Source organism: Camelus dromedarius, chromosome X, assembly GCF_036321535.1.
Source record: "Camelus dromedarius isolate mCamDro1 chromosome X, mCamDro1.pat, whole genome shotgun sequence".
Taxonomy (NCBI): Eukaryota; Metazoa; Chordata; class Mammalia; order Artiodactyla; family Camelidae; genus Camelus; species Camelus dromedarius.
Genome location: NC_087472.1, coordinates 99308701 through 99796287, shown reverse-complemented (window position 1 = coordinate 99796287; position 487587 = coordinate 99308701). Strand labels below are relative to the sequence as shown.

At 40.8% G+C, this 487587-nt stretch overlaps 4 protein-coding genes, 1 non-coding gene and 1 pseudogene across 31 annotated transcripts; all 6 read right to left on the bottom strand.

Moving 5' to 3' along the window:
• Positions 1 to 7597: 7597 nt before the first annotated feature.
• BCLAF3 (BCLAF1 and THRAP3 family member 3) lies at positions 7598 to 57036 on the bottom strand. Of its 9 annotated transcripts, none has more exons than XM_064483343.1 (14): positions 56917 to 57036; positions 54580 to 54752; positions 45370 to 45443; positions 41320 to 41886; positions 40283 to 40945; positions 32677 to 32852; positions 31066 to 31180; positions 30317 to 30380; positions 28745 to 28860; positions 28536 to 28586; positions 22260 to 22374; positions 20631 to 20729; positions 18122 to 18277; positions 7598 to 8641 (listed from the first exon to the last, which is right to left on the bottom strand). In XM_064483343.1, exons 3-14 carry the CDS (start codon positions 45408 to 45410, stop codon positions 8612 to 8614), a joined length of 2193 nt encoding a protein of 730 aa, XP_064339413.1. In that variant the 5' UTR covers positions 45411 to 45443; positions 54580 to 54752; positions 56917 to 57036; the 3' UTR covers positions 7598 to 8611. The 9 variants fall into 9 exon arrangements, with proteins under 9 accessions (XP_064339413.1, XP_064339414.1, XP_064339415.1 ...); XM_064483344.1 differs by lacking the exon at positions 56917 to 57036 and adding an exon at positions 55780 to 56789; XM_064483345.1 differs by lacking the exon at positions 54580 to 54752 and having other exon boundaries at positions 56917 to 57012.
• An 11481-nt stretch (positions 57037 to 68517) lies between these two features.
• MAP7D2 (MAP7 domain containing 2) lies at positions 68518 to 160179 on the bottom strand. Of its 12 annotated transcripts, none has more exons than XM_031445759.2 (18): positions 159957 to 160179; positions 116280 to 116357; positions 115000 to 115163; positions 108945 to 109056; positions 108012 to 108110; positions 105783 to 105893; positions 103843 to 103965; positions 98380 to 98534; positions 96660 to 96787; positions 85798 to 86066; positions 85140 to 85272; positions 78303 to 78528; positions 77436 to 77540; positions 75826 to 75882; positions 75334 to 75412; positions 74466 to 74652; positions 71837 to 72112; positions 68518 to 70060 (listed from the first exon to the last, which is right to left on the bottom strand). In XM_031445759.2, the coding sequence occupies exons 1-17, from the start codon at positions 160081 to 160083 to the stop codon at positions 71863 to 71865; spliced, it is 2403 nt and encodes an 800-aa protein (XP_031301619.2). In that variant the 5' UTR covers positions 160084 to 160179; the 3' UTR covers positions 68518 to 70060; positions 71837 to 71862. The 12 variants fall into 12 exon arrangements, with proteins under 12 accessions (XP_031301619.2, XP_064339403.1, XP_031301620.2 ...); XM_064483333.1 differs by having other exon boundaries at positions 108012 to 108077; XM_031445760.2 differs by lacking the exon at positions 159957 to 160179 and adding an exon at positions 147482 to 147556.
• A 7039-nt stretch (positions 160180 to 167218) lies between these two features.
• EIF1AX (eukaryotic translation initiation factor 1A X-linked) lies at positions 167219 to 185264 on the bottom strand. Its single transcript, XM_010987439.3, has 7 exons — positions 185037 to 185264; positions 179502 to 179585; positions 177484 to 177587; positions 176365 to 176415; positions 172537 to 172618; positions 171200 to 171291; positions 167219 to 169452 (listed from the first exon to the last, which is right to left on the bottom strand). The coding sequence occupies exons 1-7, from the start codon at positions 185050 to 185052 to the stop codon at positions 169447 to 169449; spliced, it is 435 nt and encodes a 144-aa protein (XP_010985741.1). The 5' UTR covers positions 185053 to 185264; the 3' UTR covers positions 167219 to 169446.
• Positions 185265 to 189044: 3780 nt separating this feature from the next.
• On the bottom strand, positions 189045 to 293284 carry RPS6KA3 (ribosomal protein S6 kinase A3). 8 transcript variants are annotated; one of them, XM_064483330.1, is made up of 23 exons: positions 292830 to 292926; positions 269926 to 269962; positions 264088 to 264144; positions 239512 to 239628; positions 235097 to 235178; positions 228093 to 228173; positions 227058 to 227137; positions 226352 to 226458; positions 223124 to 223161; positions 222767 to 222909; positions 222486 to 222556; positions 214036 to 214124; positions 213777 to 213841; positions 213599 to 213701; positions 211525 to 211649; positions 209396 to 209521; positions 206860 to 206949; positions 204746 to 204904; positions 202763 to 202924; positions 200069 to 200145; positions 199496 to 199613; positions 195079 to 195219; positions 189045 to 194443 (listed from the first exon to the last, which is right to left on the bottom strand). In XM_064483330.1, the coding sequence occupies exons 3-23, from the start codon at positions 264127 to 264129 to the stop codon at positions 194321 to 194323; spliced, it is 2139 nt and encodes a 712-aa protein (XP_064339400.1). In that variant the 5' UTR covers positions 264130 to 264144; positions 269926 to 269962; positions 292830 to 292926; the 3' UTR covers positions 189045 to 194320. The 8 variants fall into 8 exon arrangements, with proteins under 8 accessions (XP_064339400.1, XP_064339398.1, XP_064339397.1 ...); XM_064483328.1 differs by lacking the exon at positions 292830 to 292926 and adding an exon at positions 286754 to 286770; XM_064483327.1 differs by lacking the exon at positions 292830 to 292926 and adding an exon at positions 270944 to 271034.
• TRNAS-AGA (transfer RNA serine (anticodon AGA)) lies at positions 227773 to 227849 on the bottom strand. Its single transcript has one exon. It is a non-coding gene; the product is annotated as a tRNA-Ser (tRNA).
• Positions 293285 to 412569: 119285 nt separating the features above from the next.
• Positions 412570 to 412772, bottom strand: LOC116151123 (U2 spliceosomal RNA; annotated as a pseudogene).
• Positions 412773 to 487587: the final 74815 nt, after the last annotated feature.

The following is a 487587-nucleotide window of genomic DNA, read 5'->3' as shown; positions in this document are numbered from 1 at the left end:
TTGAGAGGTAAATGGGTAACGCTGTGTGAAACCTTCTCTCAAATAATTCAGAAAAAAATGTATGTGCATATGTATGCATACACACACAGAACAATGATAAAGCAAATGGAAACTGTTACCAGGTGGATCTGGGTAAATGGTATATGGCTCCTTGTACTATTCTTGAAACTTTTCTGTACATTTAAAATTATTTCCAAATTAAAAAAAGTTTTAGAAAGATGGATAGATAGACAATTGGTCAAAATGTATGATGTCATGTGTTTCTAAATTTGGTGGAATAATTAGAACTACACCTCGGCCTCATGAAAACAACGAAGGATTCTTTCCCACCCCCAATACTGATCTACTACAAAAACCCAATTTTTTCTAGATTTCATTGCTGTTTTTAACATCTACAATATTTACTGAGGACTGCTCTGTGGCTGGTAGCCTCCAACCCTAACAGTGTAAGGGAAATTGCAAGATGTCTGTTCTTGAGGTGTTAAGGATCTGATGTGGGGAAACGCGGACTAAGATACTGGTAGAAATGCTCATCTGGAAAACTAGGTGGGACTTGAACTGGTGGCAAAGAGGCTGGGGAGGGGAACAAAGAAGCCAAGGCTTGAGGCCAGGAGAAAGCCCAGTGAGGGCAACCCGTGAGACAGCTTACCACTTAGCACCTGTCACGGAGCAGACGCCTGGTGTCGGATGGTTCCCTTCATGCTCCATCCTCTCGTCTGCAGGAAACTGTGAAACAGGGCTGCTAGGAGAGCTCGTGAGAGGAAGTTGGGTACCTAGGAAACCTGAAAAGCAGCTCACCTTCCTACCTTTGTCTCCAAGTACTTCATAAGCCAGATGCTAGAATTTGGACTCTTTTGTCTGTAGGTACCAAGAAGCCACTACAAGGTTTTGGCTAATATGGAGGCCTTTGGACATTCAATAAGTTTTTTGTTGTTGTTGTTTGTTTTTTTTTTTAGCTACTCCTATGTCAGGTGTGGCGTTAGATGGAGGGAAGAGAGAAATACGCTGTGGTTCCTATTCGGTGCCTTTAAGGGCTTAAGCACAGGTGTGTTTAGGTATTCCGGGAGCCCAGAGGAGGAGCAGCTAACTTGGTGAGGCTTGGTTGGGAAAGCTACCAATCTGCGTCATAAGGGTCAGGTATGAAGCAAATAACCAGGCCAATACAGGGAAAGGGCATTTGGGACAATGGAAATGGAAAGAGCACGTGAACAGGTACAAAGGCAGGAGAGCACAGCACATTTGAGGGATTTTATGTGTTTGGTCCACTTTTCTGAGCGGGAGGCTAGCGGAGTGGGTAAGAGGACTGGCAAATAAGCACATGAAAAGATGCTTAACATCATTAGCCGCTAAGAAAATGCCACTTCACAACTACGAATGGCTGAAAACACACAAACAAAATAACTGAGACTGGCATGGGCGTGGAGTCACAGGAACATTCATAAATTGCTAATGAGAGTGTAAAAAGATACAATTAAAAAATGGTTTGGTTATTTCTCACCAAGTAAACATATACTTACCCTATGACCTGACAGTCTCACTTCTAGGTATTTACCTAATTGAAATAAAAAGATATGCCTACATGGGTGGGGAGGGTAGAGCTCAATGGTAGGGCATGTGCTTAGCATGCAGGAGGTCCTGGGTTCAATCCCCAGTACCGCTATTAAAATAAATGAATACATAAATACATAAAACCTAGTTACCCCCCCAAAAAAGAAAAATTATTTTAAAAAAGATATGCCTACATAAAGACCTGTACTTAATTCATAATTGCTGAAAGGTAGAAGGAACAAATTTTCATCAAGTAGTGAATGTGTAAGTAGATTATGGTACATCCAGACAATGAAATACTTACTTAGCAATAAAAAGGAACGAATTAGTGAGATATATTCAACAACATGGACGAATCTCAAAAGCATTATGTTAACTGAAATAAGTCAGACACAACAGGCCACATACTGTATGATTCCATGTATACGGCATTCTGGAAAAGGTAGAATTATAGGGGTAGAAAACACATACTTGTTTGTTTGGGGTGGGAGAGGGGATTGCCCACAAAGGGGCACAAAGGAACATTGGGTGGTAATTAAAATATTTTATATTTTGACTGTGGTGGTGGTTAAATGACAGTATAGATTTGTCAAAAGTTACTGAACTGTATGCCTTAAAAGGGTGAATTTTACTGTATATAAAGTCATACTTAACAAACTTGACTGTAAGAAAGAAATTCTTTCTGGGTCTGAAACATGGCTCTGGCACTTATTAGCTGGTGATCTTGGGCAGTTACTTCCCTTCTCTGTGCCTCAGTTTCCTCATCTGTATAATAGAGATAATGCTAGTACCTACCTCATCGTTTGTCTTTGAAGATGAAATGAGCTAATACATGGAGAGTGCTAGGCCGTTGCCTGACACAGAGTAAGCACTTGGTACTTGTGACCTGTTATTCATACGGTCAGAACAGGCGAGACTGAGCCTTAGGCTTGGCTGCCAATTCCACCTCGCAGTAACTACATAACCTTGGGAAAGCCATTTAACCTCTGGTCATCTCAAAGCTGTGGCAATGTTACCCACCACCTGCCTTGCACACCGCACCGGGTACTTAACAAAGATCAGATGTGAGAAAGGTGAGATCAAGTCATGGCTGGTCATTCAAGGAGAGATTTTTTTTTTTCAAAAATTGGAAAAAAACAGACTCTGAAGGGACTGCCTGGATTCTGAGTCTCTTTGTGAATTAGGGAGCTATTACCTGAGATCATGAACAGAGGAAGAACACTTTTGGGGTTCAGTTCAGTTTCAGGCAGAGTGAGTTTGAGATGGTTGTAGGACATTCCGGTGAAAATTTGTACGTGACAAACGGAAGAGAGGTCAGGGGTGGAGATTACTTTTTTTTTTTTTTAACATTAATGAACACATGGTATCAAAATACATGAATCTAAATGAAATCACCCAAGAAAAATGTGGAGGGAGAGAAGAGAGCCAGGGAATGGGCTCTCAGGATGACCAGTACAAGAGGGCAGACAGAGGGCCAGAGGCCTTGGAGGAGACGGAGAAGAGGTCCAGGGGAGAAGACCAGGTAGGGGAAGCCACAGGAAGGGAAAAGAAGTCACTGAATTCAACAAACACCAAAAGAGCAGGAGCTCTGGAAGAGATACAAAAAGTGAATAAATAGCAAAAGTGATGAGAAGAGTAAACAATTGAAAAAGAGTCCACATTGCCAAGTGCTGGCTTGAGGGTTGGAGGTAAGGACAGCGCTTCAGGAGAGAGAGATGGTGGAAGGGAGATGATCACAGAAGGGGCCCAGCAGGAGCTCAGAGTCCTGCATGAAAGACTCATACACAGGACCCCTCATCGATGACTTTCAGAGTATCAGAGAAAAAGACAAAATCCTAAATCTCTGAGGATAAAAGAAAAATAGTTCACATATACAGGAGCAGGAGCCAAAGCAATGGAGAAATGTTTCTAAACTACAAAGAAAGTTATTTCCAACTTATTCTAGATATTTCATATGAGTCAAATCATATAATATTTGTCCTTTTGTGACTGGCTTATTTCACTCAGCGTAACATTTACCAGGCTTATGCCCGTGGTAGCATGTGTCAGCACTTCATTCACTTTTATGGCTGAGTAAGAGTCCATTGATAGACCACACTTTATCTGTTCATCTGTTGATGGACACTTGAGTTGTTTCCACCTTTGGGCTTTTGTGAATAATGCCGCAAGCACACGTATGTGAGTCTCTCTTTTCACTTCTTTTGGGTGTGGAGTGGAATTGTTGCATTATATGGGCTTTCTGAGGAACTTCTAGGCAACGTTTTTCACCACAGTTGTTAAGAGACCATTAAGTCTGCAGCACCGTGTTCCCTGCAATCCCTTGAAGAAACTCTCATCACCAAGAACGTCCCAACACTGGAGTCAATTTCTCCTTTACTAAATATTACTTTAAGTATCACTAGAAGGGACTAGAATCTGAGGTAAGAATTTACTTTAGAAGATTATCTATAAAATTTAATCTAGTTTTTCATATCTTAAACGATGTGTACAGCAAAAACAAATCAGCTCTCCTAATTTTAATAATTCAGAATTTTGTAAGACATTTTTAGCTTTCTGGGAATGAGATTCTGTCCTCTGCCCTCTAAAATACATAGACTTGACTGTCATACAAACCGCAAACACATTATGTGACTATGTGCAAAGGCTTCCGAATATACATAAATAAGACATTATCTCAACTACCAGAAAGAAAAAGCTCAGAAAAAAAGACTAATAACAAATAGCAAAATGTTAGTTTACACTAAATATGTGAACAGTGTGGTTATGAATTTTTCTTCCTTTTACATACTATTCTGAGTGAATTCAAATTATATGTAATTATGTTAAATATTATAAAGCAATAATTTTACTAAAAAGTTAACACATACCTTAAATAAGCTTGTCCACATTTGATGATGGAGGAGTAAAACCCTTCTGGACTAAGGAGATAAAGCTTGTTTACATGGATTTTAGTAACACATATACAATGGAGAGGATGAAATATTCTTACCACTTTTATTAAAAGACTTTATTTTATAAAAACGATACAATGCTCATTATATTCAACCAATACAGAAAAGCACAAAGAGGCACTTATAACTTCACCACTTAAGAAATTCCATGTTAACAGCAGGTGGGCATGTGTCCTGACCTCTCTCTTCACATGTACACGGAGGAGAGGACTGATGGTGAGAATCACTGTACTTTCTATTTTTAAAAGTTTTAGAGTTAACTTGATTTGAATGCTACAGAAAATATTAGAAATGAAGCTGAAGGTGCTGCTGAACTTCAGATTAATATCTTTTCACTGTAAGGGCTATGGGTTCCTAAAAAAACCTAAGGAAACCAGTGATTCTCAGACTTGAGCGTGCATCAGAATCCCCTGGAGGGCTTGTTAAAAGACAGCTGGGTCCACCATCAGAGCTTTTGATTCAGCAGGTCTAGCGTGGGGCCTGAGAATTTGCATTTCTAACAAGTTCACATGAGATGCTGATTTTGCTGGTTAGGGAACCACATTTTGAGAACCACTGCGTTAAGGTCAAGAAAAAAAGACTATGAACAACTTAAGGTTGGGCACTAGGTTTTATTCTATTTTATATAACAAAATCTTAGACACTGTAACTTGATACCTGGCCACAGAAGATGAGGTGGTTAGTTCTTAGTCTTGGTTCCATTTTCCCCCACCCCACCCCACCCCTGCCATGTCCCAACTGATTAACACATTTTAATTTTTGTCAAGATTTATAACATTTATATTGTATTCTACAACTCTGATGCCTCAATTTTAAAATCTTCGTTGAGTATTTTAATGCATTCAGAGCTCATAACCATTCCTTTTCGAGAAACTGTGTTGGGGAACCTGGTATCCTTCTCTCTCTTCTGGGTTCCCATTAAGCATCCAGAACTGGTGCTCCTGGACCCAAAGGCCTATCTTATACTGGGGGCTTTGGCTGCCCCAGGCTGCTCTGTGACCTGGAGAGTGTCTTGTCCTGGTGAATCTTTCCCCTTTCGCTGAGGACCTGAGACAATAGCATAGACTCCACCTTCCCAAGGATTTTCCTAGACTCTTCTCCATGTGACCTAGTCATCTCTTCTGTCCCCTTGTCCATACTGGGGCCCCCGTCACTCCGTTTCTTGGCTCAGTGCTACTTAGCGAGGTGGGGAGGGCTGAAGTCAGGCCGCACCTTTGTTGCATGAGCATCATTTCCCTGCGTCCTTGTCTGCTGGCTGCGGGCCAGTCTGTGGTTGCTGGTTATTGGATTTGCTAGATAATGTAGGAGAGTTTCTGATCCAGCTTGCTTTTTCTTGCTTCCACCTGAAAGTATCTCCATTCTTTTCCTAAAAACTATTTAAAAATCTAAGATTTATTGGGTAAAATGTGGTCCATATTATGCATATACATAATTATAATGTCAGTATAATAGTTCTTTTTCCAATAGAAAAAAAAAAAAGAAAATGTATCCTCCAAAATATTTATAGTACTTTTTCCCTGTGGTAAGATTTATAGTTGATTCTTTTTAAAACTGAAATTTATACTGAGATAATTTTAGACTTATATGAAGCTGTAAGAAATAATCCAGAGAGATCCCATGTACACCTTTACCCAGTTTTCCCCAACCCATCTAATTTTAAAACTAGCAAAACCACCAACAGAATAGTGGCTTCTGAGGTTTGCGAAACCAGTAAGAAAGAAACATGACCAGGGGCTACTCAACCAGGAATGCCAATTTTTCTCTCAACCTTGAGTAGATTACGTCCGCTATAGTACTTAACGCTCTAGATTGCAGTTCTTTGCTTTTGTGAATCTCCTCCCCAGTCTGTGAGGTTCCTCAGAGCAGGAACTGTGTCTTATTATCTCTGTCTTCCAGTGCCAGAGAAGGGCCTTCCACACAGAGGAGGAAAGGGAGAAAGCAATGAATGTGACTTATCAAAACAACTTCTTTTCTAAAGTCTCATGCATTAAAGAATTCAAATTCTTTCCAGTCAATAAAAAGTGCCATGGATAACCTTTTGTTCAACCTCCACATGAAAATTAAGATATTTAGTTCCTAATATACATATTCTATTTGTTACTCATTCATGCAACTAGTATTTCATGAGTTTCTACTATGTGTCAAGTAGGATGCTTGCAGCTGGAGATGCTACAATGAACAAGACAGACATGGCCCCTGTCCTTATTTTATACTCTAAATTATAAAGCAAGCCTTTCTTTTTAGCCTTTAGACCTTATGCACTCTATGTTTTCTAAGTACATCCATGCTACAAATAGGTATTTTGCAAATAACATTTTGAGAGAGTGCCAAACGTATGCTCAAATATGCCTAAAATCAGTTGTGGAATGATTAAGTAATGAAACTATTTTACACTTAAGTGCTACAATAAATAAAAATCAAACTATAGTATCAATGTTGTTTACTGAGTTACATTTCTATGTTTAATGTCTGTTTTCCCATCAGACTGTTCGTACTGTAAAGACAGGCTCCATGAGTCTTCTCTTGTTCACTGCTGTAATTTTAGGGCAGAATCTGTGCAATAAATATGTGTTAATCTAATGATCAGCTATTCAAGGCTTATTACTATCCGTCAGAATATGGGAATAAATGAAATAAATTATTTAAAAATTTAAGGCAGATGTTATGAGTACCTAACACAAAATAAAGTTGTCTTCTACCGTGTGCATGCATTTCTTCCTTACCATAAGTGGAATGTTAAATATGTTTGGAAAACGTGACCTACAGAGACAGTACACAGCATAAGACAGGTCATCTATCCAAATTTATTACCCGATTTTAATGCATCAAGTGCTCTTGACCCTCCTTTACTGTTGACCCACTAAGGAAATGGCTGCTCTATCTTTTAAAGGTATATTTTTAAAAATTAAATGTTTGCAGTAAGATTTTTCATAATCCAGTCATGAAAAATTAAGTTCTTATCAGATTTTGATGCAGCAAGTTCTGACTTTGTAAGTGTAGAATAGTGTTTTAAACACCAGTAGGTCCTACCCAGGCTATACCTGCCATGCAAAATTAAAATAATGTTCTCACAAACTAGCAAGTAACTGCTTCGAGCAGAAGGAGCAACAATATTTTATTTCATTACAATTAAACATTTCACAAAAATTTAAATGGGAATGTATACGCACTATCAAGCAGAACAGAGAAAACATAAAGAAATAAGGTACTGAGACCTAGAAGATCATTTAAAGTCCCATCAGTGTTACTTTATACACAGTAGGTACTCAATACAACTAAAATGAAGATAAACATGTTAGAGTATGTGCTTGCAAACTGTGTAATGCTGTAATAGTAAAGTACAGTTTCCAATATGAGATTTTGCTTGTCAGTTTTTTAAAAGCCTTTAAAAATATGATCTGCACAAGCTTGCCCTGAGGGAAAGAAAGATGGAATACAGATTATAAAATATGGATTTTCAACAAGAGCATTTTGAAAGTGGAAAAGAGCAAATAGTTGTGGAAAAAACCGAATGAACCAATTACTAAAAATTCAGTGCACTCATAACTACCTGATGGAAAATTTGAAGCACCTTTTCTCTTGCCTTCCTGTGTCATAATATGAAATGCATGAATTATATAGACCTTGATCTTCAGAAGCTTAAGAAAACTTCAAGTTGTAAGCCAAAATGTCATCAGAAAAAGAAAAATCTTGTATAAAAATTGCTACCATAAGGCCACTGTTTCAAGTTCTTTCATGTACAGACACTATACAATTCGGATACTTTTGTTTTTGTTTTTTATTACATAAGCGAAACTTTCAACATAGAAATGTCTGGATATAACTCAGTTCTCTATGAAACCATGCTCAGAGAAAAATGCGTCAACAAATAATGCCCTTTTGAGACTTTCTGCAAAAGAAGCTGTAATTAGTACAACTTTTAAATTGAATACTGTAATTTAAAAGCAACTGTTAAGTGTAAAAAAGTTGCAGCATTCCACTACGGAAAAATAAAGTTATTTTATCAAGAAAGTTACAGTATTAGTGCTTTAGTGCCAATTCTAACTCTTGACAAAAAAAGATGCTCCCAAATATCGTCCTGTAGTGTCGTTTCCATTTCTAACAATTCCAAATTAGATTGCTGGGACAATGTTTGTATATTCCTATTGAGAGAAAACAAAAGAAATACAGACTTTAAAAGAAGCATTAGTTCCAACATCTGAGCTAGAGTTTTGTTTACACTGCAATTTTCAAAATATTTTAATTAATATATTTACTGCTCGCACTCAAGATCCCCACAAAGTGATGTGGATCCCCAAAGACACAAAGGAACAACAGAACACATCAAAGTGGATATCAAATGATAGTCAGTAGGACAGAGAAAATATATGGCTCTCGTTAGGCTAGAATACCATACAGCATTCTGCTGTTTGGGTGGGTTTCACTGGGGATATCTCTGACAAAAATATCAAGACTCTTAAACCTTAGTCCCTCAAGTACAGAGCCTAACATGACACACGCACAACTTCAAATGGGTATTTTATCTTTGTCATCATATGGTATCTAATTCTAAAACTATATGGACTCTTCTAGCTTGCCTGGTAACAGCAGAGAAAGCTGTTAGAGGGAGGAAAGCTTTCTTGCTTTTGGATGGTTACCTACAATGTAAAAAGATGTATGACTTCAATAAACACAGGAAAAGGAATTCACAATAAGACTATGATTATAGGATAATGACTGAATTCTATACTGTGATGCTATGCAAAATATTAAGTTACCAACCACAAACTGGACATAAGACCATGCAACTAATAAAAGAGCAAAAATGGTAGAATGGCATTTTTTCTGAGACATTAAAAAACTTATTAATACATATAGCCTTACCTTTTACTAGGATCTTACATTATTAAAACTGAAAGAAATTTGAAAGATTTATTTTTTGGCATTTGTATTAGTATGGAAACGTTTAATTCCAAACAAAAACAGTTCCGACAGAAAATTCTTCTTTCTCTTTTGGTTAACAAAATGTTCAAAGTATATGCATATATTTTTGTCAACATCATTCCCTTAAATAGAGGCAGACTTCATTGTACCCTATTTCTTTACCCATTACATAATATAAAAATCATATACACTGATCTTCAAATAAAATGTCTGTTGCCTACTAACAACTTTCAAAACAAAGTATAATAAATTCAGTTTTTCTTCAACTGAAATATCTTATTTATAAAAATGTGGAATTACTCTGAGCCACATTCACCCTTGACATTGCTTCTACAATGTCTCTCGGATTGACCCCTGCTACATTCTTCCAATTACGTGAAAACCTATTTTAGGCAGAATGCTGAACTAGACGTATGAGCATCACCCTCACCTAGGTTTTCATAACTTGACACTTGTGTCATTGCAAGTGTTTCCTTGTTGGTCTTTCTGCATCTCGCCTCCTTCCAGAACCTTCCTACCCACTGCCCACCAAGCAATCATCCTCAGACACCACTTTCTCCTTCTCAGTCTAGGAAGATGTCTTACTGCTGACACCTCACACCCTTCATATTCTACCCAGATTTTGAAGCCTCCATAGTTTGCATAACCTGTCTCTACCCAGCTCCACATTCTCCTGCCAAACATGGATCTTTAGCCGCAGGCCCTCCCGTGTCCTGCTCTTCTCCGTGATTCTGCTTACAACCTACCTCCTCTGTGAAGAGAGTAGAAATCAAAGCACTTAGCATACATTCTCTGACCATTTCTAACATATTGATTTTTTCCTCCTCTCTTTAGGCACTTACCATCTGTGAAATTAAGCTCTTCAAAACATGGTTGTACAGAAAAGAGTTAACACAGCATACTTGACCGTTATCCTTTGAAAGGCCTGCTTGTAAGGTTAGCTCTTGGCTGGCATCTAAGAACTTAGATTTCAGGAGAGTTCTCACCACTGATGAGTGTCTAAATTGTGCAAACAATATGGTCTATGCTGAATACCTGCTTTCTTGCTCAGAGTCTGGAATTTGGGTATGTGCCTGGCAAGGGGTACCCACGTGACCAGCACTGGGCACTGAGTTCAGTTCATTTCAGTTCAAAATCTAGGCTTTGGAGCCAGACAGACCTAGCACTGTTACCTAATAGCTGGATCACCTTGGCTAGGTTACTTAACCTCTCTAAACATCAATTTCCTCGTGCAGGAGAGAGTCAACACAGCAGACCTGACTGCTGTCCTTGGATGGGCCTGTTTACAAGGTTGACCCTTGTAAGCATCTGGAAACTTGGACTTCAGGACGGTTCTCACCCTGAAGTCATGAGGAGCTCACAGGGCCTAAGCTGTCTGTACAAACGACGGGACTTACCCCGCTTTCCCGCTCAGAGTCTGGAATTTGGGGGTGTGGCTGGCAGGGGGCGCCTACATGACCAGCGCTGGGCACTGAGTCTCTAACCAGCGTCCCTGGCTGGCAACATTTCACACGTGCTGTCACAGCTCGTCGCCGGGGGCTCACGCACACCCTGTGTGACCGCAGTGGGAGAGGACGACACTCTGGGAAACTCGCAGCTGGGCTCCTCTGGGCTTTGCCCGGGGCGCCAGTTCCCTTGGCTGGTGGCACCCGTGCAGCCTCGGCTGTAACACAGCCCAGCGGTGAGTGCCGCCACCTGCTGCGTCCTCTGAGTCCTCCTAGCCAATCCGCGCACTGGGGTGGTCCTGGGACCCCTGACACAATTGCTGCTGTTCGCTGACTTTTTAGAACTATGGAGTGTGTATGTGTGTGTGTGTGTGTGAAAGAAAGAGGGAGAGATTAGATTTGATTCCATTCAACAAGCATTTTTAAAGATAGACTCTATGAAAGGCCAATAGGGGAAGACATGAAGACTTATGAGGTACTCTCTAGCCTCAAGGAGTTGATCGTTTGTTGGAAGAAACAGGAAGGTAAATAGCAACAGTTAGAGATCAAATGGAACAAGAGCTAAAGAGGGGCTCTGGTAAGGCTTTTCAGTGGGGCTTAAAAGCAAAGAAGGGTTTAATAAGAAAAGAATGGGGATCAGGATGCTATTTCTAGCCAAGAGAATAGCAGGAACAAAGATAGAAATACATGAAAACATATGTTATGCTCCAAAAAGCAGAGGCTGTATGGAAACATGTAATTAGAAAGGTAGCTTAGTGCTGGACCTGGCTAACAAGTCTGGTCTCATTTTTTGTAGGCAACAGAATCTTCCTTGGAAGGTGCTGGCACAAAACTGATACGATTCAGACTGTGTTTCAGGACAGTAACTGCATTAGTAGTGAAAGGACAGACTAAGCTAATCACAGGAGACAAGGGAGCAAGTTAGAGGCTCCAAAGATTCCCAAAACAGACCAGGAATATCTGAGAATGTGACATACAGTAAACGTGGCATTTTCAATCAGTGGGGAAAGGACAAACTATTCAATAAGCAGTGTTAGAAAAACTGACTGTCCATCGGGAGGAAAAATTAGATCCTGACCTCACATTGTATCATAAAAACAAATTCAAATAAGAACAAATATTCATATGTTTAAAAAAGTAACCATAAAATTGTATGCAGCTTTTGGCAGGAAAGAGCTCTCTGCAGGAGGCCCCCTTTCTCTTGTCACTATAGCAGAGCAATATTGTCACTAACTTTACACCAGGCACCCTCATGCCCTACTCATCTCCTGTCCAAGCACACCTTTCAAATCTTTTGATCACACAATGCCTTGCCTAACCTGTTGGTTCTTTCTGTAGATCAAAGAAGTAGAAATGAAGAATAAATAATTAAGATCTCCTCCCTAGCGTCCCCTTCAGTCATCTCACAAACTGTGTGAACAATACAGCATCTAAGGAAAGATCACAAGAAGTCGACAAGCTGCACGCAGTGGCAGATGGTGACGCCTCTGCCCCCATCTCGATGATTAACCAAGATTACTTCCCTTTTCCCTTTAAAAACTTTCATGGCCGAGCAGAACCTCGGGAGTTGGCTTTTGGGGACACTGAGTCCTGGCCTTCTTCCCAAATTGCTGGCTTTCTGATTAAAAGCAACATTTTCCACTTCTACCAACACTTGCCTCTCGGGCATTGATTTTCAAGTGGCGAGCAGCTGGACCTGAGTTCAGTAACAAAACTGCTTAAAGGAAACACAGTAAGGAATTTTTGTAAGCATAAACATGATGTGAAATCTTAAAGCCATATAAGGTAAACATGACAGATTCATGGACATTTCCAAGTTCTGTAATATAAAAGCCACCATCAACAGCTGACAAACAAAATAAATAGCAGCAAAATGTATGACTGGTTAATACCCTTAGTAAATCAACAGCTCTCACAAATCAATAAGAAAAAGAGAAACACTGGCAAAGCATAGGAATAAGGAAACTGAGGGAAGAAATACAAATGGCCAATAACATATAAAAAAACACGCTCACCTCATTAATAATTGAAGAAAGGCAAGTGAGAACTATTTTCTGCTATTAGATTAACAACGGGTAATAAAGACTGATAATATGGAGTGCTGGCTAGGGTATAAACAGGCCCTTTCATGTACTTCTGGTGAGAGCAGAAATGAATAAAAAGGGAGCTCTGGCAAGGTACCAAAACATCAATGTGCACAGTGGCGTTACCAAAATAATGAAAACCTGTAAAGTATCATCAACAGAGGCTTGGTTAAGTAAGTCAGCAGTCATCAAACGGGGGTACACATACCCTGACAGGTATATGAAGACTTTCCAGTGAGTATGTGGATACAGACAGCTTGGAGGGAATTAATTTCCAGATCTTCAAATTCTCCATGTTTGCTTTCTAAACTTAACCTGCCTGTACAATTGGTTAAGGCTGGTCTCCTACCTCTCACTCTAAACCAGAAAGATACACCTTCTCATCCTGAATCTTAGTACTTTGCATTACCTGGGGACTCCCCTTCCCGCAAAAAGGGGACAATTGGAAATATTACTAATTGTGGCAAGAAAGTGATTCAACCCTAGCAGCTAGTAATAAATAGCATGCTTCTGCAAGTCGGAAGCTTTCCATTTCTTTGCTTTTGTTTAATTGTAGGAGGATAAAATCAAGCTGTCAGTAAAACAACATTCAAAATATTTATTTGATGATAGATCACTAAGTGATTTTTGGCCTATAATTCAGAGTGAGTCCAAAGAAACGAATGGCATCGCTATAAGAAAAGTCCTTTCATTTTCAGCTATACAGTCATATAAACAAGATTTCTCAGGACTTACATCTATCAAGAGAAAAAATACAATTAGAATGGATACTTGAACACTATTATTCTGCTAGTAATATGTATCTATGAATACATGAACTAATTGAAAAGAGAAATGCATTTTCCAATAAAATTTTTGTCTAATCAATACTTAACAAAATCTATAATATATTACATGCTATCTTGATCAACTGTAATGTTAATTCAATCCAGAGGAAATATTTAACACTTAACACTCACAGTAATAGATTAATATTAGGTATCATATTTGATTTGGTGGTCAATAAAAGATTTTCAAAGATAAAAGTCTATGGGGCAAGCAGAATAGGATCCAAATTCAAGTCAAAAAAAAAAGGAATGATGTAAAATTTTTCACTGTTAAAAGAAATTGCATATTTTAAAAAATAGATGATGTTAGTTATCAAATTCTTGTGGTTTGCAGGTTCAGTGAAGAGATTTAAAAGAATGAGAATGATGTTTAACAGTTTTATTTAAGACCCTCTATAGTATGGCAGAAATATCCTTTATGAAAAACTTACAAAAAATATTAGATACCAACCTAAAAATGTGCAAGGAAGTAGATAAGTTTTTCAAAATGTTAGGGTAAGTAAGCAGAAGTTTGAAGAGCACTGAGATATATAATACATCCATAGAGTGGAATGATATGCAGCCATGAAAATGAATGAACTGAACGAAGCAATGGGTGAGTGATAGAAATAAGACGACTTAGAACAATCACAGTTGGAAGGAGAACTGGGAGGATTAGCCGGACAAGTTTCTAGTGTGGCTGGCTACCTGGGAGAGCTATGGACCATGAGGAGAAATCAGTGGTCTGGGGAGGAGAGCAAGTGTGATTTTATTTTTAACAGCTTTACTGAGATAAAATTCACAAACCATACAGTGCATCCATTTAAAGTGTGTAACTCAGTGGTTTTCAGCATAACCACAGAGCTGTGCAAGCATCGCAATAATCACTCCTTTTGTGCCCCAGCATACTTCAGCTTGAGGCACACAGCAGGTGTACAACAGGTTCCTGTTGATTCATCTGAGCTTGGCTCCTGTTCTATCTTTGTACTCCATGACTTTCAAGGTTTTTTTCAACCCCCAAAGCCATGAATCCCAGTCTTTAACTTCCTCCCTGCAGTGTCTTTATGCTCTGTCCTTCCCCCTCTTTCTATCCATGGGCAGAGGTCTGGTAGACACCTAGTTTACAGGCACCTGAGGCTGCTGGAGTATCTATGATGCTGAGAACTCCATGTTTTCCTGACCAAATGCACAACTGCCAAGAGATTTTCAGAGGCAACATTCCCAGAGGGGGCTTCATGAATTCTGACTAGGTTCTTTGTTCTAATCTGATCATAGACCCTCAAGAGTTTCTAAAACTTTCTATGATAGGCAGAGAATACTTAATGGGGGCACTTGTGAATGACAGTCGATAAATGACAAGCCTTATTCCAGGAAGTAGTAGACATTTCTCCCAACCCCTCATCTTCCAGCCCAAGCACAGAATCCAAGAGAAAGGAAACATAATAAAATGAAATCTAGGTGCCAGAATGGGATTAATATGACAAGTCCAAGATGAATGAGGAGGAAGAATTTCGGTTCTGTACTTTCCTAATACTGCTTGGGAATCTTACTACTTGGGAGGCAGCTGAGGAGCCAATGCAGTTTTAGGGAAGCCACAAATGTTCTGGTAAGTGAACAAGAGGACATATTAGGAGCATAAATAGGATCTCCCTGACCCTTCCCTGAGGCTGTTTGGTGTTGGAAACAAGCAGCCCATATCTGATGGCACAGTAACCAGACTGTACACCAGATGAGCATCACAAGAACTTCAAGCCATAAATGATCAGTCCAGACATTTCAATATGGTGGGGGAGTGAGAAGTCCAGACAAGATCAATCTAAATCTTCCTGTTGGTCTTTGAAGAATGTGGGGATACATAGGTTCATATCTAATTTCAGGTTCAAGAAGTTCCAGGGCACCTAGATTAATTAAGCATGCATCCTTAATTAATGTAGCTGGTGATCTAATAATTGAAAACAATGAACTCCCTAGTAGGGCAAAAAGCCAAAGCAGTGTACAGATGCTGCTCAGACTAAGGTTTCTCTCCAGGGCAGGACCGCCAAAGTTCCCTCCAATGCTAAAGCTTGGGATGAAGCAACGCTGGAAGAAACCAAAGACTCAGGCTTTCACCTTTTTTCTTTAGGACATGAAAATCAAGGTAAAATGGAGCAATAGGTCTAAACTGTCGGTCTGTACGTATGGAATGGGGTTCCGGAGTAGCACAGCAGTCCTGGAATGGCTCTGATGTCAAGTAAGCCTGAAGTACCTTAGTTCAGACTTTGGCAGAAACAGAACAGCTGCAATGCCTCATTCCCTCCCCTAAAGGTTAGGGGAGTGTGGAGCCCAGCTGTTAAGAAGGGCGCTAATACTAGGGTATCTGATTTCATGCCATGCTTGGAGAGGTGGGCCTGGTTCAAAAACAAATCTATACAAAGCCTGGCTATGGCTTGCTTGCAGGCACTGACAGTACCCAGGCTGGAAAAGCTCATGTCATAGTAGCTACAACACAAACATATATAAAGTAGCATTCAGAATGGTAGGCTCAAGAAAAAGAGTATTAGACATTAATTTTTTAAAAATCTAGTGTGTGGGGATGAATTCTAAAGCACTCAGTTGGCAGTGAAAGGCAACAGGAAGGTGAGACTATGTTCTACCTGGGACCCTAACTGTAAGAGCTACATTCTAGATGACACAAAAAGCCTAGGCCCTAACGATTGGAGATCCAAAGCAGGTTGTGGCTCTTTCTAGGACACACTTGTTACCCTAAGATGAAGGCTTGATGTCTTGTTTCTACATGCTGTTAAGTGAGGCTGGTAGGCAACGTGGTCTGGAAGAACTGGGTGGTCAGCAGGAACTGGGCAAGGTGGGCCAAAGGAAAGGATGATGAAATGGAGCAAGTTCAATGAGCATATAGAAACTGCAGGCAGAGGCAGACAGTCAAGTAAGCACTCAGGAGCCCCAAATCATCTAAAAAAGAGATAAAATGGAGTTAACTGAAGCTAATACTCAAAGGTCAGCCCAGAGCTAACAGAAGAGAAACACACAACGTGTACCTGAAACCCAACCTTGCAACTGAGGAAAAGGCTTGCCTCAGCCTTCCTCCTGACTATCAATGACTAGCTTCCCTGAGAACAGCCAGGCTGCCATCTGTGATTGGGGACACATGCCTAGAAGATCTGCTGCAAAGAAACTAGCCACATGAGGCAGAAAGAGAAGCAGCACCTTGATCCAATGGTAGGGAGGGGTATGAGAGGGGACCGTGACTCCAATTACACTCACGTTTTTGAAGAAGAGAGAGCTTTCATAACAGTGAAATTGGAAACCTCTCCTAGGTCACTCAGTTAAAACTGGGGGATGGGAGAGGTTGCAGAAAATATTCTATTCAACCTTAAAACTTCAAAAAAAAATCAGTTGTCAACTCCATTCTATTGGTCCATCTTTTAAAAAATAAGTTTCACTAAAATCACTAAATAAGCTTAATGTAAAGGCTTCACAAGCAAGAATATTTATGGAAACACGGAAGGTGAGAAAATTTATAAAATCAGTTGGATGATTTGGTAGCAACATTAGATATACATCTTTTTCTCAGAAGAAAATAATAGCCCAAATTTATTAACAAAAATGAGTCAGTAGTTGACAAACATGCCTCACTTAACAGATGTAACACTTCTGTTCTCATTTGAAATATAATTTGTAGAAGTTAATTTTATATCATATTTATGCTGCATTTTCAAATATCAACACGGCAAATTTAAATAAAATCAATCCACAACTAAAAGAGTATGCAATTCAAATGATCAAGTAATGAAATTTTTTATTAATATTGAAAGTTAGCAATATAGTGGTGATGGTTGCACAGCATTGTGAATGTAACTAATGCCAGTGAATTGTATAAAGATGGTTAAAATGGCAAATTTTATTTCACATATATTTTATTACAATTAAAAAATATAAATGAATTGGGGAAAAAGAAAAGTTAGTGTATTTTGCAATTATGTACCCTTTTTTATTTAGTCAGTTCAATATTTTTTGGTACCTAGATAATTCACATTGTAATAAGGCTAAAATAAATCAGCTAAAAGTCTTTACCTGAATTTTCATTTCAAAGATTAACCATACAACAGAAATTCTAAAGTAAAAAGTTCAAACATCAGGCATATTTAAAGTATTCGAGGCATACTAGCTAAGTCATTTTAAGATTAAACAGTCTCACAACTCTATTACCATTGCTCCTTTAAATTTTTGGTCAACTATCATGCAGTAAGAACACTGAAATCTAGGTTAAGTCAAAATTAAATTAAAAACCCAATTTTTCTATTAAACATGGATACTTTAGGAGTTCAAAAGTCACTCAACATTTTTTAAATGATCATAATCCAACTAACCTTTTTTTTCCTCAGTAATCTTTCTCTGAATTTATTAGTGATAAATCCCCTTGGACCAGCGAACCGCAGACGCTGATATTTAGCCTGAATGTACAAGCTCTTCTGTACTAGGCCTGATTTATATTGGGGCTGAAATCTGCCACCTCTAAAGTTGGTCTGTAAAGGGAAAAATAATTAAATGTTAAAACTACAGCTTCCAAACCTACTTTATTAGTATAAGAAATGGAAAAAATGTCTGGAACTTAGAGCTGCCCTTAATTCTATATTTAAAGGGAAAAAGTTAATGATGGTAATAAAGTACGTTTTCCTCAAACCAGCTACCTAGTTTATTTTATAATAATAAATTTTAAAGTATTTTACATAAAATGAATTTTTAAAACTGTTAAGTTAAAATAAATTGAAGCTCTTGAACTTTAACATGCTAAGACAAGTACAACTTTTAAAAACCTCTAATGAGCTAAAATTAGCCTTCTGATTCCTAGTGAAGTATATCAAATCCCAAAAGGGCAGGGGAAGACATTAAATATCAATATCTATTTAAGAATAAAAAACTCCCTTAACTTTATTCTTGTCCGTACATTTGAGTCACTATTTCTTTACCATAAAAACCCCGTTATAGCAAATATTTTCAAGATAAGAGCTATACTTAAAAAGACATTTCCTGGCCTGCATACTGCCCAGTATTACAGTATCCATAAGAGGACAATGAATATTTGTGTGTTCCATGTGGGAAGTGTATAAATTGTATACTACAAAGGAATAACTATAAAAACTAAGTAGATACCTCTTTCCACAATTATTTAACGAATGGGTACGCTATGCATAATGAAGCACATAAGTTTATAAAAAAGGTATTTATGCCACGCCTATTTTCCAATTATTTTCTTAAAGCTACAAAGAAATTTCAGGTAAAATAGAATTATAATGAGACACTATAATTTTGTTAAAACTATCTGTACAAATTTGATACATCAGAGCTAATCTTGAGATTTACATTGTCCATTTTTACATATCTAATCAGGTGATTACTACCTGGCTTTGAATTAGTCCAATCCATGTAAAAAGTAAATTTTAATAAAATAGCTCCTTTTCTTAGGAAGGATTATTTCTTCCTCCTATTGTACTATAAAGAATTGTGAATTTCTAAACAACCATATAACATTACACAGCTTTAAATGACTGGTCAAGATGAAAGATTATTGCATACATTTTGAAAAACATTTTTAAAATAATTTAATGTTAAAGAACTTTCCCTTAAGAAGACAGGGTAACAGGAAATAGATCTTTTAACAGTCTTAGAAAAAATACTACAATCGACTATATCTGACTAATGGGAAGAGCAACATGTAGGAAACACTTAAATCTGAAGCCCACCTACACTGTCTCTAAGCTACGCAGACATTACATTTTTAGTTGATTTTATGCCTCATTACTTAAGGGATTAAAAGATGGTATAAAACATGTTTATATATTCTATGCTGTAGCTTTTTAAAAAAACCTAATGAAAACCTAACACTGTTAGGTACAGGAACCATTGGCTAAAAATGTTATCTATGCAATGGCTACAAATTATGTTAAACCTAATGAAAAAAATCTTTCGACATCTAGAAATTTTGACTCTCAAGAAGGCAAAGTATTAAAGAATCACTCAAGTACCCTCCGAGTATATGGTTTGGAGATTGTTCATACTACCTTTCTGCTCATACTAATTTCCTCCTAATGAGCTAACTATTCTAGCCACCTTGCCTGCAACTTTCACCAAAAAATGCTCAGATTCTTTTCTCTTGGGGGGGTAGAGGAAAGAGACACCACAGAGTGGAAAAATACGATAAAAGGACCTATCATAAGCAGGAAATTCAGTCAAGATGGATTTAAAAGCACCTCAACTTCTGAGAGCAAGGAGAGAGAAATACAACACTTTGCACTGTAATTCCCATTCCATATGTTTGAAGGATGAAGTGTTCTGGATAATCAAACATGTTGGTTGATTAAAAGTATCACTGACATGAGATAAAGCTGTACAAATAATCATAATGTGATGACATATGCTTTAACAAAGCTTATTGGACCAGAATCTTTCTCTGATGACCCAGAAGGCCTCTGACAGTTGTGTGTCTATGGGCTGGGTTTTTCAATCAGTGAATCCTGGAGAAGGCTTTATAACTATGTGCTTATTTCTTAGAGGTAAAGGGGCAGGCTTAAAGGGAGAGTCTGGGACCTTGCCTGCCTCCCCACCTAGAGCCACTCCATCTGGATCTGTTTCATGTATTTGAGTTTCCATGTGATATCTGAAAAGAAGTTCCACTGGTAAAAAATATTTAAAAATCATGTCCTGAGGAAAGGGGTCAGCATTAAACTGATTACAGTGAACTACAAATGTCCAGAAATACTAATTTATAACTACAATTTGAAATATCACAAAAATAGCTTTTAATTTACAAACACTTAGAACATTATGTTTGAAGTATAAAACCAAAGCTGGAATTAAATGGAAGATAACACTCAATACCTTAAAAGGTCTTCTAAAGCCTCTTGGGTTTTGATGGTTTTCCTCATCTCTAAATGGTTTGTGAGTAATGATGTCTTTTCTCTGCATAGTATGATAATTCTGCATGAAAAAAGTATTAGAATGGGTTAATATGCTTTGAGTTTTATTTTTAGAAGTTCATTTTACCATTCAATAAACATACATTTTAAATGCACGGGATTAAGGACACAAAACATGTAGCATGTAGCTTAGCTGTACGAACATACACACATCTTCCTTCATATAACCCATGTTAGTTTGTGAGGGGCTACTTTAACTCATGAATGTGAGAAGTTTAACAAAATAAATACTCTTGTATAACACAATGGGCGAGTGTCAGAAAATGGACTGTAAATCTAGTATTCATTCAGGCATCCAGAAGAGAAACAAACCCATTATTATTAGGAGTCACTAACGAGTTACCACTGTCTGAGAACACAAATTCTCAATGCTGCAGGAGACAGGTTTTGCTGACTCAGATAACTGATATGAGTAGATGCTCCTGCCATGACTTTATCAGAAGTCAGAATATTAAGATTATAACTACAAAAAATCCAAATCTTTTGATGGCAACAGAAAAGATGGGGCCCATTCTGAAGACAGTTTCTTTTTCCAAAATCAATAGTCTTATAACCTTCTATTTACTCCATTTGCTATGGAGTCTGTGCTTCTCACAAATCAACTTTCTCACCTTTATTTCTCGCCCCAGTTTAAGAAAAGTCATATAAAACCCCTTTCCTAGTAGTCATCTTGAATTTATGCTAAGTCTACACATTTGAATAAATGCATAAAGACACACGTAATGAGATGAGACTTTGGGGGTCCTTGAGAAGGAAGGAGTGTATTTTGCACATGAAGGGATGTGAACCATTGAGAGCCAGTGGGAAAACTATACCAGGCAGCTTCTGACCAGGCTCCCAATCATCCCCACCTTCTAGTATCCAGGCCCTTATGTTATTTCCTGCCCTTGAGTGTAGCCTGTATCTAGTAATGTGCTCCTTACAAATGGGATTTGGTCAAAGTGGTAGGATATCACTTCTGAGATGACGTTACAAACAGACTCTGGCTTCCATCTTCCTAGCCATCACTTGCTTGCTCTTATGGAAGCCAGCTGCTGTTTTGTGACCTGCGCTATGAAAAGGCAAATCTTTACAAACAGAAAGTAGATTAGTTGTTAGCTGGGAATGGGAACAGGAAATAGTCAAACAGGCCTGAGGGCTCTTACTGGGGTCATGAAAATAGTCTAAAACTGGATTATGGTTATGGCTACACATCCTGGTAAATTTACAAAAAATCATTAAATTGTACACCTAACATGGTGAATTTTATGGTATTTAAATTATACCTTAATAAAGTTATTCCAAAAAAACTTAAGTAAAGAAAGCTAGTACTATAATAAATGCAATAAAATCCTGCTACATCAAATAAGATGATCATTTTTTCTGTCATAGTAACAACAGAACCTTAGCACTGAACGAAAGAATCGTAACACTCACTTAACGAACAGTTCTAAACACAATGAAAAATATTGGTGATCCCTGTATATATAGATATATTTGAGAAGGAAAATGGCATGTACAAAAATTTAAAAATTTGGAACTGCAATCTTACCAAGTAAGGTTTTTGAATAAATTTTCTAAAATTTGATTTTACAAAACATGTAGGTTTTTGGAATCCATCAACATGAGTATTTTTCAATCTTGTAAAATTAGAATGCTGATCATTCCTAATAAAATGAAAGAGAGAAAATAAGAATCTTTTATTAGTTTATGTTCATTCAAAAAATTAACAACAGAAATGAAATTATACCCTTTAGAGACAATTAAAGCAGCACAACAGTAAAAAAAAAAAAACTACACACAAAAAAACCCTCAACGATCTATCACTACTAAAATTACAAATAATAGTTATCATGGCTAAAACCTTAAAGTTTTCAACAAACATTATTTAGCAAAGTTGGAAGTTAGCAACAGGGGGAAAACCGTATTCCTAGGATCAGGGATCTCAATATGGGGTCCTCCAAGGACAGGATTCCTAGGGCTGTAATCCCAGAAACCATATGTAAAGCATATCCTTTCTGAGGGAAGATAATCACTACTCTTGAGCCTTTGGCAGCACTGGACAGCTCCCCCTGCCAACAGACTCACTGGTGAAAGCTCCAGAGAGGTGTGTGACCAGCTCAGGCCTGCTCACTGGCAGGGACCTTGGATACTGCTGGGTCACAGCAGCAAAGGACAGCTCCCCTCTTCTGTCGTAGTGAGGTCTGGAGGCCGCCAAGGGCTATTCCCAGGCAGCCCTACCTGGGAGGGAAGTCCTTCCTTGGGCCTCATTTCCACAGCCCTTGGGAAGTCCTCTCCCTGTCACAACCCACATCACCCACAGTGCTCCTCAGACCCTTCCTGCTCCGTGGTGAACCAGCGGCTCCCTGCCTCGGCCCTGCTGCAGCCCCTCCCACAGGACCCCCACTGACATGGGAACAAAATCCACACTCCTCATCATTGACCTCCAAGGGCCTTCCTGCTCTCGCACTTACTGCCTCGCCTGGCTGCTTCATTCCAATCTCCCCAACACTCAGGCTGAGCTGTGGGAACATTCAGCTCTGTGTGGTTCCCGGCACACACCACAATCTCTCCTGCTTCCACACGTTTGCCCATGCAGTTCCTTCTGCTGTAATTTCCTTCCGACTTAGATCAGCCTCAAGATTTAGCCCCATTTTCACCTATTCCAAGAAGGCTTTTCCAGACCCCTCAGAGGTGGACTAGGTACCATTCCTGTGCGCATGTGTAGCATTTGGGGGTCTTCACATGTATCACTCATGTTCATAAATGTTGGTTACAAACCCCTGTCTCACCAGACAAGCTGCAGTCCCTTCAGAGGGGGCACTGTGGTTCGTTCTGTGGTCTCAGCTCTGAACCCAGAACCTGACATGCAATAGCCACCCAGGATTTTTTGAAATGTTAAAATCCCCCATGTTCTCTCAAAATGCTCTGATATGATAGTAAGTCAAAAGAGTATGGGGCAAAGTCATAACTGAGGATAGTTTCACTTACATATAATATATATATATCTATAATATGCCCATGAAAAAATAAATGATAGGAAATGTACTAATATTAACAGTAATCATCCCTGACTGGTGAAATTAAGAATGTCTTATATTTTTGTTTTTATAATTTACTATATTTTTTCAAATATTCACCAATAGCGTGTACTACTACTTCTATAAACAAAACAACAGACTACAAAATCCTCTTTGCAAAGCATATATCTGATAAAGAAGTGATATCCAGAATATACAAAGAACTCTAACACCTCAACAATAGAAAGATGACAAACCAATTTAAAAATGGGCAAAGGATTTGAACAGATATTTCTCCAAAGAAGACACACAAAAAGCACATGAAAAGATGCTCAACATCATTAGTCATTAGGGAAATGCAAATTGAAACTGCCAAGATATTACTTACAACCCGATCGGATGCCTATAATCAAAATGATGACGCCAATGTTCATAACAGCATTATTCACAGTAGCCAAAAGACAGAAACAACCCACATGTCCAGCAACAGAAAAGTGGATAAACAAACTGTGGTATAGCCATATAGCGAAAATTATTCAGACTTATAAAAGAATAAATCATTTTAATAGAATACTGACACATGATACAACATGGATGAAAACATGCCAAGTGAAGTAAGTCAGACACAAAAGGACAATTATTGCATGATTCTACTTATTTATGAAGAATAGGCAACTTCATAGATGGAAAGAATAGAGGCTATCAGGGGTTAGGGGTGAGGGGATGGGGAGTTACTGCTTAGTTGGCACTGAATTTCTATTTGAGAAGATGAAAAAATTCTGGAGGTAGGTAGTGGTGATAGTTGCACAACACAGTGAATGTACTTAATGCCAATGAGTTGTACACTTAACATGGTAAAAATGGTAAAATTTATGATATGTATAATTTACCACAGTAAAAAAAAAGTAAACCTTTTGAGTGTTCAAGTTAAAGAATCTATTTCCCAGCCTCCCTGCAGCTAGGCATGGCCATGAGACTAAATTTTGACCAATGTTGCTGAAGCATCATGTGTTAATTCCAGGAAGTCTTTAAAGAAAAGGCTAAAATGTGGACATGGTGGTTAGGGCACAAGTGCCCATCCTGGAGGAAGACTCCATGTGCAGAGCGTATGTGAGGAACAAGATCTAGTAAGGAGCCCAGTTCTCTGATGTGTCTGCCCTACCATGCATGACTTCCTGCCTCTAATCTTTTTTTACATGAGAAAGAAATCATTTTTTCTCTAGCTCTTATAGTCCATTCTCCATCCAGCAACTACAGTAATCCTTTTAAAATTTAAATGAGATTATGTCTCCTCTTGGATTAGAATCCAAAATGTTTTCTAATCTCACTCAGAGTAAATTACAAAATCTTCATGTCCTTCAGGGCCCTTTGAGATTTGGCCACACCAACTAACTTTGTCCCTTCTTCATTGCTATAACCTTACTGGCTCCTTTTCTATTCCTTAAACAAGAGCAAGCGTGATCCTGCCTCAGGATCTTTCCATCTGCTGTTCCCTCTCTTGAAATACTATCCCATGGCTAATGCCCTCACTTAATTCACATCCCTGCTCAATTTTTTCAAGAAATAGTAAGACCATTCCGTAACTATCCTAAATAAAATCACACCACACATATTACTGTGTTAAACTTCCTCTTCTGCCTCATTTTTCACCTATCACTCACCAACTTGTATTCGTTTCTTTTTCTTTCTCCTACCATTAAATTGTAAGCCCCATGAGGATCAGGGCTCTGTGTGTGCTTTTCCACTGGATCCCAAGTGCTTAGAACACTGATTAGACATAGACATTTATAAATATTTGTTGAATATATGAATAAAAGGTCTTTGTAAAGTGAACTAGTTCAGTATATAGATAGTTACAACAGCAAAAACGAAAACTGATGTTTTCTATAACCCGCCTAGCTAAAAAGAAAATCCAGGCAGTCTGATGTACTCTTAAGGCTGCTTTATCTTACACACCATGCCTGTACAACACAGCACCTCAATAACACTGTAGGGATGGTGACAAGAGGGAGAAATAGTGTGTCAGGAGAAGACGTGGAGACTTTACAGTAAGAGGTTGGTCAGAAGTAGGAAAAAATAGAGAACAGAATCTTGCAGATAAGACAAAATGCCCTAGGTGTGAGGCTTGCTTGGGAAGGATTCTAAGGTATCAGGGAATAAAAAGTGATCCAGATCTAAATGCATTACAATTTCAGTCTCTTCTGTCCGTCTACACCACTGGAAAGTCTTCATTCACTCAACTATAAACTGAGCCCAAGGCAGTGGGGGTACAACGATGAGCAAACACAAATGCAGAGACTACACACAACTTTTAAGGGAAGAAAAAGAAACCACACAGGTGGGAAATAGCTACATCCTATGATTGATGATTTTATCTCTTCTGAATTTCTATGGAAATCTATATGATGACTTGATTAACAAGGTTTATGCAAAAAATATTAATGAGGTCAATTTTGATAAACTGAATTTTTAAGAGAAAAGGATAAAATAAAATGTTTTTATGTTAACAAGGAAATCGAATTAGGATAAAAGTGCAAGATTAAAGGTTCTATATCACTTTTTTAAAGCACGATTAATAACAAGTGCTGGTGAAGATGCAGTGAAACTGGAACCCTCACACACTGCTAGTGGGAATATGAAATGGGGCACTCACTGTGGAAACAGCCTGGCAGTTCATCAAAAAGTTAAATAGTCATCACATGAACCAGCAGTTCCAATTCTAGGTGTATACAGAAGTGAAAACATATGTCCATACAAAAACTTGCATACAAATGTTCACAGTACCATTATTCACACTAGCCAAAAAGTAGACACATCCCAAATATCTGTCAACTAGTGAATGGATAAACAAAATGTGGCATATCCATACAATGGAGTATTACTCAGCCATAAAAGGAATATTCAAGCTACAACACAGAAGACATTAAAAACATTATGCTACCTGAAAGAAGCCAGTCACAAGATCACATATTATGACTGCAATTATATGTCAAGAATAGGCAAATTCATACTGATAGAAAGTAGATTTAGGGGATGCCAGGGGCTGGGAGGAGGGAAAAATAGGGAGTGACAACTACTTGTACAGGATTTCTTTCTGGGGTGATGAAAATGTTCTGGAATCAGACAGTGGTGACAGTTGCACAACTTTGTGATTATACTAAAAACTACTGAATTGTTCACTTGCAAAAGGTGAATTTTATTGTAAGTAATATATCAATTAAAAATCGTCATGGCCTCTGATTCTACATTGCTTTTAGTATACATCTTTCTGATTATCAGTGAGATTGAACATATGACGACAATGATTATAATTTTTCTTTTGTGAATTATTTATTCATATTTTATTCTTATTTTCACCTAAGAGCTCTTCATATATCAAAAACTATTAACCCTGAAAAAAAAATCATCATGGTTCTACCATGCCACATTAACCATCCACTACAAATAAAGCCCAGCAAAAAACACCTGGCATGAAGATACTTGTGCACATTAGAACACCATCCTCAAAGCTAACATTAATAACACTTAACACTGACCAGCTACTCTGTTCCATATATGCACCACCTTAGCTAATCCTCACCTCCATCGTGAGGTAAATATAATTCTAATCTCTACTTTATAGCTGAGAAACAGATTAAGTAACTTGCCCAAGGTCAGTCACATAGCTAGGTGTCTACAGAGCCAGGCAGTGAACTCAGGTGTCACTCCACTGCTCAAGCTCTTCATCACCTCAAAGGGTGAAGATATATTCTGAACCTTACATGGTCTTTATAATATGTTGATTAAACTAGCTTTAAAACCCCTCTTTCTTGGTACACTGAGTTTCTTACACTTGCTGAGTCAAGAAAAGCATGACAGAGAGCTTGTGTCACTAAAGAGCACAAAAATGCCATGTCATATTTCACCCACCGAGGGACAAGATTTTAACTATCTTATTTTCAATTGTTTTATATGCCTCAACACATAGTTTTGCTATCTTTTAATTAGTCCCAAAGTTATTGTCAGAATCAAGTCCAGTTTTAAACAAGCTCCATATATCTTGACCTCATTAGCCACAGACATGACTTAAAAGTCTAGTCAAATATCTTAGCATTTGAAACTAAGGACTATGGATAGAGAATTAGCACTGACCCTTCCTATTCATATATTCCCACCTTCTGGGAGATCCAAATAGTCTGAGGACCCTCAGGTGAACTGGAAATTTTCTCTTATTCAATTATATCTCATAATCTTATGGGGTCCCAGAGTTGCCATGAGTTCCACATAGCTCTCAGATATGAACTGGGACCAATCTAGAATACTCAGAGACCCTAAAAGGAGGTACAGGATTTGGAAAGAAAAACAACGATCTACTGACAATCAATTTGCCATACATGGCATAAATACTTCATATGTGCCAGTTCATTTACTATTTTTAACCTCTCAGTCATAAATTGGTTATTCTCATTTTATAGAGGAAAAGGCTCTAGAAACTAAACAAGTTTGCCCAAGAGCATGCTGCCTGTAAACTGGCAGAGGTAGGATTCAAACTCAGGTCTCCTCTGCACTTTTTTTTTTTTTTTTTTTTTTAACTATGCCTGCCTCTGTTTCATGGGCAAACACCCATGAAGAGTTCTGAAAGAGAATGGCACTAAACTCAGGAAATTTTGCAATATTCAAAGAATACCAGAATCTAAGGGCAGAATGTGTCAGAGTTTCAATCAGTTTGAGCCAAATAGTCCATAAATTTGCTGGTCTTGGCTCCTGGTAATATTCAAACAACTGTTACACTTCTCTCTAGATTACAAAGACCTCAAATACTCACCTACCCCATAATTTTTGTTGTTTCCATCAAACAGCATATGATGATCACTGAATAACTGAAACATTTTAATAGATTTCACTTAAACATATAAAATGGATTTGAAGGATTAAATCCCTACACTAAAGTGAAAATTATCATCACATACAAAAAATTGGAAAATATGCTAAAACCAAAAGCTCTCTGATAACAGGATGTTTTTCATCTACTGATTACCTCTCTGTAGCACTAGCTATGTGAAAAATGTGCTCATCTTCATTCTGTAACCGTTCTTTTCTCCTTCTTTCAATGTCATGTCGTAGGTCATTTGGGTCTATTATTTTGACCAGAGTCTGAGGAATTTTGACAGAAGACAAACCATTCACATTACTGTTAGTTGCACAAAGACCATATCTAACAAGAACCTTAAGTAAAAGTCCCAAATAAGTTATCTTGTACTCATTCTGCTAATGGTAATGTAAACTGATAAAAATATTTTGAAACACAATTGACAATACACAGTCAGAAAAGTTCTTAATATTGAACCAGGAATCCCACTTCTGAAACTCTATACCAAAGAAAAGGCTATCTACCCAAGTATATTTAAAATGTTATATTTAAAAAATAACAAAACAATGAAAGTAACAAGTGTTAAAAAAATTTAAAGGGGAAGGGAAGAATAATTTTATGGTAAATTTAAGTCATAGGAATAATATACAAGCATTTAAATTATGATAATATAGACTATGTGCAAGTAAACATGGAAAAACACTTATCGAAAAAAGTTAATTAAAACTTAAAAAGCCTCAATTATAAAAGGTCATTGGAAGTTCAGAGATTTACATCAAAGGAATGTTATTATAATTTAAGTACAAAGAAAAAACATCCAAAACTGCATATACTATGATAGCGACTATGTTACAGGGCCAAGTATAAGACTGCAAGAAAAAACAAATAACATTTTGTGTTAAATGGCTGAACTAGAGGTGATTTTTTTTTAAATCCTCAGATTTCCTATAAGTTTATTATAGTACTTTGATGAGTAGAAATTTCTGAAAATTATCACTTATTCAATAAACTATCTCTGTAAGTTCTTTAAAAACTATAACCATTAACAAGTGAAAAAAATTATTTGTATATTCTATCACAAATGTATTAAAATCTCTCCTCTACAAAAACTCTTCACTCTCAATGAATAAATTAGCAGTTCTTTTGGAACTTGATATACTTTTTCTGAAACAAGTTCTAGTTTTCTTCCCCCCAGCTAGTTAAGATCGTTTTCCTAATTAGTAAACAAATGGGGGAAATGGGGGGGGCAATGAAAAAATTCAGTATTATTTCCATTATTTTGCTAGTTCATACTCCATAGACTCTTTCATACACTCTTCAGTAAACAGAAGGGCAATATCAAATGAAACTAAGTTCCTTTGCATTCATTCCACATACAACTTAAAAATATATACCACATGACTGCTTCAGGAAAAAAACAGGTATGAAACATAGTTTCTGCAAGCTTCACAGCGTGAAGTTTTGGAATGAATACTAAACACTGTAATTTTGTGTCAATTTTACAAAGCTGTTGCCCTTGAGGACAGTCTCCCTTAGGGAATATTTTTGTCTTATGCCAGTGTTCTCTCTGCAACCTGATTAAAAACTAGTGTCACTTGGACAGCTTTGTAAATTTCAGGTTCCTGGGTCTCATTCTTCATCTACTTCAACTATCTTTTTTTCACTCCCAATCACCAGTTCCCTTTCTCATTAGTATACCAACAATAAGATAATCTCTCATGAAAAATTCTATTCACTTACCTGTTCTGAGTCATATACCATAGTTTGTTTACTCTGAAGGTCGGCCAAAGACATATCTATTCTCCTAAAATAATAAAGGTATATTACAATTAAACAATTATGTTAATACACTGGTACCTCGATTCTATTACTGCAGAATGGAATTTGAAATAAGGCTGGAGTGTCTTGGAGGAAGCAAAATAAACTTGCTACCAGGTGGTTTTTCATATATATGGCAGTCTCTCAGGACATACATATCCTGTAAAAAACATCACAGTGAAGCCTTCTCAAATCACTAGTCTGTGTCTCCAGTGATCTACTGCACTCTAACATTGATTCAACTCAGCTCACAAGATAGGGCACACCACCTGCTTGGACAGGTGCCAGTAGAAGACACATATTTTCATCCAGCTGCCCTCATAACAGCCATTTCTGACCACATGAAGCAACCCATGATTTCAATGGCTCGACAACTGTCAATTCTTCCAGTGATAACTTCAGTAGGCAATTACTATAGACACAGCAGAATCAAAGTTAGGAAGGTAAATATTTTCAAAATCCTATACATTTAAACAATGCTAGTCACGGCGTCAATACAACCTAGTCTATCAAAGTGCACTGGCCCAGTACCTGCTTGGGTAGCCCTGTTTTTAGGCAGGAAATGCAGTCCTAGAGGCTAAAGGAAGCCCAAGAGGCAGGCAGCACCTTCCCATATCTGTTCTGAGGCTTATTCCTATAAGTTAAACAGGCATACAATAATCAGTCATTACCTGTGAATTTCTGGATCTGAATTCAATTTAATTTCATTTACATCTGCAGCATGTGTATCTCTCATTTTTGAGAAACGCTCATGTAGGGTAATTTCGGCCGATGGAAAATAATTTGCTGAAAAAGGAAACAAATAGTCTTAGTGTAAAACCGATTCCACTTAAAAGATTATCTATAATAAGCACAGGAAGAAGGGACTATTAAAAATATCCAACCTGTATTCTCTTGAAAATATATAGGACCTAAATTTATTCCACAGACTAATTTGCAGTGCTCACATGCTTTCCCAAGCCCAAACAACAGCAAATGGATTTATGAACCCAAGGATTCTGGTCCTATTTGACATGCCTGCTTACTTGCCAGGGGAAAGATAGTGGCTCTCTCAAAGTGAGGATCTTTCTTCTCCAAGGTAAGATCTTACTATATCTGGGAAGTAAAGATGGTACAGAGCTCTATAGTTCACCTAGAGTAAAAAATAACTCCAAAAGCAACCCTAAAACATCAAAACAATTCTGAACAAATGCTAAATGTTATGCTTACATATCACAGAATGTCTCCTAATGCTATTTTATTTTAATTAACATTAACTGAAGTTCATGAAGACATTCTGAAAGTGATTATGCTACAGGCTTTTAACAGAATTAAGAGAAAGACAACATACTTGACCCATCAGAACGCTACTTAAGCAATCCTTTTCCCTAACTTACTGTTCCTGTTCTGGGACCATCTCCTAGGTTTTTCTGCAATACCAGCTCCCTTTCTGCCAAGAATCACACTTCCTTTGGGTAAGAGGGGCTGGAATTGAGAAGGTGAACTGTTTTAGACAAACTGCATGCTTTAAAGGAAATATATGCCTTAGTTTGAGGTATGCAGAGAAAATAATTCATTTTCAAAAAATACTTTATGAAGGTAAAAAGATTAACACAATTATCTAGTAAGAAATATAAAATTAAAAATCTGAAATTCTCAAAAGTCTCCTGTTTATAATACCCACAACTGCCTTATTTATGCAACATCAGTGAGGAGTTATTTTACATGACTGTATTTTCCAACTAATGGAAATTGGCCAGAAGCAAAAACAAAACACAACAAGTCAATGTAAATCTTTAAAATGTTTATTATGCAACTCCCTGATGTCATAAAGTACAACAAATCGAAATGGACTCTTTTATTGACCACTTAGCATCACCCTTATGGCACAAAGTCCCAGTAATGCCCTCAGGGGCTTTAAGAATATGACCATATGACCTATATACTTCCAGATTTCTTGACTTTCATATCTGCTTTTGTTGCTTCCTCCTTCCTATTCCATTATCAGTTACTGTTTCTTTCTGTTCTCAGTACCTGTCTTTTGCAGCAGCCAACATCTTTCTTCATAACTTTCAATTTCTAATTTATTATGAATTGAAGCACCAAGTTACGAGAACTACATATAAAGAACAACTAGACTTGAATTAATATGTGCTACTCTTGTCAACAGATTTCCTAATTAATGAGATAACTTATAATGAAATATTAATTATTATTACAATATCACAGATATTTACCTATATCTTGTGAAAAGTCAGTACATTATTTTTGTTATCCCTAATGCATGTGCAAAATATACCAACCTTTAACTTGATGGATTATAGTTATGATTTCCTGAGCAAATTCTCCTGTAGGTTTGTTTTCAGTATTCTGAGTTGAGTCAAGATGTTCAAACACTGGATGAAAGTTTTCACTTTTCCTGCCAACAGCAACCAAATCATGTGACATCTGTCTCTCTGTGGAATAGCTAGAAGCAACCCTAGAATAATTTGTAAATGTTTAACTAAATTTGAAACTATTTTACTGAGAAAATAACTTATTAAAATGAATCAAGATAGCTATAAAACTAAAAAGATACTTATCTTTTCTTATAATTAAGGCACTAAATTGTATGCCATAAAACATGTACAATAATGAGTAGGAGAAAATAGCGATAGGCACATGGTTTTGAGTTCTCCTTTCCAAATCAGAGATCATTAAATATTTGCCACTTTAATAATAAAATCCTCAAAATTCTAAGTTAAACAATTTTTGCTTCAAAAAATACAGCAAGGCATTAAAAACACTCAATATGCAAAAAATAGTCAGATTATTTTCTACTCCCAAATGTCCATCAAATTGTAAAGCCAGCAAGTTTACACTATCTTGAAATACTACCATACTTTAAAAGCTGATATCAAGCATACATAATAACTTCTCCGACTTCATAAAAATACTTATACCTCTATGTCAGTAATGAGAAGCTTGTAATAGTATTTTGAAATCAAATTCTGTTGAGATTAATTTAATCACTTACGAAGTCTCACTGAACTCTCAGAAAATATTCTTAGTTGTTAGCAAAGTTATGATCATTAGAACCAATTACAGTGTTTACCCTAAATGTATCCTTAAAGAAATACTACCATTTATTATATAATCCCAACCATCTTACCATTTTAATGCTTTCTGAATCTTTACAACTTTCATTAAGAGCTTTCCTGACCTTTAAGTACCGTTACAAAGCCACGATTATGACATATAACTAACTATATTCAGGGCTTACCCATGCCAGACAAAGGGGCTCAGAGTTTACAAACATTATCTCCTTTAATCTTTGCAATGGCCCCATGGGGAAGGGTCATGATACCGAGACAATGTACGTCTTGGTTGTTTTACTTTGCATCCCAGAGGTTAAGCATTCATATGAACATAATCCTTCCAAATGTCATAATGGGAAACTATACTTTATTCCAAGAATGCTAATTTTGCTTAAAACTACTCAAATTCTTCGTCTGGAGGCAGTTTTTGCATCCCAGAAGAAAATGTCTCATTATTTATATTTATACCTCATTTTGGACCCCAAATGGCACTAACCAGCTTACGCCCATCTTACTCCTCTGCATTTAACTCTAAATAGCTTTTGGCTCTTTCCAAAAATCAAATCCACCATCCAAAGAATTGAGATTTACAACTGCTAGGGTTCTTTATGATTATGTTATAGGCTCTGAGGATAAATCCAAAAGAGAGCCTGAAATGTTTTAAATAGCACCAGTAGAAAAAGAATACCTCTTCGTATGACAAAAATCAATTAGACAGATAACATTCTGGGGTGTGGGTGTATACATGTACATATTTAATTATTTATTTAAGTCACTTCACAGCCTTATATCAAAAACTGCTCCAGGGTTGAGGGGCTTATAGATATTCTTTTAACTAAAAAATTTAACTTCTCTAACAAGATGGTTTGAAGTACCTATTTTTAACTTATCAGAGGAAAGGCTTTTATCTGACTTTCCATGCTCTGTGCTCTCAAACCAGCACTTCGAGACAACTCCCTGCCAAGGCAGAAACATGGAAGAGTGATTATGCAGCAGGCTGAGGCCACTGCTGAGGTTTCCTTAATTCATCAGAAGGACTTTCATTAGAAGGTCCATTTCCCTTCCTCCTAACCTGCTCCAAGCTTCCCACGGTGTATCTGACAACTAGTACTAAGAGACGTTGAGTGATAAACGCTAGAAGCCAGAATGGCCCTGTAACAATCTCCACTAACAAAGAATTACAAATGCTCTGTTCAAAGGGGTTTAATGGTACAAAAAGCCTACCCATACCCAAAATACAGTTTTAAAAAACATTTTACAGGAGGAAAAATAAGATGTTTAAATAGAACCATAAAAATGGTCTAACCATAAGGGGAAATCAGTTGATAATGTTTTTTATTGCAGCCTCAGTTTCTCCTAAGATAAAACCAACTGATAAAAGGCTTCCAATTTTTCACCAGATAATTATTAAAATTTCCTAGTAATTTATTATTACTGGCATAACTCTTATCCCCACTCCAAGCTCAACCCTCAATCCATATAAGTGCTGTGGTATGCTTTGAAGCTATACTTAATTCCTGTAATTTTAGTGTTTAAACCTGCTATCAGTTAAAAAACTTAACCCTAAAAATCACTCTACTGTAAGATTTTTAATAAAAATATTTAAATGGTCATTTTACTGAAAATAGTATAACCTGAAATTTAGCTTTTTAAAATTTTTTTTAAATTTTTTTGAAATTTAACCTTTTAAAAATAATTATACTTTTGCTATAAGGAAAACTTTCTAGAGATTTCAGGACACAAAATGTTCTAGGTATTCACATTTGTAAATTTAATCACCTCTTGGGTTCATATTTTCCTTTTTACTGTTTCCTATGACATTACTGATCAACAAGTTAACAATTTAAGGAAACATCCCCAACAAAACTAAAGCTGAAAAGACCAAATGTTCTTACTTGAGATGCATTTTAGACAGTTTTAAAAATTAAAATATAGCCAAACACCTGCATTCTACTAATACTACTTCTAACACTGGTCCGATTAAATCTTCCAGGTTCTCTGCTCCCTCCAACTCCACCCCATTTTTTCTTTTCTGTTTAAGGATATTTTCCCTGACATTCACCTAAGTATTGTGCATAACTAAGAAAACATAAAAGCTACCTTAAACCTTAATTTCCTCTTATACACAATTAAGATCCATCCCCAGAACCAACTGTGTGGCAAAACAACAGTGACAAAAACTCAACCACCAAAACCAGTGGATAATCCCCTGCCCTCTGGAAGCTTATAATAGATAACAAAATCCATATGTCACACACAAAGTTTTCCTTTCTCGGTTTTCTTCCAGCTAATAACTACAATTTGCACAGCACCCTACAGTTCACTAAGCACTTTCCCAATCATTAGTTTGCTCCTGTCTTCCTAAGAACACATTTAGAATTTCTGGAGTTGAGGGAAAAGGATTAGGGAGACGGCTGCCCACTTAATTCAACATTTCATTACTTTTTTCTCAAAAGTCCCCTAACTGGCCTTGTCAACCCCAACACCCTTCCAAGCCACTTCACAGAAGGCAGGCAGTCCTCTGGCAGCCAGAACTGGGCCACCCACCCTCTCCATCAGCTTATCCTGTAACATCAGGCTGCCAGTGTGGCAGTCTTAACCTTCACAGCCTCCTGCCCTTCTACTGCATTTCACCAACTGCTCAGAACCACACAGCTCAAAGTTCCTAGGTGTGTTTTCTGCCTTTGTTAACCTATAAACATAGAATGTCTTTCACCTCATCTCCACGTGTCTAAAACATACTAGCCTTCAAAAGCCTAGCTCACATGCCAACTCCTGAAAGAAGTCCTGCCTTCCCCAAATCCCCCAGCTTGGGATCATCTGAGTTGTGCACCACCTCATGTATCCCTGCACTGGGCCACGGTGTTACCAATGTCATGCTATCATCTATAAGACCAGAGGAGAAGAAGCTGAATCCCATGACCATTTATAGTCCCAGGGTACCCTAACAGACTGTCCCACAGGGCAGGTCCTCAAACAACACCTGCTGAATGACAAATGAAAATGACTTGGATAATATGAAAAGGAGAATTTCAACTAAAAAGATGACAGACTTCAGAACTCTAATTGAGGCTAATTTAATTTTGTTTTTTAACTTTCTTGGCTTACTTTTTATTTTTAAATTTTTACTTAATTTAGACCAAATTAAATTTTTTTTCATTTTTCATGATAAAAAAAAATCTCAACTATATACTAAAGTTCAGAGACTCCTATGATGAGCCTGTCAAGCCAGCTTTAAGTTATCAACACATGATCAATTGAAGCAGACTCATAGAGCCCAGAGGAACTACGGGTTAATCTGGGCTCCAAGAGGTTGATCTGCCCAATGTCATAAAGCTGCTCAGTGAATACCAGAAGACAAAAACCTATGCATCCCAACACCAAACAGAATGCTCACCTCCCTATACCAGGACCCCTAAAAGACACTAAGAGAAGCTAGGGTGAAAAATAAGAATGAAAGAGAACCTTCTCTCAATTTTTGATCTAAGAAATGTATATGAGAAATATCAGGGGGAAAAAACACTTAGTTTTTTGTGATACGTAACGGCAAATTAGCAGGTTTGTGTATCACAAAAATACCTCCACCCACACCTTATTTTGCCTTCAGCTGATCAGTGCCTATCATATGTAAACTTGTGTGATTAGGTTACCTTCCTTCAATCCTCACTATGGTTTTTCACACTGTTCCCCGGCCTACGCAGCATCTCTTTCTTCAGAGCATCAGTGCTCCAATGTCTCCTGGGGCTCATCACCCAGCTCATTCCCCTTTCAGAATGGGAAAAGGCCTGATGGGGGTAAGGAGGCTCTCTGTGCATCTCTTCAGTGGGAAATAAAAGGATTACATGCAAATGTGGCTGATGCACTCAGTCTCCTATCAACTTCATTAGCCCAGCTTCTCATCCTAGATGCCTAGTACCAGCACCTGGGAAGTCAAATGAGCCTTGGGTCCACCCACACCAGTTTACTCTTCTCCGGAGACTGGTATGCCCTCCTCCTCCCTCTCACTTCCTTCCTAGCCTGACCAGGGTTCAGTCTCTCACCCACTCAGCCCAACATTAAACCCAAACTCCCTTCAGCTGCCCCAAGACTTCCAGATGTATACAACAGTTAGTGTTTGGGGTTCATAATCACCTTAGTACAAATTTTCACATTGTGACTCCCGAACTTACATTCTGAAACATAATTATGACTCAGATATAACTTCTGTCTCTGATAATGCAGTTTCGGACAAAGGGGGTCACTAGAGTATCATCTTTGTTAACAGAAGTATTAACGATGCAGTGAACATTCAAGTAAGTGTCTACTTACTGCTGGTCTAGATACAAACTGTAATCTAGAAAAATCACTAGGTGATAGCCATATATTTCCAACTCTGCTGATAACTGGAAGAACATATCAACACCTGACCAAAGCTAATGTAAACAAATGCATAAAATGAAACACTTTAGCGTTTCCAAAAAAGTGGATAAACTCTGTAGATTTTAACCAACAAATAAACCTCTCTGAAGTCTATGATTATTTTAATCTCGTCAAGCAGAGGAAATCTAATTTATGTTAGTAGTTGAGAACATGGCTCTATTGAGGGTATTAACAACCTTTGTTTTATGGACACTTCATCAGTTCACACATAACTAAATCCAACCCCACAAAACCCTTCCACAGCTCATTAACCAATTAATAATTATAATCAGCAAGAAAGATATTGTGGACTATGATACATTATCACACTGAGAAGGTGCATATATTTATTGTTATTTATTCTTTAAGACTAAACAGAAGGGATTGGCAGTGGAAGCTCTTTATTACACAAGTCGTTCTACAGGTCTTTGTCAGGTAACTCAAACATGTGCTAACAGGCCCCACAGATTGGTCATGAAATTCACCAATGTACAGTTCATAAATTCAAAACAAAAAGGTACAGCAGCCTCAATTTCAGGGAGCTTACTTTTGTGACACATGATGAAGATCAAACTTCCATTTCTCAGTATCAAATCATAAAATTAACTGTGTTCAGCATCTCTAATGAGGTCTATCAAAATAAAATCCTTCAAAATTGGTATTTCTAGCATTCTTTAAAAGTGCTACAGCCAACTTATTAATTCTCTTTTAAGTATAAAACTTTTCTTTACTAAATATGGGAGTAGTATTACTTTCATTTAAAAATCCAAGATTTTTGTGATATGATTGCCAATTTTACTTCAAAAGAAAAACCTATAAACAAAAATTAAATACTGAAGTATTTGAAAGGGAATGTACTCATATCTGCAATTCACTTTGAAATGCATTGAAAAAAATTAGATGTAATGACAGATGAACAGATATGTGATTATAAAAGTAGAATAAAATATTAATTGTAGACTCTAGGTATATAGGTGTTCACTGTACAACTTTCAACTTTTCTGTAAGTTTGAGCATTTTCATAATATAAAATTGGAAAGAAAAAAGCTTAAGGTAGCATCCTTAAACTTGATCCTTACAGCAGCATTTGCGCTCTTAAAATTAAGAACTAGTAGGACATATAATAGCACAAAATGATTTAAGACATACTATATGAAATAGAATACAAAATTATTAGTAGAGTACTACGACAACAATATATACATAGAAAAATAAAAGGAGCTGTACTGAAATATTGATACAACTGTCCTAGGGTATTAGGATCATGGGTGATTTCCCCCACCCCTCTATCTGTGCACTTTCTGTAATGTAATCATATTTATAAATTCTTTCTATGCACATGTAAATATACACATGTATATTTTAAAGTATTTCTTGCAAGTACAATGAATGTAAGAAAAATATCAGGGAGGGGGACTGCCATATCTAACTTTAAGGAAAGGAACAAAATATATTTTGTTTAAAAAAATTTAAAAAGACTGTGGGTTTATCTGCCTCCCCATCACATCCTAACCTTGGATTTTGTTTCCTCCTATTTTTGATTCAAATACAGATATGAGTCAACTGTGACCATAAATGCACCAAATCAACATAGTCCATCACTTTTTAATTCACATACTGGTGGTGTATTACGGTAATGAACAGACTTAGCTGACACACCCAAGTGTCAGTGCCTTACTATTCTCAGAATCCATAAACAGAGGTAATACTCATAATAGAACAAAACATGCAATCTACTTTAGGAGAATATAGCCTATTATGACAGCAATCTATTTTTTTTAAAGAATCATTAAGAGCTAAACCAAATGTCTTAAAAATAGGCCTCTAGCCTAATTTCCTCTACTTAGGAGGAGCTAGTCAATTGAGTGTCAGTCCCTTTGAGATGGCAACAAGAACCACGTTAAGTCATCCACCTCCTTGAGTCACAAGGGGACAAGTGGATCTGAGCCCCAGGCGCTGACTCAAGACTGGTCACTTCATTTCTTACAGCCTCTCCTCTATAAAATCAGGGACCTGCTAAGGTCCCTTCCAGGTCAAAAATTCTCTGAATTTCAGGCAACAGGGAAAAGAGGTTCTGAAAAACTGAGCGAGGAATAGGTCTCCTTGAACTCCACCCAGCCTATCCCTGGATATAGAAAATCTAGCAGCATAAAGACATGTAAATTCATGAAGAGGAACAACTCCATAGAATGCCCTGCACCCAGAAAGCATCTTGGGATATAACGTGGAAACAAGCAGACATGAGATCACCCCCTATTACTAATCATGGGATTCATCATTATAGGGCTTTTTTTTTTAAAAAAAAAAAAAAAACCCAGGCAATTCTTCCCTGCTTGATGGACGCTAAGCATACAATTAATTCTGTTTTCAAAGCTTCAAATAAAGATGGCAGAAACAGTTATTACACATCCTTAAGAAAAAACAAAGATAATACCTGGATGCACTCACAGTTTTCTTCACATCTACTTTAACTGTAAGTGATTTCTTCCTAAGAATGGCAGGTGAAGATTTCACGTTGGAAAGTTTTTTACTTTCATCGGGTTGGTTACGAGAAGAGTTGCTGTCTTTTCTGCCAGCCCCTTCTTTCTTTATTTTGTCCTTCCGTTTTTCATTACAGGGTCTCAAACCAACATCGCATTTATCTGAATGAGTACAGGCAGTGCAGTCTTTCCTGGATGGTTTAAAAGGTTCTTTGACTTGCCCACTTTCAGTCTCTCTCCCTCTTCCAGCATTAAAACAACTGGACTCTCTATTTACAGGGCCTTTTTGAGAACTGAATTTTCTGTCTTCCTCCTTAGAGTACTTCTGAGTTCTTCCATCAGAAAAATCCTGGTCTCCATCTGAGGTCTTGCGATGTTTATGGCGATAGTCACAGGATATCTTGGCCGCCGAACTGGTCTCTGGGAATTCTCTCGGAGCGTGTCGATGAGCTTGGGGTCCAAGGTTCCGCGGATCTTTCTTCTCTTGGTAAGGTGGAGGAAGATGCCTGGACTTCCACTGTAGGCTCCTGGCAGGCTCTCTGTTTTCGTACCTCTCCACGTCTTTAGGTCTGTTTGATGTGTGTCCATATTTTCTGAAATCACGATCCTCAGGATACCTGTATTGACATAAAGCAGTTTACACTTGCACTAGAGAGAAGAAAGTGAGAATTTATGTGTGGGATATTGGGCAGCATGGCTTTAAATGCAGAACGCAGTGGCAAGTTAACCCACCCTCAAGCCAACTCATAGATGCATAGGGTAGTTAAAGAGGAAAATACTATTTTTTTTTTTTTTTACTATTCTAGCCATCAACATGATTTACTCTAAAAATAAATACTTCACTTCTACCACTAGACCATAACTACATTACAATGCTTTTTATCTTTTTAGACAAAAGCTTTTCAAGGTGGTTATCTTCAACTATAAAGTAAACAGACTTTCTCACTTGAGGCTTTATACCAAATTACCCCAGTTTAATGTTTTCCTATACCTCTTCTGAAAAGAGCTCCTTTTCTCAAAATCTTCAGAGCCTCTTCTAAGTGACTGAGAATATTTTTCATCTTGTATCCTCTGGTGCCTCAATTCGTCTTCATGCCACTGTTCTTCAAATCTAAAAGAATCTGCTATTGACCTTGGAGATGGTTTCCCTCCTTTTCCATCTCCTCTAACTCTGTGGTCATCAGGAATATACCTTCCTTGTACTTTCTGGGGATAACAATTCCTCTGGTGCTCACTGTAGAGTACACCTTCTGAGTACTTGGACATATACTGAGATCTTCTGTTGTTATCCCCTCTTCCTGGTAAATATACTTGGTGAGGCCTATAAGTATAAAAATTTTCTAAAGAGTTTCTTCTTATGTTTGGGGAAGGTGATCTATGTTCATAAGATCGGTAATGTATATTTTCACGAGAAGGAATTCTTGGTTTACTCTGTCCATGTTTCTCATTGTCCATTCTCCAAGTGATGGGTCTTTTTGGATCCTTCCTATATTCATAGCCATAACGCTCATGTCTTTGCTTGTAGTGTTCAGTATTTCTAGGTACTGGTGACAATGATCTACGTAAACAAATACAGAAAAGTTTGGTTCATTCAAAGACAATAGACTAAGTTTGTCTTAACATGACTTACCTAAATAAAACATTTGTTTTTTCCCTGCTTCTTCCACTCAAATTAAATTCATCAATTTGCCATACTTGCATTCTACATCATCCATTTGGGAGTCTGATTATGCTTCTGCCCAACTCTGCAAGCATACTCTTTCTATCTGAACTAATATACCACATGTGCATATCAGAATAGGCTGAGCACACTCGTCCTCTTGGAGGAGGACCACCTCAAGTACACAGCAGGATTCATTTTGGAAGAATGCTGACAGCAAAGTTCTGGCAAAAGAGCCAGTCAGCGAAAGTGTACATCAGGTTCAATGGTCAGTTAAGAAATAAGCAGAAGGAGGGCTAGATTCACACAAGTAAATGTGCAGGAGAGTCTCTGGAAAGCTGAATATAATGTCTGAAATTAAATTAGATTCTAAAAGTTTATGGTGCACAATAAATCCAAACTCAGACCCAAATCTAACCCGTTTCCCCAAGTGATTGTCTGTTCTCTTTACTAAGGCCATATCAAAGAGTAAAAAAACACATCCTTAAACAATGTGTGGAGTAGGTGGGAGAAGGGCCTTGAGACTTGAACCTCATGCTTAGTACCTCCATAAATACTCCTAACATAAATAAGTTTTCTTTCCCATACCTGTCCCCTATAAAATGAAAGATGTGCTATTGAACCAGGGTGTGTAACTTTGGTGAATGTGTGCTTTAATGCAGCTGTAAGACCCTCCAGGGACAGCACATCCTTTCTGTAACTACCTTCTCCAATATCTCAGCATTGCCAACATGAAGCGTTTCATTCCAACTGAGAAGGAAGGCTCTGCTCCTGTATCCAGGGAAACCAGTCTGAGTTGCCCAGACTTCAGGATAAGAGAGAGAAGCACCACTATCTGGAACACAATAAAGTTCAAATTTGCATCTGGGGGCCTCTCCTCCCATCTGACCTGTCCGATCTTCCAATTTCCTCCCTGAGGGTTTAATGTCTTCTAATCAATGAGGCAGCTACCCCTGCAGCTTTTGTTATCGCCCCCTCTGCAGCAGCTGGCATGGAGTTGGAGCAACCATGAGTAAAACCCTCTCCATTTGGTGATATGTCTGAGTCCTCACTATGAGAAAGAAGGCTGATTTATCTTCCTCACGTACATGCTGGGATTTATGTACTGGACTTGGCAATATCTCCCTCTAGAGTCACCAGGCTAGACGTACTGGCAAATGCATTATTCAGCTGAAGCAGAAACTCTATCATCCAGCTGGCTGCACCTCTTCACAGGAAGAAGCAACTGGAGCCTCTGAAGACTTCCTGGAAGACTTCACCTCTTCCACTGCTAAGAAGAAAAGCTGGCTGCCAGAGGCCAAGGTCTTCCAGACTGATGAAATACTCAATCTCTTACTTTAATCCTTATCTCACATTGAATGCTGCTTTGATATTATATTTCATATCAGGGTTTTACTGTATAGCGCTCCTTCTTCTGAAGGAAATTGCTAGAATGGTGGCTATCATTTTCAGTTCTCCTTAAAGGACAAAAGAGACCCAAGGAGCCTGTTGGGAGGCAAGTCTCTGTGGGTCTCTTGCATTCTGCATGCCTCGTGAGCAGAGGCACTGACAGCTTTTGTTCCAAGGCAAGCTGCCTGGGAAGATGGAGATATGGCTTCCCTAAGCAGCAGAGGGCCAACTTGTTTGCTGTCCAGGATAACAAGACCAAAGTCGTCTCCAAAGCAAAGGCTGGGCGGGTTTGCTTGCCGCCTCTAATGGGGCTTGGGTTCCTTAGCTGTGTCATCACCCCACTGCTGCGCTCTGCAGTGCCCGCCCTCAGGGGACAAGGGGTGAGGGGAACACAGGATCATGAAGCTGGAGCCGCTTGCTGTACTATGAGTAATAAAGGCCTTTGTCTCTGATCCAAGGGCCTCGTGACAGGCTAAGTGTTAGCTTGCAAGTGGGGTAAAATATCAGACTCTTTAAAGTTGGTGACAAAAGAGTTATGAGAAGAAATCCAGAAATCAGGCACTAAACTTGGCAGGGTCTTCTGTGCCCCTTCACCAGAGCCTGGCACAAAATAGTGAAACCACACGACCTCTGTGAGGCCCTCCATGTTAAGAGCCAGATGTTTCTTTACATTTCCTTTTCTTTCTGAAGCTCCTCCCCTTTACAATTTGGTCTTGTGAACTACAAAATGAAAACTGTTGAAATGATTGACTAGTCATTGCAGAACCATAATGAACAAGCATAATGGCCAAGCCGTATTAACATGAAAAATTTTGACCTGTTTCTTGTGTATGTAATTACGGTCCTCTTTAAAGTTCTAGAAAACTAGTCACTTTCACAGCTCTGTGCCTTTGATCCTGTCGTCCCCTTAAATGGAATACTTTTCTTCTTTCTGCCTTTAAAAATTCTACTCATCCTTAAATAGCCTTCTAACATTTCATCTCTTCTCTTAAGACTTTCTTGGTATCCCTCCTTCCTTTCCACAAAAGCAGAACTATTCCCTCCTTGTGGATCCAGAATACTTTGTCCCAGTCAGCAGCACCACGCTTTTCCTACTGTACCATAGTTGGCTATGATGTCAATCTCCCCAGCCAGGCTGCAAGCTTGCTGAGGTGCCATAAGATGTCATACTTACCTCTGTAGCCTCAGAACCTGGCTATAGCAGGTATACAATAAATACTGCTTAAATTGTTCCAGTCTAATCATATATACTATTGATACTGCCAACCAGGAAACAGGAGAGTTCAACTACAACTGAGTTATTCCAATTTGTAGGGGAGGGTATAGTTCACATGGTAGAGCACATGCTTAGCATACACAAGGTCCTGGGTTCAATCCCCAGTACCACCTCTAAAAATAAATACATAAACTTAATTATCTCCTACCCCCGAAAAAAAACCTTAAAAAAATAAAATAAAATAAAAATTGGGGGTAAGGTATAGCTCAGTGGTAGAGTGCGTGCCTAGCATGCATGAGGTCCTGGGTTCAATCCCCAGTACCTCCATTTAAATAAATAAATAAACATAATTACCTCCCCCTCGAAACAAACAAACAAAATTTTATTATTCTGCTATGAAGAAGAAGTAGGAAACTTCCAATTTTCTAATTCCCAATTTCCTCAAACATGATGATTATGAAAAAATAAAATACACACTGAAGAGTTCTAAACCACTTACTGATACAAAAAAATACAACACTCTCAAAGATGTTTCTCACTCTTCCTTACTGTGGCCACTGCATTTCTTTTTATTATGGATTAATTCCAGCTGCCAGCTGTAATTAAAGAAAGCTGTCAGCTCCTAGAACCTAGAAATATGTCTATCACTATAAAGCACCTACTGTGAATAACCAGGTCCCATGAGCTTATTAAAATAGGTTAACAGTCCCGGTGAGTTTGAAAGTCCAAGCACATCCCAAACCCATGCTTACCGTGCTAAACTAAGAGCTGCTCACCTGTGTTTCCACCTGGGGGATCTAGAGCGTGACCGTTTCATCCTTTGAACCGTGAACCACTATCACTTTTTACACTGCAAAGAAACACAGTATTAGCAAGTGTGTAGAAAGAGCCTGCAACCTGCTCTAAAAATAGTGAATATTACCAACAAAAACTTACTTAAGCCCTCTGTGTCCAGTTTCCTCATCTAGAAAATAGGGGTGATAATATTAGGACCCACCTTATTGGAACATTGTAAGGACAAAATGAATTAAATCAAGGGTCGGCAAGCTTTTTCTGTAAAGGGCCAGATAGTAGCAATTTTAGGCTTTGCAGGCCATAAGAGGTCTCTACCATATCTTTTTTAAAAAAATGCTTAAAAAATATAAAAATCATTCTCAGCTCAAGGGCCACACAAGAATAGGCCCCAAAGGCCAAATGCATTGTAGTCTAGTGATCCTTGAGTTAAGTGAAGAAAAGAGCTTAGAATACCGCCTGGCACACAGCAACTGCTAGTAAGCGTTCCAAAAAGAGGAAAAAATTCCCCAGAATTCCTCTATCTGAACACAACCACAACTGTATCTTCCCGTCTTTCGCCACTGTTTGTGTAGATATAATCGTAGTTATGTTCATATAATCACAGTTAAGATGCTTAGGAATACTCGATGATATACCCTGCTTTTTAAATTGTTGGAAAATAAGAATTACAATGCCTAATTATCATACTCAGTTTGCCGCCTAATTTCCACCAGATAAATATACCAAAAGTTAGTTAAGCACGACTAGACACTTAGTTGGCTTCTGATTTTTTTACTAATACAAATAATGACAAATAAGTAAACTTTAAAAGACATAAAACTTGATTTTTAAAATATTCTTCAATCTTGAAAAGAAACTGATAGCTTTAGGAACTGAATCTTAAATAAAAAAAACCATCATTAGGGTATAATCTTTTGTACTACTTATTATTTACATTTCAGTAATCTTCAGTTTTGATACTATAATTAAGTAGTTTCCAACTTACTGGCCCCAAACTCCTGGGGGCTTTCAAAATTACTGCCATGGGTCTATGAAAAATACATAGAGTCACCATGTACAGACTATAGAATAAATATATGTCTCATATATTATAACCTCAATTTTGCAAATTTCTGAAGATATTGTGATCATTGTTCAAATATAAATAGCTTCTTGTCACTATGTTGTTTTTCCGCCGACTGATACAAAAAGTACAAGTATAACTATATGGACAGTGGTTTAAAAAGGGAGTCCACATAGTCAAACATTTGCAAATCATTGTTATAACAAATTTTAGAAGAAAGTAAAAGCATGTAAGGGCAAAGGACTTGAACCAGATCACTCACCAGAAGTACATTCAATTCAGTTCATTTAGTTATATATTGCTTCTTTCCAAAAAGAATTTGAGGCTAGGAAGAACAATTAGTTCAGATGTACCATGAAATTAAGATACTAAATGGGAAAATCTTTACTTAGTAACTAAACATATAAAAATATATTCATTTAACAAATATTACTGACTACCTATTATTTGCCAGGCACTGTTCTGGAGATACAGCAGTGAACAGAAACAGGCAAAAATTCCTGCCCCCCTAGAGCTTACATTCTAATGAAAGAACCTATAATTTAACCAAAGAAGCTTTGGGTACACACCTATTAAACTTAACAAAAATAATAAACCCAAAGGTTGTGAGGGGGGGATACCAAGTATTGCTGGTGATGATGAAAAAGTGTAACTATCCTGGTTAAGGAATCTTAACTTAAAAAGGGTAATCTTTTTATCCATTTTATTTTTTTTGAAAAACAGATGTATTGAGCTATAATTCACATACCATACAATTCACCCATTTAAAGCATACAATTCAATGTTTTTTAGTATATTCACAGGGATGTATAGCCATCACCACAATCTAATTTTAGAACACCTCCATCCTCTCTATAAGAAAGCCCATTAGCAGTCACTCCCCATTCCTCTCCTCCTTTGATTAGCCCCAACAACCACTAATCTACTTTCTGTCCCTAGGGTTTGCCTATTCTGTACATTTCATATGAACGGAATCATACAATATGTGGTCCTTTGTGACTGGCCTCTTTCCTTCAGCATAACATTTCAAGGGTTTTACCATGTATCACTACTTCATCCTTTTAATGACTGAATAATATTCCATTGTATGGGTACACCACATTTTGTTTATTCATTCATTTCTCAATGGACATTTGGGTTGTTTCAATCTTTTGGTTATTACAAATAATGCTGCTATGAACATTTATGAACAAGTATTTGTGTAGACATATGTTTTCATCTGTCTTGGATATAAAACTAGGAGTAGAATTGCTGGGTCATACAATAACTCTATGTTTAACTTTTTGAGAGGGCCAAACATCCTCAAAGCAGCTACATCATTTTATATTCCCACCAGCAATATATGAAGGTTCCCATTTTTCCATATCCTCACCAATATTTGTTATTGTCTGTCTCTTCAATTACAGCCATCCTTGTGGGAGTGAAGTGGTACCTCACCATGGTTGTGATTGGTATTTCCCTAATGATGGGTAATCTTGAAATATGTAAGAAATTATTAAACGAATCATGCCTACTTTCCTTTAATCTAATAATTTCAGTTTAAATTTATTATTCTAATACTTTAACAGAAAAAAGTAGCTATATATACTAAGATATTTCTATCAGCTTTATTTGTAATAATAGGAAAGAAAAAAACCACCCAACTAACTAGTTAACCCAAATGCCCAACACTCAGTAAAGGATTAAACAAGTTTAAAATATATACATGTAGTCACTCCTTACTTTTCTCCTAGCCTTCTATATGTCTTTTCCTCCACATACCCCATCAGCCCAGCACAGCACACTACTTGCTTTCCCCTGATCAGGTCATTCTGTTGGTACCACATAGATGGCCCTCCCGCACTCTGCCTGACAAACTCCTATTCTTTCAGGACTGTCTGGCCATAATCTCCTCTGAAATTCTTTCCTTGCTTTCTTTTTTTCTTTTACCCAGAGTTTCTTTCTTCCTGGGAATTCTGAGTTTCTTCTGCAATTATTTCAATACACTACGATTATTTGTTTACATAATTATATTTATTTCAAGAAGCACAAGACTCCAAACAGCCTATCACAGAACACAAAACTCGAGTGGCCTATGGACATCTGAGATGTTCAACCTCATTAGTAATCAAGTAAACACCAATTTAGATCATAGCCATTTCACACCTATCAGACTGACAAGAAAGAAAGAAAGGAAGGAAGAAAGGGAGGAAGGAAGAAAGCAAAGAAGGAAGGAAGGAAGGAAGGAAGGAAGGAAGGAAGGAAGGGGCGCCTATTTCAGAGTGCAGGCGAGGCTGTGGCACAGGGACTCTTGCACACTGCTGAGCAGGTGAGTACACACAAGAGTGACCAGTGTGGATGGCGCTGGCAGTACCCGTCACATTTGAACATGCTCATTTCCAAACCAGCAATTCTACTCAAGGAGACACCTTAGAGCGGTGGTTCTCCAGCTTTAGAGTGTTCAGAATTACCTGAAAGGCTGGTTAGAACACAGAATGCTGGGCCCTACTCTGGGGTGGACCTCACTTCTAGCAAGTTCCCAGGTGATGCAGATGCTGCTGGTCCAGGGACTAGAGAACTACTGGTCTCAAGGGAAAGGTGAAGGTCACTTGGGAGAAAATGTTTACAAGTGAGATTTACCGGTTATGTGATAAAAAAAAATTATTACTTAGAATATTTTCCTCTGCTAATATTAAAATTAGCTTCATTAACATTCAAACTATTCACTCAAAAATAGGTGAATTTTACTGCATATAAATTACACCCCAAAGTGGTAAAAAGTTAGCTTTGGCGTAATGCATATGCTCTAACATTAGATCAGATATTATGGAGATGGCTGTACAATTCTGCAAACACACCAAAAATCATTGAACTGCACATTTTAAACCTGTAAATTATATCACAGTAAAGCTGTTTTTTTAAAGTTACCTTGTTTGCATTTACTTTTTTGTGTACATCAGTTAGTAATGAAAAGTGCTGGCTCAGAGGCTTAATAGATAAGAGAGAAGAGTTAATTTAAACCCTAGAGTCTGAGCTAAGCTGGTTTTTACATTTTTAAAGGGTTGTTAAAAAAAAAAGAAGAAGAATATGCAATGGAGATTGTACGTAGCCCACAAAGTCTAAAATATTTATTACCTGGTCCTTTACAAAAAAGACTGCCTATCTCTGATTTAAACTAACTTACTTGTGAGTAGCCAAGTTAATCAAAGGGAGCTTTAGGACAGAGAGAAAAAAAAAAAACAGTAGGGTTTGTGACTGGGGAGAAGGAGAAGTCAGTAACAGAAGATAAATTCATTTATACTGCCAGTTCAGAGTGAACTGTGTGGAGGCAGTGAATGAACTCATGGGCCCTTGAACACAGATGACTGGAGAGCAGGGGCATCGACTCCCAGGAGGATGCTGAAGGGGATGCTGGTGCCAAAGAGGAAAGCACTGGACACAACCCCTCATCCAGCTGAAAGACCCAGCTGCAGCAATTCTCCTCTTCCTCCCACAACACCACTTTCCCCTCTCCATTAGGGCCTTCCCCTCAACCATACTACCTCTAATAATTCCCCTAGCTCTCTGGAACCACATCCCCTGGGCTACCACTCTCTCTCCTCATTTACAACCAAATTCCGCAAAGGGCCGCCTGAATACCACAGACGTTCTCTCTGATTCTTCTCCTCCCATTCTAGCTCTAGCTTGGCCCCTGGCCACTCTAGCTTTCCACTCCACCACCGCACCAAACTGCTCTATAGTTATGATTGATGATGAAATCTATGTTACTAAATCCAGTGGTTCTTCTCCCTCCTTCCCCTGGATCCACCAGCAGCACTTGATGGTCGTCCTTCCTATCTCCTCCCAAATAACATTTTCTTCACTTGGATTCCAGAATACTACATTTTTCTGGTTTTCCTCCTACCTCTAACAATTCCTTCAGTCTCCTTTGCTGGTTTCTCCTCATCTCCCTCCTCAACACCGTGACCCCTAAGTAGTGAACCCAGTCTTCCTTTAAATAGTGACTTCAGTCTTTAGACTTCCCATTGTCTACACTCTCTCCCCAGTCTACACTCTCATTCAGTCTCATCGCTTTAAATACTCTCTATAAACTAACAACCCCCAAAATGACATCTCTGGCCCTCATCCATCCTCTGTGTTGTAGTCTTCCATATCCAACAGCCTAATGGATGCTGAAAACATGTCCAAGAGCAAACTCCTGACCTTCGCCAACATCTACTCCTCCTAGTCTCCCCACCTTAATAAATGGCAGCTCTATACTTAGAGTTTTCAACAAAGAGGAAATATAAATATCCAATAAACATACAAAAAGATACTCAACCCTACCTAATCAGGAAGATAAAATCAAAACAAGGAGATACCATTTCATACTCAGGAGATTTGCAAAAATTGTAAAGTCTTATGATCCCCATGTGTTTATAAGAAAGCAGAAAAAGAAAATTTCTCAGCTGAGGAAAATTCCTCCCCAAAAACCCATGAAGCAGAAGAAAACTCTAACTTTATACCCCAAACAAAATTAAATATACCCCAAAGCATTTAAGATTTAAAAAAAAAACCCCTCAGCTTGAATCAGAAATTTAAAAACTAAGAATGGAAACAGACCAAAAAAACAGAGAAAAATGACAGGAAAAAAATGAATTAAAGTCTGAGAAAAAGACTAAATTATCTCAGAAGTGAAGGATACATTACAAGGTGCCCAAGGGAAAATAAGTTCAAATGAAATGATGTAGCCACTTTAGAAAACAGTTTGCAGTTCCTTAAAAAATTAAACAGAGTTACCATATGACCCAGCAACCCCAGTCCTAGGTATATACCCTAAAGAAATAAAAATACATGTTCACATGAAAACTTGTACACAAGTGTTCTTAATAGCATTATTTATAATAGCCAAAATGTAGAAACAACTCAAATGTTCATTGAGAGACGAATGAACAAATGTGGTCTAGCTATACAACAGAGTATTACTTGGCCATAAAAATGAATAAAGTACTGACACCCAGTCAAACAGGGACGAACCTTGAAATCATTATGCTAAGGGAAAAAAGCAGTCACAGAAGACCATATATTATATATTCCAGTTACATGAAAATTCCAGAATAGGCAAATCTATAGAAACAGAAAGTAGACTGGTGGTAGCCCAGTGTGGTGTTGCAGGGGTGGGTGCCGGAGGGAATGGGCACATGGCTTCTGTTTGGGGTGATGAATGTGTACTAAAACTAGACTGTGATGATGGTTGTACAACTCTGTGAATATATTAAAAAAAACACTGAATTGTAGGCTTTTAAATGGGCGAATTGTGTGATACGTTAACTATATCTCAGTAAAGTTGTTACAAAAAAAAATCAAATGACAGAAATTCCATACTAAGCACGAACTCAGCATTTACAAATGTAAAGAATTGTCCAGGAAAGCCTTTGTAACAAAGGAGCCACACTTGCAGCACAGAACTTGACCAAGTTAGAGCCCGGAGAACAAGAGGGAGACCAGCAGATCAGAGGAAGCCAGACCTCAGGAGAGCAGAGCATGGCTTATTCTCTCGACCACAGGGCTAGGTGCCATCACCAGTCTGCATTAGGGAGGAGCTGGCAGTGCATACAGAACCCCACAGTTGCCTATCATTATTCTACTTTGATTTCACATATACAGTCTATTTCTCTCACACACACAAAAGAGGTTACATAAATAAACAGGGGAGTAAGGGCATTTAAAAAGTTGTTAGTACAAAGGTTAACCATTAGCAAAAAATAAAAACCTTCCTAAATACCTCCCAACTTTCTAAAACAAAAGAGCAAAAACTATACTTCATAGCAAAAAGAAACAGCAAACAAACAAAATACATATAATTATAAAATATTATGATAGGCCAAACATATCAGCCCTAATAATAAATGTGAATGGGCTTAACTCACCAAAATAAAAAAGCTTAATTTGGCTCACAAAACAAAACTCAAGGAGTTGTACGAAAGATACACCTAAAACAAAGTGACTGTGAAAGGTTAAAAATAAAAGGATGGCCACTGGCCAGGCAAATGGAAACAAAAAGAGAGCAGGTGTGGCAAACCTGGAATCAGGCAAAGCAGAATTCATGCCCCAAAGCATTCATCATGCCAAAGAAAGACACTTTTTAATGCTAAAAGTCACAATCCTCAATGAAGAGAGAATAAAAATATACATATTTACATGAATATAACATAGCAACCACCTTTATGGAACAAAAACTACAAGAGATGCAAGGAGACATAGATAGAAACACTAAAAGGAGACTCCAGTATACCACTCTCAGTGGCACAGTAGACAGATCAGGTAAACCAAAAATAAGGAGACCGAAGACCTAAATACCATAATCAACAAATCTTAAGGATATTTATCAAACTCTACACTCTGATACTAGAGAATACATATTCTTCTGAAGTGCCCACACCATATTCACCAAAAATAATCATATATTAGTCACAAAGAAAACATCAGTAACCTCCATAAAATAGGAATATTATAAACATACTCTCTGATCATAATCCAATAAAACTAGAAATCACTAATAAAAACTAAAAACACAAAGACCCTTCCACCTAGAAATTTTAAAACCTCCTATTAAACAATTCCTGGGTAGTCTAATATAGATTTTTAAAGAAATAATGACAATAAAAGCACTACATATCAGATTCCATGGAATGCATTTAAAGCAGTGATCAAAGGAAAATCCACTGCACTAAACATACTTATCAATAAACATGAAAGACTAAAAATAAATGAATTCATTTCCAAGGTAAAAAAAAAAGCCTAAAAAATAAAAAAGTAAACCAAATACAAGCACAAGGAAGGAAATAATAAAGATAAAAGTAGAGGAAGAGAATAGAAAATTAGATCTAAGTAATAATTCAAAATTCTACTTTTTGGAAAAATTAAAACGGATAAGCCACTAAACAATGTATATACCCTGACTAAGGAAAAAGAGCACAAATACACAAAATAAGAAAGAGCAAAGGGGAGATAACCATTGAAATAGAAGAAAAAATTTAAAATCATAAGAGATTACTTTGTAGCTCTCTAGCCAATAAATTTGAAAGCCCAGATGAAAGGGATAATTTGCTACAAAAATAGAGATTGCTAAAACTGACCATATTAAAAAGTTTAAACAGACCAATTTCCATAGAAGAAACAGAGAAAGTTATTAAGGAAACATTCCATGAAAAAGCATCAGGCCCAGGTAGCTTCACGGGGGGAATTCTACCAAACCTTCAAACATCAGACTGCCTCAATGCTCTGTAAATTATTCCAGAGTTGGTATATCAGAGAAGGATCAAGCCTACAAGAACATAAACCTTTCAAGGAAGATGAACCAGTCAAGGAGACTGAGAAGAAACATCCTCTGAAGAAGAAGGGAACCCTGGAGCACGGAAGGGTGTTTCAAGAAAGGAGACTCTGATGGCAAAAGCTGCATAGAGATCCAATAAAAGGAATGAAAACTGTGAATACATGGCTTGAGGACTAAATGGAAGGTAAGGAAGCTTAGAAAGCCAATTACTAACAACCCTTTCTAACATTGTGGCTGGAAGGGAGGGAGGGAAACTGGGTTGCAACTGGGTGACAGGGGTCTAGGGAGGAGGTTTCAAAATGGAAGCAACTCGAGCAGGTTTACAGTTGATAAGGAGAAACTATGTTGCATGGCATTGGGGATATAATGTAAAATGAAAGTCACAGTAGGGATGAGTCTAGATCCAATTAGTTCAATGTATCCTTTAATTCTTTCATATCAACTCCAAATTATGTAGTTAATTTCTCCCAATATTCCACATTTACATATTACCTTCTTCAGTGGTCCAAAGTGAATTTTTACCAGCAGCCATATTTTATGCTGATTGCTAGGGGCAAGGCAAACAAAGTTGGAAGAGATCTAGTTTCTTTACTGGATAAACTCAGTCTTCAGTGGATAAGGATCACCAGTACTTCCTAGCTCACTAAGCGTCTTAGAAATACTGTCTCACTTAATCCTCACAAGCCTTGGAGGAAGCTGAAATTACCTCCATTTCAAAGGTGAAGAAACCCAGCCTCAAAAAGGTTAACCAACCTGCCCCAAGAGAAGGACGTAAAACCAGAACTCAGGTTTTCGGACTCCAATACTAACACTTCCCCACCTTGCAACTCCTACCTTCAACAAGATGACTCCGAAGAGACTGCCTGGTCATTTGCACAGATGCTCAGTCAGCAGAATTGGACTTTAGCACACTTGAGAATAGTTGACATCCTGCATCACAGCTAAAATTGCCGTCTAAATTTGGAAAGCAGCTTTTATGCCCTCTAGCTGCCTGGACATTCTGTAGCCTGTAGGGCACAAAGACTATGTTTTATTTATCATGATCCCAAGGACTGTGTTTTATTTAGCTTTTTATCTGTCTCCTCAGCTTTATATATAGATAGTGCTTTTAAATATTTTTTTCCTTGAACATTTGTAGATCCATTCATTCACCTAATTTTGTAACTCTGATATCATTTTGAATATAATCTAGGGCAGCAGTATAAAACTTCAAATTTAAGGAGTGAAAGAGTAGGGGTAAAGGGTATCAAAGAAGAGTTTTTTTAATTCACAAATTTACATAAAAAATCAACATGCTTTTCTAGTCTGTAATTTTTACAAGATGGCAATAATTGGCAATGAGACAAAGTCTGTTTAAATGTACTCTCCATAAATGTTTCATTTGACCCTTACCACCATCCTGTAAGAAAGGTAAGGCAAATGCACTATAATCTCTAACTCAGAGTTGAGGAAACAGTCCCTTAGAAAAGCTAAGTGAGTTGTACAGGGTAATCAAATATACCAGAATTCAAGTAAGTCTTGACTTGAAACAAATCTCTTCACTTTATAATGTCTTTGCTTCACCTAGATAACCCTTCTTTACTAAGGTAAAATAGAAGATGAGAAACCGAACTGCCATCAAATTATAAGAAAAAAAAGCGATAGCTACAGAAGGATACCTGTATATGGTTGGAGAAGAACATAAATGGCCCCAAAATGTTCCTACAGAAATCCTTTAAATGTTGCCTTTTGCTAGGGTGTGGAAAAGGACCCTCACAGATTGTTGGTGGGAGTGCAAAACAGCATATCCTTTCCAGAGGGAAATTGAGCAATTCACATAAAAAAACCTAACAATTTTATCATTTAGGAATGTACACTAAGGAAATAATGATGGGTGTGCAGATTTTACATTTCTCCAACAATGTGTTTAAGTAGTGAAAAACTGGGAATAATCAACTAAATAAATTACTGCAGCCATATAATGGCATGCTATCTAGTCAGAAAAAAAAAATGGTTACCAAAGAAAATCCTCTTTAGAAAAATTCATGCATTCACCTCTGCATAGAAGACTGGAGGTGTTATCCTCAGTGTAACCATATTCACAATGATTACTTGAATGGCGAAAGTTTATCTTCTTCATTTTGGTTTTATGTATTTTAGAAATTTTATGTATCAATGTGCTACCAAATGCTTCTCTCTACAAATGTTTCCAATCAGACGTTTTAAAGGCTTCTGGGGGAGGGTGTGAAAGAGCAAGGCTTTCAAAAGAACATTTTAGTAGCCATTTTCAAAAATACCATTAAAAAATAAAGCATTATTATTAAAACATCATTGAAAAGTAAAGCACTCATCACCAATCCACACCAAAACCTTTTCTTCTCAAATTCCAGTCTTTCGTTCCTACCAGTTCGCGTTCGGAAAAACGTTAAAAAGGTTGCCTGGCCAGAAGTCTTGAGAGACCTTCCTCCTGATTTTTACCTGCAGTTTTTACTTGGTTCCAGAAAAAGAAAAACCACCACCTAAGAGGCAGTTCGAAAAGCACTTTGGCAGGAAAATCTTTGGGAGGGTACGTTTCTCTCCCATTTCTTCTCCTCCCGACCTACCGACAGGACAATCCTGACAGTGACCGGCCCAGTTTCCTAATACACCCTAGAGAAGCACAGGAGATGCGCCAATTTTCGGTATACGTTTCTAAAACGACAAGTTTCACTTGGCAATGCAGGATAAAGAGCAGCCTTCACCGCTCATTCTGGCCGTTACCAGAGGAAAACGCCGCTGCGCGGCAGGAGAGCCTTGGAAGAAGGACAAAGCGGGGGCTCCTCGGCTCAGGTCCCGCAGGCGACGCGTCCGGGGCCGCCCCTGGGAAATGGGCACCGTCCCTGGACACCGCCCCCTCCCCTCCCCCGTTCCCATGACAGACGCTCTGACTCGCCAGGGCCGCAGCCTGCCCAACGACGGGCGAGGATGAGGGCCGCGGCAGCAGGTGCCCGGGTCGCCGCGTCTAAAATCAGGCACCGGCCCAGTGGCCGGAGGCAGTGGCAGGGCAGCGGTCCCCCGGGGTTCCGGGCTGGGCCGCCGCATCCTCCCCGCCGCCCCACCCGCCACCCCAAGAACCGCCCCTCCCGGGCGACGGACACGCCCTCCCCGCGGGCCGGGGCCTCCTCGCCCCGCCCGCCCCCCAGGGCCGCTCACCCGGCCGGGAAGTCTCTGCAACTGCCGCCGCCGCCGCCGCCGCTGGCCCCTCGGGCCTCGCCCCTCAACTGCCGCCGCCTCCCACGGCCGCGGCACCAAGGCTACCTCAGCTGGGCCGCGGGACCCGGAACCACTTCCTTCCGGAACCGCCTTGCCCCACCCCCCGCTCTGGTCCCGCCCACTGCCTGCTGCCTCGTGCAGAGCCTGCTCTTCCGCGGACCTCTGCTCTCAACTCTTTCCCAGCGAGGGTTGCCCCGCCCGGGCGGCTCGGGCCAGAGAGCCTGCGCCCTCTACCGGCTGTTCCCACCTCTGCCGCTCTGTCCAGTGCGCATGCGCTGTCTGCCGCCCACCCGCCTGGAAGAATGTACTGGTCGTACGGATCCGTGGATCCTGGGGGTTAAGGGTCAAGGGCCGGAGCTTGGTCCCGTGGGCCTTCCAGCATTGTGCAGATGAGCGGAGCAGATAAGCCTCGGCCTTCTGGCCCTGGCTTGGCTCTCAAAAGCCCTTCCAGGGCCAGCCCACCTGAACCTGTACCACTGTGGCCTCTCTCCTGCCTACTCAGTCTCTAATCATTCCCCATGGCCTCAAACCAAGCTTCTACCCGGAAAACAAAACCTCCCCTCTGGACCTCCCAAACAGGTTTGTGGTGCCAACATCTTTCCGCCATGCAATTCAAAATACTGACTCATTTTTGTCCACTCTCTTGATTTCTCTCCTCCCATACTCCATCCAGCACCCCAAAGGTGGTATGTCCTCAAGCTTGGAGCTTTCTCACTTGACACTTTGACATTCTTTTTACCCCTTGCAAGATTTCTCTTTCAGGGTCCACGCCATCTTGGACCCTTGTCACTGTCGTCTACCTACTGCATTCGTTTTCCTTCTCCATCTGAATTACTGCCATCATCCTGATGAATCCAACACCCATGACTAAACCATGTTTCCTTAACTTCCTCAATCCAGGTGACTTTCCCTCTATTCTACTTTATCCACCCATTTCCAAGCACCCATTCTAGAAAATCAAGACATGCATCACTTTGTACTGCTCCGTATCTAAAACCTTAGGTTTACAAATCCCATTTAGTTGGACTCAAGGTCCTCATCCTTGCAGTACTCTCTCCCCCTTAGTCCCAAAATACTTGTTCTTCAAAAACCACAGAGCTCTCACATCCTCTGAACCTTCTACCTGACTACAGCTCATGGTCTTTGACTTCGACCACTCTTGAAAGCAGAGCCCCTTGAATTGCCCTTTGACACAACCTAACATCGAACTGCCATCCTGAAACATTCCAGTTATCTGCATTTTCCATGCTTACATCTGTGTTTCCAAGCACTGCTAGGGAAGAAAAAGCTACACAACTATAACAGAATTAAACCACTGAAAACTGATGGACACCCACTGCAGTGGAGAGCCTCATTGCCTCTTAGGAATCCTTTTATGTGACATTTCTCACTTCCAATAATTGCTGTTACTAACCCTTAGCACTCTCTTTAAGCCCCATACCAATGATCATTTCCCTCTCTTCTCACATGATTTTGCTTCCTGTTTTGCAGAGAGAATTCCTCAGCACAGTATATACAGTCTTTCATTACCTGGTTCATACTGACCTCTCTAGCCTCTCTCCTCCTGTACTCAATGCTGTGGCTATTGCTGAAATGTTTGCTGTTTATAATGAATACTGCTTTTGCTTCCACTCCATTGCCCCTTCTGTCTAGCTAAAAGGTGTGAGACCTTTTTATCTGCATATATATGCTTCAGTTCAGGAAGGTTTTCTTCCATTCTACTTTCCAGAGTGGTTTCTGCTCCAGTTGTTCTGATCTCTCTTTTAGGAAGACAAATTATTTGTGGTAGTTCTCTGTCTTATCATTTTCATCTCTCTACCCCTTTTCAACATTCTGGTAGCCTCAAATTTGCTTTCAATATTACTGATAAGATCTCCCAAAGCATTATTTCTGCCTCTGTTTCTACTTGAATTCTATTATTGGGATTTTTTTGTTTGTTTCCTTCCATCATTTCCTCCCCACCCCCTCCCCTCTCCTCTTTCAAGTCATCCTATTGACTTCCCATCTCACCCTTTCAGTTCCTTATGAATTTCCATTCTGGTTTTATAGAAGTCCTATCTTCTTGCAAAAAGGTGCTAAACTGGTCAACCCTATATGCTGCTTGTGTAGACAGAGATGTTAAATAGTTTGCGCAAGGTCGCATAGCTTTTGGTGTGTATATGAATGGCACACACACATACATATACAGAACAAGCTGAAGAGAAATGAAATATTATCTGCCTTTCCGTTTATTTTATTTTTCCTTGGTTTTCATGCAAAGCCAAATCTGCTGCAGAATGCCAAGTATGCTTAGCACAAGGTTTCTGTATTAATAAGAATAAATTATGCTAGGATAACAATCCCCAAATCTCAGTGGCTCATAACCACAGATGTTTACTTTTGACTTATACTTCAGGTTCATCATGGGTCAGCTTTGGTTCTTCTCTCTGGGACCCAGGGTGAAGAAATTGACCCTGAAACATTACTGGTGGCATATGAGAAGAAAAGGAGCAAAAGCGGGACCATGCATTGAATCTTAAAGCTTCTCCTTCAAAACTGAATCAGCAGTTCTGGGGGTGGGGTCCAGCACAGTTTCAACAAGCCCTCCAGGGGATTCTGAAACAGGCTTAAATTTGAGAACCACTTCCCTATGGCTTGTGTTCCCTAAGAACCAGTAGATGGACATAGAGGCTTGATAAAATACAGAGTAGTTTTTAAACTACTAATTCTTAAGCCAGAAAAAAGGCACCAAATTTAAAAAGAGAGAGAGAATCAGGCTTTGATACAGACTTAGACCAAGGGCCTACTGTCATTGTCATTTTTTGGAGGGACACTGCTTCTGGGGAAACCTGCCAGCTGCCCTGACCTGTACCTCCAGCAGTCCCTCTGTATAGCTTTCTTTTTTAAATGCTGATGTGAGAATAAGATAATTAGGAAGAAGTAGGACAAATAGCTTTCTCATCCCTTGACAATGCTGTTGACCCAGATTTTCCTCATAGTTTTCGTCTAGATAGTTTGTATTGTGCTGGTCATGGCTTCAGCATCGACACGAGTCCTTATAACCCGGGACTGACAGAACCAGGTGAGTTTTCTCTTTTCTGAACTATCTGACTTTGGTTGTGTTGCTTAATAATGTTAATGAAATTTGATGTATCATGCTTAGCTGGCCCTGATTCCTCCTCTTTTTCTTCCATCCCATTATATAGGCACTTTTTTGCGGATCCTGTCCTTTCTTTACCTTTACTTTTTAAAGGGCTTTGTCAAGCATGGAGCACAAACAGAAACGATTTATATTGTTTGGAAGAAAATGTTTTTAGACAGGCTTATGTTGCAGATTCCTTTTTTGTTCATTCTAGTCACTGCCTTTATGTCTGTTTACCTACTGAGATGGGGGACAAATTCCTAAACAAGATTTGGTAGCTGCGACCAGCCCTCTGGTCCCATAAATTATTTCTGATGAACTCTTTTGTAATGTAGTATGTGAAGTGGCTTGGCCCTGGTTCTGAAAGTCATACAGTATTTGTGGTTTTAAAACAGTGTGTCACAACTCAGCAATTATTTTGAAAAAGAAAAGATTGGATTGATGTGAACAACCTACATTGATGCAAGGCCAAAAGGAATGGTGAGGTGAGGTTTAAAACAGTTGTCTTGCAAAATAATTTTTTAAAGTCTATTATTCTCCTTACTTAAATCTTTAGTGTTCCTTCTGAAGCTCTGCCCTCAAATCCTTGATAGATTCAGTTCACATATCTTTTCCTCCCATAAGCAGTCTGAGTTCATGTCCCGGCACAACCCAGACACCAGTTTAAAAATCATTAAGCTCTCAAACATTTCATTTGCCTGATAAATTTGCTTTGTTTTAACTCTATATTAGGTACCCCACAGCTTCTACATAATTTTTCACACCAGTTCTCACTCTCCCTTAGACTGGTAGGGCAAGAGAAGATAATGGACCCTGTGGTAGGTTTTACAAGAATACAATCAAAATATTTACTGCTTCTCTCTTCGCAGGCCCCCTACTGGAAAAGTGAAAATGACAAATGGGTCTCACGTTGTATTTCCATCGGACAGCTCTGGTCTCAGTCAGAGACCACCAGCTAGCCACCAAATTACTTATGCTCTCCCTTACATAGTATAGCAAGATCCTTGGTAAGAAACAAACCAGACAGGGACTCTCCTTTCCAGCATTCCTTGCACCTAAGTGGGGCAATAGTTCTTGCCCATGAAATATGAGTGGAAATATGTGCGCCTTAGAGGGCAAGGTGGTTGGGAAGCAGTGTGTCTTCTCTGTACTCTTTCCCTATTCTGTCAGCCTGATGCAGAAAAACATGATAAAACTGGAAGATGAGGGAACTACAAGATGGAAGGGGCCGAGTGCCTGAATTCCCGCTCCAAGGAGAGTTGTAATAAGGCAAATCTGTTTTGGACTTCACATGAGGGAGAAAACGTTTCCGTTGTATGTGAGACATTCTGCATCTTGGTGGGGGCCGGGGCTGTTAGAGAAGCTAGCGTTACCTTCACTAATGCACGTGATCATCTCCTTCCCTTTGGCTAGTGATCAGTTTATGGGTCAGTGTAAGACCTATACTGGCCAATGAGAACTGGCCAAGGGGAAGTTTCCTTTCTGATAGAAGGGGCGAGCGGTACGAAGAGCAGCCGGCTACTAATCGTTTCACACCTTTGACACAGTGGCATTGAGGATGGGATGCTGGTGCCGTAGCAACCTTCCTAAGAGCCAAGAAACTTGAAGAAGTGCTGCCCCAGAATCCTGATGTCATTGAGCTGTCTTGGAGCTTCTTATATGTTATGTGTGAGTAATACCCTTAGTACTGAAGCCACTTGCTCTTGTGTGGAGTGAAACCATCCCAACTGGTATACTTATTCTCAATTTTTTAAAAATCAGTCAACAAAGATTTATGATGGGGCTACTCTGTGACAGGTGGCATTCTAAGTGCTGAGGATCCAAAGCCAACACAAAACCTAGGATCCTTGAGACTGTCATCTCGTGATGGAATGTGGGTGGGCAGAAAGACATGTAGATCAGAGGTCATGGATTTTCATCCAGAGCTTTCTTCAGTAAAAACTGATGCACTCACAGATATTTACTGAACACTTGTGTTAGGTGGTGGGAACATGGCAGTCCTGCTTTCAGGAGGCTTACAGTGAGGGAGAGAGACATTGTTCAAAGGACCGCACAAATAAATGTCTCATCACAAACGGTAATGATACGAAAATGCAGAACAGCAGACCTGACATCATCACCCATCACAATCTCAAATAATAACTTCTTAAATTATTTGTCCACTGTCTCCCTCCCCTGCTGGATTATGGGCTCCAGGAGGGTGGGGACAATATCTGGCTTCGTTCTCTGCTCCGTCCCTATCCTTAGCAAACACTTGGCACAGAGTACGGAGTAGGGGTTCATACCTAACTGCTTAATAAATGAGCATCTATGATATTGGTTTCCTCCTGGATGAGGAAAAAAATTTACCAACTGTCTGTGCCCCCAGATGGAGGATGTCAGTATTCTGCTGGCCTGAGCGATAGAAAGATAGAGCAAATGCCCTGCGCAGAAGATTCTTAGGGATTTGCAAAGTCAGCAACAACTTCTGGTGAGGGAAGCTGGATGATAACAATGGGGACACTTGCAAAGATCGCTGGGGGATGTGGAGACTGGCAAGAGCCTCTCAGGGGCTGGGTCTGTGCGATGTCCCAGGCAGGAACTTTGCAGTGTCGGGGGCCAGGGCAAGCACAGGCTGCAAAGCAAACCTTGGGTGTGGAGCCCAGCTGTGCACTTCCTGGCTGGACATGACCTTGGACTTCACCTGTCTTGGCCTTCGTGGTAAAATGAGCATGGCAACACAGAAAGCCCTATCTCAGAGAATGGCCGTCATTCAAAAATCCACAAATGACAAATGCTGGAGAGGCTGTGGAGAAAGGGGAACCCTCCTACACTGCTGGTGGGAATGCAGTTTGGTGCAGCCACTATGGAAAACAGTGTGGAGATTCCTCAAAAGACTAGGAATAGACTTACCATATGACCCAGGAATCCCACTCCTGGGCTTGTATCCAGAAGGAAATCTACTTCAGGATGACAACTGCACCCCAGTGTTCATAGCAGCACTATTTACAATAGCCAAAACATGGAAACAGCCTAAATGTCCATCAACAGGTGACTGATAAAGAAGATGTGGTATATTTATACAATGGAATACTACTCAGCCATAAAAACCGACAACATAACGCCATTTGCAGCAACATGGATGCTCCTGGAGAATGTCATTCTAAGTGAAGTAAGCCAGAAAGAGAAAGAAAAATACCATATGAGATCGCTCATATGTGGAATCTAAAAAACAAAAACAAAAACAAACAAACAAACAAAAACAAAGCGTAAATAAAGGACAGAAATAGACTCACAGACAGAGAATACAGACTTGTGGTTACCAGGGGGGTGGAGGGTGGGAAGGGATAGACTGGGATTTCAAAATTGTAGAATAGACTACACTGTATAGCACAGGGAAATATACACAAAATGTTGTGATAACTCACAGAGAAAAAAATGTGACAATGAGTGTGTATATGTCCATGAATAACTGAAAAATTGTGCTGAACACTGGAATTTGACACAACATTGTAAAATGATTATAAATCAATAAAAAATGTTAAAAAAAAAAAAAAAAAAGAAAGCCCTATCTCAGAAAGCCCTTCTTAAGATTAAGAGAGAGACTGCATAAAGTCCTTAGCACAATGCCTAGCTGGCCCCGGTCCGGTTCCCCAGGAACAGACTCCGAGACCAGCTAGTGCGCAGGAAGTGCCTGGGGAGTGCTGGGGGCGGGATGCGGGCACGGGGGTGGGGGAGGGGGCAAGGGAAGCAGCAGCGAGAACTTGTGTTGCAGTGATTCTCAGCAAAGGCCTCCAGTGAACCCACAGGGAGCCCTGAAGATGGGACAGCCCTTCTGAGTTGTCCTACCTTGAGGCAAGCAAGGGTCTTCAGACACCCGAATCCTCCAGTCAGGATCCAGCTTATCCACTGGCTGCCTGATGGCATTTAACCTTGGTGAGGCAGCCTCCTTCAGTCAAGAGCAATTCTTGGAGAAGAACTCCACCAGCAGCCTCAGCAACTGTACCTCCAGCATCTGGAAGGACAAATACCTCAGTCCTAAAGGGGAGGGCCATCCAGGGGGTGCACCACGACATCTGGGACACTGGCACTGACTATGAACCTTTCAGGCCGTTAGAGCAGCTGTTTCAACTTTCCCGAAGCCTGCTGAGGACTTAAGTCTTCCTCATTGTCCAAGTCTAACTTCCCAAAGGTTCAAAGCATAATTGGGACATAAATACAGCAGCCCAGGCCCCTAGCCCACTCCTCAGCTCAGATGCCATACAGACCTCATTTTATCCTTCTTTCTCCGAACTGCTGCTGTATGTGGTGTTCCCATACATATGAATTAAATTTGATTTTTTCCTATTAATCTGTCTCATGTCAATTTAATTCTTAGATGAGCCAAAAGAACCTAGAAGGGTAGAGGTTAAGTTTTCTTCCTCTGCAACAGTGCTTCACTCATTAAGGAGCAGGAAGACAAGGCTGGATGGAGGGAGGACATGGAACTGATTATTCTGTGCACTCAGATGTAGGTGTATGCATGGCAATACACACACACACACACACACACACACACTGAGTGGGGAGAAGAATGCTGGAATGAGATGGCAAAGTGAGACACGAAATTGCTTAGTGCCCTATGCATAACCTTTGGAGTTAGCTTTTCTATAGAATAAAAGTCATCTGCAACTTTCTACCTACCGGTGAATAACTCCAGAGACTAGGTCCCCATTCACAGTGCACGGGCAGTCATATGAGGCTACAGTCCCTGAGATTCAGGGGCCCCTCGGGCTGCCTTGTTGAGACATGCTCACAGGAAAGGCACACAGTTATCTTTTGGCTTTATTCCCATGTTCTGGATAATTTCTTACCATCAATGAACCCTGAATCCCTCATACCAGTCATCAGGCTGTCACTGTACAGGGGTGGTCCCTGAGAACCCTTCTGAGGGCAGGTTCACTGAGCAAATGGAATTCATTCTTCCCTCCCAGTGATACCACTAAGATTCAGTTTGTCCTAGAACAACCTTGGAGACCCACTGTGGGGGCTGTATTCAACCCACAAGCTCTGCGAACACCTACCGTGCAGGACCCACACCTCCCTCGCTAACACTCCTTTGCTGACAACTTTCTGGTTGTTTCAAAGATAAGCATGTGCACACCGCTAGGGAAGTGTGATTAAAAGACAAGTACAGCCACCAGAGAGCTGCTGGCACTAATTCAAAAAAGAAGTTACTCTACACAACAGTTTAATTCCTTGGGACTCTGCTCCTTGCATTTTGCTTTTCAAGTGAGCTGAGACGGGGAAGTCTGCCTTAATACTTCCTTGGAAAAGTCCAGAAGGCTGGCCGCTTAGACCTTTCCCCTAATGCCAACCACCCCTCAGGGCCAGCTGGAAGAATTCAACTTGGGCGTTTCCTAACTGTACCCAGCTCTCACCTCCTTACCACCAAGCTAAAGGCAGGCTCTCACTGCTCCGCGTCTCTAGTCGGCCTAAAAGGCCCGTGCTGGGCATCTGATGAATAAGCCCATGTTTGGCATTATAGATTTAACACTTATGCACAGAGAATGTGAAACAACGTACAGCAGCCCACGTGAAGTGAGTTAGATAAACATCACCCTAGTTTGGCCGGCTGGAAACTCGGGTGGTGGGGACTGGTGTAGGGAATGTTGTTTTCAAACCCCATGTTCCTGCTTCCAGATGCAATGGGAACTGGGACTAACTGGGAAAGCCAAGGTCTGCTGCTGGTGAGTAGACAGATGGGGAAGGAACCCTTGCAAAAGCACACTCAGATGAAAATATTCTAGAATTAGATAGTGGTGATGGTTACATGACTTTGTGAATAAATCAGACAGCTGTTTACTTTAAAAGGAAGGCATTTTTATGGTATGTGAACAGTAGCTCAGCAGTTTTTTTTAATAAAAGCATACTCAGAGCTTGGCTTCTCCACAGGTAGTTCTGGCCCTTCTCAGCTGTAAGCACCTGCTCTAGCAAAACACTTCGGCTCTCAGGGGCGGGGCAGCCTGTCAACTCCCCTGGGGACACCAAAGCTGGGGCCCCAGGGTCAAGCCCGGCTCTGCCAAGTTCCAGCTGTTGGATAAGTAACCCTCTCCGACCTACCTCACAGCTCGGTCATGTCTTGAGACTGTTGCCGAGTCCAAACTCGTTCTGCTCGCCGCACGACAGGCCAATAAATCGGAAGACGAGGTGTTGGGGCAAAGAATAGCGACTTTATTCAGAAAGCCTGCAGACCAAGAGGATGACAGACTAATGTCTTGGAGAACCATCCTGCTCTAGTCAGAATACAGGCTCCTTTTATACAAAAAACCAAGGGAGGGGGTGTGGTTGGTTGTTGCAAACTTCTAGCTGCAGGCATTCTTTGTTCTTGCAGCTGTCCACGTGGGCCAGGTCATGGTGTCCCTATAAACTTCTAACAAAACAAAAGGTTATTCTCTATTTTGCAACTTGCCATCTCCACGTAAGTGCAGAAGTGCTAACATCCTTAAAGGTCAGAGCCCTGAGAATAGGCTCTCCTGTATATTTCAGGCTAAAGGCAACCCTTTTTTTTCAAAAAGTGCAGAGCTAGCAAGACTAAGCCTAGAAAGCAGGGCACAGTGGTTAAAACTAAAGGAACAGATCCAATATAGAGTCAGATTTGTTCTCCTCTATTACAGGAACACTTCGCGTCCAGCAGGAACTCAGGACGAGCTGGCTGTTAAGGTCCCCTCCCCACAGAAACTTAAAACCACAGGGAGCAGAGGCCGCCACTTTCTGCCTCCTGAGATCCGGTGTACTCTGGGGAGGGGGAGGCATCAGTCAAGAGCTTTAGAGGTTGGTGCCAAGCCTTGTGTCTAAATTTTTCCCCGACTTAAACCATAATTGGCACCCACACCTTGGACCCCACTCCTGTCTTTATCATCTCCTCACTGACTCCTGGGTCCTTATCCCCACCCCAGTAGAGGTGCTAAACTCAGGTCCCAGGAGACACTAAACCACGTGCTCTCTCTCCAGGAACAAATGGTCCACTCTGGCTCCATCATGCATTAAATTCTTGTCTCTTGGGTATGCCACCAATCTCTATTTCTATTTCAAATTCTATTTCTCTAGCAGACTACACTGTGTTAATGATGGATGTCTTATATATTTTTAAGTTTCTCATATTTGTGTTGTCTTCCATGTACTGTACAATTGTATTTTCAAGCTGCAAAACAAATCCCATTGACTGGAACTTCATTTAATTTACACAAACGTGAGGGTCACATACTAGTCTTCTTCATATGCGCAGCTTTTCCCATTTGGGGACATGGCGTGTCTTTCCATTTATGTCTATTCTAATGTCCCCTGGTCAGGTTTTAGATAAAGCCTGTTGGGATCCATTTCTTGCTTATTGTTAATATGTAAGAAAACTATTGGTTTTTCTTCATTCAGTAGTTGGCTCCCCTGTGAAATTATCCTGCGTTTTCCAGTTGTTTCTTTTGGGTTCCCCATAAAAAGACTATCTGTAAAGTCTTCTATTTTCTAATGTTGCTAAGAGTTCTCGCTCCATTTGTTTACATACCTGTGCTTTCTGAATGACGCTGGAGAGTGGGCATGGAGGCCCCCTGTGCTGCGCTCCCATGTGGTATAGGTCTAGAACCAAGCTAGTTCTTTACATTTGGTTTCCAAATGTAAAAAAAGATTTATAAAAGCATTTGACTAATACGAAACCTGTACATACTAAGAAAAATTTACCATGTTCACAAAGCAGAAATTTCTCTTAGGAGTGACTGGCCACTACTGTGACCCTCTGGCCAGAGCTGATGATAATAGAAGCTACTGGTAATGCCACTGTCAAAAGCCAGCACACAGAAAGAGTTAGGATGTCAGCTGAGCTGGGGAGGGCTGCTTTGACTGGGCCCTCGGCTTTGGAGATGGCAGCCCAAAAGTTACCACAAGGGATCCAACGTCCCCTTTCCAGTCCTGGCCCCCGGCTCCTGGCCTTGACTGGTACTGTCTCCCAGGCTGTATGTAGGAAAGCCATGATTTAGACTCAAAAAAAGGAAAAGAAAGTTGCTGTGGGTTTCAGCTTACTGGAAAATAGGGGTCGCCACTCCCATTATAATTGTGTTTAAAATGCCAGATTGCTCTGTGGAATGTTTTTGTAGATTACATTAAGGTTAACTGCATCTTAGCTAGCTAGAAATCCCTTGCATCGATGGTATGAAAGTACAGCAACTTCACTGTACTTAGAAGGTCATGCTGTCCAGGGACAGCTCATCACTGAGGCTTATTTCCACTGTTGGTTTCACTTGGAACTGACAATAGAGGAATTTTAATGAGTTTGACAGGGTAAGGACACCCACACAGGATTTTGGGGGTTTTTTTCCAAATAGGTTTTTAAAAATCTAGTATCTGGTTTGGTTTCAGCACATTTTTTTCATTGAACCTACAGAAACAAACAACACAATAGCACGCCATCAGACTCTTCAACAAAAATGTATTTCCCAGTGAACGCAATGTACACATCATGCAAATGAGGCATCACCACGATCACAATGGTGCTGTGAGGTACAACAGATCACAACAAAACAGACATTAAGCAAAACAGGGCTGTAAGAAAGATGGCGAAGCATTTTTTGGAAAGTCAGACCATGCTATCATTTTCTGTGTGCTTGTCATAAAAGGAATTTTCCCCGATATTCATCAAGATCAATGGCACTGGATTACTGGAGCCATATATTTTATTTGGTATATACACGTACACAAACATACACAGTGTCCGTAACTAACACAGTCTTAAAACTGTAGCTGGTTTTAAAAGCACATGAACAAGCTTACTATTGACAATTCTTTACATCTCCTGGTTGCAAACCTCAGTCAGAATTGTGGGATCTTTCCAAACTCTTTATCATACAAGACAAAGAAAAGGTTTCAAAGAAGAAAAGGTTACTTTAATCTGAAAGTCACATTTCACCACAAGAAATCAAATAAGAAAACACATTATTATATGGCATAAGACGTGTGGAGTATACATTCTAGTGTCATTTGTACCCCATTCCAGATGTTTTTACATTCAAGTCTGTTGAAGTGACATACTGGGTCCAGTTCAGGGCCCCCTTGCTTCAGAGCACTACGATTTTCACTTGTGCCTGGTTTTATTAGAGTTGAGCCAATAAACAAACAAAAGCCTCAAGATTCAAGGGAAAAAACAACAGCAGCAACATGAAAACCAACCACCTGTGCAGGAGATGCACAACTCATTCAGTCCAGAAGCCACTCGAAGGTTTGGAGTGACTACAGCTCGGAGGTTTCAAGGTGCAGTATGAGAAGGTCCTTGCTAGAGTCAGGCGCCCATGTCTAGAAGAATATGCCTAAGAGAGCAGACAGCACTCCACACTGTTTAAAGGCTTCCTTCCACAACCAGACTTACTCCACTAGCCTCCCAAGGAGTAATGAATGTGGAACAACACATTTTGCAGGTGGCTAAGCTTAATAATAAAAAGCAGCTTCTGGAGAGTAACTTCCAACAAAGAAACCCCAGAGATGGGGGGAACCCTCCAGAATTTCTTCTCCTTCTAAACACAGACAGGGAGATATGCAGCCCAAGTTCAGAATATGCTTAAGTAGAGTCTGGGTACATATCTAGACTATTTACAAGAAAAGAGATCTAAACATTTATATGCTCCAACTTTGGGAAGAAGAATGGTTATAAGGTGAATTTCCAAGCCGAGGTCACTCGGGTACTGAGAGGGTCACTATGATGACGAGGCAGTACAGGGAGCGCTGTATCAGCAGCCAAAGCTCATAAATAGAACCGTTAACATGAAACTCTGCTAAAGCCCGACAAGGCCAACATCTCAAGGTTCTACCAAGAGTGGCCTGTGTTTGACACACTAACTAGGAATACGGTTACATATCGATTTAATAATTGGTATTCAGAGGTTAAGGACGACAGAAGCTTCTTCAGAGGGCCGGCAGCTCAGATTTGACTACCAGCAGCTTCACGGGTTCTCCAAACACCACCTGTGTCAATTCAAAAACAAACCCAGGTAAGACCAATGAAGAGACAGTGTATTTTGCAGTTTGCAGCATCTACTCTCTCTCACTTAGAGCCTTACGTAGTGTGGGATGTTCTACCTCTTGGTAACTGCATTTTCCTTGGCTTGCAGTGTCTCTCAACACAAGCACTATAGCATTTTGTGTAGGGCTATTCTTTTGGCGGGGAGGGGGGTAAATTTTCTTTGTGTGGGACTGTCCTAAAACCTGCAGGATGCTTAACGTCACAAGCTTTGCTTTCCAAATGCCAGTACTGCCTCCAGCCCTTATGACAACAAACCCCCTGACACATTTCCAAACACATTTTCAGTGGGGGTGGTACCATCCCTGGTTAAGAAAAATCTGATAACTAGACTATATGACAAATGAAAATATACAATCAGTGTGAATAAAATTGTTTGGCCAAGATTTATTTTTGGACAGGGATTTGCACTCCTTTTAGTTAGAGATACAGGAACTAGATTTGAGGAGTCATGAATACTCTCCGAAGTTTTGTGGATCTTCTGGTCCTTAGTTGATAGTGAGGTCAGTGAACCAAAGGGGTCAAGGTATGCTAACAACAAAAGAAATCTTTTACTAAATATTAAGCAATATAACTGTCAGGGAAATAGAATGCTTAGGTGATTTTTAAGTGTCCAAGAAGGCAGCTGCTCTTCCAAACCAGGGATATGGTTTCTTCTAAAAACTACCTGTCATACATTCCCTCTCATGTGTGAAAGGACAACTGCTTCCCCAAGAGCCAAGGGAAGCAAATGCTAAAATGCACTGTCTACACCAAATAGCTGAGGCCAGGTAGAACTATGTACAGAACACTGTGACCTTGGCCATGTGGCCTCCCCAACCTGTTTCCTCATTTGAGAAGCAGAAAGGTTGGACTAAATCCTCTTAGTTACAGAAGTTTCATTATAAGAGTGGAATATCATAAAAAAATAAGGTGACTGAGAAAATGCTGAGAAAAACTCTTTAAGAGTCTAAAATGGGAGAAGCAACTGGAATTAAGTTATGAAAGGATTTGATGATCGATTCCATGTTCTCAGCATTCAAAAAAAGGCCTCCAACTGAAGTAAACCCAATGTGAGGCATGTAGAACTAAGTACATACAAATCCAAGGTGTTTATAACCCCAAGATATAACTTACTCAAATGAGAAGAGCTTCTAGAAACACTCTGGCAAGAAAAAAAGGCCAAAGGTGGGGAACAGAAGCTTCAGGGCACAAACTTCAGTTTTCCCTCCCTCACTCCCTCAGGTGTGATCTGAGAGCAGGCATTTGCTTTGTAAGGATCCAGAAAAAGGTCAGAAGAACAGCAAGTTATCTGGCTCAACACTCCCCAGTGAATATGAGCGCTCTTAGACGGAATATGGGAGGTCAATGAGTAAAAACTAGGGGACAAATTTGTTTTATTAATACTACCCTGCACCACTATTAGAGCATTCTCCCTCTGTCTCTAAGAAAAGTCACTACTTGAGACAGATGGTGGATCCAACTTTCAGCCAGTGCTTCTACACACCCCTGGACAGCAGGGGTGGGCCTGGTGGGCTGTGGTGCTGGAGGCTCTCTTTTGAAGGATTTACTTGAAATCCATCACAATTTTTGCATGTGCTACAGTCTATACCATGTATTCAATTTTTTGTTTGCATTTTTAAAATAAAATTGACCTTCCAGGAGGCTGAGTGATGTTTATCCTATCTTCACAAACCCCAGCTGGAGAGTTACAGACTCAGACTATCATCAAAACACTGTACCTTTCATTAAAGAGATGTTGTATTTGTCAACAGAAGGAGTTCAGAGTATTTTCTTGGCCAGGACTGTTAAATCCTTCGATCAGGTTTTTGTTACAGTCATCCAGGCTGAGATTTTCACTGGATCTCTTGGGGAAAATGGGGGGGCCAGTGAAATCTAAGAGATCTTGAAGTGCTCGGGCATTACCAGTTCCATTTTGGTCCAGAGATACCCCAGGAATCATTTCACTCACTGGTGAAAATTCTGGGATAGAGATAAGCTCTTCCTTCGAAACAGGACTGGAGGGAGGGGAAGGGAGAGAGAGGGAAAGAGGTAGAGATGGAGAGATAGAGAGACAGACACAACTATTAATTCTATTTGTACTATTTTGTTAGACTACTCTTCTTTTCTAAAGAAGATGGATTGAGAGCCAGAGCTTGTGTGTAACCCACCGTAAAAGACACACTTTAGTTCCAGTCTGGGACACTGAGAGAAATGGGGCCCCCATGGATGAGCATAAGGAAAGTGGACCGAGCAGGGCCGTGAAGGCCAAGCTCATGCCGCCCATAGGAAAGAGGAAAATAAAAACCGCAGGCACCAGCACGCTACTACAGAGAAGCCAAGCACTTCTGAAATCCTCAAAATGGGAAACCCAAAAAGAAAGCAAAGGCTGAAGTTCAAAGTGAGCCGAGGAGGGGATCCCATGGACCCGGGCACTGCCCCTCTCCAGGGGCGCCGCCTGGGCTGCGTCCCTGCACTGTGAGAAAGGGGCTGAGCACCTCTCCCCACCGGGGCGGCGGGGTGCTCCGGGAGGAACGCGCGCCCAGGTGCGGGGGGGATGCCGCTACCGAGACCCCGCCGCCCACCTGGCCTTGCTCCCTCTCTAAAGCCGGGCTTCCGCTCCCCCACCCCGGACTGATCCTGCTCCTGCCGAGGGCCTGGTTCTCCCTCGGCTCGCCAGAGCTGGTAGGAGGACTTTCCACAGCCTCCTGTCAACCAAAGGCCTAGTTCGGATGAGTGCTGGGCTGGGATCTGAGGTCCTGTCACCAGGAGTCTCTTAACAGCCAGAGTACCCCTGCTGCCAGGTTCGCCTGTTTTCGCTCTTCCTCTATGAGAGCTGAGAGAAGAATCTAGAAAAACCAGTTGAAATGCAGAAGCGCAGAGGATCTGTCTCCCTCACACTGAGCCTCTTGAAGGCGCAGCAGCTGACCTAACACCACTTCTGGTGGCTGGAGCCTGGGCAGACTGCTTCACCAGTACCAATGCCCACCCCGCGTCTCCCTTGCCCACCTCTACTCCCTGCTTTAAACAGCAGGTCGCGGGGGGGCGGAATGCCACCACAAGCTTGGGTGCTGCCCCAGGGGTCACCACTCCCAAATGCCGAGGTGGACAGAGGAAGAACACTGCACACAAAAAGCTCCTTCGCTCCCTTGAACCCTGGTCAGTGCCAGGTCTCGTCCCCTCCCGGCGCCCAGAGGCTTAAGAAATAAGCACAGCTGCTTCAACGTGGGGATGGGGGTGTGTGTGATCCTTGAAGGTGCCTCAGCAGTCCCCCCGACGGCAGAGTGGCACCAGTCAGGGGAAGCCTGCCCCTGACAGTGGCCAGCGGTGAGAGCGAGGCCAGGGCTGAGGCCTGGGTATCAGGCTGCGCAGGACTCGCTCTGCTGGTGACAGGGTGGCTGGACCCTGGGTTTTCACATATGTGGCTCAAGGCCAGGGTGTACAAGCTGCCAGATTTACCATCAGTGTGCCCTGGGATGGAGCCCCACCCCACCCCTCCCCCCAGACCAAGGCTGAGAATTCACAGCCAAGCAGAGGAGGGGAAGTTCTGGCAGGCTGCCATTCCCTCCCGTCACAGACAGCTGCCCCCACCCAGCTGCCCTGCCCAGGCTCTCCGTTCCAGCGCCTCTGCCCCAACCCCAGGATAACTGAGCTCTCCTTTTGTCCAGGATGAACTGGCCAGATGACGTTATCCACAAACACAGCAGGTTAAGAATTCCTTAAGTTTTTAGGATCTGAAAGCAAATTAATTAGTTCCTTTATCAAGTCTCCAATGACAAGTTTACTTACACATGAGACACTGGACACAGTGGGTGGGCCCTTGAGGTGGTGCACCCAGATCCCCTTTATCTGTGGCTTTGCCCATCCCCCAGCTGCACAGGGCTGGCTGCTAAGTACTTAAGAGCTGGCCCCCTTTCTCTGGACAGTCGCCTTTGGCTGACAGGAGCATCCCCCACCCTGGGTGCTCCACAATCAATGAACTACAAGCACAGTGGCCTGAGGCCGCCTCCCTTACCTCAGTCAAACCCCTCCCTGTGGAAATTCACCTTCCAGAGCTCCAGGGGACTGGCTGAGACTGCATCCTTGCTTAGTGACTTCCCCTGCCCAGTCCTGCTTCCCTCCCTCCCTTTTCTCCTAAGAGCTCTCTCCTGATAAATCCCGTGCCCTAGAGTCCCTGTTCCAGGCTCTGCTTCTAGCAAACCTGACCCGAGACACTGATACTATACCACCGTCAGCTTTCCTGAACAGCAAGCACACCTACGCGAGGCGTGTAAAAAGATCTGGGTGTGTAAAAGATGAAGAAATCAACTAAGAGGCAGTGGAGGTGTCTGGGGAAGAGAGGAGGCTCAAATGCAAGAGCAATGGACTTACCTCACATCCATAGACTGAACTTCTTCAGTTGAATCATCCAGACTGTTTGATTTCCCATCAAGGGCATCCAGATGAACAAGCCCACCAACTGGTTTAAGTTCATTAGCAAAAACATCTCGAGGGAAAGTTTCTGGGACAGCACGTTCCACACCATTAACTTCCTGGCAAGTGTTCAATCCATTGATTTCTGATGGAGAACACAAAATCATTCTGTCAACCATAAAATATTCCAAACAATGAAATAATGGGAAATATCTACTGAGGCAGTTAATCCTCTGCTTTACCTATAATGCAACATCTTTTGCAAAAAGAACCCCAAGTAGTCGCCTTCACACAGGGGAAGAGAAGACAAATGACATCATCAGTGTCTGGGTAGGGCTCATGGCCCACCCAGCAGGTGTGGGGCCACATGCTGTACACATTCCCAGGCTCCTGAGCCTCAAGGCAAAAGGGAAATGTGAAGAGTGATTCTGAGATAGATGTGCCTTTTCTGCCTCTGGCTGCCACAAGGAGTTTTAAGTACATGTGACAGAAAAGAGCTGGAAGGCAGGCAAACCCACCGTAGAACAGTAGAGACAGTTCTTCATAGAACCTGACCAGCAGTTCAGCTCCCTGGAAAGCAGCCTGGGCCAGCAGATGGCCTGGCTCCTGCACTGGGATTATGAGCATAATCCCGAGGAACCCAGTGGTTTCCAAATGGACCTGATGGACCTGTGCTGGAGACGGAGATCCCACCAGGGGAGGGAAACTGCACAGGCCCCTTTCAGTAATAACGCTCTTAGGACCCATGGGGCCGGACCTCTGCTGGATGCGCTACAAGCCCTCACCTGCTGAAAAGAAGAACCTAAGAATCACACCTCACACTCACCGATTTTGTTGGGGACAAGTGGTTTTGTCTTGTTTTCCACACACACAGCAGGCTGAAGCTCTACTTTTGGGTCTTCTCTCTGAAAACAAAAACAAATAGAGGGAAGGTTGACTTTATGTAGACAGACAAGTGCTTCTGAAAAGCATCAGAGAATGTTTGGAACTACATTGGGCCAACTGCTTGTTCCATGGTAATTCTTTGAATCTTCTGAGTTTATTACAAATCAGCTGTGTTTCCCTTATTAATACGCCAACATTCTCTTTTTCATCTGTGGATTACTGTGTTTCTCTCTGCACCCCTACACCTATTTCTCTGAGGACATTTTTTATTATCACCCCATCTCTGAAACTCCTCTCTTAGACTCCTTCCTTTCAGGCACCTACAGCCTCCTTAATCTAGACAGAAACAAAGCAGGAAGAGCCCACTCTTTCCGTCTAATCCTCTCTGAAACGTACAATCTCACTGAATGTATACCACCATGTGAAGGCCTACCTTCACTTCCGGAGACACATCACTCTTCCTTGTTCTCTTCATAATTTCATCTATTCTCTGAGAACCAAAAAGAACGAGGTAAGAGGACTACAAGACTAAAACCATTTATAAGTAGCTAGGTCTATATGCAATGTCACATTTCTCAGAAAACTCATAAAACAGAAATGTCAGCAGAAGCTAATGAGTACAGAAAGGTCTTCCATTAGTTTTGCAGATGAACATCTCTGCCCTACAAAGAAGGTCAAATGTCTGAGAAGTAAACTAGTAAGTATATAGAATCAACATTCAACTTATATCCGATCTTTCTCTTTCCTCTCCTTAGGTTACCTAGAAATCAGCAGCTCACCACCTGCCACTCGAGAGGACCACCCTACAGAAAGCCAGGCTGAGGTGAAGCAGGGGAGGCCACAGACTGGACACCTTAAGAAAGAACATTATCAGCCTCCTTAAGCCCAACTTTACCCATCATCACATTAAATGTAAATAGCCTAAACACCTCAATTAAAAGACAAAAACTTTCAAACTAGATTAAAGTAACAAATCCTGACTATATGCTGTTTACAAGAGACACACTCATAAGGACATACAGGTTCAAAGTAAAAAGATTTATCATGCAGACGCTAATCATAAAAAGGCTGACAAAGTAGACATGTAAACAACCTAAATGTCCACTGACAGATGACTGGGTAAAGAAGTTGTGGTGTACATTTATACAGTGGAATGCTACTTGGCCATGAAAAAGAATAAAATAATGCCATTTGCAGCAACATGGATGGATTTGGAGATGGTCATTCTAAGTGAAATAAGACAGAAAGAGAAAGAAAAATACCATATGATATCACTCATATGTGGAATCCGAAAAAAAAAAAAAACCCACAAATGAACTTATTTACAAAACAGAAACAGACTCACAGACATACAAAACAAACTTATGGTTACCAGCGGGGACGGGATAAATTGGGAGTACGAGATTTGCAATTACTAATTGCAAGAGATACTAATTACTATATATAAAATAGATATACAACAAGTTTCTTCTGTATGACGCAGGAAACTATATCCAATATCTTAGAGTGACCTATAATGAAAAGGAGTATGTAAATGCATATATGTATGTGTATGTATGACTCTGAAACATTATGCTGTACACCAGAAATTGACACAACATTGTAAACTGACTATCCTTTAATAAAATTTTTTTTTTAATTTTGAAAGGCTGACAATGTAGACTTTAAGACAGGAAGTAGTACAGAGGTAAAGGACATTTCATAATAATAAAATGGTCAATTCAACATGAAAATGTAATAATTTGAAATATAAATTCACCTAACAGCAGAGCTTCAAAATATATAAACAACAATTGATAGAATTGGAAGGAGAAATGGACAAATCCATAACCACAGATGGAGATTTCAATACTCTTCTCTCAGTAACTGACAGAACAAGATGACAGAAAACTAATAAAGATACAGAAGATTTGAAGAGTAGGATCAGTGAACTCAACCTAATTAACAAGTCTAAGAGCACTCTACCCAACAACTGCAAGACACAACTAGATTCACCTCCTGTCCTTGCCTCGCCCTAAGTACTCCTGATCCCTTAGCCCTTACCTTCTTCCTCTCCAGTCGCTCCTGTTCGATCTGCAGCATGATCTGTTCTCTTTCTAGACGCATCTGTTTAGCTACCTCCTGGGCCTTTGCTTCTGCTGCTTCCTTCTAATAAAAACAGGTAAACCAAGGAACAGGCTTTACTAAGCAAAAGAAAACAATGTAGTTAATTCCTTGAGGTTTGCACCTGTTCCTCCATCTCATTTTCTACCCCAAAGTGGGTGCTGCTCCAATATTCAGTGAGGATTTACACAGCCTGCTCTACGATACAACAGACATGCTTGGGTCTCACTCATATAACCTCGGTCCAACATGCAAATCACCTGCCGACACTTCCCATACATGGCCAAGGTCTTTTTGTGTCTGAGAATAATCTCTGGCCATGAAATATGCATGTGGCTAGGAGTTTCAGGAAGCTAATTTCCCAAGGAGTGACTTTCAACCATAAGGGGCAGGAGTTGGTAGATAAATACCCGTTTCCTAACCTTCAGAGGGACAATTCTAAGGCATGTTCCGCAGTCTCTTAGAGGGTCCCAAAGAGGGCAAGTTCCAGTTGCCCACAGTAACCCACTCACCAGTGTGCTTACACTGGCTTTCCTCTCACTCCCCTACCAGCTTCCTGGGATCTTCTCCCAAATAAACTGCTGGCACCCAAATTGTCATCTAGGGTCTGCCTTTGGGGGAACCCAAACTGACAACAGCAAACATTACCAATTTCACTTTTAGTGCCCCAAGTAACACATATTTATTAACCAGCCCAGTTAAAGAAAAAACTTAAAATAAACATTATGAGTCATTCAAATGTAACTACTTTTACGTAAGATTAACAAAGGCCCTGAAGGAAAGTCTATATGAAGACATATACTGTACCTGCTTTTCAATCATGACTTTTTCTTGCTTTTCTCTTTCCTGTTTTTCCTTTTCTTGTTCTTCTTTTAACAGCAGCTCCTCCTTGGCCTTCCTCTTGGCCTCCTCTTCTGCCTTCCTTTTCTCCTCCTCTTCCCGCAGCTTCTTCTCCTCCTCCTGCTTACGGGCTTCCTCTTCTAGGCGAAGTCTTTCCTCCTCCGCCTTTCTTTTCAACTCCTCTCTCTCCAGCCTTTTGAGAACAGAACTGTTGTTAGAAGACGACAACATACCCCAAAGGCCAACAACTGTGCTGACAGTAGAGCATGATGCGTGACACAGTCACAGACATGGGCACTTGAATTAGCATCCACTTAAGAAAATGACTCATCCTTCCCAGAAGCCACTCCAGTCTATATAGTTACCACAAATATTAACCAGGGTTAACTTTAAATTCTGTTACACCAAGAGTAACAAGGTATTGACTGGTGAACAGATTGTAATGAGGACACAAATGTTCCCTAGTTAATTTACAACTGACCACAGCCCTATCATTCTTATTTAATGACAATTCTTTAAAAACTAAGTAGAATGGGGTAGGGAGGGGAAGGTATAGCTCAGTGGTAGAGCACATGCTTAGCATGCATGAGGTCCTGGGTTCAATCCCCAGTACCTCCATTAAAAAAATACGTAAAGAAATAAAAATAAATAAACTTAATTACCTCCTCCCCCCAAAAAACAAACAAACAAAAACTAAGTAGAACAAACATTTGAAACCAACTTAAGCTAGAAAAAACTAGAAATGTCTCAACGGCCACTCCTGTGCCAGTCAGCAATTTAAGAGCAGTGACTAAGAGCTCAAAACGTTCACTGTGGTTCTAATTAGTATGTGACTTAATGAAGTAGCAAATGGAAAATATTCTCAACAGAAACTTGACATTTAATACAGAAACTGAAGCATCTATTTTCCATTTATTTTGGCATTCTTCAAAAAATCTATTTTAGCTTTTATCCTTTGATAAATGAAAAGTAAATGGCATTTAGACATTTTTCATCTGCAGATGAATGGCTGGTGATGTAATGATAAAGAACTCGAAGCCATGAGGGAAAAATCTGTAAAGTCTAAGCACTAGTATTTACATTTCTAACGTTCTTCCTACTCACATGTGTCACTGTCCTCATCTATGAAAACATGTGACTAAACTACTCGTCTTGCAGGGCGTTACTGACTGGCAATGTGACATAGAGGCAAGACCAAGACTGCATTCTGATTGTCACTTGCTGCGAGACCCTTCCTTGAAAAGTCACTCAACATTTCTGATGCCCATTAAAAAAAATGGGAATAGCTATAATACTGGCTCCTTGACATCACTGTGAGAGTGAAATGAGGTAATACGTGGCAAGCACTGAGCACGCTGCCTGGTCCTACGCAGATTCCTGAATGCTAGTTTATTTTACAACTTAAAATAAATTGTCTCTTCAACTCCCAACATCCTTTTAAATGTATCTATAAATCTGTTACGTTTTTTAGAAATTACCTTTAGTGGAAGCATGTATCACTGACTTACTGCGGTGCTGGTATATTGTTATAAAAAGATGAAGACTTAAAAAGAACATCCTTCCGTCCTAGTGGTTTGCTTCAGGAAATGCGCAGGCAATTAGCCTATGTGTCACCAAAGAACTCTTATAAAAGGTAAAGAAATACATAGTAAAAGACATTGACCTAAGACTGTAACAGTACGTGACAACGTATTTTATGTTTGCAGAGTCTGCAGTGCCTAAAAGCTGGAACAACTGAAATTATTAACAAACATTCTGGAGAACTCTGCAGAAGAACATGATGGAGCCTAATCAGAAACTCACCAGTTCTTACGTTCCTCAATGAAAGACTACGGACGCCCCACGCAGAATTATAAAAAATGTGTCAATAACAAGATTTATCCCAAGGTTAATCAGAGCACTGTTTCAGTTCTTAACCCTCTTTTAAGGAGCCGTTGTGACTGTCTCAGAGAAGTTAATACACAATGGATACACTGTGTGAATTCACACACAGGCTACATCATCTTTAGCTTCATTCTCAGGATCTGAAAAGCCACTGTTTCTTCCATTTTTCTGTGAGGACTTCAGAGGTGCCCAATGCACACACATGCAGTAAGTAACACATCCTCTTGAACCCTAGGTCTCCATAATCTTCCTCATTATCCACAACATAACTTCCCCCCAGCAGCCTATTAGCCCCTGCTTACAGACAAAATTCTTTCCATCAATCACACTCTGCTTCCCCTAAAGTCGGTAGAAACTGGCTTCCCCTATGTGAAATGAAGTCTCTCAAAATCCTCTCCAAAAACCACCACTCTCTCTCTCCCTGCTTACTGACCCAGAGAGAGCACGGATTTGGTCACTTCCCCACCGGCCTCTGCTGCAGGCAGCCCCACCCCACGGCCCCTGCCATCATCACCCAGTTCCCTCCAGAGTTCACCAGCCCCATGTGCACTTCTGGCACCCTCTCCGTCCTTGCCCTTGTCACTCACCCTAGAACCCCCATACCAGTAGAAAATACGAGAAAACTGTGCACTGTGGTCATCATTCAGCAGATGTATTCCTTATCCCTGCCACCAGGGAGGGTCTTTTACAGAACGACCCCCATCTCTCAGCCTCCAGTGCCTCGCCCCTTCTCGTCCCGCCTTCTCACATTTGCATCATGTCTCTGACACACGTTCAGTCCTGATTCAGTCTCTGGATGAGTATGTGAGTTTCACTATTCTCTCCACCGTATGTGCTTAAAAGTTTTTATTTAAAAAAGCTTAACCTTCACAACACACTAACCTTCCCCTTCTTTAATCTGTCCTCACTACCTTCTCTGCTGACCTGCGCTGGGCACTGCTGGGCAGTCACTGCATCTGCTCCCCCTTCTCTCAGTGCCCCCAGGCCTCCCAGCCCTCCAGAGCATTTGTGGGATGGCATGGAGGCCACTCTGCTGCCCAAGTCCAGGTTTGGGTGGCCCCAGGACCACTCAAGGCCCTCCCGGATTGTCAGCAGTGGTTAGAGTAAGGCCCAGATGAGGCTGACTGGTCACCTTTCCCTGGTCCTCAGCCTCCCACTAGCTTTTCATCCTCATCCTCCAGATCTCCATGGAAACAGTCCAAACCTCTATCTTTCCTGTCTTCGACATCCTCTATGAACCACTTTGCAGAGAAGACTGGGGCCACCTGATCTGGGCTTCCTAAACTCTCCTCTATGGCTTTACTGCTCAGAAAATTTCCCCTTTCTCCCTCTGCTTAGATGCAAAGGACTGTAAATGCCACCACCTGTGCTGTTCATTCCACACCCTCCCGCACCCACCTTCCTTCCACTATCCCCCTCTCTTCCCTTCTACCCGCAACCTCCCCTGGCCGGTGGAAACACTCAGGCCTCCAGAGCAACTCTCCTCAGTCCCCTCTCCCCTGCCTTCCACTGATGTCCAGGACCTCCGTCCTCTTGTCTCTGTCAAGCTGGCTTCTGTCTCCACCCTTCTCCATAATTTCTCCCCAAAATCTCTGTTCAGATCCTAAACCCCCAAACCAACAGTTTCTCCTCAGCCTCGACATGTCTCGTAGGTACAGACAGCATTAAACATCTGGCCCATGAGGGCCTCTGTGTGGCCAGCTGTGGCCCTGGTTCTCCCTTCCTGTCCCGCTGCCGCATCCCCACCAGCCCACACTGGAAGGGCCCTGCCTGCCCTAGCTCTCACCCAACAGCCTACCGCTGGGAGGCTCAACCAACCAGATGCCAGGTCTGAGCGCCAGGCTGGGGCTAACTCTTGCACGGATACCGGGCTGCAGGCCGGCTGTATGACCACCTTGCTTGCAGGGGCTGCCTGACTTGAATGCCTTTCTACTTGGGCCCTTAGCAGGTATTTTAGCTTCTCAGTGTGACTCAGTTTGGAATCCCAGTAAGATCTCTTTGCTTCCAGTTTCTGCCAGTGCCTTCCCAGGGCGGACCCAGGGTCTAGGGTTTCTTGCCCTGACTCCAGGAATCCTGTATTACATCGTGGGCCATCCACAAGCCCAGGGGCTGCGCTCTGTTCTGCATGCTTCCAAGAGAGCCCCGGTGTCACTGCTAGTGGGGACTGGACCAGCTTTGGCTCTTCTTCCTGGGCCCAGCTGTCTGGACGCCCTGTCAGCCTTTCTGTTCTGAGCAGTCTCATCCCTGACTCAGACGGCGCTTCTCTCAACAGTTTGTGACAATGATTGGCTTTCCATGGTTTGGCTCAAGTATCTTTATTTTTCTCTGTATTCTCTCATCTGGTAACTACATCTCTGTGGCTTCAACTACTGACACTAAGCACAAAACAGACGTGAGGATGATCTTATTCCAAGAGGTATCCGCTGTGTTCCAGTCCCTGGTTGTCTGGCACTCTCCTTTCTCACTTCCCACGTGGTGCTAGCAAAGCTTCATATTCTGGCAAGAGAGAGGAAAACTGGTTTTGGGGCAAGGGTACTGCGCTCATTTTTACCTAGGCTTTGATTCCATTTCTAATCACCTGGATATACTGCAAGCACCTTAAACTTAGTTTACCTAAAATCAAATGGATTGTTTTTTAATCCTCTTAAAACCAAGTCCTTCTGACCTTCCTTTACGTGTTACTGGGTGTACCATTCTCCTAAGTCCTTAGAATCAAACCTGAACATCAGCTTCGAATCAGCCCATTTCTGCTGTGCTGTGGAAGTCCGCAGACTGCAGCTGGACCACCTGCCTTGAACTCGCCCTCGCTCCTCCAGGCCTGCCTCCAGCATCCAGTGTTAGCCCTGGTCTCTCCTCACCCACCCACGATCGCACTGACTTCTCAGCTGGGCCTCTCCCTCCTTCTCCACCCACCTCGTACATTTACTGAGCGCCAGCACCAGTGACCTGAAGACCGTAGCCCAGCGCCAGCACCAGTGACCTGAAGACCGTAGCCCAGCCTTTCAAGGTGCTTGCTGGGGGAACTAGGCCTGTGGACAGATGAGGAGGCTATGTGATCAGCTGAGCAGCTGGGCTCTGGAGGGGCGAAGGGGGGAGGGATCTGGTCCATCCTAGGTGGAGGTCCAAAAAGGCTGCAGAGAGGGAGCAAGGCTTGTCCCAAGTCTAGAGAATGGAAAATGTGTCTGGTGAGGAGTATGAGTCCACGGGGGACAGAGTCAAAGCAGACGTAGAGGTGTAGAGCCAGGAGCTGGAGGTGGAAGCGAGGGTGGTGGCCAGGTCATGGCAGGCCTTGCAGGCCTGGTGATGAGTTTGGATGGCTCCTGTGGGCAGGGGAGTCACTGGCTTGTTAAAGGACAGGAGCAGGACAGGCACTGGGGACACCATGTGGACAGTGTACAAGCTCCGAGAGACCTGGAGCAAGGAGCTCAGCTGGGACGCCAGACACAGTCCAGATGAGAGACCACAGGGGCTGAAGCTCAGGAGGGGAGGAGAGCCAGGAGGGGCAGGCAGAGGAGAGAAATGCCAGAGGCGGCCTAGGCAGACCTGCCAAGTGACAGGATGCTGAGGAGGAAGGAGAGGGGAGAGTGGAGAGCCGGCTCTGACACTTCTGACCTGGGTGCCTGGAGAGACAGGGGTACAGTCCATTCTTGGAGGAGCTGCGCTGTGAGAAGTGCTTGCTGGAAGGTAGGGAACTTGACCTTCCCGAGCCCAGGCTACAGCCCTGTTACTCACCTGCTCCAGGCCCGCGATTCCCAAGGCCTGTCATTTGAGGGCCTGTGCGAAATTTACCTTATTCTCCTGGGACCTCCCTTCACACATCCCGGGGCCACCCAAACCAGCCCAAGCACAAAACTCAGCAAAAAGATCTGCTGCCGGTGACCAAAAGGTTGGAGGTGGGAAAATTCTCAGAACAGTCCAGAATTTGAAGAAGGGACCAGCCAGACCTACTCACCCCCACCAACCCCTTAAAAAAAAACATTACAAAATACATCAGCAAATGTGTAATAAGAGATCACAAAAAACTTGCCAGGGTCACTGAAGGATAAAGAACATTCTATCGTTTATCACTGGAAACTACAGCGTGGCTTACTCTGCCATGTTAATTCTCTCAGTAGCGCTGGGCTGCACTCTGTGATCCTCCTCCTTCATCGCTTTAATGATAAAGTCTACTTTGTCCTTCAACACGCACTCCTCACCGAACACCAAGACCAGAGAAGGCAGAACTGTCTGTTCTGACCAAGCGCTCCGGTAGTCACCACAGTGGCTCAGACTCTGCTGACCTATTTTTTTAATATATATTTTATTATTTATTTATTTCCTAGTATATCATTTTATTTTGTTTTATCTTGATGGGGGGAGGTAATTAGGTTTAATTATTTTTACAGGAGGTACTGGGGATTGAACCCAGGTCCTCAAGGATGCTAACTAAGCATGCATTCTGCCACTTGACCTACACCCTCCCCACTTCTGCTGACCTAGTGAAGCTGGACAGGGCCTGGGCCTGTGTATTTTCACTGCCTCGTCTGAGTGATTCTAACACTCTCCAAAGTTTAGGGACCACTGTGACGTCTATCCTGCTCTAGGATGGGAATCCCTGTACCTCATGTCCCATGGACTACGAGGTCGGCTTCTGCCCCATCTTGGGGCCTCTACTCAACCTTCCTCTCTCTTACCTGGGGGTGTGAGTTAGGATAGTTTAGAGGAAAACATGACTCAGGAAGCAGAAACAAGACCTCTACACCCAGAACCTCCTATCTTTTCAGGAAGAACCTCATTCCATAAACAAAATGCCAACTCCTTTGATAGTTCTACGAGATCTGGCTGGTCCTAGAATCCAGGAGAATGGGGGCTGTCGGTAACATTTAGACCCAGGAGCTAGGAGTTTCCAGGCGATCTGAAGAGATCTGAGCACCCCCGTACCTGTCCCGTTCTTCCTTCTCCAGCCGTTCCTGCTCCTCCTGTTCCTTCTGCAGCCGGGCCTGTCGTCTCTTTTCGGCCAGGATCTTTGCAGCCTCTCCTGCATCAGTGGTGCCTGCTGTGGGCTTCCATGAGGCTGCATCAGAGGAAAAGATCAAGGGAAATGAAAGAGTGATTGTACTCACAAGGCAGCTGCCCCTTGGGTTGGAAAAATCCAGCCCCGTGGGTGATGGGAAAGTTGGCCAGGACCAGCACAGCCAGCCACCAAGCAGAGAAGGTGCAATGGGCTGGCTGTGACGCGGGACGCATCGCACGGAGGAAAAGCAAGGAGGAGAGATAGGGTCACTGGCAAGTCCCACAGCAGTCGCCGCACCTATCTGGGTGGACTCACTGCATCTGCCATGGAAGCTTACAGGCTTAAAGGAAGACCCTCTCAGCACCCACGTGGACTTGCACAGCCATGAGCGCTGCCAGCCCCTCAGTCCCCTCTGCCAGGGGAACCTCAGGAGAATTCGGGGAAGGACTGGGGGCAACTCGCCAGCCCGGAAAGCAGCATGAGGGCGTGAAGCTGCCTCAGGGAAAAGCCCTCTGTCTCCGCCAAACACGAGACTCCCACGCGGACGGGGTCGGAGGGAGAAGTGGCCGGGCGAGGAGGGCCTACCTCCACCGCCCTCGGCCTTCCCTCCCGCGGCCGCGTGCTTCTCGGTGGCCTGCCTGTCCGCCACGTGCTTCTCCGGGGCCTCCTCTCCCGGTGGGCCGGCCGCCTGCTGAGCCAGCGCGCCTTCCCTTTCCTTGTTGCTCTTCTCTTTCTCTGCTTTCTTCTTGGGTGTTTCCTGGCTAGAAAAGGCGGGAAGGCGGTACTTCACGGGAGACCCCGGGTATGGCGGCTTCACGTTCTTTGGAGACTGTGGATAGGGTTTTGAAGTTGCCCTGGAAAAGCAAAAGCCAGAAGATGCTTACTGGGCCTGACCACAGCACCCTCTGTTCCTAAGACTCTTGGCTCCAAAAAGCTGAACAATTTCATCCTTCAAGAGGAACAAATGGAAGACTGAGCCTACATTCAAAAGCCCCTGAAGCACTGTCACCCTAACAGGAGCATATGCTACTTGTAAGATATCCCTGGGGAAGGGACACTATACAAGAGGCCCAGCTGGTGACGCCATGTCCTAACTTCACTTAAGTCTGATGACAACATAAGAATGGAGTGTTAGGCACTTTCCCACTCCCTCTTTTCAGATGAACACCAGGGCTGGAGCTGGTCTCCCCATCTGGCAATGAACGAACCTGCTCCTGTTTTTTTGTATTATGGTATAATACACATCATGTTAATTTTTTTTGAGTAAAAGCAGATTTACTTAGAGAGAGTTACATGAGAGGGATGGTTAAAGTGAAGGTAGATACATAGAATGTGGGCCGTCTCGGACCACCCACTCTGGAGTTCTGTACTCAGTCAACACTGAGCTCCCTATTCCCGCCTCTCTCCAGCCCCTGGTAACCACCCTTCTGCTTTCTGTCTCCAGGAATTCGACTCTTCCAGGCACCTCACAGAAGTGGAATCATACAGTATTCGTCCTTTTGTGTGCGCCTTATTTCGCTCAGCATGATGTCTTCAATGTTTCTAGTCCCACCCCTCCACCTTTTTAAAATTCACCTTTACTGAGGTGTAACTGGTATCTGGTTCCTTTTTAAGTTCTGAGGAACAAAGTCAGCCAAGAGATGGGGAGAGGAGGTGTCTTTTTGGAGGTTCTTAAGGTTTAAAAGAATCTCTCCTGCTACTGGGAAGATGCATAGGTGAGGGCAACCCCATTTATACCCAGGAAACACTGCTGTGTTAAAATGCAGGACCTTGCCCCATGTCCGCTGGAATAAGGCTCGTTGTAGGTGTGCTGACCTAGGCCTGGCTCCTGGGGCGCGCTGGCTGTTGATGACCTAGGTAGCAGCCTGGCTTCGGCTCCTGAGTGTACCCAGAAGTTCTCACAGGGATGCAGCATTTGTACAGAGTTCCTTTACGAAGAACATAAAGTAATCTGCTTGTAAACTACAAACTGTCACTCTCAATCCTGTAGCAGGTTGAACCATATGAAATTGCTAGTATTCAACTGTTTTTGATCAGTAAAAACAGCAATAAAACTGGCAACTTAACATAATATTAAAGGCCAATTTCTCACCAGAGACTTAAAGAATTACCTAATCAGATCCTGGTGGTAAGGGAAAAAATATGATCAGATCAGTATTAAACTTGGTCTCAGCTGGAAAATAATCCTCAAGTGTTACACGGACTGGGTAAGATACAGGCCAGTTTTCCAATGATGCTCCCTCATGCTAAAAGGCCAGTTCCTGGTACCAGAACACCTTTTCTCCGTCCACGCCAGGCAGAGGGCCACACAGTGATGCAATCACTCGACCCAAGGAATACGACTTGAACATGATTTGAATTTAAAATTCACCTGTTTCAGCATCAACCACTTAATGATATGGAATCAGTCCAGATTCCACTTCCCTTGTGCCGTCATCCTGAGGCCTGGAGCCACACAGACCCCCTGTGACACTTCGTCCACGTGGACAGTGTCTCCCCTTTGTGGACTGTTCTCCCTCTGCCCTTGGGCTCAGCTGACTCAGGACCCACCATTCATACCTAAGGGATCTCCCAACAGCCAGGCGCTTCTTGGGCACCCTCCATGTGTGTGTGTGTTTATGTTCCAGGGCTTCTCAATCCTGCCATCACTGACGTTTGGGTCTGGATCATTCTTTGTTGTCAGGTTGGTCTGTGCACTGTTTAGCAGCATCCCTAGCCTTACTAGAAGCCAGCAGCCATCTCCACCCCCCCACCCCAGGTTGCGACAATCAAAAATGTCTCCAGACACTGTCAAATGTTCCCTCAGGGGCAAGATCACCCCCAACTGAGAACCACTGAGGTGAGACGTACACACAGCAGCCCCTCAGACCTTCTATCTGTATAAAGCAGATAAAAGGGGAACTGTTCTCATGGGAGGGGCACTGTCCGAATCCCCACACCCTCTGAGGCACGTCTATGAGCTTCCTGAGAGCCTTAGCTTGAGAGGTGACTGTGACAGCCTTCTATGTTCTGACAGAGTTGCACCTGGACCCCTCCCCGAGTGATGTGGAGCCCAGACTTCCTCCAGCGCCCTCCAAAACTGTGTCCATGTTTCCTGAGTGCTGTCTGCATTCCAGCCACCATGCTGCTAATTGTAGAGATACACTTATTTGGGTATGTATGTGTGCAGACGTGCGTCTTTTAGTTGTCAAGAACCAGTATGACATGGGTACTATTACTAGGGTCACTTTATAGATGAGGAAGCCGGGCTTAGGGAGGTTTAAGTAAGCCACAAAGTGCGGTTTGAGCCCCGGTCCCCCTGACTCCACCTCTTACAACTCTGCCTTACTCCTTGTGTCACAATGGTGGTTAAACTGGAATTGGGGTCACCATGACCTTCAGATATTCATTTTAGAACTGGCACTGAGTAAGCACTCGGTAGCTATTAGATATCAGTGTTGATAAAATAAAAATCTGAATTATCCTCACAGACAAGAATAAACTAAAACCAGGAGGAAGAATTATAATGGGGGAACCACAAGCCCACTGTCTCATGATGACAGTGCTCTGTTAAGCACAGTTTTCCAATCAGCTGCAAAAACTTGTACAGGCTATTTGAATCTAAAGGCAACGGTATGGCAGGAGATCTTTAGCCTAGCAATGCCGTCCTTCCACACTGTCGTCCAGGGCCATTATGTTGCTATAACCACCAAGAGGGTGTCTTGAGGGACCGAGTGTGATGCACTGTGAAGAGCAAACACGTCACCTACTCCCTGGAAAGTCGTGTGCATGCTATGTGCAGCTTTGGTCCAACCACAGGGCAGAGGTGGGCAAAGAATGATCCCTGGAGGTGGGATTCGGAGAGAGGCAGTAGGGAAGACTGCCATTTTATGGTAGATGATGCAGACAGAAGCATCTTCTCCCATAAGCATTCCTACTTTGACTCATTAAATAGGAATTTCTGATACTGAAAGGACTGGCAAAAAGCTGTCTGCTCTTCTTCCTCACCTTCATCTTCCTCCCCAAGGAGTGAGGCATGACTTCTCTGCTTGGTGACACTGAGCAAAGGTGCTGGGTGCACACTGCCCAGTCCATTCAAGTTCTCTTGGGGGCGCCTGCAGTGAACCCACATCTGAGCTTCCCTCAGTGGCACCAGAGAGGGCGAGGGGGGCTCCGCCCCGGGCTGTGCCCAGACTCATGAGGAGCTCTTCTGAAGACATCACTTCCCTGGGCTGGACTAGGGGTATGAGTAAGAAGCCTGAACTGGCCGCATGCCCAACTTAGTCTAGAGTCCTGCCTTAGCTGCGGAAAGCTAGCATCTGGACCCCAAGTCGACCCTGGGGTCTGGTTTAAATGGCTCGCTCTCAGAAGGGAGCGGAGCCTGATGAAGTTACACCCTCAGGCGGTGTGCCTGCAGCCCTAAGATGGAAACGCAGGGCAGGATCACAATCCCAGGGAGAAGAGGCTGGCCTGGCCTGGCCTGGCCCGGGCGCGGGAGGTTCTGACAGCCTGAGGTCTGTGCGGCCCTGAGCAGCCTTGCTTCAACTTGCTTTAACAGAAGACTTACGCACAGGTTCTGTTCACACCACAGACTGTAAGGTTCTGTTCTAAATAAAACTGGGCCAACTGTCCACGAGCACACATCTAAAAATGAGTTCTACCTGAGAAATAAGGGTGGATTATTTGGGATAAAACTCGACATATTGAGGAGTCTGTGTACACTCCCCTACCTTAGTCCTTGCCCAATAAACAAAATAAATTGGAATACACACACACACACACACACACACACACACACACACACTCATAGGCACATACAAACATGACTTTCAAGTTAAAGAAGTAAAGGTAAGTCATGGAGTTTTTAACAGTGAGTGACCAAAATACAATCTTAGAAGTTCCCTATTTTATCCCCAAATCTGTAGAGTTTCCTGCTCATCCTGCCTTGCTACTTCCCCACGTGGATTTAACACGCTGCCAGGTGCCCACAAGACCTGCTGAGCACGGACATCTTGAACCAGGTGGTGCTGGTCTGTCAGGCCCCGAGGTTCCCTGGCCAGCTCTGCTCGCACTGCTTACTACAGGCCAAGTAAAGTCTGGCAAAGCTGTTTTTCCCCCAGTTACCCAGAAATACATACCCTGGCTAATGAAAGAAATTAAACACAAATTACTCATGGGAACTCACTGTGCTTTCACAGAGCTTTATTTTTTAGTACCTTCTCATCTATTTAATAAGGGTCTATCTGATCGCCACAATAACCCAGTGAAGTAGGTGGGAAATACTATTAACTATGTTTTAGATAAGAAAACCGAAGTCCTAAGTGCTTAAATGGTCTTTCCCAAGAGGTGTAAACAGATGAGAGTCAGGGCTGGCACTCAAGTCATTTGATTCTTCATTTTCCTTTTTTATAGCTTTTCCACTTTAATTTTAAAAGTTCAATACCTCCAATAATTAGAACTCTAACAAAGGGAATTCACAAGTTTTGTTGGGGTGGTAGAGACAGGCCTTCCTCATGTACAAGGCAGGATTATATAACCTTTTGAGGTTCCATGACTGGTAGGAAAGGTGAACAAACATCTCTGTAAGTAGAGCAGCAAAAATAACTCTTGGGAGAGGGCTATCACGGTTGTGAACATGAGTTTACTGCAAAGCAGAACCCCAAAAGGCTTTTTCCCTCCACATCTTGGAATCTAGTTCTATTTTCTCCAAGGCATGATGAACTCCAGGCACTGGACTCCAGGCATGATGAACACAGCCCATCTGTGGCCTCGTCAGCAGTTTGCCAGCATTCTGAGAAGTCTATTTGTTAATGGTCACATTTTACTACTTCCCAGAGAGAAAAAGAGCAATTTTACACCAGAGAAACCTGTGGCCATCACCTTAAAGCGGTGATCCAAGCTACCATCATCGGTATGGAAACAATCTGACACCATGGCCTCAGGATACAGTGCACTGAGAAGGAAACAACATCTCTTCCAGGGACTCCTGCCCCAAACCTACAACCTGAGTCTAATCACGAGGAAACAGCCGACTGACTCAAACTGAAAGACAGTCCTCAAAAGAAACTGGCCTGTGCTTTTTAAAAATGTCAAGGTCATGAAGAAAGGCTGAAAAGGAGACTAAGGAGGCCAGACAGCTAAAAGCAACGTGGGACCCTGGACTGGCTCCTGGACCGGGGGACAATGCTACAGAGGATCTCACTGGGAGAACAGGCAAAAGCTGCATACAGTCTGAAAATTAAGTAACAATATCATGGCAAAGTTATATTTTCTGATTTTTACAATTGTACTGTGCTTATACAAAAGAATGTCTTCATTCTGAGGGCTAACGGGTCATAACGTCTGCAACTCACTCTCAAATGGTTCTGAGGAAATCTGTGTCTGTATGTGTGTCTAAGGAGACTGGACGGGCGAGAGCAGGGGTGGGAATGATGATGCAAGTGCGGTTAAATGCTAACAGGATGAAGGTTGCAGGGGTTCTTTGTTCTAGTCTTGCAATTCTTCCGTAGGGCTGAAATGATTTCAAAACAAAAAGGCTTTTAAAAATTGGTCTAAACTCAAATTATACCACAGTAAGACTGACAAATATAGGACCAAGACTAGGTGAGTATGTAAGAATGGCTGTGAGGAGGGGGTACAACTTAACATTTTCAATCATCCTTCTCAAGAAAATTTCCAGGCAAGAGTGTAAACGCCTACCTGGTGGTAACAGAAACGATAGGTAAACTGTCACTGCGGGGAGCCCTGAGCCACTGGAGATGCTGATCTGTGGGCAAGGATAACGAGGCCACACATCTACCAGAGAAAGGCTATGGGAATGGTGCTCCGTGATTATAAATAAACACCCTCAACCACCAAAGGAATAGGCTGGCTCCAGAAGCCTTCCATGAACCTCTGATTCTGAGTGGGAGGTGTTTATTCGGGGCCATTCAGAGAACTCAGCCTTAATTTTTTCCCTCACATAGATTATCTGTTTTATTTCTAATGTATGATATAAAGTGAAGTTAACCTAGGTTCCTGATACAAAATTGATCTCAGGCATGAGCTATCTCTGAACATGATTATCTTTGGCAGATTATATTTTCCAAACACGGTCACAATAATACCTCTTCCCACCCCACACGATCTTTTGAGTTTATTTTCCCACCCCATTGAATCTGGGTTGGCCTCACTGACTTGACCAACAAAATACAGCAGAGAAGGAATGCTCTGCAAATTCGGGGCATAGTCCTTAATTGGCTTGGCAGCTTCTGCTTCCATTCTCAGGAAACACTCACTCATGGGGACACTCCCTCTTGGAGCCCAGCTGCCATACTGTGAGACACCTAAATCATTCGGAGAGGCTACTTGCGGGTTGCATTCTGGGTGACAGCCCCAGTGGAGCTCCAGGCAACAGCAAGCATCAACTACCAACCTGGCGAATAGGCCATCTTAGACCCCGAGCTTAGGCAAGCCTTAGGTTGTAACTGTAGCCCCAGCTGACACTGAACTGTAATTGAATGGAAGACCCCAGGTGAGAACTGCCCAGCGAGCCCAAGTGAATCCATAGAACAAACATACAAAAGACCCCAAGGGAGACCCTCCCAGTAAGCTCACGTCGCCGAGCTGCGAGAATTAATTACAAAGTGTTTTATGCCACTAAATTTTAGGGAGTCTATTACAGCAGCAAGAGGTAACTGAAATACTCCCCATTATAATGACCAAACTAACCTAGAATATATTTCTAAGAACCTGAAACTATTAGAGAATATTTCACACCAAAGAACTAGGAGTACAGGCAGCAGCAACACCCAGAGGCCAAGACAGGCTGGGTAAATCCACTTGGCCACATTCAATTTCCTTTCTCTAGGTTGTAAGAAGAAAGTTATGCTGCAGCCATATCTTTGAGATATCTTAAAAGAGCAATGCCATTAACATGCACAGGCACCCAACAGTGGCTTAATTTATCTGAGGTCAGGAGGAGAACAGCGCGCTGTCAGAGCTATTCATCACGTGGCCGTCTGGGTTTCCGGATGGGTGTTCAAAGGGACTAACTAGGCGCCCCACTGAAAGCCACATCACTTCCAGTGTGCTTTAAAGATCACACTCTTGGTATGCACAGGGGGAAGGTCAAAAATGCCACTGTGGTTGGGGTTTATTTTGTGTGGCACTATTTTAAAAACCAAGTGTTTCTTTTTCGTCTTTCTTCAATATTCAGTATACAAAGGAATATTTATAAAATACAAAAAGTATGAAGAATGATATAACAAATGTCCACACACGCATCAACCAGTTCAAAAGAAAGACATATTATGCTGCGATGTCCTGTGAACCCACCACTGACCTCTCCCCTTCCCCCTAGGAGGCCACCATCACTCTGCATTTCCTGTTTGCCATTTTCTTACTTTTTCTAAAAATCATTTTACCACGTTTATATTCTTAAAAAGACATTGTGTGGCTGTGCACATCTGGGAACTCGGTGTAAACGGAATCGTACTGCTGATATTCTTCCACAACCTCCAGTCCTGCTCGACACCATGTCTCACTGCTTGTGGGCAGCTGCCAGATATTCTTTTTCACTACAGTGTACTTTGGTCGGATTTTCAGAATTTACTTTCAGTCTTCCTGACGTCCCACATTTCTCAGACCTGCCTGGCCCATGCTCAGTGTGGTTCAGCCACTAATTTTCACCCCAGGGAGAAACTTTCTTTCTGCACATTTTAAAATCAAGAAACGTTTGCTTCTCCTTAAACCTCTCGACCTGGTTAATTCTGATTTAGGGGTGCTCAAGCCACTTCTATCACCAGGGCACCTTGTAGAAAGATAAGGGTTCTGGTAGCTGGACAGCACACAAGAAGTCCAGCTGTCTTAGAGTTTGCTCTTTTTCCTGCCTGCACTAGAGATGACATGTAAGAGGTTCTAAAAATAAAGGCCATTCCACTATTTCCCTTTGCTGGAAGAGGCAGGCATATCCTGCAGCACAGTACAGGAGCCAGCATCCCTTATCCTTTAAAAATTTCCCGAACAAACTGTGCAGCCCAGAAAAAGAGAACATTTAATAAACTAATCAGCAGAAGAATAAGCCACTGAATGGCCCAGAAGGGAAGAGGAGGCAAAGGGCCAGAGTTCTTGGGCAGGTTTGGTCCTAGCACTGCCCTACCTGCCAGCCGACCCCACTCCGGCACTCAGGTTCTCCTGCCCTCCTCCCTCTGGCCCACAGACTCGCAGTGAGCGCTGACTGTGCATCAGTAAGCTGAGTCTGTCCCCATCCCCACGGCACTCCTGCAGGAGATGACAAAGTGCAATGAGGCACAGGTCAATTCGGCCTGCTCCCTCACTTCACGCAGGGCGCTCTGCTCAGATGTCAGCTCCTCAGAGAAGCCTTCCCGGACCACCTGATCTAGCTACTCCCCATCCACCACCCCCCACGATCTGGCCCGGTTACATGTTTCTTCATAGAACTTGCCAGCACCTCATATTCTACTTGCTGTTCAGCATAAGCTCCATGAGGGCTGAGAAGAGCAGTGGACAGAGTAGGTGCTCTACAGGTAGTTGCTGAATGAACAAATGACATACATACGTGCTGTGAGCACAGCGAAAGGGATGAATTCAGCTTTGGCTGGTTCTGGAGAGGATAACAGCGGAGCTGAATCCTGAGGGATGAGCAGTTCAAGCTGGGCAGCTCTCTCTCTGGGCCAGGCCTGGAACTTTCCTCTTCTGTGGCCACATACCCCCCACACCTCGCTGGGGGCCCATTCAAGTGGAGCCTGTTCTCACATGGAGATTCTCTAAGGCATCTGGCACAGTGGTCTGCATTCATTCATTCCACGAACATTTATGAAGCATCTACTAGGTGCCCATGACTGCTCTGGATACAATGGAAATCTTTTAAAACTTCTCTAAACTAAACTGCATTTTTAAAAGCCTGTAATTTGAAAAAAAGTCTGCAATTTTGTTCAAGTTTCTTTGGTCTGAGAGAGCTTCTATAAAACTCAGATGATATGGCCTTTAAAACAGAAAATAGTCCCTGAAACACAACCTTCAAGATTTTCAACTTCAAAGAAACAGTACAGAGCCCATTGCAAGCTTGCTTCCAAAAACTGAATTCTCACCTCAAATGGCAACAACCCCCGTGCTTCACCTCAATGAAATTTACAATGATGATGGTAAAACTTGCCAGCTACTATCCATGCACGGACCATGAGTCACTATCCAAGAAAGACAGAGTGGAATCTGGAAAAGCCCCAGCACGAACAGGCTTTTCTCTCTGTTAATGTCAATGCTCGGCACTGACAGCAGAGTAGTGACGTGCAGATGCAACGCTCAGAAACAAGACAAAGACAAGTGGAGACCTTACAGCCCATCTAATGGAGTGAGAGTTTGAAGAGAGCAATACTATTACCAAAGACAGGCAACATGAGCACAGAAAGAATGCAATGGACTTAAGGGGAAAAAAACCCAAGATGCTATTAACTCAGCAATGTGCTAAGGAAGATTTTCTTTATCATGTTGATCACCCACTGTGGACTGGGGGCCTCCGAGGAAACACACTGTCACCCACCCAGATTTGGGTGCTGTGGCGATCAACATGTTATGGAGGGCAGGTACCTCAATAACCAGTATTAGTAGTGTATAAAAACCATAGCAATCTCTGAGCAAAATAATAGTCGTGAAGAAGTCTCTGTTCAAAAGCAACAAATTAGAAATAAGAGCTGACATTACCTTGAAATATTTTTTTAATTACCAAGTGCTCATTAAATTTGTGTTTTATCCTATGTTCTCTGAACCAAGCTGATGTACTCAACAAGTTTTATATGATCCTCTCTATAAAGAGTTTCCTATTTTCCAAATGAAAGCGGTATTTCTCTTTCTCTCTCAGTACTACTGAAGATGTTTCCATTCTATTGCTGGATTGAGTTATTTACTGAGTCACTCGTGTCAGTTACTATCAGTAAAATATTTTAAAGACTTAAGTCAGTGGTCACACAGGGTAATTTTGTTTTTCAGTTACACAGGTTTTCAGCAGTGAGTTCACCCAATTCTTAACAAAAATATACAATGGCTTCATTAAACAAGCACCAGCACCACCACCCACACTGCTGACGGTGACTGACAAGTTACCACTGCCTCTCTGCTGAAGAGACAGCCAGGACGAGAGAAGCCAGAGAGCGCAATACACTCCCTTCCCTCCGGATGCAGCAGGAGAGAAAGAGCGGGACACCCAGGCAAGCAGAATGGGACTGATGGACCTAAGGAGAACACGCCGAAGGGACCATCTCCGGCGATCAGAGTCCCATGTTTACCAGGCAACAAACCCTTCAAGAGCCCACTGTTTATCCAGAAGATACACAGAGTCTGGCTAGCCTTCGCCCCAACCCCTCGGGGGGCCGGCCACGCCTCTTGGGGAGCGGGAGGCCACAGTGCACCACACAGAGGCCCCACCAAACTGCTCTAGTCGTCTGACTGTGGCCAACGGGAAAGATGCTTACTTGGGCGGCACGGGGGAAGATGACCTCTTAGAAACGCCTGTTGGAAACTCGCATCTTCTCAGAGGGGACATGAGGCCCGCGCTGGGAACGGAACCTGTTGTTCTCGGCCCCCTTTTCATCTTCTCTGTCTGTAGGGGACACAGAACAAGACAGCTGTGACTCATGACCGCCATTATTTCCACAATTTCTAAAAATACCCCAGATGGAAGCGAGCATGACTTTCTTTCAGAAGGAACCACACGAAGATATACTGCTTCCCACAATGGGAATATCTGCAGAGAAGCATTGGGGGGTCATCATATTTAGGTCACCCCATTAGAAAAAAAAAACTTCAGCCTTAAAACATAAAGATTTGCTTCTTGTTATCTTGCAAAAAGCTAACAAAGGAACCATATTAAATTAGTCCTGGACATATAGAAACTAGAATGAGTACAAAGATATATACTCACTATAAAAAAGCTACACGTGGGTGCAATGTGGTTATAAAACCCAAGACAGGGAGCTGGGGGCCCTGTCAGGATACCCAGTGTATCGGTGACTGCAACCCCCTTCCCCCTACGTCTTCCCTCACGTGGCCTCCCCCTCTCACGTTTTTCTACAGGAAATCCTCACGTGGCCTCCATACCCACATACGATGGCCCCCTAACACAGTAATGCACCCTACAGTAAAATCCTTGGGTTTGAAACATTCACTTCTCATGTGAGAACCTCAGGACCACAGTGGATTAAAAAAAATAGTGTTATAAATAAATGCCTAATACTACAATAATGTGGTGGTTTTAAAGTCAGTCCACACATCATTTGATGCTCTTCCCTTTAACAGATGGAGCTCAGTTCCCTTCTTCTTGAGCATGGGTTGGTCTCAGTGAATTGCTCTAAATGAACAGCACATGGCAGAAGGGATGGTGTTCAATATTTGAGATCAGAGCATAAAAGTTGTAGCTTCCCCTACTCTCACACTCTCTCTGTCTCGGATCTCCTGTTCAGGGGGAAGCCAGCTGCCGTGTTACCTGGACACTCAAGGTCTACGCAGTAAGGAACTGGGGCCTCCTGCCAATGGCCACATGAGTGAGCCATCCTGGAAGAGCTGCAGCCAAGCTTTCAGATGACTGCAGCCCTGGCCGCCATCCTGACCACACCCTCCTGAGAGACCCTGAACCAGAAGCACCCTTCTAATCCAAAGAACCAGTGAGATAATAAACATTTGCTTTAAGCTTCTAAGGTTTGGGGTAATTTGTTATATAGCAAGTGATAACTAACAAAAGTTGCATGGTATGTATAATTTCTAAATAAATACACATAATCGGGGGTACTGGCTCAACATTTTTTTACTGATGGTGTCAGTACGACAACAAAAATGTTTAAAGGCCATTGTTGTGGATGAAGGTTGACTAGAACCTCAGTTCTAGCTGCCTGTAGAGGCAAGAGGCCCAGACATCCTTAAAAAGAAGCAGAGAAAGGACATTTGGAACATTCCTTCTAACCCGTCCTATGGAGGGCAGGCTATAACAAGGAAAGGGCTTTAGGCATCTGCTCCAAGGCAGTAAGATTTAGCAGGGTGCAAAAGTTAAATGATTTTCAAAGGTTGGGTGCAATTTTAAACCAAATCCACCCCTTGAGCAGCCCTGGAAATGGAGGAAAACAGACCCCAGGTCAAGAGCAGGGAGTAATCACACTGTCAGATAAACCAGTCCCGAGGGGTGAGGGGGTTTAAACCTACCGGAGAGGCCTCCGCTCCTGCAGGCGCTCCTTTCCCAGCATCTCCTACGCCAGATGTAGGTGGAGTCTTCTTCCTCTCGGCATTTCGAGTGGGAGAAGACTTGTAGGAAGACTTAAGGGAGCCAGCAGGAGCTACACGAGGACAGGCATGGGATACTAGAGAGTTACAGTGTGATAGCCAGAGACACAGGGAGCAGATGGAAAAAGTAGGGGGAGCGGGGAAGAACACCACAGTGCTGTTATAATGTGACACGGGCAATCCACATTCTCAGCATATCACCATACTTATTCCAGTGTACGCAGAACAGACCCTCCCTTAAAAGACTGCCATACTCAATGCTCAAGAGTCTAGTTCATTTCAGTTCAAAATCTAGGCTTTGGAGCCAGACAGACCTAGCACTGTTACCTAATAGCTGGATCACCTTGGCTAGGTTACTTAACCTCTCTAAACATCAATTTCCTCGTGCAGGAGAGAGTCAACACAGCAGACCTGACTGCTGTCCTTGGATGGGCCTGTTTACAAGGTTGACCCTTGTAAGCATCAGGAAACTTGGACTTCAGGACGGTTCTCACCCTGAAGTCATGAGGAGTTCACAGGGCCTAAGCTGTCTGTACAAACGACGGGACTTACCCCGCTTTCCCGCTCAGAGTCTGGAATTTGGGGGTGTGGCTGGCAGGGGGCGCCTACATGACCAGCGCTGGGCACTGAGTCTCTAACCAGCGTCCCTGGCTGGCAACATTTCACACGTGCTGTCACAGCTTGTCGCCGGGGGCTCACGCACACCCTGTGTGACCGCAGTGGGAGAGGACGACACTCTGGGAAACTCGCAGCTGGGCTCCTCTGGGCTTTGCCCGGGGCGCCAGTTCCCTTGGCTGGTGGCACCCGTGCAGCCTCGGCTGTAACACAGCCCAGCGGTGAGTGCCGCCACCTGCTGCGTCCTCTGAGTCCTCCTAGCCAATCCGCGCACTGGAGTGGTCCTGGGACCCCTGACACAATTGGTGTCAGAAGCAGGAATCGTGAGAACGACCCTGATTCTCTGATATATGGTAAAAGCATTACATGGGAAAAGGAAGGAGAGAGGGGTGGAGGATGATGACTCTCTGGTGCCTGGTGGCTATGAAGTCACCCACCATATGAAACGGCAGCCGAGCTACTGTCTGCTGCGACAGGTGAAATGCCTACGGAATCTGAAGATGGCCCATCCAACTCCAAGTGCGGGCTTGCTGCATCCTCTGGCTGCACGTGGCCGTGCTGGCTAAAGTGAGGGGTAAAGTGCAGCCCGGGTGATGCCTTTGGTTTTTGTTTTCTCCTCTAAGTGTGAGAAGGACACAACCTCCTTGCTTTTTGCCACCAGTGATTTGGCTGGTATTTAACATCTGAGTACTGGAACCAGAACATTCATACCTGATGATTTTTGCATAATGGAGACTCTGGGAAAAGGGAGACGTGAAAAGAGAGGCCATCTTCAGACAGAGATAAACTTTTCAGGTTTTAAAAATCAACCCAGAATCACTGTAGATACAGAACACCCCTCCATGGGGCCCTAACCTAGGGAAACAGCACAGATGCTGGCTGGGCCATCTGCATCGCAGACCAACGCCCACAGAAAAGGGCTTGTTCTCCAATGGGATCATCTGACACGGAGCTGCTGGTGGGCCCTTCAGTTTCTGATGTAGAGACTGACTGCACTCCTACCTTCTGACTCTGGCCGAAGCCGCAAGCTGGGAAAGGGCATTCACAGGGAGCATGGCCCCCCGCCCACCCCAATGATTGGATTTGACCCCCTCCAAGGGACTCGTCACTGCTGCTGCTGAGACATCCGGCGTGTGCCTTTCCAGACTGGCTGTGGTTTGTTAACAACAGACTGAGAGCTTAACTCTACTTCCCTCACCCTTCTGCTACACACCCCTCAGGAAGGCAACCTGTTAAACGCACCTGTACCTGGAAAGGGACTGATCTTTTCTAGGCTGCTCACTGGACAAATGAACAGGATGAAAGAGATGGGAAGTGATATAAACTTATTTTGAAGATTTCTGAAAATTCAGGATTTTGTCCTAGATCCTGAGCATGATGTCTTGTTCTGGTTAAGTTGGATACATTAAAAAAAAAAAAAAAAAAAAAAGCTCTTGTCCTTGCGTTAACAGATGGAAGGTCCACATGAGAGTAGAGGATGACAGAGAAAATGTGAAGTTTTGATTAGTCAATGGGGCATGCTGATAACAACAGAGAAATACAACAAAACCCAGCCCCTGGCATGGTACGGGGAGGGGACAGGACAGGCTCCCTGATCTCTCTTAACCGGAACTGTCCCTGGGCACTCTCCCCATTTCCTGAAGCAAGTCCATGCTGCTTTGCAAGCTGCTGCCAGCACTTCAGATTCAGACAGACTGCCGGGCCCAGATCGCATGCAACAGTGTGACTGTGAGACCGCAGGGGCGGGCCAGCTCCTGCCTGGTCCCTGCACGGTACCTCCACATGCAGCCTGCACTTGGCAGGTGATGAGCCAGTGTCGCTGGCAGAGCAGTTTGGAATGGACCGCCTCAGGCAAGCCGTCTGAGAGCAAAGACCGAACTGAATTACTCAGACTGGACTGAGACCCCCGGGGTGGGAGGAACCACAGTGGGAAGCCACACTGGGAGACCCTGGTGGCCTGTGCTGTCTGCCCAATGCAGCTCCGGCTCGGGGTGCCCGAACATTATCAACGCTCCATTTCCAGGGGACGTGTGTGCCCTCAGGGATGGGACTTCTAGGGTGTGAGCCCTGACCATTATGACACTGCCTCAGCCCTGGAAGGCTTCAGGTCAGCTTCGTCTTCCTGGCTAGAGCGGTGCTGGGCCAGAACTGATGCCTAGGGCTAGGTAGAAAAGGTTCAGACGGAAATCAAGGAGGAAGCCAGCTGGCTTTCTAAGACAGACCTTGATGGCTACTGGTCTGTGTTTTTACTGGCTAAGTCCAGCACCCCTGAACAGCATCAAGTGAGATCCACACTGTAGGCTGGCCTCAACTGCTATATGGGGTCCTACCAATACTAATTCTGCTGCAAAGTCACCTTGGCCAAGGACCAAGGGGGTGGGCTCTGCAGAAAAGAAAAAAGAAAACATAGCAGGCCTCCCTCACTGCTGTCCTTGGACAGGACTGCTTACCGTGCTGGCCCTGGCAACGGGGAACCTTGGGGACAGTTCCCACCGTTAACTGCTAAGAGTTCTTTGTATGCCGAACACCTGCTTTCCTGCTGAGAGCCTGGAATTTGGTTATGACCTGGCGGGGGTTATGACCAGCCCCCAGTAAACACTCTGAGCACAGTCTCTGGTTGGCAACATTTCATACACGTCAGAACTCACTGCGGGGGAACGTGTTCTGCGTGACTCCAACAGGAGGAGACTCTGTGCCTGGCCTTCTCCCATGCACCTCTTCCCCTCTCTGATTTCGCTCCATAGCCTTGGGCTGTAATAAATCACCGCTGAGTCCTCTAAATCATCAATCCTGGGAGCGGTCTTTGGGACCTCCTGTCACAGTCCTCCTTCTCAAAATGGGGATACTTCCTACTTCCCAGGAAATTTTGGTTTATTTGTTTGAGATATAATTCATATATCATAAAATTCCCCCTTTTAAAGGTATACAACTTAGTGGTCTTTATTATATTCACAAGATAGTGCAGCCATAACTATGGTCCAATTCCAGAACATTTTCAACAACCCCAGGAGAAACCCTCAACCCTCTTCCCCACCTCCCCTCTCCCAGCCCCTAGCAACCACCAATTTACTGTCTCTCTGGATTTTCCTATTCCAGACATTTCACATAAAAGGAATCATACAACTTGCGGCATTTTCTGCCTGGCTTCTTACACTGAGCGTGATGTTTTTAAGGTTCATCATGGAGTCAAAGTTATCTCTCTTTGCAGAGGACACAATCTCATATATCAAAAGCATGTGTCAGTAATTCTTTCTTTTTTATAGTTGAATAATATTCCACTTTATGGATAAACATACTTTGTTTATCCATTTACCTGTTGCTGGACATGTGGTTTGTTTCCACTTTTTGGCTAATATGAATAATGCTGTTAAGAACACTTATATACTTAATTGTGTATCTCTTCAATTTCTTTGACTCTATACTTAAGAGTGGAATTGCTGGCTTATATGGTAACTCCCTGTTTAACTTTTTTGAGGAACTTGCCAGACTATTTTCCAAAGCAACTGCATCATTTTACATTCCCGCCAATAATGTATGTAGGTCACCATTTCCCCACATCCTCGACAAAACATCTTATAGTTGACCCTTGAACAATATGGGTTTGAACTGCACGGGTCCATTTACATGTGGATTTTATTCAATAGTAAATACTACAGTACTTACTTACTGTGGCTGCTTGAATCTGCAGGTGTGGAACCAAATATACAGAGGGCTGATGATAAAGTTAAACGCAGATTGTTGACTGAGGAGGGTTGGTACCCCTAACCTCCAAGTTGTTCTAGGGTTAACTATGTTATCCCTTATCTCTCGGAATTTCAGCCATCCCAGTAAGTGTGAACTGGTATCTCACTGTGGTTTTGATTTGCATTTCCCTAATGACTAAGGATGTTTAGTGTCTTGTCATGTGCTTGCTGGCCATTTGCGTATTTTCTTTGCAGAAACAGCACAATTACTTGGAAACAGACAGAACTAGGTAGAAGCTAATATGTCATTTATATGTCATCTCAATGAATACACTGTATCTTAGGAATTGAGATGGAAGCCAGACATGCCCTAATGCGGACACAGCGTTACTCATCTGCAAACATGGAACACTAGACCTCATTAATCTTGCCATGACAGTTTGATCCGCTTTGGTCAAGGAAGGGTTTTGATGGTGTGGCCCAGTGTTTCTTGGACTTCAGTGTGTAGGTCTGGCAGGGCCTGAGAGTCTGCCTTCCCAACAAGCTCCCAGGTGATACCAATGTTGCTGGTCCACGGACCAGCCCTTGAGTAGCGGGGCTCTAGATACCTGTTCTGACTGTGCCTGTCAGTGTGCTAGCTCATTGAATCCTGATGACAATTTAAAACAACTCCATTTTACAGAAGAGGAAACTGAGGCTTAGAGAGGTTAATTAACTGACCCAAAGCACTAAGAGCTAGTAAGTGCCAGAGCTGGTTATGGAACTCCCAAGACGGGGGTCTCCAGGTTACTCTGCCAAACCATCTCTTAAAAAAAGTCTACGTTAGTCTCCCTGGCTCATGAAATGGATTTTTTTTTTTTTACTAATCCACATGCTGTCAATCATAAAATAGTTTACTCACCTCTGTGGCACTTAAAAGAAACATAGCAACAGCAAAACACTGGTGGGTAGAAAACGTTATTAACCATTGAAGACATTTCCAAAACCAGCAAATGGGAAGCAAGATACAAAACTTCAGAAATAACTCATAGGCCGATCAATACGACTTGGGGCATTTTCCTCAGTGTCACCAGCGTGGCCTCTTTACCTGAGTCACTGGCCCGCTCAGAGAGCACGAATGCACTTCTGCTTCTGGCTAAAGAAGCCTGTGTGGGTGTCAACAGTCGCATAACAAGAAAGGTTTCCATGGGACTAAGGTGCATGCGATGAGCTGAGGGACGGAATCAAATGAAAATTTTAAAAAGCAAACTTAAAACAAAACAAAATAAAATGTTTAAAACAACACAGTGCAGGAAGCAAATCAACTTTTGGGTGGCAGAACGTATGTGGAAAATAAAAATATTGTAGCAAAGGATGGCTTTAGAGCTTGTCATAGTAAAAGAAAACAAACAATGTGTCACTTAGAGCTTGGGAGAGTGCGTTACTTCTCTTAGGGTGCCAGAATTCAGTCACTATGCTGTGACAGGACTACCTGTATCACCCGAGGAGAATTAGCCCATCTCCCAAGATGTAATATGAACTCAAGAAACCATTTACTCACCAAGTAGATCTAATACTGAAAAAAAGATTACTCCTACAAAACACTTGCTTTAGGTTCTCTGTTGAGAAATATTTCATAACACACTAGTTTTGTTAATGTAGAAATATGCATCCTTTCATACTTTTCCATGTAAGTAAGTGCAAAAATTAAATTAGAAATATAAAAATAAAAATAGCCAACTAATTATCAGCTTTAATGGAAGTAGCAGTATTCATAATCTAAAATTCAGTGGCTGAAATGTCATTCTGATGGTTTTGGAATGGATTATATGATAATGGACTAACTTTTCCATTACTTTGTATTCAGTGGCTTGGGAATTGAAATTTTTCAATTTCTAATCCACAAGCAGATAATTCAGTTGCCAACAATATATAACACCATACTGACATCTTTACATATTAATCAAGGCAAATATGAATTTAACATCAATCTGTAACTGTATGAATTAATGAACATATATGGAGTATACTCACAAATGGAACAGCTATAAAGAGTTAAAAGCATGTAGATGTTGTCTCAACCAGCTCTTAATTAATTCAAGGTTTCCAGCGCTTACCCATGAACTGCATCAGAGATCAGCAACACTGACACTTACAGGGTCTCTGACACACATGACAGGCCTCTGTGCTAGAGGCGCAACATCTACACCAGTGGAAAAAAAAACCAGGAATGCACACTGGCCTCTTCAAAGTCACAAACATCCTCCTGCTCACCCCTTGTTGCTGACTTGACATGTTAAATACTCCACTGGCACCTGACACTTCAGTGATGCTTCAGCATCTATGCATTTAATGCATGGAGAGCTTCCCTCCCTTCCTTAACCTACATACTCAAAGGTATAAATTCAGACTTTCAGTGACTTCTCTGAGCCTCCATCAGAACACGGGTGATTTTCAATTCTGGAACTGGCACACGTCCTATACACATCATCTCCCACCTCAAAACAGAGCGCCAGAAAAGGCCACCCATCCTTTTCCTCTTTTAAAGGTTTCATATTAGTTCTGAACTTCTATTTTCAAAACAGAAATGTGCAGGCTTACAAACTACAAACAACATCAAAGCCCCATTTTTTCACACATCTAAGTCTCCCACCTTTCTCTGCCTCATCAATCCTGCTGTTTCTGGCTAATTGACTACATTGTATCAATAACTGGGCAGTTACTTTTTTTAACAGTCATATCTGCCCACTGGTCAATTAATTCCAGGCCAGGGTAACTCCTACATGCACTGTGCAAAACAGAAGTCTCTTTTAGACTGGGAGAATCTCATTAATCCCTGTCCCTATTCAACAACAACCTGGCTCTAAAGAGCAAAGTCACTTTCCAAGGTCCCATTAGTGAGGCCTGGGGGCCCCCACTCAGACCACAAGACTAGGATAATGGGGTGTTTGCAGAAGGCTCAAGAGGGGCTCTCAACAAAGACTGGCGTTAAGATGCTCACACTAGAAAGAAGAAAACTGCAGAGACCAGGTCTACATGTTCACTTGCCTCGGTCTGGGGAATAGGATATTGCCACGGTGGATGAAGACAGGCGCTTACTCATGGGAGGCTCCATCTGCTTTGGCAAATTCATGGTTGATGTTGAAAGTTTGTCACATGCTGCAGAGAAATGCATTAAAGACATTGGTATTCACACCATCGTAGATCTAGAAACACATTTCCCAAAGCGTTCTTCCTGTCCTCATCCACACGCCTCCGAAACCACTGTGACACAGCACTCGGCTCCCGTCACGCTGCTCTCTCTTCGCTTAGCCTCGTGCCCAGGCCACGGCAGCCAGCGACCTGAAGCAAGTTCTTCTCTCCCGTTTCTCGACTCTGTGCTTCTCTTCAGTTTCAAATGTTCAACCTTACTCAACCATTCACCTAAAGCCATGCTAATCCCACCAACCAATCATTTCCTTGTGTCCAGGGACTTTTAAGTATATTCAGACCACATCAAAACAAAACCAACCTGGACCCAAAGACAAATCACCACTGGAAAATGTTCTATGGTCTGACTGAGACTGTGTAAGCTGAAACCGGACTTTTTCTGAAGGTCATCCGTAGCTCAGGTTGGAGACAGAAGTAATTTGTAATGGAGGGGGCTGTATTTAAAGCAGAACAACCTTGAGCAGTTGGTTTCTTCCTCTTATCAAGAGATGGGGTCACAATGGCCCTTTCTCAAAGGCTAGGACTGTTTATGGTTAGGATTTTAACATGTGGTCCTGGGTTTGGTGCTCTTAATTTCCAGCCGTTATTTTAGATGGGTTTCTAAATTAAACCATGACAGCAAACAGAGAGGTGCTGACAGTATCGGAGCTTGAGGCAAAAGGAAAGACATGTGTCCCTGGCTTTATAGGAAGCAAACTCATCAATTAGATTTTCAAAATCTACTCCTCTCCTCATCTTGTTTTCAAATGAGAGAACTGCCATACTTGACAATTTCTCCTGACCAAGTGATGATCTTGCATAATTTTTAATTAATTTAGAATGTATTAGAATTTTACTTCAGCCTATTTGGGTATAAATAAAATATTTAAACTTAAAATGGTGTAAGTTTTAATATACCTACTTTTCAGTGTTTCCCTATTTTTCTCAAGAACTTTAATGGTCTGGGAAGAAATTAACCGTTAGAAATTACATAAACACATGTCTCTAGGGGCACACACTCCTCCTTTCGCCTCAGGCTCCCATCTGTCTCAGCACGGCACTGGTCTTTGGAAAGTCAGTATCTCGTTCATCATGGATTGTTCTGCATTAATTTTTGATTCAAATACTATTTTATCTTGATTACTGAGATTTTTGGCTCTCCCTTAAATTGACTGCTCAAGTTGAGTACCACACTCACCTGGCCCTGGCCCAGGGCCCGGGTCCCTGGGTGTGATTCCCAAGGGGGTAATAATCAACTCTACCTGCTGGGGGAAGGCCAATGCCCACACCACGCTTGACGCAGCCCACACAGCAGTCTCTGCTACACAGCAACACCAATAAAGATCATTTTTTTTTATCAAAGAAATGCCGGAAACCAAGGATATTTATTCCTACTGCTATAATTTGACCGACCTTCTGCGTTGCTGGCAAATATTCTATCTCTTTTACATCTTGTTTTTTCTTTGTCAACCAAAGATGGGTTGAATTTCTAAAGTCATTATTAAATGGGATCAAGGTTTTGCTAGTTCTGTCCTTGATCGAGACCCTAAGAATTTCCCAGGCCTGTATACAAAACAGAGAGAGCCTATTACAAAGATGAAATCAAGAACAACGCCAATGTCATCTCCTTGTTGGGATTCGCAGTCTTAGTTCTAATAAACTCCCTACCGCTCCCTCTCAAATACCTCTCCAAGAATCCATCACATTACTATCCAGAACTCTGTGTAATTATACATTTTGATAACCAAAAGTGATTGAAACACTAGGCTATTTAATGCCCCAAACCAATGATTAATGAGAATGTTAAAGATCTAAATGCAAAGACGTCAAACAATGACAAGATTTTCAAGGCAGAAGTTAGTGAGCTAAGGATGAAATGTCTCCCGGATACTAGGATGTGAGGCATGCACAGCTCCACGATGACGAACAAAGAAATATGGGCATGTTATTCACAGCGCTAGAAAAAAAGGTCTACGGGGTCAGACTAAGAAATCAATTATAAAAGTGCTTGAGACAGACACGGTGATGGAGGAGGGTGACTGGGACAGTCATCACAAAACGCCATGGCACAGTGATGCTCAGATATACCGTTGGTGGACTCAGCAGTGGCAGCAGTGGTCCCTGGGTCCGGAGGCAGGGCGCTGGCTGCTAAACCTAGAGGAGGGGGTGGGGTATTTCCTGATTCACCTACACAGCAAAAAATCAGAGCAAAGAGAGGTAAAAGAAAAAAGTCCCAATTTCTGGCTGACTCTAGTTTCTATTAGGAAATTAGAAAAACTAACTGAAATGGGTTTTTGATTCTCAAAAAAGAAAAAGTAGGTTCACTGACATAAGGTTAAAAGCACAATACAGCAAAGTCAAGAAACCGTACCACAGAGGTAAACCCATTTGCTCTCAGAAAGAGCTTGGTATACGACTCCTCCGTAATAAAACGGCAAAGTCACAGAAAAGCAGACAGACACTTTTTTAAAAACAGAGGGCAAAGCCACTCAGAGACTAGTAACAATCCATACATTAAATTAAACATTTGAAAATTTAAAGATGAGTATGAATCAGAGAATGAAATAAATAAGTCACCTTGAAACAAAATTAAAAGAGCAACAGAAATTAATAATGAGGAGGGAAGAACCCCAGCCCCTTCTAGGGGCAGCTGCTGCTCAGCCTTTCCCGGCCACACCACGCCGTGGCTGAGCCTACTGCCAGTGACCTTCCTGAAATCAGGTTACCTCTGGGCTTGCTAGGCGGATCCGGTTAACCAGGCTCTGCACTCATTTTCCTTGCTTTACTTTTGCTTTACCTCAAAGCCCAGTTATTGTATCAACTGCCGTTTGCTAGCAAGAAGAACGCACACATCCTCTTCAAGAGAAACGCATACACAGGAAGCCTGGCAGCTTTAAACATCACATCTGAAAAAGGCACCTGCAGATCGGTACAAAGCCATCCCCAGACCCTGTGGGCGCCAGCCGGCCAGCCCACGGTCTCCCACCGGGCCCGGCAATGCGGGGACAGCCCTACACTCACCCTCGCGTCCTCCAGGCCCCGCAGCCAGTGATGCTCCCCACGAGCACTTCTTCTTCAGCTCCAGCTGCTGCGTGCGCTCCAGAGACCGGCGCATCATCGCCTCCAGCCGCTCCTGCCGGGTTCACGCGAGGGAGAGCGAGATTAACTGTGCGGCCCCACTGCAATGCCGCGCCTCCAGGCTGCAGTGAGTCACCAAACGTGGCTCTCTGCTCCGCATCCAAACCTCAGGCACACGTGCTCTCTCCACCACACCAGCGCCTTCTTAGTGGGTGGAGAGTAAACAATGCGGCTAGTGCTGGCTCCCGGCCTGACACTTCTTCCCTCCCCAGGGACAGGCTGCGGCAGCCAGGCTTGATTTGGTTAAGAATAATGCCAGACAAGCATTAACTCCTTGAGGCCTGTCTCAGCCAGTAGAACTGGAATTGTGCTCTAGAACCAACTGCATCCTCTCTAGTTGAAAAGCATAAAACACTCTGATTTGAGAAAGTTGAAATTAAAATATAATTTAAATTTTTACAGCCTTAAGCGCAACTTTTTGGGGTGATACCTTGAGGCCTATTTCGCAAAGCCCCATTTTCATCTTAGAACTTCGTAAAGGGGAATTAATTGTTTTCTACGTTGTAACACTTTCCTGCCACATAGAATTTTGGGGGATAATACTGCATATTTCAAAATGTAAAAGAGGTAAGAGTAGGGAAACTCCTGACCACAAAATTAAGCAGCTATGTATTCTCAGAGTTAGATGAGGGGACGGGAGGAAGAACTAAACAGTTTTTAGCCAGAAAAGAAAAACAACAACTAGGCTTCTCTCTTAACAGAGCACTTATCAAAAGTACTCCCCTGTATTAATCAAACTGTTGTTTTCATCAAGTTGGGCCTGACTTCTGGCAAATCTTTCCTTGCCCCTGGGGGGAAGCTGCTCTAATGCTGCACTCGCACCACCTTGGTGACACCGCAAATACCCGATCCTCTCCGTGCCTCTGCTGGAGGAGGCCCGCCAGGTACCCAGTTACGCTGGCACATTTTCACCCTCAGAAAACCCAACCTTGAGGTGCTCTAGGAACTGGCCTAATCTTAGCCTAACTTCAAAACAAAAAAGTACTGTTGTCTCATGGCTTGAATAAACAAGCAAGCAAAATTAATTTAGGGCAGCACTAACTGAGTAAATCTTTATTTCACTCACTAGAAACACAGAAAGGTCACTTAGGAGGGGCCTGGACCTATCCCTTCTGCCCACAGCTCAGCCTCCTCTGCATAATTTCCCTCTGAATAGCACCTTGCTAAAAGATGGCCTGTCCAGGGCCCTGTGAGTAGAAGCGGGATTTCATTCCTCCTGAAAGTCTCAGACTTCTGTTTGCTATTAACTGCACTCTAGTTTTTGGCTGAGACTTTACGACATGAGTGTGCATTTCCTGGCAGAGTCCTGTCCTCACGATCCTGGCCCATTAAATTCTCACAGACAAACCCACTAGTTTGTCTCAGAAAAGATGAGGGCTTGGAGGAACTAGAACTTCTTGACTATTTGAGGATTGAAGTATGGTCACTCCAGCTTGGGGCCAAATAATATTTCATTATATGGATTTAACATCAAGTATTTAACCAACAATTTAATTTAAGTGTTGAAATCTTTCACCTCAGAGTGAATTTAGTATTGAGTGTATGGGAGATTGCCTACATGCCAAAAGGATCTCACAGGACAGTCCCTCATCTACTAGAAGCCTAATGAGAACAAAGAACACCAAGACTTGTCGGCCAACCTTATCACTGAACAGCTATCTAGGGGCTTAATTATAAGGGAATGTTCACCTAAAGCCAAACCTACCCCCTGGACTGTTCAGGTACTCTTAGGAAAAATATCTGTCATCTACCCCCAATCCACTGAGCTGCTCCAAATTTCACCATTAGAGATTCATTCCTTTGAACTATTAGGCTCATGAAAATGAAGCTATCCTTGAGAGAAGACACAATCACTTTGTGTCATCCACTTTTGGAGAGATGAAAAATAGGTGGTAACCAAGCTCTATGGTAAGGGGACTTAGAAAGACTGAAATCATCTGAATGGGGTGATTCAACACATCAAAACCAAAACTGGTTCACTTCACCCTTATTAGAGGTTAGTTGCATATAGGTCAGTATTACCGAGCATGTATAGGTCAGTATTACCGAGCATGTGTGTGTATTTTTCTGTTCCTTTATGCGATGGAATGTAAAGAATCCTATATTTAGTCAGGAGACGTGGATTCAAATCTCACTTCTGCCTGCCACTTTTTAGCCCCTTGACCTTGAGTTAATTGTTGAACATCCTTGGGCATTAGTTTCCTTGTCTATAAACTGGAAAAGATATTACCTATATTACAGATCATTCAAGTCTGCAAGATAATAACTAGCGTAGTTAAGTCCTAAAACAATGCTAACTGAATCCAAAGTTGAAGAGGACTGTTAACATGGCAGTTTAAAGCAGTGGTTCTCAAACCTGAGTGAGCTTGCATCAGAATCCCCCGAAGGGCTTGTTAAAATACCAATTGCTGAGCTCCACACCCAGAGTTTCTGATTCAGCAGATCTGAGATGAACTTGCTGAGAATATGCATTTCTGAGAAGTGCCCAGGCGATGCTGGTGCTGCTGGTCCTGGGACCATGCTGAGAACCACCGGTTAGAGGAAAGGTGGAGCACGAGAGAACGTGCACGAGAAAGCTCAACCACGTCAGAAGAACGGTATTAATAATATTAGCACTCCTGCTAAGTTCTGGTTCTCCTGAGTATCATCTGATGATCAACAGAGGATGGGGAAAGGGCAACGTAGATTCTTGTTCTGAGAATGTCCTCTACTGGGTGGGGCTTAGTGGAAGAAAGGAAGGAGGGCAGCTCACCCCGACCCCTTGAGCCCTGGCCTTAGATCTGCCTGGAGGAACTCAGAAGGGAACCACAATCAAGGTGACCCACTGAGCTGACCGATCAGTACAAAAGGCCTCCAAGCAGGGTACTGTGACCCAGCCAGCTGTCTCTGGCAAGGGTTGAGGGCTGGCTATGACTTCTCTGCTGCCCTTTCCACATGTGTTCTGGGGATGACAGTGTGGGGACAAGCCCCCAACTGGTCCTAAGCAGGACTCTGCAGACAGACGTCCACATCTGGCCAGAAGGCCATGTGGTCACCATGGCCCCATGCCAGCCAATGCTGAGAGCAGACAGCTCGCAGCTCAGTGAAGTTTTTGTTGAGTTGAGTTCAGAAATGTCTTGTTTTTATGCTCAGTCTGGTAAGTTTTGTTAGGCATCAAACAATAAGACCGTGAGAAGTTGTGATGCGTCACAGTAACTTATAGCTATGAAGCTACTTTTTGAAAGAGGCCTTTCCTGGTTATCTGTTTAGCATGAGGAAGATGGAGTGGGCTTTGCCAAATCCCATTTTCCAGGGCCCCTAGTCATGAAGCTATAGACCTCTGAGTGGAGAAGGTGAGCACATCGTGCTCTCAGCCTTAACCAAGGTAGGTGACAAGAACTTGTTCCAGAAGCTCAATTCCTGGGAGCTGTGTGGCATGTAAGGGTTGGAAGAACCCACCGTGAGGAGAAGGCAACCTCCAGCGAGAGAACGAGCTCAAGGTCAGGGTGCTGAGTGGACATTGGACTCCCCTTCCCTAGGACAGGCCTGCTAGCTTCCAGCTCCCCAGCCCTCAAGACCTTTGGGGGCCAAGCTGGCTATGGTGCCCACTTCTGTGTTGGTGAGAGGAGCTACCAAGAACAAGATCATGGCAACAACCCTAGGGACATGGAGCCAGGGCAGGGCAGGGGGAGGTGGGGAGTCGACAGGCCTTTCATGAGCTCCTAATATCAGGCCCAGAGACGTAGGAGTTGGTGGGCAATGTAAACACTTTCCAATAAGCTACAGAAGCAAAATGGAATCAATCATCTTCCTGTGGAGGCTTCTCCCTCCTTGACAGAGACAGACCCTGACACAAAGAACTCAAATCTGGCACTGAGAAGAGAAGGGAGCGTCTCCACAGCCACGCGCCATGCAGGCAGCAGCCCTCCCAAAGCTATCCAGTGAACCATGGGGGCAAGCACAAAGGGTTTCCTTTGGAAAGGGCTCCCGCAGCAGGGGCCTATCCATCCTCTACAAAGACCACCCACGAGAATGCCAACGGGACCCCTGCACCAGCAGAGTGCTGATGACGATGTGGGTGACAGGCCGGCCTGCCTGTGGAGAGTCCCTAAGCTCCACCCGTGCCTCCCGGAGCTCTGAGGGTGGGCGCAGTGGCAGAGGGAGGCCACTGCTTCCTTGGCTTGCTCTACACCTAAGCGAGGCCCAGCTCCCAGCCCTGCCCTGCTGTGTCCGGGGAGAACGGGAAGCAAGCTCGGCTTCTACAGTGCTGCCCGGGGTCAGGCAGCACCCCTCACTCCTCGCACACAAAGCAAATAAATTATCCCAAGTGCAACCACTCAAGATTCAGCTGCATTAGGACACAGAATCTGGCATAAAATTCACCCATCTGCAAGAGAGGGGAGTCTGACAGCTTGACAAAAAATGCCTCCGGCACAACTGTTCAATAAGGAAAAATGAGAGACAGGGAGCGCTTCAAAGGTGGACCCTGCGACACTGTCACGGGTGGCAGAGGCTCAGGAAGTGTCTCTCGTGACTTCATGGTGGCCCTTCCCGGAAACAGCAGCGACACGCACCCTCTGGCATGAGTCATCCCGCAGGATGTCAGGAGTGGAAATGGAGAGAGCAGGGATGAAGCAAACGAGCTGTGAGTCAGGGTGGGAAGAAACGGGTTAGTCCAGAGACTCATGACAAATACACACCGGCTGAGAAAGGAGAGCTCAGCTCTGGGTCACGGAAACAGCCCGTCGCACTGGGGCTTTTCTCTGTCTCTAGACTCTGTGCCATGATCTCTTCTGAGTAGCTCTCTCTTGGCCTTACTTCAGCCAAGACCAGCTGGAGTCGCGGAATGGAAGTGAACATTCTGAGTGACTACTCTGTGCTAGGTGCTCCGATGGTTCTGTCACAGAAGTCACCTCCTTCAATTCCTGTGACCGCCTCTCTTTTGGGCCGAGGAGGCTGAGTTAGAGGGGCTCTGTGACGTGGCCCTGGCTGTCAGCTGTTTAGTGCTAGAGCCGGGACGCACACCAGGAACCGACCAAGCCACACAGCGATCCGGCTGTGCCACCGACAGCAAACTGTGGCTGAGACCCTTGCTCAGGGCCCCATTTGCTAAGAGGGACAAAGACATCGCCATTTAAACCACTACTTTGTGGGCAAAGATGGGTCTGTGTGTATGTGCGTGCATGCATGTTTGTGGTTTTTTTAAGTAAAAAAAGAGGAAAGGGTAAAGATACATAGTGATAAACAATTGAGAGATTTTAAAAAAATACTGAATTTATACCAATATCCCTGTATCCTACAGCGCTGGTGATTACCAAACCTCTATATTGTTCACACTCAGTGATGAGTCACTGTACCTCATGAATAAAAAATGAGCATCACCTGACACAAGGCTATGATTACATCCTTAAAATATACTTGTTAAGAAAATCTATACCCCAAATATGCTTTCTAAATATATTTTCAAAGTTTAGTAATAAAGCACTCTGTTGGGGTAATTAGATTCCAGTTCTTTTTTAAAAGATAACTGGAAAGATAGGATTAAAGCAAGCAACTGCATTAAGCTATAAAGAGATTCGCCTGTTTGTGTTTGAAGGCAGATGGTCTGATTTTCCAGCAGTGAATTACAAGGTCATGTCACCCTCTACCCTCACAGCCCTTCCTCTAGCCTCGGCGTCTGCCCGGGAAGCACAGACTCCCCATGTCATCCTGGGTCTATGTTACCCCGCTCCCATCCACAATCCCCTCCAAGTCTTAGAGAAGGTTAGGCCTGGAGGGAGCCTTGGAGACTGCCAAGTACAACCCCTTCACCACAGACAAGCAAATCAAGGTCCAGAGAGGCCAGCAGGCTGGTCCAAAGTCACACAGCAAATTAACACGGAAGTTGGGTAAGTCTCCCTGTTCCCATTCTGGCGTTAGCCGGGCGGGACGTTCCCGGGCAGCCCCTCCCGACCCTCACCTCCTCCTCGCGCAGCTTCTGCTTCCTCTTCTCCTCCACCGCAGCCCTCTTCTGCTCCTCTCGCTGTCGCTGCTCTTCCAGTTTCCGCCATCGCTCCTCAATTTGCTTTTCGTACTGGAGCTTGGCTCGCTTCTGCTTCTCCAGGATCTGCTGCTCCCGGGCAGCTGGGGGAAGAAGAGTGGAGGAGGGCTGTTATCACCAGAGCAGCCCATGCCCACGCCGTTGGGTTTAAGACCAAAAGCACAGAAGTGAGAATGAGGCCAAAACAAAGAGCCCAGTGGGGCGACGGGCGGCAGGGATGGACATGAAGGGTTCTGGCGCCTCGGCCACTAGCTGGGTGACCCTGGGCACGCTAACCATGTACTCTCTCTGCCTCAGTTTCTTCCTCTTTGAAGTGGGGAGGTCACACGTGCGACATCACAGTGTCATGAAGATCGAATGAGACTGCACAGAAGGTGCACAGCCACTGCCCCCAAATGCGGGAGCTCTGAGTGCCATCGCTACCAGGGCAGACAGATGCCCTGACTGGGCCACACACCGAGTGAGAAAGCAGTCGTCAGGGTCATTTGCTCAGAACACAGTCACTGTTCATCATCAGGTGCTGCGCACTGGACGCCGAGCCAGGTGAGGGGTACACAGGAGAGGGTGAAGAGGAATTCCCTTCCCCAAGACAGTGACTAAGGGGCCTGCAATTCCACCCGGCGAGTCAGCCAAGCAGTCCCTGGAGGACGATGCCTGAGCTGGCCGTGAGTAGCAGGAGGCGATGGTGTAGAAGAATCTGAAAGCTCCTCATCTGTCCCCTGCTGGGGGCACCCACTCCACCCACCGCAGGGCGCCCCTGGGGAATCAGCCGGACTTCTCTGTCCATAGCCCACAAGAGAGGCAGCCTTTCTCAACCAGGTTCCCCATCCTAACACAGATGTCGAGGGTGTGCTGTTCCCAGTTCTCCAGAGGACAGCCCTTACCACCACCGCCCTGGAGAGAGGCTGCGCCTAAGGGGCAGGGTGGCCACCGTCCTGTTCTTCACCGTCCCGCCCCCTGCCCCCAGCACGCCGCCCACCACACTGCAGGGTTCAATGCTTGCTCAGTGAGCAAATTAACTGTTCTGAGAATTACATAACAACTGTGAGCGGGCCAGCGGGTTTGCCCCCAATTCACCACGCTCATCCAGCACTGCCCTAATTCTCTTTCCAGTCAATCACAATTTCTAAGGCTCTTGAGAAAGGACACTGCCGTATCTCCACTGCCTTGGACCTAAGCAGCCACAGTGCACAACTTACCAAGACATTTTTCTCTTTCTTCTCGTCTTTCTTTAGCTAGTCGTTGTCTCTCATCAGATTTCAAAAATCCATCCATGCCTACAAGAGAGAAAACACAATGAAAGACTTTCTCTCCCTGTCTGCTGAGTGCCAGGGGCCATGGGGACCGGGCCCAGGGCCTGGGCACACGCACACACCATCCATCACCATCGCTTCATCCACGCAGACTAGACCCATCACTTCCCACCCCCACACACATGGCCCAGCCCCGAGAGCGCAGGGGTGGAAGCCACGACTTCCACACTCACCCATCAAGCTGTGCTGCAGTGGTCCCAGGGCCCCTGCACTAGGCCTGGCCCTGGAGGGCTCAGAAAGCACAGTATGTGACAGAGAGGCGTGGTCATGTGCAGAAAAGCCCACTGGGGCTCCCTGAGTCTGGCCCCCAGGGAAACGGGGAAGCACGAAAGTATACACAATTATTACACAGACAGTGAACATTCGACTTTCTGGAAGGAGCCAATGGCTGAGGAACATGTGTGAGCTCCTTGGGTGAGCACTGAGAAAACACAACTATCTAGTCTGATTTCAGGTCTGCTAAGTTTGTTCTGATGTCAATCTTAGCATTTTAGAATCACAAAGAAGGAATATAATGTACTCCTGTTTACCTGTTATTTAAATATCTACAACAAATAAGATGGAACAAACTGCAGTTCCCCCCCACGATGTCTGGGAAACATCCCAGGAGCTACGGATCTCCACCCATCTTCTACAGGACCCGAAAGGGCTTTCTGAATTAAAGATTAAATGAGTTTCATGGTCATCTTAAAAATAACTTATTGCACTTGGTCACAGCTGGTCATTCATGAGTATTATTTATCTAATATTCAACCACCCCATTCTGGAGAAATCAGCTTGAGTGTCGGATTCACCTTCCCAGCACCTGGGCCCCCCTCTCTGGTAGCGTCACACGCTGACTTCACAGTGTGCCTCGCTGCCACAGTGACCTGCGCCCCCTTCAGGGATGTTCTAGCCGCTGTCCACGAGAGGGACCCAAGGCTTAGACTGCAGTGCAGGCCACAGGAATGCAGATGAGGATGGACCTCATAAACACTGGATGATCACGATTCAGCACCAACATCTAATCTGCAGCCTGGATTATGCAGCAGGGATATTAAAGCTCAAGAGAGAGAAGTCCTAGAAAATCAACCCCGAGTACAGGTGCCATTCCCCGTGTTTGTTTTCAGTCAACTCTTAATCATTATGATGCTACCAATGACAGGAACAGCATCAAGAATTTAAAGGCCCAACTTCTCAGCTCATCACTGCTGGCCCCCCACAATCTGACCTCAAACTTTTTTCCCAACTTGACCTCAGCAATGCCTCTTTCGCCCACGCTCCCTGCACCTGTTAAACCCCACCCACCTTCAAGACCTCAGTTTCCCAGACCCATGGTGCTCTGTGGCCCCACACGGCTGGCAGAACCTTAATTTCATTCTGTCTGGCTGGAAAGTACTCTGAGTCAGTCTCTCTGGGGGGACAGAGAGGCCCCGAGCCAAGGGTGGCTTCCACATCTCCAGGCTGCCCAGTTGGGGCCACAGTCCCACACCCACAGGCGTCGAGGTGCACACACAAAACTCAAAGGTAGGCATGTAGTCAGTAGAAGGGGAGCAGGGAGATAAGACCAGGTTTCTCTTTCATGATTCTCTAAACATTTTCAGGCTCTAGTCTCCCCCTCAAGAGTTTGATTAATAAGGATTTGTTCTGTGGTGAAAGCTACAAAGAGAAGCCTAGGACCCCTGGGCAGATGCTGGCATCAGCACCCACATCAACTCATCTGCCCAAGCAGGGCCTGCACTGCATTCTGTACTGCCTGCCACCCTCCAGATCTAACGTGCAGCCTGATAACCATGGAAAGTGTTCTTCAAACAGAAGACAGAAAGAAAAACTGAGAGTAAAGGGCCAAACACATTTGAAACTGGCTTTGTTACCTTGAGGCTTTACCAACAGAAGACTGTTCTAGGGACATGCATGATTTTAGGCTGCCCCCTTGTGGGCGCCTGTAAGAGTCACACCTTCAAATCATTTCCTTTCCAGAAAATCATTATCATGCTCATGGTCATCAATACCTATTTTGTCATAACAGGAGGTGGCAATCGAGTGAGCAGATACTACAAACAAAGTGCCGTGCTTGAATTTACTCGGCCCAATCACCCCATGATGACGGCGGTACTATTACGATCCTCATCTTATAGGTACAGAAAGGGAGGCACAGAGAGGTTAATGAACTTGTCCAAGGTTACTGTCAGGAAGTAGAAAAGCCAGATTCCAACATAAGAACCTGATACCAGGCCCACATTCTTAATTACTGCTTTCTACGTGGCTCTCAGGCATAGGAGGAAACAGCCTGATCTTAGTGCCCATGAACAAAAGCTGTTTGGCTTTCTGAGACCCAGTACTGTGCACGGGGAACAAATCCCATCCTTGTCCCAGGAATGAGCATGCAAATTTGGAGAGAAGTGCCAAGTCCAACTAATGAGAGGAGCACCAAGTAAGCACTACTCTGAGCCAAGCACTGGCCAGCTGGGCACAGAAGTGCTAATTATTGGCTTCCTCTTCAAACTGATGGTTTGGAAATGTTTGGGTGCTGGGTGGGGAAGGGGACAGCCAGACGACTCTGGGGGCAACTGTTACAAGCAATTATGCTTTGGCCCCACTGAGTGGGCGGGGGAGTGAGTCAAACAGCCCAACGTGGGTGAATTCGAGCCTCTATGCTGTCATATGGGAGCCACAAGTCTCTGTTTAAATCTAAGATAATCAAAATTAAATGCAATTAAAAATTCAGTTCCTTCATCACACTGGGCCCATTTCAGGCACTCACTAGCCACGTGAGGCTGGTGGCTACTGTACTGGACAGCACTGAACGAGGAGCCTGGCAGCTCACTCCTGTGATCCTCTCCCCTCATGCTTAGCTGCTCTGGGATGCATGTGGATAAGGAAGATCTGAGTCTAATGAGGGTTGAGTTTTGCTGGATGAGTAAGGCTGGGGTAACACCTCATCCCTCCACACAGCATTGGCCTCTTGTGATTAAAAGAACTGTCAAACAAACAGTTCCAGAACATCCATTTGAAGAGAAGCCAAATAATTAGCCCACATGTCCAACATGCACCTTGTGGTTCTTGAGGACCCTCTGGGGACCCCTGCCAAGAGGCCCTGGGTTTGTCCCAAAGGAAGAAGGGTAGGAGCACAAACCAGACAGCCCCTACTGGCTAGGGGCCACGGACCTGACCGGCTACTAGCACTGCAGCAACACAGGGCAATCGAGGTAGTCTATGATTAACCGACCCAGGGCACGTGACCGCAACACACAAACACTAACGATACCAGGAGACCTCCTCTAAAGACACTACACTTAAGACTTAACGCTGAATTCAGTTCCACAAGGAAGCCTTCTTTCTGTATGGCTCGAAATCCTAGTGTTTAGTTTTCCTACCCAATCGTCATTTATTCCTTGTACCTTATATTAGATGTGTACACTTATCATCTGTTTTTTATTAAATCAGAGACCCATTTTATCCTTGAATGCCATGAGAATGGATGGAGTACAGATTGGTGCTTGCCAAGGGTTAGGGAAGAAGGGCAGAAGTGAAGTGGTGGCTATAAAAGGGCACCATGAAGGGTCCTCGCAGTGATGCCTGGACAAGTGTCAGGAAGCCTAGCCGTGAGAGGGTACTACAGTGCAGCGAGGTAGTGCCACTGGGGTAAAAAGTACACGGGATGTTTCTGTAGTATTGCTCGTAACTGCAATGTAAGTCTGCAATGACCTCAAAATAGAAAGTTTACTTTAAAAAAAAATCTGACCCAAGTGTGAAGCCCTGGGAGGGCCCCAAAGACAAAGAGGGAGCAGGAGACACCTTCCTGGAGGTGTCCCACCCAGCAGAAGGACCAAGGGCACCCATTTCAAAGCCACCCCTGCCCCATTCTCAATGCAACGCTTCCCAGGACAACGGCACACACATAGCGTGCACCCCTGAGACAGAGGCCTTTTCCTGGGCAATTCACCCCTACAGGAAATGAGAATGAAACAGGGACTGAGCAGCCAAACAACTACTTTATGTTAACAGAACAGCAGAAAATTTCATACTTCACTGATTTGCTCTTGCTTGGAGTCACTTCCCATTATCCCTGGGCTGTAGCAACACATTTTTAAAGACTAATTTTAAAATGAATTTTATTAGCCTGAGGCACTTTCCCACTAGAATATTAATGAGCTGATATTAGTCAATTATTCATGGTACTGTAATAACCATTATCGAAATACAAAGTTTTTAGGGGAAGCCAGCTGTTTGACTTTTAAAAATTGATTGTATTAAATGAATTTTAAAGGAACCTTCCCAAATAACTCACAGCCATGCAACTGCAATATCCTGAGAAAAGAAATGGAATCGGGAGTGAAGAGCTCATCAGACAGAAGTCCAGCGCCAGCCAGCCCCCTCCTCCGGGGTGCCCTCCCCTCTGGGGACAGGCCGGCAGGGATGCACTCACACCTCCGTGAAGGTGCGCACTGGGATGATCTATCCGAGCACGGAGCCCACTGGTTCTCAACTGTGGCTACACAACAAAATCACCTGAGGGGCTCTGAAAGTTATAGGTGCCTGTGTCTCCCTCCCAGAGCCTGACCTAGCCGTGTCAGGTGTCGTCAGGGTGTCGGCGCTGTAAAAGCTCCCATGTGATTCTCAGGTGCCGCAGCAGGACTGTGAACTGTCCTAGCCCGCTGCTCCCTCTGCGGGGGCACCTGGAGGGCGGGTGAACCCAGACTGCGGGACGGCACCCCCAGAGTTTTTCATGGAGAGGGCCTGGGGCGAGCCAGGGAATCTGCCTTTCTAACGAGCTCCCAGATGAGGCTGATGCTGTTGGTCCAGGGCCCACACCTGGAAAACTGTTGCTCTAGACTCTGCTGATTCTACAGGGCAAGGCCCTGCCTGTGGCTCCTCTCTGGATGTCCAGAGCCCAGCCAACCGTGGGGCTCACAGCGTGGGCCCCAAATGCAAAAGGAATGATTGGCCACCTGCCTGCGCGCCCCCCAACACACACACGGGGTTTGCCACAGTGGTGACTGCCCCACAGGCTGCTGTCTGCGCCTGCTCGTCTGCCCCTTGCCCTCTAGGCTTTTGTCTTATCTGTGAATCCCCCAGCACTTTGCACACGGGATTCAAATGTTTGCAGAATGAGCAGCCCTGAATATTATGTCCCATTGATGGAACCCCCCCCCCATCTGCACAGCATTTATTCATCCTTGTATCACAAGTGTCTATAAAAATAAGCAGCATTTTAAAGCATCTTTGTAGCCATTATCCTACTGGATCTGTGCAGAGAATTCAAAAGTAAAGAAAGGAAGGCAGCTTTCCCTGTGGCTCCCCTCCCCCTCCCCCACAGGTTGAAATGAATCTTTCCTCTAAATTCCATCATTGCTCTGGGGTCTTTCCCTCTTGTGTCCATGGCCCTCAAGCACAGGAGGATCCACCCTCCGTAAGCCCTTTCTCACGGCCCTCCCTTCCAGTCCAATTATCAGGGTATTAGCTTCTCAAGGGTGGGGTCCATGTCCCATTTCTTCTCGTAGCCCTCAAAGGGCCTAGACCAGTATTCTGTACACATTAAGTATTCAATAAATGTGCAGGTCACAAGCACCTCCTGTGCCTGGAGTGTGTGTTAAGACAGACATTTCCTTATTTCCCACAACACCATGACAGCATCAGGTCAAGGACAATCACTCCTGTGGCCTCTGTCTGACCTGACCCACTCATTTACACTGTAGAGCCTCAGTTTCCCACACTTCAAAGGGATACGGGACAATAGCTTTGGGCACTTGCCCCTCGGCTCGCATCAGCACGCTGTGTGAAGGCCAAGTCACACACCCGGTCTTGGGGAACAGCTCCCATCAATCAGGGCAGCAGAGTTTGAGCCAACACCAGCGCCCACTGCCAGCCTGGGACTGCACTGTAGCCTTCCAACTGCCTCTCGGGAGAGATCTCATGTGAGAACCACCCGGCCAAGCACAGGTGACACAGAGATCCCGGAGAGAGAAGGCGGCATGAGAGACCACTGAGTTACACGGCGATGTAGCCAGAAAACCAGTCCACGGATCAACCACCAGCAAACAAGCAGCACTTGCCGACCTCCCAGCCTGCGGGACCCAGATGACGCTCAGTCAGTCCCACCTGTTCACCGACCCTGGCCCTCCACCACTTGCTATGCTTCTGGGCCAGAGCTGTTCTAGTGATGGCTTGTGTGTGTCCCTCAGTCACCATGTCCTGGGAGTGGCTCCGCCACTGCCCGTGACAGAGGGGACCTGACATGTACCCACTGGGCAACAAGGAGCAACCCTAGCACCTTGATGGTGAGCAGGCCAGACTTGCAGAGGCCACCTCAGAGGCCAGGAAACCCGAGTCACAGGACAAAGGGGTTAAGGCCTGGTGGCATGCACTGTGACTGAGGCAGGAAGGCGACAATGGATGAATTGTCTGCCCTTCTTTCTACCAGTGAAATGCTCCGAGTCACAGGGCTCCACACCCTCTCTGGACATGGCCCGTGGGTCCAAACACCCAGCTGTGTCTGGTTGCAAAGCCACGGTCAGCCTGATGATGCAGCACCTTTTATCTCCTCTCTCCTTCCTGCCAAAGCTCACACCCCTTTCCCTCACTCTTAGCTGGGTGGGAGCACACCCCTCAATAAAGTGTCAGTCTGGGTAACAATGGTGGGAGGCAGTATCCGAATGTTCACAGCAGCATCAGTCATCCTAGCCACATAGTGAAAACCACATAAATGCCCACCAGCTATTGACTGGATAAGTAAGATATGGTCCGTTCATATGCTGCATTATATTATTCAGTCATAAAGAAGGGATGAATAGGACGATGGGGGGTTGAGTAGGGCTGCTAGTGGGCGCAGGCAGGGTTCCTTCTGGGGGGTGACCAAAATGTTCCGGTATTAAACAGTGGCGATGGTTACACGACACTGTGAATGTACTAAAACCCAACTCACTGAAGTTTACACTTCAAAATGGTGACTGTTACGTTACATCATGTGAATTATCCTGCAATAAAAATTTTGCAAAAAGGAAAAATAAAACAACTTTAGGTAGTGTTCTGCAATACGGTTTAAAACCCATAGCCCAGTTAATCTCATCTGTGGCCTTTTTCCAAGTCTCCCTGGTTACTGATTTTACTTTTTCCTCTCAAATATTCAGATGATTTATCTGGTTCTAAGGAAGCATTTTTAATACAATGTAAATATATGTGGGTCATTTGAGTATGTAAAAATCATATATATATATATATATATATCTCTGTAAACTGTGCCACACAATCTTAAGAGTTTTGTTACATTTTGTAAAACTGGGAAGTAAGAATGAATATTGGCAAGTCTGCTACTGTATGTTTAAAAAAAGGGGAGGGGGTGAAGAAAACTTGCCAATAAATGATAAACGTGATAAACAGTCATTGTGATTACATGAGACGATGAAGGACTTTCCATTGTAAGAAATGCTCATTAAATTAAATGCCTGTGGCCATTATTTTTAGGGGGGGAGGTTCTATTTCAAGATTAAAGAAATGGAGACTCAAAAGAGTCAAGTGACCCACCCAATGTCACGTTAAGTGGGAGGATTCTCATCCTCTCTCTGATCCTAACCCACTATGATCTCGCCTAGACTTTGCTGCTCTTCAGAGAGAGGGGAGGCAGGATCACATTCAGATCAACGAAGGGCAGGAAGGCGGAAGTTCCAGGAAGGAGTAACGGTACATGCAAAACACGTTAGAAAACTACAGGTAAAGCCTGAAATCTCCTTGAACTTCAATCCAACCAGTGGGAACTGAAAATCAATTGACAGAATCTAGAACCTTCTTCATCTTTGCATAAGGGTATATTGTTTTTTTTAGGTGGCATCACATATTCCTGCTTCATATTTTTCAATTAAAATCTCAAAATCAACTACAATCCCACAGGGTCACTAAACTTTCCATTTAAATTTCTTTCATTGTGGAGCTAAATCTCAATTCCCAGTAGGTCTGGTCAGCATCCATCCATACCTCAGAAGACTGCTGAAATTCCCTGGACTGTGATGAAAACTCACAGCACTAACAGGTAAAGAACATTTTTGTCTGGCAACCTGACTTTTCTCCAAAATGAAATTCATATCCATTAAAGGCACTCTGAGAATATTAATAAATCAACACAACACTGTTAAAATACGGGCTTAATCATACCAGTACAGAATACTCAAAAAGCCATGAAAAGTAAGTTAAATGCATGACTGGCATTTTCAAAATCCCAAATCATGGAATTTCGGGTGGAAGAGCTCTCAGGGGCCCAATCTAACCCTCTACCCTCTACTTACTTCAAGACAGAGAGATGGGTCTGCTCGCTTTCCTCCACCAGGAAGAGAACTGTCTTTATCCCCTTGGCTTCTTCCAATCTGTCCATCCAATATGGTGGATCAGCTCTTGGGCTTTTGTTATATAGATGGAGAATGTAGAAAGGGTTTCCAGACAGCAAGAGGTGAATCGGGTTTGATTAATCAACATTGGAAAGGGAAGCAAAAGCTGCATGAGGGGGGCGAAAGGGAGAAGGAAGTGAGAGATGGGGAACAGAGAGTCCGGAACCACTGAAGGGCTGCCTCTGAGAACTCCGCCTGGGAGGGGAGCATGGGAAGGGTTTTGAGATACTCTTGGAAGGGTGTGTGTGTATGAGGGTGTGTATGCACATGTGCACCGGAGAAACAAAGAGCTGCAGGTTAGAATTCAATCCTTTGACACTTCTCTAATCTCCAGTAAAGATCTGAACTGGTTTTAATCTTTTTTGACTACTGGATTCTATTTCTTTGGCTACTACATGGAGTTCCGGTATTTACTTGAAATATTTTAGAAACAAATACCTAGGCAGGAACTAACCCCAAGGTAACCGCAGGGTTTACAAAGACCCTTCAGTGGCCATTTATTCCATTTTCTGTCTCTGATAAGAGCAGAACTAAGTGGCTTCAACTGCAATTTGTGTCTTGGGAAGATGTCATTTCTCCCAGTAGCTCACCTGAGAGTTTCTGGTGGGGGAGAGGGTAGGGAGCACTAATTCAGTGATTCTCAAACTTTAGCACGCATCAGAAGAATCCCCTGGAGGACTTGTTAAAAACAGGCTGCTGGGTCCCAGCCACAAAGCTTCTGATTCAGAAGGTCTGGGTGGGGCCTGAGAATCTGCATTTCTAACAAGTTCCCAAGTGCTGCCGATGCTGCTGGTCTGGAGACCACACTTTGAGAAGCGCTGATCTAATGCATTTCTCACCTGTTACAATCTTCTGAACTGGCTTCAATTCTCTTTTCGATGGGGAGAAAAAGTCAGTATTAGCACCGAATTCATTACTTCCAACATGCCTCTTTCAAGGATGATTTCATAATTTATACTTTTGAAAGAGGCAGGCCTGGAACTAGCAGTTATGTTCAACAGCCACTGACTACTATGATGAAGGTGTAGATGCCCAGGAATCAAGATAGCTTTAAAAAAAACATACAAAGGTACCAAAAAGTCCTTGAAAAGAAAGAAGTGGAGAAACAGGGAGCTACATAAGAATATACACAGATCTATGCTGTTAGTATGTTTTTGTAAAATACACTCACTAAATTCCTAGTGGTTTCCCTTAAAACAGCTAACTGGATTACATTTTCCAGAAAAATGCAGATGCAATAAGAGTATTACTAAATGACTAAAATGATCCCTGAAAGATTTTTCTTAAATCACAACTGCAGGGCTAAGATAATAACAAGTTTTTTTGTTTTTCAAAGTGCAGAATTAGGTGAAGTCCAAACAATCACGAAGAGCCTGGCACTCTGACATCAAGGTCAAACAATAATGAGAATGGATCTCGTCGTCTTCGCCGTGGAACCTGGCACATAGTCATCACCAATCAACACCAATCTACCACAAAATTCTCTGCATAGGGTTACTGGAAAAAGGAAGGCCCAACAGTGAAGTCCTGTAGCGGCTGCTCCAAGTCTCCTCTTCTATAATATGGAGAAAACACCAGTGCCTATCTCACAGCGACGATGAAATGAAAGATCACAGGTGCCGCTTAATGGTGCACACAGTGGGTGCACGATGAATCGAGCTAGTCCGTGTTGGCCACTCTAGCCTGCCTGTTCCTATTTCTTCCTCTTCCTCTTTCAGTACTGAAGTCTTCTGCACACATGCCTGGAAACCAATCAGCTACCTTTTCTAATATGGGTGATCAGAGAGAGGGCATGCAATGCTGCCAGGTTGACCAGGGTGAGCCTTTCCTATGAACAGCAACTCAGTACTGAGGGAAGGCGGTATATGATGATGCTGTTCATCACCATTTCAACAGTAAATTGCCTAATTATACTCATACCCATGGAACCAGCCATTCCAGGAATTCTTGCCCTAGCAACTCAAATAAGCTCCCGGAACCAAATGAAAACATGCCAAGTTATAAAATTCAACTGTACTTGGTTTGGGGAACTGTACACATATTCATGGGTTAGCCTGCCTTTTTCTAAAGGTACCATTTACTAAGCACCTATCTCCTGCCTGGCATTATGCTTTCCAAATGTTACTTAATATCCACAACAATCCTAGGAAGTGGGATGTACCCCCATTTTGCACATGAAAAAACTGAGACTCAGAGAAGTTAAGAAATCTGTCCAAAGTCACAGCTACTGAGCAGCAAAGCTTAGATATGAGGCCAGTCTGGCTGGCTCTCTGATGGGCATCAACTCAATACTGAGAGGGAAGGCCACCTGAAGGAAAGAGCACTGACTGAGCGAGCTAGGTATTCAGAAACTGGGAGCTGTTCTTACTGGGATAAAGAAAGAAGCCTGGTAAGAAAATGGGCTCTGCCTGGATTCTGTCAAATCCCTGCTAAGCAGGCACTCAATAGTGTGGCCACTAGGGAAGCGTCTAAGCCTCAGTTTTCTCATATGTTAAATAGAGATAATAGTAGTACCTGTGTCATAGACTAACATGAAGCTTAAAGGAGAATACATGTAAAGCTCTTAGCACATATTACATGCCTAAGAAGTATTAGCTAATGGTATTATCATCATTGTCATTATTAGGTTAGATATGACCCTTAATGAGAACGTCAATATACATGCTTCAGGCATGTTGAGCTCTCAGAAAGTAGTGTGTTCATCAGCATCATTATCACCAGCCCCCACCCACCAGCACAGCTACTACGACAGTCTGGGACTAGCTCCTGATTCCCCTGATCTTTAAATCCTGCTTTCAAACCAGCAATGTCTTCAGCTTGCCGTGGGTCTCCAACAGGGGACCCATCAGGCATCTCAGGAACTCCTGCTCCTGCCCAGGGCCCTGGCAGGCTGGGCCCCTGATCATTAGAAGACTACTGTGCTAATGGGGTGAGGGGGCTGGGCCGAGACAATGTATGCATCTGTTAACACTCACCAGATGGTACACTTAAATGTGTGCATTTTAGTGTATGCTACCTACTTTTAATGCTACCACAACTGCAACAACAGAGAAGGCAAGTCAGCGCTCGCCGACTTGTCATATATCATTAGTGCCCAAGGCTGCAAAGAACCCCCCCTGGATCTCCCAGGCAACCACATCCCCACTGTCACTCTGTGAGGCAGTAAGGGGACTCGGACTTGCATGGCAGCATGGGAAACAGGAGGGATGCCTCAGTGTGGCCAGCTCAGGAACTGAAGTCACCTGCAAAAGCCCAGGGATTGGCTCGAACTGCAGGCCTCTTAAAGAGCACCTCATGATTCCGGAGAGACGGAGGTCTAACAAGCCAGCTCCTTGGTTCTGGGCCCTGCCTTGACAACCGTTCTCTTCTAGGGTCCCTGTTAACCTGCCTTTCTCAGGCCTTTAACTGTCTCCACCTCACACCAGATCCCAGCTATCACTGTCCATAAGGCCTGGCTCTTTCTAGAGCCACCAGTAAAGCTGTCTCCGTTTGGATCACTTCCGCATTCATATGTAAAGCTCAGTCGTGAGGGCTGCTTCGAGGCCCCAGCCGCGTGGCCCGTCCAACAGTACCCTAGGCAAAGGAGCTTGTGTAAGTCCCTCCACATCGCAAAGCCTCGGGCTCCTCTTCTGTACAGCAGGAACCTGACTACCTACTTCCCAGGGTTATGGTGGCAGGGAGGGGGCCTTGTGAGAACACGTGGCAGCAGGAGTAGTCCCAGGTGGCTCCCTTCCCTGATGATATATGAGAACACAGACCAAACAAGTTGTGGCAGCCACTCACTGGGCCCAAGCCCCGGGCCATGGAATCTTAAGCTCCACCCTTCAGTCTTCCCAAGAAGCCCATAAAATTCCCCCAGGAAAGCCCCCACAACTTCCTAAGAGGTCCCAGTTTCCATTCTAAGACTTGCTCTGCCGAGCTGGTAATCCACTTAGAAGGCGAGGTGAACGAAGTCAAAGGGAGTTAAAAGAAGCCAATGAACGTCTAGAAAAACTCAACTCGATTAATGATCTACTGAGTACCATGATGCACAAACTTCCCTCCCACCCTGGCTCCTCATCTGAGAGGCAGGAGCTACTTGTATTCCTGTATTTCTACCTTAAATTTAATACACGTATGTATCATTTCAAAAGGACCCAATATGCACAGCATACTCTACTCACAACATGTTAAATGAAATCTACATAGCTTTCCCTCTACCCTTCTGAGTTCTTGGCTGGGACACCATATAACGCGGAAGTTCATTAAATATATACCTCATGTATACATAGGAGATTCCCAGGAAAACAATAAAACTCTCCAAGATGGTCCAAATCACTACCCTGAATACAATCTTCAGCTAAAGGCAAAAGAAAGATGGGGGGGGAGTACAATTCCGGAAGGTGAGACGAGGACCTGTTTGGTAAACAAAGGTTGCCCTGCGATACAGGTAAGTCAGTCTCTCTCTCCCTCTCTCTGGTTTAAAAGTTATCTGTGGTAAAAGCTGTCTTCCTAGCACAGGCCTTGTTTCTAACGCCAATTTCCTTTATAAATGCAGATTTCCCTTACAAAATGGTAACTTTTACAGTTCCCAGAGCTCCTCTGGTGTCTGTAGTTTCTCAAAATAATCCTACGCCAAAGAGTCATAATCTGCGTGGAGTGTTCTGCCCCCCTCCTCACCAGCCAAACACAGGGGCTTGCCACGGTAGCTGGGTGGCTCCACGTTGAGGCACCTCCCCTGACCTTCTCTCTCCCACCTCCATGCCCCTCCACTCTGTGTCCCCGGCCCCTATCATCACAGAATTGTTTGCAGCTACAGGAATGTGGACTCTACCCATCCCGCCAAGTGTGATGACAAAAAAACCAGGGAAGTGGGAACTGGCACCAGAAAAGGGAGCAAGCACGGAGAGCAGAGCAAGCGTAGAGGTTTCTACCATGGATAGGGCTCGCAGGGCCAGGCCTCCGAACTTGGCCTCAGGGTCCTTTAGAGATGGAGACACTCTGACACACTGACACAGGGGGCTTTGGCATGAGCATCTGAAGGCTGACCTGCTCCAACCTAGGGGTAAGGCTCCAATCTGCGGACAGAATAGCCCTTGAAAAGCCCTCCTGTCCCCCAGCAAATACAGAGAAGGCAGCTGAGTTCAGTGCCTGGGAGTGAGTGCTCCGGAATCAGAGGGGCATAGGTTCTGCTCCCACAGATATCTTGGAGCATTGAGGGAGGGGTGGAGGAGGAGGGCAGGGGGGATGAGAGAAAGAAAGACAGAGACTGTGGGTGCACATGCGCATTCTGCTCAGAACACTGCCTGCTGTGCAGTCGTGGCTCAGTAAATGTCAGGCACTATTTGTAAGTCTGCCCAGGACTGCCCTCCAGTGGTGGGGCAGAGGTAGGTTCTGGGCTTTTGCACACCAGGGGAAGTGGCTGTTTACAGTGAGGACTCAGAAAGGCCCTGGACATCTGGAGAGAGGGCCAGACACAGGGGGAAAAAGACGACACTTCTTACTTGCTTTTTCCAGCAACAAAGTACAAGAAACTTAAAAATCTCCCTTTGAAACTGTGGACAGAATCCAGCAGGTAAAAGCTGGTAAAGAAGAATTAACCTGTGGTGTTCCCACTGTTGGTACTGCCACTTGATGTTCTCTTCAGGTTGCTGTGTATGCTTAATCACCACGAAAGCAAAGATATGTAAAGGATCCCAAAGGGTCACTGGAGACCCTTCTGATCGATCTTCAGGCCACTCCTGGCCCAGGTGCCCATCAGATTCCCGAGTCCCTGTGGTGGGAAGAGCTGCGTCCTGAGCATGAGCGAGGCAGGCCAGAAACCCCCTTGTCCCAAGCCCCTCATTCTGACCTTGTTTCCTGAGTGTTTCGACACACTGACATGCTCCCGGGGGAAGGGGGGGTCTCTCCACCCTCACTGTTACAGAGTTGGCAGGAGCCCTTGTGTCCAGGCTGCCCACTTTTCCTCAGTCATCTCACTGGGCTCCAGACCTGAACTTCAACAACTGCTGAGCAATTCAACTATCCAAAGTGACCCCCCCCACCCCGCTCCAGACCCCTCTATTCCCCGTTTCAGCTCTTGGCGGCTCAGCCCCACATCAGAGATGGTCCCTCAGTTACGCCAGCGCATCGAGGAGCACTGATAGGGCTACCAGAATCGAACTCAAGTCATCAGTGCAGTGCTCGGGCCTGCAGTTCCGAAAAGATTCCTCAGTTTTAAAATCAAATACAAAGGGAGAAATAAAGAGATTAGGGAAAAAAATCACTCTTTGTATTACAAACAATTTGAAGACACATAAAGAATTTTGAAATTTAAAATAACCTTCTGTTCCTTTTCTCCCACAAAAGCATGTCCCATCCCAATCTACCAGCCCTGCATCTGGCATCCTTCAACAAGGACGATCTTCAAGGGCATTTTGAGGCCTTGAGGCAGAAACAGCTTCCTGGCTCAAAGAGATTCTTTTTCAAACTGAGAGAGCAGAGCAAAGTGTGCCCCCACTCTGTCGTTCAGGGCAGTCAGGCATGCCTTCCTAAACAGCCTTGCAGACATTTCCAGCTGGCTAATTAAATTTACTGCACTTCATTCCCACTAAATACCTCTTTGGAAAAACAAAAGGCACAGGAATCTTAAAATTCTACTTATTGCTGCTGGTTGAAAAGTTTATTATGAAAACAGTAAGAGTACAGGTGGTGATACTGACAAGAGAAAAGGTAAAACATGAATCTTGATTATCTGTTTCTGGGAAACACATGGCAAATGCCCTTTTGTGCACTACAGTTGTGTCTGAGTGTGGCCGACTTGACTATTGTGGCTGTCACAGTTTCCTTCCTTCTTGCACACCAGGTTTGGACTCACATTTTACATTAGTCAAATTGTCGCACTTAAAGGTCACTACACACATTTCTACAACAGCTGACCCCAAATCAGTGTGGACACGACCACTGCCTTTAAAAACAGCATGCTACACAACCCTTAGACCCTAACACAGTGGTTCTCCACCAGGGGCAACTGTGTCCTCCAGGGAACACTTGGTGATGTCCAGAGACATTCTGCGTTGTCACAATGGGAGGGGAGGGTGCTACGGGCATCCAGTGGGTAGAAGCCAGCGATGCTGCTGAACATCCTACAGTGCCCCGGACGGCCCCACCCCACCCCAATATACACACCGAAGAATTACTCAGCCCCAAAAGTCAGTAGTGTCAGCAGAGTTTGAGAAACTGTGCTCTAGTAAGCTGCCCTGCATGCCACAAGTAGAAAAACCTCCTCTACATTGAATCCATTTTGGTTTGTGGACCATCAATATAAAGCAGTATGAAAAAAGCTAGAAAATTGTAAGTATAGAGTAACATGAGTCCCATTTGGGTAGCTTTTAAAATTGTAGCAATTTATAGTAATATCCATTGTATTTTTAAAATTCTTCAAAAATAGAGAATCAAGAAATAGGGGAGGGTATAGCTCAAGTGGTAGAGCGCTTGCCTAGCATGAATGAGGTCCTGGGTTCAGTTCCCAGGACCTCCTCTAAAAATAAATAAACTTAGTTACCTCCCCCCCACCAAAATTTAAAAAAATGATTAAATAATACAGTAATTAAAAAATTGAAAAAAAAGAAAAGAAACACAAGAAATATCTTACAGGTGTTTGACAGCATCAACAGGCATGATTTGTTCCCCTAGGTAGGACCATGGCATTAACAGTAGTGGTAAGGGTTTTATAACAATCATTATGGAACAAACTGCCCCAGTGCCACTTTCCTGGATGGCAGCACAGTGAAATCACAGCGCAAATCCAGAACAATGTGGAGGCAAAAACAATGTGTTGCCTTTGGGACTCGGACTGAGGTTTCCATGGCCAGGTCACCCCCTCAACAGGCTACCCAGGGAGGGCCTCCCTGAGCCTTCACCTGGCCTTCACAGCCTGACGGGGCAAAGAAGTTCCCTCCTAAAGGCCTTAGTACAAACCGTACCCTTAATCATAATCCCTGCTGACGGAAACAACCTACACTGTATATTACAACAAATATCCTGCCCACTTGTGTGAGGACGGGGAAGAAAGGGAGAAAGGAGATGGATGGAGCATCTTTGATTCCTGTAAAATCCAACAAGCATTTGAAAAGTGGGTTTACTTGATTTGATCAGCACAAAAAAAGATATCTTAGGTGTTTGATCAAAGTTATTTTTAAAAATAAAGCATTTCTCTTTGGGCATTTTTTTTTACCATAAAGAATCAGTAAAATGTAGGTTGCCTCACAACTGTAGCCACTGCGTCCCTTTTTATAGTAACAGGAAGGTCGTCTGTGTTCCCAAGGCAACCCGAGGTTTCACTCATCAATACAGCACTGAGTACGTTCATCGAGCTCAGTATCGACTTCCTGAGGTTTCAAAATTGGAGTTCTCTGCTTAGGACAGCGCATGATGGTCCTACACACACCATAGCTGAGATGGTCACCAAACACATGAAACAAAGACAAAGAGCAGGTATTGGGATAAAACACTTTCTGAAGTTTTTCTCCAGGTGATCATTCAAGCTGGTAACAAGCCATTTGGTCCATTTCATTCTAAGACCTTCACTCGACACAGGGAGGCGTCTACTGGGAACATGTAAAAGTTCAAATACAAGGGAGCCCTGAGGTACCACCTTGTCCTTCTCAGAGCCCTATCCCCACTGCTCAGGCCATCCCTGCACCCAATCCTGTCCTCTCAGCCCACCCAGGTGGTTCCAGGGCCTGGCGCACAGAAATCCTGTCCCGTCATTTGAGCTACCCAGTGAATGAATAATCCAGATGAGAGTTCCTGGGGATTTCAACAGAAGTGGAACAGAAAGGGAAGGATGAATTCTAGCCCAGAGAGCTAGATGCTACACAAATAGGCATTTGTGACAGAAACAGAAAGTGATGTGTTAAGTTTGGTTGTTAAGGAATTTGTGGAGTTTGGAAAAGCACTAAATGGGGGATTTCAATAACAGCTAGTCTAGAGACTAATGATGGATGATGATAACCACCATCAGTCATGCCAGGCCTGGTCCTAAATACTTCACATCTCTAAATTCACTGAACTTTCCCAAAAAATCAATGAAGTAAGTAGTATTATTGTCCCCATTTTCCAGGTAGGGAAACTGAGAGGTTAAACACTTTCCTGGGGTCACACAACTGGTAAATGGTGGAGGTGAGATGCAAATTCACATGGTCTGAGTACAGACTTGGGAGGTGACAGCTGCCTAGAGGTGAAAGGCAAGGCCTTGCCTTAAAGGCACTGACCACAGAGGAAAATATATTCTATATTCACAATGGAAACCTACAACATGTACTCAACTCTGGGCTTCTAACTCACCTGAAGGACTTTTAGAATCTGCCTTGGACAAGAAAACCACAAATATAGCCCTCTGTATTTTCAAAAATTACAATATTTTGGACACATGTGACTAAGCAAAATACTTGAGGTCTTTTTACCTCTCTGCAACCGTCATGGTATAACTCATGACCAGACAGTCCAGGCTCAAAAATACATAGAGAAATGAACTGAGGGGTTTAAGAAGGCCAATATTCTTTTAACTTATGGAATCAGCAACTAAATTCTACACATTAAAGCTTGTGTAAATATATGATGCATTATTATGTGACAGAAATACACTAAAAAATAACTTTCAGTGTAAAAATAATTCTGTGCTTGGAAGTCATGTCTCAGGGCCCTTGGCTCAATAAGAAGCCAACTTTAGCCGAGTCTGAGCATTGCTGCTACACTGCTGGTCCAACTTGAGTCTGGGACTCTTTGCAAATTGTAGGTAGCGACCAGTATTTAAAATAAATAGAGTAGAATTGACTGTAAAGAGGCAGAAGGGAATATTGTGGGACAAGGACAGTGTTCTAAAACCTGAATGTGGAGAGAGCTGCACAATCATATAAACTCAAACTGTTCACTTAGAGCAGGTGAAGCTCACAGTACATCAACTACACCTGAAGAAAGCTGTAATAGGAAGAAAGGGAGGGAAGGAGGAATAGGGTCAGAGAGGAAAGGACTAGAAAAGCAAGCACCAAATAGGAAGAGTAAGCACTGTTTTGTAAAAACCTGTTTCAGCTACAACGATATGTACATTGTAATATGTGTGTCTAACTGTGGAATTATTAATGATCCAAAAATCTGTAAAGCCCTGCTTCAGGGTAATGACAGCTAGAGAACTGCTATGCAACCTTGATGGGAACCCTCTGGGGAGCTCATTATAATGCAGGTTCTACTCAGTAGGTCTCGGGCAAGGCCAGAATCAGCATCTTGAACAACCTCCTGGGTGATGCTGCTCTTCTGGTCTGTAGACCCCACTGGAGCTGAGGTACAAACTGAGGCTGAGCTGGAAGGAATACACAGACTTAAGACTGTCATCACTGGAAGGAGCCTTAGAAAAATCTAATAAGAGTGTTTCCCAAGTGGACATGATTCTGAGAATCTTCAAGGGGTTTTTTTTTTTTTACAAATATAGATTCCTGTAATCAAGACAGTGTGGTGCTGGAGTAAGGACAGACATATAGATCAACAGGACACAATGGAGAGTCCAGAAATAGACCCACATAGATATGAGCAGTCGAATATCTGACAAAGGGTGTCAAGATAATACAATGGGAAAAGAAGTCTTGTCAACAAATGGTGCTGGAACAAGTGGACATCCATATGCAAAAAAAAAAAAGAACCTTGATCCATATACCTCACATCATATATAAAAATTAGCTCAAGATGGACCTGTAAAACTTCTAGAAGAAAACATAGGAGAAAATATTCATGACCTTGGGGTACACAAGGATTTCTCAGAACACAGAAAGCTCAAACTTTAAAAGAAAAAAATTGATAAATCAAACCTCATCAAAATTTAAACCTTCTGGTCTTCAAAAGACACTGTTAAGAAAATGAAAAGGCAAACCAGACAAAGAGAAAATATTCACAACACAGATGTCTGACAAAGAACTTGTATTCAGACTATAATAAAAAATTATTAAAAAAAAACACTTCAGTTTAACATAAAAAGACAACTATTGACCAATCTTACTTGTGAATAGAGTCTGAAATAAAATATAAGCAAATAAAAAATTCTTACAGCTAAATATGTAAACAACTCAATAAAAAAAAGGGCAAAAGATGTATAAACAGACATTTCACATGCCAAGAAACCCGTGAAAAGATACTCAGTATCTTCAATCATCAGGAAAACGCAAAGCAAAACCACAACTAACAAACCATTATACAACCACTGGAATGGCAAAAAAAAAAAAAAATTTAAATCCAACAAAAAAATTGACCATACCAAGTGCCGGCATGGATGCAAAGCAACCAGAACTCTCCTACACTGCAGGTGAGAATGTAAACTGGTACAACCACCTAGGAAAAGAGTGCGGCCACTCTTTTCCCAGTTAGAGCATTCACTTATCATATGACCCAGCAATCCCACTCCCAGGGATTTACCCGGGAGAAATGCAAATGTATGCCCACAAAGCCGTGTGCACGTGAATGTTCACAGATCTCTGTCCATAACTGCCAAAAATTGGAAACAAACCAACTGTCCACCAACAAGAGAATGGCTAAAACGGCAAAGCAGCAAAAACACTCGTACATTCTAAGTGAGAGAACTAGTCTTCAGCAATAAAAGGAATGAATTACTTTTACACACACAACACGGATGAATCTCAAAAACATACTGAGTGAAAGAGGCCAAAGAGAAGAGTACACTCTATGTGATTCCACTGATGCGAAATGTTTAGAGTGGGAAAACTAATCTATAGCAACAGAAAGCAGCTCAGTGTCTGCCACGGGCGGAGGGTGGGGCACGTCTGCAAGGGGCTGTGACGGGAATGGTCTGGTCTGTATTCCGATTGTGGTGGTGATTGTGGGAGTGTGTACATTCATCAAGGCACATCTATCAGTACACTTAAGATGGGTGCATTTCTTGTATAGAAATTATACATACAATTTATGCCCAAGTATGTACATAAATTTTACATACACACACACATTCCATAAAATTAATTTAAAATATACAGATTCCCAAACTGCCTCCTCAGACCTGGTGAACTGATATCTCCCAGGAGGTGGCAGAGAACCTGAATTTATAACAAGCAGCCCAGATGGTTCATTGCTACGACTGGACGGACACATGAGAGAAATACTGTTTTAGTTCACTTCATAGCAGCAGAAAAGGGAGGCCTGGTGAGATAAAGAAGCTTTATGAAGGTCCCAAATAAATAGTCAGCAAGTGCCTCTGCTCACAGGAATGGTATATATCAATATTTACCTAACAATAAATCGCAGAGGGAACAGGGTGGGACAGGGAGGGACATGAAAGCAGTGTTTGTGACATGGCCTGCTTCGTCCAAGCAGTATTTAATGGGCCATAATAAAAAGCAGTAAATAAATCATTTCCATTTAAGACAATGAGAGCACAGTTCACATTAATAAATCATTTAAATATCCTTCTGTCTACATCTCAACCTGTTTCTCAGATGTGTCCCTGGGTCTGAGAGCTCGAACAGGACCGTTTCCCAGGGGACTCTACCCTCCTGCCACACCGAGCTCCTGTCTCCAGCTTCAAGGAGCCAGGGTCTCTCTCACCTCCAGCTCTTTGCACAAGATCTGCTCCCTGCCCAGAACGCCCTCTCCCCTACCCCAGCACACACACTCTGAGTACTGTCGGCTGAGTAGCCACTTCCTCCAGGAAGCATTCCCTGATTTACCCGAGTACCCTAAGAAGGAGAAGTCTGTGTGCACTCAGCCCCAGCCCCCACCATCCCTGCAGTTGTAACAGTCTAGCCCACTACTGTTCTCCCAGCTTTCAGCCCAGGGCAGGCTCCCAGGAAGTACATGTCACCTGAACACCTCAGATACCATTCCATTCTCATATCTGTGAGACCTTTAAGTCTGGTGTCTTCTCCAGCACCCCCTTTATTGATTGAAAAAAAGAATTCTTTTACTCAGGGAAAAACAAATACCTCTACCTGTCACGTTCAGTTCTGAGGGCCAAACACTTCCAGGGCTCCTCAGGGAGTGGCAGGGCGTGAGGGCTCGGCTGGGCTCAGACAGGTGCCTGTAGACCCAGACACTGACACCCCAGAACCCAGGCAGGTCTGACTGGTCTCCCCTGGAAAAAGTATCATCCAAACCACTGAGTCAACAGATCTGTGTCACCGCCACTGGCATAACTTGGCTGCCAACAGGCAAAGCCGGTCCTCATTTGGACACAGAGAACTGACTGGTAAATGGCAGCTCTTTCCTTATCGACCTGGCCAGGATCAGTTTTAGGAAGGCTACAATGACTTAAATCAGTGGCTCACAAACTTGAGCTTACGTCAGAATCACCTGGAGGTCTTCTGAAAACAAAAATGCCGACCCTCCCCACCCAAAGACTCTGATTCAGTTGGGCTGGGTGGGGCCCGTGAGTTTACCTTTCGGACAAGCTCCCGGGTGGTGATGATGTCGCCATCCATACACCACACGCTCTGAGAAGCCCAGGCTTAAACTGCTTTCACCACAAAGCCATTCGTGATCCCGTTTATCAAGAGGTGCTCAGGAAGAGAGTCCTGGGTGGAAGACTCCAGCGGTTGGAAGATAAAGGACCCAAGACCCTTTTGCTTCTCTATTCAGTGTGGCTCCCCTCCTGATTACAAGATGCTGCCATGGCTCCAGCATCACCTTCTTACAAGAGAGCAGACAAAGTGGGATGGAGAGGGGAGGAGCCAAAATAGGGAGGCAGGGGCTCTCTCCTCATGCTCATTTCCCTTTGGTGCCAAAAAGATCCCCAATGGTCTTCCCCAGAAGTCTCCTTGGCTGGTACCGGGTCACATGGCTGCAAGGAAGGCCAGGAGAGTGAACACATGGCAAAGGGGAATGGGGCACCAAGAATGACTTAGGCCTGAAGTGACTCAAAGCCTGGCCCCAGCACTGACCACCCAACAGCCCAGCTCTGTAGGAAGGAAAGAATGGCTGCTGGGGAGACAGTCAGCAGCCCGCCTCACTGTCCATCCTCCTGTGTGGATGCCCCACTGCTGGCCAGCAAGGGGTTGTCCCAAGCCAAAGCCCATACCAGCATGCTGCTAAAAACGATTCTGGCCCCATGCACTAGCTGCTTAGTAAACTGAAACAGCTCTCCCAGCCTCCGTTTTCCTTGTAAATTGAGTTCTGCCTTTGCCACAGGTGGAGGGAAGGACTAAATAAAAGAACGGTTTGTCCACTTTTGATCTTTTGCAGACTGAGCTCTGGAAAACTAGGGCTATGTTGTATCTGCCACACATCACCGGTTGGCACATGTCAGGCACTCAATTAATGTTTGCAGAGTGGACCAAGAGCTTCTTTTAAGCACATGTCCTTAGGTTCTGTCAAGGCCATTTGTAGAAATGCCTTCTGGGGATTTTTACACTAAAAGAGATGCCGCTGAAATAGAAGCTAGAAAAAAAACGAGGACTAACACAGGTGACGTGTAGAAAAGACCAGCTGCTGTAAAACAGAGCAAAGACAGTTACAGGACTGTGATTCCGCCAGGCTCATGTTTAGACAGGATGTTCAAAGGCACCGCCATGGAAGAGTCAGGGTGCAGGTCAGCAGCCTCACCCACACAACGTGCTGCAGGGAAGACAACCTGGCTGTGTCACTCCTACTGACCCTGACCGACTGGCAACGTCTGTCCAGAGCGTGGTGTTGGAAGAAAGTCGAGGCAACTTCCAGGTGATGAACTGAGTCTGGCATGGAGCGGATGGGACAGAGGAGCGTCAGCATACGTGTCACACGTGCTTTTTTTCCCTCTCCCTGGATGAAATAACTGAGGGATGCTATTTTGACCAAAACAAACTGACTGGCCTGGTCTTTGTGCTCATCTGAAGGTGCCACAAAGCAAACTCGCTGGTCTCCTCCAGGCCTAGAATGGCTACTCATCAGCTCTGACCCACGGAAGGCAGTGTGCTACGTGCCTCAGATGTATTTTTCTAGTCCTTAATACAACCCCAAGAAGTAGGTATCACTCATCCCATTTTACTGATGGGAACATGAAGGCCTGAAAGACTTTCTTCCAAGACAACACAAGGGCCTGAGGCTACATGTGATGATGCCTCTGGGAGGTGCTCCAAGGCCTGGCTCCTGCCACCCGCCTCCTGCCCCCTATCCTCCTGGGGGGCTGAAGGCCGAGCCTGCACAGACTCCAGCTGACCCTCTGACATCTAGAGTCAGCTCAAAAGTGGTCCTCCTAGCCTAAAACTGATACAAAGCTTGTACTATGAGTACGCCCACCATTTTCTAAGAAATAAACAAAACCCCAAACTTCCTCCCCAAATAGGAGCTTATTCTATTTCTCTCAACCAAAGTACACAAGGAAAGGCAGGACAGATCTTGTCCTGAGGGTACACCATGCTTCTCTCTCACGTGCCTGAGAAATTCCACAGAGAGGGCCTGCCGGCACTTGCTGTATCGCAGCAGCGGGAGGTGTGGCTGGACGGGAGACAGACAGCGTGCTGCAAGCCAACACTGCCCCGGCTCAACACCGAAATGAATTAGTACATTCATTAAGTAGGACCCTGACTAGCCTTTTTGTCAAGGTTATTTATTCTGAGGAAGATGGTTTGCCTTGATTAAGCTACCAGTGGCCAACAGTAAATGATAAAATGTTTTAATTTGCCCACAAGAAATTAAAATATCTACAACTTCCAGCAAGAACCTAAACTTAGCCAAATCTTTCCTATGTTGATGTTTATAATGAAACATAGTATGTCCTGAAAATTATTTAATAAATTTATAGTCTAAAGAGATGAGTAAAATGTGAACGCCACCAGCCTCTGCTTCCCCAGTGTTAACTGCCAAGCTGAGGCACGACTGCAACATCAACAGAGCTCGGATTCCATTCACAAGGCTTTGGCTTATCCCTGCAAAACCTAGCCTGGTGCCTTGTATACAGCAGGCACACAATAAAATATGCCCTCTTATACTAGCTAACATTTACATAGCTCTTACTCTCCACCAGGTGCTGTATTAAGTGCTTTGCACACATTCTCTTATTTATTGAAGTCTAGTCAGTTTAAAGCGTTGTGTCAATTTCTGGTGCACAGTATGATGTTTCAGTAATACACATACACACGTATATTCCTTTTCATATTCATTTTCATTATAAGTTACTACAAGATATTGAATATAGTTCCCTGTGCTTCACAGAAGAAACCTGTTTATCATCCTGCTGTGATTCCCTATGTTTCCAGATGAAGATCTTTTTTGCTATGTTCCAGTCTTTTAAAACTGATGGTTGTTTAGCAGCCACTTGTGGTTTTGCTGTGATCATGAGAGGAGGCGAGCTCGTGGTCCTACTACTCCACCGTCTTGACCAGAAATCTCCACATTCTCTTATTTAAATCTCACAACAACCTGTGCAGTTGGATTTATTACTCTCCCCTTCCACAGAGGAGAGGAGGCTTCCAGGAAGGTGAAGTGACTTGCCCAAGATCACCTAGGTAATAAAGGCAGCAGAACCAGGATTCAAAATCAAGGCATCTGGCTACAAACGTAAGCAAAAAGCTATACTGAATGAAAAAACTACTTACATCCAAGTGCAACCTATATATTCTTACTGCAAGTAACAGCAATTAGCACACTACATACTGATACGGTTCACCCTGAACAACACAAGTTAGATCTACGCAAGCCCACTTAGAAGCAGATTTTTTTCGGTAGTAAATAGTACGGTACTACATGATCCCTTGTTAGTTGGATCTGCAGATGTGGAAGCGCGTATACAGAGGAACCACATGCAGGGAAGAACCATGCATACCGAGGGATGACTATAAGCTATATGTGGGTTTTTGACTGTGAGGACTAACCCCTGCCTTGTTCAAGGGTCAACTGTATTTGCAGATTTTGAAACTGCTCTACTATTAGTGACTAACAAATACTGTTTCTGTCAGAGAAGAAACAAGTGACTGAATTTACACATCTAGAAACTGCACTTGATTTCATTTCCAGCAGTTACTCACACAGGATGGTCGGTTAATCCCAGAGCGGCTTCCAGCCCTGCGGCTCTGACTGGCCTAGCACTCAAGGTCCCCATAGCCCAGCCACAGAAAAGAAAGTCCACCTGGAAGGGGAAACGTGAGGAAGGTGGTCAAAAGGTACAAACTTCTAGTTATAAGATAAGTAAGTACTAGGAAGGTAACATACAACACGATGACTGTAACTAATACTGCTGTACGTTACATAGGAAAGTTGTTAAGAGAGTAAATCCTATGAGTTGTCATCACAAGGAGAAAATTTTTCCCCTGTTTTTATTCTATCTATATGAGAAGATGGATGTTAGCTGAACCTACTGTGGTAACCACTTCATTACATATATAAATCAAACCATCACACTGTACACCTTAAACTTAACACATACATACAGTGATGTATGTCAATTACTTCTCAATAAACCTGGGGAAAAAAAAAGAAATCCAGCCTCAGAGTAACAGAATGAAGGCAGGTGACTTAGGAGGGCGTTCCAGGGCTCAACAATGGCTATCTGTCCATCTGTTGGATGAATTCCTGCAGCTGTGCCCCATCCACCAACCCATCCACTTTGAGAGGTATTTAAATGGGATTTATAGCTAACCTGCTAATATAAGAAGAGGAAAGGAAAGGAAGGAGGGAAGGAAGGGAGGAAAACGATAAGAATGTAACAGGGAAGGAAAGCAGAGTGGGTGGCTTACACTATAGTTTAGGGGGGAAAATCACTGTTAAACAAGGATCTAAGAAGCTGGCCCCAAATATGTAGACATGGAGTAAATTAGCAGCTAGGTTGCCTAGGGCTGGGGGTTGGGAGAAAATGGGGAGTGACTGCCAATGGGTGTGTGGTTTCTTTTTGGGGGTATAAAAATATTCTGGAATTGATTGTGGTATTGGTTGTACACTGCACAACTCTGTGAATATGCTAAAAATCACTGAACTGTACACTGTGAATGGGCAAATTGTACGGTATACAAAAAAAGAAGAAAAGCTGGCAGAGTATCAGAAAACCACAATAAAACCATCCCTAGAGCATAAAATATTAAAACCACAAGTACACGGCCAGAACGAGTGAAAACCTGAGCACCCTGGTATGTATGAATGGCACATAGTAACAAAAGTAGATGAGTTTTATTATTTGCTTCAAAGCAGAGCATCTGCAATCTAAAAATCAAATATTAAAGGCATTTATTATAAACAATCCACTTTATGTTTGGAAACACAAGCAGTTGCGGGATTTGAGATCAGAACCAGAGGAGGAATAAAACCAGTTCCAAGCCAGGAAAGGACATCTGACAAAGCAAACAAAGCAAACACAGGAGGTGCAAGGAAACAGAAAGAAGCCATGTAAAAGCCTTCCTGATCCTACAGAACCAGGCTTCCAGAGCATCCTGAGGAGTCTGACCCATTTGTGAGGTTATTCAACACCCTGTTCCATAAAACAAGGCCTCATAAGTAGCTGAAAATATGTCAGGTAGCAGGGGAGCCTTTCTGAATTTCCATCTTAAAGCCTTGCAGTGGGCCAGGTATTCCAGTTAAAGCCTGCATGGCATTTCAAGGATTTGTTACAAATATCCTTCTTTTTAAAACAGTCTCACACAAACCCTGAAAGGTCCCTTCCTTACACTCTAGCCACCTTCAAGATTCTCTCTCCCTCTGGTTCCTAAGGGGCTATAAAAATCAGTGACTAGTGCGGATGACTGTACAACCTTGTGAACATACTAAAAACCACTGAACTGTACACTTTATAAGGTTGAAATTTGTTATATGCATCATATACCTCAAAAATAATTTTCCCACTGTTTCAAGAAGCAGAATTAACATATGACCCAGCAATACCACTTCTGGGTATATGCCCCAAAGAACTGAAAGCAGGGACTCAAACAGATCTCTGTACACTTACGTTCACAGCAGCATAATTCACAACAGTCAAAAGGTGGGAGTAACCCAAGTGCCCATCAACAGATGAAGAGATTAACAAAATGAGGTCTATACATACAGTGGAACATTATTCAGCCCTAAAAAAGGAATGAAATTCAGATCCATGCTTCAACATGGATGAACCCTGAGGATATTATACTAAGTGAAATAACCCAATCAAAAAAGGATAAATATTGTATGATTCCACTTACAATGAGGATGTATCTACAACAGGAAAAGGTAAAATAGAGACAGAGAATATCGGTTACCAGGGACCAGGGGGAGGGAAAAATGGGGAGTTGTTATTTAATGGTTACAGAGTTTCTGTCTGAGATGATGAAAAAGTTCTAGAAATTGATAATGATGACAGTTATACAATACTGTGAATGCACTTAATGTCACTGAACTGTACACTTAAAAATGGTTAAAACATCACAGTTTATGTTATGTATGTTTCACCACAATAAAAAACAATTCAAAAAAAGTCAGAGCCCTCTTATCTAAGAACCTATACTTGATATCTGCATCAAAGTAATAAGGGAGTACAAAAAAGTCTTCAGAAAGTGAACATCCTTTTTACATTACAAATTTGAGGTGAAAACATTTTAATTACATTAGTCAGGTTTCAACTGACTAGGCAGCTAGATTTAACGCTTATACATCCAACTTGGTCATTTGGAAGAAGTTATCAAAACCATCGCAGCGAGGATGAACACCTATGCTTGCCTCTCTATTAAACAGCCTGCGACTGTAAGACAATCTCGAGACCAACACTGCCCCACGGAATTTCCTGCAATGACGGGAATGTTCTGTGTCTGTGCTGTGCAACACTGCAGCCACTAGCCACATGGAGCCAGTGAGCACTTAAAATGTGGCTAGTGCAACTTAAAATGTGGCTAGGAGCTAAATTTTGAATTTTATTTCATTTAGCAGTGAGTGCCAAAGAGGGGTAGAGGGCAAAAAATAAGAGTGTCCCTCTATTCTCTGGTGTCTTCTGTGGAAAAATGCTAACTGCCCAAAGTGGGAAGAAAAAGCTCAGCTAGAACAATGAGAACCAGGACCTAGGAGGAGAGTCTGACACACCTCACAGGAAGAGGGAAAGGAAGGCCACCAGCTGCAGGCCGCTGAGTAGGGCACAACTGTATACTTTAAGAATTTCAGTATATAAATTAAGCCCTAAGTGGGAGAAAAGGCAGCGCCATTCCTGTGCAGAAGCTGGAAAGCGTGGCGAAGATGGGCCTGCGGTAACTACTTGCTGAGAACCTGGCAGTGCTGTCCTGCTGAGCACAGGGCACCCGAGTGCCAGTGACTGTGGCGGCTCACACAAGCACAGACTGTCTCCAGTCCTCCAGCCAGAAGTCACTGTTTGCTTACCTCTGGCCTCATGGTCCAGTCTTACACTTCCATTTACGGTACTTTTCGATGTTAGACTTGGATTATACGTTAGAGAAAGCATATCTCAATAGGTCACTATGTCCTTGAAAGCACCCAGTGTACAACAATATTAGTATACTGATACAAATGCATATTACGTAGAAAAAAAGTTTTTCCGCCCAGACATCTGGTCTCGGCCTTGTACTCAGTGCACAGATGACGACGACGACACCCCGATCTCATGGAGCACAGTTACGTGCGAGACGCCGTGCTAAGCGCTTCCCATGCCTACCTCATATAATCCTCCTGTCAACCTTGTGAGGAGTCTCTGTTATTAGCCCCATTTCATCGTAAGTCAAGAACCTGAGGCTAGAAGAGACCAATAAACTAACCCATGGCCCCACAGCTAGTTAGTGGCCATGCCAGTATCTCATTAGATTAAGGTCTTAAGCAGTAAATTCTTTAAAATTTTTTTTATTTTTAAAATTTTATTCTATTGTGGTAAGAACAAGTAACATGATATTTACACTCTTAATAAACTTTTCCGTGTACAATACAGTACTGTCAACTGTCAGCACAATGTGGTACAGCAGATCTCTAGAACGTATTCATCCTGTTTAACTGAAACTTTATGTCCATTGACTAGTAACTCCCCATTTCCCCTCAGCCCTGGCAACCACCATTCTACCCTCTGATGTTACGAATTTGACTATTGGGATACCCTCATGTCAGTGGAATCACGCAGTATTTGGCTTATTTCGCTCAGCATGATACCCTCAGGGGTCATCCATGTTGTTGCATATTGCACAATGTCCTTCTTTAAGGCTGGATACTATTCCGTTGTATGTATATACTGCATTTTCTTTAGCCAATCATTTGTCCACGGACATTTAGGTTCTTTCCACATTTTAGCGATTGTGAATAGCATTAATAGCTCTTTGAGATTTTTTATTTCAATTCTCTTGGATAGATACCCAGAAGTAGAATTGCTGGATCATAAGGTAGCTCTATTTTAATGTTTTGAGGAACCTCCATACCGTTTTCCATAGTGGCTGCGCCATTATGCATTCCCGCCAAGAGTGCACAACCATTCCAACTTCTCCATGTCCTCACCAGCATTTGTTTTCTGTTTTTTGGATGAAAGCCATCCTGACAGGTGTGAGGTGATATCTCATCAGTAAATTCTCAACTGAAGAAAGAGGTGAAGAGGCTATACTACGGACAATTTGTGCAAAAGGTTAGAGAAGGGAAACCCTAATGTCCCGGAGTAAAAGCCAGATGCCAAGTCCTGTTAGGCGGGCTTAAGGAAGTGGGTCCCACAGAAGACCCTGTGTCTCCTTACGGAGACTGGGATGCTTTGTGGAAAGGGTGCTGAGCGGGTGTGTGGCCTGTCCTCGGAGGCGCAGCAGGAGGAGAGGCATTTCGAGGCGAGAGGTCTGTATGAACAGAGACCAAGAGAAGGCCCTGGGAAGAGTTACCGCATACCTGACTGAGCGGCAGCTCGCCCCAGTCTCGGGGCCCCCAAGCCTGGGGTCTGCAGAGGAGGATTCCCAAGGGCCAAGCTCTCAGCCTCCTGGGTCCAAGGTAACGAGGAGCAGAGAGGGAGCAGGGTCCGAGTCTCAGAGGGACGGTTCTCGGCAGGCATGCAGCCACCTGACTTTCTCCACAACTGGAACGCAGCAGGCAGAGAGATGAGGACATCCAGGAAGTCACTGGGACTCCATAAACACAGGGCCACGGCCAGATTCAGCCGTCCCAAGCCTCCTGGCATGGGGAGCAGTCACCCCACTCAGGGTCCAGGCGTGCCCCCCACTGGCATGGCTGCCCTGTTTCCAGATCAGTCACACCAAAGCTGTGACTGTGTCAGCATGTCTTTAACAAGGCCCAATCACCCTGGCAGAGGCCTGTCATGGTAACTCCTACCCTGAGATAGTATTTTTCTCAAAAGACCGACTCCTTTATAATCCAAGTGCTGACCAGTCAGGTCTTACTCAATGACAGAGAGGTTTCCCCATAAGGGCCAAAAAAATCCTCTGCCACATCAAGGGCAAAGTTCCTCATGCACACGCCACACCCCAGAGGGTCAAAGTAACGCCAAGCCATGGGAACGCTGCCAACACCTCCGCGGCCTGGAAAGATAAGACTGAGGGCTCGAAACCCGATAGCCCTTCTGAAACCAGGTGTGCACCCAGCCAAGCAGAGTGGGGAACAAGCTACAGCTCAGAAAGTGGTCACTCACATCAGGATGTTTCCAAAGGAAGCCACAGTCCTGCCTGCCTTTTGTCTAACACTAACCCTACCTTCCAGATCTGTCTCCCTGGTGCCAAGCCATGTGCGCCCACCCCGCTGCGTCCAGGGACATGGCTAATTCATTTCTACTCTGCCTTCACCTTCCTCAGAAATCCCGGCCTCAAGTTTCCAAGGCGGCTCTCAGTGCACACACACGACATTCCCTGAGAACAAGAAAGCTCTACTTACCTTGGAAGGTCCTTCCTTCCACGAGCGAGAAGTTGCAGTGTGCTGCTACATGAGCAGAGTCCAGGGAAAAGGAAAACCTGAGTCTCCGCAAAAGGTCCAAGATCAGACGCCCCAGAAGCCTGCCTTCCGGAACTGCATCTCCCTCTCTCATTTACATACACAGTGAAGTCATTTCCAACCAACGCCCTCAGGAGTCGAGGCCCAAATCTCCTTCTAGGGCATTACTCACTTATAGATTAACTACCTTGGGAAAGAACAGTGTGCAGAAGCTATAAAACCAGAAACCAGGTTCTTTGCTCTGGTCCTATTTTTATTTGGGAGAAAAACCTACCTTGAGCCAGAGATGGGACTGTAAGCACAGGCTTTCATTTAAACCTTGAGTTCTGCTTGCTTCTCTGCTGAAAACTGCCCTCAGTTATTACTTACCATTCAGTGAGCATTTATCGAACCAGCTACTATATGACTTGTCTCATGAAGAAGTGTATGGTTTGGCGAGGACAGAGGCATATAAACAAATATTTATAATATAATACTGGTAAGTTACAATACATCTATATCAGAGCAGAGGAGGACACACTGCCTGGGGGAGGCAGCCATGGATGTGTCCCTCATCCCCCTCCAGAGTGGCTACAATTAAAAAGACCGAGGACTGACAAAGACTAAGACTAAGGAAGAACTGGAACTCTCAGCACAGAAAATGGTGGGCAGAACAACGGACCTCCAGTGATGTCCATGTTCTAATCCCTGGAACCTGTGAAAACCTTTTATGACAAAAAGGTCTTTGCAGCTGTAATTCAGTTAAGACTCTTGAGATGGAGAGATTAGCCAGGACTTTCCAGGTGGGCTGCATGTAATCACAAGGAAGATAGGAAAGTTAGAGTAAGCGGGAAGAGATGTGACAATGGAAGCAGAAGTTGGAGAGAAAAACTACGATGCTGGCCCTGCCGATGGAGGAAGGGGTCACGAGCCAAGGGATGCAGGCAGCCTCTAGCAGCTGGAGGGGGCAAGGAAATGGATTCTCCCCTAGAGCCTCCAGTAGGGCGTTGCCAACACCTTGATTTTAGCACTCCTGGCTTTCCAAATTTTAAGATAATAAATTCATGTTGCTATAAACCATTAAATTTGTGGTAATTTGTTATAACGGCAATAGGGAACTACTTCCAATTTGGCTCTATCTGCTAAAGCTGAACATATGCCTACCTTCTGACCCAGTCATTCAACTCCTAGGTATGTATGCAACAAAAATGCCTGTGTATGGGCACCAAGAGATGTGTACAAGTACGTTCATAGCAGTTTTAGTTAAAAGAACACAAAACTGGAAATAACCCAATTGTCCATCAGCAAGGGAATGGATAAAACAAATTGTAGTATGTATAGTCACAATGCAGGATTACTCAGAAATAAAAAGAAATGACCCACTGATAACTGAAACATGGGTGAATCTTAAAGACATAAGTTTGAGGGAAAAAAAAAACAGACACACAAAAAGCATATACTTGATGAGTTCTGGAGATGGATGGTGGTGATGGTTGTACAACATGAATGTACTTAATGCCACTGAACTGTACATTAAAAATGGCTAAAATGGTAAAGTTTATGTCATGTGTATTTTGCTGCAGTAAAAATGTGCATACTATAAAACTATTTTAGTGAAGCTCAAAACAAGCAAAACTAATCTATAGTGAAAAAAGGTGAGAACAATGGTCACCTTTGGGGGGGTGCTGTCTAGGAGGAGGCACAAGGGAGCCTTCTGGGTGCTGGAAATGTTTAGTTTCTTGATCTGGGTGTTGGTTACATGGGTATATATGTAAACATTCATCAGACTGTATGCTTAAGATCTGTGCACTTCAGTTTCCAAACGCCAACCCCAAGTTTATTTGCACATGACTTGATCTACCTGAATTAGTGTTATCAACACCGTGATGGAAATGGAAGAGAAACAAAAGCCCACCGAAAGTGTGTGTGGTCGGGAAAGGCTTCAGGGAAGAGGTGAGGTGTGAGCCGAGTACTGAAGGGTGAACGTGGCAGACTCCGCGAGGAAGGGAGTTCTGGACACAGGGAAGAACACGCACATGGGCAGCGAGGCGCTAGCGGATGTAGAGTTCGATCGACACTCCCGGCTGGGGGCAATCAGTGGCCAGAGAGAGGGGGCTGGAGGGGCAAGCGGGAGCCCCATCCCAACACATCCAACCTGGGAAACCCCAGCAGCAGTTTAGACTGTGCTTGTGCGAGGCAGACATTAGAGGAGGTTAAGCAAGAGAGTGACATGATGGATCCAGACAGGGCGGGAGACCTGGACAGAGATCCCTAAGGCTCTCATGATAATGGTCAGGCCTGAGATGAGAGTCTGACCCAGGCACTGGCAATGTGGATGGGGTCATGAGAGACGGAGGCAGAAGCCTCCCTGTCTTGGTTGAAATGGTGGAGGGGGAGGGGAGTGGAAGGCTGGTAAGTCTGTTAGTTAAGCGGACTACCCTTCCCTCTGCCTCCTGGGTCGGCACTGGAGGATCACAGTATCTCAGAGCTGGAAAGCACTGATCAGATTACCTAGTGTACTATCTCACTCACAAGCAGCTGAGTTCCTCCACGGGCCACATGTGAGGCCAGAGTTGTGAGGAGCAGGGTGGACAACAGAGCAGAGGCTCATGTACTTTCGTGAGCACGTCCTAGCAAAGAGGGAACGTGATTCATTCAGCGGTGATGCTCAACGCCCTCCCACCGCGGGGTTCCCCGGCCTCGGCCTGCACTCTCAATCCCTGCCAACCTCTTGGTGAAGAAGTTCTCCACATGGCGCACCCAAATCCTGCACAGCTCATGGTTTCATCTAATGATCTGGTAATGCCTTCTAAGTCAACCTGGTTTCTCCTCCAACCAAGTTATGTGACCAAACCTGAGGCAGAGACAGAGAGGGTACCCCAGGGCCACCAGGAGCCAGAAGTCAGTCTTGGCTAGTAGGTTCTACCATGGCCCTAGAGGCCTAATATGAACCACAGGAGCCAAGGGCCGGTTCTGTTCCTGGTGGCCTGCGCACACCTGAGAGGGGGTGAATGAGAAGTACCAAATACCAGAGCTTATAGGGGAGAAACCAAGAACAGATAGGTTTGAAGCAACTGGTATGAGACCCAAAATGCACTCTTCATTTCTGATCCCATCTGGCAAGGTCAGTTAACATCTAGTTAACTGCACAGCCCAATTCAGGAACCACTACCATGTGGCTATTTAAATTTAAATCATTTAAAATCAGATACAATGAAAACTCTAGCACTCAGTAGCCACACACGGCAGGTGGCTACCATTTGGAAGAGAAGTAGAACAGAACAGTTTTCTATTGGACGGCTCTGTGTATCGTACCTCCTGCTTGAACTGGCCTGATCATAAAAGGCACTCACTCTGAAATCATCTTTACACACCTTTACACATCATCTTTACACATCTTTACAAAAGTGGCAAGAATCCTTTTAATTTTTAACTAACAAAGATAAAATTATGCACCACAAAGGACATTCCACACTCCTTAGTAGAAAGGCACTGGGTCCTTGTGGGTCTCTCAGTCAAAACGGAAAGAAAGTAAAAGACAAGTTAGAGAAATGAAAGCTGAACAGAGTAGAGTGAGACAGTCCACTCTGCTCTCCTGACTGTTCTGCTATAAAAAGAGTTAATCTCGGTCCAGAAGATTAGGGATATGTAGAAATTAATGGACCATTAATAAGAAGCAATTATTCTTTAGAAATAATTCGTGACTGAAGAAAAAATCCAGTGAAGTGGAAATTTAGGTGAGTGAGGAGCGGGGAAAAGGAAAGCAGGAGCACGTTTTGCAGGAAGAAAACTGCAATTAGAATCAGTAATTTTTTTAAATATGAAACTAAATCTGCTTAAATAATATTGGTTACCTAGCTAATGAAAATGATCCCTGTTAAATTTTGTTCACAACACATAACTACACTGGGGGAAAAACTACCCAAGTGCAAGGAAAGCTTCCACTGAAGGCTGTCATAATATTTCACCACCAACTGTCACCCCTGACTGGTGCTCAAGAAAACTGAACACACACAGTTAATAGAACAGAGAAGAGTAAAATCTGCTAAGAGGGGACACTAGCTCCATGCACAAGGACGGCTGCCTCTCTAATAAGTGGAAAGCCGAAAATGCAACCTATGTGCAACAGGAAGAGAACAGACAGGAATCCTGTGTGTGCATGTGTGTGTGTTTGGGGGGGGTGTTTTTAAAAATGAGAACAGCAGAAGAATCCTGTTTTGCCCAGTTTACAATTCAGATGGTTATTTGAAGTTAAGGGCACATATTAGGGTGTTGTTTTGAAACAAAGACACAGAGCACTGCTTAAAAAGGCCTTTCAGTGCCTGATGAAAAACTCAAGCTTCAAGGAAAAACTCTCCTGCTCTGTATTTATTTATTTCAGGTATTCATCTTATGCCCTCCTCTCTCCCTCCTTCTGCTTATATAAAATACAGCAGAAATAAATACAAAAAATGGGCGAAAAAGAGAAAACCAAGAGTAGGGATAGAAAAATGGAGCTAAAAAGGAAGTTAATCCAATAAGTCTACCACAGCAACTGGGGTTGCACACTGGTTGACTTGCTAAACCAACAGTCAACTCTTAAAGACTCGGTGTCAAAGGTGAAAACAGACTAACTGCTCAGGAGGGGGAGGACAGCTCGGTCTGGGCAGGGACCCGTCCTGCTGGTTAACTGGCCCTGCCCAGCAAGTTCCCCTAAAGCCAGTGCCAGCTCTCTCCCAGAACTGAACCTAAGACAGGGAGGTAGGACCAGCCGGTGAATTTACTGGAACTATCCAATAACGTGGTCCCCAGAGTTAGGGGGTCTGTCTTGTCAGCCAACTGGAACCTGTTGAGCACAACCAGAGAAGGGCGCTAGGAAGGCACGACACTAGCCTTGAGGGGAAATGACCAGACGTGCCCCCACAAAGCCATCCTAACCCAGCCTGGCAGAACCCACACCGCAGAGGGGCTTCCCCACTGCACCTGACACGGAACCTGAGGGAGCCTGAGCTGGCGAACACTGCTCTCTCCCCCACTCACTGTTCCATCAGCATTATATCCCACTTTCCCTCAATAACAGCCCAACATTTACCGCCGAGTCAAGCCCACCCCCTTTCCACAGCCTGTCAGGTCTCCGAGAAAACCACGTGCGCGAGGGCCTCAGCACTTGCCCACGCCGGGGAGAGCACAAGTGGCTTGTGCCCCCGGGCCTGAAGGTCCAGCCTGGCTGCTGTATTGCAGGGGAGACCTTTTGATCAAAGAATCTTTCCACTTCCACCAAGCACACCCACACAAGAGCTCAAGGATGGACTGAACACCACAGCGTAAACTCTTGTTCTTCATACCACACTCGGCAGCACGGTGACTGCACTCAGTATCACGGTGCCCTATGTGACCACACGGCTCATTCTAGACCAACAGAACTTTCTGCCATTATGGAAATGCTTGAGATGATCGATGTCCAATATGCTAGCCATGAGCCACAGCTGGCTGCTGAGTACTTGAAATGTGACTAGTCCAAATAGAGATGTGCTGGAAATGCTAACGCCACACTCGTTTTGGAAGACTTGGTGCAAAGAATAGAGAGAGATCTCTATTAACATTCTTCATATTAATTACATGTTGAAATGACAGTATTTTAGATATACTGGGTTAAAATTTGTATTATTATATTAATTCATATATTCCTTTTTACTTTTTTAGTGCAGCTATTAGAAAACTTAGGATTATATAGGCAGCTAGCATTGTGTTTGTATTAGCCAGCACCAATCTACACTATTATTTAGTAGTTTTCTTTAAATTGAGTTTTTTTCATTTTTTATTTATTCTAAAAATATTCATGAAATTAGCTTGATGTACTAGTTGTATTTTTACAATACAATGAAAGAATCCACAGGATTATTAATCCAAAATTGAAAAGATAAGTTTGCCCATGTGTAACCTAAAACCCTCTTGTGTACCACACCCTTTGGGAGATGCTGGCCCTGGGCAGACCTGTTCAGGGTGTGGCCTGTGGACAGGTGCCACTCTCCTTATTGTTCGTTATCAACCACAGTAAGGACATAAATTGACAGCACGGACTTAGAAACACAGCAATTTGACACTAATCTGACATCCATTCATCACTTGGAATCTAATATCTAATCTAATATTTAAAAATTGGGACCTGTATTTTCCATGTCTTGTATATTTTATTTTCCCAGTAAGTCTTTTAAACAATATTGTAACAAGATATTGGTCAACATTGGAAATTAAAGGAAAAAACTCAAACTGGTCCTTCACCAGAGTTTCACCAAAGACACACTGGTCTAGAGTTAAAGAGCATCTCCCACGGGCCTTCCAGAGTGATGATCCAAGAGCTGCAATCCTCAGTCACAGCCAACGCAGTGCCCTAGTAGAGGACAGCTTACTGAGATCTTCCAGAACCCAACATAAAAGCTAGCAAAGAGAGGACGGGGGGTTAACCAGCAATTCTGTTAAATGGAGCCTCTCTTCCTCTAAGCATTTCTGTTGATAAAATTGTTGCTGTACTTCGAAGAAATGAGGGACCTTGTTACCTTTGGGGAGAAAAATAACTGTGTACTAAGGAAAAGGCACACAAAACCCTTATAAAATGTGGATCAACAGTAGTGACACAGATCTTGAAAGGAGTACAGAAAACATGGGAGGCACGACCCATGTGCAAAAGGAGTTTGTTGTAATCTAGCTGGGAAGGCACAGAAGTTAAAAATACTTAATCTGGGGGTCAGACACACTTAGGTGTGAGTCCTGGCTTGCCACTTACTGTGTGACCTTGAGCAACTTACTTAACCTCTCTTAATTTCAATGTCCTTACTTGTTATAGTAGAGAATCTCCAAAAAGGGAGACTCCTCCCCTCCCAGCAGGCGCTTACCACGCCTCACCTCAAGAAGTGCAATCTACCTTCCCTCTCCTTGAATCTGGGCTGGCTTTGTGACTTGCTGTGACCACCAAATGCAGCAGAAGGGACATTCCAGGACTTCTAAGCCCAGGCCTCCAGGGAAGCGGCAGCTTCCGCTTCCTGGCTCCTGAAGCACAGCCGCCACACTGTGAGGCGGGCGGTGCGGGACACGCTCCCTGAGGAGATGCCCAGACCGGAGAGGCCCAGCTGGGCTCCCAGCTGACAGCACACTGAGCGCAAGAACCACTCAACTGAGCCCAACCAACCCCCTGGACGGTGAGAAACAGCTAAGTTCGCGGTGTTGTGACACACAGGACTAGATAATGGCAGCATCGCTAAAATGAGAATAAAAACAGTACAGAGGGTGGTTGTGAGCAATCAAGCAAATAACGCACGACAAGGGCTCCCAATGGTGCTTGGCACAGAAAGCTCAACCAGGAGGAGCTGAAAGGAAGGCGTGTGCAGGATGTAGCTACAGACTGCCTGGAAGGTTCCAGGCAGGTTCTGAGGGCCCTGCGGGCCACGAGCTGCGGATGCTGAGGAGGCGAAGAGACGAGGCTGTGCAGCGAGAGTGAGCACTGGACCCGAAGGCCGGAGCGTGCAGAGTGACGGCTTCTAAACCCATGCTACTGGAGGCCCACCTGCGGACTTGCGGGCAACCACACCATACGTGCGCACCAAGTCCGCCACGGCAGAAGCCTAGAGGTTTCCAGAGACAGCGGAGAGGGGTGGCTGCCTGGGCCCGGGGAGCGGGCGGCGAGGGGGGATGGGGAACGCCGGCTGCTGGGCGGGGGCCTTCTCTGCAGGGTGATGAAAATGGCCTAAGATTGACCGTGGTGATGACTGTACAACTGTGTAAACATACTGACAACCGCTGAATTGTGCATTTTAAATGGGTGAAATGTCTGCTATGTGAATGCTGTCTCAATAAAGCTATCATTATACAAACAGGCAAGGGGAGGGTAAACTTAAGAGGCTGAGATGACAAAGGAGCAAGAAGCATTCCACAGGGTTGTCTTGGGGCTACAAGATGCCAGGCATGGAGTGGAAAAGCGGTTCTCTTCAGGTAGTGAATGAACCCAGCGCCAGCCAAGGGCTATGTACCCAGGGGACAGTCCTGCCATCCGAGGGATCACAGGCACGTGGTGTGACTGCCGTTCCCACAAACCCTCTGTACGTGTGTGGCCCACTCATACCTGTTTTCCTTTCACTTAAATCACAATCTGAACTCCGCTAATCACAAGGTTCTTTAAAAGAGGAAAACTTTCTAGGCAAGAGGAAAGCAAATGCTTCCTAGGAGCAGAGCAGATCAAGGCCGACATGCAGACAGATGTCAGAGGTAGGTGAGGGCATCCTGAAGCCCGGCTGGCCCCAGACCCTCAGGTACTGAGCCAGCGGACTCCACATTCCAAGGTGGACCTTAGATGTGAAGTGGGTGGTAAGCAATTCTGAATCACAGCACCCCAAGGCCGGCCACCCTCAGCCATCGCCTTTTCCTTCTTCTGGTTTAATTAATTCAAAAGAGGCTGGTGGGAAGGGCCATGGAAAGTTTTCAAGCCCTCCAATTGCTCCCAGAGTCAACTCAGCACATGGACGGCACCCCGAAACCAGGCAATATCATCATAAGCATCATCATACCAGCTGCCCTGTGAGCCCTCACTGTGCTGAGCCCATTACGAGTTATATTTTGTTGAATCCTCCCAACAAAGCCCACTAGGCTATTTACCAGTATCCACCAGAAATCCCCCTCTTGCCTGCCCAAATCAACCCTTTACACCCTATTTTATAAATCAATCAGTATAATTACTACACAAGGCAAGATGTTCTTTTAAAAAACGAACCACTGCAGAAGATGGGATATCTGGATGAGAAGAAAACATCCTTTAATTGTGGAGAAGGGTTAGAAATAGAATTGATAGACTTTGACCAGTTGTGTCACCAGGGTCAGGACATCAGAAAAGAAACAGCTGATGGTCACACCGACTTTCAGGAGTTTGCCCCGAAGGTCCTGCCAAGTTCAAGTCCTACAGTGCCAGAACTCAACAAAGACAGAAGACCCAGACCAAATACAACTTTGTGTCTTTCTTTCCTGACCTGGAGGTCCCTTCCACTGTCAGAGGGACTCAGGATGTTAGGACACACGCACAAACTCAACTTGGATCTTTTTAGGTCCAAGCAGTTTTAGGACTAAAGTGTTCAAGAATGGTTTTAAATGCAACTTTGAGAAAGGATGAAGAACTTGATTTCTTGGGGACCTACTCTCAGTCTTTCCTACTCAGCCCCATCCTACTTTGGCTCCTGGGGGAGGCTTTCCTGAACTGCTAGTGTGTACCCCTACATTCTCCTGATCTAGCGTAGGGGATGGAAGACAGGCAGGTCGAAGGACAGCAGGGAACCTCATCTCACCTCAAAGCAATTCCCTCCTTACTAGGGAATGATGGGCAAATGAATTCAACTCAGTGAACAATATTTAAGGGCAGAATGCACTGGAAAGCTCAACAACAGGCCTCAGGAAACATACTTTGTAGTTCCACTATCTCAAACTCCTCCACCGACATACTTCTTTAATCCAACTCACGAGTATTTAGTGACCTCTCACTCCAGTGTAGCTGCTCCCAGCATGATGCAATTGTCAAACATCAGCTACAGACCTACTGTGTGCAAAAACTCTGAGGAGGAGTAGGATGACCATCCAGCCACCCTCTCCACCAGGCGGCACTGCGGGAGGCGTGTGTGACCTGGACACAGGCCTTGCCCTCAAGCCAACGATCTAATAGAAGGGATGATGCTAACCAGCTTGAGCACTTCCTGTGTGTCAGGCACTGCTTTACAGATAGTAATTCCTTCATCCTCAAAGCAGTGCTTCTATCCCCCCATGTTGTCCTCAAGCCCATTTTAAAGGTGAGAAAACTGAAGCTAAGAGACGTCAAATAGTTTCCGAGGTGAGACAGCAGGAAGAGGAGAGGTGGCACTCACACTCAGGCAGTCTGGACCTCAATCTACTGAGCTCAAGCGACAGCAGTAGCTACCAGCACAGGGTCCTGCTCACAGTGGGCACCCGATGAACGTCTGCAAGAGCGACTGGAAGATTAATGTAACACAGGGAGAAAAAGAAGAGTGCTTCCCTGCAGGTGCCGCAGGCACAGGTCAGAGGAAGCTCCTTAATTCAGGCGGAGAGGAACCTAGAGGAAGCGAATGCCCAAAGGGAAAAGGGGAGAAGGGGGCATTTCAGGCTGCCGGGATGACAGGACCCGTGTGACACCGAGGCAGTCTGACAGGTGAGATTGGGTGATTCCACCTGCCATCTAAAGGTAGCTCAGCAAATCCAAGCAACAGGCGCTTGCTCCTCATTCCTCATACTGTGGCATGTTAATACAAGCACTAAAAATGACAGTACATTTGGTAATTTCCATTCCAGGAGTAATTAAAGGAAAGAAAGAAAACAACACTGGTGGGTAACGGGAAAAAATGCACAGGATTTCAGTATCAGAAGAACCTGTTGCTGGAGAAAACCAGAGGCGCTCCCCTGCAACCTTCTACAACAGCTCCCAGGAAAGCCATCTGCCACCTCACATCTCCACCTGTGTCACCATGAAATTGTTGGCGACCCTACACATCTCAGGCCTCTCCGTCTTTTCTGGCCTTCACAGCACTCAGCACAAGCTCAGGAACAATGGTTGACCCCCAAGAAATGCATGTTGACTCTCATTAGGAATGGGTCCCCAATGATAAAGCCTTGCGAGACCAAGAATAATCAATATCAGGGTGGATTATAATAAAATCTCAATAATCAAGACTTTTCTGAATATTACATTATTTTTCTAAGTACCTGGCCTCACAAAACCCACAAAAGAACAAACCATGGTACTACCTGGCACCTAAATTGAATGTTCCAATTTTTCCTCACCAACCCTAATGCACGTAGAACTTTATTAAATGTTTTAAATCTTCACACAACATGCTTTTCTGTATTTCTAATTTCAAATGAAAGAAAATAACTTTAAGCTATTTATCTACAATAAAGTTTCCAACTAGAACTTAATAAGAATGCAGAGTTATTAAGTTCCTTCAAATATATTGAAATACCACAGCTAAATCACAGGCTCAACCAGATAGCGCCTCCCTGCCTCTAAAACATCTAAATAACTTATTAAACTCCTGACCAAATAAAAATGTTAACTTCAACAACCTCCCATATCCAATGTTTTATTCTACCTGGTCCCCCTCCCCCAATGCTGGTTCTGATGGACAGGTTTTGGATTCTTCCCTAGCAAGCGCAGTCGAGTTTCTCAAGCAAAAAGGATGAAAGCAGAAGAGCATATTTATAGTATTTATATCACGAACCTGTGATATGTTAAATTCTGCTTTTAAAAACAATGCATGACGTAAAACGCGAACTGGGAAGGACTGAAGTCACCTCCTCCTCCTTTGAATGATGCGAACGAAGGCCCAATAGACAATACCACCCTCGCTCTTAAAAAGCATGTTTTAAGTGATTAAAGAACATTTCCCTTGATTTCCTTCCCTTCCTTGGTGCACCTTATATAAAACACGCAGATCCTCACTATGTGCTAATTCTTCAAATCGTATACTTAAGATCTGTGCGCTTTTGTGATATGCGTGTTATACTGCAGTAAAAAAAAACGTTTTAAAAATAGCTCACATGAACTTAAAAAAAAAATTGCCAGGAAAACATGAAATCGGTTTCCACGTTGCTTACACCCCCGCACTACCTGCAACCACTTTACAGAGCGATGGAAGATGCGAGACCAGCTTATCTAAGATTCTGCCAAACGTCCTCAAAATCTCCCCCTGCTTCGCTCGTTTCTGGGCAGCCAGTCCGGGGACCGTCCCCCCTTAGGTCCCGGCAGCTGCAGCCTCGAGGGCTGGGGGGCTCATCCATCGCGCTACCACGCGAGGGGCCGCGGCCCGGCCGGACCCCTGGGCAGCGCAGCCGCGGCCTCCGGGAGCGCAAGCGTGCGGCAGGGGAACCCGGGCGCCCCCGCCAGTGGGGGACGCGCCGGTTCTGCCCCCCGGGGACGCTGCGAAGCACCAAGCTGGGCCACCCTCGCGGTGAGGTGCAGCTGCCGCTCGCGCGTGGTGCCCAAGCCGCAGAGTGGGCGGGCGCGCAGGCCCCGGCGACCCCCAGCGTCCGCTCGGTTCGACCCCGTGCCCCCTAAGCCGGATGCTCCCGGAGGAGAGGCCGGGCCCCCGGGCCCCTGGGGCATCCAGCGTGGCCCCGGCCCCCCACGCCAAACACGCTGGCCACCCACCTTAAGCCACCCCCAAGCGCACCCACTCACTCAGGCCACCTGAGAGGAGACCGTGCCTCCGGCCCCGCGAGGGGCGCGGCCTTGAGACCCCGCGCCCAGCCGACCCCCGGGCGGAGGAAAAGACGTTAGCCCAGCTCGGCGTCGCGCCCCGCCCCACCCCCACGCTCGCGCGCTCCAGAAGCGTGGCCTCGCGGGGCCCACCCCGCCCCCCCGGGGGGCCTGAGGCCACCCCCGCCCCCCGCGCCCGCCGCAGCCCGGGAGCCCTACCTGAAGGCCGGTGGTTGGGCGGCGAAGTCCGCACCGCGCCCGGTTCGGCCATCTTCCCGGGGAGCGGGAGGGCCCGCGTAGTCCCCTCCGTCCCGGCTGCCGCCCCGCAGCCGCCACCACGCTCCATCGGATCAGGATGCGCCGGCCGCACAGGCGCACTGCCCGGGTCGCCGCGCCGCGCCGCACCGGACCCGCACGCGCCCGCACGCGTCCCCCGGCAGCGTGCACGTGCGATGTGCGCACCGGTTCTCACGCTGCGCACGCGCACCTCGTGCACACGCGAGGTGCACACTGGGGGTCCTCACGCGGCAGGCGCACACCTAGCGCTTTTGCAATACGCACTCTGGTCCTCACACAGCACTTGTACCCGGCGTGCACATGCAACGTGCGCACTAGTTCTCACAGCGCGCCCACACATTCGATGGGTACGCTGGTCCTCCCACAGCACGCATGCACACACGGCCTGCACACAGTTCCTCGTGCAGTGCTTACACGCAGCATGCGCTCACAGCGTGCACACACCAGTGTAAACACCCTCCCCACAGTGCACGCACACCGTTATACACGTAAGTTGTAATTTCTCACACTGCACACACATCTTCACAGTGTATGAACACAGCGTGCATACACGTGTACAAACTGCTCACCCAGCACGCGCGTGTTCTCACACACCATGCACGAACGTCCTCTCACGGCTCGTATACGTTCACACACACTAGGCATCCACGCATACTTAGAGCTGCAGCTCTGGAAACAGTTCCTGTCTAGGGCCTCGGGCTGACGCCACTTGGGCTAGTGCACGTGTGCTGAAGCCACCCTCCAAGCATAGGGACGCACGGGTGGCAGTCGCTAGACCCTCCCTCACCCCAGCCAGGCGTGCGGGTCGTGGCCGGGACTCCCATCAAGCCAGCCAGATGGACTTCAAGGAAGAGCAGAGGCTCGCTGTCGTACGGACCTCGGCCTTCCGACTATGCCCCTACTCCCTGGCTGATTCCACCTGAGAACTACTCAATGGTTCCTTTTCTCCTGGGGCGCAAATGAACGCTTGAGAAATCTCTGAGGAGGATCTCTCTGGGAAGACAAACGAGACAATGCTAACCATGTAACCTTGGGAATAAGGGTCCAGGAAGGGTGTGTGGGGAGGTGGTTGGGGTGGGGGTGGTTCTTTCCCTTGGACATCCTTTTACCCCAGCCAAGAGCTTTTGTCTCCTTTTCAAAAGCATAGATACTGAAAAAGACATCTTTGCATAGCCAGCTCAAGCCTCCAGGTGTTTACCCAGGTATAGCTGCCAAGTGATAACCTAGCCCAGTGGAGCCCCAGGCTGCACCTTTCTCTCTTGGACGGTGACCAGCCCCCAGATTTTAACTATCACCCCAGGGGGAGAGGGAAATGGATGAGTAAAGAGCCAAATGAAGCTGAGTAACAGTACAAGGTTTCTTTTGGGGCAATGATGAAAATGTTCTAGAATTACATTATGGTGATGGTTGACACTTATTTAAGTATACTAAAAACCACTGAATTGTACATTTCAAACGGGTGAACTTTACGGTACGTAAATTATACAATTTTTAAAAGTTGAAACCCTCGGTAACTGACAACCGGGTCTTAGTGAAAAGCTTGGAAAGAGTCCCTTTGTGGCACAAAAATGTGATGAATGTGTTCCTGACACTCCCAAAGGTGTGCCGGTAGTAGGATGCAACTATGGTGAGAAAGCCAGAAGGGGAGTTTAGGCACAAATGGGAAGGAAAGTGGGCAAGTCGGGGCTGGTCCCTTGGCTGTAATGAAAACTGTTTCTAACCCAGTAAGATTGAGACAAGTTAATTAGGGCACGGGAGGTGTTTTCACTTTTATTTTTTTCTTACAAACCTTATAACTCACCCAACTCTAGAGCTCATGTCTTGCTGACTTGTCAGAATAGCACCCCTCTCTAGTCTTATTCTATTTTTTCTTACTTTCTATTCCCACTTTCATTCCTCTGTCTAATCATAGACACCTCCTCTGTTTATTTTTGCAGTTTTACTTTCAAATATATAGTGTGAAAATATGCATGGTTTAAATTTATATAAATGATAAAACACAAGAGCTATCATTCTGTTTTTCCTTGCTTGGAATTGTTGACATCTATCCATTGCAACCGTATACAAATCTATCAGAAATAGATTAACCATTCATTCTGGTTTACTTATCTGTAAATTACCTGTCCAATCCTTGTCCATCTTTCTACTGGGCTACTTGTCTTTTTCTTGTTGATTTCCAGGAGTTTCTTGTATTCTAGATAATCCTTGTGGGTTTAAATGTTGCAAATATTTCACACTAGTCAACTAACCTTCTCTCAGATTAGCAAAACTTTAATTTTTCAATCAATTTGAAAAGCTTCTATGGCAATAATCTCAAATTTATAGAAAAGTTGCACAAATAGGAACTTACAAAGAACACTCATACACCCTTTACCCAGATTTACCTATCATTAACATTTTACCTCATTTATCATTTGTAAACCTATCTTTATATATTTATTTTATCCTCAGTCGCTTTGCGAGTAAGTTGCATACATATACACGGCCCTTTACACCTAAATACTTCGACATGTATTTCCTAAAGATATTCTTACACACACTACTTATCAACTTCAGTAAATATAACATGGATACAATAATTTTACCTAATTGGCCGCCAGCTTCTCCACTGTAGGGATACTACTTTTCTCTTGCAATTTATAAGCAATCTGTGGGGAAGCATTTTTAAGGCCATGCAAATATCCTACTCGTCAAAACTTCTCCCTAGGTTTAGCATCCATTGATAGTTCTTGTTTGATCCACTCTCCTATGCTTACAAAATAGTATCTATCAATTTTCACCTTATGCTTATGGTTTGTGCTTTAAGAGGTCTTGGTTTTTTTTGTTTTTAGATACAGATATAAAAGGTCAAATTATAGGATGTTTATTGCAGTCCGTCAATCTTGGTGGAGATGGAAGCCAAGGGGTTAAGGGATCAACTCAAATTATAGTTAGAAGGAAATAACAAGGATCAAAGAGGTCCTGTTTAATACATACTTCCCTAGTCACAAGATGGTCTATATTTTCCTCCATTAGTTTATAGATTTACCTTTACTCTTAGGCAATTTATTTTCTGTATATAGTGTGATAGGCCTCCATACTTACTTTTCTCTGTAAAGTGTAATAGTTTGCCCAGCACCATGTATTAAATAATCTATCCTTTCTCCAATGATTTTGAAACACTTACCATATATCAAATTCCCATCTGTACAGGGGCTTGATTCTGAGCTCTTTATTCTGATCTTTCTGTCTGTTACTGCACCTACTATTTATTACTATGGCTTATGGTGTGAACATCTCATGGAGAGTTCTTTGCTTTTTAAGAACTGCCTTAGAAATTCATCATTTCCATATGAACTTATTTAGAATCAGTTTTCCTACCCACCTCCCCAATACTGCTGGAAAATTAATTGGAATTATATTGAATTCAGAGATTAATTTGGGGGAAAATTACTATTTTAATGATACACTATTTATGAGCACAATGTCTTTCTATTTAAGGCATTTGTTTTTTTAAAAAATGACATTAGCTTGCTGGGCTTTTTCCATTACGTAACTTCCTAAAAGTCGTTAGTTGAATGGCGTCTTAAAATCTGTTATACCATCGTAGTTGTTACTCTAGTGGAGCAATTCTCAAATTTTGTCTCAGAGCCCCTTTGCAGCAAGGGGTTGGCAAACTACAGCTCATGGGTCAAATGTGGCCCACCAACTATTTCTAATAAAGTTTTACTGGAATATAGCCACACTCACTTGTTTACATGTTGTCTTTGGCTGCTTTTGTGCTACAATGGCAGAGTTGAGTAGTTTTAAGAGACCACATGGCTTACAAAGCTTAAAATATTTACTATCTGGTCCTTTAGTAAAAGTTCACCAAACTCTACTTACACCTAAAACTGAGACTCCCAAAGAACTTTGGTAACTCCTAACGGTGGTGGATGTTAAGTTTTCCAAAACTTAATTTTTAGTTGAAAGCACACAGGTAATGGCAACAAATACTGTTAGTTTATCTTGAGAAGACGAACTCACCTGTGAGTTTTATCTATGAATATTGATGTATTAGAATTAAAACAAAATTTGTTAATTTAATAAAACATAAATAACTCACATTCAATGAAAAGTAACAAAACCCCCCAAGTTTGAGAAGAGTGGCACTGTTTCACATTTTTGCAAATCTCTTTACTGCCTGGTTTAATAGAAAGAGTCTCATGTCTGCTTTTGTATTCAACGTGTTGCCATGTTTTGGTTAAAGCACACGAAGAAAATATGACCTCGGGGGTATGTAGCTGGAAAAGGAAGAAATACTGTCATAGCCTTTTCAGGTACTATGTATGTTCTTTGATAACTACACCCAATCTGACAAATGGTAATTTCTTAAAGGTCAGTTGCAATGTGCAATCTAACACTGAATCAGTGATCTTTTCATACTAGTACATTAAAACCCACTGATCATTTAGAAAATACTGGTTGACTCAGCGACAAAGATCTTCCAAATGTCAACACATTTCATTCTACAGTATTAAAAAGTCACACTCATTACTGCCATCACGGATCTCTTCAGAAGTCTTTACTGCTAAGCTGTCAAGCTAATAGAGGCAGTAAGTTTTCCAAAACTCTTTATTTTCACTTGTAAGTTCAAATTTTATCACCTCCAGCAAACACTGTCAGTTGTTTGCCTTGAACGGACAGGCTCATTTTATTCATTTTTGAGAAAATGTTGACCACAAACCCCAGTTTGAATAGCCAGTTTGTCAGTTGTTCCTTCAAGTAAAAATGGTATTCCATGAAAAATGATTGCCAGTTTGCAACTCAAATAATCACATGAGTGTTTCTCCCTGCAATAACCGTGGTTCTTCACAGCATGGAGGAGTGCTTTATGTAGCACTTCTACTTTGTTATATGAAATATTAAAAAGATGTGTACTCGAGTTGGATTTAATAAGATTAATTTTTTTTAACTGCTTGTCAGGACATTCTTAAATCAAATTTGCTGTTTAAAAGAAACTTGAGTTTCTTTGTTTGCTTTTGGCAGATAAAACTATCAAGTTGGGAAAATCCCAATTATTCTTAGATTTCTAAGATATTTAAAATCATAAATACGTATTGAACTTTTATCAAATTTGCAAAAATCCAAATAATTCTATACCTGACAGTCCAGTGGATCAAATCAGCAATGAGACTTTACTCAGGTTTTGTCCCCATGTATTGATCTGCCGTTATCAGGTTGTGAACTGAACAAAGCCTGGATTGGAACAGGAAAGACTGGCCTTTTAAAAGTGAGCAAATTGACCAGAGGATAAGTATCTACTTTACCCATGTCCTTGCACAGTATAAGATAAGGTCCACTGAATGAGATTCTGGCAATTTGAGATCATTCTGGGCAACTGATTTACCATTAGAAAATGTTGTCTTTTGCACAGGTTTGTAACAAATTCACTTGCCCAGAAAATGCAACCCTGTTATCTGGAGTCTGACCAAATGGATTCATTCAAATCAAACAACAAAAAACATAAAAATAAAAAACAGACATAGTATACATTTCCTTCATATAATTTTTTTAAAAATCAAGTTTTCAGAAAAGAATTATCATGAACAAAAATTTAGTTAGAATTGTCAGTTTGAAAAGAATCAACTGCATACACTGTTGAAAGTTATTTTATTTTATTTTCTAATTGCAATAGTTTGCATCTGACTTCTTTACATAATTCCAAATGAGACAGGAAACCTCAGTACTAAGCAGCTGTTATGAATCTACAGTAAAAGGACTCATTAAAGGCTTAAGAATGGAATATGACTAGAGCTATCAATGTCAGTAACTATAAACTTCTCTAAAGAAATACAGAGCAAGTTGGTATTTTGCAAAATATCTTTAAGCAATTTAGAGACCTGCATCTGTTAGTCTTATGCTGAATTAGATGAGGGTGGTAGCAATTATTTTAAATACTGTGTCGACGCGAATATACAAATATATATTCTACATGTTTCTTTTACTATACGAACCAAAGACTGAAAGTAAAAGAAATGGTAAGTAGAGAATATAAAAGATGTGCATATTCTATCTTACACAGTCCTGAATATCAAGTGAATAGCGGCAGACTGTTCTAAGCGCACTACACGTATGAACACATACATTACTAATCCTCCCACCAATTCTGATTCTGCAGGTACTATTCTTACCATCTCCATTTTATAGGTGAGGAGCCTAAAGCTCAGACAAGTTGGAGAAGGTGCCCATGATCACCTGCAGGTAAGGGGCAGAGTGAGGGCAGGGGCACAGACTGCCTGACCCAGGGCCACGCTCTTCCCTCTCCATCACGCTGCCTCCTAAGCACTAGGCGGCTGGGGGAGAGAAGACATAGTCCAGTATGCTCTCCCAACCCCTCAGCTTGCTCCGTACCTCAGAGGCTAGTGTCATCACACTTACAGTAAGACTTAATTCAGATTCTGTTCTTTTCTGAGTAGGAAGAAGCAAGGATAAAAAGGATGGTAGTTTAAGGTAAATTGAAAAAAACACCAAGTGGTATGTAAAAGTTCATGGGAGTCCAAAGAGTATAAACGAAACTTCCCTTTACTAAGCAGGATAGAGATCTAAACATCTCATAACAATAGAAATCTTTTAAATCTTTGTGTCAGGTAACATAAAAAACTTAACCTTCCTTCTGATAGTTTCACTGTCAAGCCAGTTAATACTGGATGTTGTTAAATCTGTACACAATACAAATAAAGTATAAATCCAGCTAGGTATTTGATCTGAAACATGCTTTTTACCTATCTGCACTGAGGTCAATACTGACAGCAGTTTATACCTATTAAAAGATGTTATGCAGCATCCTACACTTTAGTATTTACACAAGAGAGATGAGATTAAGTTAAACTACAAGTCACAAGGAGTTTTTACAGCCAAATTCCATAGATGTGGTGAGAAAACCAATGGCCACTCCTTAATAAAATACAAGAATTTTCATTGTGCAGTTTTTAGGCTCCTTAAGAGGTGGTCTCTTTAAGAGGCTGGATATTCAAGAAAGATTCAACAAACAACTCAATCTTGGCAAGTCTTTTTACACAAACACTTGGTTTGGTTATTTAGCCACCTTAGTAATACAACGTATTTACACGCAAACTGGAAGTGGAATAAACTGCACAAAAAATGCAAGTCCATCAAACTCATTAGTAATAACTATTACACCCTCTCAGCAGTAAGAATCATCATTTCTGGATTTCAAACATTTTATTTTCTTTTCAGGGCACACTGTATAGCACTGTATTATAGGAACCAAAAAGTATAACAATAACAAAAAATTTTTTCAAGGACCACTTCCATTCATTTGAAATATAATAAAATCAATGGAACTATATAATTTCCACATTAAAGATAAGTTAGTAAAATAATTCCTCCAAGTAGTGTTGCATATGAGCTGTAAGTTTATTCCAACTACTTTAATCATTATGATTTGAGATTTTCCAGGGTACAACAGCACCAGATTGGGCTGTTACTACCTAGGCAAGGAAGAAAAAAACAAAAAACAAAAAACAAAAAAACCACACAAACCAACCCCCCCACCCCAAAACTGGCAAACACATAAATTGGGGTCATAGTTGCAGTTCTTAAAGAATCTTTAGACAAATCATATTTGTTAGAGGAAGTCAGCAGAAAACCTAATGTCTGAGTTGCACCATCCCTACCATGAACTGTATCAGATGCAGTCAAAACATTCTTGGTAAAATAATGTGGAGGAAAGATGTACATATACCACAAATTTTGCAAAAGTATTTTGAAGCCTAAGTGTACAGAAGCCTAAATATCTCAGGTGGTTTAGATTACTGATGAAAACAATCACTACATCAATTCTTCAAGGTTGGTTCTTTACAGGTATTAAAAACCAGCCCATGGTCTCAGATGCACCCCACCTAGGTTAAGCGTTCAGGAACGCCAGATAATAAGAAACATGAACTGCAACTGTCCACTCTTAATTTCTAGTCTTTAAGAATGTTTTATAGTACCTCAGATTTTTATTCAGGAGTCTGCACATTTAGGAAAGGAAATTATACTAAGCGTGGGATCAGAGAAGATACGCTTATATTCTGAAGCCACGTGAAGGTTTACTCCTCTTTTTATTATTTTTCAACACTGAAAAGTTCTCTGGAGACCAGTAGAATAAAAGCTTTACATACTACACGAAGGATCTCTTCTTTTACATTTTATGATTTCAATATGGCTAGTGAGGTCTAACTAGTCCAGTCCCTAATTTCACCTTACTAGAGTTGATAATGAAAAACTAAGTAAGAAAGGGTAAATCTAAATTCCCAATAAAATATAAGCAAAACAATCTGTACACACGATAAAATACATCCTAAACACAAAGTAAGGGTATAATATACTCTGCAGCATCACTATGTCTTTATTATATTTCTCTGCTGTATGCAGTTCTTCCATTCACAAATTGGAGACCATCTTTTCATTAAGTTGTTATTTCCTCCTCTTCCCCCAGCTTAGGGATACTTTGAAGAAGGTTTAATTTGTACAAGCTGTTATGAAATTAAATTTTCATTTACACATAATTTAAGTGTCTATAAAGCACTCAAAATTGTAGCTTACATGTATATGACTTCTGAAAATAAAATGACACTTTTAACTTAATCTTTTTGTTCTGTAAAAATATTCTACATACATGCATATGATCAAAATAATCTGTTGTTTGGGAAATTTCCTATGCACAGTTAGTTAAAAAAAAAAAGACAACTATATCAGCATTTCCAACGTTAAGATTACTGGGTGCCACCTAGTGTTTGACTTCTGCAACTACTAATCTTACAAATTCAAAATTGCTATTAAAACTCAGGTTATAAAACTGCATTTTGGAAACGCTTTTTTTAGTTGATACGTTTACAGTGGCAAAATAAGATCATGAAAAGAATGTACGTGATATCAAAATTAGTATAAAAATATCCACATGTTACTTAAATATGAAAAACAGACCATTTTTTACTTCCAATGCAGACTTCTGCCTCTCTTAAATTGTATCAAAATCTCAAGGGAACATCTAGGTAACTGGAATATACAGAAATTCACACTAGGGCTTAATTATAATCCATGAGTGTAGGGCAAATGGTTTATTCCAAACATTCATTTACTTAGTGGAAGTGGTCAAAATGGGAGAAATAGTAATGCATTTTTTTTCTCTTTTTTAAAATAGTAGATGTGGTCTTTTACCCATAAGCTCCATTTCATCAAAAGAACAAAGTGGGTTTAACATTTCACTTAAGAGAACTCAGCATTACCAGTTTTTAAAGAAATACCTTAGAAACAAATCAGTTTGCTTTAACAAATTGCACTCATGCTAATGAAATTTTAATCTTCTTTAACAGATCACAGCCAAAATCCAAATTATTCAGATATCCTCAGAGAAATTGGAATGTAAAATTTGGTTGAGTTCGATTTAGATCTGGAAGGAAAAAGAACATCAGATCAACAGAAAGAATTTTTATATTCCAACAGTCTACCACATATAAGGGAGACATGCACCCCCTTTGGCTATCTGGAAAGCAAAACCAGTTTGAAGAGGAAATTCTGTACACTAGGTTTTTCTCAATTCCAGTCTGCTGCCAGTGAATCTTTATATCCTTCAGAATGTTACAGGCTAGGCCCAGTTCTGAGGAAGCACTGGCACAGATTCAGAAATATTTTTCTTAGAAAAGTTCAACCCTATCCACATCTTCATCCTGTCACCTCTGTGCATGTGGCTTCATATTTAGGCGTGTTCTCTGATTAGGTTCTTCATTTCCTAAAAAGGCCTTCTACCCCAGCCCAGTCATCAGAGTGTCTGGATTACCCCTTAATTACAACACAATAGCCCTGTTTCAGGTTCTTGTCACAGAATATTATTGATAAATCTACTATCAAAGTATCATTAACAGTTTAGTCACAAGAATCCTCTGGCTCAGGGGTCTCCAAAGGGAGGCACATTAAAAACAGAATGATGTATTTATTTCTTATCCTTTTTAATTTTCTATTTCAGGGTATGCTTTAAAATACAATATGCTAAAAAATTAATAAACGCATATACACACTGGGGACAGGTGCTCAAATGTTCTTTAATTCATGGTGTATTCTAAATGGTTTGGAGATGCATCAAAATATAAGATGGACTGATAGATGAATAAAGGGCTAGATAGATATGTGATAAACCAAGTACAGAAATACGTTAATTGTAGAATCCTGGCGCTAAGTATCACTTGTGATGGTAACTCAGACCTCTCCAAGACAGGCCTTGTATTTTTGAAAAGTTCTGTTGCACAATTATGGTTGGGAACAACTGTTCCAGGTATACTAAAATGTCACCTTTGAATCAGATCAAACATTAGTATTCTATTTTTAGATTTATATACACAGGTCGTTTCTAAACTACATTTTTATTTAAAGGGGTTGAAAAGAAGAGCCCAAACCAGATTTTAGAGTAACTTAAAATATCACCCCAATTATTAAAATAAACACACCAGCTCCAAACCAAGAGTTTGCCAACAGTGCCTATCTAACAGATAAAATAATGTAATTGGCAAAAGGCCTAAATTTTAACAAGGACTTTAATGTTGTTTGTAATCCCAATGCTTCATATCAAACCGATTCACATAAGACTATTCTCTTGACATACAAGTGCTTCAGTTAAGAGAAGGCATGTGTGTACAACACAAGGAATAGAGCCAGTATTTTATAATAACTAGAGAGTATAACTTTTAAAAATTGTGAATCACTATGTTGTACATCAACTATTATCAACAAATATTATATGTATCATCAACAAATATGATATATATGTCACAAAATATTTCAGTTTAAACAAAGGGGCATGGTTCTTTGATAAGACCTTATATTTCTCACAATTGTCTGCTAAATTTCTTAACAGCAATCTCTCTACACATTCTTAATTAAACAAGTTATGATTCCAATGCCTAGCATTCATACTGCCAAAGCAAATTTTGATCTTTTCAGGAAGAAATATTTAAAAAGATTATAAGAATTCTCAAAGTATAAACAGTCTTCTAAATACTACCGTGTATTTAGTTCATGGACAAGTCTCGAAATGCACCCTTATTGAAGTGTTCAACATTCTTGAATTAAAGGAAGAGAGGGAAAGAGCTGGTTTCTCTGTGAATAATTCAGAAAGTTGAAAAATCCAAGGTGCATCTACTTACATCATCAATGTCTTCATCATCATCTCCAATGTCATCAAACTGGATTTCATCATCATCTCCAGGGCCAAATGTATCAGTTTCATTGATTTTAGCTAAAGAAACAATAACAAATATATAATATAACCAAGATGATATTAAAATGAATAAACTGCCCACTAAAAGTAGTTGGATATCAAATATTCAACTATAAAAGGAGCCTCTTAAAAGCCCAACTTTTAATTTAATCTACATTTCATTACCAAAAAGATCCTCATAACTTCTATCTAACAACCCCAGTATATAGAACAGTATTTTATACAACAAAATCTGAATCAAGATGGAAATAGTTTTTTTGTTCACAAAGGTATTTCTAGTAAGACAGGTTTTAAATACACAAATTCTAAAGCTATTACAACTTCCAGCTATGCTTCAAAAAAGGTTCGAGCACATGCTAACAAGTAACAAATCATCAGATAAACTCATCAATCAGAAAAATTTGGTCAAATCCTATTTATCCCTAAACAATGAAAATGAACCAGCAAGTGCTAGTCCTAGTCCCAGATAAATTAGCAGCATTTCCTAGCTTGGAAGCGCCAAGTAATTAACTTCAGCAGGATTTTTACACTCAAGTAAAATTATAGTTCTCACGATAACATGCAACAGAACTAAAAAAAAAAAAAAAAACTGTCAAATGAAAAATGTAGGCTTTCAAAATAGTATGTAAAGTATACTTCCCCCTTGATGAGATTATGAGAGACTTTTTGTTGTTTATTTGGGTTTTCTGCATTAAGAAGGCATAATTTTTGAAGTGTCGGGGGAAACAGGTAATGCTGGTTTAACAAAATCCTATGGGATGCTATGATACTAGGACAAAATGAACTGAAAGCTGACTTTTTGTTGGGGGGGCAATTAGGTTTATTATTTATTTACTTATTTATTTAAGGGAAGTACTGGGGATTGAATCCAGGCTCTCGGGCATACTAGGCATGCACTCTACCACTGAGCTACACCGTTCCCCCGAAAACTTTTTAATAAAAATATTGACAACAGTACCTAATTACTATCCTTGCTTCACGTTTAAAGCAGATGAACAGTGGGAGGATACAGCTCAAGTGGTAGAGTGCATGCTTAGCATGCACAAAGTCCTGGGTTCAACCTCCAGTACTTCCTCTAAAAATAAATAAACCTAAAGTAGATGAACATAAGAGTCTTTTTAGTATTATGAAGTACAGGCAGGCATACTTAGAATGAATTACATAAGCACAAAATTAAATATGCAAAATCCACTAATTCCTTCATCTAAATACCACCAGGTAATAACACCATATAATAGTTTAATATAATAACTCAGACATTACCATGTTCTGGAAGTTCGCCATATGCCTTCAGACTTCGAGCCTCATCTGCATTGTATTTTAAAATTACATCAGCTTTATTATCCTTAAAGAGACAAATAACTCTTATAAATGACTATGTCAAAATATGTCATTTCATAAATTATTTTCAAACTGGTAAGAAATTAAATCTCACTGTTGTGCTATAAACTTTTCTCCTTTTTCTAAAAATTTAGTTTTCACCTACCCTCTGAAAAACATACTTGGTTTTAACCCAGTATAAAGAAGCCTACATACATAAATGGTCAAAAAACTTAGGGAAGATATTTACAGATTTCACTTCAGTAAGAGAACTGTGCAGACCCAATCTTCTAGATTGTTTATAGCTACCCTTTGATCAGAAGTCTTTTGAAATAAAAAAAAATCCCTGGAACCATAATTTACAAGTGATTAAATATTCTAATTCCAAAACTGAGACTGGTATAATGACCTATAGAAATTATAACCTTTCCATATATCAGTGGTTCTTAGGGTACAAATCCACCAGAATCTCCTGTGGAGCTTTTACACCTCCTGAAGATAGATTAGTCCTGACTCAGTTAAGAAAAAAGGGTTGAAGCTGATTATTTCAACTTCAAAAAGTTCTTTGGACTTGGAAAGGCCTAAAGAAACACAGCGAAAGTGGTAAGTGATCCAAGAGCATGGTGATTCAGACCAGCACTTCTTAAACTATAATGTGTGTGTATATATATACACATATATATATATAGAGAGAGAGCGAGAGCGAGAGCGAGAGCGAGAGCGAGAGCGAGAGAGAGAGAGAGAGAGAGAGAGAGGCCTGGGGTGGGGTTCAAGAATCTGCATTCCTAACAAGTTGCCCAAAATTAGTGACGCTACTGGTAGACTGAACCACCCTTTAAGGGGAAGCAGCGCAAAAGAAGGATCATGGGAGACTGAGAATCAGAAAACTTTCTGCAGTTGTCATTTTGTATTATGAACATTACCCCTTTTGGAACCTTGGTTTCCTTATCTGTCAAACAGGGAACTAATTTTTCCTACTTCCAGGTTTCTGGGTTTTCTTTTAAGATCAAAAGAAGAAAATGGACACTAAAATGGTACAAATTTAAAGGAGGCTGCCTCAGCCTCAGCACTACTGATAATTTTGGGACATATAATTCTGTTGCAGGAACTGTCCTGTGCATTGTAGGATGTTTAGCATCCCCCGTGGCCACCAGATACCAGCCAGCAGCACTGCCCCCTTATCCTCAGTTGTAACAACCAGAAATATCTCCAGACACTGCCCTATGTCCTCTGGAGGAAAAAAAAAATCACCCACGGTTGAGAATCATTGATTTAAAGTTAAGATTTTAATTCTTTATTCTGGAATATGTATTTTAAAAAAATCAAAGTACAATCGAGGTTACAAAAATAGAAATGCTTATCACTTACAGTGTCATAAACACATGGTGATGAGTTCCAATAAGTGGAAACCAAATGGATTCCACAGACCACAATCAGTAGAGTCTCCAGGCTGAGATCATGAAGGGCAACTACTATTTTCTTCTCTAATTGCTCATCTAAATTCAGAGCACATACTTGTATCACGGTTTGTAATGTAATTACTTGTGTGCCTGCCTTATTCTCTCCACTACCAGGCTGTAAGCACTTTGTGAGATGGAAGCTTAACATATTCAGCTGTATTGTCTAGAGTAACAGTTCCAGATTTTGACTTCAAGACATATAATTAAGGGGGGGGCAGTTATCTTGCCAACTAAGAACACTAACAAAACCATAATATAATATCCCTCATTCCAAAAAAGGGAACTTTTTAAATATCGAAAAAGGAGACAAAGTCCTACTGTATAGCACGAGACTATATTCAATCTTACAGTAACCTATAATGAAAAAAAATGTTTGTGTATAACTGAATCACCACGCTGTACAAGAGATTAACACGCTGTTAATCGACTATAGTTCAATTAAAAAAAAACAAAGGAAAACACCCCAAAAGGAAAAAGAACAACCATTTAGCTTCATGAAAAACTCACACTGTCTATATTTCTTCTATAGTGAAAACATAGACTCCACAGACTGGCATTTAGGAACCATGATCCCTGGGTACCTAGCACAACACCTAAGACATAACTGGCACTTAAGAAATGTTTGTTGACATTTTTTTAAAACTTTTTTTTTTATTGAGTTACAGTCATTTTACAATGTTGTGTCAAATTCCAGTGTAGAGCACAATTTTTCAGTTATACATGAACATACATGTATTGTCGCATTTTTTCACTGTGAGCTACCACCAGATCTTGTATATATTTCCCTGTGCTATACAGTATAATCTTGTTTGTTTATTCTACATATGCCTGTCAATATCTACAAATTTTGAACTCCCAGTCTGTCCCTTCCCACCCCCCTTCCCCTTGGCAACCACAAGTTTGTATTCTATGTCTATGAGTCTGCTTCTGTTTTGTATTTATGTTTTGTTTTTTTTTTTAAGATTCCACATATGAGTGATCTCATTTGGTATTTTTCTTTCTCTTTCTGGCTTACTTCACTTAGAATGACATTCTCCAGGGACATCATGTTGCTGCAAATGGCATTATGTTGTCATTTTTTATGGCTGAATAGCATTTGATTGTATAAATATACCACATCTTCTTTATTCAGTCATCTGTTGATGGACATTTAGGCTGTTTCCGTGTCTTGGCTATTGTAAATAGTGCTGCTATGAACATTGGGGTCCAAGTGTCTTTTTGGAGTAGGGTTCCTTCTGGATATACGCCCAGGAGCAGGATTCCTGGGTCCTATGTTAAGTCTATTCCTAGTCTTTTGAGGAATCTCCATAGTGTTTTCCACAGTGGCTGCACCAAACTGCATTCCCACCAGCAGTGTAGGAGGGTTCCCCTTTCTCCACAGCCTCTCCAGCATTTGTCATTTGTGGACTTTTGAATGATGGCCATTCTGGCTGGTGTGAGGTGATACCTCATTGTAGTTTTGATTTGCATTTCTCTGATAATTAGTGATATTGAGCATTTTTTCATGTGCCTATTAATCATTTGTATGTCTTCCTTGGAGAATTGCTTGTTTAGGTCTTCTGCCCATTTTTGGATTGGGTTGTTTGTTTTTTTTAAGTCGTATGAGCTGCTTATTTATTTTGGAGATCAAGCCTTTGTTGGTTTCATCTTTTGCAAAAATTTTCTCCCGTAGGTTGTCGCTTTGTTTTGCTTATGGTTTCCTTTCTGTGCACAGGCTTGTAAGTTTAACTAGGTCCCATTTGTTTATTCTTGCTTTTATTTCTATTGCTTGGGTAGACTGCCCTAGGAGAACATCTTGAGATGTATGTCAGATAATGTTTTGCCTATGTTTTCTTCTAGGAGGTTTACTGTATCTTGTCTTATGTTTAAGTCTTTGATCCATTCTGAGTTTATTTTTGTGTATGGTGTAAGGGAGTGTTCTAGCTTCGTTGATTTACATGCTGCTGTCCAGTTTTACCAACACCATTTGCTGAAGAGACTGTCTTTATTCCATTGTATATTCTTGCCTGCTTTGTCGAAGATTAGTTGATCAAAAGTTTGTGGGTTCACTTCTGGGCTCTCTATTCTGTTCCATTGGTCTATATGTCTGTTTTTGTACCAATACCATGCTGTCTTGATTACTATAGCTCTACAGTATTGTCTGAAGTCTGGGAGAGTTACTCCTCCAGCCTCTTTTTCTTCAGTAATGACGTAATAGTAAGCAGTATACTGGCCTGGAACTGGTCAAATATGGTTATGACCTATATTCTAAACATTAATGGTTCATCAAATTCAAGCGAGTAAACAAAGACAATTTCAATTTTGTTTTTACCTGGTAGTCTCGTAGACCAACCAATATAATGTCTGAGGTATTTATCCAAACCTATAAGAGAAAAGTCACAGGCTAGGTTTAAAAGAAAAATAAAGAATCAATCAAGAGCAACGTTGAGTCAGTCTTCCCATAAAATATACATATTATTCACCCAACTGTGGGTAAAGTACCTATATTAAGACTTAGAGGCAAAAAAAAAAACTGTAGTAAGCAGCTAAGTGAGTTGCAAATTTTCTATAATTTGGGGTATTAGAAAAATAACAATCTCATTCAACTACTTGACAGTTTAACAATTCCAAAGGAACAATGATTAGTTTAGAAATTAAGGAATTTTTAATAGTGAACCACTCCAAGTGGTTAGTTACTCATTATAGATGAGAAAAGTAAATTAGGAATGTGGTTTTATCTCCCACCCACCCACCCACCCACAGGAAGCAAACCCCTTTAGCTTGGTAACAGAAAGATTAGCAAAACAAATTAAAATATATATATATCATAAAATCAGGGTTGGAGGGACTTTTAACCAACCTGATCAATAAATCTGCCTGAACATCTACCATGAGGGGAAATGAACCATTACCTTCCAAGGCAGCCCATTCATGATCACAATTCAGGGAATTTAACATCAATACAACACTTATTTACCACAATTCATATTCAGATTTTCTTAATGCTCTTCACAGCTATTTCCCCCACCCTCAAACCAGAATCCAAACAAGGGCCACCTACCTCTTTTAACAATTAAGTCTCTTTAATCTTTTCTAAATTGAAACAGCCCACTCAGCTTTTTTCTCCTTTCATTAATACTAGCATTGTAGTAAGTTCAGCAGCTTGTTTTGTGGAGCGTCCCTCAGTTTGGATTTGTTGTCTCCTCATTAGATTCAGGTTAATCATTTTGGCCAGGAATACAAGATAGGTGACGCAAATGACTCTTTAAATAGAATCTGTATAAAACTGCCATCAAAGATCTTGCTGTTTTGACGTAGAGGTAAATCACTGTTCTATAAATATTTCTTGGGAACTTACAAAAATGAGGTCCTTGGCCCATAAAAATCTTAAGAGCCCTTTTCTCCCTCAATCACAAGTTTATATTAAAGTAAAACAAGTCACCAAACCTACCTTTTTTCTCAATTTCCCTCTGATGTGACATAACCTCTTTACACCATCAAAACACATCGCTTCTAATCGTCCATTTCCCAGCATTTTGATTACTTGAGCATACTCTGGGGGAGGGGAAAGGGTACAGGATATTGCTCAATTTTTGATAAAAGCAACTCAAAAGTCCACATAAAACTGACTAGAAGACATAGGTGTGTTGGTTGGGAATATGTATATGCAGTGAAATAAGTACGAGGGAGTGATAAACACCAAGCTAGCTAACTTGCTAACTAGAACCAAGAATGTGGAATGCCACTTCCAGGACAAGCTGTCCCTGCTATCAGAAATGTTTCAATTACCTACTCATCTTGAGTTAAGCAGACTGACTACTGTCCTCCTGACTGTATACTCTACTTCTAGAGATCAAGGTGCCTGGTCCCAAAATGTACACTACCCCTCACCAGTCTCCCGCTTTGGATCCTCGCCCAATTTTAGATCTCCTTTCTCTCAGAACCTTTAGAGGCTAATCTCAACACAATTTTTGGTACATTGGCAAATATAAGCAACTCAAATGTTAATAATATTTTTGTTAAATTAGAATATCTTAGTGATTATCCTGAAGTTTTTATAAAGTCAGAAAGATATTCCCAGGCAAAATGCCGAACTTTTAATCAAAAACCATTCCAGAAGAGCAACCAAGAAGTCACCCGGTTTCACTGCCACTTGCAAAGCTGAGGAGATTATGAGCACTATCTTGCACATGCGCCTGTCATTAAATGACAGAAGACGGGGTAGGGGGTGGCGATCACTGCTTTTGGCTTAAGTTGTACATACGCCTCACCCTCAAAGAGGAATCCACCAATATGTAAATACACTGAGACTTAACTGTCGAAGGCTCAACTGCAGGGTTGACAAGTGGAAGTGAGTCACTCAGACTACAGTGAACCTAGCACCCACCTAGCACTTAAACATGGTTGGTCAATTCAAAGGCAGCCCCTCTTCCAAAGTGGGAGAAAAACACAAGAAGAAAAAGTAGTGGCAGTCAAAATAAAGTCAACTGCTACTGGAGACAAGAATGACTATGGATACGAAAGAAAAAGGTGTTTTAGCCAGAAGATGTTTCATTTTTAGTGGCTTATATATACGTGGCATGAACAAATCCACCAAGTTCTATAAAAAGACAATCAGAAAAGGTTCTTTGTTAAAAACTGTTGTAAATTACTGGGATAACTGGAAAATTTTAAACATGGACTATATACTAGATATATAACATATTCATGTTAAAGAGAGCCAAGTGTGATAATTCTATTATAGTTACATGAGAATATACTTGTTCTTAGGTGACATGATGAAGTAGTAAGGGAAAAGTATCATGATGTCTGCAACTAACTTTCAAACGGTTCAGGAAAAATACACAGATGAAGGGTTTAAGGGAATTCATTGTACTGATACTGCAACTTTTCTAAAAATCTGAAATCACTCAAAATAAAAATATGGAAAATTAGTATTATGTAGTTTGGCCTGGCACTTACCAAAAATCTTAATCGGTTTGAAAAGGTCAGTCAACTGTTCCGTTTCATTTTATTATATTTTATGAAATTACATGCCAGTAACAGTGGAGCAGAAGAGCAAAGGCCTCGGATTCAGCCTTCAAACACCCATGGTGTACTGAACATAATACGCAGCACTATTTACTATCAAAAAGAGTCTACTAACTCATGGAATTGTCAACCATGGCTTTTGAGGCTTAATTCCCTCTGAACTGTTCAATTCATTCTTAGTTACAACACGAGTGTTCACACAAAGAGTGAACCCCACATCTTTACAGAAATGCCACCAATTGTGAACACAGACTGAGTATACCAAGAAATGAACACCTAAACAAAGGCTCTGGAGAAGTGCTGGGGATGAGAAATGGAGAAGAGCAAAAAGGGAAATGCAATTTATCTCTCAGGATTATGAATAGTCTCTTTTATGTAATTCCTTATTTTAAAAAGAAAACTATTACTAAAAGAAACCTAGTCTATGAAAATGCTTACCTTGCCCATCTTCTTTGAACACCAGCTCTCTTTTTTCAGATTCATTCTCGTTCTTACCTCTGCGTCTGTTTTTACCTCCTTTACCTAGTGGATTTAAAGAAAAAGACACTAATTATCTACAGAACAGTAGGAAAAGAAACGGAGGCTTACAAAACATTTAAAAAAAATCACTTAAATTATGAGAAGTACAAAATACTACATATAAAATAAATAAGCTACAAGGATATATTGTACAGCTCAGGGAATATAACCAGTATTTTACAGTAACTTTAAATGAAGTATAATCTAGAAAAATACTGAATGACTATGTCATACACCTGAAACTAATATAATGTTGCAAATCAACTATACTTCAAAATAAACAACGAACCTGAAAAAAAATCACTTAAAAAATGCACCTAATTTGATCATGTATCTCCAATCATATTAAACACCTACATATTGTCACTTCCCTACACCTCTTGGAAATTCCTTCTGGGATATCACTGACATAAAATACAAACGAACCAAAAGGAGTTACTATATAAAAGTATATAGACCACCTTCTGAGGACATCTACATCCAATGGCCACACTGCCCTGGATCATAAACATAATGACCATCCACTTGGCTGAGTACACTGCTCAGTGAACTCCTCCTACAGTGGCCCACACAGGTCAAGATGGGACATATGATAAATTTTATAAAAATGCCTGCTCCCCCAAATGAAAGGTCTGAGTGCAAATAGATGGTTGGAGGGAAAAAAAGCAGTTAGTGCTGTGGGACACACAGATTTTGTGGTGGTAGAGGGAGAGCAACAACGCTGGCGACCCCTAGAGTTTATATTTTGTCCCACAGCTGTAGGACACACAGAGCAAGTTAAAAAGCAAGGTACTAACTGCCTGAACTTGGAAGCAGCCAAGATGTCCTCAGTAGGTGAATGGAGAGAGTAAAGAGATCAGTAGTTGCCAAGAGCTGGGGAGTGCGGAAGGAAGGACAGGTGACTAGGTGGAGCACACGGGATTCCGACAGCAGCAAAGCTGTTACCCTGTGTGTTACTGTAATGGTGGATACACATCTCTATACATTTGTCAAAACCCATACAACGTACAACATAAAGAATTAATTTTAATATAAACTATGGACATAAGTTATAATGCATCTATAGTGGTTCATGTAAAATGTTAATAATAGAGGAAATGGGGGGTATTCTGTACTTTCTGCTCATTTTCCCATAAACATAAAACTGCTCTAAAAGTCTATTAAAAAAACAGTAAAAAGCAAGATACAATCCCTATTGTAACCCCTAGAATCAGCAAAATCCAGACTAGGTGGGGGGCGGGGGACACAGGGACAATTCTACAAGACAATCTGTTTTTTTTCAATAGATACATTATGAAGGGAAAAAAAAACCCCTACAGATTAGACGAGACTTAAAAGACATATCAACCAATGGCAATGTGTAGACCATATCTGGATCCTGGTTTCGTGTGGATGGTGCAAGTTTAGCTGTGAACTGATGATGTCTGGGACCAGATGAGCACATGGACATCCATTATACCAGTCTGCTTCTGTATATATTCCAAATTCTTCATAATGTAAGTTTAAAAATAAACATAGCAAGGTGAAGAAGAGTATAAAGCTACCATTGTGTAAAAAATGGAAATTCATATTCACATTTGCTTGTATATACGTAAAATATCTCTGGAAGAGCACGTGTGAAAAGTTAACAATGACTGCCTGTGAGAAGGAGAAATAGTTAGCTACAGGACACATTTAGGAAACAGATTTCAAGCTATACTTTTTGAAACTTGAATTGTGCATTTTCCTATTCAAAAATCTTAAATACTTCAACAAAAGCAGTGGTGACCTGATTCTCTGGGTGGGAAAACAGATAAGGTGGTCACTGTCCTTATTACACATAGAATGAATCCCACCCAGCCTAACCATGAAGAGGAGGGACAAATAAGGAATATTTCGGAGATGGAAACAAGAGAACCATGACCTGATGTGGAGAGAGGGAGGAATAAAGGATACACGGAGCTTTCACAAAACCTCTCAGGACCTCAGTTCTAGCCTCTGTAAAATGAGGGAGTAAGAAGAGACTATCCAAGTAGCTTCATATTCTTTCTACACGTAGGACTCCAGAATTCTTCCATCTGCTGGTGTCTTTAAAAGTCTGTGCCGACCTCATTTTCCATACTTTAAAAAATTTTCTCTCACCTCTCTCTACTATGTTAATAATCTTGTATCTCAGTCTGCAGTATCAACTAAGCATGGCTCTCTTTTTTCTAATATGAGGCTCTGTACATTTCTAGTGAATGGGCTACTCTCAGGCAAATTTTTCCTCAAAACTCAAATTACTTTCTTTTACAAAGCTGGTCCTTAATCAACATCCTTGTTTCTGTTAGTGGTAACATAACTTCCTTAAAGAATATAAATCTCTCAACCTATAAACACAACATCAATCTACCCCTCAATTCTCTTCAACCACCTTACGTTTCAATCCAAGTACAGTTCTCACTGTCCCATAACTCGCCCTTAACAAGCTTATGCCTAAGAGATAGGCACTATTTTGTCTTTATTTCACAAGAGATAATGGTCTTTGAAAGGTTGAAAGACTTATTTGCGGCTATACCATGTGAAGTGAAACCTGGGATTTGAACTGGGCAGTAAGACCCCAGTGACTATGTGTGCTCTTCCCCACCATACAATAATGCCACAATTACCCTATGAGGTCATTTATCCCCAGTTTACCAGTGAGTTCACTAAAGCTCATAGAAGTAACTCACTTACCATTAGACAGTGAGTGGGGTGACCAGATCCAACCTAATCTTCTTTTGTTCCTGGCCCCCTACATTTGGGTACCTCTCCACAGCATTCTGAACCTAAACCACATTAGCAGCCTTTTCCAGAAGGTGGGAGAAAGGCTTTAAGTGGTAGCGATACTAAGAGACTCATGGGAAGAGCCTGGAAGCAGCAAAAAAATTTTTTTTAAAGGTTCACATCCGCAACAGAATTTGCAAAGAAAGACCCTTAATTTCATGAGTCCTGTGCTCTGTCGCGAGGGCAGTCTCACAATGGTATTGTGGGCCTCTACAATGTCCCGACCTGCCCAGAGCCCTTAGAGTTCAGGGTCTGCGGCATTCTTAGAGCACTCCAAAATGAACTTCCTAGGAAGAGAAAAGTGTCTTCTACTTCAAGCCACCAACCATGCCAGATCTTCAAAGCAGAGTGAAAGCCTCATTAGGGCAAGGATCACATTTTGTTTCCTGAGTTACATACTTAGTTGGGCAATTCTTTGAATGAATCAGTCAAGAGCCGTCCATATATTCCTAAAGGAGTGGCAATTTTATAATTAAAGGGAGTAACTTCTTTAAAGCATGGGAGTACCTTACCTTAATTGCTTTTTTTTTAACAGTTCGACTGCACATACCTAATCGCTCTTCATAGTGGGCCCAAGGATACCTTTTTTCCTGAGGTTAACAAATTGATAGAATTTAGAGAATTCTAGAGGAAACAGGCTGATAAGAATCAGTCCAAAGCAAAAGTCATTCAACATACAGTTCATGGCACCTTATATCCTTACGTGTGTAAACATCATGAAGATTATATTCACAGGGCTTCTGGCTTTTCCAATGAAGAAAATCAGAAAAATAAACAAGAATTTATTTCACATTAGTAAACCTCATCTCATAAAATTCAGGAGTCTTGAAAATTACTGTTCCTCTAAGTAAGATAACAACTAAAGATAAGAGATTGGGAATGATAAACACCAAATTCAGAATGGTGGTTATCTGCTAGAAAAGATGAAAAGAGGGGAAGGGGCTTGGGAGGGGGAACACAAAAGGCTTTAACTGATTCTGTTGTAATTCCCAAGTTCAGAGTAATGGATTGATTCCCAGGTGTTCACTGTATTATTCCTATTTTTTCGTATGCCTCAAATCTTATTTATAAAAGAATGATGTGTTGCTTGTCAGTTTACTAGAATTAACCATACTCTGATCATCCCCTTCCCTATTTTACTGCCACGTAATGAAATAAACTTTAAAGGAGGCCAGTGAAATAGATGTAATTTAATGTAGAAGTTCAGTCAGTTCCCTTGGACCCAAAGGAGAACCTATTATTCACCTAAGGGTGGAGTCGAGAGGGAAGGTGACTTAATCCAACAAATATTTTTGAGCATCTACTAAGTGTCAAGTGCTAGCAATCCATTGTGATTAAGACAGATACTATTACTGCCCTTTAGAGCTTACAGTCTAGGGAGGATGGAAATCTCATTGCTAGAAATAAGGGTTAAAGTAAGATATCTACTGAACCGATCCAGTTACCATCTCAGAAGGAATAAAAAATTATGCAGGTTACAAGAAAACTGTAACTTTCAAACCCCTATTTTATCACCCCATCTTTCCCAGAATAATTAGCAGTAAAATCCTTGCTACAAAAGGAACCTGCAAGTAAGATTTCTGAGGGCAGTAAAATGGAGGACTCCAAGGGAACGGCACAGAACTGCAAGCAAATATCCCAAGGGTAAAAAGAGTAGTGACACCTGCTAAGAGGAAATGAAGTAGAATCCCTGCAGCCAGCTGTTAAGTAGAAAAAAGAACAGAGTAGGCCTGGGTCAGGGCAGGGGTCTCAAGGATGAATAATCAAAGGAAACTTGTGGGTTGTGAAATATGCGCTTCTCCTATAGGAAATACAATGTTTTCCCTGTTTCTACTTTCACAATTTCCTTTGGGAAACTGTAAGAATACTTTAAAAGACGGAAATATCCTTAAGTCTTAAAAAGGGAAAATCTCTTTAGGACTGTTCTGCTTTTACTTAGATTAGGCCTTCCATTTTGAAAATTCCAAATAAACATATCCCCATATCTAATAATTTGTGAATGCCTTAGCCTCAGCATGGAGGGAACTTAAAGGTCTTTACTCCCGTCGCAATACGTAAGCGATCTGGAGCAGAAGTAGAAAACTTGGCTAAATATGTGGTAAGTTTTCTGGGGCGAGGGAAAAAAGTTAAACCCCGTAAAGGGATGGGGAAGGGTAAATCTCTAGAGATTAACCTTAACGCATCAAGGTTTCGTCCACTACTTGCAAGAGAGAGGGAGAAGTCTCAACAATACCCAACAACTGTCCATAAAGAAACCCATGCAGGAGTACCTGATGGCCACTTAAAGCAGGCAGCACCCTTTGAAAATTAAGAACTGCCGGGAAGGCCAAAGGCGCCCATTTGCGAAGCTCAGGCCGCCCCGGGGAGGTCTCCCCATAGGCAGCTACGGTGCCGTGGTCAGTCTGGCGCGAATCTGGAGCGAAAGCACACGTTCTCCCGCAGGAGGCCCTACAAAAATGGCGTCGGCTCCACCCCAACGTGACCAAACTGAAAGAGAGGAGTAACTTCCCAGCTCCTCTCCCGAGCCCAGAATCGCGGCCGGATCGCCCAGCTGCATGCAGGCAGGGCGGAGAGGAAGGTCACTGCGGCCTGGGCGATCCGGAGGCCGCGGGCAGAGTTGGGGAGGCCCGGTTCAGGGGACTCGTGGTCCCAGGATCCAGACGGCATTACCTTTATTCTTGGGCATGGTGGTAACGGCGGCCTCGCGGCGTCTCCGACTCCTATTCGGGTGGCGGCAGCGGCGGCGACTCCTCCGAGGGACTGCGCGTGAGACAGCGCAGCACCAAGCAGGGGCTGGAGACCCGGTCGCGTGCGCGGGAGAGTCTAGAGACCGAGTTCTTCCGAGATCCGCCTGCGCCCACGCTCGGCCGCAGCAAATGGCGTCGCGGCTGCTTGCGTAGCCTTTCCCCGCCTCCCAACGCCGGCTGGGCCCGCCCTCCGACCCCCGGCCCTATGACGCAGGCGTGCCCGACTGACGCCTATTGTTAGAGCGGAGGGAGACGCGCTTCCGCAGTTTTCACGGCAGTTCGCAGAGCCACGCGGGGGGCGGGGCCGTGAGCAGAGAGAGGGCGGGATCGGGGAGGGAGTGGGCGGGATCGGGGAGGGAGTGGGCGGGATCGGGGAGGGAGTGGGCGGGCCCAGGCGTCACAATAAAGGCGGGTTCAGGTAGCGCCCGCTGCTGGCTGACAGCTGACTACTGCTGATCTGTGGCCAAGCGCCGTCTCCACGCTGTCTCATTAATCTCACAGCTCAGTTTTAACTTGGCCCTTTGACCCGCCCAGCCAGGTTGAGAGTCTCAGGGGAAGGGCAAGGTTTTCCTGTCATCCCCATTACCAAAGCGTAATATTTGCATGAGACCTGTTATTACTTTATGAACATCTGCCTTCCCTACCTTGCTGAAAATCTTATGAGGCAGAGACCACATCTGTTGCTTAATGTTACTAGCATTTAGCAGAATGTATGGCACATAGTAGGTGCTCAATACACACAGGAAGGGAGGGAGGGGAGAAGACAAACTCAGTGTTATGGGCTGAATTGTATCCTCCCAAAATTCATATATTGAGTTCATAACCCCCAATACCTCAGAATGTGACTGTATTTGGAGACAGGGTCTTTAAAGAGGTAATTAAATTGAAATGAGATCACTAAGGAGGGCCCTCGTCCAATATAACTGGTGTCTTTATAAGCAGGGTTTAGGACACAGGCCAGAGGGGAGCACCACATGAATAAGAAGGTGGCTAGCTACAAGCCCAGGAGAGAGACCTCAAAGAAACCAACACTGCTGACACCTTGATCTCAACTTGTAGCCTCCAGAATTATGAGAAAATAGCTATTTGTTGTTTAGCCACCCAGTCTGTGGTTTTTTGTTGTAATAGCCCTAGCAAACTAATACAGCTGACTCTGCAGGATGAATAGCTTCACTATTAAGTAAGCTTATTTTAAATAAATCACCTTTCTGCAAACATTAGCATTTTAACATTTTCTCTCTAGGGAAATGGACATACCTAAGTGATAGAAAGATAAAGTACAATTGTTGAACACAGTGGTTCTCTACCAGGGACATTTGATAGTGTCTGGAGATATTTCTGGTTGTCACAACTGGGGAAGGATAGCTGCGCTACTGGCATCTAGTGGACAGAGGCCAGGAATGCTGCTAAACATTTTACAGTGCACAATACAGGCCCTCCACCCCTAAACAAAGCATTATCCAGCCTAAAACATTAATAGAGGTGAGGATGAGAAACCAACGAATGGCAGGTGCACTTTTTAGAGGGAAACTGAAAGATCTGGGTTTCTCTTTCCATTTGCAATATTTTGCAATTTACACAATTGAGGATGAAATGATGTCTATAAAATTTATTTAAATTTTGCTTCAAGGCCACATGATTATGAACTTGGGCTTTGGAATTAGAGAGACCTGGATTCAGATTCAGATCTGCTGCAATTTATTACTCTATAATCTTGGACAAGTTATTTAACCTATTTCTAAGGGTGCGTTTTCTCATCTTTAAATTGGGTGTGAGAATAGTACTTACCATATTGGATTGTTGTGGAAATTAAATTGATATAATGCATTCAAGTGTTTAGCCATTGTGCCCAGCACATGGTAAGTAATCAATTAGACTCCAAGTGTCTTTAAGCTCAAATATTTAAAAATCAATAGTCTCTGTCAGTTACTCAATATAAAACTCCAAAGGAGAAAAAAAAATCAGGCTTCATTTCTCTGTTATAGGATGGTTGCCACATCTGACTGATCATCAGAATCACTTGGAAGGAGGTGAGTCATAAGGACATCTGGGGGAAATATGTACTAGGCAAAGGGAACAGCAAGGACAAAGACCCTGAGTGGGAACATGCTTGGCATATTCAAGAAACAGCAAAATGGCCCAGGTGGCTAGAATGCAATGAACTAGAGGGTGTTTGGGGAGATGAGATCAGAGAGGTAGGGAGACCAGATCACTTGTTACAATCCTTAGTAGGCTTGGAACAGATCATTTTGGCTTCTGTGTTAAGAATAGACTGTAGAGGAGCAAGGGAGGAAACAGACACCATGCAGGAGGCTACTGCAATTGTCCAAGCAAAAGACAATGGCGGCTTGGATTAGGGTACAAAGTTTCTTTGTGGGATGATGAGAATGTTCTAAAATTGGATTATGATTGTAGTCATAGGACTCTGTAAATATACTAAAAAACTGAATTGTACACTTTAAATGGGTGAACTTTATCTTATGTAAATTATATCTCAATAAAGCTGTTTAAAAGAAAGAAATGGGAAAATGGATCTGATGAAGGAAAAACAAAAGAATTGACAAACAATACTAAGAGCTTAGCTGAGGTTAGAAAACATAATTTGCAGTGGCTTTTTTTTTTCATAATTGTATGGTTTCTTCCAACATATCGGTTACACTGCTTACACAGATGCAGTGTAAAGGCAGGGATGTAAGGAAGTTCAGGGTGTTTCTGAGAATTTCAGGTGATCAACTATAGGGCTATGAGGTTCAGTCTGTGAAATAAAGAATGAGGACAGGGTTGGGGGAGGGTGGCGGGAACCAAAGGGATAAAATTCAGATTCCTTAATATGACTTATATCTGGCCCCTGTGAATTTGGAAGGAGACATGATTCAGCCCAAAACAGGGTGAAGTACTAACCTCAACTATCTTGGAGTTAAGGTCTTTAAAGAGGTAACTGAGTTAAAGTGAGGCTGTTAGGGTGGAGCGCTAATGCAATATAACTGGTGTCCTTGTAAGAAAAGGAACAGGCATCCAGGTGGGGCATCACAAGGGCGACCACCTACAAGCCAAGGAGAGAGGCTTCAGAAGAACCCAACCAGACCAGCACCCTTGATCTTGGACTTGTAGAGTCCGGAACTGTGAGAAAATGATTTCTGTTGTTTAAGATACACACTCTGGGGTATTTTGTTATGACAAACACATTATCATAATATAAAACTACCAAAAATGTCAACTAGGAAGGAAAAGGCTGACTGCAGGCCTATAGCCCATTCCCTCTGTACCGGAAATCAATGACCTCAATCAAATTTCCTTTTAAAAAGTGCTGATATTAGCAGAAAGAAAACAAAAAGTTCTTTTCTCTAATATACTTTTAGCAAGACACACTTCGTCTATAGAGATAGCTTATTGTAAAACCTGGAATTTATGGATTTATGAGGCATGGCTGGCTGGAGGATGGGGGCTCGTTGTTTAAACTGTGTAATTAATGAAGTATAAAAAGAGGATGTTGCAAAACCAAGTGACTGCTTTTCTGTAAACAATGTCTCCACATACATTGCTCAGAAGGAAACTGTCCTTTAATTCTGAAATGTACCGTAATGAGGGAAAAAAAGGGGCATTTTGGAGCGAAGTCTGATAATCTTGGACTTCTCCAAGAAGATTGTTTCATCTGTGCCTGGTGATTACCCTGCATCCTTTAAATCATTAATCAAGTTTGATATTGGGTAAGAGCTATGACTGATGTGCGTCAGATCTATGCATCTGATTTGACAAACTCTGGGCTAACCAAGACTTTGCATCGAAAAATTATTTTGCACTTAACTCAGAAACATTCCTGTTTTAAGTTCTATCAATCCAAGTTGATAAATTTATACTTCGGATAAAACAATTGGATGATATGAAGGATTGATCATCATATAACTGAAATAATCTCATGAAGGGACATACATGCGTTTATTTGAAACTTTATTATATAAATTTTCATTTCTTTTAAAGATTACAAAACCTGTTCTGTGACAGGAATACAAGCAATTTTGTTCCAGGATTATTCATGGATACATCTGAAAGAGCTTAGATTACACATTAATAGTATGATTTGAAAACTGCCCAGATTAGACTCTGAAGTAAAACAATTTAAAGTATTCAATGATATTTAATCCTTTACAAGCATTTCATAATTATGGCAGCAGTGCCAAGCATCTGATGCGATTTAACCACCAATAAAAGGTACAATACGTATGAACTCATGATATGGTGCCTTGGGCTTCTGGCATGCCTTACTAGAGAGAAACTAGTATAAAGTAAGATCATATATCATAGTAGAAAAATATTTGTGATTTTTTTTCTTTTTTAAAAACTGTTTAAGTAGATACCCACCCCTCTCCCACCCATGGCCAAAAATGCAAAATAATTACATCCCTTAGGTGTATACCTTCCCTTTTGCTTAGGGTCAGAGTTAAGATAAACATAATACATGGACATAATTTGAAGAGTAAAAAACTCATCACCCACAATTATTAAGGATGCTAAGGAATGGCAATACCTTGAAGATTTTTTTTAAAAATTGAAAAACAAAGCCTTAGATGGTAAACTACACTTAGAGAAACACAAACCAAACCCTTTATCCTTATGCCCTTGCTTTGTATTTAAAAGTTCTACTTTAAGTACTTGTTTGAAAAACTCAGTATACAGTTCATTCAGTACTATAGTGATAATAGGAGTAAAGATTTTCACTTCCATTAGATATTGGACTAATCTACTTAGGACTATTATAGTGACTCTCTTCTCACATACGTTTATATATGGTATGTGATCTAAAGAGGTTTTCTTGAGGTTTGCACCTCTGAACCTAGTCTCTAATTTACCGTTCCACTAATCTCTATTCAATGTCATATACTTTGTTAGTTGCTCTGGGAGAAGTCATGGACATTTAAACAGCTTATCATGCACTTCAAGGTTATATGGCAAAATAATGAGGAAAGTGCCTTAAGAGGTAGGAAGTAGGCTCTCATCCCAACCCTTGGTATGCCCTGTTATGAACAGTTAAAAGACTGGAATCAAAGTGGTAAATGTGAGACTGATAGTAAAGAAGGCTTAAGAAAATGAAGTCAACTTAGTTACTAGAATTCTTTGAGAACACTCAGTCACATTGGAACCAGTTACAAGTCACTCGATCACACAGAATACAGCAGTGTCAAAAATACATAAAGCGCACTGTAGATACAAATTCTTCTCGGCCATCCATATTTAGTTATTATCATTCTGTAGATTCTTCGCTAGAAAAAGTGGTTAAGCGTGGCTCTGCAGAGTACCACAGTCCCAAGAAAGCAGATTTCATTCCTTCATTAAATGGTCTCCACCAACGGTCACTTGGGGAGACCAGTAAAATGTAAGCAATCTGGAGGTGAAAATAGGACTTTTCATTAACTGAAATAAAAATGCTGAGTTGAGTCAACTTCTCTGTGAGTTAAATAAGGCTCAAAGTATGCATCCAGTTGGTTAGTTACATGGAGTTGGACCTTTCGGAGGGACAGAACTCTAGGACCAGATTGGAACCTCCTGGTTTAAGCACCAAGGTCAGCCATGGGATCCAGCGTTATTTGTTAATCACAGAAAGCAGACCTTTTCTGACCCTTTACGTTCCTGAGATATCTGTCCCAATGCCTTCATGAATTTCAAATGCTCAATACCACCATAAGAGAGAATTTTCTGCATAAAATATAATAAAGCAAACTGAAAAAATTTTAGGTCATTTATAAAGGCCAGGAAGTAGAGAAAATCAAAGACATGTTGAAATGTGTATTGCTGGCTTTCATGGTGATGCGCATCTGTACCAAGCCCCCAAACCCTGAATGTTTTTCTGTTCTCACCCTAGGCTGGACCTACCCCAGCCTCTTTCCTATCCAGCCCGTTCTGCCCACTCATAATGCCTTTCCTGGGCTGAGGGCACAGGGCACAGCTAACAGGCCAGCCCCATCTCCCATGATGTCCCCTGGCCCCAACAGCAATCACTTCTTAAAAACAGATGGGAAATGGTTGGCCCAAGCCCACTCCTTGCAGCCCGCTGTGTGTGAAATGTGGACTCTCCACTGCATACACCCCGCACCCTCTCCAGACACTCATTAAGTGACTTTTCCCACACGTCAGCCTCACAGCATCTTGACTCTGTGCCTTTTCAAAATTATTACATTCTTGGACTTTTCGGGCTGCTTGTGAATAAATGAAATCTACATCAAATCTGTTAAGGGTTGATCTTACTTAGAAAGAAGACATCTCTATAAATTAGAAGGAGCTGAAATGACTTATATAAAAACTTAAAAGGACAAAAAACTTACCTTAATTTAGCATCATCACTTGAAAGGGAAGATACAAAACACATGGTAGTGTAATCCGTATTTTCCTGTATGTGCTTGGCAATGTTAAATTCAGTCTACCAGTCTGAATATTATTTTGGATTATAAGCTAAAAAGAGGTTTGTAAAAGTGGCCTGATAGTTTAGTTCCTTCTTTCATATTGAAGTATCTTTCAGAGTGGACTAAAATCTCCTGGAAGAGGCCCTGGTAACCAGCAGCACTAACTGGTAAAGGACCTCACTACTGCAACTACTGGACTTGGGGAAATTAATGGAAAGATTAACCCAGCAAAAGCACTACATTTTAGAGCATACTGTTGGCTGAGCCTGTCTGCTCTAAGTCAAAGCAATAGGAACACCAGAACCACAGATGAAATAAATTATACTCCCGGACTGCCTTTTCAGCAGAAAGCCTTCAGTTTTGTGAACATATAACTTGTTCTTCTCCAGTAAAACTGGCAGGTGGACTAGGACAAAGGCAGTATCTTTGAAAGCAATAAACTTGGCATTCATATACCAGCAGAGGACTGCCCCAAGACATGTAGTTTTTGAGCAACTCAGCTCATTATCGAGTAATAATACGAGGGGAAGGCAGCACGGTGTGAGGAAGGGAAAAAACTGAATGGGAAGTTAAGGATTCTAGTCTTTGCTTTGGGTCTCAGGTTCATTACATGCAACATGAGAGTGTTACACTAGATAATCTATAAGGATTTACATATTTACTTCTGGTTCTAAAAGACTATGATGGACAACACACCTAAGCACTGAAGGGATAGCGTCAGTGTCAAAATTTTGAAAATATATCTTTTTTTCTGCTTATAGTTATATTAACATTTTAAAAGTAACAAGAATTTGGGATGACCATGGTTAGAAACACTGAATAGATGGAAAAGAGGGGGGAAAAAAAAAGCTTTCTTTCCAGGCAATGGAAAGCAGCTTGTAGTAGTTAGCATCCCTATACTCAAGAATATTTAAAAACTTTCTCCATCTAGATCTTCTGAAATCCCTCCTCCTATAAACATTTTTTGTCTAGAAGATAAACTTATATTTGATTTCTATGCAATAATCATTTTGTGTCACTTGCACAAAAGGCATGTTATGGATTTTCTCTTTCTCTTTAATTGCCCAGAAGAGAAATTAAGAAATAACAAGTGGTTTCCAAGACATTTAGATAAACCTTGCTTTCTTGGCTTTGTACTCTCAGGGGAAGATTTAAAGCTTCTGGCAGGAAAAAAGATTTCTCATGTAAATGGCTTAAGTACATGACTAAGAAAGATTTGTTTAGGCACATTTATGATGAGATAAGTTAAATCACCTTTTCCTTGCTCATATGTTTTCCATATTACATAGTGACGTATGCTAGGTAGCTTGGCAAAAAACAGGTATTTTTATGGAATAATTATTATGGATACATACGTTTTTAAAATTAAATTGTGGGAACTACCAAATTAGATGTAAATAATGAACACTCTAGTCTAAGCAGACCCAGTGACCATTATGAAAATGGATCATTTCTGAAGTTAATGAAAGCATTACATGGCTATAAATTATCAGGAGGAATTCAGAAAACACTCAATGCTGAACATTCACTTAGCCTACCTTAGCTATGATTTCAGGTTAGAACAGATACCGTTTGATCAAGAATGTTTTATTCCCTAGAATAAGAAAGTTTAAGTCCAATTTCATATGGAGGCTCGTGGCCTTTATTACATTCAAATTAGTGTTTAATATAGAGCATCTTAATGGGATAGAATTCATTATGATTCATTATTCATTACGATTTTCCAAAAAAGCATACTTTTCTTGCAGGTATACAAGAACAAGTATCCTGTTATTCATGTGCTAAATTCAGCAATTTGATCTATTTAACCATGAGCTATCCAATGGGACATAAATGACTTGTTGCTGAATTTTCCTTTGCCAATCTCTTCACCATGCCTCTTAAAGGCCTTTGATGTATATTGGGAAAATCCCAAGCTTATGCCAATTTAAGATTAAAAGTGCAAGGGCCACTTCCTTAATTAAGGAAAAAAAGATCCTAAGGAGTTGCAAAGTATACGGACTAACTTCACAGGTGTACTCCTGTGTCATGCCGCACACACATGATAACTTTCCCTACCACAACAGCTCTCTAGGTTAGCCTGACAGAGCACCTGACTTTAAGAAATAAACAAATGAACAAACCAGTGAAACAGACATGGGGAAAGATATGTACATTTTGGAAGTATTACATTCAACAGCTGTTCTACAATCTGGCCATTTTTAGGGCTGTCCAACAATACTGTTAATCCAGGTGAACTATTTAACCAGATTTAATAGTCAATTGATTAATAATAGATTCCAAGTTAAACAAGGCATGTATACATTAAAGAAAGCAGTACATAAATGTACTGTATATGAACTGTTTACAAAAACATACAAAATGTTGGATGGCACAAGGGATACAGTGCTAATATAAACGGATTGTTTAAGCTAAGTGCTTAACATAAACTGTCCATCCCTATAACTAACAAAGAATATTTAAGGGACATGAAATATTTCCTATAAAAATAATGCTATGTGGTGTAGAGTACTTTATTCAGTGTATTTTTAGGTGGTATTCGTATATTCATTATTCTTCTTGTTGATTCAGTGAATATATCTTCATCATGTTTCCATTTTCATTTCATCCGAAGCTCCAGGAAAATCTAACTTGCTAACGATCATTTAAAGCGAGAAGAGACGAAAGCGGGAGCAGCAGCAGGAGCAGCAGCATTGTGGGTACCAGCTGGGACAGTGTGTGCTTGCAGGTGTCTCTCAGATATGTGCTACCTGTCGCCAGAACTTGTGCTATCAGCTTACACCATGGTACCAAATCTCTCACTGAGGTCACTTCACAGGGCTGTGGAGGTGATTTTTTTAATACCTCTCCGCTGAGCAAGAGTAGAGCGGCCTACTGGTTCCAAAACTGGTGACTGATTACGGTTTAAAGCAGAATATGTAGCTGCCATGGCACCCTGCAAAAGGAAAGAAAGGTCACAACAATAACGACCAAGGCCAGTCACTTGTACACAGAATATGAAATTAATTTTTCCCAATTTCTTCATGTGCAAATTTGTACAGATGTTGTTAGGCTCATAATGAAAACAACCGCCCTGGTCACAGCCTCTGATTTAACTAAAATTGAAGAGGCTCATGTGGGAGGTTGAAATTATGGATGAGAGAGGACAGGGATGGGCTCATAGCAAATAGTCCTTACTTTTCTCAGGGCTATTCAATTTTTTTCCCTTTGTAATCCTTCAATATAAGAGGCAGCAAGGCTTGCTCTTTTGGAACTTGTGTTTTGCCACTGCTGACAACCTCAAAGAGTCTGCTTTGGGTTGTGTGTAAGAAAGAACAGTATAGGGAAAAGTTCAGAAATCCATAAAGCTTATCTGATTGATAAATTCAGAAATCATTCTTCAAGTAGTTTTATTACGATATTTTGGCACGTCTTGACTTTTTCTTTTCTAAATCACCCACTATAAGAGAATCCCATAAGAGAAGTGGACACAGGCTGAGAGGCAGAGGGAAAGGGAAAGGTGCTGTGGGGACAGAGAGGGGACTCCTCCCAGAGGACACATGGCAAACGGCACCCAAATGGACCGCTCACCTTGACTAGGTGTGGTGCGTCCTGTCTGTTGAGTTGGTATTGTGGCAGTTGGTCCCAGTGGACGATCCAGGGATGTCTGAGCACAAGGGCAGCGGTCAGTCTCTGATGAGGGTCCACATGAAGCATCTTTGACACCAGGTCCTGAAATGGGAAAAAGAAGAAGAAAACCAGCTTAAAGCCCCTGTTCGGTTTTCTATAGCACTTGACACTGTCCAGCAGTCTTTCTTGGCTTCCGACACTATTTTTTCCTGGCTGACCTTGGGGTGTGAAGCAATTTGGCCAACATAACAATTTGTTTTTAAAAAAAAATGCAAAAGCTTAAGCCTTTTTTCTCCTCCCGGAGTAATAGTAATTTTGGTGCATTACAAGTAGTAAATTTACCACATTTTATGTCTTTAAGGATTTGGGCTCTTTTTTTCCCTCAGATATTGTGAGTTTTCTACATTTTTGTAGGTTGATTTCTAAGTAATTTTCAGCTACTTAAGATTTTTTTGTGTTGTTGGTAATAAGTAGCAAAGAGAAGAAATAACTGTCCGATAATAGGAACTGGAGGGCTCTAAACGCCCCCAAGATTACAGTTATTTTAAATTTTATTTTCTACTACAAAAGCAACTCATGGGCATTATAGAAAAATTGGAATACAGAAAAGCAAAAGAACATGAACACCACCCAGAATCCCACTCTTCCAGAGACAAACGCTTTCTATCGATCCAAATGCTTTACTCTGCAAAGTAGAGATCCATATAGTTGCTATGTAGTTTTATATTCTCCAAAATAATGTGATTTATAAAAGCCATCCACCACTTGTTTAATTCTTCATTCAAAATATATCTGTTGAGTATCCATTAAAGGCTAGGCATTGTGTGAGGCATTGGGTATTTAGCAATGAACAAGACAGAAATGAACTCTGACCTCATGAACCTTTTAGCCCGGTGAGGGAGAGACACAGAATTAATGACAAAGCAAATAGTAAGTTCTTTGATGGGATGGACAAATATGAGGTGCAGCTAGAAAATCACAAAGAGACACATGACATGAACAGGGTGGGGTGGCTTAAGAGTGAATTCAGTAGAGGAACATGAGACCTGGAGGGTACCAGGAGCTGGATTCGAGAAGGGAAGGGAGAAACAGCATTTCAGGGAGACAAAACGGAGTATGTCTGAGGGGAAACCCTCAGGTGCGAAAGAACATGTTGCAGTCTGGGAACTGAAAGGGGCACATCGTGCTTGGAGCATCAACTGTAAGGGAGAGTGAGGCGGCAGATAAAGTGGGAGAGGTGAGAAGGGACCAGACCGCGAAGGTGCTTGTAAGCCATATTAGCAAATTTAGACATTTTCTGGAGGTGATAAATCATTTAAAGCAAAGGAATGATGCAGTCAGGTCTGTACTTTAGAGGGATTACACTCACTAAATGTGGAGGAAAATGGATTGGAGGGGCTCAAGCCTGGAGACTCTGATTAGGGACTGGCGAGAAACAACAGCTTTGGGGTTGGGGGAGAAATATGGATGGAACTGAGGTGCTTTAGAGAAAGAAGTGACACAATCTGGTAGTTGACTGGATACTGAGACCTGGGGAGATGTTATTCCAAGTATCCCTCTGCTGTTAGATAACTCTTACTTTTACTTATCATTAACAGCTAAGAACAGGTAAAAGCTACCAAGCAGAATTAGAAATATAAAGCAAAACAATTAGGGACCTCTCCTTCCAATTTCTGAAAGTGGGCAAACATGATTCAAATGCGTTAGAAGGTTCCAAAACTGTCCAGGAGCACTACAAAACTCTATTGTAATTTTAATCAAATCTCTGTTAACCAGAGCTCTTTCAGCCAAGTCACTTAGAACCACTTCTCTGACTGCTACCCTTCCTGAGCTTTCACTTTAAATGGTGCTGCCCCCCCCCCCCAAATTCCTTCCATGGTTCTCTTATCACTCCACTCAGGTAAGCTCCTTCATGCTACAGCTACTACAGACGACGACAATTCCTAACTTCGTCTACTCCAGACTTTTCTTTGGAGATCTACACCCATATTAGCCATTTGCCTAATGGACATACAACTCTTAATTATATATCATGGAAGCATTTTAAATTCATAATGCTCAAATCTATAATCATCCTTCCTCTTAAAACTACTTCCTTGGTATTCCATATCTTGGTGCAGGACACCACTACCCACTCATTTGCCCGAGGCGGAAATGTGGACTGCATGCTTGATTGCTGCTTCTCCCTTGCTTCTTATGTTCAATAAACCCCCAAGTCTATGCTGCCTCCTAAATTTCTCTCCATTTGGCTCAAATCCCACTATTAACTGCGCCAGATTAGGTCCTCATTATTCATGACCTGAAATGTTGTAAAACCTTACAAGTAATGCCCCTAATATGAAGTCAGGGAGGACTTAATAAAATAGTTTAGGGAAAAGTGTTAGCACAGTCCTTGACATGTAAGTGCTCAGTAAATGGCAGCTATGGTCCTGTTCTCCTCAAAGCCACATATGACACATGCCCCATATGACTGACAACATGCACATATGCAACTTTGCTCCTGAGGGGACACACCAGATTGAGCCCTCCCTCCCAATTTTGTGGGTATTCACCATATTACATCATACTTGCAATCACAAGTCTTAACTGGACAAGTTAGCAAAAGTTATTAGTAATAATGTGGCATCCGTAAGATAGGCTGTGAGTTGGATGCTATTTTTTGTGCTCTATTTGTATCTCATCCTTACGTCTTTCACTCAAAAAACCACAATAAAATGCAAGCAAATGAGAACCAAATTATAAAAATTATAGAGATAACTTCAACTTGCTTTAACTTATTAAAAAAGCAGGTGATGTGTAAACTCTGATACTTTATATTGTATCATTACTTCGTATGCCTCATAACCAGTCATGGTTAAGTTCCTGGCTGATTGCAGTGCACGAGAATTACTCCTCCAGAGTGATCTTGAGAAAGGAAAATCTGATCACTACAATGCTTAGTGTTTTTCAACAGTTCCCCAACACTTAGAGTAAAGCCCAAATCCTGAGCACGACTGACAAAGCCTCTCACAATCTGGGCTCATCGGCTGCCCTCTCACATGCACCTGCACATATGGAACTACTAGCAGCTCCCCGCAGGCACTCCGCCGTTCCCATGCCATCATGACCACGCACAGCATGTGCTGCTCTCTCAGCCTGGGACGGACTACGTCCTGCCACTTCCCAAAGTTGCCTGGCAAATCCCTTCATTGCTTCTGGAAAGCTTTCCCTGAAATCTTTCTGATCAAGCATCAGCTGTGAACTTCTTTAGCACAGAAAACATACTATTGTAACAGCATATGGGACACCATATTGGATATTTTTGGCCATCTCCCAAATGGACTGTGAGCTTTTTGAGATTAGGAGTTCTATCTGAGTCACATCTTTTATGCCTGGAGCCTTCACTTATTAAGCACAATGTAGCCACTCAATAAATGATTTAAAAAGTAAACAAGTACCCAGAAAAATGAATTATCTGGCTTAAGAAATTTTATTGTTAAAACAAGGGAAAACATTTCATTTTAAATATAGTTACAAGACAAAATACTATCTACACAGGCATTAAACTGGTTGCCTGAAGCTTCATCTTTCTGCCAAGAGTATCTATATAAATTCTGGACATACCCTACTTCCTCATGCAATCCCCTCAACTCAAGCTTCCACCTCTAAAAGTCAGCAAGCACTTTTCACCAGTATGTATCTTCCTCATCAGCTCTAAGTTTTTCTTATTTGTAAGTGGAAAACTGCTCTTCTTTTGAAAAGAGAATTTTCTCTGAATAAAGTAAAACTGGAAAGCAAGTCACAGCTATTCAGTAGATGGTAGGTCGTCCAGTGAGAACGGCTTCTCAAATGCACTTTAAGCAGACACTATAAAACTACTGTGACAAAGATGAGATCCCTTTCTTCATAATATGGACCAAAAATAGAACATGGTGGAGTTATTCTAGGGAAGAAGGGCTTTAGAATCAGCTATTTATTTTGAAGCACCCACACATGCCTGGTGTGTAACTGCAGACAAGTTCACACAAAAATTCTTGGCTTTGGTTTCCTTCTGTGCAATGGTGATTCTACCCCCTATTTTACAGGGCTGTTAAGAGGATTAAATGGGATAATTTAGGTGCAGTGTGAGGCGCAGAGTAGACACACAAATCATGAAGATTACCACCATTATTATTCATCACGTTTGTCAGGAAGAAGTAGCTTTAGATACAGAGATAATAAAGCCAAACCAATTATCTTCTGGGAAAGAAACAAAGTGGTCAGTTTTTGCATTCAAGTTATTTCATAACGTCACTTCAATAATACTTTATAAACAAGTTTTTAACTGATACTATTTTTTCTCGCCAGGGATTATGAAAAATTATTTTCTCAAAAGCTTTTAATAGGAAGCCATACTTACCTTTGCTGTGTCTGAAACAGAATTCCAGTAGCCACCACTCAGTGAGAATTTCCCACTGCCTATCCGTGCCAGTATTTCCTCTGGTGTATCATCAGGACCATTTGCAAATGGAGTGTAACTAATTTAAAATAGAATTAAAATGCTAGTGAATAGAATCTCTTTTGTTGTAATCTTTATTTGCAGTGTCCAAAAGTAGTCTAAGTAGTTCATTTAATGCAATACTTAATTAAAATCTACTGAAGTGAAAAATAACATGAAGCTTCACAAAGCACTAGGTCATGGTATAAGTTATGAAATATTGATTTAGATTTTATATAGAATAATACAAATATTTTAAGATATGACACATTATATAATAAAATATTTAAAATAGCATATGTTTATGACATAACAAGAGTACAAAAAGATACGGAAAAAATCAATTTATGACTTGAGATTAAGAAATAGTACATTATAGAAAATCAGTAACGATACAGCTATAAATGTGGTATGTAGGTGTATATGATTAAATAAAAACCTAGATAATTTAAACAAAATATTTATGAATAAATGCTTACAACACATGGTACATACCCAGTAAGCATTGTATAGAGGAGGACTCCAAGACTCCATATATCACAAGCAGCATCATAGCCTTGTCGTTTTAAAACCTAGAAAAAGTAGAAATGAGTACTAATGCCTTGCTGTTTATTGTATAGATTTGGACAGGCTGTGAACTGAACTCTCTCTCCTAAATCAATGCATATAAGAAAAACAGAATATGATTAACAAATAAGGCAATACAGTCATCCTATTCCAGAACTTCTACTACTAATAATTCACATATATAAATTTAAATTTTGATTTTCAAATTAATTTATTGAATGTTGCCATGGCACAGAGAGGACTATAAAAATAAACTGAAGATAGATTTCTTATTTAAATGAGTTTATATTTTGTATGGGGCTGCAGAAATGGTTAACATACAAAACAATAAAGAAAACATATAACAGTACAAATGATATAGTGCAAAATTATACTTATAGGAATATATAATTTGATTTACTCAAGCAGTTAATAATCACCAAGTATTATCAGGTATAAACTGTGACAAATACAAAACAACCCTGTTTTCCTCAAGAAAATCAGAATCTGGCAAAGGAAATAAACATATGTATAGTTAACAATTCAACATGATAAGTGTTCTAACAAAATTATGTGTAAAGTGCTATGGGTATAAAGATGAGGAAGCAATTCATTCTTGATATGGGGAGAGAGGGAAGGCTAGGAGGCAGCCTGCTTGTATTGGGCCTGTAAGTAAAGATATAGGAGACAAAGGGAAGGGCTGGGGAAGGGCAGAGGACACTCAAAGGGAGAGGCGAGAGAGCAGAGCATGTTTAGTGACAGGCAAGTCCAGTGTGGCCAGACAGGGGATACTACAGAGTCTGAAGGGTTTTTATAAATATCTTGTTAAGGAATTTAGATTTTTCCCCCTCAGGCAATCAGATATAGTTGAAGCATTAAGCAGGGAAATAAAATAAGTAGATGTGTATACCAGAAAGAGAACTCAAGGTATGGAGGAAATGCTGGCAAAAGAGAAGGAGACAAGGCCAACTGACAGGAGGTAATTTGTAGCAAACTGTGTGAAGGGCTGTGAGGAGCAACACTAAGGCAGGACATGAAGGGGAAAAGACAAAGAGAAAATGGGAAGGATTTAGTGGAGACTGGATGTATATAGGGTAAGGGAAAAGTGGTTTAAAACATCCAGGAATCAGAGTGCAAAGGATCTGGTGATAGACTGAATATGGAGAGAGAACAGAGAAGGAGGATTTTGGGAGGACTTTAAAGTTTTCAGTTGGATGACTAAATGGTAAAGAGGAGACCAAGAGTTAAGAGGTCAGTCTAAGGAGAGTTTAACCATGGAAGATTTCCTGAAGGTGAACTGAGGCAGGTTCTGAAGCAAAAAACATTCTAGTGTGCCAAGGCATAAAAGCTGATTTCAAGAAGCAGGCTGCTTGTAAGAAGCGGGAAACAATCATGAGGAAAAAGAGATGGCCAGATGGAGTGACTACACTTAGACACCAATGTGTCAGAGGCCGTGGAGATGTGGACAAAAAAGCAGAAAAAAAATCTGTCCCTCATCAGTTCTAGTATCACTGGGAGAAGAGACTAAAGTAATCTTTCAAAAAATACTTTTATATCTAAAAAGTAACAAAATTACAAAAAGTTTGTAAAAGAGAGGGGAAATCCAACTCGGTAATCCAACTATCCTAACATCACTAACTGTCATTATTTTTGTGAAACATCTAGCACGTGGTAAAAGCACAGACTTTGCAGCCAGACCGCTTGGGCTCAAATCTACATCTGACCGCAGGCAAACGACAGTACCCCTCACTGTGCACCTGGTTTCCCGGGAAGTGAGAATAAAAGCACCGACTTCACAGAGTTGTGATGAGAGTGCATTACTATCCCAAAACACTGTCTGTGGGGATGAAATCCACTAACACATGTGCCTGGCACACAAGCCCTAGATTAGGGTTAGCTATTATATTTTATTATCTTGTTCATGGTTATACTTTTTTTACATACTGATAATAAAAAGGCAAGAAAATTTGAGGATGAAGAACTGAATTTTAGATTTACTACAATAAGGAACTGCAATTTCTTAGGAAAAGAAGTAACTTGATCAAAGCAGTGCTTGAGGATGACCAGTTGCTTTGGAGCTCTTTCGCAGACAGATCCCAGGACGACGAGAGGAGGCAACGTGCACCCGGGCTGCGGCAGTCATCTGGGGGCATGGGGAGGGAAGCAGGGGCTAGGGTGGCAGTTCTGTGAACAGAACAACCCTGAACTGGTTTTAGGGGATAACAGAGATGGGGTAACTGGTTATACAGATAAAGAGAAGAAATCATGATGTTTTAGCCTTGGAAATGCAGGAAGATGCTGACAAAACCAGGAAACTAGAAGGGTATTAGGAAAGGAGAACAAGAAGCTAGCTTGCATTTAATTCCACGCACTGACAGGCATGGAAGTGTTAGTGACAGTGGGCAGCTACAGATGTGTGATGATGCAGAAAGACAGAAGTCAGGGCAGGAAAAGGGTTACAGGCAGTAGTGAGTGGACTGATGACAGGATGAACTAGCAACAGAAGAAAAAGGGCTGACATCTTATTCTAACTATTTGCTCAATAAGCCTTCCATTAAACAACTATTAACGATTCTATATTAAATACAGCAAATGAGTTTTTAAATACACTGAAATACTGCAAGCAAACTCTTTCACAATTACCTCTGGTGCAACAAAATTTGCAGTATAACACGGAGTCATGAGAAGACCATTTTCTGCTCTTAGCTGTTTGGCAAAGCCAAAATCACAAATTCGAATAGATTCTGGGTTGCCAGATTCATCCACATAAAGAATGTTGCTAGGTTTTAAGTCTCTGTGAACCACCTAATTGAAATACAAATTAAAGAGGTACATTAACAATATATTTCCATTATGGAAAATTATTTATTTGCAAACTGTCAAGCAATGCAATAAACAAGATGATGGGTCACCAATCTTCACATTATCCCAACGTTGTAAAATGCTGATAGTGTTAAGTATAACTCTACCACAGAACTAGGGCAAGGAGAGAAGGAAGAAAGAAGAGTATTTACTTTCCCCCTCTTCGTCCAATTGAGTAAGTGGATTAAGGAAAAATGCAAATAGCAGTAACATCTGTCTCCAGGTTATTCACCATTCAATAAATATTTACTGCGCGTCTACAGTGTACCACGGTATTATACAAGGAGCTATAGATACTTTGGTGAACAAGACCCATAAGATCCTTGCCTTTACATGCCAGGAGCTTACACAGAAGTAAGGGAGGCAGAGAATAAACAGGTGAGAAATGGGGCATAACTTGGGAGGTCAGGGAGAGTCTCTAGAGGAGGTAACATCTGATCCAAGATCTGAAGAACAGAATGAATAAGACAGAAGAGTGGGACGTGGTTGTTCTAAGGGGGAATGGCATGTACAATGGATGTACACAACAAACACACGCTGATGGCTCAATGGAACAGGCATGGGGCTGAGGAGTAAAAAAGGAAAAAAATTCAGATTTACCTAAGTATTGCCTATTTCATATCGAAATAACAATGTCACACACAAAAAGATACGATTCCTTAAGAGTTTTGTATTATTTCCCCCCTTTAATCACCTACTTGAATACTTCTTTTTTCATAAGACTCTCTGATACTGTACTCTGTATTAGGCTTAGGTATTTCTTCCATCACCAAATTCTGAGTCTACATTCTAATCAATAACCTGAGTTTTAGTTTCTAACATGCAGAACATTACTTCTCCAGACCATTTTAATAACTAATTACCTCTGAGGCATTGGGAAAAGAACATAGAGGATTTAAATGACTACAGAGTCACAAATTCTTCAGTGAAAACTGAGTTCTGCTAATTTCTAGTCACAGTACTAGGCAAGTCTTGAGCAGCTAGAAGTCAAAAAGCGCTAGAATTAAATGAACACATTCTACTTGTTAGCTTCTAGGGGCAAAGACAAAACAAGAATAGTATACTGAAAATAAACTCCTTAAGAAGAGAGCTCTTATTTTTTCCTGCTTCCCATTCCTCTTCACTCCTCTGCTGTTCTCCTTTCCTCCCTCCCTGCATCTCTCCTTTGCTCACTTTCCTCCCAGACTCCTCTTCTTTTAAAAATATGATTTTATTGCCATTTACTAAAAAAAATCTGAGTGCAGGAAAAAATGAAGAGAGCATCCACCAGCCAGAAACCAGGTGACTGTGTGGCCTCATCTGCTTGAAGGATTTCCCTTTATAAGTGACTACAACCCATCAATCCCTGGTTCTCTTCTTAACTCGAAATGGGCCCAGATCCCAAGAGTACACAGTGGCCTAGCAAAAACAGTGTTATGTCTTCTGGGTCAGAAGATCTTGAGAAGCATAAGAAATTAATGTTTATAAACAAGCTAAAATTTCAAAGTAGAACTTCAAGCTCAATGGGAGAAGGCTACGTAGAGGAAGAACAGTAGGATAATTAAGCTAACAGTGGTTTTTTTTCGTTACATGCATAGACTAATTCCTATCTTTGTAACTACAGCTCAAATATTAAGAAAGAAAAGGTCAGAAGAAAGGTATCTGTGTGTGTGTATGTATGTGTGTGTACATATCTGTACATATGTGTGTGTGCGTATATATATATATATATATATATATATACGCACACACACACACATATATATAAGTGTTAAAAAGACTTACCCCTTGTGCATGAAGATATTCAACAGTTTTGGTTATAGTAAACAGGACAGCACTGGCCTCTCGTTCAGAGAAAAATTTCTGTCTAAGAATTTTATCCAGCAATTCACCTCCTTTCATAAGTTCTGTCACTACATACACATATTTTCCATCATCATATACCTGTAAAATTCAACACCAAAATGTAAAAAATTATGTGAAGCTTTACATGTGCTCAGAACAAAGTTCAGCATAGTAGAGAGAAATTAAAACTCTTTATATTCAAGGAAAATTTTACTTATCACAACCAATGAAGGATGTAAAATCTGCAATTTTATCCACATAAGAATATTAAAATAGGAATTGATGAGACAACATCAGAAAAATAACCTGTAATTTCCTTCTGTGAAGCTTAACTCATGACAATTAAAATAACTATAGGTATGATACACGAAGGGGCACTGAACTTCTGCTCTTCTGGTTGACTCCTCTTGATCTTTCTATCTACTGGTGACAACAGGGACTGGTACAAAGGCACACTGCTGTGCTATTCCTGGAACTTCTGCTGCAACTGCAGAACGTCTGTATTTATATACACAGTACAATGAATTATTCTGATTTTGATTAAACTGAAAGGCAAGCTGTGGCAAGAATTAAGCAGGAAGATTAACTAGCAAAGAGAAATTCCATTCAACCACACAGAAGCATACCAGTTTACTCCTAATGTGGAAATAGAAAGCTCACTGTAATTTTGGATCTGTACTCTAGGTGATCCCAAACTGACATAACCTCCTTACTAAACTTCAGTCTCTTTTAGTCCCCCTTCCTCATAGAGCTACTGCACGGCTTTGTTTAAGGACCATAAGAAGCACCATGTGCTAGGGCCTCAAACATGGAAAATACAAGGTACCTGCCCTCAAAGTTTTTATTCTAGTTGGGAGAAACAGACATAGGAATAAGAGTTTTTTTTAAATGTTGGAGATGTTGTAACAAAAGGGGGGGGGGGAATTTTAGAGGCTTTGGAATTTGGAATGAAGGAAGGAGCAAAGACATAAAAAACAGCAACAGCTCTGGGAGCTTCCCAGGCAAGGCTGAGAGAAAGTATTTTCACATTTCCTTTTTAATTTACTTGGTTGGATTCTTGGAGGTTATATTAATTAAAGAGTCAGTTAAACTTCACATTTTAATGGGATTAAGTTAACACTCTCCTTCCAACAATGAGCAGTGATAGATTATTCGGAGGGAATTGGAGTTTTGGTTAAGAAGGAGAAGGGAGGGTAAACATTGGAATTAAAAAAAATCTCAGAGCGAAAGTATCTCAGAAGTCCTCTGACTTAGGTGGCCACATGACATATTTGGTCTACAACACCCAGATGTGGCCTTTGAGCCTAAGTGAGCACCATCAGCAAGACAGGGAGGTTGCACCCTGTGCCAATAGCTCTGTTACATGAAAGCCATAGGCAGCAGTGAAAGGACACTTCACTTGTCCAGGAGGTGGTGATGTGCAGGGCAGGATTCCTGAAGAAAGTAATGCCTTAGCTTAGTCTTAGATGTGTGGTAGCTAGCCAGGCAAAGAAAAGAAATGGTATTCTCAACTGAAGGAATCATAAATTCAAAGACAGAAGTAGCAGGAGAAAACGAGGCATGTTAAAAAAATCTGTACATACTCAAGCAAGGCTGGAGCACAGGGTGTGTGAGGAAGTGTGTAAACTACTACAGACGGAGGAATGCAGGGACCGGAGGGGATGGGGTATGAACTGTAGGCAGGGAAGTAATAATATGGTTGGGTACCAGCAATAGCTCCCTCTGGCAGCACTGAGGAAGACAGTCTGGGGCGCCTATAGAGTGTAAGACTAGTCAATTCTGAGTATAATTAACACCGAAGTGTTCCAGTAAATGCTGGTATTAAAAACAATAATGTCAGTAATACTTTTCTTCTTAAAGTAAAAGCAGAAAAATTAACTATATAAAGATACTTTTCTTTATAACTGAAATTATGCTACTATATATGTTGTCCTACAGTCTATTTTTTTTCAGTTACTATATCAAGTTCTTTGTCTACCACATGATATTTGAAAACATTCCAAATGTGAGTTAGACAACTGATTCAAATGATTTACATTAAAGAATCTACTTACATCCTTTAGAGTAATAATGTTTGGATGTTGTCCATAACGAAGAAGAATTTCAATTTCTTCTGTAGGGTCTCTCTTGCTTTTATCAATAATCTGAAAGGTAAATAATTATAACAGAATCTCTTGAAGTATACAGTCATAAACCTGAAGTATTTACAGCTACGTGCCTTAGGTGTTATCATGTATAAACAATGTTAATATAAGCCATTTATCAACCAGTTTTGTTCATGTGTTGAGTTTTATTCAAATTTTAATTAAAATTTGTAAGCCAGTCTTGACATAGATGGCAAGGCTGTAAAGTAAATTCTCTGCCATGAGTCACAGGCACACCTGTCTAGTTTAAGTTTGTAGTAAGTTTAGGATTTAATAAAAGGTCAAAAGTCTCAAGAAAAGGTACCAAGAACACAGTTAACATACCTTTTTCCTATCCTTGAATGTCTCAAACCCTTGAGAATTCAGTTAATTTTTTTTTGAGAACTCAGTTAATTTTTAACCCCTATCAATACAGATAATTATGAGCAAGATGTATCTATAATCCACCACTAGCATCTGTTTATTGAATTAACTTTACTTCCTTTAATAAAATGCTTCCACAGGAATATCCCATTAGTTGTAAGCCACTTATAAAAAATTAATTAATAGTTAAGTACAACAAGCTTTATTTTTGAAGCCAGGCAGAAAGCTAAGCAGAAAACCACACCTAGAATTTTACTTGGCTAGAATTAAGTTTAATTATTATAATAAAGCTCTTTAAAATACTAACATAGCTTTCCAACCCTTTTATGTCAGCTGCTTCTTAAAAATACTTCTCTTAATGTTTCAATTTGTTAAAGCAATATTATATTTTAAAAAAGACAAGTTTTGCTTTCATTTCATCCAAAGGGGAGTCTGAAACCAATTTTGTGACCTTCATATTTCAATTTTAAAACAGCTTAGTAATTAGTGTATGCAATAAATACCCAAATGCTCCAGCATCCTAGGAAAGAGCTTGCAACTCTCAGTATGAGTCAAATCTATCGGAAATGGATTTAGTTGTAAAAACAGTTCGTTATTTGGAGACCAGGGAAGACAAACATATAGGTGTCCACTGTGATCAACTGCAAATGATAATGTGGAATCAGGCGAATGGATGATTAAGAGGAAAATTATATAGAACAGACATGTTTATTCAAGGGAGATGGTTCGGGGCTAGTCTTTTGAAAACTAGAACACATTGGGAGGTTTTATTTTTGGCAACATTCTCTCTGATCTGCTGATCTGAGCCCAGCTCACATTATGTCCGTAACTGTGTTTGTGAATCTTAGATATGTAGTAATTTCAGTAGAATCAAGTTGCACTGGGATTGGTTTTATGAAACTAATTTAAGTCACAAGAATCCACAAATAGCTTGAAGATATTCTCAAGGTTTTGGTATACTGCTCCTGGTTTCTATAATTCAAAGGGGGCCTCAGGACATTTCTGCTTTTTCTGATGTGTTTATGTAAGCAAGATACATTCTTAAACTGCCTACCAAGTACATTATTCACATCCTCTCTTTTCATGTACACAATTTGAAAATTTCTATGTACCCCAGACTTCACTGAATAGAAGAGCAAATTAAAACCTATTTCTCTGGTTCATCCTTATATCTGACAGGAAGCCTTACGGACACTGATGACTTTTTAAAGCAATTACACCCAAGTTTAGAATAGTAATAGTTTTTGTGTATGTGTCTTCCCCAGATATTTGTCATGCAAATATAAGGCACATTTATGTTTATTTTTGCACAATGAAATCATACTAGATCTAGATAGATGGAAAGATAGGTAGATGGATTCAAGTAATAATAATTAATGCCACTTTCCCTACTAACTAAACATGAGCTACTCATACTCACAGAGTAGTTCTAAGGTTCAAGGTAAGATGAAAGCTTTAGACATTACTTCACTTGTTTGTGATGGGAGAGCAGAGGCTTCCATCTCAACAAGTGAAAAGGCAGAGACCTGAATATAGTATTTGTTTACTTACAACTAAAGGTTTGGATTCAAACTTTATCCTAGAGCCATGTGCTTTGGTTTTGGCTTAGAAAATCCTTATTGTCTTAGGATACTTAATGAAATTAAAGCAGCAAATTATAATAAATTTTATGACAATAGTTCTCTTTTATTGGTTCACAGATCCTTTTAAATGTGGTATATGAACATTTTTGCCAGAAAATGTAAACATACAAATTTTGGTATACAATTTCAAAGAACTTCCTGACATCTTGACCATAAAATGGGGGACTTTTGAGAGTAAAAGGGGTGCTACTAAAAATCAGGTCACGCATAAACTGGTACTGCCCTTGGCAAACTGAATGTGTGTTGCCTTACCTTTAGTTCACAGGAGAATTCATGGTTCCAGATTAAGATCCCTGAAGAGCACTAGCCAGACATTTAAATTTACCTTACCTTTTTATAACAAAAGGCACATTTACCAAAGAAGAGTATCATTTTTAACTGGTACTGACATGCATGAATAAAAACTGTTAGAATTTAATTTTAAATCTAAAAACATTTACCTTCACTGCAAATTCCATGTTCGTGGCTTTATGTATACATCTCTTGCAAACAGAGTAGGAGCCAACCCCAATATCTTCTTTTACTTCATATCCATCAGTAAACTGAATACTATTCCTGTGCAGCTGCTACAAACACAATTACAAATTGATGAAGAGCTCTGTAGTGACTTTGGTACATTTCATAATAGGGAAACATGTTACTCAGTGCGTACTGTTGAGCTTAACTATAAATATAAATGAATTTAGCAAAAACAAAAATGAATCTTTACAGCATTTAGTCTTCTAAAACTGTGTATTTTACAAGTATCTATGACAAAAAGTACAGCAAGAAATGTGCCTTTTTAAAAAGCTTACGTTAAAAAGAAAAAATTGAATATGTACAAAAAGAAAACACAGAGCTACTTGCTAAGGGGCCAACAGCCTTGCCTGTGTTTATGCCCCACTCCACTCCCCAACCGGCTATAGGTCTTTGAAGTACCTCTGCAAATGGGGGAGATGTGTGAAACCTGCAGTATAGAAGAAAAGACTCAGAAGATTCAGAATTAGAACATCTGGATTCTCATCTCAGACGTGCTACTTTCAAGCCATGTAACTTTGAACCTGTGTTTTCTCAGAGGGTAATGGTGAGGATTAAAGAAAATACTGTGTTTGAACGTGATACTTAGTATTATTGCTTTGGACTATCACTTGCTATAACCTCCTTTCTCTACTCTCAAGTCACAGCTTCAGTATAGCTTCGGCTAGAGAAGCTGTTAACGGGTTAAAGGCCAATAGGATGTGGTAGGATGGTGAACAGCAAATTACCAGTTCTGTAACAGGCTGCAGGAAGTTGTGCAGCCCTTGGCTACACTGATAGGAGACCTCTTCCATGCCTATAGGTTAAAATTTGAATTCTGTAGAGTATGTCTGTGATTTCTAAGTTAGGTACAGAAGTTATGCCTTATTAACTTGCTTGTCGTAGTAAAAGGGACAGACTACTTCAACATGAACTTTGTTCAAAAACCAGTGTTTAAATTGGTCTTCTAGGAAGTGGAAAGCAAGATGATTGACTCGTGAAAAAAACTTTAGAGCAAAAGCAACTTAATCATCAAGCAAATTCATGCACTAATGATACCCTAAAAACAATTCAATGCTTCAAAAGATGTATCTAGTTCCCTCTATGATTAGGACGATGAATTAAATTTATCTTTCCATGATACTTGGGTGGGAAGAAATAAATCTAACGGTTTGTACTACTTGTGTTCCTCTAATAACATTTAATTTACCAGTGCAGTCTCCAGTCACACACACACACACACACACACACACACACACACTCTCTCTCTCTCTCTCTCTCTCTCTCTCACACTGACACACTCAGAAACCTGCTTCTGTGGCTCCTTTTTCTCTCACTCTGATAAACAGATGGGATAAGGAGGGAGGGGGCACCCTAAGGAGTACCCATAACCACTTCTTCCTAATGGGGGCTCCAAAAGAACAAGGACACAAAACTTATATTACTTAAGATTTAAGTTCATTTTTGTTTCTTATATATTTCTGTGGCAGAGGTTGGCAAACTGTGTCCTGTGAGCCAAATCTGATTCGCTACCAGTTTTTTAGAATAAAGTTTTATTGGCACCCAGCCATGTTTATTCATTTATGTACTGGCTACGGCTGCTTTTGTGCTAGAGTGGCAGAGCTGAGTAGTCACAACAGAGATTCACACAGCCTACAAAGCGTCAAATATTTATTATCTGGCCCTTTACAGAAAAAGTCTGCTGACCCCTGTCCTAAGGCATTGGGGAACCAGGAGATCTCAGTTCATCATAACTGATCTAACAGAGGCAGAGGATGAAACAAACTAGGCCTGATAACCATTTTGAGGCACAGGAGATGTGAGAGACAAGATGGTGAATTTATTTCAAGTCTCTTAGAATTCCACTTTCAAGTCAGATAGGTACCCAGGATTCTGGTACATGCAACCTTTTCAAAGGCATATGAAAGGAATTTCCAAGAGTAATGTCAGTGATATAAAATGTATTTTAAGCTGCTCAATTAAGGTCAGCAGATCAAATCTAACCCACTTATTCACACAATGAACTGTATCTTAACAACTTCTCACATTTAAAATCACTTAGACACTCACTCACCTGAACAATTGAATGCACGCCAACCGTCTGCATAGCTTGGCTTTCATCGTCTGAGGTAATAGCAACAAAACTAAACCCCCGAAAAAGCTGATGTGCGTTAGCACTAGGTGGAATGCCAGGTGAGTCTGAAAAGAATAATAAATTACCATGAAGGTAATTGCTTAGAAAGGTTATTAAGGGAAGAATTGTCAACATTATGACCTTTTTCATTTATTCTGGAATTCTACTTCTCATGTACCCAGTGCTTCCAGGATAACTCAGTGACGCACTGCATCAGATCTGTCCTGATGGCTTACTGTCATCACAACTCTAACAGCCTAGTCCCTCAGAGCCCAGAAAATAAGCACTTCACTTGAAGAATATAATAAACCAGTGAATTACTGGGTTAATGTTATTCTAAATTAGCACTGTCCCAAAGAATTTCCTGCAGTGATGGAAATTTTCTTTATCTGTGCTGTTGAATATGGTAGCCCCCAGCCACCTGCAGCTACTGAGAATTTGAAATGTGGTTAGTGCCAACTGAAAAACAATATGTTTATTTTTAATTAATTTAAATTTGAATAGTCACAAATGGCTCCTGGCTACCATATCGGACAGTGCAGCCCTAAATAATAACCTAAGAAATGCTATGACTCCTGGATAGGGGGAGATACAAGATTGATCTACAGACAATTTAGGAGAAAGGAATTTAGTCCAGTGGTCCCAATATATAATGTCAGAATCTGGAAATCTAAACTCAAGGTAAAATTATTAATTTATATATATTAAAGGTCAAAAGTAATTTCTAGAACAATCATGGTATGTAGTCCTTAAAATATGATTTTACGACATGACCATGACATATATTGTTTTTCAACTAATTTATGTGGAATCTATGGGCATTAACAAAAACAGAAAAATACTTTTACAATATAGTTAATGTTCATTATAAAAAGAAATAATAAAAGTATAATAAATGTGTTATGCATAAATATAAACACACAATTAGGCATACTAATATTTATAAACATACTAAAGGCTAAAGGTAAGCAAAAAACAAATAGGTAAATCTACTTAAACATCAACTCCACATAAAGTTCTTTTTTAACATCAGCTTGATATTCTCAGCAATATATATTGTTTAATGAATTTTACATCAATGTGACAGTATTATACTGAAGACTTCCGCTAAGAGAAACTATCTGGGCAGAATGTAATATATAACAGCTCTAGTCTAAGATTTTTCTCTATCAGGACAAATTGTATTGAGAAAGCAAAGTAAAACGTTACCATATATCGTCAATTCTATGCATATCACTGTCTATGCATTTGATAAAATTTTGTTCATGTATTAATCCAAATTTCGAAGATTGTCTTATAAAAATAAATACCCATCAACGCTTAATATAGATTGTGAGGATTTGGGGTGTAAAGCTTTATAGAGTTTGAATGATATACTCTATGGGAAATATGTGCAAGTACATTTTCTATTTATTTGCCTGTCAGTGAAATCTGGGGTTTGATACAACTAAATGAGAAAATAATAGAGTGCAAAACACACTGTTTTGTATAATACACATGCTGATTAATGAAACACAGGTTACCAGTATCAAAGATGACTTTGCTATTACAGTCACAGTTTAGGCAATTTTAGGATAAAGCACGACACAGGGTATGAATCATTTTGAAGTTACCATACCTCATATAAAGTTTAAGTTATGTTTGGAATTTGAACTTTACAAGTACTTCCAGAATACCACCTAATATTAAAGTTTTAAAGAGTACTATTTATGCTGAAGAGTTTTTCATGTAAAACTAGCTACAGGTAAATAAATACACAACCAAGTAATGTTTTCACATAACTAGTATCAAAGTTTAAGGTACAACATAATTTGAAATAAGATTTAACAAGAATCTTAACTGCTCTAAAATGCTGTAAATGATTTACTAACCACCTAGTTATTGCAGCAGGGATATTGTATGAAGGGGAGAAATGAGAACAGTATAAAGAGTCACACTAGGAAAGATTTTCTGATTGAACAAGAAAAAATACAGATATTGTCTTCCATTTGGGCTTGTCATGTTTTCTCCTTACCTTTGGGAGTTTTTGCAGTAAACTCAGGATCAAAATAGAAAGTATCTTCAGGCCTGCCAGTTGCAGGTTTAAAAGGTGGATGAATTTCTCTTCTATACAGTTTCTGGAGGGAAAAAGAGACTTAGACATGGGTTAATTATAAAAACATATTTCAAAAAAGTTTTCATTCTATACTTACATTCCAGTCTATTGTTGAGAAAAATGAATGTCTTTTAATTTCTTCAACTCCATCTGGTCCTGCGCCTATCAAAAATTAAATAGTTTTGATTAAATGGTAATTTTATTTCAAGGAGAAATATATATTATTTATCTAGTTTTCACTTTTAACATTTGTCCTAATATTTCATAATCCTACAACAAACACAAATATCCATCTCCCCCTTAGAAAACATACACCAATAAACACAAAAAAGAAACAAATTAATTAAAACTGTTACCTAATCTGTTTGCAGGATTTCGTTTGAAAAGCATTCGTAAAAGACTCTGGGCTTCAGGACTCAAAAACTGTGGCATCCCAAGTTTGGCTCTAAATAATAAACACATAGAATAACATTTTATTTTTTGGAGGTATCTATATTTTATTTTTAAGTTAAATTTTTGATTTTAAGATAATTTTGTGGATTCAAAATCAGTTGTAACAAATCACACAGAGAGATCCTACATACACTTTACCCTGTTTCTCCCAATGATAGTTATCTTACAAAACTACAATGTGATATTGCAACCAGGATATTGACAGTGATACAATCTATTGATCTCATTCAGATGTCTCCAGCTTTAATTGCACTTATGTGTGTGTTTAGTTCTATGCCATTTTAAAAACTGAAGTATAGTTGATTTCCAATATTATATTAGTTTCAAGTATACAGCACAGTTATTCAGTATTTTTACAGATTATATTCCATTCTAGGTTATTAAACGATAATGCCTATAATATCATGTGCTATAGAATATATTCTTGTTATCTATTTTATTTTATACATAGTGTTTTGTACCTGTTAATGTCATACCCCTAATTTGGCCCTCCCCCCTTTACTCTCCCCTTTGTAACCACAAGTTTGTTTTCTATATCTGTATGTTTCTGTTTTGCATATACATTCATTTGTATTATTTTTTGATTCCACATATAAGTAATATAATACAGTATTTGTCTTTTTTCTGTCTGACTTATTTCACTAAGTATAATATTCTCTAGGTTCATTCATGTTGCTGCAAATGGCAGAATTTCATTCTTTTTAATGGCTGAGTAATATTCCATTGTGTGTTTATGTGTATACATCTATATCTTATCTCCTCAACCCAATCATCTGTTGATGGGCAATGGGTTGCTTCCATGTCTTGGCTATTGTAAACAGTACTGCTATGAATACTGGGGTGCATGTATCTTTTAGAATTAGTGTTTTCGTTTTTTGTGGATATATGCCCAGGACTGAAACTGCTGGATCATATGGGAGCTCTAATTTTATTTTGAGGAACCTCCATACTGCTTCCATAGTGGCTGCACTAATTTATTTACATTCCCACCAACAGTGTACAAGGGTTCCCTTTTCTCCATACCCTCTCCAACACGTGTTACTTATAGATTTTCTGATGATAGCCATTCTGACAGGTGTGAGGTGAAGTTCTATTCCATTTTATCACATGTATAAGTTTCTGTGTCTATCACCACAGTAAAGAAACTGAACAGTTCACCACCACCAGGGTTCCTCAAGTGGCTCCTTTATAACCACATCCACCTTCCTCTCTCCCTGATTCCTAACCTCTGGCAACCAGTAACTTATTCTTCATTTCTACAATTTTGTCACTTTAAGAATGCTATATAAATGGAACCATATAGTATGTAACTTTTTTCATGCAGCATAATTCCTTTGAGATTCATCCAAGTTGTTGTGTGTATCAATAGTCCGTCCCTTTTCATTGCTAAGTAATATTCCATGACATGAATATGCTAGAGTTTATTTATTTACCTGTTAAAGGACATCTGGATTATGTCCAGTTTTGGGCTACTACAAATAAAGCTGCTATGAATATTTGTATCTAGGTTTTTGTGTGAACACATAGTACAATGTTAGCCCAAAATCTTCTAATGAACTTCTTGATTTTTCAGAATTTTACAAAAAGCACTACTATGAAAGTAAGATCATCTGAGTCTTAGTTTCTGGATCTATTACTAAAACTTTGTGACCCTGGGAAAGCCAATCCCTTCAGGCCTGTTATCACTTCTTCATAAGCAAGGGGACTAGATATTAGATCAATGGCTGCCAAACTATAGATCTGGAACTCTTTCTCAAAGAGAATTTAAGGAATCCCACATTTAAAATTGCTAAAAGAACATATGTTTCATATACTTTTTTCCCTCCCATTTCCTTTAATAGCCCTGCAGGGAAGAAGAGCTGGTGGGAAAGGGGTCTGTGGAACATCTAAGATGTCTGTGGTACACAGTCTGAAAACCACTGGCCTGGATGAGCTTGAAGGTCTGTTTAAGCTCTAATATATAATTTTATTCTTTCCCCCAACCTACAAATTAAGGAAACTAGTGATCCTGTAAGTATGAAAATAATAACACAGCTGAAGAAAATGGCTAGCAGAGAAATTTCTATTTCAGAAATAGATCCATTTATTATTCAGTGAGTTGTTATTGAAACTACTATGTGCTAGACACTGCTTAGTGCTGAGGATACAGAGATAAAAATGACTTTCCTCCATGGTCAGTGGGGGAAGACAGATATAGATGAGCCTAGTACATTAAGAGACAAACTCAGAAGGACATATGTAAAGAGTGCTAAGAAAACAGCAGGGGATATCTAATTTAACATGGGAGATTGTAAAAGGCCTTAAATGAAATTTAAAGGTTAAGAATTATTCATTTGGTTAGTGTTCCCCCAACATTTTACTAAATAACATTAATTTCTCTAGACACTTAGCAACAACAAAAAATATTTCATGATCCAATAAGTTTCTGGAACGCTATTATTATGCCCCCTGTTGGAGACATAGAATAAAAAACACTGCATATAAAAGGCTGAAAAACCTAGAGTAAAGAAGTAAGTATTTTTCCAAACATTTGTTTTTAGTACCTCTTTTTCAGAGAATACCTATTAACATCTTGGAGAATTAGGGTTCTGTCAAAAAACAGAAACAAGGGGAAACACTGCTGTGTTATGTAACAGGGATATAGCAGAGGTCTTCAAACAGTGGGCTAACTGACCAGATTTATTTTCAAGAAGGTATTCCAAGGGAAGTACAGAATGATCTGGAGTGGGAATTGGTGGCAGGAAGCAGGCATTCTACTTAGGAGCTTGACCCGATAGTGTGGGTAGGAGATCACCACGGGTAGGAGACGTGAGGACAGTAAGCAGTGCAATGAAGAGGAAAGGCTGGGACAGTGGAACATTTTTGAGAGCGAATCTAATAAATACCTGCATATGCAAGAGAGAAGGAAAAAATCAAGAATGATTTCTAGGCTTCTGGCTTGGGGAACAGGGTGCATGGAAATGCTGCTAACTGGGAATGGAAGAAGAGGAACAGAACAGCAAATAGAGATAAATTTAGTTTAAAAATGTTAAGTCATGCATGTCATACATTTCGGAAAGCCATGCAGGTGAGTAAATGAAAATACAGGTCTGGTGTCTGATAAATTAAGTTAAGAAAGAGTGACTTGGGAGTAATTAAAATGTTGAGTAGTTATTGGAAAGACTGAAGTCAGCCAGGAAAGTGAGTGCAGAGGGGAAGAGAAGCATATCAGAGATGGAACCTCGGGGAATGAGAACATTTAAAAGGTGGTCAGAAAAAGAACAATTTGGACATTAAAAATGATGAATGCAATTGGTTGAATCACACTGATTATTAAATCCTATGAATTCTTTACAGTAAAAAAGGGAAAAGAAAGTCAAAACATAAAAACCCAACTCAATAGACATCACCCCCACTGGAAGTAAGTAACTAGGGCTATGACAATTGGAAATAATTAAGAAGAGAATCAAGCATTTATTCTGCCTTTCTTGTTTGAGCATTATTTCAAGGTAACTAAATAGCCCTAGTTGATGAGTGAAAGTTCACTGTTTTGGAAAATATCAACTAATAAATGAAGGAATAACATGAATAGAAAAATCACCATTTTGAATCTCTAATAAAATAATTGTTTCAAGTAATGATTATCAATGTATGAAACCATTAGATGAAAGCCTGACAGGGAACTTTACAATGGAGGGATCAGCTATAACCATGGGAACCTCATCACTTAAAGTGGGGGCAAGCTGCTGTTGTAAGCCTCCTGATGTGATGCAATAGGGTACAACAGTATGAGCTATGAAATAATCTTGCCAAAAAAGTTTAACCAAAAACAAGACAAAGAAACAAGTGAAACAATATCACAAGGAGAATGTAAAAAATTTCCACACTGCCAAGACGACTTATTGTTATGTAACCATGGAAACAAGAGAGTCACCAGACCTGGTTTTAAACCAAACTGATCAGAGACAACTTGCCTAGGTGAACAGAGTTTTGTCTTGTCCTGTTTTTTTGGTTTTTTGCAAACCAACCAATCAGTAACTGCTTTTCATCTGTGAAAATTAGCAAGAAGAACATACGAATGAACTGATTCCAACAATCACACCTGAGTGCTAACAGTCCCACCCAAGTAACCACACTCCTACAGATGATGTCAACCCACTTATGCCCTGGAAACCTGCCAATTCTTCAACTCCACCCTTCCCAGAAACCCTATATAAGAACAGTGGTCTACTCTGCTGGAGAGACTCTACTGGACCAGCATTGCTTTCCCTTACTATAATAAGCAATAGAATCAGCTTTATGCTTTTTGCTTCAGATATTGAGAGGTGGTTTCATCTTCTGACAAGATAAATCCAGAAAATGAAAAAGTAATTTGGTTTCTACAGGTAAATGGCAGGGGAAAAACAAGGGTTGACTGTTCTAGATGAATAGAAGCTTAAGAAACACAACCAAATGAAATGTGCAGACTTGTAAAGACACAGTTTTGGAGAAAACCTGAAAAATCCGGTTAAGGACTGGTATTAGGTGATTACTACTAGTTTTGATACATATGGTTACATAAGAAAACATCCAGACTTGTTAGCAATGCAAACGGAAGGTGAGAAATGACATGCCCGGAGTGTTTAACATAGTTCAGTAAAGGAAAAAAAGAAAGAGAGAGAAAGAGAGAAAGAGAGAGGAAGAGAGGAAGAGAGAAAGAAAGAGAGAGAGAAAGAGAAAGAAGGAAGGAAGGAAGGAAGGAAGGAAGGAAGGAAGGAAGGAAAGAAAGAAAGAAAGAAAGAAAGAAAGAAAGAAAGAAAGAAAGAAAGAAAGAAAGAAAGAAAGAAAAAGAAAGGCAGGCAGACAGGCAGACAGACTAGACGAAGCAAATGTGGCAAAATCTGGATGACTGTTGAATCTGGGTGATTGGTATATGTATCTTCACTGTATTATTTTATTTCTGCGAATATACATTTGAAATCTTTCATAATTAGAAAGAGAAAAGAGGCAGAGGAGGGATGGTCAAGCAAAAGAGACCAAAAGCAGAATGGTTAGCGGTGGGAGAAGCAGATGAAAGTAGGAAAAACTAAGTGGGGAGGGAGTGGCCAGCAGTGTCAAATACTCCTCAGAGAAACCTTCCTTAACTGGCCCATCTAAACTGACTCCTGCCCCTGCCCCTGCTCTCACACTTCAAGAGTACCCTGGTTTATTATCCTCACTGCTCCTATTACTATTGGAAATTATCATATTTATTTGCTTAAATATTAATTCCTTGTCTCCCCCACTAGAATGCAATTTCTGTGAGACCACAGAAGAGGTTGTCAGTCTTGTTCATACTGCAGCCTAAGTACATATAGCAAGACCTCAATCATCTGTTGAATGAATTGTGTGAACAAATGGTACAAAGAGTCACCTTTCTAACAATCTGCCACTGGTCTACACAATCAGGAGATTATTGATGACCACAGTGAAGAGAAGTTTCAACAGAGTGGCAGAAACGAATGACAAACAGGCTGTGGAACAAAAGCAGCCCAACAATGCTAACAGAAAGCTTAGGCTACTCTTTAAAGAGGCTTTGTATTGAAAGGATGCAGGAAAGTGGTACAGAAACTTGAAAGAAAAGCCAGGTCAAAGAAAGGGGTCTGTTTTTTTCAATGCTAGAGTGTGCCTGTTAGCTGAAAGGAATTGGCCAGAGTAGATGGAGTGATGAAGGTTCAGTGAATATTCATTTATACAGCAAGTAGTTTTTGACCTTTCTTATTGTGAAGAATAACAAAGTGCAAAAAACAAAACAAAACCCCCCAAACTCAAAACTAAAGTACACAGCTCAATGATTGACCACAAAGTGAACAGTCATCTGGCCAAGAAATACAACCTTGTCAGAACCCCTCATCCAATGTAACCACTTTCCTTATTTCGCCTCAGGCTTTTGCCACCTAAATATGGACCCTAAAAACTATGCTTTAGCTTCTCTGCTTTTAAAACTTTATAAATAGAATCATCTATGTAGTATTCATCCTTTTGTGTTTGAACTGCCTTTGCTCAACATTCTTGTGAGATTTACCCAAGTTGTTGCATGTAATTGTGGTTTGATTCTTTTCTTTGCTGTGTGGCACACTACACCCATGGGCAAAAGGCTTCAGCCTATTTTTGTATGGCTTTTGAACCACGAATGGTTTTTACATTTTACAAGTGTGGAAAGAAACAATAAATAAGATTATGTGACAGAGACTGTGTGTGGCCTCAAAGCCTAAAATACTTAGATAGTTTGTCAACCTCTGCTGTATTCTACTGTATGAATATATAGCAACCAAGTTTCCATTTTTTGGCTATTACAAATAATGGTGCTATGAATATCTTGGTACTTGTTTCTAGGTGTGCAACTACCTTGATTCATATAAATTGGGTGCATGCCTAGGAGTGGGGTTAATGGATGAGGTTATACATATATTTGACTTCAGAAGAAATGCCAAAAACTGCTTTCCAAAGTGGTTTTACAAGTCTTTACATTCCTTCCAGCCATGGATGAAAGCTGCTGCTGCTTCATAGCCCATCAGCACTTTGTATTGTCAGTCTTTTTACCGTTAGCTATTCTGGTGGGTATGTAGTTGTAGCTTGTTGTGGTTTTAATTGGCATTTTCTGCTTAATGAAGGTAAGCATCTTTTAATAAGCTTATCAGTCATTGGATATCCTCTTTCGGGAAGTCCCTATGTCTCCTACCTGTGTTTCTTACTGGGCTGTCTTTTTATTGATTAACTGGAGTCCTTGATATATTCTGGAAACAAGCCCTTTGTGGGTTACATGTTATAACTTTCTTCTTCTACTCTCCCAATGGAATATTTTTGATGAGAAGTTACTAATTTTAATGTAGTAATACTTCTTCATTCTTTTCCTTTACAGCTTGTGCTTTCTGTGTCCAAAGACTACTTTTCCTACTCCGAGGTCATGAAGATAGTCTTCTATATTTCCTCCTAGAATCTTTTTTGCCTTTTGACACATATACATAAAATATATATATATTTATAATATACTTGGAAATGATCTTTGTGGATGGTGTGAGGTAGGAGTTGTTTCATCTTCTTCTTTATGAATACCAATTTTTCTAGCATGATTTATTTAAAAAGGCTGCTACTTCCCTATTGCTCTTCAATTTCCAATGGTTAAGTGTCTACATATGTATAGGTCTGTTACTGGGCTCTCTGGTCTGTTTTACAAGTCTATTTTCTATACTTGTTTTAATGCCATATTGTCCTAATTACAGTTATAGTAAGGCTTGATACTTGATAAAACAAGTCCTCCTATCTTGATTTTCTTCAGGAGTGTTTTAGCTGTTCTTGGTCCCTTGTATTATATTAGAATCAGTTTATTAAGTTCTACACAAAAAGCTTACTCAGATTTAAATTTGATTTGCAATGAAATGATAGTTATGCTGTCCAATATGGAAGCCACTAGCCACACACAGCCACTGAGCACTTGAAATGTGGCTAGCTCAAACAGTGTAAAATACACAGTGAGCTTCAAATTTAAAAATGTATCAAATCTTGATCATTTTAAAATGCTGATTACATGTTGAAATGATAATACCTTGGATATATATTGGGTTAAATAAAATATATTACAATTAATTTTAATTATTTCCTTCTACTTTTTCAATGTTGCTACTAGAAAATTTTAAATTATGTATGTGGTTCACACTGTATTTCTATTGGATAACATGCATCTTTACAACACTGGGTCTGCCATAATGTGAAAATGGCACAACTTTCTAAGTTTTTTCGATCTTCTAAAATTTCCTTATGTAAAATTTTCTAAATTTTCTGCACAGAGTTCTTACATAACTTATACTAGATTTATCCCTAGGTTTGCTATTTCTTATACTATTATAAACAGTATCTTTTTAAAAATCCCATTTTCTGTTGCTAGTATACAGACGTGAAACAGATTTTATTTATTGACTCTTTATCCAGCAACTTTGCCAAACTCTTATTAATTCCAAGGATTTATATGAAGATTTGGATTTTCTGTGGACACAATCATATTATCTAAACAATGACAATTTTATTCCTTCTTTTTAAACCTTAAATTGTACTTCTTTGATTGTCTTACTGTACTTGCTAGTACCTCCAGGACAATGTGAAAAGAAGTGGAATAATAAGCATCTCTGTCATATTCCAAATCTCAAAGGTAAAGCTTTCAATATTAACATGAAGATAATATGAGTACTCTAGATGTATGCAGTTTGCTCTTATTTAAACCACATAATATTGATGTCATAATATCAACAAATTTCTTAGTTATTTCTTATACAACAGCTAACACTCTAAAATCTCATTTTTTAGTTTGAAGCATTTATCTTTAAATCTCATCAAAACATATCCACTAGGGAGTACTTACTTAAGAATCATAGTCATTGTTTCTTTTCGATCTTTTCCTTGGAAAGGTAGTGTACCAGTGAGCATCTCAAACTGCAAACAGGCAAAATAATCAGAGGTATTAGTAAGTATAAAATCTCAAGACCAGAAGGTAAAAAAGCATCATCTTAATTATAACCAAATCTTCTAAAATCGCTATATAATAAAACAACTGATTTTTTTAACAAGTTATTTTTATTACTACTATATTCACTACTGAACTTCTCAAAAGAAAAAAAAAAAAAAGGGCACCCCAAACCTTACCATTAACACACCAAAAGACCACCAGTCCGCACTCTGAGTATGACCTCGACGATTAACTACTTCTGGAGCCATGTACTCCACAGTTCCACAAAAAGAATATGCTTTCTTTTCATGGTCAATAGATTCCTTACTTAGGCCAAAATCTGCCAAAATAAATATTGAATTCATAAACATCCTACAATAATTTGCACACAGAAAGTTTAAACTTTGAGCTCCAATATTTACATGAATTATTTAAAAGTCCTAATTCAACTTTTAAACACAAACAATGAGTTACTTAATATTTGTACTATGGCCAACCTTAAAGGAAATTATATAGAGTAGGAGAGACTATTTTAACAAAATGAGGATTTTTACCTGTTAACTTGATGTGACCTTCTTCATCAAGAAGTATGCTGAAAGAAAACAAAGTTAGAAAAGCTTTTCAAACACTAAATAGAGATTTTTAGAAGCTAAAACTGAAATTACTTTGTTAAGCATCAGATCTTCACATTCATTCTAAAATACTGTTTTAGACTGTGAATAAGAAGGCAAAGCTAAAGGAGGGGATATTATTAATTTTTTTTTTGGACACACATATGTAACAAATCCCAAAGGCAGAGCCTTATAAACTTGTATTAATGAGCCAGGGACACTTGAGAACTATTAGGAAAACAACCAAAACCTATACACTTTCAAGTTGCTCCTCCTAATGCCTTTCTGCAGAGGTGGCCTAACTAAACTCCCTAGTACCTGCACAACAGACAGATCCACATATTTAAGTCAAATGTGTTAAGAGTTGTCATTCTCTTGATCATTCTTAAGCAGTTGACTCAATCATTCTCTCCTAGCTTTTTTTGTGACACAACTTACACAGTCCTCTTCTCAACACACCTTCCTCACACTCCTTGTTTTTCCTTGACATCCCTTCATTGTACATGTCATCCAGTGTTTTCTCTCTTTCTCAGTAAACTGAGCGCTCCTAGAGAGTTTGACTTTGACCTTGTTCATCTTGTAGCTCAGTGTCTGGCAGAGCACAGATAAATAGGAAATACAGGCTGAACGAAGGGGCCCCATCTGCAAAGGGCCAATATGGCATTCCAAAGTGTTTGGGTTTCTTCTAAAGAGGAATGAAGACCATAAAAGGCTGACATGCATGGAGGGGAGAGATAATCAGATCTGTGATTTTAGGAAACACTTCAGAGGGAAAAATAAGTAATATTTAGTGTGCTCTTAGATAGGAGTTATGATAAAGCAGACCAAATGGAAAAGATACTCAGGTTTCTGGATTTAGCAGACAACTGAGTGGAGAGTAAGGTCATTAATTAAGGAGCAGTAGAAAGGGGTAAGTACTAAGCTATAAGCCAGTAATTGCAATTCTGGATAGGTATTAGCATACTGACTTGAAAGGTCAAGAAATAAATTGCTTCATTTATATTCAAAGTAATTCCATAATATAGGCATTTCCTTTTAATTCTAACTAAAAAAAATGTGCAAGCCAAATTTTGTTATAATAAAATTTTACTAAGTCAAAAACACCACCAACTTTCCTAGATCATCAATTCAACTATGGTTACAATAAAGTTTACCACTGAGGGTAATTCAGTAAGGACATATTTTTTTCAAGGCTCCTTCATAACAAGGGGCTTGTTAGGAAAAAAACTACTAATCTTGATTATGCTTGATTACAAAGCAGACCAACACATTTAGGGAATATAAAGGGAATTATCAGTATGGTGTCCTCCCTTCTGTCTAATGAATTCATGAAAGAGAGTTCAAAAAAAAAAAAAAAACCCAAAATAAACAAAACCTTAAATCATTCTTGTTAATTTTAAAGAAATTAAAAAAGAAAACATGGCTAAAAGGGCATGACTTATGCTTCCTACAGCAAATGCATTCTTTTAAGATAATCATGCCCATCCTTTATCTTTGAAAGAAAAAGTTAACTCTACTACTCTCAATAAGGAAAATTCCCCTTCAATTACTAATAATTATTTCAGCCACATTTATTATAACAGAATTCTAGTTTAAAGGAATCTGGGAAACCCCTTGTAGTACATACAACAATTGGGCCAAAAGTTTAAATTTCTCCCATGTTTTTATATGATGGTATTTACTTGGATCATTTAATAATTAAATGATACTTCAATTTAATAGTGTCGTCTAGGCATTTATGTGAAAGATCTCATTATAAGCAATCTTACATCAGATCTTATTTGACCTTTGAGACAGGGCCCACGCTTTATATATAATTTTATGACCAACGTTAATACAATGATCTACAATAAATACATTCAATTAAATGATACAAAACACTAACATTTTTGAGTGTTTTATCTTATACTTATAGTAATGTTTTACTTCTAAGGTCTGTAAGTTGAATATTCTCACCAGGAATTGTATCTTATGACAGTGAAATTGGGAAAATGATGAAAAAAACTCAGTCATTATGCGGGGAATAAAAACAGAACCATATGAAACTTATTTGAAAACAAAATACCTGAAAAACAAATGTAAAACGTGAAAGTACAACAATTTGTAAGTGATCACTCAATAAGATTCCAGAGGAACATTTCCTGTTTCCTGTTGCAATATGTAATTTACATTTCGCATGTAACATTTTAATGTAAATAATATACAAAGTCTTGATAAAAATGATAGTTGTACAACTCTTTGAATATACTAAAAACCACTGAATTGTGCACTTTAAATGAATGAATTGTATGGTATGTGAATTACATCTAAATAAAGCTGCTTTTAAAAATTCTTGATAGAAGACTCTTGTTTATATCCTTAAAAAAGGGAAAAAAATCTTGCTCAAAATATCAACAAATTAGAGCACAGTATTGTATACAACTTAAATAATATTAACTTCTTGATAATCACCACTATAAAAGCAATGGGAAATTTGCTCAACTCACACTAATAATTTGAAATCATGTGGAGAAGAAAATTTTCAATAAATGGTGTTTGGACAAAACAATTCGCTCCATGCCATCCCCTCATACCAAAAAATTTCCAGATGGAGTTAAAAGTAAAAAAAGGAAACCATAAATTTAGAAGAAAAATAAATACCTGATCATGAGATTGGGAGAGCCCTTCTAAGAATAAAAGTCATAGAAAAAAAGGAAAAATTGGTAGATATGACTGAGAAAAAAAATACCTGAGTAGGTTAAAATAACATAAAATTAAAAGATTAAACTAAAAATATGTATTTTCAGCATATGTCAAATGGTTAAATTCTTAATTTGTAAAGAAAAGCCTCTTACAAATCATCGAGAAAAAAAAATGACATTCCAAAAACAAAAAAAGAGCAAAGGCCATGAACAGAAAAATCACAGAAAAATACAAATTTCTAATAAACCTATGAATATAGACTTCAACTTCATTAAAAATCAAAGAATGCAAATGAAAACAAGATATAATGTTAAAAGAAATGCTGATTAACAGATATTTAAAAGTATGAGAATACATAGTGTTAGCAGAAATGTAAAGCACAGGCACTCTAATCCAATGTTTGTGCTAGTTTGATGAAATAATACTATATTTATTCCCTCCTAAATAATTATATTAGATTCTATTCAACTTAGCAGCATGATTCCTTACTTTTCTGGTTTTAAGTCTCTATATATTATTCCCAGGCTATGTAGATGGTCTAAAGCAAGCGCAAGTTCAGCCAAGTAGAATTTGACATCTTCTTCTGTGAACATCACCTGAAATAAAATAATATTTTTTCTGTCTTTATTTTCTTTCCATGTTTGTTATTTTTATTTAAAGTTCCATCTTAAAGTTTAAAGATTAAAAAAATCACAAATACGCTAATTACCTGTAGTTTCAGTCACAATTTACTTATGAAAGGAATTTGCAAAATGATTGAATCAGTCAACTAGTCAGTTACTAAATGCTAAACATGAACCATGAGGGAAATACTTTTAAAATTTTGTTAAGTAACAACTATATTTAGAGTGTGCTATTATTGCTCCACCACAGTAACATCTTAGAAACGAAAAATGATCTTGAATATATGCACGCTGAATTTCCACTACCAATTGTTTAAGGATATCTTGTTGATATATTATTGCTTCTGAAAAAACTGCAACTAAAAGAAGCAGGACAAAAGACAGTTTATCAATTTAAAAATCCTACTTTCAGAATAAATTCAAAATTAGGAAAAATAACTCTTTGGCTTTGATTCTTCAATGTAAGAATCTTGTGCCACTAGAGGAAATATAATAAACATAATATTGAAATATAACAAAGCTTTAGTTGAAACAGGATGCATATAGATTAAAAATAGAGAATAATTATATACCTCTTTGGATAAGCGTGTAAACAAATCTCCTCCCCTGAGAAAATCCAATATAAGATACAACTTCCCTTCAGTTTGAAAAGCTGAATGAAGAAATGAAAATTTCCATTAAATTCAACTCATTCACAAATGAATACTACTTTTAGCAAGTTAATAACTATACCATAGATCTAAACTAATTTTTATTTAGAAGATAAATAACCACTGATTTCTCTTCGTTTCCATGTAGAAATGTTAAATGTAGTGTTTCTTATTATGGAACCACTAGAACATTTGTTAGATTTTATTCAGGCTATAGTCTCTCAGGAATACAATAGTTCTAAAACATGTGATCAATAAGAGAAAAATTCCCAACAGAAAAAGACTTATTTAACCATGAAACAAAATATAAAAACCACATCACCTAACTACAAAAAAAAAAAATGTGTATTGGTTAGCTCTAATTATACATAATAAGAATCACCACACTTTTCCCCACTGAGAAAAAGCACATATGCCTTTGGGGAAAAGAAAGGTGATAAGTTTCAGGATATTAACATTAAGGATCTTTCTTGCTTTTAAGTTAGTCTAACACACATAGAGTATAAAATGCTGGTACACTGTTGTTAATTATTATAATTTATAAAATTTTCATTATCTGTTCTTATGGTTTTCTTTTTTTTAATTATTATTTTTATTTTTTTAGGGGGTAGGTAATTATGTATATATATTTATTTGATGGAGGTGCTGGGGACTGAACCCAGGACCTTGTGCATTCTAAGCACACGCTCTACCACTGAGCTATACACCCTCTCCTGTTCCTATGGTTTTTCACTCAGAAACTATAATGTCTAAAAGAAACATGAAGCTAAGTGCAATAAAAGCTTCTAAAGTTTATCTAAGAAGTAATGGTTTAATTTCCATGACTTTACCATATGTATCTACTAAATACATATAAATACACACAAGTAAACATTTATATACATTAGTATACCTGAATGTACTCAGAAGTGGGAGAATGAGGTAAAGGGATGAAGCGGAAGGTTGTTGATAACTTACCATAATGCAACTTGACAATAAAAGGATGATTAACTTCTACCAAGATATCACGCTCCATTTTTGTCCGAACACGGTCTCGAACTATAAAATAATGCACATATGGCTACACTGTAAAAGCTTTCAGAGACAATCTTTAAAGCAAAATCTCTTTTTAAATGATTATTTTAAATAAAATTTTGCTTATATGTATAAAATGTTATACATATAAAATTATTATATGTATAAATGAAACTACTGCCCTTGAAATTTCAAATTTAGTAAGTATTTTTTATTAAATTTTGTTACCAGAAGATATTGCATATATTTACAAAACCTATCCTTTATGTTAAAAAAATAAATACAGAGAACGTATTAGATGGTGGCTTTAACATCAAACTTGCCAAGTATTTTAATCAAAGTTATGAAAAATGGTCCCCAAAAGACCAACTTTTTAAAAACAAGGTATTCTATTCCAATAAAATATTAAAACAAACAAAAAAAAAGAAATAGGTTTTAACACCCCTATCAACTCAACAAACATTCATTAACCATCTACAAAATGTGGCAGACATGGTGAAGGGTGGATATATCTCAAAAGGTATATTATGAGGGAGGCAGGAGAGGAGAGGGAGAAGAGATACTGTGGTGCAGCTAAAAGAGCAAAGGCTTTTTGGAATTAGAAAGATCTGGATTCAGATCTGTGTCATCCTGAGCAAATTAGTTATTTATATTCTGAGCTTCAGTTACTTCTCATCAATAAAATAGGGATAACACCACTGTATCTTTGGGGATTGTGCGACCATTTGAGATGAGGTTTGTATATCCCAGGACCTGCTATATATATGAGAGATATTCAATTAAATGGTAGCTATAGCACCATGAATATGATAAAGGGATAAAATGATGTATTACCATCAACAAGTAGTACAGGAATTCAGAAAAGGGAAAGATCAGTTTTACTTGCATAAGAAGGCTAAAGGGAAGAGATGGAGTTAGGGACTTTTAGAGTAGAACTTAGATGGGCAGGAAGGATTGGACCTAGAAAAGAAAAGCCCAGGTATGGAGCACTAATGCAAGCAAGGACATGGAGGCATGCATGATGAACAAGAGGGAACCAAATCAGTGTGGAAACTGGGGAGGGGAAGTAGGGAGGATCCAGATTCTTGACAATCTGGAATGCCAGGATGAATTTACATTTGACCTGTAAACAAAGCTCTCTTTTACCAACTGAACATTTCTTGAGCAAACTCTATGTGCCAGGCACTGTGAGATGCAAATACAAATAAAATAATCTCAAGAAGCTCATAATCCAGTGGGAATGACAGACAAGTAAACAGTTGATTAAAATAATCATTTGATAAGTACTCTTGTGTTGGTAGCTCAATGGATTTAAGAGATGAAAATAATCATTCACTGAAGTTTTTTTTTCTTTCGCATAATAAGAAGAATAAATCATAAATAACTTTTATTCTTCAGGCCAGAGGGACTGGTGTGTGAAAGATTAAACAGAAAGAATGGGAAAGAGTCTTTTCTGGTGGCGGGGGTGGGGACAGAGAGAAAGATGAGTTGGTTTTCTTGTCAATTTAAGGTGACCACTGATATTTAAAACACAGAAATAAGACCTCCAGGAAAAATAAACCAAGAAACTTTAAAAAAAAAATCCTGTTTCTCATTCTACCAGTTTTCCAACTCCAACTGGGAGATTTTGGTGGCAGTGACTGAAAATGGGCAAAATAGGAATAGGAATCAACTGTTCCTGATGTCGATGCAGTCTTTTAGTTGACCTGTCTTGCTGGTATATCAAATTAGGTATCAATCTCTGATTTCATTATCTTGTCCTATCACTACAACTCTGGTGTCTTATGTTCAACAGGCCCTTTCTATTATTTATGTGAATGAGGTTTATCACCTAGGCCTGCTGATAATTCTATTCTAGTCTAGCCCAACCCTGCTCTTTCTTCTACTGTTACCCATACAATCTTGGATGAGGTTCCCATTACTTTGAAGTTGGATTCCAAATTTCTGCCTCTTTCAGTAATTATACAAAGGTTATCATTTTAAAAAATCACCCTTCTGCTCAGTAAGCAGCAAAAATATCCACCAATATATTTACTGTACATTCCTCTTGTATTATTCTACCACAATGAAAAGAACAAGTACTTGGGAGTCAAGAGCTATAGTTCAGCGGCCATGCTAATAACTAGGTAAGTTACCTTGGTCAAATCCTTTCATTGCTCAGGGACTTCCTGAGTCCTTCCCTGTAAAATGAGAGGCTAGAACCGGATGATTTTCTTCCTATTATGATTATCTTATGAGATGGTTTCCTTATATGTAACAATGATGAGACCCTGTTTAGTTCAAAATGAACAGTGAGATTCATTCACTAAAGAATTCCTTTCTTTTGTCTGAGGTAGGACTGTGTTAATAGTTCTAATTTGGTTTCTTTCACTTATATGAAGACCTAGTGCCAAATATAAATCATTTACAATCGGGAATTTGGATTAGGATATTACTGGTTCAGAAGAAGGCATGTTTTATATTGGTTAAATTCTAAGACCTAAAATAGAATTTGTTAATACTGACTCATGCTGGCAAAGCAAATACATTCCTCTGAAATAATTCTTATTATATAGTAATTATTCGATTTTAAACTTTACTTGATTTGAACATGAGAATGAGTAAGAATGTGCTGTTTATATTTCTAGAATTATATATTAAGAAATTGCTTTGAGCAATGGTTTACAAAACCTTTTAAGCCCAGAGACTAATTTATTAGGACAAAAGTCCCCATAAACTCAACCGGACACTTCTGACTTTTATTTGATCCTATTTATTGTATTAACAGAAACTTTAAAATGGAAAGAGACTTCTAGTTAAACATGGATGTTTTACTTTCTTCCAAAACCTCACTGAAATTACAATAATGGAAGCATTATCACAAATTCACAAGGACAAAGAATAGGAGATGAAGCAGTAGCAGAAGGTTTCAAGTAATTCACACAGTAGATCAGAGAAGGCTAAAATCTAAGCCTAAGGAAAAGAAGCCAATGAGAAATAAGCAAATTCTTGCCAAAGAACCCTTTCCAATCAGTTTTTTGGTGCCTCACTCTTAAATGAGGAAAAGATAGCAAAGGATTCCCAGGTATTTGAGGAAAAGCTCTAAATGTGAAAAATAGCTATCAAGTAGAAAAACACAGACCTGATCCTGATTTGAACAAACTGCAATAAGAAAAATGAATTATAACAATAGAGACAATTGGAAATTTGAACAGATTGGATATCTGTATATTAATTTTTAGGTATAATGATAGAATTGTATTATTTCTTATAAGAGTCTTTATCTTTTAGATATACATACTAAAATATTTATGGAAAAAATTATACAACATCTGGGATTTACTTCAAAATATCGAAAGAGGGGAAGAGGGAGAACACATAAAAAAAGACTGATCATGAGTTGAGAAATGTTGAAGGAAAGAGAAGGATATATGGGGGTTCTCTACATTCTTCTGTTTCTTCCTGTAAATGATACTTTCCATAATAAAAGGTTTTTAAAAATAGAATAGAGAACAAGGACAATCTACAAAATTAAAAATAATGGTAGAAACAACAAGTCAATAGAGGGATTTGAAGACAGTTGATAAAATTTCCTAGAAAACAGAAAAAAAGACAAAAATGGAAGATAGGATTGAAAAAAATTAAAAATTAAGCAACAATCCAGGAGGACCAAACATATCCAAAGAGTAGCAGTTACAAAATGGAGAAGAAAAGACAAACTACTTTCCCAGAACTAAAGAAACAAGTTTCTAGATTGAAAGAGACCACCCCATATTTGGTATGATGAATTTTAAAAACCCACACTAAAGAAATACCACTATACAAATTTCAGAACACCAGGGATAAAGAGTAGATTGATTCTAAAGACTTATAAAGAGAAAAAGCAGCTTACACACAAAAGACTGAGAATCAAATGGCAATAAATTTCATAACTGCTACACAGGAAACTGGAAGACAATGAAACAATGCCTTCAAATATCTGAGGGAAAACTATTTCTGACCTAGAATTTTATGTCCAGCCAAATTGTAAATTGAGGGGGTAGAATAAAGGCATTTTCAGACGTGCAAGGTTATGAAAAATTTACCATCCATTCAGCCTTTCTGAGGTAGTTGCTAGGAAGATGTGTTCCACCAAAACTAGTAGGTGAACTGAGAAAAAGGTAGATACAGAATTTAGGAAAGGAGGTCTAATACAGCACAGATGTGAAGGAAATGTGACTCCAGTATACCATTTGGCTCAGCTAGGAACAATTTTTATAAAGCATTATGAAAACACTGCTGGGAGGACATGAAAAGGGAAATTGTGTGTAGGTGGTAGTAGAAGAGAACCAAATCCTAATCTTCCATAGTAGGAAGTCATAGATTATGTCTCCAAATGAAAACAATCAAAGAATTGCAATATAAGATTACTGAATGTGGAGGTAAATGGCAGAAGCAGCAGCTAAAGAGATGGAAGTCACTGTCTCTGTGGGTCAAGAATTGGGATAGGGAGGAGGGCAGGAAAAGCACTGCTACTTTTTAAGACTCCATACACATATTATTTTGATAAAAATAAGGATTAAATTTAAGAACACATCAGCAGCCTACAATTCCAATATGTCAAGTATCTTCACTTCTCTATGGTCTCTTCTATAGTTTATATCTATATAATTTTATGTACTTGGGGTAGCCAAATCTGTTGTAATTGTTCACTTACATATTTTCATTATGTTCCTTTTTGTGATTATATTTGAAATATTTCATTTAAATAATATTCTAAGTGGTATACCATAATTTTCTAAACATTCCTCTATTTTTCCATATTTATAAGATTTCTAAATTCTCAGTATTATAAATAATGTTGCAATGAAAATTTTCAACCACACAAACTTCTTCTTTGAGATTATCTCCTCTGGTTAATTTTGCAGCAATAATGGCTCTTTGTATATATTGCAAAACTGCTACTTTAGGTTGCTATCATATGAAATGATAACTCATTATTTTATATGCATCTCTTTATCAGAAAACTGGAACATTTTCACAAAAATTATTTATTGTATCCCCTTGCATAAAATGTATTCTAAACTCCTTTAGGTGGAGGTCGTAATGTTATTTCTTAGGAACTCCTAACTCGATCATTCCTTTTACATTTATTAGTTGGAATTCTTGTAAGAAAGAGCTTTCTCTTGCTCCCCATTAATTAATTTATGGATTAACTCATGGAGTCTTACTTTATTCAGTGCGTTGTAATCTATCACTATTATTAACTATTGCAATGTTTCAACTGTCCTAGATTTGGCCAGTAGGATCCTTTTAATCAATTCCTTATATTTTATAATATTTGAGACAAATAATTTCCTGATTTTCTATTTATGTTACTTTTCATTGTATGAAAGGTCACAATTTTTTGTGTCATCAATTTGTTTGTAATTTGTGATTTGCTCAATCTCTCTTCACAAGTTTCCTAGGATGCGTTAAGTTGTAAAATTCAGTTAGAGTGTTGTCTATTATGATATAGGGTTTAAGAGAACACATTAATTTTTTTCCTGGTTGCTCAGGAGTTTTTCAAACAAATATAAAATTATAATTTAATTACCCACTGTTCTGCTTTGTCACATAGCACAGCAAGTGCTCAATATTTTTGTAACAAATACGTTAAACTTTAATATACAATACTTTTTGTATTATTTTATTCTACTGGCTTATATGCCTGTATTATTTTTCCCCAAAACACACTGAATTATTACTGCTTTAAATAAGCTTTAAACCTGATAAAGCTTGTTCCTTTCTCATTCTTCTTCTTTTTTTGAATACTCTTTGAAGTGTACGCTTTTCAGATGAAATTTTGAATATTTCAAGGAAAATGAAACTGGAATCTTGAGGTTATGGAGCTAACTGGATGGCTAGAGGAATATGAGTCAACAGTTTCTCCGAAAGGAACTGAGCATTTATGTCCCTTCCTCGTATCTTTTAGGTTTCTCAGTTTCATTGTCTCCTTTACGTATATTATAGACAACGCAAATCCTGTCAAAAACATGAAAACAAATTACTTTTGTTGCTTTTGTAAGTGAACTCTCTTAGATAAGTTCGATCTATGCAGTTCTATAACATGGGATTTATAAATATAAAATTATAAAAATAGTGATCTAAAGTAGGGCACTGAGGATATAATTTAATTCCCTGGTCCTAGCAAGAAATCAAGTAAGTAGTATGCCAGAGGGTGGAGACTGAATAGGAAAAAAAATACACTCAGGAAGGGAGCAAGAGAGTGGAAGCAAAGGATGGTGTATATTGAGGAAGGTGAAATTTCTTGAAACAATGACAATATCCAGCATGAGTTACTAACTGGGAAGGGTAACATCAGAGACAATACATGATCACCACAAATATTCCTTCCAGAATATTTAAAAACCTTCAGAAATTACAGGTAAGTTGAAGGAAAAAAAGAATGCTAGGAATCAATACATAAAACAATTAGAATTTACATGGTAAAGTAACTAACAGTGCTATATAAAAGGAAGATTTAAGTATTTTAAAATCTATGTACAATTTTTCTAAATGACTATTTACCTATGGGCCAAATCTGACATTACATTTTTTTAAATCAAAGGCTTAGAGTAAAAACTTACTTGGAGACCAGAAGTCAAAATGATAAAGTTCTTAGAATAAAAGCTATTTTGCTTCCAGTAAGTCAGTAAGTTTTCAAAACATTAAAATAATCATGTGAATTAGAAGATAAATGAAACCCAATTCTAACATGCTAAACTTCTACTTGCCTAAAGCCCAAGAATTTAGAACACTTCTTTTAAAACATGGCAACTGATTCCTAGCCTAGAAGGAAAAATCTATGAAAAGAAAGTCTAAATTCAAAGACAGTAACAGGAACAGATTCAGAATGTAAGTAACTGGCCTAGGAGACACGTGCAATCTGCTGAGACTCTTCAGTTTGCTCATACTACACGAACACTACAAACAGTGGCGGCACTTACCTTTCAGTGTGGCCTTCTTCAATACTTTCATGGCGTAAAGCTGTCTAGCATCAGAGCCTGAGATTTTTTTGACTAAGAAAACCTGTATTTAAACAAGAGAAAATAAGTTTTATAAGGTATCCCAAACTACACTACCGCGAAAATAAGACCTCTACTGTAATAAAGCTTATTATTAGAAAGATTGATACATTAACTATTTTCCTTAAAATGTACCAATTATAAATACAATGCATTGTAAACGGTGGTTATAACTTTGGCGTCAATATAAGTGAATATATTTTTGTTGCTGCTTGTCAATTCCCAAAGAGCATGTAAGATATAAGACAGAAACAAACATTTTAAAACTATGCAGCAATTAGAGAAAAGCCTAACATGTTTAAAGTATAACACAGGTGGTGATTGCTCTGCTTTTAACAAAACAAAAATTGTTCTCATTCCATAAAAATTGTTATACAGGAGTTCCCCTTGACCACAGTATTCTGTTGATTCAATTCTTTTGATGAATAGTCTTTTCTGTACATGAAACCTTTACATAAATTTCTCATTGCTGGGCAGAACAACTTAAAACACTTTCAGTGAAGAAGGCTACTCACAAATATTTAATGTCAATTAAGTCAGAACCTTGCCCCCCATCTTTTAAAAATCAAATACACACACATACCCAAATATGAAGAACACAATTCCCTGCTATGTTACTGAGCATCTTGATTTTCCAAGTGTTTTTAGCTGCTTTCAAAAATAAAGTGTGGGATTTATGCAAAATGAATAAAGTACGCTCTAAATAATTCACGGTCATGCTGTAACATGGCTAACACAGAACTACCAATAAATCCCCTCTACTCACTTTGATCATTAATTTCATGATCTTTTCCATCAAACCTTTAAACAGACCTGCTAAATGGACCTGAATTTCACCTTTTTCTCCTACTCATTCTTTCCTAGCTTGCTATTGAGCTGCCACAGACGGAAGGAGAGACGCAATTACAATGAAGAATTAACTTTAGGGTCAGCTCTCAATTATCCGTATTAGCACACCAGGCTACTAGCACAAAATAAAAAAAAAAATGATTCATTCAACTGATTGTAGGGCGAGGCAGAGTTCCTCACTTCGAGAAACTGTGCCAAAGGTAATGGGCAATGTTCTCAAGTTGAGTGAAAAGTGCCATACTGCATACAGAAACAGTGATGCTGGGTATGTTTCTCTCCCCAAATCATCTCCCTCATCCCCTCACCATGGCCCACCCTTGAGTTCCTTTCAGCCTGTTAGCAGTGAGCCAACCTAGAGAGAGAAAAGTGTTCTCAATCAGGGCGGTTCCTAAAATGGAATAATGTTCAAATGTTAAAGGCAATCAGAGATTATGAATATTTCTGAACTGAAATAAATTCAAATTAGGTGGCAATAATTAGGATTTATCTGATATTTACTGCTCACTCTTAAGATTCCCTAATCAAGCTTCTTTGTGCCACTCTACAAGGAAAATTCTCCCCATGGGTTCCAAACTTTCTTCATTCTTCTTGGAAAGCACCTTCCTGATACTTTTCAGCACTTCTTGGTTTTCGCAAAGGATCTTCACAGACATTTATAATACATCATCATCATAATTTTGAGAGGTGGGCCTACTAAACGATGCCTATTTAATAGCTCCCAAGCTAGGGCTCTGAGAGGTAAAATAATTTGCCTAGTGTCACAGTGGAGGTATTGGGACAAGAACCAGGCCAGCCACCCAGTTCTGTGCCCCTGTTCAGGGCACTCTTACTGTGTTCCCTCTAGCTGGTCACCAGTCAAGCACAGCAGGAGCAGCAGCAGCCCCAGATGCCATGGGATCTTCCCCCATCAGCATTTCTGACCTTTCGAACTGCCCCATGAAGCTATTCTAGGCTCTGACAGGTCACCCCTGTTTCCTTGGCTTAGACTGGCTTTTTAGGATGAGTAAGACAAGAGATGCCCTATTTTTAGTGCTTGCTATTTATAGTAAGGTATTTAAGCTACTTTTAAAAAAATAAAGGGAGAAGCATTCTAACTTTTGGAAACTTCACTAATTGTGTTCCCTGAAAATCTAATGTATAGAAATAAAACCATCTACTTGAGTTTATCCATAATAAATTGCATGATAACACAATCTTGTAGCAGATACTATGTACTTGGTCTTATTTAATTCTTACTACTACCCTATGAGGGCAAGACTATTATTTACTCATTAATTCTTTCCAGAATTACATGCTAGGTACTGTGCTTCTGGTTCAATGGTGAGACATGGTACAGGCATGCATGGCCCCTGCACTCACGGAACATACAGTGGGGGAGACAGTTAATAAACAAATCATTACACAAACAAAAACCTGCAACTGTGGTGAGTGTTGTGAAGATGACGTATGTAATGTTCTGAAAGGGTAAAAGATAAGAATGTGACCAAGTAAGGATGGTTGAAAAGACTTCTTTGAGATCATAAGCATGAGGGGAGCTAACCAGCTGAGGAAGGGGTTGGGGTAGGGGTAGGGCAGAGTGTTTCTGGCAGAGGGAATAGCACATGTAAAAGCTTTCTAGTGGGATGGAGGCTGGTGTTTACAGACTGAAAAAGAAGGCCAATGTGGTCAGAACACATTGGCAAAAAGTATATAAGGTGACGTTGCTGAGGTAGCTAGGGGCCAGACTGAGGGGCTCTTCAGCCATCTTAAGAATCTGTCTTTATCCTAAAAGCAAAGGGAGGCTACTGCAGGGTTTAAGGAGTATAAGACTAGCTCTCTTTGGCTATCATGTAAATGACGGCTTGAGGCAAGAATAGATTTGGGAAGCCCAAGTTAGGAGCCTCCTGCAATAGGCCAAGGAGCAACGGTGGTAGCACAGACTGGAGGAGGGGCAGGGAGGAAACAGGCATGATTTGAGAAATCTTTACTAAATCAATAGAACTTGAGGACAGATCAGATTGGGGGTGGGCAGAGGGAAGGATGGAGGCTAGAGGGATATGTCAAGAATGCCTCCCAAATTTCTGGCTTGCTTAATTAACTGGGTGCCATTCACACTGACAGAAATGAAAAGAGAGGTTTGGGGGATAGGGGAAAATCATGAGTTTGGTCTTAGATTTGCTGAGTTTAAACTGCCTTTGAGACACACAAAGAGAAAAAAAATAAGCAGCTGTACGTGGAGTTCAGAGCTTGGAGGCCCAATCTACACTGGAGATATAAATCTGTCACATCAGCTGTATGTGGGTTTTATTAAGATAGTGCGCATAGAGAAAATAATTAGTAGGGAGTACAGAGTGAGGAGAAGGTAGCTAGAATGGAATTTCAATACTTAATGACTGTCTAGAAGAGGAAAATGGGGCACCAAGAGGTTAAGCAACTTGCTCAAGTGCACATAGCAAATAAGTAGAAGAAGAAAAAAAAAAAAAGAATCCAAGTCCAGCTGACCTAGAGCCCAAACTTGCAACCAGTATTTTCTGCTGGCTACTTTAGCTATATTTGGATTAAAAACATCACTTTGGGTTTGAAAGAGGTTAACAGCTATAAGAGATTACCTATGTTAGCCAAGAATTGCTAAAAAGTCCTATTAAAATACACAAGAGGGCGAAACTGGTGTTGTTTTGAAGCTTGCAAAGCATAATATCTTCAAATGTTTCTTCACAGAGAGGTGGTAAGCACGCACTACAATGTGAAAGTTGAATGCAATCTCAGGATGTTCCTCTTGCTGAAAAATGGACTAGGCAGATCAAGTAGTAATGATTATAATGCTGTACTGCTCAAAATGGAGTACAGGAAGGGCTCCTGAGGTATGTGGCAGGGGCACAAGGAACACTTGAAGAAAAATGATAAAGATATTGCATCTTCCGTAGCAATTTTAGTTGTGGGATTTGGGAAATAATTTTGGATATTAAAAACAAACACAGATATCACTGAACAGGATGCAATCTTTGCATTCATTTTTAAGGCAAGCTATAATTCCCCGAAATTTCATACTTGTAGTGGTTACCCCCCACCCTAGTTCCTTGGGAGTACCCATTTACTTTCTGCTGATTTTACGGATAGTCTGGAGGAAAGATTGAGGTGCACTGTTATAATGTATTCCAAGATCACCTTTCCATTTTACACGAAGACTCAAAAGGAGGCCAGTGTATCACGGGAACATTTTGTGGTTTTTTATCATTCAAGAAATGTAATTAGAGAGGCCATATAGTCTTGAAGATCAAACGAATATGAAGTGAATACTGTCGATTTACAGAAGTTTCCAATGTACTTTTGAATGACTTTATATTCACTTTCTCACAATTACTGATAGTGAGAAATGTAAAAACACAGAAAATACTGCTTTGTAGGGAGATCAGTAGTATTTCATAAAATATTTCCATTCCTCATTTGTATGAAATATACATAAATTCCAAAAAAAATCACTTTTTACAAAGCACCTATTTATAACTTACCTTTCCAAATGATCCCTGCCCTAATACTTTTAAAAGTTCAAATTGGGAAGGATCTGCCTTTTCATGTCCTTCCTTCACATGATGTGTGATTGCAATTTCTTTGATACTGCCTTCTTCCTGTTGATGCAAATATAAGGGGAGAAGACAGAGTTAGAGCTACTTTCCCTGGCTATAAATTAAGCAATATAAATTTAGTGGATCATATTAAAAATCCTCAAATTAACACATACAAACCACCTTTACTGACCCACCAAGTAAACAGAGAACACATGCCAAGCAAATATACTTTCAAGTTAAAAGTCAGAGACAGAATAATACCCGCCAACCACACAGGCCAGTTTAACCTCTACATAACATTAGCACTGAATACTTTCTAGTCTTCATTCTTCCTACTGGAGATAATCAGAATAAGCAGTTTCATGGGGTGAGGGCAGAGAGTGTAAAGAAGTCTGAAAACAGATCAGAGTAATCTGCTGTGCTCTGACATGCGGATGTATTAGGTAGAACCAGTGCTATACACAAAAGACTCCTGATTACTGGGGAGAGGGGTTGAAAAATATTCCAGGGTAAATGTGGAGATTTCTACCCTCAACAAGAGCGTTTGAAATAGCATGCTGATGTTTACTGTGTTTGAAATGTCTAAGTTACTTTCTGTTTCTAGGATTACCTGAGATCTGAGAGGGGAGAAAGAAATTACTCTAAAACAGGAAATCAAAAAGATTTAACATGTGGATGGAAGATTAGACAGAAAAAAAAAAAAAGACTGTTCAGCATGATGGAACAGTAAAAAGTCTTGGGGTTAAGTGAAGGATACTTCAAGACCGTGGATGCTTTACTATATCTGAGAGAAGGTATCAGAAGAGAAAAGTTGACAATATATGTAAATATACATAGCATTTCAACTACTTATTTACTCTGAGAGCAGCAGATTAAGTACACCGTACTTAATCAAGACACGTGCTGTAAGTCAGCCAAAAACTGCAACAATAAAACAAAACCCAACAAAATCAGACACATAATAAGCCTGTCAAAGATTATCTTTTCTTTTCTTTCATTTATAATGCTATTTTTTCCTACTGCATATGTACTATTAGTATAATCTAAATGTGTTATACAAACGTAAGTAATTATTTTTATTGCCATTGTATTCCATATAAATGTTTGAACTCAACTAACATTCTGAGATGCCCACAGAAGGCTAGCAATAGAGGGAATTACAAAGATTTCTCAAAAAGATATACCAGGATATCCTAATGTGGTAGGTTTTGAAAATGAGTAGTAAAAGGGAAAAAAGCTCCTGTAAGAGGACAAAAAAGAAATCCAGGTCCACCTTTTTACTCTTTAAGATAGAAGCTGTAGTTTGCAGAATGTTCTACTTAGGCAGCTTAATCATTTTGGACTCTCTTGGAACTTTGGCAACAATAATAAAACAGTCCTCTAGTATGGTTTATTCCTTTATTTTGTAATTTCACATGTATGATCTCATGTAATTCTCACAACGATCCCATGCAGTAGGCATTAGGGTAGAAACAAACATTAGCTGACTGCTTCCTGGCTACCCCTTCCATCCAAATGAGACCAATGTACAAGGGCAAAGAAAGGAAACAAATTAACAAATTCTTTAAAAAAATCTTTCACAGAACAATGTATATGTGGGATTGATTAAGTAAGATTTAGACTAAAATCCAGCAAATATTTATTAAGCACTTAACGTGTACCAAGCTTGGGTTAGGTGCATTTTTACCTTTTATCTTCTATTTATGCTTCGTGACACACCTTTGACTACACAATAATACTCAAGAGGGCTGATGATAACACAGAGTAGAGCACACCCCAGAGCAAGCACAAACGTTTCAGAATTCTCTGTGGGCTCCTCCATTGACCATTAGAAATTCGACAGATCTTTTAAAGGCAAAGTGGTTTGAATACTCTACAATCTGAAGTCTATAAACAGATCAAGTAAAGATCATAAGCTAGGAACTGGCAGACTCAGGGCTCAATTCCAGGTCTTCTGGCTTCTAACAACTTCTAAAACAAGGATCTTAGCATTACACCACACCAAGAGGCTCTTGGTGGTTCCCTATCCAAGATCAATGGCAGGAACATACAGACTGATTTCCCTGATCTTTGTAACTGGTCTGTATCTCTTGGGTAAGTTAGCTAAACTGATTGGGGAAGTGGTCTCTGAGCCTGTAGTAGCACATCCTTATCAGAAAAATAAAATAAAATTAGCATATATTCAATATTTGTATACTTTTATTGGCTTATAAAATTATATACTTTTTGAATTACTAAATTACATACATTATGCATGGAAATCAAAGCATAAAGAAGCTCTCTGTTTTCTTTTCTATACACTAAAGTGGTTATCAAACTGTGAAGACTAATGGATTACAGACTTGAACTCATGAGGCCAAGTTCATGGGTTGGATTCCAGCATGTGCCAGTGAGCCTCCTGTGGGAAAAGCTAACTGTTTAAGAGACTAACTGAAGTCAGTTATTTATGCCCTTATATCATGAGGCTTTAAAGAACTATACCCTGTAACGTTCTATATGTTTTAACATTTTTCTTTCTTGGGTTAAGTGGGATGTGATTTATTAGGCTGCTACACTTTTTCATCTTATATTTCATAGCAAATACCTACTACAATTGTCTGTCACAAATAAAGGTGCAACATAGGCAGGGAAGGATTACCGAATTATAACTGTTCTGCATTTTGTAGTGGGCATACAAGATCAAGCCTTACTCTTACAGTGGGAGCTACAATCAGGCCATGGATCTCTAAATAAATAGCAGTTACTATTCACAAAAGATTTCATCTTTGATGACTACCCTGCCTTTCCTCTTATGTCAAAAAATTACTGAAAAACATAGTCTCTCCCTTTGATCCTTTCATCCAACAAACATACGAAAACACCTGCTGTGTATCAAGCATGGTATCTGGGATACTGGGAGTATCTCTTTCTATTTCCAATATAGTCCAGGTGCAACCCTTCGTTACCTTTCCTGTAGAAAACTGAAATTAGCTTGGCCACTCATAATGCCCCTTTTTGCCACTGCCACTCCAATTCATCCTCCTAATAAATTCATTTTCTGAAAGTAGACAGTTTCAGTCAAATGGCCAGACTGCTCAAAAACTCCTCCAAGTTGTCCCAAATTAAATGCACTGCTTGACCATGGCATTGGAGGCCCTCTACACTATGGTCTTAACTGCTTTTCTGATATTATTCTCCAACAGTCCCTTACACGTAGGCTTTTGTCAACTTGCGTTATTTCCCATTCCCTAAGTTTTTTTGTTTTTACAATCAAAGTAATACATGCACATGGGTAACAAATCAAATAGAGGCAGAATAGCTTACGATGAAAAGCAAGTCTCTTCTCACCCTCATACCTAGACTTAAAAAAAAATGACTTCTGCATTTACTTTGATAACTTCTTAGTTTATTAAGACAATGCCCATTGATTTAAAAGTAAGGAACATGAGGGACTTAGTTATATTGTGCCCCCTCCACCCATCATCTTCCTCCTCAATGTTTGATAGTATTATTTTCATATAAACCTCCTGTCTTTCCCATCAGTTTCAGACAGAATTCTAACTCCTCATTTTGTAAAAGGAGGGTAATAGTGCCCATAAGTTCTTACCCTCAAATTTCCCACTTCGTACTAGCTGTATTTTTACATTTTATTAATATTAAGGCTATTAATATTAAAAAATTAACATTCTCTCTTGTAACCACAATCAAATCCTTCATGCTGTCTCCACAGCCTGATTCTAAAAGCTGAAAGGCTATATAAGCAGCCACATTTTCATAACAATATCTTGTTCAAATGCAGGCTAGGAAGTATAGGTGGCAGGGCATAGTTCAGTGGTAGAGAGCATGCTTAGCATGAGAGGTCCTGGGTTCAATCCCCAGTACCTCCACTAAATACATAAATAAGTAAGCCACCTTCAAAAAAACAAAAAACAAAAAATTGGCTACAGAGTATAGTAAATTTCCTTTTATACGAGTCCATAACAGTGACTTCTGAGATAATCCAAGGGGACTTTAAATCTTAGCTTTTAACCATACTTTCCAGTCATCTGAGACCCCTCTCTTACCCCCTCATCGGGACTGGTTGTTCTCTAGGTCTTGCTGCATAGCTATTACCTCGGGATTTATCTTCAGTGCTTTCCTGATTGAATCCACTATTTTCAGTTTCCCACGTCTCTGTCTGTCTTAGATTGCTCCCTCATAACTTCCTAAGAAAGGTGATGTGGAAGAAAATGTTCTGGATCTTGCACATCTGAAAATGCCTTTATTTTGTCTTCAGATTTGTATAGTTTGGCTTGCTACCAAATTCTAGAATAAAAACAATCTTGCCCAAGAACGTTGACGCCATTCCTCCACTGCCTCCTAGCACTGCTGATGAGACGGATGACGCAAGCCTGATACATACTTTTCCGTAGGTGACCTGGTTTTAATTCTGGAAGCTTTAAGAATTTTCTCTGCCTTTGTACTTCTGAAATTCCACACTAAGTGAGATAAACATGGGTCTCCTTTCCTTCAGAATACTAAGATGCTTGGGTAACCTTTGTAATCTAGACTTGAATTCTCTACCTCTGGGGGAATTCTAACATTTCTTTGATAATTTCCTTCCATCTACTCTTTAGGGTTTCTCTTTTTGCAACTCTTCTAGTAGTTGGATATTGTATGCCTGGAATTAAATCCTTATCTTTTTTCTATTTACCAGCTCTTTTCTGAAATATGTCCTTTATTATTTTATTTTTCCACGCTCATAATGAATTTTTTATTCTGGCAAATCTTATTTTTAAATAAATTTCCAAATGTTCCTTTTTTGTCGGTGTTTCTTTCCTTTGTTAAATAGCGCCTTCCCCCATTGCCTACTTTCTTCCACCTCAAATTGGATACAATCCTTCTTTGAGGATATGAACTAGAACTTTAAGTCTTTTTCTAGATTGGGGCCCAGAGAGTACAAAAAACGTTCTTGGGGGTGGAGAGAAAAGATCAATGCCTATGGCCCAAGTTCCAAAAACTTGCCACTGTTCTATCCTCAGTACATTTTTCTGTCCTCCCAAGTTTAAATTTTTACTGGTCATGTCAGCAAACCATTTTCTATCTAATATATATACACATATACACATGAAGTCATAGTGGTATGACAGGCACAACGTCCTTGGTCAGTATCTTGATCCCCAAATCGTGGAATTTTTCCAAGTTATGGGACCACGAATACTTTAGAAATGAATGTGAAGTTCAATGAGGACATAATACTAATTCTTGGGTAATCTTGGACAACACCTAGGAAAGCAACGATGTGCTCTTATAGCTCATATCTGGAATCCAGTGAGACGGATGCAGAAAGGAAAATCAAATTTCTGAAGGCACTAATAACCAAGGACAGGCCGATATTTGCATGTGACAAATGTTATCTTATGTCATTAAATCAATTGTTACTGAAATAAACTTGTCACATGAAAACACAGAACTATAGTTTAATAGCTTGTAAAATTGTGTTTCTGCCTGTAAAGTACATGATGAAGCAATTTTGTGGGAAGAATTTTATCAATGAAGTAGAGCATAGATATGAATGATATCCATTCTAATTACTTTGTGAGGTTCACATTTTTACATTCTCTGGCACAACTGTACTTTAAATGATACATGGATACCTGTCCATGTCAGAACATGATAAATACCATGGAAAATGATACTAAGTTGGATAAAAGGGATCAGAAGTAAATGGATGGAAAGGAGGGCTTGTAATTTTAAATAAAACATCAAGGCAGGCTTTATTAAAAAGGTGTTGTTTCTCTAAGGAGGTGAGGAGCCAACCATCTTGGGGGAAAGCATTCCAGGCAAAGGGACAAACCAGTGTAAAGGCCAGTGTAGAGCACACATAGAGACCAATGTTTGGATCAGAGAGTGCAAAGGAGACGAAGAGAAGTTCAAGAGGGGACTAAAATTCAGGTGGCTCTCATGCTTTTGCTTCTCCCTGACTGCCTGGTCCTGATGGAAGTGTTTCTGATCCATGGCGTATTCTCTTAGGCAATTCAGATTATGGGCCAGGTAATGTGCTAGGTGTTAGCAATACTAAGATACAGAAGAGTATCTGTCCTCTAAGAATTTACCTAAGGTTTCAAAGATTTGTTACTGGATAAATACCTGTTGAGATATGACCCTGATAGGTAAAACAAACTCAGTTCAGTTAAAAAATCTATAATTTCAGGAATTTATAAAGAGTATCATTTTAGACATCACAGAAAAATGGCAGAAGAAAATTCATGGACAGGTGAATCTTTTGGTGTTCCTCCAGCGACACCAAAAGCCAGCTCATTTGTTTCCCAGGACCATCAAAAGGTCCATAGGTTTCCTCTTAAATGGTCTTTAAGGTTTACCCACTAACAGGAAAAAATTAACTCAATGTTTCCTTTTTAAGTTGAAAGGGAAAAAAACTTTTGTTCTTAAAATGTTTTTAAAAAGGATTAAAGGAAAGGAACTGAAATCAATGCTGCCTACCTGAATTATAGAAAACTAATACTGTACCATGCAAGCATCAAGAAAACAAACTGGGTGACATTAACTGATTTTAAAGAATGATTCAACATTTGGCATTATTCCCTGCCTTGTATACATAATTTCCTTTTTCCTCCCCTCCCTTGAGTCAGGAAGTGTGTTCTTAAGGCATTTGTATTTTTTAAATTGTTCTGAGTGTCAGAAAATATTGTTGAAGGTTGAAATAAAATAACTTAAATACCCCTTGGTAAAAGCCAATAAATAAGTATTTGCTAATCATGGATCTGTAACCATTTTTTGATCTAACATAAAAAACACATGATAAATGAAAAAAGTATACTTTATTTATCTCTTAAAAGTAATCCAAAATTGAAGTAAATAAAGCATCGCTTTCTATATAGATACCGATAGTTCCATATTATATAGTTCTTTTAATTTTAAAAGAAAAGAACTATATGTTAATTTTTTAGATGATCAAGCTACATAAAAACTGTTTGGCTGTATTTGGCTGTGACACATAATTAGACTGGTTATTCATGCTGTGGTGCAAAATCACATTTTAATTTATTCTAGATTACAATTCAACCAAGTGCAATTTACTTGATTTGCTAATGGATGATAAATATACTCAGCATTTTTCATTTAACCAAATTCTGTAAGAGAGTTTTCCAAGCCAGCTTCTTGTATCTATGTTTGAGAAAACAGCATTGCTGGTTCTCCAGACTAATATTCTCAATAACGGCTGCAAAGAGCACAGAGTTTTCTCCCAACTGGGAATCCCAATCAACAAATTTAATTCTCTTTAAGAACAGCAGGATAGCACAATTCTCATGGCAAAATATCAAGTTGATTTTTGGAAGATTTTAGATTACATATAATGCAAATTATCATTCACTAAGCACATTTTAACGAAGTAATGCTTGAAAACTGTGCCTACTCTAAGATAAAATTACTTGCTTAAAGGTAAATACAATTGATTAAAAACTTCAAATTTTTAAAGAGACCAATTTCAACAAAAGTCTGTTTTTAAGTTCTTGACTGTTTAAAATAACATATTCTCCTACTTGTCAAAATGTTGCTTACATTATTATGACACAGTAATCTCCTTAATATTAGTAAGTTCCACAATTTTGTCTATGCCTGGCTTAATACTGAGACTTAGTCATCTGTTTTATATACAAAATTACAAACACCAAGATAAAAATTACTTTGGCACTAAAATGCCAATGTAAAAATAAATTTACAAAATATACAAAGTAGAAACGTAGAATACATATAGCTGGCTAACTTTTAGTAAATAGAAGTACCATCCTTTAAAAGTTCTCTAAGAACCGGTTTTGAATTTTGAAAAGTGTCTTAGAAGAACATATAAAGTGAAATAATTGTTTAATTAGCATAATTATACTTAACTCCAACTAAAACATTTTCTTCTTTAAAGAAGTTGAACAAAGCTTACCTGTATAGAGCGAACACGAAAAGACAAAAATTTAAACATGGCTACGAAACCATGATGGTGATAAAAGAATTTCTGACGGTAAAACTTAAGTTAGAAAGGGAAGGCCAAGCCCCAGTAAAGTTTTCCCCTACCAGCTGTTCCGGCAATTAGAAAATTTCCTGTCAGGCGGGTCCTGAACTGCTAGAAAAAGAGGCCTGACAATTTTCCTGTGGTAAAAGAAAGGAGAAACGTAATGGCGCGGGCACTAATGAAGCTGATAGGTAGGGAGTCCAGAACAGGAAACCAAAACAGATTTGCTGATAGCAAAATCCTGTTGAAATGTTCTTTACTCCTGGTTCCCAGAAATCCAGACAATTTTTCACAACCAGTGAAATGAACATTATTTTATTTCAGAATCCTGAAAAATACTGGTATTTCTTAGCCATACGACTCTTCAAAAGCAACTGAAACTAGCCAGCACTATTAAAATAATATGTCATTGATGCACATGTGAAATTTTACCCTTTGTAATGTTTATACACACACCCCAAAGGATACTTTCAAGACTAGTTTAAGGTTATACATAGAAATGTCATGAGTGTTCCCTGTCAATGAGGAAGAGTTTCATAACTATGGGAAGAAAATGACCACATGCAAGAAACTTTCTGATTGTGCGTTAAGGACAGATTCTTCCTGCCTTAAATGAAAGTAAATTCCATTTAAATTCACATTGGTCATAAACATCAATTATCAACCAGGTTAAAGACGTCAAGGCCCATAACTAAAACTCACATTCCTGGTTGACAAAATCTAAATTAAAAAAAAAAAAAAGTCCACTCCCTGGGTTGTTAGTGAGTAAAAGGAACATTTACTGTAGAAGTCAACCTGGAAAAGGAGAGGGGCCAAGCTACCCGACAATCCCTTACTCCATTCCATCCTCTAATAGCTTCCAGAAGTTCTTCTAAGGTATTTTTGCTTTGGAAAATATTTTTTAAAGTATGCCAATATTCAGAACATGATCACTGAGATAGTGGTATTTAAACGAAACCAAAGGACAGGAAAGTTGTGGGGAAATACTTAATGTACACTTAATCTAGGTGGAACCAATAAAAAAACCTCAAACATTAATCTACATAGCCTATACGAACTGAATAAAAATCACCGAATTTTCAAAACCTGAATAGCCTCTAGAAATCACCAAGCTTGCTTCAAGCTTGAAGGAACTATGATCAAAGCAGGCACCTATTCAATATCTTGTAATAGCCTATAATATAAAAGAACATGAAAAGGAAAAGTTTTGTATATATATCTGAATCAATATGCTGTACTCCTGAAATTAACACAACATTGTAAACTGACTAATATTTGAATAAAAAAAAGAAATAAATTATAACAAATAAAAAAAAAAAGCAGACACATATTTGATGTTGGAGCAATCTATCATGGGAGCTCAGTGCTGCTCTCCTGTATTGAGCAAATGTTAGAGGGCCCATTAGGTGCTACAGGTACCACGTGAAAGGCCAGGGCTCTTCCCGCTAGACTGAATTCTTAGGGCTATGTTTTATAAATGTTCCTGCTAGATCAGATTTTTATGGCAATATTCTATAAATGACTTAACAGGAGTTGAAAAAAAAAATCTGCTCGATTTTAAAAATTATCCTATGTAACCAAATACATTAGAATCAACTGGGATTCAAATAAATATCTAAGATTAAACTTTCAATTCTGCCTGGGAATCTGTGCACATCTCTTGATTAAAAATGCATGTCAAAACTTTTCAGCAAGGAAAGCACTCAGAAAGTTTTCCATCAGAACATGAATCCCACCATCTCCCAAAAGGAATTACTTAAGGCTCCTTACAGTACTGCAAAAGAGGAGCAAGCCTAGGACAACCGCCTAATGTAGAACTGCCATCTGAATGTGAGGTGCTTCTTAAGAGTGTCAAGAGTTAAACATCATGGTTACTGCAGAGCCAATTAAAGTATACAGAACAGGAGTGTCTCTGTACAGAGCAGCCATCAACTTTACTCAAACAGTACTTAACAGGAACAACCAACATTCTTTGAATTTAAAGGGTTAGTCTAAATTGGCTTTAATAACCACTGATGCTCAGGTTAACCATTCATGTTGTGCTGTGAGTTATGCTTTTTATTTAATATTACCACCAAAAAAGGGAAGCAATATTTTAGATACCAAAATCTGAAATAAGTGTCCCTGAGTTGAAATGATACCTTAATTAAAACAGCATGGCACTTCTGTATAAAAGATAAGCAGAGAGACAGGAAAGAAAAATGTGACACTTTACATCTGAGGGAGATGTTAGGACATCTGGCTACCTGTTTAGAGAATGCAGAGGCCATAGAGGAAAGTATGGATATAGATTTGACTGTAACATTCAAAAATTCCTCTACATCAAAAGGTATCATAAACAAAGTTAAAAGACTAACTCACATTAGAATGCCTTATAATCATATTGCAACTCATCACTGAGCAACTGCTTTACTTGAGTGTTAGCTATCTCCTAACCAGAATGAAAGCTCTTAAGGTCCTTGAGTATATCGCTTGTGGCATTTATTAGTGTTCAAGCACATCCCATTGCCCCTACCAGATTAATCTTCAGAAAAGGCAACATACGTATCTTTGTAGCCTGATAGCAAACAGCACATAGTAGGAACTCAAATAATGGTGGCCCAATTAAGAATTATATGCTGAAATCTGAAATGGACACTACTTGTGTGGTTGTGTGTATGAAACTAGGTATTATTGTTGATACTTTTCCTGCCTCTGACTTTCAACTTTCTTTAAATTTCTCTTATTAAATTTTCAGCTAGTTTTTCATTTTTGTATCTTATTGGTTTTATCATTTACCTTACTATTTAAAAAGTAACTTTTATTATAAAAATTATGCATGTTCAGTATAGAAAACAAACAACAAAGATAAACAGAAAGGAGAAAAACAAAAGAGGAAAAAAATTCACTATTTTGGTGCTTTCCAATCTTTCTATGCATATACACATGCACACACGTGGACCATACTACATATATTATCACTTTTTTTTTCCTGTAGAGGGCCAGACAGTAAATATTTTTGGCTTTGCAGGCCATATTGGTCTTGTCAACACTGCCACCGCAGCGGGAAGAGGAATGGATGAGGTTGTGTTCCAATAACACTTCATTTACAAAAATGGGGCAGGCCTCGGGTATAGTTTGCTGACCCCTGTTCTCTATTATTAAGTAATCTTCAATACATTATTAATGACTGCAGAGGATTCTACTATACAAATTCCGGATTGTTGGGTATTTGATCTCCTACATCACTGGGATGTCAATGTGCACATTCACAATTTATTAGAAATAATTTCCAGACATGGCATTCTATTTTTAGAAGTAGAGTATGCAGCATTTTAAAGTTTCTTGGCCCTAACTTATTTGCCCAAGTTGTCTTCCAGGAAGAACCTAAATAATAATGAGGCAACCACACCACGACCTCTGGCAGGGCCAAACTACAGCCAGGCAGGACCAGTCAAGGGCCAAATCTGGTCACACCCATCTCTATTTACAGAAGAGCTCCAGTTGCTTTTGCTCCACAATGGCTACCGCTGACTCGAGCAGTTGCCACAGAGACCAGATGGCTCACAAAGCCTAAAATGTTTACTACCCAGCCCTTTATAGACCAAGTTTGCTGACTCATGGTCTTGAGCCCTCAAACAGAATAAGCAGCAAATGCATAAGCCCTGAGATTAGGAATCAGCTTAATGAATTCAAAACACAAAGGAAAGACCTTGGTGGCTAGAATGTGGTGAACAGCAAGGAAAGAGAAGGAGATGGGGAGGAAGGTTTGGGCCATATGAAGTAGGGCCTTACAGACTATCAGGAAGTTTGGATTTGGGTTTTATTTCAAGTGTAATGGGAAGCTAATCTTCCTCATTTTAGGCAGCAGCACCAATACCAATCCCCAAAACCTATAACTCCTTTTTGGCTTCTTTCTTTCTTATCTAATTTCCTTCCCTTCATATTTAATCCATAAACAAATTCTACATACTTTAACTCTGAAATAAACCTCAAATCTACTTCCATTTCCTCTGCCACATCAATACAAACCATTATCACCTAGTGCCATCTAACTGGTTTTCCTCCTTCCAAATTTTCCCTGTGCAATCCTTTCTCTTTATGGCAACCAGAATGATTTTAAAACAGAAATCAGTCTGGGTCATACCCTTACCTCACATTCTTCAATGGCTTTCCACCCCAGAATAAAACTCAAATTTCTCATAGTCTTCGGAGTACAAAGCAAACGCTAATAAATGCTACCTGATCGTGACTCGGGAATATACTCAGTAAATCACTCAGCTATGATATCAATATTTGGTTTTAGACATATTTCAATCATGTTAACATCAAACTATATCCTTTTTACTAAAAGAGGAATGAATACTCAATTTTATAAAATGTCTCTTTATTGTCTATTAATATGACTGCTTAGTATTTCTCCTTTGACCTACTGGTTTGATAACTTAGATCAATAGATGTCCTAGTATGCTTGCATTTCTGGGAAAATTTCATTGTTTTAATATAAGTCTGTATTTCATTTATAAATTTTTAAAAGGATTTTTGCATCTGTATTCATAAATTAAATTGGCACAGTTTCCTCTTCTGTATTAACTTTTATTTTCCGGGCTATGCTAACTTTATAAAATGGACTAGAAGGCAACACAATTTTTTCCTATGCTTTAGCACAATTTAAAGACCACAGGAATGACCTACTTCTTCAAAGTTTTAAAGATTTCTCCTATTGGGTCCTGGCACTATAGTTGTGTGTGTGGTGGGGGGCTGTATTCGTTCTTTAATAACTTAAATTTCTCCCTTGCTATTGGTAAAGTCACAGTTTTTCTATCCCTTTCTAAATGATATCATTTAGATTTTCTATAAAACCACATTATTTCAGCAAAACTTTCATATTAGTATAGAATTATACTTAGTACACTATTGTTTTTAAAATCAAATTTAAGGAAAATTTCAAGCGTATCTAAAAGTAGACAGATTAGTATAACAAACCTTCATGAACTCAGCACCCAACTATAGTAATTATCAATTCATGACCAATCTTGCTTCATATATTCACTTCCCCCTACTCTGATAATTAATTACTTTGAAGCAAACCCCAGACATTATATCATTTCATCTGTAAATATTTCAGTTGTTACGATGTTTTAATCTCCTTCCTATCCGTGGTTGTATCCTGTTTTGCTTTCCTAATGTTGTACGTTTGCTTTTGTTTTTTATTTTTCCTGTTTTCTAATTCACTGATTTTGAAAATTATATTTAAATCCTTTCTCCTTCTTTTTACAGGTTTACTTTATAGTTCTTTATCTAGCTTCTTTCATTGAATCCTTAGTTCTTTTAATTGAATTCTTATTTAGTAATAAATTTTTCTTTCAAGTATAATTCTAACAGTATCATTTAAGATACTACTATATGCTAAGAACCAAGCTTCACCTGAAATTATTTCACTTAATTCTCACCACAATGAGATAAGGACTATTCTCCACACTACAGATGAATAAACTGAGGCTTAGAGAGAAGTTAAGGAAACTGCTGTCCAAGTTCACACAGTCTGGAAGTGGGAATGGCCGTGATGTGGTGGGAGCATAGCCAGGCAATTCCATCTGGGGAAGGAACGTGTATATGTATGACCAGTGGCCGACTTTGGTCAGAAACCAGGAGGTACTAAACCTCTCGATAAGATCCTGAAGGAAGACAGCTCAGTAGAGGGTCCACAGCAGAATTCCTGAACACTTTTCTATCATACTTTATATCTGTCTGGCAAAAACCCCAACCTTGGTCAAACTCAATTATCAATCACCTTATGACTCCATTGTAGTTGAACCCTACTGGAAAAAAATTCACTCCTATGATTAAAACTTAAAATTAACATGTTCTTAACCAATTTCTTTAGATACAATTTTTGTATGAATCAATTTTTCAGACACTAAAAAGTTTAATATCTAAGGATTTCCATTTAAGTATCATTTAAGTATAAGAGAATTATTCTGTAGAACACATCCATTAGTAGATAATGTTATAAAGTGCTAAGGTTCTAAGGTTTTAAATTAGAGACGGGAAATAAGTTTCATGATCATCACCTTGAATCAAATGGTAGTGGCTTCCTACAGCACTACGAGGGGTTGCTTTTAAGGCCTGGTCTCAATGGAAAGTGCGCTATGCTCCACTTGCAATGTTCCCCCCGAGCATGAAGAGAGGGTGAGGAGGTAGCATCACCAATGTCCCAGGCTGGAATCTTGCAGTAAGCAGCGATACACTCTAGGTGGTATTGCTGGTCTCCACATTCACACATTTTACTCCTGCTTAGCCTGGAGTTCTTTTTACTTAGTCATGTTTGTCTAAAATGGTTAAATTAAGAGACTCATTTAAGTACAGGGGTTACAACTTTCAATACACCAATGTTTCAGGTTGACTCAACAAACCATTCATACTTGAACAAAACTTAATCAAATGAATTTTCTTTTTTTCCAATCATGGTTTAGATCACTCGAACTGAAAAAAAAAAAGTGGGTATTATGATGAGTAGACTACAGCAGAGGAAAGGCAATTCTGGATCAGAGGCACCATATGAATTAAGCAAGCCATGATTTAAAAAAAGGAGGGGTATTTTTTTTTAAAGCTCTTAGGGGTGGAGGAAAGGGACACTAGAAATTAAAAAATAGCCCTGAAACAGAGCCAAAAATGTAGCAATGGAAATTTTATATGCTTGGAAATTATGCCTGTTATACACATACTCCATTTAATGCCACCATGCAGTGCTAATGATAATGCTACTTATCTCAGAAACATTTTCCTAAGTGGTTTATACTTAAATCTGCTAGAGCACATTTTTCCCATGCTCTAAGTGCTAAAATATACTCAGCCAATGAGAGTTAGAACAACAGACAGTACTCTACACAATTAGTCAGTAAGTGTCATCAATGTATCACTCCACAAATGTTCCCTGCCAATGAGCACTCTATTGTACTTCCCTGTGTTGAGTGGTTCTTCACTGTCTATTGTCTACTCTGCTAGGGCTTCTCTTTCTGTAGTTTGTGTTTGACCCACGATGACTGCAAGAGTTGTGCAAGTATGTGCTGGACTCATGGTTTTGAGTATCATTTTGGATGTTCAAATTCAAGTTTTGAGGTAGCTTGAGGGAAACTTCAAGGAAATGGAGGAAACCAGCAGACAACTGGGAACTGGTGAAATTCCCTGATGTTGTGAAGGCCAGCATACATATCACTGCTGCCTGAGGGTTACTACGAATGATAGCTGAAGGAACGGCATACATAAAAATTAGAAGAAACTACTGCTAAAGGCTATCATGACTGCAGGGGATTTGAAAAGAATGAGGCATTGCCAATGTACTCCTGCCTGTCCTTTACAGGGGCACTGCTCTTTAACTTGGCATCTAAGGTCATCTACGACCTATCTCCATCCATCCTATCTTTTTAAACCATTTTTACCACTACTACTTTTAACAAGCTTTCTCCAATTCTTGACAATCATGTATGTGACTATGATACAAGAGCTATAAAGACTGAGTTGATAAACATAGTGTTTAGGACTAGAGAAATATAATATTTACAAAGTCAATGTAATGAGTTATTCATGTACACATGGTCGTTAGAAATAAATAATAAGGGGAACAGAAGGGTCAAAGGACCAAGTTAAGAGAAAGACAAGTCATTTCACAATTCTGAGGCTAGGCACACTGTCAGCCACAAAATTACTGGATACCACCCTAGTCCTTAAGGAGCATACTTTAACCCTGGTGAATAGAGAGCAGGATCAGCCTCGGGAAGGAAGAGGACAGGAAAATGAACACTTATTGGGCTTATTTGTGCCAGGTACTTATTTATCTCCTAATTCTCAAGTCTCAAAAGAACCTTTGCCTAGTACTGCAAGAACCATTAAGAGAATTATTTCCCCACTAAGCAAGAAACTGCTTTGATTCTTGGATGCTTATGGAAAGCTAAACAGCCAAGACTCCTTATTTCTTCAGCATGGATCATCAGAGCATGGAGTCCTCTGGCTAGCTGAGAAAGGACAGAAAATTCTGGAGTCCAGGAAGGTATCTTGGCTTGAGGGGCAATGTAGCACTCTACCTTCTGCTACAATGACAGTCTCTCTTCCAGCCCCACTGGAATAAAGGATAAAAATAATGAAGTCTCTCCAGCAAGGAAGGGAGAACAAAAGACACTGGCTGGAGCAAGTTAATTGGTGAGAAATTCAACTAAATATGAACTAATACGCAAACATTCTTGGGGGAGGGAGATGGAGGAAGGTGATGACTACTTGTTATATTTTGGTATGGGTCAATTTAATTAGATAAATTTTCTTATATTTCATGAGACACATGGAGGAAATAAAAATTTTACTTCAGGTGGATAAAGACAAGAAAGGAATAAGCCTTCCAAAGCCAGAAGAAAGGGAAATAGCATTAAATTCCAGAAGATGGAAGAGAAGTGGATCTAGGACGTGGGAAGGAAGCAGACTACAGGGCGAAGAACAAAGAGAAGAGAGGAAGAGATGAGGTGTGAAGCAGGGAAAAATCCAGCCATAATGAGATGACTCTACTGAAAACAAACAAACAAACAAACCAAACCCAGGGGACATGTTCAAGAGAGACATCACAAGGGCAGTTCCACACGTCAAGAAGGTCTGAGTGAAGGTATTTTATATTTAGGAGAAATTCAGCTCTCCTTTATGACCATCATTTTAGGAAAGCTGATTTAGCTACCTCTCGCCCTTTCCCCACTTTGGCTTTTGTTTGCACCATTTTCCCATGAGAAAGCCTTCGCTCAAATATTGACATTTCTATACTTCTCAAAATCCTATACATAAAATTTCACATCTTCTCTGAATTTTTACTTGACTACACCAGTTACAACAAGCTTTATTTTAAATTCTACTTAATTTTTTATCAAAGGCTAAAGGGTCAAATAATGATGCAAGGCTTATACAACAAAAAAATAGCAGTGCCCAGTGTTCTTGATACCCTTTCAGCTCTTTTCATTGTTCCCTCTGGTGTTTATACGGTAAATAATAACCTTACACTGTTCTCTCTTGACTCATCAATTTAAGATATCACATTTAGACATCCTATTACAGATGACTTAACAAACATATCACACATTTTGGTTAAATCAACATTTAGTCTTTACAAATATTATGACTATGTAAACACTGTTTACTGCTGAAAAATATACTCTAGTTACATTTCTTGTGTACATTTTGTTTTAAAGTTTATGGTTGCTTTGTTTTATAATTTGCTTTCTTTTCTTTGTACCTATCTGAAATTCTTCTCATTCTGCCTCTCAGGTGAATCTTCCTATCTGATAATTCATTACTTCCAACATTTTTCCCCCTGGAGACAGCCGTCCTGGAATCATCTGTCTGCTTCGAGCTGGACTGAGTACTCTTGAGGCCTACTGAATGAACTAGTCTTCTGAAGCATCCTTTATTCATCATAATAGAAAGGAACTTTCTTCATTGTACTTTTAAATGACGGATCTTTTGTTGCCTGAATCTCATGTCTCTTTTCCTTAGAAAATAACCGTCTAATGTTGGCAAAGCCCATTTTCTAGCAACTTCCTAAGAATATAGGTACATGTCTGAAAATATCTTGGTTGAAAATCATTTTCACTAAGCATTTCAAAGGCATTGTTCCTTGACTTTTAACTTTCAATGTTGAAATGTCTGGTATTATTCTTATACCCAGTCCTTTATAAAGGTATTAAAAAAATCTCTAAAACCTGTTTTAGTCCATTTGGGCTGCTATAACAGAACACCATAGACTGGGTGGCTTATAATAAACAACAGAAATTTATTTCTCACAGTTCTGGAGGCTGAGAAGTCCAAGTCCAAGTTGCTGGCAGATTTGGTGTCTGGTGAGGATCTGTTCCCTGGTTAACAGACAGCCATCTTCTTGCTGTGTCTTCACACGGCAGAAGGGGTCAAGGAGCTCTCTGGGGTCTATTTTACAAGGGCACTAATCCCATTCATGAAGATTCTGCCCGTATGATCTAACCGCCTCCCAAAGGCCCCACCTCTAAACATCATCACATTGGAGATAAGGCATCATCAACATATGAATTTTCGGGAGATACATTCAGACAACAACAAAACTTTCAGGATCTTCTCTTTATCCCTGGTGTTTTGATATTACATAATAATGATCCTTCTTGAGAATAGGCAGTTTAAATCCTGAGACTCATGGTTCTCATGTTGGGGATAACTGTTTTTTGGAATTTTAGTATTCTCCCTAATCTAAGAGCAAGATTATCACTGGACCATTCTGAAAAGCACTGCCAATTAAAATGTGTCACACCTTTGATTATAATAAACACTCTGATTTCAGACATATTAAGATGTGAGGGAAAAACATACATCTTACGGTATTTCTTTCCTAATTTCTTCCCCTCTATTTCCCTACTATCTCTTTCTGGAATTCCTATAGGTAAATGTTAGATTGCTTCTCTTTTTCTCTCCTGTTTTCTCTCTCTTTGTCTCATTGGTCTGTTTTCTGGGAGGTTTCCTCAATTTTAGCTTCTAAATATTCTACTAAAATGTAAAACATTACTGTCACATTTTTATTTCCTAAGAGTTTCTTCTTTTTCTGATTAAAAAAATGTCATCCTACTCTTGTTTTAGGAAATCAATTTCATCCCATAGCACTCAGAGGATATTAATTTAACTTTTCTTTTCCCTGCATTGCTTGTTTCCCCAGACCTTACTCTTTCATGTTAGAAGCCTTTCTCAAATGTTTGGTGAGATCTGGCTTTTAGCTAGTATGCAAGAGTGAGGTACTAAGATGCGGACCAGATGTTCTAGAGCTTATCATCTGGTAGGCTTTCTTGTAGGTCAACTGGCCAAGTAGCCAGCCTCTACATTGAATATTTCCCAGAAGTCTTCTAATTTCAGTATCTGGAGGTCTTTCTTCAGGGATCATTCGGTTTCTTCAAGAAAGAAGACTGCGCTCTCCTGCCTGGAGGATATGGTCTCAGCTGGTGGACTGGGCAGGGGCAGGGGATCACACCACCATGCAGTGCTAGGCTTTCACTTGATCTCCCTGTTTCCAATCCAGCGCCTCGCCCCACTTCCTACTATGCCTGCGGTTCCAAGTCTAGAGCCTCTCTGGCTCATTTTTCTCTATGAAATAGTTTTTTTCTCTTCCAGGGGTAGGAGAGAGAATTAGAATGAAGGCTTTTTCTTTTTTTTAACACGTTCGATAATTATGTTTATTCAGTTTGGAGCTACTTACATGTTTTCTTTTGAAAAGAATGATAATACCCTCTTATAGACTGAGAGCATGAAGAAGGATGAGGCTGTGTTTCACTCCAAATGGCCTAAAGACAGGCTCTTTCCTGACTCTTTCTTGAACTGCAGGTACAAAGTAGTGGTGAGTAGTAAGGAGCGAACTATAAGCTTTATGAGCTCTGCTAGTCCATAGCCCTCACGCAGGCTGTCACTGTGTAAGGCTTTAATGCATTATAATACATGTTCAACACGTTCTCTTAACTGGCAGCATTAACTTCCGGGAACATCATCACTGTGTCATGAGTTTGTTTAATCACACTGCTCCTTTATTCCAGGCTTTGTCCAGCTTTCTTACCTCCCCTGACACCTTCAATCATTTGCAGAACCCAGTTCCTGGCAGGGAGGGAGGCATTTATCTCAGTCAAAAGCATCCTTGTGGCTTTCTAGAGTCATTTTCCCTGTATATAGAATGAAGGCTTTTAATGTCGACACTCAACTAATCTTGACTTTCAACCCCATACCACACCTCCACTTTCCATAGTGCTTGGTGACATTCTTGGGCCCTTCTGCGGCTTTGGGGCCCTGAAGAAAGCTTCCTTCCTGCTGATATACTCCTCACAAGCACCCGGGTCCTATAACTTCCTCTTGTTATGACTCTTATCTGATTTTCATATTTATGTATCATAGTTCAAATAATAGAAGTCTTCTAATTTCAAAGACCACATTTCTGTTTCTTATTCTCCTTGTTGTTTTGGGTGATAATTTCCCAGAGGAGAAGAGGACAAAAACAGCTCTATTTTGCCATTTTAAAACTACAAGTTTCCCTTATGTGCTCTTGTGTCTCTAAACAACTTAGCAGGGTTCTTGGCACCTAACAGACATTCATTAACTACCTGGTTAATGGATGATTAGATGTAGCGGAAATGCAGAATACACTCCTATAATAAAAAGACCCCAAAATGCAATGGCTCAAACAAGATAAGTGTCTATTTTTCTCTTATGGAGCAGTCCACTGGTAAGAGGCTAGGTTAGAGTGAAGAGGTGTCGCTAGATCATAAGGTCATTAAGGATTCAGCTTTCTACCCTCTTTTTTTTTTTTTAATTGAAGTATAGTCAGTTTACAACGCTGTGTCAACTTCTGGTGTACAGTACATTGCTTCAGTCATTCATGAATTTACATATATTCATTTTCATATTCTTTTTCACTGTAAGCTACTACAAGATATCGAATATGGTTCCCTGTGCTATACAGTCTAAACCTGTTTATCTATTTTATTCCCTCTTGCTATTCTCTACCCATTCTATAGTCTTGTGGTCAAAACTGGCTAATCATCACACTCTGCATTCTAGCCCACAGAAAAGGGGCCAACCAACCTAAAAGAAAGTCCACCAGCTGACAAGATCCATACATATGGCCAGTGTCTTGTCGTTTCTATGGGTCAGGAACCTGGGCTAACAAACATGTGAGCCCGGAAGCAGATCCTTCTCCAGTCAAGGTTCAGATGAGTCTCTAGCCCTGGCAAACTCCTTGAGTGCAGTCTATGAGAGACTCTGAACCAAGAACCCATTTAAGCTGTGTCTAGATTCCTGCCCCACAGAAACTGTGAGATAATAAATGTATGTTGCTTTAAGCTACTAAGTTTGTGGTAATTTGTTATGCATAAAATAGACTAGCTACTGTGACACCTTAACTTTCACTATTTAAACGATCAGTAATTGACAAAATGAAAACCTTTAATTGTACATTAAAGGCAAATACAATTTAAAAGTATAAGGCTAATATATATTTCACAATCTTTTGGATTTAATACCATTAAAGAAATATTAAATGTTAGGCTTTTATCTTATACCCAATTCCTGTAATGTGGAATGATCTCAACAACTTCACACACATTACTAGTAATATCTAAGTCTGTAGCTTTTCAACCTATCTCTAGAATGCAGTTTTCTTTCAGATGCAAATGCTGCTAATGCTGTGAGTACTTGGAGGGGAAGCATGAGCCATGTAAGTATAATATCACAATGGAAAATGATTTTAGAGTACAGAGAATCAAATATTTGAAGGTTTTCCTTCCAAGGGAATTTTTTTTAAAGAAAAAAAGGCAGCTGGTAGCAGAAAAATCAATATTAACACTTACCGATTGTTTTTACATTTGCTTAGATACTAATAAATATATACTACAGACCAATGAAGTAAAATGCCTCATATGGTTTGGGAGGTGCAGAAATCTAGACCAAATCTGAAGGCAGCCTTGGGCTCTGGGCCCCATGCCAAGGCTAGCACCCTGTGCTAGCCAAGACTTAATCCACACATCCCTTTAATTAGCAAGCACTGATGGAGCACCTACTGGGTACTAGGTGCCAGACATATGGATATAAAACAAGGAATAAGTCAGACATGGTCACTGCCTCATGTAGCTCACAGTTTAGTAGGAAATACAGACAAGAAAAAAGCAATGGAATCTAGTGTGGTGTTGTCATTTAGAGTTCATGTAGGCTGCTATGGCAGCACAAAGGAAAAACACTCAACTCAAGGTAGAAATGAAAGTGGTAGTTGTATCAGGAAGACAGCTCAGTTGAGTGATACCAAAACTTGGACCTGAAGGATGATCAGGACTTAACTGGAGGGGAGTAGTAAGGGAAGAGAATTCTGGGAGAAGGCATATCACCTATAAAGGCCCAGGAGTAAAAGAAAACCTAATACATTTGAGTGATTGGACTTTTAGTAGAGGGTAGAGGTGTGTGGCCAGAGATGATATGGAGATGTATGCAAAGGCCTTTTATTATGCAGGATCTGGTAGGTCACACTGCATAGTTTGGACTTTAATTAAAGAAAGCACAAAATGTATGAAGGGTTTTAAGAAAAAGAGGTCAATCATCTCACTCTTTCATAACTGACATAATGTTCATGACAGTTTGTGGAATTTTTGAAAAGTTAACTTTCCTAAGATGTTAAAAAGCATACAGAAACAGAAAACTTTTTTTTTATATGCTAGCAATAACCAGATGGAAGACACAGAAGAAAAGAAATACTACTTATAATATAACAAAAACTATAAAATACCAATGAATTATCTTAAGAAATGTATAAAACCATATTAAGAAACCATAAAATTTTGATAAAGGATATAAAAGAATATCAGAATAAATGAATGTTCTTGGATATGGAGACTCAATGTTATTAAAATAGTTTTCCTCATGTTAATTAGTAAATTTAATGCAATTCAGATAAAAATCTGATTAAAATTTTCAGGAGTGTCTGATAAACTGATTCTAAAGTTCATCTAGAAGACGAATAAGAGTACAATTTTCAAAGGTGGGAAGGCTTGCCTTGCCACATAGAAAAAACATAAAAGTATAGTAATTAAAAATGTATGTAAAGTTAAAACATTCAGGGGGTGTTGTGGGTTGAATTGTGTCCTCCAAAAAAATATGTTCAAGTTCTAATCTCTGGTACCTGTGAATGTGATCTTATTTTAAAAAAGTGTCTTTGCAGACATGATAATGTTAAGATGAAGTCATACTGGAATAAGGTGGGCCCTAATCCAATGACTGGTGTCCTTATAAGAAGAGGGAAATTGGGACACAGACACACAAGGAGAATGCCATGTAATAAAGGAGGGAGAGATTGGAGTGATGTGTCTATAAGACAAGGAATGCCAAGGACTGCTGACAGACACCAGCAGCTGGAAGAGGCAAAGAAGGAGCCTTCCTCAGAACCTTCAGAGAGAGCATGCCTCTGTCAACACCTTGATTTCAAACTCCTAGTCTTCCAGACTGTGAGAGAATAAATTTCTGCCATTTTAAGCCACCCAGCTTGTGGTACTTTGTTAGGGCAGTCTTAGGACACTAATACTGGCCATTCTATACATGATAAAGGGATCTCAAATGAGTGGGAATGAAAAGGTTTTATTTATTCAGTAAGTAGAGATTAGGGCAACAGGCTACCTATTTCGAAAGAAAAGTTAGATTTCTACATCATAACAGGTACTAAAATTCCAAGTAGATCACAGATGTAAATGTAAAAAACAAAACCATAAAAATGGTAGATGAAAATGTAAGAGGATATAACCTTGGTTCAGGGAAGGATTTTCTAACTAAAACATGAAACCTAGAAGCCAGAACTGACAATTTAAAGACAAATGCTTCTGTACATACACAGTGAAAGACAACATAATCAGTGTCAAAAACTAGGGAGAAAATATTTGCACGATATATTGTAGCCATGGAGTTAATAACCAGAATATATACAGAGATCATATAGACAATAAGGAGATAATAAGTAACCCAAAAGAAAACTGGGCAAACACAAAAATATAAAGGCCAATATAATGCATGGATACTCACTAATAATCAAATGAGATGCAAGTTGAAATAAGATTGTATTATTTATTTAGTATGGCTCAAATTAAAAATAATTTCTGGTAATATGCAGTACTGAATATATGGTCAAACAGACATTCACATATGATGAAATTTTTATAACTCCTTGGTTTGGAGGGCAATTTGGCAATGCCTATTGAGATTTAAATGTCCATATCCTCTGTTCCAGAACATTCTTTCTAAGACTATATCCCACTGAAACACAAGTTCACAAAAATAGATAGGGGAAAATTATATTAAGTACAAGACATGCATATAATAGAAAACTATGCAACCATTTTAAAAGAGGCCCATCTACATGCATTGTCATAAAAAGATGCTCAAGACATGTTACATGAAAAAAAGCAGGTTGCAGAATATATGTATTTTGTAAATACCAATAATTGTCTTATGTGCAGAACAAAATGACGATAATAACTGAGCTGCTAGCAATGGTTATCTTGCATGGGGAGATAATTTATTAACTCCTTTATGTAATATTTAATGAGTGCCTATTATGTGCCAGGCACTGGTCTAGGTGCTGGGGATTCAGGACAGAACCAAAAAAAATTAAAAAAACCCCCAAAACCCGAGATGAAGAGATGTTGACTCATCATTTTCAACGTTAAATATTTCTGTAAAGTTATGACCTTTATATTTATGTCTCTAATAAATCTATAGTTACTTTGATTTTTTAAAAAAAGCTTTAAGTTACTAATAAAAAAACTTTCAACAAGGTAGTTTGTTTTGTCTTTCTCTTAAAATCAGTCTCATCAAACAGTTTTTAAAAATGTCACTAGCACATTCAAGAAGATATTTTGATAAAATTAATGTGAGAGCATCAACAAATTTCTAATACTGTAAAATCACTACTTTGCTCAGTTTAAACATACAAATATTTAAATTTTAAGGTATCTGATTTATCTATATCCTTTATGATACAATATTTCACTTACAGTTTGTGGATTAATCTCCTCCTCTCCCATAGGTTCATCCATAATTTGCTGTCCATTCTGTGAAAAGCATAGCAAGTAGAAAGTTACCAAAACAGATCTCACATCAGTTAAAGTTAAATGAAGGCAGATAAAACAAAATCATGTAGGAATATTTTTACCCCTAAAGGATTCTAATTAAGTACAGAACTACCATTTAAGTATGCAGTTGCCGATTTGCAACATGTTGTGCTTCAAAAGTTAATACATATATTGATTATTTATAACTATAAAAACATTTTTTTCCATGGAGGTGATATAATAAATAATGGCTACCTTTCCAGGTAAGCCCTTGATTTTAATAGTTAAATGCACTGCAATGGTCTTATTTAAACCTCACCAAACATCATTTACAATACTTTCTAAGGCAAATACATTCTAAATTTCAACTCCATTGATAATTAATCAGGGCAAATGATTAATTATTTGGGGGAAAATAAAGCTAGATCTCTAGATCAAAAGAAATTCCAGATGGATTAAACATTTAAATGTCAAAAAGTAAAATTATACAAATATTAGGAGAAAATATAGGTGAATAAAACTTATGGGGTAAGGAGAATAGAATCATAAATTAAAAAAAAAGACATTTGAATCCATGAAAGTTTAAAACGTCTTCTGTCAGACATAAAAAAGATAGAGACAAACTGATTACAAAAAAAAAGCAACATATGACAAAGGGTTGGTATTCTCAATACATAAAGAACTTTGTTTTACAAACCTGTAAGAAAAAACGATGAACCTCAACAGAAATGAGCAATAAGGGAAAAAAGAGTTCAGCCTTAGTACTAATCAAAGAAATGCATTTAACTGAAAGATACCTTTGCCTTTCAAATTGGTAATGATTTACAGAAAAAATAATACCCAGTGCTAAGATGGGTATGGGAAAGAGCACTCAGGATATACTGCCGGGGAAAGTGTAAATCAGGACAACATTTCAGGAAGGCAATCTAAGTCTGTATTTTTAAAAAAAGACAAAAAACTTTGAAACATCCCATCATTTCAATTTCTTTTTTTAAAAAAATGGACAAGTGTGCAAAGATATACATATAAGAATGCTCACCATAACTTTTTCCAAAAAGAACTCCAAATTGGAAACCTAAATTCCTAACAATAGAGAACTAGTTAAATATATTATGGTACATCCATATAATGGAATACTATGCAGTCACTAAAAATGATGATAAAGATGTAAATTTATTGACATGGAAAGACAGTCACATGTAATAAGTGAAAAAGCAGTTTACAAAACAATATGGATTATAATGATCCCATTTTAAATAAATATATACATGTTTTAATGTATATATTTGTATGGGGAAAAACTCTGGAAGGATATACACCAAAATGTTAACAGTGGCTATCTCTGGGTGGTAGAATTTTAGACAATTTAAACTGTTTGTTTTGTTTATTTGAATTTTCTAATGTGTCTACAATGTCTACAATGACCATGTATTATTTATGTAAATAAAAACAAAACAAAATCAAAACTCAGGTACACAAAGTGTCTTCTCTAGTTCCCTCACTGGAAAGAGGAGTAAATGCCCCTAACCATTTGTTAATTCAACAAATGTACAAGGATCTAAGCTAACTATCTTTGGAGGATTATCAACTGGGAAATAAAAGGAAGCCCACCCATTTATCCCATATCCCACATGTGGCAGTTGCTCTGAATTTGAACTCCTCTTAATACTCTTCCTACCTCTATTTATCCATTCATCCATTCATCCATTCATTTCATTTCATTCATGCTATGTTCTAGGCACCAAACTGGAGATGAAAGGTTTATGAAACATGGGGCCCATCCAAAGATCCATCCTAGAGGATCTCACGGGTTTACTGACTCATAAAATGGGCACCCTTCATTTTCAAAAATTCACATATTATGTTCCTAGGTTAGGGAATGCCTACACAATGTTACAAAACACAGAAATTGTGCCAAAAAGCAGAAAAGGGGGAGGCAGGTATAAAATCTCTATTTTCCTAAGACACTTTCAGAAGCTATAGTATTGGCCACTTGTACGGTAAGGTCTCAAGTAACCCTAGGATACACCTTTCTCTTAAAAGCCACAACCATTTATTCAACTGAATACTGATCATTTTTATCTAAACATTCCAGACAAACCATAAACTAGCTGTTAGGAACCAAGGACTTTGGAGTCAGACACCTAGATTCAAATTTCTGCTCTTAACACTAATTATGAAGCCTTGGACAAGTTATTTAAACTATCTAAGCTTTACTTTCTTCATATGGAAAATGGAGATTTAAAAATCTTATCTTCAGAGAGTTATGAAGACTAAATGAGATTAATATATAAAAACCCTAAGAGCAGTACCTGTCACTTAGTAAACTATCAATGTTAGCTATTTTAATCATAGCCAAAATTCAATCACTTGCTCTGTGGCCCACCGATCTGCTACTTCTCTTGTATTTGCTATTTTACTGAATGGTGTCATCATTAATCTAGTAGCCCAAACTAGACTGTCTCATTAATTGTACACAGTGATCTCTTCCTATAATAAAGATCTACTCAATGGTTCCTCATTATCTGGATTTTAGAACCCTTGGTTTAACGTGAGCTACAATTATATATTCCATGGGAATGTAATTTGAGAATAATCTGCTCCTTGCAACTTTCACTGTATGCAAAGTAAGAATCACAGCTTGTAACTTACTTTCTGGTATAGTAAAAACAACACTAAAATCGTAACTGATAAGCCTACCCTATTACTTCATGTGCTCAAAATGGGGATACTCACCCTGTCTACTCAAAGGGTTACCATTAGGCTCAAAACAAACAATTCATAAGAAAACACTTTTTAAACTGTAAAAAGCTGTACCACTGCAAATTACTATTATTAAGGTGAGGTAGCTTCATGAAGATAAAATAATACTATATAACATCCTTTTAATCTTAGGATCAAAAAAAGTTTAGAATTGATAAGGGATCTTAAAAGTCTTCTGCTCCAAATATACACCATATGCTTAAATCCTTTCTATCTTACTGTCACCTATATTTGAACACTGTAAGGACAAGAAAGTACTACTTCACCAGGCAGCCTACTACATTATCTCAGAAAAAGCACTGGCTGCTAGATAATATTCTTCATTATATAGTAACTTGCCTCAAACACAAATTCCTTTTAAGAAGATTACTAATATATGATGACTAATTTGCCTGTACTCTATTTGAAAAGTCATAGGAAGTAAATCTACAGCTATGACTATAAACCACCCCAAGTCTATCCTTTTCTAGGTAACTCCAGTTCCTTCAAACATTCCTTACAGAAGATGAGACCATCTTCTTTTCTGAGCATGCATCTAATTCATCTTAAAGGGTGGTAAACAGAATTGCTTGCAATTAACATTCCAACCTTGATGTGACCAATGCAGAGTAAAGGGCATATCACCTCCCTTATCCTAGATAATAAACTCATATTAATGCAGTTCACATATACATCATTTTTGGATTGCCCACAACACACAGCTGAGTCATTTTATTTTTTCCCGTTTTCTGTTGGTTAAATCCTTGTTTTCTTCCCTCACACTGCAGCTAAGTCCTGCATCTTCTATTCTCTACTTGTTACGTAGTCTCATAAATAAAGCCCTATTTTAAATTTTTGATTCATCTTTTTCCAGTTCTGATTCATTGCTACAGTCTCTATAGATTAGATTCCAAATCTGTCAATCGGCTTCCCTCACTATTTTCAGCTTCATGTAATTCATAAATTTTATATTTTCTTTTCTGAACTCTTCATCCTGCTAATTAAAAGTAATATACTAACAAAGCAATCTAAGAAAAAAGTTAAGTGAAACATGATCAAAAGATATTTTATGCTCTATCTTCTGCAAAAACATCTACTTCCTTTCTGAGTTTAGCAAAGATTTAAAGTTTTGAACAATTTAATTTTTAAAGCAGGAAAATATAAAGCCAGTGTTATCCTACATACCAGGGAAGCTTTACCAAAACTGACCACCAAAAGCACCTTTACTTCAACAAACTTTTGTATCATTTCACCAAAACAAGGATTCAAATGTTATTTACTAGAAATGAGCATCACGTTACCTCCACAGCTAAGAATTTTCCCTTTTGAAAAATGATCCTTGGTTTCATTAGAGATTAGGTTACATGGACCACCAGTCTGACTCAGTATTGCAATACTTAATAGCTCCAGAAGTTCAAGGAATAATGCCAATTACAAAAGAAAATTTATTTCTCTAATTTTAAGAAACAAATAGAAAAAGCATGTGGTCTGAATCTGACTAACATCAGGTTTAAACACCAGCTCTGTCACCTATTGGTGTAGTTTCCTGACGTTAGATAAGCTACATAACATTTTGAGCCTCAGTTTCTTCATTTGTAAGATGCGTATAGTGTCTACATCACAAAATTGTAATTAAAAGGATTCACCAAGGGACAGTAGATACTCAGTAAATGCTACTGCCTATCCCCTTTGGCCTGGATTGACTGTTTAATATTAACATGTCTACAGCTAGTTTCTAAAGTTGCAATGCAATGAAGAAGTACAGGAGAGTGTTGAGATACCTGTTTCACCACTTACTACAGCCAATTTCCTGCCAAGCAGGGTGGAAGAGATCATTCACATATGTGGTATACTTTTATACAATGTGGCTAAAGAATGAGTACGGACAAAAAAGAATAGTTTAAACGTGAGGCAAATGTATTTATCCTCTCTCATCCCACCATAATGCCTTCCAGCCAAAAAACTGCAGAGCTTGGCAGACTGTAAAATGCAAATATTATATGAAATACTGGAAAAGGTTAGGAAATGCTAATCATGCTTTACTCTGTTAGTCTGAAATGTGTAAAAGTCAAAAATCAGGATAACGTACAATATGGGTCTCAGCAGAATAAATCAGATAAAGAAGACTGTTAGCTTGGATTTCGGCAGGAATTATTTCCAAAATAACTTCTAATGTTTTGGTATAAAATTATCACTTAAGATAATCTCCCTGGTTTTTAAGAGGATGAACAATTCAAATCAATAATTATGAACCTAGATTTCCAGACTTCTACAATATCCCCGAGTACTTAAAGGAAAAGTTTGAAATGTTAAAAATAATAATATTTTATTAATTTAAAATTTTTTCATTTTAAGCAACCCTACTAAACAGATTGTTCTGCTGTAATGGTGTGCTATAATCTTGCACATTTACAGGCTGCTGTTTGATACCTCTGAAAAAAATTTTTTAGAAATTTTAAAAAATGAGTTGAGTCCAGCAGAAGATTATCTTGTAAAAGTACACTAGGACTAAAAAAATGATCTGTGATTCATAAATGCTACCTTGAACTTAAAAGGACATATCATACTGACATCCTACTACCTGGAAATGAAACGGACATACGAACACTGGGAGAAAAGAATTCCTCACAGAGGACAACAGCCTAAAATAACAAGAAGGGAGGGGGAAAAGAATGGGACCAGGGCACTAGTGTATTAATTTGGAGACCCAGGGTGTGAGAATGAGCAAGGACCAAACCTTTTTCTTAAAATTATTTTTTTTAACCACTGTCAAGTTTCCACTTTTTTTAACCACTCTCAAGTTTCCACAAGTATATCTGCCTTCCAAACTCCCTGGTATCAGCAGTGGTTTTCCTGCCCAAAGCATATGCAATAGGACTTCCATGAAGGTGCTGAGGATGAGGCATCAGAAACCTCTCTAAAACTTCAGTAAGATACCATCAGATTGTTCAGAATCCAAAGAATCTTCTATGCAATCACATTGAAACAATAAGAAACAAGCATTTAATATTCTTAATAAGGAATGTATATAATCCTTACCAATGTGACAGGATTAAGAATCAGCTCCTCATTTATCCTAAGGAAATATCAGAGATGTGCATAAAGACTTATGTACAGTGATATTCATCATACTCATTAGACTGAAAAATAGAAAACAATCTAAATGACCAACAGGGGACTCGTTAAATAAATCATAATACATCTACTCATATGTAGGGATACTATGCAATGGTTAAAATTAGGGCCTCAAAGAAAAATTAATGATGCAAAAATATGCTGGCAATATATCAAATTAAAAAGGATACAAAACTAAATAGTATGACCCCAATTTTGCACCCCCCTCCCAACATGTGTGCATGTAACTGGCAAAACATATAAAAAATCTTAGTAGTAGTTACCTGGGTCATAGGATTTTCTTCTTTCTACTATATTTTCAAAATTGTATGCATTTTTATTATATATTATTTTTATAAAGAGAAAGAACAATCAATGTAATTAGAAAAATTCATTTATTTCTAGTTAAGGTGTCCTTATACCTGCTTTGCTATTCTTCTAAAGCCTTGCTAGTATTCAAGACTATTCTGTTTTCTAGACTAGGGTAGGAATAACCTCCGGCTATATTTATATTATGAAATTTTAAAGGAACCTTTCAGCAGCTTGTTTTCTTTTTGACGGTTTCCTGTGGTTGTGGCCTCAAAAAATAGGTATGTTTTAGGCCTGAATCCTCCCCATTTTTGGGGAGTGTACCCTTAAGGGGAATTCTGCTTATGAAACAAGAATATGTTGAGATAAGAATAAAGAAATGAAAACACAGTAGCCAAAATTAAATCTGCATTGTGAGTAGCAAGTATTAGAATTGACACTGCAGAAAACAGAATCCATGCCACGGAGGACAAACTTGAGTAAATGAAAAAAAAAAAATGAAAGAGAAGATTAAAAAACTATGGAGGACAGACGTAGAAATAATCTATGAATAACAGATGCTCCTAAAGAAAAAAAAACAGTAGTTTAATCAATCAAAAGTATAAGAAAACTTTCCAGGTCTGAAAAAAAATACCTGAGACTGGAGACTGAGAAGGTTCAACAGAGATCATCAACACCAAGACATGTCCTGGCAAATGTTTTTAAATTTCAAGGATAAAGATATAATCCTACAAGCATACAAGCAGAAAAAAATAGGTTATTTTCAAAGGAACTAAAATCAGATTGACCTCAGATTTCTCCTCTGCAACAATAAAATGCCAGAAGACAATGAAGTAATGACTTACAGAGAGTTAAAAGGAAAAAGTTATGATCTAAGAATTTTACAGCTTTGTCTTAGTTTTTCATGTACAAAGGTCACAGAAAATTATTCTTAGTTCTGTCAAGTCTTATCAAGTTTCACCATCCTGGTAGTATCTTTTTTCATAAACTGTTCAAAGGTTATGTCCTAGACCATTGAAAGAGAATCAAAATAAGAACTCAAGAATATTGAAGTAGTAAAGAACTGGTAAAGTATATTGACACCAACTTAATATCTAGAAATAAGTGAATAAAATAATTAACCCCAATAAAGAGAAAAGGTCAACAATGAAGAATAAATAATTGGTATCAATATATAAACAATATAAAACTGCAGAAAGTTAAAGGTAAGATTTGTAACCTCAGGCTAAATTAATGTGGACTCAAAATAAAAGAGTTAGTGGAAGAAGGGCGAAACTAAGATTCTAAATTCTGTCTTTCCTAAAAGGATATTTAAAAACCACTGTTTTTAGTAATTACCTAATAAATTTAAATTTTGGAATGCTTTGAAAAACCATACAACAACCAAGAATTGTATTTACATAATGCAGTCCAAGTCACTGCAGAAGATAATAACTGCCAAAGAATAGTACTTCACACAGGCATCACATTCAACCCTAAGCACATGAGGCAGGTATAATTACCCCTATTTCACATGAGGAAACCAAGGCTCAGCAAAGTTAATTAGTGAATGGCAGAAGCAGGATTCAAACCCAAGTCTTTACAGCTCCATAATTTTCTTCAGCATTTCATAACCTCCTCAAACAAAACAATCCATATGGCACAAGAAAAAAACAAACTACAAGGAAAGAATAAAAGACTTAAAATAAGATGACAGAAATCATTCCAAAAGTAATAATGTAAGAAATGTAAAGTTTAAAGTATCTAATTAAAAGAAAGTGTCTTACTGGATATTCGATGTTATTGCAGAATTACTGATGTTTTTATGAGTGATGATGGCATGGAAGTTACACGTTTTAAAAAATCTTTACCTTCAAAGAAATATAAATGCAAATATTTATGTCTGAATGGACTAGCTTCAAAATAATCCACCTGAGCCAGGGAGTAGAAGAGAGAAAGTAGTGTGCAGGTGGTGGGGCGTACAGATGAAACAAGACTGGCCGTGAGTTGATTATCTTTGAGGCTGGGCTATGGGAATATGGTGGTTCATTATACTACTCTCTACCCTGGCATGTGTTTGAAATCTTGAAAATAAAAAAATTAAGAGTCTTAGGTTATATTTTTAAAAAGCTTAAAAAACTCACACAATTATTTACTGCTTAAAGAGAAACCCAAAGATAGCTAAGTATAGAAAAGCATAAAGAAAAAGAAAGTGTTTGTGATATTTAAGGCCAAAAATAAAATGTGAGGCAAAACCCTTAAGCTGATTGAAAAGGTGATTTGATTTGGACTAAATATATAATTAGTACCTAATACATACAGTAATAATAATTACTATCATTTACTGAGCAATTGTCATACACTAGGCAAGTATACCTTTGATGCTTCTAACTTTGTGAGGCATTATCACTAATTTACAAATGAGGAAATTAAACCAAGATGGGTGTGTCAATCTTTTAAGCACTGTACCTTCAGCCCCTAGCAAAATGCCTGGCATACAGTAGGTGCCCAGTAAATATTTGTTGAATAAGTGAGAAAATCTAATATCCTGCCTAAGGCTAATACGCAGAGCTTAAATTCAAACCTAAATCTGATTCTAAAACCCCTACTCTTAATCACATTCAAATCTTTCCGTAGTGGTATTTCATAGTAAAAGATGTTATTTCCTTCTGCATATGTTTCTCTATTTTTCATATTTCTTTAGATTTAGCCTCTTACTTTTTCAAACAAGTCATTAAAAATAATAAATGCAAAACAGTACTGAGCACATAATCACAGACTAACCTAACCACAAAACAAAGGAGATGCTTTCGAGACTATAACATGAAATAAATGGAAACAAAATGGAAGGTGAAATTTAACACACTAATATCAACTAGCATAATGAATAAAATAAGGACAAAGCATATGATGTAACTTGCATTAGAATAGGTAGATAGTAAATTTTATAATGTAAAAAGAATATGGGTTCTTTTCAAGAACTTATGAAACATTATAAAGACTAACTGTGTTCTAGGCCACGAAGTAATTCCAAAATTCTTAAATGCATGAATTCTATGCAGATCAGTTTCTGATTATGGTAAAAAATTGAAAAAGGAAATAAACTAAAGCACTCAGTCAGAAATTAATATTCTTCTAAATAGCTACTGGCTCAAGGAAACAATAACAGCTATCATTTATGCAATGCTTATTTTGTTCAAAGTACAGTGTTAGCTATGTTACACATACTCTCTTATTTAATCCTAATTAATCATTAATATACCATGAAGGATATTATTGTGCATAACAGAGAAGAAAAAAAGTTAGGCTGAGAATTAATAACTTATCCAAGATCACAGAGCTATTACGTTTGCAGATAAGACAACTGAACCCATGTCTGAACACAAAGCTCATAATACTACACAGAAATGCTGTCATATTATTGTTAGAATGCATGTGTAGGCATCTAGCTGTGCTCATTTTTCTCTATTTAAAAAATAATATTAAAAATAAAAGAAGGTAATGGTTTATTGCTCTAGCATATCACTGATCCAATATAGCATTTCAAATTGCATAATCTCTTAAAAGAGATTACTTTGAATACATTCATACTCTCATTAGGGCAATTAAAAAAGGAAGAAGCCATAAAATGGGATAAAGTAGGAAATATAAGGTAAACATGATTTGCCATTAAATTTATTTCTAAAAAGTCACTATCTTCTGGTACATATCTGCAATCCATAAGAGTTCGATGGAATCTTGGCCAGCATGGATTTGAAAGTCTGCCACTAACTGTGGGCAAGCCCTTAAGCCTCTCTGAGTTGTGGTTTCTTCATACATAAAATATGTGGATATCTAAGAGCTCTTTCAGCTTGAAATGTTATAATCTTATGACTTTAAGGATTAAAGTTATTCAAAATTTTGTGGAGTTTTTACACCTGAGGAAATCACTAATTCTGTATTTAAAGCTGTTTTTACATTATTTCTAATTCCTTCTTTCTTTTCTCCATCCAAAACACAGTTTTATCTATATCCTTCAGTGGTGCCTTTGTATCCAAGTGTAAACAAGGATAATGCCAAAGAACAGATTGTACAAACGCTGTCACCCGAAAGAGAAGTACTAATAAAAACAAAATAAATAAAGCATTGTTTTTTTCTGTGCAGATTAAGGATGCTAAAGCAATTTTACAATTTCCACAATCCAATTTTACTATTCTTACTTTACTAGTAAGGTGTCAACTTATTTTTGAAATTCGTCTACTCCCAATGCTATAGACATTGCCTACATAACATACCCCTCCTCTTAGTACCCGATGGAGTTGGCAGTATTTCTGAAACCAGTCTGATGATCAGAATCACTGAAGATTCCTGTTAATGATACACTACCTGGCCTTCCTCCAAACCAAAACTGAATCAGAAGTTCCAGAAGCCCCATGGCTCAGGATTTCATTTTTTAAACAGGCACCTTAGATGACTCCTGTGATTAGGTAAGTCTGGGAAATTACAGTGTAGAGAAAAGATCATGGGCTTTGGAGCCTGACGTATCAAGTTTCAGAATCTGGCTTTGCCCTTTATTGAGGTGTGACTTTGGGCAAGTTACTTAACAGGAGTGTCAGTTTTCGAATCCACAGGATTTGGATACTAGTTATGCCGGAGGTTGGAGTAAAATTCAGTATGCCTAGCCATGCTGGGTGCTCAGTAAGTGTTAGCTTCTCTCTGCCTGCTCATCTTGCCAGAGGAATTGACAAATACAAACATTTGAGAGGATTCTGGTAAGTCTCTTATCCTAATGGGTCCACTTCCATTTCTAGGGCTAAAAATCTGAGTACTCAATAATTCTTTAGTGCATTACTTGGTTTGGCTAATTTAAGTCTTAAGAAAAAAATCTAATGATTTTGTCTGGTTTCCAGAGGCCTAATGAGGCCCTCCTAACTAAAACAGATACACTATTATGCTGGGCTTCAAAGTCTAAGCTTTTATTTTACGCGGCTGTGGCAAATTTACCTGAACCTCTGTTTCCTCATCGGTAAAACAAGTGGTGCGTAAATGTTTGCTGACCTGAACCCACCATATGTTACTGATAACTAACAATCACTTAAAATAATTAAACTTATACACAGTCTTACATTGTTATGAACAACAAAAAAAGACAGCTTGCAGGTAAGTGAAACAAGACAGACTAGAACTTGCTCAAATACACACACAAAAAAGAGCTTAACATCCAAGCAAAATCCCTGTTTGTGTAGTATCAACTGTATCTTAACACAGTGTTTTAGACAAGTCTGGAGTCAAATTTACTCAGGAAAAAAACAATCCAAACTACTTGCTCATTAAAATACACACATGTGCGTGCACACACACACATATATTTAAAATTACCATAGGTATAAACCCAACTTAGCAGCAAGGTTTATTTCTGAAAAAATGAGAAATATAGTTTCTAATTATAGCTCCATAATGATTCTAGTAAACATATGTATTAAACATAAACACTATTAGTAAGAGAATTCTGCTAAAAATTGTTAGTAGTAACTGTCCAGATAAGCTACAAAATGATTAAAAGAAATCTAAAGAAATCAGAAAAAAACCCAAAAGCCTGGGAATGTTCACTCAAGACAGAAGGAAAAGTTACCCTCAATATTTAAAAAATAAACAAGAAAATAACGAACCTCAAACCCTGTTGAAAGTACCTTAAAGAACCATAGATTTTTCTCTTGACTCAACATTTAATATTTTTACTGCTATTTTGGTTTTTTTAATTGAAGTATAGTTGATTTACAATGTTGTTAGTTTTTAGTGTACAGCAAAGTGATTTTTATATATAACTGAATATATATACACATATATATAACTGAATATCTAAGTACACATATTCTTTTCCATTATGGTTTATTACATGGTACTGAATATAGTTCCCTGTGCTCTACAGTAGGATCTTGTTGTTTATATATTATGTATATAGTATTTTGTATCTGCTAATCCCAAACTCCTAATTTATCCCTCCTCCACCTGCCTTCCCCTTTCATAACCATAAATTTGTTTTCTATGTCTGTCTGATGCTGTGTTTTCTATGTCTGTCTGTTGCTGTTTCATAAATAAGTTCATTTGTGTCATATTTTAGATTCCACGTAAGTGATTTCATACGGTTTTTGTCTTTGACTTACTTCACTTAGTATGGTCATCTCTAGGTCCATCCATGTTGCAGCAAATGGCATTTCATTCTTCTTTATAGCTGAGTATTTTTACTATGTTGAATGAGATCTTTTTTTCACATTATCATTTCTAACTAGAAAGCTACTTCTTGATTTCTAAATATATTCTGTATAATACTACCTTATTATCATTAGTTTTAACAGATCTTTTTAGTGGTTTCCTTAGATTATCTAAGTAGATGATTATATGATCTATGAATAGTTATCTTTTATCCTTCTTCCGAATATTCTTTGGTTTTCCTATCTAACTGTATTAGCAAACTCTTCTAGAATAGAGGTGAAAACAGCAGGTATAGTTTTAATGAGATCACTCATATTATGTCTCCACCAAGCATGATGATGGCTACTGGCCTGAGAATATTTTTTAATATTAAGGACACACACTTTCATTCCTATTTTACTATTTTTAATTAAGAATAGACACTAAATTTTATCTAATACTTTCTCACTTTTTAAGCTTTTTAATTAGAAATGATTATAGATTCATAGGAAGTTGTAAAAATAATAGAGTTCCAATATACCCTTAACCCAGTGGTTACATCTTACACAACCTCCTGTCAAGACCAGGAAGTTTACACTGGTATAACGCCCAGATCTTATTCAGATTACTACTGGTTTTACAGGTTCTCGTGTGTGTATGTGTGTGTGTGTGTGCGCGCGTGCGCGTGCACGCACATAAGCACATGCACGAGCACATGTTACACATTCTATCACATATAGCTTCCTATACCTACCACCACAGTAAAGATACAGAACAGTTCATCGCCACCAGGATCCTGCGTGTTGCCCCCTTATAATCATATCCACCTCTCTCTCGCCCTTCTTCCTAACCCTGGCAACCACTAGTCTCCATTTCTACAGTTTTGCCATTTCAAGAATGTTATATAAATGGAATTATATAGTATGTAACTTTTTTTTTCACTCAGCATGAATTCTCTTGAGATTCATCCAAGTCACTGTGTGTATCAATAATTCATTCCTTTTAGTTCAGCAGTATTCCAGTATTCCATAGTGTGAATGTACCACAGCTCATTTAACCATTCACCCACTGAAGGACATTTGGTGTCTACCTTTTGCATATTATAAATAAGGCTGTTATGAGCATTTGTATACAGACTTCTGTATGGACATACATTTTCATTTCTCTTGGATAAATGCCCAGGAGTGCGACTGCTGGGTTGTATAATAAATGTGTAGTTTTTAAAGAAATGGCCAGACTATTTTTCAGAAAGGCTGCATCATTTTACATTCCTACCAGCAATGCATGAAAAATCCAGTTTGTCCAAAGCCTCACCGACACTCAGTATTATCACTATTTTTCACTCTAAAAGGCAGTGATATCTCACTGTGGTTTTAATTTTCATTTCTCTGATAGCTAACCATGTTGACATTTTTTTCATATGCTTACTTGCTTTGATGAAATGTCGGTTCATCTCTTTTGTCCAATTTCTAATTGGGTTATTTACCTTTGTTACTGTTAAGTTTTGAGGGCTCTTTATGTATATTCTAGAAACAAGTCCTGTCTCAGATATAGGTTTGCAAATACATTCACTCAATCTGTAGCTTGTCTTTTCATTCCCTTAACAAGGTCTTTTTTATAGTAGACATTCTGAATTTTGATGAAATCCAATTTATTAATTTTTTCTTTTATGGAATGTGCTTTTGGCGTCTGGTCTATAAACCCTTCACTTAGCCCACGGTTCTGAAGATTTTCTTTTATATCTAAATTCTAAATGTTTTAGAGTTTTACATTTCATATTTAAATCCATGATCCACTTTGGATTAATTTTTAGATAAGGTGTGAGGTTTAGGTTGAGGTTCACTGCTTCACCTATGGATGTGTAACTGCTCCAAGCACCACTGTTGAGAAGGCTATCTGCTCTTCCTCCATTGAACTGCTTTTGCACCTTTGACAAAAACCAGTTGGCTGTACTTTTATGGGTCTATTTCTGGGTTCTCTATTCTGTTCCATTGATCTATGTATTTATCCCTTCACCAATACCACAGAATTTTGATTGCAGAAACTATATAGTAAGTCTTAAAATTAAGTGACTCTTCCTACTTCATTTTTATCTTATTTTAGATATTTTAGTTCCTTTACTTTTGCATATAACTTTTAGAATAAGCTTGTGTTAATTTTACAAGAATTTGGGAAGTGACATGTTTACTATGCTGAATCTTCTAATCTATGAACATGTAGACCTCTCCATTTATTCAGACCTTCGATTTCATTTATCAACATTTTGAAAGTTTTCAGTATACAAGTCCTATACATGTTTTATTAGATTTATAACTAAGCATTTTTTTTTTAGTAATTACAAACAGTACTGTGTTGTTCATTTTGGTTTCCACCCATTCATTGCTAGAATACAGAAATATTGTATCTTACAACTTTGCTGAACTCACTTATTAATTCTAGTTTTATGTAAATTCCTTGGGATTTTCATTGGAGACCTCATGTCACTTGCAAATCATTTTTACTTCTTCCTTTTCAATCTTTATGTCTTTAATTATTTCCTTTTCTTGCCTATTGTAGTGGTAAGAACTTCCAGGACTATGTTGAATACCAGTGGTGGAAGTGGACATCCTTGCCTTATTTCCAATATTAAAGGGAAAACATTCAGTCTTTCACCATTAAGTATGATGCTAGCTGTGGGTTTTTGGTAAATGTTCTTTATCAAGTTGAGAAAGTTCCCCTTTATTCTTATTTTGCTAAGATTTTATTATGAATGTTTAGTTTAATGTGTTTTGTGCATTATTCATATGATTTTTCTTAAACTTTTTACTATGGTGGACTACATTGATTTTTGAATACTGAACCAATCTTACATCCTTGGAATACAACACACTGGGTCATGGTGTATAGCTCTTTTTATATGTTGCTGGATTTGTTTTGCTAATATTTTGTTGAGGATTCATGTCTATGCTTTTAAGGGATATTGGTCTGTAATTTTGTTTTCTTTACTGTCTTTAGGTTTTGGTATCAGGGTAATACTGGCCTCAAAAAATGAGTTGTGAAGTGTTTTCTATCTCCTGGAAGAGAATGTGTAGAATTCATGTTATTCTTGATGTTCTAGATCTTTCTTTTATTATTTCCTTTCTGCTTGAAGGACTACCCATAGTCATTCTTTCACAGTCTGTTACAAATTCTCTTAGTTTCCTCTTATCTGAGACTGCTTTGATTGCACCTTCATGCTGGAAGGATATTTTCACTGGATACAGAATCCTGGGCTGACTGAAAAATTGTGCTGTACACCAGAAACTGACACAACATTGTAAACTGACTATAACTCAATAAAAAATGAAAGAATCCTGGGCTGACAGTTCTTTTCTTTCTGCACTTAAATGGTGTGCCATTTCCTTCTAGTTTCCATGGTTTCTAATGTGGGATCTGCTGTCATTTGAATCATTGTTTCCCTACAGGTAATGGTTCATTTCTAACTGCTTTTAAGTTTCCTTGTCTTTTAGTTTGACTTAAAAAAAATTAACTGTGGTAAAATACACAAAACATGAAATTTACCAAGTAACTATTTTTTAGCGTACAGTTCAGTATGCTAAGTATATTTACATTGTTGTACAACCAATCTTCAGAACCTCTTCATCTTGCAAAATTGAAACGCGATACCCATTAAACAATTTGTCATTTCTAAATGTTTGATTTTGAAGCATCTAGGTGTGGGTTACTTTACATTTACTTTGTTTGGGATTGTCAATCTTCTTGAATCTATAGGTTTATATCTTTTGCCAAATTGGGGAAATTTTAGGCATTATTTCTTCAGGGCCACCTTTTTTCTTTGCCTCTGAGACTGTGATGACATGAATATCAAATCTTCTGTTAATGTTCCCCAGGTCCCTAAGGCACTCTTTTTTGTTTGTTTACTGTTACTCTGTTGTTTGGATCGGGTAATTTCTATTGCTCTATCTTCAATTTATTGTATTTTTCAGTTCTAAAACTTCCATTTTCTGCTTTCTTTTCTGAGACTAATTTTTCATTTGTCTCAAATGTGTTTGTAGTTGCTCACTGAAGTATTTTTATGATGGCTATTTTAAAATCCTTGTCAGATAATTCCAATATCTGAAGCATCTCAGTGTTGCTGTTTACTTCTTTTTTTTTTTTTTAATCATTCATGAGGTGATTTTCCTGGTTCTCAGTATAAGTGAACTTCAATTGTATAATAGACATTTTGGAAATTTTAAGTCTCTGGATCCTATTTAATCTTTTCTAGTAGGCAGTCTACCAGCTGAGGTGTAGTGTGAGGGCAGGGTGAGTGTGTATGTTCAGCTTCCTGCTGGGCTCCGCCAACACCACCCTGGCAAAAGTGGAGCAATGACTCACATTGCTTTTTTGCAGATGGGTGGGATGAAAGTTCAGCTTCATTCTTATTCCCAGTGAAAGTGGGGCACCAACCCGCACCACCTCATTGCCTCTGAGTAGGGGTGAAAGCTCAGATTCCTGACAGACCCCACTGACAACAGGGAGAGGGGAAGTTGAGGGCTGACTCACACTGCTCTGTTGCTGCAAGGCAGAGTGGAAAGTTCAGCTCCCTGAAAGGCCTAGATGACAACAGGGGAGGGGAGAGGGGGAAGCGGAGTGCCAGCCAGCCCTGCCATCCACCACTTTGTTCTGCCTTATAGATGCCAGATGGGGGTGGAGGCTCAGCTCCCCACTGGGCCCCCTGACATCAGGGGAGGGGTGAAGTAGCGGTAACTAGCCCACTTCCAACCATCTTGTTCTGCATTGCTGATGCTGTTGAGGGTGGAGGCTCAGTACCTCACTGACACAGAGTGGGGGGAGGCTTAGTGGGGACTAGCCCTGCCTCATACCACCCTGTTAAAGTCTCACTGCTTCCAAACTGGGGGGGGAGACTCAACTGGTTGATGGACCCTGTTGACACAACCCTAGTGACAGCAACATCTCCTGGAAGGAGTGGGATGGGGGTGGTGATGAGGGAAGATCAGATCCCTGCAAAACTTGCCAAAACCACCCAGCAGGGGGAATCAAAGTGCTATCTGCTTTTGCTAGGCAGGGAATGGGAGATTAGGTCTCTGATCTGCCTAGCGAACACCTCTGGGTAGAGGAATCCAAGCGTTGCCACTTGCTTCTTTGGAGTAGGGTGGGGTTTTTCTGTTGGTTTTTGGATACAGTAGGGTGGGTATTACCAAAAAGGTTTACTGTTGTTAGTGTACCCTTTCCCCAGTCATCTGGCTAAAGAGAACAGGCTTTTTCTTGGAGCTCATTTTGTCTGTGCCTTTGGTGGTTCCAGGTTGGAGGCTTTTACAGCACCCTGTCCAAGATATATGGGAAGCAATAAGCACATCCAGGAAGCTCATTATTTGTGTCATTCCTTTAATCCCAAAGTCTGCAGACAGTCTGCCTTATTTCCACCTTTCAGAGTGCTCCTGTGCTTGTTTTTTGTTATGTCTTAGGTGTTTTCGTTGTAAAGGAAGACCTAGGAGGAAAAGGGCTCCTCCATCTTGGCAGAAGCAGAAGTCTCCTCCAAGTGATTAATATCTGTGTTGAAAATAACATTTTCTTTTTGTGTGTATGTGTTGTATTAAAAGAAACTTCACTGCGTGTATGGGGTAATGACATTTATTTTCTAGTTTTCCACATTATGGTTAAAAATGCACTATGGAAAACTGCTATAACATCACAGATCATAATTTTCCCCTAAAGATCCAATTACATCTGTTTATATCATCCCTGGTTAATTCAGCTAGCTTCATGTTATTCAACTGCCTGTCCACCTCATTACTTTAAGACTATAATATTCCAAAGGAAAGAACTCTATTTCATCCATTATCACCTAGTACTATACTATATACAATCAGAACAGCCAGGGGAAAAACATTACTTTAAAACTCATTTTGAGCTCCTCTTTTTAATAATCTAAGGCAAATCTTATTTTTTAACTTGCCTGTGACATTTCTCTCTTTAAATATCCCCCTTTACTGCTATCAACATGCATTTTGATAGTTATTCTTCTTGAATTATACCAAGCCAGCAAGAATTTGAAGGAAGGGAGGCAAATAGGGGTTTTGTTTTGCATTTTTACTTCTTTAAATGAAACATCTGTATATCTCACTTTATTTAAGAGATGGGTCCTTGAAAATGCCTTTATCTGTTGACTTATATTTAATTTCAGAGATTCTAGATATTTTGTTTTGATTGACCTTCAATTAATTCCTGTACTCTTGCTCTAAATAAGAAACTACAGAATAGTAATGTAACAAGACTGAGGAGGCTGTAAGGAGAATTACTGCTGCCTCAAAAGTGTTGCTTTCTTCCTATAACTTTCTATAATTCATCTTTTAATTCCTCATGTTCCTCTAGAAACTCTGCTCTGGCTGGAAGAAGGGGTGGCTCAGGTGGTGAGGGACCCTAAGATACTTCCATAGAATGCAGGGCTCTATTAAACCGGTTGGAAAATCACTGTTCTAGAAAAATATTTTTATTTATAACATCTAAAAACAAAGAAGATCTTTTAAAAGCACGAACTGAAACTGAGTTTTCTGAGAATTATGTATATATATATGACATAGATAAGGATCTATAGCAGCATTATAGTGAAACCCCACTTCAGTTCCCAAATCAGTAACAAAATAAGCACAAGAATTATAGAGACAAGCAGACAATAAGCACATGAAAAGATCCTCATATTCTTAGTCATTAGGGAAATGTAAATGAAAACTGCAATGAGATACCACTTCACATACACTAGGATGGCTACAATGAAAAAGACAAGTGTTGGTGAGGATGTGGAGAAACTGGAACCCTCATACACTGCTGGTGGGAATGTAAAATGGTACAAACTAGTTGGAAAACAATTTGGCAGTTTTTCACAATGTTAAATATAGACTTACCATATGACACAGCAATTCTACTTCTAGGCATATACCCAAGAGAACTGAACATGTTCACATAAAAACTTGTATACAAATGTTCATAGCAGCATTACTGATAATAGCTAAAAAGTGGAAACAATCCAAATGTCCACCAACTTACGAACAGATAAACAAAACTGTTAAGACCACACAACAGAATATTACTCAGCCATAAAAATGAAGCACCGATACACACTATAACACTGATGAACCTTGAAAACATTATGTTAAGTGAATGATGTCAAACACAAAGGCCACATATTACATGATTCCATTAATATGAAATGTCCAGAATAAGCTAATCTATAAAGAAAGTAGAGTATTAGTTGCCAAGGGCTGGGGGAAGACGAGAATAGGGAGTAACTGCTAATGAGTATGGGATTTGGAGGGTAATGAAAATGTTCTGCATTTAGACAGTAGTGACTGTTGCACAACTCTGTGAATATACTAAAAACCACTGAACTGTATACTTTACAAGGGTGAATTTTGTAGTATGTAAGTCATATCTCAATTTTTAAAAGATTAATTATGGCTATTTAACCTAATGGTTTAAAAATCCAAGTCTGGGGGAGGGGCACCAGTAACTGTATAACTGTTCTTTACATATCCTTTCCTTATACTGTAGCAGGATAGTTGGCAGCTTTTTCAGGCTAAGTCAGATCCTGTTTTCTGGCACTTTGAGGGAAAGTCAGGATTCTTCTGAAAAGATGTAAATATAAAGAGGTAATGATTTAATACGCTGCAATTAAACAGAGCACAGTTACTCAAGCACACACCTAGGAGCTGCTGTGTGGAGAGGTGTTAACATATAGGCGGCCCCTCTTTTCCAAATACCGTAGTTTTTGTTTTAAATGCTCATTTGTAAGACAGCTGTTTAGAAATCTCAAAAAATTTTCCTAATGTCACAAATGCCGTTTCTCGGGCCAGCTAACAAAAGCCTGTTTAACCCATGCTGTATTTGGACAGCAGTATCAATTTTACTTTTCTAAGTCTACCTATACATTTCCATGTGAACCACCTGAAACCCAGTCCCTTAGGAGTAGGAGATCAGTCATCAAGACCAAGTCACCATTCACATGCTGTTCTCAACCCAAGTATGGCAGTCTAGTGGAAAATCAATGGAATCTGCAACCTGTGAGACTTGGCGTTTGAATCTTGCCTCCTCCACTCAATAGCTGTGCAACCATGAGCAAGTTACTGAACTTCTCTAGGCTTCAGTCTCAGCTATGTTGAGGCTAATTATGTCTACCTCGTTCAAGTTGATATACACAAAGCATCTAGTCAGAGAGGGCACTCAGTAAATGTTAATCTCTAAGATGCAGCTACCATTCCACTTTCCCAGTATTAATTAGCACAGTATAGTGAACATAATGCAACATTTTTTGATAGCTAAATTTCCCCAATGCTTCAGTGTTATCACCTGAATAAGGAATGTCACTGTACAGTTATGAAAATTGTAAAAAGTGCAGAATGTTGATTTCAGAGACATGTACCACTTAGGAGGGCTTATCAAAATTTTCAGGATAGAAGAGGGACAAGAGAAAGCTGATTAAACATAATTTGAAAAAGCATATTAAATATATTTTTCATTAAAAAAACCTCAGCCTATTAATTTCAAAATATAATTGTAGGTAGAGTTGGAAAACATTGGTGTAAGAAAAAAGGGTTCAAACTGTACTAATCCTATAATCTATAATCTTCAATGTGGTAGCCAACAGCCACAGGTGACTATTAAAATTTAAATTAATTACAGTCACTTAAAAAATTCAGTTCCTCAGCCATATTAGCCACATTTCAAGTGCTCAATAGCCACGTGTAGCCACATGGCTACTGAATGTACCCATCGGGGGTGTGGTGTGGTGTGGTGTGTGTGTGTGTGTGTTTCCTATTATTTTATATTGTTTTCAGGTGGATGCCTCCTCTGCTCCTAAATGTAAAGTGAAATAACATCCTGGGTAACTGAGGTTTTTAGTATAGGTTCCACAAGATTTCTGGAGTGAAAGCTTCTCCAAAACACTGCACTTGAGATGCACTTCAACCTGTTAATGTCCAAATGATCTTCTGTTTCAGGCTATCATTTGACATCTGCTTCTAACACGTATCAAATGACTGAACCAAGTTTCCTATTACAAGCTTTGTGGACCAAAGGATTAGAGGCAAGCTCACAGAAATCTAGATGACCAGGTCAGATATGAAGATGAGATCACCATCATATGTAAGACTATAAAAATCAAATGACATGGTGGATAAAACATAATTAGTTTTTAAGATATGTTAAGAAACCATGGATATAGTATTAGTTAAGATGGGGAAATCTGATTTAAGTTATGCTATTGCCGTCATCTCAGTCATACTAACAGAAGAGAAGACTGACAGGAAGCATAAAAGCTCTTTTGGATTTACATATAAATGTAGGGTATCTAACATTTGGTAACTAGCACTATTTCATTAAAAAAAAAAAAAAAACTACAAAAGACAATGTGGAGAGCTGACTCCAGGTGGGGCAGTCGGCTAGCTTTCAGTCTTGCAGCTGCCTGTTCTTTAGTTCATTCACAGTCCCTTCTAGCTGACACCTTCAAAAGAAGACGGTAAATATTCAGAGTAGGTAATGCCAGTAATTGAGCCATTCTGTTATGGTATGTTGAAGCATACAATCACTGTTTGTTAGTAGGTAATACGCCCATCAAATACCCCTGACTCCAGAGGTATGTATATATGATGGGCAGAGAGCAGAAAAAGGGTGAGGAAGTTATTTTACATTATTTGGTAAATTTTTTTAAGATGAAGTTAATGTTCCCAAGTTAAAAACTGCTGCATCAAAATATCATTAACCCTAGCTGTCTTTTCTAGTAACTACAAGCCTGAAGCAGTTAATTAAAAAAGAAGGATGGGAAAGGTAGACAGATTGACAGCAGCATAAAGTAGCAAATAATGAGTTTTTTAAAACTATGTTTACTTTTTTTTTTTCCTGGTGGAGGTTCTAGAGATTGAACCCAGGACCTCGTGCATGCTAAACAAGCAGCTTTACCAGTTGAGCTATACCCTCTCCCTTAAAACTATGAATATCAGACATAAGTTACAGAGCAAGTCAATGTGGGGACCATTCAGCAGGGGCAATTAGCTTGATATTAAGGTAGAATATGACCAGTAATTTTCAGACTACTGGATTTTAAAAAAGTTTAAATTATTTTAAACTTTTACTTAAACTACTGTATTTAAATTTTTAGCCCAGTATTAAGATGAAAAATTGTTAATCAAATTAATTTAGAAAGATTTCAATTCAAAGTGAAACAAAAACTCGACAGTTAAAGGGAAAAAAAGCCTTGCTACAGTCAATTAAACGTAACAGCTCATTTCTAGGCAATACTGGATTATGTTACTGTAGTTACCAGACTTTCCAAAACCGTGTTCTGCAAGGCACTTGTGTCCTTTGAGACTTCAATAGATGGATGGTTCATGAAAAAGGGATGCTGACATCAAGTCTCAAATGCTGTGAGCTATTTCCTTTTTGCAGATTCATCATGTACAGCATCATCTTAGAAGTTCTAAGAAGTTACATAGTAAAGACACTGGTCAAATCTCTTTTAACTCCACAATCCCCAAATTTATTATTATGCCATACTCCTTTGGGTTTTTTTTTTTTTTATTTTGGCGAGGAGAAATGGTTGTTGGGGAACAGATATGTCCTGAACATCAAACAATCAAAACAAATGTGTTTCTATAAATGGGGAGGGAGGTGTGCCATATTAATTTCTGTCCCTAAAAAATGAAATTACCAGAAACAATCTTAAAATATAAAAAGGTGTGCACATTTTGTTTTGGTACTTTTTAGAAAGTAAGTTAAAATTCCACCTATTGATGCTATATATTGACTTTATCCATTTCTTCAGGGACACGTTCCCTTTAAGAGATTGACATATAGGTTGATATATTTCATTGATTATAAGACACCATCATGTACACTATTATCTTATATATCACTAAGGAAAACACTGCAAATTAAACAACATTGTGAGAGTGCTTCCAATTTGAGCAATGCTGAAATGTGAACATACTTTCCTTTCTTCCTTCTTCCACACATATTCTTTAAAATGTTCTTTACCTGTTCCCTCTCCCCTTAACGACAATATTAAAAAGGGGAACAATACAAAAAAGGACAAGATTTAAGACATTTCTGTTCACCTTACCCTTACAATTATATTCAGATGCTATAATGGCTCTGCTTAAACAGATCAATCAAAAAATCATTTTTAATTGTTCCATTTGATTCTGAAATAATTACCCCAGAGGAGAAAAACACAGAACTTCCTAAGAGAGTTCTGTTAGAGATGGTTCACTTTAACTATTGTTTATTAAACACTTAAACCTTGTAGCGAAGCAAGTGCTTTACATATATTATCATTTAATTCTCACCACAATCCCATGAGATAGATATTATTTTCACGCCTATTTTACAGATTAGGACATTGAAGCAAAGAGACATTAAATAACTTGCATAAGATTACAAAGATATTAAGTGGCAGAGCCAGGACTCAAATACAAATTTTCATGGCTCCAAAGCTGATGTTCTCTAACACTTTGCCATACATCTAAATTATCCCACAAAGTGGAATAAGTAAAACAAATGTTTAATTGCTAGTAACTAATGTATTCGCTTCAAATAGGCCAAATGTACTAAATGATAGTTATGTCCTATACAGATACATTTTATCATGTCTTATAAAATGTATATAGTATATTTGTGTTTGTTTTGTTAACTTGGCACATTTTACTTAACAATTAACATTTATAGTTGTTTTATCTTTGCTTCTATGCTATCTGGTTTGGTTTCATCAACTGTGAAAGCGGTGGGGGGGCAGGGGGCGGGGGACATCTAATGCCAAGTATTAAAATGCAATTGCTTGTTTATTCTTTCTATTATGTAAACTGGAGAATGAGATGTGTAATATACACATTTGCTCAAGTGCATTCCAATACTTTAAAACTTGTTATTCATCAAAACACATAAACAACTGAGCACCATTACACTCATGCATTACCAAGAAACCACCAACATGTCACTGTTGTTCACCTAATCTGAACCCCTGGGTTTAAAGCATCCAATCTGCATTGGATGAAGTGAGCCACTTGACATCACCCATCATTCACAGTCTGGCAGATCACATGTTCTTGAGCATGGAACTCTAGAGCAAATCTTGCCAATGATCACAGTGGTATGAATTTTTTAGTGGATGGTAAAATTTTAAAAAATCTTTATAACAACTCTTCTGCAATTCAGACTTCTGATAAATGATCTATATTTTTATCATTCTATAATTTAATGAATGTCATGTCCTTGGTCAAGAGTGTACATCCCAATTATGCCACTCTTCTTATACAAAAATAGGATACACTCATTGTGATTTCCACAAGCATACTAATGAAAAGAAAAAGTCTGCCTATACTCGCTTCTTTAATTACACAAGTTTCTCTCTTTATCTTAAAATTTAAATGTACCAAACAAGTTTCACATTTTGGATCAGCCCCATTAGTATGGGATCAAACTGCCAAAATAAAGCAAACTTTCCTAAGTTTGAGTTTAACAAAAACTGGTATGTGATATCATAATCACCAAAAACAACAAAGTGTTCAATAATGTGTCACAGTTACTCGACAGTTGACATGTAACAATACCTGTCCTCTCCTCAGATCTTCACTTGGGGGAAAGAAAAAACCTGAAAGGTGGTAAAAATGAAACAGGAAAAGGAAAAGAAACTTAATAAAACATTTTTCAAAATCAACGACCATACTTTAATAGAATGTTTTCCCTACAGATGAAATATAAGAAACCTATTATTGATTTAGTGGAACTAGTACAGAATCCAGTATCATCTTTGAGGTTAAAAACGGATGCACACCCACTGAAAATGGTTTCCAAAACAAAGGTCTTATTTTTTATAAAGAAGATATTTATACAGTTATTATTTTTCAATGCATTATGAGTACTTGTTATTTAAAGGAATTCAAGGCGGCTATTTTTATACAACTCATTTTTATGAAGCAAAAAGAACCTCCATAATTTTTATTATTTTTGAAAATGGTTCACATTTAGGTTTACTACAATTTATCTTTACTGAAATTGAGAAAAACTGTTACTTTAGGTCAGGCTTATGAGCCAATGAATGTCCCTGACAGCAGCGGCAAGGAATTTCTAGAACAAAATAGCCATAATCTCATGATATCCATTTCCTAAACAGTCAAATATTCAGAAACATACCAGCATCTTTAAATAACTCACTGAAGAGTTCTGAATTCACCTGGACTATTTAAGAAGCTTTTATGTTTTTAATTTTGTAACAACCTTGATTTTGCTTACATTGTACTTTCTTTATTATCCTAAATTTGCTTTTTTTAAACACTCAGCATAGTTCCAGCCTATCATGTTCTGACCCATGTTTAAGTTCAACAACAAGGGTTTTTTTGTTTTGAGCACCATGAGACCCACGTGAGGTCAAGAAGACATGTAAAGGAATGAAGAAACAGCCTTTACTTTTGGTGAGGTACTCTGGTCTTTTAAGACTGTTCATATTTCAATGTAAGATTATAATGATAAGAACAGACTAAGATTGATAATTACCCTATTCCTGACCTTCATAATTTATTCAGCGGACATCTAGTGGGTCCATAACATGTATGTACCAGGCGTTGTGTTAAGTGCTGAGGACACAGAGAAAAAAAAAGTCTCTGTTTTCAAGAGTTCACAGTCTACTAAGAATGAGACTATAAATGTAAATTCCTATAGAAAGCAATCCTGAAATCTTTTAGCTTGAAGAGAAACATTTTGGTGTTTTTAATTCAATTGACTATTTTACTTTACTAAAATAAAATTACTCTCATAGGAATTTACTGGAGAGGAGATGGCATATTAGTAAGCATAATATTAAGTGCAATATTAGACTCCTGAATGAAAACTCTCTACCTTTTTCTTACTGGCTTCAATATTTCCAAATTTGCATCAGAAGTAATTTATTTGAAACAGCTGAACAACCAAAGGCAATAAAATATCTAAAGGCAATTTGTTAAAATCTAATTTTAATACATCTAGGCAACACTGGCTCTGACTGACATATCTTATGCCAGAATATCAAGAAAATTCTTTGAAAATGGCAAACTGTGGAAACTTATCTGCCAGGTTCTGGAAACCATAACAGTAACTGTAATTAACTAGGCTTTAACACATGAGATGTCTTATAATACCATAACTGTTTTTGAGAAATACATGACCTCTAATTACCAGCTTATTTACTAATACTCTGATTTCTTCCATAAAAGACTTGAAGAACTACACTAATATAAAGCAAAGAATATGAATTATATCCACCTGGCTTTGAATTATGGCTCTGCCATTTACTATTTATAATCATTGTGCCCTTAACTTCAGATTCAGTTTCTCAATCTGTAACAATGGGGACCATAATCCTACTCTGTTGGGTTACGGGAAGGATAAAATGAAATAGCATGTAGCACAGTATTTGGCTTATAGTAAGTGCTAAGTAAGTATCAGTTTTGTGCTTTCCTTATCCAAAGGCATGCTACTTAGAAAAAGGATCAGGTGGAATTTTAAATTTTTTTTTTCACAAGTTGGTAAGTGCCAAGCAGAAATGTGGACTGATTATGAGTTGCAAATGTTAACGTTTGCATCTAAAAAATGAGGCTCAAAGCAAACTCAATTTCTTTCCACAAGGTCGGCACTTTAAGAATGTACTGTATTAATCTTTTAGCTATATTCTTTGATACAAAATTTTTTCTGGGGGAAAAAAATGAATGAAAAGAGCCCTGGGCACACGATTTTTCACACTATCCATTCAAAAGATGATTAAACACCCTAAATTTTATTTTCTTATTAAAGATTTACAGTATTAGACTAACAATTTGAGATGAAATTCTCGTTAACTCTGCCAGACTTAAAAACATGGTTTCCTTAAAAAAAATTTTTTAGGTAACATCTATCAACGTCTTTTCTATTGAAGAGCGGCGTTTCGTTTTAGGTTTTAAAAATATGATCCAAGTCGCAAAATACTAAGCACCAACCGCAAGCACTACTACAACTCTGCTGGCGTTCAGGATAGCAAGTAAACATTTTATACAGCAATGGAGGTGACTAGGAAAAAAGCGAAAAGCGATTTGACCTGATCCTCGCCCCCCTCCCCCTCCATTATACTCGAGAAGGCAAGTGTCCCGCATCTCAGATCTAACCGAGCCTCGGTCTTACTGACGTAACCAGTAACCCTATCCACCTCTCACGCTGCGGAGGCCGGCAGGGCAGCGGCGGCCGCCAAGTACACCACTCATCAGAGCCTGCCTCATTCCACCCCCGCGCTTCAGTCATGCTTTCCAGAAATGGGGTCACTCACTCAGTAACTATTACACACACGCAGCCTATCATCCTGTAATCCCCCAAAGTCCGCTGTGGGGATAGTAGACGGCAAAAAGTCAAGAAGGAAGAATCACAGACGCGCCACCATCAGGAACTGATTTTCCACTCCGGAGAGGAGCGCTGATGCCCTGGAATGGGTCTTGTCTGGATTATTTTCGCAGACCCCGAGTTGGTTCTGGGACAGGGGCGGCTGCAAAGAGCCGGGGAAATTCGGTTCTGCTCTGTTTGGGTATACTGTTTGGGTCTGGGGCACTCGGATGGATATCTCGGGGACGGTCATCGAATCTCGGGCAAGGAAATTCAGAAAGCCCTTCACCGCGGCGGCTCATCTCCTTGAATATCACCCTCTCACCTCCATGGACAGGAAACTCAAGTTAAACTCGCACGGACGGGGTCCTCGAGCTCAATGACCTCAGAAACGGGGCGAAGGGGGGCAGGGGAGGACCTCAGGCTTCCACTTTCTCCTTTGCAGCAGCAGAAAGCGCTGCGGCAGATGAGGGGGAGGCAAAAACCCTTGGCTGTCCTGCACCCCTTACCCGAAAACCCCCACAGGTCGCCACTCCTGCCCTGGGCTGTTCCTGCGCCCCGCGCCTCAAAGCAACCCCCTCCCCCGGCCGGACTCGAGAGTCCCCGCTCCCCGGTGAACCTAATCCATACCCCTCCAGCATCCCCCAAAGTCACCAGGGTCCAGGGAAGCCCCCGGCCAGGCAGGGCCAAACTTCCCAACTCCTCGCCGGCTCCCGCTCCGCCTCCCGCTCCCCCCACGCAAAGTTGATGGGAATCGGCTTCTTGTAAAGCCCCGGCGCCCACTCCAAACCCCACGCGCCACCACACTACAGCCCCCCGAGCCAGGGAGTAGAGGGGAGGGTGCGGGCGGGCGGAACAGAAGGACAAACAGACCAACCTCAACTACCCAAACTGGAATCCCTGACCGAGGGGAGACGCGAGCGGCAGAGGAACGGGCCGAAGGGCTAGCTCCCGGGAGGGGCGCGAACCAGCGGGGGCGAGGGGAGGGGGCGCGCCGGCCCCCGCCGCCCGGCTGCACTCACCTCCGCGCTGTCGGACGGGCTCTCCACAGCCATCTTCTGCCACGGGTCCGCCAGCTGCGCCAGCGGCATCTTCCCCCCCCCGGCCCGCCGCCTTCACCGCCTCCTCCCTCCCCGCCCGCCCCGCGGCCGGCCCCGCTCCGTCGCCGCCCGAGCCCCACGGCAGCAGCGGCGGCAGCAGCTGCAGCTGCCCGGGAGAGGGCTCGGCGCCGACACCGACCCTCGAACGCCGCGCGCCCGGCTGGAGACGCCCGCGCGCCAAGCGAGAGCCTCGCGCCGCTGCCGGGCACCCGGTCTCGCCCCTTTCTTCCTCGCCTCCTTCCGCCGCCGGGAGTACAGCTCCGCCCCCCCCGCCGGTTCCCGCGCCCGCTCCCAGCAGAACAGCAGCCCCCGCGCGCTCCCCCACTTCCGCTCACAACATGGCGCCTAAGCGATACCTGTCTCTCAGAGCGAGGCTCGGCCGCCGCCGCCACCGACGCGCGCACCCGGGGGCGGGGCCTGGGAAGACACGCCCCCGGCCGCCGCGCTCGGCTCCTCCCTCCTTCCTCGCCCCAGTCTCAGCTTCTGGGCCTCGCCTACTTTCAGGAAGGGCGAGCCCGAGAGATCTGGGGGCGTCGGCGGAAGGTGGAGGAAAGAGGAGAAAGGAAAGAGGTGTGAAAGGCTGGGAGTTTCTAACTGCCACGAGTCCAAGCAGGTCGAAGGCTCCTCGGGGATGTAGAGAACAGTGGTCCCCGCCCAGCTGGGGAGGGACATGGGCGAGGCGCAGGGGGCGCCGTACAGTGCCAAGGATCTGGGGAGGTGTCTTTTCCTGGGGTGCCTTTTCGGCTTGACTCTATCGTGGGTGCATGTGGGTGCGCCGAGTCTATGGACACATCCCGTAATGGCTCAGGACCCAGCCTCTCCAGGGTCACACGATGGGCATTTACCTGCCCCCCCAACCCCCCACGACGGGGACAGGGAAGGCTCCGTGCCCCGGAGATCCTGGCGTTTCGGCTCTCGGTTTGATTCAAGGCTCTCCAAATTGACGCTCTTGTGTTATGTTTTTAATATTTGGAATTAATTCGTCTTGCATGAGTCGGACCCCACCCCACCCTCGCCGCCCCAAGTCCGCAGAGCTCTCAGGCTTCAGCCTCGACCCTCAAAGCGACCCCCCTCTCGGCTCCCTGCTGATTAAATCTTCACGGAGAAAACAATGAGGTTCTTTAAATCTCCCCCCTCGGCAGAGGTTGGGGAATTATTTAAAAATATCTTGTTGGCCGGAGCTCGGGGTTCCTGCTCTTCTGTTGACTTTAAATGAAAGATTAGATTAAAAATCGGGCTGGCAGTGGGTGGAGGAGGGGAGAGTGGGAGGGGTTCTAATTCCTCCTGCCCAAGATAGGGAAGCCCTCGGGTAAGGAAACCCAATTCCCAGTCGGCGACGGAGCGCAAGAGGATAGGGAGAGCTTGAGGGGAGAGGCCTGGGCATCTGGAGTGGGCCCCGGGGGGGGGGGGTCCGACCCGGTGTTCTCCGCGCCAGGTGCCATGGCGAGCTCAGTGCGCCGGGGCAGAATTGTGTAAAAGTCGCCAGGCTGAGTGGAAAGCTACTGCAGCCATTGGCTAACCGCACTACAAGGAGAAAGAAAAAAGTAAAGGGAAATCTCCAGGCCGGCCAGTGCCTTCATCCCCCCCGCCCCCCAGGCCTCGGCGCAGGCTTCCCGATCCTCCCACGCCCGGCGACCACAGCGCGTCCCCCGCTGCGCTCCTTTGCACGCCTTTTAACAGCTTCCTTTCATCGTCCCCGGACCCAGACACCCGGAGAGCCCTCGCCTTCCACTCTAACGCAGGTGTGATGATGAGATTAGAGCCCCACACCTAGCCCGCCAGGTCTGCGCGGACGGTGCAAGGTTTCTCGTTGGGCCGGAGAGAGGCAGGTGTTAGGCTCTTTCTGCGGCCTTAGCCGGCGCGCCCCTGGGCACAGGCTCGAGGCCCGGGAGCCTCGTGGCCACCTGAAGAGGCTCCATCTGTTGAGGGAGCCTGAGGAGGCGGCCGGAAATACTCGCTGCGCGCCCTCTCCCGCAGCCTTGGACTCAGGGGGACAGCTCAGAGTTGAGCAACATCTGGGCAGGCTCAGCGTGGTCTGTGGGGTGGGGGTGGGGAGGACTGTGCTCGTGATTTTGTCACCTCCCCCAACATGCTTGATTCAAGTGCTGCACATCCAATCTGGACTCCAAACTCAGCTAATTTGGCAGCCACCGTCTTTGTAATTCCTGACGATGAAGCCAGCTTGCAGAAGTTTGAAGATAAGGAGTTGTGTATTGTTTTGCATTTACGAACAAAGTGCCTCATTTATCTTTCATTTATAGTGCAAAGCCACATTGCTGTTCTTTACAGCGAAAAGAAGTTGGTCAATTTGGTTAGTTTAAGGTAAATTAGACCCTCAAACAGTGATCAATTATTTCAATTAACACTCTTTCTTTAGCAAAAAAAAAAACCGTACATAGTTGAAAGGAGAGTTATTACGTGTCTAACACTGCAGCGCTAATTACTCCACTCAGAGGGTGAACTAACCTTTTTAAAGCAAATCAAATTGTATGCTGAAAAGTTGATTTCAGTATCAACTTTTATTCACTCCTTTTTACCTTGAGAATTAAAGGAATCACTTAAAACAGTGAATTGATTTGTGACAGTAATGTGAACAGTGGTCACACTGCAGGAATTCAGCATTAAATGAACTTAATAATGGGTTAAACTACCACTAGCACAGCTGTCTTGCACATAGGATCAACTTGAGAAGTATTTGTGAAATGATTTAGGAAAACACTATTCTTTTTGCCTGAAAGAAAGCAAAGCGATTTTTTTTCTTTTGGTTAACAATAAACTTTTTTCCGTTTATTTCATCTATTAAACCCAAGAACGGTGCAACCACTCTCTCTGGCTGGGAGAATTTGGGAAAATCAAATGAGGCTGGGGGATTTTTCTTGTAGGTGACAACAAAAAGAGTTTTATTGGAACCTGAGCATGATTATTTTTTTTTCCTATTTAAGAAATGAAAACTCTTAGTTATTCAAAGAATAGCTGCCTCTAGATATCACCTATGCAGTCTAATATGGTAGCCACTAGCCGCACCGTGGCTCTTGAGCACTTAAAATAAGGTTGGCTGCTCTCAACTGAGATGTGCTGTAAGTGTAAAATTCACACCAAATTTCAAAGACTTAGTACCAAAAAAAAAAAAAAAAGGATGTAAAGTATCTTGATAATTTTTATAATGACTATCAGTTGAAATGATATTTTCAGTACGTTGAACTAAATAAAATATTTTTTAAAAATTCATTTCCTGTTTTTTTTTTTACTTTTTTTTTAATGTGGCTACTATAAAATGTATACTTACATATGTGGCTTGCTTGTCAAGATTGGCATTATAGTTCCATAGGAAGTGCTGCTTTAGAACTTTCCTTTAACATTGAGTCTTTTTATGTATTCCTACAAGTCCTACAATGTTAAGTGATATCTTCACATTCCACTGTCTTTTGGGGCTCCTCGGTGCAAAATCAGCAGAAAGGGCTGATTCAGTTACCTACTGGTTCTATACCCCTCCCCCAACACACACACACAAACCTCTCTCAGTCAGAACCAAAATATTGGAAAGTTATTACTTGAAACTACAGCAAAGGGAAACAGCAAACCTCAGTCGAAAATCTGGACTAGATTTCCAAGAAATCATTCCTGATGTATGACAGGACAACCAGATTGAACCTCCTCTGTCCTCAACAATTTCCTGCTATAATTATAACCTTTGTATACAAGTTTAAATGGGCATTTACTTAACAAAATAACATTTGTTCAAAAAATGGAGTTACATCAGTCTGGAAAAGTTACAAGATGACTAAGCTATGGCTCATGTCACAATCTCTACCTCATATACATCCAAAACTCACAGCTCTATCACATACAGGTTTATCCCTATAGAAACCTCATAAAGTGTAATCATCATTGCCTCTCTGATAAAGAGGTTTTTCCCTTCACATTCTCTGAAGCATTTTTACTTTTCATACAAAAAAGAAAAAGTCGTCACTAGAGACTATTTAACTATTTCTTTCCAGAGAGAAAGAGAAATAACACAGGCTCAAATTTTATCTTGCTTAAGACAATAATGAAACAAAATACGTGGTGACATATTTTTCATGTGTATGAATTTTGTTTTTTCTTTGAAATTTCCTAAATAAAAATTATGAAGAATATTGTCCCAATTGACACGTATCTTAAGAGACAACAGGTATTTCTACACCAATTTGAACCTTTTGAGAGGATTCAAATTGTGGAAAACGTTAAGGATCGTCTCTCTGTTCCCCTGCAGAGATAAAGTTCAATGATTGTAGAGTTGCATGTGATGGAAAGACGCTAATAAAATCTATAAGGAACTAAGGGGAAGACATTCTATGATACAAATACTTAAAATGTTTAATTTAACATTCTTCACAGTAAGGCAGTGTGGGATCATAAGAGCCAAGCTAGGCCTATATCCAAAATCCTGGTTCCTTTAAATCTATCTCTAAGCTTCAGCCTAAAGGCTTAGAACAGGGTCTGGCATGTTGTAGTTGCTCAATAAATATCTGCAAAATAAGCTTTGTTTTCCTCATGTGAAAATAGGATAATAATACTGTCCTCATAGAATTTGGCAGAAGATTAAATGGAAATAATGTCTGTGAAGCATTAAGCACAGCGCTGGCCACATAGGAAGCAGTCTGTACATGGAGCTATTGTTACCAGCTTCAGAAAGGGAGTATTCCTGCATACGTAATGTCATTCAAAGACTGCAGTCTGGAAAGTTATTTCTTTCCAATTGTCTTATGAGCATTTTAATATGGTATAATCTATTTCTTTAGGGCAATCTTATATCATACAAAAAAATGATCCTGTGAGTAACTTCCTGTGGAATACAAATAAAAAAAAAGCATGTAGAGTAACTTACTGTTCTCTTTTTCAAGCCACATATGTTGAAATGCAAATGATTACAGGTCAGTTGCCTCATAGGCTATGATCAAAATGTTGTTTACGTAATGCTCAAAAGAAACTAACAAATGTATGATTCAAAGTTAACATTACCTGACTCATACTTATGCAGGGAAGACAAGAGGAACAGGGAGGTATAGAGAAGAGGTCTGTGTCAGACTTGCTTTAATGTTTTCTTTTACTGGTTTCCAAAATGTTTAATCCTTAGAGGTGTCATTTTGTTTCAGAGTTGTTTCAAGGGAAAGAATTATGGGGCTTTGAGACTTGACAAGGAGCTGAGAAGCCATTCTTGGAGCTTAATAAGCTACTGTTTCCCTTCAGTTTTCATTTTACTAGAACAGAAAAGCTCCACTAAATGTTCTTGTTTATAAATACTAATTCATATGAGGGAGATAATACATTAGAATTATATTTTCAAACTGATACTAACACAGCTGCTTTAACATTAACCAAAACTCGCAGTGTGAAGTACCCCTTCAGAGGATAAACATTCCCATTTTATAACTATCAATTTTGTTTGGTTGCTTAGAGCAGTGGTTCTCAATTTTTTTTCAGTCCACAAACCATTCTGAAGCAAAAACCCAAGAACCACCAGTTCCTACTCATCACTCTGAAAAAAACCAAACCAAACAAAAATAAAACCCCAAAACTTTATGGAACTGATGTTTTAGAACATGGCTGTTATTATGGTTACGTTTTTTATTTTTAAGTTTATATTTGTGCTTTTGAATGTTAGATTTGAGCCTGCAGCTAGAAAAGATACTTTTAAAAATATCCTAACTTTTTTAGCGACTTGCATTTAAGACCAATCTATAACCAGACCTCAGCTGGGGAAGTGACTTTGGGGAAAGCTATGGCATAAAATGGAACTCTGTTCCTTGATCACCAACTGAACCTCAGATCAATATGCTTGGGAAATCTGCAGCTTTAATCACAAAAATGTGTGAAAAATCGTGTGAATGAGGCAGTGTCAAACTAGGTCTGTTGCTGGAAAAACTGGTTGTGGATTAATAATGCCATATTTGTCAATGAAGTACATTTTCATCAAAAAACACATTAATTATGAGTTCAGTAGCTTATTTTTCAAGTCATGTCCCTAGTAACTAGTAAATAAAATAAATATTTTGGGGAGGTATAAATATTAAGGAATTCCTTTATTAAAAATAAATCAAATTTAAATAACTTACAATTGCCTAGTAAATAAGGGATGAATTTTATAGGTTAAATGAAATTTAAAGAAACCCCACTGAGAGAAACTATATGCAAATGTTGAGTTTATGTGTAAGCCAGTTAACAAACCAATTAGAAGTAGCATTGGCAGTTTGGGACATTTATTTAGTAATACTATGTGTCAGGCACTATTATAAGTGTTTCATGTATATTAAACTCTTTAATCATTGCTGCAATCCTAAAAATACCAAATACATATTAATAGACAGCTAACAGCTATTGAGTACTTGGCAAACTGTTAAATGGTTTACATATATTACCTTGTTTCTTTCTAACAATACGTATTGTTAGCAAAAGTTAGTGTTTTATTCTGATAAAGAATGAATGCTTTTTCAGGAAAATGCTTGAGGAAAACGTACCATAAGATACAGTCAAATAAGTACTTAAAAGTATCCTTATTAAATATACCTGCATGTCATGTCGCTATCTTATTCTTTATTTTATTTCACCTTGTTGGAGACAGCAAGATTCTGTGAATATCATTTTGATAAAAATGAAAATAAGTTTCAGTTTCTCCAAAGAGCAATATAAGACTTTTGAATGGATGCTAAAGGAGATAGTTTTCAAATGAATACTTTCCTTTGCATAGTTCATCACGGGTCTTTAGACCACTGTTACAGGTTGAATTCTGCCTGCTTCACCCCGACAATGATATGTTGAAGCCCTAAAACCCAGTACCCCAGAAAGCGACTTTATTTGGAAACTGGGTCATTGTAGATATAATTAGTTAAGATGAGGTCATACTTGAGTTGAGTGGGCCCCTAGTGCAATATGACTGTTTACCTTATAAGAAGATGGCCATGTGAAGACAGGGAGAATGCCGTGTAAAGACAGAGAGAGGACTGAAATAATACATCTACAAGCCAAAGATTGTTGGCAAACCACTGGAAGCTAGGAAGAGGCGAGGATTCTCCTACAAGGTTCAGAGGGAGCATGGCCCTGCTGCCACCTTGATTTTGGACTTCTAGCCCCTAGAATTGTAAGCAATAATTTTCTGTTGTTTTAAGCCACCCAGTTTGTGGTGCTTCGTATGGGAGTCCTAGCAAACTAACACCACACGGAGGTTTTTGTTTATACACTTGCATGGCATTTTTACTTCTGAAAACACTGCATCTACTATTAAGGATTTCCTAAAATAGTAAGTACATCTCTGTAAGCAATAGGGCAAAAAATGATAGGAAGGAATTTGAAATATTTAGAATTTAATTTCTTCAGGTTAAACACTTACTGCTAACAAAAATAATCCCTGATTTTTATTTATACATCACTGGAATCCACATGATTCTATACGAGCAGTTTCCCCCTTGTTTACTATGCACTCATTATTATTTATTAGACTGAAGTGAAAAAAAAATATGCCGTAGCATCCTAAATCTTTCCTTCTGTTTGGGAGGTCTGTGCTTGGGCTGATTTGGTTTTTCATCTAGAAAGTAACTTCTCTCTACTTCTCTTCTGGTATTTCTCAAGGTGGTTTGTGGCAGTATCATCAACTTAGTTCACCTAATTAGAAGCCAAGGGTTTATCCTGTCATCCGACTGCACTCCCTCTGGCCCCTGCCCCCTACCTTATTTGACAGCTAGATTTTATTGATTCTGCTTTCTAATCTGGATTCTGTCAAACCCTTCTACTCTACCCGACTCTTCCACTAGAGTTCACCATACCTGGCCTGTATTATGACAGCTCCCTTGAGAACCTCCCTGACTTCTACCTGTTCTCCACACTATGGCCAAAGATTGCTTCATAAAATGAAAATCTCATCTTGTTTATCCCCTGCTGAAAACCCACACTGGCTTTCGTTACCTCAGGATAAAATTCCTGCCCCTGAGCATAGATGCAAGACACCTTCCTTTTTCTCCAGTCATTAATGGCAATAAAAGAAAAATAATTAAGGGTTTATTGTGCCTTTTCTTGTATAAACTGTATTTCAGGCCAACCATATATTAGTTGATGAAAGTTCTTTACAGAAGAATTCTGCAGAAGGAATGATAGACTCAGAAAAGCGCCATTTTGAAAATCATAATGAAAGAACTGATTCAGGCAACAACTGTAAATGAACAAAGCCATTACAGAGGTGGTGTTCTGGTGGATGGAGAACTTGAAATTGAAAGGATCAGGCTGGCACCACATGGACTCAATGATCAATCTTAGCATCAAAAAAGGTGAGCCAACCAAGCACTCTAAGCCTCTTAAGCCATGCAATAGGAAGCATATAATACCACCTATGAAGTATTCTTTCCAAAACCCTGAGATGCAGTCCAATTAGGCCTCTAGAGCTATGCTGTCTAATATGGTAGCCACTTGTCACATGCGCCTATTTAAATTTAAATTAAGTAAAACAAAATTTTTAAATTCAGTTTTTAAGGCCTACTAACTACATTTCAAGTGTCAGTTTTCACTTGTGGTTCGTGGCTACAGAATCAGTGCACAAGATAGAACATTTCCACTGTGGCAGAGAGTTCTATTGGACAGTGCTGCTCCAGAGCTAACTTCTGGGTTTTTTTGGGAAAGGGGGCTAGAGCAAGGAATTAAGTGACACCAGAAGCAAGCAAGTAGGCAAATATATAGAATGTGATATATTCTTCAGGTTTAGTTGATTTGGTTTCTATAATAAGTCATGGAATGAATCCAAAGGGGGAGGGAACAATGCTTTATATTAAAAGAGGCAACCAGATGGAATGTGTTTGGATCCCAATTTGGACAAACCAATTGTAAAAATGTATTTTTTATTGAATTACAGTTGATTTACAATGTTTCACGTGTACAGCAAAGTGATTCAGTTATATATATATATATATATATATATACATACATATATATATATATACACATGTATATGTGTATATATATATATATTCACTTTCAGATTCTTTTCCATTATAGGTTATTACAAGACATTGAATATAATTCCCTGTGCTATAAAGTAGGTCCTTGTTGTTTATTTTATATATAGTAGTGTGTATCTGTTAATCCCAAATTCCTAATTTAGCCCTCCCACACTTTCCCCTTTGGGAAACCATAAGTTTGTTTTCTATGTCTGTGAGTCTATTTCTGCTTTGTAAATAAGTTCATTTCTATCACCTTTTTAGATTCCACATTTAAGTGACAGCATATGATATTTGTCTTTATCTGACTTACTTCACTTAGTATGATTATCTCTAGGTCCATCCATGTTCCTGCAAATGGCATTATTTCATTCTTTTTTATGGCTGAGTAATATTCCAGTGTGTGTGTGTGTGTGTGTGTGTGTGTGTGTGTGTGTGTGTGTGTGTGTGTGTGTGTGTGTATTCGTCTGTTGATGGGCATTTAGTTTGCTTCCATGTCTTGGCTATTGTAAATAGTGTTGCTATGAACACTGGGGTGCATGTATCTTTTCGAATTAGAGTTTTCATCTTTTCTGGATATATGCCCAGGAGTGGAATTGCTGGATCATACAATAAGTCTATTTTTAGTTTTTTAAGGAACCTCTATACTGTTTTCCATAATGGCTGCACCAATTTACATTCTCACCAACAATGTAGGAGGGTTCCCTTTTCTCTACACCCTCTCCAGCATTTATTATTTATAGACTTTTTGATGATGGTCATTCTGACCATTGTGAGGTGATACCTCACTGTAGTTTTGATTTTCATTTCTCTAACAATTAGTGATGTTTAGCATCTTTTCATGTGTCTGTTGGCCATTTGTATGTCTTCTTTGGAGAAATGTCTATTTAAGTCTTCTACCCATTTTTTAATTGTTTTTTTTAATTGGACTGTATAAGCTGCTTTTATAGTTTGGAAATTAATTCCTTGTTGGTTGCATCATTTGCAAATATTTTCTCCCATTCTTTAGGTTATCTTTTCATTTTGCTTATGGTTTCCTTTGCTGTGTAAAAGCTTTTAAGTTTAATTAGGTCCCATTTGTGTAAATATATTTTTGAGATAATCATGAAAATTTGATTATGGATGGAATTTGGTGGTTTTAAAATTTTACTAAATTTTGGTATCCCAATGGGATTTCAGCCCATTTCCCTGACTGTAACATCTGCAGCAGCTTCGAGAGAGAAGGACTCCAGGCCTGGCCACAAGACACCCTGAGTATAATGAGTGAGGAAGCAGAGAGCAAGGCAGAACCAGGCAAATGTGGAAATCTGGGATGGCAGAAGGGTTGTCTCTTCTCTGGCAGCAAAAGGACAGCCCACAGCAAACAAATCTCTGACTGCAGTAGAACTTTAGAACCAGTCCAGGTATGTATCACTCTCCTGGGGATGTCTGCTTTCTGGGAGCAAGGCGGGGCTGTGGTTCTGAGAAGTATTGGAGGCAAATTGTATAATTAATAGGGAATAATCTATGTGATGTGAAGCCAAGAGACTAGAATTGAGGTCCAGGATCAGAGGATAGGGCTGGCATGACAGAAAAAAGGAGTGAGTCTGGGGTTGGAATTTCCACCGTGCTACCGTAAGCTGGGATAATTGGACAAGTCATGTGAACTCTAGAATCCTGGAGCAAAGAGAGCCAGGTGACGAGATTGCTCTCCTCTTTGCTCCACTGAGGAAAGGTTAAATTCTAGAACCCTTTGTCTGGCAATGGTCCTTAAAGATAGAAGATTTTTGAAAATTTGAAAATTTTTCAAATTCCACTTGCTAGATAGGTTTCCATTAGTTCTGCACTGGGCAAAATTTGTTTCCCTCAGTTCTCTTTTTCCTTCTTTCCCCTAAATATGGGTTATGTTCAAAGTCCTATCTTCTGGAAAAAAAAAGTTATGTTTGTGATAACAAACATAAAATTGACCATCTTATCCATTTTAAAGTGTATAGTTCAGTAGTGTTAAGTATATTCACATTATTGTGCAACTAATCTCCAGAACTTTTTCATCTTGCAAAACTGAAACTCTGACCTGTTAAACAACTACCCCCATTTCCCCTCTCCTCTCTGGCCACCACCATTCTACTTTCTGTTTCTGTGAGTTTTACTATTATAGATCCTTATATAAGTGGAATCATATTGTATTTGTCTTTTTTGTGGTGGCTCATTTCACTTAGCATAATGTTCTCAAGGTTCATCCCTGTGTAGCATGCATAAATTGCCTTCCTTTTTAAGGCCAAATAATATTCCACTACATATATATACATCAAAATTTGTTAATCCATTTTTCTGTCGATGGACAGTTAGGGTTGCTTTCACTTCATGGCTACTGTGAATAATGCTGCTATGAACATGGATATGCAAATCCAAAGTTCTTTGATGATGTGGTAGATTGCAAAATGTCCATAAATTATTCCCTTTTCTGTATCCATGCCCCTTTGTGATATGACTTTGCAGTTTCTCCCATCAAAGTACGGAGTTTATTTTCCTTCTACTTGAATCTGGAATAGCCTTATGGCCAACTTTGGCCAATAGAATGAGATGGAAGCGATGTGGTACTAGTTCCAAGTCTGAAGCTGAAGAGGTCTTACACACATCTGTTTGCTCTCTTGGAACCTAGATGAACAAGCCCAGTTAGACTATTAGGGGATGAGAGAGCATATGGAGCAGAGAGGAGCCATCTCAGATGAGGCCTGAAAGAGGTACATTCTATATAATGGATAGGTAGCAATTATGGAGTCATACTCACACAGTTTGAATGGTGAATTTTATCAAAATCCATTTCGACATAACTCCTCAACTGTCAGCAAAGTTGACTTGGTAGCTATACTGGCAGATATATGAGTAAGCCCACAAGAAACCAGTATAAATGTCCAGCTGAACCCAGCCCAAATTGCTAACTCACAGAATTGTGAGCTAGATCAATGGTTGTCTTAAGCATTTTTGATTTGCTATGCAGCAATAGATAACTAATATATATTATTTCTCTTTTAACTATATGCATTCTTCTTTGGTGATCTAATCCAATTGTCATAGGGATTTCAATGATTCTTTCCATATTGAATGGCTCCAACTCATTCTCCCCAGCTTTGACTCTGATCTTTTGCACAGCTCTATCTTGAATTTGGAACTCCATGTTGGATACTCCATCTGGATATCATGTTAATACTTCAAACTCAATACTGTGAAAGCTGAATTTGTCATCCAATATTAAAGCCTTATAACTTCCATTTGATGTTTCTATTTCTGTTTGTGGTACTGCCATTCTTTCAGTTAACCATACTTGAGACCTCAGTGTCATTTCTGATTCCTCCCAATTCTTCCTTTAGTCAGTCAGATGATATTTTTCAGTTATTTTTGCCATATTTCCTCACTTTATATCTATAGAACTATTCATTCATCAAAATTTCCTTACTGTTCTCTGATCTCTGCATCCTCAGATTAACCTCATACACTGATTTAAGATTCATGCTTCAAGTTACAGAGTGATGAGTTCACTCCTCAGCTTTAGTCATTACAAGTGTGTTTTCCTTATGTCTTCTTATTTCAACATTTGAATCATCTCCATTGATTCTCTCCATTGATTGTTTTTTTTCTCTTGAGTATGGGTCATGTTTTCCTATTTATTCACATGTCTAATAATTTGGGGTTGTATCCTGGATATTGTAAATTACATGTTTTAGAGAGTCTGGATTCTGTTCAGTTCTTCCAAAGGAACTTTTTGTTTGTTTTTGCAGGCAGTTAAGCTTCGCTGAGCTCAAATTCCAAACTGTCTCCCCCGTGGTGGGCAGCAGCTGAAATCTAAGTTCAGTTTTTTTTAAAACCTTACCTGGACTTCTTGGAGTCTGCCCTGTATACATGTACTTCCAAGATCAGCCAGAGATTAGGCAAAATTTAAATACAGAGCTTAAATTATCCCCTTTCTGTCTCTCTCTGTTCATAGAGTTCCACCACCCCTCCCCATAACCTCACTCCAAACTCTGTCCTCTGGTTCTTCATCCAAGACTGTGGATTTAGTAGTCCTTCTTGGTGAAGACTGGGACTTCCCTTCAGGAAAAAAGCTGTAAAATAAATATGAGAAACTGACAAAGAGTTGACACTGTTCTTCAAGTGTTGAGCCCCTCTAGTACCTTCCTGTTTTTGTTTGCTCTCCAGTGTCTTCAGGAAGATTTTTTAAAAAATCTTGTCCAGGGTTTATAGTTGTTACTTAGAGAAGAGTGGTCACAGAGGAGCTACTCTCACACTATCAGGAGCAGAATCACTCCACATATTTAAAACCTTCCATGGTTCTCCACTCAAGCCTTTGAACCAAATCTAGGACTTGATATCTATTATAGGCTCTCCCTAAATGGATTACCCTGCTTCCCCATTGCTGCTAAGCACTTTCCTGTTTCTAAGCTTTTGTTCACTTTATTCCTTTCTGTTAAATCCCCTTCTCATCTCTGCCTATCAAAACGTTATTCAGGGCTTGGTCCTAGGTCTCTGTTCTACTTTATCAATACTTCCTCCCTATTGATCATATCTAGATCCATGGTTTTAAATACTATCTAAATGCTAATGATTCACAATCTATAGCCTCAGCCCTTATGCCTCCATTGAGCTCCAGATTTGTGTATGTAACTGTCTACTTGATATTTCCACTTGAATGTCCAACAGGTATCTCAGACTTAACAGGGTCAAATGAGAACTCTTGTTCAGCTTTCCCCTCAGCCCCACTCCTTCTTCAGGCCTTCTCAATTCCAATAAATGTCAACACCATTCATAAGCCAAAAGCCTAGGAAGCACCTTTAATTCCTTTATTCCCCTTACATTTCATACCCAATCCATCAGGAAGTTGTTTTGGCTCTATCTTCACAATTGATCTTGAAAGTGTCCACTTCTCTCTAGCCCTCTGGCTACCATTGGAATCTGTTAACATGATCTCTTACCTAGACTCTTTCCGTTGCCTCCTGAGAGGTGCTTCTGCTCCCACTCTTACCTCCTGACAATCCCTTTTCCACCATGCAGCCATGGTGGAAATTTTTAAAGCCATTTTTAAAAGTGAACTTTTAAAAAATGCGAATCAGATCATGTTACTCTCCTGATTAACCATTTAATGGCTTCCCAAAGCACTGAGAGTGACATCCAAACTCCCTCCTATGGCCTACATGGTCTTACGTGATTTTATCCCACCTACCCCTTTGACTTCATCCCTATCACTTCCCCCTTTTCTCATTACACTGACCACATTGGCCCTATTTCTATTTCTTGATTTCACCACTCTCAAATCTTTATTTACTGGTCACCGGTCTTCCCCGTTGGATTGCACTTTCTGTGAGGGCTGGGATCTTTCCAGTAGATTTTTCTTGAAAGAAGGAATGAATTCAGCATCAATGCACTTTCTCCACAAATCCTTCCCTGTACCTCTCTGATAGCAATATACTCTCACTCTCCTTGAATTTTATGTCCACATCCCTTTAGCATTTACCACTTCCTATCTTATGTTATAGTCCTTTGTGTACATGTTTTATCTTCTCAAATTAACTGTGATATCAGAATGGGGAGAATTCTTGCCTGATTCATCTGAATTTCCCACATGGCCTGCTATAGGGCTTTGCACAGAGTGATGATGATAAATGTTGAGCAAGTGAATAAGTAACCACGTCAATATTTATTTCTATTTAAGGGGAGTATCATTAACACTGAAAACAGTGCCAACAACTGTCTTGGTTAGGCTATTGCTAAATTCCTTTGCAATTAACAAACCATAATTGACTAATGTCTATTTTATGAAATGTTTTAAATGGTTTGTAATGTTTTAATGCTTAATTAGAAATGGGAGAAACTGCTGAAGTATTCTGATTCTGACTGAGGTACATTTGAACAAAACTGCCTGAAATGTTCATGCAACCAATATATCTCAATGTTCTAAAAACATACCAATGAGTCACGACTAATTCAGCCAGCAGATTTTCGTGGGTACAGTCTATATAATGGATAGGTAGCAATTATGGAGTTATATTCATAAAGTTTGAATGGTGAGTTTTATCAAAATTCATTTCAACATACTTCCAGCCACTGAAATGGAAAATTTTCACTTTAATTATACCAATCTCAGGCCTGAACCTTAAACAGACTGCTTTTTATGATCTCATCTTTCTCCTTGGCTCCATATTACCTATTCTTTCTAGTTTTCCAGCCCTTGCTGCTGAACTATGCTTTTCCCTGGTACTATTTCAAGCTTCTACTCAACATCTAAACTCATTCACCAAGCCCATTAATGTCCTAACAGCTTTACCTCAGAAAGAAATACTTTTAAATATATTTTATATATATTTTTTCATCTCATAGAACTGTTCACAAGTTTTATTGCCATAGTTTGCTTGTCATTTTGGCTTCATTTTTTTTTTTTTTACTTGCTTTAACTTTTTGTATAGCAAGACCAACGTTTTAGACCATGGATTATTTATGTGGGGGTGGCTGTTTATTTATTTCCATTTTCTCTACTTTTGTATTTTGCATATATTCTGTTGTATTTTGCTCAGGTTCAACAAAGAAGAGTTTTACCAAATTGAAAAGGGAAATTGAAGCATAGCCAATATGGAAAAAATACATGATTGAAAGCTATGTGGCAAGGTAAATGAAGTGCAAACTTAAGATGTTGCTAATCCTGAACTACAAAAGACATTGCTCATAAATGACACTGTGGAACAAAGTATTAAATAATTCAAGACCACTGATGTCATTGTTATCTGCACAAAAACACTGTGCTGAAGATAGATAATCTCTTCTCTCCTCAGGTTATTTTGTGTAAGAGATTTTCCCCTTTTCATACAAAGTTTCTATTCTGCTCATCTTTTCATCCCAGTGGTTAAGCTTTTAGAATAATGCACGAAAGTCTAGTTAACATGAAACAAAGCTAAAGTATTGCCCTTCTGTATTTATACCAGGGGAGGCTTATCAGTTAGGATGATTTCAGCTGCAAAGAGCCAAAAGACCCAACTAAAGCTTAAGGATTAAGGGAATTTGTTATCTTATATAATAAGAGAACTAAGGGTAGAGTGATTATAAGGTTAATTAGTTCAGTGGCTTGACAGTGTTATTAAAAGCCCAGGCTCTTTCCATATTTTTGCTCTGCCATTCTCAGAGAATTGGTTTGCTCCTCAGGCTTGTCCCATCACGGTTGCAAGATGTCCACAACAGTTCCAGCTGTCATATATAGACAACAGAAATTTATTCTCTTATAGTTTTGTTGGTTAGAAGTCCAAAATCAGTTATTGGCAGAGTTGGCTCCTTTTGGAGGTGCTGAGGGAGGATTTATTTCATGCTTCCTAGCTTCTGCTGGTTGCCAGCAATCCTTGGCATTCCTTGACTTGTAGATCCATCCCTCCAATATGTGCCTCTGTCTTAACATGGCATTGTCCCCTGTGTATCTCTGTGTCCTCACATGGCCTTCTTATAAGGACACCAGTTACTGGATTCCGGGCCTTCCTAATCCAGTATGACCTCATCTTAACTAATTACATCTGCAAAGACCCTGTTTCCCAGTAAGGTCACATTTTGAGGATCTGGATAGACATGAATTTGGGGGACACTATCTAATCCAGTACAGTGGTTAAGTGCTTTCTATACCCATATGACCCTTGACAACTTAATGGGAAAGAACTTTTCTAAAGGAAAGTCAGTAGCCCGTCTGAAGGAAAGTGATACGAAGAACATTATAATGAACTTCCTTCATTATTAGAAAGTGACACTCCCATAGCTAAGTGCTTAACACATTCCTATACATACAACTCTGTTAAACCTACTGTTTTATTTCTAAAGGGCCCCCTTCCTATTCTCTGAATAATTACAGGTATTGAGCAACTCTCTGTATAATGTTTGTGCATATATATGTGTACATGTGTGAGACGACATGAATGAATACTGTACATAGCAGACAGCTTGCTTTGCAGTGAATGAGTAATGACAAATTACATCTAATGAGATTTCAAGAAAACTATATTAAGAGAAAGTAAAACAGAAACAATGAATCTTGATTTGATAGTATTTAACAAAGGGGGATACTCAATATGATATAATTTCCCCAAGTATGTCCAATCAGTTGTAAAGTTCTTGATGCAATCTTTCCCAAGGCTTCTCTCCTCCATACATATAAACTCAAGAAAATCCATTCTCAAATACCTCTTGCACTATTATTCCTCTACTCTTAGATGTTAAGATGAACCCAGATTTTAACATGCTGGACTCTCAGGGTAAAAACTGGCCAGATATTTATTAGAGTTCCATGGAAAATTGGTGAACTCAGACCACTTCCTGGCACTGCTAGAAAGAGCAGGAAAGAAGATAGGTGAGCTAGTTAATGTCCTAGAAAACTCCTTTTTGGTCTTTGTGACATAAATGGGTACTGTCATGTTCTTCCCCTGTCCAGAAAGTCTAGAGGAGTTGGCAGATAAATCGCCATAAATATAGGAGCATCCCGTTCTGTTATGTAACAATCATCACACTTATAGTTACATATTCATGATCTTCCCCATTCTAATGTAAGCCCCATGACACTAGGGACTAAGCCTGTCTTATTTATTTTTAAGTCCCCAGAGCCTGGCACAGTGGCTGGCAAAGGGAAACAATGAAATATTTGTTGAAGTGAGTTGAAATAGAAAAGGTCTTACCTTCTCATGGATATGAATAACTCTACTACTAAATATTGAATGTGATTTCCTGGTACCCTATTAGAAGTGGTGACTTTTTAGATGATGCATGAGGCTGACACTGCAAAGTATTCCCCAGTAACGATTTCCCCCAACTTCAGTTGGGAACATGGCCACCCAAAATGAAGACTACATTTCCCAATTTCCCTTGCAACTCGATGTGGCCAATGGGATATGAGCAGAAATGATGTGTGGCAATTTACAAGAATGTTCCTTAAAAGACAGCCAGTGTGTGATCTTTGCTTCTTTCCTTGTTTTCTCTTTCTTCACCTTGCTGCCTGAAGCACAGGTATGATGACAGGAGCTCTAGACATTATTTTAGGTCATGGGGATGAGGGCCTTACCCTAGAATTATAAGGAGCTTGGGTTCTTGAGGACTTTGTGAAGCAGGGCTGGTATACCAACCCTGGATTAATTACTTCTTAATTTTTATGTGAATGAGAAACAAATTTTAACTTTGTTTAAGCTACAGTTATTTTGTTATTTGCTACCAAATCTAATCTAATTGATAGATAGAAATAATATTTTGGGATGTTACAGCTAGACATGACTCAGTGGGAACTCACCACTTTTATTTGATAGCTGATGACCAAAAAAGTTAAGTCATATACCCAGGTCGCAAAAGTAGAATGGAGGTAAAGTCAGGCATAAAATCCAGTTCACCTTAGATCTCTCTTTCCTACTCCATGTTGCCTGTTTAATGATACACATCTATCAAGACAGTTTGTAACATGAGTCTTATTTTTAAGTTGATTTTAGTTATAATAATTACAAGTATTACCAGTCACTAGTAAATAATGTTTTAGTGAATTGATTTCAATATTTGGTGGAAAAGGAAGCGTTTCTTCCCCATCTACTGATCCCTTAACTGGAGACGGATGCCTGAAAAAGCTCAGAATTTTGTCTTTGTTTATTAGAACATTAAACTGGGCTAATACTGCTGGGTTATAAGATAATGCTTCACAATTGGTGTAGTCATATACAATATAATCTACCCTACCTTGAAGATCTTTAGACATAAATTTAGGATGATACAAAAAATATCTACTTATTTGATCAAGTCTGTATGCCAAGTTTATCAATAAGACATATTTTGTGGACAGAGTAATAAAAGTTGAATAAGGAGGTCATGAGGATTGATGAGTTTCCAGAAGTTATTACCTTATAAAGAAGCTCAGGTATTGGGACAAATAATTAACCATAAAATATATTAAGAGCAATCAAGGACAGAGACAGGGACTTCTCTAACTGAGTTCTAGTTCTCAATCTGAAATAGTTCATGCCCCATTTCTTACTAGTATAAATCTTTGAACTACCATTGCCAGACATTAATCAAAGAATCACATACATAATGATAATTCTTCTATAACCAAAGACATGATTGGTGCCTCCCATTACAGTAAACTGAATAACAATATATAACCAGAAAAACAATCAAACATTGCCAAGAGATTGACTATGGAACCTGCCTGTCTGTCATGATAAAATGTTGTTCGTTTGATTCTAATAATTTTGAATTTGTGGGAATTTCATTGTATTTACTTTGTACAATCCTTAAGAAAGTTTAAGTAATAATGTAGTAATAGAAATGTTGAGAGGAGCACATATATGTTTATCTGCCTCAGTGCAGGAGAATGTTAAAGGACATCAGTTATATTAAAGCAGTAATTCATAAGCATTTTAAAGTCAGTGTCCCTTGAGAATTTGACCGAATTTATGGCTCTATCCCAAGAAAATGCCTATATTCAAGGTGGCAGACATGTATTGGGATTATCTCCTTAGCACCTTTCTTCTGGAAACTGCCTTTCCATCCACTTGGTTATCATACGAGCCTCAGTGCTGGTACAACATGAACTCACCCCTGGCTGCATCTGATTGGTCAGCAGATGCTCACCTGACACAAATCAAACCAATCAGAGTCTGAGCCCAAGACTTTTTAGAACAGGAAAGGAGAAACAGGGCCAGACTCTCTTCAGAGACTTGAAAAAGTAAGATGTAAATCTCTGAAGTAGTTATTAGCCGTGTTTTCCATCACATGGAGAAAGTCAGTTTGCAGCAAGGGAGAAGAATAAAGCAAATGAGCAGCCAATGAGCAGAGAGAAGTATGACAGAATTCACCAAGTGTGTTTTTTATTCTAGTAGTTTTTAAGGCTCAGCCAATCATATTTCTGACTTTAGATTCTGTGAGAAATCTTTATCTTAACTTCTCTCTGCTTGAACCAGTGTAGTTGGAGTATTTTTAACCTGCAATACAGAGGGTACTACCTAGGAAACACAGGTACATGTGAAACTGCCCTTTCAAAATCAGGGGATTAACCAGTGCTTAAGAACTCCGTATATTAGTGTAATTACTTGTGATCAAATAGATTTTGCTGATTAGGCACAAACCTATTATGAAGTAAATTCAACATGTCTTGTTTGTTAGCAGGTTGGATTATTGTATATATGTATGAGATAAAATTTTGTCTCATTAGCAATGTCCTATAATTCAGACTTTCCCCTATTTCATACTTCTCCATCCATATTTATCAAGATTTTAAAAAAGTTTTAAGTGCTTTTAACATTAGCGTATTGATTTTCCTTTTGAATATAAAATGAGAGAGAAAAGAAACAGTAGCATGCCACTTTATTTCCTCCTGCTCTAGGAAGCAATCAGGTTCCAGCAAACCATAAAATAAAATTTATAGGAGTCCGGTTTTGAACCAGAATGAAAATTTTATTAATTCATAGAGAGGTGTAGACTTTTCTAGTGACTTGAACCTCAGAGTCTTCTCTCCAAGGTACTCCCTTCCTGGTATAGCTAGAAACCATCTTATTTATCAGAAGGTCATGCTGGTAAGGATGTAATTACAGAGAAAAGAAATCAAATGATGATAAGAGATATACTATCCAGGCTTTCCTATGCCATCTCAAAAACAGAATAGTAGTCTATGGGAAAGTTCTAGATACCATTCTCATTGCACTGACAGTTTTTTTTTTTTTCTTGGCATATATTCTGCTGAATGGATCCTGGATATCTTCTTGGAGTTTATTAATTTCCATCAAAGACATTGACTTCTCTCTGACTTTTGACTAATGCTCTACTCATGTAGTTCCTGGCTTTTTTTGCCTTCACCTCCTGGGTCTGGAGCTCTTTATTACTCCCCAGGTCCAGCAGGTTTGACCAGGAGAAGGTTCACAAAAAGCTAACTATTGAAAGTAACTCCAATTCCCATAAGAATTTAATAAAACAAAGGAAAAATATGGAACAACTTGTGCAAATTCTAAGGTCAAAGCCTGAGAATAAACCTGTATCCCAATTCTGAAAGAAGCCTAAGCTCTTGGAGGATGGAATAATTCTCTTCAGCTATGTCTGCTCCCATTACATTTACATGAGGCCTCCCCTTTTAAACAGGTAGATGTGATAGAGTCTCCATGCTAGGAGATATTGCCTTTTATTATGTTTGCAGTAGAGCAGGAGCTACACACAGTATTTCATCAAAGAGATTCCGTCAAAATTTGGAGGCTCCCCGTATTTCCTGCTCTAAAATATTCATGCGTCCTTTCTTACTGTCCTCTTGCTTGCATAAATTCTATCGTGTTTCCGAAAGAGAGTACATAAAGGCCTTAGAAATGTACATGGGTTCTGACATTTGTAGCCAAGGTCTGACATTTAGATGGGTTCATATTCAAAACATATCTTTCAAAATTAGCATAGGAACCAATGAAATACAGTCAGAGAAAAGTGACTATGTACACACTTCAGGGTTTTACTTCAGGCATTAAGTAAGAATTGAATTGACTGAAATAAAAAATGTCTGCAACAGGGTTCTTATGAGTAAACCATCTTAGAAGTGGAACTTTCAGCCCCTGTCAAGCCTTCAGATAACTACAGCTCTGGCTGATATCTTGACGGCAACCTCAAGAGACACCAGGAGACAGAAATTCCCAGCTGACAAATCCCTGACCAACGGAGACTGTGGGATAATAATTGTTTAGTGTTGCTTTAAGTTGCTAATTTTGAGGTAATTTGTTATGTAGTAATAGATAACTGATACAGCCTATAAGGTACCATGTAATCTTGCCCAAGGATACTTCTCCGACTATATCTTATACTACTGTTTCCATTGCCCACTGCCTCTAGCCACAGTGATCTTTTGCTATTTATTGACTCAAGCATGTCCCCTCCTCAGAGTTTGTACTCTTACTGTTCCTCCTACCTGGAGTGCAATTTCTCCAGCTCTCTACATAATTCACTGCTTCAGTTCACTCATATGCAAATAAGTAGATACAGATTTCAAAAATTAATAGTTTTTCTTTTTTCTAGCAATAAGTACCTAGAAAAATAAATTTAAAAAATAAACTATTCCATTCATACTACTGAAAAAAGCCCATATGAGATTTGCAACAGAAAGCTAGTAAGAAAGGTTCAGAACTGCCATAAAATGGCTAATAAATTCAAACTGCAGTTCATAAAACAAGATCTGACCAAACGGAAAGACACTTTAAATCTTGGAGGAAACAATATAAAAAACATGATTTTCCCCAATTAATATATTAATTCAATTAATTCTAATTAGTATGCCGATAGGTGAATTACTGTAAGTTTTTAAAAAACTGAATAAAATAGCCTTTTCCTCTTGGGTAGAAGAATAAATGTCTGAGAAGAGTCGAGGCTTTTTTTTTTTTGAAATATCACAATGCAAGGGCAACATTTTGCTGGATGCGAAAACATACAATAAGGCCCAAACAATTTAGTAATCGAGTAATGATAAACAGATGGTTCAATGGAAAAAAATAGAGTCCAGAAAAAAAATTCCAACGTATATAAGCATTTAGTAATGACAAGTAATTGTGGGAGAGAATAGAGAATTTTAAGAGAAACATGAAATTATGTGAGAGGAAATTTTGAGAGCAGAGAAGTATGAGACAGGAAATTGTGGGAGAGACAGGGAATTGTGGGGGAAGCTAGAGAATCATGGGAGAAAATGAAGAATTGTGGGAGAGACAGGGATTTGTGGGAGGGAATGGGAAAATGTGGGACAGAATGAGGAAATGTGGGAGAGATAGAACTGTGGAAGTAAATGGAGAAATGTGGGAGGAATAGGGAATTGTGGGAGAGAATAAGGAATTGTGGGAGAGAATGGAGAACTGTGGTAGAGACAAAGAATTGTGGGTGATATCAGAGAATCATGGGAGAAAATCAAGAAATCTGAGAGACACAGGGGATGTGGGAGAGAATGGAGAATTTTAAGAAGAGAAGGGTGACGTGTGGGAGAAGGATGGACTATTTAACACATGGGGTAGGCATAATTGGCCTGTACATCCAGAAGAAAACAAAATTGGATCTTATACACACAAATTTAAGATGGATTAAAAACTTAAATGATAAAAATAAAATAATAAATATCTTGTTAGAAAGTCCAAGTAACTACACATAGCAGGTGGGGTGGGTTAAAGCTTTTTAACCAAAACTGGGCTCAGGTATATTTGAGTTTATAAAATTGTAAAAATGTCCTTAATTTTAATAGACGAACAATATATTCAGAAAAACATTAGCAACAGCAGACAGACATAATAATATATTTAATAAAAAGAACTTTTAACTCAATGTAAAAATGGGCAAAAGATTTAGAGAGGCAATTATTTTAAAGCTCACTCTTGAAAAAATTAATTAACCTAACTTCTTGAAGGAACACGTTTTTATTGAACAACTGAAGAACATTTATTGATCAAAAATCTTGATCAGCTTACACTTTATATGCTTCAACAGATTTTTTTTTGTAGAATAGGCAATACGAAGATGAGTATCCAGAAAAATTGCAGTTATAGGTCCTAAGCTTTCTACATTTCTATTTTATACATATAATTTCTCTGCCAGTAGAAAAAACAGGCCAAAGTGCAAATTAAGACGGTCAATCACACATGAAAAGATGCTCTTAGAAAAGAGAAATGCAGACTGAGGTAACAATATGATATTGCCCAAGAAACAGGTACAAAATTTAAAAGTATCTATAACTCTTATTGCTGATTGGATGCAGGGGAAAGGGCACTCTCATTCATTGCTGTATGAAATTTGACCTGCTACAGCTTTTTGCAAGAAAATCTGGCAGCATCCATTAAAACTAAAAATATCCATGCCATGGGACCTAGTCATCCCTTTTCAGGGTATCCAACTCTTAGAAATTAAGAGCAACAATTGTGAATACACACACACACACACACACACACAGGTTGCAGTGGCATAAGATTATCAAAGTAAATGCTCATCAACAAGGAATAGTTGAATAAATTATGGCAAACCCACCCAATGGAATATTGCATAATCAATTAGTTAAAAATGAATGAAAAGTATACCAGTTTACTTGGAAATTCCCAAATAGTGTTTTTGAATGAGAAAAGCAAGATGCAAAAAAGTATGTATGATATAAATCCATCTTTCTGAGACAATGGCCAAAATAACTCCTTAAATGTTGTATGTGCAGGTGTTATGTGTGTGTGTGTGTAAAATGCGAGCTTGGGAAAAATAGGTATGGATAGAGACTAAGTTGCTATCTTGATTATTTGGAAGGGGGGATATATGTCAAAGTGGGGACAAGAGAGGAGGAGAGGGAAGCCAAGCTGAATGGGAAAAGAAGAAAAAAAGACTGTACCAAAAATCTAAATGTGTATGATACGATCAGATTTATGCGTTTTTGTGAAATTATATTTGTGACTAGAAATATAAAAAGGAAAAATTTTCAATGTGAATACTGGATTAAAAAAAAGTAAGTGTTCTGAGCTCAGGGCATAATTTGAAAACATTTTAGTGAGGTGAATTCTTGCCATGAAATTCTTTTCATTTTTGTCCTTTCCTTTTCCTCTTTCACTATGAGCCAAAGGCCAGAAAAAAGTGGTAATGCGAAAGTTCTAATTGAGTTCTCATTCTTATAAATTTTCCCGAAGGAAAGAGAATTATATTTGCCAGTGTGTCCTGAAATTTTCCACAGAGGTGCCCTTTAGCAGAGGACAATAAATTCATATTCTGCATTTTTATCTTTAATATATCCATGTTCATGATAATATAAAAATATTTAAATTACTTAGTCAAATTATTTAGTTCCTGTTTGACCATCAATTATGGTCTTCCTGGAAACAGATGGCACATTCAAACTGGGTAACTGAAGATGGTTTGATAGAGGGACTACTTACAAAGGCACTGGCAGGGCTTGGGGAAACCAGGACGGGCTAGTGCACTAGCCTGGAAGAAGTCATATTGAGAAGCTGTTACCACCTCTAGGCCCGGACAAGCAAGGGGAGGGAGTGGTTACTGGGACCCAGCTGTACAGAGTGGGCTGTCTGATAGTAGCCAGCCTTCAGCAGAGGGATGGAGCCCACCTGCAGAGATCGTTTGGAGACAGAGCTGAGGGAATCAATACTCCAACCTCTTGCTTCTCCTGCCCTCTGATCACCTGTTGATTCTCCTCATTCTTCAAGCTCAAGCAGAAACCAGAAGACAAGGGAGCCTATTGATGCAGTCCATACAGATCAGCCTCTAGGAGCACAGACCTGAGTAGCAAGGGGGTGGAGAGTAGATCTGGAGGGGCAAAGATTTCATCACCCTTTTTCACAACCAGTTTCTTCAGATAATTTGATGGTTGGTAAAGATGAATCAGAATTTCTATTTAACCTATGGCTTCAATTATCCCATGAACTTGGCTTTATACTGATGGGTATCCATATTGGACAGCTCAGCATGAAGCCAAGTGATACTATCACGTGACTTAAATTAGTTAGATGCCACCTGAAACACAGAAGAGACGCTCCTGAGTTTAAGACTCAAGATAAGTAAACTCCTGATAGGACCTGGGAAGGAGAATAGGGAAAGAAAAATTTAAGTTTTCTCAAGGATTAAGGAAAAGCTTGGGGCAGAGGGTGTGAGGTTCAGAAAAATGCATTTCACTAATGCAACTATTTTGCCTAAAGTTGGTTCTATTCAGACCAAAGATTATTCGTCTAGGAGTTAGAATACCTGGGTTCTGGATCCCTGTTCCTACTTATTTCTGGCATTTTGGGTAAATTATTCTCTGAGCTTATTTCATTCTCCATATTAGCAGAGGGTAGGATTAAAGATCAAAGCTTCCATTCAGTTCTACATTGTATGATGCTATTATTTCACCTAAACAATCTTAAGATGACTTGATAAAAATCTTAGAGCTGAGTTAGAAAAGTAGGTTCAGAACACTCAGAACAAGAGTCTAATTAAAATTATGATTTCAATCAACTTCTAATTTTCCCCTTAGGATACCTCACCATAGAATTCAGCAGGCCACTAAGAGACAATAAGCCTCCCTATTCAATGAATACTAAGTTCAATGCACTGTATCCTGAGGGAACACTTTCACTGGGTAATGACAATAGAGTACTTTAGGAAGAGGCAGTAAAAAGCAGAGGATAATGTGGTTTCAATGTATTGTATTATAGTTGAAAACCATTGAATAATCTTCATCCTACTCCTTATACTATCATACAGAAATCTCTGAAGAAAAACACTAGTAAGAATGTACAAGGAATGGAAAAACACAAAGATGAAACCATGGTACACGATGGTCAATTGCATCCTTTCCCATTTAGCAGAGGGAGTGCCTATCTCAAGGTTACCCCTGTATTATATGAATGGGTATAAAAACAGTAGTAATATTGCAGTGGAATGCTAAGAAAGTGGCAAGGGAAGACACAGTGCGAGTCTTTCTCTTTTTTTACTTCTTATTTTCATATGTCTTAAATGTTCTTGGAGCATTGTTATAAATTCCTTCTCTCTCACTCTCGTGACTGGAGGAAGAAACATTGCTCTCTACAAAGATTTTTTGGTGATGGTACTTGCTACCCAGAGTGTCTCAATTTTAGAGCAACACTTATTTAGGTCTACTTGATTAATTCATATCAATAATAAAAAAAGGAGGTGGAAGATTAAGAAAGGTTAGATCTGGGATTTGGTCCAGCTGCTAGGGGCAGGACGGCAAGTATTGGGAGGAAGAGAAATTGAGTTCAGCAGATAAAGTACAACATCCAAAGGAGGTGGTAAAATCATATTGTAATTCCAGGCAAGCAACCAGCACTAAGGGTTTAAGGGAAGATTCCTGGGAGTTCTAATGAATGGGTTGAATGCATTTAGAAGGAATCTGGGGAGGAGAGAAATGGGGGAGTCCAGGTAGACAGTCAGGGTAAGCAAGTAATAGGGCCGCCTGCTGGACTTTAGGAGAGGACTGCGTCAGTTTGCTAGGGCTGCCATAACAAAGCACCGCAGACTGGGTGGCTGAAACTTACTGTCCCACAGTTCTGGAGTCTAGAAGTCCAAAATCAAGTCAGAATTTCTTCTGAAGGGCGTGGGGGAAAGAATCTGTTCCAGGCTTCTGTCCGAGGCTTGTAGATGGCTGTCATCTCCCTGTGTTTCTTCACATTGTTTTCCCTCTATGCATGTCTGTGTTGAAATTTCTCCTTTTCATAAGGACACCAGTCCTTGATTATCTCTGTAAAGACCCTATGTCCCAAATAAGGTCACATTCTGAGGTACTGAGGGGCAGGACTCCGACATGAATTTGGGGAGAGGGGGACATAATTGAACCCCTCCCTGCCCAAATGGATGTAGCCAGAAGCTGATTATTTCTGCTCCCGATTTCCTCAAAACTGGAGTAGGCTAACCCTAGGTTCTTAAAGGCATGTTTCAGACAGATATTTGAAGCCACAGGATAAATATGGTTCATATTCCTAGAGCATCACTTTAACTTGAAGATTATAATGGAATTAGATGCAAAGTTAGCATGAATTTTTATAATGAATTATGAGACTTGAGAGAAATTTCATGCTTGCAGAGTGTGGCTGACTGTTTGGGTCACACCCAGGTCCCCTCAACACTCACCATTCCTGTATAAGCCAACTGGCATCTTATTGCAAACGACTCTCTGCCTGAGGGCTTTCTCTTGGTCAGAGTAACACTTAACAAACCTGAGAACCCTCCTTGGTCAATGATGAATGGGAGTTGAAATTTAAATACCCCTGCTTCCTTGACATGGCCAGGGGTGGTGGAGTGGGCAGGGGGAGGAAACTTTGACTTGCGTTCTATACTGTCTCCCAAAAGTCCCCTGTGGGACTGAGCCCTCTGTCCAAAAAGGTAACCTGCTCATTAAAATACGCGATTGGCTTCCTTCTTTCCTGGCTCACTTCCCTCACTCTCCCATTGGTGCTTCTTGGGATGACTGCCCAAACAAACCACTCAAATCCTACTCTTCAGGTCTGCTTCTGGGGTAACCTGTTCAGGATGCTGAGTCTGGTTTGAACCAAGCTCCCAGGCTCTAGAGTGGGTAGGATGATGGTGGAGTTTTAAGAGTTGATATTCCCGTGCCTTTAAAGGAAATTTGTTGGTAAATTAAGAAACACTGGCTTAAGAGACTTCATCATATTGCATTTGAAACTATTAAACCAGTGGCCCTCATCTTTCTTCTACCCCTAACTCATCTGTGATGTTCCACATATTCAACAATTCAGGTGAACCCTGACAAAAGCACTTTAGGCTATTCTCCTTTTTTTTTTTTTTTTTTAAGCCCTCCACATACAGAAACCTAAAAGTAGCGAGAACCTCAAAACAACACATCAGCCCACACCGAGCCCCACTGCCCTCAGAACGCACCGCAGGTCATCGAGGACTCACCATCATGTTCCCCCAGAACTAGCTTCATTCCCCTGAGTGCGATTTACCTTTTATTTGCAAAATATGTAGATAAAAAAGTGCTCGTGGATTTCTGTATTGCTAGAAATGGTTCTTTTTCTTTGGCTCATATTTTAAAATGAGAGTTACAAAAGAATCTCCCAGGACTCTTTATTGTTGCTTAATAAAACGTTTAGTAGCAGAGCTGTCCCTTGACTTGAGCTCAAACAGCACCAAGTGGTAAGTGGGAATTATCCCATTATCCTTCACCCTGCTCATGCTTAATAACTTAATAACACTGCTTTACGTGGCTGTAAGCGAGCCACCCGAGAAACGATTAGGGTGTCATGCTAAAGAGGGGGCACACTCAGTTGCTGCTGCTTCTACAAATACTGCTCCATGATCTATGCACTTCATTTTTTTATTTCAATCTCCCTTCATTATTTCTGTAATGAATTTTGGTAGCAAATAAAGGAATACCATAAATAAGTGAAATAATAAACAACTGGCTCTTGGAGTAAATTGAATGCTAGTAGAGGCCTGTTTCGATTGATAATTTAACTAAAATGTTTATAGTTTACCATCAGTCTTTACTAAAAAGCACAGTGATTTTAAACTGTACCCTTTTAGTCATCCTGTCTCTCGAAGGATTCCTTAAGATAAACAAGCAGGTATGTTTGAAAACAACATTTAAAGAACAGTAGGAGAATTGCCAAGAAAGACATATCCAAAGTGAACCTACTGGGATGCTGGAATGGCCCCCAGCGAATTTTCTTTGTTTTTACTCATATTTCTATGCAAGAATGGTGAATAATAATTAAGGTATTCCTAAGGAAATGAACATAATTATTATTTTGCAGTGTTATTTATGGAGAAGCCACTAGCAAGATGCATTTATTTATGTCTAGGGTTTATTTTTCTCCTGATTAGAAAGTAACCTCATGAAATTAGTGCCATCATAAGTGGATTATTCACCTCATTTGTTGACTGAAACACTGAATTTTTTTGTGAGCCTGGACCCAAAGGAAATGGTAGGGCCCTTTCCTTATTTGCCTTTAAGTTTAGAAAGTAATCCAGCTTTAAAGGTATTTTTCCCCCTGCAAGAATTGAGTCTGGGCTCTGTGCTTTCACTTCTGTCCTTGGAAAAGCAGTATGTATACATTATGAGGTAATTTTAGTAATACATTTATTATTTATAATCTTTAAAATATAGTTGTCTTTTCATGAGGGTTTATAGTGAGTTTTCTCTTGCAACTTGATCCAGACTCTGGGATCATACAAAATAGCTCTCTGTATTCTGGGATTTAAGAAAAGGCTGGTAAGACATTTGTAGTAAGTAGGATGCATGTGACATTAAAACCACAGGATTATAATTGTCCTACTGTGACCACCTTGATTTGTTTAGGACGTTTATTAAAGGTCAGAGAGATGGACACTTTGAGGTGTCAATGGAACCAATGCTGATTTGAAATTCAAAAGAAATTTGTATATTGTAATGACATCATACGCTCTCTTCAGTAAACTTGCTTTTTCTCCCTCCTCACCCTATCTTCAATTTTGACTGTAAAAACATTGTAACATCTAAGAGCACTAAGAAACAAAATTCCTAATACCACTATTGTCATTTCTATTTGTGGCCTTCTATTCTTTGCCCATACACATTTATATGTTTAGACATAGTACCAATCATAGTATATATGCAATGTTGTATTCTGCTTTTATTTTGATCTCATTTTGAAAAGAGACCTAGAATTTCTATAAGGAGATTGTAAAATAGGACTAAGGAAGCTACGTCACTCTTGCTGGAAAAAAAAAAAAAAAGAAAACCTGTGTTGATTGTGTGAGTTTCAAGCTTTTCAAAAGTGATGTAACATTTACCTTAGATTTTTTTTTAGCCAGAGATTTGAACCCAACCATCTTGGGTTGGAAAAGGGTACGGAATGCAGTTAAACTAAAATTTGTGAATGAAAGTAGAGCAGCATTTGCTTTCTGACAGATTGCTAATTAAATGCCATGGAAGACTTGCATATTTAATTTTAGCCATGTAAAGAATGTGCAATAGTTGGTAGGCAAGAGTTTGGGCCAGGAAAGAAATGACTATATTTTTAGATCATTTCGCTATCCCTGTTAATTTATTATCCTCTGATGTAGGTGAAGTGTAGAAATGGAAAAATTCTCTCATTGGATCCAGAGTTACGGTTTTGCCAGGTGAAAGGGCAAGATACTTGAGGATACTGGCAAAAGGATGGTTGAAATGATGTGCCATGAGTTGTAGAGAGAATAAGGAAGGAGAGGGAGACAGGGGAAGGTTGATAGAAGTAAACAAAGTGGGAGACGTCAAGGGGCTGGAGGTCTGTGTAATAAGAACAGACATAATGGTAAAAATAGAGCAAGAGAACTGGAAGAACGCAGGGTTGTGTTCAGCAGGCTTATTAAAACTGAAATCTGAAACGCAAGTGAGTTGGCCTATTTTAAAAGTACTTTTTGGTTTTGTTTGGGGTTTTACGTTGTAAAATATTAGGACTAGAATAGAGAATAAGGCCTGGGAATTGAAATCCATTCATTAGCTCATTGATGCATTAATTCAAAAATACCTTGCTAAGCCCTTCTTGTGTGCCAGGCATTGTCTTAGGGACTATGACTGCAGGAGTGAATAAGACAGCAACATTTTTGATGGTTTGGAATTTATACTCTAATGGAGGAGTTAGACACTTAACAAATAAAGAAAATATCAAATCGTAGTAAGAAAAAGAAAATATGGCAAAGGCATAGAGTCATGAGGGCGGGCGAACTATTTTAAACATGACAGTCAGAAAAGTGAAGGGGGGGATGGGAGGAAGCACACGAAGGAAAAGAGGGAGGAAGCCAAGCAGGTACTTGGGGGAAGAAGGTGCTAGGCATAAGAACAACCAGCGTGAAGGCCTGGAGAGGGGAATATGCTGGCCAGGCCTGTCCCTAACATTTGTGAAGCCCGGGGCAAGAATGTAAATGGAGGCCTCTGAAATTTATGTCTAGACATTAAAAGTTAGAAAACATATCTTGTCATCCAAACTTGACCAACATACCTCAACATTGGCCAAGATCAGGTTGAGATTTAGAATTCTTGGACTCCTCGGGATTCTATCCAGGAACAGAATGAGCCAGTCTCTGGCATCTAGTCCCAGCCAGAGGTCAATCTCCCTTTCTCTTTTCGTCCCAGGATCCTCCCATCACCACGAGGGGTCTGGCACAATGTGAGTGGACATCCCTGCCTACATATCCAATCTCTGTCTGCATAGCCCCAAACAGCTGCCCTCTGACGGCTCCTTGGAACTAGGGATGTGTACACTTGTAACACAGTCTGCTTTTGGGAAGATGAACCAGGGAAGGGGCCCTTGCTGGCCCTGGAAGCCAACTCTTGACCATTTGGGCAGCATATTCTGGGGACCCAGAATGTGGTCCAGGTGGGGCACCCAGCTCTGGATGGGCACAGCCCCTTGAGCTACTGACTCTGTACTGTGGGGAAGGCTGTGGCTGGGGGAGGGCCAGAGCAAGACCCTTGAAATCATGGGGCTCAGGGCAGCAGTCCCTTTTCTAGGACCTAAGGGTGGTGATTTTGCTTGTCACGCTTGAGGAGGAAGAAGGAGTCTATTCCCTATATCCTCAGGATTTGAGCTGTGATGATGGAAGAGATATGAAACTTCCATTCTGTGGAGGGTCTATAAAAAGTAAAGGAAGGAAGAAAAGAAAACCAGAATGTATGGAGCATCTGCGCTGAGCCTGGCTGTGTGAAGACGCGTTTGCTGGTGTGATCTAATTTAATCTTTCAAATAACCCCGGGCAGTAGGCTTCATACTCGCCTGTGTACAGTTAAGAAAATAAACCCCGGAGGTCACTTCCTTACCCAGAGTCACACAGCCAGTGAGTCATGGAGCAGAGGCTCAAACCCAGGGCTCTGGCTAAATCTAAAGCTGGTATTCTTTCCAGGGTACCACATTGCCTTCAAAAGACACCTCAAAGACAGACTTCATTTGGGAGTAGAGGGAAGAGAAGTAAAGAAAGCAAAATTCTCTACTATTCAGAGGGGAAAATGACTGCAGGGGTCCCTAATCCAGGGCTGCTTCTGATCCCAAGGTCCCTAGAACTTTGGGAGTCCATGAGGATAGTACATAGAAGACAGTCCATGAGGATGTGACTTTATGGTCTTTCGCTTTGTTTTTTTTTTTTTTTTAAGTTGAGGAAAGTTTATAAACAGTAAAATGCACAGATCTTATATGTACAATTTGAAGAGTTTTGTTTTGCAAATACAAACATCCATGTAACTACCACCCCAATCAATATATTTCCTCAAACACAGTTATTTCCTTAAGGTATGTCCCTCATCCCAGAAATTTCCCTTTGCCTCTTTCCAGGCACTTCCCTCCCACGAAAAGCAACCACAGTCCTGATTTCTATCACTATGGATTCGCTCTGCCTGGTTTAGAACTTCATGCAAATAGAATCATGCAATATGTGTTCCTCTTATCTGGCTTCTTTCGTTCAGCTGTTTTTTGTGGGTTTTTTTTTTTTTTTTTGAGATTTATCCCCATAATGGAATAAAAGGAATTCTCTCCTTTTTACTGTTAAGCATTCAATTGTATGACCACACTACCATTTGTTTACCCATTCATGTACTGATGGGCATTTGGGCTGCTTCCTATTTTGGGCTATTATGAATAAAGCTGTGAGAGACATTCTTGCTCCTGTCTTTTTGTGAATGTATGTATTCATTTATCTTATCCCCTATAAGAGGGGAATTGCTGGGTCATACGGTACATGTAGATTTCCCTTTTCAGGAAACTGCCAAGCTTTTCCAAGGCTGTTACATCATTTTACAGTCCCACAAGTAATGTATAAGAGTTTCAGCTGATAAACTTAGAGAATTTAGAAATATTTCAAACAGGAAGAACAATGAATAATATTAATAACTGACAGCCTTGTGTCTACTACTCAGATGTAACACATTAAAAATTTCCTATATTTGTGTCAGATCTTAATAAATGAAATATTACAGATGCACTTGAAGATTCTCTTCCCTTCTCCTTCCCCTTTCTCCTCCCTGGAAATTAGCATCATCCTGAAGTTGGTGTCTATCTTCCCACATCTGTCTATTTTTAAGTATATGGCATATTATATGAACCATTTTCAATATTTCACCAAGTTTAACAAAGATGGCATATTTTCCTGTGATAAGTCTGGCTATGGTATTTGAAACAGCAGCTATCTTAATAAGTTCAATTTAACTCTTAAAGATGTTTTATATCTTATTTATTGCTGTTTATTAATGCTCATATATATTATTTTGGTTGTTTATAGTTGCAATTAACAGGAAACAGGGAATATTAATTTTATTTTAAGAGGCAATTTACAAGCAGATGAGAATTCTTCAAAGCTTGGAATCCTTGAAGGGAAAAATAATGAGGAAGCTTTTTACAATTGCTCTGATGGGGACTGGAGAGCCGATACAACCCTTCCATATTAGAGTTAAGGAAATTGAGTCTCATACTGGTTGTGATATGCTAGGTTTTTCTAGCTAAAGGATGCCCGTACCAGAACCAGGCCCTCAGATGTCCATTCTAGGATCATCTGGATCATATCATGCAGCTTCCATGTCACCAAAGGCGATCAAAGATGGAGAAGGAAGAAAGGAGAAAAGAAAGTGTGATGTGGAGGTGGGAGGAAGGAAAAACTTCATAAAAACAAGACGGCAGAAATGTGGTATTTTAAGGAAGAGGTTTGCCCTTCATGTGAATGATTCTTGGATTTTGGTGTATATTTTTGGTAGCAGTACGCGATGAGTCACTAACAAAGAGCTTAAGACAGATGAGTTAACATAAATGGACCAAAATAAGCTGTGGTCTCTATGCTGAGCAGCTGTTGGACAAACCTGCCAATAGTTTATTTCCCAGAGACACTTGCAGCAGATTAAAGTGAGCAGGCGGTGCGTGCCGCATTAGAAAATTCCATACCGCTCAGAGTCTCCTGTGCCTGAGCTGTGGGCTATCCAGGGGAAGGGGAGAAACTCCCAGCCACTGACTGAAGCTCCACTTGGTGGAAGAGGTAGGCAGGGCTGCAGGTCCCGGTGGCGTGTGCAGGTGGGGGATACGGCGGGGCACCCGAATCAGAATGTCCTGGGTCCTCAGCCCGGATTGTGCCCCTAGCTGTGTAATCACGGGGGATTCCTTTAGCTTCTCTGTGGCTCTGTTTTTCATCTTCTGAATGAGGGGCTTGAATTGGATGACCTCCTAGGTCCCTTTTAGTTAAAAAATGTATAGTTAATATTGATCGAGCCCTTAGCTTGTGCCAGGCACCTTAGGAAGGGCTTTACATATGGAGGTTTCCCCTCCATTAAAACTTCCAGGTTGTTTCAACAGGAGTCCCATTTTGCAGGGAAAGAAACAGAGGCTTTAAGAGGGTAAGAGGCTTGCCTGAGGTCAGGCAGTGAGCCATGGCAGAGCCTGGACTCAAATGTGAGACCATCTCAGAAACCTGGCTTCTTAATCGCTGTTCTGGGATGTCCCTTTGCTCTAAGCAGGAAATTAGGAATGAGCTGCCTTCCCATCCTTCTCCCTCTCCACAGCTTTATATCTGTTTCTAATTGTTAGGCTTCCATCACACTGCCCTGGATTTCCAGGTCCTCACTGGACTCCCTTTCTGCAGCCACACACTATGCTGCGGGTGAATGGCGTTAAAGATGGTAAATGAAATGCAGGACACACACCTCGCACAGGACAGAAATAGTGTTGAGCAGGGCACAGCAGGGCTGTTTGATTCACAGGATCATTGTCATCTTAAATGTTTCGTACGTTCTCTCCAGTGGACACTCTGTACTTGGTGCTGCTGCTGATGTCAATGGCAGAGATGTCTCATGAGGAGACACCCTGTTTGAAAAGCCGGCTTGGTACCCTCCTCTATCCTGATTTAATATGATAAGGCCATGGCAACGGCTGTGATAGTGGCAGCTCCTTTGTTCTCCTTCATAAATGACACATAATTTAAGCACCTCCTTGCACTGCCGTTCTTCCAACAAGGACATCAGATGCAAGAAGAGCCTCCGTCTCTCCAATCCAAAGGAAAATAAACACTCTTGGGCATGATTTAATCAAACTTCTGTTCAAGATCAGTCTTTAGTTGGTGACTGGCAATCCTGTTCAAATCTGGCAGAATATTTATGACCGGAATCATACTTTCCATAGTTCCTTCTTTGATGTCTACATACGTAGAAATGGAGAACTGAAGCACTATCCAGTAACTCAAACCAAAAAAGCACTGCTGTTTTATTTATTGGGATGTCTTAAGACACAGAAACTTGGAGCTACAAAGGGAAAGGAGTATACACTCAACCTTCTAAGTCGGAAGGCAGGTGGTAAAGCACAGCAGGTTGCATTAACGACCTTGATTCTTCACCTCTTCCTATAGCCACATCCTTTACCACCAGACCTTGGAATTTCTTTCACTGAAGTCAGAGTCTATTTTCCCTCCCCTTGAATCTGGGTTGGCCTTGTAACTTTTAGCAAACACAATGTGGTAGAAGTGATGCTATGTCAGTTCCAAGTCTAGGCCTCGAGAGACCATGAGTGTTTTCATTTGCTTGCTCTTCTGTGTTTGCTATGAGAATGTGCCCCAATTATCCTGCTGGAAAATGTGACATGGGAACAGAGCCGAGCTGCACCAGTCAACGCAGTGGAGGTTATCCTAGATCTGCTGAGCTGCAGCTGACTCCAAGACCTCTAAATAAGAACAGGTGAGATAAAAAGCACTGCCCAGTCTAAACTGCCAACCTACAGGTTTGTGAACTAAATAAATGCTTATTGTTTAAAGCTCTTGAGTCTTGGGGTGTTTTGTTACATAGCGTTATGCAGCAACTGGTAACTGATACAGAAAGTGAGACTTTAGTTGTCAGGAAAACATCCAGGAGGTACCCAAGGATTGGGAGGATTGCAGGGAGTAGCAAGAATCAAACTGAGATTTAACACAAATGTGAAATCTTTCCAAATCAGCAGAGTTACGGATCCCCCTCCAATAGTCATTCTGCATGCATATACCGAGTCTATTGCTGGCAAGACACCATGCCAGGAGGAAGACCTAATAAATAGGAGCCCAGGAAAAGCAAAAGTAAATGACAGGTCTGCTTCAGAGAGGCTGGCCATGGGAATGAAATTGGTCAAATGGCTGATGATATTTAAGGTGATAGAGAAGGGTGAAATCAAGAAGTTGGCTGTGGGGCCAAGGGCCAAGGAGAACAGTGACAAGATGATGAAGTTAGAAGCCTAGATAAAGAGGAAGATACTGAATCTCAGTTACGGAAGGGAATACACATATTTGATGTGTGTAGATGTGACTAAGTATTGAAATAGAAAATAGGCAAAATTAACATAAGAAAAGCTAGCAATGCTGTCAATACACCTCTGCCCTGAAACTGTCCAGTTTAATGGGCTCTGGACCATTTCTAGCTGCCAGTATCTGCATCCCTGTACCTGAGGGCTTTTTTCCAGAATTGTGGAAGGTCACCTTACAGGCCAGAAGCACTGTGAAATTAACATCACACCCCCCCCCCCCCATGCCAGCAGCAATCCTCAACCAATGACTATGGCAGTTGGTACATAAATACCCCAGCTCTCTCAGCTCTCTCAGCTCTTGAGGGGGATAATTTTGAAGCCTGTATCTTAGACCTTTCCCATCACTTGCCCACAGAATTAAGCTCCAGTCACCGATTGTGGCAGCTGGCTTAACAACACACCCTTTGTCTGCTGCCCTCCTTTCCCTTCCCTTCCATATCTCACTTCCCCACTCACTCCAAGATCACTAGCCTCCTTTCTGTTCTTCTTCTCGCCCAAGGGCCTTTGCAGTTGCTGTTCTCTCTGCATGAACTATTCCTCCCCTGGCATGTGCATGACAGACTCCTTGTCACTTAGGTCTCAGGCTAAATTTCACCTTGTCAGAGAAGCCTTGCCTGGCCACTGAAGCTAATGCAGCTTTATCATCTGATCTTAATTCTCGATGTCAGTCACTTTTTTTCACTTTCAGATGTTTTTCTTCTTCGTTTGCTTTCACATGTTTTTGGCAAGAGTGCAAATTGGCACAAGACATTTGGAAAAGTTGCTGGGTAATATGTACTAAAGCCACCTAAGACCTAGTAATTTCATTTGTAGGTGTATACCCAAGGGGAATGAGGGCTTATGTCCATTGAGAGCCATATACAAGAATGTTTATTACAGCTTTATTCATTATAGCCAAAAACTTGGACCAAACCAAATGGACATTTGGATAAATGGATAAATGGATACAGGAGAATGGATAAATAAATTGTGAAATATTCAATGGACTATTCTACAGTGGAATACTACACAGCAATATAAAGGATGAACTGCTGTTACACACAGGACATGGATGAATTTCATAGAAATTATGATGAAAAAAAGAGAAGCCAGACACAAAAAAGAACATATTATATGATTCCATTTCTACGACATTCATAAACAGACAAAACTAATCTATGGTGGCAGGAGTGAGAATAGTGGTTACTCTTGGCAGAAGGATATTGACTGGGAGGGATCCTGAGGTGCTGGAAATACTCTGTATCTTGATGTGGGAGGTGATTACATGGATACCTACATATGTAAAGGTCATTGAACTGTATATTTAAGATGGGGCACACTCTATGTATATCATACATAAATAAAAATAAAAAGTAAGTTCCACGAGAGCAAGGACATTTTGTGACTTAGGCACTACTCTCTGACATATAGTATGCTGTCAGTAAGTACTTCTTTACTGGGCAAGTGAATAAATGTGGATTGGCATTAAAAATTTAAACCAAAAATGAAGTAAAGTTGTATTCAATATCTATTCCACGTGCTGTATAGAGAAATCAAAGGTGAATTGGCCTAACGAGAAACATGATTACATAAAATGGCAGCCTGTAATAAATGCTGTAAAAACAAATGCCAAAGTGGTAGCAGAGCGAGAGTCATTTCACTTGTAGCTTTGGGGAAGTGAGATTTGATCTGGCCCTGGACATATTTCTGCAGGTAGGACTGGGTGGGAAAGGAGACAAAGAAGGGGGTGGGTGGTGAGTGGCAGGGAACAAAGACTCTGGGACAGGAAGCCCAGGACACGACATGTTCGGGAAATGGAGGAACTTGAAGTGGCTCAAGTCAGGAGAGGAGAGTCCTGGGGGAGGGAGAGATGAGTGTCTGTCAAAGCAGGCTGGGGCTTGGTCTCAAAGGGCCTGGACTACTTTGCAAGGAGTTTGGCCTTTACTTGTCCTGTAGGAATGACGTTTCAAAGGTTTTAAAGCAGTTGAGTTACTTTGAAGGGAGAATTGTTATCCTCTCTGAATTAGCATTAAAAAATATGTTCACTTACAGAAAACTCTGAAAAGGCAGTCCAACACAAAGGACACAAACCTGGTATCATCACTGCTATCCCTTTCAGATGTCATCTCTGAAATCCTTTTTTAAAAAGTGACATATAATTCACATACCATCAAATTTACCATTTAAAAGTGTACAATTCAGTGCATGTTAGTGTATTCACAAGGGATTATGCGACCATCACCACTGTCTAATTCCAGAATATTTTCTTCACCCCAAAAAGAAACTCCCATACTCATTAGCAGTCACTTCTCATTCCTCCTTCTCCCTAATCCTTGGCAAAAATCTATGGATTTTCCCACAGATACTTTTCTATGTCTATATGTGCAAACATATGAATTTGTACATACTATGAAGTAAGCTATGTTGACTCTTGAACATATATCTTGATTCTTGACTCATGACCATATCAGGTTGGCTTGTGATTATTAACCTGGGTGGCAGGGCAATGATGGATTGAAAAAAAAGAGGTTGGGGGCAATGAAACTACTTAGCAATGCCTGCAGTAGTGTGGTTCAGAAGTCATCCTGGCGCGAATGAGGAAGCCAGCAGTCTAGGGGATGATGCGGTGGGCTTCCAAGATCCCCACTTCAGGACTGATGCATTGGCTAGCCCAGCTGCAGGATGTGCTCATGGCTGATGGATCTCAGCTGAGTCTCCTTTTGGGCCTTGCGCTCACCTGAGGAGAGCTCCCCAGTCCCAAATCATGATCTTTCTCTTTGATGGCTTACATCCGATGACTGATCATCAATGGTGTGTGTGGTGGGGGGCAATTCATAAAGGCCCAGACATTGTCTCCAGTTTGGAAAATCTCTGAAAGGCCATCCCAGTTCTAGAGCTCCCTAAAAGTTGAGACTTTTATTGTGACTGTATTTCAGCCCAACTTCTCCTTCTCCCCAGTCCTGCTAACCTCTTTGCTCCACAGGGGTTGTTCCTAATAAACTTCCTGCCCTCATCTCTCTACCTCAGAGTCTATTTTCCAGGGGACCATTCCTGTGGCAAATAATGAGGCTAGAGGTGGAGCTGGCATATGTGGATGTCTTTGTGGAGCAACTGAGTGGACAGAGCTTGGTGACTGATTAGAGATGTGGGGTGGGGAGGGTGGAAGAGTTACGGAGAAGGAGCAAAACAAACCTATATATCCATATATATGCATTAAACATATATACATATGCACAAACTTTATATATATGTAAATACATAATACAGCCTTACTCCAAGTCTACTTTGTACAGGAAACAGTTTTGGAAGTTGAGGGGGCAAGATGGAGCAGAGTAAATGGCTAATTCTCACACGATTTGTTGCACACCATGCTAAATGATAGGAGAAAATGATGAGGAAATATTAAAGAAGTGAAGATGCTGCCAAAGTTTTGAGCCTAGGTGTCTTGAAAGATGGTAAAGCCATCATGTGACATGGAGAATGCAAGTGAAAGATGTTGTAATTAGAAAATAAATATCAAGGCTAATAGATCTTTCAAAGTGTTGGAAATACGGGGTTTGGGACTCCTGATAGAGGTCATGAATAGAAATATATATTTAGGTGATGTCTATATAGAAATGATAGTTAATGCCTTGGGAGTAGGTGAGATTGTCAATGGAGATCATGTAAAATGGAAACTTGAGGAAGATCTACAAGCAGAGATGATTAATGTCTGAACTCGGGCTGCCACTGCCACGTCAATTCCCCGTGGCACACATAGCTAATTGAACATAGGGCCTCAGAATTCTGCTCAACACATGGCTTCAGGGAGCTGTTGCCAAAAAATCCACTTACCATTCCTGGTTTCTTCTCAAAGTCTAGGCTGGTGATCAGGAACAACTGTGGGCATCCAAGGAAGAGTGAACTAGCTGCTCTGGTTGTCAGGTGCAGAGAAAGCACCCAGGAAAACAGGGGATGTACTAGAAGAGTGTGTGTGTATGCAGTGGGGGAGGGGGGTCCCCAGAAGGAAGAAGAGTGTTTCAAGAAGGAAACAATAACATTTATCAAATGACTAAGTTGAGGACTTGAGGAGCCAATGAGATTCAAAGCGAGAGGCCAGAGGTGACCACGGAAAGTGGTTTGCAAGAGAAGTGAGATGAAGGAAGTCTGAATAGAGAATGGGAAGTATTTCCAAATGCTCACCTATAAATGGACTGCCTTGGACCCATCCAGGCGGGCTTATTAGCTATGCATTTCTAGGGCTTAGCCCAGAGCCATAGCCTCGGGGCGTGCTCTGGCCTCCCAGGAGCCCTTCCATCAAGGTCATGTGTGTGGCAGAGGCCAGAAGATCCGGGTGGGTGCTCACCGTGGCAGATGCTGTTGATGTCCCTCTCACACGCGTTCAGCACTCACCGTTCAGTACACACTGTTGGCGTCATACACAAGCACATGTACTCTCTGCCTGAGGACTTTCTCTGGCAGCTGGGGCATGCTTGCCTGCTTGCCAGAAATGCTGGAGAGTTAATTTCCTAGGGAGCAGCTTTCAACCAAAGGACATTAGTTAGTGGATAAATAGCTCAACTTGCTTACCTCTCAGGTGGAACAACTCAGGGCTAATTCTATACAGTCTCCCCCATAGTCCCCAGTAGGATTGAGCCTGAGGTGCTCAGGGTATGCTTATTAACATACTCTGTATGGGTTCCTTGCCTTTCTCTCTCAGTTCCCTACTCTTCTACTGGTGTTCCAAGATCACCTCTCACCTAAGCTGTTAGTACCATATCCTTGTCTCAGAGTTGGCTCTCGGGGGAACCCCAAACTCACCATCCCATTTCCTTCTCCTGGGCACACAGAAAACAACTACATATTCCAGTGGCTCTTGCAATCTTGTTGAGCCCAGGTGACTAGGCTCTGACACATGGGCAGAAGTAATATAGATCACCTCCAGACATGGCCACAAACCTCCTGGTGTGATCATCCCTCTCAATCTTCCTTTCCAGGGTGACTTCAGAGGTCATCATAAGACAGAAGTTGCCTGGATTCCTGAGTCACTGGTTGGAGCGGACCTACTAAGGAGAGCTGTCCCACTTGTACCAGATGGCGACATGAATGAATGAAAAACAGAACTTAACTATGTCGAGCTTTTCTGTTGTTGTTACAGCAGCTAGCATTAATTACCCTGACTAACATACCTGCCCTCTCAGTATTCCCTTACTCAATTCTCAAAAATTACTGCTCTCCGTTGTCTTTTAAAAATTTCCATTCCCTCAGCATGGCTAATAACATAGCTGAAAACAGCCACGTGTTAAGAGCAAGACATGATTATCTGATGAAGTGCACTCCATTGTGAACAAGTACCAAATTAACTCCGAAAAAATAGTCCTGTTTTCAAATGGATTTCTGATTGATAGGACCTAAGAGGGAGATGTTCCTTAAGTATCTGAGCCTTTCCAGTGTCTCTGCATGGTCACTAGCCCAGGCCACTTCCAGCTTTATCTCTGTTGTGCAGAAGAAAGAGGGCTCAGCGACTTCCAAGAGATTGCTGACCTCTGGCCTCTGGAATAAAGCCCAAACTCCTTAACCTGGCATTTCCAGGTGTCCCTAGTTGGCCCCAGCCTACATTTCTACCCTAATCTTTGCCTACTCCTTCCCATGAAACCTTTCTAATCATACCACTTATGACAGGGCACCCTTTCCCAACTCCACACCTTGGCTCCACGGCACCCCACCCCCCGTTGGACCGTCCTTTCCTTACTTCTGCTCCTTTCTAGACCCAGCCCCCTGTCACAGGCCAGACTCCCATTCCGTCTCCTCTCTGAGGCCCTGGAATCCCTTTTGTTGCTATTACCCATTTGGATTTCAGCATTCGCCACTAATAATATTATTATTTCTATCTTTTTGTGTGTTTATGTCCTCTCTTCTGAACTAGAAGTGAACTATTTAAAGAAAATATTATACCTATTTGTCTTTTTAATCCTTATACCTTTTAACACAGTCAGGGACATGATTCCTGAAGCTAGCTAGCTAGCTAGAGACAGAGCAAACTGAACTTCGTAAATATCACAGATGCAAACTCTTGTTCACTCATGATTTTTAAAAAATACATTATATGGAAATAATTTCAAACTAACAGAAAAACGGCAGGGATAAACATAGTATAAATAACATCTGTAAATGCCTTACCTAGATTCACTTATTCACTTACTGTGAGCATTTTGCCTCATTTCCTTTATATTTTCTCTCTGTATCTTTCTATCACATTATCTCCACACACACACACACACACACACACACACACACACACACACACACACACAGTTGTTTTTCTGAACCATCTGAGGATAAATCACATGCACCATGAGGCTTTACCCCTAAATACTTCACTGTGTATTTCCTAAGAGCAGGGTTCGTTCTCACTCCAGTTTTGTCAGTTGATCCAATAATGGTCTTTACGACATCTTTTCCCTCCAATACAGGATCGAGTACGGGGTCAAATATAGCATTTAATTGTCGTGTCTTTTCAGCCTCCTTTAATTGGGAACATTTCCAAAGCCTTTCTTTGTCCTTTATGACCTTGTTAGTTTTCAAGTTAACCCACCTCCTCCTTTTAAAAGAATGTCAGAATTAAAAAAAAAAAAACCTTCTAGACTGGCAGGCCTCCTAGACTGTACACATACATATGGGTAGATACGGAGTTTGAGAATCGTGTCATAATCACTCCCAGCGCAAGACTCCAAACTTGAACCTCCTTTTATTCTCATTCTGAGCTGCTAATCAATGGCAATATTTTTAATGCTGCTGTAAAGGAACCTTTGACTTATTTTGTTTACAGTATCTTTCTCATTTAAGTGGAGTTGGAGTGGAAGAGGAAATCGCAAATCTCTTTCTCCTCCAGCTTCTGCTGGGCTGCAGGCTGCATGGGAGGAAAAGTCAATAGAGGAAGTGAGAGAGTAAACTGAGAAGTTGAAATCAAAGTGGTGGGCCGCTGAGTCTTGGCTGTGGTGTATCTCATGTCTGAAGTCAAAGCATTTTTACAGGCATCATTCAGCCATTGTTAAATAAAATCCCTATGCTGTGGAAAGGGAACACATTACTAATTTCCGTTGTCTATGAGTGGAAACAGAGACACTGACAGGCGTAATGGCTTTTCTACTTGGAGTCTGAAAGGCAATGAGGAATCATGGAAAGAGAGCTGATAAAGGAGTGAAGCTGCTCAGGAGATTTGAATCTATTTATTACCATTGCTGCCAAGTAGTCATATAGCTCAGCAAGTCATATCCTCTCTGAACCTTGATATCATTGTCTGTAAAATGAGGATTTGGCGTGGAGTAGGCTCACTGTAAGTTTCCTTCAGTGGTTCTAAAATTCAGTGATGAATCCCAGCATATGCTGAATGCACACTGATGGAGTGCCTACTGCATGTTGGGCCCTGGGCTAGAATGAATAGGGCCTGATCTTTGTTCTCCAGGATCTCCCAGCATGGTGGTAGCGGTGGTGGGAAGGCATACAAGCAAAGAATTGTGAGAAGGGCCCGAAGAAGGGCAAGGGCAAGACACAATAGTGTGACAAAGGAGGCAGGAAGCAACTTTCCCTGGGGAGTGGCATGCTTCATAGAGGAAGTGTCTGACAGTTGTTGTTGAACTGAGTCTTGAAGACGGAGACAGGGCATTCCAGGCAGTAGGTGTCTGGCTGTTTGTGGATTGGTTGCACTTTGGATTTGCACACCATGTGCCCGAGGGAAAGTGAGGGTAGTGAGGCTGGAATGGTAGCTGAGCAGGGCCAGATCCAGGAGGGCTACTCTGCCAGGCAGAGAAGAATTTGAGCGGTGGGGTGAGACCTGAGGCAAGGAGGTCACTGGGGAATCTACTGCAGAAGATAAAGGATAAAGATTGAGAGACGCAGGGGAGACGGAGCAGTAGAGTAGTTGGAGACATGTTTAGGAGAAAGAATTGCCAAGACTCACCAACTGAGCAGGGGGCGGGGGATAAGGGAGAGGAAGTGCTGTCATGGGACCCCCATGTTTCTGATGTGCGCAGTGGGCTGGACGGTGGCGCTATTAACTGCAGTCAGAAGTCCCCAAGAAGGAGCAGGTTTCGGAGATGCATGACTTCAGTTTAGGATATGTTGGCCTAGAGGTGTGTATGGGACACCAAGTGGAGATTCTAACAGTTGTATAAATGGATCTGGAGTTCAGGAGAAGTCAGGGCTGGAGACAGATTTGATGGTTAACATGCTATAGGTGTGAAGGATGTCACTCAGGGAGGGTGTAACTTTAGGAAAGGACTGTGATTGAGAAGGAAGAACAGGGGTTCTGTTGTCTTATTAGGTCTGGATTCTTATTTGCTGCGGTCTTCTCAGTGGTGTGATAGTGGCCAAGTAACTGAACCTCTTTCTTCATTTTTAACAATGAGCCCAATTTGAAGGCTTACGAGAGTTTGTGATAAAAAAATCCAATCTATGAGACTTATAAAAAGACCAGGAAGGGCGCCCCAAGAAACACCATTAACATAATATCTAACATACATAAGATGGCTCCTGACTGGAGGCTTCAGGAGGAGCCATCTGCTAAGTTGCCTGCACCCTTAACTGTTTTTGTTGCCACATTGGTTTGTTACCAGTTGCTTAATTTCTCTGAGCCTTGGCTTCCTCTTCTGCAAAACGGAGACAATAACTAATCTTCTGGTTATCTCAGAGAATTCTTTTGAAAATCAACTGAGATAAGGTTCGTGTGAACACTGCAAACTGCGATATAAATGTTAGTTATTATCAAAATGAATGGAACAAAGAGATGTGACCAAGTCCTCAGCATATTCTGTGCTGTTACCACCGTGGAATGTCTGTTAGCATCAATACTGAGGAATGTTCTAACTAGTCGGGGCAGAACTGGAATAAAACCGAGGGGCTCTGGCTCTTGGCTGTGTTATGCTAACAGTTATGCTAATCTCTGTATGAGGCTGTCTCACTGACGCGGGGTTCACCCGGGATTGTGGGGCAGACAGAATTAGAACTGTGGACTGCAGACGTTGTGAGACCATCAGGGGCTTGGAGTCTCCCGTGATGACCACCTTGTCTATCCTGCTTTCCCCCCCATCAGGAAGTGTAAAGAAGAACTCTGCCTTTAGTGATGTGATCACAACACCTCCTACAACTTCAGGTCCCCATTTCCAGGCGGGGAAAGATCACCCCCCGTGCGTAAACAGGAGCACTAATGCAACAACACGAAAGCATGCCAGCGCCCAGAAAGCCCTCAAACGATGATAGTTCAGCAGGCAGGCCAGATACAGTATTCAGAATGGAAGTTAGCAGCAGTATTTACTGGGGGAGGCAACCTCGGGTCCAAACTAGTCCACGATTACAGAGGGACTAGGCCCGTTTCTAGCCTAGGGGTCAGGATGGGCGAGACCGACAACCTGTGCTCACCTCGAGGTTGCTTTTACTTCCGATTTCCCCCAAAGCAGCTAATAAACCATGCACGAAATACATATGAGATAAGAACGCAATGATGTAGATGCAGCTCCCCATCACTTCTCTGGCTTTTCTTAGTGATCTTGGCAGTCTGAAAACAGTGAGATGTCCCCTAGGCCAGGGGAACCCAGAGTTGTGGGCCCACTGCCTTTTAAACTCCAGCCATGGCAGCATCCAGAGACCACTTGTACAATCACGTAAGGCTGGCACTCAGCAAGGCCCTCACTCAGGCCTGAAATTCTTGCTGGAGCATCACAGGGGCAACTGCCTCTTATCGGTGCCTTCACTGCAGGCCCTTGGAGTTTTCCATTTATGGTTACTTACAGGTTTTCTGTAGCCGGCCTGGCCATGGCCTATAGCACACAGCTAAATCCTCCTTTCTCTTCCACTCCTTCCCTCTCTCCCTTCCTCCTTCCCTTCTCTCTCTCTTTTTCAAAAGAGACTTTATTTTTATAACAGTTCTATATTAACAGCAAAAAGTGATCAGATAGTAGAGATTGTTCCCATATACCTCACCTCTCCCACGACCTCACACAGTTTCCTGTTATTACTTTACCTTAGCAAGATACACTTATTACAATTCATGAACCAAAAAGGATACATTATTATTATTAACCAAAGCCCATGGTTTATTCAGATTTCCATATTTCCCTTCATGTCCTTTTCCCCAGGATCTCATCTGGGAGACCATGTCACATCAGTTGGCATGTCTCCTTGGGCTCCTCCGGGCTGTGACAGTTTCTCAGATTTTCCTTGTTTTTGATGACCCTGACAGTTTTGAGGAGGACTGGTCGGGCACTTTGTGGGATGCCCCTCTATTGGGATGTGTCTGATGTTTTCCCATGATTGACCTGGGGTCATGGGTTTTGGGGAGGAGACCACGGAAGTAAAGTGCCATTTTTCATCACATGCTATCAAGGGCCCATACTATCTACATGACTGACGACTTTTGATGTTAACATTGGTCATCCAGCTAACACACGGTTTGTCAGGTCTCTCCACTGCAAGGTTACTCCTCTTTTTTCTCCTTCCTATACAGTCCTTTTTGGAGGGAAGTCACTCTGCACAGCCCACATTTAAGGAGTGGGAAGTTATGGTCCACTTCCTTTAGGGTGGAGTATCCACAAAATTCATTTTCAATTCTTCTGCATGAAAGACTTGTTTCTCCCCCATTTATTAATTTAGTCAATCATTTATTTATATCAGCATGGGTTCATGGATATTTATTATATCCTTTGAGTTATAATCCAACACTACTTTATTTTGTTATTCAAACTGTTCTAGCGTTGATCACTGGGAGCTCTTTCAATTGGGTCCTATATTTTCTTTCTTCCTTTCTTCCTCCTTCCTTCTTCTCCTCTTCCTCTTCTTTCTTCTTTGTCTTCTTTTTCTCTTTCTCTTTTCTTCTTTCTTTCAGCCCATTCTTATTTTTTGGCATTACAAATCTCTTTTTAAAAATAATTATCATCCATTTATTCACTCAACCAAAATGCAGTGGGAGCTTACTGGATACCAGGCAGAGAAGATTCAAGAATGATCAGGACTTAGCTCTGCCTTCAAGGAACTCTCAATGAGGGGTGGCAGAAGGGAGGAGAGACAGGCAAGAAAAGAAACAAGGACTTAGCTACGTTGTGAGTGCTCTGGCAAAGGATGGAAGTTCCGAATGTCTGTCTCAGTTATATGCATTCACTTCTCTGCTTTTCCTGAGTGTTTCTGACTGATTCTCTTAGGACAACCTTCAGCTCCACACCCGGGGCTAGTTTCTTCCCTTGGTGTTCAGTCAATCGTCGCACTTTCCTGGCAGGGTAGTGTTATAGAAAGAGCAAGGCACCCACCACAGATAAGCATTAATGATGAGTTACGTTGATATTTCACATACATAAGATGTCTCCTGACTGTGGCAAAGAAGGACTATTAGAGCCCTTTATCAGCCGTTTGTAGTTCCCGTGGATGTAGAGTAGCTAATGATTATGGAGAACAGGAAGGGAAAGTGAGCGAGACTTGCAATAGCTGGAAATTGATTTTGGTCCCTCCCAATCTGTAGCCTTATCGAAGATCGGGGTCCCAGGAACCCACTCTCTCAGCCTCCAGCTTCACATTTCCAAAGTCCGGCTCATGGCCAACCCTTGGTAATCAACATCTGAGCAGTAATTATTTTTAGATTGCCCACTATATGTTCTGCCTCTCAGTGTTATGCGATCATGTAATGAAATCCATGCCCTAGTGCATTAACTAACCTTTTGAAAAAACCTTTCGATAGCATCTCCCCCTGCCTCCCCCTTCACAAAGAGCTGCCAAAAAGCTCCTGGACTTGAGTGCTAAATGTTGAACCATTAAAAACGCTGGTGAAAGCTATGAAGTCATCAAGTATTGACCTGAGAGAACATTTAGCACCATCTGATTTCTCCATCCTGACATCAACATGAAACGGACCTTACATGCCAATGAATCACTTTCCCTATTTAAGTTCACAGGGTTTGTCTAAAATAGCTCCCCTGGTACAAAATGGAAATTCAGCCTAGGGATTATAATGGTGAGTGGTAGACTCAAGTTCTATGATTTCATTATAAGGAAAGGAGGGCTTACTAAAATTGGATTTTTTTTTTTTTTTGTGGGAGAGGGATGATAGAGTAGAAGTGTCTTCTTATTCACAGAAGCCATTAGGAAATTAGAAATCAAATCCCACTTGTACTATATTTTCTTATTACTCTACATTCTCCAACTGTAGTGCAGGGAGTTTGTTCAAAATGTAGATTCCAGCCCCACACATGAGCATGTTGGCTCAGTTGGTGTAGCAGATGATGTCCAGTCCCTGCCTATATTTCTTCAGCCCTTACCATTTCAGTGTGCCCAACCCGACCCCCAGCTTCTAGCACCTTCATCTCTTCACCAGAGGGCGATGATTTCACAGGTCACAAGTACCAGGGAATTAACACCACCCAAGTGCAGCTTCAATCAATGACTGAGGGGAGTTGGTGTCCAAACATCTCAACTCCCTCTCCTCTTTAGCGGCGAAGTTCTGGGATGAATGTACTATATTGTTTCCAAAGTTCCCAATGGGATTAAGCTCCAGTCGCCCACAGTAGTAACTGGCATGAGAGTACACCTTATATTGGCTGCCTTCCATTCCATGTCTTTCCTCACTCTCCCTTATCAGTGTTTCCTGGGACCACCTCTCAAATCAACTTCCTGCAATTGAATCCTTGTCTCAGCGTCTGTTTCTGAGGGAACTCAGACTAAGATAGTTGGTCTGGAGTTGAGCCCAGTAATCTGCATTTTTAACAAGCACCCTAGGATGATTTGATGCATGTGGCATAACATAACAACATCTTGAGAAGCTGCGCTTTGACACCTTTATGGTAATTAAATGTAAGGATGTTAGCATTATTTTTTTATTGATCTACCATTTTCTGAAGCCTATGCAATTCCCTGGAGTCTTAAGACTATTGCCTGGGGAGAGAGATAGAGAGGGAGAGGTAAGGTTTATGTGCTTCATCTCTTTCCTCCAGGGTCCAGGCTGGGGTTGGGAGTGGGAAACCAGATGGTGTCCAGTTAAGTTTCCTCAGGAAGTCCGGGGTATGAAGAGGACTTAGAGAGGAACTGAAGGGGACCATTCCTAAAAGAGCTGTTTCAAGGAAGCACCACGAGTGGACAAAGAAAAGTCGAGGAATGAAATATGACCACTGAGTATTGGAGCAGTAGAGTGGTTGGGTCACAAACTGGAAGTGCTGAGTAAAGATAAAGTCAGAGGTGAAGGGACAGGCTGAGGGCATAATGAGGGGGAGTAATGAGACTGAAGGCCTGCTCAGGGTTAATCACATGAATGCTAGTGGTTGACTGTGGAGTTTCCCATCATATGTCCTTGACGTTTCCTGTTGGGCTGGGGACAGACCAGTATAGATGACCCCTGAGACAGGCTAAACATGAGACCAGGAACACACACACACACACACACACACACACACACACACACACACACTTGAAGGAATTGGATACTGAGACAACTTTGAAGATGACTCCACGGGAAAAAGCAGAACTTTGTTGGACTTCCTTATACTTTTCTGGCTTAGAATGGTTTTCATTCTACATTATGTGTCTTTTCAGAGTGTAGCATCTTTAATGGTCTCAAGCTGGACCTGGAACACATCCTTCAAAGAGCTCAGCAGGAGGCAGCCACACACCCAGTGAACTGTCCTTTGCTCCGAACCCAATCTGGAGTGTCCATTCCAGCCTGTGCACTGGTTTTTGTTCCTACTACTAAAATTCCCAGGTGGACACCAGCTCATTTGACTAAGACCCTACCCCTGCGGAGCCCTCACCAAGCCCTCCTTCCTTGAAGGAGTTGTACTTTATCCCTTGCATCTCTAGCTACCGGCTGGGATTGAGTTCCTCCTAGATCCCACTGAAATCAAGATGCTGTCATTCTCATTAATCTTGCCCAGAGCCTTCTGTTCTTGGGCTCCTGCTCACTAGATTATCAGATAACCTTGACTGTTGGAGCCAGCAGACCCTGGAACATTGTGATATAGACTGCTGGCCATGTTCCTTGGGAATGGCCTTATGGACCACTCAGACTATTTAGCCAGGCTCTACTGAATCCTGCTATGCTGCTCCAAAATTCCAGTATGCTTTGCAGCTGAGCCTGCATGGTTAATTGAAAAAGAGCTTTAAAAAGTAACAATTACAAATATAAGCTCCCCCAACAATATCCATCTGTTTTTTTGGTTGGTGTTTCCCAAGCCCTTTGAAGAGTGCCTGGCACAGTAGGCATCCAACTGAACTTTGTTGAATAGATGAATGATATGATGTTGACAAGGAAGAAAAGGAATATGGCATGTCACATAGGGAGCTTTTCAATTAGCTCAAATATGTATGTATTATAAATGGAAGGGGGACTAGGCATAACTTTTTAATGAAGAGTTTCAACTCAGTGGGGATAGAAACATGAAAGTGTTTTATTTAGCTTTAATCTCTGCTTCCAACTGTGCTCTGTCTTATTGCCCTTTCCGTTTTCTTAATGACATCTTGGGCAGTTTCCATAACTTTCTGGTCATTTTTGATTACTAGAAGTCCAGTCCAGCTTAAAATTTCAATCTCAACTTTGATCTCAATCTCTCATTTCCTCTCCTTGTCAAGCCTAAGGTTGAGCTGTGTTGAAGAGGCCTGGTCTAGCTCTAAAATATATCCTTTACTTAATACAAAAATACATCTGTGCTTATTGGGATGCTATTGTTGCTCTTTCTTGGTTGATGCGACCTTTTTGTTGCCCCTGTACCCTCTGATGGCAGCTTTCCAAATGCTGGCTTTCTGATGGGGCACATGGTGAGTTCCTTAGGGCAGCAGTTCTCAGAGCCCCTTTCTTTGGTCTGCAAGATCAAATATATTTTCTTATTAACACTGAGATGTTATTCGTCTTTTTCACTGTGTTGGCATTGGCAATGATAGGGCAAAAGCAATGGTGGCTAAAACTGCCTGTGCCTTAGCATAAATCCAGGCAGTGGCACTAAGCTCTACTAGTGGTCATGGAATTCTTCGTTGCTGTCACTCTTGGTAACAAAACAAAACAGAACAAGACAGAATCCAATTTCAATTAGGAATCCAATTTCAATTAAGAATGTCCTTGACGAAGCAGTAAAAATTACTAATTGTGTTACATCTTGACCTTTGAGTACATGTGATAAAATGGGAAGTATGCAGAAAGCACTTTTGCTGCATCTCAAAGTACGATGGTCATCCTGAGAACAATTATGTGTGCGGTTGTTTGAGTTGCAAGCTGAACTAGCCACTGATTTTCATGGACAATTATTTTGACTTGAAAGACTCCCTCACAGACAAACTATGGTTATTTAGACTCAGGTATTTGACAGCCATTTTCTTGCAAATGACTGAAGTAAACCTACCACTTCAAGGAAAACAACTGACATCATTTGCTGTCAATGATAAAATTTTAGGTCTCAAGCAAAAACTAAATTTTGTAAAAGTTGTATTCACCATTTTGAAAGTTTCCCAGTCCATTTTTGGGGGGGGCGGTAATTAGGTTTTATTTACTTATTTATTTTTAATGGAGGCACTGGGGATTGAACCTAGGACCTTGTGCACGCTAAGCATGCCCTCTTCCACTTGAGCTATTCCCTTCCCCCACTAAAAGTTTCCCAGTTCTTAAAAAGTTTTCTAGTGAGCTGACTGGTGAGATCAGTGGGGATATTAACAAATGTGACTTTTTGAAATTATATGATGGAATAGGTAAACATTTGGAACATCTGCATAACTCAGTGAATCAATATTTTCAAATTATCAATGTGTGATTTTACAAAATCAGATATCGGTAAAAGATCCATTCAAAGTGCAAGATAGATGGATTTTAATGTAACAGAGTATGAAAAGTTCATTGTTACAGTTTCAGATTCCACACTGCAACTAATCTTTAAGAAAATATCTCTTAGTTTTACTGTGGTATCAAGGAAGAGTACTTACAATTACCTGAAAAGGTTATTAAAAAACTCCTCTCTTTTCCAACTACATATCTGCATGAGGCTACAAACTGAATCAGACACAGATGTGAGAGAATCCAGCTGTCTTCTGTTAAGTCAGAGATTTGCAAAAATGTAAAACAATGCCACTCACTAACTTTTTTGCTTTGGAAACTATGGTCATTTTTCATAAAGCTAGGTTCTTTATGCTAACATGTAATGGGCTTTACTGTTATTTTTAAATGAATGAATCAATCAATAAAAATTCTCAGTTTTAATTTTGAATTCAGTCAATACCAACAGCTATAACCCACACAAATGAAAGCTCTGTGGGACCTCAAAAATTTTTAAGAGTGCAAAATGATCGTGAAAACAAAGAGTGTGAGAACTAGTGATTTAGGACTTTGGCACTCCAAGGTGGTCCACAGACTAGCAGAATCTGGATGACCTGGGGTCCTGTTGGAACAGCAGGGCCCCATCCCAGACTCACTGAATCAGAACCTGCATTTTAGTAACATGCCCAGATGATCCCTGGGGACACAGTAAGGCTGAGAAGCACTGTCTTAGAAGACCATGGAGGGTCTCCCCACTATATAGGTCCCTGATGGAGATCTGGTTCAGCCTCTTTTTCCTCCCTCTCCCTCAGATACTACCATCAGGCGCATGCCCCAAGCCTCTTGCTGCTGAGGATCCTTTGTCTAGCAGGCAGCCCTCTTGAGTGGGAGGAGGCACGAATGCTTAAGCCCGGATACCCTCTTCCTCAGCGTCTCCATGGCCTGTAGGAAACGCCCTCATTCTTGCCTTGCCAGTCTGTGGCATGCAAGCACGTCCCCTGCCAGCTTCCTTCAGTGTCACTGCAGTGGGGGAGGGGCTCTTCTAGCCTCCACCTTGTTCTACCGTGTTCTATACCTCCTGGCTAGAAGCAGGTACCAGCTTCCATGCTCACACAAGCCTCCAAACTCCCATCACTCCTCATCATGCTACGATGTGTACACTAGAGTGGGCCTACAGATTCTGCCTCTCAGCAAGTATCCAGCTGCAGAAATGGGGGGGTGGCAATCAGTGTTCCTAATGCTCCTCCTCCTTCTTATTTTTTTGCTAACAGCTTCATTGCAATACCATGCAGTTCACTCATTTATAGCGTACAATTCAATGGCTTTTTAATATATTCACAGAATATTTCAACCATCACCACAACCAATTTTAGAACATTTTTATCACCTTAAAAAGAGCTCCTGTCCTGCTTAACCATCATCCCCCCAATTCCCTCACCTTCTCCTCCCCGCCCCCACCCTAGGAAATCACTAGTCTGCTTTCTGTCTCAAAGGACTTTCCTGTTTTGAACATTTCATATAAATAGAACAATCTACCTTTGTGACTGGCTTCTTTCACTTAGCACACTGTTTTCAAGGTTCACTCATGTTGCAGCATGTATCAGTACTTCATTTCTTTTTATCGCTGAATAATACTCTGTTGTATGGATAGACCACATTTATTTATCCATTTGTCCATTAATGGACATTTGGCTTGTTTCTACTTTTTTTGGCCACTATGAATAATGCTGCTGTAAATATTCACATACAAATTCTGTGTGAGCATAAGTTTTCACTTCTCCTAGGTATATACCCAGGAGCAGAATTGCCGTGTCCCATGGTAAGTCCATGTTTAACTTTTTGAGGCACTGCCAGACTGTTTTCCAAAGTGGCTGTACCGTTTTACATTCCCACCAGCAGTATATGAGGGTTTCAGTTCTTCTGCTTCCTTGCCAACACTTGTTTACGGTCTGTCTTTTTGATTGTGAGCATCCTGCGTGAAGCGGTATCTCGTGGTTTTGCTGCCCACTTTTCTTGCAGGCACCTCTTCACTTTTCCCAGGGGCAAGGGATGGAATACCCCATTTACCACTCTGTGTAAGAAGGTGTGAAGACCGACTACCCCGGGGACTTCTGTGACTCCTTCCTCCATACTCAGTTTATAGAGACTGGAGGGAATTGCGCCTCCCCCATTTCAGGGTGTGACGACTGACAGGAGTGGGGCCCATTCTGTGGGGTAACTGCTTCCAGTAGTTCGTATCTGTCTTTAGAATGTGGAGCTATTTATTACTTCTCTGTCCTCAGCTTGAGGGCCAAAGTCCCAATCAACATTCTCTAATTTGTAAAAGAACAAACACAAGCTTGTAAAATTATTATCAGAACTATTTTAACCTCAAATGAATCAAGGTTTGACCCACAAAAGCTAAGTCTTTTGGGGGTAAGTTTTTTTTATTTATCCTGGCTCACAAAGAATAAAATGGGATTAAGCATGACTGCTTGGGTCTGATGGGGTCATGCCAGTGGTCAGTGGAGAGAACGTGGAAGGTCAGGATGCATTTGGTTAAGAGGAATTGAAGGCAGAAGTAAGTGAGGGGATCAGCAGAGAGCCACAAGCTGCTATAAATGGATTTATGCCTTCTGACACAGAAAAATGACAATCTGAGAGAATTTAGACAAATGCAGATGAAACTGCTGAGCCACTGCTGGTAATTCTGAGCAACTGTGGGGAAGAGGAGAGCTCACAGACTACAAAAGGGAAGATGTCCAAATTTCTCCCAAACTCTCATCTCAAACCGGAAATTGAATTCACTCAAAACTCTAAAATGAATTATGAAACTGAGTGGTTTATGGATATTTAGACAGGGAAGAGAGGTTGGCTGGGAAACGGCGTGGAATCACAAAGTCATGCCCGGTGAGTCCCCTGATGGTTAGTGCTCTGGCAGATTAGGGGCGTGTTCCTGCGTTAAGACACTACAACTGGATTTTAGTCCTGTTTGTCACAGTGATTTACAAATATCCTTTTCCTGATAAGATGGAGAATTACGGACTGGATGAAAAACAGTTGGGGATGGTATGCCTACGGAACTGGTTAAACAACTCTGCCCAGAGAGTGCTAATTCATGTTCAATCAGAAGCAGATCTCTAGTAATGATAGTAATAATAATAGCAATTATAATAATGATGATAGTAATAGCAGCTGTTACTTACTGAGTTTTTACTATGTGCCAGGCATTGCTAAAAATGCTTTATTTCTATTAACCTGTTTAACCCTCACAATTACTCCAGGAGATGGAAGCTATTACCATAGCTGGGTTTGCAGATGTGGAAAGTGAGGCTTAGAGCAATTAAATCATTTGTCTAAGGCCACACAGTAAGTGATGGGGCTGGTACCTTAACCCAAAGCCTGCTTCCTTTTAGCAAACACACTCAGTCCTGTTGAGGGTGTGTGCAGATGCTGGAGGACAGATTCAGAATTTGGCAGGTGAAATCCCAGCTCCAGGAAGGAGTATTTTATTTTTTAACCAAACTAGGCAGCTATTTGGGGGCCTATGATTCAAAAGGGATTGGGATGTGAGTGGGGTGTGAGTGCAGCCACCTCATGCCCAACCCCTGGGACCTAATGCTCAGGCACTGCAGTCTGTCCCCATCTGCCCTGCACAGGTCTTTCTCAGTATTCCTGGGAAGCCAAGCCAAGGTGGTGGGGAAAACCAGAGCTGCGGAGCCAGATCAAGCAAGTACATGTGAGAATTTAGTCAGTATCCTCCCTCTCCCAGGAGCTGTCTTTTCTTAAAATTTATCTCTGATTGGGAAGTGAAATGCTATGACCTCTATTTAACATATGTGTCTGCAAATGGGTGGATTTGGAGGTCTCTTTCTGAGTACCCCTCTTCTCCCTGAATTCCCTCCAGAAAGGTCCTATCACATTGGTGCCTGTGTGGGAACTGTTTCTCCTCTGTCTATTAGATGAGAGCTTTGCAGACATTCACGTGCACAGGAATCTCCTGCGGAATGTGTCAAATTGCAAATTCCAATCCAGTAGGTCTGGGGAGGGGCCCCAAACTGCATTTCTAATGGGCTCCCAAAGGATGCTGATACCTCTGGTCGGTGGACCCACTTGGAGTAGCGAGATTCCATATCACCCTTCAGAGCTCAGAGCCTATTAGTAGCTCAAAAATGCTTAGCAACCTATAAAATTGATCTGGAAACATCTTATTTAACAACACTAGCCATTAGTTACCAAGCTAGAGAAAACACTGTAAAATATAAGCGGCGGGTGTTTGGGGGATGGGGTGTGGGAAAAGATACTTAGTTTGCAATTCAGAGCACGATTTGACTGACCTTCTGACTTTAGTCATTTGAATGTTCAAAGATGACTGGGCTCATTTGGAGAATCAAACATCTCTGTTACAGAGATGGCCAACACAAGGCTTAATTCTCATAACAAAGATGGAAAGACAAGTTTGGTAGAGATTCACTGCTTACATGATGAGTCAGTGGTGAGGGAAACCCACTTGGATATCATCAACTCATCTCAATCTAGTATATTTATTGAAAAAAAACCATCTATAAGTGGACCCGTGCAGTACAAACCCATGTTGTTCAAGGGTCAATTATATATTTATTACACAACTTGTAGTTGCTTTTTTCCCAGTACTATCTTAAAAAAAGAACTTTTTATCAAGAAACTTTTCTCATTTTTGTCACTCTGGAGGTTATGGAAAATATTGCTTTTTACAATATGAGATCTAAATTTGGTTTTTCAGATTTTTTTTTTCAGAAAAGTTATATTCTCATTGTCTACATTTTGCATAACAGTCTTCTTATCCCTTCTAAAATTAGCCAGTCTACTTCTCTGTCCCCCTAGGGCAAGAAAAATGGAACGGGCCATGTAAACATTCTAAAGCCTGGAAAAACACACCAGAAATGAAGTCCTACAAAGATTGACAGAGGAGAAAAATGCACAGAGGCACACCCAGTGCAAATCCATTCTCCATTTCTAGCTTGTTTTAAAAGCAAACCCACTTCAGGGTGAGGGTAGATTAAGTTAGAAGCTCTCTTACATTGATTTTTTAACTTTTTTTTTGCAGAGGACACAATTTTTGAGAAGTGTGCCAGGATGACTATTGATATAGGTCTGGGTTTTCATCAGCCTCACTGACTTGTGTTTCCTCTCCGTCGTCTTAACGAGTTCACCTATGAATGGTAATTATAACTTTAGGAAAGTAGCAACATCCACAAGCAGCAAAATGCTAGACCTGGATACGATAGCACATCCCTGACAAGCTCTGTTATTTAATATCCCTTTGCCTTATGAGATCAATTTCTGCTCTGGTGTAGAGATTTCTGTAAAAGGTCAGTTCTGATATTGGAAGGGAACATTTAATCAAAAATAGTATGTGAAAAGATAATGCAGAGATTATATCAAATAATAACCTTTATTCCCTCTGACATAAATAACCATTACCAAGAATATTGAAAGCCAAAGCTATTGTGTGCTGAGTCATATTTAGAGAATAAATATTAGCTATAAAGTAGCTATTATACAGAATATTGTAACGCAAAACCATTGTGCTATATTTAGGGAATTAGTATCATCCACGGAAAAAAAATAACTTATTTTTTGTATCATCAAAGTTAGCAAATGCTCTTGTTTCCTTCAAGGCAATGCACCGTTTAGTTATTATTTATACTGTTGGCAAAATGGTCACTGAATTTTTAAATATATCTCATTTACGTTCAGCTGCATTATGTTTTCTTTTAGAAGAAAAAGAGTCACAAGCGCAGTAAACATTTTGTTTTAATTATAATATCCTGAACTGTTGTCAATGCAAAACCATGCAAAAATTATTTGTATATGTCCACTTTTCAACAAGTTACTAGGAAATATGGGATAAATAATCTAGAATGTACAGCAAAATTAAAGGAATAATAATGATTTTAGTAAGAACTAGTAGCCACCCGTGTTGTGAGTTGTTTTAGGAATTTTGGTATTTTGCAGGATGACAGTTGGGTAATTCACATGAGTATGGTGGTGTCACACAAAAGGTAGTCAGTCTATGGCAGTATGTACCCATCCCCACCCCACGCTTCCTCCCTGGAGTTGACTGCCCCCAGGCCCCTCTGCCTCAGCTTTTCCAATCATCCCTACATTCTCTGCACGTTCCCATCTGGTCATTTCCCATCCAGGTGCAGAGGCCTGCTTGAATCTCAAATTAGCCATAGTGGTTACCAGCATGTGCTTTGGTGGTAGACCACTCTGGGTTCAAATTCCAGCTCTGCCTCTTCCCAGATGTGTGCTCAACACCTGGGATAAGAGTCTCTCGCTGTCAGGGTGGTTGTCTGAACCACACGAGACTAGGTGTATAGAGTGCTTGTGGGTGTACAGTGTGGCCACATTCAGCCGTACCATGCCCTCTGTTTCTTTTCTCCGTTTCTTCCCACTTGTCATAGTCATGTGTGTTCTCCCCATCTGGTACTGGTCCCATCTTCTGCCCTCTCTTGGTCTCACACCAGTTTCCGTCACTGGGTGCAGTGTAATCAGAGCCTCGAAATGGCTACTACAAAGTCCTGCAATTAGGCTTATGGTGGGACATGTGGGTGGCTGCAGGGCCTGCAAGTTCTGGAAGCTGCATAGGGAATTCTACTAAAGAAGAGGCCACATATTATACACCCCGAACACAATCCCAATGCCAAACGTAGCAGGTACTGAATAAATGTTGATGGAATAAATCCACCGCTGCCTCCTGCCGTCAGTGGTCCCAGCTTTGGCTGGAGGAGGGACTAGAAGAGGGCACTGACCTGTGTAAACAGGGGCTCCGAGGGTAATTTACCTCAGGACTCAAAGTATTTCACTTGGAATCGTCTTCACAGTTTACATCGTGCTCTTCCATCTATTATCTGATTTAAGATAATAGTTTACTCCAGTCTACCCTCCACAGAGCCTTCAGAGTAATTTTTCTTAATATGAATCTAAATTTGGCACTCTCCTGCTTGAAATCTTTTAGGGCTGACTGGTTGACCTCAGGATAAAATTTAAACTTCTTCACAGGGCATGCTCGGTCCTTTTATATGTAATCTCTGCTCCCCGCATTGTCACAGCCTGCCCTCGCTTCTCCTTAGCCATACAGAACTCTCCAGGCATACAGAATCCTCTGCTAGTCCCGCATTCACACGTCCATCTCTGTCTTCTGTTTCTTCTAGAATACATCCTCATCTATCTGGGTCATAACAAACATCCAACCAGTTGAACTCCAGAAATTCACGGGGCTATGGCATTGGTGATGGAGGTATGAGGCACTAAGGGCAGAGGGTGCAGGAACAGGAGACGTGTTTAGAACACCTGGATATAGGATATGAGGAAGGCATGGGAATGGCTGGACTTAGGATCAATCTGGGAGTTGGTCATCAAGGTGAAAGCAGTTGTTTGAGGCTAAGGAGACGTTTTTGAGAAGAATTGCTTCTTCATACCAAAGGCTGGGAATCCCAACCAGGGAGTCAAGTTGGGATGAGGGGGCATACATGTTGTCTTACTTTGGGTTCCCTCAGAAGCAGACTTTGAGACAGAATTTGAGTGCAAGTAGTTTGTGTGGCAGGTGGTCCCAGGAAGCACTGGTAGGGAAGTCCTACAAGAAGCCAGTGGAAGGGACATTATTGCACAGCATACTGACCAGTGCACCCGAGAAACAATGGGAGGTGATGACGCATATGCTTCAGATTCTACCAATGAGGTAAGAGCTGGGGAATTTACCCACCAACTTCCATCAGCCATCGGCTGAGAGCTGTTTCTGGGTGTGTTGTGGGGAGGAAGGCATTAACTACCTACAGAGGCTGAGAGGGCGCCAGCAGTCCAAGAAAGCCTCCAGGCCGAGTCACAGGTGCTTGTAGTTGGGAATCACTGGGTCAGGATGTATAGAAATGGTGCATTCCAAGGGGATGGAGGCAAGGCTCTGATACCATCTGCTACACATTTGTACATGGTGGTTAGAGATGAGACAGGTAGAGCCAAGGGGACACCAATCTCAAAGACAGCAGTCCCAAGAAAGTTCAAGCAAATGATCAGGAGCTACAAGTGTGGCTCCTTACGGAAAATCATGGCTGAGCAAGGAGGCCATAGTTGTTAGGGTGCTGGGTTAGGTAACAGGAGTCCTGGGTCTAAGTCCCTTCCCTATCATCTATGTGTGAGTCCCTGGCCAAATTACTGCACCCCTGTACATCCCAGTTTCCTCACAAGTACAATCTGCCATACCTGTTTACAGATTATAGAGAGAAACATGTGAAATAGCTTATAGGAAGCGCTTAGAAACCTGTACAGCATCATAAAATTGTCAAAAGGAATGAGATAGTGAGGAAGAAATTAGGAAGAAGTTTAATTCCAAAATGATTTTCTGTCTGAAGCGAAGGGGCTTCAAAGACGACTACTCTGAAGGCAAATGTCAAAGTCAGGTGACCAAGCTTGAACGCTGAGTTGGAAACATCTGGCTTGGGTAGGGAGTGTGTGGACAGGACACAGAAGTTGCTTCTGGCAACAAGGAACTGACTGTAAGTACTGCCACCGATACCAACAAAGGCCATTGCGTCCGACCCTGTTTGACAGGTGGCACCTGGAGGAAAAGTGCTGGGGTGAAGTGAGAGATGAGGATTTCAGACTTTTTTTCTTTTTTTTTTTAAAAAGAGGACCTGACCTTTAAAGGAGTGAATGTAATTCAAACACTAATAGTTTTCACTTAAATTCTCCAAATCAATCATCCCAATTACACTTCTTAAACAAGGTGTCAACTCGATATGAACTTTCTCCCGAAGTAAAGGTCAGACTTCTGGTTCTCAGAGGAGATGCGAGGGTAGGACTAATCGGGCACAATCCTACATAAAATGCCAGTCTGCTAAGACAGTCCTTGCAGTGGCTCCTGCTCTTGCTGCAAGTGTGAACTGTCACAAAGGGAAGAGAACAGGGCTGTCACAGCAGCTTGGCGATGGCTGCCATTCTCACCAGGTGGAAAGGCTTGATAATGGTATAATTTTCAGCAAACACTACTTAATGGAAAGCACTTTGTGAGGGTTTCAGAAAAACATAAAGGCTTGATTTGATGGTGCAGCCCATACGCTGGGATTTTCCAAATGTGGTGCAATAGTGTTATTAAGAAAACCAGCGAATGAACTAATGAGGGAGGATGGTGCCTGTGCTCACAGAGAGAATGCACTAACACGCTTTTATTAGAGTCAAGAAAGATTAAAAAAAAAATCGTAGTGGGTCTATCTGGGAAGCCCCTAATTCTGGGAATAGGAAGGACAGAACTAGTATTTTACAAATAATCTCTTTAAATAGAATTTCCCCCACTTTAGCAGATTCCTCTCTTGCATTATGCAAAAGTCTTTTATACACTTTCTATTTGCTCGTTATTTTCCCATCATTTACTAGTTTCCCTCATTTCATTTCTAACTGGTAAATGACCACTGACATTTGGCTTAATTTCAAACAGACAAGGGGAAGGTACTGGAGTTTGCCAAATGATGATGCAGTAAGTCACTGTAATCAAAAGTCAGAACTCTGGGCATTGATGCTGGGCTATGAGAGGTCAGAGCGTCCAAACAAATTGATCTCATTGGGCTGAATACTAGCCTTTTCAGTTCTTTAGCATTGCCTATACACCTCCTGGAGCACAGAGAAACAAGTCTGTGTTGGTTTATACAGATTTCCTAAGTTCCCGTTGACCAATTCTAGCTCATTTTCAGTCCTTTTCTCCTCGACTTTCCCAGTTGGGTGCCCACAGGAATGCCTGGGTTTAGCAAACCCACTTAGAGCTTCTCCTCTTGGCCTTCCCATAAGTGCGTGGAAGGCCCCCTCTGACATCTCTTTCTATCTGTTAGCTCAGACGTTGCCTCACAAGCCCACAAAAGTTTCCTTAAAGTTTTCATTTTCTTCACATCAAATAGTGTATCTTTACTCCAAAGATGTAAATGCCCTACCCATTCCTTGTTTCTGGGGCTTCTCTCTGAAGTTACATCAACTTCTCCAAGACTCTCTTGTCAGTCTTTTTGGCCAAGAAGCATAATCAGTAGTTGAGGAGAAAACAATCCCCACGGATACAGTGAGCGCACGACATGCCCCTCTTGCTGCCCTCTCTGGAGTTCGTTTGCAGTTACGAAGCGAACTCTGTGAGGCCTCGTCCCTTCATCTGACCTCTGTCTTCCCCTCCAGTCTGATCTCTTGTTACAGTTCCTTTTGTTCTCCTTTCTCCAGCTTACTGAACTATCTCCACTGTCCTGAATTTGCCATAGCCTCTGTTTCAGTTCTGTTGCAAAAACAGAACCCATTTGTATCATGGGGGTAATGCTAATTGTTCAAAAGATGCTAGGAAGAATGTATGTCCATCACTCTCTTAGTTTGGCTTCTCTCAAAAGTGGACCCTGAAAACAGACTTGGGTGCAGGTAGCTTATTTGGGAGATGGTCACAGGAAGCAGGAAGAACCAATTACATGTGCCTTCTTGGGCTGGTTATTCCTGTGGGCAACTGAACTCAACGCCGCTGGGGACCCTTTGAGAAACTGTACAGAATGAACCTCAGAAATGTCTTCTCAGTGTTGGACACTGGAGCATTTATCCGCCCTCATTCCTTATTGGTTGAGGGTTTTCTCTGAGACGGTAAGTGCACCCCCCACCCTAACTGTGCTTTTGGACTGCCCTTGGAGGAAGCAGACATGGACAAAGCTTTGGAAAAAGTCCTGAGGCAAAAAAGCCTAGAACCGTGGAAAGTCATGAGGTGCAAACACGTGTAGCCTGCATGGTTCTGTCCACACAGCTAAAGTGGAAATCAGAGATGGGCTGAGGGGCCATGGTGCAGAGCACAAAAAGTGCCTGCCATAGCTACCTTTTCTTGGTTTCTTGGTGGCTGCATGTTGTTGTCTGCTGTGAACTGGACTCTGGGATGGGCGCAAGATACACAATGTGGAACAAAACTTCATAGTCCTATCTCTCATGAAACTTGGAGCCAGTGGGCAAGAGGGATGTTAAAGAAATACATAAGACACGTAGTTACGGATTATGCTATTATCACAAGGAAACAAAGATGTAATGGGGAGGGTGGGCAAGATGATGAGGGCGCAAATCAAGCAGGGCTTTGGAGAGAATATTAAAATTTTTGCATTTCCCCCCCAAGCAGTATTGGGGACCACTGAAGAATTTTAATCAAGGGAGTGACATACAGTCAATCCTCTCCATTCACAGGTTCTGTACTTGTGAATTCTGGTAGGGTCCAAAATTTATCTGCAAGCTACAAATCAAGATTCTGGGTGCTTTATCAGTCATCCATGGACATGTGCAGAGAGGTGAAAAGTTTGATTTGCATGACATGCATGTTCTCAGCTGAAGTCAAATAAGGCAACACTCTGCCTTCTTGTTCCAGCTCTCATACTGTAAACAAGTGGCCTTCTTGCGGTATATTTAGTGCCATGTTTTTTCAACTTTTTGTGATTTTTTTTGTTGATGATTTCGTTGTTTAAAATCGCTCTCAAGCTAGTGCTTAAGTGCTTTCCAGTGTCTCTAAGCGCTAAAAAGCTGTGATATGCTTTATGGTAAAAATATGTGTGTCAGAGAAGCTTCCTTTGTTATGAGTTACAGTGCTGTTAGCTGGGAGTTTAATGTTAACGAACCAACAATATAAGTTAAATAAGGTGTCTTTCAACATAAACACACATTAAATAAGGTTGTGGATTGATTGGTTGATGAAAATATGACCAGAGGCTCACAGGAACCTAAGTGTGTATTTCCCCTAGGAGCAATGCTTCAGTTTTTGCAAATTCAGTGCTAATAGCAATGTCTAGAACATAACTACTGTGAATAACAAGAATCCGCTATATCTGGTTATGCTTTAAAAAAGATTCCTCTGATTGCTTTATGGAGAACAGGTGGAAAATAAGCAAGAGTGTAAAAGGAGAGGTGAGTTAGGAGTTTGTTGTAATCATCCAGGTGAGAGACAATGGTCATGTGGGTCAAAATGGTGGCAGTGGAAATGGAGAAGAATGAATTCTTTTCAGGTACATCGTGAATGTAGACCAGGCATGACTTGATGATGAACTGGATTGGGAGGGGACTGGAGGCTGATGGTAGTAAGGAGAGAGATGTGGCCATTATAGATGATTCTCAGATTTTCTGCTTGAGCCAGAAGCCATTTGCTGAAATGAGAAAGTTTGGAACTAGACCAGATTTGGGAAGGAAGATTTGAGTTTCCTTTCTGGCCATGCAATGATTTTCTAGGTGCTTAGTATGCAAAGAGAAACAGTAAGATTTTTGGAAGAGTCTATCAAGTAAATTGATACTTTCAAGACAATATGTTAACTGTCAGTGGGAATGTAGTTTGGTGCAGACATTATGGAAAACAGTATGGAGGTTCCTTAAAAAACTAAAAAGAGAGTTATTATATAATCCAGCAATGCCACTCCTGGGCATATATCCAGAGGGAACTCTAATTTGAAAAGATACATGCACCCCAATGTTCATAGTGGCACAATTTACAATAACCAAGACATGGAAACAACCTGAATGTCCATTGACAAATGACTGGATAAAGAAGTTGTGGTATATATGTACACAATGGAATAATACTCAGCCATAAAAAAGAACAAAATAATGCCATTTGCTGCAACATGGATAGACCTGGAGATTGTCATTCTAAGAGAAGTAATCCAAAAAGAGAAAGAAAAATGCCATATGGTATCACTTATATGTGGAATCTAAAAGAAAAAAAAGACACAAATGAACTTATTTATAAAACAGAAGCAGATTCACAGAGATAGAAAACAAACTTATGGTTACCAGGGGGGAAAGGGGTTGGGAAGGGATAAATTGGGAGTTCGAGATTTGCAGATACTAACTACTATATATAAAATAGATAAACAACAAGTTTCTACTGTATAGCACAGGGAATTACATTCAATATTATTAACCTATAATGAAAAAGAATATGAAAAGGAATATATATATATGCATATGTATGACTGAAACATTATGCTGTACACCAGAAATTGACACAACAAAATATACAAAAAAAAAAAGACAATGTATTAAGAGCTGATGTAGAGGAATGAACCTGAATGTCTGACAGCAGAGGAACAGGCACCTGGCCTGGCTGGGTATTCAGAGATGGCTTACTGGGTGATTTAGTATCTGAGCTGAGACTTGGAGGATCAATTATAGTTGTTCAGCTGAGAGCGGGAAGACTATTCCAGCGGTAGCATGTTCGGACCTCCAGCACTTTACATGTATTGTTGTGATGGCCTCCCAACTGGCCTTTTTGGATTCCTCCTCTCAATTAATTCTATACATCGTCAGCTGATAAAAGTGCAGCTATGATCATACCAACCCTCTGCTCAGAAGCTTTCAAAATCCATGCAGACATTCATAACCCTCTAAAGCCTGGTTCCAAAGACCTCTCTAGCCTTCTCTCCTGTGGTCAGAATATGAGATGCAGCATGGCACTCCTAAGATTGGGTAATATTTGCAAAGCAAACGAGAAAGACAGGGCTGTGTGAAATCTGATCAGAAGGCTGGTGTCAAGAGAGGATGCCTGCCATGGATACGTCAGGCGAGCACACCTTGATGAGACCACCTGTAAAACTATCTCCCAGATTCCCTTTCTCTGGAAGAATAAACCAAACTCTGACTTAAGTGGGAAAAGGTTTCATGCAAAGATTTTGGGTAGCTGACAAATATCTTCAGGACTGCTGGACCCACGCTCAAACATTGGCTGATGCAGCCAAAACAGCCCAAAATCATACCTCCATGTGACCTTCCTCCTGCTTCCAGTGAACACTGGATGCCACAGCTTGTGTCACCACCATACCAGTGGCATTGGACAGCGGATGCTGCCACCTCTGCCCTGGAGTCCAGATGTGGCTGCCAATGCTGTTGCCACCACCACCAAAATGGATTCTCCACTGTCCCTGCTTCTTTGTTTTGCTAGCTCCCAACTCCAAGTCTGGGGAGAGCATGTGCAATTGTCGGCGCAGTCTCACGTGGGCAAGTAACGTGAAATAAAAAGTGTAATAAGACATTATCCACCTTGAGGCATCTTTTCCCCATTACCATACTTATTGCTTTCAAAAAATAAATCGCACAACTTGGTCTACGAAATATCAGATGATCTCTAAGGTCCTTTTTTCCCCTTGCCTCTGAGAGTCTCTGATTTGCTCATTTTCTATAGCTAACTACTTTTTCAGTGGGGGATTTATTCTCCAGGGCAAGGCTATTACAAAAAATATGGACATCTTTCTTGGTTCATTTACTTCTCAATTTTATGCCAGCAATTTTTGTTTCAAACTAGAATGGAAGGGCAGATTTCACATTTCTTCAGAGCAGCAGACTGCATTAACTGAATGTCTCAGTATTACAAGACAGCCAAAGGGCTGTGTCAAAGATATTTAGTTGTTTGTACTCTCATAATTACACTGGTTTTAGCAAGATGGGTGTGATTTCTCAGGCACTCTATTACAGTTGGGAATATGAAACTGCCTTTCAAAATTGCTAAAAGCATCTCAGTGTATCTACAATATGATAATACTAATCCTGGCTTGACATAAATGCTAGTTTTATGGCTGCACACTCTGTAAAAAGTGTATTTTAGCCTGAAGAAAATGCCAGTGTTTAGATAGTTTTGACTTTATTTTGTCTCTCTTGGTCTGTAATAATCATGTTTAATTTTGACACATTTAGTTAGACATCTTGAAACCCTAAATGCTCTGTTACAGTAAAAGAACTTGGAGCTGAACTAAAATTTCAGTAATTTGTTGAAGAATTGTGTAATCTACTGGGGAAGTTTTAGTCCTGTAGACACTGTCACTGAATTATGTCAAAATGTAGAAATCACTGGTCACGTTTCTTTTAGGTCTTCAGTGGAGGATACAGTAATGGAATTATGAAATCTCTGATTTGGTAAGGATTGTTAATGTTTATCTTTTACAGTGTTTCAGTTGAATTATTTTTAAGTTTTCTGTGAAAAAAAAAACTTGTTTGGAGGTTAAAAAAGTATGAGGAATTTTGTATTCTATGTCTCTCTTGTGGAGATTCATAGTGCATGTTATACTTTAAAGGCCCTGAGAAGTCCTGCAGTAAAGAAACCTGTTTAACTTTGTAGTATGAGTCTTAAATTTGGTCATGAAATTTGTTTTTTTGTTTTTTTGTTTGTTTTTCTTTACAAAAACATGTTAATATGATTTTGAGATAATCAGAGGTTCCACACAGTTTGGGAAATATATCTATCATAATCTCTTACCCAATTCATAACATCCTTGCCAGGCTTATGACCATCCAGGCTTTGTTTGATGGTTACCCCGGCAAATTCAAAGAGATCATTAAACAAATAGACCTTGGTAATGGGGTGAGCAACATAGTGACTGTCATCACTACTTTGGGACCTTCAAAGAGAGAACTTACCTAAACTATTAAGTTGTAAAGGAATAAATAATGTGATGAGCTAAAACATAAAGTCAGCAATTTATCAATTTAACTTTTATCAAATGCTTATAGTTAAATATTTTTCTTAGAAAGACTATCTTGAGAAACTCTTACTGAGTAGTGCCTTCAAAGTGTCATCTCATAGTATTTAGTCTTAACTATTTTTGGGGGAATTACTATGGTACCACGCTTCGTTATAGTCGATGTACATCAATAACATGCTACAATATTGTGCGGCTAGTGCCAACATAGAAACTTTCTGTATGAGGCGAGAGGCATTTTCAGATTTGCAGCCATAGACTGACAGTTGCCATTACCCGTCATATTTGGAAATGGAAGGTGTGGAGCTACTGTCTATTTTTTGCCTTGGGGCCAAGCCCTCTACCCAGTTTTGGGATACGGCTCAGGACCGGTCAGTCAATGCAATCCTTCCTCCTCACTGTAGCTGTCGATTCAGCAATGAGCGTGTGACCCAAGGCAAAACAATGAAACTCAATTCTGGAATTCTGTGTTGGGAGATAGTTCTCCATGGGTCTCTCATATTTCTGCACATCTTGCAAGTCAGGCACTGAATGCCCTCTGTTCCAGACTATCTTTTCAAGGACGCTTATGTAGCCAACAATCTTGGAAGATTGAGATACTGTCCCTCCAGAGCAAAGGACAAGCAGGCTTACTGTCCAGCATAATAAAGATAACAGTTCTCTCCAGACCATTATGAAAGATTCAGGTTCATCAAGCCTAAAGTTCCTCTCCTGTAATGCAATCCCCTGCGTACAAGTGTCACCTGGCACTCTTTGTATTATCCTGTGGGAACTGGGTCTGGGGAGCCAGCACAAAAATGCTGATACTCTAGCTACTGCTACTGCTATGAATAATAAACTATCCTTTATCTCTAACCTAGGAGTCTTGTGCCTTCTCCCAGCATCCGCGAAGCTAGGCAGGATAAAGTGTTAGCCTGCAAAGAGGGTAAAGTCTCAGATCATTCACAGTTCTTGACATTTGGTTGTAACGTTTCTTTTCCTGTTGAAGTTGCTGAGGAGACAGGGTACACACTTGAACCTGCTGGCAGCCATCTTGCTGCCACAAGAAGTGAGCCTGTCTGCCTTGGATGGAATCGACTCAGAGGAGAAAGTAAAGCACAGAAATGGCAGGGGTGGGAGGTGGAGAAACCATTGTTACAGCTGCCACTTATGAATCACCTACTGTGTTTCAGGAGGCATTAGGTACTGTACGTACTTTTGTCATTGAATCCTTCTAGAAAACTTAAGAAGTTGGTATTTTATCCCCATTTTACAGAAGCAGCAGCTGAGTATCAGCAGTTAGGCTCTTCTTAAATGTAGGTAGTAAAGAGAAAAAAAATATCATTCTCTTTCCTCTTTATTTAGATCTTTTCTATGAAGACATTAAATAGTATATGGGACAACATCAAGCATACTGATATTGGCATTATCGGGGTCCCAGAAAGAGAAGAGGAACAGAAGGGGTCTGAGAAAATACTTGAAGACATAATATCTGAACAGTTCACTAACTTGGGAAAGAAACGGTCACCCAAGCCCAGGAAGCACAGTCTCATACAGGATCAACCCTAAGAGGAATACACCTAGACATTATAATTAAAATGACAAAAATTAAAGATAAAGAGAGAATATTAAAAGCAACAAGGAAAAAGCAACAAATAACATCCAAGGGAACTCCCCTAAGCCTGCCAGCTGACTTTTCAGCAGAACCTGCAGGCCAGAAGGGAGTGGCACGATATGTTTAATGTGATGAAGGAGAAAAACCTACAACCAAGAATACTGTACCGAGCAAGGCTCTCGTTCCCATTTGAAGGAGAAATCAAAAGCTTTACAGTGAAACAAAAGCTAAAAGAATTCAGCACCACCAAACCAGCTTTACAACAAGTGCTAAAGGAACTTCTCTAGGTAGAAAAGAAAAGGCCACAACTAGAAACAAGAAAAGTACAAAATGGAAAAGCCCCCCCCCCATAAAGGCAAACATACAGTAAAAGTAGGAAATCATCTACTCACAGACTAACAGGTAAGTTACAAGACAAAAGCAGTAAAATCACCTGTATCCATAATAAGCAGTTGAAAGACACACCAAGCAATTAGATGTAAAATATGATATCAAAGAGAGTAATTGTGAGGGGTGGAGAGTACAAAGCAGGGTATTTAAAATGCATTTGCAATGAAGAGATCAGCAACTGAAAGCAATCATGTATTTATATAGACTCCTATACCAAAACGTTAAATAGTATAAATGTTAAATGATTTTCCAATAATCATTTTTAAAAACATACTAGAGAGTAATCTTCAAAGAAGGACAAAATCTTAGGTGCAAATGGCACATTTTTCTTATCAGAAACTTCAACTGTTACCTTTTCCACCAGGACCCATGCTTCTCCTCCCCCTCCTCCCCCACTCTCCCCACCCCCCAGCCTCAGAACCCTTAGGATCAGGACAATTGTCTCACCTTTGTGTGCCGCAGTGGCTTCATCAGTCAAGTGAGGACTGGCGAGAGGACCCACCTCGTAGGCTTGTGGGACTAAAGGAGTTGCTACACGGAAAGTGTTTAGAACAGCACTGGGCTCATTCAAGGCGTGGATACATGGGATCCACTTTGTTATTGTTGTTATTATTTGAGGGGGTGAGAGTGGGTGAAGGGAGGGAGGAGGAGGAGGAAGAGGCAAAGCTAAGGACTTCAGAGAAGCTTGTTTATTGGGAGAATATCCCTCCCACCTCCCCGCTTCCTTTGTTCCTTTTCTTACTCCCACTCAAAAGAGAAAAACAAGCAGAAAAGAATATAACTTTATACAACCTTTTGATAATTTCCCCCAGAGCAGCATCCTAGGTTCCAGGCTCTAGATCTCTCTTTTCTATGTCATCAATATTAATAACTTTGTTATGTGCTTCAGTTTTAGTATCTGTTCAGATACTATTTTTTCCTAAGGAGGTCTTACCTCTCCTCAGTTCCTGACTCCCGACATTCACAAGAACAGAGCAGTTTAGATCTATTTACACATGGCTTCCTCTTGTATGATTCTGACTCTTCAGCAAAAAAAATTAATTCACGAAGCTCAAACAATGTGAAACAGATACTTCTTTAGACTTTTTTTTACGTACATACATACATATATTTTCAATTTCTTTTCCATTACGGCTCATTACAAGAAATTGAATATAGTTCCCTGTGCTCTACAGTAGGTCCTTGCTGCTTCTCCACTTCACATATGGTAATGTGTATCAGTCAATCTTAAACTTCCAATCTATCCCCCTCTCGCCCCCCTGGTAACCACAGTTTGTTTTCTATGTCCGTGATTTAGACTTTCTATTAAAAAAAGAACTGACTTCTAAAATACACAAGTGTGTATTTCCCCACTCCTTAATTAAATTCTTAATAGTTTAATACCAATCTTATTAGCAGCCACTGATCTGAATGCCAACTTTGCTCAGCCCAGTGTTGCTTCGGCATCACACCCCTTGGTTTGGCTTTTTTTCCCTCAAGCTTTGGAGTTTTTTCTAGCTCCTCTCTTAGGTCAAGAGGGCAAGGGCGGCTTGGGAAAGAAAAGGACTAGGGGGTGGGAAGGACATTTCTGCGGCTCATTCTCATTGCCTGCTGCTCTGCTTCCTGGAAAGATGTTCATTTTGTTAATCTACAAGTGAGACAACAGAGCCCTTGTTCTCCTATTCACGTCAGTTTCATTCTACAAGGGACTTGAGATGATTGCTTCCTTAATGCTGCGGCAAACAAGCTGAGAACAATGGGAGAAGCTGGGCTGAGACCAGTCTTTCTTATCGAGTGATGGGTATACGTCAAAAACCAAAATGAAAACAAAAATAAGCAATGATATCATTAACATTGATAACATAGCTCAGCGGTGCTCAGACTTTTTCATCTCAGGACCCCTTTACAGTCTTAAAAATAACTGAGGCAAAAAATGAGGGGGTCTAGCCCAGTGGTAGAGTGTGTGCTTAGCATGCATGAGGTCCTAGGTTCAATCCCCAGAACCTCCCAAAAAAATAATTGAAGCCCCCAAACAGCTATGGTTTACAGGGGTTATAACTATCAACATTTACCATATAAGATATTACAACAGATATTTAAAATTATGTATTAATTCATATAAGATAACACTAGCAAACCACTACATGTTAACAGAAATAACATTAAAAAAAAAAAAGCAACTATTTTCCAAAACAAAAAACACCTAGTGAGAAAGTAGCATTGTTTTTACAAATCTCTTTAAGGTCTGACTTAATAGAAGAGTCAGGGATTACTATGTCTGCTTCTGTGGTATCACACATCATGAAGCTTCTGGAAAACTCCACTGCACATTTGGAGGGAATGAAAATGAAAAAGATAGGTGTCTTAGTATTACTATGAAAATAGTTTTGACCTTGCACACCCCACGAAAGGGTCTCAGGGACCCTTAGGGATGTCTGGGCTCCACTTTGAGAAGAGCTGGTATAGATGAACTTATTTTTAAAGTGAATTCAGGCAGTTAAAAGTCATAGAGGAACTAAAGGATGACACTAAAGGCAAAAATCATATTCTGTATACTTAAGGAAGAAATGTTTTTTTTTTTTTTCTTTCTAGGTGACTTTGAGAAGATTCTGAATAAATCAAGTTTAGGAAAAGCTTCTACACCGGCATGATCCAACAGAACTTTCTGCAGTGATGGAAATGTTTATATCTGTGCTGTCAAATACTGTAGCCACGAGGCGCAAGTTGCTCTCGAGCACTGGCGAGACCGAGGAATGGAATTTTTAGTTTTATTGTTTAATTGATTTAACTTTAATGTGAAATAGCCACATGTGGCTAGTGGCTATCATACTGGATGGCACAGTTCTAGACAAAAGAACTGCCTGGAGGAAGCCACTCTGTCAAAGGAACAAGACATCTTCCCATTGGAAAGAGACACTATTTCCTTTTGAGGAAGATTTGGGGGGTAGGGTGGTAATTAAGTTTGTTTATTTATTTATTTAATGGAAGTACTGGGGATTGAACCCAGGATCTCGTGCATGCTAGGCACGTGCTCTACCCCTGAGCTACACCCCCTCCCCAGACCCCAGTTCCTTGAGGAAGAGACATCTCATGTAGAAAGAAGCCTCCACTCCCAAGTGACCTTTAAGGACGGGGTGGAGGACATGATGAGGCTAACACATGGCTTTTCTGGGTGACTGCCATCACCCTCTGTTTTACAAAGAAGCTTGTGATTCTTTAAACCTAAGGGTAACTTCTCCTTGACTGTTGTTGCACAACAGCATCACTTCTCTAGGCACACTGCTCTGCCATAATCACACACACAGTGTCACTTGAGATGATTTGACTTTGTCAGGGATGATAGGATGAGGGCATCCCCAGGGGACGGCTGTTCCCACCCTGAGGGTGGTGTTCCTGGTCAGGGTTGGGATCAGGTACTCTTCTGGCCTCACCTTAGCCCTGACACTGGTCTTGGTGAGGTGTGTAAAGGAGATAGAGGTGGTATATGCTAGCCCCGGCATGTTGTCTCAGACACGCTAGGGTCTCAATAAGTGTTAGCTTCATTGTTTTGGGCGCGAGGAGCATGGAAAGCAGGAGGTGGAGCTGGAGTTGCTGAACTGACTGCTGCTGAAATTCTTGGGCTGCGAAAGGCTCAAACCTGGAGTCCTCGCCCCAGATCCCAGGCTGGGATGCTCCCAGGACAAGGAGCTATGCATCAACACTCTCAGGCACGTGCCTGTGAGTGGGGTCACAGTTTCCTCTGCTATCAAATGAAAGGCTTGGAGGAGATCGGTGACCTACCCCACCCAGCTATGAGAGCTGTTCCCTTGCACCACAGTGCTACTACCCCGTGAATACTACTGAACTAGATGATCCGTCCATGTTTTTTTGAGAAAAGAATAGTTGGCATGTGGATCATTGGCAAAGAACTGCAACAGTTCTTCCACTGTTTGAACTCACGTCAAGCCCTCCGTGTGGCACTTGCAGACAATTAAAGTACAATAATTACCCGGTGGTTTTCATCAGTGTAGACGGCTAATAAAGGAAGTTGACAATAGGTCCCGCCCTTTTTTGTCTATGTAATAAGTATCCTTAATCTAGGTCTTGATAAAATAAGGACCTACACTGGAATGTCAACACTGAGAACAGACAGGAAGTCCCTTGGAGAAGAGTTAAAGGAAGATAAGACGGTACTGAGATTGGCTGCAGAGGAAAAGGAGAGGCCAGAGGCAAAGATGATGTAGGGCAGTGCTTCTCAAAGTGTGGAACAGTAATGCATTTCCATGTTTCAAAAATCAGAAAGTATAAAATGATGTGTGGTGAAAAGCCTCTCTCCTAACCAATTCCTTGTCTGCCCATTCACCTCCTTTCAGGGGCCACTTCAGTTGTTAATTGCTTCTGAATTATTCCAGGGATTTAAAAAATGCATATATAAGCAAATACAGATTTCTGTTCTTTCCCTCATCCCTTTTACACAAAGGATAAACTTCTATACCCAGCGTCCTGCATCTTGCTTTTTCCCCCTTTACACTATAGTTTGGAGGACTTCTAATACATGTACATAGAGAGCATCCTCGCTCAGTTTTTATAGGTGGACAGGATTCCATTGTAGGGACATACCATAGTTTTTGTAACTAGCACTCCTATTCGTGGCCATTTAAGTTATTTTCTTTAAAGAAATGGTTTTTACTGCATACTTTTATTTCTTTATTTTTAATTGAAGTATTGTCGATTTACAATGTTGTGTTCGTTTCTAGTGTACAGCATAGTGATTCACTAATCCATTTAAGTTATTTTCAGTCTTTTGCTTCAGTCTGACTTAAAAACTACTGGACCACATACAGTTGCCTATGTATGTGTGATTCTCCACGGCGTGGGTGCTCTGCATTTTTAGTAGTTGTTCAAGAGGGATAATAACTCTTTCTTAGGGGGGCTGTCTTAAAGGTTGAGGGTTGTATTATCGGGAGAATCTCCCCTTTACAAAAACCTGATGTCTGAAATGATACATTTAAAAAGCACGTACATCTGGGGTTGATGATTTTCTTTTAAAAATGCTTCATTTAACAGGAAGTTTACCAACGTTCTCCTTTAGATGGAGAATTGTTAAGTCTTAAAAACACAATTTAATCTTACAAACATTTAAGTTACCTCTTTGCAGCAACACATCTAGTCTATTAAATTGCTTTATATAATTGCTCCTTATTGTTTTATATTTATCACACACTGTTGGAATTCGCAAGAACCATTTAAATATTAATATGACTGTGCTAAAATTTTGTTAGAGTGAATGGGTATTGGTTAGGTTTGGCAATCCCATTGTTGAATAAGCATTTTTGCCAAAATGGTACTTATTTTTATGAAATCCAGTCTGGGATGATCCTTGGAGATCTTGAAAGGTGTAGTTCACTTTTTAGAACCGGGCTTTGGAAAATATTTTGGCTTGACATTGTACGTATTTTGTTGTTCATGTGAAAAATCTTTTCAACTCTCTTTACTAGTTTTTTCTTTCATTTGTTATAACCGTATAACTAAAAGAATAATTAAGATTTTCTCCCAGAAGGAAGCATTCTAAATATTTAAAAGGTCGATTTCTTAGAAACAAAACATTTTGTTTTTCCAATTGCCGAGGAAAGCCTAATTAAGTTAGAGCTATTCATGTAATATCATGAGTAGTCTTCTGAGAATTTTCTTCCTTTTTTGACATATCAGATTTATATGGCATAAGTTACAATTTCAGGTTCAAAATTTGTTGTTTTAGTTCACTTAAAGTAACACTTTACTGTTAATTTCCACTAACGTTACATCTAAACAGATTGCAAATACAGAGAAGTGTTACCAATACTGTTTCCACAGAGCAGGGAAGTTGTAAAATGTTAATTGACTGGAAGTATTTGGTCTTTATAATAGATCAGTGGGTCGTCACTCTCTCATGGTACCCCTTGAAAGTGCAAAATACAAATAGCTGTTGTTGCCATTTCAGTATATGCAGGTAAACGTTAGTTCAGGTAAGAAAAGAACGTGTTACTGAAGGCGGGAGCGAATACTTTCCTTACACTGGGGAGGAATTTCAACTGAAAGGGCACTTCCTAAATTTCCGGATGAGCCCACAGAAATGACAGACAGTGAAGAGTCACAGACTTTTCTGAACAGAATTTTGTGGCAAAACATGGAAAACAGGGAAAGCATTTCATGTTTTATCCATGTGCTCGGTTGTGCCAATATTGGCTGAATGTTGCATAACAACACAGTAGCTGTACTTACCGCAGCTGTCGTTTAAGGAATGTGGCAGATTTGCTTGACTTAAAAATTCTTCCAGCAAAAATTCCATTTTTACTTTAGGAATTTTACTTAGGAATTGGGGAGAAGGCTCAGAAAAATGCAGAGTTGAATGTGCACTGCTATGTACCTGGCCCATCCGCCTCCCCTGCTATTTGGGTTATGGGAGCGCACCGCTGGGGCGGGATCCCCGGGGCTGGACAGGAGTTGGGGGGGGGGTGCTGCATGCTTCACCCAGGGCTGTCGGGCGAATGGAATCAAGTCTGTTGGAGCTGGGGAGGGAGGCACTCACCCCCAAACAAGACGAAGTACAGAAACAAGGTCATCTGCCTAATAAGGACTTAGGAAGCCAGCGGTGGCAAAGCGAGCGTGCGGGAAGTTTGGAGCCAAGTGCAGTTTCTATGCCGTTTCCTTGCAGGCTCTCCTGGGCGGTGCTCACATCCACCTCTCCCTTCGCTCCCTCTCCTCACAGCTCCCTTTCACCAGCTGACCCGGTGTGGAACTCTGAAAATCTAAGCGCTCACCCATCTGGAATGTTAAGAGGCAGCATCGAGATAAGAGGGTTTGAATTACAGAAGAGAAACTGCTTTTTCTTTTTTTTTTTCTTTTCTACCTTCTATCGACTTGGCTTATTAAAAACTGTTGTAAAATATACATAAGTTTACCATTTTTACCATTTGTAAGTGCACAGTTCTGTGGCATTAAGTACACTCACGTTGCCGTGCAACCATCATCACCATCTCCAGAACCTTTTCATCATCCCAAACTGAAACTCTGCCCTCCTTAAACCCTAACTCCCCACTTGCCCTATTTCTAGCCCCTGGCACCCACCCTGCCACTTTCTGTCTCTAGGTGCCTCGCCCAAGTGGCCTCATCACTTTTGAGAGCATTGAAACTCTTCACTTGGCTCTGTTCTTGCTGGCTGAGGGCTTGCATTCGAATGTAGACACTACTGATGGAGACAGACAGGAGGGCATCTGTCCAGCTGGGCCAGCGCGGAGCGAGGACACCCTGCACATCCAGCCCCCGGGAAAGGGCAAAGACCGAGCTGCCATTTTAGACTGGCCTTTGGGATGGAGATTCTCTGTATTTCAGTTGCTTACTGGGAGACAGAGGAAGTTGAATTTTAAAAGCTGTTTAATGAGGGAATGGTGAGGGCTGGGCAAACACGATTAGTCACAGAGCTCCCGGCCTAGGTTATTTATTCTCTGGAGAAGCCCAGCGCTTGTGAGTGGGATGGATTGCTGACCGGGAAGCTGAGTAAATTTGACCAAGAGGCCTAAACCGAGGGGGAAACTGGTCTCTTTATGAGCTCTATTGACACTGAATAGAAACGTGGGCTTAATTCCAATTTGTTTCCTAGCAAAATAAATACACAAATATCAAGGGAACTTCCTTGTTTTCAGAAAGAGGAAAGAGTCGACGTTATTGTAAGTATGAAAGGCAAATGAAAAGGAGATGAGTGGTTTTGAGGATACGATAAAAATATCTTGGTAGGCAGTTCCACGTAAGTGTAAAAGGATACTCTGAAATCTTTCCTGGCTGCAAGGGCGAGGAGGAGTGAATAACATTCCCCAGAAAGGTTGTGGGTGGGATTATATTCGCGGATGTGCTGGGCTTGGACACCGGACCAAGGCACAACATAAACCTTAGGATAAAACACATTTGTGTTTGCTAAAATCACGACAAACTCATCTCTCTTAAATGCCAACGTTATGTGAAAGTCTAGAACCAAATATGCATGGAAATATTGAGTGGAGGAAGTGAACAATATATAGACTTTAGAACTATAAAGTGTTCCTAGTTTAAAGAAATCCTATACATTTTAAGATATATTGACAAATCCCCTGTTCCTGACACGATTCAGCCCTCAGATCTCATCGCTGGGTTTGCTTTAATTAGGGATCTTCAGACTGTGATGTGGGTCCCTTCCCATTAGGAGCTAAATTGTTACAAGCAACATTTTGCACTTTCAAGCAGAGATTAGTCTATCCACAGGCAGTTATTACATATAATAAACCAAAGATTTAAAAGTGAACTGGGAATTCGAGGTGGGTCCTTTCACACTTCTAGTTTCTTGCAGCAGTTTGAATAATTTATTATTTATTTAACATTTTCATGTTCAGATTCTAAAAAATAGCACACGCATCTTGTAGAAAACTTAGGAAATACAAACAGCAATAACAACAACAACAACAAAAATCACTGGCCATCCACTATTCAGAGATAAATATTACTATATTCTGATGTATTTTCTCTAGAGTTTTAGAGAGTTAGAGTTTTATATCTTCCTTTTTCATTTCACATTTCATCATAAGCATTTTTCTCAGCCATTAAAGATTTTTCAAACGTGGTTATGATAACGGCTGCATCATTTAATCATGCGGCTGTAGTACCATACTTTAACTATTGTCCTGGTGTCAGACATTTAGATTCTTTCAGGTTTTTGTTATTAGAAATGGCTCTTTGGTGAGCATTTTCCCCAACAATCTTTAATTTTTTTCCCAGGTCAGAATCCCTAGGATTGGGAACATGCAGTTTTTAAAATTCTTAAAATGTTGTACAGCATTGCTTTTCCTCAATCACACGCTCCCCAGCAGAGTATGAGAGTGCCTGTTAGTACGACCCTTAAAACAGAGGAAGCACAAGAATTTGAAAACAAACTTCCCCACTTTGGCAGGTGTAAAATGACTCTCTCAGCGTTGCTTGAATTTGCATTTCTTTTTTTTTTTTTCTGGGTTAATTTCCTTCTTTATTCCCGCCTCTGACCTCTACTTACAATCAGCAGCCAGGACCTAGGGAGCCATCCCCCACGTCCCACCCCGGGGGGACTTTTTCCCAGGACCACCCTGAGAGGAGGGTTGGAGTCCTGGCCACCCCCACCCCCATCTGGGAGGTGGTCTAGGAAGGGCCAGTACAGTGTTGGCCTGGGGGTCTGAATTCGCATTTCTTTGATTGCTAGTTAGGCTGAAACAGTTCAACATGTTAACTGGTTATTTGAGTTTCTCCTTAAAATTGTCTGATCCTCCTGTGCTTTGCGCACTTTTTTTCTATTTGTTAGCCCTTTTTATGCCTGATAAGAGTCTTTGACACTAAAAATACAGTACTTTGTCACTAGTAGTAACCAACAGAAAACTCAATAGGAAAAGAGAGGCTCATAATAGCAGTGCAAATTATAAAGTTCTTGGGAGGATTTTATGGAGAAAATTTTTAAACTTTATTGAAGGATCTGAATACATGGAAAGCTTGCTACATTTATACTTAGGAAGACTGAATACTAGAGGTGTAAATTCTCCCGAGGTTAAGCTATAAATTTAGTGTAATTAAAACCAAAAACCTTTACAGGATTTTTTTGGGGAACTCAACAACAACTGATTCTCAATTGAATATGAAACAATGACAGTGCACAAAAATCTGAAATAATTTTGAAAAAGAACAAAAGATGGTGCTGGGAGGAAGGCAGGAACCCATCCTTCCAGACATCAAGACATAATCGAAAATTACAACAACTTGAAAAGAATGGTATTGGCAAAAGAATAGACAAACTAATCCATAAAACAGAATAGAGACATCCCCCTCAAAAGAGCCATTGATATATAAAATGTTCTGTTTCACAAATCAACTGGGAAAAGACCAACTATATTCAGTAAACGACAGTGTTGGGACAGTTGGCTCTCCATATGGAAAAAAGTTAAAATTAGATCCCTACATCATGTCCCCAAATAAATTCTGCCACATTCAAGTCCCAAAGGTTAAAACAACAGCAACAACAACAGCCAAACAGGGTTTGAAAAGAGAACAAAACGTAAGAAGAAGATCTTGATGCCCTAGTTCATGCAGTTACTATCTCTTGCCTGGACACTGTGGTCCCTTCCAACCAACCTCCCTGATTTCTCTCGTGCCTCCCCTCTCCCCGTACCTGTTCTCTGCACCGGAGAACACTGTGACTTTTTTAAATTGTAAGATAACGTCTCTTCCTTGCCTCTCCACATTGGCCCCCAGGTGGCCCCTGCCCTGCCTACCTCGCTGGCTTCCTTTCCTACCACTTGCCCCCCCCCCCCCCCCCCCCCGCTCACTGAATTTGAGCCCCACTGGCTTCCTAGCCGATTGTTCCTCAAACACTGCAAACATCGTTGCCGTCTCAGGGCCTCTTCTGTGGCTTTCCCCTCTGTCGGGCGGGCTCCTGGCCCTGAGATGTGCATTGCTCACTCCCTCACTCCAGCTGGGTCTCTGCTCACAGCGGCATCCTGGGTAAAGCGTCTCCCTGCCCCTCTCTATCCCTTTACCCTTGTTTACTTCCCTTCATAGCACCTTCATTCCTGACAGTAAATTCTATATTTATGTAAGCTCCACAAGGGCAGGCCTCGACTATCTTACTTATTGCTATAAATAATAGCAGGAGAAAGAACAGCGTAGACGCTAAACAAACATTTGTTCAATGAGTCAATGAGTGAGTGATCTTGGGTTACATTGCTTCCTTCCTTTCTTCTTTCTCTCCCTCCCTCCACTTCCCCTCCCTCCTGCCCGTTCGCCTCTCTCTCTCTTCATATGAAGTGCAAACTGTAAAGGAAAAGACTGATAAATTTGTCTATCAAAATGTAAAATGTTAAAGTGGGAGGGGCTTCAAGATGGCGGAATAGAAGGAAGCAGAGCTCACCCCCTCTCACAGATACATCAAAAATACATCTGCATGTGGAACAGTTCTCACAGAATACCTACTGAACTCTCCCAGGAGGTCTTGTACAAGTGGAACTACAAGGAAATTCTTTACAAAACCAGGTAAATAACGAGGTCCTACTGTATAGCACGGAAAATTATTCAATACCTTGTAATAGCCTATAATGAATATGAAGTGGAAAGGGAATATATATGTGTATGTGTAACTGAGTCCCTATGCTGTACACCAGAAACTAACACAACATTGTACATCAACTATACTTCAATTAAAAAAAAGTGTAAAATGTCTGTTTGGCATATGATATCACAAAAATGTTAAAAGTCATATGATGAACAATAGACACCATTCAAAACTGATGATTAGCATCCAGAATATACGAAGAAGGCTTACAAATCAATAAGGAAAAGACAGATAACATAATAGTAATGAATAAAACCAGATGGCTGGGCAATTCACAGAAGAGGAGACACTAAGAACTACTGCCCTTAAGAATAAAAGAACCAAGGGAAAAGGCTAGAATGTTTAAAACGTACAGGCTTGGAGCAGGGGCCCCGCACGGCTTGGACTTAGACCTGTGAGGAGATGGGGGCTGATTGGCTGGTCCTGGCGTCTGTCTTTGAGCTCAAAGGGGGAATGACGAGCTCGTGCTGGGAGTGTTGGAAAGACTGCAGTCTGGAATCGAGCACACTACCGGCATGAATCACCACTGCTGGGGTGAAGGAGCATGACTAGATTAATGCTGACAGGCGCAGGAAGGGAAGAGGAAGAAGCATGAACTTTTCTTTCTTCCTCAGGCTTCTAGTTTTCTTCTAGAATTCTCTATTGGCAGTCAACATAGGGAGCAGTTGGCAAAGAAGAAATGCAGTTTGCAGAGCGCCTCAGCCTCAGCCCCGCAAAGTGGCACACAGGGGACAGGGCTTAAAGCTGAGGGGGAAACAGCTTAATAACTGACGCTCCCCACTCTGTGAGTCTTTTGGGGAGAAAGGGTCTTGCCTTGGCAAGGGGGTCAGATATACCCTCTGTCCAACCCTGACAGCTAGGCCATTTGAATGGACATTTGAATCTTGGGAGAATGGTGCCAAGATTGAGGAAGAGTTGAAAAATTACTCAGGGTTGAAACAGCCATCCTGAGAACCCAGAGGTGGGGGTGACTTCTGTGCAGGGGTGGTAGGACCAGTGATGGCCCCAAATAAGACTGCTTTTTGTGCCATATCGGCTGCGCTACCTTGCTGTCTAGTTGCCCTCGTACTTGCCTGTCTTACGAGGTCATCTCCAGGCTTTCCTTCTATACTTTGACTCAAACCAGTAATCCTTTTTCTGCTTACTTGCATTCAAGCACTCAAAACTAATAAAAATATTGTGCATGTGAATTTTAAGCAAATGACTGGAAGCAAACATTATAAAGTGTCAACAGTTATTAACTTTAGGTGATGTGGCTATAGGATTTTGTTCTATTTTTTGTGTGTGTTTTTCTAACTTTGAAGTTTCTCAAAAATATAAAAAATTGAAATTTAACAATCATGTGAAAATTACAAATTCCTATAAGGCAGAGATCAGCTAAACACTCACCCACATATTTTCCTGTATTTAAAAAACATGCATTTAACTCTCAAATGTATCTGAAAATGAACTGGGAGACACAGGAAGTGAAGCCTCTATTTGGAAATTTTTCCCCAGTCAGTTTCCCCAGTGTCTAATTTCCTAGTCTCATTGGCCAAGTAATTTATTACTAACTTGGGTTAGTTTCTGAGACTCATTATGTACTTTTGGGGTATTTTTCTAGGGCTTTATAAATCTTTCAGTAATAGGTTTGGACAAGCTGTATTAGTACCAGCCAGAGCTACACAACATTTTAAACCCTGAATTCCAATTATTTATCATTTCCATCCTCTCCCCTTGCAGGTTGGGCTGTCCGGGAAGCAGGCTCCAAGACAGAGCTCAGCGGGCAGGATGTGTGTCACATGTGCCCTTGGAGTCAACACCTGAGGAAGGGAGGGGCCGGAGTGGACGGAGGGAGCAGCTGACCTGCAGAGCAGGCCTGGCGACAGCTTAGGCCAACTCCACAGGGAGCCGTGTGACCAAAGGGCCCATCGAAGTTGTCCTGTGTTGGGCCCAAATGGTCAGGCCTTTAAACCCCTGCCCGTCCAGGGTGTGGGCCGCCCCGAAAAGGCTGTGTCTCAGCAGAGGGGGCTCCCTGCAGCTGACGTGGTCCCCGGAGGGGCCGGTAGCCCTCCCGGTAGCAGGGGTGACCAGCCCGTCACAGAAGGAGGCTCTGGGCAGCTCGGCTCTGTGTCCACCACGTGCTCTTACATTCAAGAAGCACGTTCTATGCGTCAGGCCTGTGCTGGGGCACATTCATATTTGTTCTAGCACACAATTCTCACAGCACTCGGAGGTACAGGTTGTGTTTTGCATTTTACACATGAGGAGACTTGGCTCGTGTTTGTTTTTCCTGATGAAAACCCAGCGTGGGGCAATATTTCACAGGTGGCCAACTGCTCGGAGCAGCCTGCCTGCTTCCAGAAAGGAAGAAAGCCAGCTCTTTATAGGGGAGTGACAAAAATTTGGACTTGATGTTCTGCTTTGAACTTCCTCTTGTACCCTAGGGTAATCACTCTCTCCTTGCTCTCATTCCCTCTTTCATTTCAGTTTCTCATTTTAAAAAGATGTTTCAGTCAAAACAAACGAGTGAGAGCTATGAGGAATTCTCATTTCTCTTTTCCTGTTAAGATTTTTGCAAGGGGGTGGGTTGTCTTGATCTGACAGGTAACAAGCAGGGGTGTACCAAAGGGCTGATGTCTGCTCCTCTGACTTGTTGCCCCAGAATTGCTTCCCTGCCCTTTGTTGCATTTCTCATTAGTCAGCAACTGGATGGCCTAGCCACTCAGAACACAGGGGTGACTCAATTCGTTATCTGATGATCCGGAAAGTTAACACCAGCAGGGCGGTGCTTTCATATCATCAAGAGAAGCAGATCGGTACCTAGTAGAGCTTCGGAAGGCATTTCTGCTAGGAAACAGCTTGCTGTGTGAGCAGTTTGACGGGGAGACTGAAGAGAATCAGCTATCAGGACAAAACCAGCGGGACTGAGGCAAACCCGAGGCTGAGCAGGACAGAAGACTGGAGCGACTTTCAGGACTGGCTCTCACGTTAGCCTGTGAGGCTGAAAACGGCCCTTTGGGCTTTCATTTCTTTCTGTCAAGTTCCTCAAAGCTCTCTGTTTCTACGGAGAGTCTCCAGGAGAGAGAAGCACAGCATTGGCGAAGACACAAAATTAAGAAAGAAAAAACAACATCGTGTAAAAGCATAAAAATGAAGCAAAGGGATTGTATTAGCTACTCCTAGTCCTTTGGTTTTTAAAATCATACGAACCCGCTAAAATGGTCCGATTCTTTTTTTTTATTAAGATCTGATGATCTTGTGAACTGCTGAGGGGAGGGAGGACTGCTCAGCATTTCAGGAAATAAGACTGTCAATTTTCTGTTGGTGAGCGGTATACAGTTGAGTCTTGAGATGACCATCTTTAGACTCGGAAAGGTTAAACTGATGTTTTCACAATGAAAGGAAGATTCTGAAGACCTTGGCCCATTAGAGAGAGAATTAAACATTCTTGGATATAGCAAATTGCAGCTCATGTTTACTAAAAATACTTTGTTGACCCAAAGAAAATGATGAGAGAATAATAATTCAGATGAGCAGAGGCACGAGAGATAGAATTAATTTTTAAAAATATACAAAGATAAAGACCTCATGGATGCTCTCTGTTGCAACAAATAAAGGAAATGAGGCCTTCACCTTTTATGTAGTGAAAGTGATGTCAGTGAGGTCAAGGACATTAGTGCAGGGCCCTAGCTTCAGACTCCAAATTCCAGTTGACCAGCTTTGTGTCTCCGGGAAACCTACTGAAACTCTTTGAGCCTTAGTTTGTTCACCTGTAAAATGTACGGATCCTTTTGAGGATTAAAAGCACCTGCACAGTGCCTGATACAAACAAAAGCTCAAAAATATTAGAATATAAATCTGAAATGAATGTCTTTGTTTTTACAAAGCCATTCTGGAAATGGTAGCAATTACAGGACAGAGAGAGATGCAAACGGAGGACGTCTGACTAATGTAACTAAAGTCATCCACAAACTCAATTGCGGGGATTTTAGCACCGGCAAGGGAAGCCAAGAATTGAAATTCTATATTCTAGTCATTATGCCATTTTAGGCCAGAATGCCAAAGCTTCATTACTATTTACTCTCGCTTTAAATCTTGCACTAATTACTATGCCCTCTGAGAGTGAACTAACAAAATTCCATCTAGACTGATGAGTATAGAAATCACTTGATTTTTATAAAGATTTGAAATGGTTACATTGTGAGCAGATACACATGCAGCAGGATATGCGTGTAATTGATACTCTTATCTTAGAAAAAAGGTTAATCAAATGCCCTGTTTGAGAGAGAGAGAGAAAACAGCCCCAACTGTTTTGAAAATGCTTTTCTGCCATTATCAGTTGGGTGATTCAAAATGTGACCTTATCCTGTGGGCAGTGAACCAAGTCCTTTCTGTCTAATTCAAGAGATATATATGCTATATACATACTATATCTAATAGATATATAATAATATTACATATGTAGTGTGTATGTCACTTCCCCCTTAGGGTCATTTTAGCTATTCAACTCTGCGGTATTCTGTGCTGTACCTGTTCTGAATTATCCAGAATGGAATGTTTCTTTTGGCTCCTTCCTTCCACCTTGTTTAAGTAGTTGGTTGTGTGTCAATATGTATGTATGAGTGTGTGGATGAATAAAATACTATGGCAACACTTCACCTCCAATGATGCAGGGATGCAGCAACCTGACCTTTCAGGAACTTGGTCGAGAACTAATAAATAAGTAAATCAGGCCTCTGAATGGCTAAGTGAGATTAATCACTCCATCCGTGCACAAAAGCTGGTGCATTTTATTATAGGAAAGCTTCCCAGACCCTTGTTCAGCACGTATTTATTTGTACTTAACACACAGTTCTTATCCACACAATTAGCTGCCCTCACTCCTACCCCCCACAGTTCACAACCGCTTAGAAGCAGCAAATTGGAACTGTTGTGCTGGGAAAGTACACTCACGGGGTAGGGCTGGGAGTGGAGTGGGGGTGGGGTGCGTGTCACAGCTGATCACCTATAGGAAGGTGGGGAGAAAGATAAAGTGTAAAACAGTCACAAGGGCTGAGCAAACGCAGCAATCTGGGACCATTTCGGCTTTTAGGGACAATAGACTCTGAGTGTATCAGTTTCATACAGAAGAGAACAATCATGAAAATTTCTAACTCCTTCCAAATCCCAAATCAATAAAGAAAGGTCAGATTATGTTTAGAGGGAGAAAATGCAAGACAGTAAGTAATGAGATTTCAGTATATTTCAACCTGAATTGGTGAAAAAATTGTAGACAGGTTTACTGAGGCATAATTTACATACAGAGTCATCCTGTTTAGGTGTGTATAGTTCTATGAATTCTGAGAAGTGTATACAGTTGTGTAACCGCAGTATGTAGTCCTTCAAGTCTGGTTTCTTTCCCTTGACATAATGCTTGAGTCAACTATGTGAACTGAGTAAAAAGTTAAAAAAATGTTTTGTGCCGAAAACTGGAAGAACTTGCTCATGACCTAAGGTTTTCTGATAACTGAGATGTGGGAAACCAGGCGGCGGCGTTTACGAGTGGTGGGAATAGCAGGTTTTCATACTTTCTTATTCTTTCCTAAGTTCCTCCTTCTCTCCTCATCTCCTTGTCAAATGAACACACCAGATAACCTGTGCCTAGTGCCCACCACACTGGCACACAGCACGTGTTCAATAAACAGCCGTTCCTGTCCCATTTCCTTCTCGATTCTTCTGTTTATATCCCACTTTCTCTTGTTTCCCCACACCCTTCAATACTCTCCCTTCAAGCTGCTTTATAGGTCAGTTAAGGTGAGTAATTACGATAAGAGTTGCTCATTATTGCCCCAATTTCCTTGACTTCTAAGAGGTGCTGTACAAATGTTAATCTTCCTCCAAGCCTCTGGGACTTAAGTCACCTGTTGAAAAGTGATCCAAAGAGAAATAGGGTTCACAGTTTTGGCCTTTCATGCTGTATTTATTTACACATACTTGTCAGGCCCATTTTAGGATGCCAGGGGAACTCACCCGTCTTTGAAATTGTCCTTGTGGAAAGGGAGGGCCCCGGTAGCCATGTTTGTACTGGGCGACCTTTGGCCTCAGCTGAGAGGCAGGGGATGGACACCTGATGTGAGGCAACCAATCACAAGCTGGGCTGGCATAATCAGATCATGTCTGTTAAGAACCGAAACAGAAGAAGCCAGAGAGAAACTCTGTGGTGGACTCTTGAATTGAAAAGTTGTAAGACTTTTCTCTGGGGCATGGGAAACCCCAAAATTAGCCTCTGTCCCCAACACGCCAGTTGCTGCCTTCTAGAGGCCCGACAAGACCATTTGTCCTCGCTGGATATCTGCCTGAGGGCTTGCCTGCTGTATCCTCACGGTCACCACTTCCCCTTATTCATGCAAAGGTGAATGGCTCCCAGGACACTGCAACCAGTGTCTATCAGAACAACTGCTCTGCAGTCAGAATATTTATGGTTTGGCCTTCTGATAGACATGTGCTTGTATATAATAGGATCTTCATGGAATATTTCAAAATTGTGATATCATTCATGTATTGGTTTCTTATTACTGTTGTAACAAATTGCCACAAATTAGTGGCTTGAAGCAACATAAATTAATTTTCTCACAATTCTATAGGTCAGAGGGCAGAAGTCCAGAATCAGTTTCACTGGGCTAGAGTCAAGGTGTTGGCAGGATTGAATTCCTTCTGGAGGCTTCAGGAAAGAATCTGTTTCTTTACCTTTTTCACAACTTCTAGAGTTCACCTGCATTCCTGGGCTGTGCACTCGCCCCCTTCTCACATCACTCCAACCTCTTGCCTCAGTCTAACTTCTTGTTTCCCTCATCACATCTCCTACTGTCTCCCTTAACCTTCCTCTTAAAAGGACCCTTGTAATTTTACATAGGGCCCACCCAGATAATCCAGGGCAATCCCCCATCTCAAAATCCTTAACTTAATCACATCTGCAAAGTTCCTTTGCCATAGAAAGTAACAGTCACAGGTTCCAGGGAATAGGATGTGGACATCTTTAGGGGCCATTATTCAGCCCACCCCATGGAGGATTTTTTTTTTTTTTTAGTCTCATAAGGTCAGAGTATATGAGAAGGAAGATTGTATCACTGGACTGTGTGAAGCTAAGTGAAAATGGAGGAGGAATTACGGGGCAAGCAGTCACAGAGTCTTAGAGATTCTGAGTCCCACAGGCCAGGAGTGGGGAAGTGGAAGTATATTGTTGTAAGGTTCTTATACTATATGTGGAGTGGCATATTACTTGAAGGTAGACTGTGATAAGTTAAAGACATGTACTATAAACAAACATAAAAATAACAAGGAGTTTTAGCTAATAAGCACACACAAAGGATAAAATGAAAGAAAACTCAATCCAAAAGAAGGCAGAAAAAGAGGAGAAAAGGAACAAAGAGCAGATGGGACAAATAGAAAACAAACAGCAAGATGGTAGACTTAAACTCAGCGGTAGCAACAATAAAATTCAGTGTAAATGACCTAAATATCCCAATTGAAAGGCAGAAATGATCAGATTAGGTAAGAAAGCAAGACCCAATTATATCATAAATATGAAAAAGTCATGTTACTTACATGAATTAGACTTTTTGATTATTTATTTATTTTTTTCTTTCAAATATGGTTAAGCATACTAGCTATAACTTGAAGCAAACACCTTAAATGTATTTACTCATCAGGTGAAGTTTGGATGTATATTTATTATAAGATGGTAAGACCTGTTAATTTGAAGTGCAAAAGTGATTAAGAACTCTGAAACAGCTAAATAAAGAAATAAATGTACAGATGATAGGAGCAATAAGAGAGTGTGCTAGCTTAGTAACTTTAGGGACTTCATTATACCCATCTTGAGTCAACAAATGTTTATAAAAATGTAATACAAATATAAGAAGAAATTCTAAAATCACATATTATGACATTCATGAGCTATCATCCTCAATCCCTACATAATGAAGAATATAAAGAGCATGAAGGTAGGAAGAAATTATGCTAGAACAGAAATGAGCTACCTGAAAATATCTTGTTCTTCCACCAGACTCCGCTGAAGGTGAGCATTTACTGAATACTCCAAATGATTGTTCTAATAGTGTAATGGCAACTTTAAAATTTTGACTAAAAAATTTTTTTAATGAAATTGTAATTTTCATTAAATTTTGGATACTAATTTATTCTTGTATCTCAGAAGTTCATTCTGTGATGGTGACATTTGCTTTCAGCCAAATATCAATTTTAACACTCAATCATTTGACATTCAATGAAAACACGCATTCAGTGTGACCCTAGTATGTGTATATATGTCCATATCCTGTTCTCTAAACTAAACATTATAATATAAATATGAAATGCCTTAAGCATCTAATATTCTTTTATATTATGATTTTAAATCACTGTATAAAATAGAATCATTAGACTACATGATTTAATTATTCCCTTATTGTTGGCCATTCAGTTTTTGGCAAATTTCTGAGTGAATATAAACGTTCTGAATGTCGTGATATCTTTAACTTCATCTCTGAATTTTTTTCCCTTCCAGGAACCTAATTTCCACTCCTACATCTAATGTATAAGAGTGCCATTTTCCTAAAGCCTTGCCTACGCTATTACTCGTTTTATAATATCTGACAATTTGATAGGCAAAATTGGCATCTCATTATTTAGTTTGCAGTCTCTTTGGTTACTTGGTCCAATTTCTTCTTTTGTGACATTCCTATTTATGTCCTTTCTTTGTTGTCCAATTGATGTCAGTATTTTTTGTGTTTATTTATGAGTTCTTGCTTTATACAGTAAGGATGTTAGCATTTACTCACTGAGAATGAAAAATGTGGACTTAGACACGTCTTCCATAGTCTCCTGTGTTAGTTACTTTGATAGGCTCAGATGGAGTGGGTGGAGACGGAGTGCGAGGGTGTTTACTGGGAACATTATTGGTGGGAAGTGTGTGAGAGGGATCGGATATTCAGTTCATCCTCTATACACCTCCAGACTGATTCTCCTAAAAATAATACTGTCAACATGCCTTCTTCTGCTCAAAATCTCCCCATTTATCTTTATCAGCCATCTAGCGAAGCATAATTTCTTCAGCCAGGCATTAACATTTCTCCATATTTTGGCTCTAAATATTTATTTTCAAACTGTGCCCAACCCAACCCAACTCTATCTAGACTAGTGTAACGTGTAAATGCTGAGGATATAGAGGCGAGGAGGTCTCTGCCTTCAAGGTGCTCACAGAGGAGGTGGAAGTAACAGACGGAAGACTACAACTCAGGATACAGACTTCCTGTCGGAAACATTCAGAGTGCACTATGGGGGAAGCGGGGATGCACAGCCTGACTGGAAGAGAGAGGCCAGGGAATCTGATCAGAAACGAGGACAGCTAAAATACATCTTGATGGATAGGTAACTGTCAGTTAGCCAAAGAAAGGTCATGGGGGAGGAGGGATATCCTTAGAATGAAAATCAGGTGAGGCTCGGTTCAGGTCCACTAGAGGAATGTAGGGTGAAGGGGTCAAACCTGAGCTGGGCAGAGTCCAAATAGCCTGTTTCATCAAAGGGGTTAGATTTTAACCTTAGAGTAGTGGAGAGTAATTGAAGAGTTGTAAACAGGATTGATCTGATCAGGGTCATGCTTTAGAAAGGCCACCCTGGCTGCATCCTGGAGAATCAATCAGGGAGGAATATTCAGAGTGAATGTAAGTGCCAGTTGCCTTGACACAGTCTCGATTTACACCTGTTGTCTTGGGATTGTGCCCAGTTTAGCATTTGTCCTGGGTTTTTCATTTTTAAATTTAGTATTATAATTACAAAGCATTAGATTAATTCTAGGCGAGTTTGGGAGACCTCCACTTTGTATTTCCAGCTTCTATCATGGTCTTGTCTTGTAGTGAGATGCATATTCACTGAGCAGAGGTCTCACTTTCCCACGTGGTTAAATCTGGCATAAGACCAGTGATAGCTTACCTCTCTTTTCCTGACACTTCCCAGGTGCAAGGTAGCTGGCATGCGCCTTTCAATAAAGGGGAACGTGCAGGCTACTCTCTGATAAAACCAAGTGGGTTCAGACATTAGCAGCTGGGGGAATCAAACCCTTCCGGTCTCGGGTGGTAGCTGGAGGGATATTTGAAGCTCCTGTCCCTGCCAGCTTCTTTGTGTGCCAGCCAGTTGCCGTGATTCATGCTGAGAGGCCACCTCTTGGCAGTGTCAGTGGGAAATGTGCAACATCATAGGTTAGATGTATGTGAAGTATGTGCAGGAAATAGAAGCCGAGCGGCGCTGCTGTGGAGTGCAGGAGTAGTCTCAACGCTTTTGCTCCAGGGTAGACTGCTAACCTATGTCTGCTTCTTCATTTATTGTATTATTTGCTAATGCTTATTTTTTTGGCTTTGCAATAAACCCTTTTGACATCAAGCTTAAGGGACGGTTAAGTGAAAAATTAAGGACTGAATTTTCACCTCTCAAGTACGTTGGTGTTGAGCACATGACCTGCACAGAGTGTAGGTGAACATTCATCACCTGCTGTGGAGGCCATAGAGATGTCACCGACCACGTGGGAAAGAGAAGAGCCAAAGGTGCCAAAGAAGCATTAGCATCTGCTTCAAGAGGTCACCGGCACTGCGCGGAGAATGCCTGGAGATGGTGATTTACCACATGCAGCTGCGGACGGTGTGTTCCGGCTGTTCCTGACACTTGTGGGCCCCGGGCAAGAGGACAAACGAAGACCCACATTCCATTAGGTTTAAATATTTACAAGTGATAAATCAAGCTAGCAAACTGTTAAATAAAATATGTTCTATGCTTCTACCTTGATAAAATACCTTCGTAATGACCAAAAAAAAAAAAAAAAAGTGTAAAGCTGTGGTTTTTATATGGAGTTGGCAAAAACTCTAGGATGACGGAATTTAAATAGTGAGCATGTCGGAATGTTGTCTTGTGGACTGTCAAAGTTCAGATGAGTCATACAAGTCAAGTAACGTAATGTGTGAACTATCACATACTTATTCCACAAAATTGTTCTTTCCCTTCATTTCAGCAAATCACAAATTACATTTTTATATTTGAGATCTTCACATAATGTTTTCTATTAACAGTTGAGATCAAAAGGATTAAAACATAAAATCTAATTATAGTAAATATATGCAACTTGAATATATGCTCAGCCAAATATACAAATTCAAGTGAATTTAAAGTGTAAAAAATTAAGTTACTGTTCATGTTTTCAAAAATGGTGTTTTTCTCGAAAAACTTCAAAATTATCAATGGAAATTAAAAGGGAAAATACAAGTTATAATTCATGAATGTCATAGAATTTAACAATCAAAATTAAGTAAAGGTGAACATTTCCATTTAAGTCTGAAATTGAGATTAAAATGTAACTGTGTTCAGGAATTTTATAAGAATAGAACTATTCACAGTCCTAGGGTTTCCTGTCTATCCAGTTGTCAATTTAAGGAATCTGATGCAGCACGCTTCATCCATGTTATAGCTAGATTTATATATGCTTACACATAATTATATAAAACTAAGTAAATGTATGTATACGTTTGGAAATATGCTCACATACACACCAGTTTAAGAGAACTATGAATTGTTTAACACTGGAAAATTACCAGTACATCCTAAATCATTAGTACCTTTGGAACCAAGAAGTGGAACAAAAAGAAAAACAAGGCAGTGATGCTCAGGACTAACTGGAAATAATATGGCTATGCATAAATTTCCTGCATTCTTGCTATCTGCAGGGAAACATTTGAAAAAATTCATTCGTTTGCCTTTCCTCTTATATAAGCCCCTGTACCGCTCAGTTCCTCTTTGCAATCTAAAACTGTTTCTGTCTCTGATTTCAGCAACTGCATTTGGATGCAGTTGCTTTTCGTTTCTAGAATACTGGGGAGGAGTTGTTGAAAAGAGATTCCTGAGCTTTGAAAGGTGTTAGCCTTGAGTGTGGATGTTCAGGGTTTAGGGGCACAGTCTACCAGTACTGGATTTTGGATCGTGAGTGGCAGAGCTGTCCATGAGGTTATTTTTTTTCATGTGTTTTAAATGTTCTTATTTTTTGTATGCTTGTGATGGACAGGGGTCCTTCTTATCTACATCTAAGGGTATTTACGTATCACTTTGTGAAGTGTATATTTTCATTTACATCAAACAGCTGCACTTCATTCCAAGTTTTCTTGTGCACATACAAAAAGATAACTAGGAGCTGTCAGTGTTGGCTCCATCAGAAGATGAAGAAGTTCACAAAGAGTTAAATGATACGTTTTATATTTGTGCCATCAGATGCTCTGAATAAAAAATTAGTTCATCCCAATTATAGTTTGATATTTTCATCCAATTCATGGAATCAGATAAAGCTTTTGGAGTTTCCTTCTGTCAAAGGTAAAACATCTGCCATTATTGTTAGTAAATTCATAGTAAATTCATTTGAAAAGTTCAACATTTGAAGATAAAGTTGTTTTATGAGGGGGAGGGTATAGCTTAAGTGGTAGAGCACATGCTTAGCATGCACAAGGTCCTAGGTTCAATCCCCAATATCTCCTCTAAAAATTTTTTTTAAAAAAGCCTAATTACCTCCATCCCTTGCTTAAAACAAACAAACAAAACAAAACAAAACAAAAACCTATCATGAAGATATAAATGTTTTGAGGGTAACGGTTATAATACAAACACAAGTGCAGTGCAGTGTGATGGTAAAAACAATGTTCTAACTAAAATTAAGAAATCTATGGAGCCGAAGCATACTTGGAATTAGTGAAAGTACATACATAATTTATAATTAATTGTATACAAACAAGCTATAATACTCTACCAATCAAAATAGAAGATTCAGTTGTCAGAATTTACAATGTTTCTATCTATACAATGTTAGAGTAACTGAGATAAAACATTTTTATGACAAAGCTGATGCTGAATTAAAAATACTTAGCATGACAGTGTATGCTTTCTCTTTTCCCTGGCAGTCATCAAGTGGATTTTAGAAGTTTTTGAGGCTTTGAAAAATTACTTTGTAAATCAAACCAAGTGTTCTCCATTGGCATTGAACATTTTTGTGAGTCTTCTAAATTTTACTTCATTGTTTCTCAAAACCATTTGGAAATCTTTAATTAAAGCATTTAAAGAATGTTTACATTTGAAGAGTTTAGAAAATTAAAATCATTGCGAACAAAGCTTGCAAACAGAAAAACATTGAGATTTATTTCTTCAAAATAAGAGGAGAATGAAACGAAAATGTGGAATTTAAGATGCCTGCTTAAAACTCTTCAGTGATTTCCCAATGGCTTTTCATTATCCTTATAATTAAGACTGAGTTGGGAATAAGGCAATATGTTGCTTAGTTTTTAGGAGATGGTGATACAAGACTGAGATGTGGTCACCAAGGAGGCATAAGATAGAAATGTGGGTGCTGGGATTGGCTACGAATGCAGGACTGGCAACAAGGGTTCCTTCAGGGTTGGCAAGCAAGTGACCTGATGTTAACTGGGGTAATTTGGAGAGCGAGCCTGCAAGTGAGGTGAGACAGGAAATCGGGCAGAGCAAGGGACTGACTCCTGCCTAAGCTTGCACTTTTTCTGACTGCTGAAAACCAGGGCTAGGGTCAGGCAAGAAAGCTGTGTGCAAGTACACCTGAATCCTTGAGAGCAAGTGCCTCCTTCAATGTTGCACCCTAGGTGCTTCTCCTTGGCTCTAGTCCAGGCTTTGCAGAAAGCACCTTCTCTCTACACCCAAACAAGAGTTATCAAATCTAACTGAACATCATAGTTACCTATGGAGTTATTCCTGGGTTATTTTTTTTAAATGCAGATTTAAAAATGCAAATTCCTACATCTACACTTCAAATATACTGAAGTAGAATCTCTGAGGGTAGAATTCAGGAAGCTGTATTAAAAAAAAACAACCTACTTCAGTGATTCGGATGGATGAGGTCTGTAAGATCCACTGGCCTTCAGCACTGAGGTGCTATCCCTTCCTGCCTAACCTCACAGCTTGATCCTGGTAGATAACTGGGTAGATGATATTAATAAAACACACCCTTCTGTCAGATGCATTCTGAGCTGACTAAGGGATAGATGCAGCATCCTCACGTGAATTAAAGAATAGCATCATTGGTTAAATAAGAAATCACAAAGGAAATTAGAAAGTACTTAGAACTGAATGGATCAAAAATTGTGGGATGCAGATAACACAGTGCTTTGATGAAATTTTATAGCATCAAATGGTTATATTGGAAATACAAACATTTTCAAATCTGTGGGGGCAATGCTTCTACTGTAAGAAGCTAGTAAAAGAAGAACAAATTAAATCCAAAGCAAGTAAGAGGAAGGAAATAATAAAAATAAGAGCAGAAATCAACAAGATAGAAAACAGAAAATAAAAGAAAATCAAACTATAAGTTGGTTCTTTGAAAAGATCAATAAAATGTATAAACTTCTGCCCAGACTGATTAGAGCGATAAAAGAAGATGCAAATTGCCAATATCAGGAATGAAACATGAGACATCACTAAAGATCATGCAGACATTAGAAGCACAGTAAAGAAATATTGTGGACAGCTTTAGGCCAATAAATTTGATAAACTAAATGAAAAATTTTGAAAGGCACAAATTACCAAAAGCTCACTCAAGAAGATATAGATAATCAGGATAACTTTATAGCTATCAAATAAATTTCTTTCATAGTGAAACTTCCTCCCCCCCAAAAAACTTTACTGCTGAATTCTACCAAGCATGTGGGGAAACAATAATACCATTGTCATACAAACTCTTCAAATAGAAGAGCAGCAAAGTTTTCTCAACTCATTTTATGAGGCTTGTGTTATTCTGATACCAAAACCACACAAAGACATAAGAAAAGAAAACTATAGACTAATATCCCTCATAAACATAGATGCAAAATCTTCAACAAAATATTAGCACATCAAATCCAGCAACATATGAAAATGAAATTACACAATGAAGAAGTGGGGTTTATGCCAGGGAATGCAAGGATGTGTCTTTCAATGCAATCAATCTACCATGTTAATTACAATAAACCTCCTAGAAGAAAATATAGGCAAAACATTATCTGACATACATCTCAAAAACGCTCTCCTAGGGCAGTCTACCCAAGCAATAGAAATAAAAGCAAGAATAAACAAATGGGACCTAATTAAACTTACAAGCTTCTGCACAGCAAAGGAAACCATAAGTAAAACAAAACGACAACCTACAGAATGGGAGAAGATTTTTGCAAAAGATGAAACCGACAAAGGCTTGATCTCCAGAATATATAAGCAGCTCATACAACTTAATAAGAAAAAAACAAACAACTCAATCCAAAAATGGGCAGAAGACCTAAACAAGCAATTCTCCAAGGAAGACATACAATCAATAGGCACATGATAAAATGCTCAATATCACTAATTATCAGAGAAATGCAAATCAAAACTACGATGAGGTATCACCTCACACCAGTCAGAATGGCCGTCATTCAAAAGCCCACAAATGACAAATGCTGGAGAGGCTGTGGAGAAAAGGGAACCCTCCTACACTGCTGGTGGGAATGCAGGTTGGTGCAGCCACTGTGGAAAAACAGTATGGAGATTCCTCAAAAGACTAGGAATAGACTTACCATATGACCCAGGAATCCCGCTCCTGGGCATATATCCAGAAGGAACCCTACTTCAAAAAGACACCTGCACCCCAATGTTCATAGCAGCACTATTTACAATAGCCAAGACATGGAAACAGCCTAACTGTCCATCAACAGATGACTGGATAAAGAAGAGGTGGTATATTTATACAATGGAATACTACTCAGCCATAAAAACCGACAACATAACACCATTTGCAGCAACATGGATGTTCCTGGGGAATGCCATTCTAAGTGAAGTAAGCCAGAAAGAGAAAGAAAAATACCATATGAGGTCACTCATATGTGGAATCTAAAAAAAAAAAAAACCATAAATACAAAACAGAAACAGACTCATAGGCATAGAATACAAACTTGTGGTTGCCAGGAAGGGACAGATTGGGAGTTCAAAATGCAGAATAGATAAACAAGATTGTACTGTGTAGCACAGGGAAGTATATACAGGATCTTGTGGTGGCTCACAGCGAAAGAGAATGTGACAATGAATGTATATATGTTCATGTATAACTGAAAAATTGTGCTCTACACTGGAATTTGACACAACATTGTAAAATGATTATAACTCAAAAAAATGTTTAAAAAAATTTACCATGTTAACATATTTAAAAAAGAAAAAAATGATCATTTCAATAAATGCAAAGATTTTTAAAATAAATTTCAACACATTTTAAAAATAAAAACTCTCAGAAAACTAGCAATAGAAAGGAAGTTCCTCTGTAGCTAAACTTAATGGCGAAAGACTAAATGCTTTCTTTCTCAGAACAAGAATAACACAAATATATATTCTCTGATCATTTCCATTCAACATTGTACTGAAGGCCCCGGCTAGTGCAAGAAGGCAAGAAAAAAAATAAGGCATAATGATTGACTAGGAAGAAACAAAACTGTCTTTATGAACAGATATAGATGTTCATCTACATAGAAAATCCAAAAGAATCTACCAAAAAGCTACTAAAAGTAAAAGTGAGTTTAACAAGTTTGCGTGATAACGAGGTAAAAATGCAGTACACTAGCAATGAATAACTGGAAATTGAAGTAAAAAAATCATTTAAAATATAAAAATCTGAAATACTTAGGGGATAAATCTAACAGACTATGTACAAGATTTTAATGTTGAAAATTATAAAACATTGCTGAGAGAAATTAAAGAAGACCTAATAAATGGAGAGCTACATCATATTTAAGGATTGGAAAACTCAACATTAAGATGCCAGTTCCTTCTGACTTGATCTACAGATTCAGTGCAATTCTAATAAAAATCCCTGCAGGATTTTTTGATAGAAGTTTGCAACTTGACTGTAACGTTTGTATTCATATGCAAAAATACAACATCAGCTTTATTGCTAGATAAAATGATGCTGGAAAACATGTACTGAATGCTTCCTGTGTTCCAGGTATTATTGTTTAAAGTACTTTGTATTAAGAAATTGAATTTTCACAACAGCCTTCTAAGGGAGGTGAAATAGTGTTACCCTCATTTGATGGATATGCAGACACAAAGAGGGCAAGTAACTTGTCTGCGTTTATCAGCTTTGGGGTTGGTGAGTTTACCATTGAATCCAGGCAACTGGAAACGGACCCCGGTCATTTAATTACTTGGAAGCACCAGTTTCTATACCAATTAGCTACTGCTGCAAAAGCCCACAACATCTCAGGGGCAAATAATAAGAAGCATTTAGTTTCCACGTGTCTGCAGGTTGGCTGGCATGGCTCTGTCGATTTGGGCTGGGCTCAGCCGGGCAGCTCCAATTGTAGGTTGAGCTCATGTCTGCTCTACATGTCTCTCATCCTCCTTGAGTGACTGGCTTAGTCATGGCCTGTTCTGCACATGGTGATAACAGAAGCAAGGAGGGGGCTTCCCATTAGAACTAAGGCTCACATCAGTCTTCTGCTGTTTCCACCCTTCATTGCCCAAGCAAAGAGGGAGCAAGCAGAAAACTGCAGGGCTCTCCAGCAAGGCAAGGGAGATCCACCCCGGTCTGCTTACAATGAGCAAGAGACAGCAAGCCCTAGGAATCCCCTCACCCCCATTAGGCAGGACGTCTCCAGAAAGTCAAATGTAAGAGGAGGGGGGCCATTTCTGTCAGTGACATTCCTACCACCTGATGGAAGATCAGTGGATGTTAGATTTTTGTCTCTATTCATGTCTCACCAGGAGAGGAGTGAAGGGTGAAAGCTTCTGTCCACCACTTCCCTGAGGACACAGACATGTTTGGAGAACTTTCTATTTAAGGGCCCAGGAGAAACAGAGAGAAGAGCCTTTTCTCTCCTAGCAGGGGACGGCTGGGTTCTACACTTCATGGCACCCTCTTCCAGGCTCGAACATGGAACTATTAACATACAAGGGTCTCAAGAAATATTTGTAGTTGAACAATAAAAGAAACTGTTGCGTTTTCACCCTCCAAAATCTCCCGTTCTCAGACCTCACTTCCTGGGGGTTCTTCTTGGCTTGAAAACAGAAACACTAGTTTGCATTCTGAAGAGTACTTTGGCCATTTATTTCAGTTGCCCGGAGTTCCTCCAGTGTGGCAAAGAAGCAGCTTGTCCTGCTGGGGTTTAGAACTGATTGCAGAACTAACCCTGACTAGGTAGCGAAACTGGCAAATTTTGCTCAATGTGTGTGTGTGTGTTTGTGGTATTTGTGTTTGTGACTTGTGTGTGTGCTCTGAAGAGAATTTCCTTAGGAAGAAGAAAGGCAAGATGTTGCCCAGCTGTATTGTTCTGGCAGGACTTTTTCACATAATTCTCCATGGAAGTTTCTGCAGTTCTCTCCCTTCCCGGCTTCCTGTTTATACAGAATGGCAAAGACTTACTGAGTCTTTCCAGCTGTAGCCAAAGTCATCACTGAGACAGTTTCAGACGTCCATTCGGGGGGGGGGGGTGTCGGGTGGGAGGTAAGGAGGCCTGCGCTCTTATTATGTAAACCAATCATGAGTGGAAGGAATTTGGGGTAGGCCACTAGGAGTGTCTGCCCCAGATGTTTTGTTAGTGGCAATAGCTTCCAGCAGGAGTTTTCTAAGAAACCATGACACAAGTGCTAAGATTTTAAGGATGGAAATGCAATTTCCACTCCCCTCTGGGTTTTAGTCAATGGAGTGTCCAAGCTCATTGTGCATCAGACCCATGCCCTCCTCCTAGTCAGACTCTCAACCTCCATTGTCTCCTGGACTTTCTGCCACTTGTGTTGCTATGGCAGTTGTCTCTGTGTGGGCAAAAGGGGTCCCCTTTGTGGAGGCTGAGGCCTCGACTCTTTGGTTTTTCTCACTGTTCCCCAACTCAAATACGACCCATGAGTGTGGGCTCCGGTTCTCCCAGGCACTGGCAGAGAACTCAGGTGAAGCAACAGGGCAGTGCAGGTCCGCTAACTCCACACGGAGTGAACTTGGACCTCGGGGAAATGGGAGGCAGAGGTGAGCTAGCAGGTGAATTCCCTCTCCATCCCCCCCTTCCACGGACTGTTCTGAGACATCACTTTTCTGAGTATAGCCTGACTGGCAGCGTCTTGCGTGGCTAAGTGATTGGCTGTGTCTCTTTGCAAAGCAGTGTCAGCTCAGGAATGCCGCATTTCACTTGGCTGTTAATCTTTCCAGCCTTACTTCCCTTGTTCCCCTGTCTTGCTGTCCTCGGATCGCACCTCCCAATAAAGTATGAGCCCTAAAGATCTGCCTCAGGCTCACTTTTACAGAGGATATGGTCCAAAGTTTCTGCAATCTCCAAAATGCAAGGTTTCTGGTAAATAGTGTGGCCAATGTGGCCTGGACTTGAAGCTCCTTACCTCCTACCCCAAATGTACCTACATTGGGGTCCACGTTCAGGCACGCTCGGGGGATATGACTGAGCTCATGGAACAGACTCAGTAGCTGAGCAGTCGGGAAGCCCAGGTGGCCTGCCTCCCACCTGGTCACAGGTTGGGCAGAGAGTAATGGAGAACACAGGTATCCTGGCGAGGGGACACCTTGCTCAGTGTTCCTTCTGCACGGAGACAGGGAGTGGCAAGGTGGGCCAGAGCTGGAGGTTCCCATGCTGCAGCCAGTGAGAGAGAAAGAATAATGGGAAAGGCCTGTTGGGCGGGCTTACACCATGGGAGCTGGAAGCAGAGGTGAACCCCGGTCCCCATGTCCAATCCATGAGGTGGGCCATTAGAGAGGAAGCGTGTCCTTACATTAGAGGCATGGCGGCCCTGCCCCATTGGTAAATATGGCCAGGTTAGGCTACCACCACTCAGATTCGCCCTTTCTTTTTTTCTCTTTTTGTGTGGAGAGGAACAAGGGATTTAAATTGAGAGGGGAGTACAAAGCCCATTCTCTGGGGAAATCTGAGGAGAGAAGGCTAAGTTGTGCCTCTCCAGGAAGAGAGAATCTCACTTCCTCCTTTGAAGTGGTAACCAGAATTTTCAAAATAAAATGAGAGATAGATGTTAGAAACAGTATATCTGGATTTCAACAAGACATGTGACAAAGTCTCTCAGGATACCCTTGGACTGGGGTTTGTCATCCTTGGCACTACTGACATTTTGGGCAGGAATGGGCAGGATGGTTGTGGGGGCTGTCTTGTACATTGTAGACTGTTTAGCAGGATCCATGGCCTCAACTCACTAGTTGCCAGCAGGACCCCTCTTCCAGTTGTGACAACCAAAAATGTCTCCAGACATTGTCAAATGTCCCCAGGTGGGCAAAACTGCCCCTGGCTGAGAATCAATGCTTTAGATGTTGACGGGTCCCACAGTTCATCTCTGATCATCCTACTTTCTCTCTGTGTACACTCCTGGTGATTCATTCACCTCCTTTATCCCGTCTCAGTGCCTGGTATTGCCATGTTACCAAGTTGCCCAAGTTAGCAAAGGAGTCATCTCTGGCCATTCCTCTGTTTTATCACCACCACACTGAATTAGTCACCACACTTTCAGTCCTGTTTCCTTAACAGCTCTTTAAGCATCCATTGTCCTCCAGCCCCAAGACTCCAGGTAGGCCCTTATAATTTTTTGTCTGGATTAATCTCCCTGCCTCCAGTCTTACTTTCTTCCAATCAATTCTCTACACAATGGCAAGAATTATCTTTCAAAAACCAGAATCCTTTATTTAGGTTCTGTCAAAGCTTCCCCATAGCCATCAGGATGTAATCTAAGCTTCATCCTTTGAAAACAGGGCCCTGGGTGCAGGGCTGGAAGTAGGATGAGGCAAGCAAGGCAACTTGGATACAAAATTTAAGGAGGCACTCACTCTCAAGGATCATGGAAATGCAGCGTTGGCATTTGAGAGTCAGTGCCTCCTTAAATTTTACTCCCTAGGCGGCTTACTTGCCCCAGCCTTGTTGCTTTGCCTTCACACAGGCCCCTGTTACTCACTGGGGTCTCATCTCTCACCACATCTTCACTCAATCCTCATTTCTTATACTGTGGGCTGCTTGCAGACCTCTGAGCTCACCTTATTCTTTTCCTTGGTACCGTAACACCTGTCTGAGCAGTGGATTCATCTTGAGGCTTCAGGGTCATGATAGAGGGACAGAAATCCAGAAACTATTGGTCTTATGTTGAATCCCAAACATCAAGAGAGCAAGAAATGTGATTTTAAAAAAATTTATAGTGATAAAATACACATAATCTAAAATTTACCATTAAGTGTACAGTTCAGTGATACTAAACACATTGATACTCCTGTGCAATCATCACCACCATCTAGCTCCAAACTCGTCATCTAGCGAAACTAAGACTGTATACTCATTAAACACTAATGCCCCGTTCCCCAATCCCCCAGCCCCTGGCAACCACCATTCTACCTGCTGTCTCTCTAGATGCCTCATATAAGTGGAATCATACAGTATTTGTCTTTTTGTGACTGGCTTATACCACTTAGCATAATGTCCTCAATTCATTCATGTTACTGAATATGTCAGAATTCCCTTCTTTTTTTTTTTATTTAAGGCCGAATAATACTTCATTGTACGTATATACCATAGTTTCTTTCTTCATCTGTCCATGGCCACTTGGGCTGCTTCCATGTTTTAGCTACTGTAAATAATGCTGCTATGAATATGGGTGTACAAATATCTCTGAGAGCCCACTTTCCATTCTTTTGAGTCTATACCCCGAAGTAGAACTGGCAGATCATACGGCAATTCTAGCAAATTGTGATGTTTTATGCCTAGTTTAAAGGCATTCGTTTTGACAAAAGCTTATACATGTAAAACAAACAAAAATGTTGAAATCCATCTTTTATTATAATCATTGCCATAACAACATCATATCTCATAGCATACGGTTGCTGTGGTGTAATTTACTTCAAAACACTTCAGCAAAGATAGTATGATAGATATTTGTGCATGTTCATTTAAATCTATACCCTAGGGGCAGTTGTTAATGTTAAAAGTCCTCTAATTGAGGATATTCATTCCAGGGATTAATGTCCCTTGAAAGACTCTAATCAGGAATCAACATTCCCAGAGCAACTACTACAAGCCTTCAAATACCTTTATCTCAGATCAATATCACAGGCTTTGTTAATAAGCCTAATGGATGTTAGAAATAATTTCTCATTGATGAAATGAGCGGTATTCAAGCAGTGGGCATCAGCTAGAAATACTGTTTAGGAAGTCCTACCCTCGCATGATAGGGGTATAAGACTCTGGTGAAGCCGACAGTCCACAGCCCCTTAGAATGGCACTCAAGGCTTAGGATTCCAGACTGGTCCCTTGCTTCACCATTCTGGGGCGGGACTTGGTTACTTCTGGCTAGAAGTTTTGGTAAATTCAGCAGTGCCAGTATTATACGTGTATCTCACGTGAACCTTTCAAGCAAGGTGCAATTGGAAGAGCCAAAGGGTCACCAAGCTGGGACTTCACTAAACTTTCAGGACAGACTGTATGGCTGTCTAGGTGTCTCCTTGCTATGAGTGTATGTATAAGTGTCAGAATTTGGTCTGACACTTGCTTTTATTATAACACATTACCCAACAGTGAGATGGTTGGAGAGAACTGCTGCCCTCACCTACTTCTAACTGCTGAAGGCTACTCCAATCCATCCAAAACATCCTAAAACTTGTGACTCAACAATTTGCTCAGGTCAGTTTGCAGGAGCTGCCTTACCAGAAGCAAGTGGGAGGGTAAATCTGCCTGCACAATCTTAGTCCCAATTTCGGTACGCTCGCGTATCAAGGAGATCTCACCCAGTAATCCTGTCATCCTTTGGCCCTTAGCATCTTGTAAGATTTATCTCCTGCCCAAAAGAACTGAGAGAAAAATCATCACTGTGGACCTGGAACTCCAACACCTTGATAACGTGTTCCCATAAATTGCCTCCCCAAGGTCCAGCAAGAAAGCCCAGGTAAGTTAAAAAATTACATATAGATGAAAGGTGAAGGTGGAATGTTCTATTATGATTTCTTTTTACGGCCCTGGCCTAGGAAATACAAGATGTTCGATGTACTAAGCACAACTGATGAGAAACACTGCATATTCAAAGTCTGAAAGAACAGACATTTCATGAAACCACAGCCAAGGATCATTGACTTATTTAAATAGAAAATCATAGAATTTTTATAAACAATTATATGTAGAAAAAGCAATATATGATTTGAGTAATAGTTAACATTTTCTTTAATTGTTTCAGCTGTGACTGTCCTTTACATGCAGCAAATTGCAAAGATGGAAAATTCATGATATAATTATAAAGTGAGAAGATTAATTTGCATATATTGCTCATAGAGTAAGTCTCATGGATTATTGTCATAATTAAATACAACTCGAAGCCATATCAACAGGACACGTTTTAATGATATGCACATAATTGCTATTGTGTTGAGTGGTGACTTAGCTTAAAAGGTAAACAGATCACTTAAAGGATAGAAATAGTATTACATTTACAGAGTTGAATGAATTTTTGTGCTTTTCTCTTCTCACTCTGATGCAGATTATACATCTTGGAGAATTAAGACTGACAGTCTCCTCCCATCTTTCAACTGTCTCCAGTCACACAAAATGGCACCCACTTAAAGCTGAGGCTGGGTTGTCAGACATACCGACATTTGGGGTTTCATTGTCCCTCATTCATCAGCCCTCTAGGGCCCAAGGTGGAGGCTCCGAGGATGCCACTCCCCACCTTGGGTCCTTGTATCAGCCTGAACTGTAGCATCAACCTGGGGCGTGTGGTGGTGTCATAAGGAGGAGAGTAACTTCTAGGGCAGTAGGGGGATTACTAAACAAAGGGAGAACTGGAAGTGTGAGGAACAGTGGGCTCCGGAGTGACTCAAGTAGGGGCCCTCTCTTCTCCTTCTCACTCTTTGTTCAGTCCCTTCTCCAAACTATCTTGGAGTCCGGTGCAAGGAGGAAAACACAAAATGAAATTGGATATTCAGCGCACTTGCTTGACACCAGACTGCTATGAAAAGCTGCCAAATTTTCATGTCAATGTATGTTTTAACAATTATTTGTGGATAGAATAAGTCTCTGCATAAGTTTTTGGGAGTATCAACTAATAATAATAATATAAAGCCCTTTCCTGGTGGCTCTCTTGGGACCCCTACCCATGGGTCCCTGACTCTACCCTACAGTACCCTCTCCTCCTTTTGAGACTGCCAGTCTAGGCTTATCACCTTCAGCTCAATGGCCCAGAGTCCAGAGCCTCAAGACCTCCTTGATGAAATCACCTTGGCTGAGAGCTGATACAAGGGCCCCAAAGTGGGGAGTGGCAGCATAGTAGTACCTTTGAGCAGGGCGGAGAGCCTTCACATTGGGCTGGGGGTGGTCAGGGGAAGCTCAGGTTTAGGTGTGTTTGAGCTCAGCTCTGGCTGTTCAGGGGGTACTGTTTTGTGTGTGATAGTAAGTGATTAATTTTGGGCCTGGAGAAAAGCAGACAGGAATTACCTCTGGAATCTGAGTTGCTGGAAGTCCTGGAGTAGGGGAGGATAATACTGGGGTTGAGGCTAAACCGGAGAGAATGGAAGATGAAAGGGTGTCTTTGTTTTGCGATTCTACCAGGAAACACCCGATGGAAACACCCAATGAATACATTTCCAGGAACTGAACTTAATTGCATATTCCAAAGCTAGTATGACATCCTATGGTTAGTGGATTGAGCACTGCCTTTGGATTCAAATCTAACTGTGTAACTTTGGGTTATTTTTCTAACCTCTACACGCATCACTTTCATTACCTACAAAATGAGGATGCATCTGGACTTATTCAGGGAAAGACCACAGCAAAGCATCTAGGACTGTAGTACAGGCGAGCCGTGGTGATCTGTTACATCCATGGCCCCTGTGAATCATGTTTCCCCACATTCCTGCCCTTCTGTTATTCCTATCCCTTGAATCTGGACTGCTTTTGTGACTCATTTTAATTAACAGAGTGTGTGCTCTTGGACTGGAAGAATCAATATTGTTAAAAAGGCCATATTGCCCAAGACAATCTACAGATTTAACGCAATCCTTATCAAATTACCCATGACATTTTTCAAAGAATTAGAACAAATAATCCTAAAATTCATATGAAATCACAAAAGACCCAGAATTGCCAAAGCAATATTGAAGAAAAAGAACAAAGCTGGAGGAATAACCCTCCCAGACTTCAGACAATACTACAGAGCTACAGTAATCAAAACAGTGTGGTATTGGCACAAAATCAGACATATAGATCAATGCAACAGAATAGAGAGCCCAGAAATAAACCCACAGACCTACAGTCAATTAATCTTTGACAAAGGAGGCAAGAATACACAATGGAGAAAAGATAGTATCTTCAGTAAGCGGTGTTGGGAAAACTGGACAGCAGCATGCAAATCAATGAAGTTAGAACACTCCCTCACAATGTATACAAAAATAAACTCAAAATGTTTCTTAAAGACTTAAATATAAGACAAGACACAATGGAATACTATTAAGCCATAAAAAACGACAACATAACGCCCTTTGCAGCAACGTGGATATCCCTGGAGAATGTCATTCTAAGTGAAGTAAGCCAGAAAGAGAAAGAAAAATACCATATGAGATCGCTCATATGTGGAATCTAAAAAACAAAAACAAAAACAAAAACAAACAAACAAACAAACAAACAAAAACAAAGCATAAATACAGGACAGAAATAGACTCATACACAGAGAATACAGACTTGTGGTTGCCAGGGGGGTGGAGGGTGGGAAGGGATAGACTGGGATTTCAAAATTGTAGAATAGATAAACAAGATTACACTGTATAGCACAGGGAAACATCCACAAAATGTTATGATAACTCACAGAGAAAAAAATGTGACAATGAGTGTGTATATGTCCATGAATGACTGAAAAATTGTGTTGAACACTGGAATATGACACAACATTATAAAGTGATTATAAATCAATAAAAAATGTTAAAAAAATAAAAAATAAAAAAATTAAAAAATCAGAAAAATGCACTTGTTCACAAACTAGAATTAAACTCACAGACACAGAAAGATACAATGGTTACCAAAGGGGAAAAGGGTGGGGGGGAGGGATAAACTGGAATCTGGGGATTGATATATACACACTACTATAAATAAAATATATTAACAAAAAGGCCTACTGTATAGCACAGGGAACTATGTTAAATATCTTGTAATAACCTGCAATGGAAAAGATTTGAAAAAGAATATATATATGTAATTGAATCCCTTTGCTGTATACCAGAAACTAACATAAAATTCTAAATCAAATATACATCAATTTTAAAAAATCATAATAAATATTCTCAAAAAATATATATATATATATAAGACAAGACACAATGGAATACTATTAAGCCATAAAAACGACAACATAATGCCCTTTGCAGCAACGTGGATGTCCCTAGAGAATGTCATTCTAAGTGAAGTAAGCCAGAAAGAGAAAGAAAAATACCATATGAGATCACTCATATGTGGAACCTTAAAAAAAAAAAAAAGAACATAAATATAAAACAGAAACAGACTCATAGACATATAATACAAACTTGTGGTTGCCAAGGGGGAGGGGGGTGGGAAGGGACAGACTTGGAGTTTGAAATTTGTAGATATTGACAGGCATATGCAGAATGGATAAACAAGATTATACTGTATAGCACAGGGAAATATATACAAGACCTTGTGGTAGCTCACAGCAAAAAAAGTGCAACAATGAATATATGTATGTTCATGTATAACTGAAAAATTGTGCTCTACACTGGAAATTGACACAACATTGTAAAATGACTATAACTCAATAAAAAAAATGTAAAAAAAAAAAAAAAGACAAGACAATAAACTTCCTAGAAGAAAACATAGGCAAAACATTCTCTGACATAAATCTTAGCAATGTTATCCTAGGGCAGTTTACCCAGGCAATAGAAATTAAAAACAAAAATAAACAAATAGGACCTAATTGAATTTACAAGCTTTTGCACAGCAAAGGAAACCATAAGTAAACCAGAATGACAACCTACGGAATGGGAGAAAATATTTACAAATGACATGACTGACAAAGGTTTAATTTCCAGAATATATAAACAGCTCATACAACTTAATAACAAAAAAACAAACAACCCAATCCAAAAATGGGCAGAGGACCTAAACAAGCAATTCTCCAATGAAGATACAGAAATAGCCAATAGGCACATGAAAAAATGCTCAGTATCACTAATTATCAGAGAAATGCAAATCAAAACTACAATGAAGTATCACCTCACACCAGTCAGAATGGCCACGATTCAAAAGTCCACAAACAATAAATTCTGGAGAGGGTGAGGAGAAAAGGGAACCCTCCTACACTGCTGGTAGGAATGCAGTTTGGTGCAGCCATAACAGAAAACATTATGGGGATTCCTCAAAAAACTAAAAATAGACTTACCATATGATCCAGCAATCCCACACCTGGGCATATATCTAGAGGGAACTCAAATTTGAAAAGATACATGCACCCCAATGTTCAGAGCAGCACTATTTACAATAGCCAAGACATGGAAACAACCTAAATGTCAACTGACAGAGGACTGGATAAAGAAGAGGTGGTATATTTATACAATGGAATACTACTCAGCCATAAAAAGAATAAAATAATGCCATTTGTAGCAACATGGATGGACCTGGAGATCGTCACTGTAAGTGAAGTAAGCCAGAAAGAGAAAGAAAAATGCCATATGATATCACTCATATGTGGAATTTAAAAAAAGGAAAAAGAAGACACTAATGAACTCATCTACAAAACAGAAACAGACTTGCAGACATAGCAAACAATCTTAAGGTTACCAGAGGAAAGAGGGTGAGAAGGGATAAATTTGGGAGTTCATGATTTGCAAATAATAATCACTATATATAAAAATAGATAAAAATGAAATTTCTTCTGTATAGCACAGGGAACTATATTCCACATCTTATAATAACCTTCAATAAAAAAGAAAATGAAAATATGTATGTATATGTATAAGTGGGACATTGTGCTGTGCACCACAGATTGACACACTGTAACTGACTATACTTCAATTAAAAAAAATTAACAGATTGTGTTCAGCGCCTAAGCTTTAGGAAGACCTGGTAGTTTCTGCATTTGTGGTTTGAGCTGCCATGGAGGAAGTCTGCCTGCCATATAGGAAGTTCTCTGAACCTAAGAGAACATGTGGAGAGGCTCTGTGCAGAGAGAGAGGCCTTGAGATTACATGGAGAGAGAGGGAGATCCAAGCATCCTGGTGTCGCAAGTGAGCCCAGCCCTCAACCAACCTGCCAGCTGAATGCAGGCACATGAGTGATTGCTGGTAAGATGAGCAGAAGAAGCGCCTAGCTGAGTCCAGCCCAGACTGTGGAACTTACAATGCTTGTTGCTTTGAGACACTGAGTTTTGGAGTAGTTTGTTACGTAAGAATAGATAGCCAAAAGGGCTCATGAATGCTATGCAGATATTTTTCTTGTATATGCTAAATCCATGTCTTTCATAAGGTGTGTGTTCCAGACTCTTCTTGAAGACATTACAGCATTTAAACTCACTCATAATATGCAGTCGGGTAAGATGAAAATATTTGAGTAGCCCCTTCAGACTTATGATGATTTTTGAATATAGTATGTTTTTAGTTTTTAATGAAAGATCCTGTCACTTCTTCACTTCAGCACCAACATCAGTAGTTGCACTCTCCCGAGGGAAGCTTTCCCTAAGGAACAAAGTATGCCTCTTATTAAAGCGTTTGTGTAAAGGCAGGAGAGAGGAATGAAGCCATTCTGAGATGTGGTCGACAGGTGGTCGGCTAGGCTCAGTCACTAGCTAGGAACATTTTCCCTGCTCTCCGGCTTTGTAGCACGGGCAATGCAATTTTGTGCCTTCGTGAAATGAAAAATTATGAATGTCATGGATACTCGAGGTGACTCAGGAATGCTTGGAACCATGACTGGTAAATGGAAAGTGTAGTAAGCTGAGGTAGGTGTAGTTATTGTCTGTCTCACCCACTGTCCTTCCCTCCCCAACCTTCTTCTGGTAGCAGAATTTATTTTGCTGATGGAAAATCCATTCTGGATGAACTTTGTGGAAATGACCCCTCCTCCTTGCCACAGGGTTGGGCACGTGATTCAACCTAGCCATTCAGTAAGTACTGGGCTCTCCTGGTCAATGCTGGGAGCCTCTGGTGGTTAGCAGTTGGTGAAAGTCATGTGTCTTTTGCCCTTAACTTGACTTCCAGATATTATCCTACAATGAAAGCAAGTCTTAGAGTAAATACTACAAAATGTACATGCTTTATTAGCAAGCAGCCCCAAACACACTGTTCTGTCTGCTCTGTAATTCAGGGAAATTCTTCTTTCCTAGACATCTAAAAGAGCAACTTGCATGAGAGTCCTTTGTAGATGCCACAATCTGCTAACTTTAGGACAGGTCAGCCCTGTGAGTGAGCCTGGTGACAGGGCTTTCCTTGAAGGGAACAGTGCAGGACGGTGGGGTTCCACCCCTGAGCACTACCCATGGCTTTAGACTGCTGGTCTTGCCAGGTTCTCAGGCAAGGGCGGTACGACTTCTATAGCTTTCCTAAGCATTTACAACTTTGAATATTATTCATTGTATCAGAATATTAGAATGTTTTCTAACATTCCTTACGTTAATTAGGAAGCATTCCACGTTTAGCTTTTGAGTGCTACCTCATCACACCTTTTGCTGAATATTTTCTATTGGCCTGTCCGGATCGTGCTTTCCACCCTTTCTCTCTCTGCTCTTTGGCGCGGGAGGCTGGCCTGTATGGACTGTGTCAATGGGCTCCCATACCCTCTGGCTTCCAGTTGGGTTTGACCAATGGTGAGCCCAGCAGGTGACTGGGAAGAGGGAGGAGAGTTAGATACCCTACTCTGGTGGTTAGCAGTTGGTGAAAGTCATGTGTCTATTTCCCCAGCTCTATCCCTGCAGGGCTTCCTTAAGCTGGTTGTGACCCATCTTGAAGGTCACAGCTCCTGACAAAGTGACACCCTCTCTACATGACTGCCTCCTTCCTGATAGTAACTGCTCCTTTCTCTCATCCCTCAGGGCCTCGGGTAGTAACAGCCTTGTTGTTACTAGCTCCTAAGTACCCTACCATCCTTTGAGATTTCCCTCCACTCCATCCACACCTTTGTAAATCATACTTAAATTAAATCCTCCTTGAATTATCCTAATTTGAGTGGGTTCTTTTTCCTGCTGGGACCTTGGAAAGGTGCTAATTCCTGATTAGAGTTCTTCTAGCTAGTTAATCACTCCTGGGGTGTTGATGCCTGATTAGAGGATTTCAAATGCTAACCAACCCTAGGGTGGAGATTAGACTTGATTTATACACATATTTCACATTGTTCATACTGAAACACTTTAAAAATAAATCGTCACGTTGACAATTTAAAACACAGCTTCTTGGCAACAGTGATTGGTTTGAAGAAGGATGTATAATCCTAGAAGGACCAATTGAAGATTCCCTGGGAATTTTTACTAATTTGCAAATAGTAAAGAGGCAATCTCTTTGCTATGATTGCTAGATGTAAGGGTATGTGAGTCTTGAACTTCTAATGGCTATATCTGCCACTCAGAAAGGAAAGCTTATGAGAGACTGAAAGTCAGTGAGAGGGAGACAGAACTGAGAGGTAGATAGAAATGGACACATTCCTGGTTATGTTACTGAACTCCTGGATCTAGCTATGCCTGAAGCTGATGCTTTTCTTCCAAAACTCTCAGTTATGAGAGGAAATAAGTTTCTTTTTGGTTTGTGTATCTAAGCTAGTTGGAGTTGGGGTTATTTCGCTAGCAACGGAGTGAGTCTTGACAAATACATCAAAGGCCTAGTTTCATTATGTTTTTATATCTTTTGGAGAAAAGGCTGCACTGAAATGAGTTCAACAAATGCAGGCCACTACTACATTTTGACAGAGGAGATGGAGATGTCATCGAGGAAATATTGCTGGCCACTCCGGCTGGGATTCAGTGGGTTGGTGAGATCATCAGGAACCTGTACACCAAGACTTCAACACTGCAGGTCCAGAAAATTGATTGTGTTATTATAACTGAAGCTAACCAACTTTGGGGGGTTGGCTTCTGCTAGTCAGTCTCACAGAGGCTTATGCATAAATCTAAAGTGGATTCAGAATAGAAAATCCAACTGCTGAGTGGACCAAAAAGTCTGTGTCTCTGGTTGGTGTTGTCTTTCTCTTCTGATAGATATATAAAAAATGCCAAATTATTATCCAGAAAGTTAACTGGAGGGCAAGGAATCAGAGTTGGGACAGTAGGGAGGGAAGGCCCAGCGGGGCAGGGAGTTGAGGGTGAATTGCATGAGGGTAGTGGGAGGCACTCATTCTGAGATAGGGGTTGTATCAGTTCCCTGTGGCCACTGTAATAAATCACCACAAACTGGGTGGCTCAAAACAAGAGAGATTTATTCTCTCACAGTTATGGAGGCCAGAAGTTCAACACCATCCCTGGGCCAAAATCAAGGTGCTGGAAAGGCCACACTCCCTCTGGAGGTTCTAGGGGAGATTCTGTTCCTTGCCTCTTCCAGCTTCTGGTGGCTGCCTGGTGCTCCTTGGCTTGTGGCCACATCACTCTAATTTCTGCCTCCACCTTCAAATTGCCTTCTCCTCTGTGTGTGTCAAATCTCCCCCTGCTTCCCTCTTCTAAATATGCAAGTAACAGCATTTAGGGTCCACCTGGATAATCCAGGATAATCTCCCCATCTCAAGACCATTAAATTAATCACATCTGCAAAGTCAGTTTTTGTCACATAAAGTAACACACACAGGTTCCAGGGATTAGGTTGTGGATATCTTTGTGGGAGGGGCATTTCCCAGCTTACCATAGGGGAGCTCTGCTGAGTAGAGTCGATGCCCATTTTGGCTGTTCAGGGCCCCTGTACTCCTGGATGGTTGTAGAGACACTGACTGATTCTAGCTTTCTGATTCTTTTTTTCCCCTAGCTTCTGATCTGAGGTTTTTTTTTTTTTTTTCCCCCTCTATTACAATTTAGGGAAAAAAAAACCAAAAAACAACAGACTATAATCTAATCAGCCTTTTAAAGTTCCAGTCATATTCCTCGAGATCCTTCTTGAATCTTTTTGTTGGGATGTGGGTATTCGCGAATATTTCAGCCACAAGTTTACAGGGTCTATATAGGTTATTTTTGTAAATGCTAATTACATCTGTTACTTAACCTCATTCCTTTCTGGACGTTCCTAAATGTCACGCCTCCATGTATTAACTGCCACAGACATTCTGGAATATCCAAACAGCACAGTCTCTTCCTATATATTCTGCCCTTCCCTGCCTCCCTACTCCAACACGTGCAGGTGCACATGTGCGCGTGCACACACACATGCACAGTTTGTTACATTTCTGGAAATCTCTGGACAATTCTCCCCCTTCTGTAATTCTTTTGGCTTGTTTAGATTTGAGCAGAATTGAATTTTCACCTCTTATTAAATGTCAGTACAAATAAGATTTAGCTTGTTCAGTGCTCCCGGCCAGCTCTGAATTAGTTAGGACTACAAGTGTATAAAACAGGCACACTTGTTACCTTCTGATTTTCTCCTACTTACTGTAGAACATTTACGATACCTATGCTATCTGGGTAGCCTTCAGAGAAAAAAACAACCCAAGCCATTCCTTCAACTTTGGCAGGCGTGATAGCCATGAGGAGACTGCCAGCATCTGCTTGACAATTTAAAGGGTAGAAAATATTTAATTCCACTCTGACTGTACACTACTCATCCTGGGACTCGTGCCTGCCTCCCTGTTTCAATGCAGGGCAGATGTGATTTAATATTTAATGTGTAAACACCTGGCTCGGTCTCATGGGTGACCACTTCTGGTCCCCAGGCCCCAGTTGAGTGCAGCATCTCCATTCAACCGAGGTCTCTGTATTCATTTACAAAGGTTGAGGGATTTCTGCAGAAACATTTTTTTCCCTCTTTTGCTACGTACTATTTTCTCTATTAAGGAAATGACTTAAACCATGTTCAGGTTACCATGGACTACACAGAACAATAGTGTTTTACCTGCTGGCAAAAAAACAATTTCCAGAGAAAGCTTATCTGATGCTACCATCTTTTTAAAAATATTAATCAGTGGCTCCTCGTGACTTCAGGACAAAGACTGAACTCGTTTACTTATATTCATGTCTCTCTACCACCTGCCCGCAGGAAACCTTTCCAATCTTATTATCACTAACTGTTTGCTCTTAGGAAATGATCCCTGAATATTATTTTTGACCCCTTCCTCTCCCTCTGTTCCTCCCGCCCGCCCTCCTTCTCCTCCTGCTTCTTCCCAGCGCACAGCCACTAGGCACCCACAGTGTGATGGACTCTGTGCCTGGTGTGGTGGGAAAGATGGCGGCAGCAGCGCGGCTCCCAGCGCTGAGGGGGAGATGGACAAAGCAGGGCTACCTTGGTATTTATAATGGTGGGCGAAATCACCCAGCTTTACTTGAGGAGGTCAGAGAAGTCTTCAGGGAAATGAGGACTTGTACCCTGAGCTTTGTAGCATAGTTGGGGCTCACCAGGTAGACAAAGCCAGGGCATTTATCGTTGGCAGAGGCGCAGCACGACCGGAAGAGCAGGGGTCAGAAACACCACAACTTTTCTCCCTCCCTCCATCTATATCTCTTAAGAGCCGAGGACAAGGCAAGCGCTACTCTAGGCCCTGGAGATACAGCAATAAGAAAAAAAAAAAGACTATACCCCTGCTCTAGGGCAACTTTCCTGCTAGCAGCGAAATGGCACAGGATGTGCTGAGACCAGCATGTCCCAAAATGTATCCTGGGGCAGCGTCGTCCCATGAGATACTTCACTGAATGTTCAAGAAATGTTGCATTCTGAACGTTCCCTCCCGCTGGAGATTCACAATGTACCATTTCACAGCCAAGGCCCTGGGAAGTCCTACATCAAGAAACCTGTTATCTGCATTTACTCAGCGTTTCCCAAGTGTTTCACCAGGGGAGCCTGATTTAAAGTCATAGTTCTTATTATCACACAAAGCTGTTTTTCTAATGGAGTCTCTGCAGGAGACGCTTGAGTGTCCCATTCTTCCAATTTCTGCCTATTATATCAATTACCTAGTTTCATAATCATGCTGCATAAAAAGTCTCAAAACCTCAATGCCAGGCAACGACAGGTGCTTAGCGCCCGCACACTTGGGACGGCTGGCTAGGTGACTCTGCTGACTTCGGCTGAGCTGGCTCCTGTGTCTGGGGTCTGCCTGGTTCTTGGCTGGGACAACTGGGGCGAACTGGCTTTGGCCTGCTTGTCTCTCAGTCTCCAACAGACTAGCCCAGGCATGTCTTCCTGGCAGTGCCTGACGTGTAAAAGGCAAGCGGAACGAAGAAAGCCAAAGATCGGACCCCTGCTTTGTCAAGCCTTCTAACATCCTGAAGTCTAAAGCCAGCCACCTGCTTGAGTCCAGAATTAAAACGGCCAGGGAAGGGGGAAGAATATGCCAACCGAAATAAAACCGCACAACCTGAAAGTTGGGAGCTACGTGTTACTCAGTTGACATTTCTGAGGACTCGAACCCCTTGAAGCCCGGGATGACAGCCGCCCAGATTGCTCCGAGAGACTGCTCCGAAGAGGTGGGGGAGGAGCCAGGATATACAGGAGTTTTACAACAAAGACCAGGTAGTCGGAACATTAAAAAGAAAACCAGGCATCTCAAGTTAAAGAATTTAGTGCTTTTCTGTGTATGGGAAGGAGCAAACGTCTGCGCTCACTGAATTCATCCCTTTGACAAGCACCTAGCCCTCTAGGGCCAGTCTCCTGCCCTTTCATATTCTGAGTCCCCTCAGGGTGGCTGCAGGGGCCGGCCTCCCTGCTTGTCTGCATCCTGAGGTGGCTGATGACTTGATGGCCACAGCATTCTTTGTTGACTGATATGACTTGCGGTATTTTTCATTCACAAATACAAAGTTACATGACAAAGGGTGAGGATACCAGGACTGGGAAGAACTGGGGCCACACCTACCTAAGGCCCCAGCTCAGGTGTCACCTCTTCAGGAAGCCTTTTCCTGACTTGCTCAGACCCAGGCCCATTTCTCCCTTCTGAGATTCTCCACTGCACATCCAGACCTCACTGAAAAGTGTAACATTCTCTGGAACTCTCTTGAATTCTCAGCCTCCTTCCCACTGGCTCCTCCAATTAGATGACAAACCCCTTGAGGGTACAGACCACATTTTAGACTTCATTTTGTTTGCCAGGCCCCCTAGCACAGCGCTAGGCACACAGAGGGCATTGCTTAAAGTCTAATTGAGGTCAGAGGCTCACAGCCGCAGGGGAACCCGGGCCCTGGGTCAGGCTGTTGCCTGGGGGCTCCTCCCGAATGCCCCACATCCTCCGTCGCTACCACCCAGGTCTGCGCCCAACTACAGCGCGGGATTAGCTCCCGGGGGCTGGCTCCTGTGTCAAAGAAATGCCCGGAGAGGCCTGGGTGGGGCCGGAAGTGGCCCCCGTTCGCGCTGCTCTGCTCTGGCTGCGTTTGCTGCGGTGGCAGCGACTGTAACCACTTCCCCTGAACTTCAGGCCCCACATGAATGTCACCTCTCTTGTGGTGGTGGTCCTCCGAAATCCGGGTCACTCGCCTCAGCCTTTCCTGTCTCACTGTGGTGTTCCTGCCTCTTCTGACTGGGGGGCCCAGAGGCCAGTTCTCAGGGTCCCTCCCCGGCCCAGCTGGGTTTCTGCCCCCTGGGGCATGGATGGAGGGGAGAGGCGGCGCTGGGAGAAAAGCGCTGTGATCTGTGCTCCGGGGACCAGCCGTGTGGGCCTCACCTGGGGAGAAATGCAGACTCTCCTGAACCAGACTCTCCATGTGACCCTGGTGACGCGGAGGCACAGCCAAGCCTGAGAAGAGGCAGCATCTGCTCCCAGCGCCCCAGCGCCCCAGCGCCCGGACCTGGGCATGGGCAAGTCACATCGCCTCTCTGTTTTCTCACTTGCAAAGTGAGGGGGCTGGACAAACGGATCTTCTCCCTGATATCAAATTAGATGCATTTAATTATGTCTTTGGTAATTTAGATTATTTTGCTTCTTGGTCAGATAAGTACAAAGGTGTGGAGAGTGGCAGAAAATGCTATTGTGCACAAAATCAAGGACTCTTAGAGCAGGAGGAACTTTACTGACCATCTCTCCAAGCGCCGTGTCGTTTTACAGGAAGGGGAACAGGTAGCACAGCCACTGAGGGCCCAGCCCTGCTAAGGAGGAAGTCCACCTCACTGCACAGAGCGTGGCCTCAGACCAGCAACGTCACTGTCATCGCGGCACGTGTGAGAAACGCTGATTCTTGGGTCCCAGCCCAGGACCTCTGAGTCAGAAGCTGCATCTACCAAGCCCCCCAGGGGATCTGTAGGCACAGCCAAATCTGGGGAGGGCAGGTTCCATGACGTGGTCACTGGGAATCCCTGAAGACAAACTAGGCCCAGAACAGAAGTGTCATTTCACAAGCAGTAAGAGCACTGGCCTTGAAGCAAAGAAACCTGGATTTGAATCTCTGCCACTTTCAGCCTTGTGGTTTTCAGGCAGTTACTTAACCCTCCCTGAGCTCCAGTTTCCTCTTCTGTGAAATGTGTAAAGCACTTAGTATGATGTCCAACACTTGGGAAACACTTAGAAGATGTTAGCACAATAGGGCTTAATGATTAAAAGCACAGATTCTGCAGCCAGACTGCCTGGATTTATAATCCTCACTAGCTGTGTGTCCTTCAGCAAGTCGCTTAACCTCTCTGTGCCCCAGAGTCCCCATCAGCAAAATGAGAATAACAATAGGGTTGTGATGACAATTTCATGGGTGAACATTTATAAAGTATTTAGGCAGTGTCTGGAATCTAGTAAGAGCTAAATGTCTGTTAAAATGATAACACTGTTATTTTATAGACTTGGTGAAAGGAGGAAGGCCAGGCACACATAAATATTTTTAAGCTTCATTGAGAGAGCAGTCTATTTCTCCCTCATAGAAAGGAAGTTGGGAAGTATGCAGCCCCATGCTGGCTTTCTGGTGTCATCAGGACCCAGATGCCTGTCTTTTTGCTTTGCCATCCTCGCCATGTAGACTCTATCCTCACGGTCAAGGATGGCTTCTGCGGTTCGAGCTTTCTTTCGCAGGTATCAGGGTAGGAGAACAGAGAAGGGGCTCTGTGTTAGTTATGCATTGCTGCTTAACAACTCACCCTCAAACTTTGGGCTGGAAATAACAAACATTTATTATCCTCGTTTCTACATTATCTCATAATATTATTATCTCCTAGTTCTGTTATCTCCTAGTTTCTCACAGTTGGGAGCAGCTTAGCAGCGTGCTTGTGGCTCAGCGTTTCACAATCCGCAAGTGAGGCACCGGCTGCAGCCGATCTCAAGGCTCAACTCAGGAGGATCTGTGCAGAAACCACTCAGGTGGTCTTGGCAGGGTTCAGAGTCCCCCCCCCCCCCCCCCATGCTCACTTATGTGGGCTTCCCCACAGGGCTGTCTCATGACTCAGCAGCTGGATTCTCCCATTAGAAGTCCAGTGAGTGCTCATACAGCGGGAAATGTCCAGGGGCGTGAATACCAGGAGGTGGGCATCACTGGGGCCATCTTAGAAGCTGCCTTCGCAGGCTCTTCCCAGTGACCCAGGCTTCCTTCAAGCCACCTTCCTGGAATTCCCACACAACACTTCTCACAGCTCACAGGCGAGAACTTAGTCACGTGGCCACTTCAAGTTGCAAGAGAGGCTGAGAAATATCATCTTTCAGCTAGATGCATTTCTCACTCTGATTTAAAATTCATTTCATTACTAAAGAAGAAAGAAGGCAGGGGAGAGTGTAGCTCAGTGGTAGAGTGTGTGGTTAGCATGCAGGAGGTCCTGGGTTCAATCCCCAGTACCTCCACTAAAAAATAAACAAATAAACCTCATTACCTTCCCTCCAAAACAAACAAACAAACAAAAAAGGGTGGAAAACTCCTAAAAAAAAAAAAAAAAAAGGAAGAAAGAAGGAATGGCTAGCTCATATTCTAAAGCCTTTCTACAGAGTGGTGGGTCTCAAGTCTGGACTCCAGACCATCAGCACTGGCATCGCCTGGGGACTGAGCTTGAGTCCCACCTCAGACCTGCTGACTCAGAAACTCTGGGGTAGATCCCGGTCACCTGTTTGAACAGGCTCTCCAGGGGACTGTGACGCATGGTCGGGTGTGAGAACCACTGCTGTAGAGGACAAATTAGGGGCCATTCACATGGGTGTTTTAATAAAGTATGTAGTTTGTTTCCAAGAACCCACAGCTTGGGGTTATCTTTAGTCAGCATCAATCATGAGCTGGGAGGCCTATAAAGATGAGCTGGGTATTATCAAATGATTTAATTACGATCCCCTTCATTGGTTCCATCTTGAGATAAGAGAGAATTTTATCAGGTGGTAAGCTCTGTTATACAGATAAAGCAAAGGGATCCTGAATGAAGTTTCCTTTGCAATGAGTGAAGAACTATAGGCTGTCAGTGGCTGGAAATTCGATACCTAAATACTAGATTCATAGCAGGGTTATGTCATGGACTATTTAAATAATCAAATCCAGCAAAGGTGAATGTTTTACTCAAAACCCAGGAAATGATAAGTGAGGGCAGACTATAAAAAATGAGTACTATGGTCTGAACTTTTGTGTACCTCCCCAAATTTATATGTTGGAACCTAAACCCCAAGGTGATGGTAGAGGTGGGGCAGAGCCATCATGAATGGGATGAGTGCTCTTATAAAAGAGATCAGAGAAAACCCTGGTCCTTCTCGCCAAGTGAGCTTACAGCTAGAAGGTCTATGAACCGGGATGTGGGCTCTCACCAGACACCGAATCTGCTGGTGCCCTGACTGATAAGAACAGATACTACACTTCATCTTAGCCAAAAGGCCAAGAAGCGATGCTGCTGGTGCCTTGGGTTTGTACTTCCCAGCATCCAGACCTATGAGAAATAAATTTCTGTTGTTTATCAGCCACCTGGTCTCTGGTAGTTTGTTATGGCCACCCGAATGGTCTGAGATGTTGGGAGACTTCAATAATCCACACGTAGATCGTTGGGAGTCTGTGGTCTAATTCCATTTGTTCATGCGCCCACATTTCAGCAAGGTTAGGATCTCTGTGCTCCATCTTCCTCCTAAAATGGGAATAGTAATAGCTACAGGTTTCTTTGGCAGACGGGAGAATATTCTCTGACGTCCTCCACGTGAGGCACTGAAGTGAACCCCTGGCACACAGCAGGGCCAACGATGTGACGTGGTCCCTCTCCTTTCCCTTTATCCGAATATTGTGCAGAAGATAATATGTAGTCACAATACTTTTATGTGGTTTCAGAACTTACAAGGAAGTCAAGTATTCTAAATTTGGTTCAGATTTCCTTGAAAGTCTGTATTTGCTTTTGTTTTGTTCCATTTCTCCTCATTATTTACATCAAGTTCCATGATTCTTGCTCCATTTGGTGTTTATCGTCAGTCTTTATTTTTTCTTCATTGTTGTTACACCTTTTTTTGGCGAATGGATTCTGCTGCTTAAACACTCTGGTTCTTCTTTGTTTTTGTTTGCGTTCTTCTTCTTTTTTTTTTTTTTTTTTGCCTCTCTTTTTAATTAAACATTCCTGACAACTTCTTGCTTCTGAAGAGCTGAGAGGGTCAGTCAGGATCCATCGTTTCAGGGATGCCTCTACCACAGAAAGGAATATGGCCTCGGGCTGAGGTGACACTGTGGAAAACAACGCTATCCTTCTATTCCGCGTGTGCGCGCGCGCGTGTGTGCGTGTGTGTATGTGTGTAGAAGGAGTTCTAGGTGCTGAAATCCCGGCCCCCACTCCCCTCCCCACCCACCTCTGTTCTAGCAAAGTGTACAGCCCACTCTTCAGCTCCTTGTTGGAAATGCCTGCAACTGTGGGGGGAGGTGCCCAGCACCCCCACCCCAACCCGAGAAAGGAGCTATTCTTTTTGCTGAGCCAAGGCCCCTTCCCTCAGAGCGGGACTCGAGGGCGGTGCGGCGGGGCCGGGGGAAGAAGCTCCGCAGTGACACGGGCAGGCCTCTGCTCGTGGCCCGGCAGCCCAGAAGCCTTTCTCTGCCCTGGCCTCTTGCTGGGCTCTGGCTTTGGCACTTAAGCAGCGTTGGCGCATCCTATGGGAGAGAAAGGCCCTTTCCTTGGGGCCGGGGGTGGGGGCAGGTGTTGCTCTTTTTAGGTTTTCTTGGTGGCGTGGAGTGTGGAATGGAAAGTCATCCGGTTGCTCCCTGGGAGCACCCTGTCCGGGGACCATCGTTATCAGCGTGGGGTCTGGTATCAGGCTGGGTCTAGTCAGGGGACAGAAGCCACACCAGTTATTGGAGTAATAAGGTTTTCCTACGAAGATGTTGTTAACTAGGTATAAAGTTGCTAACTGGGGAACTGAAAGGGTGAAAGGAGAATTCTAAGATGTCCCTGTGGTGGCAACTGGAGGAAGCAGCTCCCAGCCCGGAGGCAGAGGGAACAAAGGTAGCTGAAAACGGAAGGCCAGAGACTTGGGGGAGGGGCCCATAGTGCTGAAACGCAGACCTCTGAGGAGGGGCACTGCCTGCTGGTGCTGGCATCTCCAAGCTCAGAGGAGGGGCTCATGGGACCAGGCACAGACCCCCGAGGAAGGGGTGTCTGGCTGGTAGGGCCAGAATCGAGAGCAACTGGCAAAACAGAGATGTCGTTTGCAGCATCCTGGCCCCAGTGTCACAGAGCAGAGCGTGGAAGGGCGGGCTGTGGGCTAAGAGAATACATGGATAGCTGGACAACAACTTAATAACTGGCACAAGTCCTTTTTGACAACTGAGCACATTCTGGGACAGTGAGTCTCAACTTGAATGTGAGTCCCCTGGGCCTTAGCTTCTGCATCCCTGACAAGCTCCCAGGGATGCTCATGTCTGAGCAGCAAGATCCTAGGGGGCCTGTGCCTTCCTCTTAGTCGTGGAGAGCAGCCCTCTGCAGGACTCCTTCTCGCTGGCCAGCTGTGCCCTTGAGCCACCCTTGGGGCAGGCATGTGGCATGCCCTCCTTCCCCATCTTCCCTACTCTGGGGCTTTCTCATTTTTTTCCTCTCTATCAAATTTGCCAGGACTTGGCTGGCTGACGGGGATTAAGAGAGGTCCCAGGCGAAAGCGTAGCCTCTTCTGAATGATATTAGCATTTTAACTCGGAGCTATTTCCTGCCTTCAGTCAAATAGGAATCCAGGAAGGGGCCCATCTGGGCTAATCTCAGGTGGTTCCTCCTAGGTACCTGAAGATGCTGCTCCATTGATGACTGCCATTTTGTGATAACCTTACAGGGTGTCTACTCTCCAATTTTCTGTTTAAGAGGTGAGGAAGAATCCCAAACTCACACATGATCTCCACACAGGCTCTCCGTACCATATCCATGTTTTCCTAAGGGGATCATCTTAACAAATCAGTTTGAGAAGAAAGTTGATTGTCCTCCAACAGCTTAAATTACAAGACCACGCTTCATCAGTTGAAGGGAGAATAAACAAGGTGGTGGTCTCAGCCAAAGAGTGGAAATCTGGGAACATCTTGAGAAAACAGCAGCCAAAGAATGAACTCAAAGCAGCGGTGGCCAACATCAGCTCTTGGCAGCTTGCTGTGGGATCTCAGTAGCTCCGTAGCTGGACCTAGCTCCCTGATTCCCCCTGCGGTGGGTACCTGAAGCTGGCCTTACGCTTCCTCATCACAAGGGAGCATTCACAACAGAGTGGATGAAGAGGTGAGCTGGCAGTTATAAATACTGCAATTCAGGTACCTCAAGGGGCAAAAATGGAAGATTTTTCTTGCCTAGGTCATTTCTGTTTTTCATGATGGTGCCCGTAGAAAAACTCTCCTAATGGCATCTGAAGTTACAATGTTTCAAAACCTCTCCCCATTCATATATTAGGAATATTATTTTATGTATGATTACTAAGGCCTTCTGAAATAGGAGCAAGAACGGCTTTTGGTGGGACTGATTTTACAAATGAGAGAACTGAGCAGAGGTGTTAAATGACTTTCCGGGGACCCAAGGAGGGAAAATTGTGATCCAGTCCCCCGGCCTAGAGACAGACGCGCTCCAAAGACCGTGGAGATATGGCGGCTCGATCCTGGGGCCCAGAGATTTACACCATCATCTCTGCCGTTGTGGCGTGGAAGAAGCCGTAGACGGTGGGGAAACAAATACATTCAGCTGTCTTCCAACAAAACTTAATTTATGAAAACAGGCAGAGGGCTGGATTTGGCCAGAAGGCTGTAGTTTGCTGACGCCCGCCTTATTCCAATGGCAAAGGTGGGAAACGTGATACAGGAACCTGATTTAATTCTTATAGGAATAGAAACAAAAATGAGATAGAAAGGAAGGTGGAGAGCTGAGTGAGAAGGAGGAATAGGAGATAGATCGATGGTGTCAATGGAAGGAGACAACAGAAAAGAAAGAAAAAAGAAGGAATGGCCATTAAAACAACTCCAATGTTTTTGAGACTAATAAAAGTGAGTTTTGATGCTTATCCAAGGCTGTGTGAAAGCCAGTGAAATTTTATCATAGTTTTTGCGCGTGAGGTGAATTCACTTTCCTCAAACCATTTTATTTTCAAATGATAAACTTAATCAGGGCAGGCACAATGGAGTTTGCGATATCAACTCACTGTCAAGTTATGCCTCTGTAAAAAGAATTGTCCGCTGACTCTGTTAGCTAGCTAACAACAATTTGGAAATAACTAATTTATCACTAGGAATGATGAAATCTAGAAAATATTTCTTAGGAAAGAAATATGTTTTAGCTGCCCGACGGCAAAACAAGTCCTTTGTTATTAATGCACTGATGCTATGACGCCTTGACTCTATCAGAGATTAAAGAGTTTTTTTGTAGATGTCAAGTGCCTGGTATTGCTAAAGCTTTCAGAAGGTTTTGGAGACAGTTCTTATTGTTTTGCAAACATATCCTCCTTCTCTGTACTTTGAAAGATGATTTCAGATCTCTTTAAAGAAGCTTTCTTCTTCGTAGTTTCCTTATTGGCTTTATTGCTTTCCAATGCCAGCAAGAATACTATGTGAGCCAGCAGCACAAAGACTTAAAAACATTTGAAGAAGCAATTTGAGTTGCTACTTTAGAGAATTTGTTTTTCTAAAAACACAGGAACCTGGGGGCTGGGAAATTGCATGACTATGGACAGCGAGCCAAGTCAAAGAGGACATTTATCATGGCTGCACTGTTTTTGCTCCTCCACCTTTGAATTCTGGAGCGTGCCATGTGTCCAGAAGTCCTGTGGGTGGTGATGCCTCATTTTGCTGGGGGCGGTGATGTGCAGGGGTTTTGGGCACAGACACCCTTGGCTTGACTCCCAGCTCTGCCACTTGTTGGGTGGGCAACATTAGAACAGTCTGTCTGTGGCTCACCCTTCCCATCTGTAAAATGGACATGGAGATATCAATACCTACCTTCAAGAATCTTTTCAAAGATTGAATGAATTAAATTACATGTGAGCACATAGGAGAATGTGTATAGAAAGCACTCAGTCTGTTACTATTATCATTAGTGAGGGATAGAGAAAAACCATAGTGAATCTAATCTTCTTTGGAAAGTCTGTCACCTACAGAATGGTGTGTGTGTGTGTTTTCCAACCAAGCTGTTAAATGCTGGCAATGTATAGCTTTATAATGTACACATATATGCAAAATTGCCTTGACAACTTTTATGCGGAGGCAATATGGTAGCTAACGAGGTTCTAGTCAAAGCCCATGTATTGCTGATTGAAAGTTGCCACGATTATCAGTGTATTGGTAGGTGAGAGTGATTGTATTTAAATGTTAAACTTTAGCCCAGATATCTCCTCTGAGCACTAGACACCTTTTGGATATTGAAGGTACCTCACATTCAACACATCCCAAACTCATCTCAACCTTAGTCCGATTCCAGCATCACTTAACTTAGTGAATGCATCATTACCTATCCAGATTTGCAAACAAGAAACTTGGAGTCATCTTTGACCGTTCCCTATGTCTCACTGGATCTAACCTACCATCTTGCCAATTTTACCTCCTAAATATCTCTCAAACGTGGGCATATCTTTCCATTACCATTATGGAAAACCATTGTAATCCAAGCCACAAATGGCTCACACAGACTACTCTGTTAGCCTCCTAATTGGTTTAGAACAATTCATTCTTTCCCCTAGGAAATCTATGCTTCTTAAGGCCCAGATTCAGTTTTATTCTTGTAACTACCATCCACTTAATCTACCTGCTGGATCTACCAGTGCTCTCCCTTGATTCCCTCTATAAAAACACACAGTTCATGCCCACAGAACACTGCTAGCTCATTGCTAGTAGATTACTCACCAGGATGCTCATATATTTCTGCTCCTACCAATTGAGCTGTATGTTTACTAAGAGTCTCTAACCTGTCTTTGCCAGTGTTTGAAATAATTACCTAATTTAATGAAGTATTATGTAAGTTGATGAAACATGAACACATTCATATTTCAGAGAGATTTTTTCCTCTGAAAACTATGTTGAATGCTTTGGGAAGAGGCAATAAAGGCAGGCTGCTATAAAGAAAATTGTTCAATTAAGTATAAGCGAGAAATCTGCAAAATATCTCATAAAATAAAAGTCCAGAATAATTCTGCACTCAGAATTCTTTGCAAGTGTATTTCAGTTTTCTTAAAAGAAATGGAATTGGAAAATGGTAGTCAACATATTATGGATGAGAAAGAGGCCAAGGAAAGACATTTAGCTAAAGCATATAAAGTCTGGGACCTTCACAGAGAGATGGATGAATGAATGCACATTTAAATAAAATGTTAAAGGTATGTATGTGTCATTTTCAGTGATTTTTATTTTATGGAGCTCTTTCAACCAACTGCCTAATTTTCTGTATGGATTGCATAGCATACCTTGAACTTCATATAGTTGAATTCTTCTCTGTTTATCTTACACCAAAATCCTTAAAATGGCTGATAAAGTCTGGTCTAGATGAATTGGCTCGGCCTCATCTTGAAACCTCAAGGTCATTTCGAGAATTGTCTCCTCTTCCCCTGACCCAGTGCTAGCCCCTGTTACATCACTGAACTATTTGTCACAGGGTTTAGCATGGTTGCCATGTCACATTTTCTCTGTGGTTACTTGACCGGGGCTGGCTATATTAGCTTCCTGGGGATGCCGGAACAAACGACTCCAATCTTGGTAACTTAGAACAACAGAAATTTGTTCTCTCAGAGTTCTGCGGGCCAGAAATCTCCAAGCAAGTTGTTAACAGGCAATGATAACTCTGAAGGCTCTAGGGGAGAATCCGTCCTCACTCTTCCACCTTCTGGTGGCTTCTGGCATTCCTTGGCTTGTGGCTGCATCACTTCAATCTCCGCCTCCCTCTTCACACGACCTTCCCTGTGTCTCAGAGTCTTCCTGTTCTTTTTCTTAGGAGAGTGATTGGATTTCGGGCCCACCTTAATCCAGGATGATCTTATCTTGAGAACTGTACCTTAATTATAGCCACAAAGACCTTTTATTTCCCCAAAGAAAGTCATATTTACAAGTTGCAGGTAGATGTATCTTCTGGGGGCCACTATTCAGCCTGCTAGATGTACATGCCCCACTAGACTCTAAGTTTTACAACGGCAGAAATGGTCAGTCTTTGCCTACTGCAATGCCTGACACATAGCAGGTGCTCTATACATATTTGTCCTCTGAGTGAATAAATGGATTTTGTACAGTCTCTAAACTGATTAAAATGATTAATCAGTTAAATGGAAGTGTGGTGGGACTACAGAAATGCTAATGGAGATAATGCTGATCATGTTCTGAAGTAAACAGAACTCATTCTATTGCTCCACAAAGTCAGTGCTTGCTATTTGGTAGCTGTACTAAGTCTTCTTTTCAAATCAATTGAGCCACCTATTTCATAATCCTTTAAAACAAAGCTTTAAAACCCAATATCCACTTCCTGCTGGTTTATTATTATTCCTCTAAATTTTTAAACAGGGTCTATTTGCATAAGCCCAGTTAGCACTTAGTGACAACTCTGGGGATAGCAGGAGAAAAGGAGTGACAGGAGGCAACGCTAAGAGCTAGGGACATTACAAATATGGATACCCCAAAGCGAATGTCCTTACAATACAGTATCGTAGAGTTACACACTTCTGGACAATGTTGTTGCCTGTTATGACTATTAGCGCTTCTAATAATAAGTGGAAGTTTCACTTGGGGACAAAGGGAAAACCTCCTCAACAACCCCAAGTACCTGCCATCCCCAAAGTCTGAAGCCCAGGCTGCCCATTTTATTAGAAGTTTTGCCTTGAGTTACATGCGGCGCAGCCAGGGTGGTTTCAGCATTGATTTTATACATCCTACAATGATAGAAACATGTAAAACATGTATTTATACTATAAGCTACCGGACAGAAGCTGTGCCTAGATTTCTAGACAGTACTTGACAGGCTGGAATTTAAGAGGACAACAAGCGAGGCAGCACAGATAGCAGAGGTGTCATTACTGAGCTCCTTCAAGCAGGCACCTGTCAGGTGAGGTTAAGGCTGGCTAAAAGTCACGGGATCAAGAAGTCCTGTCCTCTTCTTGATGAGAAGCAACTATCAATTTCTATGAAGTTTTTTGGCTGATGAATATGGGAGTGGGCTGTTAGCCTCATTTTTGTTCCCAAGAACAACAGAGAAAAGGAGCTTGGAAACCAGCCAGGAAAGGCTGTAATGTCCATTAGTCCATTAGTCCACTAATGACAATAGCAATTTACCATTTATTAAGCATCGAGGCGGTCCCAAGCACCAATATTATAGCACATTCTCCTAACAGCCTGGTGTGGTAGAGATTTCTAGGATCAATTTATAAACCGGGAAAGCCAGGCTCAGAGACGTTAAGAAACTAGTCCTAAGTCACACAGCTAGCAAATATCTCTTGGATTGGAATGCAGCTTGTCTTGCCTCCAAAGCCACATGTTTCCTACTTTGGCAAGCTGCCTCCCAGAGTTTGCTCTCTGTTAGTTGTCTGTTAGTGACATTGATAAGATAGCCTCAGAAAGCACCTGGGTTTCCTGCTCTTCAAACTGAGATATTTACACAACAAGATGTATGTGGTGACGTGCCAGGGTAAGCAGAACCCCATAATACACTTGATGCATCTTGATGTCAAGTCATTCATGATGCATATTTGTATAAAAATAAACATTTTAACATGCAACAAGAGACGGAAAGTACATTTCCTGCTTTTAGGAACTGCTTTGGGCGAAATCATCAGATGCCAGGTATGGGGCAAAAAGAAATTATATTTATTCTTCTCTATGTTTAGAAGAGCTTCTATAGGAAGGTCTGAGAACTACTGCAATAGTATGGGAAAAGTGAGTTGTGTGGGTGTATTGGTCAGATATCGGTTAGGAAGACAGCGTCCATTCTAGTCATTCCGAGGTAATTTAGTACAGGAAATGGTTTACCAAAGTGTTGACAAGGCACAAGGAACACAAGGGGAAGGTGAGGAAACTCTGAGAGTAGTAACTGCAGGAAACGACCCCAAAGACTGGAAGAACCACTGCTAGGATCGGAGGCGCAAAAGGGAAGATGTGGTGTTAGCAGAGCCCAGTAGCAGACTCTCCACTGAAATTGTCCAAACACTGCTGATGCTTTGGGAATCCTAGCCACTCCTGAAAAAACACCAAAGGACACTGGAGCCTGTAGCTGCCCCTGATGTCAGATCCGCTACTTTCACTGTAGCCCTCAGTTGCTGGCAGCCACTGGCAATTGCCCATCACTGAAGCTGCTGGAAAGACAGAAGGATGGCCATCTGCTGTGCCAGAGATCCCAACAGAAGCAGGAGAAAAACGACTTCTCCCTTTCTTCTCCCTTCTAATCTCCAGTCATTCTCTCTCAGTGGCAGAACCCAACCAGAGGACAACAGGCAAGGGAGTCTGGGAAATGTAGTTCGTAGGTTTCCAGTTCCCTCCAATAAAGAGATGAGAAGGGCAGGCGCGGTGCAATCAAGAAATTGTGCAGCCATGACTTGTTATGTTATTATTAATCTGAGGTAATTCCATGAAGGCTTAAACTTATATTTCTTGCCCAGGGAATTTAAAGAAATTGTATCTCATTTGAGAGAGGCAAATACAAGTACTCCTTGCTTTCCCAAATCTACTTAGTTTCTGAGTCAGATCGTGAGAGTATTAAATTCAGATAGTGAGGGATACTTTTTCTTTTTCTTTCTTTTTTTTTTTTTTTTTTGAGTGACTAGCCTTTATTAAATGTTCCAGTGTCAAGCCTCACACACAGAGTCATGGAAGCGCCAAAGACATCCAATGGATTCACTTCTAGGTCCAGCAAGCAATCATATGATGGCCATATTGAGAATAATTTCCATAGGTAAGGGTTTCACACTCCGTACCCTTCAGTTAATACGTATTCTGCAAAGAACAAACTTTCCAAGGGCTAATATTTTCTTTTTGGTAAACAATGTACACTACAGTTTCCCCTCCCTTTTTGCATTTACATCAATTCTTCCCCCTCCAGCTTTATTGAAAATAACTGACATAGAACACTGTGTAAATATAAGGTGTACAATGTGATGATTTGATACACATATCTATAGTTGACTCTTGTACAACTGGGGTTAATCCACGTATAACTTATAGCTGACCTTTCACATACGTGGTTCCACTTCTGTAAATTCAACCAACTGTGGACCATGTAGTACTCCAGCGTTTACTATTGCGAAATATCTACCTGTAAGTGGACCTGTGTAGTTCAAACCCACGTTGTTCAAGGGTCAACTGTACTGTGAAATGATTTACCACAGAAAGGTTAATTAACACATCCATATTCATTACCTCACACAGTTGCCCTTTTTTGTGTGTGTGGTGAGAAATTTTAAGATTTACTCTCTTAGCAACTTTCAAGTACACAACTCTATTGTCAACTGTATCACCATGCTCTCCAGCCCCCTTTCCATAGCTGTGCAAAAGCGCACATACACTGGAGGCTTTAAGAAGTTCTGTAGGAGACAACCCGGTTTCACCCGATCTTATTCGATCCCGGAAGCCTCCTCTGGCTAACGCTGGCAGGGCTCTAAGACCTGCTGTCAAGTCACGGGGAATCACCGTCAGGGAGCGCTTTCTCAGCCAGCCTGGGATGTGGCCAAATTTTCTTTCAGGGAAACCTAATGTTCGCTCTGAACTTTCTTCTTTGGTTCCAGCTTTCCTTGCTTTGTAACTTTGGCCAATTATTTTTCACCCTCTAAGCCTTCATTTCTTCATCCACAAAATGGAGTGAATATTACCTACTTCGCAGGCTTATCCTAAAGACTAAAGGAGATGACATGAAAACTCGACGGCCAAGTGTAAAGTACCACGCAAACGTAAGGATTCTAGGCTTCCGTAAGGGGCACGTGAGGTCCCTAACTCGTAAGGCTGCTCACGATGCCTCTCCGTAGCCCCTCTTGGGCAGAGCCTCCAATCCGGAGCCCTTTCTTCACCTTCCTGGGATTCAACGCTCACCTGGGGCTTATCACACTCTTCTGGCTCCAGCTTGCAGGTAGATCCCCACAGCCAGAACTGATCCACTTGCCCCTCTGCACTGTCCCCCTCCAAACCATCCTAGACACCGTTGCTACAGACATCATTCTCAAACAGGTCTCTGATCTTTTCATTGCCATTCTTAAAATAAAGCTTTCATTAACTTCCCTTTGCTTACCACACCAAGTCCAATGTTCTTAGTTAGACGATCAAGACCCTTTCCTAACGTCATCCGCCCCTCATTACCAGCACCAAAGTTCCAGTCATACAACCCATCCCTTGTTCTCTACTAAAATTCTAAGAGATCTGGGTTCAAATTCTGGCAGAGCCACCTATTAGCTGTGTGACCTTGGACATGTTACTCAACCTCTCTGTGCCTCAGTTTTTCTCCTGTGTAAAAGGGGGTAATCATAATACTTATTTTATGGGATTTCTTTTTAGGGTTGCATGAGGTCATGTTTATTAAGTTCTTAGGACTGTGCCTGGCATTGTTAAGTGGTCAAGAAATGTCAGCTCTTTTACTATTCATATTTTTGTTCCAATAAGAACCTTATAATTTTCTTTCTCTTCTCCTGCTGCCTCTTTATCTGGGGATGCCCTTCATCTTAGCTCCACTATCTAAAATCGTACTCATTTGTTTTAAATGTAACTTTAGCTAATTATTTTAGCTCTCTCAGCCTTTATTTCTTCATCTATAAAATGGAGAAGGTCATATATACTTTATGTTATAAATACTCACATATACTAGTCATCTCCATCTTGATACTCCCTGAAAACTATAATCTCATAAGACTCCGTACTTCATTTCTGGCATTTGTCATCTCACAGTCTCATTATAATTTGCTTTGTTATGTATGTACATGTAAAGATCGGAATCTTCTGAAATGTAAACTGACATAAGTGGCACAGCGCAAGGCAGTGGAGTTGGCTGGACTGAGCTGAAACCCAATACATAATACAGGTTTAGCTGATAACACGGGTTAGTGTATTTTATTTGCACATTTCTTTACCCCAGGAAATAACTCTCCAAAGGTGGAATTTCAGCCTTCACTGAATAGGTTACTGGTGTAATACGAGTGCTATTCAAAGGGTGGCTCCCAGACCAGCAGCATCAGCGTTAACTGGGGGCTTGTGAGAGCTACCACATCTTGGGCTCCACCACAGACCTGCTGAGTCAGAGTCTCTGGAGGTGGGGAGGGATCTGCGTCTTGACAAGCTACTAAAGTCTTAGGCGTGCTGAAGTCTGAGAAGCACTGGTAAAGAGAGTTTGAAGGAAGAAATCTTAATTTTCTTCATTTGGCATTTTATAGAGGAGTGCCTATTTTTTTTAATTGAAGTATAGTCAGTTTACAATGTTGTGTCAATTTCTGGTGTACAGCATAATGTTTCAGTCTTACACATACATACATATATTCCTTTTCATAGTCTTTTTCATTATAGGTTACTATAAGGTACCGAATATAGTTCCCTGTGCTCTACAGTAGGACCCTGTTTATCTATTTTCTATATAGTAGTGTGTATCTGCTAATCCCAAACTCCTAGAGGAGTGTCTGTTTGTAACACCTATTTAATCAAAGGCAGTTTATTTCTAGCAAAGTAAACCATGCGTTCAAATAAACAAATTTCTTAGAATCCAGCAGAATTTTCTCTAGTTCCCCAAGGTGTGAGGAGCAGCAATTTTTATTAGTGTATTTTATCTGTGGCAAATTCTAATATAAAAAAGAAAAAGAGAAAAACGTATAAGAGAAAAAATCCGCTGGCATCCCTGGTACTCTGTTAATCAAGTCCGTAAAACTGTGACTTGTTTTTGCAAGAACATGAAGATGTTGACTATAACCTCCTTAAAAGGGTTCTCCCAAACTGCAGAGAAATGGAAGACAATATCTTAGGTTCTCTTGTTTTTTTTTTGTACTTTAAAGGCTTTATCCTTCCACAGTGAAAATGGGGATTATATATTGCAAACAGTAATGGTTCGCGGCTGGAACCTGTTATAAATGTCGTCTTCTCGGCTGCGGGAGTAAACACTTCAGAGCTTAGATACTAATTACTGTCACATGAAAAGCAGGGAGACATATTGTGACTTCTTGGGCTGTCAGAAAGCCCTTCTTCTTGCAAATGGCAGCACTTCACAGAGACTTTTACACGGTACAGTTTATAATTTCCATGGGTGATCTGTTATTTTAAAATGCCAACAGGAAGATTAAGAATGTGTTGACACAAAAGCGGCACCAACCAATGCCCTTTGGCTCTCCTAAACTTGAACCAGAAAGCTCCCTCGCCTTTTAAGGAAGATTATAATCTGCCAAAATAGAAAAAAAGGGTTATGAAAGGATTATGTTCTATAATAAGTTTAGGACAATCCAGAATTTTCCTCAAGCAATTGCAGACTTCAGCATGATTTGTTTACATGTGTTTGCCCTGACTGAGTAATTTGGGCATAGGTTGTTTCTAATAAAAAAGGAGGGAGGACAAAGGATGGCTAACTCTGGAAACAGTTTTGCCCTAGAGTTTGATCTATTCCTGGATTCTGGACCACTTTGGGGTTTCATCCTTCGGTGGATTTCCAGTGGAATACATTATCCAAGGCTCTGTGAAACATGTATGACCTAAGGATGTTGGACTTCAGTAAGCAGATAGAACCAAGTGGGATTAAATGAATTAATATTTGTGAAACACGTTGCATAACGTCTGGCACACAGCGAGTGCTATATAAATGTTTGACAAATAAATGAGAAGCTCTCCTTTGAACTAAGGAAGGTTTTATTTGTGCTTTGAGGAAGACTTTGGATTAGAAAATGGATGGATCTGGAAAGAATGAGTATACTGGGGTTCGGACCGTAGAACCCCACAGTTCTGTTGGCACCAATGATCTTTTTCTGCTCACAACAGCCACATACGCCACATTTTGACGTGAAATTCTTTGTGGCAGTGCAGAAGAGCAGAAAGCACGTTGCATCTGTGGTCTCCTTCTAGACAGCACTGCCCCTATTAGTCTAGGACTTTGGGCAAGTCGCTTCACCTCTCCCTGCCCCTCATGTTTCTTAGATGCAGAGGCTCGCATGAGATAATACGGGCCAGAGAGCTCGGTAAACTTGAAAGCACTAGCCTACGGATGGTTTTATCTTTAGATATTCATTTCGAACACAACTGTGAGGGGCAGCCCACATATCTGGTGAGTCACTGGGGTTGAAGAGCTAAGAGTTAACATATTTCCCAGGGGGGTAAGGGGATTCCTTAGCAGGACTGTCAGGAAATGCCCTTTGGGTGAAATGGCATGGAGGGAGGGAGGGGCATTCATTAATAACTACCATTAAAGCCTTATCAGAAAGTAAGTCAGACAGAGAAAGACAAACATGTAAGACCACTTACAGGTGGAATTTTTTAAAAAGTGACACAAATGAACTTATGTACAAAACAGAAATAGAGTCGCTGACATAGAAAACAAAATGGTTACCAAAGGGGAAAGGGGGGAGGGATAAATTAGGCATTTGGGGTTAACAGATACACACTAGTATATATAAAATAAGTAAACAACAAGGACCTAGTGTATAGCACAGGGAACTACATTCAATATCTTGTAATAACCTACAATGGGAAAGAATATGAAAAAGAACAGACAGATAGATATGTACAGCTGAATCACTTTGCTGTACACCTGAAACACTGCAAATCAACTATACTTCAATAAATTTTAAAAAATTTTAAAAAGTATCAGAAGGGTTCTAAGCTACTTCAGAAGTGTCTTCTTTATTCACAATGACAGAAGTTAATAGAAAACATCTATTGTAATTGTCACTGTTTCTCATCTACCCAGCATCCATCTTGCCTTCTTTTCAAATGGAACCCTACGTTTTTTCAGCCACGTGTCCCAGGGGAAGTTAATCCCATCCACATCTTCAGGGATGGCCTGGCTGGTTGAAGATGATTCCCATTCCCCTTAAACGGACATGCGACCTGATCTGGCCGGTGAGACACAGGAAAGCCTACCGGGAGTCTTCTGGAAAATGTTTCCTCACTCCTAAGAGACAGCCACAAAAGAGATAGTCTCTCCTCTTCCTTGGAGTTGCTGTGCCCAGAAGAGATGCCTGGAACTATCACAGCCATCTCGCTGCTTGCCTGAGGCTGAAGCCAACGCCTAGGACGTTGGAGCAGAAAGATGCTAAGGGGTGCAGGTGGGCGGAGAGTGTGTGTAGAGGAGTGAAACTGAAGACATTGTGAGCTGAAATCACCCCAAGTGACATAGAACTTCCCATATGTTATCTTTTCATTCGTCACAGCCATCTTTGAGGTAGGTGGCATTATCCCCGCTGTGTAAGATGAGGAAACCAAGAGGTTAAATTGCTCAGGGTCAACACGTAGGTGGAAGATTCAGAATTTAGCTGAGATCTGTTCAACTTCAAAGGCTGTGCTCAAGTTGTTGTTGTGGTCTCCTAAACCTTGCCTCAAATGAAAAATGGTCAAGAGGCAGTCTATTTACTGTGGCCATGACTAGCAGAGCCTGGGAGTTGGACAGCCTGAGTTTTTTTTTTTCCCCCAATGTTAGCTTTGCTGCCCAACATTTGACCTTTCTGGACCTCGATTTCATCATGTGTAAGACAGTTGGACCAGATGTTTACTGAGGTTCTTTTTGGCTCTAAGATCTTTCAAAATGCTTGGTAAACCACAGGGAGGGATAAGAGAAAATAAATAACATACATTTGGTATCTTGAGAAAGGGCGGTGGGGAGGATTTCCCCTCTCAGCCTGAGCTTCAGGGTTGCAATGCATTGGTGATGTTGCTGAAGAACAACAGAAGCTTCCATGTGGCACTAAACGGGACAAGCCAAAAGCAGACAGGAGTTCTCACAGCAGCAAGAGGGAGAGAAGTAAGAGATCAGATGAGGATTGTTTTCTGTGCGGTCCTCCTCATTCCAGCCAGCTGGATTGCTGAACTCCTGACAAGAAGTTAGGTTCTGAAGGGAATCTGTGCTGTCTTTCACTTTCCTCTTATTTTGACAGTGCTCCAAACAGGGCAGGGCACGCTGCACCAGGCACTTTTAGACACTTCTGTTCCTTTCTTATTGCTAGAGAAGTTGTTTCGGTGATATCGCCAGAGATGGCCATTGTGCTTCAAGAACCTTCAGCCACGGATCATCAGGGAGGGATCCCTTGCAGGAGACACCGTACCCCTGGGACTCTTCCAGAAAGCGTGTTAGCCCCATCAAGACCCTCCCCCACCTAAATTAATTTTCTAGGGCTGCCATAATGAAGTGCTACAAACGGGATAGCTTAAAAGAACAGAAAGTGATTGCTTCATGGTTTGGGAGGCTAGAAATCCAAAAATTAAGGTGTTGGCAGGGCCATGCTCCCTGTGAAGCCTGTAGGGGATGATCCTTCCTTGCCTCTTCTAGCTTCTGGTGGTTTGCCAGCAATCCTTAGCACTGCTTGGTGCGTTGATGCATCACTCCAATCTCTGCCTCCATAGTCACGTGGCCATGTTCTCCCTGTGTGTGCCTTCTTCTCTTGTTATAAGGACACCAGTCAAGGGTCCACCCTACTCCAGTATGACCTCGTCTTAACTGATGACACCTGCAGTGACTCTATTTCCACATAAGGTCACATTCTGAGGTCCCGGGAGTTAGGAATTCAACATCTTTTGGGGGGACACAGTTCAACCCGTGACAGAACCCATCAAGGCAAAGTCCTACCCCTACTTAATCGAGTTCCTGCTATATGAGGCAGCGTGTTGGCCTATTTGGCCTGCTTTTCTTTTTCAAAGCCACTTTTCATGTGTCTTGAAAACTGATTCTGCCTGCAAGAAATTTTGGAGGTGGGGGTGGAGGAGGAGCTGGATGTTCCTGGAGCAGCAGCCAAAGGATGTGGTTCCCCCAGACCAGCACTTCACAAACGTTAGTATGCACACAGATCCCTTGAGGATCTTGTTAAAAAGCAGATTCTGATGCAGTAGATGTGGTGTGGAGCCTGAGATTCTTCAGGTCTAACAAGCTCCCAGGTGATGCTGATGCTGCTGGTTCCCAGAGCAGCAAGGCTCCAGAGCTAGACTAGACAGTGGTCACATCTATTTATTCCGAACAACGGAAAATGATCATTTTTGGGAGGTTTCAGAAAACTTCAACTGTAGCACCCCAATGTTTATAGCAGCATTATTTACAATTGCTAAGGCATGGAAGCAACCTAAGTGTCCATCAACAGATGACTGGATAAAGAAGATGTGATGTATGTATGTGTATATATATATACACACACACATATACACACAGTGGAATACTACTCAGTCATAAAAAATGAAACTTTGCCATTTGCAGCAACATGAATGGACCTGGAGGGTTTTATGCTAAATGAAATAAATCAGACAGAGAAAGACAAATACTGTATGATATCACTCATATGTGCAATCTAAAAAATACAACAAACTAGTAAAGAAAACAAAAAAGCAGCAGACTCATAGAGGTATAGAGTACAAACTAGTGGTGACCAGTGCAGAGAAGGAAGGAGGGAGGGGATAAAAAATGGTTATTATGGGATTATATGAAATCATATGTGTGAAACTGTAAAGCATTATAGAATTTAAAGTCTTTCATTCAATAAAAAAATTTTAAAAACCATCAGAAAAAGAAAACTTCAACTGTGTATTGGCCAGAAAAAGTCCCAGTAAACTAAATCAGAGTATTCCAGAATGAGAAAGAGCAAGTCAGTGACTTCTTTTCATGTGAGAGTGAAGTCAGAAACATCTGTGCGTATTCATCCAGATAGACAGAGTGTTTTCTAGTTCCTGGACTGTGGTGAGCACTGGAGCTGTGCATGTCAGAAGCCATGATTCTGAAGGACAGACCGACTTCAAGGTTTAGGGAAACCAAGCAACTTCCGGTCTCAGTGTGCCAGAAAAAAATGCATTTGGAGAAGCTTCCGGCCAAGTTTGACAGGGACTGCTGACATCCTGCTTCGAGAACTCAAGTGACCAGATCTTCTTGGGTCTCAATCCTGTCGGAGGCTCAGTCTCAGGGCCCACCCAGATGATCTCTGAAAGCCACATCTGTGGCTTCGCTCCCACCCACATCTGTGACCTTCCTCACTTGCTGCTTCCCTCAGACTCTCAATGATTCCCAGACGCTCCCCATCTATGCTGGTCAGGGCCAGCCCTAGGACCAGGCAGACGAGCCAGGGTATATCCCTTGGAGGGTCCAGCCTCTGGCTGAACTTGTGCAGAGCGGGTTCCAGAGAAGAGCAATCCTTTTGCAATGTCAGGGGCTGGCAATTTGGTTTTCCAAATTCAATAATGACCTGATTATTTCCAGCTCGAAAACACCCATGCCTTATTGGCTCTCTGACAATATTTAGTTGGACGTTTTTAGGAAGATAGCTTTCTGAGTGTTTGGCACAGTGCATCTTTTTGGTCAGAACGTTAGTTTACATGGCTAGTATTGTGGCTACAGGATTTGTAATAAATGCCAACTATGTCAGACTATAAATTCCTGTGACGTCTTCTTAAAGTTGAGACAAGGGGTAAAAAAGAACAGCTCAGAGAGTTTTGGTTACCGATTGCTGAGTAACAAACTCCCCCCAGAACTTAGTGGTTTAAAGTAATAGCTATTTTACTTGCTCATGATTTTGTGTGTCTGGGTCCTTGGCTAGATGACTTGGATGACTGGGAATGGGTGGAGATGGCTCCAATGGGATCCTCTGTCTGGGCTCTCAGTTTTTTGCCATGTGACTTCTCCACACGGCTAGCTCGGCCATCCCGTAGTGGTCTCAGAATAGTCAGACTTCTTAACTGCTAGCCGGCTTCCCCCTAGATAGTGCAAGCTGCCAGGCCTCTTCAAGGCTTGGCCTAGAACAAGCACATTGTCACCTCCGCCATGTTCTACTGGTCAAAGCAAGTCACAGGGCAGGCCTAGATTCAAGGGGAAGGAAAGCGGACTTCATCTCTCGATGGGAGGCATGGCAAAGAATTTCTGGCCCTCTTTAATCTACCACAGAGAGGAAAGAGGAAAGAAAATTGTTTACTCATGTTCTACCCAGCTTCTTATCAGATTAAGTCAAGCCCAAGCGGTGAACAGAATTCCCTGTGATTCCTCGCCTCTTCCTCCCGGTGGCCAATTTTTAACTTTGGGGTAGAGAGTCAGCAAGTGGTCTTTGAACCTTTAGCTACAGAGTCACTCAGTCTTTTTATTTTTCAAAACTTCCATTTTGCTTTTCTGCCTTTTAATAGCAAAACTTTTCTAGATAAAGGCTTAAAAGATCTTTCATCATGTATTTTTCGTTGCTTTATAAAAATAACTTAAGCGATACATAAATACATTTTCACTTGCAAAATTAGGACAATACTGTAGAATATATAGTAAAATATAAAAATGCCTCTTCACTTAGACTCTCCATCTACTCACCTTCCCTCAAGTCACAACTACAGTTTTTTGTGGCTCCCTTTATACTCTCTCTAGACACATATATTTAAGGATATGTACATACAGTTTTTCCCCCTTACATAAGATCCTACAGTGTGTATCATTCTGTAAGTTACTTTTTCCATCTAACAGTATGTCATGATGATTGTTCCACATTCATATATCTACCCACTGCTTGCTTTTAAACTGCTATATATTACTCCATTGAATTGTCACATGTGTAATTTATGCAATGACTCCCTTGGTAATGGACCTTTAGTTGTTTGTAATTATTTTTCAGTGGCAATTTAATTAAGTATTCCTGTATATATACCTTTTGGTACATGTGCAGATATTTTGAAGTTAGATGCCTGGAGGTATAATAGCTGGGTCAGAGAGTATGAGCATTTGCAATTTCAACAGATACAGATAGTTGACTCTCAAAATGTGGTGTACCAAATTATACTTCTCCGACATATTTCTCCACACCCTAGACAACACTGGCTGTTACTACTGTTTTTAATTCTTCCAGGCTGACTGATGGATGAAAATGAAATCTTACCATTGTACTTCCTTCTTGCCGTAATTGGTTATTTATATTTCTTTCTCTGAAACATCTTCTATGAAAATCACTTGACAAGTAAAAAAGTATGTTCTTTATAATTGTGTTCAGTACTTTTGGGAGCTCTTCATATATTAATCGTTTGTTATTTCCTAAAGTTAAATTCCCAGATGTGGACTCGCTAGGTCAAAGGAGTTATCTCTTACAAAGACTTTTGACATCTCTAGTTGAGTTGCAGTCAACTTCTCGTCTTTCTTCAGACTGTACTCTTGGAAGGGAATCATCTCATCCCACTGATGATCTGAGTCTCATTTCTTGCCAATATACAAGCTCTCTATAAAGGAAATAAAGCTGTGATCTATCCACTAATGTGTTCAAGGCTGGTGGTGCCCAGCTGTGCTGAGTTACTTCCCATGTAATTATCTTCCTGAAGGCACCTGAGTTGATATGTTGCTCATCGGTCAGGACAAGAGCTGAGAAAGGTCTTTCATTCAATGATTATACACTTTTTCTTGTTCCCGAAGATTGATGAGGGGTATTTAGACTCTGGTTAGTGACTGAGCCAGTTGTGGAGTACCTGTTATCAACCAGGGACTGCTTCAGGCACTGCTGTTTATTATTATGATCTGGAATCTTTAAGGAGGAGTTAAATTTCAGAATATGGCAGTACAGTTGAGAAGGCAGTTTCAGATTGTGTGTGTGTATGCCTTGAATTTGATGCTTTCTGAGGCTGGGTTACCGAACTGCATCATTTAACTGCTAAGTATAGCTGACTCTTCAGTCTCTGAACCTCAGTGTTGAGCTTGTGTTCTCTATTTGCATCAGGTACAAAGACAGTTAAAAGTGTTTCTTTGTTAGACGGAGCCGTAAGTGAAAGAGAAAACATTAGTAAAAGTTGAAAAAGCAGATAACTTGTGGTGTGCGGACATGCACAGGAAATAAGCTACTCTTAAAGGAAATATGATTTAGGAGATAGCCAGGAGCTTGCACAAACATTTCTGTCGTTTGAGAATTTAGAAATTGTCTTCTGCATATAATACATTTAAAGATATGTTTTATTAAAAACTGTTTCTACAGAAACACTTGTGGTTAAATGATTTGTGTTTCAGTTACCTGAAGCCTTTAAAAAACCTAGAGCACTAAGTTTTATACCACGAGTGATGGAAGAATGGTTAGTATTGGAGGTGGTTTTTGTTGTTATTTGTTGAGTAGACTAGTGACTTGTTCAGTTGAAACCTTTGAAGCAAATGTGGGTACCTGCACAGACAGAGCATGACCGTGTTTGCTGTTGATGCTTATTAACTGAAGGGAAGTAGCTAATCCTAGTATGATGCAGGCTATGGGATTTAAAGGATGATGATTTTATTTGAGTCCTGACTCTCTTCCTAATTGATGGTCACCTCAGGGAAGTCACCTAAATGTCAGAGCCTCATTTTCTTACCTGTAAAATTGTAGAAGGTAGCCACCGAATTTTGTAAAAACCAAACAACTTTTGGATGAGAAGGTACTTTATAGACACAAAAGTACTCTTCCCATGTGAGTTTATTACTTTTCCATAATAATAAAAGGAAGGAAATTGCATTCACTCATTCATCCATCCATTAACAGTTTCTGAATACCTGCCATGGGCTAGGCACCGGGTGAAGTGCCGGAGTAATGAAATAAACAAGCCCTGGTTTCTGGGCTGTAGTTTACTGGCCAGTGGAGATGGTGGTCAAGATAATGTCTAGTCCAGTCAAGGCTGTGCTGGAGCTGGCTCATTCAGGCCCACAAGATCTATTACATTTTCAGGAATTCTGCAAGTGGGTTGTTAACCACAGACATTATAAAAAATTAAGATATAGTTGTCTCCTATTATTCACGGATTCCATATCTATGAGCTCACTTACTAAAATTTATTTGTAAGCCTCAGATCAACACTTGGGGCACTTCTGTGGTCATTTGCAGACATGTGCATGTGCAGAGTTGTGAAAAACTCAAGTTGCTCGATGTGCACGTTCCCAGCTGAGGTCAAACAAGGCTTTCTTGTTCCAGCTCTCATACTATAAACAAGTGTCTTTTTCCTGGTATATTTAGTGCCATGTTTTTCTACATTTTAATGCTTTTTGTGGGTGATTTCACTGTTTAAAATGGCTCCTCAGTGCAGTGTTGAAGTGCTGTCTAATGTTCCTGAGCACAAAAAGGCTGTGAGGTGTTTACAGAGAAAATATGTGTGTGAGACCAGCTTTGTTCAGGCGTGAGTACAATGCCGCCGGCCACGAGTTCAGTGTTAATAAATCGGCGATGTATATTAACGTGTCTTTAAACAGAAACACATGTAAAACAAGGTTATGCATCGATCAGTTGACAAAATGCTTTGACCAGAGGCTTGCAGGAACCTAACCCTGTACTTCCTCTAGAAGCCGTGATTTACTATTTGCTAATTCAATGTTTGCATCAACTTTACAGAATATAACTATCATGAATAATGAGAATTGACCGTAGAAACAAACAATAAAATAAATCATATTGCACAAAAAGTAATAAATACTCAAAACTCCTCATTTCCTAATTATTTGGCTACATATTACTGTCAGCTGTGCTCTTGAGGTTATTTCTGTGTGTTGTATCTGCGGAGTAGAAATACTACACAAAGGAGGGTGCTACTGCGCCTCTCTTTCCAAGTCCCCATGTTCAGTGATATCAAGTTGGCAGTTTGATATTGGCCATGGTGGGAACATTTACACCACTAATTGGCAAATGCTGCAGATGGAGGCTCTTTCTCCCTAGCCCCCGGCCAGTTGTTCAACATTTACCAGTACACAACTGCCTTCCTCTTTCTTTAGGGATCTGTCCTTGTGAGGCGGGAAGCCCCATAAAAAAAACCGGCAGGGCCCCCAAGCAGGGCCACTACTCTCCTGCCAGAACCATCAGGTTCCCTGGCCCAGAGGGGAAACAGCTTTTTGTCTCTGAAACGGCTTGCTTACCCCTAAAATTCTATTGGTTCCCTGAGCTAACTTCTGATTGGTTATTTCCTTCACTCCTGACTGGTTATTACTCTCACTTCTGATTGGTCCACTTCCCTAACTTCTGATTGGTCCATTTGTAGTACTTCATTTGCATGGAGCTCACTCCTGATTGGTCCATTCCCCTCACTCCTGATTGGTTATTTCTCTCACTCCTGATTGGCCTATTTCTACAAAGCTTGTTCCTGGTTGGTCAACTTTATTTGCATATGATGTTGCAAAGTGTAAAACTGGCAGCCTATAAAGGCCTGTGTAAACCTACAGACAGGGTCCAGAGCTTGGAGTGTTAACTCCTTTGGGCCCACTGGCGTAATAAACCTGAGTTCTGCAACTCTCCGAGTGCTGCTTGGTCTCTCGCCAGGATCCAGGTTGCTGTCACAACTGAGTTGTAACACTGAGCTATAACACCGAGCTATAACACAGAGCTGTAACACTGAGCTGTAACACATTTTTCTGCAACACTTGCACTACTGGAGCCAACTTTCAGACACTTGGAGAGAGCCCAAAGTTATTGGGAGATTATCTCCTCCTACCTCCACCCCAGATCCATTAGCCCATGACGGAATGGTGCTTTCTTGCCTCAAGGTAGGATTTCCATCCCAGAGTGCCCCATGGGATCCACGTGAGCTGAGATCCCCAGATGCCTGAGATAATATCCTTGTTAGGCTACTTCCCTTTCCCTGTCCTCTCATCCTTACTGGTTTCTCCTGGGAGCTCTTCTTGATAAGTCACTTACACATAAACGTGAGCCTCAGGGTCTGCTCTTAAAGCACCCCATGTAAGCTAGTCCTTCAACAAACCTGAGGAGAAACTCATGGGGTCAGCCACGGCTGTGTGGGTATCTTAGACTGGCCCTGAAGATCTACTGGCAGAGCTTTTAATTTATTTATTTCTTGATTGATTTTTTTAAAAAAAATTGAAGTATAGTCAGTTATAACATGTTAATTTCTGGTGTACAGCATAGTGTTTCTGTCATACATATATATATACATATAATTGTTTTCATGTTCTTTTTCATTATAGGCTACTACAAGATATTGAATATAGTTTCCTCTACTATACAGAAGAAATTTGGTTTTTATTTATTTTATATATATGTACTGGCAGATCTTGATTTTCTGGTTCTAACTCCTCCTTAAGAAGACATTGCTTTTCAATTTTCTCCTTCAATTTATATGTCCTCATAACCTGTAAACAGGTGTGAATTAAAAGTTTCTCAGGTTTTGCAGTGGCAACTTAGGTGCTTATTACATACCCATTTTGAAAAAATATAAAGGATTAGTGGAGTGTCCTTTACTCAGCTGTGCTAGCTGGTTGGTGGGTTTGCCTCTGCTGAGCTCAGCTGGTGGCCTTGAACTCTGACATGCAAAAATAAATCAAGCTTTCATCAAGTTCTTAGCCTGTTGAGAAACAAAAACCCTGTAAGCAATGCAGCAGTCACTTCCTTTGAAATTCTAATTTATTTCACTGTGATAAAAAAATGTGATAAGCAGGCAAGAAGCAAACTATGCTGTTGTAGACAACTAGAATATCATTTTGTAAAGAGTTTCTTTATTTTCAAATTATTCTTGCTATAGAGTTAGCAAGTGCCAGTTCAGATGCAGGGTCTAGGTACTCAGGCAGTAATTAAATCCTTGCTTGGGAAAACAATTTTAGATCACCAGATTGCTTTATTGCATTTTGAAAAGCTGAAAGGGGCATTCAATCAGGTAGAGCCTGTGTGTTTGTCTTCTCAACCAGACTTGTCATAAATTATTCACAGGAGCAAAGACTGAATTTGAAAAGGAAGAAACTTGGGGCATAGGGCAATTATTGCTCCAACAGTCATCTTCAAGTTCAGCAGGGCTCATAAAAGGAGGCCTGTCTCCAAGATTCCTGGCAAGGTTTTGAGAAGGGAGAAGTACCTCTTTAGCAAATCCGATTTTAAACTGAGACCACTCACTGACTTGGGGAGGTTTGCTTACTCTCTTGTGGGGGGGGGGGTGCCCTGGCTCAAACAGCCCTGTTCAATTACATAATTTAGAGGAAAGCAGAAAAATATGATTTCACAAAGTATGACATAGGTGAGAGAAAGATTAGTATAAACATTGGGCATCACATGTAATTACTGCATACAAGAGAAATGCTTCACTGAGGCTTCTATTTATTATTTTGCATTTGCCCTGGAATTTTTTAACTGAGGAATAATTTACCTACAGTAAAATGCACAAATCTTAAATGTATAGTTTGATGAATTTTTATCTATACAGTCTTATAACTACCAAAGAAAGATATTGAAAAATACTATCTTGTAGTAACCGATAATGAAAAAGAATATGAAAACAATTATATGTCTGTATATGTATGACTGAAACATTATGCTATACACCAGAAACTGACACATTGTAATCGACTAAACTTCACTTAAAAAGAAGATATTGAACAATTCTATCATCTGGAAATTTCCTTATGCTCCTTCCCAAATAACACCATCTTTTGGAGGTAACCACTATCTGATGCCTAACATCACAGGTTAGTTTCACCTGTTCTTGAAATTCACCTACATAGATGTGGCTTCTTTTGCTTCACATAATACATTTGAGATTATGGTAGCATACATCAACAGTTCATTCCTTTTTATTGCTAGGTAGATTCCAGTTGTATGGCTGTACCACAGTTTATCTAGTCTCTTGTTGAATTGGTCTGTGGTTTTTGCCCACTATGAGAAAAGCTGATTTAAACATTCTTGTACAGGTATTTTTGTGGGTGGTGTACAAAACAGGGCTGTTTGGGTACTTACTTCTTTTGGATATATACCCAAGTATAGTAGTGTCGGGTCTGTCTTTAAAATTTACAAAATACACGCACACAAAATTAAAACTGATACCAAATAGAAAGATACAGAAAAAGTGATTGTCTCTCTCAGATCTGTTCTTGGCAAGGTGAAAACAAAACCGTGTACTGCCTGAAGACAACGTTTCAGCATTTGGACTTGGAATATCTCAAGTTATTCCTTAGCCTTGGGGAACTGCAGAAACACAATTCAGATTCTTTCTTGGTGAGAGGAATACAGGCACTGTGTGTCTGAATGGATGGAAGTACTCAGAAGCCCTTGCAAAGGAATACTTAGTACCTTGGAAACTGGATTAATTTGGGACTCCGTATCTGGAAACAGGACAGTATGTTTCACCTTGAGATCACTCATGGCCAAAGATCATCAAACTGTGTTGAGGGAAGAGATCAAAGCAGGATGGATTATGAGACCTCAGCGCAGCCAAAGTGCCATGGGGTTACCAGAAATGGCCTGGGTGGTCTCCAAGGGATCACAGTGGAGAGTTACTCTTTGCTACCAACCCACTGATAATGGAACTGGGCTCCAGAAGAGCCTAACCACAGAACAGAGGGCTGGTAAACTTGTGAAGGGGTTATGGCGCCCCCTGGGGGACACTGAAATGTTCCTCCTGTAGCCATAACTTCCCCGAGGTCAAGTTCAAGTTATGTTGAGTAATGTCCCAGACATCACTACTTCAGTAATTCTCTTCAAAGCGTTCAAAATAAACTTAAAGTATTTTAGAATTTTATTGAGAACCACTTAATTCAGGGAAGGCTTAAGAGGAACATGCATGATGTTTATGCTTTTGCAAGAGGGGAGGGGGAACTCCTGGTCTATTTCTTGTAGAAGGGCATCATGTGATTGGATAATTTCCAATTTTTGCTTTTTTAATGAAGGTGGTAGGATGAGATGACAACTTCATCTTCAAAGTTCTGCAGGCAAAATTCCGTTACAAGATGGCTATGAGATTTCTGTGTCTTGCTTGTTCAGGATGCAAAATGAGCGATGCTGAACCCATGCCAGTACCACCCTTCCAGTGAGCACTTGGAAAAGTGTGGGAGCATTTTTGATTGTCACAATGACTGAGGGGTGTGCTACTTCCATTTCCTGAGGTGGTTGAGGGAGGGAAAATGTCTAGCATGAGGAAGAGCTGGCCCATCCAAAATGCCAATAGGGCCCCTGTTGAGAAATACTTCCCCACCTCCTCAGGTGATACTGAGACGTTTATACGCAATTCTTATTCAGAAGATTAAAGAACACAAAGAAAATATGTCAAACAAGTGAAAGTTAGTAGACTTAGGGAGCTTACTGACATGGAAGGAGTGGAGTTAAGTCTGTTTTTGGACATTTTGAGTATATGATCACTTTACCCAAAGCAGAAGTGGGGCAGTGCTCAGCACTGACCTTAAGTGGGATATGGAGATGGGGAGATTTGTTTTCCAGGATTCTCAGGATCTCTTTCTTCATTCTCCAAACTTTCACCGATCCTGCTCACCTTCTCCCATGCTCCGTGGGATAAGGAAGCAGCTGATAAATTCATTAAGTTGTAAGCGTTTTCTCTTACTCCTCCCAGGAAGGGAAAAATCTCAAATGTCGGAATTTCAGATGTGGGGGAGGAAGGTAGGTATTTTTGGCTGTGAGAACTTTCTAGAACTTCTTAAATTATTCCTGGGCAAATAATAACTTGTTTTCCTGTGAGGCTGGCTTTAGATTTGGAACCAAAAGTGTTTGAAATTGCTGTAACCATGGTAAAGAGAGGAAAGGAGGGACTGGATACCTTGTAAATTTATTGGCCTTTGACTGGGTTGAACAAGACTCTTTTGAAGTATACAGTTTAGAATATGTCATGAACTTTGTAAATTTAAAGCGCTATGCAATTTTGATGCATTTTTATTATACCAAACCTTCCTTGTATTTCTCACAGCACTTAATGCAGAACCTTACACAAAATGGCCATTCAGTAAACATGTCCCAGATGAAACACGATTAGGCATAAGGAGTTGCATTGGAGATTATGGAATAAGGTCACATGTTGCCACATTTATTGATAGGCTGACATGCCTCAACTTATATGGAGCTGTCCACTGAGAAGGAAATTTTGTTTCAAGAATCTTTTTGTTTCCATTAAGTATTTCCTGGTAGGAAATTCTCACTTTTCCTTTGCAAACAGAATTGATGATAGCTCTCCTTCAGGCTTTCAAGTGACATGGAATTATTCTGTATCTGCCTTTATATATTAAGTAGATGCGCTGCCTTCATGGTGCTCACAGTCTAGGGAGGGTGTTGGCCGGGGGTGGGTGGGGAATCTGAAACTTGGTTGCAGATTATAGTCACCTGGAGAGGTTTAAAAAAAAAAACCATGCCCAAGTTGCATCCCCAATTTAATAAAATCAGAATTTCTGGGAATAGGACCCAGATTTTCATCTTTCAAAACTCCCCAGGTGATGCCAAAGTGCAGCTGAGGTTGAGAAACACTAGGGAAGGGGAAAGAGACAAATCTGTAAAGGGAAATATTAGGTTAAAACATGAAAAGTGTCCTGTAGAGGTAAAAACAGAGTGCTACTGGAGGAACACAGAGGAAGAGAAAATAACTCTTGTATCGTGAGAAGCTATGTCATCAGGAGAATTAGAAGAGCAGTGGCTAGTCGTGAACTCTGGAAATAAGAACGAGGGTGGTATTCAAATGATCTGATAGAATCAATGTCCTTTTGTATATTAGTCTTTATTGGCAACTTGAGGGGTTTAAAAATACAAGCTGATAATTTGTGTAGTGTATGTCCCACTCCTTTCTTTTCCTTGCCTCCCTGCCCTTTCTTTATTACAATTCTGGCATTTATGGTACACTGAATGCTAGATATAGATTAGTGGCTGTTAGTACATTAAAATTAAAAGAGAAAAATGAAAGCTTACTGTTTCTCTCTGCTTGTGAGAAAGCCCAGTAATACAGTATGTGGTGTGGCCATGTAGCTAAGCCTAGACCTGAAAATAATAATTAAAGAGACCCATTTAATGTATTAAACTGCCAGGTCTAAATGCATTAACTGTGATTCTTGTAACACAACTCTAAGAAAAGCATTATTATCTCTGGTTAATGGAGAGGAAACTGAGGCCCAGAGAAGACAAATCATTTGCTAAAGCCATTGGTCTATTTGGTGGCAGAGGTGGGATTCAAAGTCATGTCAGTCTGGTTTGAGGGTGCTGCTTCCCATTTTGCATCTGAGCTTGCTGTATTGGCTAAACGGCTTAGGTGAGGTAGTAATGTTGATGCATTTATGGGATACATCTTAATATCACACTGAAACAATGGAGCTAGTGACTAATTTAATGCTTTTACCACCACCACCATCACCGAGAGTATTGATCTGTCACTACTCTATAAATCTCAATAGATTTGGGAAATATCTCATAGGGAGCCGTGATTTGAGGGTTCACTGGGATGTGAGATTATAAAAATAATGAGAGTTATGAAGTATCTAACTGGATTTTTAGTAGAAGAAAGAAAGAGGACAGGATTTAATTGTGCATTGTAGGGGAACAAGCTTCCAGAATGCAAAACAATTTGGCTACAAAGAAACTGTACTAACCTCCCTATAGAGACTCATTGCCACAAAGTCATTAAAGTGATCTGAGCTTGAATGAAAAACAACCTAAACTCTAAAAAGCAAACAAACCAACAAGACAACAGAAGCCAAGAGCTATGGACTGAATGTTTGTGTCCTCTCCCCCTCAAAAACGTGTATGTTGAAACCAGAACCTCTATGTGATGGTATTAGGGGGGTGGCGCCTTTAGGAGGTGATTAAGTTATGAGGATGGAGCCCTCACGAGTGGAATTTGTGCCCTTACGAAATAGACCCCAAGAGCTCCCTCACTCCTCTGCCATGTGAGGACATGGTGAGAGGACACCCATGTATGAAGCAGGAAGTGGGCCCTTGCCAGACACAGAATCTGCCAGTGCCTTGTCCTTGGACTTCCCAGCTTCCAGAACTGCAAGAAATACATTACTATCGTTTCTGAGTCACCCAGACAATGATATCCTGTTAGAGCAGACCAAACAGACTAAGATACCTAGAGATCACCCCACTTTCCCTTTTCTCTTAAAGAAAACTAGTGAATCTAGTTTTTAAGGCTTTGTTTTAAATCCTTGTAGTGGAATAATATTTAGATAGCAGTCTGGGTGTTATTCATCTACAGGAATTCACATTTACCTCTCTTCCGTGCTCTGTTCAGGCAGCTGTGAAACCTTTTTACACAGATTTCCTACAAGGGAGGATGGTTATAGCAGGAAAATAGAAAAACATGACATCTCACAGCTTCTGCGATTCCAAATAGATTCAGAGAAAAGGCTTTGAGCTTTACCAGAATAGTTTTTTAACACCAGCAGAGCAAAAATTTAGAGAGGCCCAGATAATGATAACGTGTAAGCAGAGTGGAGAACCAATGCCTTAAAACAATCGTTCCCAAATTTTGTTGTCTGTTAGAATCACCTGGGGAGTTTAAAATCACCAATAGCAAGATTGTACCTATACCAATGAATTAGAATGTGTGGAGGTGGGACCTAACTGCCTTAAACAGTAGATTTGGGAAAAATTCTTGATGAAAGTTCTACTGCATTATACCTAAAAGTTTCCACAGGTTGGCAAATGAGAAGAGAGGTGAAACAGAGAGAGACAGTAGCTTAGACATTGGTGTGTCCTGCGGGAGGGCCTCTGTGACCCCCGCATCCCCCATCCCCATCAGGCCATGAAGTAGGTACTGGCAAATGTTTAACAAATGAAAAAACAAAGGAAAAAAAGCCCTGACTTGTAGTGTTTGCCCATTTCTGTGGTGCAAATATTCCCATCACGCATAGCCAATTTCAAGTTATCAAGACGACACCATTGATCGTGGAGCTGGAGAGACATACCCAGCGGGCTGTCGCAAGTCCACATGAGCTGGCCCGAGCTGCCACTGGGTATGAGCATGATAAATCCTTCACACAAATTTGGGAATCTGAAGGCAGAGAGTCTTGTGCTTTATTTCTAGGCTTGAACCAGAAAGGAGATGTAAGAGCCTAAGGTTCCCCTATAAAATGTCACTCAGAGTGGAAATGGGGGCACATCTAGGAGGGCCCAGGGAGTGAGGGCATGAGACTACCTCCCATGTCTCTTGCCACTTCCTAGTAATTAAAAGAAGATTCAGGTTTTCCAGGCCCCCTGAGAGCATTATGGAAGTGGCTGGACATGGGCTGAAAGAGAAAGCCATGGAGAGTTCTGAGGGACTGGCTACGGATGCGCACACAGAAATAGGCCGTAGATGCAAATACGGAGGGTGCCGTTGAGGAGAAAAGCCAATGACAATTGAGACTCAGATACCTCCTGCTGAGGCCACGCCACGGCTAACCTCTACGACCCCGTAGTCAGAGAAGTAACAGAAAGGCTCAAAGAAACAGAAAAGGTGGCAGCTGTTAATCACTGCAGTAATGACAGATCATTACAGGGAATACAGCCAGAATCTCCCTTTTATTTCCTGGCAGAAGCCAAAAAGAAAAAAAAGAAACCCCGAGTTTGGGTTCATCTTGTTAGAGTTATTGAAATGACACAGCAGGATATTTTTCACCTTTCTTGCTTCTGGAAGAATTAACTGGCAACATTTTGCAAATCTACTCAGACAAAGAACAGCACGCCCTAAGTTCATGGTATAGTTGGTATAAGGACAAGATGGAACACCTTGTCAATGTGTTCGTGCAAACGTACCGCTGCGAATAGGGCTGTAACGGGAGGCTCTTTGCCCTCTCCCTGCGGTGCGCGTTGCTGAACTTCTCCTCTGCCTCTTGCGGATGCCCAGGGGATGGTATTCACTGAGTGCCTGGTGGGGCGTAAAGTAGTGCTGGCCTTGCACACTGGGATTCTCCCATACTATCCATGGCAGGAACAATTTTATTAGGAGAGACTGACCAGCAGAAAGAACACCAGAGTGGGGGATCAGTAGATCTAAATTCTCATCCTGGCTCTGTATCAGCTGTGTGATCATGAGCAAATCTGTTTTATGAAGTTTTATTGGAACATAGCCATGCCTACTCATTTACTTACTATCTAAGGCTGTTTTCACACCACACCCCACAGCAGAGCTGAGTCATTCCCACAGAGATGGCCTGGCCTGTAAACTTGAAGACATTTACCATCTGGCCCTTTACAGGAAAAAGTTTGCTGTCCCTTGATCTAAATGAAGGGATTGTAGTTTACTCAATTATTCGGTCCCCAACCTGGCATATCTCCTGATTCCTCTCTTTCTTTCATACTTCCATTCCAATTCTTCAGTAATCCTCTAAAGCTCTCTCTTAGAAAAACATTCTGATTCTGATGTCTTCTCATCACCACCACTGGTCCAAGTCACCATCATCTCTCTTTTTCCCACTGTCATCTCTTGCCTGGACCAGTATCCTTCCTTTCACCTTTGTCCTGTTGACAGTCTGTTCTCAACATAGCAGTTGGAGTGATCCTTTAAAAGTGCCAGTCAGTTGATGTCAGTGCCCTGTCCAAAACCTGCAATGGTTTCCCACTGCATTTAGAAAGCAATTGAGAATGCGTATCATGGCTTCTGAGGCCCTACATAAAATCCCCTGCCCCTAGCCCATCCCCACCACGTGACTGATCTCAACTCCTTTCACTCTTCCCTTCCAGGGTCTGCTCAGCCATGCAGGCCTCCCAGCTGCTTAACGCTCCAAGTATTTTGTTGCCTCAGAGCCTTTGCACGTGCCATTCACCCTAAGAGGAATATACTTACCCTGGATATCCACAAGCTCATTCCCTCACTGCCTTCAGCGATCTGCTTGAATGGCCTTTTAGAGAAGACTTCCTTAGCTGCTTTATTGAAAATAGCACCCGATCCTTTATCCCCCTACCCTACCTTTTCTTCCAGGCACTTATATATTTGGTCATTGTCCACTTCTCTCATTAAAATGCAACTCAACATGCTGTATCCCAAACAGACTGTTCAATAAACATCTGTCAAATGAATTTGTTGAGTGAATGGGCCTCAGTTTCCTCAGGTGCAGAATGAATGAAAGGGCCATCTGGCTGGAGCATCTGTTACTGAACGGGTTGCCAGGATTGTTTCCACTGATGTGACTGGCGAAGTGGGCGTCCCTTTCCTCCTTATGTCAGTTCCTCCCAAAGCCTATGGGTGGAACGGGCTCTTCCTTTTCTTTGGTCAAGAGTGTCTGAGTCCCAAAGCTGGCTTGCTCGAACCTCATAACAAGCTCTCTTTTTGCAAAAGGCCACCACAGTAACACCTTTTCTGCCTACCTCTTATCTGTAGTGTGAAAACCAAATACAATAATAGATTTGAAAGTCTAAAGCTCTATGTAAGTGGAAAGAAAGAAAGAAAATGTAACCTAGGTGAGGACTGACTCTAGCATCATGATCCCCCCTTGCCCACCCCACTGCCACACCACAGGCTAATTGAATAGGCTACACGAGCCCCAAAGCAGGAGTTGGAAACATAATAGAGCTGCCTCGAGAACTTGAGGTCAAGGAGATGTTTGTTAAAATGGTTAAAAAAAAAAAAAAAAAAAAAAGAAAAATCAGTTAAACAAAGGAAAACCCAAGTATTTCTGGCTTCAAGTTGTGATTAATTCCCCTACCTTATTGGGCTCTAGCACTGAAAACAAAAATACCCTCCTGACCCGAGAAAAAGCACTTTAATCATTTTAGGATTCTTATAAAATAGGTTTACTTGTTATTTAGACACGTAAGTAGTAGTAATTGAAAAGCTTAGAATTCTCATAAAATCTTGAGGCTACCGGAACACTAAATTCACCACGTCTAAGTTGCTAATCACTCAAAGGTAACTTTGACCTGCTCCTTAGCCGCCTCTTTCCCCAGATGGAGCTCCTGATAGTGGTGAGGACTTGTCTCTGGGTTTTGCCGGAGAAACAAAGAGGCAATTGAATAAAAATATCGGTGTGTTTTAAACCAAGCTTTCTGGCTTTCCGCTAGTTTCTGCTATTTAACTCGGGCGTTTTTCACCTAGGCAACAGTAATGTATGGTTTGGATCATATTTTTTTTTAGCTTTCTCTCTGTCCTAACGAGAATAAAAGACTGAATATTTTGAGTATCTAATAGGATAGAGCTGACTGAAAGCTATTTTAGCTTCACTTGTGATGTGAGCTGTGTTCAGAAACAATAGAGACATCAGTAAGAATAAAGAAGTCACTTCTTTGCTAGACAGGGTAACCAAAAGACCAGCACTTGTGGCCTTCTGCGTGTCCCGGGGTCCCTAGTCTTTCAGGGCCCTTGGCTTATGCTGCCTTCTGGCTGGGAAATAACAAATCCGTGTGAAGGATGATCACGGGACATGCAACATTGAAAAATCCCGGTCAAAATAGGACCCTATTTTCATCTTGACCTTCACAGCATGGGGATTAAGTGTGTGGACTGTGGAATCCGACAGATCCATTAAATCCCACTCTGCCGTTTATTAACTTTATAAATTTATACAAGGTGTTTGATTTCCCTCAGGTTCAGTTTTCTAATCTGCAGGATGGAGGATAAAGTTATCTAATTTATAGGATTATTTTATTTTTATTTTGGGGGGAGGTAATTAGGTTTTTATTTATTTATTTATTTAAATGGAGGTACTGGGGACCGAACCCAGGACCTCGTGTGTGCTGGGCATGCACTCTATCACTGAGCTATACCCTCCCCACTCTAATTTATAGGATTAGTTTAGAATTAAATTAGATAACTGCATTTAAAGTGCTTAGTTCAGTGTCCTGCTCACAATAAACACTTGAGAAATGTTAACTAGTAATCGTATTCTTCCTTTTGAGTTTAGGATGGGAGGGTTGCCCAGTGTATTCGTTTCCTAGGACTGCTGTAATAGAGCACCATAAACTTGGTAGCTTAAAACAACAGGAATTGTTCTTGCACAGCTCTGGAGGCTAGAAGTCTGAAATCAGGGTGTGGGTAAGGCTCTGAAGGCTTTAGGGGAGGACCTCTCCTCGCCTCTGCCGGCGGTCCTTGGCATTCTTTGGCTTGTAGACACATCACTCCAATCTCTGTCCATCTTCACATGGCATTCTCCCTGTGTGCGTGTTTGTGTCCAAATCGCCCGCTTCTCATAAGGACAGTAGTCAGAGTGGATTTAGAGCTCACCCTCATTCAGTGTGACTTCATCTTAACTTGATCACAACTGCAAAGCTATCTCCAAATATGATCACATTCTGATTCTCTGCGTGGATCTGAATTTGGTGGGGGCAGGGGCACTGTTAAAACCAGTATACCAGTATGGGAAGGTCCTAAGTCTTAGAAAAGATTAAGAGGGGACTTGCACAGCTCACTTTGAACTAAACAGAACCTGGGTGAGAAGGGAAGGGATGTGACAGAAATGAGTCACAGAGGGCACTATCCCTCCTCCTCCCCCGGGAGAATTTTCCATATTCAGTGGATGACTGCTTCACTCCACTGAGTACAGTACCACCTCTTCTGACCAGACTCTCCTTAACCCTGGAGTTGAAAACTGGGAGCCACTAGGAGCAGTTATAAGACAGGGGGAGAGTGAAGGAGGTCGGTGGATAAACTAGAGGCTGAGTCCTGTGGACTAAGGGGCCAGGTCCCAGTCCATTTGGGAATGCAACGGGGCACATCAGTGCACTGGGAGCTGGGGGGAGAAGCGATCGACATCCCCGTCACAGCGTTCTTCGGTGGTTTCCCATGTAGCAAGAAACAGGCAGTACAACTGTGCTTCTCAAACTGCAGTATGCAGAGAAATCCCCAGGGGATCTTGTTGAAATGCAGACCCTCATTCAGTAGGTCTGTGTTGATGATTGAGAGCCTGTGTTCCTAACAAGCTCCCAGATGATGCCAATGTTGCTGGCTCCTGGACCACACTTAGTTCTAGGCTTGGCTTGTGCTGCACACCACTTTAAATAAGCTACTGAGCATGCATCTCTGAAAAATCACCTTGGGCAAAATAACTATCACACTTTAAGCTATAATTATGGTCACTTAATTTACTATCCAGTCAATATTCAAATTTCCCCAGTTGCTTCCAAAATGCTCTTTAATGCCTCAGAATCCGCTACAGGACCACCCACTGCATGTGGTTATTTCCTTTAAGTCTCTTTTATTCCCAAACAGTCTCTTTTTCATGACCTTGACTTACTGATGGGCAAGTTGCCCATAAAAATATTTCACTTTCTGGATTTGTGTGGTTGCTTCCCTGTGGTGTCACTTTGCTGTATTTGGCTGTATTTCCTGTAAAGTGGAAATTGGCTCCAAAAGCTTGATGGGTACACGTTAAATATTTGCTGCACGAATTCATCATAGATGATGGGTATGTTATAACGCGTCACATCAGGTGACATGTGATATCTGCTTGTTCTACCATTGGTGATGCAGGGACTTAACCCTAGATTAAAGTGATGACAGCTTGATCCCTCTGCCAGACACTTAAGTTTTACTTTGTAAGACCAGAGTTCGAAGACTGCTTGGTTTTTTTTGGCACCACATGAATGCCTCATTCCTCATCAATCAATACCCTAATAGGTTTTTTTTTTTTTTTTAACATCAATGGATAATCCTTGCCCAAATCAATAATTTATTTGGGGGCTGCAAAATAATGATTGTGTAATTCTAGTATTCCTTTTACATGTATTAACTGGCATCGTTATGAAATGAAGAGTTGTCTTTTATCAACTGGAGCTATTTGGCTACCTTTCCAGGATAAATGCTTAATAATTTTCCTTTAATCATCAACTTTCAAAGGAAGGAGTCAGTTTAAAAGGTGCCCTTAATGGTGCCAAATGGATTTTTTTCTGGCTTTCTCTTTTTTGATATATGGACTTTTCAGAGATTCAATACATTTCAAATAAATACATTGTTCTTTATGATGCTAATTTGTCACAACTTTACCCAGTAGGCGGGGCACTTTCAATCTGGCTCCTGTGTCCTTTTGACGTGACCCAATTAATCTTCAAAAGCTCCCTTTCTTGCTTGCCCAAAAGGTGCCTCAGAATATAATTGTGCCCTCTCTGCCCCAGGCCTGGAATCAGCCATTTCTCCAAGGAGCCCGAGTTCCTTTGACTGAGGAATGGGTCATGGAAACAAAAAAGTTTCAAGGTTTTGAATGATGATTGGGGTGACATTGCTTCTAGGGCATTTTTATGCATTTTAATTTTATATGCATATATATTTTTTACAAATGACATCCAATTAACTTTAACATCACTATTTTTAAATTTCTTTTGATTTTTCTCTTACTGTGAAAATCTTGATTCTTAATAGAATTGTTTTATATTAAAAATTAGTTTCTGAAAAAGGATATCACTTATGTATAACAATAACATTACTGAATGATTTAAATTTTCTTTATGACTCTTTTTGACCTTAGAGAAAATTTCTGCCTTAGACTGAGCTCCTTAAGATGAAGAATTGAGTCTCGTTTAGATAGCAGAAACTCTGTAAATGTTACTTGAATGAATAGTTTGTTGAATAAATAAACAGTTTCAATTCCTAAATATTCCAGACAACAGAACAAAAATGTGTTGGGGGTATAGGTGAGTTATCAAGTGGATTTTTAGAAGTCAAGTTCATCTGGTAAGCAATCAGTAACTATTTAAAAATCCATAAACCTGCTTTTACAAAATTTTCATTTCCCATTTCAAATATATTGATGTAAGATGTAGTTAATGTGTAATAATTTATACAAAGTCTTGAATTGGACTGAATCCTCGTTAACAGGACTGTGGATTGGAACGTTTTTCTTCTATTTTTCTGTTCCCATTAAAAGTCACGAGGAAAAGAGTAAGGAATCACAGTAGGCTGTGAAGGACTAGAGCAGGGTTCGCCCCATGAAGGCAGGCGGCATTGAGAGAGATGCTCAGCCTGTGTATGCTTCAGTTATCCATTTCTAACTCCACGCATGAGTTCATTCTTATCTTAATCCGCCTCTCCAATGGAGCTCAAGCATTTAATCATTGGTCTTACATAGAAATATTAGCTTTTAGGTGATAGAGAAGGGAAGAGACCTAGTCCTAAGAGAAGAGAGTCTCCAGAAGGCCTTCTGACATTTTGGAGATGCCGGGGATTTTTCCTCCTATGCTATAAGGGGTCAATAATCTAGAAATTGTTTTCTATTTTACTCTACTCCGAGTCAGGAAGGACTTTCATAGTTCTATCACTCACGCTTCATTTAACAATAAGGTTTAAGGAAGGAATGCCAGTTTAGACATGTAATTTAACTCTGTTCCTGACAATAACCAATGGGTGCAATTTATTCATCACACATCAATAAGCTTAACTCATAACAACAGGATGGTTGCCGAAGACAGTCATTTGAGAATTAAAGGAGTCTATACACACTGACAGAACAAGTGGCTTGAAGAATTTTCTGTGAATTTGTCATTGACCCAATGGTTCTTTTGAAAATCCTCCACTCAGAGAAAGAAAATCAAGAGATGTGAAAAAGAAATTGTTCATGGAGACAATATAGAAGCTCTCTCACATTGGGATGTTTTCAGTGGATGTACTGGGCTGGAGGCATCCATCCTTCCCTCCAAGTTCCGACTCTCTTCGCTTCCTTTATAAAGCATAACCTCGGGTCAGGAGCTGTGGGGCTAATTGGAGAAGAATCCATTTTACATATCCCCACATAAATGTCAGAGCCTGACCAGGATAAAAATATTCCTTGCTTTAAAAACAAAACAAAACAAAACAAAACAAAACAGTGTCTTTATTGTGTCTGAGGGTTGTTGCTCTTTAAGTACATTGCTTGCAAAAATGCATTATTTCTCATGCTTTCAGTGTCCTTACCATGATGATAGGTAATGTAGTCGATTTTGGGGGGCCCAAAGGTTCAAACGTGAGAAGCACCTCTCAAAATGGAAGGGCAAAAAGAGCGAGCGCTCCCTTCTTTCCTTGAGACAATCATCCACTCAAGTTGGGATTCCTTACTGCTAGAAGTCTTTGTCTAGGAAATTCCTCCTCCAGTGAGATTTGGAGACAGCTTACTGATGGGAACCCAAGCCTTCACTCTATGTATTGTGACCATATTTTCTGAACTGAAAATCAGCACCAGATCTGGCAAGATGCTAAAATATTTGAAATTGGGACCACTCTAGAAATCATCCACATATGGCTGCCAAACCTCGACATCTTCAGAAAACCCGCACTTGATTTGTGTTTGATGTCATCTGGATATCATATTCTTTGAATCTCCCAAAAGGAAGTTGGACTTTTTTTTTGATTGGAGGCTTAACCACCATCATATAGAATTTGCAGTAAGTGAAATATATACATCTGTAGTGCTCTCATTTAGTTTTAGTGGGTTTTTTTTTTTCCTTTGGTGTGTGTACATTTGTCTTATGTTTTCAGTGGTATCTTAAACTGCTTGAAGGCAGGTTGTCGTAAACCTGCCATAGAACCTAGAATGGGAGGCGCACTGTTTACTGATTTAATACACATATTTCGCAGCAGCTACCCTACACCCCCAAATCCCTGGCAACTGAAATTTCCAGCCAGAACTGTGTTTTAGGTGATCCTTCTCTTCGGATATAACTTCACTATGAGATAAATTCAAGCAGCCTCTAGAGCTCATCATAGTAAGGTGGCTGTAAATTGCAGGCTGCAATGTTACTCCTTTTATAGGAAAGAGACTCTACATAGAACATTAGGCCTTTGGGGGCAGGTGGTCCTTGAATAAATGTCCCTGTCATCCCCAGTGAATGTATTGCTCTCATAATAATGCAGAGATGGAAGAAATGAGCTAGAGCTGTTAGTCATCCGCCTAGCGCTTTAGGCAGTTTAGAAATGGCAACAAATTGGGCCCTGTTAGAGCACAGTTTTTCTATTATGTGTTTGAAAATGTCAGATACGAGATGGAAGGCAAGGTGTGGCACACCTGTCTCCATTTATGCTCGACACCATTCATTGCTGTCTTTCTTTACAAGACACTGAAGAAGGAGCCCAGACAGCAGCATAATGTACCTTTGTGCTGATGCTTTGAGCCTGGATGGGACAGGGGGTGAAAGAGGCAGGAGTAAAATGTCTGAAAAACCCAAGTGTCTGTGAGGCAGGAAAAAGAAGGCTCGGCATGTATAGAAAGAATTCATTCGAGCGTGAATGGCAACTTAAGTTTCTATTAAAGCTCCACTGAAAGAGATGTGATTTGGGTTTACTTTGCCTGCTATTCGTTGTGTCTCGGGAGGATGCAGAGAATTTGCTCATCTCCATTCAGGTTAGAAAGAATTCGTCATTGCCCAGCTGAGGACAGGGGCCGCTTTAAGAAAGAGAGGTGATGAGGACAGGAAAGGGGGTGCAGAGGGGGCTTCGTGATTTTGCTAGGTTTGTTCAGATTCTGGTCTACAGTGACAAAGCGCAAATTAACAGAATGCTCTGGCTATTACATTGAAAAGAAAACAAGTCATGCTTTTTAAACTTCGAGGAGGCATGAAAATACTCATCATCTTATCCGTCATTAGCCTCTGAAACAAGAAGTACTGTCCCTTCCCAGTGGTGGCACATCGGCTTGGCTTTGCCCTGAGCTGGGTGACGTTTCCATGGAGAACAACTGATTGATCTTTGTGTGATCTTGAGAAAGCAGCGTGGGTTTTATATGCCCCATAAAAAGTACCAAATGTGGAAAAAGCACTTAGCATACGCGGACGAGCTTGCCATCTCACAGTGCCTTGGTTTTCAAGTCAGAGCAACTGTATTTAGTTCGCAGCTTCCTGTGGTCATCAGCAGCTTAAGTGGTGAAGTCAAGAAACCCAACCAGACCCCCAGCCACATCACACATGTATTAGCAAAACCTCTAATGTGTAAAAGTTATTTCAGGAAAAGGCGGCAGATAAATTAGGAAACGGAAAATTTTGAAGTATTACTACTACTTTGAGAACAGCTTTCCAATCCTGGTACTATTGATCTTTGGGGCCGGTCCTGTGCATAGTAGGATGTTTAGCGGCATCACACACTAGATGCCAGGAATGTCCCCTCCCCAGTTGTAACAGCCAAAAATATCTCCTGACACTGCCAAGTGTCCCGTGGAGGGCATCACCCGGTTAAGAATCACTGATTTAGAATTAGATGTGGGATAGACGGATGCTCCCGAATACACATGACTCACCTGAGAGACTTAAAGTACGGAAGGCTTGTTTAATTGATGATGATTATTTGTCTTTGTCAAAACCAGCCTCTTGCCAAAGCGGAAGTAAGTAGATTGATAATTTTCTTGCAAGGGCTGAGAATTGACAAGAGGCTGTATGGTTCACTCGGCAAAGGCAGGACATCCTGTGGTCAGGCAGGCGATCTTAGCGCTACCTTTCACAGAGAGCCAACTCATCTTTGCTCTACACTCAAGGCGAAAAGCAATATTCACTGTAAAGTGCTTAGGGGAACATATTCTCTGCTTTTAGTTTGCTCCCCCCCCCCCCCCGCACCGTTCCTCCCTTTTAATTCAGCTCTCTTCTTCCCAGCCTCTATTTCTTGAAGAACAAAAATTGGAGGCTGTGTAATTGGTTCTACAAAGTATCATCTCACCTGCTCAATTTTTGGAATTGCTGCTGTTACAGTTCTGAGTCACAGAATTGTTCCCCGGGCAAAATGGAGATGTCAGAAAGCTCCCCGGTTTCTCCGACTCCATTTTCTTTGCTCTTTACCCTCTCCTCGCCCATGCCTTTCCTTTCCCACGCATCACGTCCTCTGCAAATCCACCTCCAGGTGCCCCAAATGCCTTCTTAATCTTCCTTCCCTCTCACTTTATATAAATCAGATTTGGGGGGAGTAGGGGAATCTGATTACCCTTCAAGATTGTAGCTAAATATACATCTCTCTTTTCTTTTTGGTAGTGACATGCATCATCTTAAAAGGTTTTAAATTGCCATCTTACAGCGTTTTGCGATGTACGGTTCTAAGAGCTTTACCACACGTACAGGAATAGGTTTGTTTAACCACCACCACAGTCAGGATTCAGAATATTTCTATCACTTCAAAAACAAAACAAAACAAAACAAAACACCTCTTGGGCTGCCCCTTTGCAAAACCCTGCTCTCCACACCTGAAGCCTGGGTAATTGCAGATCTGGTCTCCATCCTTCCACTTTTGCTTTTGTCAGAAGGTCATGTAAATGGAATCATACTTTGAATGTGACCTGCAAGAGTGGCTTCACTTAGCAGAAGGCCTATGAGATCCATCCGTGCTGTCGTCCGCACTGTTAGTCACTCCTTGTTCTTGCTGGGTACTATTTCGTGGTGTAGATGTGCCACAGAGCGGTTTTTTTTTTTTTGGGGGGGGGGGGGGTTAAACTGTAATGATTCTATACGCGCTTCCAGGCTGTACTTTTGAGATTTAGAGTAAGACTGTATGGGTATGTGGATAAGCGTGTGTGTGTGTGTGTGTGTATGTGTGCGCTCGCACGCGCACACACACACGCTGGGTGTGTTAATGGTAGGGAGTCCTGAAATCACTTCAGCTCAGATAGGCGGCCTGCCCTTGCCTACCTTGTGCTTGTGGGTCTGCACGCCAGGTTTTCCCCCGATGCTTTAATCCTGACCTATGGTATCAGTACAGGAAGAGCTATTTAAATTGGATGAGTGTTTGACAAACAACCGTCTGTTCCTGATGAGTGGATTTCCTTCCATCTCTAAATCCCATGACTATGACTGTGACTCTTATGCTTGAATCATTCTCTAGCTACATCAATTTCATGGTTGTCAGCAATGCCTAATCCATCTTCCATAGTCTGGAACTACTCAGGCGGCAGACTCCCTTGAGGTGGGAGTGCTCCTTACATTTACTAATGTACCTGCCATCCTTGGGGTGCTTCCAGTTTGTGTTCTAGAGAATTATTTAATTTTTGCTGCAAGAAGTCTTTGGTGAAAGAAAATACAAGCAATGTATCAAACAATTCTATTGATATCATTTCTTTTTCCTTTTTAAAAAATGGCTTTCATTGCCAGCGGTTTTGTTCTCAAGTTTCAAAATTTAGATTTTGCATACACAACTACTCTTCTTCATCATGAATATCACTGCCACACATGGCTTCTGTTAAGTGTTCAGTAAATGTTAACTTGATTGAGTAAAAAAATAATTTGGTAGAAAGCAATAAGGTCTATATAATTATAATTTTCTCCTTTCTTTTATCACTATTTACACTGTATCAAGTCTTTTCCCTTTTTTTTTTCTGAGCAAGACTTGGCTTTAGATGCCAAAAATGTTTATTACCTATGTTTTTTTTGATTAGGTATTTTATATGACAAGCTTCAGAACTAATTTATCTTGGAAAACAGTGACCCCTCTGAATTTTGAAAGGGAGATTCATTGATTATCCTTTTTTTTATAGTTTACTTTTTAAATGTAACTCTTTAAAAAATTCTTATTTTTATTGAAGTGTAGTTGATTTACAATGTTAGTTTCAGGTGTACAGCAAAGCGATTCAGTAATACATATTTATATATTTCAGATTCTTTTCCATTACAGCTCATCACAAGAAACCAAAAATAGTTCCCTGTACTATACAGTAGGTCCTTGTTGTTTATCTGTTTTATATATAGTGATGTGTATCTGTTAATCCCAAACTTCTCATCTATACCTCCCCCCTTTACCTCTAGTGATCATTGATTATTCTATAAATTGGGATATTAATTTCACTACCCAGTTACCAGACAATGTATACTCATCCTTTAAACTTCAAATAAAATGCCACTTTCTCAATGTGATTTTCCCAAACTCATTCTTCTTTTATCTGTATGCCACAGTCCTACTATAATTTATTTGAATTCAGGTCCATCTCTCCCAGTGAATGATCTGTGAGCAACCTGAAGGTGGGACACACGTCTCATTTTCCTTTACCAGCTTAGCATTTAGCACAGTGTCTGGCACGTTTATGCTAAATAAGTATTTGTCACAGTGAATAAGATAATTGACATATAATGATAACTTTGACCAACATTTCAATTTTTTGCATGCAATTAGACATGTATGTATGTATATGTGTGTGATATATATTTGAGAAACTGGTAAGTGGTGGAACTGAACGAAAGCAGAGCTCTTTCCTGGAGTTTTATAGACTGGGTGGGTGATGTTTTTGAATGGGGCCAATACATCCTCGGCAAGGGAAAAAAATGAGTTTTGGAGTATTTTGTTATAATGGAGGGGAAGTAGGTCTTCTTTGATTAATTTGGAAAGACAAGGGCCCCAATTCACTCTGTTAATTCGATTTCAAGAGCTCTCTGAGCATGTCATGACCCCAAAATTTTTTCATGAAATGGCTTTTTAAACTGCAAGAATAATTGTGTCACCATAACTGGAAATTACTCTGGAAAGTGATGGGAAACCTAGCTCCATGGAAAATATTGCACCAAAACTGTGGACTCCAGTGAGGTGAGTAGTGCAAATTGTCTTCCCTTCAGTTTTATTTTGCAGATCAAGTTCATACATTCCTAATGAGATAACAGAGCTAAGGGCTACATCAAATTATTTCAGCTAAAACAAGGTGGGAGCAGTAACAATTCAGGCCAACACCCGCATATTATTGGTTTTGACTCTAGGTGGAGATTTAGCTTTTAGCACTACCTTTTCCCAGATAGCTTGCTATGATGTAGACATCTTTCTATTGTGACCTTGGACCGGCACTGAGGCTCACAGAGGCGCTCTGCCAGGCAGCTGGCCAAATTCCCTTAGAGAGAAGTGGTCTGGTTAGATTCCTTCTGAAGAAGGCAGCCAATTTCTTACTGGAGGACAATTCTTGGTAGCAGGCTGTAATAAGCTGTTGGTGTTCCACTCAGATCCTCTGTACTGGGCTGGGGCAGTATGCTGTGAGAGCTGGCTGCTTAGGGCTCAGAGCTATATTTTTCCTTGAAGAATTATCCTTGGTCAGTTGGAGTTGCTTTCCCTGGAATTCCTGAGACATTATGCCCTTCCCATGAGGACTTCCCACAGCCGATGACTGCCGGCTTTAGGGGGAGGGTACAAACTCTTGTTCCCACCTTGTCTCCAGGTGGGACAACTCTGTGGTGCCACTCATTCCACAGCTCCTTGTGGGATCAAGCTGAAGCTATGGTGTCATTTAGTGTCTCTGTTGCCTCATTGATCTTCTGTCTGAAGACCTGTCCAATGATGTTAGTGGGGTGTTAAAGTCTCCTACTATCATTGTATTCCCATCAATTTCTCCCTTTATGTCTGTTAGTATTTGTTTTACATATTTAGGTGTTCTATACTGGGTGCATACATGCTAACGAGTGTAATATCCTTTTCTTGTACTGATCCTTTTATCATCATGTAGTGTCTTTATCTTTCTTTATGGCCTTTGTTTCAAAGTCTATTTTGTCTGATATGAGTATTCCTACTCCTGCTTACCTGTCATTTCCACTTGCATGAAATATCTTTTTCTATCCTCTCACTTTCAATCTGCGTCCTTCACTCTAAAGTGGGTCTCTTGTAGGCGGCATATTGTAGGCTCTTGTTTTATTGTAGGCTCTTGTCTGCCACTCTGTGTCTTTTGATTGGAGCATTAGTCCATTGACATTTACAGTAATTATTGATAGATGTGTGTTTATTGCCATTTTGAATTTAGTTTTCCAGTCGATTTGGTGTTTCTTCTTTTTCTTTTCATGGCTTGATAATTCTCTTTTGTGTTATTAGCTTGGTTTCTTTTTGGTTTTAGAAGTTGAGGCTAAACTTCAGCTGAAACTACATATTTGCATGGCTGCTTCTGCCCTCTCCTGCTTCCCTCTCTGCTCCTGAGAGTATTTCTTCAGTCAATCACTGTACAAAAGTCTCCATTTCAGATTCTGTTTTTAAAGATAATCTAAGACACATGTCTCTGACTAAGTGAGCTGACATGACTGGGTACTAGAGGGATCATCTATATGGATACTGAAATTTCCAAGAATTAAGACAGGGGTCATGTTGGAGAGAAAGATAGTTTATCTGGGTGTTAAAGTCATTGAGTATGAGGCGAAGAGGCCCGAGGTTCAAAACAGGACTCTGCTTATTCCACATCTGCACTGAGAAGCTTAACGTGCTTGGATGCCAACAATTTGCACTTTGAGTTAGTGATCACCAAAGTCATGCAAGTTTCAGGTACAGCCTGGTCACCCTGCATTTCCCAGTCCACTTATCCAAATTGTCTGTATTTCTTTATGTTATTCTACCTACTGAAAAGATAAACTCCCAGTATCAGTGGCTTAATCCAATAAAAGTTTCTTTCTTCTTATATAAGTCCCCAAACAGTGTTCCTGATTGGCAAGGAGCTCTACTCTAGGTGATGATTCAGGGATTCCAGGCTCTTACCTTCTTGTCACCTTGCCATCTTTGATTCATGGTTTCTAAGGTTAGAGCTTAGGGAAGGAGCATGGGGGATCACATGTGGGAGGATTCTTATGAGTGCACATCATTCTCACACTTCATTGGCTACGTGATGACCACAAGCCAGATCTTCCACAGACTACTATGTCTCCCATGCATTTGACACCACTGTGGGGAAGGGGTAGTGCTGAATAGATGAATTAATTTTCTACCATTGACTGAATGGGGACCTAAAAAGGAAAATGAAGTTTAGCTCTAAAAAATAAGTTAAATGCCTTGGCAACCTGGGTTTATGTACTGAGGTTGATACATTGATACTGCATGTGTTTGAAATGATATCTGGAGGGGGTGGTTTTGGGGTAGAAAGAGGGTAACTGAGTAGAAGGGCACGGAATTGAAAAACATGACGAGGAAGTTTACAAATGCATCCAATGGGTGGACAATGATACAACAGTAGTTTCTGAAGCCTTTCATGGTGAATTTCAAACAGGGCTCCACTAACCCATGCAGCACTTTTGTTAGAAAAAAAGACACTGCCCCATGTCAGGGTGCGTGGCTTTGGGGAGTGGAGTGTGGGCTGTATTCCGCCCCCTACCATCCCTTTCGCCAGGTGCTGTTGGGCAGGATAAACCTGCACATCAATACGTGGCAGTTTTGACATCAAAGCAGCTGCTTTCCTCCCCCACTACGGTAGACCGAATTAGTGACCCTTATATATATATATATTTTAATTCTTTCATGACCACACCCTTTGCCACATGACTTTGCAGTTCTACCCATTAAAGAGGTGGACTGTGTTTCTCTGATGCTTGACTTTGAGTTTGGCTATGCGAAGAGCTTTGGCCAATGGAGTGTGAACTAATGTGAGATGACCCAAAAGTAGAAGCACTTACATGATCAGGCTTGCCCTCTTACCCCTCTGTCAACACCTTGAAAAGCATGTGCCCAGGCTAGCCTACAGGTCCCAGAAAGAGGGTGAGAGACATGCAGAGCAGAGACAAATCACTCAAGCCAAGCCCAGATACATTCATTAATATTCAGTCAACTCTACAGGTGTGTAAGCCAAGCAGAGATCAGCACAGCCATCAGCTAAAGCCCAGCCTAGATTAGCTGAACTCCTGTCAACTCGGTCACTCATGGGCTAAATAATGCTTATTACTGTTTGCTAGTGAGACTTTGTGGTTCTTTGTTGCATAGCATTATTGTTGCATACCTAACTGGTGCATCCTCTTTCTTCCCAAGAAGCCCTAGGAGTATGGAGCATATAGAGTGTTCCTTCTGCCGTGACTGCCCATCCCATTAAGTTCTGCCTTCCTTTTTAGACTCAATGACTTTCTACCTTTTCAGCACAATCAGCTAAAAACACACATAAGATTTAAGGATGCTTGATTAAAATGCTTCTGATAAGATATCATCAAAGCTGGTACTAGGTCCTAGACCTAGTGGAAGCCAACAATCAGAACTTAAGGTCAGATGGTTCTGGTAAAAGAAGTGTGAGTGGTGGACAGTAGGTGGAGGGGAAGCAGGTAGTCTCTTTATTCTTGGTGGTGAAGATTTCTCAGCACAACCGTGTGTCAATTTGTAACTTTCCATCTCTATTTATAATTCCACATAGGATTTGGGCATATAGTGTAATTTTAGCAGGTCACAAAAATTTCTATTTATAGGTAGGAAAGATGTCATTTTTCACCTTGACAGAATGTGAAGTCCCTACACATAGTGAAGAGAAATAAATGAACTCAATAGTTCTTGACGTGATGCATTACAATGTTTTCACCTCCGTTCTACTTTCGTTGCTTGCCTATTCTTGCAAATGAAACAGTTGATAACACTTTTCCTGTCACTATTCACATTAAAATATACATCCATCATTCTATCTAGTGACATTGAGTCGTTTCACTAGATAAATAAACATTTTAGTCATCAGTGAAGTTTCCAGCAGCAAGTCAGTTATATTAGGCTGTTGGGCCAAAAGAGAGAACACTGTAATAGCTGTCACCACCATGGAAAATTTCAAATAATGACTATTTTTTCTTTTTTAATCTTGAACGCTTTGGGGACCAAGCAGCAACTCCACCCACAGCTATTGTCAAGCATATTTCTTTTTTCATCAGTAATGAGGAACCATCATTACCTTGCCTAAATTTATCATCTTAGAAAAAGATCTAGAGGTTTCTGTTGCAGTGCTGAATTCCTGGTGTTTCATTTTTTAATTTTTGAAGTCTCACAATTTCTAATCTGGTCAGAACCTCTAAATTTTAAATGGGAATGTCTAGATTTTCTGAACGTAAATATGTTTACTACATTGAACTTCCTTTCCTATAAGATTTGATTGTTAGGATATATGTCTTAAAAATTCCAGTTTCCCATCTTTTATGGTTATCCAGTGTAGCTCAACAGAAGAGATGGTTACATCCAAAAAGGACACTGTGCTCTTCTTGTCTAGTGGGCACCTTAAATTAAATCTGCCTGAGTCTAAGGTCTGACTATACTTAGATGAAATAATATTTAAGCTGAATGGACGTAAACATTTTTACTTCCCTATGCTAAGTGCTGTAATTCGCAGCAACACTTGTAGGGTGGGTTTCCCAGGAAGCAGATCCTGAGATGGAGTTTAGTGGGCAGCATGCTTATTAAGCAGAGACCCTGGGATCATCACACTGCCACTCAGTTTCTCCCTCTGTACAATTCTGCGTCCCTTTCCTCACTAGGACTGACATTTCATCAGTCCGCATAGTATTTAAAACTAAACAACATGCCTACAATAACAACTAAAATAAACAGACTCGAGAACAAAAACCCAACTGATCTTTTTTTTTTTAAGCATACACCTTAAAAGATGGGAGCTGAGCGGCATGGGTAGACTGGAATGTGGGCATTCCAAGTGTCATGGGCTTTGCTCATCTGGTTTTACAGAGGGAATGATATGATCAGTTAGTTAGTTAAACAGAAGACTTTTAAGGGGACTTCTAGTCTACCTCCACTTCAGGCAAACTGTTATGTCTTTAGCTGTATTCATGCTTACATACAATATAAAGCACTCATAATACAATTTTGCATGTTTTAAAACATTAGTAATTCAAGACACTAATGAAAGAAACTGAAGAAGACACAAATAAATGCAAAGATTTTCTGTGTTCATGGAGTGGAAAAATTGATACTGTTAAAATGTCCAGACTACCCATAGCAATCTACAAATTCAGTATAATCCCTATCAAAATTCCACTTACATTTTTCACAGAAATAGAACAACCAATCCTAAATTTTGTGTGGAACCATAAAAGATCCCAAATAGCCAAAGCAATCCTGAGAAAGTAGAACAAAGCTGGAGGCATTACACTTCCTGATTTCAAGCTATATTACAAAGGAAAAACATAAAAATAGACACATAGATCAATGGAACAGAAAAGAGAGCCCAGAAACAAACCCACACATATATGGTCAATTAATTTACGACAAAGGAGGCAAAAAAGTGCAATGAGTAAAGGACAATAAATGGTGCTGGGGAAACTGAATAGCCACATGCAAAAGAATGAAACTGGACCACTATCTTATACCATACACAAAAATTACCTCAAAACGGATTAAAGACTTGAATGTGAGACCTGAATCCATAGAACTCCTAGAAAAAATTGTAGGCTGTAAGGTCCTTGACATTGGTCTTGGCAATAATTTTTTTTTGCATCTGACTCCAAAAGCAAAGGCAACAAAAGTAAAAACAAACAGTGGGACTACATCAAATTGAAAGGCTTCTGCACAGCAAAGGAAACCATTAACGAAATGAAAGGCAACCTATGGAGTAGGAGAATATATTTGCAAATCATACACCTGATAAGATGATAATATCCAAAATATATAAAGAACTCATACAACTCAATAGCAAAAAAAAAAAAAAAAAAATCTGATTAATAATGGGCGGAAGATCTAAACAGACATTTTCCCAAAGAAGATGTACAGGTGACTAACAGGTACCTGAAAATATGCTGAACATCACAAATCATCAGGGAAATGCAAATCAAAACCACAATGAGATATTATCTCACACCTGTCAGAATGTTAGAGTGGCTATTATCAAGAAGACAAGAAATAACAAGTGTCGGCAAGCATATAGAGAAAAGGAAACTTTTGTGCACTGTTGATGGGAATTTAAATTGGTACAGCCACTACGGAAAACAGTGTGGAAGTTCCTCGAAATATTAAAAATAGGACTATAATACGATCCAGCAATTTCACTTCTGGGTATTTATCCAAAGAAAGTAAAAACACTAACTCAAGAAGACATATGCACCCCCACGTTCCCTGCAGCACTATTTACAAGATCCAGGATACAGAGATAACCTAAGCGTCCATCAGTGGATGAATGGATAAAGAAAATGTGATACATACATGCACACACACACCCTCACATACATACACACACAATGGAATATTAATTCAGCCATAAAAAAGACGGAAATCTTGCCATTTGTGACAACATGGATGGATCCTGAGGGCATTATGATAAATGCAGTAAGTCAAACAGAGGAAGACAAATTCTATATGATCTCACTTCTATGTGGAATCTAAAAACCAAAAGCAAGGTCAATAGATAGAACAGACTGGTGTTCTCAGATGCAGGGGGCAAAGGGAGTCCAAAAGGCACAAACTTCCAGTTATGAAATAAATAAGTCTTTGGGATGCCACGTACAGCATGGTGACTATGGTGAATACCACTTTATTGCATATTTGAAAATTGCTGACAGTAGATCTTAAAACTCCTCATCACAAGGAGAAAAATTATGTAACTACATGTGGTGATGGATGTTAACTAGATTTATTATGGTGATCATTTTGCGGTATATACAAATGTTAATCATTATGCTGTGCACTAAAACTAATACAACGTTATATATCCATTATACCTCAATAAAAAATTTAGTAATTAGTTTTTGTTATTGTTGAACTGGAAATCTTTGTCAAGTCAGACTCTAGAATCTGAGGGGGCCGTGGAGTAGAAGTTAAAGAGAAAGAGCAAGACCTTCCGTGGAGAAGAGCAGGATGGGGTGGGCTGATGAAGGGGTTATGCCTGACGTATCAGAGTGAGTTGAGCAACAAGGCAGAGATGTGCAGGCTGTTAGGGCTGGAAGGACCTTGGTGGCGATGTCGGAGGGTGGTGTGATCATAGGTGTGTGAGTGGGGTGGTGGTTTGTAGTGGGGATAGCTACAATTTTTTGGTTAAGATTTCACTTTTTAAGAGCAGTTTTAGGTTCACAGCAAACTTGAGGGAAAGGTACAGAGACTTTCTGTAAACCCCCTGTCCCCACACACGCACAATCTCCCCCATTATCAATATCCCCTACCAGAATAGTATGTTTCTTACACTTGATGAACCTATATCAACACACCATTATCACCCAGACTTCACAGTTTGCATTAAGGTTCACTCCTGGTGGTGTATATTCTGTGGGTTTGGACAAATATATAGTGACATGTGTCCATCATTATGGTATCATACAGCGTATTTTCACTGCCCTAAAAACCCTCTGTGCTCTGCCTATTCATCTCTCCTTAACCCTGCAACCCCTGGCAACCACTTATTTTTTTAAATTGTCTCCATAGTTTTGCCTTTTCCAGAACGTCGTATAGTTGTAATCATAAAATATGTAGCCTTTTCACATTGGCTTCTTTCACTTAGTGGTATACGCTTAAGATTCCCCCATGTCTTTTCATGGCTTGATTGCTCATTTCCTTTGAGTGCTGAATAATATTCTATACTGTTCATTTATCCATTCACCTACATGTTGGTTGCTTCCAACTTTGGCAGTTACGAATAAAGCTGCTATAAACATACGCGTACAATTTTGTTGTGGATGAAAGTTGTCAACTCCTTTGGGTATATACCAAGGAATAGGCACCTTTAATTTTTAATTTCATTTACTTCTAAATTGCTTGAGACTTTTAGTAATGATCTTCATTAATTTTATAACTAAAGTTAATTAAACACTTAGTAGCCATATTTAATTAAACTGAATGAAAAATATACATTAACTGGTGAACACATCAAACCAAAAGTGTGGCATAGAATCATTGCATTGGGTCAAGCATGACAGTTTGGCTTAGGCAATTGACCAGACAGCACAAAGAGTGTCTTACAATGGGCAATAAGGCATTATTAGCACACATGATTTGCTTTGTTAAATGTATTCTCTCAAACCCACATTTAACTTAAATGATTATGAGTGCCATCATTTTGGTACTGAGCTGTCCTCTAACAGTTTTCAGAAGAGCCAGAAAGCCCAGAAAAGCATAAAATTCCACTAAACGAATTGCCTCAAATTATGGGAATCTCCCTATTTAATAGACAAGCAAATACTTTTCCAGTGAAGAATTAGAAATAACACAGAGATCAAATCCTCCCCTGAAAGTACAGTGCTGTTCAGGCAATGATGCTCGTCAGCGAGATGGGGGGGGTGGGGTGGGGATGATGGCAAGGTGGCTCCATTAGATGGATGAGCACTCACATTTGTGTGTGTGTGTGTGATTTAAAAAAAAAATTCTGGGAGAGCTGCTTTCCACAGCTCTTCCCCTCAGAGCTTTCCTTTTCACTTAGTGTCCTCTTTGAGTCATCCTTTTTTTCAGGTGGCAAAGCTGCAAGTATTAGCATAGTATTTCCTCTATACTTAGTGAAGGTATATTTTGATGAGTTCATTTATCCTCCTCTTCAGCAGAGCGAAGCAGCACAGTCACCAGATGCAAAATGCCAAGGGTGCAAAGAGCAGGGGCAGGGGTGGGGTGAGGGGAAATGAGGCATAGGTAGTAGATGTGGATGGAGGGGAAGTAATACTATTGTGTGCTCAACTACACATGCCAGGCATTGCCTTTACTTTGCCTCATTTCATCTTCCTAAGAATGCTGTGATCTAAGTATTACGTCCATTTCACAAATGAGGAAAACGAGCCTTAGAGCATTTAAGCAACTTGCGTAGGTTGCACAGGAAGCAGCATGATAATCTGTCACAGATCCAAACTTGTAACCCAGGTGGATCTGGCCTCCAGCACATCCTCTTCCACTACAGCAGGAGGCTCTGGCTAAGAAACCAAAGGTGAAGAGCTGGGTAATCTGTGTATCCAGGGCTGGGCATCTGACAATGCCTCACTTAGAGGTATTTAAAGCTTAACGCTTTAAAAACACCATTGAGGTTAAACTGAACACAACTGCAGAACTGAACTTGCACTAAGAATTAGCATGCAACTTCTGCAAATAAGGTTGAAAGAAAAATTACACAGATATCCACCACATTCAATACCCCCTTTTCCCACATTATTTAAGGAATAAGATAATGTGGTGGTGGTATTAATAAATACCCAGGCAAACGAGACAAGGCAGATTTTACTCTATAAGTTTTCACTTTACAGAAGTTATGTAATGCAGAATAACATGTCATACTTTGAACACACTTTAAGTGATAATTTAAAGGTTAATAGAAAAGGGGTGATGATTTATTGCTCTTTTATTTCCAGGAATATTTGACATAAAGTTTAAATAAAAAATAATTTTGAATAATGGAAGTTGTAGGGAATGGAACTTCCACCAACCGGGGTTACTCAAAGTGTGGTCCCTGGACCAGCACTAGGCCACAAACTGTTACTGGTCTGTGATAAGCATGGAGATTGAGAATAAGCGTGTAGAAACTTCTAGAAAAATTTGACATTACTGTCACATTCTGTGATCAGTGGGCTTGCATTTTGTATGCCTTTAAATATTTTTCTACTGATTTATTTTCATAAATATATAAGGTTATTGGCCTATGACAATAGCTTGACAAGCACCGACCTATGTGACATGTGAATTAAGATGATGTTAATTAAGGTCTACCCTAGTGCACATTAAGCCATATGAAGATGTATGGCTTCTGTCTGATTTTTTAAAAAAGTCTTTATTCTTTTTTTATTTTACTTTGTTCTATTTATTTTATTCTTTAAAGAAAAATGAGTGCTGTCAGAAACACATTAAATCTTTTGTTGACTGATTCAGTCTCAGATGTGATAATACAAAGAACAGCTATGCTGGCATTCTACAGGCAAGTGTGATGGATAAATTGGCTCTCTATGGGAGGCTCAGTATACTTCAGAACAGAGAAATAACAGCTCTGTGCAAATTCTAGCAAACATAATCATGATAGCCTTAATTTAAAAAATATAACACTTGAATATTCTGACTCCTAAACAGCTCTTTGTTAAACGCCTTGAGTGTGCTACTGTGTTTAAGTTTTTAAAAGGAGTTTTATTTTTATCTTGAGCCTGCCTAGAATACATACTTGATATTTACTTCTCTGATTTCTTACAGACCAGTGAAGGATTCCAGTATGTGTAAGTAGAGCCCTTTGCTGTTCACCTCTTAACACAGAATTTGGTGATTTCAAACGATTATTTCAACCCACAGCCAAGTGGTCCCTAATTATGTTTTAAAATCTCAGAAGTTGTTCTAAAAGATGTCTGCACCATGGAAGGGCCTAGCATCAACCAATTTTCTTCCCATAAAATACTAGAGCTCCTGGCTGCTGAGCTGCTCTGGTAGCAAGAGGACGGATCCCAGGCTGCGGCCGAGGCAGGCCCTTGGGCCCCAGCGAGCTCCGTGCTGCTGCTTCTCGGGTTACGAAGATGCCTAGTAAGGTCAGGGGTCAACCAGGAGTTCTACCTCTGTGCCACTTCTCAGGGACATGACGTATCACCTTTCATTCTTTTTCTTAAGGCCTTCCTCTCTTTTATAAAGCTAGCACCTTCTTGAGGGGTCTCTCCCAAACTGGTAGAAAGGTTGGATGGGGTCTCCTCAGCCTTCCATTTGTTACCATTTCAAGCAAGCAGTCAGTTCCTTTGTACTTCAGGGTTCTTTCTTGCCCCAGAACCCATTGCAGGGCACTACCCAGCGGTGTGCCCACCCCTTCTGAAATCCCTGCTCAGCCTCAGCACCTGCCCTCTTCTGGTCTGGAGGGATCCCTGCCTCTGTCAGACTTCTGTTAGTGCCTTTGATTTGTCTGTTTTCTAACTAAAAAGAATTGGATGTTCAATTGATACTGAATCAGTTTTGATCAGTGATAATAGCATCTCAAAATAGATCGATTTTTCTGAAAGTAGTCCACTGTTTTTTTGTTTCTTGTGAGTGATAATAGTAGATTTTAATTTAATTTCATTTTACATGGTGTATTTTTCAGAGTACTTCTTGCTAACCAGCTTTATAGTATCTATTAATATTTTGATGATGCAACCACGGTAAATATATAGGAGACAAATTAATAAATGCTGTGGTCCTTGCAGTATTTTATAAATAGCTCTCACTGCTGAGAGTCAGTGGACACATTTTTTAAAATTTTTAAAAATTCTGTGGAAGGGATCATATGAAATGTGATTATACATTGAACTCTGGTGACTCATCAGAGTAAAGGACACAATTGTACAGAAGATTGTGTCAATCATGGGTCCTACTTTTAGTGGTCGGAGCACCCCAGTAAGACAGTTTCTGCCCTTCAGATTGTCATGTTTTATTGACAAGATCAGAGTGTGGCGTACTTAGCTGATATCGCTTCAGGGACTCTGGGACCTGAACACATGAAGACATAACACAAAGAACCTTTTCTTTTAGCTAATGATCTTTGTAGTCTCAGTAAGTTTGCCTGCTGCTCAAAGCCATTACAGTTTCTATGGAATCTGTAAAACAAATCAATTCCATAATTTAACTCGGCAAAGAGGAAAAATGTGTGTTTAATATGTAGTGATTCAAGTCAGATTAGAACAATCATCTTTGGGGAAAAGCTCCTAGTCATATTTTTTTTCCCCTCTCATTGGAAGGCCCAGCATTTTAAAGTCTAAATTCCTGAGTTTCCTTGAACAATCCTTACATATCATGTAAATAATTGATTTCAAGGATTTACAGAGCCAGTTAGACTACATATCTCATGAGTTTAATCAGTGTGCCTTATTCTAATATTTCACAGGTCCTTTTAAAAAGTCAACATAAGATGTGAAAATAAAGCTTTTTTCTTTTCAGAACGGAAAATAACAAAGTTGTCACCAAAGTATTTGTTAGCAGAAGTAACTGATCACAGGGTGATTTGTTTTTTAAATCTTGGCCTTTTCAAGGAGGTGTGTTCTCCGATCTTTCTTAAAAGCTTCTACCGTGAGCATTGTTACTTTAAATGGTCTGCTTGCTATGTTTAGCTACAAGATGCTTGACAAAGAACAGTGCAAATGCTTGATAAATTCTTCATAAATGTATTATAAGACAATACCTATTGGTCAGTCCTTGAGTCATTACTTGGGACATCAAGCTAAGATTCAAATGGAAGGTGAACACAAAACCTTTGCAATTATTTTAAATGACTAATATGTATCATAAGGAGGGATTAGCGAGGGTAAATGAAGTAACATTTACTGGCAATATAACGGTTACTTTCATAAAACCAAGAAGTGCTTAAAATTGAAAGTTGATTAGGATCTGCTAAAGCACAGGTGAGCGAGTGAGGTCAAAATAAATCTAGATTAAAAACTATTTTCATTGTATTTTTTCTCATTATATATAGTTTATACAACATTTAATCAAGTTTCTCATTTGCAGTTACTGTTAAAATTACATTCAAATAACATTCATTGACTACCTTTGTGCAAGGTACCACTGAGGATATGATCTAATGCTTTGCAAACAGAATTTTAAATACACGGTTGTAATCATCTGTTTAGTGATCTAGGGAAGGAACTGAATTCCTATTAAAATTCAACTCCCATTAAGATTAGATTTGATGGTTTCAATAAATCACTTCACAGATTATTGAGCTAATGTGGTCACAAATCATATATCATCCACCCCTACTGGTCTCTGCCCTCCAGGATCTTAAATATAATTGGGAAGACAAGATACACAGACATAAAAAGTTAAATAATCATCCTAGACAGTGATATAAGAGCTCTCACGAGGAAATGCATGATTGAATGTCAAATGACGCTTCCTGTCTCTGAACCAGTGACATTTATTGCTGTATACAGAAGAGATCAAGCCAAGAGGAGCCGCAGGAGTGCAGAGGGGAGAGAGGAGCGTGGCCTGAAGTGCAGAGACAATTTCATGAAGGAGGCAAGGACTGGAGATGGGCGGACTTTGCAAAGATGGAGAGAAGGGCAGAGTGTGCCCAGAAGCTCTATGGTTTGTATCCAGGTTCTCAATTATATTTTTGCTTATTTTATTCTTGGTATTATTCCATCTACTCCCCTCAAGACTCTGCTCACTGCTGAGCAAGATCCACGTTCTCCTCTTATGTCTGGGTTAGACTACATTTCCTGGTTAGGTGTGGCCACATGGCTGACTTCTGGCCAATGAAATGAGTATCAATAATCATCTGTATCAATAGTCTACTGTTGCATAACAAATTACCCTGACACTTAGCAGCTTAAAGCAACAGACATTTGTTATCTCATAGTTCCTGGGGGTCAGGCATTCAGGGGTATATTAATTAGGTGGTCTGGCTCAGGGTCTCTTATGAGGCTGCAGTCAAGGTGTGGGCTGGGGCTACAGTCATCTGAGGGCTTGCTTTGGGCTGGAGGATCCACTTCCACCCTGGCTCACTCACATGGCTGTTGGTGGAATGTCGATGTGCCCCTCCATGGGATACTTGAATGTCCTCATAATATGGCCGCTAGCTTCCCTCAGGGTGTGATTCAAGAGAAAAAGAGTCAGCCTTGGAAGTCACACACTGTCATTTCTGCAGTATCGTATTTGTTACGCAGGTCAATGCCATTCAGCGTGGGAGGGGGTGATGCATGATCGTGAAGATCAGGAGGCAGGGGCTATCCTGCAGGCTGGCCACCAGAGGAGGCGACACCTACTACTTTCATGCTTAGTGCAGAAAACGACTCCCATGTGCTGCTTCAATCTCCTTGCCCCTTCCAGCTGCTGAAATGAAACAACTCTCAGGGCAACTCGGGAGCCACATGTTGAAGGTCGTAGCGCCTCATTCAGCCTGGGTCCTGAATGGCCCCATGGAGGAGAGGACCCTGTTGATCTGTTTACCTGCTGAGTACTAGTAAGTGAGCAAGAAATAAAGTTCTCCTGTTTCTGAGCCAATGTACAGATTAAGATCTATCTGGCTTAGCAGTTAGCCCATCCTAAACCAGCCTAACTCCTGTACAGTGCATCATTACAGCGTCTTCTATTGAAGGAAAGCCAAGCACCATAGAATGTTGACAGAGTGAGGGGACTATCTATATTCCATTCACCTGTTCTATGGTGCTTTTTAAAGTTTTTCAACAAGTATCAATTGAGCGCCTACTGTTTGTCAGGCCTTGTTCTAGGTGCAAGGGACACAGCTATAACAAGGCAAAGTCCTTGCTTCATAGAGCTCACATTCTAATGGAATATCTAGTGGATGTCTCTTGCTAAGTGCACCAAACAAGATTGCTAATGTTCTTATTCAGAGGTTAAAGAACTATAAAGGCATCTGCTGAACCTCCTGATTCGTCGGGGGCCTAATAGATTGTTTCCCCAATTGTGCTCTACGCCAGTGCCAGTGCTCGTGCTTCTCAAGCTTCAGTGTGCACACGAATCACCTGGGAATCTTGTGAGACTGGAAAAGCTTATGCAGTCGGCTTGGGGTGCAGCCTGAGACTCTGCATACCTAACAAGCTCTCACATAATGCTGGGGGGAGGGAAGAGCTCAGTGGTAGAGCACGTGTTTAGCGTACACGAGGTCCTGGGTTTAATCCCCAGTACCTCCGTTAAATAAACCTCATTACCACCCCCCTGACCATAAAAAAACCCCAATCAGGTGATGCTGATGCTGTTGGTCTGTGGCTCACACTTTGTTTGACAAGGTTCTAAGGAACGCTGGTTACTGGATGTTACAGATATCTTCTGTAAAAAGGATCTCACACTCAAGTACGTTTGAAGATGTTGCCCTGGTTCCTGATTGCTTTGTAATTCCTGGTGCCAGTCATATCGGAAGCCTAACGGTACTTTCTACCCTGTGTTCTGTGAGATAACCCTCTTTCTTTCTAATAAATTTACCTTTTAAAATTTTAGCCAGTTTGAGAGAGTTTCTGTAATTTGTGGCCCCCCAAAACTTTGAGTAAAGGCCAAGAGACTCTGGCGTGGAGTATGAAGGAGAAAAGTAGCCGGGCTGCAGAGCCAGGGACAAAGCCAAGAGCAATCAAGCTGCAAGAGGAACACGAGGCAGATGCCCCAAGAGCCTGCAATATCAAACACCCTCCTGCCCTCTTGAAGCCTCAGTTTCCTCACTGATAACCTAGGCTTTGCTAAGAGAACTGAATGGGATAATGTGTTGGGATTTCCTAACACTGATATTCTATAAATATGCCCATCATATTTTTCTTCTGTAAAATATTACCTGCATCCTAGGGTTTGTGTGAATAAGGTGGGATAATGACCAAAAGTAACTAGCAATTTGCTGGCATGCAACAAACGTTAGCTACCGGGAACCCAACTGGATTTAAGAGAGAAGAATTCAATGACTTTTATCCCAAATGGAGGAGAACTGACATGTTGAAAACAGATGACAGATATCCCTGGAGAGTTAGGAAAGGTCACTGACTAGAGGCTGCAGGGGAGGGTGGGGGTAGTGGAAGGAACAAGGTAGCATTCACATCTCGTCTGAATGCTAGCGTCTCGAACGCACTATAACAAAGATACTACCTAAAGGAGTACCCCCCTCGACTAAATGGTAGTTGCTTACCAAGAAGAAACAGTTCCATTCTTTTTTTTTTTTTTTTTGGTGTGGGCGAGGTAATTATATTTATTTATTTATTCCTTTTAAATGGAGGGATAGGGATTGAGCCCAGTACCCTCTGCATACTAGGCATGTGTTCTATCCACCTTGGAGCTAGACCCTCCCCCATTCACTATTCTCAAAACATATATGGTCACATTATCATAGGATCAAATCTGCCAATCCTCTACAGTTCCAGTGTCCAGGTCAAGATTGCCATTTTCAAATATCAGCTATTTTGTTTACGTACTTAGAAGGAACAGCTCAATTAACATAAAAACACATGTTTAGTGAAGATTACTATATAATAGTTTGTGTATCCTCTATAGTTCAAACTCCCAGGCAAAGATTCAGTTTCAGTTTTCAAGTATTAACTTTATTTTCCATGCTTGTCTATCTTGGCATCGCCAACTTGTCAGCAAAGAGAGAAAAAAAAAAGGGGGATAGAAGGTGTCCTCAAAGATACATCCTTGCGGTGATGGAAATGTTCTGTGTCATGATTGTGGTAGTGGTAACACGACTGTATTTGTCAAAATCCATATAACTGTATACCTATAAAGAGTGACTTATACTGTGTGCAAATGATAGCTTCAAAAACGTCATCTAAACCAAAACCAAACCAAAGAGAAGGAACATATCCTTGAACCACGAAGACTGATGTTGTAAGAGGACACGTGAGCATATTTAAAAACCTGATTTTTACAACCAAACTAGGAGAGAAAAGTTCCATCGCTGTCACCCAATTACCATAAAGGACAATCTCCTAGTCCGCCACATCTCAGCTGGTCCTGTCAGCCACAGTCCTTTGCACACTCAGCCCTGAGCAGCCAGCCAAAGCACCAAGCGAGGGCCCTGCCTAGGAGTCGCCCTGGCGAGACGGGACACAGAAGGAACACACACCCCTCAGCCACGGGGGCCACGGCAGCTCTGCTCTGATATAATCCCGCGAAACACGACGTTTTAACATGGTCATTATAATTTTCAAGACCCTTTTGGTTGTGACTGACAGAAATTCAACTCCTGCCCACCTCCTTGCCTAGTTCGTACCCTCATTTTATTTGTGTCTCTGCTCAAATGTCCCTTTGCAGAAAGGCCTCCCTTGTCAGCCCTGTTCCAAATAACCTCCTCACTCTTCTCTCTATTGGCTTATTTTCTTCGTAGCACTAGTCCCTGTGGGACATTACCATATATACGTATATAAAATGGAGCTTATAGTCTAGTGGGGGGGACAACTAATCCACAATATGCACATACACGATGGACCTAGAGGTGATCACAGTAAGTGAAATAAGTCAGACAGAGAAAGACAAACACCATGTAATATCACTTATATGTGGAATCTAAAAACAAATGAGACAAATGAACTTTCATTTACAACACAGCAGCAGACTCGCAGACACAGAAAACAAACTTAAGGTTACCAAAGGGGAAGGGGGGAGGGATGAATTAAAAAAAAAAACCAATTTACACATATCTCGTGGACTGTCTCCCCACGAGACTGTAAGCTCCATGAGGGCACAGGGTTTCTATGAACTTCCATAGCCTCAGCCCTAGAGCAGTGCTCGGAGTATAGTAGGTGCTCGGTAAACATCTGAAGAATAAAGTGGAGAGGAGAATCGCTTTCTGAATCCAAACCATAGCTACAGGGAGGAATAGGAGAACTAGGGACTCAAATGCCCTCAGGGCGCCCTCTGACGTCGAGCTGCCACTCTGCGGTGTCCCTTCCTCCTCTCGGTGGTCGGCACGACGGTGGACGCTGACGCGCCAGCTTACCTCGTCACAGCTCCAGGCCGCGGCACGCGGGGAAGCGCGCAGTCTGGTCCGCCTCCCAGAGGTGCCCAGCGGGGCCGGCGGAAAGCCGCAGCGCAGCTCATCGCTCGCCCTCCGATCCTGCGTGCTCTGTCGATTTAGGAGATGTTGCTTCAGTTACAACACTGAGGCTTTAGAGCTCTGTAGCAGCTGCTCTTAGAGCTCTGCCTGTTACCCCCTTGGATCCCTTCAGCCATTTTCGCTCACACCCGCTCCCCGAGGGCGTTCTCCCTCGATAGCCGCACCTGCATCTCCTTGCTGGCGGGCTGCCCCTGGCTGCGGGCTCCTGCTTTGCCTGTGCAGAGAGAGAGCTCGAGATGCCCCCGGGGGGAGCCCCTGGCCCATGACTGACAGTCCAGCTGGAGCAACACCAGTCCCTGTGCTCCCGATGGGGACCAGCACTGCCCAGAGCGCCCTCCGGACCAAAGCCAAGTTACCGTCTGTGGCCTTGCCGGCTGCTGCCCCCTTGCTTGGCCTCCTTCCTTCCCCGCCCCCTTCCCACTCGCCTACTTGGCAATGCCTTTCCATCAATCACTTTCACGTGAATTCTCATCTAAGGGTTTACATCTGGGAAAGCCAAGCTACAATAAGCTCCGTCTGGGCCCTCAGCTCTCCACCCCATTGGTGGTAAGTTTTCTTGAGGGTGGGTGCCTTTTCACAGATTTCTGTCTCTCCTCCCCACATGTGCATTACAGAAATGCTTGCTTGTTTGCTTTTAATGTGTTCCTATCCATAGAATTATTTCCCATTTACCCTTTTTAACTTGGGATCCTTTCATTGTTCCTCACATATGCTGCTAATTTTCCCGCTTCGCTTCTGACTGACGGCTTGCCTAGTCATCCTCAGTCAACACACTAAAGAAACATTCCTTGCATTTTCCCCTCTTATTTCCCATACTTTCTCTCTCTCTTCTATATATTAAATTCTTGCTCAAGACATCACAAGGTCATGTTTGACCTCACCTTATTTTAACAATCAAATCGTTATTAATCATACATCACCTTTTCCTAGTTTCTAACTCTGAAATACAAAAATGTAAAAGAGGAAATGCAATGAAGCCATCAGAACACTCAGTGGCTGTCTATACTTTTTTCCCCCATTTAATTTATTTATTCTTTTTTTTTTTTTTGAGAGGGGGATGTAATTAGGTTTCTGTATTTATTCTTGGAGGAGGTACTGGGGATTGAACCCAGGACCTCGTGCATGCTAAGCATGCATTCTACCACTTGAGTTATACCCTCCCCTCCCAGTCTATACTTCTTAACTATTTTCTAAAACAATACTTAATTCAGTTCAGTTCAGCAAACTTTTAGTAATTATCAGAAAAATTTATATATACACCATTGTGGAAAATAACAAAACAAGTTCCAAGTGTCTATGATTCAGGCTCAGTTGAGATAAACATTGAAACCAGAGGATACAAGTTTCAAATGGCAGTATCTAAGAAAACATGGGGAGAAAGTTTAAGACGTGACACCAGCATTTTTGACAATTTGAAACCCTGGATTAACCATTACCCTTTGCTTAGAGAGATAAGGGAGAAGTGGAGCAAATACTGACATACAAGTTTTCACAACATTTAAGCTAAATCTTTACTTCTATATATTGTCCTCATAAAGTTGAAATTTCTAAGGCTGTTTACTGCAAAAGGGCAAAGACTATTTCTATAATATTGCAAGGTTTGTTTTCGTAACTCTATAGACTGCTGACTTGTAACCCTGAGACTATGAATGTTTATGACAGGAAACTGCATGTTAGAATGTTTGAGGTAGAAAATTGTACTTGTTTGCTTAAACTTGTAAACGATGTTTGTCCTAGGAGGTTGATTTTACTCACCAGCTCTTTGATAACTGATCTGCCATTTTTGACCTCACTGATCCAGCTCTAATGAACTCAACGAGTAAAAGAATGTGCACATTAGTTTGGAATTAAGGACACTGCTGGAGGCATTTCTTGGGAAAAGTGACTTTTACCAACAAAATAAGTAAGTGACTAACGGAAGAACTTTAAACAAGAATATGGATCGCGGCACTCTGTAAAAGTCCCAAATTGGAAACTATCCAAATACGACCTGACGACAGTTGGATGAACATACTGTGGTATATTTACACAATGGAATACTACACAGAAAAGAGAATGAGCAAATTACAATCAGGCACAGCATAGTTGTGTTGGATCTCATAAAATGTTGAGTGAAAGAAACCAGACACAAAAGAGAACATATTGTATGCTTCCATTCATTTAAAGTAAAAAGCAGGCAGAACTAATTTCGACTGCGGGCTAGTGCTTATCTTGGGGCAGTAATGCCTGAAAGGGGGTATGATGGGGGTCTTCTGGATAGCTGATACTGTACTATTTCTTGAGTTACAGGTTTATTTGAGTAGTTTTCTAAATGTTACCCTTCAATAAACATTTTTAAAAACCTCAGGCAATATGGAGTCTCTATTTTCACTGCACTTTATCTGTTTCCCAAAAGAATTTGATTAGTCTTTCAGATCCAGGAAGGATGCTAGACACTGGGAACACTGAGGTGAGAAATAGATTCTGCACTCAAGGGTCTTGAGGTATGATGAGGGAGAGGCTCTGACACAGGGTCAGATATAACCAGAGGCTTCTCTAGTGGTAGAACCTTTCTCAGTCTGGAGATGGGCGGGATCGTGGAAGGCTTCCAGGAAGAGGTGATGCTTGAGTCATGTAAAGATTGTATAAGCATTGACTAGATGGAGAAAGGAGCAGAGAAGGATCTCAGAAAGAGGAATTCTCAATGGGCAAATCATAGGAGAACAAACCCATAATTGGGGATGTGGCATGAGTGTAACACACAAATAAGGTAGTAAAGATGTAAGCAAGGGCCTGATCCAGAAGGATGCTGTGCTCATGAGCTAAAGGGGTTTGGACTTTATCCCGGGATCAATAGGAAGTCACTGTAAGGTTTTAAGCAGGGGAATGCTGTGATTGTTGTGGTCCTTTTGGTATTTTTTTAAGCTTTACTGGGGTATAATTGATGAATAAAATTGTAATATATTTAAAGTGTACAATGTGATTTGACACATGTATACCATGCATACACTGAGAAAGAGGGCTCACAATCATGTTAACGCATCCATCGCCTCACATATTTACCTTTTTTTTTTTTTTTTTGGTGAGAACACTTAAGATCTCTCTTAGCAAATTTCAATATATGCTTCAAACTTGCTAAGAGATTAGATCTTAACTGTTCTCTCCACACACAAGAAAGATAATTATGTGATATGATAGAAGTGTTAGCTAACTCTTTGGTGGTAATCATATTGCAATACACAAATGCATCAAATCAATACGTTGTATACCTTAAACTTATACAATGTTATGTGTCAATTATATCTCAATTACAAAAACTATACAATACAGTATTATCAACTATAGTCACCATGCTATACATTACTCAGACTTTATTCATTTTATAGCTGAAAGTTTGTACCCTTTTATCAACCTCTCCTTATTTTCCCCACCCCCAGCCATTTCTATGAGGTATACATAGATTTTTTTTTTTCAGATTTCACATTTCTCTGTCTGGCTTGTTTCACTTAGCATAATGCCCTCCAGTTTTATCCATGTTGTTGCAAATGGCAGGATTTCCTTCTTTTTCAGGATTGAATGATGTTCATGTATGTATATATCATGCATTTTCTTTATCCATTCATCAGCTGAACAACGCTTAGGTTGTTTCCATACCTTCAGTATAATAAATAACGCTACAATGAACATGGGAGCACAGATATCTCTTCGATAAAATGATTTCACTTCCTTTGGATGTATACACAGACGTGGTATTGCTTCATCATGTGGTAGTTCTAGTTTTAATTTCTTGAAGAATCTCCACAATGGTTTTCATAGATGCTGCATCAATTCACCTTCCCACTAATGGTGCACAAGGGTTCCCTTTTCTCAACAGCCTTGCCAATGCTTAGCTTTCATCTTTTCGATAATAGCTATCCTAACAGGTGTGAGGTGATATCTCATTGGGGTTTTGATTTGCATTTCCCTGATGATTAGTAACTTTGAACATCTTTTCATGTACCTGTTGGCAATTTGTATGTCTTCTTTGGGAAAATGTCTATTTAGGTCCTTTGCCAATTTTTTAGTTTTTCTTTTTCTTTTTCTTTTCCCTATCGAGTTCCTTGTATATTTTGTATATTAACTCCTTACTGGATATATATGGTTTGCAAATATTTTCTCCCATTCCATAGGTTGCCTTTTCATTTTGTTGATGGTTTCCTTTGCTGTGCAGAAGCTTTTCAGTTTGATGTAGTCCACCTTGTTATTTATTTATTTATTTGCCTATGGTGTCAAATCCAAAAAATCATTGCCAAGACCAATGTCAAAGAGCTTTTCCTCTATGTTTTCTTCTATGAGTTTTATGATTTCAGATCTCATGTTCAAGTCTATAATCCATTTTGAGTTGATTTTTGTGTATAGTGTAAGATAGGGGTCCCACTTCATTCTTTTGCATATGGCTGCCCAGTTTTCCTATCACCATTTGTTGAAATCAGTATTCTTTCCCTATTGTTGGATCTTGGCTATTTATAGAAAATTAATTGACCATATATGCATGAGTTTATTCCTGGGCTCTCAATTCTGTTCCATTGATCTATGTGTCTGTTTTAAGGCAATACCATATTTTTGATTATTATAGCTTTGTAATATAATTTGAAATCAGGAAGTATGATGCATCCATCTTTGTTCTTTCAAGATTTCATTGGCTACCTGTGGCCTTTTCTGGTTCCATATGAGTTTTAGAATTTGTTTTAGTTCTATGAAAAATGCCATTGGAATTTTGATAGGGATTGCATGGAATCTATAGATTACTTTTGGTAGTATGGATGTTTCAACAGTATTAGTTCTTCCAATTCATGAACACAGAGTATCTTTCCATTTATTTGTGTCCTCTTAAATTCCTTTCATCAGTGTATTATAGTTTTCAGTACACAGATCTTTCACCTCCTTGGTTAAATTTATTCCTAAGTATTTTATTCTTTTAGATGAAATTGTAAATTGGATTATTTTCTTAATTTCTCTTTCTGATGGTTCATTGTTAGTGTATAGAAACACAACAGATTTTTGTATGTTGATTTTGTATCCTGCAACTTTACTGAATTCATTTATCCAAACGGTTTTTTGGTGGAGTATTTAGGATATTTATATATAAGATCATGTCATCTACAGAGACAATTTTATTTCTTCCTTTCTGATTTGGATGCCTTTTATTTCTTTTCCATGCCTAATTGCTCTGCTTAGGACTTCTACTACTATGTTGAATAAAAGTGGCAAGAGTGGGCATCCTCGCCTTATCCTTGATCTTAGAGGAAAAGCTTTCAACTTTTCACTGTTGAGTATGATGTTAGTTGTGGGCTTGTCCTATACGGTTGACCCTTAAAAAACAAATGTTTGCAATGCGTGGGTCCACTCATGCATGGATTTTTTTTCAATAATAAATATAGTACTGCATGATTTATGGTTGGCTAAACCTGCAGATGCCGAACTGCGGATATGGAGGGGTGACTATGGGACTTGAATATCTATGGATTTTGGTATCTGTGGTGGGTCCTGGAACCAAATTTCCTGTGGATACCAAGGGACAACTGTATGGCATTTATTACATTGAGGTACATCCCATCTATACCTAATTTGTTGAGAGTTTTTATGGTGAAAGGATGTTGAATTTTGTCAAATGCTTTTTCTGCATCTTTTTAGGCAATCATATGATTTTTATCTTTCATGTTGTTAATGTGGTATATATATCACATTCATTCACTTGTGTATGTTGAACCATCCTGCATCCCAGGAGTAAATCTCACTTGATTATGTTGTATGATCCTTTTAACATATTGCTGAGTTCAGGTTGCTAATGTTTTTACATTTTACATCAATGCTCATCAGGCATAATGACCTATAATGTTCTTGTCTGCTTTTGGTATTGGGGTGATTCTGGCTTGGTAAAATGAGTTCAGAAGTGATCTGTTCTCTTCAATTTCCTATTGGCATTTTTCAATCGTCGTTCTGGCTGCTGTGGGCACCTGGTGGATTCTCCTAGGTGGGTGGGTGAGCCTAGGCGGACACAACAACAGCGGCAGAAGCAGCAGCAGCAGCAGAGGTTCAAACAAGAATAAAAACACAAAATTTGGGATGTAACCGGGTAGTGAGGTGAGGCAGGGAATGATTAGAAACAATTATTTAGAGTCTTCTATGACAGGAAAACACAGTTCCTGGTCCTAATATCACAGATATTAGCAATCTGAATAAGCCCACTGGTAGCCACCGAGTACCACAGTGTTGAAACAGTCCTTTTGTTTTGCCTTAAACCCATGATCATTTACTCAAATACATTCATGGGAGCTTTCATTGCTTAATTCTCCCATAGATGCATCCAAAAATCCTGACCGTCAGAACTGTGAGTAGGTTTAGTTATCTCCAGAGTCTTCAATTGTTTCATGTTCCTAGCCCATGAACCTGTGACTTAGTAAAGAGATGCTTCGAGCACCTCAGGAACCAGCAGAAGCATGTCATCAAGTACGTGCTCACAATCCAATTCAGTGGGTAAAGCATCAACCCACTAAGCCTGGGTTGTGAGTCCAGGAGGCTTGGAATTCATCTAGGTGTTTGTTCCAACAGTAATTAGCAAGTTGTTATCTGTCAGTGAATATCTAGGCGAAGATGATTCCTGCTTTAAATATGAGAGGAGGGGCAGAATAGGGAACAACTTCTTACCCAAGGCTATGCTGGAATTTACAGTCATCACATCTATCAAAGGTTTTATTTTTTAGTTTTTAGTTTTTGTTTTTTATACAGTGAAACAAAGTCTAACCCACAAAGTTTTAGCTAGGCACAATTAAGTAAAACAGAGATTATGGTTTTGAAATCCAAGGCAAATGGTGTTCTGACTTGACTGCTTTTGCTAACTTCTACAGACAAAAGTTTGTTGAAAAATTAGAGAGGAAGGAGGCATTGCCTAGGTGTTAGAGTAAGAATAATATAGCCTTTCTAAGATGCTTTGTTCCTTCAAAACCCAGATACTCCATATGCTTTCTAGACTAAGAACTTCTGCCCATTTTTAGTACACCAGAAAGCTAAATCTGCCTGGAGACGTGTGGCATGAATCAATGTCTTTTGGTTAAGGAGAAGGTACCCCATGAAGTCATTTTGAAACAAGCTTTGAATGTAGTCAACACTTAGTATGCAGAATGAAAAAAAAAAAACATAACTTTGAAAAGTTGATTTACAGCGTGGAGTTTTAGAGCTGGATATTTATTGACAGATAACAACTTGCTGAGTACTGTTGGAACAAAGAATTAGACTGATTCCAAGCCTCCTGAACTGACAACCCAGGCGTGGTGGGTTAAAACTTCACTCACTGAACTGAAGGATGGGCGAGTACTTGATGACATGACATTAGGATGTCACCTTCTCCCATCCCCTTCCCTGCATTGTGTGTGCCCAACCCAGATGTGTCAGGTCAAACTGGGAGTTAGAGCTTAAACTGGTATAACCCCACTTGGCAAAGTGCTAACTATGTAATTGGAATTTTAACATCTGTGTGACTATTTTGTCTTTCCCGAACTCATGTTCTGAATTCGTTCATCCTTGCAGGATGGAATAATATTTAATATTTCTAAAGTCTTCAAAGATGATGCTGAAGATTTAAAGTTGACATTTTCTATAATCCCTTAGTTGCCACACATTTTCTTCTTGATCATTAAAAAGTAAAGGCATGGGGGGAGAGGGGTGGGAAGGGATAAACTGGGAGTTTGAGATTTGCAGATACTGACTGGTACATATAAAATAGATAAACAAGTGTGTACTGTATAGCAGAGGGAACTATATTCAATATCTTGTAGTAGCTTACAGTGAAAAAGAATGTGAAAATGAATACATGTATAATCATGACTGAAGAATTGTGCTGTACACCAGAAACTGACACAACATTGTAAACTGACTATAACTCAATTAAAAAAAGTAAAGGCACCAATGATCCAAACTATCTGAGCAGAATGTCTCCTATAGGATGTACAGGGACTGGAATACAGGATTATGCCACCTGGCACATAGGTGGCCCCCCAAATGTCAAGTATTCCAGATTTCCCAACACCCAAGTGAACACAGCAATTCTTCAGACAATAAGTTCAGACTCCTGCTTTCGTAGATCCACGCAAGGCAGTGATAGCTATGCTGTTTGCTGGTTGGCTTGGCGTGCACCCACACATAAGGCAGGGAACAGGCCCATTTCAGGAGGAGTTAGGGTGGGGAAGTTCTGTTCTCTTCTTCTGGCAACAAGCCACAGTGTATCATCCCATTTTAAAAAATAGAGTTTAAAAAATGAAAGCAGTCCCAATTTTTATAAGTAACAGAGGGGGTCTTTTCCCAGCAGGATTAAGGGTGTGCAAAGGGCAACAAGCAGCAATTTTCTGGGCACTTAAAGAAGCTGAGGGAACAGCTTAAGCTTGGAATCATAACTTTGGAGCCAAAAAATGGTGGTTCAAGGCAGAGGAAAACTGTGGGCAGAAAACAAGGTGGGGTAGGTAGGAGGTGCGCTACAGATGGGGAGACTGTAGGAAGTGGAGGTATTTACAGACTAGGGGTGACAGGATCTGTTTCCTTAGACAATTTTCAGGTTTAGTTTTTTATGATATTGTTGTCTGTTAGTTAACTCGATCTCTCTAGCTTTGAGTTGAGGAGGCATTTTCTAGGAGCTGGGTACCTGCCTGAAGAAAGTGAAGCATAAGCTGGACTTTTTCTCCCACAAAAGTGCCAGGTGATCGTCAAAGCCAAAGGTTACCCTGGTAAGCAGACTCAGCCCTTGAGTTCTGAATTTCAATTCTTTTTTTCAACATAGATGCACTATTTCTCAGAAGTTCTTTGCCCCAGCTTTACTATTTGACCTAAATCAGTTTTTTGGCTTTTGGGGATCTCAGCCATTCTCTTTGTCTGTATAACAGACTTACTGGCTCATCTTGAAGAGATTCAGCCTGGATGAATAATTGCCTTGAACAAACCAGAAGCAATGACTCATCATTCTAAAAATCCATACTGCTTGGCATTTACAGCACTCCTACTTTGTATCATAGGAGATGAAAAAAGAATTTGCTGTTTGCGCCCTCTGAAGAATGAATGTGCTTCCCATCCCTGCAAGAGGAGCTGCATTATCAATGGAGCAGGTCATTGCTGACAAAACCTCCGGTCCTTTCAAGGACATTGAAAGCAGGGAGTATATATCACTACAGGCTTGAGGTCTTGGGCACATAAGAATCTGTACCTTTGGATACAATGCTCAGGACCCAGCAATGGCTCTGGTGACATTGCCATGATGAGGATCCATGTCTTTTACCTTCTGCTCCTCACCACTGGCCTGTCCTCAGACTTTTCTCAGAAACAAGAGAGATAAACACAATTTAAAATGCAAGAGAAAAGCCATAGAGGTCAGAGCTTGGGTCTTAAAGGGATCCACTGGGGACACATTGCCCCAATCAGGAGGGTCATAAGGGCTTTTCCATACCTCAGTTGTGGTAGAGAAAGGTCAGTGGGGAAGAAGAGATGGACCACAAATGGCAGAAACTGATTGGGTGTTCAATGAACTCTCTCCTCTTCCCCCTGTTCCTTACTAGACTACATTTCCCAGCCTCCTCTACAATTAGGTCCTGCCACATGACTGAGTGCTGGCCATTGCCATATGGGTAGAAAAGCCACATATGCCCTTTGCAGGCCTGGGCCTTTTAAACCCTCCTGTGCCAGCTATCTCTCTTCTGCCGTCTCACCACCCACCCCACCTCCACCATCTGCTGATTGAATCAATGCTCAGAGTAATCTCAGAAGCCATGTTTTTAAGATTTTAGAGGCTTCTTCTGCCTGAGGTGCCAAATACTGAGAGATCAGAGGCCCCCAGCCCTGACTCCCTGCACCAACTGTACTTTTTATGATCCAGAAATAAACTTCTGTTTTGTTAAACTATCAAAATAATAGGCTTTGTGTATTATGATAGCTAGCTTTACCTTAGCTAGTTCAGAATTCAACTGAACAGAAGAAACATTTTTATATGGCTGTCAAAATTATTATTCACCTCTACTTGAAGACCTGTTTAGGTTTTTTTTTTTTTTTTTCCTGGTTTTCCACTGGGATGATGTACTTTTAAAGACTTGTGACTCCCCGGAAAGAAGGGATTTCAGACACAGGCTAGGCCCAAAGCCTACGCACACAGAGAGTGGACAGAGTTCCTCTAAGCACAGAAACATGCCAGAAAGAAAGACAAAAAGTGACCTCGTTTCTCCCAATTACAGAGATGCAGGAAGAAAGGATGGTAAGTCCTTAAATTTTTAAAGAAAATGATTCCCAGTGGAAACAGCCTATATTTAGAAAGTTTTAAAAAAATATATTTTTAAAAAAAAGTTTTAAAAAGCCTAGACAATTAGAAACATATGAGCTTGACCAATCTCCTCCAAAATCAGGCCAACAGTTATCACTGAGGTTTTCATATTGAATTACCAGAGAATTTGGGGTATATAGTACATTTCTCTGTTTCTCGCCATCAATTACAAGCTGGGTTCTGCTGCTCTGAATTGGCAAATTCAGACTCATTCATCTGTCCTGCTTCACGGTGCCAGCGTGTTGAAGCTAGCCCATGAGAATTGCGTCAGAAGCTACCGGAGACATCTGCAGCACCTTCGGAACTTCTCTAGGCCACCTAGGTTAGTCTATCCATCCTCATCAGTTTTCCTGGTTTCTTGACCACTTTTAAATTTAATTTCTCAGTTCCCACTTTCTGCCCAGCCCTTTTGGGTCAGTCATCTAATATGGTACATCTTATATTGTACTGGCCTCTGGCATGAGCCTAAAACAACGCTGATTGTCAACCAATGTTCCAACTGTCAAAGCCAGAACGTGGGCTGGTCAGTGGGGATATTTCCATGTGGTCATAGCAGGACACGTGGCAGCAATGCTGGTTGCCCATGAACTTGAAGAGCATGGTCAGGGTGTGCTACTACAGGCACATTTCCGTCTAAAGGACACTATTCATTTGCGATACACCCAAGCCTCAATTTTATCCACTAACTTTATCCAACAGCTATCACCAGCCTTTTACCAAAGATGTGAGACAGGAGCAGAGCTGTAATTTGAGTTTCCTGTGTTACGCCTTTCCGCGCTTTACTGTAGCAGATGTTATCAGTGCCCTGCCCGTATCTCCGTGGCACTACCACTATTTACTGTGGGCCACTTACCCTGAACACCAGTGACTCTCTGCCCGAGGGTGTGTTTTATGGTTGCAAAGCATACTCAGTCTGAAGTGCTGAGGAGTTAATGTCCCTAGAAGTAGCCTTTAACCAAAAACTAACAGGGAACTTGGTAGATAAGTGCCCCAGCTTCCTTCATCCTGAGGTGGAGTAACTCTGAAGCAGGTTCTGCACCTCCTAGAGTTTCCCAGTAGGACTGAGTTCCAATTGCCCGTACTGGTGACTGGTTTGCTAACGCACCATTACCTGGCTTTCTTCCCTTCTCTATCTCCCTTCCCCATCTCCCTTCCCCAGCCTCCTACTGATGCTCCCTGGGATCATCTTCCAAAGAAACCACTCACACCCCAATCCCTGTCTCAGAGCTGCTTACCAGAAGTAACCAAGCTAAGAAAACTACTCTCTTCTGACTATAAAAGGAAGCAGAGAAATGACCCCTAAAAGGTTAGCAAAAGAATGAAGAAGCAGTGAAAGAGGTCTATAAGTTTCACGGAACAAACAATGGCGCTCCTTGATAGGGACAGTTTATTATTCTAGACTTGCGCTGTTCTATATGGTAGCCACTAGCCACATGTGGCGGTTGAGCACTGAAGTGTGGCTAGAGCAACTGAGGAAATACATTTTGAATTTTACTTAATTCTAATTAGTTTAACTTTAAACCGCCACACATGGCTAGCAGCTACTGGCTCCGACAGTAAAGGTTTGGACCACTCTCATCATCTCCGAAAGTTCTATTGGGCAGCACTGGTGTGGAGCGAGGGCAGGAAAATTTTTTCCGTGAAGGGCCAGACAGTAAATATTTTAGACTCTATGGGCCATATGACCTCTCATACAACTGCTCAACTCAGCTGCTGAAGTGTGAAAGTAGCCACAGACAACATGTAAATGAACGAGCATGGCTGGGTCCCAGTAAAACTTTACAGACACTGAAATTTGAATTGCATATAATTTTCTCATGTCACAAAATATATGATTTCTTCTTTTGATTTTTTTCCCCCAACCATTCGAAAGTGTAGCTCATGGCATTGCACAAAAACAGGTGGTGGGCCGTTGTTGGCTGGCCCTTGTTCTAGACTATCACCCTGGCTCACTGATACCGAGGAAATGATGATTGAGATGCCCCAGTAACACAGTGCAGATAGTGACATCATTGACCAAAGTGTCAAATGAGCTGAAGACTCTACACTAAATCAACCTTTGAAAACAAAAAGCTTAGTTCAGAGTGTGGATTACTATCACCTGAAGGTGGCAAGGAGACAGTTTTTCTGACGTTTGTGAGGTTCCTCCCATGGTGGTCACTGAGAATCACGAGGGCTGCTTTTGAGGAAACTGTCGAAGCTCACAATGTTCCGTATCTCTCCCTTGGCCCACTTCGGCTCCTCACAACCGCCCTTTCCTCACATAGAGGAACCCAGCGGTGCTCTCTAACCTCCTGATTCCTATCCTTTTGCCCTGTCTGCTGCGTTTCTTTCCCTGCCTCCTGCCCTTGCCACAAAGATCAATAATTAGGTCTGGCCAAGATTCAGTCAAAGCTTTCAAATGGCCCCCAGCATGGTAAGAGGTTAATTTTCAAAAACACAGCATTCACAGAATGTGAGCCCATCAAAATAGCTAATTTAATCTTGAGACACCAGGAATTAAAGAAATGCTATCTATACGACACAGACAATTCTTCGTTTTTGAGACCTGTTGCAGAGCCAGCTCAAAGCAAAATGGGGAGTGATGGGAGTGGGACTCGAAGTGTTTCCAGCTGGACCATTTAATACCACAGTTCTCCACTGTAACTCAACAGAGTTGGCCACATCAAGCTAAAGGATCAAAAATGAGGTACCTGGCAGGGATCAATAAAGCAGTAGGGGAGAACCATTTCGGGAAAGACTGAGCTGTCTGCTCAATCAGCTCTCAGGTGCTCCCAGAAGAAATGTTGGGCACTGACTGTCAGCTCTGCCAGCAGAGCCCACAGACCCAGCCGGTGCCTCTGATGCTAGCTCTTGCCGCAGGGTCAAAGGTCTTGAGGCATGGAGAAGCAGGCTTTTTTTGCTTCCTTTCTAAAAAATGATGCATGATGTTTGAGCAAAAAAAAAAATTTTTTTTTGTAAAAATAATATCCTCTTCAGCCTGAGTTTAAAACAGCCACTGAAAGCTCTTTGTAATCAATAGTATAGATCTAATCATGGGGCCTGCATTAAAGAGGTAGGAGTTATGTTAACTTTACAACTTCCTCGTGGGAAGAACCAGCAGAGACTGCCCACGTGTGTTTTCACATCTCTCATACCGAATGCACCTACGACAGCAGAAGCAGCACGCGGCACCCTTTATTATGCTATCGTTCAACTCTCACACCAACACTGTGGCTCTTTTAGAGGCA

Coding starts and splice junctions, on each gene's coding strand:
- EIF1AX (XM_010987439.3), bottom strand. Junction 177,588..179,501: donor GTTCAAAGAAGATGGGCAAG/GTAAGCATTTTC, acceptor CCCCTCCCCCAG/AGTATGCTCAAGTAATCAAA. Junction 171,292..172,536: donor TGGCGAACTTCCAGAACATG/GTAATGTCTGAG, acceptor TTGTTTCTTTAG/CTAAAATCAATGAAACTGAT.
- BCLAF3 (XM_064483343.1), bottom strand. CDS start 45,410: ATGAAACGGTCACGCTCTAGATCCCCCAGGTGGAAACACAG. Junction 40,946..41,319: donor AGGAGCTCTTTTCAGAAGAG/GTATAGGAAAAC, acceptor ATGTCAATACAG/GTATCCTGAGGATCGTGATT. Junction 18,278..20,630: donor GCTTTAGAAGACCTTTTAAG/GTATTGAGTGTT, acceptor TTCCCTTTACAG/ACCAACTTTAGAGGTGGCAG.
- MAP7D2 (XM_031445759.2), bottom strand. CDS start 160,083: ATGGAGCGTGGTGGCGGCTGCGGGGCGGCAGCCGGGACGGAGGGGACT. Junction 115,164..116,279: donor AGAAAGAGAAAAATGTCTTG/GTAAGTTGTGCA, acceptor TTCTTCCCCCAG/CTGCCCGGGAGCAGCAGATC. Junction 75,413..75,825: donor ATGTGTCTCCGGAAGTGAAG/GTAGGCCTTCAC, acceptor TTTTGTTTTCAG/AGAGAAGACCCAAAAGTAGA.
- RPS6KA3 (XM_031445750.2), bottom strand. CDS start 292,898: ATGCCGCTGGCGCAGCTGGCGGACCCGTGGCAGAAGATGGCTGTGGAG. Junction 239,629..264,087: donor AGGAGATTAATCCACAAACT/GTAAGTGAAATA, acceptor TTGCATCAACAG/GAAGAAGGCAGTATCAAAGA. Junction 202,925..204,745: donor AATATCTTCATGCACAAGGG/GTAAGTCTTTTT, acceptor TATTTCAATTAG/GTGGTTCACAGAGACTTAAA.